At 35.1% G+C, this 527,042-nt stretch overlaps 2 protein-coding genes and 2 long non-coding RNA genes across 5 annotated transcripts; 3 read left to right on the top strand and 1 right to left on the bottom strand.

The window, feature by feature from the left end:
• Positions 1-13,046: 13,046 nt before the first annotated feature.
• LOC127717867 (uncharacterized) lies at positions 13,047-19,623 on the top strand. Its single transcript, XR_007989446.1, has 3 exons — positions 13,047-13,455; positions 16,185-16,278; positions 19,084-19,623. It is a non-coding gene; the product is annotated as an uncharacterized LOC127717867 (long non-coding RNA).
• A 28,636-nt stretch (positions 19,624-48,259) lies between these two features.
• On the top strand, positions 48,260-73,015 carry LOC127717864 (uncharacterized). The gene is made up of 9 exons (XM_052223726.1): positions 48,260-48,517; positions 51,418-51,723; positions 52,453-52,785; positions 53,615-53,716; positions 57,194-57,221; positions 59,610-59,641; positions 61,266-61,388; positions 65,637-65,683; positions 72,496-73,015. Exons 2-9 carry the CDS (start codon positions 51,477-51,479, stop codon positions 72,718-72,720), a joined length of 1,137 nt encoding a protein of 378 aa, XP_052079686.1. The 5' UTR covers positions 48,260-48,517; positions 51,418-51,476; the 3' UTR covers positions 72,721-73,015.
• A 118-nt stretch (positions 73,016-73,133) lies between these two features.
• Positions 73,134-342,843, bottom strand: LOC127717865 (uncharacterized). 2 transcript variants are annotated; one of them, XM_052223728.1, is made up of 7 exons: positions 342,805-342,843; positions 99,700-99,804; positions 98,930-99,250; positions 96,716-96,828; positions 95,778-95,970; positions 77,944-78,045; positions 73,134-76,005 (listed from the first exon to the last, which is right to left on the bottom strand). In XM_052223728.1, exons 2-7 carry the CDS (start codon positions 99,746-99,748, stop codon positions 75,956-75,958), a joined length of 828 nt encoding a protein of 275 aa, XP_052079688.1. In that variant the 5' UTR covers positions 99,749-99,804; positions 342,805-342,843; the 3' UTR covers positions 73,134-75,955. The 2 variants fall into 2 exon arrangements, with proteins under 2 accessions (XP_052079688.1, XP_052079687.1); XM_052223727.1 differs by lacking the exon at positions 342,805-342,843 and adding an exon at positions 134,077-134,176.
• LOC127717866 (uncharacterized) lies at positions 117,849-120,917 on the top strand. Its single transcript, XR_007989445.1, has 3 exons — positions 117,849-118,046; positions 120,355-120,423; positions 120,820-120,917. It is a non-coding gene; the product is annotated as an uncharacterized LOC127717866 (long non-coding RNA).
• Positions 342,844-527,042: the final 184,199 nt, after the last annotated feature.

Here is a 527,042-nt window from a genome sequence, read left to right as displayed (position 1 = left end):
ATATATATATATATACTTGATGCAATAAACAATTACTTGTAGATGATGTATGAAGGCTAAAATGATAACTAATACAACGATGTAAACATGAAGATGTCATATATACAAATGACCCCGGTCGGAATTGAAAGACAGAAAACAAACGTCCTGATTTTAGCAATTGCTTTTATACGAAATAATTTGAGACAGAAGTTTACGTTAACCACTGGACATTATTCTTCTGTCATGGAAGGCACATAAAAATATGTCGGGTTTAAACATTCTTGTAACTCATCAGATCGGAACTATACCCCAAAAAAACATGGCAAGACAACAACATTGTACCGATCCAAGAGTACCAGGACTGAATCAATTTCTAATTTTAGGGGTTCCAGTTTTTGTTAAGGACAACAAGAATTTGCAATATGGTAAAGAGGGACACCAACTCATCATTAAGCTAAATGTGTTCAGTTTGTCGAATCTAACTTGTCAACAAATTGCATCAAAAGTTTGTTTGAGACTGGTATCCACAGTGAAAATTAATCCGGTTATAGTGAGTGCTGAGTTCTACAGTCAAAATATTAAAGTCAGTGGATGGGAAATAATTTTCGCTTTATCTGATATGAATAAAAATGCCTTTACAGAATACAAAATTACTCTTTGCAATGAGATCGGAAATTTAAGTTTCGTCTTTAGTTTGCTGCCTGCAGGTAAGTAAATCAGAAACAGCAAAAATAACAAAGTTCTAGATTTTATTTTAAATATTTCTCCTGTTGTATATTAGGGCAGACGTTAGTGCCTGACTGTATTTGTTGAATGTAACCGTATTTCGTATTTCCTCATGTGGTCTTATATCAATTCGACCTTCCAAAATTCAAATCCGAAAGGTTCTAAATGAAATAGGCGTGATTGTCTAAGGTACAAGTTACTAAACACATACATTTTTAAAGTATCAGTTTTATTTTCTGGAGTGCAATAATACACACAGAAGCATTTGCAGCTTGGTAAGTAGTAAAGCTGATAGTCTTTCGGCATTTAAACACACAAAGAGAAAGTAAAAATAAATGCATAATTCTCATTTTGTGTGTCAAATTTGTGTAATCTGGATTAATACCATTTCAAGTTGAACTGGTCATTTTGACAAAAAGGGTTATGCAGAAAGTAAACGAATCAAAATAACCAACATCATCTATAAGATACTAGTTCACTAAAAAAGATGTCATTTGATTTGACTTTTATCATATGATAATTGTTAAAGCAAAAAAGAAAAGCAGAAGACAACAGTTCATAATACATGTAATTCGCCTTCCTGAAAACCGAATATGAATATAAAAGTTTTAAGGATGTTTAGGTGATTTTGGATATGCAACGTTAGCTGATTAAGTGACACATATATTACACTTGATACAATAGTAGATCTTTAAAGTAACTTATATTTATGAGTATATTTTATTTTCAAATTTCAAATTCGCCACTGCTCAGGTTAAAAAAATCCCAAAAAGATGTAGCACTTAATTAGATCTAATGTATGCTGAAGTATAAACTTACAAAAAACAATTTAGTTTTGGTACTGGTTGACGTCTACTTACTCAATTATGAAAAAACGTAAAGCTATGGTTGATAATTTACATATTATTTACAATCTGTTTCAGCAAATAACTCTTCAGAAGGTAAAGCAATATCGTAACAAAGCATCGTCATTATAGTATTACTGATAATTATCGCAGTCCTTGTGGCATAGATTGGAATATATTTTCGTATGTATACAGTGTCTTCTTTTTTATTATTGAAAAGACAAATTTTCAGAATACAAAACAAAAAATTAAAAAAATTTAGATGCATCATTGAAAAAAAACCCCGCCTAATTCAAATAATAACGATTCAGTTTGAATTATTTTCATGAATCCAGTAAAAACTGTATTCATTATCCAAGCCTAGAACATGGAATGATGTTCAGTATATCATTCACCAACGCATAGTTAATAAGAATTTCATTATAATGGGATTGCCATTTAACAGGGGAAAAGTAATTCACAAACTATCTCACAGAAAAAAATCGATTATGAATACAAACAAAACAGAGAATAAACTAAGGCTACTTGACAACCAAAAATTTCAGTAATCTTAGTACTGCCAAATGTCTTTAGATTAAAGTACTCAAATATTTAACACATTTATTACGAGGGATTCAATTTCGATAGTATTGATCATATTATTTGTTTAAAGTGCGCACTGGATGTATTAAAAACGAATTTGTTTATTATGGAAAAAGACAGTAAGGAAAATTCTAACAGTAACAGTTATACATTAAATGAATCAATCAATTTGAAATCAGGGTTATACAGAACAGATATGTATTAACATTATTGGCAGTTTTGTCCTGCAATTACAGCGTTGTTTCTCGTTGTTTCTTAAAACTAAGTCCTGTCTAGGCCAATGAACGAAGACTTTCTTCCGTATTCAATAATGATTTTAAGTTTAGAAATTGTTCTAGATTCTCCTTCGTTTCTTCTACATATGATACAATTTTGTCTCTGTTGATATTGCAGGATACCTTAAACAGAGATACAGAAAGAGGTGTGTGTAGTGTTCAATAACAAACACACAAAATGTATATTTAGATAAGCGCCACTAGACAACAGTTTCCAAATTTGAAAATTTTGAACATTTTATGCAAACTGATGTTAAAAAGTCTGGAATATCTAATGCTAGATCCTTTTGACTAAATATTTATAACTCTCCATGTATTTACTCATCTCTGACATGAAAGCGCATGGGCTCGCGTTTACCTGAATAAGCAATGCATATAACTTATCACAAATGGGAAATTCATTGCTGTAACGAAATCCATTGTTTTGACATGGGCTAGGTTTTAATGATTTCAATTTATGTACAATACAACATATACTTGTAAGGATTCTGAAATGTTTGTCTTGCCTACATTTTGTTGGCTAGTATTTACCAGAAGGAATCAGTTCATTAACTATGTTAACCAGATAAACCATGCCCCGAAAAAAATAAACCTACAAAAAAAAAGATAAACACGTTATTTCCATTTATCTGTCAATTCATTAAATACGCATATTCATACAAACACAGAATACTGTTAAACTCAGACCTTTAATAAAAACATACATATTCATATATAATTGTTATTAAACTGTCCGTAAATAAGACGCTCATGAATTTATTTTATGGAGAAGTGTGTTTCATTAGTTTTTTGAGAGTTATATTTAAGAGAAGGGTCGAAGAACAGCTTCCGTATATATGAAATGATTAAAGTCATATAATATGTAATTGTCTGTAGATTTGTTGTGCTCTTTTTCTTTATACAGGTCATATATACTGGATGTAAAGTTAAATGCTCTATAATCAAAATCACAAACACAACTTGTATTGTGTCATTTTATTTACAACTGCTCCTTTATAGGATGATAAATGTGATGAATATCGAAACGCCTGAAAGGAATGCTGATGATAGTGTTCACTATTTGGAGATTATTGAAGATAACAATGAATGGAATGCATCACAAGGTATATAACTTTTATTTTCCAATGTGAAGGTTAATATTAAAACCAAACAAAATTATAGTACCTATGTAATGGTTCTTTACAAGGAAATACTACTTTAAAAGAAGTAGATGAAATGTAGTTTTGTGTTATAAAACCCTATTTATTAGGAAAAAAATGTTTGACGGAAATTTCTGAGTAAATCATAACATTTATTATTTAATGTATGTGTCGTCTTAGATACATGATTATTTCACTGGTTGTTACGACCTAGAACTAGCTGTCAGTGACTGCTAGTACTCTCAGAATTTTACTTAGTGCTTTTTTGTTGTTGGGTGTTGTATAGATACTATGGATGTCAACTCGGTGAAGATTTACTAATCGAGTACTCATTGGACTTACCGAGCGATACTCGAGTACTCGCTCGGTAAAACATTTACAAATGGAAACACTGAATTATATCCATCTTATGTACTGTTGGTCGCTGCCTTATGCATGTTATGAACGTAAAACCTCAACATTATTACCTAGGACTAGATAATAGTCCAATGAATTATATATCATAACGAATAGCCCATTTTCTCAATGTACTAATTATGTAAGCTGACAATAATCTAATCAAGTAATTAATTAATATCTATAGAAAAATGATTACTCAAACAACAGTATTTTGGAACCGTAAAAAAACACATTTAATTATTACCAAATAGGCGAGTGACATTTTTCCAAAAGACACTTAGTTAACGACTTTAATGCACCCACCTAACATACGGCTATATTATATATCATTCGAAAGCTTATTATCTGTACTTTATGTTTTGGCCGGTCGTCAATAATTCGAACGGTGCAATTTTTTTGAAATAAAGGTCAAATGTCAAGAATGAAAATCCGTTAATTTCGCAATAATTAAACAAAATGGTCTTTGCCGGTTCTTGTATGATATTTTTTTTTCAAAACATCGTATGAACATAATAGAACAGAATAACAGAATTCTAAATCAGGTGCACATTAAAATGTTAATTGCACAATAATTACAGAAAATTGAAATTTAAAAAAATCCTTTAAAAATGACTAAATTGCGCAAAAAGCAAAATATTTCGTTATTTATCAATATTTATATATCAAAAATAAAATAAATATATTGAATATAGGTGAAGGAGATTTTTGTCGTCATTTTTAACTGCATTAATATAATATTGGTTAGGAATCAGCCTTCTAATGAAGCTTTTGCAGTTGCCCTTAAAACCACCAACTGCATATATGGATCAATTTGCTTTTCATTGTTTAGATAACAAATCAATTGTTGTCAACATCAGGAGGAAATGATTTACCATATTTAAAAAGGATGTATAAAAATGATAAAGGAATATACAAGGTATATATAATAGAAATCTGTTTTTTCGATGTCAAAAGTGGAAGACATATTAACAAGTTTATTCTCGTTCAATATATTCGAATAAATACTGTTTGCACCACACGCTTTACATCACAAATCCGGCTATTATTTATGTTAGCACATTGTTACATACAAGTTTAGTATATTATTTGTTTTATCAAATATGACTGAAAATTTATATTGCAGAAAATTGATTACCCTTCTTGACCAACTTCAATCACCACTGTAAGGTAGTGTTCGTACATTTCGGTGTAGTGTTTTGAGAACTGTTGTTTGTTTGTTCTACTTTTATCGCTTTGTTCGTGGTGTTATATGTGTGTTTATCGGAAATATAGGCATCATCTTGTCCCTACGGCCATTTCTGTTTTGTTCTTACCTTTCATATGTCCATCCATTAGTATAAAACACTTTGTTATGAGCAATACTCCTCTTACATTGCTTGGTAAATTTAAGTGGAGTTTTAAACTGCACATGTGCATATTGTACAGAAAGGGATTTTATTCATGATAAACACATTCAAATAGAGTTAAATAGCAAGCAATTCAAATTCACCATTACAGCTCTGGTTGTAAGTTATCTCATTTTTGAATATTCTTTATCTCGCATTTAAACATATAATTTTGTATGTTTTTTAAGGTCAAATAATAACAGACACTTATTGTTGTTATGAGATCTTCGCACCAATGAAAATCAAACGAACAGATTATAGCATGCAAAGCATTCGAATGTAAAAAACCGATTTTACCTATTCATGTTATTGTTTGGATAAAGTTTAAGGGGTTTTCTTCATAAGTTAGTTTTGGAAAAGACAATACTTCAAATCAACTAATTTTGGCAACCAATTTATTTACTTAACTTTTGTTATAAGAAAAATAACGCAAATGAATTAACCTCGTTCTTCCTTAGTATGAAAATAAAGTGTGAAAATCACAAAAAGATTTGCTGCCAGGTCAACAACAGTTGGACTTAACGCAGCAATATGAAAAGTATTATGTTTTGTCAGAAGTTGCCTACTTTTACAAAACATTCTTGGTGATGATTGGTTGAACTGTTGGTGTGACACATACCCAGTATTTTGTTTTCTTTATAGCTATTTATTCTACAAGTAATAATTTAACTTTTTACGAAGTCTAATTATAACTATAATTATTGCGAATTGCTAGAATTTTCAAATAAAAAAAAATAGATTGTTTACTTAGTCAATGTAAATAAAATCCTCTTAGATACCAGTTAAAATGTTGTACGCTAGACGCGGTTTCGTCTACAACAGACTCATCAGTGACACTCGAATCATAAAAGTTAAAAAGGCCAAAATAAAGTACGAAGTTGAAGAGCATTGAGTACCCAACATTTCGAAAGGTTTTGTCAAATACAACTAATGTTATCTACTCCGGGGTTCAAAAATCTGTAGTTACAATTTTGTAAAAATGCAATGTTTTGTAAACAGTTAATTTATGATCATGACCATATCAGTGATAATTCATGTCAACGCAGAAGTGCTGACTACTGGGCTGGTGATACCCTCGGGTTGGAAACCCCCAACAGCAGTGTCATCGATAAAGTGGTTGTAAACGAACTCATAGAAACCAGGTTTAAATTTTGTCCGCCAGATGCGCGTTTTATCTAATAAAGACACATTAGTTAAGCTCGAATCAAAAAAGTTAAAGAGCCAAATAAAGTACGAAGCTGAAAAGCATTGGGGACTCGAAATTCCGAAAGTTTTTCCAAATACAACATGCAAGATGTACCTTTAACATGTCAATTTTTTCCAAAAACATTGTGTAGTTTGATAGGGTTTCTTATTTCGAACAGACACAAAGAACATTTTCAATGTCTACAATATAATAGTTTTTACTTTTTTTCGTCAATGCACGATACAGTTGAAGCAATAAAGAAATTGTTTTTTTCTTCTAATTTGTATAAGAGAAATATTTGAAATTCAACTTTTCATTAATTTACTTTCTAACTATGTAATTATCTATTTGTGTATTTATTTTTTTTTTTTGGCTAGCTTACTATTTATATATAAAGTCCTTTATTTCTTTTCATGATAATCATGAAATAACAAACAAATTAACAAGAAATGACGAAAGAGTTTTTTTAACAGGCTGGCAACTCAACTACATATTGAAATATCAAAGTTTAGCTCCCTAAATTCCCCTTAAAAGCATGAATCCCGCGTGTAGTATTGCCTTCATACATTTTTGCATTTTTAACTGTGTTTCTTCAACCTAATATCGACTACATAATTTGTTGTCACGTAAAATAGCTAAAAAGCAATCTTTTTGCAGATGGTTGGATTTTGGGCAACTGTATAGATTGTTATGATTGGTTGTGTTATTAGCAAGAATTGTGATTGTAGTAATATGATGATGTCAAAAACTTCCTTAGCACTAAATGAAATATGTTATTTAGTTTAATGGTGATTATCAATTAAATCACAGACAAATATTTTGGTTTTCACTCATTTTTATCATTTTCGCTGTAATTTCTGGAAAAAGGCGCTTTAAATTAAAAATACGGCTTGATATTTTAAAGTGTGTTTGATAATTGACAAATAGTCTCTGTTCTTAAAGTTTTACACATTTCCATACAGAATTGTTTTAATTTCAAAGACAAAATATGCAACAAGGCTGACGCCTTGTAAAATAAAAAATTGTCCGTCCTTGACCTTTCATCGCGATTTGACAAAAATTGCACCGTACGAATATTTGACGACCGGGCAAAAAAGATAGTACAGATGCTATGCTTTCGAATGGTATATGATTTAGCCGTATGTTGTGTGGGTGCATTAAAAATGAAATTGTGTGGTTAATTTCACTCGACTAAAAGGGGTGATGATTAGAACTAACTGATGCCTTCAATCATTTTTTGAGGGCCAAAACAGAGTTCAACGATTTTTTTCTTATTGAAAAATATTATCTTGTCAACTTTGTCTGGGACACGACGATTTCTCAACTTTTTAAGGTAACTAACAGTCCTGCAGATAAAAATGTATGCTCTGACGGTACAGAAGTGGCGGAATGACTAAGCTTAGCTAAAAGTGTAAGCCTTGAAAGAGTGCTTTTGGTCATATATATCCTTCCTCTGTTTGGAAGAATTTTAAATGACAGTTAAACGCAAACATTCGAATCGTATTTTAATTTTTATTATATACTAGTCAACAAAAGAAACGATACAAGGCAGTGTATTTTCCATATATAATAAAATTGGATAAACTGTACCAAGGAAAAAAATAATTGCCTAATTGGTCTAATTTTTATACATGAAGGGTGTTATTTTCTTATCAAAACCAATGATTTACGGCAAAAACACGAATTTTTTATCTCAAATTTTTGTTCTTCCAAAAATCGTATGTTTTACCAAAAATTTCAAAATCGATATTAGAACTTACAATTTAAAACTTAAACATGGTTTGCTTAAAATTTTGAATGTCTTTGCAGATATTTGAAAAGTTAATTCTCATCTTCGAAATTAAGTGCCTACATTTGTCATCATTTTCCGCAAAATTAATTTGACCCCTGTGTTCAATAACTCGATATTTTCTAACTTTCAAATTTGGTCAGATTATTTTAATCATATGCCTTTGTTTTGTAAATGCATATTTTTCATTGGATATTTAACAGTTTTTTTTATTTATTATATTTTATGATAAATTGTAGTTCAAACTTGTGTATCGTTTCATTTGTTGACTAGTACATTTGATTAATATCTAATTTCCCGGGAGGCGCTTTCTATAAAAATATTTTTTGTTTAAGCTTAAGAAAGCAACAATATTCTAACAGGACACCGATTAGTTGAGTATTATTTTGGTAATCGATACTCGCCTCATTACAGCTTTCCACGGGTTTACGTACTAGGAAGAAATACATCTCAGTTCTATAATTATTCATAATTTGTTCTGGTTGATTGTCAGTCAGACTATTATTTTATGCCTCAAAAGTTACTGTTTTGGCTTTTGTTTCTCACTTTCAAATGTCTCTTTTTTATGGATTTACGAGATTTGAACATAGGTAAACTGCTGTCGACTTTTTTTTCTTTTGCATTGTGGTTCTTTTTATCTCTAGTTATATTTATTGAAGGATCACGTGTCGTGCGCACTTATGTTGTTTGGATGATCGGAATAAGTCGGATTTGAATCTTGTGATGGCGTCCGTAAAATTTACGAATGGATGATTTCAACTTCACCACTTGGAACTCATGGTTTAGTAGCTTCGTTGTGAGCAACAATCCTCTATCAAGGAAGTCATGATAGAAAATACAAGCCCTGGAATATCGTATCAAGTGGGAAATATATACTCCGTATGCAGGCGCTACCGGAATGTTGCTACATAGATATAGAAAGTTCACAATTGGGAAGCTGAAATCATCTCTTTTGTCGTATAGTTTTGATTTCATCCGACCCTCATTGTCAATTTCTAGATGTAAGTTCAGATATGAGGTAGACTTAACTGTATCTGTTGTATCCTCTATTTCAAGTTCGATGGGATAGATGCGTTCAACATAGTCACCAAATTTTGAATTATTCAGTGAGAAAACATCATCTATATAGCGTAAAGTGAAGTTAAAGGATACTGCTAAGTAAACTTCTTTTTTTTTTTCATCCTAAGAAGATCCTGTATGAAGTCAGCCTCATATGAATAAAGAAACAAGTCGGCAAGAAGAGGAGCATAGTTGGTTCCCATGGGAATGCCGAATGTTTGTTCAAAAACACGTTATCCAAACGTAACAAATATCAGTGGGAAATCTAGTGACAAAATATTACCTCCCCTGTAAATACTAAAAACTAGATCTTCTCAATGTTTGTCCCGTTTTAGCAAGGACGCTATCAATCATGGATTCACGGGAAAACGTTCTGGTAAATAGTAAAACTAGAAATAAGTTGAAATCTTCCATTTAATGTTATCATTTCCCTCCTTAAGAAGCAAACAACGAGTACAGAAGGCTATATAAGCTTGATGTAAAACTGGTTTAAAATGTTGCTATGCCAAATTCAATTCATTTTTCTACTGGCTGTAAATTTCTCTGGAATATGCTAATTATCTGTATATATATGCAGCTAGATTAGAGAAAGTCAGGGGAAAAAATTCTAAAGTAATCGATTAATATGCAGCAAAGATTATCATTTTTTAGATTTCAGTTTCACAAGCTTCTAATTCAAATTTCTCGATAAATACTGAACATAAAACATCGTGTATTTGCATGTATATTTCTAATAACATAGTTTAACAAATATTTTCTTTAAAATGTACTATTATTATTTAGAAATAACTTTTGATCTGTATCGTCACCGGCATTGTCTTATTATTGATTTTTCTCGACTCGACTCGACTCGACTCGAGTGAAGTTTTTTTTGTTTTCGTTCACTAGATTTACCACTGTATGTTTTCAATCAAGAAATCAAGAATCTTGATAATTTACAATATCTCTCTCTCATTTCTTAATCATTCAATTAACGCCAGTTGAGAATAAATATTAGGAAAATTAACTTTTATCAGACTGAAAAACCTATTTTTGTAAAGATATAAACAGATAGATTTTCCGTAACGGTTAAGCAACTAGTGTTGGCGTTCATGAACTTTTCGAAGGAATGACTTCAACTACATCACTTCAAACTCTTGGTTAAATAGCTTCCATGTAAGCAGCAATTCTCTATCAATGAAATCATGCAAGCTATAGAATATCGTATCAACTGGGATATATTACTCTATGTATGGGTGCAGCTATATAGAAATGGACTTTTCACAATTAGAAGGCTGAAATCTTCTCTTTTGTCGTTAAGTTTTCATTTCAACTGAATCTCACTGTCAATTTCTGGATATAATTCAACATATTAGTCACTCTTAAATCTATTTGCTGTGTCCTTTATTTCAAGTTCGATAGGTTTGATGTGTTCAACACAGTCACCAAACTTAATATTATTTAGTGAAAGAACATCATCTATATAGCTATGTTCTTTTCATTTTTTGAAAATGTCAGTTTCAGATCAAAAGTCTTCTTCTTTAATATTTATCAACGGATTATCAACATTTGCATTCGCACAGACAAAACTATATTGAAATTAATTTAGAAAACATATACCGGTATCCGATCGGTACTATAAAAAGAACATGACTTGCGATATAAGCGAAGACTTCTCAAAATAAAAGAGCATTCTATATGCTCTACGAAAAGAATACTAGCTTAAAATATCATATTTGTCTTTAAAAAAAACTTGTGCTATCTGTTTCGCTGTTGTTACGGCTTGAATGATAAATATATTACGTTCAATGAAATTGTTTCTTAGTAACTACAGTTGAGATATTTAATATAGTTAGTTGAAATATTTCGTAGAAAGTTGTCAAAATTGTCTAACAGAGAATATCTGACTCGTATCTCATTTTTGCGTCAGTGATTAAGATTATATCGTTTCAAATAGTTTGATATTTTAAAATTTTAAATCGACTTATTGCTGTCCAAATCTTGTGTGTTTAATGATTGTTTTTCAAGATTTGCGCGATTATTTAATAGTTTCAGTTACTTGAAGCAATATAGAAGCAATTTGTTTCGTATTTTAATTGTTTGCTCTTCAACTTCGTACTTTATTTGGTCTTTTTAACTTTTTTTTATTCGAGCGTCATTCATGAGTTCAAAAGTTAAATCCTGGTATTTATGATGAGTTTATTTGATATAAAATAAGCGAGACACAGGGGGTATTTTTCGATGAAAACAAACTCTTACACTATGTCATACCAGTCGTCTTGCTCATGAAAATTCAATATCCAGTGATGAGTATGAGTATGATAAAACATCCTATCACAAACGGAGAAAGTAGGGCTGGTTGTAGGAAAAATTAATATTTTCTTGGTAATTTTATGAAGCAGATTACTCATAGTTGAATGTTACAGAAGATAACTCAACGTGATAACAACTTCATGGTTCGTTTTTTTTTAGTGAGTTGTTCATTTTTTACTTTACTTAAATGTAATCGGAAAAAATTGAAGTTTCTTTGTTTCACATTATCTTACTATGTAGTTTAGACTAAGGTTGCTAACTAGTTAAATGGCAGTATACAAATACGTTTTTACTAAACTTACTTACCAGATTTTACAATATGGCGACGTCGCTTCGCTTGTTTTTTTTTCGTAATAATATTACGGAAATGTTGTATGATTACCAATGAGACAATTATAAATGAGGATCAAAGAACTGACTACAATTGACAATAGTGCCTTCAACAATGAGCAAAACCAGTACCATATAGTGCTCTGTAGAGGTCTTGGGAAGACAACATATTGAGCAATTCATGGCAGAAAAACGGCTTGATACATACTGCAACTATAAAAAACATAAACCAATTATACCATACTAAAACAAATAACATGGGAAACTTGGAAAAGTCGCATGAATAATTTGGCTGGTTAAGCATGTTTGTGACAAACCGGCCGTCATACTTACCTGCGAGACATGTTATTTGAATATAATCTTTTTGATTGTATTTCACAGCTCAGTGGTGAAAATCATTAGTGATTAAAGTTAATATTCTCGTCATAGTAAGCACGGTAAGGCACATGATTTGTAATTGATAGTCAAAATGCGTTTTCCATCATTTATCTATAAAAACATTTTTTAACATACTATTACAATCTGAGTTGAAAATTACAAGATGCAATCAATATCAGAAAGTTGATATTGCTCGATTAGTCATTATCATGTAATGCTGAGGATCTGTAGTAATCATTATTAAAAATAAGTAAATATCTTCTGATAATATCTTAAAACAAAGTCAAAATTACGTTATAAAACAGATATTATATAACGTTGACTCTAATATGACTTGCTGCCTTCTCTTTTCAAGTAATAGCATGACAAATTGTCGATACATTTATATTTAGCACAGACAAACATGATGAAGTTTTTGAGATATTTGTTGTTTCATAATCGATTCATTTATATTGATCGGACATTTATGGATTTCAGTAGGTCAATATGGCGGCTCCTTTACTAACTTAGAAATGTTGTAAACATTCAAAGTACCATTTTGTCGGCACCAGATGCGTATTTCGACAATAACTGTGGATTTAAAGATGCTACATGTTATTTAAGAAATAATTCATGCAAGTCATGTATCTTACTACAGGGGGTAAAATAGAAAAGTCACACAAATGGATCACTTTCGCAGCGATGTTAAGGCAATTTCGATAAGATTTTGTCAGGGGCAGATAACCCCGTAAGGACCTCATTATGTATTCATATATTCATTAATGGCGAAAAATCCGTAAGCAGCGTCTATCGATGAAACGGTATGAAATCAAATTACATACATGCCTGTCAACTAAAAACAGGTATTCATATGATGTAATTTGTGTATCGAAACACGAATATTGTATGTTTGTGCTATAATTATTATGGCAAACAGTTGCAATAGCTGTTTTTCTTGACGAGATTGTCGGCTTTTGGACCCCGCCTCGTTTTGCAGATTAACCAATCAGTGAACGATCGCCGTCAAAAAGATGTTTGTAGTTTGCAGAATGGAAAGAACCTTGCAGCGAAAATTATTTTCACTTCTACGTGAAAATCTAACCAGAAAAGTAAGTGTAAGCCACCAAATATGTATTATTTAGGAAACATACGTTGCTTGTTTTGTTAATCATTCGCTTCAGAAAGCGAAAAACTGCATACTATTAGATAAAAGCGAGTTCAGTGTTGGCAAGTATGATATACACGTGGTCAAAACGAAACTAGACTGCAACAAATATATGAAATTTGAATAATTTATCGATTCCCGTCAATAAATGAACAGAATATCGAATGAAACAAGTTTCCTGCATTATACCAAGAGCCAATTCTCAACATTTACCCTTAAATTCGTTTCAAACTTTCGTTTCGAAGCCGAAGGTATCCTGCCATTCCTGGTTGGGTACATTTGCTCCACCGTTCACTTCTCTCCGGAACCCACGTTGCTGGACTAGAGCCATGATCTCTACCTTCAAAGCATCGAGCTTTTAAAGGAGCCCTAAACACGTAATCTGGAGCTCGACCACATATGGTGTAACCCCCCCCCCCCCACCAACCTCTACTCTCACCATAAAATCAGAAAAAAGTCCCGCTTGTAATAAAGTTGCTTATTCTGTGACAACAGACCAGAGTGCAGAGGCACGAAAGTACGCAAATCGCATTATCAATTTATAAATGGAGAAGGCCACAGCTCTTAAGGAACCAATAGATTAAGGGGGGTCTCATTCTTATTGCTCTGAATGTTAGTCTACTACAAGCCGCTGAGACAAAAAAAATTACAACACATACAAGTCATGCAAGTGTTATGGACCAACAAGCGTAACAGTTAAAACAAACCAGACACCATGAACACAAATTAAACAAAAATAATCATAAATGAAATATCAGTTATCACACATACTTGAAAGAAGCATATTTTTATTTGGAGCTCCGCCTAAGAATCATTGCTGGTGAATCATTCAGACAATATCTCTAAACAGCTTTCACCAATCTTCATGAAACTTTGGTGAATTGTTTGAATTTATTGACAAAAGTTTTCTTTCCATTTCTATTAGGTATTTTTGATATCTGGTTTTTGAGTATTCATAATTATTTATTCATAATAAAGGGTCGAAATTATGGCGTTTTTCGGACAATGACTCAAAATCGCTTAAACAAATTTTCATGAAACTTTGCTTAAATGTAACGTAAGCTCCCTTAAGATTTTTTTATATATTTTAGATTTTACTTATTCCAGTTATGGGATTTTGTTCATAAAAATTTTCATGAATTGTGCCACTGTGCGCAAGTTTTTTTTTTTTTATCTTGTATACCCCCACTTTTAGTCTTTAAAAAAGTGGGGGTACACATGTACTGTTTTACTTCTGTCTGTACATCCTAAAGTCAGTCGGTCCGTCCGTCCCATGAATATTTTGTGTCGCATCTTTCTCAGGAACATTACAGGGATTTCTGAAATTTCAGGTTTTAGAGTTTATATGAGTCAGCTATACCGTGTCATGCTTTTTCAGATTCATCACTCAACAACTTTCTGTTTACCTTATACTTTAAGGGTATGGGGGTATAATAAGTGAGCAGTAAATCAAAGATTCACTTGTTTTTTATACGCCCGTTTACGGGACGTATTATGGTATACCTTTGTCCGTCAGTCTGTCCGTCCGTTTGTCCTTCGTCAACATGTCGGACATTAACTCAAAAACGCTTTAACCAATTTGCATAAAACTTTGATGAATTGTTTATACCTATTGACGTGAGCTCTCATTCGTTTTTTTTTAATTTTAGATTTAACGTTTCCGAGTTATTGGGTTTTATTCATTAAAAAAAGGGGGATTTTCCAGTTTTCGGACAATAACTCAAGAATGTTTTCACCAACTTGCAAGAAGTTGTGGTGAATTGTTTATATCTATTGACATGAGCTCCCTTTTGATTATTATAAATTTTAGATTTTATGTTTCTGAGTTACAGGGTTTTATTCATATAAAAATGGTGGATTTTCCAGTTTTCGGACAAAAACTCAAAAATGCTTTCAGCAGTTCTTATGAAACTTTGGTGAATTGTTTATATCTATTGATGTAAGCTCCCTTTAGAGTTTTATAAATTTTACATTTTACATTTCTGAGTAATGGTGTTTTATTCATTAAAAAAGGGGTGATTTCCCAGTTTTCGGAGAATAACTCAAAAATGCTGTCAGCAGTTCTCATGAAACTTTGGTGAATTGTTTATATCTATTGATGTAAGCTCCCTTTTAAGTTTCATAAATTTCTAATATGACATTGAGAATTAATTGGACTTTATTTGTTTATAGTCTCACAACAGAAAAGTATTGCACATCAGCACAGTGTATTGAACAACAGCAAGAAATCTTTAATTGAATATAAATTCCTCTGTGGGCGTATCCAGCTGCGCTCAGCGAAACAGTTTATTTAGATTTTTTTTGGGGGGGGGGGGGGGGGGGGGGGGCTGGCTATTTTGAGCAGTGAGTGCTCTCAGCATTTCTAGTTAATCATCATGATCATAAAAATTAATTTAAGACATAAAGACGAGCTAAAATGACAACACGCGTATCATGTGTTCATGGCACAGCTCTTTATTTGCATAGGATGAAGCAATTCCAGAAATCTGAGAAAAAATAGGCATTATATCTACATGTGTATGAATAAAATTCTGATATCAAATAAGGGTTGTGTGGCAGACGTAATTTCTTTATTCAAGAAATTATATGAATCATTATACACATGTTTATGCTCCTTATTTTAAAAAAAGTATCTATTTGTAATTAAATAACTACTTTCTCTTTATTTTTTAGCTCACCTGTCAATTACAAGATACAGTATGCCATTCCAGCTTTGATAAATATAAAGTAATGGTTTGAATTTGGAGAGCTTTATTATTATAGACAGGTAAATTGTTTTATCCTGCAATTAGCACACTATTGTACAATGAGGCAACTCTCCTCAAGAGTCCAAATGATGCAGAAATTAACAACTTTAGGTCACCTTATGGCCTTCAACAATGAGCAAAGCCCATAGTCCATTATATAAAAGGCCCTGAGGTGACATATGTAAAACATTTCAAAGGAGAAAACTAACGGCCTAATTAATGTAAAAAAAAATGAATGAAAAAACAAATATGTAACACAGCAACAAATGACAACCGCTGAATTACAGACACATACATACAGAATGTGGCGGGGTTAAACATGTTAGAGAGCCTGGCTTTCTTCCTGTTTTATAATTTGTGCAAATAAATTTCTGTTTTCTTGCATTGTAAGAATATTGTATGATGTAAATTCAGAAATTATTGCCATATTTTTATAAGGCAACTTTGAATATCGCAATTATAAGAATTCATATTCTGAAATCTATACATATAAGTAACTGTACAAGTATGTAGATTTTTCTGAAATCACAATTATTAATCTCACTTTTTTGTCCAATTTTCAAAATTTGCATTAATAAATGTACCCAATAATCATGATAATTTTTATTCGACTGCAAAAAAATTTTGCAGTCGTATATTGGTATGACATTGGCGTCGTCATCGTCCGAAGACACATTTGTTCTCGCACTCATACTTAAGTTGAAGTGAATGGATCTCTATGAAATTTTACCATAAGGTTCAATACCACAAAAGGAAGGTTGGGATTGATTTTGGGGGTTATGGTACCAACAGTTAAGGAATTAGGGGCCAAAAACAAGCATTTTTGTAACTTCCAGACATAACTTGTGTGTAAGTGTATGGATCTCTCTGACATTGTACCACAAGGTTCCATATCACAAAGGGAATGCTGGGATTGATTTTGGGGGTTATGGTACCAACAGTTAAGGAATTAGGGGCCAAAAATAAGCATTTTTCTAGTTTCCTGACAATAACTTGTGTTCAAGTGTATGGATCTCTCTGAAATTGTACTGCAAAGTACCATACCACAAAGGGAAGGCTTGGATTGATTTTGGGGGTAATTGCCTCAAAATTTTAGGAATTAGGGGCCAAAAAAGGGGCAAAAAACAAGCATTTTTCTAGTTTCATGACAATAACTTGTGTGTAAGTGTATGGATCTTTCTGAAATTGTACTACAAGGTTCCATATCAGAAAGGTACAGCTGGAATTGAGTTTGGGGGTAATTGCCCAAAACGTTTAGGAATAAGGGGTCAAAAATAAGCATTTTTCTAGTTTCCAGACAATAACTTGTGTTCAAGTGTATGGATCTCTCTGAAATTGTACTGCAAGGTACCATACCACAAAGGGAAGGCTTGGATTGATATTGGGGGTAATTGCCTCAAAATTTTAGGAATTAGGGGCCAAAAAAGGGGCAAAAAACAAGCATTTTTCTAGTTTCATGACAATAACTTGTGTGTAAGTGTATGGATCTTTCTGAAATTGTACTACAAGGTTCCATATCAGAAAGGTAAAGCTGGAATTGAGTTTAGGGGTAATTGCCCAAAACGTTTCGGAATAAGGGGACAAAAATAAGCATTTTTCTAGTTTCCAGACAATAACTTGTGTTCAAGTGTATGGATCTCTCTGAAATTGTACTGCAAGGTACCATACCACAAAGGGAAGGCTGGGATTGATTTTGGGGGTAATTGCCTTAAAATTTTAGGAATTAGGGGCCAAAAAGGGGCAAAAAACAAGCATTTTTCTAGTTTCAGGACATAACTTGTGTGTAAGTGTATGGATCTTTCTGAAATTGTACTACAAGGTTCCATATCACAAAGGAAAAGCTGGAATTGAGTTTAGGGGTAATTGCCCTAAATGTTTAGGAATTTGGGGCAAAAAAACAAGCATTTTTCTAGTTTCCAGACAATAACTTGTGTTCAAGTGTATGGATCTCTCTGAAATTGTACTGCATTGTAACATACCACAAAGGGAAGGCTGGGATTGAGTTTAGGGGTGATGAAACATAAGGGGGTTCAAAAAATTGGGGGGGGGGGGGTTTCCTTTTTTTCTTTAAAATTTTCCATTTTGAATTGGTTATTTCTGATTTATATATAAAAGCAAATAATAATGATATGGTTTGAATAGGTAAATTAAAAAAATTTAAGTTCTTAAACCACATTCATTCTGTGTCAGAAACCTATGCTGTGTCAAATATTTAATCACAATCCAAATTCAGTGCTGTATCAAGCTTGAATGTTGTGTCCATACTTGCCCCAACTGTTCAGGGTTTGACCTCTGCGGTCATATCAAGCTGCGCCCACATAGCATTTTATTTAATTTAATGAAGTATCTGTACCAACAATAAAATTTATTTACACAGACATGACAGATATTAATACAATAATATACTGAACTTTATAGCTAAAATTTCTTAGCTGTGGATTACTGATATTGATATTGAAGTATTCCTGTCATCATGGTCATAGTTTACATTTGGAAAAGGAGATACAAAACAATATCGTTAAACATAATACATAAGTTTAAATATTTATTACATAATACATCTTATAGGCACATCTGGGTTTTTCATTTAATTTTAAAGTTTTATAAAAGTAGTGCACCTTATTAAAATGTGTGTGGAAAATTAAATTCTTGTTCAAATGTTGAATGAAGACATTATAAAATAAGGACATGGGAATTATTAATTTATTTTGTTAGCATTTTAACAGTAAATTCTTGAAGAAGTATGTTTGCACTAACTTTTGATTACTTTTCACATGTTGAAAATTTCATTTAATATATATTATATTTGCATTTTCATATTTCAGGGATGATGACCTGCAGTGAGACAGCAGTAGAAAGTTACTTATAACTCATCATGGCCATTATGGAAGATCTGATTAAAATTTGTTTAGAAAGCCACCAAATATGTCCATGAAAAGTAGAAAAAAGACAGCAATTCTACATAATGTACTAAGCAGAAGCATTGACTGTTTCAAGACCAAATGAATTGGAATTTAGTGTTTTGATGCTGAGAGACAGAGGAATATTAACTGGACAATTTAGCTTCTTTTTCATCATCATTGAAGTTGATGTTTACCATCTTAAAGAGCTTTAACCTCAGTTAAAATGAATTCTAAATATAGGCAGTTTGGAGATTTGTGAATTTTCTTACAATTGGAGTTTCAAAAAAGGATTTCATTTAAAAAAAAATGTATTTCACTGATGTAATTTGTCGTCTCTTTCATGAAATATTTGAAAAATCTGCAATATCTAACCAAGTGAGAGATCTACAGATCATTTGCAGATAGACATATATATGATATTCAGTTGAACTGTAAAAAGGAAATATTCATTTATAAGACTTATATGAGTGTTTTGTTATTTTTATGGCAAGTACAGGGAAAAGATAAAGTAATTTGATTTAAACATTCATCCTACCTACAGATATACACGAGATATACATGTAGGCATACAATTCACTGATGCACGACAAATGGAGTTACATGTAATTTTAGAACTAAGAATATGACATACATGTATGATTGCCAATGAAACAACTCTCCATCAGAGAACAAATAGTCATATATTGTCCACCAGAGAACAAGAAAATCATATTTTATCATGATTTATATTTCAATTTCATTTCATAACACAGACTACAGGTTTACAAAAAGTTCAAAAGTATAATAAAAGTGTTTTAATTGCAGTTGTTGGTCATATTGATGTTGGCCTTCAATACTGAGCAAGACCTCTGTACACATGTAGCAGCCACAGAATGTTTGAACCAAAAAATTATGGGTATTTTTCTTTGCTTGCATTTATATCATGTAGCTGCTATTTAGTACATATGTACATTTTCATACATGTTCACGAATCACGTGTATCTAGTTTGTCTACCGGTATACTTGGAAATCTGGAAATTTTGCATGTTTTCATATTAGTCAAGTTAAAATTGGTTAAACCATTGTATTATTTTGGTTAAAAAATATAAATTGATTTAAATGAGACTGCAATAGTTAATCTCACATTTTTCGTCCTTTGTTCAATAATTATAATAATCTAGGGAATAAATTTTACTAAAAAATTTCTGTGTATTTTTAAAAGATATATAAACTTGGAAACTTGTGATGGAATATTTCCACAGTATAAGAGATTCTTATATCTAGCAGGTTTAGCAAAAGATGTTGGGTATACTATGTATACATGTATGGCAATGAGACAGCATTCCCAACACAGACAGATATTACTTTCTTCTTATTTTAAATTTAAAATTGAGAATGGAACAGCAGAAGGTCACCAATAGGTCTTCAATGCAGCGAGAAATTCTCGCACCCAGAGGCGTCCTTCAGCTGGACCCTAAACAAATATATATACTAGTTCAGTGATAATGAACTCCATACTAAACTCCAAATTATACACAAGAAATTAAAATTAAAAATGATACAAGACTTACAGAGGCCAGAGGCTCCTGACTTGGGAAAGGCGCAAAAATGCGGCGGGGTTAAACATGTTTATGAGATATCATATTTATGTAGTACAGCTAGAATTTGATATAAAAATAAGATGATGTGGTATAATTGTCAATGAAGTTTTGATTAACAATTAAGTTGTGTTACTTTTTGTGATTGGGTCAGGTAAAGATTAACCCATGATTTTTGGTAGGTAGCAGTTTTTTAAGCATTTACATGTACATATCATTTTTACTTTCCATGCTGACTATTTTGTCCTGTCCCCTATATCATGATTCATTCATCTGAAACTTTTGGATTGTGTTTACATGTATGTAAAAATAGTTAGTAAGTTATTTCTGTATTTTTATACATACTGGTACATAGAATTTCTTTTATTCTGACAGAAAAGAAATACCATTTCAGTTGGCTCCAATCTCAGCAGTTGATAGGAAATGAGTTTTCTGATTTTGACATCTTTAAGATGAACCTTAATTAAAATATTATGGCACTTCATAATGAAAACACAATTGATTGATCGTGCTGAATGTCACGTAAGCACTTACGGCTTTTTCTTTGTTGTCCATTTGTATTGGTGGACACTTTGTACAGTAGGCAGGAATTTAATATGAAATAAGCGGCAGAAAAAAATAGGTCAGTGGCCCACCGTCACTTAGTATTTCCAACTTCATGATAAAATTGTATACTTTTAAGGTTGAGAAATTAAGATGATATATATGCCAAGGCTGCAGATTGAATAATTTGTACATGTACACGTACCTAAATCTGAAACAAATCACAGATGAAATTAAAATTAGTCATACATGTATATGCATCTGATATAATTTTTCAAACTGGTTATCGCTTTATGATATATATATACATGTAGCATGATGTAGTGTAAGCATAAATTATAGAGCACAAAGTTTTTTAAGTTTGGGTTACTCACACATCTTCTAATCCTTATTCCAAAAAGGTAGTTTGTGCAAATATTAAAACTTACTCGTTCTATGAAAACAGAAATATATCCCCCATGTCAATGCTGGTGTATGCCTTTGAATCCCAAACAAAATAAAATGAGTAAAAGGAGGGCAGAATGATTTTACCAAGTAACTGTAAGGATGTTAGAATAAGTAAAATATTGCTCCAGATGAGTTGAAAAGGAATATTCTGTGCAATAACATGCAGGAAATAACTAAGGACATAATAAAAAAAACTGGCATGGCAGCTGGTGAAAATTCATAATCATTTAGATGCAAAACAATCACCCTGCCCCCACCAGAATGAATTCAAAAAGACCTCCCAATCATGATTTACAAATTGATACCAGTCACACTTGATAAGCAGGAGATATTCAACAAATAAAATCTGGATATATTTATGCAGGTAGGAGTTTATATTTATAATTTAAACATTACCAATGACACGCCGAACAAACAAAACATCATGAATTTTGGTATAAAATTCTTTGTGAAAATGCAACTTTTTTCATTAAAATTTTTATGGTTCACAATACACAAACACTAGAAGAGACCTAGTAGGCTAATCTATTAATTTATATAATGAACTTGCACTTGGAAAATGAGAACTATACAAGCACACCAAATGCGGATTCCGGATTTGAACAAAAAAAGGGGGAAGGCTGCATGCCCCAAGACTCTGTATAATAATGACCTGAATAATTCTGATTTTTTTCCTTCATTAAATTAAGCAAGCAATAAGATCATATTTGTTTATTCGCCCAATCATATCATTATGACATGAAACGCCGGTGAAAACAAAATATACATTTAGTTTTTCCGTCAGCCGATCCGACTATTACAGGGTCTTTCGAACGCTTTTTTCTTGCATTTCAGGGCGATTATGCTACTACATCTTAAATTTATTGAAAAGCCAGGTACAAGAGCTATACCAACCCACTCCATTCTGGTATTGGTAGAAAGGGCACATTTCAAATTTTTCAAAAAGTGCTGCTACTAGTTATATAACGTTCGTGTAAAAGAAATTTCACAACCTGAAGTGCCAAAAAGTCAATAAATCGATAGAATTCTCCATGTTTTATTGTTTTTTATTTACAAAACCTCTAATAAAAAACTAGTGGCAGCACTTTTCCAGTAAAATAAGTTATCCTGATTACAGGGAGACCAAAATCAGGGCGATCCGATTTCATCTTGCACCTGCACTTTTGACTTTTTTGGAAAATGTCTTTACTTTCAGTTTGAAGTCACGTGACACTAGTGTATTTATATTTTTCTATAAATAAAAGTTTGGAATGTAAATCTGAATAGACCCTTTTCTCTCCGTTTACTCCTATGACGTGTATTTTGGCTTTTAAACAGAGAAAACTAACTCTGAGTTCAATATGATTTTTCTTGTGTATAAAAATGGGAAATTTCTTAATACGACCTTAACATCCCTGCGTTGTTCCACTTAAGTTTGATTTTAATTACCGAGAGGATAAGTAAATAAATAGCAACTTAATGACAAAGATGACTAACAGACATTTAGAGGTCAGTATACGGCTGCAACAATTGCCAAGTGTCTATATACTAAGTTTAGCTATAAACCACACATAGGTCATAAACAAGTTGTGATTCAATAAAATCGAAACGATAGCAACTCTATCATCAACCCGAAGTTCTAGACAATTCAAAAATAATTTAGATACGTCAAAAAAAACCCACCGAGATGTGCCACTTTTTATGAACCAATTAAAAAATTTCAATGTCAAAGTGGCTTATCAAACTAATAATCTAAATGTGTAACCCCGCCACATTCTGTCCCAAGTCAGGAGACTGTTATTCAGTGGTTGTCGTTTGTTTCTGTGTAACACATTTGTTTTTCGTTCATTATTTTGTACATAAATTAGGCCGTTAGTTTTCTCGTTTGAATTGTTTTACATTTGTCATGTCGGGCCTTTTATAGCGGACTAAGCGGTATGGGTTTTGCTCATTGTTGAAGGCCTTACGGTGACCTTTAGTTGTTAATGTCTGTGTCACTTGGTCTCTTGTGGAGTGTTGTCTTATTGGCAATAATACCACATCTTCTTATTTTTATATTGTAAGTACGCGATAATTATTTGGTCAAGCTGTTTTAGAAGATATCTATCACAAATATACCCGAATGTGTCCCTCTCTTTACTGCAAGAATCCAATCCTCTATTGTGACTGGCATCATCGAATATCAACTCCAAGAGCGCAGCCTATGGGTAAAGTACTCTTAAACGTTCCGGAGTAAATACTTTCAATTCACGGTTTATATTCAGGTCTGAGTTAGCAATTTTCAGTTATACTCATAATGTTTTAACCACCCTTAATTCCTTGCTTTCTAGCAAGTTCATTTTAATGTATGTGTCATATACTAGTATATGCATATGTACGTATTCTGTATCTTATATAGATTCATTTTAAATGGTTACCATGGTGAAATAGTATTACCTTGATCAAGAGGGCTTAACAAACTGAAAGCCAGAAACGTCTTCATATTAGACTTAATGAATTAAAAGAACCCACAGATACAAGCCAAAATTATCTAAGGCCAGCTTTATCTGAAAGATTTGCAACCTCAGTTTTTATAAATAAGTTTCAAATCTAAGGTTGCAAAAATATTTATGAGCTGCATGTTATAAATCATGCGAAGCACTGACTAATGGGCAACTATTACCCTCGAGGTTTACATTCCGCTAGCAGTGGAATCGACTCAGTGCTAGACAATCTCAATACAACTTTATATAAACTGTGATCCACCTTCATCAGATCCACTACAAACGAAACGATTCAAAGCCGGAGATGCATAAATGCCTGGGAAGATATAAAGACAATTAAAAAAAATTATAGACAAAAAATCTGATGCCAACTTCACATGAGGGCGGTTAAACCTCAGTTTCGAAATAAACATCAAATGTATACACAGACTATTTAAGAAATATTTGTTGTAAGCTAAATTTGTGCGACATATATCTCCCGATGTATGCACTGAAGCCCGCCTCCGGGTGCGGGATTTTCTCGCTGTGTTGGTGGCCTTGAGCTGTGAAATCGATTAAGTTGGTATAAGTAAGAAAATGAAAACATTCACTTTGTTGAATGTATATATCTCAAAGAAAAAAATGTATTACTTTCAACTTTTCTTCTTTAACCAATCGATATTCACAAATAATAAAATTGAGAATGGAAATGGGGAATGTGTCAAAGAGACAACAACCCGACCATAGAACAGACAACAGCAGAAGGTCACCAACAGGTCTTCAATGCAGCGAGAAATTCCCGCACCCGGAGGCGTCCTTCAGCTGGCCCCTAAACAAATATATATACTAGTTCATTGATAATAAACGCCATACTAAACTCCAAATTGTACACAAGAAACTAAAATTAAAAATAATACAAGACTAACAAAGGCTAGACGCTCCTGACTTGGGACAGGCGCAAAAATGCGGCGGGGTTAAACATGTTTATGAGATCTCAACCCTCCCCCTATACCTCTTGCCAATGTAGAAAAGTAAACGCATAACAATACGCACATTAAAATTCAGTTCAGGAGAAGTCCGAGTCTGATGTCAGAAGATGTAACCAAAGAAAATAAACAAAATGACAATAACACATAAATAACAACAGACTACTAGCAGTTAACTGACATGCCAGCTCCAGACTTCAATTAAACGGATTGAAAGATTATGTCTTCATCATATGAATATCAGGCACAATCCTTCCCGTTAGGGGTTTAGTATCATACCATCATAACATATATGAGAAGAACATAACCCGTGTCATGCCAACAACTGGTTTTTAAATAAATGTGTTTAGTGTCGATGCAAAGACCCTATAAGTGAATAAATATTAACGCCAAAATATGCAATCTTTAATGACCTGACAACGGTATCGTAACTATATCCTTTCTTAATAAGTCTATTTATAGGTTTTGTTAGCTTCAGAGGTGAATACTGACATTTTTGTGCTTTATAAAGAATATTTCCATAAAAAATTGGATGTGAAATACCTGAACGTATAAGAAGTCTGCATGTTGAGCTATATTTACGAATGATGTCCTTATACCGACGATAAAATTTAGTAAATGTTTTGACTAGTTTGTGATATCGAAAACCCTGGTGTAATAATTTTTCAGTAATACATAAATTTCTCTCGTTAAAATCTAAAACATTGTTACATACACGAGCGAATCGTACAAGTTGAGATATATAAACACCGTAAGATGGTGACAATTAAGGGAACGTCACCATCTAAAAATGGATAATTAACGATAGGAAATGAAAAATCATCTCTTTTATCATATATTTTAGTATTAAGCTTTCCGTTAATGATATAGATATCAAGATCGAGGAAAGGGCAGTGGTCATTGTTAGTATTAGCTTTATTTAAAGTAAGTTCAACAGGATAAATTTCTTTCACAAAATTTGTTCATGTGTTAGCATGTTTTCACTTTTTAACGTTTTTCTCTTATTGAAGTGGTATACGCATTCAGTTGACACAATCATATAATTACTTTCAATACTGTATAGGGTTGACTATAGATCTAGAGTTGCATCATATTATTATATGATACGAAAGTAAGGCAATTGCAAAGTCAAAACAGAACTAGATTTACAGATAACATTTTCTAATTCTGTTTAAATTTTATAATTTTAGAATGATAAGCACATAAATGACGATACTACTGATATTGAAACTGCTCATTATATAGAGATTATTGAAGATATTAACTTTATGACTACATCACAAGGTACCGATTATCCTCAATTTAATTTTAATACTTAATTGATTTCAAGCATACGTAAGTAGTAACGTTCTTGTTAGTAAAGTAAAATAACAAAAATACCGAACTCCAAGGAAAATTCAAATCGGAAAAGTCCCATATCAATTGGCAAAATCAAAAGCTCAAACACATCAGTCGAATTGAAAACAACTGTCATATTCCTGACTTGGTACAGGTATTTCCTTATGTAGAAAATGGTGGATTAAACCTGGTTTTATAGCTCGCTAAAAAGTCGCATAAAATTACATTATATTGACAACAACATGCATGTGCTCATGCTAAAGCTAGAAATTGAAAACCTTGTTTTTTAAACGGTTTACAATAAATATGGTTTAGATCTCATCCCTTTTTGGCGCTACATGACATCGCATTGTGTTCTTTAAAATGCATTTGTCGTGTAGCTATTCCCGCCGTACATCAAAAGATTAAAGAAATAACTGTCATTAAAGAATTATTTGATGATAGAAAGGTAAAAAGTCCCCTTTTGCCTCGAATTGTATGCTCCCGCAGTAGAATTCGCGTACTTACATATACAACATGGTCGTTTTCTTATGCAAATACTTTCAAATGAGGTAACCAATTTTGCGTTAATTTGGCTGCACTAAGCTTTGCCTTTGTAATTTTTTTAATATCGTATGCCCTTTAACAAACATTTAGGACGATAATATGAGAATAAGAAAATAACCAGCAGTGCATTTTTCTACACCCGAACTTTTTGAGTAAAATTTCAAGTACTCTTGTTCGTGAAAGTATCAGTTTCTTATAGGACAAATTTATCAGATACGTAGCCAAACAGTTGTGTTCTTATATTTTAATACTGTCTTTGTGACCTCGTGGACTTGTGCTAGACACAAGTGCTCGCAATCGTGGGTTCAATCTAGGACCGGGTCAAACCAAAGATATGAAAATTTTACTTCTAATTTTTATTAGAACATATCAGGGTTGATATTCATATAATATTTTCATTTACTCGTCTCAATATGCATTTTATTTGCCACTGAACGTTTAAGAGCAATAAATCACTATTCATCATCATGCAGTCCAAGTGCGGGACCTATGAAGTCAGAGAAAGTATGATTTTGTTGCAAACTTGACATTTTGTTCCAGGTTTTACACATACACCTCCCCTGGGGGAAATAAGCGGTATCTGCAATTATTATGATTTACTTAAAAAAAAAATCTTTTTATTTGTTATGTAGTCTTATATTTACAAACAGAAACCAAACAAATAGAAAAAAAAATTGTCCCAATATGAAGGGTTTCGTTTTATGGGTACTGTCTTGTAACGGTATTCTTGTCAATTTCCAAGCATGCGCGTTGAATTGGATTTAACATTCCTTTCATAAAATTATCGATTCATAATCTAATATTTAATGAATGTAACACTGCATGAATTTCGTGCGTCCGAAGCTATTTCTGATTAACCTTCATATGTGTCATTGTCAGGCGCAGATCCATGAGTTTTGAAAGAGGCGGGGCGAAATTATTTTTTAATCAAGGGGATACGACTTTTATAGACTCTCCTGAATCCGCAACTGATTTCTAAATCATAAGCAAATTCATTGAATATAACTAATAAGCAGTTTTTAGAGACTTTTCCTTCTTACAATTCCTTCAAAGCAATAATAAATTATCTATAAAATTGTTTTATTTTTATCATGAAAAAAATTAAAGTTGTGTAAATAAAAAAATATATACAATGATGTCCGTATATTTTTATTTGTGGTTATTTTCTACAATTTAATTGTATTTATTATGTCGCCAATAAAACTCAAAAGTACTATTTTAAATATGAAACATTTTCCTGTTTGGAAAATCATCCAACACTATAGTGTTAGATAGTTTCATATAAGTTCATTTGACATAACACTTGACAATATTTTAATAAAATACTTAAAGAGCAATTTCCTCGTTGACAAATTTAGGGACATATTTGTAAAATATATTATTTCGAATAAGCATTAAAATATTTGTTACATCAATAAAAGAGACATGTGCACTGTAAACATTATATTTATTTTGCCATGCAAAAGAAAGGTCATTTACAGAAAAATGTTCGTTCTGCTTCAAGGGAGGCTAATAGAATATCTGATACGTGCAATAAAAAGTTGTTGTACTATATGCACTCTTTTTGGAAATTTACTGGATGTTTGGTACAATAATATATCACGTATCCCTGTTACATACCAATAGTCACACAGTTATTGCAATAACCTAGCTATGTTAAGTCAAATAGATAAATGGGGTTGGACATCAAATATCGCTAGAGAGTACTTTGCCTCAGGACTAGTTAAACAGTTAAATAGTTGTTGCAGAATGTTGTTTGACAGCATTATGCTATATAAATTTGATCAGTTTGCCGCACACCTTTCAATATACTAGAAAGAATGTTCAGTATGCACTATTTTATGTAAGCATTATCATAGCACCTTTCATTTGTATTTGTTACAATCATAGACTGAATAAAGACATGTCGCAAAAAAGTTGGTTTGTTCATCTGAGACACATCACTGTAAAGTTAATATGCAAAATATTTGTATTAACTGCATGGAGTTCCGTTTATTGATAAACTTGAAGTAATGAAGTGATGAAGGTAAAGTGAGATGCGATATATGTAGTAGTTTGGGTCGATTACAAAGGAGTTATGTGTTTGAATTAATAAGTCCTTCTTTATAGTATGAACAATTAATGTTAAACACAAAACTAACTACTGGATTGTTGAAGCAAAATTTAACATCAATTGCATATTTCTCTTCTAAAATTTTAGATTGGGTTTTATTACTAATAAGTTGTTATTTTCATTTGATTTCTTTCTGTGAATTGTTGGATATTATTGACGTCCAAACTGTCTCCAACTTAGAGTGAAAGTAAAGACTATGTCATGAAAACGTGAAGTCAAAACATTAGGCAGGTAACAATATAGTCTTAAGCCAAGGTTTCGATCCCTATTCATGATATTTTTCGAACATAAATATTGTATGTTACATCTGTTTTAATATTTACATCGGATGGGGGCAAACATCTTTGCTTTTTAGCACTTCAACTTTGAGGACATTACATGTAGGGTTTTCTTATATCTAGTATTGCATTTAAAATGTGGATATTCTAGTCATCATTTATCGACATCAAGTGTGAAAAATTGTACATTTCTCTTTATTACATTTATTTTATAAATGGGTATATAAACACATTTCATTCAACACCAGAATAGGATTATATAGTGAATAGTGTTCAAATAGCAATACCTATCCCATACATGATATGAAATAAAACGATCATCATATCAAAAAGAATAAATAATATAATATGAGGAATCCAAATACGATTTTTAAAAACAATATGAAAACAATGCTAGACATAACTAGCAATATGTTTTGATTTGTCTTTACAAAATAAGAATACAACAATAGATGCAATCAATGTTGAATATCATAACGAAAAACAAAAAGAAAAATTCACAACAAAAGTCCACAAAATATAAACTCAAAATTGAAATTCCGTATAGTTCATATGATGAGAAAATGAAAAAAGAAATGAAACAATGCACTGAGTAAAATAATGAATATCATTCAAAAGAAAACAAAACTTGATATGGTGACGAAGAGAGCAAATTCTGCTCGACATTTTGTTAGGTAGCTAATGAAAAGTCAAACATGTGATAAGTCACAATAGATAATGCATAAGGGATACGTTCAGAGGTCAGTGCTTTCGACAAAACGTACTAGTTGTCAATAGATACGCATTCCGTAACGGTCAAACAAGTACTGTTATCGATTTCATTCTTGTCACCAAAAATAAATGGGTTCATGGCAACATGATATTTAGTTCCTGTTTTTACAGGAAACATCAAAAAGGAAAAATAAGTATGAACAGTATATTTAATGTTATTTAGTGCTAATTGACAATTTAATTTCAATATGTTTGAAAAAACATCCGTTGTGACTATTTAAGAAAATATTGGTAAAATATATTGTTCAGTTCAAAAGCATGAATTAAACTACATGTATATATTCTCACCTATTTCTTTACAAGTATTCCAAACCTTTCTTAAAAGTCTCATTGTTTTGAAAATTAAAGAACATATTCAGCATATGTTCAGTAATTTCCAACTTTTATACAGACAAACAAGTTAATATTATTTGCGCAATTACAAACTAATCAAAAAACAATATGATTCTGTTAACATCTTCAGTTATGTCATGCTTTTTCGATACAAAATAAATATATTTCTAACTCTTATTATCCGACAGTATAACGCAATAAAAGGTAAAAATTCCTTCAATAAATTAAACTTGGTATGCTGATTATCAAATGAAACCTTTTGTTAGGTAAACTGTCTATATAATTCCTGCTGTATAAATTGTACCTAAAACACAGAAGAAAAAAAATGTGGATGATGACAGATTTTTGTACAAGGGCAACTATCATTGTCATATCACGACGAAAACGTTCCAATGAGATATGAACATGAATTCCGCTTTGCAGTAGTCTGTACGCTCTTATTCACTAGGTGACAGTAACTCCAAAGCGATCAGTCCGTTGAAGAAGCAAACAACGGTTTATTGTAAATTTCATCATAAGACTCATCAGTGGAGGTCAAGTAAAAACAGTTTTACTGTTGATTGAACTTTTATCCTTGATAGGAGACAGAATGAAGTTAATATATAAAAAGGGTTTTAGTTTTATTTCTCATAAACACTGACATATGGCATGCAGGAATTCTGTGTTTTTTCTTAACAAAGTGAGACAGGTTTCGGTTTGATTTTTCACATGCTTCACTGGTGACAGTACGAATTATCAAGTCAGTTGAGGTATGAACTCCTGCATATAATCGTTCGTAATGATAACTTTTATACACAAAGGTTACCAGAGTTTAGATACAAATTCTGGAAAAATCTGCAGACCACACCAATTGTAAACTCCCTACTTCCGCGAGAAAAAACTGAAGTTCATACAAAGTAAACAAAAAACAAAAAAAAAACAAAATTGTCCGTTTAGCCTGGTTTTAAAATATGATGAACAAGGTTGAAACAGATATGCATCAGTGAAATCCCCGCCCTTTTACTTTGTTTGACTACCTTTCGTAAAAGCAATAAAAAAATATCTATGAGAATAAAATATTACATATCCATCTCGTACACTATAATTGGTCAGCAATTTATGTTGTATTTGTCACGTGAACAAACTTCGCATTGACGTCATTTCGAGTTTTAAAGAGTGTTTTTGTTTTCGTTTTCTTCAATACAAATTTTGGATATATGTATTTCAAAGGCTAGCTTCATTTTCTGAGGATCTTCATCCACCAAAACAGAAACTATTTGTTCTAAGCGAGAACCATATAACATGTCGGATATTGTCCATGTGATTTATGCATGTCCATATACATATTTCCAGTTCTGTTTTTTAACAAAGGCTTACAACTGATTTGAGGAATTCACAATAAAGAACGTAGATATAAATTAAGAATAAAAGAAACAATCCGACCAAAGAGCAGAAAACCGCCCAATACCACCAATGGGTCTTCAAAGCATCGCACCGAGAGACGGGCTCTAGCTGGCTCGTAAACAATAATGTATATTAATTCAGTGAAATGGAGGCCACACTAAACGCCGAAACAAACGATCCAAAATTAAGAAAATCACACAAGACAAACAAAGGCGGGTTAAACATGTTTTTTTAGATCTCAACTATCACCTTATACCCCTAACCAATTTACTGTGGAATAAACTAACAAAACGCACAGTAAAACTCAGTTTAAAAGTCTGAGGCCGATTATAATAAAGGTAACAGAGGAAACTAAGCAAAATGACAATTATCAGAAAAGGTAACAGAAGAAACTAAGCAAACGGTAATGATCAACATAAATTAACATAGGACTACAGACCTCAATTAAACTGCTCGAAAGATAACGTCTTTATGATATAAAAAACAACCACAATCCTTCCGTTAGTGGTTAAGTATCATGTATATACGAGAAGAACATAACCCGTATCATGACAACAACTGGTTTTAGAAAAAATGTGCTTATTGCCGATGCAAAGATCCTACGAGTGAATCAAAATTTATTCCAAAAATGCCATCTTTAATGATTTGACGACAGCATCGTAGCTATGTCCATTGTGATTAAGTCTGTTTGATAGTTTGGTTAGCTTTTGAAGTGAATGACGACATATTTGTGCTTTGTCCAGAATATTACCATAACATATTGGATGTAAAATACCTGAACGTATAAGATGTCTGCACGTTGATTTATATTTACGAATAATGTACTTGTACCGATAATAAAATTTAGTAAACGTTTTGACATGGTTGTAATATCGAAAACCTGGTGTAATATTTTTTTAGTAATGCAGAAATTAAATAACAATACTATGTATACTCCACTGACAACGATGACAAATGGCACAGTTATCGTCCTTTGATTCTCGTTTTCTACATTTAGAGGTCTTGGTGTGGATAGTGTTTATTCGGAATATTTTTACATACACCTTCTCAATTTTTTTTAATGTGTTAAGCCTCAAATAGCAAGTTGGGGACGAATTACACTGTAAACAAATTTGAATCATAAATGTATAATAAAGTAGTGCTTTTGACCAGTTGGAAAGGCAATAAATTAATATGCCTGAGCTTTTGACCAGTTGAAAAGGCAAAAAATTAGTATGACTGAAGCTGTCAATCTGATTTCAAGATCCTTTAACATAACATTGTCTGTAGGATTAAGTTTTCTATAATTTTGATATAATTTGTCCCAAAGGTAGTACACCACACTTTCAAAATGTTATTTAAAAGAGCGGAAGTGCGAATTTGTTTTAATTCGCATTTATTGTCTACAAGAAATGAAGTTCTTGGGACAAATACTAGAACCAATGAGCAAGTCTTTTTTTAACACAGAGATAAGGTTCGCCTGTATCTTTTTTTTTTATAGCAAGATGCAAATAGTAATACTAAGCATGTAAATTATGCAAAATATTTTCCGTGGAAATAGTACATTCCAATACTAATACAACTCTATACTAAATATCATTGACTTATCATAAGTGGTTCCCCTTAACTGACCTTATCACAAACTTTAACATTTGAACTACGAAATTGTTTTAAACTCAATAGACCATAACTGAGGTAGAAGGTCCAAATAATATCCATGGAAATGAGATGTGCAAATACTGTTACAACTACACACCAAATATCATTGATTAACCGTTAATGGTTCCCCTAGAACTGGCCAAATCACAAACCTTAACAAATTGTTGACACCGGCGACGCCGCTGTAAGGAACAGCATATCTAATTTTAGTTTTTAGTTTTAGTTTACTCCGTCAAGGCAAGACAAGAAAGAATTATTGAAATAAACTGTTTAAACTGGTATCTAATCTACACGTAAATTCCGAATTGTGTCCATAATTATGCCCACCTTTTCACCATATGTCAACGACATTGTGTCCACGACCGTTTTGTCCACAGCTATCCACGGTATAGGGAAGGCAACTGGAGTTGATAGTTGTGACGAAAGGACAGCTGTACACACCGTGGGCGAGTGGAAGTGACAAACTCCACCTGCGCTGTAGTTTCGTTAATCATCGGCAGATATATTATAGCGTGTAATAAGATTTTGTGAGGGAGTTTGATATTTGCTATACCATGGTTCACTTAAACACATTTTATGACAATACCGCTGAATTAATCGAAATGAATATTATTGCAGAATTTTAAGAGATGATTTTGCAACGTACTCTTGTAGTATGTGTTAGTAAATTAACGCTTAAGAAAGGGGCGAATAATTGTGTTGCCTTTTGAAGCCCAAACTTTTTATTGCTTTTTAGAAATATGCTAATGAGAGATAAAAAAAACTGTGCAATTACAGATATATATATTTTTTTTCAAATTTTAACAAAACAATTAGTGATAAGTGTTTTATAGTATTTACAACAAATTATTTTACACATCTGCCATTTTCTCCCAACTTAATGTACCTCTAACACTTATTTTGATATGGACTGGTCATTATTATTGAAATTCGATTGGGTGCAGTAATCAAGCTTCACCTGAATCTGTTTACCTCCTGTACAAATATGTCCTGCGTGTTTTATGTCAGAACGTGAATTTTGTTAAGTAACGATAATTGTTTATGATGTTAGGGATGGAAAATCTATTTTTAAGTTAAAAAACTTTTAAGAAATAATTAAGAATACTCTTGTTTTTAGTTTTGAGATGTTTTTAGTTGTCTGTCCTCATTCTTAGCTAAAAGTTCCAGTCAATCAATTGCTCATTGTTTTTTCTTTACAAATAAAATTTAAAAATCAAAGTTCTGAACTTCAAGGGTAGATAAGGTAATAGACTAAAGTGTCTTGATAAAAACAAAAAAAAAAAGATGATAAAAATAGCTAAAAAAAATAAAGAAAACTGAAATGAAGACCCCCATCAAGATCATGGAATTATCCTACTTTGTTGAACGTTCCTCATCTGAATTCTTTTAAAATAAAATTATATTGTGTACATCTGAAAACAAATGTATGTGCCTTCCTTTATGCACACACGTGTTTGGTTATTTAATTGACCATTAACAAAATGTGCGTAATACAGAGAATTTTTTACAATATTAAATAGCGCATGTTTCAGAAATATGAGAAACTTTACAGATCATGCGTTTTCATGTTTTGAAAAATGTTATCATATTGAGGAATGAATTGACATATTTTTTACGCACCTCTTTGCATTTTGCAGTCTTATTAAGCTGTCATCATTTCAATTTAATCCGAATGAAAGCCGTGAATTAATGAAGTCACAATATGACGATCTGACTATACCAGTTTCATGTTGTGATGCCTTACAATATACAAAAAATAGCCCAAAGGCTGGAACACCCCATGAAAAAATGTCGCAACTCAATAGGCATCCCAGAAAAACATGCAATTGGTTAACGTAGAAGCTTTGAAGGTATAGATGTGATAAGCACTTTGAAGACAAAATCTAAAATCCGTGATCAAAATTTGTTGTTTTATTTTTAATTCCCGAAAATGAATATTTGATTAATACTTTAATGATTCGCACAAATTTTAAATACTTCTACTACTACTACTTCTACTACTACTACTACTTCATAAACAAATACTGCCGTTCAAATTTGACCTACGAGTAAGACTTATCACAGGGGACGTACGTTTTTAATCCCCGAAAATGAATACTTGATTAATACTTTAATGATTCGTACAAGTTTAAATACTTCTACTACTACTACTACTACTACTACTTCATCAACAAATACTGCCGTTCAAATTTGACCTACGAGTTAGACCTATCACAGGGTACGTACTTACATGAGCCATATGACGGTTGACACATGTAAAGCCAGATCTGCGTACCAGTTCGGAGCACCTGAGATCATCCATTATTTTGGTGTGGTTCGTTTTTTCTCAGTCTTTAGATTATAAGTTTATTGTTTATACTGTTGCTTGTCTTTTTCATCGTTGTTCGCGTTTTGTCATGGGATTACCAGTTTTTGTTTTGACTAGTTTGAATATCCTTTTTGTATCTTTCATCTCACATTTTTAATTGGACGTGAGTATTATGTTGCATCAAACTTAGAATAAATAGTTTATATCGTATTAATTTATTCTTAAACTTTCAAAAAGACGAAGAGGAAAATTGTCAAGTTAAGGAAAATGAGAAACCATTTTCTAATTGTTTTTGCAAGAACACAATTAATTACTCGCCATTTTATAAAATCACTTATGCAATATTTGATTTTGTGAATTGTAAATAAATTATTTATTTTCAAACCATCTCAAGGGAAGGGAATGTAAAAGTTTCGATATCTACTTGCAAACAAAAAATTAACGTTTTCGAAATTTAAATGTAGGCAATACCAATATCACCAAAAAACAGTACAGGTATGGGGTGATGCTAACGTAAGCATGTCCGTAGTTGTTCCAACTTGAAACAAGGCGCCAGGGAACTAACGTTAAAGACATACGGAAAAATGTCTTTCCCCCCCCCCCCCCACCTGTTTTTAATCCGTCAAGGATCTTAGTAATTATATGGCACCAAAAAGTAGCAACATATAGACTTTCAAAAGAAGCGACAAGGTAAAATATGGCCATGGTTTATAAGTTAATGAAATATGTCCAATTATGTTGCCGTTGAAAGTAGACTCTTAAGAAAGATAAATATATTCCTGTTATGGAAAAGTATTTTTAAACATGTGTATGACTAGTTATTTTATGTTTATCCCACCTAGTTTATAATCAGGAAACAATAGTAAAACGGCCGTGTAAATGGCAATACATGCCAGGAAATATGTCAAAACTATGTGTTTCTATTGAATCGTAATGTCACATTCTAGATATTTATTTCTAGTTATACAAATGGACATGAAATTTTAAAACAAAAAAGTAATGTACTACAAATGTTCATCATTATCGCTTGTAAATTAAGGATCTGCGTTATAATAATCAATTTAATTCTTCATACAGAAATGTGGTGATGAATGTTGTTCAAATAAACAAAGGAAGGATCAAATTCCGAACAAGAATGTAAAGATACAAGGAAATATTTATACGGTCTTTTGTGACACATTCAATTGATATATATTTGTCATAATAAGCGACATATTTGATGTGAAAAAGATGAGATAGGTTTATTCTTAATATAACTTGTATGACAATTAATGTGCTTAATGAAGAGAGTCATCGTACTGGAAGACGCACTTAATGCAAACCTATTTTGATTCGCATATACCCCGCGCTGTTGATGTAGGTATGTTACTGTTGCTACTCAGAAAGGAAAAAGTAATATTTCTAGATAATTTGAAAGCTAATGTAAAGTGATTGAAGCTCACATGACTTTTCTTCTTATATTATGATTTTGGTTCCTATTTGACATATAAGTGCCTATTTATCCATTTTTATATTTAAAATTCTTCACGCACAAGGTTCCTTTGAATAATTACCGATGTAACTATTACTAACACACCATCTACAGAGAACAGTTTGGTGGTAGTCATTTATGTGCGCACTGTTGCATTGCTAGGTCTGCTCCATAAAACCTCTTTCCAAACATTTAAAATCAATGTTATCAACATACAAAGCCGGATTTCGGAGTTACTGTAAAACTCCATAATCTAGGCGCAGTGGATGTGAATACTAATAAAAAACTCAAAGATATGTTAGACGACATACAAACTAATAGATATAAGAAGATGTGGTATGAGTGCCAATGAGACAACTCTACATCCAAGTCACAATTTGTAAAAGTTAACCATTATAGGTCAAAATACGGTCTTCAACACGGAGCCTTGGCTCACACCGAACAGCAAGCTATAAAGGGCCCCAAAAATGACTAGTGTAAAACCATTCAAACAGGAAAACCAACGGTCTAATCTATATAAAAAACGAGAAACGAGAAACACTTATGAACCACATCAACAAACGACAACCACTGAACATCAGGTTCCTGACTGTTTCTCCTTGCAATAAATAACATTAGCCATCTCTGCCCTTTATACACATATTCCACATTCCAAACGTAAAAACAAATTTAAACAATTGGTCCAATTTTGTTTCATGAAAAAAGAAAGCCCAACGTAGATACACACATCTTGCTTTAGAGAGGGATACATTATATTTGACGATAAGCACATTGATTCAAATAAAATTCGTTTAGACATTGTCATGCTGCTTTATTCTTTGAATGACAAAATATTTGTTACAGCTGGACAATGTTTGATGAGGTGTTTTTGATATGCAATATTTATTCCTATGGAAACCAACTATACTCATCGTCTTGTCAACTTATAGCAACATTCGAAAGAAGCACACATCATTTCAGAGAATCTTACGAAAAATGAAAAATAGCTAGCAGTATCTATTCACTAAACGTTCCAATATATAGATATTGTTCGCTAACTTTATAATTCAAACGTTTGTGACTAAGTTGAACGCATTTATTACATCAAACTTTGTTAATTTTCCATTTCTAAGTAGCAACAATCCAGCAACACCTTCACATGGGGTGTATATCTCCCAGTCGCGTTCCTATCATGATCTTCTTGAGAGAAGATTGCTGTATACATGAAAGCCATTAAAATGAGGGTGTTATGTGAAAGATTTGAAGTTACCTCTTCGAAAATTTTACGGACACTATCACGAGTTGGTTGGACAAATGTGACAGTCATGAACCAAAAACAGCCACTTAATTACAGTCTCCTGACATGGATATGCACATACAGAATGTGCTCGGATTAAACAAATTTGTAAGCGTAACAATCCGTACACATCCAACGTATTCATATTAAAGGCGTTATTAACAATCTGGGAAATGTATGACAATGTGTAATGTCAACATATAAGTAAACACTATAGGATTAAGAATCATAATTACCCATAAATGTACATGTATAGCAATAGTTCGTTCTTATGTTGTACTGTTACACCACTGTCCCAGGTTAGGGGAGGGTTGGGATCCCGCTAACATGTTTAACCCCGCCGCATTCTGTATGTATGTGCCTGTCCTAAGTCAGGAGACTGTAATTCAGTGGTTGTCGTTTGTTGCTGTGTTACATATTTGTTTTTCGTTCATTGTTTTTGTACATAAATTAGGCCGTTAGTTTTCTCGTTTGAATTGTTTTACATTTGTCATTTAGGGGCCTTTTATAGCTGACTATGCGGTATGGGTTTTTCTCATGTGTGAAGGCCGTACGGTGACCTATAGTTGTTAATTTTTGTGCCATTTGGTCTCTTGTGAAGAGTTGTCTAACTGGCAATCACACCACATCTTCTTTTTTATATATATGTAGTTATGGTTTTTTTTCTAAAACAAAATCGATGTTAGTACCGATAAAAACAAAAAATGTTAATGGTTTATTAAGATGTTCGATTAATTACCTTTAAAAATATGTCAATTCAATGAATTAAGATGGATCGTATCGAAGTTTACGGGTTCTATAAACAACATTACCGTAACATAGGATAGTATACACAACATTAAATAAGAAGTTTACAGATACAGCTTCACGTTAAATCTTATCTTTGTATGTATAAACAAAATTAGTAAAAGTTTTAATTTATATGTAGTAACGAAATCCCTGACTAATTTACCATTAATACATAGATTTCGTTCATTTAAATCTAAAACGTCACTGCATACACTGATATAACGAACAGGTTGTAAAATATCCACAAAGGATCAAAGGAATATCACCAGCCATAAAAAGAAAAGCAACAATAAGAAAACAAACAATTTTCTTTTTCGTATGAAAATGAAATATCCAAATCTCGAAAAAGGTTACTTATTTCTGTTTTTATTAGACTGATTTATAGTAAGTTTCCTTTTTATAAATTTCCGCAGTATAATAATAAAATTCTTGATTATTTAAAGCCGATGTAACTGTAAGTGTTTTTAAATTTATACAGTTCTCCCTAGGGCATTTTAGCATCATGGTAATGTGATGCAATATTTCTTGAAGGTAATGATATCTGAATTGGTTTTCTTTTAAATTATGTTATGGATGTGATGCTATAATTTCAGAAACAAGGTGGTATTTCAAATGTCCCTGTTTACCAGAATGCCAAATGAAATATCTGGGGAAAACACTTTATATATTAAATGTAATTTAGACGGATATTTACTAAGTTTGGCTATAACATAACAGAAAAAAATCTGTTATTAAGGGGTGCAATTGGTGTTCATAGGAATACATAGAATTTGTCGTTAAACTTTGTTGTTGAAACGTACACAGATGTTGTCAAGGAGAAAATTTAAAGCTATAATGATCTCAATTCAGTTCCTATAAGGATATCTGTCTAGTTTTTATTTTACAGAAGATGCAGCAAATAAATCTGCAATCAAATTGTTTAAAGGACCATTTAATCAAATAAGATAATTTCTGTTTGATAAGATTTTGTGAAAGAGAAGTTCAAAAGTCGCAATGTCATAACTGTTAAATGATTTGAACGGACCATTACAAGCAAATAATTTATCCAAATAATACACTCAAAAAATAGAAAATTTCAGTATTTTCACATGCTTTTTTACAAAAATGAATAGCAACTTCTTTGATAGAATTAAGGGAGCTAGTTAACAGCATATTAGTCGTAGAAAACTTAGTATTAGCCGAGATATAACGATATCTGAAGGTTTTGTTGGTTTAGTTTAGGCAGACAATACATCAGAAGTAGGAACACATATTGATAGTAAGCTTTAAAATGAGTGGAAATAGCATGAGTATCTACTATTTTACTCTCTGAGTAGCGCACGTCCGTCAATGCTGAAGAAATCATAACTTCATTCTGAAGAGCTTCTGTGTAATTGTTAAGTCATACCAGTACCATAGTGTTGGCTGCTTTGTCGGACAGTACGAACACAAAACGCTTTGAGAGAGTACTTGCTTTTTTTATCATACTATTTTATTTATTTCTTAATTATCTTCGAAATGCTAATATCCACAATATTCAGAAATATATTCAATTAGAAATCAAGTGATTTTTGTCAGATTTTTCCCGTTTACACACCTTTTTTCCAATAGGATGAAAGGCATCTTTACATGCTTTAATGACCTGACGGCACTGCTTCAATTAAGTTTGTTTTAGATTGACGACGATATTTTGGCCCATTATGCAATTTGATTTCGAGTTTGAGCTTGAATATGCCATTGGTATCATTCGCCTCCCTTTTTCGATTGAATTATTCTCAGAACCAAATTCCAAGTCACTAAAAAAATAACTGTACTAAACGGTAAAAACTGTCAAAAGTATATTTAAAGGTACACACACTCGACTCTCACTTAGTATAAAAATATAAAATGCTTGACATTTCTACCCTATCCACAATGAAATTTGTCTCACAAAAAAAGACGGCTAATGCAGATCATCATTTAGGAATATAATTGAAGTTAATACGTTGAAAAATCTGATCTGATCAAAACAGCAAACTTGTCAAGAATTCATATCATCAAATGTGAAGTGTGATCTGCTATGTAATTATGATATTTACAGTGGACATGAAGAAGTTTCGTTGAGAGTAAAATAACAAAATCTATTTCCTGAATTATTGTATTTATTATCTTTTATATTTAAGCAGCAAAATTCAAGAAGCCCCTCTTTGTTGAATATACAACTTAGATTCTGAAACAAAATTCAATTATATTTCATTAATGCATTAATATTGTAGTTGATACTTGCCCACTATGTTTGAATATCTCAATTAAATGACCTGAGCAATTTCGTTATTCTCACATATATCATAAAAAACATTAATGGTGCCAATTTTTCTGCACAGATGCACATTGCGACAATTAATGACTATTCAGTGATTCTCGAGGTCGACATATTTGAAAATCCAAACCTGATTATAACGTAAGAAGGGCTGATCAAAATAAAAGAAACTTACAAAATAGACATATCTGGACAAGAAATCAAAGCTTTACATGTGGTAGCTATATTCCGTAATTTAATACGATTTCAAAAATTTTAAAACAGCATATGTCAATCCAACTATATCCGTAACGACATGCCAGTAGCAAGAACTGGCTACTGGGCTGGTGAGACAGTCCACCAGCAGAGGTATCGACTCAGTGGTAGTAAAAACATTAATTGTACCAACTTTTATGCACTAAATCAACTAAATCTTTATCATTTCAGAATGAAAATAATCTGCCGGATTTTGTGGTTTTCTTGCGTCCATTTAGCAACTAGTGAGTAACGTTACTTTTCAAAATGGGCGAAATTAATAAAATTTTCAGTCATAACGTAAGGTTAACTTTACCTATAAGATATTACGATTTAAGGTTATTATGAGATTCTGTTTGGATATACATGTATCAATTGTTGCATTAAGAAAAAAAAAATAAACATATGTCCTGTCTCTTCACTATCTTTTCATATGATTCAGTGTTATTCTAAGATGTCTGTTTGATTTTGTTTGTGTGAGTTATTGGAAATGTTTTAGATGTATGCTACTGTATATGATATATGCTTTCTAATATGCTATAGAACATAGTTTTACATATAAAAAGAAACGTTTGTTAAAAGTTGATAATTCACCCCATATAAGTTACTTGACATTTGCACATATACCGATTACTTAAAAGTTTTCCCATTAGCCGAACTAATTATGTGTTAATATCACCGAAGAGATTTTACAGTATTTATTGTTATATTTTGCTTGTATAACTTTTCTATTCAGTATGCATTTATATTTTAACAGATTGGTTTGTAGAATAGAATTTGACTATGACATTTTTTGCTTTATATGTGTTTGTTATTTGACATTTAGAAAATGAATTATACATTGTACAGTCCTTTAATTTTCTTTCTATTTATTGAAAGTTACGCATATTTTTATCACAGCTTTTGCTAAAGTTGAATATGTGTACCACTCCGAAGGGGAAACAGCAGTACTTAAGTGTCCACCGGAATCATTTAATGTAGACTGGGACGGCCCATCCCATGATAATCTAGCCACATCGCAAGCAGAAGAACGTGATATATATGGAAAAAAACGCAATTGGCCAATATCTCCATATTTCAGCAAAAAAGGTTTCGATCCTAAACTGCCAAACCGAAATAGGTTAAAGATTGTTGGGGATCGCGATGCTGGACATTATGACCTTGAAATTAGAAATGTATCATTATTCGATGAAGGTTTTTACAAATGTGATGTCCTGGGTATGAATGGTACAATTGAAAATCGTCGTTACATATTACAAATTGAAGGTATGTTTGTTTCGATTATAATTTGAAGACGAATTTCAAACCTGTTCAATTTTTATAATACCATGAAGACTCTTACCAATCGTTATAACTCATATCGTGAGTGAACTCCAAGCTATCAATTGCATCTCATAATATTCATAATGTTATTGTATTTGGAGACTTGTATATTGAAAATATTGATTAGATAGGTAAAATACAAGACATGAAACAAGATACAATATTATTTTTGAAATAGTCGGAAGGTCTCGATAGTCATGTCTCAATCATGGAAATCGGTACTACATTTATAATAATCTAAAACTTTAACATGCAAGTCTAATTAAATAATAAAATACAAAGTTCGAAAAAAAATTGACTCACTTATTACAAGCACATTTTTAATAATGCTAGAAAGAAAATCTTTCTGAACACAAAACACACTGAAGACGATAAAATAAAGATGCTGCACTTTTTGAACTTCAAAATATTTGTTGATTTAGGAAGAGTGAACTGAAAATGAACAAACATGTATAAGAATTCAGAACGCAATCCTTTAACAAAGTATATTTTTGCTACCATTTAAAAACAACAATGGGTAACATTTCAGGGGTAAAAAATAAGTCTTTTGTGGACGAAACGAGAGTCTGGCGAACAAAATTTCAATCCTGGTATCTATAATGAGTTTATTGATTCATATACTATATAAGCCAACCTTTATAATTTTACGATACTTTCGCGGAAGAATAAAAATTGGCAGCAATTTTGGAATTTTTCATGTTTTCTAATTCCTTTTTTTAAATTGTGTCAAAATTATTAAGGTAAAATATGTTGATAGAGTGTGACCTAACATTCAGTAAGGTAACGGATCACTAAAAAACAGCTAAAAGGTCGAACTTTTTATCACTTTTTTTTTTATTTGTATGCAGTTGTAGAATATTAATGCACATAACTATATTTTCGATTGTGATATGTAATATTTTGTACATCAATTTTCTAAGTTATTGATGAGAAGCTACTTCCTGTTTACCCAAAAGTTACTATTGGCGTCCAATGATAGGTTTCTGCATACTGATTAAAAAAAATATGTGTTTTCTTTATACTTTTGTCTGAAATAATGTAGATAATTTGATACTTCCGGTTTAGAAAATGTCACTTCCGGTCGTATATGATAGCTTAATTCACACAGATTCTTAAAATATATGGTTTTTATATACTTTTGCCTGAAAAAGGAGATAAATTGCAACTTCCGGTTTAGAAAATGTCACTTCCGGTCCCATAGGAAAGCTGTAGATACACTGATTCCAAAATTATATGGTTTCTATATACTTTTGCCTATAATAAGGGAGATAATTTGCTACTTCCGGTTAATTAAAGATCACATCCGGTCTCAAATGATTATATATATATGGTTTCTATGTACTTTTCCATGAAAATAAAGTGAAAAAATGGCGTTTTCCAGTTTACTCAAGGTCACTTTCGGTTGACATTTTACATCGTCATAGGTCACCCAACATTTTGTAAAAGACCCTATGGTTTTATAACGAACCATGTTGAAGTAATTATCAATTAACCTTATAATATTAGGCAGGTGTTACCTGTGAAAAGGGATGAACTCAGAAAACCTTTTTACAATTCATCTGAAAGCACATAACATTTCAGCTTTGCAATAATGTTCATCATTGTAGTATGCACATCCGTACAACAGTCGTACCAAATTATAAGCCTAGTATCTGATTAGATTTTAGTTCTGTGATTAGATTCCGTTATTTATCAATTGCAGCTTTAAAAAGAATTATTACAGTGGTTATTGAACGTTCAACGAAGCGACACAACGCGACAAAAACGGCAACTGTATTAGTTTCAATAGGATTGTATATACTTAGAGATATCAATTGCGTTACAATCTTTATTCATATTGCACCGGTAAATCATTTATTTGCACACAATGCATGGTTATAATTACTTTGTTTCTTATTAAGCAGGAATTAAAGTGCTTATAGATTAAAAGAAATAATGAGGTTGCCCTCTTACAAAAGTTGTTGTGCAATGAGCTTGAATGTGCATGTCGGACTTCGGATTTCAAATTACAAAGAACTAGATTACACAATTTTCTATGATGAAATCGTTTCCTGCTCTATATGTGTACATGGTGAAATTCAAAAACGATGTTTACATTTACAAATATGTGTCTTTTCAATTTTGACGAGACCTGTTTATTCTGTAGCGTTAGCACACATACAAGTATTGAGGTTGTAATATGTGGAGTTACATTCTCCAATTACATGCAGATAACAAATAAGTTAACATATATCTTAGCTTTTTTTTTTTTTTTGGTTGTCCGTCATCGTACTCGAAATCAGATAATTACTATTATAACAAAAACTTTTGCATGTGTAGTTTGGGCACATTGTTGTTTTTGGGAAAAACATTTTCAAAACATAAGGAGATATGGTTCGATTGCCACCAGTAAAACTTCTACCAGAGTTCAAATTTTGGTAATCAAAATTAGGGATTTCTCTACAGGTGCCATTTTTGTTAATCCTTGAGTTCCTTAGATCTAGTGGAGAATTAGATATAATTTATAGATAGAAAATCCAAAAAAAAATTAATTGCAAAGCACACTTTTAGACAGTCAAAATGATACAAATACAATGTATTCAGTATTAAAGCCTGTTTCGAATTGGCTCAGTGCAGCAAAATTTCATAGCTGTGTCAGTTCTATTCACAAGCAAAGGAATTATTTTATAAAAACATTAAAGTAACAGCAGAATGTCGTGAAATAAATATTATGAAACTTATAATATATTATAATACATTACCTGATGTTTAGGTTATACACTGTTTTATATATTAAAAAATAATCAATCGTTTGGATTAAAAAAAAAATTGAAATTATCATGAGTTATTATCATTTTTAAATAAGATGAAATGGTGTCTTGATAATTATAGTTCAGTTTGAAGTATCAAAAAACGGCCGTACCTCATATGTTACTTATCGAAACCAATTCTTCGTAGCCTGACACAACGAAGTGGCAAATTTGCGTTACAACATATTAAGTGTCACAAATTGGACTCACACCATTTCATATAAAGTTTTGTCATATAATTTAGATTCTACATTGATTTCTATGTTTCATATCCGATACTATTCACATCATTATTTTCATTATTATACTAATTGCCAATTTTTAACCTAACTTGTATTAAAATAAACGGAAAAAAAGTAATCATTATTTGAACTATAGAATAGAAACGAAGAAAAAGAATAAATTCATTAAGGCTTCATAACATTTTTTCTTAGCAGACGGCAATTTTAAATGTTTACTTGTTTTACTAAAGTCATTTCATTAAATTTCATTATTATCAATTATAACGGACTCTTTTGATAGCAATATTTCCCATTGGCTAAAATTTACCATCAAATCCACTACTGATCTTGCGTCATGGATGGATACCCCATACCCTTTCATTTCTATTATTGAACAGGGATTAATTGATTTCTATTTTTGTTCCTCCTAAGCACCTCCATCAGAAATGGAGTTTGTAAATTCAACAAATGACGAGAAAATTACTGGTATAGAGCAAAGGCCCCTCAGTGTTGTTTGTCGTGTAAAAAGGGGTAAGCCACCAGAGAAACTAACACTGAAAAGAGATGGAACAGTAATCAACACCACAATGCAAGGGACAATTGAATATGAATTTACTGCAGACAGAATGGATAACCATCAACAATTCGTGTGTGAAGCAAACAGTATGTTGACCTCAGCTCCCTTGTCAAAGACAGTAAAAATTGAAATTAAGTGTAGGTTTGAATACACTGTTTATTATGTTTTATGTCTCTTTAAGCTGAACTCCATAGTATTGTAATATATTGATACCTTTTGGGATATTTACAATATTTGACTACTACGATAACATGCAGCTCAATATTTTATGCATTTAGCTAAAGAATGTACGAAACGTATTTTCTTTTTGCCATTTGCTATAAAAAATATTCCACTAAAATTGACGCTATCGTTACTGTTATTCTATTTCAATAGCATCTGTTAAATTGTGGTATTCATGTGAAACAAAGTGTTTTCTAGTCTAAATTGTTTAAACGTGTTCAATCTCTTACTAGTCTTATCTTTTATGTATCTGCAAGCCTTAGAAATTACCCTGAAATTTACCACTGATGCTTGACAAGTTCTGAAATAAAATAAAAACAAAAGCAACTATTCAATGACATTAATTGAAAAATGTGAAAAAAAAAAAGCAATATCTTAGAGCGTTAAGTCACAGTCCATTTTTGTTGTTTGAAACGTTAAAAGACTAGGACATGTGATAAAGCTCTGGAAATCTAAAGACAGTTTTTTTTTTATTTAAGCCATTCCCAATTTTCTTGTAGTTTTCCAATGACTGTTCAAGGGATAAGGAAGCCTGTCTGACAAGTTAACATGTCAAATTGTGCAATTAGATAGGTTTTGTAAAATGTTTCTATTCCACGACTGACATGGAATTCTTTGAAACAGACATGTCAGTTGGTCTGAAGGTTTTTTTTATTTAATTTTTTTTTTAAGGTCAGAACGTTTTTACTTATAATCTGGCTGAATGTCTTGAATGTTGTCTATCACCATCGGTGTATGTTGTAATGTGTATGATTTTTTTTTTATTAATATTCCCTGGAAAACAGTGGTTAGTTCAAAATGAATGCATGATTACTTTGAATCTATTGAAACAAAATTCAAATTGTTTCATAACTGTATGTAACCGATATTTCATTTTGTTATATATATATATATATATATATATATACATGTATATTAGTAAAACGTCATTATTCTATACGGCCGAATTTCAACGACATATGTCATGGTTAAGGTCACTACATACGTAAAAGATGTTGGCCAAATAGAGTACGAGAATACAATAATGCAATAGCAGTACATTTGTGAAGACTTGACCTCATGGGATAGAAACATTTTACAAAACCTATCTAATTGCAAAATTTGAAGCATCATATGACTTTAATATTTTTATCCTTTCTATGCAATGTATATTTTGTTTCGTGTGAAATGAATTGGCAGAATAATAACATAATTTATTGATTTTCAACAGATAAACCGAATGTTACAATAAAAAATAATGTAAACGAAGTGAACGAAGGAAGAACTATATCCTTATGCAGTTATGTTGATAGCAATCCAGCACCAGATGCAATTTGGTGGTCAAGAGGTTATAACAGACTAATTAGTAGCTTTAATATAACTTCATCTTGCTTAGTAATTTCAAATATAACCAGAAATAACAACGGAACTTATACGTGTACAGCAAAAAATCAAATTGGCGAAGGATCGACAACTTCAACAGTTATAGTAAAATGTAAGAATCAAAATAAAACCATTGATCACTTTTATCTTTTTACAAGTTTTCATATTGAGTGGATGGCATCAATTCATTTTAGTGCAACTCATGAAAATACACACTGTAATTGTGGGAACAAGTAGTGCAACGTATAATGCAACGGAATGCAAAATTATCTCGTTTTATAAAACCTTTTCCTGTATAAGACACTAAATCAATGTGTTTTAAACTAATGCGAAATCACCTTATACCAGGTCCGGGAACACAGTTATCGTCCTTTGATTTTCGTTGTCCACAAATATAGTCCCTAGTGTAGACAGTGCGTTACTTGCAGATATTTTTTATACCCCTTCCAAATTTATTTTTTCATGTTTTATGCCTCAAATAGCAAGTAGGGGGACGAAATTACACTATAAAAAAATTTGGGTCATGAATTTTAAAGTAAAGTCTGAATTTGGTCCAGCTGAAAAAGGTCAAAAATTAGCATTTCGGAAGCTGTCAAAAGATTTCCTGACCCCCTTAACATAAAAATGTCAATATTTTGAAAATGAGCTGATGCAGGTGGGATTTTTCAAATTTTCATTTATTGTCTAAAAGAAATGCTCTACGAAATAACTGTGTTCTCGAACCTAAGAGATGAAAGCAGTAAATATAGAATCTGTAATTTGGCAACTTCCCTGAATGATTTAATGGTGTCAATTTGTTAAGTAGCATGAAACTAAAGGATTTAAACTTTTATTTGATAGAAATTCTGTAAAAATGACACATTTTGGCATTATATGGTCAAAATAAGCATTACAAAGCTTTTTCAAATTTGATGCATAAGTGCCATTTTGACTTTCTATCTGACATATTTTCATGTGTCAATATTTGTGTTTCTAGGCTTTAATCAAGTTTTATAATTCATTTGTGAACTCTGAATCTACAGAAAAGTAGATTATCTCAGACAAAATGTGCAAAATGTGTTGTATGAATGGTCCTAGTCTAACGAGCTGTTTGGAGCAAGTTAAATATGAGGAGCTTGGTACATAAAAGTTGAAGTCCATAATAAAGATTTCACTAAGTCTGTATAGAAAGCACTTTACAATGTCTTTTGTACCTGTTTCATTTCACATACTATCTTTTTTTCTTCTGTAGGATAGCAAGTGGTTCAAATATATGCCTGTTGTGATTAAAATCGCATGCAAGTTTTTCACTACAAAGTGAAAAATCTTTGTATCAGACCATACTGTCTGCAAAAAAAGTTGAATGCAAGAGTCCTTTTGTACTCAGATTTCTTTTATTATGTAACCTGAGTGTAGAAATGAAAGAAAAGAAACAATTTTTTTATTTCTCATAGCTTCAGTATGCATTTTTGAATGTAAATATGTGCTACGGCTTAAATTGATCCTAAATTATTTTCAGTCTTACTTGGCCTAAGACCATTTTATACTCATATGATATGCTATTTGTAATTTTTCTTTCCATTTTATTTTAAGTACATTAAATACATATGTAAGGATTATTTATAACCAAAAAACTTCACAAATTTAAAATTGCTGGAAAATATTACATCTTCATGTAAGGTTCCCCTTCATTGATAAACCTCCATTTTCAGGCACAGGCTCATTTAAATTTGACTTTTGAGTAATTGTGATAAATCTGATACATCAAATGACTATTCTATTGCTTAAAATACATGATATGTTAACTATTAAGGCATTTACAGGAATTTTTTTGCCAAATTTTGATTTTTAAAGCCCCAAATGGTGATAGTTGAAATTTTTCTATTTTTGGCGTAAAAATTTAACACGCAAAGTTGAATATAGAATTTATCATATTGTCTATAATATATATATTATTGCCATGAAACTTTGTCAGCAGTCTTACAATTCATTAGGCTTTGGTCATACTAAGTTTTATTAAGATTGGTTAAGTATTTCTATCCTATTAGGTCCAGGAACACAGTTATCGTGCCAGGAACACAGTTATCGTCCTTTGATTTTCGTTGTCCACAAATATAGTCCTTAGTGTAACCAGTGCGTTACTTGCAGATATTTTTATACCCCTTTCAAATTTATTTCTTCATGTTTTATGCCTCAAATAGCAAGTAGGGGGACGAAATTACACTTTAAAAAAATTTGAGTCATGAATTTTAAAGTAAAGTAGTGATTTGGTCCAGCTGAAAAAGGTCAAACATTAGTTTTTCGGAAGCTGTCAAAAGATTTCCTGACCCCCTTAACATAAAAATGTCAATATTTTGAAAATGAGCTGATGAAGTTTTCTATAATTTGTCCCAAAAGGGGTACAACACACTGTAAAAATATTATTGAGAAAGCGCAGGTGGGATTTTTTTAATTTTCATTTATTGTCTAAAAGAAATGCACTACGAAATAACTGTGTTCTCGGGCCACCATTTGCAATGTGCTAAGAGCGTACTAATTTTGAAAGATTTGTTAACACCCAATGTGACCTTTTCATTGTTGTTTGTTACGGACAATCTATGATTCTTATTTTCCGATGGAACATTTTACATAAAAATGTAAAGATACGCTTTAAACTTTCTTCAGCATTGCAATGAGAATTAAAAAGACTAAAAAAAAATAAACGAGTTGAAAAATGTTAACCGTGAAATTGAAATGTATGCATCTTCCTAGTTCTACAAACATTGCGATCTTATGTATCCTGCAAATCAAAACTGTACAGATATTGATTCATCATGGTCACTATAGTTATAGGAGAGAACAGTAATAAACTCCTGTTATAGATAAGAAACTGCTATATTTCGAAGTAAAGAATTATGAAAAATATTTAACTTCTGATCAAATAAATAAACGTAGTGTATACTCATATAAAAAGTAGCAACGATAAAAAATACATACGTAAAATGTATACTTTCTTATCATTGCTTGGAATATTTTTTTTTTGTTTGCTTACAGATCCACCAAATGTTAAGTTAGAATATAAGAACGTAACTATCGATACACGGAAAAGGAACATGCAGTGTATAGCAGACGGAATACCGACAAAGTACACGTATAGTCCGTGGGAACATCGATCTGAATATAATGAACACATACGATATTTAGATTCCTCAAGCACAGGAATACTCATTCTTCCAAGTAGCGAATCGAAGTTAAATAGGTATCAAGACAGTGGAATTTATATATGTAGAGTTACAAATGGTATTCCAGATGTAAACAGTAATTATGAACATGCAGGGAAAGGGTATTTTGTTTCGGAAGGTAACCCTAATTTGTAACGCTTCATAGAACATACACATTTACATTTACGGTTCTCATCACGAAATTTGCTGACCGATACGAAATGTTTCCACAATTTTAGATCTTAAGACACCGGAATACATGTAATCCTTTAATCAGTAATTTTACCGAGTATGTCCTATTTCCGATAGTGACAGTTTGACTAAGTGTGAAATTGCATGGCGGCCGGTGCATGCATAACAGGGAACGCTTATCCTGTCGAAGTCCTGGTCTCGTAGCTTTTAGAGTCAGTGCAATTTTCTCAAAGTTTTTGTACATTGATTTGTCTTGTGAGTCTATTTATGAGATCTGATAATCGGTAAACGTCTATTGCCTATGCTTTCAAAACTTAGAATAACAAGTTGACCGAACTGGCGATATATTGTCTACAAAAGGATCATGTGCAGGTGTCTTTATTATTAGAATTGTAAACACACCCATTTAAAAACCACCATTGATCTTCTACAGGCATTTTTGTTTACATCAAACTGATCATTGATTAGGCTGATATCGTTTTAACGCATAAGACGTATGTATGACAAAATAATATCCAAATTTGCATTGAATGACGCAATTTAGTCAATATAACACTAGCAGGCACTCGCTATTGTAAAATCCTCACTGTTCAGATAGTTGAGATAGACTTCCTTAACTTCAGCTGTTGATTAAATTTGTAGTAATAATTATACTCTAAATACTGCTTTATTCTAGGTCCTCCAGTAATCGTGCAGGAGAACAGTCCGACGCAGTACGGCTTAACAGGACAGCAAACTATTATCAAACTGAATGTTTTGAGTTATTCTGATTTAATTTGCAATGAGATAAGTAAGGTACATGGTATATTGGAACCTAAAGATCCTTCAAGGATAACAATTGACTCCGTGAAAGTAAAGGATGTTTTTCATGGAGTAAACGTGTCAGTGAATGGACTTGAAGTTGCATTTCATTTTACCAAGTTGACACCAAGCCATTTTCATATGTATAATATTACTGTATGTAATAAATTTGGAAGTCAAAGCTTTATCGTAGATCTAATTTCATCCAGTAAGTACTTACAAGATTTATAAAGGACACATCGTTTACATTCCATTAACTTATTAAATGTCTTCATACAAAAAAGAACACGATTTTTAAAACATGTATAATATTAACAAACGAATGTAGGTTAGAACATTTTTAGTGTTAAAGCGTCTAAATAATATAAGTATAAGATTTTGTATCGAATTATTATACTCATCTTACATACCAGGAATACTAAATTATGTTGTTTCAGTCTCAAGTTACACCAATGAAGCTGTTATAATGTCAATAGTTTTAATGGTGGAATGTTTTGTTTTCATAAATGGCCCCTAATTAGTGAAATTGGTCCCATCTGTATTAATTAGTTTTATAAAAGCAAGAATAATACCAGTTGCATCTGATCATTTGAAAGTAATAAGTTTAACGTCCAACAGTTAACAGACAAGTAGGTTAAAATTAATTAAGGAAAATTATTTGCATGAAATTATCATGTAAAGAATTTAGAATCAGTACAGAACAGTACAGTACTGTCCTAAAAAAAACAAGGATAGTTCCTTGCATTATTTTTCCAGGGATGAGACTCAGATATTCATTTTTTTAAATGTAGTCTATAAAGATAATTCGGATTTTATATTAGGTTATTTTTATTTTTTTGTCTCTTATATTTTTGTTTACTTTTCGGTTTGTCAAACTCTTGGTAAATGATGTTTGAAATCAAATCTTCTCCAGAAAAAGTGTCCTGCAGAATGAAATCGGTATCTGATTTCACAAAACATTGTCAAATGATTTTGAAATAAAGAATTGCATTTACGAAATTTGTAATCGTGTTTCAAATTTGTTCTTTACTGTACAGACAACAAAGAGACAGATAGGAAATGGAACAATGGAAAGCCAACAGTTACAATAGTCTTAGTTTCTATTGTCGTATGTTTTGCTATCATTCTGATCATAATAGGTAAGTTTTACAAAAAAATTTGTTAATGCAATGTTAGGTAAGTCATTATATTGAATTTTACTTGACTTTGTGGAAGGCATAATGGTTGCAGAAGTTGTCATTAGATACATTTGTTTTTCTGATTTTAACTATTAAAAACTGGATTGAAAAATATATATCTATTTTTTATGTTGATAATACTTGGATCCTTTTTCTAAGGAGTATATTCCTTATTTGGTTAGGTCTGTGTTTACAATGACTTCTATGATACTCGTAATATTTTCATTTATTGAAAACATTCACAACAGCGACTAATATATTAAAACAATTCAAAACCTTTTATTACATTTGTTGTAAACACACACGTATATAGATTTATATATGTAGCATGATTATGTCGGCATGATAAAAAGTTGTATTTCACCACCCTTTCCTAAGTGTAATCATATTAATAAAAAGAACTACTTTCGTCCTCATATCTATCAATGTGGTTAAGCAGATATATTGACAAAGGTTATAACATAATCTTTGTTCATACATTGTGCCAGATACTATGGATTCATTTATTTTCGCGGGTACTAATTTTCGTGGATTGAAATGAAAAATGGATATTTGATTTCGTAGTTTTACCAAAGTCTTCATACAAGCCTATAGAAAATTTGTATACCGTTGAACAAATGTTTTTGTGGTTAACCTTTTTCCAAGCGAATTCACGACACTTAATACCCCACAAATGAATAATGAATCTAAAGTATATGTGTTGACTATTGTACACTTTTTTGTCCAATCATCCACCTTGAAGTCAATCAAACGAAAGGGATTTCACCTATTTATAGATTGAAACAAGATTAAGCACTGTCCCAGGTTAGATGAGGGTTGAGCACTCACAAACATGTTTAACCCGCCACATTCGTTATGTGCCTGTCTGTCCAAAGTAAGGAGCTGGTAGTTCAGTGGTTGTCGTTGGTTCAGGTCTGTCATATTTGTTTTTTCGTAAATTGTTTTGTTATAAATTAAGCCGTCAGTTTTCTCAATTTAATTGTTTCATATTTTTCATGTCGGGGCCTTTTATAGCCGATCGCGACTATACGGTATGGGTTTTTCTCGTTGTTGAAGGCCGTACTGTTGCCTATAATTTTTAACATCCACTTTATTTGAACTTTAGTGGAGAGTTGTCTCATTGGTAGTCATACCAAATCTCCTTATTTATATAAACATTACACCTGTAATTCTGTATAAATATAACCAGTGCATTACAAAAATGTGAAATACCAGTACTTTTTATGACGCTACTTTATCAAAGCTAGTCCGAAATACAATTGCTGATATAACGATGTAAGAATGCATGATTTCATATCGTCGGTGTACGTTTTGACTGGTCTCTATAATATTTATCAAAAGCTTAAGTTGTCTATTATGTTTTGTTTATAGAGGTAAGTGCTTTCCCTGTTTACATTTTTATGTACATATTCTTATTAAGTTGAGCCATATTACAAGTTAGATAATAATGATATGAAGAACACAATTTAATCCCACAATATCTTGATAAGTTATATTCAATTCTTTTTGTAATTTAAGGAATCCGAATATCTATGGCAGTCTATGTAAACCTATTCGGTTTTTTTCTACACTCGAGCGATTAAGAGCTTGTCATGTGAAAAACCGTATGTTGTGCCATATAATCATATGCAAATGTACAAAACTGTTTAATCCTTTTCAGAATTGATTACAAATAAGGAAAGTATTTTACTAATAATGATGCAGTAGTGAACATAGTTCATTGGTAACTTGTATCATATAACAACTAGTTGAAAAAATGAAAATGAAAAAGAGATATTAACTCCATAAAAGGGCATGCTTGCAACATTTTAGTGTTAACGGTTTTGTCTAAAAACTGTGCTTTTATTTCGAGTACGAGAATTCATAGAAAAGTTGTAAGTTAGGTGAACCTTTTTTGTATTAGACTTCTTGAACACTTCTCTAATCAGCTACTCATTGCTGACATATTAATGTATGTGGACTGTTGAAAACGGCTGTTTACTATGCGGTTGGTATCACTGGTGTACACTGTTCCTCTTTTTTTTTATTTTCCTGTTACTTATATTTCCTTCTTAGATTGATAATGTTGATGTCGCCTTTATCCAGAAAAACGCTTTGGACCCTCAATATATATAAATCGTGAGGTTTGTTTATAATAGTTTAAGTGTCCGGTTGGTATCTGTGTGTATTTTCGTGAATCGGTCTTTTTTTTTCGAGTTTAAACTATGTTTTCTAATGAAATTACTCATCTAAGTTTCTGAGCAAGATTATCATGTTTATTCATGAACCTCCCATTTATGTTCAATACATCAAGTACAAGTTAGAACATGATTTGGTTGTAGTTTATCTTCAATTGTGTACATCGTCATGGTTATTTTGAGTGTTGCATTTAAAAATGCTGGACTTTCCTGGAAATTGTCTTGAGTTTGCACAGAAAATATGAACAAGAAAGGTTGATAATAGTATTTGTTTGCCGACCACGAATGTGAAAGGGGAATATACCCTTTCCAGCGATCCGTGGAATGTCGGCCCTATTCAGTCTGTGTGTCTGTTTGTTTATCTGACCTTGCGAAAATCTATTTTCAATTTTGTACACAATTATTTTTCTGCATATCGTGTTGTAAAATATTCATATTTATCCTGCCTTGTGCCAAATCATATATTATATATATATAAGTTATAACGAGCATAAAATTGTTCATAAAATCGTCCACTTACAAAAGCTACATGCAGATGTGAATCAGCTTCAAAATAGTAACACTTGTACAATGTCATTATATTTAATTCCTGGGACGATGTAAACAGATATTTTTCACCTATCAAAATTGTTCTGGCTTAGCAATTTCAAGGGAAATTACAAGATTGTTTTAAAAATAAATGAATTAACAACGGGACGGACGACAGACGACGGAAGACGGACGACGACGACAGACGACATACGCCAAGTGGTAAGAAAATCTAACTTGACCTTCCGGGTCAGGTGAGCTTACAACATTATCAAACTCAAAAACTCCCGAGTTTAAAATGTTTAAACAGCTGCACAATTGTATTATTATTTTATTGAAGAAATATTCGGATATTATTTTCAAATGATTTATGGCTAAAACAAATATATCTGTTCTTTATCAATCCTAAATAATCAAAACAAAAATTGTGTGGCATTTATAATTAATCCTGGAAGAAATGGCATCACATGAATTATGTTGAAAATACAGGAACTAATGATTTAGATGCTACTGAAAATGTCGTACATTTGTTTAAAACATTTTTGACATTATTTTTTCTCAAAAGTATAAAAGTACTTGTAGCATATTTAAGTTTTTTATCATGTTTATATAAGGATGGAATATGATATCTTTTTGATAACACAATATCCTATACATGCACATAATCGCAAATGATATTATATTTCGTTTCTATTTTCCGCGTAAACTGTAACCGTCAAATTTTTTGTTATAGTGAAAATGAAGAAAAGGACCGGCAACAGGTACAGTGATGATTTTCTAGTAATTTAAATGGCATTTTTTGCATGGCAAGACTAACATACATATTAATCATTTGTCTTCTCAAATGAATTTGAATGTGTTAGTGACGATTGACGGAAATACTGAACGGAAGGAGATCATAAAGGAAGAGCTAATTCAATAGTCAACACGGCAACTGTCAAACTTTTGATTTAAAATAGTTTACCAGGAAGTGGTGATCACATTAACTTTAAAACTATTATTTGTTGGTGAGGCATTGTTTCAATAAGACACATTATCATTGTTCTGTATTTGTGTTTTTATCATACTAATTTAGTAAAAAGAACTGCAATACTTAGTATAGATAGATCTCGAACTGAATGTCAAGTGGAATGTATCCTCAGTTAATTGTACCCAGCCTAAAAGTATTATGTTACGTAAAACAATTCGCCGTAACGACATTGATGGCAACCATCTCTATCATCATGACAATGGCTTTATCATTTTATTGAGCAGTTGAACTTTATCATTGTAATTGTTCAAACTGTTTTAAGTATAAAAGGTGCTTCCGTCAATAAAATATGGTATGTTCATATAGAGTATTCCATATTTTACTGACAAACGTGTGCCCAAACGAATCGTACTGTCTTAGCACGTTTACCAGATTGATGATTTTTTATCACGGTATTTAAAAAGTTTGATAACTACATTAAAACATTAGTTTTCTTCTAGAATTTCTTCAATTGAAGTAATTATCTCCTCGTGATTGGTTTAAAGAAAAACAACTTAACCCATCCAAATTCAGGACCGACATCTAAAATATAAAAGACAACTTCTTGTTGAGCTCCAATTACCATATAACATTTTTAGTCTTTACCTATGCTGTCTTCCGTTTGTGTTCATATATCGTTTGACAGAACAATGTAATGTCTGTATAAAAAGTCACTATTTCGCTTATTCAGGTACATTCTTGTTAAACAAAGATAATGCGTGTATTATATAACTTCGTTTTCGAGTGTCAGACTCGAAATTAACTGAATTTTTGTTCAAGTTAGAAGTGACCTGACTTCCAATTCATTCAACAGTGAGGTTTTGCTGCAAAAATGTCTGTCGTAGTGGTTAAAAGTTTTGTATACGGTCAGCTTAATTTTGAAAAAAAACAGCCGTCTCTGTATGTCAGATGTGCCTTTTCTTCGATCGGTCATGAGTTCTCGTCCTTTGAAATATGTATGCTCGAGTTTAAATCTTTCAAAAAGATGATACCTTGAAAAGAGTTTTTCAATTAGCTAATTGTGCTAATTTTTCAATATCTTCTCACAGTTTTTGCCAAAAGCCTTTCGAGTTAACCTATCCATATCAATGTCAGAAAACACTGGACTTCGTAGGCATTGTATATGACGTCATTGAATGACAGGAACAATGGCAGTGAATAACAGGAAAGGCAACGAACTTGTTGACTTGATAACTAAGTGATATTTTGCAAGAAAAAACAGCTTCTTACTTTCCTAGCTTTGATTCAAGCATCATAGACACATCTTGTCGAGCCTTCAGTTCAATTTATAAGGAGATCATTGGCACGGTGTGGAACGAGTTAACATTAGTCAGATTACTAATGAAATAGCCGCATTGGCAACCAGCTGACGATGAGATGTACAAAAGAACAACAGCGCGGAAAAGTAAAAAGGATTTTTTTCTAGTGAATATATGGGTTTTTATATTTTATGACTAAGGCCAACCTGAAAAACTATTGAATATCAAAAAATTTACTATAGTTGAAACGTTATCTCTATTCAAATAGAGAAATCGATTCAAGTTGTGCAGGAGTGTTATTGACTGTATTGACCTATAAAGTACACATGCATCGGCGTATGAGTTTTTGGGTTATTAAACTAAATAATTTAACGATTTCCTCATTTTTATCAGCGCATTTCAAAATTTTACGTATATGCATATAGATCTGTTCATGCTATAAACATAAATAATAAACATAATAGTACTGAATTTTCAAGTATAAAGATGTTTTCATATTTGTAGACTGGTCTTTGCTTTCAATTTAATGAGCTTTTAGTAACTGATTTCAAACTTGAAAAAAGCAAAAACTCTTTCTCTCTTCTCTGAATCAACTTTTGTTATCTTCGTAATAGAAGAAACAATGGTGAAGTAATGTTTAAGTGAACCCATCCCTTCTGGAACAACATATAAACAAAAAGAAGCATGCAATTAGTATGTAATATGAAATAGGGATACATGTATGTGGTATGATTGTTAATGAGACAAGTATCCAAAAGGGTCCAAAGGATTTAAGCAACCTTATTCCAATGACTAATTATTTACAGTTAAGTTAGCGCTTTATCCAGAAAACACAATACATACAGAATAATTTCGAAACGTTGTTTTTTCTATAATTTCAGAAATATTGACGAAAATGAAGAAAATGTTGAAGGTGGGTTACATGTAAATTTAGAAGAAAAGTGTGTCTATATTATCGTCGAGCCTACACAATTTATGTTGCGGAAAAACGAAATAACACACATAGATTTCGTCATTGTCAGTGTTGACGTCAGCGACATCAATATTCATGTTCAGTCTGCGGTTAAAGTTTTCTTTAGATATCTCTTATTTTGTCAAAGCTTTATGGGATTTCTCTATATTTTTTGTACTTTTTGGTTGACAAGCTTTTCATGTTTTAAAATAAGTTTTGGGCTTTCGAACATTTTGGCCTAGAGCAGCACCGAAAAGACATTGAATATCAAAATGCGAATCTGTAGCTGAAAAATTGGTACCATTAATGTTATTTTTCTTCATTTTTCTGTATTTCACTGAAAAATGGACTCAATGTTTTGCAATTCATAACTATATTCAGTCTGGGGTAAAAGTTTGTTTCATATCAATTATTTTTGCATACTAGTTCCTTATGGCATTTTACGAAAATGTTTGTATCTTCAAAATCAAGTTCAAAATAGCATCGACAGAAAAACAGTTTGATTTTCTTTTTAAATTATCTATTTTACTGATAAATGGACTTACCTTTTACAGTCGACATTACACTTTTACAGAAACCCCATGAGAGACATCCTTTACAATTTTATGTTATAATTTCTTACCAACATATAGATAAAAATATCTAAAAGACAGAAAGAGATAAATTATTCTATAAAGAAATTAAATTTAAACCAACAAAGTATCCGAAATCGGAAAACAAATACTTCACTTTAATAAAAATAAAAATAATAGTAGATATTTGTTAGATTTGTTGTAAATATTTTCCCATTCATCCCTATGGACGCCACCGTTTTCTCCTCCTTTCCCCGAGTAAGACTAGCCTCGAATATGACTGATAGCATCATTGTTACTTGTAATCATCAATAATCCTGCAATCGACCTTTCTACTATACAAATACAGGTGTACGGATAACAAAAGCGTAATACGTATTATAGTACTTTTAAGTCGTGTTCATTTCATTAAAAACAAAATAATTTAACCGTTGGTAGTAAAATAATTATACGTTTTAGCTCAATGTTATGTTGAAGAATAAACACGATATTTGTACAGTCTAGGAATACAAACAATCTATTTGCACTTGCTATAAATGCTATAAAAGAAGAGAAAATATCTGCGAGCCTTACTTTTCTCACTGTTTCTAAAGCTCGTATAAATAACTTATATATTTTCCAACACTGTACTGATATTGGGAGTTTCTTAGTACATGTAGTAACAGGATGATGAACAGGATTAAAAGTTCCTGTTCCTACAACTATCTTCGAAATGCTAACTTGTACGTGCTTACCACATACTTATTCCACAACAAACTAATGTAATAAAATATAGTCACCATTCTGCAAGCTGCTATGACTCAAAGAGCCATAAAAGGTTATAGTACACAATCAAACGAAGATTGTCTTATTAAATCAAATTGATGATAAGAAACATATACAAAATTCTGTCTTTCTAAAGAAAATTGCATTTAAATCCAAAATTGAGAGTTGTGCAACAGATGTTTTATACAAATGACATATTATTTGAGATGAACATGTATATTTATTTATGTTATTTCAATATATTTAAGGACTCGCCGAACCCGTAGAAAATGTCATGTATCATTCAGTCCAGCAAGACCAGAACAGTATGATGCCATCACCTGTCAGTACGTTGCTACCAGATAACACAAGTAGCAATGGCACGGTTTCAGGTATCATTTATTAAGGTCGCACCATAATAGTTAGATATTTCGAGTATAGTAATTTTCAAACCGTGCGTTCGTTTTCATTTATGGATTTTACATAAGGACCTCTGAAAGAAACTAAAGATATTTAAAGACATGATCTATAGTCTCGACGTTTTCTTACAGTGTGATTTGATAATCGATTACCAGTTAATAATACCAATGTCAAAATAAGAAAACAAAGTGAAAAGTTTCTTTATAAATTGGCCCCCTTTTGACAGTAGACTAGTTCTTGTAATTGTAATTTTATGAATCACAGTATAGATTAAAACTCAGTAAAGACCCTTTTAGATTCTGTTTAATAGATAAATTCAACAACAATTGACGTTACCTTGACGACATTTATTCGAGAGTTCCCTAAATTATCTGACGACATTTACCTAAGGGGACATACTTAAAAAAATCAAATATAATCATCAACAACTGTTCTTCCCTTGTATTTATTTCAATTTCACAAGGGAACTCTGCTCTGCACTAAAATTTACGTCTAACGGGATGATCTGTCGTTTCCTATTGTTGTTTTTGTTTTGTGGAAAATGATGCTCTTTTGGTACCATTTTACAGTGTTTATATATTAAAATTCGTTCGCTATGCCCGTGTTTGTAGTGAAGAATTCAATAAACCTTACTGGTAAATGATTATAAAGTCAGTGGTTTTGCTAACAAAAATTACGTAAAACCTCTACTTAATTTGTTCATATATGCAAAGATTTGGTTTGAAAGTTTGGCTGTAGCTGGAAATATAATTTCGCTTGGTCTAACACATACCCATTTTTTACGCTGATGTTGTTGATAGAGCCCGTAAATTCTGCCACGATGAATGTAACCGATCCATAGAATTGACTTATTCTAAAAGATTATCAATTTACACGATTAAGCACTGTAATTTAAGTTTTGAATATTATTTCAATAAGTACCCATATTGATTTATTTTTTAATAAATTAGAATATGACTACATATGTATTCAAACAGTTATTAACACTTACGGTCCTACATCCTGCCGATACTTATGTTTATGTCGTCTTGTGAAACAAAATCCATTGAATCTGTACTGACTGATTTGGTTTGGAAACGTTATAAATAATTACCTGTACATCAACCTTCTATGAAATCAAAGCACAAAATTATGTTTCACGCTTTATCCACATTTTTTCCCGCTCTTCATATAGGGCACAGGACTGCAATAATGTGTTCTAGTTCTTTTCATTGTTCGGAAATTTTGTGTTAAAAAGGTCTCTTTCATAATGTTTGTTTTTTCCACTAAAACAATTTTTTTAAACAAAATTAATTTTCCAGATTTCAGCATTAATATCTGCAGACAATTTTTGACATCGTCATAAATTTGATTTAATACGGCATAGCATAAATACCAATATATCAATTTCCGTTCCTGCTCCACCATTGACAATCATCGTGTTACTCTTGTCAAAATACATTGATGAATCATATCTAGTGATTGATAAAGAGTCTATCGTCTAACCTAATTTCATTATCAAATACAAAAACATGGTATATCAGTTTTCTCCTACCTGAAGACTTGAACAAATGTGAAAATAAGTTTTTTTTCAGGACATATGGTAGATAAACTGATCATGGGTAAACTGGTCTTTTACCAGTTTTCCTTTTCCAAGTTAATATGAAAACAGTATCTGATATCATATCACAAATCAGTAGTCAAATATGTTACTTATACGATCATAAACATTGCTTTTTACTATATGCAAAAGCTGACCGGCTAATAAACAAGATTGCTTTAGGTGTTAACTTGATATTCATATGTTTTACTCTTTCGACACTTATAATCAAGTTATTTCATAATTCTTAACACGAACATCATAATATATGTTTACCTTTGATCCCGCGTTCCTATGTATTCACTATCAATTCTTAATTGAAGGGGAATGTTTGGCAAAAAGAATTAAACACAAGCACGGGTACCACATGTGGAGCAGGACCTGCCCACCCTTCCGGAGCACCTGAGATCATCCCCGGTATTTTGGTCAAGTACGTGTTGTTCCGTCTTTATTTTTCTATGTTGGTTTTGGCATACTGTTGTTTGTCTTTCGATCGTTAATCTTTTTTTGCCATGGCATTGTCAATTCATTTTCGACTTATTAGTTGATGATCTCTTTTGTATCTTTTGCTTCTTTTAAAAAGTCATATTTTTGACATAGATTGTGAGCTTTTCTCATCACTTTGCGTCCGTTGTCCAATATTGTCATCACTAAACTTTTACAAAAATCTTCTCCTCTGAAACTACTCGGTCAAATTAAACCAAACTTGACCGAGCTCATCGTTTAGATATTTTGTTTTAATCAACTTGTCCGATACACGTATGGTTTAAGATAGAACAAAGGGGGTAAAATGCAAATTGTGTCTATTGTTTTGAAAAACGCTTTAGAGAGTGAAAATCTGACAGTTACAAAATTGTTCAGAATGTTTAGATCTACCTACTGTCTATTTACATCAAAAATGTCAGACGACTTCTCATTGGATTTTAGGTTTGAAATGATGAATTTTAGTAATTATGTTATCGTTTTGGCTTATTATCTTGAAAATACAAAAGCAAACAGAAACTTCCAGTAGAAAACAATGATCGGAAAGACAAACTCTACAAATAACTCAACAGAGCTGAAATCATCTGTCGATTCACTATTTAAGTTCTTGTTCCTTAATGACGATTTTTCATTTGTTATCCAATTTTCTTAACTATTCTAACACATAGATAAAAACTTTTAAACGCAAACATGTTCAGCGAAACAATATCTTCAAACATTTCAACACAGCAAAAATTTTCAGTCGAGAAATATTGGAGTGATTGTGACAATTTCTATGGTGTTGCCTATTATTTTGAAACTATCATAGATGGAGAGAAACTTTAAATAGCAAATACAATAATCAAGACAAGCTCTACAAATTAGGAAACATAGTCGAAATCATCTGTTGACTCCTTATTTGATCAATATACCTTTATTCACGATTTTTACTAATTTTTGCGTGTTTGTCTATTATCGTAAAACTATAATAGGTGGATATTTTTTTGTATAGAAAAAAAATCAACAAGACAAAAAGACAAGATCCGCAAAAAGTCAAATGCCCGAAATCGTCAGTCGACTTCTTCTTGCCTTTAAATGACATTTTTTGGCGTTTTTGCTTGTTATCTAGTAGAAACTTTAATAGCAAAAATGACAAACAAGACACGACCTAAAAATAGGTCAACATGAATAAAATTGTCAGTTATAGGAGTTATACTCCTTAAATGACGAATTTGTTTTACCAGAAAAACAATGAGCAATACAAGATCACCAAAAAGATATTTTAGTCATGATTTATATATTAGTCAACAAGGTTGGAGAGTGGCCATTGTTGAAGATGCACGTAGACTTAGTTGAGCTACTCATGCCCCTTAGAGCCTCTTGTGTAACATCAGTTTTACTTGGCACTGAATAATTTAGTGCGTCCACTTTTAACATGTTTTAATTGCCAAACTAAACTTTAACAGTAAAGCTGTAAACAGAAATTTTTAAAGCAAAGGATGTATAAATAGGCAGAAACATTAAGAGCTATGTTACTAAAAAGAACCTGATAGAATAACCAATTTCATCTAAGGTCAACTTTGCCTGAGGGAGTTTCCAACAAGTTGCCTTGGTCAGCCTTTTATTACATGTAACAGGAAAGTAATTGTTTGAAGCCGAAATTGATAATATGTCTTTAGTTTTGAAATAAATGGACTTCGAGTATATTTTTTAAATTTAGTTTAAGTTTTTTTTCAAAACAATATTCAATTTGAAGTTGGACATAAATTATTTTGTTTCTCAAAACAATTGATAAATAATTATGATCTAAATTTACTACTTATTAATAAAGTCTTATTTGCATTTGTTGGCAATGAGTAGACCCCGAGGCAGGTTAGTAGTCAGTGCTTTGTTACAGATATAATTTATATCATATTTTTTTTCATGTAAATGCTACGTTAATAACTTTAGAGACAATTAAGAAACTAAGGTTCCAACTCCTATAGTCTTTGAAATGTTTGTACATTTCCAATGAAGTAAATCAAGACAGGCGATTCGGGCGAAATTAATTTCTAAAGTGTTCATTTACTTTGAATTTATGTTTTAGTCATACAAAGTTTGCATTGAAAGAAGAAAATGCAATTCAGCAATAACCTTTTTAAATTTATAATTGCTATATATGTAATTATGTTTCTTTAAGACACTGGAACTATAGCATACTCGAATGGCATAATTGAACAATCTATGGTACGTATTAATTTATTTCAAAAAAAGTTATTAAGGCAGGTGTAATGCAATATTGAGGAAATTCATATTGGAATAATAGTAACACTCACATTACTATTAATATAACGACATCTGTTTGTACGTAGATGTTTTTCAAATATCCAAACATTTATTAGGTCTGTCCACTTTTCTGTGGAAAGACCTTTTGATTTTGTTCTGATTATCATTATTATTAGGTCTTTCCACTTTTCTGTGGAAAGACCTATTTCATTTCTTCTGATTATTATTTTTTTTTCTTCTTCCGTCAAACCCTTTTCTTGCGGTATAAAGTTGTTTCCCTAAACACTGTTTTTCTCGTTAGTGTATCTCCTCTGTAACCAAAAAATATAACGACAAAATTCTTTTTCATATTTGTTCGTTACATCCTTTTTGGCTGATTTGGATCCAAGTGATTCGGTTAAAATTTATAGGAGTTATCTGCCGTTATCAAATAGATGTGTCGTTTTGTTTTTGTAACTCGTAAACCGTAAGTCGTATAAACCTATAGTGTTCTTATTTTAGGTCCTTGGGTCCTAACTTAGAAAATGAGGTCAAGGTCAAAGGTCAAGGTCATGTTCTGAATTGTGTCTTGTGCTTGATTTTGCAATTTCTCTGATACTTTTAAAGTTATATATAAAAGAACTAGTGGAAAATGTTTACTTTATTGTGATGAAGATATGATTCAAAAATGCTTTGAACAATTTCATGAAATTTTGGTGAATTGTTTTTATATATTGACATCAGTTCCCTTTCTATTTTTAAACATTTCTGATTTCTTATAGGAGTTATTGCCCCTGAAATGTTTTATTTTAAGTTAAATTGATTATTACTTCAGATTGGTACATGATAAACCCATAAGATCTTTTACAAAATGTTTAGTGACATGTGACCTTGGAAAAATATCAACCGGTAGTGACCTTAAGTGAATCGGAAGTAGTCATAAAATTGAGAATGGAAATGGGGAATATGTCAAAGAGATAACAACCCGACCAAAGAGCAGATAACAGCCGAAGGCCACCAATGGGTCTTCAACGCAGCAAGAAAATCCCGCACCCGGAGGTGGTCCTCAGCTGGCCCCTAAATAAAATTGTGTACGGGTTCGTGAAAATGGACGTCAAACTAAACTCCAAAACATATAAAGGAACTAAAATTTATAATACATACAAGACTTACAAAGGCCAGAGGCTCCTGACTTGGAACAGGCGCAAAAATGCGGCGGGGTTAAACATGTTTTGTGAGATCTCAACCCTCCCCTATACCTCTAACCAATGTAGAATAAAGAAACGTATAGCAATACACACAGTAAAATGTTTGCACTTATTTTATGGAATAGTACCTAGAAACCATATATTTTTCAAATAAGCAAGCATAAACCTATCATTTGAGACCGGAAGTGACTTTCTATAAACCGGAAGTAGCAAATTATTTCCTTTTTACAGGAATAAGTATATACAAACTATATATTTTTGGAATCAGTGTGAATAAAGCTATCATTTCAGACTGGAAGTGACATTTTCTAAGCTGGAAGTAGCCAATTATCTCCCTTTATAGAAGCATTAGTATATAAAAAACATATATTTGTGGAATCATTGTAAGTACAGCTATTATTTGAGACCGGAAGTGATATTTTCTTAACCGGTACTCGGCAATTATCTCCCTTATTGCAGGCAAAAGTATATAGAAACCATATATTTATTGAATCATTATGAAGAAACCTATAATTGTACGCCAAAATTTACTTTAAGTAACCCAGAATTGAAGTAGTTTCGTATCAATTATTTTGAAAATTTAAGGGGAAAGACCTTCACTTGTTCTCTGAACAATTGGTTTTTAATTAGGTCTTTCCAATTTTCTGTGGAAAGACCTATTGTATTTGTTCTGATTATTATTAGGTCTTTCCACTTTTCTGTGGAAAGACCTATTGGTTTTCTTCTGATTATATTTTTTTTTTCTTCCGCCAAATTTTGTTCTTGCAATAAATTTTTGTTTCGCAAGATGTCGCTTAGATGTTTCGTATATGATATCGAACAGTTTATGCGCCTTTGAAATTGACCCTGCTTAACCGAATACTTTTCTTTGTAGGAGTTATCTCCCCGAACACTGTTTTCCTTGTATGTGCATTTCCTCCGTAACCGTAAAAGAAAGCGACAAATTTATTTTACCAAATTGCTCGTTATATCCTCAGGATGTTTTGTCCAATTTTGACCGAAGCGATACGTAAACTCCATATGAGAGTTATTTCCCCTTCTGTATTTGACATACGGGATATATAAATGTATAGCATGAATGGTAAGTGATAGAGACCTAAGGTATATTGATTTGAGTTTCTTGGTTCATTTAAATGAAATTGAGGCCAAGGTCAAAGGTCAAGGTAATATTCTAAATTTTGACTTTTCCTTGTTATTTGATCTCCTCTGTCACTTTTCAAATTACAAATTAAAGAACTAGTGCAAAATGTCTGCTTAATTGTGATTAAGATATGATACATTTGGTCTGAAACAATCCAATGATATCTTATAGGAGTAATTGTCCCTGAAATGATTCAATTTAAGGTTAATTGATTATTACTCCAACTTGGTACATGATAAAGCCACTGTTGGTTGACATATGACCTTGAAAAAGTAAACCGGAAGTGACCTGTAGTGAACCGGAAGTAGTATTTTTTGCACTTATTTCATGGAAAAGTACCTAGAAACCATATATTTTTTGAATGATCATATGTTAATCTGTCATTTGAGACCGCAAGTGACATTTTATAAACCGGAAGTAGCATATTATCTTCCTTATTACAGGCATAAGTATATACAAACTATGTATTTTTGGAATCAGTGTGAATAAAGCTATCATATGAGACCGGAAGTGACATTTTCTAAACCGGAAGTTAGCAATTATCTTCCTTATTTCAGGCAAAAGTATATAGAAACCATTTTTTTATTGAATCAGTATGAAAAAATTATACTTTGACGCTATTAATAACTTTGATGAAACCAGAAGTAGCTTCCTATCAATTATTTAGAAAATTGATGTGGAAAGACCTTCAATTGTTCTTTGAACAATTGGTTTTTAATTATTATTATTATTATTATTATTTTTTTTTTCTTCTTCCGCCAAAAACTTTTCTGGCGGTATATATAAAGTTGTTTTGCAAGATGTCGCTTAGATATTTTGAATATTATTTCGAACAGTTATTGCGATTTTTAAACTTATCTCCTTAAGGCGAAGACTTTTTTATTGTAAGAGTTATCTCCTCAAACACTGTTTTTCTTGTGAGTGTATCTCCTCCATAACCAAAAAAGATAACGACAAAATTCTTTTTCATATTTGTTCGTTACATCATCAGGAATGTTTTGTTGTTTTAGATCGAAGCGATCCAGTGAAATTTTATAGGAGTTTTCTACCTTTATCAAAAAAATTTGTCGTTTTATGTTTCTGTTACTCATAAACCGTAAGCCGTATGAACCTATAGTCTTTATATTTGAGGTCCTTGGGGCCTAACTTAGAAAATGAGGTCAAGGTCATGTTCTGAATTTTGTCTTTTGCTTGTTTTTTCATTTTCTCTGATATTTTTAACGTTATATATAAAAGAACTAGTGCAAAATGTTTCTTGTATTGTAATAAAGATATGATACATTTGGTCTGAAACAATCCAGTGACATCTTATAGGAGTTATTGCCCTTAAAATGTTTTATTTTAAGGTAAATTGATTATTACTTCAGATTGGTATATGATTAAGCAATAAGGTCTTTTAGAAAATGTTAAGTGACATGTGACCTTGAAAAATATCAACCGGAAGTGACCTTGAGTGAACCGGAAGTAGTCGTGTTTGCACTTATATTATGGAAAAATACCTAGAAACCATATATTTTTCAAATGGGCATACATAAACCTATCATTCCAGACCGGAAGTGACATTTTATAAACCGGAAGTAGCATATTATCTCCCTTATTACAGGCATAAGTATATAGAAACTATATATTTTTGGAATCAGTGTGAATAAAGCTATCATATGAGACCGGAAATGATATTTTCTAAACCGGAAGTAGCAAATGATTTCCCTTTTTACAGGCAAAAGTATATATAAACCATATATTTTTGGAATCAGTGTAAATAAAGCTATCACATGAGACTGGAAGTGACATTTTCTAAACCGGAAGTTGGCACTTATCTCCCTCATTTCAGGCAAAAGTATATAGAACCATATATTTATTGAATCAGTATGAATAAACCTATAATTGGACGCCAATAGTAACTTTTAGTAAACAAGAAGTAGCTTCTTATCAATTATTTAGAAAATTGATGTTGAAAGACCTTCAATTGTTCTTTGAACAATTGGTTTTTAATTATTTTTTGTTTTTCTTCCGCCAAAGTTTGGTCTAGCGTCAAATATTTGTTTCGCAATATATCGCTTAGATATTTTATATACAGTATCGTACAGTTTGTGCGCTTTTAAATTTGACCCTTTTTAGCCGAACAATTTTCTGTGTAAGAGTTATCTCACTATTCACTGTTTATCTTGTGTTAGCATCTCCTTTGTATTAGAAAAGATATCGACAAAATTCTTTTTCTAAATTGTTCGTTACATCCTCAGAAATTTTTGGCCGATTTGGATCGAAGCCATCCGGTGAAATCTTATAGGAGTTATCTACCTTCACCAAACATTTGTCGTTATGTTTTTGTAACTCATAAACCGTTAGCCGTATAAACCTAGAGTCTTTTTATTTGAGTCTCTTGGGTCCTAACTAAGAAAATGAGGTCAAAGTCAAAGATCAAGGCCATGTTCTCAATTTTGTCTTTTGCTTGCATCGGCATTTCCTCTGACACTTTTAAAGATATATATAAAAGAACTAGTGCAAAATATTTGCTTTATTGTGATAAAGATATGATACATTTGGTCTGAAACAATCTAATGGCATCTTAAAGGAGGTCTTGCCCCTGCAATGCTTTAATATAAGGTTAATTGAATATTACTTCAACTTGGTTCATTATAAGGCCATTGGGTCTTTTGCAAAATGTTGGGTGACATATGACCTTAAAAATATCAACAGGAAGTGACCTGGAGTAAACCGAAAGTAGCCATTTTTTCACTTTTTTCATGGAAAAGTACATAGACACCATATATTTATTAAAAAGGCATTTATAAACCTTTCATTTGAGACCGGATGTGACCTTCAATAAACCGGAAGTAGCTAATTATCTCCCTTATTATAGGCAGTTTACCGTGCCGTGAAATTTAGAAACGATCCTGGTAAACTTCTCAATCCTTTAAATAAACTTATTCTAAAAGGTTACCAATTCAACACTGCAATTAGATCTTTGAATATGGTTTTTATTGGTATTAATATTGATTTTGTTATCAGTGAATTAAAAGCAAACTAAATATTATTGTTATATACATATACACTTTCATGGATCTACAATATGTCTATACCTGTATCTTGGCATTGAACAAGGTCATGTTTTTCTTTGACTGTTTATGTCGTCTTTACACTAAATCCATTGGATGTTGGATGTGTACTGACTGATAATTTAGTCTTAGATGCATGATTTTTTTTATGAGTTGTTATTGGCGTTAAACTAGATGTCAGTAACTGCGAGTACTCTCAGATCTGTACTTAGTGTCTTTTTGTTGTTGGGATGTACAAGTACCCTCCCACGTCCACTCTGTGTTTTTGTTAGATGAATTTCTATTTGTATCCATCTGAGTTCAGCCTTTTTCAACTGATTTTTATAGTTCGTTCTTATGTTGTACTGTTACACCACTGTCCCAGGTTAGGGGGAGGGTTGAAATCCCACTAACATGTTTAACCCAGCCACATTCTGTGTGTATGTGCCTGTCCGAAGTCAGGACCCTGTAATTCAGTGGTTATCGTTTGTTGCTGTGTTACATATTTGTTTTTCGTTCATTTTTTTTAACATAAATTAGGCCGTTAGTTTTCTCGTTTGAATTGTTTTACATTTGTCAATTCGGGACCTTTCATAGCTGACTATGATGTACGGGATTTGCCGTACAGTGACCTATAGTTGTTAGTTTCGGTGTCATTTGGTCTCTTGTAAAGAGTTGTCTCATTGGCAATCATACCACATCTTCTTTTTTAAAGTATATAGAAACCATATATTTTTGGAATCAGTGTATATACAGCTATCATATGAGACCGGAAGTGACATTTTCTAAACCGGAAGTTGCAAATTATCTTCTTTTTTTAAGGCAAAAATATATAAAAACCATATATTTTTGGAATCTGTGTGAATAAAGCTATTAAAGAAGACCGGAAGTGACATTTTCTAAACCGGAATTAGCAAATTATTTACCTTATTTTAGACAAAAGTATATAGAAAACATTTTTTTTTAATCAGCATGCACAAACCTATCATTGGACGCCAATAGTTACTTTGAGTAAACCGGAAGTAGCTTCTTATTAATAACTTAGAAAATTGATGTGGAAAGACCTAAAATTGTTCTCTGAACAATTGGGTTTTAAATAATTTTAATTTGTGTTCAGTATAACTTGAATTCATATTTGAATTTTTCTTTATTTCAACATAAAGTTATGATGTTATGCCTTAAATCCAGATAATGATATTCATTTCAGAGAGTTTTCTTTTCCATTTGGTGAATAATTAGAAAGTCAGTACTATTTTCACATCATTTACGGAAGTTCAAAGCATGAACTAACCTTGAGAGATTCAACATTGTAGTTTTTATCGATTTAACTACAGAAAAAATACTTTATGTGTGCAATCACCACTATGGCTGATACTTTCGTATTTAACGTCAATTTGTTTTGTTTTTAAGGAAAGCCGACTGAATTATGCTGACGTCATGTTTGAACCATCAGCTTCACAAGACCCAGTAAGAATAATTGGTTTGGATGACAGGACAGTGTATGCGGATGTCGATATATCTCTAGTGGCTCAATGTCCTTCGGGAAGACAGAGTGATACAAGCAGCAGTGAGGATGATTTTGTTTACATAGATGGCATTGAAAATTACATAGAAAAAAGGGAGGCAAACGATTAAATTATGAAAATTTGATTTAACTGTCTTTTGAGACTTATTTGAATAATAATGTGTTTCTTCTGTAAAGTTGTTATATTAAATTGGATTATATTTGTTTTAATTCCATTGATTAAACACTATCTTGTATAAAATTGTATTATTGATATAATTGCTATTAACAAAAATTTATTTTACAGCATTAAAAAAGGGTAATGTTGCACTATAAAAATATTTAAAATTTACAAAGAAGTCTAAATTCCATAAAATAAAAGGCAATGTCAGGTATAAAAGAATACGATAGAATACAAAACAACGCAACACAAACGAACATTTGCAAATAATATCTATTTGATTTTATTAAATTCTCATAGAAGTATCTTTTTTCATTATGGGTGGACACTGTAAATACATAAATAATATAAAATACCAAAACAATCGATCTTATTCTTTATTGAGACATAAACACATAAAACTATAAAACCATCAATCCAGCTGTATTCATACATATACATATATATTTTTTTTATAATAATATATATATTAGTTTTGATGATCACAACCAAAAAGCAAACTTATGTGGTAAAGGATTCCCTTGATATGACAATGCAAAACTATAAGATAAAAATACAATGATAGTAAATAAAAATATATTTACAAAACAGATGATAGTATATGTAATTTAAATACATTTGAGTGTCATACATACATATATAACATTTGTTTATAATCAAGAGTGTATATGAGTGTTGATGTGTTTGTCAAACTCTAAAATATGTCATTTATCCAATACTAAAACAATACGCATACACGTGTCCGAATCGGCTGGACTTAGGCAAAAGTCAATGTTCAACCAAAGAGTGTTTAACTGATGTACCTCAAAGGTTTCCTTCCTAATTTCATTGCCGAACGCGACTCTTTTTGCGGTCAATGCTAAATGTTGGATTCACTTTTATCCGGAACGCTCAGAGCCAAATGCCGATACTGATTAAAAATCCCCAAATTTAATACATAATTTAAAGTCACCGAAACAAGGTTTATCTAATAGACATTTGTATCCAATATTCTCATATTGAAAATGTATTACAATAATACGTACAATGATGTACTTTATCATAAGAATGACTGATGAATATTAACGAAAAATAACACAAAAGCATTTGCAAATGGACCCAAAGAGATGCTATTCACATTTTAAATTATAAGCAAGCTACCACAAAATACTTAAAACCTTTACCAAATTCTTCCACAGATATACAGATTTGGTTTTGAAGTTTGGTTGTACCTGTAAAAAACTTATTTCAAGCGGGATAGCACATCCTAAGTTTTAGGGAGATGTTGTTTACCGAGCCAAGGAATTTAATTACGATCAGGGTAAACTTATCGATCCTTTAAATAAACTTATTAAACAGTTTACCAATTCAACACTGTAATTAGATCTTTGAATATTGTTTTGATTGGTATTAATATTGACTTTGTTACCAGTAATATAAAATTAAATTAAATATTTTTATATACATATGCACATTCATGGCTCTACAATCTGTCGATACCTGGATCTTGGCATTGCAAAAGGTCATGTTTTTCTCTGTTTATGACGTCTTTACACTAAATCCATTGGATGTTAGATGTGTACTGATTGATATTTTAGTGTTGGATGCATCATTTTTTTTATTAGTTGTTATTGGCTTTGAACTAGCTGTCAGTAACTGCGAGTACTCTCAGTTCTGTACTTCCTGTGGATTCATTATTATTCGTTGGATACCAATTTTCGTGGGTTTCGTGGAAACAGGTGAACCACGACTTCAAAGGTTAAACGAATTACAAATTTTCTATAGGCTTTGAATGCAGAGATTGGGAAAACCAAGAAATCAAATATCCACGAAAATGCAAGTTTTCCTCAATCCACGAATATTGATACCCACGAAAATAAATGAATCCACAGTACTGTCTTTCTTGTTGTGGGGATGTATAAGTACCCTGCCACGTCCACTCTGCGTTTTGTTAGATGTATTTCTATTTGTATCCATCTGATGAGTTAAGCCTTTTTCACTGATTTTTATAGTTTGTTCTTATGTTGTATTGTTACACTAGTGGTCCAGGTTAGGGGGAGGGTTGGGCGCACGCTAACATGTTTAACCCAGCCACATTCTGTATGTACCTGTCCCAAGTCACGAGCCTGTTATTCAGTGGTTGTCGTTTGTTTCTGTGTATCATATTAGTTTTTCGTTCATTATTTTGAACTTAAATTAGGCCGTTAGTTTTCTTGTTTGAATTGTTTTTCATTTATCATTTCGGGGCCTTTTATAGCTGACTATGTGGTATTGGTTTTGTTCATTGTTGAAGGCCGTACGGTGACCTGTAGTTGTTAATTTCTGTGTCATTTGGTCTCTTGTGGAGATTTGTCTCAGTGGCAATCATACCACATCTTCTTATTTTTATAGGTATTTATTTAGCTAAGAATAGTTATTATTAACGTATCGTTGAACGTGGTGCTGTCATTATGGATATGTTACAAGTTAATTACTCCGTCAAACGGTAAAAAATAAGAATTGCTCAATATTTTCTAGTAGTGATACAATTAGTAAAGCATCTTATTTCTAAAGATATATATAATTCAACCATTATAATTATACAATGATAAACAAAAAATCTCTGATATCAATGTAAGATTTGTAAAGTTCATGATTTGGTTTTTATTGAATTAACTTTTCACAAATTAACAATGTTCTAAAATACTTTTTGTGTTTATAATTAATCCAACAAAAAACGGTAAACATTTTAATGGGAGCAAACGGATCAGAATTGTATAAATAGATCGTCAATTTTGGAAAGAACTAGTTGCAACTTATGGTTTGTTAAATTTATCAAAATAATTTAAAATGCTTATGAAAATAATCAGAGTTTTAACTTTGGGGAGAAGTTTTTATCAAATTGAAATCACTTAAAATTTTCGGTTTCCGAAACTGTTTTGAGAGTCCAGAGTCAAACACATCTTTAATGCCATACAATAGAAGCGTCAATGTTGCATTGTCAAAAACATCACCTGTATTTTTCTTAAATACTCTCACATGAATAGACTTCCCCAATATGTTGCAATCAACGTGCATTATCTTTTTTTTCTAACAAAAAAAGACCAAAGACATACAGAGGACAAGATGCTTTCCTCAAAAACAGAATCAGTCGTAAAATAAAAACCGATAACACTATTTTTGTGAATGACAAAAATTCTATTTGACTATATTTTTCAAGGTTCTATTTATACATCAAACTGTTCCAAGCTCTCTTCTTCAGCAATTGTTTTCAAAACTACAATGAAAATATCAACAGATAAATAAAATAAGTTAAATAATGATATATCATAAGATACAAATGTAGTTTATTGAATCTGTCTCTCTAATGATGTTTATACGATAAAGAGGCACAATGTACATGGGGTATCTATCTTTTTCAAGGCTTTGAATAGATCGTATCATATTGCATTCATGATATAAGGCATTGTCTGCTCTTTAAGTGATATCAAAATAGCAATACTAGAGGAAACTATGAAACGTTGACTTTATAACTACATGAACTAATTTGAGACCAATAAAGAACATAAATAAAACACTCGTTGGTTATATAAAGAAAGTCAACTGGTTCGGAACATGTATTAATCTGCTTAGAATTAGTGAAACACAGACAAATGCTCATCAATTTAATGAAGATAAGTTATGGTCAAAATATCAAACATCTATATATACATGTACATGGAATTGACAGTTGTAACAGTTCAGAAGGAGTAGAAATTTGGGTAAATCATTGTATTGTGGTGTGTTACAGGAAGAAAATTCATGATCACTATTGTGTTAAATTCCGGATATACGAAAAAGAAAGTATAATCAGACGCTTCTTTGTTTGCGTATTGTTCAATTTTTCCAATGAAATTGTATAAAACAAATTATTTACCACAGTCCAAATAAATCGTAATTGGTAATGAAAAATAAAATCTCGTATGACTATGCACTCTGCATTGAACTTAAAATGCAGTTGATATGGTACCACCTCTTCTATTATGTTTGTAAATAATTAGGAAACCCATGACAATTAAAAAGTTTCAAATTCGTATTGAAGGTTTTGATGAAGAAATAAATTTCAAATCCTGAAAGAAATAAAATATCGTATATTAAGTTGCCTATTCTTTATAAACATGATTAGGCCATTAACTCTTGCAATTCGTTTTTAGTAAAATGATTTGTCTAGGCACTGTTTAAAATAACACTCAGTGAAGATTTATCGTCGTGTTACGCTATATCAATTAATTTCCGAGAACTGAAAAAAATCAAGTTTTGACACATGTTGGTTGCAGCTATCTATTGGACATTGCATAAGTGAAACAAACAATACTAATATAAAAAAGAAGATGTGGTATGATTGATAATGAGACAACTCTTTACAAGAGACCAAATGACACAAAAAATTAACAACTATAGGTCACCGTGCGGCCTCCAACAATGAGCAAAGCCCATACCGCATAGTCAGCTATAAAAGGCCCCGAAATGACAAATGTAAAAAAAATTCAAACGAGAAAACTAACGGCCTAATAAATGTATAAACAAATAATTCTACTTCACATTCGGGACAGTGTGTGTAGACAGTGAACACATCTCCTACTATGCAGGCATAACCAACCTTGTAAATCCAACTCAGCACAGCATGTCATCGACATGGAAAATACCATCAGTAAGTCTTCAACTCAACTGTGACTATTCCTGTGTTTTAATATATAAGGTCAGACCTCGAAAACAAGCAATTCCTATCTTTGTTGAAGATCGCATGTCGACCTTAAAATGATAGTTGTATTTTCGCGTTTTCCCTGTATCTTCTTCGCCCATATCGTATCTACAGGCGGAATCAACAAAAAACATGACGCCTTCATTTCAATGCAAAATACCATGAAGCTCAAAAATCATGATAGTCGAGGAAAACAGACAGCTGTATGCAAGATATATATATATATTTAGAAAATAATTAATCTCAGGAAAGAGACTGACTAACATATTATGATTTATTATTGAATACATTCCGAAGCTTATTTCATACAATTTACTGTCATAAAATGTTTGTTAATTAGACTGATTAATTTGCTTTCTTGTTTTCTACTTTTTTTCCGGCTTGTTCAACAGCTATAAAACTATCATTTGAAATGGTCGCTTTCAGTAGAGATACATACAGTGCCCGATAAAATATATCTTAAATATCACATACTTTTTCTTTTTCTTCTTCTCACAAAACAAGTGACCAAAACAGCAATACAAATGAATATACAAAGTACCAAAGATACAGGCAACACAATTTGCACCACTCCTTCTGAAAAAGAATTACATTACTTTTAAGGAGATGTAAAATATGCAACTTTCTTAAAAGGTTCCTTCCAGAATTAAATAAAGAGGCTCGTATGGGTTCGAATCCATTACTGAACGTGTCAGGGGCGTTACTTAAACAAGTTATTTTTTTTAGTTACTTTTATAGGCAATTTTTGTTTTTAAAAATTATTAAATAACTCAATAGAAGCATGGGCTAAATGTAGTATTTATGAATTTTTAAATCATTTTATTACATGAAATTAAGAATTTATTAAATTTAAGAGGAGTATAGAGATAATGGGTGACTTTGAAAATAATGACAAAAATATTACTTGTATAAGTTATTTTATACATCTTTGAAAGAATAAGGGTTTACAATTATTTAAGGAACATATATTATTGTTCTGGGTTACAAATTATAAATAACTTCAAGTCTTAATTAAATCACTAGTTTCCATCTATTTATATCTGTCTACCTTCAAGATTTTCAACGAAAATGATATTCTGATAAACCCAAGAGACCAATCTTTGACCCAGAAGCGTCGATATGAAATGTAAGTGCGTCAGAAAGGTAATTAGTGTTTCAAGAGGATTAGTTTCTATATTTTATGGGAAAAATAACCAGATGTCTGTGAAAATTTGTTAAAGCTAGTAAAATCTGTATGAATGGACACCTATACAAATAATTTTTACAAAAGTTACTTATATAGGTAATTTTTAAAATAGCCTCGTTTTCAACATTACTTGAATAGGTAATTTTGAAAGTTACTTGTTTAAGTAATGCCCCTGAAAAAAGGGTATAATCAGACCAGGTATCAGTTATTTCTGTTTACAGTTTACGTTTACATACACATTTTAGTTTTAAAGATATATGCAAAAAATGTACCAATAATGAAACCTAAACTTTTAAAGGATTTTATTGAACTTTCTCTAGCAAGTAAAATCCAAACTGTCCATTTAGGAATTTGTTATCGTTCAAAATACAATTGGCGTTGCAAGTTAAGTGCATTGTTGAAATAAAAAATGGCTATGTTTACAAAGCGAAAAGTTTGGTAACACTAGAACACTAGTAGTCATTTAAGTGTAATTACTCCTATAACGAGTCAATTAACGTTTGAGTCATGTTGACCTTTATGTTGAATTTGTCTTGCTGATCATCAGTGCTTGTCAAAGATTGTCCTTACTAAATAAGTCAAGGTTTGATGACAATGTTGAACACATTTATTTAATCGAACTTGAAACAAAAGATACCACCAACAGGTAACCCTGTTACATGTATTAACACAGCTAGACATTGACCAGGAGGCTCGACGGAAATCAGAAGTTGACGACATAAAAATGGTTTTCAACTTTCAAATTGGGAACCTTCCATTTCTATGTAGCCTGAATATGGAGAAATATCTCCCACTTGATACGTACGATATTCTAAAAAATAAAGTTGGTGGTTACGAGGAAGCTTTTAAATCAAGTGCTCATGATGGAATAGTTATAGTCATTACTTCGAAAGTAAATACGAATGCCATCATGATTTGTTTGACCAATATTGAATATCTGTGTACGAAATGACCACAGATATGTTTTAATTGACGTAGCCACATTCCTGTCCCCTTTTATAATTATAAATGATTACTTCATTGTGACATCGTTGAATCTGACTTAACACCGAATGTTTACATGTCATGAGCAATAAGGCCGATGCAACTAGTGGATCAGGATCTTCGTGCATTCTGAAGGACCTGAAATCACCACCAGTTTAGGTGGAGGGGTTTGTTGTCTGGTCTTAAGTATTTTAGTATTGTTTTGTAGACTGTTTGTTTTTCGTGATTTTTAGGGCTATGGTATGGTCTCTTTTTATCTTCGACTAATGCTTTTTATAGTCTCCTGTGTATTTTTTTTTCACTAATGACTTGATTGTATATCTTGTAATGCTGATCATTATGGCTGTTTACAGATATATTATGTCTAGCTATTTTAATGAACAAAATAGTTAAGAGAAAAAATATCCGCAACATTTGAACAAAATCCCTTTTTAAATCGTATGATCATTTAAGCTAGTTGGGGGAGGGGGTGATAAAAATGAAATTAAACTGTTGCAGGAGAAGATAGCTCTTATAATGTGCTTTCAGAAAATAAAAAAATACAAAAATAGGGTCACGGCACTCGTTTTCTTGCTACAAAACAAAATAGTTAAATGCATAACACATTCCTTTATAAAAGTAATTTTATCTGAGTTATCTTCCCTTAAATGGCAAAATTGAAAAAAAAAACTGAATCAAAGAAAACAACATGTATTTGTAAAAAAATTGTAAAACACATTTTTTCTTCATTTAGTTGAAAAGTTTTGCAAATGAATTACATTCTTTTCTCGAAATTTGTCAATATCATTAAAGATCTAGACCGATTGTTTCCTGCCATTTTACTATCCAAGTCTAATCATAGTTTTCAAATGACAGGCAAGAAAAAAATGCTTACAATCTTGTTCTTAGGGCAATACCAAAGAAGTGATAGTTAGGATAATAAATTGGTATGTAGATCATTACATTATGATCATATGTGGCTACCAGATTTGTTTTCTAGCTATAACGGTTTACAAGATATTCGACGACCATTTGCACAGTGACCTATGCTCATTTTCTAGTAATAACTGTCATGTTTGTTTGTTATCGGGTTACTCTATTGTAGATGGTGGCTAAGTATTGTTTCAATTGGACAAGTCGTTTCAGAGGAGACGTTTTTGGAGAAATTAAGGTATGATGAACGAAGGTAGATGGACCCCAGGTGATAACAATTGGGCTAAATGAGCTAAACAGTGAATGATTTTTTATCAAGATATCTAATAGTGACTTTTGTATTCCTGTTTTGTTTTGCTTTTTGTAATCGTTGACGTCTGTCCGGTAATATATAATAAAATTTAGATAACGCATGGATCTGAAATTGGTTTCCTGAAAGATGTTTTTGTTTAAATGTTTTTCTCAATATTATGACTTAAAATAAATTATAATTCATCATTGCAAGAACAGAATCGTACAATTAGACCTAAATGAGTCGGTATCCCTGTCATTCAAAACATTCATAAACACGAAAATGGATACAATGGATACAATTTTCACTCTAAGATTGTGTACTTCCTTTTGTTATTTATCCTAAAAAAAATTTAAACATTGCATGTAAACTCAATGCAGCACTAAGGTGGCTCAATTGCAGACCATATGAAATATCTCAAAGGAGAAAAAACTTCGAAACAATGTCATATGAAACCTGTCTGCTTTACATGGTCCATCATCACAAATATTTTTGGTTTTGCATGAATATAAAAGCTAAAATGAAAATGTGTCAAAAATATATGGTTGCCCTCCTTCGACAATTTGGAACATGTGAGTTTCTTGTGATATCAACAAATATTGGAATCCAAACAATTGTTGCGTGTCAAAATTATTAGTATTCTGTTTATGGATGGATCAATACCTTGATTTAATTTTTCAAACAAGATTCAACAAAGATCATTCATGTAAAGTTTGGTCACATTAGGCTGATTAGTGTCTTGAAAAAAATTATGACGACGGACGACGACGCAAAGTGATAACAATAGCTCTCGTGGCCTTAACAGAAGATACATGTAGTCTCTGATGCATGCATTTTATTATTAATTGTTTTTGGCTTTTAACTAGCTTTCAGTAACTGCGAGTACTCTCAAATCGTACTTTCGTTTTAATTTGACCGGTTACACAATTTGTAATGCATTTTTGTTATTCAATGTTTACTTATTTTATGTAATATCTCGTCTCAATATTTTTAATATGTACCACCTTTAATAAGTATTTAGTATGACAATAAATTTTCACTACTGTTCTCGTACTATGAACAACAAATTTATTTATTTTGTAAAAAAATATCTCCGTACTCCTAACAACAAAATTATTATATTTAAATTTACCTGTGTACGTTATTTTATTGAACGCCATTTTGTCCAAGGTTATAGTTGTCTTTTTGACATTGTGTCATAGGTCAAATATATTCGTTCAATGTATGTTTACTTGTTTTTGTTAATATGTCTTTTGATTGAGTTAAGCCATTTCAATTGATATTTTATAGTGTGTCTTTCTATGTTGTAATGTTACACTACTATTTCAAGTAAGGGTGAAGGATGGCGCCTGTTAAAACGTTTAAACCCGCTGCATTTGTTTGCACCTGTCCTAAGTCAGGAACCTGTTTCAGTGGTTGTCGTTTGTTGATGTGGTTTTTAAGTGTTTCTCGTTTCTCGTTTTTATATAGATTAGACCGTTGGTTTTCCTGTTTAAAATGTTTTACACTAGTCATTTTGGGACCCTTTATAGCTTGCTGTTCGGTGTGAGCCAAGGCTCCGTGTTGAAGGCCGTACTTTGACCTATAATTGTTTACTTTTTACACATTGTGACTTGGATAGAGAGTTGTCTTATTGGCACTCATACCACATCTTCTTGTTTCTATGTATGCATTTATTTGAATGTTTTGACCTCCCTCTCCCCCTCAAACCATCTTATGTTCATCCATCATTTATAAGAAATCTGATTTTAGTTGCGGAATACACAAATTGCTTACGCGCGGAATAATGACGTTTAAATTCAACTGGTAGAATAAAAAGAAAACGAAAAAAAATCTGTGTCATTTGGTCTCTTGTGAAGAGTTGTCTCATTGGCGATCATACCACATCTTCTTATTTTTATCTTGATAACATAAAGAAATTGTTTGAAAGAGAAACGAAATCCTGGATTCTAATTTAGCATCAAACGTATTTCTTCAAGGTTTTTTTTTTTTTTTATATGTTTAGACTTTTTAAAATTGTACTAAATGTTTCCATACGTTGAACTTCCAACCGTAAACAAGTTGATTTTAAAGATGATTTATTGTTGTATTAGATGAATTACTCGTTTTTTATGACCAAAATGCATAGACATTGGGTATTTTGCATGCTTTTTTGTTATCATGCACCTGTCAATTGTATGCATATTTTCGTATAGCAAATTTGAAAATGTACAAAATAGACTTAACCTTAAAATCGGAAATAATGCAGCCACCAAAATTTGTCCTGTGTTTTTTATCATTTGCACATATTTTCTCCGTTAAAGATCTTGAATTTTTATTTCTGTTTACTCAACATAAACAGTGCGGAACCAGGACATAGATTCACAGAACCAGGAAATGTTGTGTAATCACCAGCATTTGTCAGGACAATTCTGTTTTGCGGATTTGCATGACTTTTGTTGTAAAAAGTCGTCGCGAGATACGTATTATATTTTTTACTGAAACATTAAGCGTTATGATTGTTGTTTTATTGACATTCTTATACAATATAAACAAACTCATCAGCACAGAATCAGAATCCACAAGTTCAGTCTAGGACTAAATCAGCAGCATAGAACATTCTGCCGCAAGACAACCTTGTCAACTATGCAGAAGGTCCATATATACAATGTCCTTTTACTCAAATTGGCTCAGTTTATTCATAAAAGGAAAGAGTAATGCAACAAGTTCACGATCATTTTCTCAGTTCAGGTGTATTTGTGTCCAAATCAATGCTGTTAAATCATACCCGTGGTGGCATTTGTGTTTGCGGATAATTATCAATCGTATGTAAAACAGGTTCATTCCATAGCTTTTTCACACTTTGCTTCACAATACTGTGATCTATTCCATTGTGTTGTCTTGCGTTTTGTATAACGGTCTCAGATAAACATTGCTTTAAAATCAAAATTCTCTTTCAGTTTTTGTTTTACACTAAAAAATATCGCAATAATTTCCGAATTTACAGTAGTTGGTCTGAAGAATACTTCTTAATAGATACAGCGCTCACCTTGTTTTGGAAGGAATCGTAATGATGGTATGTTATCATTGATTCATATTTTACATTTTGTCTAAATGTTGCACTGTCTTTGTACTTCTTTGAAGATAGTGTTTTAATTCTTCTTCGAAAATCGGTAGCATATCCATACTTGGTCTTAAGGCTTATAAAACCAAAAAGATATGGTTTGATTGCCAATGAGACAACTATTCACCATACCAAAAAAAAAACGCGGATGTAAGCAACTATATGTCCCCGTGTCGCCTTCGACAATGACTAAAACTCATACCGTATAGTCAGCTTAAGACATGACATAAAGTGAACAATTCAAACAAGGACACGGTTTATGACAAACAATATACGAAAAACAAATGTCACAGACAGTAACAACCACTGAATTACATGTTTCTGGATTGTGATAGGCACATAAATAATTAGGCCAGGATAAACAGGTTTGAAAGCTCTCAACTCGCTTACTACGTTCCTTAAATTTTCATATTTTGCATATTTCGTCATCTAACACATTTCCTCAAACAGTTTTCAATCTGCCTATGGTTGGTATAAAGAAAGGCAATAGTAGTATACCGCTGTTCAATAGTCATAAATCGATTAAACTGAAACAAATCCGGGTCACAAACCAAACCAAAACTGATGGAAACACATCAACTATAAGAGGAAACAAAACGGAACAACAGAAACACTTAACTGCTACAAAAAAAAAACGCCAACATACATAAAAACGGACTATGTGATAACAACTGCCTAGAAAATGACTTGGTACAGGACATTTTAAGAAATTGGTGGGTTGAACCTGGTATCTTATTCTATCACTCCTCTTTTTGTTTTCCACGTTTTGATTTTCTGTGCTGTATTTTACTCTCTTATTCGTCTGTTCCTTTTCGCTGTGTACTTTTCTTGCTTCTCATTTTAAAAAAAATTTCCCTGTACTGTTTGTTTGTGTTGTATTTTTTAAACATAATCTCTGTCTTAAGCACTTTTCTTTCATTTCCGTTTCTTTTCTGTTTCTTCATATGATCAAAAATATATGCTTCCAATGATGAGGAAGCAGTTGCATTAAACTTTTTCTGTCCGTCAGACAGCATGTGACTTGCAGTAAATATTTCCAGCTCTGTTGTCCTATTTCCATTTTCTTTCCTTCTACTATAGACTAAATAGTTATAACCATTTACTTTATACCCTGGATATTAAAAACCTTTCAGGTAAGTTTGATTAGTAGTATGTACAAAATGATCAAAATGTGTATGTCTCATCACAATGTATGAAAATACTGGAAAAAAAAACGGTTTCCGTCCTCGGTTATGTTTTGACATTCAGTAGTTTTTTTTCAAATTTAAAGATGATAAAGCATCTTTTCTGTTGTATCAAATTTATTCGATGACCTTGTTGATGGAAACTATGAATGATTGTAAATGTATAATTCATGCTTTACTCACTGCACAGTATACATTTGATGATTTGTTAACAATATTCTGTTTTTTTTTAATAATCACTTTTTTCGCATCCACCATGGTAGTCTTTTACAAACAAATACAGATTTGGATTTTGCTTGCTTTCAATTTTTTTGTAAATTGCTTAAGATAATTCATAAAAACTGTATTCAACACTTTTTTTTTAAAATTCAGTTGATATTCAATTTGTTTCTCTTCAATCGGCATTCAACTGCTTTTTACATTTCACATACATTCCGTCTAGACTGCTATTCCCGTATTCTCTTAATCTGCTTTTTTGCTGTTTTGTATGGACATATCATATTGTAATATTCTTGTACATATACACAATATAGTTTCCTTGAATGCCTAATGCTATACAAGGAGACGAACATGGATTTGTAGTCATGTGAATCGGATTAAAATGTTAATATTCACAATTAACATTGTTAATTGATAAAGTACATGTTGCTATTACTTATATTAAAGTTCATATGTGAATAATATTAATGTCGTAACATTCAAATGATTTACAATAATTGTACGTTTGTTGTGGGTTACATTTTGTTAGTCTAAAACCAATTATATTATAATTCTAAAGTTTGTTTTTTCAAATTCTGTTTGGTTTCGGTAAATCTTGTTTCATGAAGTCACATTGTAATCCATTTCTGTTTCAAATACTTGTTTTTTTTTTGTATACGTTTGTTTTATTTCGGTAGGTTTTTGTGTGTTGTTAATGTATGTTATTGGGTTTTATTCATAACTTTGGTTGAGTGACCATGTGCACACATTGGAAACGGAAGAATTGACACAATTTCATAATTTGCATTTCATTAAACATGTTTCAAGTAGTTGATGTGTGTTGTTGTTTCAAATTCCGGGCACTCCGGCTACCTCAACTTATACAAACTGACCACAATAGTGCTAAAAGTGGCGTTAAACACGAATCAAACGAAGTTATATAAAATAAACCATGACTGAAGGGCAAGGCTAAATAAATTCCATGAAAATGAGATGTGCCAAATGCTGCTACAACTGTTTAATAAAAGTATCTTGCATACTAACTTTGGGACACCTATTCATATGTTTAATCTTATCGCTTAGATGAGATATATGTTCTCGTCAAAATGTTTTAAGACTGCTTATAATCAATTTGTAAAGTAGAAAAACTATACAAAAACTGTGAAATTTCATGATGGTAAGTTAGGCCAATAAAACACACCTTTATTTCAGCTTTTTCTGCAAACGGAAATATATTTGTCCTTATGTACGAAAGCCGAGAAGGATCATTCATAATTTGGAATTCAAAATTCAAAATTCAAAACTCGCAAATCAAGAAAGATAATTCTGTTTTATTGCAGTTGTATGGAAAGCCACAGTGAACCCCTCGATTATTATTATTTTTCCTTTAGAAATACATGGATACAAATAAATCTTCGGCTTTTAGAAATTCACGACCCCGCCGATTATTAACAATTATAAAATCTTCGGCTTTTAAAAATATAGACCTCGCCGATTATTTTCAATAATAAAATCTTCGGCTTTTGAAATTCACGACCCCCGCCGATTATTCTCAATTATAAGAACTTCGGCTTTTAATCAAGAGCCCGCCGATTATTTCCAATAAAAAAATCTTCGGCTTTTAAAAATCACGACCCGCCGATTTTTTTTATAAAATCTAAACCAAAAAATAATCAGCGGGACAATCTTCGGGACAATCTGCGGAACCCGCCGATTATTATAATTACATTCAAAACAAAAATAATCTGCTGGACCCGCCGATTTTTATTATCATTCTAATAAAATCTGAACCAAAAATTAATCGTCGGGGAATAGCCTAGTCAATTAAGCTCCATGACAATCACTGAATTATAGGCTCCAGATATAGAGTAGGCACATATAGAATATGGTGGGGTTACACATGATTGTGAGTGGGCATGCTCAAATTCATTTACCTTAATTGATAGTTGTTACCTTCAGCTGTATACACTTATACTGTATATTACAAATGTATTATACCTTTTAACATTTATAAGAATTAAAACACTGGAATTATGATAGCATATATTGAGACTGTAAAAACATGATTGTTAACATTTATCTAAATTTACAGTCATAAGCCTCATGCCATCCATACAATATGAAGCAGGTGCACTCTATGAAATGTGCCATTTTGTTTTGGTGTACTGTGACTTCCTTTTTAACAGACAATTCAAGGAAATGTTGAAGGGCACAAATTCAGATTCTTCCAAAAAGAAATAAAAGTCAGAAAAATGAAACAGAAAGCAACCTCATATAACATGTACATTGTGTGTAGGTCTTACAGGCTTACATTTACCTGCCAAAAGATTTATATTGATTTTTGTCTCGCCTTGACGGAGTCAAAAAGCGAGGCACAGGTATGCTGTTTCCGTCGTAGTCGTCGGCGACGGCGGCGTCAACAATGTATTAGTTTGTGATTAGGTCTAGTTTAAGGTGAACCACAAGTACTAGGTCAATGATACTTGGTATGCAGTTATCTCTTTCCATGAATATTATCTGGCCCTGACCCCTCAGTCATGGTCTATTGACTTTGAAACTTGTTTAGTTTACATGTTTTAGTTTGTGATTAGGTCAGTTTATGGGGAACCACTAGTGGAAGGTCAATGATATTTGGTATGCAGTTGTATAAACATTGGCATATCTCATTTCCATGGAGATTATTTGGCTCCGCCCCCTTAGTCATGGTCTATTAAATTTGAAAATTTTGTTTAGCTTTCATGTATTAGTTTGTGATTAGGTCAGTTCAAGGGGAACCATTTGTGGTTGGCCAATGTTAATTGGTATTCAGTTGTATAAGCAATAGCACATCTCATTTCCATGGAGAATATTTGGCCCCGCTCCTTCAGTCTATAGACTTTGAAACTTTTGCTTAGTTTGCATGTATTAGTTTGTGATTAGATCCGTTTAAGATGAACTGCTAATGTTAAGTCAATGATATTTGGTATGCAAATTTATTGGCATTTGCAAGTATCGTTTCCATGGAGATTATATAACCCCACCCTTCATCATGGTTCATTGACTTTGAAACTTTTACATGGCTAAACAATCTCCATGGAAATGAGATGTGCCAATGCTAATAAAACTGCATACTAAATACCATTGACTTATCATAAGTCATTCTCCTTAAACAAACTTAAACACAAACATTAACTTGTAAACTATGTACAAACGCTTCAGAGCTTACATGAAAGCTAAACAAAATTTTCAAATCTTTCCATTAATACGTACGGACGCACAGACGGACAAGGGTTAAAAATTAATGCCCCCACCGCCGCAGCTGAGATTATTTCGGCGGCACGTCTGTGTATACCTTCGTATAGAAATAGTCCATTTATATGATTGGAGTAGACTGAAAAATTGAGTGTGTGTGGAAAAAAAAGGGGGGTCAATCTTCTGAAAGTGACAATAAAAAAAAAATTTCTATGTAGTGTAATATTCTGAAAGTTAGTCATTGTCCTCTTTCATTTTCAGTTTTTAGTTTCAATTTCTGGCTTAAAATGGGAGGGGGCATAGTTTTGCCCGCCTCCCCTTTTGCCCCTGGCTCCTACGCACACGCTAGTAGGAAAACTTTACATAGACAATAGGATACAAAGACTTTTAGCGACCAAAGGTTATCATATTGGAGTCACATTTGCTTATTTTTCAATTTAATTAAAATTTCTTAATTTCTTCAGTACTTTTACTTATTTCTCCACTTTTTAACGTATTCTTGCTAACATAGTTTGATTTAACAATAAGAGTATTGTATGACCGATGCCGCTATATTCCAATTTGAAATAAATTCCAAATGATTAAAAATGATTGAAAATGAGAAAGCACCTCAAAGAAGGGCATTAAAATGGAATTATTTTTACAATTTCGAAACATTATTTTTTCATGAAAACATTCTCAAATACATTTGTCTCACTAATATATCAGAATCTGTTCTGGTAATTTTTAACATTTTACATAGTTTTCATTTTATCAGCTTTACGCGTACAGATTATAACGACATTCACCTTTAACACGTTAACGACAAGATTTGCCTCATCAGTAATGGGTGACTGTTTAAAAGCAGGAGAACGATTTTCAACTTTCGTGTGTTCAACATTACCTTTATATCTTATATAGGTAAAATATTGTAAATAAAATACATAATCAAGTATTTTGAAACGCACTTGATTATTGTAATATAGGTGTTTTCATGTTTATTTGAAATTTAATTGTGTGGTAGCCCTTTTCTTCGCCCCTTATGTGTTTGTGGATGCGAGTGTCCAGAAGGGAGAAATACAAATACAATCTATTATCATATTGCTGCTTTTTGTGCATTTTTTCTTATATATATCATATATTTAGGATAACAATTCTAGTATATCATATCGATGCACCTCACTTGCCATCTTATTGGCGACTAAATTAGCTTATAAATAATTAGTATTTATTTATAAGCTACTGATCTGCATTCTCAAATAAATTTAGATCAATAACCGAGTGTCTTGGCATTTACAATGTTTATTGTTTGCATATATTTTTAGAAAAGTTTGTACTTGTGACAGTTTTATGAAACTGTTTAAATGAATTTTGTGCTTTGTTTGGTCTTTTCTATAATAATTATCGATCCTGGGCGATCCAAGGACTTCATTCGATTTTATATAATTATATATTTATATGCTATTTCAAATATTTTATTGGATAAAGCACATATGATAACAAGAAATGATTGTAACAGGATGCTGTTACGAAGTCTCCCAAACGAAGCTCCCATAATTCTTAATTCCCAGGGTCGCCTGACATTGGGCAACGTCCAGTGAAAATTGGTTTGGTCAAGTAAAGTTATATGCATTAGTGATACCTGGGGACTAACCTTGTTTATCATTCAAATCATCTTGGCATGACAAACCAGAATATATATGGTTTAGGGGTGGGGATCTCGACCATTTACAAGATACTAGAACATTGGGGGTGGGGAGGAACCCCTGGGGACTGGCCCTATACGTCATTCAAATGTTCATTACATGACGAACAGGAATATATATGGTTTAGGGGTGGGGATCTCAACCATTTACAAGATACTAGAACATTGGGGGTGGGGGGAACCCCTGGGGACTGACCGTATATGTCATTCAAATGTTCGAGACATGACAAATAGGAATATATATGGTTTAGGGGTGGGGATCTCAACCATTTACAAGATATTAGAACTTTCTCAAATGGCAGGGGGTCGGGATGACCCCTGGGGACTAGACTAACCCTGTATATCATTCAAACCATCTTAGCATGACAAATCAGAATATATATGGTTTAGGGGTGGGGATCTTGACCACTTACAAGATATTAGAACTTTCTTACATGGCAGGGGGTGGGGGTGACCCCTGGGGACTAACCCTGTATTTCATGTGATGTGCTTTATCATGGCAAACCAGAATATATATGGTTTAGGGGTGGGGATCTCGACCATTTACAAGATATTAGAACTTTCTCAAATGGCAGGGGGTCGGGATGATCCCTGGGGACTAACCCTGTATATTATTCAAACCATCTTAGCATGACAAACCAGAATATATATGGTTTAGGGGTGGGGATCTTGACCACTTAGAAGATATTAGAACTTTCTTAAATGGCAGGGGGTGGGGGAGACCCCTGGGGACTAACCCTGTATTTCATTCGATGTGCTTTATCATGACAAACTAGAATATATATATGGTTTAGGGGTGGGGATTTTGACCATTTACAAGATATTAGAACTTTCTCAAATGGCAGGGGGTCGGGATGACCCCTGGGGACTAACCCTGTATATTATTCAAACCATCTAAGCATGACAAACCAGAATATATATGGTTTAGGAGTGGGGATCTTGACCACTTACAAAGTATTAAAACTTTCTTAAATGGCAGGGGGTGGGGGTGACCCCTGGGGACCAACCCTGTATTTCATTTGATGTGCTTTATCATGACAAACCAGAATATTTATGGTTTAGGGGTGGGGATCTCGACCATTTACAAGATATTAGAACTTTCTCAAATGGCAGGGGGTCGGGATGACCCCTGGGGACTAACCCTGTATATCATTCAAACCATCTTAGCATGACAAACCAGAATATATATGGTTTAGGGGTGGGGATCTCGACCACTTACAAGATATTAGAACTTTCTTAAATGGCAGGGGGTGGGGGTGACCCCTGGGGACTAACCTTGTATTTCATTTGATGTGCTTTATCATGACAAACCAGAATATATATGGTTTAGGGGTGGGGATCTCAACCATTTACAAGATATTAGAACTTTCTCAAATGGCAGGGGGTCGGGATGACCCCTGGGGACTAACCCTGTATATCATTCAAACCATCTTAGCATGACAAACCAGAATATATATGGTTTAGGGGTGGGGATCTTGACCACTTACAAGGTATTAGAACTTTCTTAAATGGCAGGGGGTGGGGGTGACCCCTGGGGACTAACCCTGTATTTCATTTAATGGGCTTTATCATTTAGAACATTTTCAATTAAAAAGATTGTGTCTATCACAAACGGTTTTCAATTTATAATCATTTGAAAATTTAAAAAAATAAAATCCCATAGGGTTCTATAGTAAAACCCTCTTTTCTTTTTGCCCCTCAAAGTACCCCTTTATAAACCCCATTGCACAAACAAAACCCTGATTGCACCACTAGACATGTTAGTCTAACATATTGTGAAACCCTAAGTTAATCTGACAAGCGGTTTTGGAGAACGGGTGCGGACAAGTTCAAATTTAAAAGTGGCGGAAGAAGAAGAAGAAGAAGAAGAATAATAATAATAATAATAAGAACTGAGCAAAAACAATAAGTCTTCCCAAACTTCGTTTGGGAGACTTAAATATGACATTGCGTAATCCAAGTGTACAACATACATGACAAATAATGTATATATCATAGACCGTGACTCCTAAACAACATAAATGAAAATCTTCAAAAACTTGACTCGAATTTTGTTGGTATAACAATAACAAAATTATCAAAATTTGATAAAAGATACACAAAATATGTCTGTTGTATATACATACCTATTTCAATAACTAGATTCTTCCTTTGGAAAACCGGGTTATAATAAGAAATTGGTTGTTATTTGCTTAACCTCCAGTGGCAAATATTTCATGTATGTTTATGACGAGAGAACAATTATTACTACAAAAGGTAGGTCCTGAAATAGGCGGTCGACCGGGATGAAGGGCGAACAATTTTGGAATGCCGCTGGAAATAAGGATATATTGGGTAGGACAGAAATTTGGCCTTGCAGCAAGACCCCTCAAAAAGTTGTTGCAATGTTCTTAGCGTGCAGAGATCGTAGTATTCTCTCTACACGAATCATTGGATTAAACGTTCCGAATATGACCGGGCGTGACTGTGAATTTCTGCGTCCATCACGGCAAACAGGACTTGATTTGACAAGCGTTTTACTGCTGATCGGAAGAAGACCAAGGGATGACCATATTTCTATACACCAGTCAAAAAAAGTAATAAGAGACGTACCTATATTATTATAAGACAGACTCTAAACAATGGCTTCTAAATTAAAATGAAATAACTGGGATTTTTCTAAACTTTACTTCTGATTCGCTACATAGATGAATAACTCAGCGTTCGTCTATATAAATCTATATCAATGAATCTGAAATAACGATACCACAGGTACAGTAAAGTCAGAACATTCAGAAATTGACAACGAGGGTCGGTTGACATCTAAAACTTTACGAAAAGGCGATGATTTCAATTTTTCCACTGAGACCGTTCCATTTCAGTGAAGCGACATGCCAGATGTGCCTGTACATTGAAATATATATATACGATACGATACGATACGATAGTATAGGGCTTGGGTTTCATTTCCGATTTTCTTGGTAGAGGGTTTCTACTTCCAAGGACGCTGTGTTACATGTACCAAGGATTTCAAATGGTAATGTTGGATGCATCATTAAGAATGTTTTACGGACCCTTTGCCTTGTTTTAATAGGTTCGTGCTCTTAACAAACTTTATAACATAGCTTTCGATATTATATTACAAAGCGATCTTTGTTGGCTTTCGTAAGCGCGGGGAAAAAATATATAATAAAAAATAATGTAGGGTTTTTGAGTTTTGAATTTTGAATTTTGAATTTTGAATGACCCTTCTCGGCTTTCGTACATAAGGACAAATATATTTCCGTTTACACAAAAAGCTGAAATAAAGGTGTGTTTTATTGGCCTAGCTTACCATCATGAAATTTCACAGTTTTTGTATAGTTTTGCTACTTTACAAATTATGTATAATACAGAGTAACGAAACATAAAATTTGGAAATACGTTTAAAAAAAAAACAAAAACGGATAATAGATAAACTGCATTGATAATCCTTTAGAAAGGTTTTTTGATGTGCAAGAAGCTTAGCAATATAACGGAACATTAAAAAACAGAACTTTAATCATTGTTATCCGACACCACCACAAAGAATACATTCAAGTAAAGCATTTATTAGAAGCACTGACTCACATAATATGTTACACGAAGACTTAACATACTATAGAATAGTTTGCTATACTTAAGCAACATTTCTCAAGAAAAAATATCAAAGATTTCAAATAGCTTTTTTATCAAGCTAGATGTTAAAAAGACGAAGAAGAAGAGAAAGAAGAAGAAATTGTCAGGAACAAGTGAAACTAGCCAGAACTTTATAACTACATTTGTAAAGTAAATGAAAGCAATTTCTAACAGATTATCATCATATACAAAGAAGTCATGTACTTGTTAGTTACAGATAATTCCTTGCGACCGAGATACATATGGCAGTTTATTAAACAATATTTATCATTGTTTGTGACATTTGGAGTTGATCAAAATATTTCATTAAATTTTTGATAAAAATCCGCTAAACCGAAAAAAAAATATTTCAAAAACTTTCTGTGCTATATCATCGACTGGTTGAATTGCAATAGATAAATAGTCAGCACTATAACCTTACATAAAAAGGTTTATTGTCAGACAGATTAATTGTTAATAGCCTAATTTCTATGTTAGCTGCATAAAAGTTATTATGATTGTGAAAAAAAGACTCACCTAACTATATCTGTACTTGCTTATACATGTAAACATTCAAAATATTTAAATTTAAAACTAAAGCAAACCAGCAAATAAGTAGAATCTTACCTCATTATTACATTTAGATAAGGTTGTATTATAGCACAATGCTTTCTTATTTAGTCCTATTTTTTACACTACATGTATAATTTAGCTAAGCACTTTCTCGCATGTTTGCTATATATATGTAATGTGTGTTTTTTGTGGGTGTATTATTTTATTCCAACATCGAGTTTATCACCAAGGGTAGTCGTTTTTTCCTAGACTAAAAGGATAAATGAGTATTTATATTCCCTGAACATTCATTGTCTATAATATACTTGTGTTGTATACATATAAACTTCCTTTGTCATTTTCATGTCTAAAAGAACTGATCTAAACGGACACAACACATGTAGAATTGAGCATCTTTTAAAGCAGTATGACAAATATATCGAATTCCAAGGTAAATTCCAAAAGTCCATGAAAACTGACAAAATCAAATAGTGTCAACCAAAGGAACGAGTGGAAAACAAATGTGATATTACAGGCATTTTTCGAACAAAATGGTGGGTTGAACCTGGTTTTATAGTTAGCTAAACCTCCCGGCCTCTTGTATGGCAGTTGTTTACAGTTCAGTTATATTGGCAAAATCGGGTCAGCAAAACTCAAACATATCATAATTCACGATTTGGTATTGATCGGTTGTCATATATGGTGGCAATATAACCACTTAGTTCTGACAGTCCTTTAGAAATAATGTTTTCATCTTTCTATTCACATAGGATGCAACCTTAACAGGAATATAAATAAAATGGAAATTTAGGTTTCATCTATAGACTGATATCCATCTTTACCATTCAAAAATATTTTTTTCCAAGAATAGAACACTCTTTCTTCATATTTGTTGATCGAGAGGCTATTAATATTGGTAGGTTGTTTTAGATGTATCAATCATTAAGATGTTTAAATCAAAAATATTTTTTCCTCTTGTCAGGAGGAAAACACATGTTTAATACCTATGGACCTCTCAAAGAGTTGTTGCAAGAATTGTTCATAATGCAGACAGCGTAACACTCTCTACAGTCCCCCCCCCCCCTTTTTTTTTTATCGTATACCAAAATATGAAGTGACCATAGATAGACTCAAAAGACTCGTAATTCTACCGTTGTGCCTTCTGTCTGAAGTGATCTGTGATAATAGCGGTTACAATTACTAGTAACTCCTTATTTAGACCACTGCCAACCGAAACACATTTTACTCTTATGTTTGTCTGTTTAAATGTGGTCGTCTTGGTCCAATACCTTTTGTACATGTTCATTACCATATATATCAATACAACTATGATTGTATGATTGTTTAGCAATATCTTCTAATTTTACCTTGCTTTCCGCAACATGTACAGGGATTGTTGCTCTTGGCGACTTCAAAGTTATTTTTTCCAATTATGCAAGTAATCAGGAGTAAACCTCTACAGTCTTCCGTAGAGCTTGTGTAATTCATTGTGATTTCTGACCGGTAAAATAATCCATTTTTTGTAGTTGTGACATGAACGTATGGTGTTAGATTTGTCATCTAAAATAATGTAAAAACAATAGCAAAAGTAAATGGTTCATAACAGCGAAAAAAAAATCAAATAAGAAATGAATGATTGAATTTGTATATAAAATAGATGGACATACGATCAACTATATAAGAACATATCTTCAATGATGCAATAGATACGCTAAACATAAATACTTCATTTAAAGAAAAACTACTTTTGTCTCTTACTTATGCAATAGTTTTTGTTACACTGTCAACTGTTTACACTCGAAATAACAATTTATTTTTCGTATCACACAATTTGTTTTTGTGGTTTGTTATTAAGATTTTTTTCACAGGTTTTTGTAGGTTTTTTTCTTGTGGTCAAGTTGTTTGTTTTTTCATCGGCCTACGTCTGTTTCTACCTCTTTGGTATTTGTATATGCTTTCCCTTTCCGTTTGCTTTCTGTAAACATTCTGTTGTTTTGTACAATTTACATTCTTAAGATCTGCATATTGAAATTTTCAACTATATTTTTTACTTATTCAATTCTCTTTGGATACATCATTAAAAGATTGCTATTTCAAGTAAAATGCACAGACGCAAAGACGCATGGACGCACTGACGCCCAGTAAAACAATGACTAGATATGAGTTAAAATGCATTTCTTACAACACTAAAAAAATAGTATTTTTATCAAAGTCATTTTGTTTTATAGATGAAGCTTTTAAACATGCATGAATATTATAATAATAATCATATTGATAAAAAAGCAAACAAAATAAACAAACTTACACCAATATGTCCAAAGCATACAGGAATTGGGTAAACCTTAGAGAGTGTGACATTGACTTTTATTTTGAACATCTCAACCTTTGGCTTTACGGGTAATATTTCAGTTGGATGGTCTGAAATTAAACAACTCTCTTATAAAAGTTAATAATTATTATAATTCATAACCGATTTTCAACTTCTGAAATAAAAACAGGTGTCAATGATAGGAAAGAACCAATTTACCTGATTGGAGTACGATTTTTAACGTATTCGTTTTTTACTGTGTTTGCCGATTTGCCGTCTTTAATAAAAAGTGGGTTATATTAAAACAAGAATGGATCCGCTAAATGTCTTATCTGCTCTACTTTTAATGACTTGCAGTGACTAGAACAAAATGCTGAAAATCTAATGATCAAAGTCTTACTACGTGCATCACGACATTATCGCAATGAAACCCTGTAAATAAAAAATGTACGTCTTTAAGCTATACAGAATTTATATTTAGTCGTTAACTCAAAGTCATCGAATATATCAAATTCGAGCTTCGCTCTCACCCCATATGGAATCTACTGACCCCATATATGTCGTATTCGGTCACTAGCACACTATGTAACTAATGTTATTACTGTAATTTACTGTTCAGCAATGAAATATGAAAAAAAAAACGTCAAGCTCAAAATTCACATTTTAGACGAACATGTAGATACAATTGTTAAGTTGACCAAATATAATATATGACCTATTCTTTTATTATCTAATTCCAATTCCGAAATTTTAACCATTGAAAATGTGTCTACAAAAAATCAGGAAAAAGCTAGGTAAACCATGATTCCAGACTTACATGAACTTTACACAAAAGTTCTATAATGTGATCAAACTCGACCACATCTTATTCCTAATAATAGAAATTCACCTTTACCCTTCAAACATAATGTCGATCAAATTACTATGAAAATGAAGTAAAGTTCATGTGTCTTCATTTAAGGCGAACATGTGGACCTTCATAGAAAACAAATATAGCTGACGAATTAGATGTACTAAAAAGTAATTGAAATACTTACGTAACCATGACAAATTAACGTAAATAATTGACCAATAACATTTGGCCAGGCATACGGCAATCTTGTAAGACGTACTTGTAGGTCTTACAATTATTCTATAGACCAAACTGGACGACGCTTATGCCAAAAGTAGATGAACAACCGTGGGATTCCTAAAATCTTTACTCATATTTTCATTCTGTTATTGAAACTTGACAATTAGGATAACAACACCGGATATACGCCAAAAGTAAACTCAGGGCTATAAGCATCTGCACACAAGGTATGGATTATTCATCTGTTTTCTAATATTGTCTACAGGTATTAAAATGATGATTAAGTGCTGCTTCGTAACACATTGAACTGTATGTACTTCTATGTACTTTTTGTTGTTCTTCCCGACACGAATAAACTAATATTTGAATGCTACAAATCTACATGTAGTTTAGAATCACAATACAGTCGTGTTACAGTTTTTGGTCATATTCTATTTCGTTAAGGATTTCGATTTTAAATTAAAAAAAATAATAGCGTGTGTTAAATCATTAACGACTGCTCTACACTCGGGACATGCTGGACATATTAAATATATCTATATAGTAGGTTGCTGTCTCATTTTTATACCAAAAATCTCTTTTCATCAGGGGAAAATATGTGGCTATGAATAAGTTTGAAAGAAAATATTACGTTTTAATTTTGCAACTGAAGGAAAAATTAATGTTCCGTTAGTTGATAAAAGTTAGTTGAGATTTTATGAAACACAGTAGATCGTTGTCATCATTCTAATTGTATATTCAGGACGAGAACATGCTAATGTGATATGAATATGAATCATGCTTTCTACTCTGAGCCGGATTTTTAACGAGCTAGTACACAATGTAACATCACGCAGGAAGGCACGTCACCCTACCTACATATTATTCGAACTCCGGACCAACCATTCTTGGTCTACTCCTAAATGCCGCGTTCACAGCTGAAAAGCATCTAACACCAATCTTTGGTTTGACCCAGTCGGGGATCGAACCCCAGACCTACCGCACTCGAAACGAGCACGCTACCACGAGATCACCAAGGCGGTTGCTCAATTGATAGTACATATTAAATCTTTTTACATAACAAAAGAAAATGGACATGGCTGTGTCCGTTCAAAATATAAAAATCTTGCGATAAGAAATGCGTCGATCTACAAACTTACATTCGTATTCAATTTCACTTAGTTGAAGTCTCGCTGTGTACTTTAAAAAGGCATACGCACATTCGTATGGTATATCAATGTCTTTTTCAGAAAGTGATTTAATGGTCAGTATTGAAATGCGATCTCGTTCATTTAGTTCTTCTTCATATTTTGTTTTATTTTGTGAAATACCATTCATAACTATAAGTTTGTTCGCAACACCAGCAGTCCACTTTCTGTTGTATTCAGAGCAACAACTTGTGTCATTGGGCAATTTACATATCAAATGAATGTCATTTCCAAATACAACTGTCTGTTCCGATAGAGTCCATTCTACATTGCCTGTAAAAATATAAAAGTTAAAAAATCTGCAAATAAATAACATAACCCTGAAATAATTTCCGCTTGAAAAAACAATGTCAACCGATGCTTTACAATTTCAACGGAAAGAAAGACAACGGTTTGAAATTATGAATCTGAAAATTTAACCATGAATACTTAATTGCACGGTAAAGAAATAAGAGTACATATGTGGAATAAACAGACACACAGTAATATGCACAGTAAAACTCAGTTTATAAAAAGGTCCGAGTCCGATGTTAGAATAGAATATGAAATGTATCAAAATACAAATTTTTGAAATTATTAATAAAAATGATTATAATATTATTTACAACGGGTGAGGTACAAAATCAGAAGGTTGCAGAAATACGCAACTTAGCTCAACCTCAAATTTGGTCATATGCTTTTCAACCTCTTGGAATATTAAAATAATATATATAACATATTACCTATTGCAACTGAAAGGTTAAACAATAACCAATGTAGTAATAACTTCATGATCAGTATTAAATATCTTCTCGTGAGTATCCATTCCGAATCCTTATTGCGTCAATCTGAAACGACAAAATTATTTTCTAAATTCTTGTTTTATAAATCGAAGAGTGCACACGCTGAAATGTCTCACCTACTTTACTGGTCATAACTGAACTAATGTCGATATCTTAGAGAAAAAGGTTGTACAAGTACTTATTCACATTAAATTGACATTACCAATGATCCATGTAAATGAGGTAATAAAAGGTCAGATGAATCGTGTCAGACAAACATGTACGCCTTACAATCATACAGTTAAACTACTGCTTATTGTTTCTGAGAAACAGACCTTATCAAGAAACTTAAGTTTGATCAATGAACCATAAAATGAGGTCAAAGTCAGATAAACTCTGCAAGACAAACATGTATACTTTGAAATCATTGAATTTCCATAGACAAATTTGCTTATAGCTATAGTATCGGAGAAATAGACTAAACCATGAAACGATGAAATTGACCAATTAACCATGAAATAAAATCTGTCAATTGAACTCTTACGATAGACTTATACATCTTATAAAAATTACATGCACTAAATGTAGTTGGCCTTTCGCTCATAGTATATGAGAAACGAAACGGCCTTAAACACGTCTCATGGACACGACTATTTATAAACTGAACATTGACCAATGAACCATGAAAATGAGGTAAAGGTCTGCTCAGATGAAAGCTTCCAGACAGTCATGTTCACCTGACAATCACCACGAACACTTAAAGGGGCATTAGCTGTCAAATTCATGCTCACCGATTTTACTCAAATTCTCATATTTGATTTATAACATACTAAAACGTATATCCAAATTATAAAGTCTAAAATAAACAATTTTCAATGCACCGGCTCGATAATATGTATCACCATTCCGTGTGTATTTAAGTCTAAACGCCATCTAATTAACCATCGAGGTGACCTCCGAAGACTGCCGACGGTCATATAACCCGATATAAACATAAATATAGATATAAATAGATAGCAAACTCGTGCAATTAGGTTTTTCTAGGTCTGTTTGATTTCATATTATAGGTTAAAATATATGTTAATCATCGTTTTTACCTGTATAAGAATGAGTTTTTGTAGATCAAATCAGTCAATCAAATGGTTTACCCTTGTTTCACTTTCAATGTTAACATTCTTTTCCTTTAATAACTGAACACGCCTTATTCATGCGTAACCCAACTCTAGCTAAAGGGTTAAATTGAAGGTCACATGAATATGGATTCATTGAGGTCGAATTATTCACTTGCAAGTGAATAATTCATCAGCGATGTTTCTTAGCTTATTTTGACAAAGTTGAACCAAACTGGCTGCTAAAAGCGAATTATTATTTCACTATTTCACTTTCATTAATGATTGAACAAAAAAAATCATAATCTAATTTTTTGTATATCTCGTAGTTAATGCCCCTTTATAGTAGGGTGCCCAGTCAAAGAATTTGGTCGATTTGGGTTAACGGAATAACACACGGCTGTATTTAATATCAACGGAAAGAAGAGAACAAGCCTCATCGAAATATTGATGTGGTCGTTGTTTACAGTGGTCATAATTTTCTTAAATGTGGGTCAAAGGTCAAAGCTAAAATTTCAAGGAAAACGCAGAGTCACGTTTAGTCAGCTGGCCACCCCTATATAATGCGTTTATAGCAAAATAAATTCGATTAATTCGAAGGATTCTAACTATAGTTTCTATATTTAGGACTAATTTGATATTTATGTTGCCAAATATGGTTCGAGATTGACATTTGTACTTATAGTGTGCACATTTACAATTTTCATTCAGCTGTTAAACAACAGTGACCTTGACCTATTAAAATTTCCAAATTCGGAATTTTTACACAAAATTCGATACAAGTGATCTCTTGAGATGTTTTATAGATATTAACATTGATAAGTTGCCCTCCCAAAATGTTATTTTTCCGTCTTTTGATAGAAGGTGTTCGTAATGATTTTCTGGGTAAATATCCAATTTTCTTTCGGTGAGTGTGGAAGCACATAAAATTGTACTTAGTTACAAAACTGGTGTTCTATTAACGCAGAATGGATTAAATTATCAGGTCTGAGTATATCTTTGCTTTATAGAAATAAGAAAGACTGCAAACGGTGAAAAAGGAGGAGGGTTTTCTGTTAAAGTATATATGAAAATAAAATGACAATTAGAAACACGTTAATCACTCCATCTAACACACTTGTATGCCTTATTGAGCATAAATTGGCCTACAATTGACATGAAGTTAAAAACTATTTATAAAAAAAAGGATGTAAACAACATCAATCTAATTAAAATATAGATCTCTGATTTCGTTATCCTCATATGAGCTTATATACCGTACGGTCTTCAACAATGAGAAAAACTCATACCGTATTGCCGGCTTAAAAAGGCCCGGATATAAAGAAAGGAAACAATTCATTCGAGAAAACTAACGGCCTTATTTATAACAAAACAATTTACCAAAAACAAATTGACTGACATGAACCAACGACAACCATTCAAATGCCGGCTCGATCCTGACTTGGGACAGGCATATAAAGAATGTATAATCCTTTTCTTTAAAAAATTCGACATAATTCAGTCAGTTAGTAAAACATGATGTACAAGTAAAATTCTAGTTTTTACGATAATGATGTTTATGATCATACTTTTCTCAGACTATAAATTGATCAGCTTTCAGTAAGGGGACGACCATTTGATTTCGAAAGGAGGCAGGGGAGAAGGATTTTGAAAATCAATAAATTAACCTGGTATGAACTGAAAATAAAAGACTTTGCACAAGACCGGATGAAAATGATTTCTCTGCAATATGAAATGCAGGATAGTTGAGAATATAAATGTTTACAAAGAAAATAAGCATACGTAGCAACAGATGAAACAAAAGGTCAATCCGGAAAAAAATTCCTGCTGTCAGCTTGGCACATATATAGGTCATTGGCTTCAGTGGTTTGCTCGAACAACACTATTGCCAATTTAGCTTTGAAATTATTGCAGTTGTGTCTGCTGGTGTATAATTTATAGCACGAACAATGATACATTTCTTGTTGTCGTTCACACATAGGGGATTTAGCTTGACAAAATCATGTAAGACCATAACATAGACTTGATGTGCAATATTCCGGATGTGAAACAACACCGACCGATTTGATTCTTATACTACAATTATAACAAAAATATCTATTCAATAAAAAGTTTAAAGTATTGAAAAACAGACACAAAACATATTCCTCCTTAGAATATAATAGTTTACAAAGTTCGCTGGCTATTCAAAACAAATAAATCAACCACACAACAAGCAAAAATGAGAAATGTATTGAGTGACCAATGTCCTTGTTAATGACCCAATAGTGTATTAATGTCACGGGATAATCCGTGTTTAATCAATAACAAAATTTTGACTTAATTTGTGTTTTTAATTGCAAATTTCTTCAAAACTACCTTTATTTCACACATGAAATTTGGCACACACATCTACCGTGTCTTATTGCTTTAATCAGTGATGATACACGTAATAATTTAATATTAATTATTAATTTTAATAATTTAATATTAAAAAAACTGAAACGTATCAATATTTACCAATCACTAGTGCACATCCGAAACACACATTCACAAGTATTACAGTGTGTGAATCTATACGTCATATTAGAAATAATAGTGATATCATTGAATTAGATAGACATTTAACTAACTTACAAGATAAGTAAGTTGAAAGAGGATACTGTAAAAATAAAACAGAGAATGTTATTAGAAACGTTAAAAATACCACAAACAGAAAAACAACTTTATTGAAGGCCAATAGGACAAAGAATGTCCCACTCACTCTCATTACTGAATATAATCCAATGGTAAAAACCTTAGTAAAGTTATAAGAAAACATTGGAGCTATCTGCAAAAAGACAAACAATGCAGTGAAATCTTCACCCAGGTGCCTATCATAGCGTATAAACGTAACAAAAATATCAAAGAATACCTTGCTAAATCAAGGAAATAGTTGGGAGACTTTTGAAGAGGGACCCATGCTTTAATAGTATAAGCAAAAAATCCAGAAACACTGTTAGTTATTATCTTAATTATAGGCAACAAACTTTCATATAAATGAAATTAAATAAAACGGTGTAAAGTCTTGAGATTTATTAGGTATGTTGGTTGAAGGAACCGCATTTAATTATAATTTCTTAGAACATCCAACAAAGGAGGCTGTGAAGGACGAGATACATTGTACGTTCAATAAACTTGGAATTACGAAAGCTGGCATTATCCAAACTCTCGGGGATGATTGCAAAACACATTTTAGAAGTGTCAAAAGAGCTGGACTCAAAGATGCAAGAATTAGATGAGGAATTAGTGAAGGCAGGACGTTACACAGAGCGCCGAAATTTTTTTAAGATTGTCGAGGAGCTGATTGAGGAGTATAAAGAGAAGCTCAGACGCTACAAAGAAACAATTATAAGAAAACCAGCACAAAGTGGATACAAACCCAAGGACAAGTTCAAAAGGAAATTTTAAGTTTATTATTATTCCGATAGTGGGATTAATTTACCAGCTTTTAGCTCAAGTTCTTATCCGTCTTCTTGTTATGTACTTGGGATTAGTCTATAGAATTCTACGTGAGTGAGACACATACATTTATACTTAGTTTTAGTGAATATTAAATGCAAGCTTTACTGTTTTTAAACTAGACTTTAATATCTTTTTGTGTATATATTTTTTATCGTTATGGGAAATTTTCTTATACTATCTTGGATTTATTAAATCATTTAGCTACTAGGTGTGTTCTCCTTTTTCTATTGGTAAGCTGTAATCTTTTGCGCATGTACATTACAGGTAACTCCTCCCTAAATCTGTCTGGTCCACATGTTCTCATTTTCTTGGTGAGAACATGGCGAACAGATCGTTAAAAAAGTCTGATCATAGATACATCTATGGTCTGATAAAAAGAAAAAATGCAGAAAACGGAACAAATTAAGATCCCGAATAAAAAAAAAGCGACTCGAGCTGAGTCTAGTAGAAAATTCGTTCTGAACTTGTCAACAAAGTCATTGACGAATAATGAAATCCTCCTATTAGGAAAGGGAATGGAATTTATCCCTAATCCAAAACGTAATAATATACGAAAACAAATATTAATGGATTTTGACGAGCTAACTAGAAAAATGAGATGTAAATTCCATTACTCAGGAAAAAAACAACAACAAACATATTCATCCATTATATTTGCAATCGGGGCATATACCACCCAGGGGGAAGGTTGCCCTAGAAAATTACTTAATTGACACAAAACTAGATATATCAAAACTGGAGGTTAAACAGTTTAGAGACAATTTGTCAAAATTAGAACGCAAAGCTCTAATAGAACTAAAACATAATGATAGCATTTATATATCTAAAGCCGATAAAAATAACACAACAGTGATTGTAAATAAGATCGATTACATCAAAGCAGGAACAAGTCACCTTAACAGTAATCATTACTTGAAAATAAATGAACCAACTACTAACGTTGTTGTCAAATCTATAAAAGCTGTTGTTGAAAATCTATATAGGAAAAAAGAAATAGATTCACAAACTTATAATTTCTTGAAGAATAATACCGAATCAAAACATGGACACATGTACCTTCTTCCAAAAATACATAAAATCAATCTAGAAATAATTAATGAGGCATTTCGAGATGGTCAAATAGTTGGAAACATAAACATTCCTTACCGACCAATCATCAATAAGTGTAGCTCTCCCACGAGACGCATTGAAAGATTACTGAATCTAATTTTAAAACCATTATTGAAGAGGCACAACTTTTACATTCAAGATACAAAAGACTTCATTAATAAAATAGAGTCACATGAGGTCAAGAAAGAGTGCATTCTTATTGCCTATGATGTAACGTCAATGTACACAAATATGAACATTGATAACTTAGAAGAAACAGTTATCAATGCATAAGAATCAATTGACACACAAGAATATACTTTAAAAATTCCCAACAAAAAATATTTAACGGCATTTGTTAAATTAATACTAAGAAACAATGAATTTGAATTCAATGGACAATTATACAAACAAATTATAGGAGCGCCTATGGGTGGTATATTTTCTCCGACATGCACAGATTTACATCTGTCTGTACTATTAATAAATATCTTAGATAAGTTCCAATGGAGAGAAAACATCAAATTACACTGTCAATACAGAGATGACGGTTTTATGGTCTTCACAGGCGCATTAAAACAGGTTGAAGATTTCTTTAACATAGCGAACAAAATTGACCCTCTGCTTAAATTCACATGAAGGCCAATAAGACAAAGAATGTTCCACTCACTCTCATTACTAAATATAATCCAATGGTAAAAACGTTAGTAAAGTTATAAGAAAACATTGGAGCTATCTGCAAAAAGACAAACAATGCAGTGAAATCTTCACCCAGGTGCCTATCATAGCGTATAAACGTAACAAAAATATCAAAGAATACCTTGCTAAATCAAGGAAATAGTTGGGAGACTTTTGAAGAGGGACCCATGCTTTAATAGTATAAGCAAAAAATCCAGAAACACTGTTAGTTATTATCTTAATTATAGGCAACAAACTTTCATATAAATGAAATTAAATAAAACGGTGTAAAGTCTTGAGATTTATTAGGTATGTTGGTTGAAGGAACCGCATTTAATTATAATTTCTTAGAACATCCAACAAAGGAGGCTGTGAAGGACGAGATACATTGTACGTTCAATAAACTTGGAATTACGAAAGCTGGCATTATCCAAACTCTCGGGGATGATTGCAAAACACATTTTAGAAGTGTCAAAAGAGCTGGACTCAAAGATGCAAGAATTAGATGAGGAATTAGTGAAGGCAGGACGTTACACAGAGCGCCGAAATTTTTTTAAGATTGTCGAGGAGCTGATTGAGGAGTATAAAGAGAAGCTCAGACGCTACAAAGAAACAATTATAAGAAAACCAGCACAAAGTGGATACAAACCCAAGGACAAGTTCAAAAGGAAATTTTAAGTTTATTATTATTCCGATAGTGGGATTAATTTACCAGCTTTTAGCTCAAGTTCTTATCCGTCTTCTTGTTATGTACTTGGGATTAATCTATAGAATTCTACGTGAGTGAGACACATACATTTATACTTAGTTTTAGTGAATATTAAATGCAAGCTTTACTGTTTTTAAACTAGACTTTAATATCTTTTTGTGTATATATTTTTTATCGTTATGGGAAATTTTCTTATACTATCTTGGATTTATTAAATCATTTAGCTACTAGGTGTGTTCTCCTTTTTCTATTGGTAAGCTGTAATCTTTTGCGCATGTACATTACAGGTAACTCCTCCCTAAATCTGTCTGGTCCACATGTTCTCATTTTCTTGGTGAGAACATGGCGAACAGATCGTTAAAAAAGTCTGATCATAGATACATCTATGGTCTGATAAAAAGAAAAAATGCAGAAAACGGAACAAATTAAGATCCCGAATAAAAAAAAAGCGACTCGAGCTGAGTCTAGTAGAAAATTCGTTCTGAACTTGTCAACAAAGTCATTGACGAATAATGAAATCCTCCTATTAGGAAAGGGAATGGAATTTATCCCTAATCCAAAACGTAATAATATACGAAAACAAATATTAATGGATTTTGACGAGCTAACTAGAAAAATGAGATGTAAATTCCATTACTCAGGAAAAAACAACAACAAACATATTCATCCATTATATTTGCAATCGGGGCATATACCACCCAGGGGGAAGGTTGCCCTAGAAAATTACTTAATTGACACAAAACTAGATATATCAAAACTGGAGGTTAAACAGTTTAGAGACAATTTGTCAAAATTAGAACGCAAAGCTCTAATAGAACTAAAACATAATGATAGCATTTATATATCTAAAGCCGATAAAAATAACACAACAGTGATTGTAAATAAGATCGATTACATCAAAGCAGGAACAAGTCACCTTAACAGTAATCATTACTTGAAAATAAATGAACCAACTACTAACGTTGTTGTCAAATCTATAAAAGCTGTTGTTGAAAATCTATATAGGAAAAAAGAAATAGATTCACAAACTTATAATTTCTTGAAGAATAATAACGAATCAAAACATGGACACATGTACCTTCTTCCAAAAATACATAAAATCAATCTAGAAATAATTAATGAGGCATTTCGAGATGGTCAAATAGTTGGAAACATAAACATTCCTTACCGACCAATCATCAATAAGTGTAGCTCTCCCACGAGACGCATTGAAAGATTACTGAATCTAATTTTAAAACCATTATTGAAGAGGCACAACTTTTACATTCAAGATACAAAAGACTTCATTAATAAAATAGAGTCACATGAGGTCAAGAAAGAGTGCATTCTTATTGCCTATGATGTAACGTCAATGTACACAAATATGAACATTGATAACTTAGAAGAAACAGTTATCAATGCATAAGAATCAATTGACACACAAGAATATACTTTAAAAATTCCCAACAATAAAGATTTAACGGCATTTGTTAAATTAATACTAAGAAACAATGAATTTGAATTCAATGGACAATTATACAAACAAATTATAGGAGCGCCTATGGGTGGTATATTTTCTCCGACATGCACAGATTTACATCTGTCTGTACTATTAATAAATATCTTAGATAAGTTCCAATGGAGAGAAAACATCAAATTACACTGTCAATACAGAGATGACGGTTTTATGGTCTTCACAGGCGCATTAAAACAGGTTGAAGATTTCTTTAACATAGCGAACAAAATTGACCCTCTGCTTAAATTCACATGAAGGCCAATAAGACAAAGAATGTTCCACTCACTCTCATTACTAAATATAATCCAATGGTAAAAACGTTAGTAAAGTTATAAGAAAACATTGGAGCTATCTGCAAAAAGACAAACAATGCAGTGAAATCTTCACCCAGGTGCCTATCATAGCGTATAAACGTAACAAAAATATCAAAGAATACCTTGCTAAATCAAGGAAATAGTTGGGAGACTTTTGAAAAGGGACCCATTCTTTAATAGTATAAGCAAAAAATCCCGAAACACTGTTAGTTATTATCTTAATTATAGGCAACAAACTTTCATATAAATGAAATTAAATAAAACGGTGTAAAGTCTTGAAATTTATTACGTATGTTGGTTGAAGGAACCGCATTTAATTATAAAAACAAATTGACGGACATGAACGACAACCATTCAAATGCCGGCTCGATCCTGACTTGGGACAGGCATTTAAAGAATGTATAATCCTTTTCTTTAAGAATTTCGACATAATTCAGTCAGTTAGTAAAACATGATGTACAAGTAAAATTCTAGTTTTTACGATAATGATGTTTATGATCATACTTTTCTCAGACTATAAATTGATGACGTCCTTTCATCAGCTTTCAGTAAGGGGACGACCATTTGATTTCGAAAGGAGGCAGGGGAGAAGGATTTTGAAAATCAACAAATTGGCCTGGAATGAACTGAAAATAAAAGACTTTGCACAAGACCGGATGAAAATGATTTCTCTGCAATATGAAATGCAGGATAGTTGAGGATATAAATGTGTACAAAGAAAATAAGCATACGTAGCGACAGATGAAACAAAAGGTCAATCCGGAAAAAAATTCCTGCTGCCAGCTTGGCAACTATATAGGTCATTGACTTCAGTGGTTTGCTCGGACAACCCTATTGCCAATTTAGCTTTGAAATTATTGCAGTTGTGTCTGCTGGTGTATAATTTATAGCACGAACAATGATACATTTCTTGTTGTCGTTCACACATAGGGGATTTCGGTTGACAAAATCATGTAAGACCATAGGAAGCGTACTAGGGTTATCATTGAACTTTTTTTCCAAAATTCAAAATGTTCTCATCTAAAATTTTACGATTTTGACTTTCAATTAGACATTTACTAGAATTTAAGGGAAATACACAAGATAAGTATACACAAATCTTTAAATCTGTGGGCCAGGTGAGTTAATAAAATTATCCGCTCAAAAAAATAAGCGAGCGTAAAAAGAAAAGAAATAAAAATCTCTCCCCCCCCCCCTTTCAAGAGTATCAAATGGTTGTTCCCAAAAGACTGTCAATACATCAAAAAAAAAATTATTTGTATAATATTTCGTACATAAACGACAGTGCATCATAAGCCTCTAAAGGCTGGTTGATATAAATATGCACGTTTATTGACTACATATGTTTAAAATTGTAATATATTGTATTTCATGTACATGTACCAAGCTGTACTTTAAAATAAAAAAATATCTATCTATCTATCTTCATCACACTTGTGCCACGGAAGTACTAAATTCTTCAATGTTTGCAGGTTTAATAATCCCACGCTAACGTTACGAAATATTGATTGATCTTATTGTTTGTCAAGGAACACCTGTTTCACTTGCACCCAGCGATTCACATAGGAATTCTGTGAATTATATTATATCAAGGCAGAACAGTTCAGAGGCGGATTTAGGGGGTGACAGGGGGCGCCGGTCCCCTCCTTATGTGGCTACATATATGGTGAATGCATAAAATTTTAAGATGTCAAACTCCTAACGTTGCCTAGTTTTGTCCCCCCCCCCCTTTTTCCCTTTTCAAAATCCTGGCTCCGTATCTGCAGTGTATACCGTAAACTGTATATATAGTAAATGAATGGAAGTAAAATGAAATAATATAATACTCCCATAGTATATTTAACTACATGGTATTCCGTTACTGCTTGGCTGATTATAGTTCGGTTATCGTTTGCACATTGCTTTTTATAATCACACTATATACTTTTATGAATAAAATTTCTAAATGTACAAAAAAAAACTTTGGGCATGATTACGCTGTCATTTAAAAAAAAGTTATCTGTAGAGGCAAATTTGTGAATCGAAAAAAAAATAAAACTATAAACTTCATTTCGGATTAAATGGTAATTGGTTTCAAGACGTCCAGTGGCAAATAGTCCCTTTTTTCAGTTCGGAGAATTAATAAATAGTAATAGTATAATTAGAGGCATATATATACATATTTGTATATGTCTCTCTTATAATCCATAGTTCAGAAATGTCAATATATTATACTTTGTCGTATCAGAAATCATTCTGGACATAAACAAAATATATATCATAGAAATGTTCTTACTTTATGAATCATAATTGCTATGAAGATAAAGTTCCACAAGACTGTGTTGCGCAAAACGGATCGGTATGGTAGTTATTCAAAAGCTACGGGAGTAATATGATTTTTTAATCCGCATTTCAGAAATGTCAATAAATACTTTGTTTTATCAAAAAATATTCTGAAAAAAGCAATGTATCTACCGAAATTTGCTTACTTTACGAATCTTAAGTTGCTATGAGGAACAAAAAGTACACAAGGCATAATAAAAAAAGACTATATAAATATCCATTTTAATGCGATATTATCCGAACTTAGGGCGTATACGTAACGGAAAACCTTCAGCTTGAAAGTTTTCATTCGTATGACGTCATGTTATGACATGACGTTATTGCGCCAAGATCATTCATGAAATTTCGCGGAATTCTATTTTATTTTGATTTTATACATTGTTTAAGCTCTTGTGCATTAATTCTTTTTGTTATGCATTAGAATAGGAATAACAGTTCTGTAGTTTCTTTTTCAATTCTAATTTGAACACAACAAAATCGACATAATGTTTGCACATAAGTAATGATACATGTGGATCTACGTGGGAGGTAAATAGTAACAGCCATCAATATGTACATCTATGAGTCTACGCTAAGTATAGATATATCGAGAATTTTATCACGCTGTTGTTTACAAAGCGAATGAAGGACGTCATATTAGAATTATTTGTATTTCATTAGCCTGATACAGTCGGAAAGCTGACCCCGGTTTGACCCCATTTCTTAAAGCAACAATGGAAGTCATGTGATTACCATATATGGGCATTTTTTTACCAAAAAAAGTGAAGCTCGTTTTTTAGAATTTGTAGTTTTTTGCATGAATTAAAACTAATTTGCTTTTAAGTGAACATTCTTGAGTATATAAGAAATATATTGATTCACTCAATTATGGATTAAACTAATTTTTTCTCTCAAAATGTATCTTCAAAGTCTAGGTGTTGACCAAAAAAATCGGTCACTGGAAATTAAAATCGTAATTTTCTTTCTTAACTTCTGGGGAAGCTATGCTGAATTTAAATTATGTTATGTAACATAACTTTGACTATGATATGTCAAATTTGTGCCACTTAATACGCTGTAATACGCAAATGTGCCACTTCGATGTGTCAATATTTCTGACGAAGCGGGGCCGATAGTAGTTTACGAGTTACGTCCCTTTGTTTGACACTCTCATGATCAAACTATTATTATATTAAAAGAACCATATGCTGTTATTTACATGAGGATATTAAATAATTTTATTGAATATATTTTGATACTAAAGACATGTGCCAAAAAATTAGCGAAACACATTTTATCACTTTTCAGAACTCAGTCTCAGTGAAATACTCAAATAGGCCCTATGTCAGTATGTGCCATAATATTATTATTCCAAGAGTTAACTAATATTTATATTTTGGTAAGTATTTATACTGCTGTAACCAAATTATTTCAACACAGAAATAAATTTCTACTTTAATCATACAAGGGGTAGCCAAAATATTCATGAATAATGGATAATGACAGGATTAAAATGATCAAATACAGGAACTCCTTTTCATTACTGATACTAGCTGCGGAACCGTAGCTCTTAGGTCCTTATGCTATTTTTTGACTATTTGCGGACCATAGACTATGGTCCGCAAATAGTCAAAAAATAACATGAGGACCTAAGAGCTACGGTTCCGCAGCTATACTGATACCTGATCCTACCTTTTTCATTTAAACTTAAACAAGGCCATAATGAAAGTATTCTGAATGTAAATTCTTCATTATTTGAAATAAAAGGAAATTAGTTTGCAATTCTTGTATGAACAAACTAAATATAACAATAACATGTAAATTGTGTCTCACTGATTCCATGCAGATTCTAATGAATGGACTCAAATTATATAAAAAAAAACACTAAACCAATAAATAAATGGTTCTAATCATGAACTTGAAAATAGATAAGAACAAAAAAGACTGGGTCTAATATTTTTCTTCTTCTATTTAATCTTTTTTAACAATTATGCATTTTTATATTTATATAAAAGTATTTCAGAGCAGATTCTGAGTGCTTAGTCAACAATATTCATTATGTTTTAGATCACAAGTCATAAGTAAGTCACACTTCATGTCAGTATGAACATGCTTTGAATAAGAGTGATTAAAATGCTAGTCTGAAAGCGATTGTTTTAAGTTCATATAAATTATTTAGGACAAGACTTTTTCATTTACCTTTGGCAGTTTTGCAGGATTTCTTCATCACAAATTTTTTTATAATATTATAAACGATGAATGAGTTTTGGTTAAGGTTGTGTAAAGACAGTATACGATTTCCTTACCTTGTTTTAGTTAAGTCAAACATAAACATAGACTTAAAGAGAATAATTAATCCAGTCCAATATTCACAGATATCTCGCCATTGCTTTTTCAAACAAAAACACTAAATGTGTGTACATTGTGTAAAGATGCAAGTTGGCATCGATGTGTAAGATAAAAAAACTACAATGTCAAAAAATGTCTTTCGTTTGGAATTTAGTTCGAACGGGGTTTCCTAAGGGGTGATAGAACGTTAGACTTGATTTTTGTTTTAACTTTGAGATACTTATTATTAATTTTTTATATAATTTGTATATTCTTTGTTTATCTGGAAAAAAAAGAAGAAAAAAATAACAGACAATTTCGCATAATTCTTAAACGACGATCAAAGGCACTACGTTATTTTTAAAAGACGGACAATTTATAACATGTTTAAGTATTATTTACTTTGATAATAAGAACCATGCTTGAAAAATCGAAAGAAATCTATTTCTGACCCTAATGGCAAGTAAGAAACAGAAAAAAGAAAAAATTCCAAATTGGCGCCAAATTATTTTTTCCGCGAAATTAACGCAATTTCAGAATGGCGGGTTTTAATATCAGTCCCATTGTTGTCTTAAGAAAGTAGCAACAACGGTCGTTTCTAAGGGCTTGCTTTCCGACTGATACCTGAATACTCACATGAAAATTGGGTATCAAAATGATTTAATCATTTTAACTCTTTCAGTGCCAGGGAATATTTCGCAATTTTCCTTTTACTGCCAAGCTTGTTTTTTTCTAAAGTACACAAGAATATTTGCCGTCAGTGACGATAACAATAACGTCGCGTCATAAGATTTTGCGTAAAAGGGTACGACGTCTTTCAGTGATTGCATTTGAACGGCAATTTTGAGAAGTTTTGCTTCCGTATACGTAGAAGTAAATTGTACTTTTTCGGTAATAATTTTATTAAAAATCTCAGGGGCATAAGCAGAATTAACTTTCTTATTTCTTTTTAAATTCGAAGAGATGGTTCCAGCGCTCAAACAAACAGTTGATAGTTGAGCTTCCTCACGGGGTTTTTGATTATGTAATTACTTGGTCGTTTTTTAGTGATTATTTGATTACCAGACCAAATATTTCATGATTATTTGATTATTTGATAATCTAGGAGTGTTTTTTTTATACGCCCGTTTACGAGAAGTATTATGGTATACCGTTGTCCGTCCGTCCGTCCGTCGTCAACATATCGGATAAAAACGCTTTAACCAATTTGCATAAAACTTTGGTGAATTGTTAATATCTATTGACGTGAGCTCCCTTTCTTTTTTTTTATAAATTTTAGATTTTACGTTTCCGAGTTATGGGGTTGTATTATAAAGAAATTTACCAAATCAAAAACTATTATCTTCGAATCGTGCTGCAAAAAAGTTTCAATAAAATTTTAATTGTGAAAAATAAAAGCGGCAAAATCAAGAGAACTAAACACCGTATTTGTTCACTCTGCGGTCTTTATTATTTTTTTTTTTACAGCAGATATATTTTTTTTCTTTTTTTTTTGAAAGAGAGAATGTATAGATGGATGCAATTTAGAAATTCGATTTAAAATGCACATGTATGATCCTTTCGTTCGTATGTTATATATAATTGGCAGTGATTGGGGTTAAATTCTGGTAAACTTTACATTAATTATACAGAGAAAATTCGACATTTTCCTGCGATTAAAAAACCAATAAATATAATTTTTTATGACTGCATAAAAAAACTTTATATCATATTTACTTTGATAATCTAAAAGAAAACTTGCATTCACTGTCCCTCTTTTCTCGCTATTGGAGAAAAACAGATTTTTCCTATATACACTGAACAACACAAATGAATCACCATTTCTTTCCATACATAGAAATTTTTTATAAAACATAATCTTAAAATGAATCCCCGGGTTTAAGAGAAATTTTCGTTTTTGTGGCGACAATGTGAATTTCAACCAAACAATAGTCAAAAATCAAAAGTAAGCTATTTTCAAATTGGTCATTACAGAAAAATAAGATAAAAATTTTAACATCGTACTAATTTTTCATTGTTTTTAGGTGAAAAGATTCACGCGACTTTCGTTTTTGCAACATGTTTATGCCCCACCTATATGGGCATTGTGTTTTCCGGTCTGTGCGTCCGTTCGTTCGTCCGTCTGTCCCGCTTCAGGTTAAAGTTTTTGGTCAATGTAGTTTTTGATGAAGCTGAAGTGCAATCAACGTGGAACTTAATACACATATTCCCAATGATATGATCTTTTAAATTCTAATGTCAAATTAGAGTTTTGACCCCAATTTCACGGTCCACTGAACATAGAAAACGATTGTGCGAGTGGAGCATCCGTGTAGTGTGGACACATTCTTTTTCATTTTTGTGTTGACAAATTGATTTTTTTGAGAAGTTTTTGTTGATGTTGATGACCCCAGTAACATTGTGTAAAATTTGGACTCATTTCAAGCACTTATAAAGCAGTCATAGATTTGGCTGATATGATCATAGGTACATGTACTTGGGGACAGGACGATTTTTTTTTACCTTCCCCTATTTTCCAAAAAATATATACATCAGTAACATCTGTGGATAGTAAACATTGAATTGATAGTAAATATCAAATACAAGTTATTTATAGTATATTCATCATTTTATGTTCTTATAATACAGAAAAAAACGCAAAAATAATTGAAATTAATAGAAAATGATAAAATAATGGATTTTGGAAAAAGGGAGAGGGCCAAAAAAAAAATTGTCCTGTCCCCAAGTACCTATGGATATGATGACAGAGAGTTATAATGATGGACGAAAAACTTTAAAAGTATGGAAAAAGGTAGTTTTTTTAATCTTATGCACCGTATGGTTATCAATGCATACACATTATACCAATAAAATACATCGGATAACCTTAAACTGTCAAGATTATAGCTTTCAAGCAACAGCTTATTGAGGATCTCGCCAAAGACCACATGATGCAAAGAAACGAAAATCAAGACAATTTAGACAAAATAAGAATAAAAATGGAATAAGGAAGTTGCCCGGTCATCGAGAGAAAGACTGTGATGTTTGTTCAGACAGGAATGGTTACGGGGGTCGAAGGAGGAGAAGGACAGTGTATCGAGTATGCAGTAAGGGGGTGCGCCGGGATTGTAAAGATAATCATAAGTGTGTTGAATCTTGATTAAAAAGATATTATTTGTTTCTGATTAAAAAAAACGTTTTTATTGTAATACCAGGTATCGTTTAAAAATGGAGAAGTGAAAACATAAGACAACCCACCACACCTACATGAATAAATGATTGATAATGCATCAAATCCCCATCCCCTCCCATAAAGATGGCTCTGTAGGATCACGACAAGCACTTTAATTACTCAACTTTACTTTTCCCTTGATGGCATTTTTAATTGATTTTTCGGTCATTCTGGTATTTGAAATCGCTCTTCGAACGTTTTTAGGCTTCTTTTTTGTTTCGATAATTCCATAATTCGGATCTGGACCACTACTGAAGATTCATTATTTGCAACAAAATTGGTTTCAGTAATTAAACATTTCGACTGCTATCATTAATGAGTGAAACTTCTCCATTTCTTTAATATGATTTTTTTTATATAAAACATAACAGAAAAATCAGCAGAAAGTCCACAAAATGAAAACAAATTGAAATAATTTATATATATATATATATATATACTCTATAAAAGTATGGCCGACGCAACTAAAATGAAAATTTGAAAGCACTTTGCATGCATAACGTTACGTTGTGTTACGGCACAGTTCTTCGTCTGTGTAGCCACTCCCATAGTACACACAAGAGGCAACGTCACTAAAGCCTATTGTTCGACGTAAGGAAAAAAACATCGGCCGAAAATCGGCCCGTGGCAGTCAACGTAGTATTTACAAATCGGCCTAAAATCGGCCCGTGGCACAGAAAACGTTAACAAGAAGTTTATGAAATTCACTTTCTGCTATTTGTGTCTTAACATTTTTCACACACAATTGAATAACCAAGTAAATATGGAATACAAATATAAAAAAATTCTATAAAATAACTTTCTCATTTTATACTTTCTAAAATCTGAGAATTTGTTTTCTATTTCTCCCTTTTTTACTTCAATAAACGATGCCTTTGATAACTGCTTGTGTGATCTATATTTAGAAAACTTGTATACTTTGTATACGTCGGAAGTTTTTTTTTTTTTTTTTTTTTTTTTTTTTAACATTAGTGAATATACATGTATTTATTACATTGGTAGCAATGAATTACATTGATTTCCCAGTCAAATAAAAACCGATAATTTCACATGTGAAATAAACGTGGTTATTTCACTCCCTGACGTCATACAACAATAGGCGTTGTCAAGACGTCGATAACGTCGGATCAAAACAAATTGTGAATGCGTAGAAAAAAGATATAGTTCCTTACATTTTCTACATTAATTTCATTAAATAAAGCCATTTGCCACTGTAATAAAAAGAATAACTAATCAAAGAATTCAAATATCGAAAAATATTCAACTCGTGATCGAACAACACTGATAATTAACTCATACGCTACGCGCATTCGTGAATTAATGTGTTGTTCGGTCACTCGTTGAATATTTTTCTCTATTTGAATTCTTCGATTAGTTATTCTATAAATAATAGGAATCATTCACGACTTTTCACGCGTGGCGTCGCTGCGGTTCCATAAGTGGTTACTTGAACGCTTCAATCACGTAAAACGCTTGCATCTGTATTTACAACGTAAACAATGGCATCCGATGATTACAATACCTGGTCTGTTCCAGAACTAACGTTACGTGGAGCTGTCACAAGAGACAGAAATATAGATCTTATAGAAAGGTAAACGATGTATTTACAAAATATTGAGATTTCTTCTATTATAAGCGGAAACGCCGCTACAGTACATTGCCAAAAAGCTTTCGTCACCTACATTTTTGGGCTATATATTTCATATAAAAAGACGTTTATTCGAGGTATTTATGGTTGTATTTTTACAAATAATGTGTTGAAAAACGCTGAATTGTATATAAAGAGTATTTGTTTGTTTTGTCATAGCTCTTTCATCAGTTGTTTTTATCTGTTTATTTTCTCCTGATGTGAACACATATAGGTCTACTATTTTTTACAATTTAATTTGGTTGAAATATAAATATATAGCAAGATTGTTTATAATAGACAATAATATTTATGTTGTTATCTCAGAAGAAAATGAAAATAAACAAATAATTATTCTGCTGTTGGTACCAAGTTGCATAAAATCAAATCAGAAATGTCCCCTAAATAATCTTTTGAAGTGCAATTTTATATGAAATATTTAGTGTGAAATACCAAGTGACAAATACATGTACCCCAAGTTAGAAAAAAAAAACAAAATAAAAACCCCACTGAACATATAAATAGTCATGAATATATAATTAAACTTTCTATGATACATTTAAATGATTTTGTATAATAATAATTAAAAATAGGGGTTCTTATACAGATATTATCTGTTGGCCATGAAATGTGATACAGACCATGCAGACTGGGCAAGGGAAAATTAAATTTAACTTGTTATATATATAATTGGACTATTATACTAATAGTCTATTAGTCCCAGTTATATATAAACAATTTATTACTTTTGAAAATGGGACAATTACACAAGGAAAGTATTAAATCCTCCCAATACCACTTTTAAACAAGACATGATTCTACATTTTTAAACTTTAAATCTTTTAATATGTCTCAGCTTCATCAACTTAAAAAAAAAGACACTGTAAAAAAATATAAAGGCCCTTCTCTGCAAACTTTTTACATATAACATGATGGGGCCATTTTTTGGAAATTTTAAAAGATATGTACATCTATAATGAAGTTTTATTTGCAATTCAAGTTCAAACAAGGAATTATTTAAATATGGAATAATTTCAAATTCTGCAAAATTGATTAGAACATAATTATGAAAACTAACCCAACTAAATATTTTTTAAACTTAGAAATGTGGTCCCTATACATGTAGTTCTACGTCCTTTTTGAATCCTATCTGTTCTTGGCAGATAATCTTATAAGATTCTAAATAGTTTTCTAAACTATTATACTCTAGAAAAAAATGTTCCTAAACTAGTAAAAAGGGTTATACCTCTGTTGTTTGAAGGGCTAAGCCTATTAAAACATCTTCCTTTGAATATGGGTTAAATAAATTTTCTCTCCAATATAAAGAACTTCTTGCTAGAGAGAAAATTTTATTAATTTTTAAGAAAAAAGTAGTGTTTTATAATTATATAAACATATCATGCCCAACAATCAGCATACAAAATTTTTTCAAAATTTCATTAGTTATACCATTAAATCCACATGATATCGTGTTTTTCAAATATTTCATGGCAAGCAGAATTTAATCTATGTAACAGTACTTTAAAAAATCTTTACCTACATGTTTTTAAAAAATTCAAACCATTCCTTAGCTTGTTTAATTAAACTTTGGCTGGAACATGCATTAAATATTTGTCACTGGACATTAAGATTCCAACAATCAATCAATATATTTGAACTTGAATCATTGATTTCTTTCCTTTTTGTCTTACCTTGACAGAGTCCAAAAGCAAGACATAGCATATATAAGGTATGCTGTTTTCAGTGTCACCAACAATGTATTAGTTAGTAAAGTAATATAAAATAGTGAAATATTGCAGACATTTTCTACTGGTAGATATTTGTACATGTAACCATGAAAGACAATATATTCATTATACAGTTTTCATGATTAATCGCACAGGCACTTGTCTCAGAAAAAAATTTCCTATATACCTTAATATAACACGTGTTATAGGAATTTTTTTTCTGAGACAAGTGCCTGTGATTAATCGCTAGCCCTTCAAGGCCAGGCCAGATACTTTTTTGTAAGTTAGTATAGATAATTGTTAATGTGTCAATCCTAGTCAGGAGCCTTTAATTTAGTAGTTATAGTTGGTTAATTTCTGATATATATACATATATATTTGTTTTTTTATTGTCTTATTTTATAATTTAAAATCAAGCCATTAGTTTTCTAGTTTGAATTTTCTTTCATTTTTGAATGTTGTGACCTTTGTAGCTGACTAGTACAATGTGATTTTTTCTTGACTGTATTTTATTTAATATTTTGACTTTTTTTTATCTTTTGTAGAATCAATTAGAAGAGCCAAAATTTATAAGCTTAGATTCAAAACATTCTGGAGGAGCAGATTGTGTGAAGGTATTTATCCTTTTATAGCCTCAATCTATATCACAAAAATGTATTTGTGTTAAAATATACAATTACCATTAAGAGAGTTGATTTTTTGTAAGACCAAGTAAAGGTTACAGGTCCTAATCTCTGTTGGGAAAATGGTATTGTACAGTTTTATTTTAGTACTGGTGAACTCTACCGTTACAGACTCGTATGATAATAATACACCTGAAACTCCACAGATGTACGTGTATATCTTCCGAATCCAGCCACACTGATTAGATGTCGCTTTTCAATATAAATTTTTATGAAACCAGACTGGATTAAAATAAAATTTTCTCGTGTAATTTGATGAAATTTAAATTATCTCCACTAGTTTACTCACTAAACAACAGGACTAATTTGTTAACATTTTCTTTACAGAAGCCAGCAGAAGTCAAGAGAAATAAAAAGAATGGAACAAAAGAAAAATTGAAAAAGAACAGTGAAATGACAAAATTAAATATTTTTTTTGCATTTCTTATTGTTGTTATCTTGTGTATTGTTGACCAAGACAGCAAAGAAAACCATCGAAAAGCTGTTCAGACAGAAAATGGCAGATGCTACACATGATCAAACAAAAGATAAAAAAACACTTCTAAGAAAAAATTTGTTCAATGCTGGACCAAATGAAATGCATGAGGATATTTATAATCTGAAAAAAAATGCTTTGCTGAGCGCAGCCTGATACGACCGCAGAGGTCGAACCCTGAACAGTTGGGACAAATTTGGACACAATATTCAAGCTTGATACTGTCTGAATTTGGATTGTAATCAAATTTTTGACATAATATAGGTTTCTGACACAAAATAAATGTGGTCAAAGATCTTATAAATCCATTGCGCAATACTGTGCAATTGAAGATTTCTTCTTGAAATTTTTCAAAAATTCGAAATTTTAAAAATGTTAAAAATTTATTGTGAACAAAAATTTTGAAAAAAATTCCCCCCCCCCCCAGTTTTTGAAACCCCCCTTGGAGCAATAACCCCAAAACTCAATCCCAGCCTTTCCTTTGTAGTATGGAACCTTGTAGTACAATTTCAGAGAGATCCATACACTTACACACAAGTTATTGTCTGGAAACTAGAAAAATGCGTTTTTGGCCCCTAATTCCTACATGTTTGGGGCAATTAACCCCAAACTCAATCCCAGCCTTCCCTTTCTTATATGGAACCTTGTGGTACAATGTCAGAGAGATCCATACTTACACACAAGTTATTGTCTGGAAACTAGAAAAATGCTTGTTTTTGGCCCCTTTTTGGCCCTTAATTCCTAAACTGTTGGCGCTATAACCCCTAAAATGAATCCCAACCTTCTACTTGTGGTATTAAACATTGTGGTACAATTTCAGAGCAATCGAAATACTTATACACAAGTTATTATCCTGAAACTAGAAAAATCCTTGTTTTGGGCCCCTAATTCCTAAACGGTTGGGACCATCATCCCCAAAATCAATCCTAACCTTCCTTTTGTGGTATTGAACCTTCTTAAAAAATTTCATAAAGATCCATTTACTTAAAACTAAAGTTATTTTCCGGAAACCAATGTGTCTTCGGACGACGACGCAGACGACGACGACATCATACCATTATACGATCCCAAAAAACATTTTGCGGTCGTATAAAAATTAATACCTCTATGTAAGTGAAACAAATTATGCAGTATGGGCTTTGTTCATTGTTGAAGGCTGTACGGTGACCTATAGTTGTAATTATTTCTGTGTCATTTGGTCTCTTGTGGAGAGTTGTCTCATTAGCAATCATACCACATCTTCTTTTTCATATGTGTTCAGTGCAAAATACAAAAAAATGGACTATTCAATAAAATTGATATCTAAGACAGGAAATATTGGGGTTTGTCAATGAGACATCAACCCGACAAAAATAGACAAAATATATGTAGATTAAGCTGGCATCAACAGCATGCAGACAAAGTAAAAGGAGATGTGGGGTAAAGATCAGTATGACGGCAGTTGTTTTCTCAAATGTGGATCCAGGATTTTGAATCTAGATAAAGTGATCCCCTCCACTCCACTCTGAAGTAACTGTATTAAAACAAAGTCAATGTAGGACTTTCTTTGAAATATAATTGTGTCTAGGAGACACAATTGATGCCCCCGTAGATGCAAAGTGTTATTTTAAAATAACTATAACATTTAACCGCTTATACTCCAAAAATGACAAAGTTCAACTATCTCCCAAAAGGGCAAATATTAATAAAAATCAAAACCCTAACCACATGCACATCTTCAATATATGTACAAACAGACAGCAAAGTGAAAACTTTCTAGGATTCTAACTGTAGGAGGAGTTGTGCTGAATAACTATATACCCATAATGGGACGGACGGACAGACAGAAGGACAGACAGGGGTAAAATAATATGCCCCCCAACTTTCAGTTGCGGGGGCATAAAAGGGGTCATCAGGCCCCAAACTAGACAAAGTTTTGAGAGTAATAAAAAAATCTGGATTAACCATAAATGTAGCTCCATAAGGGCCATAAAGGGGGGACCCAGGCACCCCACTCCTAAATCTGTCTCTGATATTAAACATTGTTTATATGTTTCTGAATATTTAATAAAAAGACTTGAAAGATTATGTTAGAAAACATTTTTATAATGATATTTCGTATAACATTTAAATGATTTTTTGAGAATATGAAGATTATAAAAACATTTTGTTAAAAAATATTTTTTGAACTTTTTCAAAACATTTTATCCTGAAGAAATGAATTTTTATATGTTTTAAAAATGTTTCAGGGATATTTGATTAACAAACACATTCAAATCATTTATAAGACATTGTCGTCAAAATTCAGTAACATTTTAATGATGTTTTAAAAGTATCATGAAAATGTTTTGAAAATATTTTTAACGCCATACATTTTTGCAAGATTTTGATATTTTGCTACAATATTTTTTCAACATTTTTCTATTTTTTTTTGTGCTAACTGGGAAAACAGTGGTGAAACAGCACCCCATTAGAACAAATAATAAAATCAATTGCATGTAAATCCATTTCATCTTTTATGCATATTTATTTACAATGTATTTTTATGAAATTAGAAAGAACACAGCAAACACAGATAATTCTTGAACCAAGTTGAGTTAGAAGTTTCCACGTGGAATTACATGTTTCAGATTTGTTATTCCCCTGCCACATCGGAGGAGGGGCATTACATTTTACCCTTGTGTAACTTTTAGACAATACAAGGACTCTTTTAATGTAAATTCGGTTGGACAACACTTTAATTTTCTATCACAAACTACTTTCTTCTGATCTAGTTGGAATTTCCCTTTCAGAAAAGTTTGTGTGTTAATATAAGGAACTGTCTTGGCTAGTAAATAAATCCTGTTCCATAATTCCACTATTTGCCATTTGTTGTCACCTTTGTCAAATTTTTTTTTACATCTGGTTCTGACAGAAGTATTGATCCTCGCACTTGCAGCCACTTGGATTTTAACCATGAATTCATTTCAAACATAAAGATGTATCCCATCCATCGCTTCATGGTTGGGTAAAAAGTCTGTTATTCATGATGGCTTCTGAAATATTAAAACAGGAAAACACAAAGCATCATGTTATTTAATAAACTGCAGGTTCAGAAATTTTTCTCATCATTCATAAAGGACAAGCGTTTAATGGCTTATGCAGGGATGTGTGTGATGTTTTTCTCTCACAAAAATACTCTTGATTTCCAACTTTGATGAATTAAAAAAAATTGTTCTGACAGCTTTTGCCATAAGTTTAATGTAAAGTCCTTATAAAAACTCAGACTTTATTGCGACAAACAAATAGAAAAAATATGCTCATATATACCATGTTTTTTTTTTAGAATGCAATATAGGGATTGTCATATTTCCCAATACATGTAGTTCTCTTCCTTTCAAGCATTTTTTTGTCAGGGAAATATATTTCACTTGCTATAATTAAGTGCACAACATAATTATTATTTCTTATTTACAATGCAAACAAAGGTAAAAGGGTGAAAAAATGTGAAGACTAGAAAAAAACTTACAAAGTGTTAGGGTATATTTGAAGAATAAAATACATCCCTGTGTCATCCCCCTATTATAATAAATAATAACCTGTCAAATTATTGGGCTGTTTAATCGAGAAAAAATAAAACAAAGAGGTTAAATACTGTACTAAATATAAGAAAAATATAAATACATAATAACCTAATCCTGTTGTTAGATAATCTCCTGGCATGACATGGTTACCAGCTGGTTATGGCAAACTTGGTCGAATAGTTTCCGCCGGGTTTCCCTAGATATTTTTGGCGGGTGGATCAACTCTCTTGATGCCTTCTCTCCATTTTAAAAGAATTTCATGGTCTTTTGGGATTCTGTGGTCCCCCTTCAGAATAATTGCAGCCGGGGACACAACAATTTTGAAGCTTAGTTTGGTGAAATTAGCGAGTGTCGATTGTGGTTACTAATGTAAACATGTGCAACGTAATGCGATTCAAGCGTCAAAGTGATTAAAACGTTTCCGACAACCACTTATGGAACACCAGCGACGTCTACAGGAAGAAATATTACGAATGATCCCTATTGTATTCAAAACAGTTTTCTTGTTTTTAAAGACTGCTTTTTAACACTAATAATTAATTGCAAAGAATTTCTCTTGGTACATGCCAAGTGCCGGTGCATTACAATTGCGCGCATTACCATTACATTTGCGCGCAAAAAATCATTACGTTTGCGCGCAGCTTTTGATTACATTTGCGCGCATTCTTTTACAGGTAAACTCAGGTAGATTATACTTATTTATTTATTTAACTATTATTTTCGGGCAGGATAAGTCCTTTTCATTGTGCAAAAGCACTTAGTCCTGGAAATATATACAGATAAAAATGCAAAAACATAGTAAATCTAAAGATTAAAAGTACTGATTTACATGTAACGTGCACAAAAATACATGGATGTGCTGAATAGTTTGTAGTACGCATGGATTCTGCTGACGGTAGTGATGCCCAAAGACCTTAATGAAATAGGGAATCTGGTGAAGTCATTATCTTTCCCTCAAAGTGTTTGGTTTTAGGTGACGTTATTTGACGTCTTTGTGAGATTGTTGGGCATAAAATCTACGTCAGTACGTTGAGCTAAGGGATGCATATTCTATTGGGGATAAATTCCTTATGACTGCTTCGATAACTGTTTTTAAATGATAAAACTAATATATTTCTTTAGGCAGGGTTGGATTATGTACATACATTTTGTAAGAATAAAGACGGGTGTTTGAAAAATGTCAAGCAGTCACAATTACTTTATCAGTTTAATGATGCAGGGCTCCAGTTAGCCCATCAAACGTTTAATTGACGTGAGAAACCAGAGTATAGTAAAAGATTTTTTCTGGTAATGGAAATGATATGGATCAAACGTATTATTTATTGTGCATCGCCATGAAATACCCCCCGACTTAAGTGATTTGTCGATACGGAAAGTAAATCCATCATACACAAAGTTATTACTTGTAGAAATGAAATTTTGACAAACACTGTTTGCTTTATTTTTTTCTTTTAAAGGTTCAGCCTTTACATTTTCCCCCATTATATAATCAATTGTATGTCCTTTGTCCTCGTATTAAACTCCTATGTGGTCCTTTGTGCTATATCGTGCTATTTTGTGCACAAAAGAGGCCCATTGCGGTATTTTAGAGACCGCAAAATACAAACAATATTGTTAAGGAATGAGCTACATTTGTAATAAACTCCGTTACGTAGGAATTGCCTGTGTGCATTCATAGTTTTGAAGTGGCCATTTGATAAGCAAACAAGAAATATTTTGATATAAACAGTGATTAAAATGTTATCTTTTTATTTTTTCATAGTTTGATAAAGAAAGATGCCCATAAAAATGAAAGCATACAGGAATGAAGGAATCCCATCCAGACCCTCATGTATGCCAATTATTGGAACAACAAGGCTTTATGGCTTCATAATTGTTAACTTTGTTTAAGTTTCTCAATTTTGTATATCTGCTATAGCTATATGTGATGTTTTCACTGGGACTAATATATCAAAAATGTGTGTAATAGTGACAGGTGACTAATCAACTGATCATAAATAATTAAAATTAAATTTTGCTTAACGCATTTTGTGCATCAAATATATATATTACAGTGGTTTGTAATTTTGTATCAAACAAAGAACTATTAAAATCGGAAATAATTGTGCTTGTCCGTCAATTACAGTATAACTCTACTTGATATTTCGGAGAAAATCATCGACACTTCATCGAAACATAATTTTTTTTATGGTGGAAAAAGGGGGGGGGGGGGGGGTGCATTGATGTTCCGGACTCAACTATATCAACTAGAGATAACGACAAAATTTCATATCGTACCGTCCTTTTAAACACTTTTAGCGAAAAAACAACTGTTAATGTATAAAAAAATACAAACAATTTTTTCACATCAATTCAAAAAAATTCCCTGCGCCCTTTATCCAGTCCTTCCTGATTTGTTAGTGAATGACAGTGAATGTTTATAAATCAAATCTATGAGATTTCAAAATAAATGTCCTGAAATGCTAATAGCTCTTTTGTGTTATTATAGAAACTATGTCCCTCTCGTTACTACAACAATGTCATGCTCGGTGAAACGTGAACTCTGAGCCAAAACTATAATTTAACATACTTGTATATGTATTAAACCATTCGCTTCCTTATGTACATAAGTACAAAGTTTCCATTTAATGTTATTACAAACTATCATTAACCAAGTATTTGTATAGTTTATCGTTGCCTAAAACAATATTTTTGTACAAACCTTACACGAGTTGATCGAGCTTTCGTAGGCGGTGCGTCAGCATTAAAGAGTACACGTTTCTTCGAAATATGAAGCAAAGAGAGACCTGTCAAAAAGTACTTACAGCACATGGACTTTAGTGTGTAGGTAAAGGAAGTATGTTTGGCTAGCTTTCTTGCTACCTGAACCACGAAATCGTTATTAGCTAAGGTTCTACCTTCCTTTGGGCGGAGTCAATAGTTAATCAGGGTATCGATCAAAAGTAGGAACAGTACGATATAAATACTGCTAAACCAGTTTTGCAAGTTATTTCAAAAATATGTTTTCAGGTTGTAGGTGTGTTTGATTTGTCAATTTCATTTCAATCAATTACCTAATTATAACTAGATTGTTTGCAAGTGTAATTCTATATTAAATTATGATTTAATCGAAAAAAAACTTTTCATATCCTTATTATATATGATCTTTATATATTTAATAAGGATATCATTATCTTTGATTTTGATGGGTATTTTTTGGGGGTAGTGCTACAAAAGGTGTAAAAATAAACTTAGTCGGGTCACATCTTTGAGATGTTCCTCTAATCATGCTATTGTAAAAAAGGTATTGTATTGTTTTGATTAAAATGAAACTGACAAATCAAACACACCTACAACATACTTGTGAATTAGCTTACAATTGGCTCTATATCTTAAATTTAGATTGAAATCATATTTCGAAACTGGTTTCATAATGTTTATGCACTGTCCTTACTTTTGATTGGTTCTCTACTTATTAATAACTATAATAATTGACTCCGCCCAAAGGAATGTAGTACCTTATCTAATAATGACTTCATGGTTCAGCTAGCAAGCAAAAAGTAAAATCACAAAAATACTGAACTCCGAGGAAAATTCAATCGGAAAGTCCCTTATCACATGGCAAAATCAAATGACAAAACACATCAAACGAATGGACAACAACTGTCATATTCCTGACTTGGTACAGGCATTTTCAAATGTAGAAAATGGTGGATTGAACATGGTTTTATAGCGCTAAACCTCTAACTTGTACGACAGTCTTATCAAATTCCGTTATATTTACAACGATGCGTGAACAAAACAGACATTATAAATAAAATAGTCAAAATATGGGTACAGCAGTCATCACTGTGTTACAATATCAAAACAAACAATTATTTACAAAAAAGAACAAAAGCATCTATCAAATTAAAAACCACATTCATTGCTTCGCGTGTCTGACGTCAGAAAATGTAAACGTCACATAAGAAGAAATTTTGTCATTCAATGTTTATTCAAAACAATTTTATAATTTCACATGTCTGACAACCGATGTTTTAGACAACTTATTGACTTATTGGTCCATTGAGCGGGGTGTATTTTGTATGGCGGATTATCTTTTGTACAAACGGGGCAAATAAAGGTCGATTGCGTAATATTAACTTACAAAAACTATTGTCTCGAGCAAATTCAAATAAATTTGATATTAGCCTGATAATTTCGTTAAAAAAAATCGTTTCATTTCCACTGTCTTTTTACTCAAAACGGCGTCGTAGAGGGTGCATGTATTTGTGCATCAAAATAAAGCTGGAAAATACGGAAACGATCTGCTTATTAGGAGACACGGGAATAATTTCAGACTTTAACAGGTCTAGTACACGGTAGGTATAGTGTCCGGTTGAGATCGTGTTTTTTCGAGTGAATCGGTCCACTTTTTTCGAGTGTAAATCAGGGTTTTTTCGAGTGATATTACATGCGATCAGATCGATTAACTGCTATTTCGCGAGAATAAAAGTTTTATACGTGACTATTCATCTTATTCTGAATGCTACACATGTTTTGAGCATAAACGACGCACAATTTCCTTTGTATTTCACCTACAATTCAGTGTTTTATATTGTCCGTGTTTTTTCGAGAGCAACGTTTAACACGTCTGGATTTTTCAACAAATGGTCCGTTTTTTTTTATAAAGAAAATGTAATAAGAAAGGTGACATTCTTGTGCTCAAAAAGTGACTTTTTCTTGTTTGTAACTGTAATTAAGCGAAGGACAATACTATATATTCTTAATAAGTCACAAAAACATATCACTATGTTGATAAAATTTAACCCTTTTCAATTTAATGAGAACTTTCTGTTCTGAAAACACTTTACCATAACCTTGCAGTATTACGATATATAAGAAATCATTGTGTGTCCTTTTTAAAACGGGCTTTAGAACCGAGTACAGGCACTCACAATCTTTTCAATTTCATTTCATGCTATCTTTATTTTTACAGTCAATAATATTTTATGATTTTTGTATATATATTACAGTGACGAAAAATGAAAGGAGCAAGAAAACAAAGGAACTGCATTTAAAAATAAAAAAAATCAATGTAAACCCTTATATTCTACTAAAAGACCCCCCCCCCCCCCCCCCACCCAATAGGTCCTTTAACAGAGGAAGTTCGGGATGAATGTCGGGAAATTTAGAATGCCACTGAAAAGGAGGGTCTGTTGGACATGGACAGAAATTGTGCCTTGCAACAGTATACACCTACGGCCCCTCAAAGAGCTGATGCAAGGATTCTTAACGTGCAGTGCGCGTGGCAGTCTCTCTACACGCCCCATTCTGGCCGGACGTGGCTGCGTACTTGAACATCCAGCACAGCCAAACGGATGCCCCACTTTGGCAAGGGTTTTACTGCCGGTTGAAAGAGGACCTAAGTGACCATATAGTCCCCCCTCGGAGGATTTGTTATTACCGAAGTACTGACTATTGAGCTGATGATAAACTCGAGGACTTATCCAATGTATTTAATAAACAACAAAATAAATAATCTGTAAGCTTTAATACGATCCTTTTGAAATACATGTGAGAAAAAAAAAACAAAAAAAAACGGAATTTGTATACGATATGCGTACACCTCACAAATATTAATTGTCAATTTTTATTTTTTTAGTTTCTGATGGAAATGAAACTATGATGGTGCTTTATTTCTGTGTGACCAAGCAAAGCATACGCTTGATCAGACTTCTCTTTACAGTGGTAGCATTTGAACATTGTTCTGATTTCTTCTATAACGATAAAACATTTTACCATCAATGCAAATAGTAAATGAAACTTTTGAATTATATAGTCATTTCGTACCCTAACCATTTCGTACTCCCCATTTCGTACCCTGGCAAAAACCATTTCGTACCATAACCATTTCGTACGATGACCATTTCGTACCTCATGGAATATTTGCATGTATACCATTTCGTACCTCATGGAAATTTTATATGTATACTTTTTCGTACATCATTGGAGTTTATATGTATGCCATTTCGTACCTCATGGAAGATTTATATGTATTTAAATGTGCTTCGGTCTACGTTTCTACACCCCAAAAAAAATAATAAAAAGAAGCATTAAGTTTTTAAATGAATATTTAAAAAGTTGTAATAAATTCCATTGAAATATGTAGTAACTTCAATGTCGGTGGCGGATTCAGAAGGGGGTGAAGACGGCCCCCACCCTTTGATCATGTTTTAACTTAAAATCATCAAAATTGTTTTTGAGCGTCGTTACACTCGGCGGTATTTCTTCTACATTTTATAGAATTAAGCCCCCTTTGAAAAATCCTTAAAAATCACCCCTAAATGTAAGAGTGCGTTTGAACTGTGCAGTATATCTGAGGTATAGTTAATGCACACCTCAGCTGTGCTTTATCCAAATTATAGCACAGTAAGAACAAAGAGATTTTACCTATGTCATGAGTTAAATAAAAAAATAAAGTACTACTACTGCAGTTCAACAAGGATTGAAATAGCCAACTAAGATAGGTAAAGGAAGAGGTATAATAAGGACACGTGTGTGCCCTTGAAATCGAAAAGCATAAAGTATAATAAATCTATCTAATACCACCTTTAAGATGTTCATAAAACATTTTAGAATTCTTGCATATTCGCAAACGGGCTTCAATATGCTTAAATTAAGTGCAAAACTGCAAATACTGCCAAAAATAGCTTCACTTTAGTACTTAGATATGAGCAAAGGTTTTACTCAAAAAGATGTATCGCTACAATTATTGTATTTTATAAGATGTGAATGCGTGTAAACTATTATTTTGGGTACGACCTTTTCCGATATTTTCTGCCTAAAAATAAAGTTTAACATTGCAATTGTTGGTAAAACATACGACTATTTCAAAAAGTTTATTACTTTATTGTCAGACCACAAATAACATGTCTGCACTAAGGTACCCTGGTTATATGGAGGGCAGGTTGATTAGTAAAAACAAAAAAAAAATCAACATAATTTGGAAAGTTCTGAATAAAATTACTAGTTCTTGCAATTTCAGGGTCCTTGTCTCAAATATCGAACAACATAGACGTTCATCTCAGTTCATTTCAGTAAAGACATTTGGCCTTAGGATGCCTGTGATTCTGTATGTCATAATTGCCAATTTGCATTTCGTTCAATGTTTGAACATAATTGAGGTCGTTGGTCTTCTTACGTTTCACGTTTTGTCTTTCGGGTACCTTAACAGTTTACTTTACGGTATAGGACTCGCACTTTGATGACGCCCTCGATTTGTACTTTCATGAGAAATACGACGGGTCCCACATGCAGATCAGAATCTGCTTTCCCTTCCAGAACACCTGACACCAACCCCAGTTTCTGGTGGGGTTCATGTTGCTCATTCTTTAGTTTCCATGACGTTGTGTTTTGTAGACTATATATATATATATATATATATATATATATATTGTTTGTCGTTTCATCGATTTCCGTTTTTAGTCATGGCGTTCAGCTTAAATCTAACACAATTGAATTAAACAATGTATTAGGTAACCGATGCTTCAATGACAATCGGTAAGTTTGCCTTCGCATTTATTAACAGGTGCTACATGGCTTATGTGCCAAACATTGTAAATGTAATTTAATATTGGTATAAATGTCTTCAACACTGACTGCACTGAAATAATTTCCATCAAAGCGAAAGACATTTGACATACACATCATAAGTTGTACAAACGAAATTACTAGTAAATAATTCATTTCCTTGCGATTTGATACAAGAATGTCGAAATAATTTGGGAAAAGTAAGACTAATTTTAATGCTCTAACAGTAACTTTGACTTCGAATCTAAAATACTTACACAAAAGTTAGAGTGTACAAATTCAATTTTAGATCCGGTGAAAATGTACTTATTTCATATTAATAATAAACAACAACTACGAGTATATGAACTCTAAAAATAGGTATCGAGCAGAAATAAGAAACAATATTTCCTTTATTTTTCACAATTTATACTGCATATGAACCTTGTAAACATTGAAACGTGAGTTTGTTTTTCTGTATTTCACGATTCGGTATAACTTAAATTTGTAAAGGTGTTTACAGAATGTATTATTTGTTAGATAAGTGCAACTATTTCGTATACAAAATAGCGAATTCTCTCCCTATTTCTTTAATCGTGCATAGATAAATCTGCACATTTCCGATATATAATTGAATATTTAATTGGTAATCTTAAAAAAAAACGTACATAAAACATACAAGAGGCTCCAAAGATACTGACTGAATCGATCATCTGACCATTATGATAGTTTATTTTTATCTTTACTGCAATCAGTTATGTTTGACTATTTGTAAATCTTATTAAGTAATATTTTGTAGATCTTGTATTGATGATTATTTTTACTGTTAACAGTTTAAATCTATCTTAAAGTTTTCGAAATAATTGGCAAAATTAAAAAACAATAGTAAAAAAAAGTCGTCATTTACAGCCAATAAATCCTATTAGGAATCTGACATTTTTGACGTGACTTATTTGTAGATCTTATTTTACGTTTTTAACTTTGTCTTTATCTAGTGTTTTTTTTAAAAAGTGCCAAAAATTCTACACAAAAACATAGAAATGGTTATTCAGGAGAATCCTCCTACACGGAATCAGTTTACAATTTCGTCCATATTGATTTATTTGTAAATCATATTGCGCTGAACATATATGATGTGATCAATTCCTATCTTTTAATTATGGATTCTGCAAAAAAAGATGAAATGGATAAAAACCATCTTTCAAGGGCAATAACTTCTATAAGTGGTCAATGAACAATTTCGGCCATATTGACTTATTTGTAGATCATATTTTATAGAATGTTTTTTTTTATTAACAGTCAATCTCTATCTAATTTGGTTTCTTTTAAAATGCAAGCAAAAAACTGATATTTTCTAAAACCAGAAAACCAGGTTTAATCCATCATTTTCTAAATAAGGAAATGTCCCTACCAAGTCAGGAATATGACAGTTGTTTTCCATTCGTTTGGTGTGTTTGAACTTTTGAATTTGCCATTTGATAAGGGACTTCCCATTTTTAATTTTCCTTGAAGTTCGGTATTTTTGTTATTTTACTTTTTTCATTGACATTTCAGGGGCAATAAAAAATAAGTTGTCCGATTTTTCGGATATTTTAATATGAGATAGACCTGCTTATCATTTGAATTATGTCAGCTCTAACTGATTGTTTTTGAAATATAAGTAAAAAAATGCATGTACACCTATTTTCAATCTGAAGCAACAACGGTTCTGGGAAGATTTTTTTACTAGATACCATAAGAAGCATTCAGGTGAAAAATGGTTATATTTGACCCAGCAGTTTTAGAGGATAAGATTTTTAAAAACAAAAGACCAGGAGAAGTACCAACCACAATAATGAAATTTCAAAGGGCCATGTCATTATTTTTTTTTCTGAGATCAGTTATAACAAATTAACACTCTCTGAGTAAACATTTATCATTTCTATCACCAACTTTTCTCCCCAAATTTATTCAAGCTATATGACACCAACGTCCAAACGATGATGTGTATGCTATAATTTCATCATTATTACAAATAAAAAGAGTAAAGAAACTTACCTTTAAAATTTGCGTTTGTTTTTATTTAGTTTTTTTAAAATCCGATAGTGTATAAAAGTTTCAAAGCATAAACAAAAGTGAATAATATATGCACAAAGCGAAAAGTAATACAATCAAAATTTTATTATATTAAAACAACACTGTATTGTCGAAAAGTATGAAGCGTTGTCAAATTTTATGTACCTATATGGAGTTATGTTCTTTCAGAACACTAGGTCTTTCTTTTGATGAATTAAATTCAATTCAATATTTCATTTACGTCTCACCTTATGCATACAATTACACAATACAATTATAAAGGATACATTTGTTATACATAAGCCAATCTGTACATATTTATGAGAGACGATAACAACTAAAACAACATGTATATACATTAATGGTAAAAATATACAGCATAATTATTTATTAATTATTTACAATACAAAACTTCTCGGCGTCTTTTCAGAATAAAATTACAGGTTTGGCACATAATCTAATGATATCTTGATTCGAAAAATTAAAAAAACCATTTTCTGACAGTCTGTAAAACTATTAAAATGTTCATCAATTTTAAGAGATTCAGTAAAAAGTATTTGTCTAAGATCATTATAAACCGGACAATGTAAAATAGCATGATATTCATCTTCAACAGTATTAGAACAATTAAAACAACATCTCTCTTCCAGTGGCAAATTTTCATACCTCCCAGTTTCCAGCCTAATAGGAGCCACCCCACATCTAAATTTTGCAAATTTTGCAAAGGCACTTCTTTCACTAAAAGGCATCAATAGTTTCCGGTAGTTTTCAACAACATACTCTTGCTTAAAAATAGTATATATACGTTCTCAACTTGTTTTGCCCATTACCCCGTCTGGAAGAGAATGTATTGAATTAACCATGCTTTTCCATTCATCAATATATTTATCAAACATTCTTGACATGACTGTATCAACAAACATAGTTTTATTAATATTAGTGTTGGTATTGCAAAAGTCAATCAATTCAAGTTCAGTGAACTGTTTTTTAACCATGAAATTACAATTTTTTACAATTTTATGTTTCAGACTGACCTCATCCGCCCATATAAATATTTTCCTGTTAATACGATCTGGCATCATATTTACTAATCTGTGCCAGTGTCTTGCAATTACCTTCCATTGTGTATTGTGTATGGTAAATTGGAACCCACACGATGTCTCCCATGACAGCTGGGTTGGGTGTGTATTTACCTACACCAAGGAAGAATCTACAAACTCTCATCTGAATCGCATTAATAAATGAAAAATTCTTGCAGCCCCAAATCGCGGCACCATATTCAACAATAGGACTTACAAGTGAATCAAATAGTTTTTATAGACGTCATATGAAATGCCACCAATAGCTTTACACTTAGCTATTACCAGACCTAAAACTCTGTTTTGCAGTAATACTAAAGTCTAGAAATTCATTTAAAACAAGGCCCAGATAACATGGATAAGTATATCCACTGCTAGTAGCAATATTCATATCCCCACACTTAAATTCATGACTTGATCGTTCGAATGAGTTCGGTCTGAAACTGGACAACATTACTCTTACATGCATTAACCCGGACGATACCAAGTTTCAATGAAATTTGATTCAAGGCATAGAATAATGATCTATGTAGGGTAATTGTTTTCCCTGATTAAAATGCAAACTATAATTATTAACTTTTTATACATTGTGACATGGATGAAGAGTTGTCTCATTGGCACTCATACCACATATTCTTATTTATATAATAATCTACTTAATCATGCATTTAATTTGTTTGATAGTTATCGTATGTTTTTGCAAATTTTCAGTTTAAAAAAAATGTACTGCCATTCAAAAGAGAGAAAAACAATTATTCTGAATAGATCGTCAATAATTGTTGAAAAAATAATCTGCTTTTCCGCGATAAAAATGTCATGAAAAAAAAAGAAGAGAAAAACTAAGTTGATACAATTAATTGCTTACATAGTGACTTGTATTTTTTTCATACACCGTAACAATTCATTTGTGTCATTTCTAAAGTTTATATCTAGATTAATCAGTGAGTTTTATTTCACTTTATAAATTAGCCATAGGGCGTATTAAACCTGAACGCATCAGAAAAGAACATCCCACTTTAGAGTGGTCGGTAAAAAAAATAGGATGCAAAATCTGCAATTATTTGCAGAAAATAATACTTTTTAACGGATTATATAAATCAGAATATGCATATTTTAAGGTTTTTCTTGTCGTATAACACACACCTCGCCTTTTTATACGACAAGAAAACCCTTTATATATGCATTATCTATAACATAAGGTATACTTTTAAATACAATAACCTATTGAAAAAGCCTTAACAAAAGTGAACAATTGATGCACATAGCGAACAGTGAATTAATCGTACACATTATACATTATACATGTATAACCTTTGTAAGAGGTCGATACGAGACTATACTTCTTTAGGTGAATACAAAGGCTACCGTTGTTATATTATGGTTGTCAACGCGCCATTCATTTGATCAGTTGTTACGATTGTGTCAGTCATTCTAAAAATAACTGTGCAATATCATTTTTCTATCTACAAGGTACACAGTAGCGCATGAATTGCTTACCTGGCACAGTATGCTACATGTATTTTAATATTTATCCTCACCTTTTTCCCGATCATTTTTTCTCAAGAAACAAATTGATTACCTTTATTTTAAAATAATGTTTTGCGATTGCGTTCAACTGAAATTAAGGAAAGTTAACATTAGAAACTAGATTACAATATTCATTCCAGTAAAATTATGAATAAAAAAAAAACATTTTAAAATCTTCAAAAGTCTTCCCTAGATCTTATATCCTTTTTGCTGTTATCGTTTCTGTCTTTCTGTTATATCTATAAATTTCGTAATTTTAGGGAAACATTTCATAATTTGTCAAAAGTCATTCATCTTTTAAAAATATGCAATATTTCACTATGAGTTAGTTTCAGTAATATTGGCATTTATGTGTGAATCTTGTATGGGCTTAACATTTTTGCTGTTTACAGTTTCTGCTGATATTTTTTTAGCCTTGTTGCAAAGACAATAGACAAAAGCTATACTTTTTCCAAAATGCTCTGTTTTATCGGAGTTATGATGGGAATCTTTAACAACTTATATGGACCGTCAAAGGCTCCCATATTTTGCTATGTTTGATACCTGGTACAAGGTTTAGCAAAGGGATTTTTAACGAACTTAAATTATCAAAAAAGGAATATTTTAATCATATAACAGCATATTCCAGAATAGATTATCATATACATTGAAACGTTAATATTAAAACGTTTAATAAGTATTTTGGTACAGAATCTTGTATTAAGCTTAAGTCCAAAATACTAAAAAGGCAAAACCTCGGTGATAACCGCTCATTACACAAGCAAGACATCCCTATTTAACTAACGTAGATGTTGTTTTTTTTTTGCCCCTTGTTTTAGGTTTCTGGCTATAACAAACTGTCTACCACTGAATGCTGTCTTATTCCGCATGAAATTGAAAGATAGTGATAAATGTACATGTCAACCATGTTGTACTGAAGAATCCGTTTTTCATGTATAGTTGGAATGCCAGACGTATATATAATATTATCAGCGAACGTTTCGTTTCTGATTTGCACTGACCATTTCCTTCTTGCAGGAACCGGTACCACCACCGGGCTGAAGTACGTTTACTATTCACTTTTCATTATTTACTATTCAAAATTCATGAATAGTGAACTAGTGAATAGTGAACAGTGGTTTTTTTCTCACTATTCACTATTCAGGTTTATTCAAATCGAATAACTTTGATAATCTACTTGTTCTGTTTTGTGTAATAATTGTTTTTATTCGATTCAAATTATATCAGCTAAACAAATTGAGGCCTAGTATTATAGTATTAAGGTATTAAGAGACAGGATATTTTTTTCCCTCCCCCTTTTATCTAAAATTATTTATTTTTTTGACTTAAGATTGCACTTGATTATTATCAATTGCATCTAATATCCACTTCGGTCAATGACACATAATACATTTTATGTATAGCTAGAAGCTTACGGTACAATTGTCGCACTTAATTTGTTACATATTTTCAATTTGGGGGAGAGGAGGGGGGTCCAACTTTTATTCATAAAGCATGAAAGTGAGCATTCGTTTCCGCTATCATTCCTCTATCGGGATGTCCACCCTTAATGAAATCCGACGGGTAAACGGTACACCTTGTGTCAGGAGAGGGCAAAAGAATTATTATGTCTCAACTTGCCAATAATTCTTTTCTAAATCTCAATTTCAAATTAAATATAGTAACATATTTAAACATAAAAAAACATAGAAATATAAACTAGAGGCTTTAAAGAGCCTGTGTCGCTCACCTTGGTATATGTGCATATTCAACAAAGGACACTCTCCAACATTGTAGACGAGAATAGAATTCATGACAAAAATCTCTGTTTTGTTGATCTTGTATTGCTGATCATTTAGTCTGTTTAATTTCTCGCTATCTTCTTTAGTTTTTGCTCAAAAGACAAAAGAGGGTAACAAAAATCCTGATTTAAGGGCAATCACTCCTATAAAGAGTGACAGTCTTCTAACTATATCGGCAAAATTTGACTTGTTGGTAGATCTTGACTTGCTGATAATTTTTGTGAATTATTTAAAGTGTCTATTTATCTATTATAATTTTTATCATGTAAGGCAAAACACAAGCAAAATGGTGAAAATCGTCATTAAAGTCCAATAACTCCAATAAGGAGTCGTCGGACGATTTCCTCCATATTGTCTTAATTGCATGTAGATCTTGTATTGCTGATCATTTTTGCTTATTTAAGTTTCTATCTATCTAATATAATTTTTAAGATATAAGGCAAAAACGCAAAACAATCGGTAAAAAATCGTCATCAAAGGGCAATAACTCTAATAAGTATTCGACTGACGATTTCGACCATGAAGTTAGACTTATTTGTAGATCTCGTCTTGCTGATCATGTTTGCATTTTAAAAATTTCTCTTTATCTATTATAGTTTTCAAGATAATATGCAAAAATAAAAAAATGGTAAAAATTGTCATTTAAGGGCAATAACTCCTACTTGAAGTTGTCTGACATTTTTAACGTACATGCACAATTGGTAGGGCTCAACATTCTGAACATTTTTCCACCTGTCAGATTTTCTCTTTTTATAACGGTTTTCCAAATAATAGACAAAACTTGCATTTTATCCTTATGTTCTATTTTTAGCCACGTCGGTCATCTTGGTTATGAGGCGGGGTCATCGGACACATTTTTGAAACTAAATACCCCAATGATGATTGTGACCAAGTTTGATTAAATTTGGCCAAGTAGTTTCAAAGGAGAAGATTTTTGAAAAAAAGTTAACAGACGACAACGGACGACGACGAACGACGGACGCCAAGTGATGAGAAAAGCTCACTTGGCCCTTTGGGCCAGGTAAGCTAAAAGGGCTAAGAAGCAATAAACAGAAGTAATGAAAGTTTCGTATAAAACATTCGGGGGTGTTTTCCTAAAGAAAAATCTAATAATAGCAATAACAAATAGATCTATGGAGCACCAAAATTCCGAAAACGGTCGAACCTAAGAAAAATACACCACCGCGCATGTTTCGATCGAGTTTTGAACCCTTGAATCCCCTAATTACAGGTATATCCTATATATCCTAAGAAGCTTATAGACTGGGCAACACATTTAAAGCTATGTAGCGAATATAGTGCACAGATCCTGTTTAAGGGGTCGTTTTCAGTATTCGTGTGCTCCATAACCGCTTTAATCGGATCTGTGCACTTTATTCAATATATACATTGTATAGCCCAGTTTTTATCATTTCTTGTGATATATAGGATATACATGTAATTAGGAGATTCAAGGGTCCGACGTTCGATCGAAACATTTTGGTGAAGTATGTTTTCTTGATTTCGGTCGTTTTCGGTATTCGTGTGCTCCATAACCCCATAAACCGGATCTGTGCACTATAAACGTTTTCTTACCAAGCCTATAGGCTTTCTAATAATATATAGGATATACCTGTAATTAGGGGATTCAAAGGTCCGACGGTCGATCAAAGCATGCTTGGTGAAGTATTTTTTCACAGTATCGGTCGTTTTCGGTATTTGTGTGCTCCATAACCACATAAACCGGATCTGTGCACTATATTCACTATAAACGTGTTGTTGTCAAGTCTAAAGGCGTTCATGTGATATATAGGATATACCTGTAATTAGAGGATTCTACGGTCCGACGGTCGATTGAAGCATGCTTGTGGAAATATTTTTTCTTAGTTTCGGTAGTTTTCGGTATTCGTGTGCTCCATAACCCCTAGAACTGGATCTGTGCACTATATTCACTATACACATTTTGTTGCTTAGTCTTTAGGCTATCTTATGATACATAGGATATACTTGTTATGAAGGGTTTCAAGGGTTCGACAGTTGCTCGAAACGTGCGTGTATTGTTTTTTTCTTTGTTTCGGTCGTTTTCGCAATTCGATTACCTTAAGCTTCAAGAAATCAATAGGTATCAGTGTCCGAAGTGGATATTAAACTCTCACTTTATATATTCAAATGCAATTTAAAGTATATTCATGTAATTAAAAAAAAATATTATCATGTCCCAAAGTACCTTAAATTTACACTATTAGGCTATACCATTTGTATACAATGTACGTTAATTTGAAAGTGGCAATTTTAGCTTACAGAATTTGAAAATCTTGCTATCGAATTCAACACATTAGTATATACAACGACATAAAAAGATATTAAAGTTATTCAAAACAATATTAGTTCACTATTCATGAATTTTGAATAGTGAAAAGTGAAAAGTGAATTGTGAACGTACTTCAGCCCGATGCAACCACCGTGTTTTTCACAGAGTTGTCTCGCTTTGAGAAGCTTAAATTTATTATTGGCGATATAGCATTTTTGTTCAGTGATTTATATCGAGGTAAAGGTTTATGAAATGGGCAAAAAATATTTGACCTCAATCCTAAAGCTCGCAATGGGTTGTTGAATGTTTTAATTTCTAAATTATTTTTTTTATATGAAAATTTGAAAGTTTACCATTTTTGTGAATGTCTATTTTAAGAAAATGTCAAAATATATATGTGAACTTTTGAAATTTTATCTAGATATCGCGCTGCACTTATTACGGTTTTCTTTTATTTATTTTTGTAGAATTCTTTACTCTCAAAGGATGGATTTTAAAAGAAATTCTTTTACTAAGATATTGATACTTTTAATTTTATAATGATGTGATCATTTTACGTACACTGTATATATTGTATAGTTTGTAAGACGCAAACACTAATACCCCGCTGATGTTTTCCCCCGATGTAAAGGGGTAGTTTCACAATAAATATATACACATCAATTAAACAAAAACGCAAAATTTCGTTTGTCTCATTTTGACTAAAATTGATCTAATGATTGCAGAGAAAATTTTGAAAAAAAGATTCCGAACTGATGTTATAGGAATCTGTTGCTCAGATGGCCGAATTGAATGGGAATGCAAAAAAGTACGTATTTTTTTATATCGGCAAAAAGAAAAAAGAAAAATATGGGAACAAAGAAATTATACTTTATAAAACCTTTCAAAATATGATGGTGGTTACTGATACATTGTAACAAGCTCAAAGTTCTTAATGATTTGCTGACAAGAAATCATCCCATTTTACACACATTATCAGCTTCTATATTTGCATATAGTATAGGAAGACATGTGTAGTGCCTAAAGTCAATTTAGACAGAGATAATTCAGATATAAATAGAAATCAAATTTCCTTTAGGATTATTTGAAAATTTAAATGGACGATTGAATAATTAAAAATCCTAAAAACATAAGACCCAATGATTTAACATGCATTATCTTTTACAATACAAGTACGTTTACTCCCCCCCCCCCCCCAAAAAAAAAAAAAAATTCGTACAAGGTATCTCACCTGCGTTTGCTGCTGTCAGTGTAAAGTGTAATTATGAAGTCAAATATTAAGTCAATAAGTTTTGCTTTAACGTTTTTCTTCAGATGCTATTTAAGGAATAACAGTACTGTAGTTGAAGAGTTGCCGTCGTCATTTGGCGATTTGATGGTCGCAAATTCAGTTAAACTCAATAATGACCGATAACGAAGGGCCGACGTGAGAGAAACAGAAAGTCTAGAAGATGATTTAGGAAAATATGTTCTTTTAAAAGAACTGTACGAAGCAAAACCTGCACTATGGGAAGAAGTTTATTGACTCCATATTTTTTTTTAAATTTTCTAAAATCCTTTTATTAGAGGATGAGCTATCTTCTCATATTTCATTTGAAATTTTCTAATAATTTTTTTCTTTTTACATAATTATGATTACCAGCGTAATCCTGAAAAGGTGTCATTTTTTTAAAATCCGGTAGCTTGAAAACAAGTGATTTTAACTTTATAATATGTTTTGAAAATAGCACGATATAATCATCTATTATCATATAAATTAAAACTACATTTTGGTAAAGTGTGGAAGTATGGTATCATATTTTATTTGAAACCTCATACTACCTTAACAACTGAAATAAATCTTCATAAAGGGTCGTTTTGGACGATTTACCTTTGTTGATATTAGTGCAAAGACAAATAATTTATCATTTGTCTTTTAACTGTGGTTTGGGGAAGGGGAGGGACATACAGTTTTTTCGACTTTAAATTATAAGTAATTTTCAATTACATACAGAAACAAGCAAGATGTTTCCCTAACTCAATGTTGGATTTACTTTTTCCCGTTATTGAAATGGCTAACAAGCTATTTTTTCACTTTTTAATTTCCTTATGTATCTATTAACGTTTTTAGTCTCATAATATCTAGTATTACGGCCAGAAATCATCTTTAAATTGTAGCCAACAAAAGACAGAAATCAATAATAAAATTTAACAAGATTTATTATACACAAGTTTACAAGAAGTATTACACAAAAAGAAATGTCAAGTTAACTGTCAAAATATATGTCCGATCTTTTGACTTTTCTTTATCCGGAAATATTCTCGGGAATCCAAACAGAATATTACGTCCAATCGGTCACAATCTAGTATATATGATGTTGTTCGTAAATAAAAGTGTCAATTCAACAACTGCAGAGAACTTCTGAGAATCCAATGTCTATGTCTGAATGTTTAACTTTAGTGTCTGTATATATATAGTTGTCACGATAACTTCTAGAACACTGTAGAAAGGAAACTCCTAGAAAACTGTAGAACGGAAACTTCTAGAACAATATTGAAGTTTAAATTACGTATCTTTTATTATGATCATTCTGGAATCATTATGTAAGTCAAATAGAAAGTTCTAATCATTCCATAAATATTTATGATTGTTCCAGTGATTTCTAAACTGCACATTTGTAAACAACTATGATGTAAACATATTATAAGGCCACACAAAACAAATTAGGCCAACTAAATAAATATGATAGTTACAATATCATAACACTAGAATCAAACAATTTTTTAACCCCCAACACCCGCAAAAGATAAATGGTCGGTGCCTTAACAGTTATACAGTTAATAGCAACAGCTTTACAACAGGATTAATCTGAAGCCTAACAAAACGATCATTCGGGTCCGTATTAATCTGGAAATTTTTCTTTAGAATATAATGCATGCAACTTGATATATTGTGCAGACACGTTTCTATTGTTGAATCGTGTATGTTGGCCTTTATATGTTAACATATATTTGTTCCTCCTAAAAGAGTTTTTTTCTCAGGAAATTTTGTTATTATCTGCTCCTGTTGAATTAAATATCATATACCATTTATTTCGACAGGAACAAATACTGTAATAGTTCTGCCAGTGAAAATAATTTCTAACCCAGGATATATATATATGAACGCTTTTGGTAATTTTGTTCGTTGGATTGCAGTCTTATTGACGTATACGGTCATATCTCCTTTTATTCATTATCATAAGTTTTAAGCATATTTGCTAAGCTATAAGCGACATCATATCACTTAATACTCAGTGTTAAATTTACATTCAGCGCTATTTTTCAAATCAAAAGTAACCTGATCAGAAAAGATTGCGCCACGTTATTATGGTCAAACCTGGATAGCTAACACGTACAAGATTGTAATTTCGATTAAAATATGCCAAAACCTGCAGTAAAAATAGATGTATGCCCCAAATAAACATTCCCCGATTGGTTGAACTACTATGGCGTCGATGTAAAGCAACGCAAGCCTCGATGTAAAGCACACGCTTCCCAAGAGTAAGAAGAGTTGTACAAATAATGTGAATTCACAGACCCCCGATTCAATTTATCTTTTGCTAAAAGTGTTCATCATTTTCTGTTTTGTATCTACCAACAACATTCCATTTTTCTATAATCCCGTTTTAAACATGTCGAAACCTGCAGTAAAAATAGATGTATGCCCCAAGTAAACATTCCCCGATTGGTTGCAAAGCTGTGGCCTCGATCTAAAGCAACGCAAGCACCCGCAAAAATTTCCGTTGATATGTTGAACTTCGACCCCGGGATTCAGCCGATTCACATAGAAATTTTCTTGCGCTCAAATGAAATTCTAAGTGAAGTATACTGGTAAAGTAAAATTATATTCTTTTACAGAAATATTTACACATTTTATCATTAATGTATTGTCATTCTTCTGCATATTTACGCTGAGCTTTAGTTAAATATAATTCAATACAAATTTTGTTACGTCAAGCATGAAGAGTAAGAATGTATTTCGCGCCAAAACAAGAAAATAATCTGTGTCACCAAATAAGTTTATCAGCATCTTTCTGAAATTTTCCAACAGAAAATAGCGTTAATTATAGAGAAATTTTGATGAGTATTACTTATTAATGTTAAGGTTCTCCAGAGGTGGTTCTCTACACCTTCTTGGCGGTCAATTTAATCCCATTTATCAATTATCCCCGATAGCGATGACACCCAGTCGATTTGTGTCATGAGTGAAAATCTTATCTATTTGATGAAATAACTTCTTCATTAACTGTACATGCAATATTTTTGTAGTTTTTGATAACCGTGCAAATTCCCATTGCATGTCCGCAAGATAAATGGGTTATGCATTTGTGAATTGTGTAAGTACAGTAATATTGTGTAATAAGAATAATGGCGGAGGATAAAAATTTGTGACGGTCAGTGCGTGATCACGTGACATTATTATTTGTAAACAAACGGGCTCCCCATGTAACACGTGTCGGAACTATCCATACAAGGTGCAATCAATCTTATATTTCACTATTTGATAATATTTCTGTGTCTGTTTGTAGGTTTTGCAGATCAGATGTCATAGTGTAGTTTCATAGACAAAAAAATACCATGATTGTTCCTGTTCAGTAGTTGTGAATTTTTTTTATAGAATTAAAAGGTAAGTCTACATTAGTCATTATTTAAATTAAGTCTGAAAAAATGACTCAACTCTCTGTGTAATTTTCCCCCAATTTTTGAAACATGCATAATTTAAAGAGCATTTGCTTCCCTTGAACCCTCCCCCCCCCCCCCCCCCCCCCTTACAAATTGCCCAAAACTCATACTCATAGTCCGAGATTACTCTGATGTCCAACATCTGTTTTTGCGATTCCGGCATTTTAACTCTTTATTTTCAAATTGAACACACTCGGCCATTCAGCTTATTTGCATCATAAATGAACGAGGTGTTGGATTATGTTTTCCTATTGAATAAGGGTCATTTTCATAAATCAGCTCTCATAATGCATTGTAAATTACTTTTTCTGTTGGTCATGTCACAATCTTTTAAAGTTAATGTAAAAATGCCAGTATTGATGTGTCAGTGTGAAAGCTGTCCAAATATGAGAAAATAGCGGGTGGCAGGTCGATTAAACTTACTTAAATGAAGAGAAAAATGAACTAATTGAGGCTCGATTTATATAGATTATGTTTTCCTGTTGAATAAGGGTCATTTGCATAAATCAGTTCCCATAATGTTGGTCATGTGACATTCTTATAAAGTGAAAGTTAAAATGAGGGTGGAAATGGGGGTACCTTCATGACGAATAACGGTAAACAATCTTGCCAAATGACGTTAACGGAAATTTTGGTGCATGACGATAAAATGAAGACTTTCTTCAAGACGAGAAAAAAAAAACAGATTTTGACGAATCACGTTAATTTTTCCCTTAAAAATAACGGTAACGATAATTATTTGAGACCTCTGACGAATCACGGTAAAATGTTAACCAATTTGACGCTAACGGTAGCCGAAAATGACCGTTTGACGATGAAATTTGAAAAAAAGGCAGGATGAGACAATATGAAAAAAAGGCAGGATGACAATTTATGTAAAAACCAAGTCGGGATAAACTAATAGAAAAAAAGGCAGGACAAAAAAGAGTGAAAAATAAAAAGGCAGGACAGATTACATCTCGAACTAAAAAAAAAAATGCAGGACAAAATTTTTCATCCTACAAATGTAGCCCCCCCCCCTTTTTCCCCCATAAAAAAGGCGGGTCTAGGATGAAATTTGAAAAAAAGGCAGGATGAGACAATATGAAAAAAAGGCAGGATGACAATTTATGTAAAAACAAGTCGGGATAAACTAATAGAAAAAAAGGCAGGACAAAAAAGAGTGAAAAATAAAAAGGCAGGACAGATTACATCTCGAACTAAAAAAAAAATGCAGGACAAAATTTTTCATCCTAGCCCCCCCCCCCCCCCCCCCCCCCCCCTTTTCCCCCATAAAAATGGAAAGGAAGCTCCCTTATAGTGTTTCCTTCAGAGGGTGTTGGCCTGGAATGGTACCCTGCAGTTTTCATACGCCTGTTCATGAGAAATATTATGGTATGCCTTTGTCCGTCTGTCTGCCCTGATCTGTCTGTTTCTAGCATGTTGTTCACTAACTCAGTAATATTTTCACCAATTTGCATGAAACTCTGGTGAATTGATTATATCTACTGACGTGAGCTCCCTTTTAGATTTTTAGGAATTTTATAATATACATTTTCAAAATGTGAGGTTTTATTCATTAAAAAAGGGGGATTTTCATGTTGACGCCCATTAACTCTAAAAATGCTTTGTTCACTTAACTCTTCAACGCTTTCACCAATTTGCATGAAACTGTTGTGAATTGATTATTTTATAAATTTTAGGTTTCCCGTTTCGAAGTTTTATGGGATTGTATTCATGTATTGATGTGAGCTCCCTTTAGATTGTTTTGGAATTTTAGAATTTACATTATCCAGTTACAATGTAAGGGGTTTTATTCATTCAAAAAGGGGGATTTCCATGTTTTCGGACATTAACTCGAAAATGCTTTAAGCAGTTGTCATTTGTCATGAAACTTTGGTTAATTGTTTATATATATCTATTGATGCAAGCTCCCTTTCAATTTAATAAATTGTGGGATTTTATTCATAAAAAAGGATGGCTTTCCCAGTTTGCAGATCAAATTCAAAAGTTTGTACATGCACTTCTCAGGCATGTTTCAGTAAATGTGTAAATTATAACTGACATAACTAACTTTGACAATGACCACATATTTTTAAGTTCAATGTACATGAAATATACAAGGTAATGCATGAAGACTCGATACTGCTGCAAGGTTATACAGGGTTGTCAATGAAACAAAAAAAAAATTTGTTTGCCAACTGAGTGTTTCCTTCAGAAGGTTTTGGTGTGGTATGACACCCTGTCATTTTTATACGCCCGTTTACGGGACGTACTATGGTATACCGTTGTCCGTCTGTCTGTCCGCCGTCAACATGTCTGACATTAACTCAAAACCGCTTTAACCAACTTGCATAAAATTTGGTGAATTGTTTATATCTATTGACATAAGCTCCCTTTTGTTTTTTATAAATTTTAGATTTTACGTTTCTGAGTTATGGGGTTTTATTCATTATAAAAAGGGGGATTTTCCAGTTTTCGGACAATAAAAGCTTTCACCAACTTGCAAGAAATTGTGGTGAATTGTTTATATCTATTTACATGAGTTCCCTTTCGATTTTTATATATTTTACATTTTACATTTCTGAGTTACAGGGTTTTATTCATGAAAAAGGGGGAATTTTCCAGTTTCGGACAAAAATCAAAAATGCTTTCAGCAGTTTGTATGAAACTTTGGTGAATTGTTTATATTTATATTGATGTAAGCTCCGTTTAGAATTTTATAAATTTTACATTTTACATTTCTGAGTGATGGGGTTTTATTCATTAAAAAAGGGGTGATTTTCCAGTTTTCGGACAATAGCTCAAAAATGTTCTCAGAAATTCTCATGAAACTTAAGTGAATTGTTTATATCTATTGATGCAAGCTCCCTTTACATTTTCATTAATTTCTAATATGACTGGGAATTAATTGAACTTTATTTGTTTATAGTCTGACGACAGATTTACTAAGTTGCGCAACAGCACAGTGTATTGCACAACAGCAAGAAATCTTTAATTTCATCACGTTCTAATGAAGTAACAAGCTTATTTTGACGAAAGTTAGAATGATTTGATCTACGCTTGAGTAACAAGTACCAGAAATGATAAAAAAAATTGTCTTTATGAAAATAACATGCAACCAACTTTAAAATCAATGCTTTAAACTCCTAAAGAAAATAAATAGTTTATGTCTTTGGATTTCTTTACTTTCAAATGAAAAATTGCTGTTTCATCGACTTGGTAAATGTTGAATATTGCCGATGACGAAAGCGAAATCGAGTATCGTAAACAACAGGGCGACTAGATTTCGCTTTTGAAGGTCGGTCAAAGCGAAGTGGCGACCGGGAAAGCGACTTTGTCGCCCCAGTAGCATGGTAACGTGAGCCCTGCACAATGCTTATTACTTTAAAACACAGTCCTGTAATATTTTTTATTCTACTTTGAATATTGCCTGCTTATTTCAGCAACTATTCTTACAAAACAATCCTCTATTTATCCTAGGTGTTGCACTCAGTATTGTTGATTATATTTATATGTATATGTAGTAAATTGAATGCAACCCCCTTTTTGAAGGTAAGTAACAGTTAACAAACTTTATCACTTATCAGTAGTTCAGAATGGTTTAAAAAAAGATCTAATAGATGTTACATTATGCCTTCCTCTCAAAAAGTTTGCATGTGTTTTAAAGTGGTTATTTAGCAATGTAATTTTTTCCCTCAGTATTAACATTAATTTGGAAGTAAGTTAAAAAATTTCAGTTAACCAAAATTATTTCACGCCTAATTTATATAAACAAAACCCACGTCGATATATAACATGTACAACAATCAAACATCAACCCACACCAAACTGGATGTAATTGAAAGACATCTAGAGGTCAATATACAGTCTCGAACAAAAGACAAAATAAGAAAAAATATAGCGAATTTTTTAGAAGAATTATTATTGCATGTATATTTGCAATATTTAAAATGCATAGTTTAAAATCTTTTGAGTTTTAGGTTCCACCTACCATTTTAGAAAACTGGGATTTCATTGCAGCTAGTCTATTAGATAACATTTTATAGTTTTGAATGTTTCTTCATCAGTTAAGTTATAGATATTTCATATCTTTTGGATAGTTTTGTGGTGTTTCGTAAATTATACCATAGTTTTTTGTTGAAAGCCCCGGCCTTAACCTTACGAGACCGAAGGTCGAGTGAGGTTGCCGGGGGTTTCAACAAAAACTATGGTATAATTTACGAAACACCACAAAACTATCCAAAAGATATGAAATATCTGTTTTAACCTATAGCATCTTTTCATGTTTAAAATTTTATACTTCATTTTTTTTGTATGTTTAATTTAAAATAATTTTAATAAGAATCAGCTAAATAACCCTTTTCGGGCCTTACACTCAAAGCTCCGCCTACTTTCTTAAATAAGCACGGGATTCTGAAACCGCGGGAATATCAGTTAGACCTGAATTTTCGACACCGAAGGATGCACAATTACATTGGTGGCGGATAACGTTACAGATCTAGACGAAAACATGGCGAAGGAATTAGATTTTCTGGATATGGACGCAAGATAAGTCACAGATTTTCTGAAATTTGGAAGCTCTCTTGAATCCCAGATTTAGAGTTAGTTTTTATTTATTTCATCTCAACGATCGAAATGTTGAATTGTTTTTATTATTAAGGATTCTGTACCCTTGTGTTGATTCAATGCTAAACATATGGAAATTTTATAGAAAATCCACAGTCTTTCCACTTGTACTCTCATATTTGGCAATTCGGTGCTTGATAGAAAGAGGATTATTGCATGGAGTGCTAGCAATGATTTCCTTAAAAAAAGTTGATAAATTTAGATATTGGTTGAAACAAATATAAATATGGACCAATTCAAGTACACCTTCTAGGGTGCGCCCGACTTTATTGACTCGGCACGAGTTTTTTTAAAATTTAAAGATTGTTTAGGACTTTTTGTAAACAATTAACGCTAGCACATCATAGAAAAACAAGTGAGTAATTTATGTTTAAAATTTTATATAAGTAATCTCTGTATTAAAGTCTGTGGATTTTTTACAAATATCTTGGTTTTATTTTCCACAAAATCCTCTTTTTATATTAAATGCAATGAATCAATAAATAATAATACTTTGCACGAAGTTCTTAATTTTTAATAACGAGGAAATTAATTTCAACAGAGCTTTTAAAGTCATACATTAATTAAAAGGGAACCCGGATTTCAAAATTATCACGATTATAATCATGCACATGTTGATTATAGGTAAAAAGTTGTGCATTTTGAGTAACCAGTTGCTATCTAATTTTAACGGTCCAACATTATTGTTATAAATAGTCTAATGTATATATCATATATATGAAGCTCCTTAAAAGGGGTGTGCCACCTTTTCCATCCCTCTTAAAAAAAAAGCCTCGGCAAATTTAAATCTAGACGCGTAGCTGTACAGTGGAGCCTATGAGGATACAATCTAAGTATATATTTCAATAACTGAAAATCAGCTGATATTTTCAAGTAATATAGTTTATATATATTTTTTAAACTATTCGTTTGGTTGTTTTGATAGGATATGTTTGTTAATTTTAAAATATAGGACAATGGAGTTGGTGTACGTGGGTTCGATTCCCACCCTAGGCATTCATTTAAATCGGCTGGTGCAAAGTGGGCAGTTTAGCTTAGTGGCCCCGCACTGACTCTGTTGTTCTTGTGTTAAAAAATTCAAGAAACCAAAGTTAGGTCTCCCTATCTTTCTTTTTCTTTTCGAAGACCATATCCAACAAAACCATGGTATAATTGTGAAAATTATACCATAGATAGCTATGGTATAATTTTCGGTTATTGGAATTTATACTCTTGTTGCATTCCCATAGGTTACATTGTACAGCTATAGGTTAACTAAAATTAGGTGGAGGTATGTTCTTATTTCTGACAGAGGGGTACTCAACCTATATCAATGTGTGCATGAAGCGATTGATAGTTGCTAGATACTGAATAATTTTACCACAAATTTGTGAAAGTTTTAACCGGTGTATATACTTAAAATATGTTAATAAAGTTCATGTCTTTTTCAGGACTTCTGATCCAACCATGTAGTATATGGCATGTTTGTGAGATATGGTTTTGGCCAGTAGGATGTTCATGAAGGACCTGTAGTACAAAGTATATCACTGGATTGAGCTCATTGTCTAAGTGTATTATTAAAGTGCTTTGCTTTGAGCTCAGTTCATTGTTATGCAATTCATTCTTTGTGAAATAAAGATTTGACAGACAACTCTCGTGTACAAGAATTGTCAAAGTAGTATCCATTCTATGTACAATGTAAGTAATAGGGAGATAAAAGCATTTTATTAAGATTTGAACCAAACATTTTTTGTCCATTAGCCAAACTAAAAAAAAAAGCACAAATTCACCAAACAATGCTACTGGCGCTACTAGCAATATGATGCTAGGTTTTTTTGTTACACTTTATTTTTTTACATCTGTACTGCCTACTGGCGACTCAGTCCTGAGTGTAAATGGTCATTCAGTATGTTAAGAAAAAGACCAAAATTTATAAGGCCTATCTGGCCTAATTGATTTCTAAAATATATTTCATTGTACATGTTCAACATTTATCATTCATTTGTTTATTCTTTAATTTGTGTGAATTAACAGTAAATGTTAATTACTACACTTTCATACCATAACAAAACTGCCTTACTGCATTGGTATCACATATATTTGTATCCATATAACAAAAAAAACTGAAAAGAGAATACTTTTGCAATAGCTTTTTCATATTGCATACTAAAACTTTTTAGATATTTAGACATATTAAGTAGATGTTCATAATATACACTTGACATTTTATCATATGACTTCTTTAGTTAGTTATGAGTCTTTGAAGCATGCTCACAAAAGTTCTTTTGTTGATATCATTTTCATACTGGTCAAAACTTTTTTTTTGCTTTGACCAGCTTTGGAGGAGATATTTTCAAAGAATTAATAAAAAAATAACACAAAAATTCACTTTCTAGCTCATCTAGCCCCTATCATCATGTCAGGCATTGTCATTACTAAAAAACATTAAATGTCTTCTAAACTGAGAAACAATTTCCACATTTAACCGAAATCTTTTACTTATGATACTGACAATCCCCCACAAAGTAATATAAATAGAACCATACAAATAGTAAGCAAATACATGTTCTTAGATACCATCTCCCATATAAAAAAATCACATTAAGAAAAAAATGAACCTATTATGTGTTCCTCTCCTAGCTACAAAATGTATCCAAAATCAAAGATGTGGAACATATATATTCTATCATAATCATTTGGTAAATTACTGCAATTAGTATCTCTTCCATGCCCGTGTTGAACATGAAAAACTAAATATTACATAAACAACACCCCTAATGCTCATGTTGGTTGTCATTGTTAATACATAGAAAACATAAAACATAGAACTCTTTTTGTCATATAAAACACTGTCAAACATCCAATCATACTATCCACACTGATCTGTGTCCACACTCGTTTAAAAGTAAAATATGGATTTTGGGTTGCGTAGAAATTTCGTGGTACACTAAAGAGGTCTACGACTTTTAGTCCAAAAATACAGAACTGTTCTCTTTTAGTATAATTTCAAGCTTCTTTGTAAAATAAAATTTGTTGAGATTTATTCCGAAAATGGCCCAAAATACACGTGACGTCCTTCCAGGAAACGTAACGTCACAATGTTGAAAGACAATCATTTTGTTGACATCTAATTATATGAAATGAATAAACGTAGAGTAAAAATCTATTTTATTTGTATGAGACACGACATGATAGTTGTTCAATTATCAAACAAAAGCACGGGTTCGATTCTATTTTATTTGAATGACACACGATATGATATTTGTTCAATTATCAAATAGAAACACCAGTTCAAAGCTGTTCAAAATCGAATGGAAAATCGTATCGTGTAAACAGAACGCTGTACGAATTACCTAGGCAACGAGATCAAATCGGATGAAAATTCGACCGTGTAATTGCACATTAAGATCGCAATGTTGTCTCCCTTCCACAGCATCGACAAAACGTATTTGTTAACCCGACTTGAATTGGCCATAACATGATTTTCTGACTATAAAGGTTTTTCCTTTATTGTACAAATCAAAATGTCATTCACTGCTAAATATTGTTGCTGATATTTAGTTTGATCCAGTATTGGAAATCATTCATCAACATTGATTATAATCAGTTACTGTTATAAGTAAAGACTGAAGAACTCTTTACAATCGGCTTAAATGTGAAATTAATTCGAAAAGTATTTCCTCTTCCCCTTTCATAAGGGTTTTAGTCATCTATAACCCAAGTTTTAAAAAATATTGTCTTAACATGACAACGAATACTTTACATCAAAAGATTACATCTGTACATTGTATATGTATACTAAAACTATATACAATAAAAAAAAAAAAAAAATAATATTTAAATAGAGGTAAACAAGACTTGTACTATTTTGACATATAAACATGAAGGTAAATGTATCAACGTAGCTTTACGCCCCTTCAAATATTCATTTCTATTATAAACAAGTCCGAAAATGGAAACATTACATCAATAACATCATAACGTGTACATGTATCAGGATAAAAATACTGACTTTGACTAAATATGTTAAGTTAAAAAATTTGATGCTATACATGTAACAAATCTAAAAATTGTACACAAAACAAATATCTGCCCTAATTTTACTCACCCATAGCGAAAAGCTGTACGTTAACTTCTGCTTTATCTCAAAATTCGTTTTTATCAGTTGATATACATATATGAATATGAATTGAAGATAAAATGTCAAAATTAGGTACAAGATAAATTTTTCTAAGTGAATTAGATTTTTCTACCTTTAATCCATTCGTAAATTTTACGGACGCCATCACGATTTGGTTGACCGTTATGAAATATCTGTTTCACAGATGATAACGGATATGTTCCAATTGTCGTAACTACAATACCGTCCCATTTTCCCCGAATGTGACCTATCGAATTAGGCTTATCACCGGGTTTGAGATAATTTTGATAACAATTATTTAATATCAAAAATACATGACAAATAGTGGAGATACAACACTATAAAAATATTTTTCTCTTAACTAACTAGACGAATAAGCCATTACAATCAAATGGGAGTGTAGAGATAGAACTGTGTAGTTCTGACAAAAACTCGTAGAGTGTAGAAATCTCGTATTATAGTTGTATAGGGAAATAGACCATTGCACTTGGATCTCAAACATATAGCTATTTCCATTTTTATCAAAAGTGGACATGTAACACTATAAGATTCACACGACGAGTCCTTGGTTTCTTAATATTTTCTTAAATGACATTTCCAAACCATGATATACCAAATAAAAGTAGAAATGGTGATTATTTTCTTTTCGTATTCCCTCTGAGTTGGCCTTCTTCATAGTTCTGAATCAGTGACATTACTGTGGGTTAAGAAGCTAACATAAATGTTAGATTAACAAAAATATTCTTGTCACGTATGCGTAAAATCCAGTGCAAGATCACGCAATCGACCTCAATCAGTTAATTTAGCTTTCACATTAAATTTTCTGTTGATAAATGTTTCAATCATGTTTGATAATATAACATTATATCGTAATTCATCTTTTACGTGAAATTTGATTGCAACAACTCTTTGAGACTGAATTAAAAATTTGAATAGCACCCAATTTCCCAAACACAAAAAATGAAATAAAATAAATAACTAATGTAAACAAAATCAGTCAAAATCCTTTTAAACGCAATTATAATTGACCTTTTGTAAATGAAAAATTTGTAGTTAATTTTGTGAAATGTTGCTTTTAGCTCAATATCCATTGAAACATGGGAATCACCTTAACTAAAAATTAAAAATAATGTGACAAGAAAGTTTAGGGAATTTGTAAGCTAAAATAATATTTAAATTTACGTAAAGTTGCATGTCCTCATAGACGTCTTATGTACTTATATCCATACTGTAAAAATATTATTAAAATTCATTTATCAATATCTTCATCATAAATCAAATAACTGTTCTGCATCATTAATTTTGTATACATAGTAAAGAACTTCATCTTCCTTATTCAATATCTGAACCTGTAATAACAATAGATAATAACTTAGATATTCTAGCATTTATTATGAAAAAGCCAATTTACATCCGTCAATGTGACTGAGTTTTAAGGATGTAGTCAGGTGAAATTAAAAAAATCTAGAATTTAAAATTGATACTATAAGTCAGAAGAGCATTAGTTAAGGATGTTCGCTCCTCTTGTTTTTGATTTTTTGCCAGATATTCGGAATCCTCTAGTTTTATCCATGTAGAACCATTAAAAATTTTGCCCGCTAACCCCTACTTTTCTTTTCATTATTGTATTACATATAGTTTAAAAAGCCATATTTGAAAATCTTATGAAATCCTTGTTATTTTTTCATTGTTTTTGAAAGAAAAAAGGTGCCAATGTTAAATGTATGAAAAATCTAGAGAGAATCATTTCCCGCCAAATTTTCAATGGCTTATATCTCGAAAACAAGCACACGGACCTTTAATTTTTTTCTGCTTTTTATAGTTCCTTTATTCATATACTATCAATTTATATCAGTCTTTTAAAAAGCTTGTTATTTTGAAACAGAGTAGCGAACATCCTTAAGGAACAAATTAAACTTAAAATATTGATATATAGGTTGTGGAAATCCTTTTCGAAATTATTGAATTTTTAAAAAAAATGGCGAGAAAAGGCTGACTCGGACTTTTACCTTATATTTAGCATTGGCATTTTTTTGGTCTCAAATCGTGAGAAAAGAAATCTAGAATAGATTACCTCATTTAGTTTTGCCAAAATTCCAAATTTCTGTGATTTTTATTTATTCATTTATTTTCTATTCTTTTTCAAATATACGGATCATTATATATTAATATATGGATTTATGTATTATTTGGATATAATATAATAATTTATAAATGTATATATTTCAGATAAAGTAAACTTATAAGAACTAGCCAAATTGTTATATACTACTATTGGTTAACGAGGCCGGGATTAGGTACCGGTATGTTTTGTATCCAACTGCCAAATGTCAAAATTATCAGTAAAGCATGGTACACAAATAATAAAATTATCACATGAAATGATGAGTATATTATTACTATTCAGATTTCAGATATTTTAATAATACTGTTACTTTTATTCTGTTACTTACACGCAGTTTCATTACCGGGTCACGTGAGAGACCCGGTCTAAAAAGTCATACACTGTACGTCACAATGGGGTAAATCTGTTATAAGATTCTCTCCTCCCACCCCGCTGAATCCCGATTCCCTCCCACTGGATCCCCGTTCCCTCACTTCGGAATCATACGGTCACTCCGGAATATCCCGGACCATCCAGGAATATACCGGAGTCACTTACCATGTCCATTATTTAAAATGTCCGTCCACTATGGAATATTCCGGAGTACCTGTTTATGACCTTTTAATGTTAAATAAGGACGTTTCAATCAAAATAAAGGACGAATTTCGTTAAAATCACTGAATGAAGTCACTTCAAATTGCTACAAATTAAATATGAATCCAATATTCAGGATTAATAAGAGAGAAGGTTATTTCGTGCGTGACAAATACATGAAGTAGCTACACAAGATGAAATGAACTAAAAGGAACAATTCAAGTCAAAAATTATTAAAAAAACAAAACAAACAAAACAAAGAAGAGATAGATAACTATTCGATATGCCGTGCGATAAATATACTGTTTAGTTTGAAATGCAAATTCGAGTACTCTTTCTGGTATGTGTATACTTCAAATGCCAAGAACTTGTCTATGCTTTAAATTATGAAGCTAATATATTCTTTCGCTTTATATTTCACTTTCAATACAAATATTTTCTGTTTTCCTTGAAATATAGGGTACTTCAGAAATTAAACTTGAAACATCTGCTTGATCTTAAACAACGATTGAGAAAAAAATTACATTTTGTGGGTGTTGTTTGCTTTATTTTCGATGATATCTTAAAAAAAGAATATATGAACTCAGTGTGACGCATCACCGCCAGATAAAGGTAACCCCATAGCGGTGAAAAGCAACAAGAGTGCACACACTGAAATGTCTCGCCTTCTTTACTAATCACTGATATTATGTTGATAGTCCTAAATATTAAGTTTTATTACAACTGTCACATAAACTTAACATTAACCAAGAAAACTAAACATTGACCAATGAACCATGAAAATGAGGTCAAGGTCAGATGAACCATGCCAGGCAGGCATGTACAGCTAACAATTCTTCCATACAACAAATATAGTTGACCTATTGCTTATAGTTTAAGAAAAACAGACCAAAACACAAAATTTAACACTGAGCAATGAACTGTGAAAATGAGGTCAAGGTCAAATAAAACCTGCGCGACTGACATATAGATCATAAAATATTTCAATACACCAAATATAGTTGACCTATTGCATATAGTATTAGAAAAAAAGACCAAAACTCAAAATCTTAACTTTGACCACTAAACCATGAAAATGAGGTCAAGGTCAAATGACACCTGCCAGCTAGACATGTACACCTTACAATCATTCCATACACCAAATATAGTAGACCTATTGCATACAGTATAAGAAAAACAGACCAAAACACAAAAACTTAACTATAACCACTGAACCATGAAAATGAGGTCAAGGTCAGATGACACCTGCCAGTTGGACATGTACACCTTACAGTCCTTCCATACACCGAATATACTACACCTATTGCTTATAGTATCTGAGATATGGACTTGACCACCAAAACTTAACCTTGTTCACTGAACCATGAAATGAGGTCGAGGTCAAGTGAAAACTGTCTGACAGGCATGAGGACCTTGCAAGGTACGCACATACCAAATATAGTTATCCTACTACTTATAATAAGAGAGAATTTAACATTACAAAAAATGTTAACTTTTTTTTCAAGTAGTCACTGAACCATGAAAATGAGGTCAAGGACATTGGACATGTGACTGACGGAAACTTCGTAACATGAGGCATCCATATACAAAGTATGAAGCATACAGGTCTTCCACCTTCTAAAATATAAAGCTTTTAAGAAGTTAGCTAACGCCGCCGCCGCCGTAGCCGCCGCCGCCGCCGGATCGCTATCCCTATGTCGAGCTTTCTGCGACAAAAGTCGCAGGCTCGACAAAAAGTATCTACCCGTAAAATAAAAACAAGAGTGCACACGCTGAAATGTCTCGCCTTCTTTACTAATCATTGATATTATGTTAATAGTCCTAAATATAAAGCTTTATTACAACTGTCACATAAACTTAACATTAACCAAGTAAACTAAACATTGACCAATGCACCATGAAAATGAGGTCAAGGTCAGATGAACCATACTAGGCAGGCATGTACAGCTAACAATTCTTCCATACAACAAATATAGTTGATCTATTGCTTATAGTTTAAGAAAAACAGACCAAAACACAAAAATGTAACACTGAGCAATGAACCTTGAAAATGAGGTCAAGGTCAAATAAAACCTGCGTGACTGACATATAGATCATAAAATATTTCCATACACCAAATATAGTTGAACTATTGCATATAGTATTAGAAAAAAAAGACCAAAACTCAAAAACTTAACTTTGACTACTGAGGTCAAGGTCAGATGACACCTGCCAGCTACATTGTAGATATGTACACCTTACAATCATTCCATACACCAAATAAAGTAGACCTATTGCATACAGTATAAGAAAAACAGACCAAAAACACCAAAATTAACTATAACCACTGAACCATGAAAATGAGGTCACGGTCAGATGACACCTGCCAGTTGGACATGTACATCTTACAGTCCTTCCATTCACCGAATATACTAGACCTATTTCTTATAGTATCTGAGATATGGACTTGACCACCAAAACTTAACCTTGTTCACTGATCCATGAAATGAGGTCGAGGTCAAGTGAAAACTATCTGACGGGCATGAGGACCTCGCAAGCTACACACAAACCAAATATAGTTATCCTATTACTTATAATAAGAGAGAATTTAACATTACAAAAAATCTTAACTTTTTTTTCCAGATCTTCCACCTTCTAAAATATAAATCTTTTAAGAAGTTAGCTAACGCCGCCGCCGCCGCCGCCGGATCACTATCCCTATGTCGAGCTTTCTGCGACAAAAGTTGCAGGCTCGACAAAACCTATTCGACGTTCAATTTTTTCGCTTTTTTACACGAATTTCTCTGTGAAAACAATAGTTTATTTCGAAATATTTCGAAAAACAGTCTGGTTTAAGCTTAGATATGACACAACTATTTTTTACGAAAACGTCAAATGAATAGTCGAAGGATACATGTGTTTTTAAGAAGGTTGAACTACTCACATGCCTTTTTGAATAGGTACAACACTGTCCGATTCTAACGATTTGAAGAGAGAGTAAGCCAATTAAGGATCATAATACTCAAGCTAGCAGCCACTCGCTAGCAGCCACTCCGCTAGCAGCCAGTTTTCAGGTATGTCTATAAACCCAAAAGTTGCATAAGATTCAAACTAACTAAAACGTTTTTATTTTATATTACCACTACAATATCTGTTTTAACTTCAATTTAGCCGTCGAAAACACTATTCAATGAATTCGGAAATTTCATTATCTGTTCAATATTTTAAAAACAATAGTATGTATTTTTAACATCGTGCAGGTGCTGCACGCTTTAATACTTCACTTCAACTGTCAACACTGAAAAATGACATTATTTAAATGTTGCCTTAATTTTCTTGTTACATGGTATCGACTTTTCCATCAGAAAATGTTTGTGCGATATTGTGTGAAATAGCTTTCCATATTCTCGGCATCCTGTAAAATAGTTCCTAAAAAGTAAATATGTTTCTACGCTACAAGAATACAAAGTTGCGTTCGTACTTTTTATACTTTCATGTCAAACAAATCTGTTTAAGCGAATCATTCTTTTTCAGTAACAGTGGGTTTCGCTTTGTTTTGATGACACGCAGGGTTTATTTTTAGTAATCAAAGTATGGTGTGCAAGGACATAACTAATTAATTATATTACCATTTTTTTAAATACGTCTAAGAATTGCCTATACCCCACCTGGATTTTTCAGTCAAGCATGCCTAAGGGTCCCAACTTTCATTTGCACCTAGTGTGGAAAAAAGTATTGCCTCAGAATTTTTTTTAGAAACTTTGAAAGTTAGGGTAGGGTAGGGTGCCGGACCCCAACTTTGGATCAATTTTAAAAAAAATCCGTGCTATACCCCACCTGGATTTTTCAGTCAAGCATGCCTAAGGGTCCCAACTTTCATTTGCACCTAGTGTGGAAAAAAGTATTGCCTCAGAATTTTTTTTAGAAACTTTGAAAGTTAGGGTAGGGTAGGGTGCCGGACCCCAACTTTGGATCAATTTTAAAAAAAATCCGTGCTATACCCCACCTGGATTTTTCAGTCAAGCATGCCTAAGGGTCCCAACTTTCATTTGCACCTAGTGTGGAAAAAAGTATTGCCTCAGAATTTTTTTTAGAAACTTTGAAAGTTAGGGTAGGGTAGGGTGCCGGACCCCAACTTTGGATCAATTTTAAAAAAAATCCGTGCTATACCCCACCTGGATTTTTCAGTCAAGCATGCCTAAGGGTCCCAACTTTCATTTGCACCTAGTGTGGAAAAAAGTATTGCCTCAGAATTTTTTTTAGAAACTTTGAAAGTTAGGGTAGGGTAGGGTGCCGGACCCCAACTTTGGATCAATTTTAAAAAAAATCCGTGCTATACCCCACCTGGATTTTTCAGTCAAGCATGCCTAAGGGTCCCAACTTTCATTTGCACCTAGTGTGGAAAAAAGTATTGCCTCAGAATTTTTTTTAGAAACTTTGAAAGTTAGGGTAGGGTAGGGTGCCGGACCCCAACTTTGGATCAATTTTAAAAAAAATCCGTGCTATACCCCACCTGGATTTTTCAGTCAAGCATGCCTAAGGGTCCCAACTTTCATTTGCACCTAGTGTGGAAAAAAGTATTGCCTCAGAATTTTTTTTAGAAACTTTGAAAGTTAGGGTAGGGTAGGGTGCCGGACCCCAACTTTGGATCAATTTTAAAAAAAATCCGTGCTATACCCCACCTGGATTTTTCAGTCAAGCATGCCTAAGGGTCCCAACTTTCATTTGCACCTAGTGTGGAAAAAAGTATTGCCTCAGAATTTTTTTTAGAAACTTTGAAAGTTAGGGTAGGGTAGGGTGCCGGACCCCAACTTTGGATCAATTTTAAAAAAAATCCGTGCTATACCCCACCTGGATTTTTCAGTCAAGCATGCCTAAGGGTCCCAACTTTCATTTGCACCTAGTGTGGAAAAAAGTATTGCCTCAGAATTTTTTTTAGAAACTTTGAAAGTTAGGGTAGGGTAGGGTGCCGGACCCCAACTTTGGATCAATTTTAAAAAAAATCCGTGCTATACCCCACCTGGATTTTTCAGTCAAGCATGCCTAAGGGTCCCAACTTTCATTTGCACCTAGTGTGGAAAAAAGTATTGCCTCAGAATTTTTTTTAGAAACTTTGAAAGTTAGGGTAGGGTAGGGTGCCGGACCCCAACTTTGGATCAATTTTAAAAAAAATCCGTGCTATACCCCACCTGGATTTTTCAGTCAAGCATGCCTAAGGGTCCCAACTTTCATTTGCACCTAGTGTGGAAAAAAGTATTGCCTCAGAATTTTTTTTAGAAACTTTGAAAGTTAGGGTAGGGTAGGGTGCCGGACCCCAACTTTGGATCAATTTTAAAAAAAATCCGTGCTATACCCCACCTGGATTTTTCAGTCAAGCATGCCTAAGGGTCCCAACTTTCATTTGCACCTAGTGTGGAAAAAAGTATTGCCTCAGAATTTTTTTTAGAAACTTTGAAAGTTAGGGTAGGGTAGGGTGCCGGACCCCAACTTTGGATCAATTTTAAAAAAAATCCGTGCTATACCCCACCTGGATTTTTCAGTCAAGCATGCCTAAGGGTCCCAACTTTCATTTGCACCTAGTGTGGAAAAAAGTATTGCCTCAGAATTTTTTTTAGAAACTTTGAAAGTTAGGGTAGGGTAGGGTGCCGGACCCCAACTTTGGATCAATTTTAAAAAAAATCCGTGCTATACCCCACCTGGATTTTTCAGTCAAGCATGCCTAAGGGTCCCAACTTTCATTTGCACCTAGTGTGGAAAAAAGTATTGCCTCAGAATTTTTTTTAGAAACTTTGAAAGTTAGGGTAGGGTAGGGTGCCGGACCCCAACTTTGGATCAATTTTAAAAAAAATCCGTGCTATACCCCACCTGGATTTTTCAGTCAAGCATGCCTAAGGGTCCCAACTTTCATTTGCACCTAGTGTGGAAAAAAGTATTGCCTCAGAATTTTTTTTAGAAACTTTGAAAGTTAGGGTAGGGTAGGGTGCCGGACCCCAACTTTGGATCAATTTTAAAAAAAATCCGTGCTATACCCCACCTGGATTTTTCAGTCAAGCATGCCTAAGGGTCCCAACTTTCATTTGCACCTAGTGTGGAAAAAAGTATTGCCTCAGAATTTTTTTTAGAAACTTTGAAAGTTAGGGTAGGGTAGGGTGCCGGACCCCAACTTTGGATCAATTTTAAAAAAAATCCGTGCTATACCCCACCTGGATTTTTCAGTCAAGCATGCCTAAGGGTCCCAACTTTCATTTGCACCTAGTGTGGAAAAAAGTATTGCCTCAGAATTTTTTTTAGAAACTTTGAAAGTTAGGGTAGGGTAGGGTGCCGGACCCCAACTTTGGATCAATTTTAAAAAAAATCCGTGCTATACCCCACCTGGATTTTTCAGTCAAGCATGCCTAAGGGTCCCAACTTTCATTTGCACCTAGTGTGGAAAAAAGTATTGCCTCAGAATTTTTTTTAGAAACTTTGAAAGTTAGGGTAGGGTAGGGTGCCGGACCCCAACTTTGGATCAATTTTAAAAAAAATCCGTGCTATACCCCACCTGGATTTTTCAGTCAAGCATGCCTAAGGGTCCCAACTTTCATTTGCACCTAGTGTGGAAAAAAGTATTGCCTCAGAATTTTTTTTAGAAACTTTGAAAGTTAGGGTAGGGTAGGGTGCCGGACCCCAACTTTGGATCAATTTTAAAAAAAATCCGTGCTATACCCCACCTGGATTTTTCAGTCAAGCATGCCTAAGGGTCCCAACTTTCATTTGCACCTAGTGTGGAAAAAAGTATTGCCTCAGAATTTTTTTTAGAAACTTTGAAAGTTAGGGTAGGGTAGGGTGCCGGACCCCAACTTTGGATCAATTTTAAAAAAAATCCGTGCTATACCCCACCTGGATTTTTCAGTCAAGCATGCCTAAGGGTCCCAACTTTCATTTGCACCTAGTGTGGAAAAAAGTATTGCCTCAGAATTTTTTTTAGAAACTTTGAAAGTTAGGGTAGGGTAGGGTGCCGGACCCCAACTTTGGATCAATTTTAAAAAAAATCCGTGCTATACCCCACCTGGATTTTTCAGTCAAGCATGCCTAAGGGTCCCAACTTTCATTTGCACCTAGTGTGGAAAAAAGTATTGCCTCAGAATTTTTTTTAGAAACTTTGAAAGTTAGGGTAGGGTAGGGTGCCGGACCCCAACTTTGGATCAATTTTAAAAAAAATCCGTGCTATACCCCACCTGGATTTTTCAGTCAAGCATGCCTAAGGGTCCCAACTTTCATTTGCACCTAGTGTGGAAAAAAGTATTGCCTCAGAATTTTTTTTAGAAACTTTGAAAGTTAGGGTAGGGTAGGGTGCCGGACCCCAACTTTGGATCAATTTTAAAAAAAATCCGTGCTATACCCCACCTGGATTTTTCAGTCAAGCATGCCTAAGGGTCCCAACTTTCATTTGCACCTAGTGTGGAAAAAAGTATTGCCTCAGAATTTTTTTTAGAAACTTTGAAAGTTAGGGTAGGGTAGGGTGCCGGACCCCAACTTTGGATCAATTTTAAAAAAAATCCGTGCTATACCCCACCTGGATTTTTCAGTCAAGCATGCCTAAGGGTCCCAACTTTCATTTGCACCTAGTGTGGAAAAAAGTATTGCCTCAGAATTTTTTTTAGAAACTTTGAAAGTTAGGGTAGGGTAGGGTGCCGGACCCCAACTTTGGATCAATTTTAAAAAAAATCCGTGCTATACCCCACCTGGATTTTTCAGTCAAGCATGCCTAAGGGTCCCAACTTTCATTTGCACCTAGTGTGGAAAAAAGTATTGCCTCAGAATTTTTTTTAGAAACTTTGAAAGTTAGGGTAGGGTAGGGTGCCGGACCCCAACTTTGGATCAATTTTAAAAAAAATCCGTGCTATACCCCACCTGGATTTTTCAGTCAAGCATGCCTAAGGGTCCCAACTTTCATTTGCACCTAGTGTGGAAAAAAGTATTGCCTCAGAATTTTTTTTAGAAACTTTGAAAGTTAGGGTAGGGTAGGGTGCCGGACCCCAACTTTGGATCAATTTTAAAAAAAATCCGTGCTATACCCCACCTGGATTTTTCAGTCAAGCATGCCTAAGGGTCCCAACTTTCATTTGCACCTAGTGTGGAAAAAAGTATTGCCTCAGAATTTTTTTTAGAAACTTTGAAAGTTAGGGTAGGGTAGGGTGCCGGACCCCAACTTTGGATCAATTTTAAAAAAAATCCGTGCTATACCCCACCTGGATTTTTCAGTCAAGCATGCCTAAGGGTCCCAACTTTCATTTGCACCTAGTGTGGAAAAAAGTATTGCCTCAGAATTTTTTTTAGAAACTTTGAAAGTTAGGGTAGGGTAGGGTGCCGGACCCCAACTTTGGATCAATTTTAAAAAAAATCCGTGCTATACCCCACCTGGATTTTTCAGTCAAGCATGCCTAAGGGTCCCAACTTTCATTTGCACCTAGTGTGGAAAAAAGTATTGCCTCAGAATTTTTTTTAGAAACTTTGAAAGTTAGGGTAGGGTAGGGTGCCGGACCCCAACTTTGGATCAATTTTAAAAAAAATCCGTGCTATACCCCACCTGGATTTTTCAGTCAAGCATGCCTAAGGGTCCCAACTTTCATTTGCACCTAGTGTGGAAAAAAGTATTGCCTCAGAATTTTTTTTAGAAACTTTGAAAGTTAGGGTAGGGTAGGGTGCCGGACCCCAACTTTGGATCAATTTTAAAAAAAATCCGTGCTATACCCCACCTGGATTTTTCAGTCAAGCATGCCTAAGGGTCCCAACTTTCATTTGCACCTAGTGTGGAAAAAAGTATTGCCTCAGAATTTTTTTTAGAAACTTTGAAAGTTAGGGTAGGGTAGGGTGCCGGACCCCAACTTTGGATCAATTTTAAAAAAAATCCGTGCTATACCCCACCTGGATTTTTCAGTCAAGCATGCCTAAGGGTCCCAACTTTCATTTGCACCTAGTGTGGAAAAAAGTATTGCCTCAGAATTTTTTTTAGAAACTTTGAAAGTTAGGGTAGGGTAGGGTGCCGGACCCCAACTTTGGATCAATTTTAAAAAAAATCCGTGCTATACCCCACCTGGATTTTTCAGTCAAGCATGCCTAAGGGTCCCAACTTTCATTTGCACCTAGTGTGGAAAAAAGTATTGCCTCAGAATTTTTTTTAGAAACTTTGAAAGTTAGGGTAGGGTAGGGTGCCGGACCCCAACTTTGGATCAATTTTAAAAAAAATCCGTGCTATACCCCACCTGGATTTTTCAGTCAAGCATGCCTAAGGGTCCCAACTTTCATTTGCACCTAGTGTGGAAAAAAGTATTGCCTCAGAATTTTTTTTAGAAACTTTGAAAGTTAGGGTAGGGTAGGGTGCCGGACCCCAACTTTGGATCAATTTTAAAAAAAATCCGTGCTATACCCCACCTGGATTTTTCAGTCAAGCATGCCTAAGGGTCCCAACTTTCATTTGCACCTAGTGTGGAAAAAAGTATTGCCTCAGAATTTTTTTTAGAAACTTTGAAAGTTAGGGTAGGGTAGGGTGCCGGACCCCAACTTTGGATCAATTTTAAAAAAAATCCGTGCTATACCCCACCTGGATTTTTCAGTCAAGCATGCCTAAGGGTCCCAACTTTCATTTGCACCTAGTGTGGAAAAAAGTATTGCCTCAGAATTTTTTTTAGAAACTTTGAAAGTTAGGGTAGGGTAGGGTGCCGGACCCCAACTTTGGATCAATTTTAAAAAAAATCCGTGCTATACCCCACCTGGATTTTTCAGTCAAGCATGCCTAAGGGTCCCAACTTTCATTTGCACCTAGTGTGGAAAAAAGTATTGCCTCAGAATTTTTTTTAGAAACTTTGAAAGTTAGGGTAGGGTAGGGTGCCGGACCCCAACTTTGGATCAATTTTAAAAAAAATCCGTGCTATACCCCACCTGGATTTTTCAGTCAAGCATGCCTAAGTATTGCCTCAGAATTTATTTTTAGAAACTTTGAAAGTTAGGGTAGGGTAGGGTGCCGGACCCCAACTTTGGATCAATTTTAAAAAAAATCCGTGCTATACCCCACCTGGATTTTTCAGTCAAGCATGCCTAAGGGTCCCAACTTTCATTTGCACCTAGTGTGGAAAAAAGTATTGCCTCAGAATTTTTTTTAGAAACTTTGAAAGTTAGGGTAGGGTAGGGTGCCGGACCCCAACTTTGGATCAATTTTAAAAAAAATCCGTGCTATACCCCACCTGGATTTTTCAGTCAAGCATGCCTAAGGGTCCCAACTTTCATTTGCACCTAGTGTGGAAAAAAGTATTGCCTCAGAATTTTTTTTAGAAACTTTGAAAGTTAGGGTAGGGTAGGGTGCCGGACCCCAACTTTGGATCAATTTTAAAAAAAATCCGTGCTATACCCCACCTGGATTTTTCAGTCAAGCATGCCTAAGGGTCCCAACTTTCATTTGCACCTAGTGTGGAAAAAAGTATTGCCTCAGAATTTTTTTTAGAAACTTTGAAAGTTAGGGTAGGGTAGGGTGCCGGACCCCAACTTTGGATCAATTTTAAAAAAAATCCGTGCTATACCCCACCTGGATTTTTCAGTCAAGCATGCCTAAGGGTCCCAACTTTCATTTGCACCTAGTGTGGAAAAAAGTATTGCCTCAGAATTTTTTTTAGAAACTTTGAAAGTTAGGGTAGGGTAGGGTGCCGGACCCCAACTTTGGATCAATTTTAAAAAAAATCCGTGCTATACCCCACCTGGATTTTTCAGTCAAGCATGCCTAAGGGTCCCAACTTTCATTTGCACCTAGTGTGGAAAAAAGTATTGCCTCAGAATTTTTTTTAGAAACTTTGAAAGTTAGGGTAGGGTAGGGTGCCGGACCCCAACTTTGGATCAATTTTAAAAAAAATCCGTGCTATACCCCACCTGGATTTTTCAGTCAAGCATGCCTAAGGGTCCCAACTTTCATTTGCACCTAGTGTGGAAAAAAGTATTGCCTCAGAATTTTTTTTAGAAACTTTGAAAGTTAGGGTAGGGTAGGGTGCCGGACCCCAACTTTGGATCAATTTTAAAAAAAATCCGTGCTATACCCCACCTGGATTTTTCAGTCAAGCATGCCTAAGGGTCCCAACTTTCATTTGCACCTAGTGTGGAAAAAAGTATTGCCTCAGAATTTTTTTTAGAAACTTTGAAAGTTAGGGTAGGGTAGGGTGCCGGACCCCAACTTTGGATCAATTTTAAAAAAAATCCGTGCTATACCCCACCTGGATTTTTCAGTCAAGCATGCCTAAGGGTCCCAACTTTCATTTGCACCTAGTGTGGAAAAAAGTATTGCCTCAGAATTTTTTTTAGAAACTTTGAAAGTTAGGGTAGGGTAGGGTGCCGGACCCCAACTTTGGATCAATTTTAAAAAAAATCCGTGCTATACCCCACCTGGATTTTTCAGTCAAGCATGCCTAAGGGTCCCAACTTTCATTTGCACCTAGTGTGGAAAAAAGTATTGCCTCAGAATTTTTTTTAGAAACTTTGAAAGTTAGGGTAGGGTAGGGTGCCGGACCCCAACTTTGGATCAATTTTAAAAAAAATCCGTGCTATACCCCACCTGGATTTTTCAGTCAAGCATGCCTAAGGGTCCCAACTTTCATTTGCACCTAGTGTGGAAAAAAGTATTGCCTCAGAATTTTTTTTAGAAACTTTGAAAGTTAGGGTAGGGTAGGGTGCCGGACCCCAACTTTGGATCAATTTTAAAAAAAATCCGTGCTATACCCCACCTGGATTTTTCAGTCAAGCATGCCTAAGGGTCCCAACTTTCATTTGCACCTAGTGTGGAAAAAAGTATTGCCTCAGAATTTTTTTTAGAAACTTTGAAAGTTAGGGTAGGGTAGGGTGCCGGACCCCAACTTTGGATCAATTTTAAAAAAAATCCGTGCTATACCCCACCTGGATTTTTCAGTCAAGCATGCCTAAGGGTCCCAACTTTCATTTGCACCTAGTGTGGAAAAAAGTATTGCCTCAGAATTTTTTTTAGAAACTTTGAAAGTTAGGGTAGGGTAGGGTGCCGGACCCCAACTTTGGATCAATTTTAAAAAAAATCCGTGCTATACCCCACCTGGATTTTTCAGTCAAGCATGCCTAAGGGTCCCAACTTTCATTTGCACCTAGTGTGGAAAAAAGTATTGCCTCAGAATTTTTTTTAGAAACTTTGAAAGTTAGGGTAGGGTAGGGTGCCGGACCCCAACTTTGGATCAATTTTAAAAAAAATCCGTGCTATACCCCACCTGGATTTTTCAGTCAAGCATGCCTAAGGGTCCCAACTTTCATTTGCACCTAGTGTGGAAAAAAGTATTGCCTCAGAATTTTTTTTAGAAACTTTGAAAGTTAGGGTAGGGTAGGGTGCCGGACCCCAACTTTGGATCAATTTTAAAAAAAATCCGTGCTATACCCCACCTGGATTTTTCAGTCAAGCATGCCTAAGGGTCCCAACTTTCATTTGCACCTAGTGTGGAAAAAAGTATTGCCTCAGAATTTTTTTTAGAAACTTTGAAAGTTAGGGTAGGGTAGGGTGCCGGACCCCAACTTTGGATCAATTTTAAAAAAAATCCGTGCTATACCCCACCTGGATTTTTCAGTCAAGCATGCCTAAGGGTCCCAACTTTCATTTGCACCTAGTGTGGAAAAAAGTATTGCCTCAGAATTTTTTTTAGAAACTTTGAAAGTTAGGGTAGGGTAGGGTGCCGGACCCCAACTTTGGATCAATTTTAAAAAAAATCCGTGCTATACCCCACCTGGATTTTTCAGTCAAGCATGCCTAAGGGTCCCAACTTTCATTTGCACCTAGTGTGGAAAAAAGTATTGCCTCAGAATTTTTTTTAGAAACTTTGAAAGTTAGGGTAGGGTAGGGTGCCGGACCCCAACTTTGGATCAATTTTAAAAAAAATCCGTGCTATACCCCACCTGGATTTTTCAGTCAAGCATGCCTAAGGGTCCCAACTTTCATTTGCACCTAGTGTGGAAAAAAGTATTGCCTCAGAATTTTTTTTAGAAACTTTGAAAGTTAGGGTAGGGTAGGGTGCCGGACCCCAACTTTGGATCAATTTTAAAAAAAATCCGTGCTATACCCCACCTGGATTTTTCAGTCAAGCATGCCTAAGGGTCCCAACTTTCATTTGCACCTAGTGTGGAAAAAAGTATTGCCTCAGAATTTTTTTTAGAAACTTTGAAAGTTAGGGTAGGGTAGGGTGCCGGACCCCAACTTTGGATCAATTTTAAAAAAAATCCGTGCTATACCCCACCTGGATTTTTCAGTCAAGCATGCCTAAGGGTCCCAACTTTCATTTGCACCTAGTGTGGAAAAAAGTATTGCCTCAGAATTTTTTTTAGAAACTTTGAAAGTTAGGGTAGGGTAGGGTGCCGGACCCCAACTTTGGATCAATTTTAAAAAAAATCCGTGCTATACCCCACCTGGATTTTTCAGTCAAGCATGCCTAAGGGTCCCAACTTTCATTTGCACCTAGTGTGGAAAAAAGTATTGCCTCAGAATTTTTTTTAGAAACTTTGAAAGTTAGGGTAGGGTAGGGTGCCGGACCCCAACTTTGGATCAATTTTAAAAAAAATCCGTGCTATACCCCACCTGGATTTTTCAGTCAAGCATGCCTAAGGGTCCCAACTTTCATTTGCACCTAGTGTGGAAAAAAGTATTGCCTCAGAATTTTTTTTAGAAACTTTGAAAGTTAGGGTAGGGTAGGGTGCCGGACCCCAACTTTGGATCAATTTTAAAAAAAATCCGTGCTATACCCCACCTGGATTTTTCAGTCAAGCATGCCTAAGGGTCCCAACTTTCATTTGCACCTAGTGTGGAAAAAAGTATTGCCTCAGAATTTTTTTTAGAAACTTTGAAAGTTAGGGTAGGGTAGGGTGCCGGACCCCAACTTTGGATCAATTTTAAAAAAAATCCGTGCTATACCCCACCTGGATTTTTCAGTCAAGCATGCCTAAGGGTCCCAACTTTCATTTGCACCTAGTGTGGAAAAAAGTATTGCCTCAGAATTTTTTTTAGAAACTTTGAAAGTTAGGGTAGGGTAGGGTGCCGGACCCCAACTTTGGATCAATTTTAAAAAAAATCCGTGCTATACCCCACCTGGATTTTTCAGTCAAGCATGCCTAAGGGTCCCAACTTTCATTTGCACCTAGTGTGGAAAAAAGTATTGCCTCAGAATTTTTTTTAGAAACTTTGAAAGTTAGGGTAGGGTAGGGTGCCGGACCCCAACTTTGGATCAATTTTAAAAAAAATCCGTGCTATACCCCACCTGGATTTTTCAGTCAAGCATGCCTAAGGGTCCCAACTTTCATTTGCACCTAGTGTGGAAAAAAGTATTGCCTCAGAATTTTTTTTAGAAACTTTGAAAGTTAGGGTAGGGTAGGGTGCCGGACCCCAACTTTGGATCAATTTTAAAAAAAATCCGTGCTATACCCCACCTGGATTTTTCAGTCAAGCATGCCTAAGGGTCCCAACTTTCATTTGCACCTAGTGTGGAAAAAAGTATTGCCTCAGAATTTTTTTTAGAAACTTTGAAAGTTAGGGTAGGGTAGGGTGCCGGACCCCAACTTTGGATCAATTTTAAAAAAAATCCGTGCTATACCCCACCTGGATTTTTCAGTCAAGCATGCCTAAGGGTCCCAACTTTCATTTGCACCTAGTGTGGAAAAAAGTATTGCCTCAGAATTTTTTTTAGAAACTTTGAAAGTTAGGGTAGGGTAGGGTGCCGGACCCCAACTTTGGATCAATTTTAAAAAAAATCCGTGCTATACCCCACCTGGATTTTTCAGTCAAGCATGCCTAAGGGTCCCAACTTTCATTTGCACCTAGTGTGGAAAAAAGTATTGCCTCAGAATTTTTTTTAGAAACTTTGAAAGTTAGGGTAGGGTAGGGTGCCGGACCCCAACTTTGGATCAATTTTAAAAAAAATCCGTGCTATACCCCACCTGGATTTTTCAGTCAAGCATGCCTAAGGGTCCCAACTTTCATTTGCACCTAGTGTGGAAAAAAGTATTGCCTCAGAATTTTTTTTAGAAACTTTGAAAGTTAGGGTAGGGTAGGGTGCCGGACCCCAACTTTGGATCAATTTTAAAAAAAATCCGTGCTATACCCCACCTGGATTTTTCAGTCAAGCATGCCTAAGGGTCCCAACTTTCATTTGCACCTAGTGTGGAAAAAAGTATTGCCTCAGAATTTTTTTTAGAAACTTTGAAAGTTAGGGTAGGGTAGGGTGCCGGACCCCAACTTTGGATCAATTTTAAAAAAAATCCGTGCTATACCCCACCTGGATTTTTCAGTCAAGCATGCCTAAGGGTCCCAACTTTCATTTGCACCTAGTGTGGAAAAAAGTATTGCCTCAGAATTTTTTTTAGAAACTTTGAAAGTTAGGGTAGGGTAGGGTGCCGGACCCCAACTTTGGATCAATTTTAAAAAAAATCCGTGCTATACCCCACCTGGATTTTTCAGTCAAGCATGCCTAAGGGTCCCAACTTTCATTTGCACCTAGTGTGGAAAAAAGTTTTGCCTCAGAATTTTTTTTAGAAACTTTGAAAGTTAGGGTAGGGTAGGGTGCCGGACCCCAACTTTGGATCAATTTTAAAAAAAATCCGTGCTATACCCCACCTGGATTTTTCAGTCAAGCATGCCTAAGGGTCCCAACTTTCATTTGCACCTAGTGTGGAAAAAAGTATTGCCTCAGAATTTTTTTTAGAAACTTTGAAAGTTAGGGTAGGGTAGGGTGCCGGACCCCAACTTTGGATCAATTTTAAAAAAAATCCGTGCTATACCCCACCTGGATTTTTCAGTCAAGCATGCCTAAGGGTCCCAACTTTCATTTGCACCTAGTGTGGAAAAAAGTATTGCCTCAGAATTTTTTTTAGAAACTTTGAAAGTTAGGGTAGGGTAGGGTGCCGGACCCCAACTTTGGATCAATTTTAAAAAAAATCCGTGCTATACCCCACCTGGATTTTTCAGTCAAGCATGCCTAAGGGTCCCAACTTTCATTTGCACCTAGTGTGGAAAAAAGTATTGCCTCAGAATTTTTTTTAGAAACTTTGAAAGTTAGGGTAGGGTAGGGTGCCGGACCCCAACTTTGGATCAATTTTAAAAAAAATCCGTGCTATACCCCACCTGGATTTTTCAGTCAAGCATGCCTAAGGGTCCCAACTTTCATTTGCACCTAGTGTGGAAAAAAGTATTGCCTCAGAATTTTTTTTAGAAACTTTGAAAGTTAGGGTAGGGTAGGGTGCCGGACCCCAACTTTGGATCAATTTTAAAAAAAATCCGTGCTATACCCCACCTGGATTTTTCAGTCAAGCATGCCTAAGGGTCCCAACTTTCATTTGCACCTAGTGTGGAAAAAAGTATTGCCTCAGAATTTTTTTTAGAAACTTTGAAAGTTAGGGTAGGGTAGGGTGCCGGACCCCAACTTTGGATCAATTTTAAAAAAAATCCGTGCTATACCCCACCTGGATTTTTCAGTCAAGCATGCCTAAGGGTCCCAACTTTCATTTGCACCTAGTGTGGAAAAAAGTATTGCCTCAGAATTTTTTTTAGAAACTTTGAAAGTTAGGGTAGGGTAGGGTGCCGGACCCCAACTTTGGATCAATTTTAAAAAAAATCCGTGCTATACCCCACCTGGATTTTTCAGTCAAGCATGCCTAAGGGTCCCAACTTTCATTTGCACCTAGTGTGGAAAAAAGTATTGCCTCAGAATTTTTTTTAGAAACTTTGAAAGTTAGGGTAGGGTAGGGTGCCGGACCCCAACTTTGGATCAATTTTAAAAAAAATCCGTGCTATACCCCACCTGGATTTTTCAGTCAAGCATGCCTAAGGGTCCCAACTTTCATTTGCACCTAGTGTGGAAAAAAGTATTGCCTCAGAATTTTTTTTAGAAACTTTGAAAGTTAGGGTAGGGTAGGGTGCCGGACCCCAACTTTGGATCAATTTTAAAAAAAATCCGTGCTATACCCCACCTGGATTTTTCAGTCAAGCATGCCTAAGGGTCCCAACTTTCATTTGCACCTAGTGTGGAAAAAAGTATTGCCTCAGAATTTTTTTTAGAAACTTTGAAAGTTAGGGTAGGGTAGGGTGCCGGACCCCAACTTTGGATCAATTTTAAAAAAAATCCGTGCTATACCCCACCTGGATTTTTCAGTCAAGCATGCCTAAGGGTCCCAACTTTCATTTGCACCTAGTGTGGAAAAAAGTATTGCCTCAGAATTTTTTTTAGAAACTTTGAAAGTTAGGGTAGGGTAGGGTGCCGGACCCCAACTTTGGATCAATTTTAAAAAAAATCCGTGCTATACCCCACCTGGATTTTTCAGTCAAGCATGCCTAAGGGTCCCAACTTTCATTTGCACCTAGTGTGGAAAAAAGTATTGCCTCAGAATTTTTTTTAGAAACTTTGAAAGTTAGGGTAGGGTAGGGTGCCGGACCCCAACTTTGGATCAATTTTAAAAAAAATCCGTGCTATACCCCACCTGGATTTTTCAGTCAAGCATGCCTAAGGGTCCCAACTTTCATTTGCACCTAGTGTGGAAAAAAGTATTGCCTCAGAATTTTTTTTAGAAACTTTGAAAGTTAGGGTAGGGTAGGGTGCCGGACCCCAACTTTGGATCAATTTTAAAAAAAATCCGTGCTATACCCCACCTGGATTTTTCAGTCAAGCATGCCTAAGGGTCCCAACTTTCATTTGCACCTAGTGTGGAAAAAAGTATTGCCTCAGAATTTTTTTTAGAAACTTTGAAAGTTAGGGTAGGGTAGGGTGCCGGACCCCAACTTTGGATCAATTTTAAAAAAAATCCGTGCTATACCCCACCTGGATTTTTCAGTCAAGCATGCCTAAGGGTCCCAACTTTCATTTGCACCTAGTGTGGAAAAAAGTATTGCCTCAGAATTTTTTTTAGAAACTTTGAAAGTTAGGGTAGGGTAGGGTGCCGGACCCCAACTTTGGATCAATTTTAAAAAAAATCCGTGCTATACCCCACCTGGATTTTTCAGTCAAGCATGCCTAAGGGTCCCAACTTTCATTTGCACCTAGTGTGGAAAAAAGTATTGCCTCAGAATTTTTTTTAGAAACTTTGAAAGTTAGGGTAGGGTAGGGTGCCGGACCCCAACTTTGGATCAATTTTAAAAAAAATCCGTGCTATACCCCACCTGGATTTTTCAGTCAAGCATGCCTAAGGGTCCCAACTTTCATTTGCACCTAGTGTGGAAAAAAGTATTGCCTCAGAATTTTTTTTAGAAACTTTGAAAGTTAGGGTAGGGTAGGGTGCCGGACCCCAACTTTGGATCAATTTTAAAAAAAATCCGTGCTATACCCCACCTGGATTTTTCAGTCAAGCATGCCTAAGGGTCCCAACTTTCATTTGCACCTAGTGTGGAAAAAAGTATTGCCTCAGAATTTTTTTTAGAAACTTTGAAAGTTAGGGTAGGGTAGGGTGCCGGACCCCAACTTTGGATCAATTTTAAAAAAAATCCGTGCTATACCCCACCTGGATTTTTCAGTCAAGCATGCCTAAGGGTCCCAACTTTCATTTGCACCTAGTGTGGAAAAAAGTATTGCCTCAGAATTTTTTTTAGAAACTTTGAAAGTTAGGGTAGGGTAGGGTGCCGGACCCCAACTTTGGATCAATTTTAAAAAAAATCCGTGCTATACCCCACCTGGATTTTTCAGTCAAGCATGCCTAAGGGTCCCAACTTTCATTTGCACCTAGTGTGGAAAAAAGTATTGCCTCAGAATTTTTTTTAGAAACTTTGAAAGTTAGGGTAGGGTAGGGTGCCGGACCCCAACTTTGGATCAATTTTAAAAAAAATCCGTGCTATACCCCACCTGGATTTTTCAGTCAAGCATGCCTAAGGGTCCCAACTTTCATTTGCACCTAGTGTGGAAAAAAGTATTGCCTCAGAATTTTTTTTAGAAACTTTGAAAGTTAGGGTAGGGTAGGGTGCCGGACCCCAACTTTGGATCAATTTTAAAAAAAATCCGTGCTATACCCCACCTGGATTTTTCAGTCAAGCATGCCTAAGGGTCCCAACTTTCATTTGCACCTAGTGTGGAAAAAAGTATTGCCTCAGAATTTTTTTTAGAAACTTTGAAAGTTAGGGTAGGGTAGGGTGCCGGACCCCAACTTTGGATCAATTTTAAAAAAAATCCGTGCTATACCCCACCTGGATTTTTCAGTCAAGCATGCCTAAGGGTCCCAACTTTCATTTGCACCTAGTGTGGAAAAAAGTATTGCCTCAGAATTTTTTTTAGAAACTTTGAAAGTTAGGGTAGGGTAGGGTGCCGGACCCCAACTTTGGATCAATTTTAAAAAAAATCCGTGCTATACCCCACCTGGATTTTTCAGTCAAGCATGCCTAAGGGTCCCAACTTTCATTTGCACCTAGTGTGGAAAAAAGTATTGCCTCAGAATTTTTTTTAGAAACTTTGAAAGTTAGGGTAGGGTAGGGTGCCGGACCCCAACTTTGGATCAATTTTAAAAAAAATCCGTGCTATACCCCACCTGGATTTTTCAGTCAAGCATGCCTAAGGGTCCCAACTTTCATTTGCACCTAGTGTGGAAAAAAGTATTGCCTCAGAATTTTTTTTAGAAACTTTGAAAGTTAGGGTAGGGTAGGGTGCCGGACCCCAACTTTGGATCAATTTTAAAAAAAATCCGTGCTATACCCCACCTGGATTTTTCAGTCAAGCATGCCTAAGGGTCCCAACTTTCATTTGCACCTAGTGTGGAAAAAAGTATTGCCTCAGAATTTTTTTTAGAAACTTTGAAAGTTAGGGTAGGGTAGGGTGCCGGACCCCAACTTTGGATCAATTTTAAAAAAAATCCGTGCTATACCCCACCTGGATTTTTCAGTCAAGCATGCCTAAGGGTCCCAACTTTCATTTGCACCTAGTGTGGAAAAAAGTATTGCCTCAGAATTTTTTTTAGAAACTTTGAAAGTTAGGGTAGGGTAGGGTGCCGGACCCCAACTTTGGATCAATTTTAAAAAAAATCCGTGCTATACCCCACCTGGATTTTTCAGTCAAGCATGCCTAAGGGTCCCAACTTTCATTTGCACCTAGTGTGGAAAAAAGTATTGCCTCAGAATTTTTTTTAGAAACTTTGAAAGTTAGGGTAGGGTAGGGTGCCGGACCCCAACTTTGGATCAATTTTAAAAAAAATCCGTGCTATACCCCACCTGGATTTTTCAGTCAAGCATGCCTAAGGGTCCCAACTTTCATTTGCACCTAGTGTGGAAAAAAGTATTGCCTCAGAATTTTTTTTAGAAACTTTGAAAGTTAGGGTAGGGTAGGGTGCCGGACCCCAACTTTGGATCAATTTTAAAAAAAATCCGTGCTATACCCCACCTGGATTTTTCAGTCAAGCATGCCTAAGGGTCCCAACTTTCATTTGCACCTAGTGTGGAAAAAAGTATTGCCTCAGAATTTTTTTTAGAAACTTTGAAAGTTAGGGTAGGGTAGGGTGCCGGACCCCAACTTTGGATCAATTTTAAAAAAAATCCGTGCTATACCCCACCTGGATTTTTCAGTCAAGCATGCCTAAGGGTCCCAACTTTCATTTGCACCTAGTGTGGAAAAAAGTATTGCCTCAGAATTTTTTTTAGAAACTTTGAAAGTTAGGGTAGGGTAGGGTGCCGGACCCCAACTTTGGATCAATTTTAAAAAAAATCCGTGCTATACCCCACCTGGATTTTTCAGTCAAGCATGCCTAAGGGTCCCAACTTTCATTTGCACCTAGTGTGGAAAAAAGTATTGCCTCAGAATTTTTCTTAGAAACTTTGAAAGTTAGGGTAGGGTAGGGTGCCGGACCCCAACTTTGGATCAATTTTAAAAAAAATCCGTGCTATACCCCACCTGGATTTTTCAGTCAAGCATGCCTAAGGGTCCCAACTTTCATTTGCACCTAGTGTGGAAAAAAGTATTGCCTCAGAATTTTTTTTAGAAACTTTGAAAGTTAGGGTAGGGTAGGGTGCCGGACCCCAACTTTGGATCAATTTTAAAAAAAATCCGTGCTATACCCCACCTGGATTTTTCAGTCAAGCATGCCTAAGGGTCCCAACTTTCATTTGCACCTAGTGTGGAAAAAAGTATTGCCTCAGAATTTTTTTTAGAAACTTTGAAAGTTAGGGTAGGGTAGGGTGCCGGACCCCAACTTTGGATCAATTTTAAAAAAAATCCGTGCTATACCCCACCTGGATTTTTCAGTCAAGCATGCCTAAGGGTCCCAACTTTCATTTGCACCTAGTGTGGAAAAAAGTATTGCCTCAGAATTTTTTTTAGAAACTTTGAAAGTTAGGGTAGGGTAGGGTGCCGGACCCCAACTTTGGATCAATTTTAAAAAAAATCCGTGCTATACCCCACCTGGATTTTTCAGTCAAGCATGCCTAAGGGTCCCAACTTTCATTTGCACCTAGTGTGGAAAAAAGTATTGCCTCAGAATTTTTTTTAGAAACTTTGAAAGTTAGGGTAGGGTAGGGTGCCGGACCCCAACTTTGGATCAATTTTAAAAAAAATCCGTGCTATACCCCACCTGGATTTTTCAGTCAAGCATGCCTAAGGGTCCCAACTTTCATTTGCACCTAGTGTGGAAAAAAGTATTGCCTCAGAATTTTTTTTAGAAACTTTGAAAGTTAGGGTAGGGTAGGGTGCCGGACCCCAACTTTGGATCAATTTTAAAAAAAATCCGTGCTATACCCCACCTGGATTTTTCAGTCAAGCATGCCTAAGGGTCCCAACTTTCATTTGCACCTAGTGTGGAAAAAAGTATTGCCTCAGAATTTTTTTTAGAAACTTTGAAAGTTAGGGTAGGGTAGGGTGCCGGACCCCAACTTTGGATCAATTTTAAAAAAAATCCGTGCTATACCCCACCTGGATTTTTCAGTCAAGCATGCCTAAGGGTCCCAACTTTCATTTGCACCTAGTGTGGAAAAAAGTATTGCCTCAGAATTTTTTTTAGAAACTTTGAAAGTTAGGGTAGGGTAGGGTGCCGGACCCCAACTTTGGATCAATTTTAAAAAAAATCCGTGCTATACCCCACCTGGATTTTTCAGTCAAGCATGCCTAAGGGTCCCAACTTTCATTTGCACCTAGTGTGGAAAAAAGTATTGCCTCAGAATTTTTTTTAGAAACTTTGAAAGTTAGGGTAGGGTAGGGTGCCGGACCCCAACTTTGGATCAATTTTAAAAAAAATCCGTGCTATACCCCACCTGGATTTTTCAGTCAAGCATGCCTAAGGGTCCCAACTTTCATTTGCACCTAGTGTGGAAAAAAGTATTGCCTCAGAATTTTTTTTAGAAACTTTGAAAGTTAGGGTAGGGTAGGGTGCCGGACCCCAACTTTGGATCAATTTTAAAAAAAATCCGTGCTATACCCCACCTGGATTTTTCAGTCAAGCATGCCTAAGGGTCCCAACTTTCATTTGCACCTAGTGTGGAAAAAAGTATTGCCTCAGAATTTTTTTTAGAAACTTTGAAAGTTAGGGTAGGGTAGGGTGCCGGACCCCAACTTTGGATCAATTTTAAAAAAAATCCGTGCTATACCCCACCTGGATTTTTCAGTCAAGCATGCCTAAGGGTCCCAACTTTCATTTGCACCTAGTGTGGAAAAAAGTATTGCCTCAGAATTTTTTTTAGAAACTTTGAAAGTTAGGGTAGGGTAGGGTGCCGGACCCCAACTTTGGATCAATTTTAAAAAAAATCCGTGCTATACCCCACCTGGATTTTTCAGTCAAGCATGCCTAAGGGTCCCAACTTTCATTTGCACCTAGTGTGGAAAAAAGTATTGCCTCAGAATTTTTTTTAGAAACTTTGAAAGTTAGGGTAGGGTAGGGTGCCGGACCCCAACTTTGGATCAATTTTAAAAAAAATCCGTGCTATACCCCACCTGGATTTTTCAGTCAAGCATGCCTAAGGGTCCCAACTTTCATTTGCACCTAGTGTGGAAAAAAGTATTGCCTCAGAATTTTTTTTAGAAACTTTGAAAGTTAGGGTAGGGTAGGGTGCCGGACCCCAACTTTGGATCAATTTTAAAAAAAATCCGTGCTATACCCCACCTGGATGTTTCAGTCAAGCATGCCTAAGGGTCCCAACTTTCATTTGCACCTAGTGTGGAAAAAAGTATTGCCTCAGAATTTTTTTTAGAAACTTTGAAAGTTAGGGTAGGGTAGGGTGCCGGACCCCAACTTTGGATCAATTTTAAAAAAAATCCGTGCTATACCCCACCTGGATTTTTCAGTCAAGCATGCCTAAGGGTCCCAACTTTCATTTGCACCTAGTGTGGAAAAAAGTATTGCCTCAGAATTTTTTTTAGAAACTTTGAAAGTTAGGGTAGGGTAGGGTGCCGGACCCCAACTTTGGATCAATTTTAAAAAAAATCCGTGCTATACCCCACCTGGATTTTTCAGTCAAGCATGCCTAAGGGTCCCAACTTTCATTTGCACCTAGTGTGGAAAAAAGTATTGCCTCAGAATTTTTTTTAGAAACTTTGAAAGTTAGGGTAGGGTAGGGTGCCGGACCCCAACTTTGGATCAATTTTAAAAAAAATCCGTGCTATACCCCACCTGGATTTTTCAGTCAAGCATGCCTAAGGGTCCCAACTTTCATTTGCACCTAGTGTGGAAAAAAGTATTGCCTCAGAATTTTTTTTAGAAACTTTGAAAGTTAGGGTAGGGTAGGGTGCCGGACCCCAACTTTGGATCAATTTTAAAAAAAATCCGTGCTATACCCCACCTGGATTTTTCAGTCAAGCATGCCTAAGGGTCCCAACTTTCATTTGCACCTAGTGTGGAAAAAAGTATTGCCTCAGAATTTTTTTTAGAAACTTTGAAAGTTAGGGTAGGGTAGGGTGCCGGACCCCAACTTTGGATCAATTTTAAAAAAAATCCGTGCTATACCCCACCTGGATTTTTCAGTCAAGCATGCCTAAGGGTCCCAACTTTCATTTGCACCTAGTGTGGAAAAAAGTATTGCCTCAGAATTTTTTTTAGAAACTTTGAAAGTTAGGGTAGGGTAGGGTGCCGGACCCCAACTTTGGATCAATTTTAAAAAAAATCCGTGCTATACCCCACCTGGATTTTTCAGTCAAGCATGCCTAAGGGTCCCAACTTTCATTTGCACCTAGTGTGGAAAAAAGTATTGCCTCAGAATTTTTTTTAGAAACTTTGAAAGTTAGGGTAGGGTAGGGTGCCGGACCCCAACTTTGGATCAATTTTAAAAAAAATCCGTGCTATACCCCACCTGGATTTTTCAGTCAAGCATGCCTAAGGGTCCCAACTTTCATTTGCACCTAGTGTGGAAAAAAGTATTGCCTCAGAATTTTTTTTAGAAACTTTGAAAGTTAGGGTAGGGTAGGGTGCCGGACCCCAACTTTGGATCAATTTTAAAAAAAATCCGTGCTATACCCCACCTGGATTTTTCAGTCAAGCATGCCTAAGGGTCCCAACTTTCATTTGCACCTAGTGTGGAAAAAAGTATTGCCTCAGAATTTTTTTTAGAAACTTTGAAAGTTAGGGTAGGGTAGGGTGCCGGACCCCAACTTTGGATCAATTTTAAAAAAAATCCGTGCTATACCCCACCTGGATTTTTCAGTCAAGCATGCCTAAGGGTCCCAACTTTCATTTGCACCTAGTGTGGAAAAAAGTATTGCCTCAGAATTTTTTTTAGAAACTTTGAAAGTTAGGGTAGGGTAGGGTGCCGGACCCCAACTTTGGATCAATTTTAAAAAAAATCCGTGCTATACCCCACTTGGATTTTTCAGTCAAGCATGCCTAAGGGTCCCAACTTTCATTTGCACCTAGTGTGGAAAAAAGTATTGCCTCAGAATTTTTTTTAGAAACTTTGAAAGTTAGGGTAGGGTAGGGTGCCGGACCCCAACTTTGGATCAATTTTAAAAAAAATCCGTGCTATACCCCACCTGGATTTTTCAGTCAAGCATGCCTAAGGGTCCCAACTTTCATTTGCACCTAGTGTGGAAAAAAGTATTGCCTCAGAATTTTTTTTAGAAACTTTGAAAGTTAGGGTAGGGTAGGGTGCCGGACCCCAACTTTGGATCAATTTTAAAAAAAATCCGTGCTATACCCCACCTGGATTTTTCAGTCAAGCATGCCTAAGGGTCCCAACTTTCATTTGCACCTAGTGTGGAAAAAAGTATTGCCTCAGAATTTTTTTTAGAAACTTTGAAAGTTAGGGTAGGGTAGGGTGCCGGACCCCAACTTTGGATCAATTTTAAAAAAAATCCGTGCTATACCCCACCTGGATTTTTCAGTCAAGCATGCCTAAGGGTCCCAACTTTCATTTGCACCTAGTGTGGAAAAAAGTATTGCCTCAGAATTTTTTTTAGAAACTTTGAAAGTTAGGGTAGGGTAGGGTGCCGGACCCCAACTTTGGATCAATTTTAAAAAAAATCCGTGCTATACCCCACCTGGATTTTTCAGTCAAGCATGCCTAAGGGTCCCAACTTTCATTTGCACCTAGTGTGGAAAAAAGTATTGCCTCAGAATTTTTTTTAGAAACTTTGAAAGTTAGGGTAGGGTAGGGTGCCGGACCCCAACTTTGGATCAATTTTAAAAAAAATCCGTGCTATACCCCACCTGGATTTTTCAGTCAAGCATGCCTAAGGGTCCCAACTTTCATTTGCACCTAGTGTGGAAAAAAGTATTGCCTCAGAATTTTTTTTAGAAACTTTGAAAGTTAGGGTAGGGTAGGGTGCCGGACCCCAACTTTGGATCAATTTTAAAAAAAATCCGTGCTATACCCCACCTGGATTTTTCAGTCAAGCATGCCTAAGGGTCCCAACTTTCATTTGCACCTAGTGTGGAAAAAAGTATTGCCTCAGAATTTTTTTTAGAAACTTTGAAAGTTAGGGTAGGGTAGGGTGCCGGACCCCAACTTTGGATCAATTTTAAAAAAAATCCGTGCTATACCCCACCTGGATTTTTCAGTCAAGCATGCCTAAGGGTCCCAACTTTCATTTGCACCTAGTGTGGAAAAAAGTATTGCCTCAGAATTTTTTTTAGAAACTTTGAAAGTTAGGGTAGGGTAGGGTGCCGGACCCCAACTTTGGATCAATTTTAAAAAAAATCCGTGCTATACCCCACCTGGATTTTTCAGTCAAGCATGCCTAAGGGTCCCAACTTTCATTTGCACCTAGTGTGGAAAAAAGTATTGCCTCAGAATTTTTTTTAGAAACTTTGAAAGTTAGGGTAGGGTAGGGTGCCGGACCCCAACTTTGGATCAATTTTAAAAAAAATCCGTGCTATACCCCACCTGGATTTTTCAGTCAAGCATGCCTAAGGGTCCCAACTTTCATTTGCACCTAGTGTGGAAAAAAGTATTGCCTCAGAATTTTTTTTAGAAACTTTGAAAGTTAGGGTAGGGTAGGGTGCCGGACCCCAACTTTGGATCAATTTTAAAAAACATCCGTGCTATACCCCACCTGGATTTTTCAGTCAAGCATGCCTAAGGGTCCCAACTTTCATTTGCACCTAGTGTGGAAAAAAGTATTGCCTCAGAATTTTTTTTAGAAACTTTGAAAGTTAGGGTAGGGTAGGGTGCCGGACCCCAACTTTGGATCAATTTTAAAAAAAATCCGTGCTATACCCCACCTGGATTTTTCAGTCAAGCATGCCTAAGGGTCCCAACTTTCATTTGCACCTAGTGTGGAAAAAAGTATTGCCTCAGAATTTTTTTTAGAAACTTTGAAAGTTAGGGTAGGGTAGGGTGCCGGACCCCAACTTTGGATCAATTTTAAAAAAAATCCGTGCTATACCCCACCTGGATTTTTCAGTCAAGCATGCCTAAGGGTCCCAACTTTCATTTGCACCTAGTGTGGAAAAAAGTATTGCCTCAGAATTTTTTTTAGAAACTTTGAAAGTTAGGGTAGGGTAGGGTGCCGGACCCCAACTTTGGATCAATTTTAAAAAAAATCCGTGCTATACCCCACCTGGATTTTTCAGTCAAGCATGCCTAAGGGTCCCAACTTTCATTTGCACCTAGTGTGGAAAAAAGTATTGCCTCAGAATTTTTTTTAGAAACTTTGAAAGTTAGGGTAGGGTAGGGTGCCGGACCCCAACTTTGGATCAATTTTAAAAAAAATCCGTGCTATACCCCACCTGGATTTTTCAGTCAAGCATGCCTAAGGGTCCCAACTTTCATTTGCACCTAGTGTGGAAAAAAGTATTGCCTCAGAATTTTTTTTAGAAACTTTGAAAGTTAGGGTAGGGTAGGGTGCCGGACCCCAACTTTGGATCAATTTTAAAAAAAATCCGTGCTATACCCCACCTGGATTTTTCAGTCAAGCATGCCTAAGGGTCCCAACTTTCATTTGCACCTAGTGTGGAAAAAAGTATTGCCTCAGAATTTTTTTTAGAAACTTTGAAAGTTAGGGTAGGGTAGGGTGCCGGACCCCAACTTTGGATCAATTTTAAAAAAAATCCGTGCTATACCCCACCTGGATTTTTCAGTCAAGCATGCCTAAGGGTCCCAACTTTCATTTGCACCTAGTGTGGAAAAAAGTATTGCCTCAGAATTTTTTTTAGAAACTTTGAAAGTTAGGGTAGGGTAGGGTGCCGGACCCCAACTTTGGATCAATTTTAAAAAAAATCCGTGCTATACCCCACCTGGATTTTTCAGTCAAGCATGCCTAAGGGTCCCAACTTTCATTTGCACCTAGTGTGGAAAAAAGTATTGCCTCAGAATTTTTTTTAGAAACTTTGAAAGTTAGGGTAGGGTAGGGTGCCGGACCCCAACTTTGGATCAATTTTAAAAAAAATCCGTGCTATACCCCACCTGGATTTTTCAGTCAAGCATGCCTAAGGGTCCCAACTTTCATTTGCACCTAGTGTGGAAAAAAGTATTGCCTCAGAATTTTTTTTAGAAACTTTGAAAGTTAGGGTAGGGTAGGGTGCCGGACCCCAACTTTGGATCAATTTTAAAAAAAATCCGTGCTATACCCCACCTGGATTTTTCAGTCAAGCATGCCTAAGGGTCCCAACTTTCATTTGCACCTAGTGTGGAAAAAAGTATTGCCTCAGAATTTTTTTTAGAAACTTTGAAAGTTAGGGTAGGGTAGGGTGCCGGACCCCAACTTTGGATCAATTTTAAAAAAAATCCGTGCTATACCCCACCTGGATTTTTCAGTCAAGCATGCCTAAGGGTCCCAACTTTCATTTGCACCTAGTGTGGAAAAAAGTATTGCCTCAGAATTTTTTTTAGAAACTTTGAAAGTTAGGGTAGGGTAGGGTGCCGGACCCCAACTTTGGATCAATTTTAAAAAAAATCCGTGCTATACCCCACCTGGATTTTTCAGTCAAGCATACCTAAGGGTCCCAACTTTCATTTGCACCTAGTGTGGAAAAAAGTATTGCCTCAGAATTTTTTTTAGAAACTTTGAAAGTTAGGGTAGGGTAGGGTGCCGGACCCCAACTTTGGATCAATTTTAAAAAAAATCCGTGCTATACCCCACCTGGATTTTTCAGTCAAGCATGCCTAAGGGTCCCAACTTTCATTTGCACCTAGTGTGGAAAAAAGTATTGCCTCAGAATTTTTTTTAGAAACTTTGAAAGTTAGGGTAGGGTAGGGTGCCGGACCCCAACTTTGGATCAATTTTAAAAAAAATCCGTGCTATACCCCACCTGGATTTTTCAGTCAAGCATGCCTAAGGGTCCCAACTTTCATTTGCACCTAGTGTGGAAAAAAGTATTGCCTCAGAATTTTTTTTAGAAACTTTGAAAGTTAGGGTAGGGTAGGGTGCCGGACCCCAACTTTGGATCAATTTTAAAAAAAATCCGTGCTATACCCCACCTGGATTTTTCAGTCAAGCATACCTAAGGGTCCCAACTTTCATTTGCACCTAGTGTGGAAAAAAGTATTGCCTCAGAATTTTTTTTAGAAACTTTGAAAGTTAGGGTAGGGTAGGGTGCCGGACCCCAACTTTGGATCAATTTTAAAAAAAATCCGTGCTATACCCCACCTGGATTTTTCAGTCAAGCATGCCTAAGGGTCCCAACTTTCATTTGCACCTAGTGTGGAAAAAAGTATTGCCTCAGAATTTTTTTTAGAAACTTTGAAAGTTAGGGTAGGGTAGGGTGCCGGACCCCAACTTTGGATCAATTTTAAAAAAAATCCGTGCTATACCCCACCTGGATTTTTCAGTCAAGCATGCCTAAGGGTCCCAACTTTCATTTGCACCTAGTGTGGAAAAAAGTATTGCCTCAGAATTTTTTTTAGAAACTTTGAAAGTTAGGGTAGGGTAGGGTGCCGGACCCCAACTTTGGATCAATTTTAAAAAAAATCCGTGCTATACCCCACCTGGATTTTTCAGTCAAGCATGCCTAAGGGTCCCAACTTTCATTTGCACCTAGTGTGGAAAAAAGTATTGCCTCAGAATTTTTTTTAGAAACTTTGAAATTTAGGGTAGGGTAGGGTGCCGGACCCCAACTTTGGATCAATTTTAAAAAAAATCCGTGCTATACCCCACCTGGATTTTTCAGTCAAGCATGCCTAAGGGTCCCAACTTTCATTTGCACCTAGTGTGGAAAAAAGTATTGCCTCAGAATTTTTTTTAGAAACTTTGAAAGTTAGGGTAGGGTAGGGTGCCGGACCCCAACTTTGGATCAATTTTAAAAAAAATCCGTGCTATACCCCACCTGGATTTTTCAGTCAAGCATGCCTAAGGGTCCCAACTTTCATTTGCACCTAGTGTGGAAAAAAGTATTGCCTCAGAATTTTTTTTAGAAACTTTGAAAGTTAGGGTAGGGTAGGGTGCCGGACCCCAACTTTGGATCAATTTTAAAAAAATCCGTGCTATACCCCACCTGGATTTTTCAGTCAAGCATGCCTAAGGGTCCCAACTTTCATTTGCACCTAGTGTGGAAAAAAGTATTGCCTCAGAATTTTTTTTAGAAACTTTGAAAGTTAGGGTAGGGTAGGGTGCCGGACCCCAACTTTGGATCAATTTTAAAAAAAATCCGTGCTATACCCCACCTGGATTTTTCAGTCAAGCATGCCTAAGGGTCCCAACTTTCATTTGCACCTAGTGTGGAAAAAAGTATTGCCTCAGAATTTTTTTTAGAAACTTTGAAAGTTAGGGTAGGGTAGGGTGCCGGACCCCAACTTTGGATCAATTTTAAAAAAAATCCGTGCTATACCCCACCTGGATTTTTCAGTCAAGCATGCCTAAGGGTCCCAACTTTCATTTGCACCTAGTGTGGAAAAAAGTATTGCCTCAGAATTTTTTTTAGAAACTTTGAAAGTTAGGGTAGGGTAGGGTGCCGGACCCCAACTTTGGATCAATTTTAAAAAAAATCCGTGCTATACCCCACCTGGATTTTTCAGTCAAGCATGCCTAAGGGTCCCAACTTTCATTTGCACCTAGTGTGGAAAAAAGTATTGCCTCAGAATTTTTTTTAGAAACTTTGAAAGTTAGGGTAGGGTAGGGTGCCGGACCCCAACTTTGGATCAATTTTAAAAAAAATCCGTGCTATACCCCACCTGGATTTTTCAGTCAAGCATGCCTAAGGGTCCCAACTTTCATTTGCACCTAGTGTGGAAAAAAGTATTGCCTCAGAATTTTTTTTAGAAACTTTGAAAGTTAGGGTAGGGTAGGGTGCCGGACCCCAACTTTGGATCAATTTTAAAAAAAATCCGTGCTATACCCCACCTGGATTTTTCAGTCAAGCATGCCTAAGGGTCCCAACTTTCATTTGCACCTAGTGTGGAAAAAATTATTGCCTCAGAATTTTTTTTAGAAACTTTGAAAGTTAGGGTAGGGTAGGGTGCCGGACCCCAACTTTGGATCAATTTTAAAAAAAATCCGTGCTATACCCCACCTGGATTTTTCAGTCAAGCATGCCTAAGGGTCCCAACTTTCTTTTGCACCTAGTGTGGAAAAAAGTATTGCCTCAGAATTTTTTTTAGAAACTTTGAAAGTTAGGGTAGGGTAGGGTGCCGGACCCCAACTTTGGATCAATTTTAAAAAAATCCGTGCTATACCCCACCTGGATTTTTCAGTCAAGCATGCCTAAGGGTCCCAACTTTCATTTGCACCTAGTGTGGAAAAAAGTATTGCCTCAGAATTTTTTTTAGAAACTTTGAAAGTTAGGGTAGGGTAGGGTGCCGGACCCCAACTTTGGATCAATTTTAAAAAAAATCCGTGCTATACCCCACCTGGATTTTTCAGTCAAGCATGCCTAAGGGTCCCAACTTTCATTTGCACCTAGTGTGGAAAAAAGTATTGCCTCAGAATTTTTTTTAGAAACTTTGAAAGTTAGGGTAGGGTAGGGTGCCGGACCCCAACTTTGGATCAATTTTAAAAAAAATCCGTGCTATACCCCACCTGGATTTTTCAGTCAAGCATGCCTAAGGGTCCCAACTTTCATTTGCACCTAGTGTGGAAAAAAGTATTGCCTCAGAATTTTTTTTAGAAACTTTGAAAGTTAGGGTAGGGTAGGGTGCCGGACCCCAACTTTGGATCAATTTTAAAAAAAATCCGTGCTATACCCCACCTGGATTTTTCAGTCAAGCATGCCTAAGGGTCCCAACTTTCATTTGCACCTAGTGTGGAAAAAAGTATTGCCTCAGAATTTTTTTTAGAAACTTTGAAAGTTAGGGTAGGGTAGGGTGCCGGACCCCAACTTTGGATCAATTTTAAAAAAAATCCGTGCTATACCCCACCTGGATTTTTCAGTCAAGCATGCCTAAGGGTCCCAACTTTCATTTGCACCTAGTGTGGAAAAAAGTATTGCCTCAGAATTTTTTTTAGAAACTTTGAAAGTTAGGGTAGGGTAGGGTGCCGGACCCCAACTTTGGATCAATTTTAAAAAAAATCCGTGCTATACCCCACCTGGATTTTTCAGTCAAGCATGCCTAAGGGTCCCAACTTTCATTTGCACCTAGTGTGGAAAAAAGTATTGCCTCAGAATTTTTTTTAGAAACTTTGAAAGTTAGGGTAGGGTAGGGTGCCGGACCCCAACTTTGGATCAATTTTAAAAAAAATCCGTGCTATACCCCACCTGGATTTTTCAGTCAAGCATGCCTAAGGGTCCCAACTTTCATTTGCACCTAGTGTGGAAAAAAGTATTGCCTCAGAATTTTTTTTAGAAACTTTGAAAGTTAGGGTAGGGTAGGGTGCCGGACCCCAACTTTGGATCAATTTTAAAAAAATCCGTGCTATACCCCACCTGGATTTTTCAGTCAAGCATGCCTAAGGGTCCCAACTTTCATTTGCACCTAGTGTGGAAAAAAGTATTGCCTCAGAATTTTTTTTAGAAACTTTGAAAGTTAGGGTAGGGTAGGGTGCCGGACCCCAACTTTGGATCAATTTTAAAAAAAATCCGTGCTATACCCCACCTGGATTTTTCAGTCAAGCATGCCTAAGGGTCCCAACTTTCATTTGCACCTAGTGTGGAAAAAAGTATTGCCTCAGAATTTTTTTTAGAAACTTTGAAAGTTAGGGTAGGGTAGGGTGCCGGACCCCAACTTTGGATCAATTTTAAAAAAAATCCGTGCTATACCCCACCTGGATTTTTCAGTCAAGCATGCCTAAGGGTCCCAACTTTCATTTGCACCTAGTGTGGAAAAAAGTATTGCCTCAGAATTTTTTTTAGAAACTTTGAAAGTTAGGGTAGGGTAGGGTGCCGGACCCCAACTTTGGATCAATTTTAAAAAAAATCCGTGCTATACCCCACCTGGATTTTTCAGTCAAGCATGCCTAAGGGTCCCAACTTTCATTTGCACCTAGTGTGGAAAAAAGTATTGCCTCAGAATTTTTTTTAGAAACTTTGAAAGTTAGGGTAGGGTAGGGTGCCGGACCCCAACTTTGGATCAATTTTAAAAAAAATCCGTGCTATACCCCACCTGGATTTTTCAGTCAAGCATGCCTAAGGGTCCCAACTTTCATTTGCACCTAGTGTGGAAAAAAGTATTGCCTCAGAATTTTTTTTAGAAACTTTGAAAGTTAGGGTAGGGTAGGGTGCCGGACCCCAACTTTGGATCAATTTTAAAAAAAATCCGTGCTATACCCCACCTGGATTTTTCAGTCAAGCATGCCTAAGGGTCCCAACTTTCATTTGCACCTAGTGTGGAAAAAAGTATTGCCTCAGAATTTTTTTTAGAAACTTTGAAAGTTAGGGTAGGGTAGGGTGCCGGACCCCAACTTTGGATCAATTTTAAAAAAAATCCGTGCTATACCCCACCTGGATTTTTCAGTCAAGCATGCCTAAGGGTCCCAACTTTCATTTGCACCTAGTGTGGAAAAAAGTATTGCCTCAGAATTTTTTTTAGAAACTTTGAAAGTTAGGGTAGGGTAGGGTGCCGGACCCCAACTTTGGATCAATTTTAAAAAAAATCCGTGCTATACCCCACCTGGATTTTTCAGTCAAGCATGCCTAAGGGTCCCAACTTTCATTTGCACCTAGTGTGGAAAAAAGTATTGCCTCAGAATTTTTTTTAGAAACTTTGAAAGTTAGGGTAGGGTAGGGTGCCGGACCCCAACTTTGGATCAATTTTAAAAAAAATCCGTGCTATACCCCACCTGGATTTTTCAGTCAAGCATGCCTAAGGGTCCCAACTTTCATTTGCACCTAGTGTGGAAAAAAGTATTGCCTCAGAATTTTTTTTAGAAACTTTGAAAGTTAGGGTAGGGTAGGGTGCCGGACCCCAACTTTGGATCAATTTTAAAAAAAAATCCGTGCTATACCCCACCTGGATTTTTCAGTCAAGCATGCCTAAGGGTCCCAACTTTCATTTGCACCTAGTGTGGAAAAAAGTATTGCCTCAGAATTTTTTTTAGAAACTTTGAAAGTTAGGGTAGGGTAGGGTGCCGGACCCCAACTTTGGATCAATTTTAAAAAAAATCCGTGCTATACCCCACCTGGATTTTTCAGTCAAGCATGCCTAAGGGTCCCAACTTTCATTTGCACCTAGTGTGGAAAAAAGTATTGCCTCAGAATTTTTTTTAGAAACTTTGAAAGTTAGGGTAGGGTAGGGTGCCGGACCCCAACTTTGGATCAATTTTAAAAAAAATCCGTGCTATACCCCACCTGGATTTTTCAGTCAAGCATGCCTAAGGGTCCCAACTTTCATTTGCACCTAGTGTGGAAAAAAGTATTGCCTCAGAATTTTTTTTAGAAACTTTGAAAGTTAGGGTAGGGTAGGGTGCCGGACCCCAACTTTGGATCAATTTTAAAAAAAATCCGTGCTATACCCCACCTGGATTTTTCAGTCAAGCATGCCTAAGGGTCCCAACTTTCATTTGCACCTAGTGTGGAAAAAAGTATTGCCTCAGAATTTTTTTTAGAAACTTTGAAAGTTAGGGTAGGGTAGGGTGCCGGACCCCAACTTTGGATCAATTTTAAAAAAAATCCGTGCTATACCCCACCTGGATTTTTCAGTCAAGCATGCCTAAGGGTCCCAACTTTCATTTGCACCTAGTGTGGAAAAAAGTATTGCCTCAGAATTTTTTTTAGAAACTTTGAAAGTTAGGGTAGGGTAGGGTGCCGGACCCCAACTTTGGATCAATTTTAACAAAAATCCGTGCTATACCCCACCTGGATTTTTCAGTCAAGCATGCCTAAGGGTCCCAACTTTCATTTGCACCTAGTGTGGAAAAAAGTATTGCCTCAGAATTTTTTTTAGAAACTTTGAAAGTTAGGGTAGGGTAGGGTGCCGGACCCCAACTTTGGATCAATTTTAAAAAAAATCCGTGCTATACCCCACCTGGATTTTTCAGTCAAGCATGCCTAAGGGTCCCAACTTTCATTTGCACCTAGTGTGGAAAAAAGTATTGCCTCAGAATTTTTTTTAGAAACTTTGAAAGTTAGGGTAGGGTAGGGTGCCGGACCCCAACTTTGGATCAATTTTAAAAAAAATCCGTGCTATACCCCACCTGGATTTTTCAGTCAAGCATGCCTAAGGGTCCCAACTTTCATTTGCACCTAGTGTGGAAAAAAGTATTGCCTCAGAATTTTTTTTAGAAACTTTGAAAGTTAGGGTAGGGTAGGGTGCCGGACCCCAACTTTGGATCAATTTTAAAAAAAATCCGTGCTATACCCCACCTGGATTTTTCAGTCAAGCATGCCTAAGGGTCCCAACTTTCATTTGCACCTAGTGTGGAAAAAAGTATTGCCTCAGAATTTTTTTTAGAAACTTTGAAAGTTAGGGTAGGGTAGGGTGCCGGACCCCAACTTTGGATCAATTTTAAAAAAAATCCGTGCTATACCCCACCTGGTTTTTTCAGTCAAGCATGCCTAAGGGTCCCAACTTTCATTTGCACCTAGTGTGGAAAAAAGTATTGCCTCAGAATTTTTTTTAGAAACTTTGAAAGTTAGGGTAGGGTAGGGTGCCGGACCCCAACTTTGGATCAATTTTAAAAAAAATCCGTGCTATACCCCACCTGGATTTTTCAGTCAAGCATGCCTAAGGGTCCCAACTTTCATTTGCACCTAGTGTGGAAAAAAGTATTGCCTCAGAATTTTTTTTAGAAACTTTGAAAGTTAGGGTAGGGTAGGGTGCCGGACCCCAACTTTGGATCAATTTTAAAAAAAATCCGTGCTATACCCCACCTGGATTTTTCAGTCAAGCATGCCTAAGGGTCCCAACTTTCATTTGCACCTAGTGTGGAAAAAAGTATTGCCTCAGAATTTTTTTTAGAAACTTTGAAAGTTAGGGTAGGGTAGGGTGCCGGACCCCAACTTTGGATCAATTTTAAAAAAAATCCGTGCTATACCCCACCTGGATTTTTCAGTCAAGCATGCCTAAGGGTCCCAACTTTCATTTGCACCTAGTGTGGAAAAAAGTATTGCCTCAGAATTTTTTTTAGAAACTTTGAAAGTTAGGGTAGGGTAGGGTGCCGGACCCCAACTTTGGATCAATTTTAAAAAAAATCCGTGCTATACCCCACCTGGATTTTTCAGTCAAGCATGCCTAAGGGTCCCAACTTTCATTTGCACCTAGTGTGGAAAAAAGTATTGCCTCAGAATTTTTTTTAGAAACTTTGAAAGTTAGGGTAGGGTAGGGTGCCGGACCCCAACTTTGGATCAATTTTAAAAAAAATCCGTGCTATACCCCACCTGGATTTTTCAGTCAAGCATGCCTAAGGGTCCCAACTTTCATTTGCACCTAGTGTGGAAAAAAGTATTGCCTCAGAATTTTTTTTAGAAACTTTGAAAGTTAGGGTAGGGTAGGGTGCCGGACCCCAACTTTGGATCAATTTTAAAAAAAATCCGTGCTATACCCCACCTGGATTTTTCAGTCAAGCATGCCTAAGGGTCCCAACTTTCATTTGCACCTAGTGTGGAAAAAAGTATTGCCTCAGAATTTTTTTTAGAAACTTTGAAAGTTAGGGTAGGGTAGGGTGCCGGACCCCAACTTTGGATCAATTTTAAAAAAAATCCGTGCTATACCCCACCTGGATTTTTCAGTCAAGCATGCCTAAGGGTCCCAACTTTCATTTGCACCTAGTGTGGAAAAAAGTATTGCCTCAGAATTTTTTTTAGAAACTTTGAAAGTTAGGGTAGGGTAGGGTGCCGGACCCCAACTTTGGATCAATTTTAAAAAAAATCCGTGCTATACCCCACCTGGATTTTTCAGTCAAGCATGCCTAAGGGTCCCAACTTTCATTTGCACCTAGTGTGGAAAAAAGTATTGCCTCAGAATTTTTTTTAGAAACTTTGAAAGTTAGGGTAGGGTAGGGTGCCGGACCCCAACTTTGGATCAATTTTAAAAAAAATCCGTGCTATACCCCACCTGGATTTTTCAGTCAAGCATGCCTAAGGGTCCCAACTTTCATTTGCACCTAGTGTGGAAAAAAGTATTGCCTCAGAATTTTTTTTAGAAACTTTGAAAGTTAGGGTAGGGTAGGGTGCCGGACCCCAACTTTGGATCAATTTTAAAAAAAATCCGTGCTATACCCCACCTGGATTTTTCAGTCAAGCATGCCTAAGGGTCCCAACTTTCATTTGCACCTAGTGTGGAAAAAAGTATTGCCTCAGAATTTTTTTTAGAAACTTTGAAAGTTAGGGTAGGGTAGGGTGCCGGACCCCAACTTTGGATCAATTTAAAAAAAAATCCGTGCTATACCCCACCTGGATTTTTCAGTCAAGCATGCCTAAGGGTCCCAACTTTCATTTGCACCTAGTGTGGAAAAAAGTATTGCCTCAGAATTTTTTTTAGAAACTTTGAAAGTTAGGGTAGGGTAGGGTGCCGGACCCCAACTTTGGATCAATTTTAAAAAAAATCCGTGCTATACCCCACCTGGATTTTTCAGTCAAGCATGCCTAAGGGTCCCAACTTTCATTTGCACCTAGTGTGGAAAAAAGTATTGCCTCAGAATTTTTTTTAGAAACTTTGAAAGTTAGGGTAGGGTAGGGTGCCGGACCCCAACTTTGGATCAATTTTAAAAAAAATCCGTGCTATACCCCACCTGGATTTTTCAGTCAAGCATGCCTAAGGGTCCCAACTTTCATTTGCACCTAGTGTGGAAAAAAGTATTGCTTCAGAATTTTTTTTAGAAACTTTGAAAGTTAGGGTAGGGTAGGGTGCCGGACCCCAACTTTGGATCAATTTAAAAAAAAATCCGTGCTATACCCCACCTGGATTTTTCAGTCAAGCATGCCTAAGGGTCCCAACTTTCATTTGCACCTAGTGTGGAAAAAAGTATTGCCTCAGAATTTTTTTTAGAAACTTTGAAAGTTAGGGTAGGGTAGGGTGCCGGACCCCAACTTTGGATCAATTTTAAAAAAAATCCGTGCTATACCCCACCTGGATTTTTCAGTCAAGCATGCCTAAGGGTCCCAACTTTCATTTGCACCTAGTGTGGAAAAAAGTATTGCCTCAGAATTTTTTTTAGAAACTTTGAAAGTTAGGGTAGGGTAGGGTGCCGGACCCCAACTTTGGATCAATTTTAAAAAAAATCCGTGCTATACCCCACCTGGATTTTTCAGTCAAGCATGCCTAAGGGTCCCAACTTTCATTTGCACCTAGTGTGGAAAAAAGTATTGCCTCAGAATTTTTTTTAGAAACTTTGAAAGTTAGGGTAGGGTAGGGTGCCGGACCCCAACTTTGGATCAATTTTAAAAAAAATCCGTGCTATACCCCACCTGGATTTTTCAGTCAAGCATGCCTAAGGGTCCCAACTTTCATTTGCACCTAGTGTGGAAAAAAGTATTGCCTCAGAATTTTTTTTAGAAACTTTGAAAGTTAGGGTAGGGTAGGGTGCCGGACCCCAACTTTGGATCAATTTTAAAAAAAATCCGTGCTATACCCCACCTGGATTTTTCAGTCAAGCATGCCTAAGGGTCCCAACTTTCATTTGCACCTAGTGTGGAAAAAAGTATTGCCTCAGAATTTTTTTTAGAAACTTTGAAAGTTAGGGTAGGGTAGGGTGCCGGACCCCAACTTTGGATCAATTTTAAAAAAAATCCGTGCTATACCCCACCTGGATTTTTCAGTCAAGCATGCCTAAGGGTCCCAACTTTCATTTGCACCTAGTGTGGAAAAAAGTATTGCCTCATAATTTTTTTTAGAAACTTTGAAAGTTAGGGTAGGGTAGGGTGCCGGACCCCAACTTTGGATCAATTTTAAAAAAAATCCGTGCTATACCCCACCTGGATTTTTCAGTCAAGCATGCCTAAGGGTCCCAACTTTCATTTGCACCTAGTGTGGAAAAAAGTATTGCCTCAGAATTTTTTTTAGAAACTTTGAAAGTTAGGGTAGGGTAGGGTGCCGGACCCCAACTTTGGATCAATTTTAAAAAAAATCCGTGCTATACCCCACCTGGATTTTTCAGTCAAGCATGCCTAAGGGTCCCAACTTTCATTTGCACCTAGTGTGGAAAAAAGTATTGCCTCAGAATTTTTTTTAGAAACTTTGAAAGTTAGGGTAGGGTAGGGTGCCGGACCCCAACTTTGGATCAATTTTAAAAAAAATCCGTGCTATACCCCACCTGGATTTTTCAGTCAAGCATGCCTAAGGGTCCCAACTTTCATTTGCACCTAGTGTGGAAAAAAGTATTGCCTCAGAATTTTTTTTAGAAACTTTGAAAGTTAGGGTAGGGTAGGGTGCCGGACCCCAACTTTGGATCAATTTTAAAAAAAATCCGTGCTATACCCCACCTGGATTTTTCAGTCAAGCATGCCTAAGGGTCCCAACTTTCATTTGCACCTAGTGTGGAAAAAAGTATTGCCTCAGAATTTTTTTTAGAAACTTTGAAAGTTAGGGTAGGGTAGGGTGCCGGACCCCAACTTTGGATCAATTTTAAAAAAAATCCGTGCTATACCCCACCTGGATTTTTCAGTCAAGCATGCCTAAGGGTCCCAACTTTCATTTGCACCTAGTGTGGAAAAAAGTATTGCCTCAGAATTTTTTTTAGAAACTTTGAAAGTTAGGGTAGGGTAGGGTGCCGGACCCCAACTTTGGATCAATTTTAAAAAAAATCCGTGCTATACCCCACCTGGATTTTTCAGTCAAGCATGCCTAAGGGTCCCAACTTTCATTTGCACCTAGTGTGGAAAAAAGTATTGCCTCAGAATTTTTTTTAGAAACTTTGAAAGTTAGGGTAGGGTAGGGTGCCGGACCCCAACTTTGGATCAATTTTAAAAAAAATCCGTGCTATACCCCACCTGGATTTTTCAGTCAAGCATGCCTAAGGGTCCCAACTTTCATTTGCACCTAGTGTGGAAAAAAGTATTGCCTCAGAATTTTTTTTAGAAACTTTGAAAGTTAGGGTAGGGTAGGGTGCCGGACCCCAACTTTGGATCAATTTTAAAAAAAATCCGTGCTATACCCCACCTGGATTTTTCAGTCAAGCATGCCTAAGGGTCCCAACTTTCATTTGCACCTAGTGTGGAAAAAAGTATTGCCTCAGAATTTTTTTTAGAAACTTTGAAAGTTAGGGTAGGGTAGGGTGCCGGACCCCAACTTTGGATCAATTTTAAAAAAAATCCGTGCTATACCCCACCTGGATTTTTCAGTCAAGCATGCCTAAGGGTCCCAACTTTCATTTGCACCTAGTGTGGAAAAAAGTATTGCCTCAGAATTTTTTTTAGAAACTTTGAAAGTTAGGGTAGGGTAGGGTGCCGGACCCCAACTTTGGATCAATTTTAAAAAAAATCCGTGCTATACCCCACCTGGATTTTTCAGTCAAGCATGCCTAAGGGTCCCAACTTTCATTTGCACCTAGTGTGGAAAAAAGTATTGCCTCAGAATTTTTTTTAGAAACTTTGAAAGTTAGGGTAGGGTAGGGTGCCGGACCCCAACTTTGGATCAATTTTAAAAAAAATCCGTGCTATACCCCACCTGGATTTTTCAGTCAAGCATGCCTAAGGGTCCCAACTTTCATTTGCACCTAGTGTGGAAAAAAGTATTGCCTCAGAATTTTTTTTAGAAACTTTGAAAGTTAGGGTAGGGTAGGGTGCCGGACCCCAACTTTGGATCAATTTTAAAAAAAATCCGTGCTATACCCCACCTGGATTTTTCAGTCAAGCATGCCTAAGGGTCCCAACTTTCATTTGCACCTAGTGTGGAAAAAAGTATTGCCTCAGAATTTTTTTTAGAAACTTTGAAAGTTAGGGTAGGGTAGGGTGCCGGACCCCAACTTTGGATCAATTTTAAAAAAAATCCGTGCTATACCCCACCTGGATTTTTCAGTCAAGCATGCCTAAGGGTCCCAACTTTCATTTGCACCTAGTGTGGAAAAAAGTATTGCCTCAGAATTTTTTTTAGAAACTTTGAAAGTTAGGGTAGGGTAGGGTGCCGGACCCCAACTTTGGATCAATTTTAAAAAAAATCCGTGCTATACCCCACCTGGATTTTTCAGTCAAGCATGCCTAAGGGTCCCAACTTTCATTTGCACCTAGTGTGGAAAAAAGTATTGCCTCAGAATTTTTTTTAGAAACTTTGAAAGTTAGGGTAGGGTAGGGTGCCGGACCCCAACTTTGGATCAATTTTAAAAAAAATCCGTGCTATACCCCACCTGGATTTTTCAGTCAAGCATGCCTAAGGGTCCCAACTTTCATTTGCACCTAGTGTGGAAAAAAGTATTGCCTCAGAATTTTTTTTAGAAACTTTGAAAGTTAGGGTAGGGTAGGGTGCCGGACCCCAACTTTGGATCAATTTTAAAAAAAATCCGTGCTATACCCCACCTGGATTTTTCAGTCAAGCATGCCTAAGGGTCCCAACTTTCATTTGCACCTAGTGTGGAAAAAAGTATTGCCTCAGAATTTTTTTTAGAAACTTTGAAAGTTAGGGTAGGGTAGGGTGCCGGACCCCAACTTTGGATCAATTTTAAAAAAAATCCGTGCTATACCCCACCTGGATTTTTCAGTCAAGCATGCCTAAGGGTCCCAACTTTCATTTGCACCTAGTGTGGAAAAAAGTATTGCCTCAGAATTTTTTTTAGAAACTTTGAAAGTTAGGGTAGGGTAGGGTGCCGGACCCCAACTTTGGATCAATTTTAAAAAAAATTCGTGCTATACCCCACCTGGATTTTTCAGTCAAGCATGCCTAAGGGTCCCAACTTTCATTTGCACCTAGTGTGGAAAAAAGTATTGCCTCAGAATTTTTTTTAGAAACTTTGAAAGTTAGGGTAGGGTAGGGTGCCGGACCCCAACTTTGGATCAATTTTAAAAAAAATCCGTGCTATACCCCACCTGGATTTTTCAGTCAAGCATGCCTAAGGGTCCCAACTTTCATTTGCACCTAGTGTGGAAAAAAGTATTGCCTCAGAATTTTTTTTAGAAACTTTGAAAGTTAGGGTAGGGTAGGGTGCCGGACCCCAACTTTGGATCAATTTTAAAAAAAATCCGTGCTATACCCCACCTGGATTTTTCAGTCAAGCATGCCTAAGGGTCCCAACTTTCATTTGCACCTAGTGTGGAAAAAAGTATTGCCTCAGAATTTTTTTTAGAAACTTTGAAAGTTAGGGTAGGGTAGGGTGCCGGACCCCAACTTTGGATCAATTTTAAAAAAAATCCGTGCTATACCCCACCTGGATTTTTCAGTCAAGCATGCCTAAGGGTCCCAACTTTCATTTGCACCTAGTGTGGAAAAAAGTATTGCCTCAGAATTTTTTTTAGAAACTTTGAAAGTTAGGGTAGGGTAGGGTGCCGGACCCCAACTTTGGATCAATTTTAAAAAAAATCCGTGCTATACCCCACCTGGATTTTTCAGTCAAGCATGCCTAAGGGTCCCAACTTTCATTTGCACCTAGTGTGGAAAAAAGTATTGCCTCAGAATTTTTTTTAGAAACTTTGAAAGTTAGGGTAGGGTAGGGTGCCGGACCCCAACTTTGGATCAATTTTAAAAAAAATCCGTGCTATACCCCACCTGGATTTTTCAGTCAAGCATGCCTAAGGGTCCCAACTTTCATTTGCACCTAGTGTGGAAAAAAGTATTGCCTCAGAATTTTTTTTAGAAACTTTGAAAGTTAGGGTAGGGTAGGGTGCCGGACCCCAACTTTGGATCAATTTTAAAAAAAATCCGTGCTATACCCCACCTGGATTTTTCAGTCAAGCATGCCTAAGGGTCCCAACTTTCATTTGCACCTAGTGTGGAAAAAAGTATTGCCTCAGAATTTTTTTTAGAAACTTTGAAAGTTAGGGTAGGGTAGGGTGCCGGACCCCAACTTTGGATCAATTTTAAAAAAAATCCGTGCTATACCCCACCTGGATTTTTCAGTCAAGCATGCCTAAGGGTCCCAACTTTCATTTGCACCTAGTGTGGAAAAAAGTATTGCCTCAGAATTTTTTTTAGAAACTTTGAAAGTTAGGGTAGGGTAGGGTGCCGGACCCCAACTTTGGATCAATTTTAAAAAAAATCCGTGCTATACCCCACCTGGATTTTTCAGTCAAGCATGCCTAAGGGTCCCAACATTCATTTGCACCTAGTGTGGAAAAAAGTATTGCCTCAGAATTTTTTTTAGAAACTTTGAAAGTTAGGGTAGGGTAGGGTGCCGGACCCCAACTTTGGATCAATTTTAAAAAAAAATCCGTGCTATACCCCACCTGGATTTTTCAGTCAAGCATGCCTAAGGGTCCCAACTTTCATTTGCACCTAGTGTGGAAAAAAGTATTGCCTCAGAATTTTTTTTAGAAACTTTGAAAGTTAGGGTAGGGTAGGGTGCCGGACCCCAACTTTGGATCAATTTTAAAAAAAATCCGTGCTATACCCCACCTGGATTTTTCAGTCAAGCATGCCTAAGGGTCCCAACTTTCATTTGCACCTAGTGTGGAAAAAAGTATTGCCTCAGAATTTTTTTTAGAAACTTTGAAAGTTAGGGTAGGGTAGGGTGCCGGACCCCAACTTTGGATCAATTTTAAAAAAAATCCGTGCTATACCCCACCTGGATTTTTCAGTCAAGCATGCCTAAGGGTCCCAACTTTCATTTGCACCTAGTGTGGAAAAAAGTATTGCCTCAGAATTTTTTTTAGAAACTTTGAAAGTTAGGGTAGGGTAGGGTGCCGGACCCCAACTTTGGATCAATTTTAAAAAAAATCCGTGCTATACCCCACCTGGATTTTTCAGTCAAGCATGCCTAAGGGTCCCAACTTTCATTTGCACCTAGTGTGGAAAAAAGTATTGCCTCAGAATTTTTTTTAGAAACTTTGAAAGTTAGGGTAGGGTAGGGTGCCGGACCCCAACTTTGGATCAATTTTAAAAAAAATCCGTGCTATACCCCACCTGGATTTTTCAGTCAAGCATGCCTAAGGGTCCCAACTTTCATTTGCACCTAGTGTGGAAAAAAGTATTGCCTCAGAATTTTTTTTAGAAACTTTGAAAGTTAGGGTAGGGTAGGGTGCCGGACCCCAACTTTGGATCAATTTTAAAAAAAATCCGTGCTATACCCCACCTGGATTTTTCAGTCAAGCATGCCTAAGGGTCCCAACTTTCATTTGCACCTAGTGTGGAAAAAAGTATTGCCTCAGAATTTTTTTTAGAAACTTTGAAAGTTAGGGTAGGGTAGGGTGCCGGACCCCAACTTTGGATCAATTTTAAAAAAAATCCGTGCTATACCCCACCTGGATTTTTCAGTCAAGCATGCCTAAGGGTCCCAACTTTCATTTGCACCTAGTGTGGAAAAAAGTATTGCCTCAGAATTTTTTTTAGAAACTTTGAAAGTTAGGGTAGGGTAGGGTGCCGGACCCCAACTTTGGATCAATTTTAAAAAAAATCCGTGCTATACCCCACCTGGATTTTTCAGTCAAGCATGCCTAAGGGTCCCAACTTTCATTTGCACCTAGTGTGGAAAAAAGTATTGCCTCAGAATTTTTTTTAGAAACTTTGAAAGTTAGGGTAGGGTAGGGTGCCGGACCCCAACTTTGGATCAATTTTAAAAAAAATCCGTGCTATACCCCACCTGGATTTTTCAGTCAAGCATGCCTAAGGGTCCCAACTTTCATTTGCACCTAGTGTGGAAAAAAGTATTGCCTCCGAATTTTTTTTAGAAACTTTGAAAGTTAGGGTAGGGTAGGGTGCCGGACCCCAACTTTGGATCAATTTTAAAAAAAATCCGTGCTATACCCCACCTGGATTTTTCAGTCAAGCATGCCTAAGGGTCCCAACTTTCATTTGCACCTAGTGTGGAAAAAAGTATTGCCTCAGAATTTTTTTTAGAAACTTTGAAAGTTAGGGTAGGGTAGGGTGCCGGACCCCAACTTTGGATCAATTTAAAAAAAAATCCGTGCTATACCCCACCTGGATTTTTCAGTCAAGCATGCCTAAGGGTCCCAACTTTCATTTGCACCTAGTGTGGAAAAAAGTATTGCCTCAGAATTTTTTTTAGAAACTTTGAAAGTTAGGGTAGGGTAGGGTGCCGGACCCCAACTTTGGATCAATTTTAAAAAAAATCCGTGCTATACCCCACCTGGATTTTTCAGTCAAGCATGCCTAAGGGTCCCAACTTTCATTTGCACCTAGTGTGGAAAAAAGTATTGCCTCAGAATTTTTTTTAGAAACTTTGAAAGTTAGGGTAGGGTAGGGTGCCGGACCCCAACTTTGGATCAATTTTAAAAAAAATCCGTGCTATACCCCACCTGGATTTTTCAGTCAAGCATGCCTAAGGGTCCCAACTTTCATTTGCACCTAGTGTGGAAAAAAGTATTGCCTCAGAATTTTTTTTAGAAACTTTGAAAGTTAGGGTAGGGTAGGGTGCCGGACCCCAACTTTGGATCAATTTTAAAAAAAATCCGTGCTATACCCCACCTGGATTTTTCAGTCAAGCATGCCTAAGGGTCCCAACTTTCATTTGCACCTAGTGTGGAAAAAAGTATTGCCTCAGAATTTTTTTTAGAAACTTTGAAAGTTAGGGTAGGGTAGGGTGCCGGACCCCAACTTTGGATCAATTTAAAAAAAAATCCGTGCTATACCCCACCTGGATTTTTCAGTCAAGCATGCCTAAGGGTCCCAACTTTCATTTGCACCTAGTGTGGAAAAAAGTATTGCCTCAGAATTTTTTTTAGAAACTTTGAAAGTTAGGGTAGGGTAGGGTGCCGGACCCCAACTTTGGATCAATTTTTAAAAAAATCCGTGCTATACCCCACCTGGATTTTTCAGTCAAGCATGCCTAAGGGTCCCAACTTTCATTTGCACCTAGTGTGGAAAAAAGTATTGCCTCAGAATTTTTTTTAGAAACTTTGAAAGTTAGGGTAGGGTAGGGTGCCGGACCCCAACTTTGGATCAATTTTAAAAAAAATCCGTGCTATACCCCACCTGGATTTTTCAGTCAAGCATGCCTAAGGGTCCCAACTTTCATTTGCACCTAGTGTGGAAAAAAGTATTGCCTCAGAATTTTTTTTAGAAACTTTGAAAGTTAGGGTAGGGTAGGGTGCCGGACCCCAACTTTGGATCAATTTTAAAAAAAATCCGTGCTATACCCCACCTGGATTTTTCAGTCAAGCATGCCTAAGGGTCCCAACTTTCATTTGCACCTAGTGTGGAAAAAAGTATTGCCTCAGAATTTTTTTTAGAAACTTTGAAAGTTAGGGTAGGGTAGGGTGCCGGACCCCAACTTTGGATCAATTTTAAAAAAAATCCGTGCTATACCCCACCTGGATTTTTCAGTCAAGCATGCCTAAGGGTCCCAACTTTCATTTGCACCTAGTGTGGAAAAAATTATTGCCTCAGAATTTTTTTTAGAAACTTTGAAAGTTAGGGTAGGGTAGGGTGCCGGACCCCAACTTTGGATCAATTTTAAAAAAAATCCGTGCTATACCCCACCTGGATTTTTCAGTCAAGCATGCCTAAGGGTCCCAACTTTCATTTGCACCTAGTGTGGAAAAAAGTATTGCCTCAGAATTTTTTTTAGAAACTTTGAAAGTTAGGGTAGGGTAGGGTGCCGGACCCCAACTTTGGATCAATTTTAAAAAAAATCCGTGCTATACCCCACCTGGATTTTTCAGTCAAGCATGCTTAAGGGTCCCAACTTTCATTTGCACCTAGTGTGGAAAAAAGTATTGCCTCAGAATTTTTTTTAGAAACTTTGAAAGTTAGGGTAGGGTAGGGTGCCGGACCCCAACTTTGGATCAATTTTTAAAAAAATCCGTGCTATACCCCACCTGGATTTTTCAGTCAAGCATGCCTAAGGGTCCCAACTTTCATTTGCACCTAGTGTGGAAAAAAGTATTGCCTCAGAATTTTTTTTAGAAACTTTGAAAGTTAGGGTAGGGTAGGGTGCCGGACCCCAACTTTGGATCAATTTTAAAAAAAATCCGTGCTATACCCCACCTGGATTTTTCAGTCAAGCATGCCTAAGGGTCCCAACTTTCATTTGCACCTAGTGTGGAAAAAAGTATTGCCTCAGAATTTTTTTTAGAAACTTTGAAAGTTAGGGTAGGGTAGGGTGCCGGACCCCAACTTTGGATCAATTTTAAAAAAAATCCGTGCTATACCCCACCTGGATTTTTCAGTCAAGCATGCCTAAGGGTCCCAACTTTCATTTGCACCTAGTGTGGAAAAAAGTATTGCCTCAGAATTTTTTTTAGAAACTTTGAAAGTTAGGGTAGGGTAGGGTGCCGGACCCCAACTTTGGATCAATTTTAAAAAAAATCCGTGCTATACCCCACCTGGATTTTTCAGTCAAGCATGCCTAAGGGTCCCAACTTTCATTTGCACCTAGTGTGGAAAAAAGTATTGCCTCAGAATTTTTTTTAGAAACTTTGAAAGTTAGGGTAGGGTAGGGTGCCGGACCCCAACTTTGGATCAATTTAAAAAAAAATCCGTGCTATACCCCACCTGGATTTTTCAGTCAAGCATGCCTAAGGGTCCCAACTTTCATTTGCACCTAGTGTGGAAAAAAGTATTGCCTCAGAATTTTTTTTAGAAACTTTGAAAGTTAGGGTAGGGTAGGGTGCCGGACCCCAACTTTGGATCAATTTAAAAAAAAATCCGTGCTATACCCCACCTGGATTTTTCAGTCAAGCATGCCTAAGGGTCCCAACTTTCATTTGCACCTAGTGTGGAAAAAAGTATTGCCTCAGAATTTTTTTTAGAAACTTTGAAAGTTAGGGTAGGGTAGGGTGCCGGACCCCAACTTTGGATCAATTTTAAAAAAAATCCGTGCTATACCCCACCTGGATTTTTCAGTCAAGCATGCCTAAGGGTCCCAACTTTCATTTGCACCTAGTGTGGAAAAAAGTATTGCCTCAGAATTTTTTTTAGAAACTTTGAAAGTTAGGGTAGGGTAGGGTGCCGGACCCCAACTTTGGATCAATTTTAAAAAAAATCCGTGCTATACCCCACCTGGATTTTTCAGTCAAGCATGCCTAAGGGTCCCAACTTTCATTTGCACCTAGTGTGGAAAAAAGTATTGCCTCAGAATTTTTTTTAGAAACTTTGAAAGTTAGGGTAGGGTAGGGTGCCGGACCCCAACTTTGGATCAATTTTAAAAAAAATCCGTGCTATACCCCACCTGGATTTTTCAGTCAAGCATGCCTAAGGGTCCCAACTTTCATTTGCACCTAGTGTGGAAAAAAGTATTGCCTCAGAATTTTTTTTAGAAACTTTGAAAGTTAGGGTAGGGTAGGGTGCCGGACCCCAACTTTGGATCAATTTTAAAAAAAATCCGTGCTATACCCCACCTGGATTTTTCAGTCAAGCATGCCTAAGGGTCCCAACTTTCATTTGCACCTAGTGTGGAAAAAAGTATTGCCTCAGAATTTTTTTTAGAAACTTTGAAAGTTAGGGTAGGGTAGGGTGCCGGACCCCAACTTTGGATCAATTTTAAAAAAAATCCGTGCTATACCCCACCTGGATTTTTCAGTCAAGCATGCCTAAGGGTCCCAACTTTCATTTGCACCTAGTGTGGAAAAAAGTATTGCCTCAGAATTTTTTTTAGAAACTTTGAAAGTTAGGGTAGGGTAGGGTGCCGGACCCCAACTTTGGATCAATTTTAAAAAAAATCCGTGCTATACCCCACCTGGATTTTTCAGTCAAGCATGCCTAAGGGTCCCAACTTTCATTTGCACCTAGTGTGGAAAAAAGTATTGCCTCAGAATTTTTTTTAGAATCTTTGAAAGTTAGGGTAGGGTAGGGTGCCGGACCCCAACTTTGGATCAATTTTAAAAAAAATCCGTGCTATACCCCACCTGGATTTTTCAGTCAAGCATGCCTAAGGGTCCCAACTTTCATTTGCACCTAGTGTGGAAAAAAGTATTGCCTCAGAATTTTTTTTAGAAACTTTGAAAGTTAGGGTAGGGTAGGGTGCCGGACCCCAACTTTGGATCAATTTTAAAAAAAATCCGTGCTATACCCCACCTGGATTTTTCAGTCAAGCATGCCTAAGGGTCCCAACTTTCATTTGCACCTAGTGTGGAAAAAAGTATTGCCTCAGAATTTTTTTTAGAAACTTTGAAAGTTAGGGTAGGGTAGGGTGCCGGACCCCAACTTTGGATCAATTTTAAAAAAAATCCGTGCTATACCCCACCTGGATTTTTCAGTCAAGCATGCCTAAGGGTCCCAACTTTCATTTGCACCTAGTGTGGAAAAAAGTATTGCCTCAGAATTTTTTTTAGAAACTTTGAAAGTTAGGGTAGGGTAGGGTGCCGGACCCCAACTTTGGATCAATTTTAAAAAAAATCCGTGCTATACCCCACCTGGATTTTTCAGTCAAGCATGCCTAAGGGTCCCAACTTTCATTTGCACCTAGTGTGGAAAAAAGTATTGCCTCAGAATTTTTTTTAGAAACTTTGAAAGTTAGGGTAGGGTAGGGTGCCGGACCCCAACTTTGGATCAATTTTAAAAAAAATCCGTGCTATACCCCACCTGGATTTTTCAGTCAAGCATGCCTAAGGGTCCCAACTTTCATTTGCACCTAGTGTGGAAAAAAGTATTGCCTCAGAATTTTTTTTAGAAACTTTGAAAGTTAGGGTAGGGTAGGGTGCCGGACCCCAACTTTGGATCAATTTTAAAAAAAATCCGTGCTATACCCCACCTGGATTTTTCAGTCAAGCATGCCTAAGGGTCCCAACTTTCATTTGCACCTAGTGTGGAAAAAAGTATTGCCTCAGAATTTTTTTTAGAAACTTTGAAAGTTAGGGTAGGGTAGGGTGCCGGACCCCAACTTTGGATCAATTTTAAAAAAAATCCGTGCTATACCCCACCTGGATTTTTCAGTCAAGCATGCCTAAGGGTCCCAACTTTCATTTGCACCTAGTGTGGAAAAAAGTATTGCCTCAGAATTTTTTTTAGAAACTTTGAAAGTTAGGGTAGGGTAGGGTGCCGGACCCCAACTTTGGATCAATTTTAAAAAAAATCCGTGCTATACCCCACCTGGATTTTTCAGTCAAGCATGCCTAAGGGTCCCAACTTTCATTTGCACCTAGTGTGGAAAAAAGTATTGCCTCAGAATTTTTTTTAGAAACTTTGAAAGTTAGGGTAGGGTAGGGTGCCGGACCCCAACTTTGGATCAATTTTAAAAAAAATCCGTGCTATACCCCACCTGGATTTTTCAGTCAAGCATGCCTAAGGGTCCCAACTTTCATTTGCACCTAGTGTGGAAAAAAGTATTGCCTCAGAATTTTTTTTAGAAACTTTGAAAGTTAGGGTAGGGTAGGGTGCCGGACCCCAACTTTGGATCAATTTTAAAAAAAATCCGTGCTATACCCCACCTGGATTTTTCAGTCAAGCATGCCTAAGGGTCCCAACTTTCATTTGCACCTAGTGTGGAAAAAAGTATTGCCTCAGAATTTTTTTTAGAAACTTTGAAAGTTAGGGTAGGGTAGGGTGCCGGACCCCAACTTTGGATCAATTTTAAAAAAAATCCGTGCTATACCCCACCTGGATTTTTCAGTCAAGCATGCCTAAGGGTCCCAACTTTCATTTGCACCTAGTGTGGAAAAAAGTATTGCCTCAGAATTTTTTTTAGAAACTTTGAAAGTTAGGGTAGGGTAGGGTGCCGGACCCCAACTTTGGATCAATTTTAAAAAAAATCCGTGCTATACCCCACCTGGATTTTTCAGTCAAGCATGCCTAAGGGTCCCAACTTTCATTTGCACCTAGTGTGGAAAAAAGTATTGCCTCAGAATTTTTTTTAGAAACTTTGAAAGTTAGGGTAGGGTAGGGTGCCGGACCCCAACTTTGGATCAATTTTAAAAAAAATCCGTGCTATACCCCACCTGGATTTTTCAGTCAAGCATGCCTAAGGGTCCCAACTTTCATTTGCACCTAGTGTGGAAAAAAGTATTGCCTCAGAATTTTTTTTAGAAACTTTGAAAGTTAGGGTAGGGTAGGGTGCCGGACCCCAACTTTGGATCAATTTTAAAAAAAATCCGTGCTATACCCCACCTGGATTTTTCAGTCAAGCATGCCTAAGGGTCCCAACTTTCATTTGCACCTAGTGTGGAAAAAAGTATTGCCTCAGAATTTTTTTTAGAAACTTTGAAAGTTAGGGTAGGGTAGGGTGCCGGACCCCAACTTTGGATCAATTTTAAAAAAAATCCGTGCTATACCCCACCTGGATTTTTCAGTCAAGCATGCCTAAGGGTCCCAACTTTCATTTGCACCTAGTGTGGAAAAAAGTATTGCCTCAGAATTTTTTTTAGAAACTTTGAAAGTTAGGGTAGGGTAGGGTGCCGGACCCCAACTTTGGATCAATTTTAAAAAAAATCCGTGCTATACCCCACCTGGATTTTTCAGTCAAGCATGCCTAAGGGTCCCAACTTTCATTTGCACCTAGTGTGGAAAAAAGTATTGCCTCAGAATTTTTTTTAGAAACTTTGAAAGTTAGGGTAGGGTAGGGTGCCGGACCCCAACTTTGGATCAATTTTAAAAAAAATCCGTGCTATACCCCACCTGGATTTTTCAGTCAAGCATGCCTAAGGGTCCCAACTTTCATTTGCACCTAGTGTGGAAAAAAGTATTGCCTCAGAATTTTTTTTAGAAACTTTGAAAGTTAGGGTAGGGTAGGGTGCCGGACCCCAACTTTGGATCAATTTTAAAAAAAATCCGTGCTATACCCCACCTGGATTTTTCAGTCAAGCATGCCTAAGGGTCCCAACTTTCATTTGCACCTAGTGTGGAAAAAAGTATTGCCTCAGAATTTTTTTTAGAAACTTTGAAAGTTAGGGTAGGGTAGGGTGCCGGACCCCAACTTTGGATCAATTTTAAAAAAAATCCGTGCTATACCCCACCTGGATTGTTCAGTCAAGCATGCCTAAGGGTCCCAACTTTCATTTGCACCTAGTGTGGAAAAAAGTATTGCCTCAGAATTTTTTTTAGAAACTTTGAAAGTTAGGGTAGGGTAGGGTGCCGGACCCCAACTTTGGATCAATTTTAAAAAAAAACCGTGCTATACCCCACCTGGATTTTTCAGTCAAGCATGCCTAAGGGTCCCAACTTTCATTTGCACCTAGTGTGGAAAAAAGTATTGCCTCAGAATTTTTTTTAGAAACTTTGAAAGTTAGGGTAGGGTAGGGTGCCGGACCCCAACTTTGGATCAATTTTTAAAAAAAATCCGTGCTATACCCCACCTGGATTTTTCAGTCAAGCATGCCTAAGGGTCCCAACTTTCATTTGCACCTAGTGTGGAAAAAAGTATTGCCTCAGAATTTTTTTTAGAAACTTTGAAAGTTAGGGTAGGGTAGGGTGCCGGACCCCAACTTTGGATCAATTTTAAAAAAAATCCGTGCTATACCCCACCTGGATTTTTCAGTCAAGCATGCCTAAGGGTCCCAACTTTCATTTGCACCTAGTGTGGAAAAAAGTATTGCCTCAGAATTTTTTTTAGAAACTTTGAAAGTTAGGGTAGGGTAGGGTGCCGGACCCCAACTTTGGATCAATTTTAAAAAAAATCCGTGCTATACCCCACCTGGATTTTTCAGTCAAGCATGCCTAAGGGTCCCAACTTTCATTTGCACCTAGTGTGGAAAAAAGTATTGCCTCAGAATTTTTTTTAGAAACTTTGAAAGTTAGGGTAGGGTAGGGTGCCGGACCCCAACTTTGGATCAATTTTAAAAAAAATCCGTGCTATACCCCACCTGGATTTTTCAGTCAAGCATGCCTAAGGGTCCCAACTTTCATTTGCACCTAGTGTGGAAAAAAGTATTGCCTCAGAATTTTTTTTAGAAACTTTGAAAGTTAGGGTAGGGTAGGGTGCCGGACCCCAACTTTGGATCAATTTTTAAAAAAATCCGTGCTATACCCCACCTGGATTTTTCAGTCAAGCATGCCTAAGGGTCCCAACTTTCATTTGCACCTAGTGTGGAAAAAAGTATTGCCTCAGAATTTTTTTTAGAAACTTTGAAAGTTAGGGTAGGGTAGGGTGCCGGACCCCAACTTTGGATCAATTTTAAAAAAAATCCGTGCTATACCCCACCTGGATTTTTCAGTCAAGCATGCCTAAGGGTCCCAACTTTCATTTGCACCTAGTGTGGAAAAAAGTATTGCCTCAGAATTTTTTTTAGAAACTTTGAAAGTTAGGGTAGGGTAGGGTGCCGGACCCCAACTTTGGATCAATTTTAAAAAAAATCCGTGCTATACCCCACCTGGATTTTTCAGTCAAGCATGCCTAAGGGTCCCAACTTTCATTTGCACCTAGTGTGGAAAAAAGTATTGCCTCAGAATTTTTTTTAGAAACTTTGAAAGTTAGGGTAGGGTAGGGTGCCGGACCCCAACTTTGGATCAATTTTAAAAAAAATCCGTGCTATACCCCACCTGGATTTTTCAGTCAAGCATGCCTAAGGGTCCCAACTTTCATTTGCACCTAGTGTGGAAAAAAGTATTGCCTCAGAATTTTTTTTAGAAACTTTGAAAGTTAGGGTAGGGTAGGGTGCCGGACCCCAACTTTGGATCAATTTTAAAAAAAATCCGTGCTATACCCCACCTGGATTTTTCAGTCAAGCATGCCTAAGGGTCCCAACTTTCATTTGCACCTAGTGTGGAAAAAAGTATTGCCTCAGAATTTTTTTTAGAAACTTTGAAAGTTAGGGTAGGGTAGGGTGCCGGACCCCAACTTTGGATCAATTTTAAAAAAAATCCGTGCTATACCCCACCTGGATTTTTCAGTCAAGCATGCCTAAGGGTCCCAACTTTCATTTGCACCTAGTGTGGAAAAAAGTATTGCCTCAGAATTTTTTTTAGAAACTTTGAAAGTTAGGGTAGGGTAGGGTGCCGGACCCCAACTTTGGATCAATTTTAAAAAAAATCCGTGCTATACCCCACCTGGATTTTTCAGTCAAGCATGCCTAAGGGTCCCAACTTTCATTTGCACCTAGTGTGGAAAAAAGTATTGCCTCAGAATTTTTTTTAGAAACTTTGAAAGTTAGGGTAGGGTAGGGTGCCGGACCCCAACTTTGGATCAATTTTAAAAAAAATCCGTGCTATACCCCACCTGGATTTTTCAGTCAAGCATGCCTAAGGGTCCCAACTTTCATTTGCACCTAGTGTGGAAAAAAGTATTGCCTCAGAATTTTTTTTAGAAACTTTGAAAGTTAGGGTAGGGTAGGGTGCCGGACCCCAACTTTGGATCAATTTTAAAAAAAATCCGTGCTATACCCCACCTGGATTTTTCAGTCAAGCATGCCTAAGGGTCCCAACTTTCATTTGCACCTAGTGTGGAAAAAAGTATTGCCTCAGAATTTTTTTTAGAAACTTTGAAAGTTAGGGTAGGGTAGGGTGCCGGACCCCAACTTTGGATCAATTTAAAAAAAAATCCGTGCTATACCCCACCTGGATTTTTCAGTCAAGCATGCCTAAGGGTCCCAACTTTCATTTGCACCTAGTGTGGAAAAAAGTATTGCCTCAGAATTTTTTTTAGAAACTTTGAAAGTTAGGGTAGGGTAGGGTGCCGGACCCCAACTTTGGATCAATTTTAAAAAAAATCCGTGCTATACCCCACCTGGATTTTTCAGTCAAGCATGCCTAAGGGTCCCAACTTTCATTTGCACCTAGTGTGGAAAAAAGTATTGCCTCAGAATTTTTTTTAGAAACTTTGAAAGTTAGGGTAGGGTAGGGTGCCGGACCCCAACTTTGGATCAATTTTAAAAAAAATCCGTGCTATACCCCACCTGGATTTTTCAGTCAAGCATGCCTAAGGGTCCCAACTTTCATTTGCACCTAGTGTGGAAAAAAGTATTGCCTCAGAATTTTTTTTAGAAACTTTGAAAGTTAGGGTAGGGTAGGGTGCCGGACCCCAACTTTGGATCAATTTTAAAAAAAATCCGTGCTATACCCCACCTGGATTTTTCAGTCAAGCATGCCTAAGGGTCCCAACTTTCATTTGCACCTAGTGTGGAAAAAAGTATTGCCTCAGAATTTTTTTTAGAAACTTTGAAAGTTAGGGTAGGGTAGGGTGCCGGACCCCAACTTTGGATCAATTTTAAAAAAAAATCCGTGCTATACCCCACCTGGATTTTTCAGTCAAGCATGCCTAAGGGTCCCAACTTTCATTTGCACCTAGTGTGGAAAAAAGTATTGCCTCAGAATTTTTTTTAGAAACTTTGAAAGTTAGGGTAGGGTAGGGTGCCGGACCCCAACTTTGGATCAATTTTAAAAAAAATCCGTGCTATACCCCACCTGGATTTTTCAGTCAAGCATGCCTAAGGGTCCCAACTTTCATTTGCACCTAGTGTGGAAAAAAGTATTGCCTCAGAATTTTTTTTAGAAACTTTGAAAGTTAGGGTAGGGTAGGGTGCCGGACCCCAACTTTGGATCAATTTTAAAAAAAATCCGTGCTATACCCCACCTGGATTTTTCAGTCAAGCATGCCTAAGGGTCCCAACTTTCATTTGCACCTAGTGTGGAAAAAAGTATTGCCTCAGAATTTTTTTTAGAAACTTTGAAAGTTAGGGTAGGGTAGGGTGCCGGACCCCAACTTTGGATCAATTTAAAAAAAAATCCGTGCTATACCCCACCTGGATTTTTCAGTCAAGCATGCCTAAGGGTCCCAACTTTCATTTGCACCTAGTGTGGAAAAAAGTATTGCCTCAGAATTTTTTTTAGAAACTTTGAAAGTTAGGGTAGGGTAGGGTGCCGGACCCCAACTTTGGATCAATTTTAAAAAAAATCCGTGCTATACCCCACCTGGATTTTTCAGTCAAGCATGCCTAAGGGTCCCAACTTTCATTTGCACCTAGTGTGGAAAAAAGTATTGCCTCAGAATTTTTTTTAGAAACTTTGAAAGTTAGGGTAGGGTAGGGTGCCGGACCCCAACTTTGGATCAATTTTAAAAAAAATCCGTGCTATACCCCACCTGGATTTTTCAGTCAAGCATGCCTAAGGGTCCCAACTTTCATTTGCACCTAGTGTGGAAAAAAGTATTGCCTCAGAATTTTTTTTAGAAACTTTGAAAGTTAGGGTAGGGTAGGGTGCCGGACCCCAACTTTGGATCAATTTTAAAAAAAATCCGTGCTATACCCCACCTGGATTTTTCAGTCAAGCATGCCTAAGGGTCCCAACTTTCATTTGCACCTAGTGTGGAAAAAAGTATTGCCTCAGAATTTTTTTTAGAAACTTTGAAAGTTAGGGTAGGGTAGGGTGCCGGACCCCAACTTTGGATCAATTTTAAAAAAAATCCGTGCTATACCCCACCTGGATTTTTCAGTCAAGCATGCCTAAGGGTCCCAACTTTCATTTGCACCTAGTGTGGAAAAAAGTATTGCCTCAGAATTTTTTTTAGAAACTTTGAAAGTTAGGGTAGGGTAGGGTGCCGGACCCCAACTTTGGATCAATTTTAAAAAAAATCCGTGCTATACCCCACCTGGATTTTTCAGTCAAGCATGCCTAAGGGTCCCAACTTTCATTTGCACCTAGTGTGGAAAAAAGTATTGCCTCAGAATTTTTTTTAGAAACTTTGAAAGTTAGGGTAGGGTAGGGTGCCGGACCCCAACTTTGGATCAATTTTAAAAAAAATCCGTGCTATACCCCACCTGGATTTTTCAGTCAAGCATGCCTAAGGGTCCCAACTTTCATTTGCACCTAGTGTGGAAAAAAGTATTGCCTCAGAATTTTTTTTAGAAACTTTGAAAGTTAGGGTAGGGTAGGGTGCCGGACCCCAACTTTGGATCAATTTTAAAAAAAATCCGTGCTATACCCCACCTGGATTTTTCAGTCAAGCATGCCTAAGGGTCCCAACTTTCATTTGCACCTAGTGTGGAAAAAAGTATTGCCTCAGAATTTTTTTTAGAAACTTTGAAAGTTAGGGTAGGGTAGGGTGCCGGACCCCAACTTTGGATCAATTTTAAAAAAAATCCGTGCTATACCCCACCTGGATTTTTCAGTCAAGCATGCCTAAGGGTCCCAACTTTCATTTGCACCTAGTGTGGAAAAAAGTATTGCCTCAGAATTTTTTTTAGAAACTTTGAAAGTTAGGGTAGGGTAGGGTGCCGGACCCCAACTTTGGATCAATTTTAAAAAAAATCCGTGCTATACCCCACCTGGATTTTTCAGTCAAGCATGCCTAAGGGTCCCAACTTTCATTTGCACCTAGTGTGGAAAAAAGTATTGCCTCAGAATTTTTTTTAGAAACTTTGAAAGTTAGGGTAGGGTAGGGTGCCGGACCCCAACTTTGGATCAATTTTAAAAAAAATCCGTGCTATACCCCACCTGGATTTTTCAGTCAAGCATGCCTAAGGGTCCCAACTTTCATTTGCACCTAGTGTGGAAAAAAGTATTGCCTCAGAATTTTTTTTAGAAACTTTGAAAGTTAGGGTAGGGTAGGGTGCCGGACCCCAACTTTGGATCAATTTTAAAAAAAATCCGTGCTATACCCCACCTGGATTTTTCAGTCAAGCATGCCTAAGGGTCCCAACTTTCATTTGCACCTAGTGTGGAAAAAAGTATTGCCTCAGAATTTTTTTTAGAAACTTTGAAAGTTAGGGTAGGGTAGGGTGCCGGACCCCAACTTTGGATCAATTTAAAAAAAAATCCGTGCTATACCCCACCTGGATTTTTCAGTCAAGCATGCCTAAGGGTCCCAACTTTCATTTGCACCTAGTGTGGAAAAAAGTATTGCCTCAGAATTTTTTTTAGAAACTTTGAAAGTTAGGGTAGGGTAGGGTGCCGGACCCCAACTTTGGATCAATTTTAAAAAAAATCCGTGCTATACCCCACCTGGATTTTTCAGTCAAGCATGCCTAAGGGTCCCAACTTTCATTTGCACCTAGTGTGGAAAAAAGTATTGCCTCAGAATTTTTTTTAGAAACTTTGAAAGTTAGGGTAGGGTAGGGTGCCGGACCCCAACTTTGGATCAATTTTTAAAAAAATCCGTGCTATACCCCACCTGGATTTTTCAGTCAAGCATGCCTAAGGGTCCCAACTTTCATTTGCACCTAGTGTGGAAAAAAGTATTGCCTCAGAATTTTTTTTAGAAACTTTGAAAGTTAGGGTAGGGTAGGGTGCCGGACCCCAACTTTGGATCAATTTTAAAAAAAATCCGTGCTATACCCCACCTGGATTTTTCAGTCAAGCATGCCTAAGGGTCCCAACTTTCATTTGCACCTAGTGTGGAAAAAAGTATTGCCTCAGAATTTTTTTTAGAAACTTTGAAAGTTAGGGTAGGGTAGGGTGCCGGACCCCAACTTTGGATCAATTTTAAAAAAAATCCGTGCTATACCCCACCTGGATTTTTCAGTCAAGCATGCCTAAGGGTCCCAACTTTCATTTGCACCTAGTGTGGAAAAAAGTATTGCCTCAGAATTTTTTTTAGAAACTTTGAAAGTTAGGGTAGGGTAGGGTGCCGGACCCCAACTTTGGATCAATTTAAAAAAAAATCCGTGCTATACCCCACCTGGATTTTTCAGTCAAGCATGCCTAAGGGTCCCAACTTTCATTTGCACCTAGTGTGGAAAAAAGTATTGCCTCAGAATTTTTTTTAGAAACTTTGAAAGTTAGGGTAGGGTAGGGTGCCGGACCCCAACTTTGGATCAATTTTAAAAAAAATCCGTGCTATACCCCACCTGGATTTTTCAGTCAAGCATGCCTAAGGGTCCCAACTTTCATTTGCACCTAGTGTGGAAAAAAGTATTGCCTCAGAATTTTTTTTAGAAACTTTGAAAGTTAGGGTAGGGTAGGGTGCCGGACCCCAACTTTGGATCAATTTTAAAAAAAATCCGTGCTATACCCCACCTGGATTTTTCAGTCAAGCATGCCTAAGGGTCCCAACTTTCATTTGCACCTAGTGTGGAAAAAAGTATTGCCTCAGAATTTTTTTTAGAAACTTTGAAAGTTAGGGTAGGGTAGGGTGCCGGACCCCAACTTTGGATCAATTTTAAAAAAAATCCGTGCTATACCCCACCTGGATTTTTCAGTCAAGCATGCCTAAGGGTCCCAACTTTCATTTGCACCTAGTGTGGAAAAAAGTATTGCCTCAGAATTTTTTTTAGAAACTTTGAAAGTTAGGGTAGGGTAGGGTGCCGGACCCCAACTTTGGATCAATTTTAAAAAAAATCCGTGCTATACCCCACCTGGATTTTTCAGTCAAGCATGCCTAAGGGTCCCAACTTTCATTTGCACCTAGTGTGGAAAAAAGTATTGCCTCAGAATTTTTTTTAGAAACTTTGAAAGTTAGGGTAGGGTAGGGTGCCGGACCCCAACTTTGGATCAATTTTAAAAAAAATCCGTGCTATACCCCACCTGGATTTTTCAGTCAAGCATGCCTAAGGGTCCCAACTTTCATTTGCACCTAGTGTGGAAAAAAGTATTGCCTCAGAATTTTTTTTAGAAACTTTGAAAGTTAGGGTAGGGTAGGGTGCCGGACCCCAACTTTGGATCAATTTTAAAAAAAATCCGTGCTATACCCCACCTGGATTTTTCAGTCAAGCATGCCTAAGGGTCCCAACTTTCATTTGCACCTAGTGTGGAAAAAAGTATTGCCTCAGAATTTTTTTTAGAAACTTTGAAAGTTAGGGTAGGGTAGGGTGCCGGACCCCAACTTTGGATCAATTTTAAAAAAAATCCGTGCTATACCCCACCTGGATTTTTCAGTCAAGCATGCCTAAGGGTCCCAACTTTCATTTGCACCTAGTGTGGAAAAAAGTATTGCCTCAGAATTTTTTTTAGAAACTTTGAAAGTTAGGGTAGGGTAGGGTGCCGGACCCCAACTTTGGATCAATTTTAAAAAAAATCCGTGCTATACCCCACCTGGATTTTTCAGTCAAGCATGCCTAAGGGTCCCAACTTTCATTTGCACCTAGTGTGGAAAAAAGTATTGCCTCAGAATTTTTTTTAGAAACTTTGAAAGTTAGGGTAGGGTAGGGTGCCGGACCCCAACTTTGGATCAATTTTAAAAAAAATCCGTGCTATACCCCACCTGGATTTTTCAGTCAAGCATGCCTAAGGGTCCCAACTTTCATTTGCACCTAGTGTGGAAAAAAGTATTGCCTCAGAATTTTTTTTAGAAACTTTGAAAGTTAGGGTAGGGTAGGGTGCCGGACCCCAACTTTGGATCAATTTTAAAAAAAATCCGTGCTATACCCCACCTGGATTTTTCAGTCAAGCATGCCTAAGGGTCCCAACTTTCATTTGCACCTAGTGTGGAAAAAAGTATTGCCTCAGAATTTTTTTTAGAAACTTTGAAAGTTAGGGTAGGGTAGGGTGCCGGACCCCAACTTTGGATCAATTTTAAAAAAAATCCGTGCTATACCCCACCTGGATTTTTCAGTCAAGCATGCCTAAGGGTCCCAACTTTCATTTGCACCTAGTGTGGAAAAAAGTATTGCCTCAGAATTTTTTTTAGAAACTTTGAAAGTTAGGGTAGGGTAGGGTGCCGGACCCCAACTTTGGATCAATTTAAAAAAAAATCCGTGCTATACCCCACCTGGATTTTTCAGTCAAGCATGCCTAAGGGTCCCAACTTTCATTTGCACCTAGTGTGGAAAAAAGTATTGCCTCAGAATTTTTTTTAGAAACTTTGAAAGTTAGGGTAGGGTAGGGTGCCGGACCCCAACTTTGGATCAATTTTAAAAAAAATCCGTGCTATACCCCACCTGGATTTTTCAGTCAAGCATGCCTAAGGGTCCCAACTTTCATTTGCACCTAGTGTGGAAAAAAGTATTGCCTCAGAATTTTTTTTAGAAACTTTGAAAGTTAGGGTAGGGTAGGGTGCCGGACCCCAACTTTGGATCAATTTTAAAAAAAATCCGTGCTATACCCCACCTGGATTTTTCAGTCAAGCATGCCTAAGGGTCCCAACTTTCATTTGCACCTAGTGTGGAAAAAAGTATTGCCTCAGAATTTTTTTTAGAAACTTTGAAAGTTAGGGTAGGGTAGGGTGCCGGACCCCAACTTTGGATCAATTTTAAAAAAAATCCGTGCTATACCCCACCTGGATTTTTCAGTCAAGCATGCCTAAGGGTCCCAACTTTCATTTGCACCTAGTGTGGAAAAAAGTATTGCCTCAGAATTTTTTTTAGAAACTTTGAAAGTTAGGGTAGGGTAGGGTGCCGGACCCCAACTTTGGATCAATTTTTAAAAAAATCCGTGCTATACCCCACCTGGATTTTTCAGTCAAGCATGCCTAAGGGTCCCAACTTTCATTTGCACCTAGTGTGGAAAAAAGTATTGCCTCAGAATTTTTTTTAGAAACTTTGAAAGTTAGGGTAGGGTAGGGTGCCGGACCCCAACTTTGGATCAATTTTAAAAAAAATCCGTGCTATACCCCACCTGGATTTTTCAGTCAAGCATGCCTAAGGGTCCCAACTTTCATTTGCACCTAGTGTGGAAAAAAGTATTGCCTCAGAATTTTTTTTAGAAACTTTGAAAGTTAGGGTAGGGTAGGGTGCCGGACCCCAACTTTGGATCAATTTTAAAAAAAATCCGTGCTATACCCCACCTGGATTTTTCAGTCAAGCATGCCTAAGGGTCCCAACTTTCATTTGCACCTAGTGTGGAAAAAAGTATTGCCTCAGAATTTTTTTTAGAAACTTTGAAAGTTAGGGTAGGGTAGGGTGCCGGACCCCAACTTTGGATCAATTTTAAAAAAAATCCGTGCTATACCCCACCTGGATTTTTCAGTCAAGCATGCCTAAGGGTCCCAACTTTCATTTGCACCTAGTGTGGAAAAAAGTATTGCCTCAGAATTTTTTTTAGAAACTTTGAAAGTTAGGGTAGGGTAGGGTGCCGGACCCCAACTTTGGATCAATTTAAAAAAAAATCCGTGCTATACCCCACCTGGATTTTTCAGTCAAGCATGCCTAAGGGTCCCAACTTTCATTTGCACCTAGTGTGGAAAAAATTATTGCCTCAGAATTTTTTTTAGAAACTTTGAAAGTTAGGGTAGGGTAGGGTGCCGGACCCCAACTTTGGATCAATTTAAAAAAAAATCCGTGCTATACCCCACCTGGATTTTTCAGTCAAGCATGCCTAAGGGTCCCAACTTTCATTTGCACCTAGTGTGGAAAAAAGTATTGCCTCAGAATTTTTTTTAGAAACTTTGAAAGTTAGGGTAGGGTAGGGTGCCGGACCCCAACTTTGGATCAATTTTAAAAAAAATCCGTGCTATACCCCACCTGGATTTTTCAGTCAAGCATGCCTAAGGGTCCCAACTTTCATTTGCACCTAGTGTGGAAAAAAGTATTGCCTCAGAATTTTTTTTAGAAACTTTGAAAGTTAGGGTAGGGTAGGGTGCCGGACCCCAACTTTGGATCAATTTTAAAAAAAATCCGTGCTATACCCCACCTGGATTTTTCAGTCAAGCATGCCTAAGGGTCCCAACTTTCATTTGCACCTAGTGTGGAAAAAAGTATTGCCTCAGAATTTTTTTTAGAAACTTTGAAAGTTAGGGTAGGGTAGGGTGCCGGACCCCAACTTTGGATCAATTTTAAAAAAAATCCGTGCTATACCCCACCTGGATTTTTCAGTCAAGCATGCCTAAGGGTCCCAACTTTCATTTGCACCTAGTGTGGAAAAAAGTATTGCCTCAGAATTTTTTTTAGAAACTTTGAAAGTTAGGGTAGGGTAGGGTGCCGGACCCCAACTTTGGATCAATTTTAAAAAAAATCCGTGCTATACCCCACCTGGATTTTTCAGTCAAGCATGCCTAAGGGTCCCAACTTTCATTTGCACCTAGTGTGGAAAAAAGTATTGCCTCAGAATTTTTTTTAGAAACTTTGAAAGTTAGGGTAGGGTAGGGTGCCGGACCCCAACTTTGGATCAATTTTAAAAAAAATCCGTGCTATACCCCACCTGGATTTTTCAGTCAAGCATGCCTAAGGGTCCCAACTTTCATTTGCACCTAGTGTGGAAAAAAGTATTGCCTCAGAATTTTTTTTAGAAACTTTGAAAGTTAGGGTAGGGTAGGGTGCCGGACCCCAACTTTGGATCAATTTTAAAAAAAATCCGTGCTATACCCCACCTGGATTTTTCAGTCAAGCATGCCTAAGGGTCCCAACTTTCATTTGCACCTAGTGTGGAAAAAAGTATTGCCTCAGAATTTTTTTTAGAAACTTTGAAAGTTAGGGTAGGGTAGGGTGCCGGACCCCAACTTTGGATCAATTTTAAAAAAAATCCGTGCTATACCCCACCTGGATTTTTCAGTCAAGCATGCCTAAGGGTCCCAACTTTCATTTGCACCTAGTGTGGAAAAAAGTATTGCCTCAGAATTTTTTTTAGAAACTTTGAAAGTTAGGGTAGGGTAGGGTGCCGGACCCCAACTTTGGATCAATTTTAAAAAAAATCCGTGCTATACCCCACCTGGATTTTTCAGTCAAGCATGCCTAAGGGTCCCAACTTTCATTTGCACCTAGTGTGGAAAAAAGTATTGCCTCAGAATTTTTTTTAGAAACTTTGAAAGTTAGGGTAGGGTAGGGTGCCGGACCCCAACTTTGGATCAATTTTAAAAAAAATCCGTGCTATACCCCACCTGGATTTTTCAGTCAAGCATGCCTAAGGGTCCCAACTTTCATTTGCACCTAGTGTGGAAAAAAGTATTGCCTCAGAATTTTTTTTAGAAACTTTGAAAGTTAGGGTAGGGTAGGGTGCCGGACCCCAACTTTGGATCAATTTTAAAAAAAATCCGTGCTATACCCCACCTGGATTTTTCAGTCAAGCATGCCTAAGGGTCCCAACTTTCATTTGCACCTAGTGTGGAAAAAAGTATTGCCTCAGAATTTTTTTTAGAAACTTTGAAAGTTAGGGTAGGGTAGGGTGCCGGACCCCAACTTTGGATCAATTTTAAAAAAAATCCGTGCTATACCCCACCTGGATTTTTCAGTCAAGCATGCCTAAGGGTCCCAACTTTCATTTGCACCTAGTGTGGAAAAAAGTATTGCCTCAGAATTTTTTTTAGAAACTTTGAAAGTTAGGGTAGGGTAGGGTGCCGGACCCCAACTTTGGATCAATTTTAAAAAAAATCCGTGCTATACCCCACCTGGATTTTTCAGTCAAGCATGCCTAAGGGTCCCAACTTTCATTTGCACCTAGTGTGGAAAAAAGTATTGCCTCAGAATTTTTTTTAGAAACTTTGAAAGTTAGGGTAGGGTAGGGTGCCGGACCCCAACTTTGGATCAATTTTAAAAAAAATCCGTGCTATACCCCACCTGGATTTTTCAGTCAAGCATGCCTAAGGGTCCCAACTTTCATTTGCACCTAGTGTGGAAAAAAGTATTGCCTCAGAATTTTTTTTAGAAACTTTGAAAGTTAGGGTAGGGTAGGGTACCGGACCCCAACTTTGGATCAATTTTAAAAAAAATCCGTGCTATACCCCACCTGGATTTTTCAGTCAAGCATGCCTAAGGGTCCCAACTTTCATTTGCACCTAGTGTGGAAAAAAGTATTGCCTCAGAATTTTTTTTAGAAACTTTGAAAGTTAGGGTAGGGTAGGGTGCCGGACCCCAACTTTGGATCAATTTAAAAAAAAAATCCGTGCTATACCCCACCTGGATTTTTCAGTCAAGCATGCCTAAGGGTCCCAACTTTCATTTGCACCTAGTGTGGAAAAAAGTATTGCCTCAGAATTTTGTTTAGAAACTTTGAAAGTTAGGGTAGGGTAGGGTGCCGGACCCCAACTTTGGATCAATTTTAAAAAAAATCCGTGCTATACCCCACCTGGATTTTTCAGTCAAGCATGCCTAAGGGTCCCAACTTTCATTTGCACCTAGTGTGGAAAAAAGTATTGCCTCAGAATTTTTTTTAGAAACTTTGAAAGTTAGGGTAGGGTAGGGTGCCGGACCCCAACTTTGGATCAATTTTAAAAAAAATCCGTGCTATACCCCACCTGGATTTTTCAGTCAAGCATGCCTAAGGGTCCCAACTTTCATTTGCACCTAGTGTGGAAAAAAGTATTGCCTCAGAATTTTTTTTAGAAACTTTGAAAGTTAGGGTAGGGTAGGGTGCCGGACCCCAACTTTGGATCAATTTTAAAAAAAATCCGTGCTATACCCCACCTGGATTTTTCAGTCAAGCATGCCTAAGGGTCCCAACTTTCATTTGCACCTAGTGTGGAAAAAAGTATTGCCTCAGAATTTTTTTTAGAAACTTTGAAAGTTAGGGTAGGGTAGGGTGCCGGACCCCAACTTTGGATCAATTTTAAAAAAAATCCGTGCTATACCCCACCTGGATTTTTCAGTCAAGCATGCCTAAGGGTCCCAACTTTCATTTGCACCTAGTGTGGAAAAAAGTATTGCCTCAGAATTTTGTTTAGAAACTTTGAAAGTTAGGGTAGGGTAGGGTGCCGGACCCCAACTTTGGATCAATTTTAAAAAAAATCCGTGCTATACCCCACCTGGATTTTTCAGTCAAGCATGCCTAAGGGTCCCAACTTTCATTTGCACCTAGTGTGGAAAAAAGTATTGCCTCAGAATTTTTTTTAGAAACTTTGAAAGTTAGGGTAGGGTAGGGTGCCGGACCCCAACTTTGGATCAATTTTAAAAAAAATCCGTGCTATACCCCACCTGGATTTTTCAGTCAAGCATGCCTAAGGGTCCCAACTTTCATTTGCACCTAGTGTGGAAAAAAGTATTGCCTCAGAATTTTTTTTAGAAACTTTGAAAGTTAGGGTAGGGTAGGGTACCGGACCCCAACTTTGGATCAATTTTAAAAAAAATCCGTGCTATACCCCACCTGGATTTTTCAGTCAAGCATGCCTAAGGGTCCCAACTTTCATTTGCACCTAGTGTGGAAAAAAGTATTGCCTCAGAATTTTTTTTAGAAACTTTGAAAGTTAGGGTAGGGTAGGGTGCCGGACCCCAACTTTGGATCAATTTAAAAAAAAAATCCGTGCTATACCCCACCTGGATTTTTCAGTCAAGCATGCCTAAGGGTCCCAACTTTCATTTGCACCTAGTGTGGAAAAAAGTATTGCCTCAGAATTTTGTTTAGAAACTTTGAAAGTTAGGGTAGGGTAGGGTGCCGGACCCCAACTTTGGATCAATTTTTAAAAAAATCCGTGCTATACCCCACCTGGATTTTTCAGTCAAGCATGCCTAAGGGTCCCAACTTTCATTTGCACCTAGTGTGGAAAAAAGTATTGCCTCAGAATTTTTTTTAGAAACTTTGAAAGTTAGGGTAGGGTAGGGTGCCGGACCCCAACTTTGGATCAATTTTAAAAAAAATCCGTGCTATACCCCACCTGGATTTTTCAGTCAAGCATGCCTAAGGGTCCCAACTTTCATTTGCACCTAGTGTGGAAAAAAGTATTGCCTCAGAATTTTTTTTAGAAACTTTGAAAGTTAGGGTAGGGTAGGGTGCCGGACCCCAACTTTGGATCAATTTTAAAAAAATTCCGTGCTATACCCCACCTGGATTTTTCAGTCAAGCATGCCTAAGGGTCCCAACTTTCATTTGCACCTAGTGTGGAAAAAAGTATTGCCTCAGAATTTTTTTTAGAAACTTTGAAAGTTAGGGTAGGGTAGGGTGCCGGACCCCAACTTTGGATCAATTTTAAAAAAAATCCGTGCTATACCCCACCTGGATTTTTCAGTCAAGCATGCCTAAGGGTCCCAACTTTCATTTGCACCTAGTGTGGAAAAAAGTATTGCCTCAGAATTTTTTTTAGAAACTTTGAAAGTTAGGGTAGGGTAGGGTGCCGGACCCCAACTTTGGATCAATTTAAAAAAAAAATCCGTGCTATACCCCACCTGGATTTTTCAGTCAAGCATGCCTAAGGGTCCCAACTTTCATTTGCACCTAGTGTGGAAAAAAGTATTGCCTCAGAATTTTGTTTAGAAACTTTGAAAGTTAGGGTAGGGTAGGGTGCCGGACCCCAACTTTGGATCAATTTTTAAAAAAATCCGTGCTATACCCCACCTGGATTTTTCAGTCAAGCATGCCTAAGGGTCCCAACTTTCATTTGCACCTAGTGTGGAAAAAAGTATTGCCTCAGAATTTTTTTTAGAAACTTTGAAAGTTAGGGTAGGGTAGGGTGCCGGACCCCAACTTTGGATCAATTTTAAAAAAAATCCGTGCTATACCCCACCTGGATTTTTCAGTCAAGCATGCCTAAGGGTCCCAACTTTCATTTGCACCTAGTGTGGAAAAAAGTATTGCCTCAGAATTTTTTTTAGAAACTTTGAAAGTTAGGGTAGGGTAGGGTGCCGGACCCCAACTTTGGATCAATTTTAAAAAAAATCCGTGCTATACCCCACCTGGATTTTTCAGTCAAGCATGCCTAAGGGTCCCAACTTTCATTTGCACCTAGTGTGGAAAAAAGTATTGCCTCAGAATTTTTTTTAGAAACTTTGAAAGTTAGGGTAGGGTAGGGTGCCGGACCCCAACTTTGGATCAATTTTAAAAAAAATCCGTGCTATACCCCACCTGGATTTTTCAGTCAAGCATGCCTAAGGGTCCCAACTTTCATTTGCACCTAGTGTGGAAAAAAGTATTGCCTCATAATTTTTTTTAGAAACTTTGAAAGTTAGGGTAGGGTAGGGTGCCGGACCCCAACTTTGGATCAATTTTAAAAAAAATCCGTGCTATACCCCACCTGGATTTTTCAGTCAAGCATGCCTAAGGGTCCCAACTTTCATTTGCACCTAGTGTGGAAAAAAGTATTGCCTCAGAATTTTTTTTAGAAACTTTGAAAGTTAGGGTAGGGTAGGGTGCCGGACCCCAACTTTGGATCAATTTTAAAAAAAATCCGTGCTATACCCCACCTGGATTTTTCAGTCAAGCATGCCTAAGGGTCCCAACTTTCATTTGCACCTAGTGTGGAAAAAAGTATTGCCTCAGAATTTTTTTTAGAAACTTTGAAAGTTAGGGTAGGGTAGGGTGCCGGACCCCAACTTTGGATCAATTTTAAAAAAAATCCGTGCTATACCCCACCTGGATTTTTCAGTCAAGCATGCCTAAGGGTCCCAAATTTCATTTGCACCTAGTGTGGAAAAAAGTATTGCCTCAGAATTTTTTTTAGAAACTTTGAAAGTTAGGGTAGGGTAGGGTGCCGGACCCCAACTTTGGATCAATTTTAAAAAAAATCCGTGCTATACCCCACCTGGATTTTTCAGTCAAGCATGCCTAAGGGTCCCAACTTTCATTTGCACCTAGTGTGGAAAAAAGTATTGCCTCAGAATTTTTTTTAGAAACTTTGAAAGTTAGGGTAGGGTAGGGTGCCGGACCCCAACTTTGGATCAATTTTAAAAAAAATCCGTGCTATACCCCACCTGGATTTTTCAGTCAAGCATGCCTAAGGGTCCCAACTTTCATTTGCACCTAGTGTGGAAAAAAGTATTGCCTCAGAATTTTTTTTAGAAACTTTGAAAGTTAGGGTAGGGTAGGGTGCCGGACCCCAACTTTGGATCAATTTTAAAAAAAATCCGTGCTATACCCCACCTGGATTTTTCAGTCAAGCATGCCTAAGGGTCCCAACTTTCATTTGCACCTAGTGTGGAAAAAAGTATTGCCTCAGAATTTTTTTTAGAAACTTTGAAAGTTAGGGTAGGGTAGGGTGCCGGACCCCAACTTTGGATCAATTTTAAAAAAAATCCGTGCTATACCCCACCTGGATTTTTCAGTCAAGCATGCCTAAGGGTCCCAACTTTCATTTGCACCTAGTGTGGAAAAAAGTATTGCCTCAGATTTTTTTTTAGAAACTTTGAAAGTTAGGGTAGGGTAGGGTGCCGGACCCCAACTTTGGATCAATTTTAAAAAAAATCCGTGCTATACCCCACCTGGATTTTTCAGTCAAGCATGCCTAAGGGTCCCAACTTTCATTTGCACCTAGTGTGGAAAAAAGTATTGCCTCAGAATTTTTTTTAGAAACTTTGAAAGTTAGGGTAGGGTAGGGTGCCGGACCCCAACTTTGGATCAATTTAAAAAAAAATCCGTGCTATACCCCACCTGGATTTTTCAGTCAAGCATGCCTAAGGGTCCCAACTTTCATTTGCACCTAGTGTGGAAAAAAGTATTGCCTCAGAATTTTTTTTAGAAACTTTGAAAGTTAGGGTAGGGTAGGGTGCCGGACCCCAACTTTGGATCAATTTTAAAAAAAATCCGTGCTATACCCCACCTGGATTTTTCAGTCAAGCATGCCTAAGGGTCCCAACTTTCATTTGCACCTAGTGTGGAAAAAAGTATTGCCTCAGAATTTTTTTTAGAAACTTTGAAAGTTAGGGTAGGGTAGGGTGCCGGACCCCAACTTTGGATCAATTTAAAAAAAAATCCGTGCTATACCCCACCTGGATTTTTCAGTCAAGCATGCCTAAGGGTCCCAACTTTCATTTGCACCTAGTGTGGAAAAAAGTATTGCCTCAGAATTTTTTTTAGAAACTTTGAAAGTTAGGGTAGGGTAGGGTGCCGGACCCCAACTTTGGATCAATTTTAAAAAAAATCCGTGCTATACCCCACCTGGATTTTTCAGTCAAGCATGCCTAAGGGTCCCAACTTTCATTTGCACCTAGTGTGGAAAAAAGTATTGCCTCAGAATTTTTTTTAGAAACTTTGAAAGTTAGGGTAGGGTAGGGTGCCGGACCCCAACTTTGGATCAATTTTAAAAAAAATCCGTGCTATACCCCACCTGGATTTTTCAGTCAAGCATGCCTAAGGGTCCCAACTTTCATTTGCACCTAGTGTGGAAAAAAGTATTGCCTCAGAATTTTTTTTAGAAACTTTGAAAGTTAGGGTAGGGTAGGGTGCCGGACCCCAACTTTGGATCAATTTTAAAAAAAATCCGTGCTATACCCCACCTGGATTTTTCAGTCAAGCATGCCTAAGGGTCCCAACTTTCATTTGCACCTAGTGTGGAAAAAAGTATTGCCTCAGAATTTTTTTTAGAAACTTTGAAAGTTAGGGTAGGGTAGGGTGCCGGACCCCAACTTTGGATCAATTTTAAAAAAAATCCGTGCTATACCCCACCTGGATTTTTCAGTCAAGCATGCCTAAGGGTCCCAACTTTCATTTGCACCTAGTGTGGAAAAAAGTATTGCCTCAGAATTTTTTTTAGAAACTTTGAAAGTTAGGGTAGGGTAGGGTGCCGGACCCCAACTTTGGATCAATTTTAAAAAAAATCCGTGCTATACCCCACCTGGATTTTTCAGTCAAGCATGCCTAAGGGTCCCAACTTTCATTTGCACCTAGTGTGGAAAAAAGTATTGCCTCAGAATTTTTTTTAGAAACTTTGAAAGTTAGGGTAGGGTAGGGTGCCGGACCCCAACTTTGGATCAATTTTAAAAAAAATCCGTGCTATACCCCACCTGGATTTTTCAGTCAAGCATGCCTAAGGGTCCCAACTTTCATTTGCACCTAGTGTGGAAAAAAGTATTGCCTCAGAATTTTTTTTAGAAACTTTGAAAGTTAGGGTAGGGTAGGGTGCCGGACCCCAACTTTGGATCAATTTTAAAAAAAATCCGTGCTATACCCCACCTGGATTTTTCAGTCAAGCATGCCTAAGGGTCCCAACTTTCATTTGCACCTAGTGTGGAAAAAAGTATTGCCTCAGAATTTTTTTTAGAAACTTTGAAAGTTAGGGTAGGGTAGGGTGCCGGACCCCAACTTTGGATCAATTTTAAAAAAAATCCGTGCTATACCCCACCTGGATTTTTCAGTCAAGCATGCCTAAGGGTCCCAACTTTCATTTGCACCTAGTGTGGAAAAAAGTATTGCCTCAGAATTTTTTTTAGAAACTTTGAAAGTTAGGGTAGGGTAGGGTGCCGGACCCCAACTTTGGATCAATTTTAAAAAAAATCCGTGCTATACCCCACCTGGATTTTTCAGTCAAGCATGCCTAAGGGTCCCAACTTTCATTTGCACCTAGTGTGGAAAAAAGTATTGCCTCAGAATTTTTTTTAGAAACTTTGAAAGTTAGGGTAGGGTAGGGTGCCGGACCCCAACTTTGGATCAATTTTAAAAAAAATCCGTGCTATACCCCACCTGGATTTTTCAGTCAAGCATGCCTAAGGGTCCCAACTTTCATTTGCACCTAGTGTGGAAAAAAGTATTGCCTCAGAATTTTTTTTAGAAACTTTGAAAGTTAGGGTAGGGTAGGGTGCCGGACCCCAACTTTGGATCAATTTTAAAAAAAATCCGTGCTATACCCCACCTGGATTTTTCAGTCAAGCATGCCTAAGGGTCCCAACTTTCATTTGCACCTAGTGTGGAAAAAAGTATTGCCTCAGAATTTTTTTTAGAAACTTTGAAAGTTAGGGTAGGGTAGGGTGCCGGACCCCAACTTTGGATCAATTTTAAAAAAAATCCGTGCTATACCCCACCTGGATTTTTCAGTCAAGCATGCCTAAGGGTCCCAACTTTCATTTGCACCTAGTGTGGAAAAAAGTATTGCCTCAGAATTTTTTTTAGAAACTTTGAAAGTTAGGGTAGGGTAGGGTGCCGGACCCCAACTTTGGATCAATTTTAAAAAAAATCCGTGCTATACCCCACCTGGATTTTTCAGTCAAGCATGCCTAAGGGTCCCAACTTTCATTTGCACCTAGTGTGGAAAAAAGTATTGCCTCAGAATTTTTTTTAGAAACTTTGAAAGTTAGGGTAGGGTAGGGTGCCGGACCCCAACTTTGGATCAATTTTAAAAAAAATCCGTGCTATACCCCACCTGGATTTTTCAGTCAAGCATGCCTAAGGGTCCCAACTTTCATTTGCACCTAGTGTGGAAAAAAGTATTGCCTCAGAATTTTTTTTAAGAAACTTTGAAAGTTAGGGTAGGGTAGGGTGCCGGACCCCAACTTTGGATCAATTTTAAAAAAAATCCGTGCTATACCCCACCTGGATTTTTCAGTCAAGCATGCCTAAGGGTCCCAACTTTCATTTGCACCTAGTGTGGAAAAAAGTATTGCCTCAGAATTTTTTTTAGAAACTTTGAAAGTTAGGGTAGGGTAGGGTGCCGGACCCCAACTTTGGATCAATTTTAAAAAAAATCCGTGCTATACCCCACCTGGATTTTTCAGTCAAGCATGCCTAAGGGTCCCAACTTTCATTTGCACCTAGTGTGGAAAAAAGTATTGCCTCAGAATTTTTTTTAGAAACTTTGAAAGTTAGGGTAGGGTAGGGTGCCGGACACCAACTTTGGATCAATTTTAAAAAAAATCCGTGCTATACCCCACCTGGATTTTTCAGTCAAGCATGCCTAAGGGTCCCAACTTTCATTTGCACCTAGTGTGGAAAAAAGTATTGCCTCAGAATTTTTTTTAGAAACTTTGAAAGTTAGGGTAGGGTAGGGTGCCGGACCCCAACTTTGGATCAATTTTAAAAAAAATCCGTGCTATACCCCACCTGGATTTTTCAGTCAAGCATGCCTAAGGGTCCCAACTTTCATTTGCACCTAGTGTGGAAAAAAGTATTGCCTCAGAATTTTTTTTAGAAACTTTGAAAGTTAGGGTAGGGTAGGGTGCCGGACCCCAACTTTGGATCAATTTTAAAAAAAATCCGTGCTATACCCCACCTGGATTTTTCAGTCAAGCATGCCTAAGGGTCCCAACTTTCATTTGCACCTAGTGTGGAAAAAAGTATTGCCTCAGAATTTTTTTTAGAAACTTTGAAAGTTAGGGTAGGGTAGGGTGCCGGACCCCAACTTTGGATCAATTTTAAAAAAAATCCGTGCTATACCCCACCTGGATTTTTCAGTCAAGCATGCCTAAGGGTCCCAACTTTCATTTGCACCTAGTGTGGAAAAAAGTATTGCCTCAGAATTTTTTTTAGAAACTTTGAAAGTTAGGGTAGGGTAGGGTGCCGGACCCCAACTTTGGATCAATTTTAAAAAAAATCCGTGCTATACCCCACCTGGATTTTTCAGTCAAGCATGCCTAAGGGTCCCAACTTTCATTTGCACCTAGTGTGGAAAAAAGTATTGCCTCAGAATTTTTTTTAGAAACTTTGAAAGTTAGGGTAGGGTAGGGTGCCGGACCCCAACTTTGGATCAATTTTAAAAAAAATCCGTGCTATACCCCACCTGGATTTTTCAGTCAAGCATGCCTAAGGGTCCCAACTTTCATTTGCACCTAGTGTGGAAAAAAGTATTGCCTCAGAATTTTTTTTAGAAACTTTGAAAGTTAGGGTAGGGTAGGGTGCCGGACCCCAACTTTGGATCAATTTTAAAAAAAATCCGTGCTATACCCCACCTGGATTTTTCAGTCAAGCATGCCTAAGGGTCCCAACTTTCATTTGCACCTAGTGTGGAAAAAAGTATTGCCTCAGAATTTTTTTTAGAAACTTTGAAAGTTAGGGTAGGGTAGGGTGCCGGACCCCAACTTTGGATCAATTTTAAAAAAAATCCGTGCTATACCCCACCTGGATTTTTCAGTCAAGCATGCCTAAGGGTCCCAACTTTCATTTGCACCTAGTGTGGAAAAAAGTATTGCCTCAGAATTTTTTTTAGAAACTTTGAAAGTTAGGGTAGGGTAGGGTGCCGGACCCCAACTTTGGATCAATTTTAAAAAAAATCCGTGCTATACCCCACCTGGATTTTTCAGTCAAGCATGCCTAAGGGTCCCAACTTTCATTTGCACCTAGTGTGGAAAAAAGTATTGCCTCAGAATTTTTTTTAGAAACTTTGAAAGTTAGGGTAGGGTAGGGTGCCGGACCCCAACTTTGGATCAATTTTAAAAAAAATCCGTGCTATACCCCACCTGGATTTTTCAGTCAAGCATGCCTAAGGGTCCCAACTTTCATTTGCACCTAGTGTGGAAAAAAGTATTGCCTCAGAATTTTTTTTAGAAACTTTGAAAGTTAGGGTAGGGTAGGGTGCCGGACCCCAACTTTGGATCAATTTTAAAAAAAATCCGTGCTATACCCCACCTGGATTTTTCAGTCAAGCATGCCTAAGGGTCCCAACTTTCATTTGCACCTAGTGTGGAAAAAAGTATTGCCTCAGAATTTTTTTTAGAAACTTTGAAAGTTAGGGTAGGGTAGGGTGCCGGACCCCAACTTTGGATCAATTTTAAAAAAAATCCGTGCTATACCCCACCTGGATTTTTCAGTCAAGCATGCCTAAGGGTCCCAACTTTCATTTGCACCTAGTGTGGAAAAAAGTATTGCCTCAGAATTTTTTTTAGAAACTTTGAAAGTTAGGGTAGGGTAGGGTGCCGGACCCCAACTTTGGATCAATTTAAAAAAAAATCCGTGCTATACCCCACCTGGATTTTTCAGTCAAGCATGCCTAAGGGTCCCAACTTTCATTTGCACCTAGTGTGGAAAAAAGTATTGCCTCAGAATTTTTTTTAGAAACTTTGAAAGTTAGGGTAGGGTAGGGTGCCGGACCCCAACTTTGGATCAATTTTAAAAAAAATCCGTGCTATACCCCACCTGGATTTTTCAGTCAAGCATGCCTAAGGGTCCCAACTTTCATTTGCACCTAGTGTGGAAAAAAGTATTGCCTCAGAATTTTTTTTAGAAACTTTGAAAGTTAGGGTAGGGTAGGGTGCCGGACCCCAACTTTGGATCAATTTTAAAAAAAATCCGTGCTATACCCCACCTGGATTTTTCAGTCAAGCATGCCTAAGGGTCCCAACTTTCATTTGCACCTAGTGTGGAAAAAAGTATTGCCTCAGAATTTTTTTTAGAAACTTTGAAAGTTAGGGTAGGGTAGGGTGCCGGACCCCAACTTTGGATCAATTTTAAAAAAAATCCGTGCTATACCCCACCTGGATTTTTCAGTCAAGCATGCCTAAGGGTCCCAACTTTCATTTGCACCTAGTGTGGAAAAAAGTATTGCCTCAGAATTTTTTTTAGAAACTTTGAAAGTTAGGGTAGGGTAGGGTGCCGGACCCCAACTTTGGATCAATTTTAAAAAAAATCCGTGCTATACCCCACCTGGATTTTTCAGTCAAGCATGCCTAAGGGTCCCAACTTTCATTTGCACCTAGTGTGGAAAAAAGTATTGCCTCAGAATTTTTTTTAGAAACTTTGAAAGTTAGGGTAGGGTAGGGTGCCGGACCCCAACTTTGGATCAATTTTAAAAAAAATCCGTGCTATACCCCACCTGGATTTTTCAGTCAAGCATGCCTAAGGGTCCCAACTTTCATTTGCACCTAGTGTGGAAAAAAGTATTGCCTCAGAATTTTTTTTAGAAACTTTGAAAGTTAGGGTAGGGTAGGGTGCCGGACCCCAACTTTGGATCAATTTAAAAAAAAATCCGTGCTATACCCCACCTGGATTTTTCAGTCAAGCATGCCTAAGGGTCCCAACTTTCATTTGCACCTAGTGTGGAAAAAAGTATTGCCTCAGAATTTTTTTTAGAAACTTTGAAAGTTAGGGTAGGGTAGGGTGCCGGACCCCAACTTTGGATCAATTTTAAAAAAAATCCGTGCTATACCCCACCTGGATTTTTCAGTCAAGCATGCCTAAGGGTCCCAACTTTCATTTGCACCTAGTGTGGAAAAAAGTATTGCCTCAGAATTTTTTTTAGAAACTTTGAAAGTTAGGGTAGGGTAGGGTGCCGGACCCCAACTTTGGATCAATTTTAAAAAAAATCCGTGCTATACCCCACCTGGATTTTTCAGTCAAGCATGCCTAAGGGTCCCAACTTTCATTTGCACCTAGTGTGGAAAAAAGTATTGCCTCAGAATTTTTTTTAGAAACTTTGAAAGTTAGGGTAGGGTAGGGTGCCGGACCCCAACTTTGGATCAATTTTAAAAAAAATCCGTGCTATACCCCACCTGGATTTTTCAGTCAAGCATGCCTAAGGGTCCCAACTTTCATTTGCACCTAGTGTGGAAAAAAGTATTGCCTCAGAATTTTTTTTAGAAACTTTGAAAGTTAGGGTAGGGTAGGGTGCCGGACCCCAACTTTGGATCAATTTTAAAAAAAATCCGTGCTATACCCCACCTGGATTTTTCAGTCAAGCATGCCTAAGGGTCCCAACTTTCATTTGCACCTAGTGTGGAAAAAAGTATTGCCTCAGAATTTTTTTTAGAAACTTTGAAAGTTAGGGTAGGGTAGGGTGCCGGACCCCAACTTTGGATCAATTTTAAAAAAAATCCGTGCTATACCCCACCTGGATTTTTCAGTCAAGCATGCCTAAGGGTCCCAACTTTCATTTGCACCTAGTGTGGAAAAAAGTATTGCCTCAGAATTTTTTTTAGAAACTTTGAAAGTTAGGGTAGGGTAGGGTGCCGGACCCCAACTTTGGATCAATTTTAAAAAAAATCCGTGCTATACCCCACCTGGATTTTTCAGTCAAGCATGCCTAAGGGTCCCAACTTTCATTTGCACCTAGTGTGGAAAAAAGTATTGCCTCAGAATTTTTTTTAGAAACTTTGAAAGTTAGGGTAGGGTAGGGTGCCGGACCCCAACTTTGGATCAATTTTAAAAAAAATCCGTGCTATACCCCACCTGGATTTTTCAGTCAAGCATGCCTAAGGGTCCCAACTTTCATTTGCACCTAGTGTGGAAAAAAGTATTGCCTCAGAATTTTTTTTAGAAACTTTGAAAGTTAGGGTAGGGTAGGGTGCCGGACCCCAACTTTGGATCAATTTTAAAAAAAATCCGTGCTATACCCCACCTGGATTTTTCAGTCAAGCATGCCTAAGGGTCCCAACTTTCATTTGCACCTAGTGTGGAAAAAAGTATTGCCTCAGAATTTTTTTTAGAAACTTTGAAAGTTAGGGTAGGGTAGGGTGCCGGACCCCAACTTTGGATCAATTTTAAAAAAAATCCGTGCTATACCCCACCTGGATTTTTCAGTCAAGCATGCCTAAGGGTCCCAACTTTCATTTGCACCTAGTGTGGAAAAAAGTATTGCCTCAGAATTTTTTTTAGAAACTTTGAAAGTTAGGGTAGGGTAGGGTGCCGGACCCCAACTTTGGATCAATTTTAAAAAAAATCCGTGCTATACCCCACCTGGATTTTTCAGTCAAGCATGCCTAAGGGTCCCAACTTTCATTTGCACCTAGTGTGGAAAAAAGTTTTGCCTCAGAATTTTTTTTAGAAACTTTGAAAGTTAGGGTAGGGTAGGGTGCCGGACCCCAACTTTGGATCAATTTTAAAAAAAATCCGTGCTATACCCCACCTGGATTTTTCAGTCAAGCATGCCTAAGGGTCCCAACTTTCATTTGCACCTAGTGTGGAAAAAAGTATTGCCTCAGAATTTTTTTTAGAAACTTTGAAAGTTAGGGTAGGGTAGGGTGCCGGACCCCAACTTTGGATCAATTTTAAAAAAAATCCGTGCTATACCCCACCTGGATTTTTCAGTCAAGCATGCCTAAGGGTCCCAACTTTCATTTGCACCTAGTGTGGAAAAAAGTATTGCCTCAGAATTTTTTTTAGAAACTTTGAAAGTTAGGGTAGGGTAGGGTGCCGGACCCCAACTTTGGATCAATTTTAAAAAAAATCCGTGCTATACCCCACCTGGATTTTTCAGTCAAGCATGCCTAAGGGTCCCAACTTTCATTTGCACCTAGTGTGGAAAAAAGTTTTGCCTCAGAATTTTTTTTAGAAACTTTGAAAGTTAGGGTAGGGTAGGGTGCCGGACCCCAACTTTGGATCAATTTTAAAAAAAATCCGTGCTATACCCCACCTGGATTTTTCAGTCAAGCATGCCTAAGGGTCCCAACTTTCATTTGCACCTAGTGTGGAAAAAAGTATTGCCTCAGAATTTTTTTTAGAAACTTTGAAAGTTAGGGTAGGGTAGGGTGCCGGACCCCAACTTTGGATCAATTTTAAAAAAAATCCGTGCTATACCCCACCTGGATTTTTCAGTCAAGCATGCCTAAGGGTCCCAACTTTCATTTGCACCTAGTGTGGAAAAAAGTATTGCCTCAGAATTTTTTTTAGAAACTTTGAAAGTTAGGGTAGGGTAGGGTGCCGGACCCCAACTTTGGATCAATTTTTAAAAAAATCCGTGCTATACCCCACCTGGATTTTTCAGTCAAGCATGCCTAAGGGTCCCAACTTTCATTTGCACCTAGTGTGGAAAAAAGTATTGCCTCAGAATTTTTTTTAGAAACTTTGAAAGTTAGGGTAGGGTAGGGTGCCGGACCCCAACTTTGGATCAATTTTAAAAAAAATCCGTGCTATACCCCACCTGGATTTTTCAGTCAAGCATGCCTAAGGGTCCCAACTTTCATTTGCACCTAGTGTGGAAAAAAGTATTGCCTCAGAATTTTTTTTAGAAACTTTGAAAGTTAGGGTAGGGTAGGGTGCCGGACCCCAACTTTGGATCAATTTTAAAAAAAATCCGTGCTATACCCCACCTGGATTTTTCAGTCAAGCATGCCTAAGGGTCCCAACTTTCATTTGCACCTAGTGTGGAAAAAAGTATTGCCTCAGAATTTTTTTTAGAAACTTTGAAAGTTAGGGTAGGGTAGGGTGCCGGACCCCAACTTTGGATCAATTTTAAAAAAAATCCGTGCTATACCCCACCTGGATTTTTCAGTCAAGCATGCCTAAGGGTCCCAACTTTCATTTGCACCTAGTGTGGAAAAAAGTATTGCCTCAGAATTTTTTTTAGAAACTTTGAAAGTTAGGGTAGGGTAGGGTGCCGGACCCCAACTTTGGATCAATTTTTAAAAAAATCCGTGCTATACCCCACCTGGATTTTTCAGTCAAGCATGCCTAAGGGTCCCAACTTTCATTTGCACCTAGTGTGGAAAAAAGTATTGCCTCAGAATTTTTTTTAGAAACTTTGAAAGTTAGGGTAGGGTAGGGTGCCGGACCCCAACTTTGGATCAATTTTAAAAAAAATCCGTGCTATACCCCACCTGGATTTTTCAGTCAAGCATGCCTAAGGGTCCCAACTTTCATTTGCACCTAGTGTGGAAAAAAGTATTGCCTCAGAATTTTTTTTAGAAACTTTGAAAGTTAGGGTAGGGTAGGGTGCCGGACCCCAACTTTGGATCAATTTTAAAAAAAATCCGTGCTATACCCCACCTGGATTTTTCAGTCAAGCATGCCTAAGGGTCCCAACTTTCATTTGCACCTAGTGTGGAAAAAAGTATTGCCTCAGAATTTTTTTTAGAAACTTTGAAAGTTAGGGTAGGGTAGGGTGCCGGACCCCAACTTTGGATCAATTTTAAAAAAAATCCGTGCTATACCCCACCTGGATTTTTCAGTCAAGCATGCCTAAGGGTCCCAACTTTCATTTGCACCTAGTGTGGAAAAAAGTATTGCCTCAGAATTTTTTTTAGAAACTTTGAAAGTTAGGGTAGGGTAGGGTGCCGGACCCCAACTTTGGATCAATTTTAAAAAAAATCCGTGCTATACCCCACCTGGATTTTTCAGTCAAGCATGCCTAAGGGTCCCAACTTTCATTTGCACCTAGTGTGGAAAAAAGTATTGCCTCAGAATTTTTTTTAGAAACTTTGAAAGTTAGGGTAGGGTAGGGTGCCGGACCCCAACTTTGGATCAATTTTAAAAAAAATCCGTGCTATACCCCACCTGGATTTTTCAGTCAAGCATGCCTAAGGGTCCCAACTTTCATTTGCACCTAGTGTGGAAAAAAGTATTGCCTCAGAATTTTTTTTAGAAACTTTGAAAGTTAGGGTAGGGTAGGGTGCCGGACCCCAACTTTGGATCAATTTTTAAAAAAATCCGTGCTATACCCCACCTGGATTTTTCAGTCAAGCATGCCTAAGGGTCCCAACTTTCATTTGCACCTAGTGTGGAAAAAAGTATTGCCTCAGAATTTTTTTTAGAAACTTTGAAAGTTAGGGTAGGGTAGGGTGCCGGACCCCAACTTTGGATCAATTTTAAAAAAAATCCGTGCTATACCCCACCTGGATTTTTCAGTCAAGCATGCCTAAGGGTCCCAACTTTCATTTGCACCTAGTGTGGAAAAAAGTATTGCCTCAGAATTTTGTTTAGAAACTTTGAAAGTTAGGGTAGGGTAGGGTGCCGGACCCCAACTTTGGATCAATTTTAAAAAAAATCCGTGCTATACCCCACCTGGATTTTTCAGTCAAGCATGCCTAAGGGTCCCAACTTTCATTTGCACCTAGTGTGGAAAAAAGTATTGCCTCAGAATTTTTTTTAGAAACTTTGAAAGTTAGGGTAGGGTAGGGTGCCGGACCCCAACTTTGGATCAATTTTAAAAAAAATCCGTGCTATACCCCACCTGGATTTTTCAGTCAAGCATGCCTAAGGGTCCCAACTTTCATTTGCACCTAGTGTGGAAAAAAGTATTGCCTCAGAATTTTTTTTAGAAACTTTGAAAGTTAGGGTAGGGTAGGGTGCCGGACCCCAACTTTGGATCAATTTTAAAAAAAATCCGTGCTATACCCCACCTGGATTTTTCAGTCAAGCATGCCTAAGGGTCCCAACTTTCATTTGCACCTAGTGTGGAAAAAAGTATTGCCTCAGAATTTTTTTTAGAAACTTTGAAAGTTAGGGTAGGGTAGGGTGCCGGACCCCAACTTTGGATCAATTTTAAAAAAAATCCGTGCTATACCCCACCTGGATTTTTCAGTCAAGCATGCCTAAGGGTCCCAACTTTCATTTGCACCTAGTGTGGAAAAAAGTATTGCCTCAGAATTTTTTTTAGAAACTTTGAAAGTTAGGGTAGGGTAGGGTGCCGGACCCCAACTTTGGATCAATTTTAAAAAAAATCCGTGCTATACCCCACCTGGATTTTTCAGTCAAGCATGCCTAAGGGTCCCAACTTTCATTTGCACCTAGTGTGGAAAAAAGTATTGCCTCAGAATTTTTTTTAGAAACTTTGAAAGTTAGGGTAGGGTAGGGTGCCGGACCCCAACTTTGGATCAATTTTAAAAAAAATCCGTGCTATACCCCACCTGGATTTTTCAGTCAAGCATGCCTAAGGGTCCCAACTTTCATTTGCACCTAGTGTGGAAAAAAGTATTGCCTCAGAATTTTTTTTAGAAACTTTGAAAGTTAGGGTAGGGTAGGGTGCCGGACCCCAACTTTGGATCAATTTTAAAAAAAATCCGTGCTATACCCCACCTGGATTTTTCAGTCAAGCATGCCTAAGGGTCCCAACTTTCATTTGCACCTAGTGTGGAAAAAAGTATTGCCTCAGAATTTTTTTTAGAAACTTTGAAAGTTAGGGTAGGGTAGGGTGCCGGACCCCAACTTTGGATCAATTTTAAAAAAAATCCGTGCTATACCCCACCTGGATTTTTCAGTCAAGCATGCCTAAGGGTCCCAACTTTCATTTGCACCTAGTGTGGAAAAAAGTATTGCCTCAGAATTTTTTTTAGAAACTTTGAAAGTTAGGGTAGGGTAGGGTGCCGGACCCCAACTTTGGATCAATTTTAAAAAAAATCCGTGCTATACCCCACCTGGATTTTTCAGTCAAGCATGCCTAAGGGTCCCAACTTTCATTTGCACCTAGTGTGGAAAAAAGTATTGCCTCAGAATTTTTTTTAGAAACTTTGAAAGTTAGGGTAGGGTAGGGTGCCGGACCCCAACTTTGGATCAATTTTAAAAAAAATCCGTGCTATACCCCACCTGGATTTTTCAGTCAAGCATGCCTAAGGGTCCCAACTTTCATTTGCACCTAGTGTGGAAAAAAGTATTGCCTCAGAATTTTTTTTAGAAACTTTGAAAGTTAGGGTAGGGTAGGGTGCCGGACCCCAACTTTGGATCAATTTTAAAAAAAATCCGTGCTATACCCCACCTGGATTTTTCAGTCAAGCATGCCTAAGGGTCCCAACTTTCATTTGCACCTAGTGTGGAAAAAAGTATTGCCTCAGAATTTTTTTTAGAAACTTTGAAAGTTAGGGTAGGGTAGGGTGCCGGACCCCAACTTTGGATCAATTTTAAAAAAAATCCGTGCTATACCCCACCTGGATTTTTCAGTCAAGCATGCCTAAGGGTCCCAACTTTCATTTGCACCTAGTGTGGAAAAAAGTATTGCCTCAGAATTTTTTTTAGAAACTTTGAAAGTTAGGGTAGGGTAGGGTGCCGGACCCCAACTTTGGATCAATTTTAAAAAAAATCCGTGCTATACCCCACCTGGATTTTTCAGTCAAGCATGCCTAAGGGTCCCAACTTTCATTTGCACCTAGTGTGGAAAAAAGTATTGCCTCAGAATTTTTTTTAGAAACTTTGAAAGTTAGGGTAGGGTAGGGTGCCGGACCCCAACTTTGGATCAATTTAAAAAAAAATCCGTGCTATACCCCACCTGGATTTTTCAGTCAAGCATGCCTAAGGGTCCCAACTTTCATTTGCACCTAGTGTGGAAAAAAGTATTGCCTCAGAATTTTTTTTAGAAACTTTGAAAGTTAGGGTAGGGTAGGGTGCCGGACCCCAACTTTGGATCAATTTTAAAAAAAATCCGTGCTATACCCCACCTGGATTTTTCAGTCAAGCATGCCTAAGGGTCCCAACTTTCATTTGCACCTAGTGTGGAAAAAAGTATTGCCTCAGAATTTTTTTTAGAAACTTTGAAAGTTAGGGTAGGGTAGGGTGCCGGACCCCAACTTTGGATCAATTTTAAAAAAAATCCGTGCTATACCCCACCTGGATTTTTCAGTCAAGCATGCCTAAGGGTCCCAACTTTCATTTGCACCTAGTGTGGAAAAAAGTATTGCCTCAGAATTTTTTTTAGAAACTTTGAAAGTTAGGGTAGGGTAGGGTGCCGGACCCCAACTTTGGATCAATTTTAAAAAAAATCCGTGCTATACCCCACCTGGATTTTTCAGTCAAGCATGCCTAAGGGTCCCAACTTTCATTTGCACCTAGTGTGGAAAAAAGTATTGCCTCAGAATTTTTTTTAGAAACTTTGAAAGTTAGGGTAGGGTAGGGTGCCGGACCCCAACTTTGGATCAATTTTAAAAAAAATCCGTGCTATACCCCACCTGGATTTTTCAGTCAAGCATGCCTAAGGGTCCCAACTTTCATTTGCACCTAGTGTGGAAAAAAGTATTGCCTCAGAATTTTTTTTAGAAACTTTGAAAGTTAGGGTAGGGTAGGGTGCCGGACCCCAACTTTGGATCAATTTTAAAAAAAATCCGTGCTATACCCCACCTGGATTTTTCAGTCAAGCATGCCTAAGGGTCCCAACTTTCATTTGCACCTAGTGTGGAAAAAAGTATTGCCTCAGAATTTTTTTTAGAAACTTTGAAAGTTAGGGTAGGGTAGGGTGCCGGACCCCAACTTTGGATCAATTTAAAAAAAAATCCGTGCTATACCCCACCTGGATTTTTCAGTCAAGCATGCCTAAGGGTCCCAACTTTCATTTGCACCTAGTGTGGAAAAAAGTATTGCCTCAGAATTTTTTTTAGAAACTTTGAAAGTTAGGGTAGGGTAGGGTGCCGGACCCCAACTTTGGATCAATTTAAAAAAAAATCCGTGCTATACCCCACCTGGATTTTTCAGTCAAGCATGCCTAAGGGTCCCAACTTTCATTTGCACCTAGTGTGGAAAAAAGTATTGCCTCAGAATTTTTTTTAGAAACTTTGAAAGTTAGGGTAGGGTAGGGTGCCGGACCCCAACTTTGGATCAATTTAAAAAAAAATCCGTGCTATACCCCACCTGGATTTTTCAGTCAAGCATGCCTAAGGGTCCCAACTTTCATTTGCACCTAGTGTGGAAAAAAGTATTGCCTCAGAATTTTTTTTAGAAACTTTGAAAGTTAGGGTAGGGTAGGGTGCCGGACCCCAACTTTGGATCAATTTTAAAAAAAATCCGTGCTATACCCCACCTGGATTTTTCAGTCAAGCATGCCTAAGGGTCCCAACTTTCATTTGCACCTAGTGTGGAACAAAGTATTGCCTCAGAATTTTTTTTAGAAACTTTGAAAGTTAGGGTAGGGTAGGGTGCCGGACCCCAACTTTGGATCAATTTTAAAAAAAATCCGTGCTATACCCCACCTGGATTTTTCAGTCAAGCATGCCTAAGGGTCCCAACTTTCATTTGCACCTAGTGTGGAAAAAAGTATTGCCTCAGAATTTTTTTTAGAAACTTTGAAAGTTAGGGTAGGGTAGGGTGCCGGACCCCAACTTTGGATCAATTTAAAAAAAAATCCGTGCTATACCCCACCTGGATTTTTCAGTCAAGCATGCCTAAGGGTCCCAACTTTCATTTGCACCTAGTGTGGAAAAAAGTATTGCCTCAGAATTTTTTTTAGAAACTTTGAAAGTTAGGGTAGGGTAGGGTGCCGGACCCCAACTTTGGATCAATTTTAAAAAAAATCCGTGCTATACCCCACCTGGATTTTTCAGTCAAGCATGCCTAAGGGTCCCAACTTTCATTTGCACCTAGTGTGGAAAAAAGTATTGCCTCAGAATTTTTTTTAGAAACTTTGAAAGTTAGGGTAGGGTAGGGTGCCGGACCCCAACTTTGGATCAATTTTAAAAAAAATCCGTGCTATACCCCACCTGGATTTTTCAGTCAAGCATGCCTAAGGGTCCCAACTTTCATTTGCACCTAGTGTGGAAAAAAGTATTGCCTCAGAATTTTTTTTAGAAACTTTGAAAGTTAGGGTAGGGTAGGGTGCCGGACCCCAACTTTGGATCAATTTTAAAAAAAATCCGTGCTATACCCCACCTGGATTTTTCAGTCAAGCATGCCTAAGGGTCCCAACTTTCATTTGCACCTAGTGTGGAAAAAAGTATTGCCTCAGAATTTTTTTTAGAAACTTTGAAAGTTAGGGTAGGGTAGGGTGCCGGACCCCAACTTTGGATCAATTTTAAAAAAAATCCGTGCTATACCCCACCTGGATTTTTCAGTCAAGCATGCCTAAGGGTCCCAACTTTCATTTGCACCTAGTGTGGAAAAAAGTATTGCCTCAGAATTTTTTTTAGAAACTTTGAAAGTTAGGGTAGGGTAGGGTGCCGGACCCCAACTTTGGATCAATTTTAAAAAAAATCCGTGCTATACCCCACCTGGATTTTTCAGTCAAGCATGCCTAAGGGTCCCAACTTTCATTTGCACCTAGTGTGGAAAAAAGTATTGCCTCAGAATTTTTTTTAGAAACTTTGAAAGTTAGGGTAGGGTAGGGTGCCGGACCCCAACTTTGGATCAATTTTAAAAAAAATCCGTGCTATACCCCACCTGGATTTTTCAGTCAAGCATGCCTAAGGGTCCCAACTTTCATTTGCACCTAGTGTGGAAAAAAGTATTGCCTCAGAATTTTTTTTAGAAACTTTGAAAGTTAGGGTAGGGTAGGGTGCCGGACCCCAACTTTGGATCAATTTTAAAAAAAATCCGTGCTATACCCCACCTGGATTTTTCAGTCAAGCATGCCTAAGGGTCCCAACTTTCATTTGCACCTAGTGTGGAAAAAAGTATTGCCTCAGAATTTTTTTTAGAAACTTTGAAAGTTAGGGTAGGGTAGGGTGCCGGACCCCAACTTTGGATCAATTTTAAAAAAAATCCGTGCTATACCCCACCTGGATTTTTCAGTCAAGCATGCCTAAGGGTCCCAACTTTCATTTGCACCTAGTGTGGAAAAAAGTATTGCCTCAGAATTTTTTTTAGAAACTTTGAAAGTTAGGGTAGGGTAGGGTGCCGGACCCCAACTTTGGATCAATTTTAAAAAAAATCCGTGCTATACCCCACCTGGATTTTTCAGTCAAGCATGCCTAAGGGTCCCAACTTTCATTTGCACCTAGTGTGGAAAAAAGTATTGCCTCAGAATTTTTTTTAGAAACTTTGAAAGTTAGGGTAGGGTAGGGTGCCGGACCCCAACTTTGGATCAATTTTAAAAAAAATCCGTGCTATACCCCACCTGGATTTTTCAGTCAAGCATGCCTAAGGGTCCCAACTTTCATTTGCACCTAGTGTGGAAAAAAGTATTGCCTCAGAATTTTTTTTAGAAACTTTGAAAGTTAGGGTAGGGTAGGGTACCGGACCCCAACTTTGGATCAATTTTAAAAAAAATCCGTGCTATACCCCACCTGGATTTTTCAGTCAAGCATGCCTAAGGGTCCCAACTTTCATTTGCACCTAGTGTGGAAAAAAGTATTGCCTCAGAATTTTTTTTAGAAACTTTGAAAGTTAGGGTAGGGTAGGGTGCCGGACCCCAACTTTGGATCAATTTAAAAAAAAAATCCGTGCTATACCCCACCTGGATTTTTCAGTCAAGCATGCCTAAGGGTCCCAACTTTCATTTGCACCTAGTGTGGAAAAAAGTATTGCCTCAGAATTTTGTTTAGAAACTTTGAAAGTTAGGGTAGGGTAGGGTGCCGGACCCCAACTTTGGATCAATTTTTAAAAAAATCCGTGCTATACCCCACCTGGATTTTTCAGTCAAGCATGCCTAAGGGTCCCAACTTTCATTTGCACCTAGTGTGGAAAAAAGTATTGCCTCAGAATTTTTTTTAGAAACTTTGAAAGTTAGGGTAGGGTAGGGTGCCGGACCCCAACTTTGGATCAATTTTAAAAAAAATCCGTGCTATACCCCACCTGGATTTTTCAGTCAAGCATGCCTAAGGGTCCCAACTTTCATTTGCACCTAGTGTGGAAAAAAGTATTGCCTCAGAATTTTTTTTAGAAACTTTGAAAGTTAGGGTAGGGTAGGGTGCCGGACCCCAACTTTGGATCAATTTTAAAAAAAATCCGTGCTATACCCCACCTGGATTTTTCAGTCAAGCATGCCTAAGGGTCCCAACTTTCATTTGCACCTAGTGTGGAAAAAAGTATTGCCTCAGAATTTTTTTTAGAAACTTTGAAAGTTAGGGTAGGGTAGGGTGCCGGACCCCAACTTTGGATCAATTTTAAAAAAAATCCGTGCTATACCCCACCTGGATTTTTCAGTCAAGCATGCCTAAGGGTCCCAACTTTCATTTGCACCTAGTGTGGAAAAAAGTATTGCCTCAGAATTTTTTTTAGAAACTTTGAAAGTTAGGGTAGGGTAGGGTGCCGGACCCCAACTTTGGATCAATTTTAAAAAAAATCCGTGCTATACCCCACCTGGATTTTTCAGTCAAGCATGCCTAAGGGTCCCAACTTTCATTTGCACCTAGTGTGGAAAAAAGTATTGCCTCAGAATTTTTTTTAGAAACTTTGAAAGTTAGGGTAGGGTAGGGTGCCGGACCCCAACTTTGGATCAATTTAAAAAAAAAATCCGTGCTATACCCCACCTGGATTTTTCAGTCAAGCATGCCTAAGGGTCCCAACTTTCATTTGCACCTAGTGTGGAAAAAAGTATTGCCTCAGAATTTTTTTTAGAAACTTTGAAAGTTAGGGTAGGGTAGGGTGCCGGACCCCAACTTTGGATCAATTTTAAAAAAAATCCGTGCTATACCCCACCTGGATTTTTCAGTCAAGCATGCCTAAGGGTCCCAACTTTCATTTGCACCTAGTGTGGAAAAAAGTATTGCCTCAGAATTTTTTTTAGAAACTTTGAAAGTTAGGGTAGGGTAGGGTGCCGGACCCCAACTTTGGATCAATTTTAAAAAAAATCCGTGCTATACCCCACCTGGATTTTTCAGTCAAGCATGCCTAAGGGTCCCAACTTTCATTTGCACCTAGTGTGGAAAAAAGTATTGCCTCAGAATTTTTTTTAGAAACTTTGAAAGTTAGGGTAGGGTAGGGTGCCGGACCCCAACTTTGGATCAATTTTAAAAAAAATCCGTGCTATACCCCACCTGGATTTTTCAGTCAAGCATGCCTAAGGGTCCCAACTTTCATTTGCACCTAGTGTGGAAAAAAGTATTGCCTCAGAATTTTTTTTAGAAACTTTGAAAGTTAGGGTAGGGTAGGGTGCCGGACCCCAACTTTGGATCAATTTTAAAAAAAATCCGTGCTATACCCCACCTGGATTTTTCAGTCAAGCATGCCTAAGGGTCCCAACTTTCATTTGCACCTAGTGTGGAAAAAAGTATTGCCTCAGAATTTTTTTTAGAAACTTTGAAAGTTAGGGTAGGGTAGGGTGCCGGACCCCAACTTTGGATCAATTTAAAAAAAAATCCGTGCTATACCCCACCTGGATTTTTCAGTCAAGCATGCCTAAGGGTCCCAACTTTCATTTGCACCTAGTGTGGAAAAAAGTATTGCCTCAGAATTTTTTTTAGAAACTTTGAAAGTTAGGGTAGGGTAGGGTGCCGGACCCCAACTTTGGATCAATTTAAAAAAAAATCCGTGCTATACCCCACCTGGATTTTTCAGTCAAGCATGCCTAAGGGTCCCAACTTTCATTTGCACCTAGTGTGGAAAAAAGTATTGCCTCAGAATTTTTTTTAGAAACTTTGAAAGTTAGGGTAGGGTAGGGTGCCGGACCCCAACTTTGGATCAATTTAAAAAAAAATCCGTGCTATACCCCACCTGGATTTTTCAGTCAAGCATGCCTAAGGGTCCCAACTTTCATTTGCACCTAGTGTGGAAAAAAGTATTGCCTCAGAATTTTTTTTAGAAACTTTGAAAGTTAGGGTAGGGTAGGGTGCCGGACCCCAACTTTGGATCAATTTTAAAAAAAATCCGTGCTATACCCCACCTGGATTTTTCAGTCAAGCATGCCTAAGGGTCCCAACTTTCATTTGCACCTAGTGTGGAACAAAGTATTGCCTCAGAATTTTTTTTAGAAACTTTGAAAGTTAGGGTAGGGTAGGGTGCCGGACCCCAACTTTGGATCAATTTTAAAAAAAATCCGTGCTATACCCCACCTGGATTTTTCAGTCAAGCATGCCTAAGGGTCCCAACTTTCATTTGCACCTAGTGTGGAAAAAAGTATTGCCTCAGAATTTTTTTTAGAAACTTTGAAAGTTAGGGTAGGGTAGGGTGCCGGACCCCAACTTTGGATCAATTTAAAAAAAAATCCGTGCTATACCCCACCTGGATTTTTCAGTCAAGCATGCCTAAGGGTCCCAACTTTCATTTGCACCTAGTGTGGAAAAAAGTATTGCCTCAGAATTTTTTTTAGAAACTTTGAAAGTTAGGGTAGGGTAGGGTGCCGGACCCCAACTTTGGATCAATTTTAAAAAAAATCCGTGCTATACCCCACCTGGATTTTTCAGTCAAGCATGCCTAAGGGTCCCAACTTTCATTTGCACCTAGTGTGGAAAAAAGTATTGCCTCAGAATTTTTTTTAGAAACTTTGAAAGTTAGGGTAGGGTAGGGTGCCGGACCCCAACTTTGGATCAATTTTAAAAAAAATCCGTGCTATACCCCACCTGGATTTTTCAGTCAAGCATGCCTAAGGGTCCCAACTTTCATTTGCACCTAGTGTGGAAAAAAGTATTGCCTCAGAATTTTTTTTAGAAACTTTGAAAGTTAGGGTAGGGTAGGGTGCCGGACCCCAACTTTGGATCAATTTTAAAAAAAATCCGTGCTATACCCCACCTGGATTTTTCAGTCAAGCATGCCTAAGGGTCCCAACTTTCATTTGCACCTAGTGTGGAAAAAAGTATTGCCTCAGAATTTTTTTTAGAAACTTTGAAAGTTAGGGTAGGGTAGGGTGCCGGACCCCAACTTTGGATCAATTTTAAAAAAAATCCGTGCTATACCCCACCTGGATTTTTCAGTCAAGCATGCCTAAGGGTCCCAACTTTCATTTGCACCTAGTGTGGAAAAAAGTATTGCCTCAGAATTTTTTTTAGAAACTTTGAAAGTTAGGGTAGGGTAGGGTGCCGGACCCCAACTTTGGATCAATTTTAAAAAAAATCCGTGCTATACCCCACCTGGATTTTTCAGTCAAGCATGCCTAAGGGTCCCAACTTTCATTTGCACCTAGTGTGGAAAAAAGTATTGCCTCAGAATTTTTTTTAGAAACTTTGAAAGTTAGGGTAGGGTAGGGTGCCGGACCCCAACTTTGGATCAATTTTAAAAAAAATCCGTGCTATACCCCACCTGGATTTTTCAGTCAAGCATGCCTAAGGGTCCCAACTTTCATTTGCACCTAGTGTGGAAAAAAGTATTGCCTCAGAATTTTTTTTAGAAACTTTGAAAGTTAGGGTAGGGTAGGGTGCCGGACCCCAACTTTGGATCAATTTTAAAAAAAATCCGTGCTATACCCCACCTGGATTTTTCAGTCAAGCATGCCTAAGGGTCCCAACTTTCATTTGCACCTAGTGTGGAAAAAAGTATTGCCTCAGAATTTTTTTTAGAAACTTTGAAAGTTAGGGTAGGGTAGGGTGCCGGACCCCAACTTTGGATCAATTTTAAAAAAAATCCGTGCTATACCCCACCTGGATTTTTCAGTCAAGCATGCCTAAGGGTCCCAACTTTCATTTGCACCTAGTGTGGAAAAAAGTATTGCCTCAGAATTTTTTTTAGAAACTTTGAAAGTTAGGGTAGGGTAGGGTGCCGGACCCCAACTTTGGATCAATTTTAAAAAAAATCCGTGCTATACCCCACCTGGATTTTTCAGTCAAGCATGCCTAAGGGTCCCAACTTTCATTTGCACCTAGTGTGGAAAAAAGTATTGCCTCAGAATTTTTTTTAGAAACTTTGAAAGTTAGGGTAGGGTAGGGTGCCGGACCCCAACTTTGGATCAATTTTAAAAAAAATCCGTGCTATACCCCACCTGGATTTTTCAGTCAAGCATGCCTAAGGGTCCCAACTTTCATTTGCACCTAGTGTGGAAAAAAGTATTGCCTCAGAATTTTTTTTAGAAACTTTGAAAGTTAGGGTAGGGTAGGGTACCGGACCCCAACTTTGGATCAATTTTAAAAAAAATCCGTGCTATACCCCACCTGGATTTTTCAGTCAAGCATGCCTAAGGGTCCCAACTTTCATTTGCACCTAGTGTGGAAAAAAGTATTGCCTCAGAATTTTTTTTAGAAACTTTGAAAGTTAGGGTAGGGTAGGGTGCCGGACCCCAACTTTGGATCAATTTAAAAAAAAAATCCGTGCTATACCCCACCTGGATTTTTCAGTCAAGCATGCCTAAGGGTCCCAACTTTCATTTGCACCTAGTGTGGAAAAAAGTATTGCCTCAGAATTTTGTTTAGAAACTTTGAAAGTTAGGGTAGGGTAGGGTGCCGGACCCCAACTTTGGATCAATTTTTTAAAAAATCCGTGCTATACCCCACCTGGATTTTTCAGTCAAGCATGCCTAAGGGTCCCAACTTTCATTTGCACCTAGTGTGGAAAAAAGTATTGCCTCAGAATTTTTTTTAGAAACTTTGAAAGTTAGGGTAGGGTAGGGTGCCGGACCCCAACTTTGGATCAATTTTAAAAAAAATCCGTGCTATACCCCACCTGGATTTTTCAGTCAAGCATGCCTAAGGGTCCCAACTTTCATTTGCACCTAGTGTGGAAAAAAGTATTGCCTCAGAATTTTTTTTAGAAACTTTGAAAGTTAGGGTAGGGTAGGGTGCCGGACCCCAACTTTGGATCAATTTTAAAAAAAATCCGTGCTATACCCCACCTGGATTTTTCAGTCAAGCATGCCTAAGGGTCCCAACTTTCATTTGCACCTAGTGTGGAAAAAAGTATTGCCTCAGAATTTTTTTTAGAAACTTTGAAAGTTAGGGTAGGGTAGGGTGCCGGACCCCAACTTTGGATCAATTTTAAAAAAAATCCGTGCTATACCCCACCTGGATTTTTCAGTCAAGCATGCCTAAGGGTCCCAACTTTCATTTGCACCTAGTGTGGAAAAAAGTATTGCCTCAGAATTTTTTTTAGAAACTTTGAAAGTTAGGGTAGGGTAGGGTGCCGGACCCCAACTTTGGATCAATTTTAAAAAAAATCCGTGCTATACCCCACCTGGATTTTTCAGTCAAGCATGCCTAAGGGTCCCAACTTTCATTTGCACCTAGTGTGGAAAAAAGTATTGCCTCAGAATTTTTTTTAGAAACTTTGAAAGTTAGGGTAGGGTAGGGTGCCGGACCCCAACTTTGGATCAATTTAAAAAAAAAATCCGTGCTATACCCCACCTGGATTTTTCAGTCAAGCATGCCTAAGGGTCCCAACTTTCATTTGCACCTAGTGTGGAAAAAAGTATTGCCTCAGAATTTTTTTTAGAAACTTTGAAAGTTAGGGTAGGGTAGGGTGCCGGACCCCAACTTTGGATCAATTTTAAAAAAAATCCGTGCTATACCCCACCTGGATTTTTCAGTCAAGCATGCCTAAGGGTCCCAACTTTCATTTGCACCTAGTGTGGAAAAAAGTATTGCCTCAGAATTTTTTTTAGAAACTTTGAAAGTTAGGGTAGGGTAGGGTGCCGGACCCCAACTTTGGATCAATTTTAAAAAAAATCCGTGCTATACCCCACCTGGATTTTTCAGTCAAGCATGCCTAAGGGTCCCAACTTTCATTTGCACCTAGTGTGGAAAAAAGTATTGCCTCAGAATTTTTTTTAGAAACTTTGAAAGTTAGGGTAGGGTAGGGTGCCGGACCCCAACTTTGGATCAATTTTAAAAAAAATCCGTGCTATACCCCACCTGGATTTTTCAGTCAAGCATGCCTAAGGGTCCCAACTTTCATTTGCACCTAGTGTGGAAAAAAGTATTGCCTCAGAATTTTTTTTAGAAACTTTGAAAGTTAGGGTAGGGTAGGGTGCCGGACCCCAACTTTGGATCAATTTAAAAAAAAATCCGTGCTATACCCCACCTGGATTTTTCAGTCAAGCATGCCTAAGGGTCCCAACTTTCATTTGCACCTAGTGTGGAAAAAAGTATTGCCTCAGAATTTTTTTTAGAAACTTTGAAAGTTAGGGTAGGGTAGGGTGCCGGACCCCAACTTTGGATCAATTTTAAAAAAAATCCGTGCTATACCCCACCTGGATTTTTCAGTCAAGCATGCCTAAGGGTCCCAACTTTCATTTGCACCTAGTGTGGAAAAAAGTATTGCCTCAGAATTTATTTTAGAAACTTTGAAAGTTAGGGTAGGGTAGGGTGCCGGACCCCAACTTTGGATCAATTTTAAAAAAAATCCGTGCTATACCCCACCTGGATTTTTCAGTCAAGCATGCCTAAGGGTCCCAACTTTCATTTGCACCTAGTGTGGAAAAAAGTATTGCCTCAGAATTTTTTTTAGAAACTTTGAAAGTTAGGGTAGGGTAGGGTGCCGGACCCCAACTTTGGATCAATTTTAAAAAAAATCCGTGCTATACCCCACCTGGATTTTTCAGTCAAGCATGCCTAAGGGTCCCAACTTTCATTTGCACCTAGTGTGGAAAAAAGTATTGCCTCAGAATTTTTTTTAGAAACTTTGAAAGTTAGGGTAGGGTAGGGTGCCGGACCCCAACTTTGGATCAATTTTAAAAAAAATCCGTGCTATACCCCACCTGGATTTTTCAGTCAAGCATGCCTAAGGGTCCCAACTTTCATTTGCACCTAGTGTGGAAAAAAGTATTGCCTCAGAATTTTTTTTAGAAACTTTGAAAGTTAGGGTAGGGTAGGGTGCCGGACCCCAACTTTGGATCAATTTTAAAAAAAATCCGTGCTATACCCCACCTGGATTTTTCAGTCAAGCATGCCTAAGGGTCCCAACTTTCATTTGCACCTAGTGTGGAAAAAAGTATTGCCTCAGAATTTTTTTTAGAAACTTTGAAAGTTAGGGTAGGGTAGGGTGCCGGACCCCAACTTTGGATCAATTTTAAAAAAAATCCGTGCTATACCCCACCTGGATTTTTCAGTCAAGCATGCCTAAGGGTCCCAACTTTCATTTGCACCTAGTGTGGAAAAAAGTATTGCCTCAGAATTTTTTTTAGAAACTTTGAAAGTTAGGGTAGGGTAGGGTGCCGGACCCCAACTTTGGATCAATTTTAAAAAAAATCCGTGCTATACCCCACCTGGATTTTTCAGTCAAGCATGCCTAAGGGTCCCAACTTTCATTTGCACCTAGTGTGGAAAAAAGTATTGCCTCAGAATTTTTTTTAGAAACTTTGAAAGTTAGGGTAGGGTAGGGTGCCGGACCCCAACTTTGGATCAATTTTAAAAAAAATCCGTGCTATACCCCACCTGGATTTTTCAGTCAAGCATGCCTAAGGGTCCCAACTTTCATTTGCACCTAGTGTGGAAAAAAGTATTGCCTCAGAATTTTTTTTAGAAACTTTGAAAGTTAGGGTAGGGTAGGGTGCCGGACCCCAACTTTGGATCAATTTTAAAAAAAATCCGTGCTATACCCCACCTGGATTTTTCAGTCAAGCATGCCTAAGGGTCCCAACTTTCATTTGCACCTAGTGTGGAAAAAAGTATTGCCTCAGAATTTTTTTTAGAAACTTTGAAAGTTAGGGTAGGGTAGGGTGCCGGACCCCAACTTTGGATCAATTTAAAAAAAAATCCGTGCTATACCCCACCTGGATTTTTCAGTCAAGCATGCCTAAGGGTCCCAACTTTCATTTGCACCTAGTGTGGAAAAAAGTATTGCCTCAGAATTTTTTTTAGAAACTTTGAAAGTTAGGGTAGGGTAGGGTGCCGGACCCCAACTTTGGATCAATTTTAAAAAAAATCCGTGCTATACCCCACCTGGATTTTTCAGTCAAGCATGCCTAAGGGTCCCAACTTTCATTTGCACCTAGTGTGGAAAAAAGTATTGCCTCAGAATTTTTTTTAGAAACTTTGAAAGTTAGGGTAGGGTAGGGTGCCGGACCCCAACTTTGGATCAATTTTAAAAAAAATCCGTGCTATACCCCACCTGGATTTTTCAGTCAAGCATGCCTAAGGGTCCCAACTTTCATTTGCACCTAGTGTGGAAAAAAGTATTGCCTCAGAATTTTTTTTAGAAACTTTGAAAGTTAGGGTAGGGTAGGGTGCCGGACCCCAACTTTGGATCAATTTTAAAAAAAATCCGTGCTATACCCCACCTGGATTTTTCAGTCAAGCATGCCTAAGGGTCCCAACTTTCATTTGCACCTAGTGTGGAAAAAAGTATTGCCTCAGAATTTTTTTTAGAAACTTTGAAAGTTAGGGTAGGGTAGGGTGCCGGACCCCAACTTTGGATCAATTTTAAAAAAAATCCGTGCTATACCCCACCTGGATTTTTCAGTCAAGCATGCCTAAGGGTCCCAACTTTCATTTGCACCTAGTGTGGAAAAAAGTATTGCCTCAGAATTTTTTTTAGAAACTTTGAAAGTTAGGGTAGGGTAGGGTGCCGGACCCCAACTTTGGATCAATTTTAAAAAAAATCCGTGCTATACCCCACCTGGATTTTTCAGTCAAGCATGCCTAAGGGTCCCAACTTTCATTTGCACCTAGTGTGGAAAAAAGTATTGCCTCAGAATTTTTTTTAGAAACTTTGAAAGTTAGGGTAGGGTAGGGTGCCGGACCCCAACTTTGGATCAATTTTTAAAAAAATCCGTGCTATACCCCACCTGGATTTTTCAGTCAAGCATGCCTAAGGGTCCCAACTTTCATTTGCACCTAGTGTGGAAAAAAGTATTGCCTCAGAATTTTTTTTAGAAACTTTGAAAGTTAGGGTAGGGTAGGGTGCCGGACCCCAACTTTGGATCAATTTAAAAAAAAATCCGTGCTATACCCCACCTGGATTTTTCAGTCAAGCATGCCTAAGGGTCCCAACTTTCATTTGCACCTAGTGTGGAAAAAAGTATTGCCTCAGAATTTTTTTTAGAAACTTTGAAAGTTAGGGTAGGGTAGGGTGCCGGACCCCAACTTTGGATCAATTTTAAAAAAAATCCGTGCTATACCCCACCTGGATTTTTCAGTCAAGCATGCCTAAGGGTCCCAACTTTCATTTGCACCTAGTGTGGAAAAAAGTATTGCCTCAGAATTTTTTTTAGAAACTTTGAAAGTTAGGGTAGGGTAGGGTGCCGGACCCCAACTTTGGATCAATTTTAAAAAAAATCCGTGCTATACCCCACCTGGATTTTTCAGTCAAGCATGCCTAAGGGTCCCAACTTTCATTTGCACCTAGTGTGGAAAAAAGTATTGCCTCAGAATTTTTTTTAGAAACTTTGAAAGTTAGGGTAGGGTAGGGTGCCGGACCCCAACTTTGGATCAATTTTAAAAAAAATCCGTGCTATACCCCACCTGGATTTTTCAGTCAAGCATGCCTAAGGGTCCCAACTTTCATTTGCACCTAGTGTGGAAAAAAGTATTGCCTCAGAATTTTTTTTAGAAACTTTGAAAGTTAGGGTAGGGTAGGGTGCCGGACCCCAACTTTGGATCAATTTTAAAAAAAATCCGTGCTATACCCCACCTGGATTTTTCAGTCAAGCATGCCTAAGGGTCCCAACTTTCATTTGCACCTAGTGTGGAAAAAAGTATTGCCTCAGAATTTTTTTTAGAAACTTTGAAAGTTAGGGTAGGGTAGGGTGCCGGACCCCAACTTTGGATCAATTTAAAAAAAAATCCGTGCTATACCCCACCTGGATTTTTCAGTCAAGCATGCCTAAGGGTCCCAACTTTCATTTGCACCTAGTGTGGAAAAAAGTATTGCCTCAGAATTTTTTTTAGAAACTTTGAAAGTTAGGGTAGGGTAGGGTGCCGGACCCCAACTTTGGATCAATTTTAAAAAAAATCCGTGCTATACCCCACCTGGATTTTTCAGTCAAGCATGCCTAAGGGTCCCAACTTTCATTTGCACCTAGTGTGGAAAAAAGTATTGCCTCAGAATTTTTTTTAGAAACTTTGAAAGTTAGGGTAGGGTAGGGTGCCGGACCCCAACTTTGGATCAATTTTTAAAAAAATCCGTGCTATACCCCACCTGGATTTTTCAGTCAAGCATGCCTAAGGGTCCCAACTTTCATTTGCACCTAGTGTGGAAAAAAGTATTGCCTCAGAATTTTTTTTAGAAACTTTGAAAGTTAGGGTAGGGTAGGGTGCCGGACCCCAACTTTGGATCAATTTTAAAAAAAATCCGTGCTATACCCCACCTGGATTTTTCAGTCAAGCATGCCTAAGGGTCCCAACTTTCATTTGCACCTAGTGTGGAAAAAAGTATTGCCTCAGAATTTTTTTTAGAAACTTTGAAAGTTAGGGTAGGGTAGGGTGCCGGACCCCAACTTTGGATCAATTTAAAAAAAAATCCGTGCTATACCCCACCTGGATTTTTCAGTCAAGCATGCCTAAGGGTCCCAACTTTCATTTGCACCTAGTGTGGAAAAAAGTATTGCCTCAGAATTTTTTTTAGAAACTTTGAAAGTTAGGGTAGGGTAGGGTGCCGGACCCCAACTTTGGATCAATTTTAAAAAAAATCCGTGCTATACCCCACCTGGATTTTTCAGTCAAGCATGCCTAAGGGTCCCAACTTTCATTTGCACCTAGTGTGGAAAAAAGTATTGCCTCAGAATTTTTTTTAGAAACTTTGAAAGTTAGGGTAGGGTAGGGTGCCGGACCCCAACTTTGGATCAATTTTAAAAAAAATCCGTGCTATACCCCACCTGGATTTTTCAGTCAAGCATGCCTAAGGGTCCCAACTTTCATTTGCACCTAGTGTGGAAAAAAGTATTGCCTCAGAATTTTTTTTAGAAACTTTGAAAGTTAGGGTAGGGTAGGGTGCCGGACCCCAACTTTGGATCAATTTTAAAAAAAATCCGTGCTATACCCCACCTGGATTTTTCAGTCAAGCATGCCTAAGGGTCCCAACTTTCATTTGCACCTAGTGTGGAAAAAAGTATTGCCTCAGAATTTTTTTTAGAAACTTTGAAAGTTAGGGTAGGGTAGGGTGCCGGACCCCAACTTTGGATCAATTTTAAAAAAAATCCGTGCTATACCCCACCTGGATTTTTCAGTCAAGCATGCCTAAGGGTCCCAACTTTCATTTGCACCTAGTGTGGAAAAAAGTATTGCCTCAGAATTTTTTTTAGAAACTTTGAAAGTTAGGGTAGGGTAGGGTGCCGGACCCCAACTTTGGATCAATTTAAAAAAAAATCCGTGCTATACCCCACCTGGATTTTTCAGTCAAGCATGCCTAAGGGTCCCAACTTTCATTTGCACCTAGTGTGGAAAAAAGTATTGCCTCAGAATTTTTTTTAGAAACTTTGAAAGTTAGGGTAGGGTAGGGTGCCGGACCCCAACTTTGGATCAATTTTAAAAAAAATCCGTGCTATACCCCACCTGGATTTTTCAGTCAAGCATGCCTAAGGGTCCCAACTTTCATTTGCACCTAGTGTGGAAAAAAGTATTGCCTCAGAATTTTTTTTAGAAACTTTGAAAGTTAGGGTAGGGTAGGGTGCCGGACCCCAACTTTGGATCAATTTTAAAAAAAATCCGTGCTATACCCCACCTGGATTTTTCAGTCAAGCATGCCTAAGGGTCCCAACTTTCATTTGCACCTAGTGTGGAAAAAAGTATTGCCTCAGAATTTTTTTTAGAAACTTTGAAAGTTAGGGTAGGGTAGGGTGCCGGACCCCAACTTTGGATCAATTTTAAAAAAAATCCGTGCTATACCCCACCTGGATTTTTCAGTCAAGCATGCCTAAGGGTCCCAACTTTCATTTGCACCTAGTGTGGAAAAAAGTATTGCCTCATAATTTTTTTTAGAAACTTTGAAAGTTAGGGTAGGGTAGGGTGCCGGACCCCAACTTTGGATCAATTTTAAAAAAAATCCGTGCTATACCCCACCTGGATTTTTCAGTCAAGCATGCCTAAGGGTCCCAACTTTCATTTGCACCTAGTGTGGAAAAAAGTATTGCCTCAGAATTTTTTTTAGAAACTTTGAAAGTTAGGGTAGGGTAGGGTGCCGGACCCCAACTTTGGATCAATTTTAAAAAAAATCCGTGCTATACCCCACCTGGATTTTTCAGTCAAGCATGCCTAAGGGTCCCAACTTTCATTTGCACCTAGTGTGGAAAAAAGTATTGCCTCAGAATTTTTTTTAGAAACTTTGAAAGTTAGGGTAGGGTAGGGTGCCGGACCCCAACTTTGGATCAATTTTAAAAAAAATCCGTGCTATACCCCACCTGGATTTTTCAGTCAAGCATGCCTAAGGGTCCCAACTTTCATTTGCACCTAGTGTGGAAAAAAGTATTGCCTCAGAATTTATTTTTAGAAACTTTGAAAGTTAGGGTAGGGTAGGGTGCCGGACCCCAACTTTGGATCAATTTTAAAAAAAATCCGTGCTATACCCCACCTGGATTTTTCAGTCAAGCATGCCTAAGGGTCCCAACTTTCATTTGCACCTAGTGTGGAAAAAAGTATTGCCTCAGAATTTTTTTTAGAAACTTTGAAAGTTAGGGTAGGGTAGGGTGCCGGACCCCAACTTTGGATCAATTTTAAAAAAAATCCGTGCTATACCCCACCTGGATTTTTCAGTCAAGCATGCCTAAGGGTCCCAACTTTCATTTGCACCTAGTGTGGAAAAAAGTATTGCCTCAGAATTTTTTTTAGAAACTTTGAAAGTTAGGGTAGGGTAGGGTGCCGGACCCCAACTTTGGATCAATTTTAAAAAAAATCCGTGCTATACCCCACCTGGATTTTTCAGTCAAGCATGCCTAAGGGTCCCAACTTTCATTTGCACCTAGTGTGGAAAAAAGTATTGCCTCAGAATTTTTTTTAGAAACTTTGAAAGTTAGGGTAGGGTAGGGTGCCGGACCCCAACTTTGGATCAATTTTAAAAAAAATCCGTGCTATACCCCACCTGGATTTTTCAGTCAAGCATGCCTAAGGGTCCCAACTTTCATTTGCACCTAGTGTGGAAAAAAGTATTGCCTCAGAATTTTTTTTAGAAACTTTGAAAGTTAGGGTAGGGTAGGGTGCCGGACCCCAACTTTGGATCAATTTTAAAAAAAATCCGTGCTATACCCCACCTGGATTTTTCAGTCAAGCATGCCTAAGGGTCCCAACTTTCATTTGCACCTAGTGTGGAAAAAAGTATTGCCTCAGAATTTTTTTTAGAAACTTTGAAAGTTAGGGTAGGGTAGGGTGCCGGACCCCAACTTTGGATCAATTTTAAAAAAAATCCGTGCTATACCCACCTGGATTTTTCAGTCAAGCATGCCTAAGGGTCCCAACTTTCATTTGCACCTAGTGTGGAAAAAAGTATTGCCTCAGAATTTTTTTTAGAAACTTTGAAAGTTAGGGTAGGGTAGGGTGCCGGACCCCAACTTTGGATCAATTTTAAAAAAAATCCGTGCTATACCCCACCTGGATTTTTCAGTCAAGCATGCCTAAGGGTCCCAACTTTCATTTGCACCTAGTGTGGAAAAAAGTATTGCCTCAGAATTTTTTTTAAAAACTTTGAAAGTTAGGGTAGGGTAGGGTGCCGGACCCCAACATTGGATCAATTTTAAAAAAAATCCGTGCTATACCCCACCTGGATTTTTCAGTCAAGCATGCCTAAGGGTCCCAACTTTCATTTGCACCTAGTGTGGAAAAAAGTATTGCCTCAGAATTTTTTTTAGAAACTTTGAAAGTTAGGGTAGGGTAGGGTGCCGGACCCCAACTTTGGATCAATTTTAAAAAAAATCCGTGCTATACCCCACCTGGATTTTTCAGTCAAGCATGCCTAAGGGTCCCAACTTTCATTTGCACCTAGTGTGGAAAAAAGTATTGCCTCAGAATTTTTTTTAGAAACTTTGAAAGTTAGGGTAGGGTAGGGTGCCGGACCCCAACTTTGGATCAATTTTAAAAAAAATCCGTGCTATACCCCACCTGGATTTTTCAGTCAAGCATGCCTAAGGGTCCCAACTTTCATTTGCACCTAGTGTGGAAAAAAGTATTGCCTCAGAATTTTTTTTAGAAACTTTGAAAGTTAGGGTAGGGTAGGGTGCCGGACCCCAACTTTGGATCAATTTTAAAAAAAATCCGTGCTATACCCCACCTGGATTTTTCAGTCAAGCATGCCTAAGGGTCCCAACTTTCATTTGCACCTAGTGTGGAAAAAAGTATTGCCTCAGAATTTTTTTTAGAAACTTTGAAAGTTAGGGTAGGGTAGGGTGCCGGACCCCAACTTTGGATCAATTTTAAAAAAAATCCGTGCTATACCCCACCTGGATTTTTCAGTCAAGCATGCCTAAGGGTCCCAACTTTCATTTGCACCTAGTGTGGAAAAAAGTATTGCCTCAGAATTTTTTTTAGAAACTTTGAAAGTTAGGGTAGGGTAGGGTGCCGGACCCCAACTTTGGATCAATTTTAAAAAAAATCCGTGCTATACCCCACCTGGATTTTTCAGTCAAGCATGCCTAAGGGTCCCAACTTTCATTTGCACCTAGTGTGGAAAAAAGTATTGCCTCAGAATTTTTTTTAGAAACTTTGAAAGTTAGGGTAGGGTAGGGTGCCGGACCCCAACTTTGGATCAATTTTAAAAAAAATCCGTGCTATACCCCACCTGGATTTTTCAGTCAAGCATGCCTAAGGGTCCCAACTTTCATTTGCACCTAGTGTGGAAAAAAGTATTGCCTCAGAATTTTTTTTAGAAACTTTGAAAGTTAGGGTAGGGTAGGGTGCCGGACCCCAACTTTGGATCAATTTTAAAAAAAATCCGTGCTATACCCCACCTGGATTTTTCAGTCAAGCATGCCTAAGGGTCCCAACTTTCATTTGCACCTAGTGTGGAAAAAAGTATTGCCTCAGAATTTTTTTTAGAAACTTTGAAAGTTAGGGTAGGGTAGGGTGCCGGACCCCAACTTTGGATCAATTTTAAAAAAAATCCGTGCTATACCCCACCTGGATTTTTCAGTCAAGCATGCCTAAGGGTCCCAACTTTCATTTGCACCTAGTGTGGAAAAAAGTATTGCCTCAGAATTTTTTTTAGAAACTTTGAAAGTTAGGGTAGGGTAGGGTGCCGGACCCCAACTTTGGATCAATTTTTAAAAAAATCCGTGCTATACCCCACCTGGATTTTTCAGTCAAGCATGCCTAAGGGTCCCAACTTTCATTTGCACCTAGTGTGGAAAAAAGTATTGCCTCAGAATTTTTTTTAGAAACTTTGAAAGTTAGGGTAGGGTAGGGTGCCGGACCCCAACTTTGGATCAATTTAAAAAAAAATCCGTGCTATACCCCACCTGGATTTTTCAGTCAAGCATGCCTAAGGGTCCCAACTTTCATTTGCACCTAGTGTGGAAAAAAGTATTGCCTCAGAATTTTTTTTAGAAACTTTGAAAGTTAGGGTAGGGTAGGGTGCCGGACCCCAACTTTGGATCAATTTTAAAAAAAATCCGTGCTATACCCCACCTGGATTTTTCAGTCAAGCATGCCTAAGGGTCCCAACTTTCATTTGCACCTAGTGTGGAAAAAAGTATTGCCTCAGAATTTTTTTTAGAAACTTTGAAAGTTAGGGTAGGGTAGGGTGCCGGACCCCAACTTTGGATCAATTTTAAAAAAAATCCGTGCTATACCCCACCTGGATTTTTCAGTCAAGCATGCCTAAGGGTCCCAACTTTCATTTGCACCTAGTGTGGAAAAAAGTATTGCCTCAGAATTTTTTTTAGAAACTTTGAAAGTTAGGGTAGGGTAGGGTGCCGGACCCCAACTTTGGATCAATTTTAAAAAAAATCCGTGCTATACCCCACCTGGATTTTTCAGTCAAGCATGCCTAAGGGTCCCAACTTTCATTTGCACCTAGTGTGGAAAAAAGTATTGCCTCAGAATTTTTTTTAGAAACTTTGAAAGTTAGGGTAGGGTAGGGTGCCGGACCCCAACTTTGGATCAATTTTAAAAAAAATCCGTGCTATACCCCACCTGGATTTTTCAGTCAAGCATGCCTAAGGGTCCCAACTTTCATTTGCACCTAGTGTGGAAAAAAGTATTGCCTCAGAATTTTTTTTAGAAACTTTGAAAGTTAGGGTAGGGTAGGGTGCCGGACCCCAACTTTGGATCAATTTTAAAAAAAATCCGTGCTATACCCCACCTGGATTTTTCAGTCAAGCATGCCTAAGGGTCCCAACTTTCATTTGCACCTAGTGTGGAAAAAAGTATTGCCTCAGAATTTTTTTTAGAAACTTTGAAAGTTAGGGTAGGGTAGGGTGCCGGACCCCAACTTTGGATCAATTTTAAAAAAAATCCGTGCTATACCCCACCTGGATTTTTCAGTCAAGCATGCCTAAGGGTCCCAACTTTCATTTGCACCTAGTGTGGAAAAAAGTATTGCCTCAGAATTTTTTTTAGAAACTTTGAAAGTTAGGGTAGGGTAGGGTGCCGGACCCCAACTTTGGATCAATTTTAAAAAAAATCCGTGCTATACCCCACCTGGATTTTTCAGTCAAGCATGCCTAAGGGTCCCAACTTTCATTTGCACCTAGTGTGGAAAAAAGTATTGCCTCAGAATTTTTTTTAGAAACTTTGAAAGTTAGGGTAGGGTAGGGTGCCGGACCCCAACTTTGGATCAATTTTAAAAAAAATCCGTGCTATACCCCACCTGGATTTTTCAGTCAAGCATGCCTAAGGGTCCCAACTTTCATTTGCACCTAGTGTGGAAAAAAGTATTGCCTCAGAATTTTTTTTAGAAACTTTGAAAGTTAGGGTAGGGTAGGGTGCCGGACCCCAACTTTGGATCAATTTTAAAAAAAATCCGTGCTATACCCCACCTGGATTTTTCAGTCAAGCATGCCTAAGGGTCCCAACTTTCATTTGCACCTAGTGTGGAAAAAAGTATTGCCTCAGAATTTTTTTTAGAAACTTTGAAAGTTAGGGTAGGGTAGGGTGCCGGACCCCAACTTTGGATCAATTTTAAAAAAAATCCGTGCTATACCCCACCTGGATTTTTCAGTCAAGCATGCCTAAGGGTCCCAACTTTCATTTGCACCTAGTGTGGAAAAAAGTATTGCCTCAGAATTTTTTTTAGAAACTTTGAAAGTTAGGGTAGGGTAGGGTGCCGGACCCCAACTTTGGATCAATTTTTAAAAAAATCCGTGCTATACCCCACCTGGATTTTTCAGTCAAGCATGCCTAAGGGTCCCAACTTTCATTTGCACCTAGTGTGGAAAAAAGTATTGCCTCAGAATTTTTTTTAGAAACTTTGAAAGTTAGGGTAGGGTAGGGTGCCGGACCCCAACTTTGGATCAATTTTAAAAAAAATCCGTGCTATACCCCACCTGGATTTTTCAGTCAAGCATGCCTTAGGGTCCCAACTTTCATTTGCACCTAGTGTGGAAAAAAGTATTGCCTCAGAATTTTATTTAGAAACTTTGAAAGTTAGGGTAGGGTAGGGTGCCGGACCCCAACTTTGGATCAATTTTAAAAAAAATCCGTGCTATACCCCACCTGGATTTTTCAGTCAAGCATGCCTAAGGGTCCCAACTTTCATTTGCACCTAGTGTGGAAAAAAGTATTGCCTCAGAATTTTTTTTAGAAACTTTGAAAGTTAGGGTAGGGTAGGGTGCCGGACCCCAACTTTGGATCAATTTTAAAAAAAATCCGTGCTATACCCCACCTGGATTTTTCAGTCAAGCATGCCTAAGGGTCCCAACTTTCATTTGCACCTAGTGTGGAAAAAAGTATTGCCTCAGAATTTTTTTTAGAAACTTTGAAAGTTAGGGTAGGGTAAGGTGCCGGACCCCAACTTTGGATCAATTTTAAAAAAAATCCGTGCTATACCCCACCTGGATTTTTCAGTCAAGCATGCCTAAGGGTCCCAACTTTCATTTGCACCTAGTGTGGAAAAAAGTATTGCCTCAGAATTTTTTTTAGAAACTTTGAAAGTTAGGGTAGGGTAGGGTGCCGGACCCCAACTTTGGATCAATTTTAAAAAAAATCCGTGCTATACCCCACCTGGATTTTTCAGTCAAGCATGCCTAAGGGTCCCAACTTTCATTTGCACCTAGTGTGGAAAAAAGTATTGCCTCAGAATTTTTTTTAGAAACTTTGAAAGTTAGGGTAGGGTAGGGTGCCGGACCCCAACTTTGGATCAATTTTAAAAAAAATCCGTGCTATACCCCACCTGGATTTTTCAGTCAAGCATGCCTAAGGGTCCCAACTTTCATTTGCACCTAGTGTGGAAAAAAGTATTGCCTCAGAATTTTTTTTAGAAACTTTGAAAGTTAGGGTAGGGTAGGGTGCCGGACCCCAACTTTGGATCAATTTTTAAAAAAATCCGTGCTATACCCCACCTGGATTTTTCAGTCAAGCATGCCTAAGGGTCCCAACTTTCATTTGCACCTAGTGTGGAAAAAAGTATTGCCTCAGAATTTTTTTTAGAAACTTTGAAAGTTAGGGTAGGGTAGGGTGCCGGACCCCAACTTTGGATCAATTTTAAAAAAAATCCGTGCTATACCCCACCTGGATTTTTCAGTCAAGCATGCCTAAGGGTCCCAACTTTCATTTGCACCTAGTGTGGAAAAAAGTATTGCCTCAGAATTTTTTTTAGAAACTTTGAAAGTTAGGGTAGGGTAGGGTGCCGGACCCCAACTTTGGATCAATTTTTAAAAAAATCCGTGCTATACCCCACCTGGATTTTTCAGTCAAGCATGCCTAAGGGTCCCAACTTTCATTTGCACCTAGTGTGGAAAAAAGTATTGCCTCAGAATTTTTTTTAGAAACTTTGAAAGTTAGGGTAGGGTAGGGTGCCGGACCCCAACTTTGGATCAATTTTAAAAAAAATCCGTGCTATACCCCACCTGGATTTTTCAGTCAAGCATGCCTTAGGGTCCCAACTTTCATTTGCACCTAGTGTGGAAAAAAGTATTGCCTCAGAATTTTTTTTAGAAACTTTGAAAGTTAGGGTAGGGTAGGGTGCCGGACCCCAACTTTGGATCAATTTTAAAAAAAATCCGTGCTATACCCCACCTGGATTTTTCAGTCAAGCATGCCTAAGGGTCCCAACTTTCATTTGCACCTAGTGTGGAAAAAAGTATTGCCTCAGAATTTTTTTTAGAAACTTTGAAAGTTAGGGTAGGGTAGGGTGCCGGACCCCAACTTTGGATCAATTTTAAAAAAAATCCGTGCTATACCCCACCTGGATTTTTCAGTCAAGCATGCCTAAGGGTCCCAACTTTCATTTGCACCTAGTGTGGAAAAAAGTATTGCCTCAGAATTTTTTTTAGAAACTTTGAAAGTTAGGGTAGGGTAAGGTGCCGGACCCCAACTTTGGATCAATTTTAAAAAAAATCCGTGCTATACCCCACCTGGATTTTTCAGTCAAGCATGCCTAAGGGTCCCAACTTTCATTTGCACCTAGTGTGGAAAAAAGTATTGCCTCAGAATTTTTTTTAGAAACTTTGAAAGTTAGGGTAGGGTAGGGTGCCGGACCCCAACTTTGGATCAATTTTAAAAAAAATCCGTGCTATACCCCACCTGGATTTTTCAGTCAAGCATGCCTAAGGGTCCCAACTTTCATTTGCACCTAGTGTGGAAAAAAGTATTGCCTCAGAATTTTTTTTAGAAACTTTGAAAGTTAGGGTAGGGTAGGGTGCCGGACCCCAACTTTGGATCAATTTTAAAAAAAATCCGTGCTATACCCCACCTGGATTTTTCAGTCAAGCATGCCTAAGGGTCCCAACTTTCATTTGCACCTAGTGTGGAAAAAAGTATTGCCTCAGAATTTTTTTTAGAAACTTTGAAAGTTAGGGTAGGGTAGGGTGCCGGACCCCAACTTTGGATCAATTTTTAAAAAAATCCGTGCTATACCCCACCTGGATTTTTCAGTCAAGCATGCCTAAGGGTCCCAACTTTCATTTGCACCTAGTGTGGAAAAAAGTATTGCCTCAGAATTTTTTTTAGAAACTTTGAAAGTTAGGGTAGGGTAGGGTGCCGGACCCCAACTTTGGATCAATTTTAAAAAAAATCCGTGCTATACCCCACCTGGATTTTTCAGTCAAGCATGCCTAAGGGTCCCAACTTTCATTTGCACCTAGTGTGGAAAAAAGTATTGCCTCAGAATTTTTTTTAGAAACTTTGAAAGTTAGGGTAGGGTAGGGTGCCGGACCCCAACTTTGGATCAATTTTTAAAAAAATCCGTGCTATACCCCACCTGGATTTTTCAGTCAAGCATGCCTAAGGGTCCCAACTTTCATTTGCACCTAGTGTGGAAAAAAGTATTGCCTCAGAATTTTTTTTAGAAACTTTGAAAGTTAGGGTAGGGTAGGGTGCCGGACCCCAACTTTGGATCAATTTTAAAAAAAATCCGTGCTATACCCCACCTGGATTTTTCAGTCAAGCATGCCTTAGGGTCCCAACTTTCATTTGCACCTAGTGTGGAAAAAAGTATTGCCTCAGAATTTTATTTAGAAACTTTGAAAGTTAGGGTAGGGTAGGGTGCCGGACCCCAACTTTGGATCAATTTTAAAAAAAATCCGTGCTATACCCCACCTGGATTTTTCAGTCAAGCATGCCTAAGGGTCCCAACTTTCATTTGCACCTAGTGTGGAAAAAAGTATTGCCTCAGAATTTTTTTTAGAAACTTTGAAAGTTAGGGTAGGGTAGGGTGCCGGACCCCAACTTTGGATCAATTTTAAAAAAAATCCGTGCTATACCCCACCTGGATTTTTCAGTCAAGCATGCCTAAGGGTCCCAACTTTCATTTGCACCTAGTGTGGAAAAAAGTATTGCCTCAGAATTTTTTTTAGAAACTTTGAAAGTTAGGGTAGGGTAAGGTGCCGGACCCCAACTTTGGATCAATTTTAAAAAAAATCCGTGCTATACCCCACCTGGATTTTTCAGTCAAGCATGCCTAAGGGTCCCAACTTTCATTTGCACCTAGTGTGGAAAAAAGTATTGCCTCAGAATTTTTTTTAGAAACTTTGAAAGTTAGGGTAGGGTAGGGTGCCGGACCCCAACTTTGGATCAATTTTAAAAAAAATCCGTGCTATACCCCACCTGGATTTTTCAGTCAAGCATGCCTAAGGGTCCCAACTTTCATTTGCACCTAGTGTGGAAAAAAGTATTGCCTCAGAATTTTTTTTAGAAACTTTGAAAGTTAGGGTAGGGTAGGGTGCCGGACCCCAACTTTGGATCAATTTTAAAAAAAATCCGTGCTATACCCCACCTGGATTTTTCAGTCAAGCATGCCTAAGGGTCCCAACTTTCATTTGCACCTAGTGTGGAAAAAAGTATTGCCTCAGAATTTTTTTTAGAAACTTTGAAAGTTAGGGTAGGGTAGGGTGCCGGACCCCAACTTTGGATCAATTTTAAAAAAAATCCGTGCTATACCCCACCTGGATTTTTCAGTCAAGCATGCCTAAGGGTCCCAACTTTCATTTGCACCTAGTGTGGAAAAAAGTATTGCCTCAGAATTTTTTTTAGAAACTTTGAAAGTTAGGGTAGGGTAGGGTGCCGGACCCCAACTTTGGATCAATTTTAAAAAAAATCCGTGCTATACCCCACCTGGATTTTTCAGTCAAGCATGCCTAAGGGTCCCAACTTTCATTTGCACCTAGTGTGGAAAAAAGTATTGCCTCAGAATTTTTTTTAGAAACTTTGAAAGTTAGGGTAGGGTAGGGTGCCGGACCCCAACTTTGGATCAATTTTAAAAAAAATCCGTGCTATACCCCACCTGGATTTTTCAGTCAAGCATGCCTAAGGGTCCCAACTTTCATTTGCACCTAGTGTGGAAATAAGTATTGCCTCAGAATTTTTTTTAGAAACTTTGAAAGTTAGGGTAGGGTAGGGTGCCGGACCCCAACTTTGGATCAATTTTAAAAAAAATCCGTGCTATACCCCACCTGGATTTTTCAGTCAAGCATGCCTAAGGGTCCCAACTTTCATTTGCACCTAGTGTGGAAAAAAGTATTGCCTCAGAATTTTTTTTAGAAACTTTGAAAGTTAGGGTAGGGTAGGGTGCCGGACCCCAACTTTGGATCAATTTTAAAAAAAATCCGTGCTATACCCCACCTGGATTTTTCAGTCAAGCATGCCTAAGGGTCCCAACTTTCATTTGCACCTAGTGTGGAAAAAAGTATTGCCTCAGAATTTTTTTTAGAAACTTTGAAAGTTAGGGTAGGGTAGGGTGCCGGACCCCAACTTTGGATCAATTTAAAAAAAAATCCGTGCTATACCCCACCTGGATTTTTCAGTCAAGCATGCCTAAGGGTCCCAACTTTCATTTGCACCTAGTGTGGAAAAAAGTATTGCCTCAGAATTTTTTTTAGAAACTTTGAAAGTTAGGGTAGGGTAGGGTGCCGGACCCCAACTTTGGATCAATTTTAAAAAAAATCCGTGCTATACCCCACCTGGATTTTTCAGTCAAGCATGCCTAAGGGTCCCAACTTTCATTTGCACCTAGTGTGGAAAAAAGTATTGCCTCAGAATTTTTTTTAGAAACTTTGAAAGTTAGGGTAGGGTAGGGTGCCGGACCCCAACTTTGGATCAATTTTAAAAAAAATCCGTGCTATACCCCACCTGGATTTTTCAGTCAAGCATGCCTAAGGGTCCCAACTTTCATTTGCACCTAGTGTGGAAAAAAGTATTGCCTCAGAATTTTTTTTAGAAACTTTGAAAGTTAGGGTAGGGTAGGGTGCCGGACCCCAACTTTGGATCAATTTAAAAAAAAATCCGTGCTATACCCCACCTGGATTTTTCAGTCAAGCATGCCTAAGGGTCCCAACTTTCATTTGCACCTAGTGTGGAAAAAAGTATTGCCTCAGAATTTTGTTTAGAAACTTTGAAAGTTAGGGTAGGGTAGGGTGCCGGACCCCAACTTTGGATCAATTTTTAAAAAAATCCGTGCTATACCCCACCTGGATTTTTCAGTCAAGCATGCCTAAGGGTCCCAACTTTCATTTGCACCTAGTGTGGAAAAAAGTATTGCCTCAGAATTTTTTTTAGAAACTTTGAAAGTTAGGGTAGGGTAAGGTGCCGGACCCCAACTTTGGATCAATTTTAAAAAAAATCCGTGCTATACCCCACCTGGATTTTTCAGTCAAGCATGCCTAAGGGTCCCAACTTTCATTTGCACCTAGTGTGGAAAAAAGTATTGCCTCAGAATTTTTTTTAGAAACTTTGAAAGTTAGGGTAGGGTAGGGTGCCGGACCCCAACTTTGGATCAATTTTAAAAAAAATCCGTGCTATACCCCACCTGGATTTTTCAGTCAAGCATGCCTAAGGGTCCCAACTTTCATTTGCACCTAGTGTGGAAAAAAGTATTGCCTCAGAATTTTTTTTAGAAACTTTGAAAGTTAGGGTAGGGTAGGGTGCCGGACCCCAACTTTGGATCAATTTTTAAAAAAATCCGTGCTATACCCCACCTGGATTTTTCAGTCAAGCATGCCTAAGGGTCCCAACTTTCATTTGCACCTAGTGTGGAAAAAAGTATTGCCTCAGAATTTTTTTTAGAAACTTTGAAAGTTAGGGTAGGGTAGGGTGCCGGACCCCAACTTTGGATCAATTTTAAAAAAAATCCGTGCTATACCCCACCTGGATTTTTCAGTCAAGCATGCCTAAGGGTCCCAACTTTCATTTGCACCTAGTGTGGAAAAAAGTATTGCCTCAGAATTTTTTTTAGAAACTTTGAAAGTTAGGGTAGGGTATGGTGCCGGACCCCAACTTTGGATCAATTTTAAAAAAAATCCGTGCTATACCCCACCTGGATTTTTCAGTCAAGCATGCCTAAGGGTCCCAACTTTCATTTGCACCTAGTGTGGAAAAAAGTATTGCCTCAGAATTTTTTTTAGAAACTTTGAAAGTTAGGGTAGGGTAGGGTGCCGGACCCCAACTTTGGATCAATTTTAAAAAAAATCCGTGCTATACCCCACCTGGATTTTTCAGTCAAGCATGCCTAAGGGTCCCAACTTTCATTTGCACCTAGTGTGGAAAAAAGTATTGCCTCAGAATTTTTTTTAGAAACTTTGAAAGTTAGGGTAGGGTAGGGTGCCGGACCCCAACTTTGGATCAATTTTAAAAAAAATCCGTGCTATACCCCACCTGGATTTTTCAGTCAAGCATGCCTAAGGGTCCCAACTTTCATTTGCACCTAGTGTGGAAAAAAGTATTGCCTCAGAATTTTTTTTAGAAACTTTGAAAGTTAGGGTAGGGTAGGGTGCCGGACCCCAACTTTGGATCAATTTTAAAAAAAATCCGTGCTATACCCCACCTGGATTTTTCAGTCAAGCATGCCTAAGGGTCCCAACTTTCATTTGCACCTAGTGTGGAAAAAAGTATTGCCTCAGAATTTTTTTTAGAAACTTTGAAAGTTAGGGTAGGGTAGGGTGCCGGACCCCAACTTTGGATCAATTTAAAAAAAAATCCGTGCTATACCCCACCTGGATTTTTCAGTCAAGCATGCCTAAGGGTCCCAACTTTCATTTGCACCTAGTGTGGAAAAAAGTATTGCCTCAGAATTTTTTTTAGAAACTTTGAAAGTTAGGGTAGGGTAGGGTGCCGGACCCCAACTTTGGATCAATTTTAAAAAAAATCCGTGCTATACCCCACCTGGATTTTTCAGTCAAGCATGCCTAAGGGTCCCAACTTTCATTTGCACCTAGTGTGGAAAAAAGTATTGCCTCAGAATTTTTTTTAGAAACTTTGAAAGTTAGGGTAGGGTAGGGTGCCGGACCCCAACTTTGGATCAATTTTAAAAAAAATCCGTGCTATACCCCACCTGGATTTTTCAGTCAAGCATGCCTAAGGGTCCCAACTTTCATTTGCACCTAGTGTGGAAAAAAGTATTGCCTCAGAATTTTTTTTAGAAACTTTGAAAGTTAGGGTAGGGTAGGGTGCCGGACCCCAACTTTGGATCAATTTTAAAAAAAATCCGTGCTATACCCCACCTGGATTTTTCAGTCAAGCATGCCTAAGGGTCCCAACTTTCATTTGCACCTAGTGTGGAAAAAAGTATTGCCTCAGAATTTTTTTTAGAAACTTTGAAAGTTAGGGTAGGGTAGGGTGCCGGACCCCAACTTTGGATCAATTTTAAAAAAAATCCGTGCTATACCCCACCTGGATTTTTCAGTCAAGCATGCCTAAGGGTCCCAACTTTCATTTGCACCTAGTGTGGAAAAAAGTATTGCCTCAGATTTTTTTTTAGAAACTTTGAAAGTTAGGGTAGGGTAGGGTGCCGGACCCCAACTTTGGATCAATTTAAAAAAAAATCCGTGCTATACCCCACCTGGATTTTTCAGTCAAGCATGCCTAAGGGTCCCAACTTTCATTTGCACCTAGTGTGGAAAAAAGTATTGCCTCAGAATTTTTTTTAGAAACTTTGAAAGTTAGGGTAGGGTAGGGTGCCGGACCCCAACTTTGGATCAATTTAAAAAAAAATCCGTGCTATACCCCACCTGGATTTTTCAGTCAAGCATGCCTAAGGGTCCCAACTTTCATTTGCACCTAGTGTGGAAAAAAGTATTGCCTCAGAATTTTTTTTAGAAACTTTGAAAGTTAGGGTAGGGTAGGGTGCCGGACCCCAACTTTGGATCAATTTTAAAAAAAATCCGTGCTATACCCCACCTGGATTTTTCAGTCAAGCATGCCTAAGGGTCCCAACTTTCATTTGCACCTAGTGTGGAAAAAAGTATTGCCTCAGAATTTTTTTTAGAAACTTTGAAAGTTAGGGTAGGGTAGGGTGCCGGACCCCAACTTTGGATCAATTTAAAAAAAAATCCGTGCTATACCCCACCTGGATTTTTCAGTCAAGCATGCCTAAGGGTCCCAACTTTCATTTGCACCTAGTGTGGAAAAAAGTATTGCCTCAGAATTTTTTTTAGAAACTTTGAAAGTTAGGGTAGGGTAGGGTGCCGGACCCCAACTTTGGATCAATTTTAAAAAAAATCCGTGCTATACCCCACCTGGATTTTTCAGTCAAGCATGCCTAAGGGTCCCAACTTTCATTTGCACCTAGTGTGGAAAAAAGTATTGCCTCAGAATTTTTTTTAGAAACTTTGAAAGTTAGGGTAGGGTAGGGTGCCGGACCCCAACTTTGGATCAATTTTAAAAAAAATCCGTGCTATACCTCACCTGGATTTTTCAGTCAAGCATGCCTAAGGGTCCCAACTTTCATTTGCACCTAGTGTGGAAAAAAGTATTGCCTCAGAATTTTTTTTAGAAACTTTGAAAGTTAGGGTAGGGTAGGGTGCCGGACCCCAACTTTGGATCAATTTTAAAAAAAATCCGTGCTATACCCCACCTGGATTTTTCAGTCAAGCATGCCTAAGGGTCCCAACTTTCATTTGCACCTAGTGTGGAAAAAAGTATTGCCTCAGAATTTTTTTTAGAAACTTTGAAAGTTAGGGTAGGGTAGGGTGCCGGACCCCAACTTTGGATCAATTTTAAAAAAAATCCGTGCTATACCCCACCTGGATTTTTCAGTCAAGCATGCCTAAGGGTCCCAACTTTCATTTGCACCTAGTGTGGAAAAAAGTATTGCCTCAGAATTTTTTTTAGAAACTTTGAAAGTTAGGGTAGGGTAGGGTGCCGGACCCCAACTTTGGATCAATTTTAAAAAAAATCCGTGCTATACCCCACCTGGATTTTTCAGTCAAGCATGCCTAAGGGTCCCAACTTTCATTTGCACCTAGTGTGGAAAAAAGTATTGCCTCAGAATTTTTTTTAGAAACTTTGAAAGTTAGGGTAGGGTAGGGTGCCGGACCCCAACTTTGGATCAATTTTAAAAAAAATCCGTGCTATACCCCACCTGGATTTTTCAGTCAAGCATGCCTAAGGGTCCCAACTTTCATTTGCACCTAGTGTGGAAAAAAGTATTGCCTCATAATTTTTTTTAAAAACTTTGAAAGTTAGGGTAGGGTAGGGTGCCGGACCCCAACTTTGGATCAATTTTAAAAAAAATCCGTGCTATACCCCACCTGGATTTTTCAGTCAAGCATGCCTAAGGGTCCCAACTTTCATTTGCACCTAGTGTGGAAAAAAGTATTGCCTCAGAATTTTTTTTAGAAACTTTGAAAGTTAGGGTAGGGTAGGGTGCCGGACCCCAACTTTGGATCAATTTTAAAAAAAATCCGTGCTATACCCCACCTGGATTTTTCAGTCAAGCATGCCTAAGGGTCCCAACTTTCATTTGCACCTAGTGTGGAAAAAAGTATTGCCTCAGAATTTTTTTTAGAAACTTTGAAAGTTAGGGTAGGGTAGGGTGCCGGACCCCAACTTTGGATCAATTTTAAAAAAAATCCGTGCTATACCCCACCTGGATTTTTCAGTCAAGCATGCCTAAGGGTCCCAACTTTCATTTGCACCTAGTGTGGAAAAAAGTATTGCCTCAGAATTTTTTTTAGAAACTTTGAAAGTTAGGGTAGGGTAGGGTGCCGGACCCCAACTTTGGATCAATTTTTAAAAAAATCCGTGCTATACCCCACCTGGATTTTTCAGTCAAGCATGCCTAAGGGTCCCAACTTTCATTTGCACCTAGTGTGGAAAAAAGTATTGCCTCAGAATTTTTTTTAGAAACTTTGAAAGTTAGGGTAGGGTAGGGTGCCGGACCCCAACTTTGGATCAATTTTAAAAAAAATCCGTGCTATACCCCACCTGGATTTTTCAGTCAAGCATGCCTAAGGGTCCCAACTTTCATTTGCACCTAGTGTGGAAAAAAGTATTGCCTCAGAATTTTTTTTAGAAACTTTGAAAGTTAGGGTAGGGTAGGGTGCCGGACCCCAACTTTGGATCAATTTTAAAAAAAATCCGTGCTATACCCCACCTGGATTTTTCAGTCAAGCATGCCTAAGGGTCCCAACTTTCATTTGCACCTAGTGTGGAAAAAAGTATTGCCTCAGAATTTTTTTTAGAAACTTTGAAAGTTAGGGTAGGGTAGGGTGCCGGACCCCAACTTTGGATCAATTTTAAAAAAAATCCGTGCTATACCCCACCTGGATTTTTCAGTCAAGCATGCCTAAGGGTCCCAACTTTCATTTGCACCTAGTGTGGAAAAAAGTATTGCCTCAGAATTTTTTTTAGAAACTTTGAAAGTTAGGGTAGGGTAGGGTGCCGGACCCCAACTTTGGATCAATTTAAAAAAAAATCCGTGCTATACCCCACCTGGATTTTTCAGTCAAGCATGCCTAAGGGTCCCAACTTTCATTTGCACCTAGTGTGGAAAAAAGTATTGCCTCAGAATTTTTTTTAGAAACTTTGAAAGTTAGGGTAGGGTAGGGTGCCGGACCCCAACTTTGGATCAATTTTAAAAAAAATCCGTGCTATACCCCACCTGGATTTTTCAGTCAAGCATGCCTAAGGGTCCCAACTTTCATTTGCACCTAGTGTGGAAAAAAGTATTGCCTCAGAATTTTTTTTAGAAACTTTGAAAGTTAGGGTAGGGTAGGGTGCCGGACCCCAACTTTGGATCAATTTTAAAAAAAATCCGTGCTATACCCCACCTGGATTTTTCAGTCAAGCATGCCTAAGGGTCCCAACTTTCATTTGCACCTAGTGTGGAAAAAAGTATTGCCTCAGAATTTTTTTTAGAAACTTTGAAAGTTAGGGTAGGGTAGGGTGCCGGACCCCAACTTTGGATCAATTTAAAAAAAAATCCGTGCTATACCCCACCTGGATTTTTCAGTCAAGCATGCCTAAGGGTCCCAACTTTCATTTGCACCTAGTGTGGAAAAAAGTATTGCCTCAGAATTTTTTTTAGAAACTTTGAAAGTTAGGGTAGGGTAGGGTGCCGGACCCCAACTTTGGATCAATTTTAAAAAAAATCCGTGCTATACCCCACCTGGATTTTTCAGTCAAGCATGCCTAAGGGTCCCAACTTTCATTTGCACCTAGTGTGGAAAAAAGTATTGCCTCAGAATTTTTTTTAGAAACTTTGAAAGTTAGGGTAGGGTAGGGTGCCGGACCCCAACTTTGGATCAATTTTAAAAAAAATCCGTGCTATACCCCACCTGGATTTTTCAGTCAAGCATGCCTAAGGGTCCCAACTTTCATTTGCACCTAGTGTGGAAAAAAGTATTGCCTCAGAATTTTTTTTAGAAACTTTGAAAGTTAGGGTAGGGTAGGGTGCCGGACCCCAACTTTGGATCAATTTTAAAAAAAATCCGTGCTATACCCCACCTGGATTTTTCAGTCAAGCATGCCTAAGGGTCCCAACTTTCATTTGCACCTAGTGTGGAAAAAAGAATTGCCTCAGAATTTTTTTTAGAAACTTTGAAAGTTAGGGTAGGGTAGGGTGCCGGACCCCAACTTTGGATCAATTTTAAAAAAAATCCGTGCTATACCCCACCTGGATTTTTCAGTAAAGCATGCCTAAGGGTCCCAACTTTCATTTGCACCTAGTGTGGAAAAAAGTATTGCCTCAGAATTTTTTTTAGAAACTTTTAAAGTTAGGGTAGGGTAGGGTGCCGGACCCCAACTTTGGATCAATTTTAAAAAAAATCCGTGCTATACCCCACCTGGATTTTTCAGTCAAGCATGCCTAAGGGTCCCAACTTTCATTTGCACCTAGTGTGGAAAAAAGTATTGCCTCAGAATTTTTTTTAGAAACTTTGAAAGTTAGGGTAGGGTAGGGTGCCGGACCCCAACTTTGGATCAATTTTAAAAAAAATCCGTGCTATACCCCACCTGGATTTTTCAGTCAAGCATGCCTAAGGGTCCCAACTTTCATTTGCACCTAGTGTGGAAAAAAGTATTGCCTCAGAATTTTTTTTAGAAACTTTGAAAGTTAGGGTAGGGTAGGGTGCCGGACCCCAACTTTGGATCAATTTTAAAAAAAATCCGTGCTATACCCCACCTGGATTTTTCAGTCAAGCATGCCTAAGGGTCCCAACTTTCATTTGCACCTAGTGTGGAAAAAAGTATTGCCTCAGAATTTTTTTTAGAAACTTTGAAAGTTAGGGTAGGGTAGGGTGCCGGACCCCAACTTTGGATCAATTTTAAAAAAAATCCGTGCTATACCCCACCTGGATTTTTCAGTCAAGCATGCCTAAGGGTCCCAACTTTCATTTGCACCTAGTGTGGAAAAAAGTATTGCCTCAGAATTTTTTTTAGAAACTTTGAAAGTTAGGGTAGGGTAGGGTGCCGGACCCCAACTTTGGATCAATTTTAAAAAAAATCCGTGCTATACCCCACCTGGATTTTTCAGTCAAGCATGCCTAAGGGTCCCAACTTTCATTTGCACCTAGTGTGGAAAAAAGTATTGCCTCAGAATTTTTTTTAGAAACTTTGAAAGTTAGGGTAGGGTAGGGTGCCGGACCCCAACTTTGGATCAATTTTAAAAAAAATCCGTGCTATACCCCACCTGGATTTTTCAGTCAAGCATGCCTAAGGGTCCCAACTTTCATTTGCACCTAGTGTGGAAAAAAGTATTGCCTCAGAATTTTTTTTAGAAACTTTGAAAGTTAGGGTAGGGTAGGGTGCCGGACCCCAACTTTGGATCAATTTTAAAAAAAATCCGTGCTATACCCCACCTGGATTTTTCAGTCAAGCATGCCTAAGGGTCCCAACTTTCATTTGCACCTAGTGTGGAAAAAAGTATTGCCTCAGAATTTTTTTTAGAAACTTTGAAAGTTAGGGTAGGGTAGGGTGCCGGACCCCAACTTTGGATCAATTTTAAAAAAAATCCGTGCTATACCCCACCTGGATTTTTCAGTCAAGCATGCCTAAGGGTCCCAACTTTCATTTGCACCTAGTGTGGAAAAAAGTATTGCCTCAGAATTTTTTTTAGAAACTTTGAAAGTTAGGGTAGGGTAGGGTGCCGGACCCCAACTTTGGATCAATTTTAAAAAAAATCTGTGCTATACCCCACCTGGATTTTTCAGTCAAGCATGCCTAAGGGTCCCAACTTTCATTTGCACCTAGTGTGGAAAAAAGTATTGCCTCAGAATTTTTTTTAGAAACTTTGAAAGTTAGGGTAGGGTAGGGTGCCGGACCCCAACTTTGGATCAATTTTAAAAAAAATCCGTGCTATACCCCACCTGGATTTTTCAGTCAAGCATGCCTAAGGGTCCCAACTTTCATTTGCACCTAGTGTGGAAAAAAGTATTGCCTCAGAATTTTTTTTAGAAACTTTGAAAGTTAGGGTAGGGTAGGGTGCCGGACCCCAACTTTGGATCAATTTTAAAAAAAATCCGTGCTATACCCCACCTGGATTTTTCAGTCAAGCATGCCTAAGGGTCCCAACTTTCATTTGCACCTAGTGTGGAAAAAAGTATTGCCTCAGAATTTTTTTTAGAAACTTTGAAAGTTAGGGTAGGGTAGGGTGCCGGACCCCAACTTTGGATCAATTTTTAAAAAAATCCGTGCTATACCCCACCTGGATTTTTCAGTCAAGCATGCCTAAGGGTCCCAACTTTCATTTGCACCTAGTGTGGAAAAAAGTATTGCCTCAGAATTTTTTTTAGAAACTTTGAAAGTTAGGGTAGGGTAGGGTGCCGGACCCCAACTTTGGATCAATTTTAAAAAAAATCCGTGCTATACCCCACCTGGATTTTTCAGTCAAGCATGCCTAAGGGTCCCAACTTTCATTTGCACCTAGTGTGGAAAAAAGTATTGCCTCAGAATTTTTTTTAGAAACTTTGAAAGTTAGGGTAGGGTAGGGTGCCGGACCCCAACTTTGGATCAATTTTAAAAAAAATCCGTGCTATACCCCACCTGGATTTTTCAGTCAAGCATGCCTAAGGGTCCCAACTTTCATTTGCACCTAGTGTGGAAAAAAGTATTGCCTCAGAATTTTTTTTAGAAACTTTGAAAGTTAGGGTAGGGTAGGGTGCCGGACCCCAACTTTGGATCAATTTTAAAAAAAATCCGTGCTATACCCCACCTGGATTTTTCAGTCAAGCATGCCTAAGGGTCCCAACTTTCATTTGCACCTAGTGTGGAAAAAAGTATTGCCTCAGAATTTTTTTTAGAAACTTTGAAAGTTAGGGTAGGGTAGGGTGCCGGACCCCAACTTTGGATCAATTTTAAAAAAAATCCGTGCTATACCCCACCTGGATTTTTCAGTCAAGCATGCCTAAGGGTCCCAACTTTCATTTGCACCTAGTGTGGAAAAAAGTATTGCCTCAGAATTTTTTTTAGAAACTTTGAAAGTTAGGGTAGGGTAGGGTGCCGGACCCCAACTTTGGATCAATTTTAAAAAAAATCCGTGCTATACCCCACCTGGATTTTTCAGTCAAGCATGCCTAAGGGTCCCAACTTTCATTTGCACCTAGTGTGGAAAAAAGTATTGCCTCAGAATTTTTTTTAGAAACTTTGAAAGTTAGGGTAGGGTAGGGTGCCGGACCCCAACTTTGGATCAATTTTAAAAAAAATCCGTGCTATACCCCACCTGGATTTTTCAGTCAAGCATGCCTAAGGGTCCCAACTTTCATTTGCACCTAGTGTGGAAAAAAGTATTGCCTCAGAATTTTTTTTAGAAACTTTGAAAGTTAGGGTAGGGTAGGGTGCCGGACCCCAACTTTGGATCAATTTTAAAAAAAATCCGTGCTATACCCCACCTGGATTTTTCAGTCAAGCATGCCTAAGGGTCCCAACTTTCATTTGCACCTAGTGTGGAAAAAAGTATTGCCTCAGAATTTTTTTTAGAAACTTTGAAAGTTAGGGTAGGGTAGGGTGCCGGACCCCAACTTTGGATCAATTTTAAAAAAAATCCGTGCTATACCCCACCTGGATTTTTCAGTCAAGCATGCCTAAGGGTCCCAACTTTCATTTGCACCTAGTGTGGAAAAAAGTATTGCCTCAGAATTTTTTTTAGAAACTTTGAAAGTTAGGGTAGGGTAGGGTGCCGGACCCCAACTTTGGATCAATTTTTAAAAAAATCCGTGCTATACCCCACCTGGATTTTTCAGTCAAGCATGCCTAAGGGTCCCAACTTTCATTTGCACCTAGTGTGGAAAAAAGTATTGCCTCAGAATTTTTTTTAGAAACTTTGAAAGTTAGGGTAGGGTAGGGTGCCGGACCCCAACTTTGGATCAATTTTAAAAAAAATCCGTGCTATACCCCACCTGGATTTTTCAGTCAAGCATGCCTAAGGGTCCCAACTTTCATTTGCACCTAGTGTGGAAAAAAGTATTGCCTCAGAATTTTTTTTAGAAACTTTGAAAGTTAGGGTAGGGTAGGGTGCCGGACCCCAACTTTGGATCAATTTTAAAAAAAATCCGTGCTATACCCCACCTGGATTTTTCAGTCAAGCATGCCTAAGGGTCCCAACTTTCATTTGCACCTAGTGTGGAAAAAAGTATTGCCTCAGAATTTTTTTTAGAAACTTTGAAAGTTAGGGTAGGGTAGGGTGCCGGACCCCAACTTTGGATCAATTTTAAAAAAAATCCGTGCTATACCCCACCTGGATTTTTCAGTCAAGCATGCCTAAGGGTCCCAACTTTCATTTGCACCTAGTGTGGAAAAAAGTATTGCCTCAGAATTTTTTTTAGAAACTTTGAAAGTTAGGGTAGGGTAGGGTGCCGGACCCCAACTTTGGATCAATTTTAAAAAAAATCCGTGCTATACCCCACCTGGATTTTTCAGTCAAGCATGCCTAAGGGTCCCAACTTTCATTTGCACCTAGTGTGGAAAAAAGTATTGCCTCAGAATTTTTTTTAGAAACTTTGAAAGTTAGGGTAGGGTAGGGTGCCGGACCCCAACTTTGGATCAATTTTAAAAAAAATCCGTGCTATACCCCACCTGGATTTTTCAGTCAAGCATGCCTAAGGGTCCCAACTTTCATTTGCACCTAGTGTGGAAAAAAGTATTGCCTCAGAATTTTTTTTAGAAACTTTGAAAGTTAGGGTAGGGTAGGGTGCCGGACCCCAACTTTGGATCAATTTTAAAAAAAATCCGTGCTATACCCCACCTGGATTTTTCAGTCAAGCATGCCTAAGGGTCCCAACTTTCATTTGCACCTAGTGTGGAAAAAAGTATTGCCTCAGAATTTTTTTTAGAAACTTTGAAAGTTAGGGTAGGGTAGGGTGCCGGACCCCAACTTTGGATCAATTTTAAAAAAAATCCGTGCTATACCCCACCTGGATTTTTCAGTCAAGCATGCCTAAGGGTCCCAACTTTCATTTGCACCTAGTGTGGAAAAAAGTATTGCCTCAGAATTTTGTTTAGAAACTTTGAAAGTTAGGGTAGGGTAGGGTGCCGGACCCCAACTTTGGATCAATTTTAAAAAAAATCCGTGCTATACCCCACCTGGATTTTTCAGTCAAGCATGCCTAAGGGTCCCAACTTTCATTTGCACCTAGTGTGGAAAAAAGTATTGCCTCAGAATTTTTTTTAGAAACTTTGAAAGTTAGGGTAGGGTAGGGTGCCAGGCCCCAACTTTGGATCAATTTTAAAAAAAATCCGTGCTATACCCCACCTGGATTTTTCAGTCAAGCATGCCTAAGGGTCCCAACTTTCATTTGCACCTAGTGTGGAAAAAAGTATTGCCTCAGAATTTTTTTTAGAAACTTTGAAAGTTAGGGTAGGGTAGGGTGCCGGACCCCAACTTTGGATCAATTTTTAAAAAAATCCGTGCTATACCCCACCTGGATTTTTCAGTCAAGCATGCCTAAGGGTCCCAACTTTCATTTGCACCTAGTGTGGAAAAAAGTATTGCCTCAGAATTTTTTTTAGAAACTTTGAAAGTTAGGGTAGGGTAGGGTGCCGGACCCCAACTTTGGATCAATTTTAAAAAAAATCCGTGCTATACCCCACCTGGATTTTTCAGTCAAGCATGCCTAAGGGTCCCAACTTTCATTTGCACCTAGTGTGGAAAAAAGTATTGCCTCAGAATTTTTTTTAGAAACTTTGAAAGTTAGGGTAGGGTAGGGTGCCGGACCCCAACTTTGGATCAATTTTAAAAAAAATCCGTGCTATACCCCACCTGGATTTTTCAGTCAAGCATGCCTAAGGGTCCCAACTTTCATTTGCACCTAGTGTGGAAAAAAGTATTGCCTCAGAATTTTTTTTAGAAACTTTGAAAGTTAGGGTAGGGTAGGGTGCCGGACCCCAACTTTGGATCAATTTTAAAAAAAATCCGTGCTATACCCCACCTGGATTTTTCAGTCAAGCATGCCTAAGGGTCCCAACTTTCATTTGCACCTAGTGTGGAAAAAAGTATTGCCTCAGAATTTTTTTTAGAAACTTTGAAAGTTAGGGTAGGGTAGGGTGCCGGACCCCAACTTTGGATCAATTTAAAAAAAAATCCGTGCTATACCCCACCTGGATTTTTCAGTCAAGCATGCCTAAGGGTCCCAACTTTCATTTGCACCTAATGTGGAAAAAAGTATTGCCTCAGAATTTTTTTTAGAAACTTTGAAAGTTAGGGTAGGGTAGGGTGCCGGACCCCAACTTTGGATCAATTTTAAAAAAAATCCGTGCTATACCCCACCTGGATTTTTCAGTCAAGCATGCCTAAGGGTCCCAACTTTCATTTGCACCTAGTGTGGAAAAAAGTATTGCCTCAGAATTTTTTTTAGAAACTTTGAAAGTTAGGGTAGGGTAGGGTGCCGGACCCCAACTTTGGATCAATTTTTAAAAAAATCCGTGCTATACCCCACCTGGATTTTTCAGTCAAGCATGCCTAAGGGTCCCAACTTTCATTTGCACCTAGTGTGGAAAAAAGTATTGCCTCAGAATTTTTTTTAGAAACTTTGAAAGTTAGGGTAGGGTAGGGTGCCGGACCCCAACTTTGGATCAATTTAAAAAAAAATCCGTGCTATACCCCACCTGGATTTTTCAGTCAAGCATGCCTAAGGGTCCCAACTTTCATTTGCACCTAGTGTGGAAAAAAGTATTGCCTCAGAATTTTTTTTAGAAACTTTGAAAGTTAGGGTAGGGTAGGGTGCCGGACCCCAACTTTGGATCAATTTTAAAAAAAATCCGTGCTATACCCCACCTGGATTTTTCAGTCAAGCATGCCTAAGGGTCCCAACTTTCATTTGCACCTAGTGTGGAAAAAAGTATTGCCTCAGAATTTTTTTTAGAAACTTTGAAAGTTAGGGTAGGGTAGGGTGCCGGACCCCAACTTTGGATCAATTTAAAAAAAAATCCGTGCTATACCCCACCTGGATTTTTCAGTCAAGCATGCCTAAGGGTCCCAACTTTCATTTGCACCTAGTGTGGAAAAAAGTATTGCCTCAGAATTTTTTTTAGAAACTTTGAAAGTTAGGGTAGGGTAGGGTGCCGGACCCCAACTTTGGATCAATTTAAAAAAAAATCCGTGCTATACCCCACCTGGATTTTTCAGTCAAGCATGCCTAAGGGTCCCAACTTTCATTTGCACCTAGTGTGGAAAAAAGTATTGCCTCATAATTTTTTTTAGAAACTTTGAAAGTTAGGGTAGGGTAGGGTGCCGGACCCCAACTTTGGATCAATTTTTAAAAAAATCCGTGCTATACCCCACCTGGATTTTTCAGTCAAGCATGCCTAAGGGTCCCAACTTTCATTTGCACCTAGTGTGGAAAAAAGTATTGCCTCAGAATTTTTTTTAGAAACTTTGAAAGTTAGGGAAGGGTAGGGTGCCGGACCCCAACTTTGGATCAATTTTAAAAAAAATCCGTGCTATACCCCACCTGGATTTTTCAGTCAAGCATGCCTAAGGGTCCCAACTTTCATTTGCACCTAGTGTGGAAAAAAGTATTGCCTCAGAATTTTTTTTAGAAACTTTGAAAGTTAGGGTAGGGTAGGGTGCCGGACCCCAACTTTGGATCAATTTTAAAAAAAATCCGTGCTATACCCCACCTGGATTTTTCAGTCAAGCATGCCTAAGGGTCCCAACTTTCATTTGCACCTAGTGTGGAAAAAAGTATTGCCTCAGAATTTTTTTTAGAAACTTTGAAAGTTAGGGTAGGGTAGGGTGCCGGACCCCAACTTTGGATCAATTTTTAAAAAAATCCGTGCTATACCCCACCTGGATTTTTCAGTCAAGCATGCCTAAGGGTCCCAACTTTCATTTGCACCTAGTGTGGAAAAAAGTATTGCCTCAGAATTTTTTTTAGAAACTTTGAAAGTTAGGGTAGGGTAGGGTGCCGGACCCCAACTTTGGATCAATTTTAAAAAAAATCCGTGCTATACCCCACCTGGATTTTTCAGTCAAGCATGCCTAAGGGTCCCAACTTTCATTTGCACCTAGTGTGGAAAAAAGTATTGCCTCAGAATTTTTTTTAGAAACTTTGAAAGTTAGGGTAGGGTAGGGTGCCGGACCCCAACTTTGGATCAATTTTAAAAAAAATCAGTGCTATACCCCACCTGGATTTTTCAGTCAAGCATGCCTAAGGGTCCCAACTTTCATTTGCACCTAGTGTGGAAAAAAGTATTGCCTCAGAATTTTTTTTAGAAACTTTGAAAGTTAGGGTAGGGTAGGGTGCCGGACCCCAACTTTGGATCAATTTTAAAAAAAATCCGTGCTATACCCCACCTGGATTTTTCAGTCAAGCATGCCTAAGGGTCCCAACTTTCATTTGCACCTAGTGTGGAAAAAAGTATTGCCTCAGAATTTTTTTTAGAAACTTTGAAAGTTAGGGTAGGGTAGGGTGCCGGACCCCAACTTTGGATCAATTTAAAAAAAATCCGTGCTATACCCCACCTGGATTTTTCAGTCAAGCATGCCTAAGGGTCCCAACTTTCATTTGCACCTAGTGTGGAAAAAAGTATTGCCTCAGAATTTTTTTTAGAAACTTTGAAAGTTAGGGTAGGGTAGGGTGCCGGACCCCAACTTTGGATCAATTTTAAAAAAAATCCGTGCTATACCCCACCTGGATTTTTCAGTCAAGCATGCCTAAGGGTCCCAACTTTCATTTGCACCTAGTGTGGAAAAAAGTATTGCCTCAGAATTTTTTTTAGAAACTTTGAAAGTTAGGGTAGGGTAGGGTGCCGGACCCCAACTTTGGATCAATTTTAAAAAAAATCCGTGCTATACCCCACCTGGATTTTTCAGTCAAGCATGCCTAAGGGTCCCAACTTTCATTTGCACCTAGTGTGGAAAAAAGTATTGCCTCAGAATTTTTTTTAGAAACTTTGAAAGTTAGGGTAGGGTAGGGTGCCGGACCCCAACTTTGGATCAATTTTAAAAAAAATCCGTGCTATACCCCACCTGGATTTTTCAGTCAAGCATGCCTAAGGGTCCCAACTTTCATTTGCACCTAGTGTGGAAAAAAGTATTGCCTCAGAATTTTTTTTAGAAACTTTGAAAGTTAGGGTAGGGTAGGGTGCCGGACCCCAACTTTGGATCAATTTTAAAAAAAATCCGTGCTATACCCCACCTGGATTTTTCAGTCAAGCATGCCTAAGGGTCCCAACTTTCATTTGCACCTAGTGTGGAAAAAAGTATTGCCTCAGAATTTTTTTTAGAAACTTTGAAAGTTAGGGTAGGGTAGGGTGCCGGACCCCAACTTTGGATCAATTTTTAAAAAAATCCGTGCTATACCCCACCTGGATTTTTCAGTCAAGCATGCCTAAGGGTCCCAACTTTCATTTGCACCTAGTGTGGAAAAAAGTATTGCCTCAGAATTTTTTTTAGAAACTTTGAAAGTTAGGGTAGGGTAGGGTGCCGGACCCCAACTTTGGATCAATTTTTAAAAAAATCCGTGCTATACCCCACCTGGATTTTTCAGTCAAGCATGCCTAAGGGTCCCAACTTTCATTTGCACCTAGTGTGGAAAAAAGTATTGCCTCAGAATTTTTTTTAGAAACTTTGAAAGTTAGGGTAGGGTAGGGTGCCGGACCCCAACTTTGGATCAATTTTAAAAAAAATCCGTGCTATACCCCACCTGGATTTTTCAGTCAAGCATGTCTAAGGGTCCCAACTTTCATTTGCACCTAGTGTGGAAAAAAGTATTGCCTCAGAATTTTTTTTAGAAACTTTGAAAGTTAGGGTAGGGTAGGGTGCCGGACCCCAACTTTGGATCAATTTTTAAAAAAATCCGTGCTATACCCCACCTGGATTTTTCAGTCAAGCATGCCTAAGGGTCCCAACTTTCATTTGCACCTAGTGTGGAAAAAAGTATTGCCTCAGAATTTTTTTTAGAAACTTTGAAAGTTAGGGTAGGGTAGGGTGCCGGACCCCAACTTTGGATCAATTTTAAAAAAAATCCGTGCTATACCCCACCTGGATTTTTCAGTCAAGCATGCCTAAGGGTCCCAACTTTCATTTGCACCTAGTGTGGAAAAAAGTATTGCCTCAGAATTTTTTTTAGAAACTTTGAAAGTTAGGGTAGGGTAGGGTGCCGGACCCCAACTTTGGATCAATTTTAAAAAAAATCCGTGCTATACCCCACCTGGATTTTTCAGTCAAGCATGCCTAAGGGTCCCAACTTTCATTTGCACCTAGTGTGGAAAAAAGTATTGCCTCAGAATTTTTTTTAGAAACTTTGAAAGTTAGGGTAGGGTAGGGTGCCGGACCCCAACTTTGGATCAATTTTAAAAAAAATCCGTGCTATACCCCACCTGGATTTTTCAGTCAAGCATGCCTAAGGGTCCCAACTTTCATTTGCACCTAGTGTGGAAAAAAGTATTGCCTCAGAATTTTTTTTAGAAACTTTGAAAGTTAGGGTAGGGTAGGGTGCCGGACCCCAACTTTGGATCAATTTTAAAAAAAATCCGTGCTATACCCCACCTGGATTTTTCAGTCAAGCATGCCTAAGGGTCCCAACTTTCATTTGCACCTAGTATGGAAAAAAGTATTGCCTCAGAATTTTTTTTAGAAACTTTGAAAGTTAGGGTAGGGTAGGGTGCCGGACCCCAACTTTGGATCAATTTTAAAAAAAATCCGTGCTATACCCCACCTGGATTTTTCAGTCAAGCATGCCTAAGGGTCCCAACTTTCATTTGCACCTAGTGTGGAAAAAAGTATTGCCTCAGAATTTTTTTTAGAAACTTTGAAAGTTAGGGTAGGGTAGGGTGCCGGACCCCAACTTTGGATCAATTTTAAAAAAAATCCGTGCTATACCCCACCTGGATTTTTCAGTCAAGCATGCCTAAGGGTCCCAACTTTCATTTGCACCTAGTGTGGAAAAAAGTATTGCCTCAGAATTTTTTTTAGAAACTTTGAAAGTTAGGGTAGGGTAGGGTGCCGGACCCCAACTTTGGATCAATTTTAAAAAAAATCCGTGCTATACCCCACCTGGATTTTTCAGTCAAGCATGCCTAAGGGTCCCAACTTTCATTTGCACCTAGTGTGGAAAAAAGTATTGCCTCAGAATTTTTTTTAGAAACTTTGAAAGTTAGGGTAGGGTAGGGTGCCGGACCCCAACTTTGGATCAATTTTTAAAAAAATCCGTGCTATACCCCACCTGGATTTTTCAGTCAAGCATGCCTAAGGGTCCCAACTTTCATTTGCACCTAGTGTGGAAAAAAGTATTGCCTCAGAATTTTTTTTAGAAACTTTGAAAGTTAGGGTAGGGTAGGGTGCCGGACCCCAACTTTGGATCAATTTTAAAAAAAATCCGTGCTATACCCCACCTGGATTTTTCAGTCAAGCATGCCTAAGGGTCCCAACTTTCATTTGCACCTAGTGTGGAAAAAAGTATTGCCTCAGAATTTTTTTTAGAAACTTTGAAAGTTAGGGTAGGGTAGGGTGCCGGACCCCAACTTTGGATCAATTTTAAAAAAAATCCGTGCTATACCCCACCTGGATTTTTCAGTCAAGCATGCCTAAGGGTCCCAACTTTCATTTGCACCTAGTGTGGAAAAAAGTATTGCCTCAGAATTTTTTTTAGAAACTTTGAAAGTTAGGGTAGGGTAGGGTGCCGGACCCCAACTTTGGATCAATTTTAAAAAAAATCCGTGCTATACCCCACCTGGATTTTTCAGTCAAGCATGCCTAAGGGTCCCAACTTTCATTTGCACCTAGTGTGGAAAAAAGTATTGCCTCAGAATTTTTTTTAGAAACTTTGAAAGTTAGGGTAGGGTAGGGTGCCGGACCCCAACTTTGGATCAATTTTAAAAAAAATCCGTGCTATACCCCACCTGGATTTTTCAGTCAAGCATGCCTAAGGGTCCCAACTTTCATTTGCACCTAGTGTGGAAAAAAGTATTGCCTCAGAATTTTTTTTAGAAACTTTGAAAGTTAGGGTAGGGTAGGGTGCCGGACCCCAACTTTGGATCAATTTTAAAAAAAATCCGTGCTATACCCCACCTGGATTTTTCAGTCAAGCATGCCTAAGGGTCCCAACTTTCATTTGCACCTAGTGTGGAAAAAAGTATTGCCTCAGAATTTTTTTTAGAAACTTTGAAAGTTAGGGTAGGGTAGGGTGCCGGACCCCAACTTTGGATCAATTTTAAAAAAAATCCGTGCTATACCCCACCTGGATTTTTCAGTCAAGCATGCCTAAGGGTCCCAACTTTCATTTGCACCTAGTGTGGAAAAAAGTATTGCCTCAGAATTTTTTTTAGAAACTTTGAAAGTTAGGGTAGGGTAGGGTGCCGGACCCCAACTTTGGATCAATTTTAAAAAAAATCCGTGCTATACCCCACCTGGATTTTTCAGTCAAGCATGCCTAAGGGTCCCAACTTTCATTTGCACCTAGTGTGGAAAAAAGTATTGCCTCAGAATTTTTTTTAGAAACTTTGAAAGTTAGGGTAGGGTAGGGTGCCGGACCCCAACTTTGGATCAATTTTAAAAAAAATCCGTGCTATACCCCACCTGGATTTTTCAGTCAAGCATGCCTAAGGGTCCCAACTTTCATTTGCACCTAGTGTGGAAAAAAGTATTGCCTCAGAATTTTTTTTAGAAACTTTGAAAGTTAGGGTAGGGTAGGGTGCCGGACCCCAACTTTGGATCAATTTTTAAAAAAATCCGTGCTATACCCCACCTGGATTTTTCAGTCAAGCATGCCTAAGGGTCCCAACTTTCATTTGCACCTAGTGTGGAAAAAAGTATTGCCTCAGAATTTTTTTTAGAAACTTTGAAAGTTAGGGTAGGGTAGGGTGCCGGACCCCAACTTTGGATCAATTTTAAAAAAAATCCGTGCTATACCCCACCTGGATTTTTCAGTCAAGCATGCCTAAGGGTCCCAACTTTCATTTGCACCTAGTGTGGAAAAAAGTATTGCCTCAGAATTTTTTTTAGAAACTTTGAAAGTTAGGGTAGGGTAGGGTGCCGGACCCCAACTTTGGATCAATTTTAAAAAAAATCCGTGCTATACCCCACCTGGATTTTTCAGTCAAGCATGCCTAAGGGTCCCAACTTTCATTTGCACCTAGTGTGGAAAAAAGTATTGCCTCAGAATTTTTTTTAGAAACTTTGAAAGTTAGGGTAGGGTAGGGTGCCGGACCCCAACTTTGGATCAATTTTTAAAAAAATCCGTGCTATACCCCACCTGGATTTTTCAGTCAAGCATGCCTAAGGGTCCCAACTTTCATTTGCACCTAGTGTGGAAAAAAGTATTGCCTCAGAATTTTTTTTAGAAACTTTGAAAGTTAGGGTAGGGTAGGGTGCCGGACCCCAACTTTGGATCAATTTTAAAAAAAATCCGTGCTATACCCCACCTGGATTTTTCAGTCAAGCATGCCTAAGGGTCCCAACTTTCATTTGCACCTAGTGTGGAAAAAAGTATTGCCTCAGAATTTTTTTTAGAAACTTTGAAAGTTAGGGTAGGGTAGGGTGCCGGACCCCAACTTTGGATCAATTTTAAAAAAAATCCGTGCTATACCCCACCTGGATTTTTCAGTCAAGCATGCCTAAGGGTCCCAACTTTCATTTGCACCTAGTGTGGAAAAAAGTATTGCCTCAGAATTTTTTTTAGAAACTTTGAAAGTTAGGGTAGGGTAGGGTGCCGGACCCCAACTTTGGATCAATTTTTAAAAAAATCCGTGCTATACCCCACCTGGATTTTTCAGTCAAGCATGCCTAAGGGTCCCAACTTTCATTTGCACCTAGTGTGGAAAAAAGTATTGCCTCAGAATTTTTTTTAGAAACTTTGAAAGTTAGGGTAGGGTAGGGTGCCGGACCCCAACTTTGGATCAATTTTTAAAAAAATCCGTGCTATACCCCACCTGGATTTTTCAGTCAAGCATGCCTAAGGGTTCCAACTTTCATTTGCACCTAGTGTGGAAAAAAGTATTGCCTCAGAATTTTTTTTAGAAACTTTGAAAGTTAGGGTAGGGTAGGGTGCCGGACCCCAACTTTGGATCAATTTTAAAAAAAATCCGTGCTATACCCCACCTGGATTTTTCAGTCAAGCATGCCTAAGGGTCCCAACTTTCATTTGCACCTAGTGTGGAAAAAAGTATTGCCTCAGAATTTTTTTTAGAAACTTTGAAAGTTAGGGTAGGGTAGGGTGCCGGACCCCAACTTTGGATCAATTTTAAAAAAAATCCGTGCTATACCCCACCTGGATTTTTCAGTCAAGCATGCCTAAGGGTCCCAACTTTCATTTGCACCTAGTGTGGAAAAAAGTATTGCCTCAGAATTTTTTTTAGAAACTTTGAAAGTTAGGGTAGGGTAGGGTGCCGGACCCCAACTTTGGATCAATTTTAAAAAAAATCCGTGCTATACCCCACCTGGATTTTTCAGTCAAGCATGCCTAAGGGTCCCAACTTTCATTTGCACCTAGTGTGGAAAAAAGTATTGCCTCAGAATTTTTTTTAGAAACTTTGAAAGTTAGGGTAGGGTAGGGTGCCGGACCCCAACTTTGGATCAATTTTAAAAAAAATCCGTGCTATACCCCACCTGGATTTTTCAGTCAAGCATGCCTAAGGGTCCCAACTTTCATTTGCACCTAGTGTGGAAAAAAGTATTGCCTCAGAATTTTTTTTAGAAACTTTGAAAGTTAGGGTAGGGTAGGGTGCCGGACCCCAACTTTGGATCAATTTTAAAAAAAATCCGTGCTATACCCCACCTGGATTTTTCAGTCAAGCATGCCTAAGGGTCCCAACTTTCATTTGCACCTAGTGTGGAAAAAAGTATTGCCTCAGAATTTTTTTTAGAAACTTTGAAAGTTAGGGTAGGGTAGGGTGCCGGACCCCAACTTTGGATCAATTTTAAAAAAAATCCGTGCTATACCCCACCTGGATTTTTCAGTCAAGCATGCCTAAGGGTCCCAACTTTCATTTGCACCTAGTGTGGAAAAAAGTATTGCCTCAGAATTTTTTTTAGAAACTTTGAAAGTTAGGGTAGGGTAGGGTGCCGGACCCCAACTTTGGATCAATTTTAAAAAAAATCCGTGCTATACCCCACCTGGATTTTTCAGTCAAGCATGCCTAAGGGTCCCAACTTTCATTTGCACCTAGTGTGGAAAAAAGTATTGCCTCAGAATTTTTTTTAGAAACTTTGAAAGTTAGGGTAGGGTAGGGTGCCGGACCCCAACTTTGGATCAATTTTAAAAAAAATCCGTGCTATACCCCACCTGGATTTTTCAGTCAAGCATGCCTAAGGGTCCCAACTTTCATTTGCACCTAGTGTGGAAAAAAGTATTGCCTCAGAATTTTTTTTAGAAACTTTTAAAGTTAGGGTAGGGTAGGGTGCCGGACCCCAACTTTGGATCAATTTTTAAAAAAATCCGTGCTATACCCCACCTGGATTTTTCAGTCAAGCATGCCTAAGGGTCCCAACTTTCATTTGCACCTAGTGTGGAAAAAAGTATTGCCTCAGAATTTTTTTTAGAAACTTTGAAAGTTAGGGTAGGGTAGGGTGCCGGACCCCAACTTTGGATCAATTTTAAAAAAAATCCGTGCTATACCCCACCTGGATTTTTCAGTCAAGCATGCCTAAGGGTCCCAACTTTCATTTGCACCTAGTGTGGAAAAAAGTATTGCCTCAGAATTTTTTTTAGAAACTTTGAAAGTTAGGGTAGGGTAGGGTGCCGGACCCCAACTTTGGATCAATTTTAAAAAAAATCCGTGCTATACCCCACCTGGATTTTTCAGTCAAGCATGCCTAAGGGTCCCAACTTTCATTTGCACCTAGTGTGGAAAAAAGTATTGCCTCAGAATTTTTTTTAGAAACTTTGAAAGTTAGGGTAGGGTAGGGTGCCGGACCCCAACTTTGGATCAATTTTTAAAAAAATCCGTGCTATACCCCACCTGGATTTTTCAGTCAAGCATGCCTAAGGGTCCCAACTTTCATTTGCACCTAGTGTGGAAAAAAGTATTGCCTCAGAATTTTTTTTAGAAACTTTGAAAGTTAGGGTAGGGTAGGGTGCCGGACCCCAACTTTGGATCAATTTTAAAAAAAATCCGTGCTATACCCCACCTGGATTTTTCAGTCAAGCATGCCTAAGGGTCCCAACTTTCATTTGCACCTAGTGTGGAAAAAAGTATTGCCTCAGAATTTTTTTTAGAAACTTTGAAAGTTAGGGTAGGGTAGGGTGCCGGACCCCAACTTTGGATCAATTTTAAAAAAAATCCGTGCTATACCCCACCTGGATTTTTCAGTCAAGCATGCCTAATGGTCCCAACTTTCATTTGCACCTAGTGTGGAAAAAAGTATTGCCTCAGAATTTTTTTTAGAAACTTTGAAAGTTAGGGTAGGGTAGGGTGCCGGACCCCAACTTTGGATCAATTTTAAAAAAAATCCGTGCTATACCCCACCTGGATTTTTCAGTCAAGCATGCCTAAGGGTCCCAACTTTCATTTGCACCTAGTGTGGAAAAAAGTATTGCCTCAGAATTTTTTTTAGAAACTTTGAAAGTTAGGGTAGGGTAGGGTGCCGGACCCCAACTTTGGATCAATTTTAAAAAAAATCCGTGCTATACCCCACCTGGATTTTTCAGTCAAGCATGCCTAAGGGTCCCAACTTTCATTTGCACCTAGTGTGGAAAAAAGTATTGCCTCAGAATTTTTTTTAGAAACTTTGAAAGTTAGGGTAGGGTAGGGTGCCGGACCCCAACTTTGGATCAATTTTAAAAAAAATCCGTGCTATACCCCACCTGGATTTTTCAGTCAAGCATGCCTAAGGGTCCCAACTTTCATTTGCACCTAGTGTGGAAAAAAGTATTGCCTCAGAATTTTTTTTAGAAACTTTGAAAGTTAGGGTAGGGTAGGGTGCCGGACCCCAACTTTGGATCAATTTTAAAAAAAATCCGTGCTATACCCCACCTGGATTTTTCAGTCAAGCATGCCTAAGGGTCCCAACTTTCATTTGCACCTAGTGTGGAAAAAAGTATTGCCTCAGAATTTTTTTTAGAAACTTTGAAAGTTAGGGTAGGGTAGGGTGCCGGACCCCAACTTTGGATCAATTTTAAAAAAAATCCGTGCTATACCCCACCTGGATTTTTCAGTCAAGCATGCCTAAGGGTCCCAACTTTCATTTGCACCTAGTGTGGAAAAAAGTATTGCCTCAGAATTTTTTTTAGAAACTTTGAAAGTTAGGGTAGGGTAGGGTGCCGGACCCCAACTTTGGATCAATTTTAAAAAAAATCCGTGCTATACCCCACCTGGATTTTTCAGTCAAGCATGCCTAAGGGTCCCAACTTTCATTTGCACCTAGTGTGGAAAAAAGTATTGCCTCAGAATTTTTTTTAGAAACTTTGAAAGTTAGGGTAGGGTAGGGTGCCGGACCCCAACTTTGGATCAATTTTAAAAAAAATCCGTGCTATACCCCACCTGGATTTTTCAGTCAAGCATGCCTAAGGGTCCCAACTTTCATTTGCACCTAGTGTGGAAAAAAGTATTGCCTCAGAATTTTTTTTAGAAACTTTGAAAGTTAGGGTAGGGTAGGGTGCCGGACCCCAACTTTGGATCAATTTTAAAAAAAATCCGTGCTATACCCCACCTGGATTTTTCAGTCAAGCATGCCTAAGGGTCCCAACTTTCATTTGCACCTAGTGTGGAAAAAAGTATTGCCTCAGAATTTTGTTTAGAAACTTTGAAAGTTAGGGTAGGGTAGGGTGCCGGACCCCAACTTTGGATCAATTTTAAAAAAAAATCCGTGCTATATCCCACCTGGATTTTTCAGTCAAGCATGCCTAAGGGTCCCAACTTTCATTTGCACCTAGTGTGGAAAAAAGTATTGCCTCAGAATTTTTTTTAGAAACTTTGAAAGTTAGGGTAGGGTAGGGTGCCGGACCCCAACTTTGGATCAATTTTAAAAAAAATCCGTGCTATACCCCACCTGGATTTTTCAGTCAAGCATGCCTAAGGGTCCCAACTTTCATTTGCACCTAGTGTGGAAAAAAGTATTGCCTCAGAATTTTTTTTAGAAACTTTGAAAGTTAGGGTAGGGTAGGGTGCCGGACCCCAACTTTGGATCAATTTAAAAAAAAATCCGTGCTATACCCCACCTGGATTTTTCAGTCAAGCATGCCTAAGGGTCCCAACTTTCATTTGCACCTAGTGTGGAAAAAAGTATTGCCTCAGAATTTTTTTTAGAAACTTTGAAAGTTAGGGTAGGGTAGGGTGCCGGACCCCAACTTTGGATCAATTTTTAAAAAAATCCGTGCTATACCCCACCTGGATTTTTCAGTCAAGCATGCCTAAGGGTCCCAAATTTCATTTGCACCTAGTGTGGAAAAAAGTATTGCCTCAGAATTTTTTTTAGAAACTTTGAAAGTTAGGGTAGGGTAGGGTGCCGGACCCCAACTTTGGATCAATTTTAAAAAAAATCCGTGCTATACCCCACCTGGATTTTTCAGTCAAGCATGCCTAAGGGTCCCAACTTTCATTTGCACCTAGTGTGGAAAAAAGTATTGCCTCAGAATTTTTTTTAGAAACTTTGAAAGTTAGGGTAGGGTAGGGTGCCGGACCCCAACTTTGGATCAATTTTAAAAAAAATCCGTGCTATACCCCACCTGGATTTTTCAGTCAAGCATGCCTAAGGGTCCCAACTTTCATTTGCACCTAGTGTGGAAAAAAGTATTGCCTCAGAATTTTTTTTAGAAACTTTGAAAGTTAGGGTAGGGTAGGGTGCCGGACCCCAACTTTGGATCAATTTTAAAAAAAATCCGTGCTATACCCCACCTGGATTTTTCAGTCAAGCATGCCTAAGGGTCCCAACTTTCATTTGCACCTAGTGTGGAAAAAAGTATTGCCTCAGAATTTTTTTTAGAAACTTTGAAAGTTAGGGTAGGGTAGGGTGCCGGACCCCAACTTTGGATCAATTTTAAAAAAAATCCGTGCTATACCCCACCTGGATTTTTCAGTCAAGCATGCCTAAGGGTCCCAACTTTCATTTGCACCTAGTGTGGAAAAAAGTATTGCCTCAGAATTTTTTTTAGAAACTTTGAAAGTTAGGGTAGGGTAGGGTGCCGGACCCCAACTTTGGATCAATTTTAAAAAAAATCCGTGCTATACCCCACCTGGATTTTTCAGTCAAGCATGCCTAAGGGTCCCAACTTTCATTTGCACCTAGTGTGGAAAAAAGTATTGCCTCAGAATTTTTTTTAGAAACTTTGAAAGTTAGGGTAGGGTAGGGTGCCGGACCCCAACTTTGGATCAATTTTAAAAAAAATCCGTGCTATACCCCACCTGGATTTTTCAGTCAAGCATGCCTAAGGGTCCCAACTTTCATTTGCACCTAGTGTGGAAAAAAGTATTGCCTCAGAATTTTTTTTAGAAACTTTGAAAGTTAGGGTAGGGTAGGGTGCCGGACCCCAACTTTGGATCAATTTTAAAAAAAATCCGTGCTATACCCCACCTGGATTTTTCAGTCAAGCATGCCTAAGGGTCCCAACTTTCATTTGCACCTAGTGTGGAAAAAAGTATTGCCTCAGAATTTTTTTTAGAAACTTTGAAAGTTAGGGTAGGGTAGGGTGCCGGACCCCAACTTTGGATCAATTTTAAAAAAAATCCGTGCTATACCCCACCTGGATTTTTCAGTCAAGCATGCCTAAGGGTCCCAACTTTCATTTGCACCTAGTGTGGAAAAAAGTATTGCCTCAGAATTTTTTTTAGAAACTTTGAAAGTTAGGGTAGGGTAGGGTGCCGGACCCCAACTTTGGATCAATTTTAAAAAAAATCCGTGCTATACCCCACCTGGATTTTTCAGTCAAGCATGCCTAAGGGTCCCAACTTTCATTTGCACCTAGTGTGGAAAAAAGTATTGCCTCAGAATTTTTTTTAGAAACTTTGAAAGTTAGGGTAGGGTAGGGTGCCGGACCCCAACTTTGGATCAATTTTAAAAAAAATCCGTGCTATACCCCACCTGGATTTTTCAGTCAAGCATGCCTAAGGGTCCCAACTTTCATTTGCACCTAGTGTGGAAAAAAGTATTGCCTCAGAATTTTTTTTAGAAACTTTGAAAGTTAGGGTAGGGTAGGGTGCCGGACCCCAACTTTGGATCAATTTTAAAAAAAATCCGTGCTATACCCCACCTGGATTTTTCAGTCAAGCATGCCTAAGGGTCCCAACTTTCATTTGCACCTAGTGTGGAAAAAAGTATTGCCTCAGAATTTTTTTTAGAAACTTTGAAAGTTAGGGTAGGGTAGGGTGCCGGACCCCAACTTTGGATCAATTTTAAAAAAAATCCGTGCTATACCCCACCTGGATTTTTCAGTCAAGCATGCCTAAGGGTCCCAACTTTCATTTGCACCTAGTGTGGAAAAAAGTATTGCCTCAGAATTTTTTTTAGAAACTTTGAAAGTTAGGGTAGGGTAGGGTGCCGGACCCCAACTTTGGATCAATTTTAAAAAAAATCCGTGCTATACCCCACCTGGATTTTTCAGTCAAGCATGCCTAAGGGTCCCAACTTTCATTTGCACCTAGTGTGGAAAAAAGTATTGCCTCAGAATTTTTTTTAGAAACTTTGAAAGTTAGGGTAGGGTAGGGTGCCGGACCCCAACTTTGGATCAATTTTAAAAAAAATCCGTGCTATACCCCACCTGGATTTTTCAGTCAAGCATGCCTAAGGGTCCCAACTTTCATTTGCACCTAGTGTGGAAAAAAGTATTGCCTCAGAATTTTTTTTAGAAACTTTGAAAGTTAGGGTAGGGTAGGGTGCCGGACCCCAACTTTGGATCAATTTTAAAAAAAATCCGTGCTATACCCCACCTGGATTTTTCAGTCAAGCATGCCTAAGGGTCCCAACTTTCATTTGCACCTAGTGTGGAAAAAAGTATTGCCTCAGAATTTTTTTTAGAAACTTTGAAAGTTAGGGTAGGGTAGGGTGCCGGACCCCAACTTTGGATCAATTTTAAAAAAAATCCGTGCTATACCCCACCTGGATTTTTCAGTCAAGCATGCCTAAGGGTCCCAACTTTCATTTGCACCTAGTGTGGAAAAAAGTATTGCCTCAGAATTTTTTTTAGAAACTTTGAAAGTTAGGGTAGGGTAGGGTGCCGGACCCCAACTTTGGATCAATTTTTTAAAAAATCCGTGCTATACCCCACCTGGATTTTTCAGTCAAGCATGCCTAAGGGTCCCAACTTTCATTTGCACCTAGTGTGGAAAAAAGTATTGCCTCAGAATTTTTTTTAGAAACTTTGAAAGTTAGGGTAGGGTAGGGTGCCGGACCCCAACTTTGGATCAATTTTTAAAAAAATCCGTGCTATACCCCACCTGGATTTTTCAGTCAAGCATGCCTAAGGGTCCCAACTTTCATTTGCACCTAGTGTGGAAAAAAGTATTGCCTCAGAATTTTTTTTAGAAACTTTGAAAGTTAGGGTAGGGTAGGGTGCCGGACCCCAACTTTGGATCAATTTTAAAAAAAATCCGTGCTATACCCCACCTGGATTTTTCAGTCAAGCATGCCTAAGGGTCCCAACTTTCATTTGCACCTAGTGTGGAAAAAAGTATTGCCTCAGAATTTTTTTTAGAAACTTTGAAAGTTAGGGTAGGGTAGGGTGCCGGACCCCAACTTTGGATCAATTTTAAAAAAAATCCGTGCTATACCCCACCTGGATTTTTCAGTCAAGCATGCCTAAGGGTCCCAACTTTCATTTGCACCTAGTGTGGAAAAAAGTATTGCCTCAGAATTTTTTTTAGAAACTTTGAAAGTTAGGGTAGGGTAGGGTGCCGGACCCCAACTTTGGATCAATTTTAAAAAAAATCCGTGCTATACCCCACCTGGATTTTTCAGTCAAGCATGCCTAAGGGTCCCAACTTTCATTTGCACCTAGTGTGGAAAAAAGTATTGCCTCAGAATTTTTTTTAGAAACTTTGAAAGTTAGGGTAGGGTAGGGTGCCGGACCCCAACTTTGGATCAATTTTAAAAAAAATCCGTGCTATACCCCACCTGGATTTTTCAGTCAAGCATGCCTAAGGGTCCCAACTTTCATTTGCACCTAGTGTGGAAAAAAGTATTGCCTCAGAATTTTTTTTAGAAACTTTGAAAGTTAGGGTAGGGTAGGGTGCCGGACCCCAACTTTGGATCAATTTTAAAAAAAATCCGTGCTATACCCCACCTGGATTTTTCAGTCAAGCATGCCTAAGGGTCCCAACTTTCATTTGCACCTAGTGTGGAAAAAAGTATTGCCTCAGAATTTTTTTTAGAAACTTTGAAAGTTAGGGTAGGGTAGGGTGCCGGACCCCAACTTTGGATCAATTTTAAAAAAAATCCGTGCTATACCCCACCTGGATTTTTCAGTCAAGCATGCCTAAGGGTCCCAACTTTCATTTGCACCTAGTGTGGAAAAAAGTATTGCCTCAGAATTTTTTTTAGAAACTTTGAAAGTTAGGGTAGGGTAGGGTGCCGGACCCCAACTTTGGATCAATTTTAAAAAAAATCCGTGCTATACCCCACCTGGATTTTTCAGTCAAGCATGCCTAAGGGTCCCAACTTTCATTTGCACCTAGTGTGGAAAAAAGTATTGCCTCAGAATTTTTTTTAGAAACTTTGAAAGTTAGGGTAGGGTAGGGTGCCGGACCCCAACTTTGGATCAATTTTAAAAAAAATCCGTGCTATACCCCACCTGGATTTTTCAGTCAAGCATGCCTAAGGGTCCCAACTTTCATTTGCACCTAGTGTGGAAAAAAGTATTGCCTCAGAATTTTTTTTAGAAACTTTGAAAGTTAGGGTAGGGTAGGGTGCCGGACCCCAACTTTGGATCAATTTTAAAAAAAATCCGTGCTATACCCCACCTGGATTTTTCAGTCAAGCATGCCTAAGGGTCCCAACTTTCATTTGCACCTAGTGTGGAAAAAAGTATTGCCTCAGAATTTTTTTAAAGAAACTTTGAAAGTTAGGGTAGGGTAGGGTGCCGGACCCCAACTTTGGATCAATTTTAAAAAAAAATCCGTGCTATACCCCACCTGGATTTTTCAGTCAAGCATGCCTAAGGGTCCCAACTTTCATTTGCACCTAGTGTGGAAAAAAGTATTGCCTCAGAATTTTTTTTAGAAACTTTGAAAGTTAGGGTAGGGTAGGGTGCCGGACCCCAACTTTGGATCAATTTTAAAAAAAATCCGTGCTATACCCCACCTGGATTTTTCAGTCAAGCATGCCTAAGGGTCCCAACTTTCATTTGCACCTAGTGTGGAAAAAAGTATTGCCTCAGAATTTTTTTTAGAAACTTTGAAAGTTAGGGTAGGGTAGGGTGCCGGACCCCAACTTTGGATCAATTTTAAAAAAAATCCGTGCTATACCCCACCTGGATTTTTCAGTCAAGCATGCCTAAGGGTCCCAACTTTCATTTGCACCTAGTGTGGAAAAAAGTATTGCCTCAGAATTTTTTTTAGAAACTTTGAAAGTTAGGGTAGGGTAGGGTGCCGGACCCCAACTTTGGATCAATTTTAAAAAAAATCCGTGCTATACCCCACCTGGATTTTTCAGTCAAGCATGCCTAAGGGTCCCAACTTTCATTTGCACCTAGTGTGGAAAAAAGTATTGCCTCAGAATTTTTTTTAGAAACTTTGAAAGTTAGGGTAGGGTAGGGTGCCGGACCCCAACTTTGGATCAATTTTAAAAAAAATCCGTGCTATACCCCACCTGGATTTTTCAGTCAAGCATGCCTAAGGGTCCCAACTTTCATTTGCACCTAGTGTGGAAAAAAGTATTGCCTCAGAATTTTTTTTAGAAACTTTGAAAGTTAGGGTAGGGTAGGGTGCCGGACCCCAACTTTGGATCAATTTTAAAAAAAATCCGTGCTATACCCCACCTGGATTTTTCAGTCAAGCATGCCTAAGGGTCCCAACTTTCATTTGCACCTAGTGTGGAAAAAAGTATTGCCTCAGAATTTTTTTTAGAAACTTTGAAAGTTAGGGTAGGGTAGGGTGCCGGACCCCAACTTTGGATCAATTTTAAAAAAAATCCGTGCTATACCCCACCTGGATTTTTCAGTCAAGCATGCCTAAGGGTCCCAACTTTCATTTGCACCTAGTGTGGAAAAAAGTATTGCCTCAGAATTTTTTTTAGAAACTTTGAAAGTTAGGGTAGGGTAGGGTGCCGGACCCCAACTTTGGATCAATTTTAAAAAAAATCCGTGCTATACCCCACCTGGATTTTTCAGTCAAGCATGCCTAAGGGTCCCAACTTTCATTTGCACCTAGTGTGGAAAAAAGTATTGCCTCAGAATTTTTTTTAGAAACTTTGAAAGTTAGGGTAGGGTAGGGTGCCGGACCCCAACTTTGGATCAATTTTAAAAAAAATCCGTGCTATACCCCACCTGGATTTTTCAGTCAAGCATGCCTAAGGGTCCCAACTTTCATTTGCACCTAGTGTGGAAAAAAGTATTGCCTCAGAATTTTTTTTAGAAACTTTGAAAGTTAGGGTAGGGTAGGGTGCCGGACCCCAACTTTGGATCAATTTTAAAAAAAATCCGTGCTATACCCCACCTGGATTTTTCAGTCAAGCATGCCTAAGGGTCCCAACTTTCATTTGCACCTAGTGTGGAAAAAAGTATTGCCTCAGAATTTTTTTTAGAAACTTTGAAAGTTAGGGTGGGGTAGGGTGCCGGACCCCAACTTTGGATCAATTTTAAAAAAAATCCGTGCTATACCCCACCTGGATTTTTCAGTCAAGCATGCCTAAGGGTCCCAACTTTCATTTGCACCTAGTGTGGAAAAAAGTATTGCCTCAGAATTTTTTTTAGAAACTTTGAAAGTTAGGGTAGGGTAGGGTGCCGGACCCCAACTTTGGATCAATTTTAAAAAAAATCCGTGCTATACCCCACCTGGATTTTTCAGTCAAGCATGCCTAAGGGTCCCAACTTTCATTTGCACCTAGTATGGAAAAAAGTATTGCCTCAGAATTTTTTTTAGAAACTTTGAAAGTTAGGGTAGGGTAGGGTGCCGGACCCCAACTTTGGATCAATTTTAAAAAAAATCCGTGCTATACCCCACCTGGATTTTTCAGTCAAGCATGCCTAAGGGTCCCAACTTTCATTTGCACCTAGTGTGGAAAAAAGTATTGCCTCAGAATTTTTTTTAGAAACTTTGAAAGTTAGGGTAGGGTAGGGTGCCGGACCCCAACTTTGGATCAATTTTAAAAAAAATCCGTGCTATACCCCACCTGGATTTTTCAGTCAAGCATGCCTAAGGGTCCCAACTTTCATTTGCACCTAGTGTGGAAAAAAGTATTGCCTCAGAATTTTTTTTAGAAACTTTGAAAGTTAGGGTAGGGTAGGGTGCCGGACCCCAACTTTGGATCAATTTTAAAAAAAATCCGTGCTATACCCCACCTGGATTTTTCAGTCAAGCATGCCTAAGGGTCCCAACTTTCATTTGCACCTAGTGTGGAAAAAAGTATTGCCTCAGAATTTTTTTTAGAAACTTTGAAAGTTAGGGTAGGGTAGGGTGCCGGACCCCAACTTTGGATCAATTTTAAAAAAAATCCGTGCTATACCCCACCTGGATTTTTCAGTCAAGCATGCCTAAGGGTCCCAACTTTCATTTGCACCTAGTGTGGAAAAAAGTATTGCCTCAGAATTTTTTTTAGAAACTTTGAAAGTTAGGGTAGGGTAGGGTGCCGGACCCCAACTTTGGATCAATTTTAAAAAAAATCCGTGCTATACCCCACCTGGATTTTTCAGTCAAGCATGCCTAAGGGTCCCAACTTTCATTTGCACCTAGTGTGGAAAAAAGTATTGCCTCAGAATTTTTTTTAGAAACTTTGAAAGTTAGGGTAGGGTAGGCTGCCGGACCCCAACTTTGGATCAATTTTAAAAAAAATCCGTGCTATACCCCACCTGGATTTTTCAGTCAAGCATGCCTAAGGGTCCCAACTTTCATTTGCACCTAGTGTGGAAAAAAGTATTGCCTCAGAATTTTTTTTAGAAACTTTGAAAGTTAGGGTAGGGTAGGGTGCCGGACCCCAACTTTGGATCAATTTTTAAAAAAATCCGTGCTATACCCCACCTGGATTTTTCAGTCAAGCATGCCTAAGGGTCCCAACTTTCATTTGCACCTAGTGTGGAAAAAAGTATTGCCTCAGAATTTTTTTTAGAAACTTTGAAAGTTAGGGTAGGGTAGGGTGCCGGACCCCAACTTTGGATCAATTTTTAAAAAAATCCGTGCTATACCCCACCTGGATTTTTCAGTCAAGCATGCCTAAGGGTCCCAACTTTCATTTGCACCTAGTGTGGAAAAAAGTATTGCCTCAGAATTTTTTTTAGAAACTTTGAAAGTTAGGGTAGGGTAGGGTGCCGGACCCCAACTTTGGATCAATTTTTAAAAACATCCGTGCTATACCCCACCTGGATTTTTCAGTCAAGCATGCCTAAGGGTCCCAACTTTCATTTGCACCTAGTGTGGAAAAAAGTATTGCCTCAGAATTTTTTTTAGAAACTTTGAAAGTTAGGGTAGGGTAGGGTGCCGGACCCCAACTTTGGATCAATTTTAAAAAAAAATCCGTGCTATACCCCACCTGGATTTTTCAGTCAAGCATGCCTAAGGGTCCCAACTTTCATTTGCACCTAGTGTGGAAAAAAGTATTGCCTCAGAATTTTTTTTAGAAACTTTGAAAGTTAGGGTAGGGTAGGGTGCCGGACCCCAACTTTGGATCAATTTTAAAAAAAATCCGTGCTATACCCCACCTGGATTTTTCAGTCAAGCATGCCTAAGGGTCCCAACTTTCATTTGCACCTAGTGTGGAAAAAAGTATTGCCTCAGAATTTTTTTTAGAAACTTTGAAAGTTAGGGTAGGGTAGGGTGCCGGACCCCAACTTTGGATCAATTTTAAAAAAAATCCGTGCTATACCCCACCTGGATTTTTCAGTCAAGCATGCCTAAGGGTCCCAACTTTCATTTGCACCTAGTGTGGAAAAAAGTATTGCCTCAGAATTTTTTTTAGAAACTTTGAAAGTTAGGGTAGGGTAGGGTGCCGGACCCCAACTTTGGATCAATTTTTAAAAAAATCCGTGCTATACCCCACCTGGATTTTTCAGTCAAGCATGCCTAAGGGTCCCAACTTTCATTTGCACCTAGTGTGGAAAAAAGTATTGCCTCAGAATTTTTTTTAGAAACTTTGAAAGTTAGGGTAGGGTAGGGTGCCGGACCCCAACTTTGGATCAATTTTAAAAAAAATCCGTGCTATACCCCACCTGGATTTTTCAGTCAAGCATGCCTAAGGGTCCCAACTTTCATTTGCACCTAGTGTGGAAAAAAGTATTGCCTCAGAATTTTTTTTAGAAACTTTGAAAGTTAGGGTAGGGTAGGGTGCCGGACCCCAACTTTGGATCAATTTTAAAAAAAATCCGTGCTATACCCCACCTGGATTTTTCAGTCAAGCATGCCTAAGGGTCCCAACTTTCATTTGCACCTAGTGTGGAAAAAAGTATTGCCTCAGAATTTTTTTTAGAAACTTTGAAAGTTAGGGTAGGGTAGGGTGCCGGACCCCAACTTTGGATCAATTTTAAAAAAAATCCGTGCTATACCCCACCTGGATTTTTCAGTCAAGCATGCCTAAGGGTCCCAACTTTCATTTGCACCTAGTGTGGAAAAAAGTATTGCCTCAGAATTTTTTTTAGAAACTTTGAAAGTTAGGGTAGGGTAGGGTGCCGGACCCCAACTTTGGATCAATTTTAAAAAAAATCCGTGCTATACCCCACCTGGATTTTTCAGTCAAGCATGCCTAAGGGTCCCAACTTTCATTTGCACCTAGTGTGGAAAAAAGTATTGCCTCAGAATTTTTTTTAGAAACTTTGAAAGTTAGGGTAGGGTAGGGTGCCGGACCCCAACTTTGGATCAATTTTAAAAAAAATCCGTGCTATACCCCACCTGGATTTTTCAGTCAAGCATGCCTAAGGGTCCCAACTTTCATTTGCACCTAGTATGGAAAAAAGTATTGCCTCAGAATTTTTTTTAGAAACTTTGAAAGTTAGGGTAGGGTAGGGTGCCGGACCCCAACTTTGGATCAATTTTAAAAAAATCCGTGCTATACCCCACCTGGATTTTTCAGTCAAGCATGCCTAAGGGTCCCAACTTTCATTTGCACCTAGTGTGGAAAAAAGTATTGCCTCAGAATTTTTTTTAGAAACTTTGAAAGTTAGGGTAGGGTAGGGTGCCGGACCCCAACTTTGGATCAATTTTAAAAAAAATCCGTGCTATACCCCACCTGGATTTTTCAGTCAAGCATGCCTAAGGGTCCCAACTTTCATTTGCACCTAGTGTGGAAAAAAGTATTGCCTCAGAATTTTTTTTAGAAACTTTGAAAGTTAGGGTAGGGTAGGGTGCCGGACCCCAACTTTGGATCAATTTTAAAAAAAATCCGTGCTATACCCCACCTGGATTTTTCAGTCAAGCATGCCTAAGGGTCCCAACTTTCATTTGCACCTAGTGTGGAAAAAAGTATTGCCTCAGAATTTTTTTTAGAAACTTTGAAAGTTAGGGTAGGGTAGGGTGCCGGACCCCAACTTTGGATCAATTTTAAAAAAAATCCGTGCTATACCCCACCTGGATTTTTCAGTCAAGCATGCCTAAGGGTCCCAACTTTCATTTGCACCTAGTGTGGAAAAAAGTATTGCCTCAGAATTTTTTTTAGAAACTTTGAAAGTTAGGGTAGGGTAGGGTGCCGGACCCCAACTTTGGATCTATTGAAAAAAATCTTAGAGATACTACACCCTGTATTTTTTTTTCTAAAGCAGACCTTAGTGCCCCAACTTTCGTTTGTACCAGGTATGGAAAAATGACTTTGATGAGGTTAACCACTTTTTGGTCCTCTTCTGTTGTAAGTGATCGGTCAGATTCAGCCGTATGTTTCGATTGAACAATTACCTTGTCGAGGTATTCCTTTGTTTTTTTTTACCATCGATAACATACTTTTAAGAAGCTCATAAATTATCTTGTCATGCTGATGTAGTTAATGAACATATTTTAGAGGAGTAACACGACGGGTGTCACATATGGAGCAGGATTTGCTTATCCTTCAGAAGCACCTTATATCGCCCCCAGGTTTTGATGGGTTCGTTTTGCTCAGTCTTTAGTTTTCTATGTTGTGTTTTTGGTTCTGGTGTTTTTGTCGATTTGTGAGCTGCAAAAATATCCTTTTGGCATCTTTCTTCTCTCTTTTATTCACTTCCAAAGTGGGCAGACCCTAACCTAGCAAAAAGAATACTGTAATAAAAAGATGACTGCGAATGTTACTGTGCCGGATCAAAAATTTAAAAACCATATGAGATCAATGAAAGTTCCAATCGTAGTGTACATAAAGTGTTTAGAGATATTTTCCCTTGATCCGGAGGAGTTCCAACTTAGGGCTCGCTATATCAAACGAATTACAGTAGACACGACTACCCAGTAAACATAAATACGCGACTACCTAGCCAGCCTCAATGCTAAATGTGTATTGCATTAATTGCAGTAGATAAAGGCAACAGTAGTATACCGCTGTTCGAAAACTCATAAATCGTCGCAGTAGAAGGGTATTTTAGGATACTGGACTGCGGTAAAACTCGGATTGCAAAATATAAGCCGGAAAAATTAGATACACACTTTAATTTGCGAAGACTACATGTATGAGATTGACACGAAAAAGGTAAATCTTATTGGCCTTTACTCTGACGAAAACTACATACCTCGGCTGAGGAAAAAATAAATGTACCATATTTGATGTTCGATGGATTATTTTTTCGCAAAGAATATATACCACGTTACAGACTACCTGGATTAATCAATGGTGTTAAAAAAAAAGTAAAAAGTAATTGATTGTAACATCACGTTTACTGTTAAGGAAATGGATGGAGATATGATATCCAAAGAAGGGTTACCACAATGATTTTTCACTGGCTCCGCAACCTTTGTAAATGAACGGAGTCAAATCAAGAACCGGTAGCTTATCTTCAGAACAATACAGCATATGTCATGTATGTGGTGCATCATGTGAACTTATATAGATATCTGGCCCAGGGGTTGAAACTTAGGAAATTACATAACGTTATCATATTCAACCAAAGCCCACGGTTGAAATTATACATTGACAAGAAAACGAAACTCCGAGCAGAACCAATGGCAGTATTTAAAAAAGAATTCAATAAGATGATCAAGTGTTTAGCAAAAAGCATGGAAAATATCCGGAATCTTGTTGGTATCCGTAACAACACCAAAACTAGCAATCATCCCCAAATTCAAGAAACGGACTATATTTAACGAATTATTGACTGTAATCCACAGGACACGAGTTAAGTTGGTATTTGACAAACCAGTCTACCTACGTTTTGAGATTTCTGACCTGCTAAAAACAATGATGAATGATTTTGAATAAGACTAACTAAAACCCCAATACGGAACGCAAGCCACGATCTGCTTCACACACAATACTAACAGTCTCGTTTGCAATAGTAAGACCACAGACATTTACAAATACATATATAAAAATGTGCAACAGTGGTACGAGAATTCCAATTACCCGACTACCTTAAATCCAAAGTTTAGACTAAGGTCAACAAGAAAGTTCTTGGAATCTTTAATGAGCCGGCTGGTCAATCTAAGATATTCTACACTTTGCCCATTGTACCGGAGATAAAGATATTGCCTCTAAAATGGCCAATAGCACTTATGCACTAGACCTGTACGAACTTGTCACATTAGTATGAGGGTGTACCTGGTGTGCCACATAGTCCAAAAAGCTATTGCCGATTGGCCAAATTTATTCAAAAAGATCTTGGCCACATCCATGACATCTTCCCTCTCTTTCTGCATTGTCCAATGTGTATAACAAAGTAGTTCTCTAGTTAACACCCTGTCGTCATAGGACTTAATAATATAGAAAATTCCGGGCGGTTTGTGCTTCTGGTAGGGTTTGGTGTCTGCTTTACAAAGTCTTTGAATTGTTTTCTCTACGAAATCTCACATTATTTTTCGACTTGACGTCCTCAGTGTAGTGGCGATAGGAGATATATAAAATATACAGCCGTTTAAGTCAACATTTAATAACATCTTTATTTTGGCTTCCGCCCAAGACGACGTCATTGACGTACCGACGTCGACAAACGAAATAACAATAACGTAGTTCTCGCTATTTTCATGACATTATCCGGGGGCGCAAAAAAAAATATATACAACTATATAAAATAAAAAATCAATTTTCCAGTTACCAATTAATGATTGTTAATCAAGTTATTCTCAAAAAATGTCCAAAAAGTGAAATTAACTTTAAACTGTCAATATTAGTTTGCACTGAATTTAACTTTAACTTTCACAAACTATTGTGCATGTATCCACTTGTGAATTCTGCTATTCGCTCGTACTGATGCTTCTGTCGATCTGATTTTCGGCAATGGCGGCGAGCCAGGTGCTCTTTATGGTTTCCCGATAATTTTTCGGGAAGTTATACATTGGTGTAGAACCTTCTTCACGTACTGGCGAATGCATGGAATCCAATATGTTTGTCTTATCTGATTTACTGTAGCTAATACTCCAGAATGTTTCAATGTTTCATGTACTTCCAGTACAACCAACCGAGTAAGTCGGGGATCTTTAGGTGATAAATAAGGGAATCTAGCAGTCTCTGTCAATGGCACGTTGTGAATCCTCCCACCGCAACGAACAGTTCCATTTGTATCAAGAAATAATCTTAACTGTTTCACGAGTGACAATCTTTTGCTGGTCTCTGACCTCAATTTTGTAATATCCTCTGAGAATTGTCTCTCCTGACAGTTCATTATATCAGATTTCCATGGCTTGTTGAAGTTCACTAGTATCAAGCTGGTCATTTTTTCTCTGTGATTTTGGAATTTTACAGTTGGCTACAAATCTAAGAATAAAGGCAGTTACTCGGATTGTTTTCTGTAGACTGTTCCTTTCTTCTGTTGGGGTGTCGTCGTTGTTTTTTGTGTTCTACGAAGGATGATTATACGGTACTATTTGTGAGCGTTGACTTCCATGTCGGTCATTTTTTCTCATCGGTTAGCAATTCGGGTCCGTTTAGCCCGAGTGCGTTCTATAAAAACTGTTCCGCAGTCAGTCCTCGAGTCAGTAAATCCGCTGGATTCTCTTTAGTTGGACAATATCTGTATTTATCCTGTGCAGTCAAATTTCTGATCTCATCACTTCTGTTCTGAACGAATCGTTTAAATTTGTCTCGACGTTTTCAACCAGTGTAGAACAATTTGGCTGTGTGACCAAAATACCACTTTGTTGCTAGGTAGGGTAGTCCTGATGTGGTTAGGCGAGGCGAGGCGAGCGCTGGTAAGTGCTTCCATTAGTTCTAGTTGTGGAAGAGTCAACTTCTTTAGTTGTGCTACACGATTTTTCGCCATTACTACTACTAAATGACTTCTATTACAAATATATGCTACAGCTTCATATGCGCCCATACTTCCATCGAAGAAAACATGTAATTCGTTGTGGTCCATGTTGACTGACGAGCTTGTGAAATAGTGTCTTTCCATTTCTGCAATTGTTGTCATCTTTAAATCTTTGGCAAGTTTTATCCATAGATGTTGTAGTTCCGACGGCAGAGGTTTGTCCCAGTCTATTTTCTGTCTTTATAAATCTTGCATTACTATTTTGGCTCTCACAGTAACAGGGCTTAAGAGTCCTAAAGGATCGTAAATCCTTGAAGACTGACTAAGAATCTCCCACTTTGATATTGCCAATTTCCTGATTCAATTTAACTTCCGGACTAGTTTGTCTGTTGTTGTATCCCAACGTAGTCCTGTATTTTCGTGTTGGTGGCTTTGTCCAGTACATTTTCAGCTTGTGCATGTTCCCGGGAGATAGTCACTATTTGATGTCCATGAGCGAAAATTATCCAGCTTCTGACATCATGGACATGAACGATCTTTCTTCACAGAAGTGCTTTCTTCTCATGTTCAAGGCTTGACAAAATGTTATCAACATACAAATCCTTCGTCATGGTGGACGCAGTTTCCGTTTTGTATTCATCTAAGTACTTCAATAATGCTTCATTTAAGATAAATGGAGACCATTTGGCGCCAAATGATACAGATTTAAACCTGTAAGTAATCAACTGGCTAGTTTGATTATTCATATCGCTTCATCAACCATATGAAGCGTGTTACATCTCTGTCACTGTTGTCTAGGCCAACATGTAGAAAGCTTTCTCAATATCTGTGCTCACCCCAACTTTGTTGAGTCAAAATCTCATCAGAATTTTTGTTAGACGGCACCAAAATGTAGTGGCTGCATGAGACATGTAAAATATACAGCCGTTCAAGTCAACCATTTACTAACATCTTAATTCGACTTCCGACCAAGCCGACGTCATTGACGTACCGACTTCTACAAACGAAAGTTTGCGCTATTTTCACGAAACTCAGGACAGCAGTCAAATTCTGCGTACACTACGAAATAATGGAACCTTCATTGATCTCATGTGGTTTTTAAAATCTTGTTAGGCCCTTGATCCGGCATCTTTTCATTCGCTGTTTACATTGTTATTATCTTACTCTTTTTGCTGGGATAGGGTCACTTTGGAAGTGATTTAAAGAGAGGCGAAATATACCAAAGAGATATTTAAACTCACAAGTAAAAAAATAAACAAACTTTGTGAATATCTTGTCAAGCAATGAATGTTTACTAAGCTTCTTCTTCTTCCTTCTTATCACCAACCATCTTTTCAATCGTACAACGTAAAATAACACATCCATCTAGACTGTGTGAGTTTAATTATCCTTTAGGCAAATAACTCATCCCAGGGTTTTTCCTAGAGTATACTACTTCTCTTTTGATTGTTCCTTGTTTCTACTAGTTTTCTCCACAACACTTTTAAACAAAGCAGCCTTTTTCTTTTCCTTTAACACCCTTCATTGTCTGTTTCCGGGTCCACCTTTAAAGTTCCCTGTATGTTTTTCCTTACCTTCAGCTTTATGTCCGTTTTGTTTGAATCAGGTCAATTATATGAGCATTTCTTATCTTTTAATTTTTTCAAGGAGTTGATCCTTGCAGTAACTATTTTACTGTTTCAAAAGCCAACATCCTTCTTTTTGTTAATGTCATGTAGTTATAATTACTTTTAACATTGGTTCCCACCAATTTATTTTCTCTTTTTTTTCTAGTCTAGTGAAAGCCCATAATTTATTAATTTTCGGTTCTTCTATTCCTAAGAATTAAAGATTTTACTCTGTCAGAATTTTACATCCAATTCTAAAATTTCAAAAATTCAAACCAGTGACATACGGTTTCCTGGGTCAAATTGCCGAGTTTGAGACAACTTCTGGAAGGTCTACACTACATTTCTAATATCGAGGTCTGACATTACTAACCTATGTGGGTTGACATGAATTATCATTGATAATCATGGTCATAAACATGAATTAACTGTTTACCAAACTTTTAACTTGTATAAATACTAAGGATTTTCTTCCACAGGAATATGCTACCTTATAAATAAGCTGTATTTGCAAAACCTTTCGGAATTTTTTGGTCCTCAATGCTCTTCAACTTTGTACTTTAATTTGCCTTTTAAAACTTTTTGATTTTGAGCGTCACTGACAAGTCTTTTGTTGACGAAACGCGGGTTCTGGCGTGGTATCAATTATAAGTTTCTTTTTACGGCCAGAATTTAATCTGTAAAAATATCCTTACATGTCCTACGTCGATAATTTTATTTGCACTAGGCGCATATGAAAGGCAGAGACCAACAAGTTATTGGACTAAAAGGCCCAAGCGGGACAACTCAAGGAAGGTCTACAGCATTGGTTCCAAATCGTGGAATGAAATACCTGACACCATACCTACCCTAATTTAACCCCCCTCCCACCAAATCGATACTAGAAGGCTTTTTATTCACAAAAGGTACAAATAAAAGCTAGTGGCCTATAGTTTTCTAGTATTGTGTAGTGGGATACCTTTTACCGCCCTAGCTAGATGCAAATAAAAGGCTGTGGTTTATGGTTTATTTAAAGAAGCTCAGACAGGATACTTCGCAGAATGTCTAAACCATATATAATATATAGAACATAGAATATCGGAATTACATAACTGACCCTATCAACCCTATTTCTATTTGTAAAAGAAGAATCAATACGGCAATGCTTTTATCTGCACTATATATGTACAAATACAATCCAATAGCCCTATATTTCCTAGACCAAAAGGCTCAAGGTTAACTTTTCCCTCGCCCTGCAATTAATTATCTACGGCAATTCTTTATCTTCACGAGGCCAAAGGCTTCCTTGACGAAAAATCCCTGGTTGTACAACCAACGGAAAATCTTCAACATATGTCAATGTCTGACATAAATAACCCCCTAACCACCCTAAATTTACCTCATAAAAATAGGTCACAGTGCTTAATGGTCGGGTTGCAATTGTTTTGACTAAATATTGCTGAAAAATGAATGAGCTTGAAACTGTAGGACGAGCTAATTACACAAAAATTGTACCCTCTTTTAATTTGCTGGAAAATGACTAAGTTCACAAGTCAGGAAAAATTAGCCGGCTGGCAAATCTTAGACATTCTTCACGTTGCCCATGGTACCAGAGATCGAGGTAGGCCTTTAAAATGGCCAATAGCACTTCTGCCCTAGACCCGTACGAATTTGTCACCATAGGGTGAGGAGTACCTGGTGTGTCACATAGTCCAAATAACCATTGTCGACTGTCCAAACTAAGACATTCTTCACGTTGGCCATGGTACCAGAGGTAGAGGGAGACATTGCCTCTAAACTGGTCTTAAGCACGTATGATCTAGACCCTTACGAGTTTGTCAGCATAGGGTTGTGGATATCTAGTATTAAAATTAACTATAGTCAGTTTGCCAAACTAAGAGATTCACCACGTTGGCCATGATACTAGAGGAAGTGGAAGAGGTATAGGTAAACATTGCCTCTGTAATGCCCCTAAGCACTTACTCCCTAGACCCATACGAGTTTGTGGGCATCAGGTAAAAGGGGGTACAAAGAATGTCACAAACTTAACTATTTCGAGCTGGCCAAGACACGTTGGCCATGGAACCAGAAGTAGAAGTAGACATAGCCTCTAAAATGGCTTTTAGGACTTATGCCCCTTACCTATACGAGCCTGTCAGCATAAGGTGAGGGTAGGGGTGAATTAGGGTACCTATGTCACATATTCCGAGTAAACTATTGCCGGGTGGCCAAACTGAGAGATTCACTACGTTGGCCATGATACCATAGGTAGAAAAAGACAGTGCCTCTGAAATGGCGCAAAGCACTGAAGCACTATACCCGTACACTTTGCAAGTATATTGTGAAAAAGGGGGAGGGTTTACCTGCTATATATCACATAGACCATCTTAACTATTTCCGGCTGGCCAAACGAACAAATTATCAACGTTGGCCATGGTACTAGAGGTATAGGTAGACATTGCCTCTAAGATGGCCATGAGCACTAATGCCCTAAACCTGTACGAATTTGTAAGCAACGGATGGGGCGAACTTGGTATATCTCATAGTCCGACTTAACTATTGGCGGATGGCCAAACTAAAGATACTCCACGTTGGCCATGGTACCATACAATACTTTATTCTCTAAAATCAATACTACCAGAGGTAGAGAGTGACATTGCCTTTAAGATGGTCTATAACACTTATGCCCTAGACCCATACAAGTTTGTCAGCATAGGGTTTGGGGTACCTGGTATGTCACATAGTCCGACTTGGCTATTGCCGGCTGGCCATACTAAGAGATTCACCATGTTGGCCGTGATACAAGAGGTAGAAGATATTGCCTCTAAAATGGTCCTTAGCACTAATGCCCTTGACCTAAACAACCTTGGCAGCATTGAGTGAACAGGGGGGGGGGGGGGGGGGGACAGTGTTTCTAGTATGTCTTAACTATTGCCTGCTAGCCAAACTAAGGAATTATCCACGTTGGGCATTGTACCAAAGGAAGAGGTAGATATTGCCTCTAAAATGGCTTGTTGCACTCATGTTTTACACTTGTTCGAGTTTGTCAGCATAGGGTGAAAAGGGGGGAGCCCTGGTATATCACATAGTATAATTTAACTATACAACTAAGAGATTGTTCACGTCAACCATGATATCAGAGGTGGAGGTATACATTGCCTTTAAAATGGCACTGATGCTCTAGACCCGTACGAGTTTTCAGCATGGGTTTTGGTGTACCTGGTATGTCTAATTGTCGAACTTAACTATTGTCTGTTGGCCAAACTAAGAGATTCTCAATGTTGACCCTGATACCAGAGGTAGATGAAGACATTGCGTCTAAGTCGCTTAGAGCACTTATACCCTAGATTCGTACGAGTTTGTCAGAATTTTGGGGCTAGGTGGAGTTTGGAGGGGGGTTGTATCCTGGTTTATTAAATAGTTCACTTAACAATTGCAGGCTTTCCAAACTAAAAAACAAATTCCCTCTTAAATGGCTCTGAGCACTCATGCCAAAGACCATTATTAGTTTGTAAGCATATTTGAGTGAGCCGGCTGCCCAGACTTAAATATTATCAACTTTGGGTCATGATACCATGGCCAGAAGTAGAGGCAGACATTACCTCTAAAATGGCACATAACACTTATGCCCCAGATCTGTACGAGATTGTCAACATAGGGTTGAATGGAGTATACCTGGTATGTCACGTAATACAAATTAATTATTGCCGTCTGGCTAAACTAAGAGATTCTCCACATTGGCCATGATACAAGAGGTAGAAGAAGACATTGTCTCTGAAATGATCCTTATGACCTATGGACCTCGTCGGCATTGTGCGAAGGATTGTGTGGGGGTACCTAGTATGTCACATACTCTCACTTTATTACTGCCGGCAAGCCAAACTAAGAGATTTTCTACGTTGGCATTGGAACCAGAGACAGGGGTATATATTGCCTCTAAAATGGCTCATAGCACTTATGCACTAGACCCGTACGATTGTGTCAGGATAGGACGAGGGAGTCGGGGGTAGCGGTTATGTCACATAGTCCGACTTAACTATTGCCGGCTGGCCACACTAAGAGATTCACAACGTTGACCATGATACAAGTGGAAGACGAAGACATTGCCGCTAACATGGCTCTGAGCACTTATGCCCTTGACCCACACGAGCTTGTCACTATTGGGTGAAGGGTGGGTTGTACTTGGATTGTCACATAGTCTAACTTTACTATTGCTGCTTGGCCAAACTAAGAGATTCTCCATGTTAGCTATGGTACCAGAGATAGAGGTACAGTGGAGATCACTTCTAACCTGTCATAAAATTTGTCAGAATATGTCAGGAGAATTTTTCTAGGACAGTGTGTAAAACTGTCATTCTGACACCTTTTAAACAGTTCTAGTCAGAACAGTTCTAACCTCAAACTGATTTGGTCAGTTCTACCTAGAACTGATCCTGACAGTTCTACCCTAGAACAGTTTTAGACAGTTCTACCTAGAACTGACCAAATATTTGGTCAGTTCTACGACTAGAATAGTTCTTCGATTAGAACTGATTTGGTCAGTTCTACGGCTAGAATTGATTTAGTCAGTTCTATCCATAGAACAGTTTTAAGAACTCTTTGTCTTAAATATAAACAAGTCAAAAGAATATAATATATATTTAAAAAATGCAGTGACGTCATTTAGAACTGTTCTACAATCTTGACAGGTTTGGTCAGTTTTACGGCTAGAACAGTTTTAGACAGTTCTGCTGACAGTTCTACGGTTAGAACTGATTTAGTCAGTTCTGCTGACAGTTGTACGGTTAGAACTGATTTGGTCAGTTCTGCTGACAGTTCTACGACTCGAACGGATTTGGACAGTTCTACCTAGAACATTTTTAGACAGTTCTACCCTAGAACTTTTCCTGATAGTTCTACCTAGAAGTGATTTGGTCAGTTCTACCTAGAACTGATTCTGACAGTTCTACTTAGAACAGTTATAGGGTAGAACTGTTCTAGGACAGTTTAGAACAGTTCTATGACAGATTATTCTGACAGTTCTAATGAGAGGTTAGACGTGATCTCCACTGTAGATGTTGCCTCTGGAATGGATCATAGCACTTATGCCCTAAGACTCGTAAAAGTTCGTCGGCATAGGATAACTAGAGGCTCCAAGGAGCCTGTGTCGCTCACCTGATATTTTTGTTTACAATAGATGTATGAAACAATGCCACAATAATACTTTTTTAAAAGGAATCTGTGTGGATCAAAATCTAATCTTTTGTTTTATTTTAACTGCTTTCAACCCATTTATTATTTTAAAAAATTGAATTTGTCTATGCAGTTTCAGAGGAGAAGATTTTAGTAAAAGAGTACAAAAATTTACGAAAAATTGTTAAAAATTGACTATAAAGGGCAATAATTCCTTACGGGGTCAATTGACAATATTGGTCATGTTGACTTATTTGTAGATTTTACTTTGCTGAACATTATTGCTGTTTACAGTTTATCTCTATCTATAATAATTTTTAAGATAATAACCAAAAACTGCAAAATTTCCTTAAAATTACAAATTGAGGGGCAGCAACCAACTACGGGTTGTCTGATTTGTCTGAAAATTTCAGGGCAGATAGATCTTGACCTGTTGAACAGTTTTACCCCCATGTCAGATTTGCTCTATATGCTTTTGTTTCAGAGATTTAAGCCAAAATCTACATTTTACCCCTATGTTCTATTTTAGGCCATGGCGGCCATCTTGTTGCGGGCCTGGTCATCGGACACATTTTTTAAACAAGATACCCCAATGAAGTTAAAGTATTCATTAGGTCAAGGTCTAACTGCCCTGAAATTATCAGCCAAATCGGGTATCTGATTTTTAGGTTATTGCTCCTGAATTGATGATTTTAAGGAAATATTGCAGTTTTTGGTTATTATCTTGAATATTATTATAGATAAAGTGTAAACAGCAAAAAAGTTCAACAAAGTAATATCTACAAATAAGTTTTATATGACCAAAATTGTCAATTGACCCCGTAAGGAGTTATTGTCCTTTCAAGACAATTTTCACAATTTGTTCATCATGTTTGCTTACTTTAAAAAATCGTCTCCTTTGAAACTGCTGAATCAATTTCAGCCAAACTTGGGTTGAATGAGTTTCAGAGTATCTAGTATAAATTTTGTATTTTATTTCCTTGTACGTCAAGAAACATAGCCACTATGGCTAAAATGGAACATAGGGGTAAAATGCATTTTTTTTTTTTACTTTTAAAGAAAGTATGGCAGATACAAAGAACATTTAAATGGTATTTTAAGCTACTCCTTAATATATATTGGAAAGCAAAAATAATCATTGATGAAAGATTTAAGCAAAAAAATACAGGTGAGCGATTCAGGCTCTTGAGAGCCTCTTGTTCACGTTGGCCATGGTGCCAGAAGTCGCCTCTAAAGTAGCTCATAGAACCTATGCCCTAAACCCGTACGAGTTTGTCAGTATAGGGTAGGGGTACCTGGTCTTATCTTTTATCTGAGCTGTAAATATGGTCGAAAACGATTGTATATAATAGGAGTACTGTATAATTATGAAAGTGATTTAAAACCAGTAAAAAATGTCTCGTCGGCATGTAAGAGAATTTAATAACAACCATTTTGTAATTCTATTTGGAACGTGTCTTTACCAAGAAGCATCTGTAGATTGTATTTATGGTTCAGCTTAATGTTTAAATATAAAAGGCTATTCATTAATGTTTCAATTGGCATTTTTTATAATTAACCCAAAAATATTTGTACTAACTTATCGGTTCTCCGTAAGCGTTCCCCTTTTATAATTGATTAAGTAAACGCAGACATCGAAGAAGACACCCATAGAGTTCAGATTTTATTGTTATTTATAGCAATATCAAATATAAACAGCAAACATGATTTTATCCTAATAATCGATATTTTTTTACAACACTTCATCGAACCCAGGTCATCTCATGAATATTATCGAATGCTCATGAATATTATTGCAGGTGAGATAGAAAGTGGCCGGCTGTTATCTCCGGCTAGCTTCTCAAAAGCCTTTCATGTTTTACCGGTTTCTATACCGAATTAAAAATGGAATAGTAGTCCCTTCCTTTCGTCTGATATTAATATATTGTCAATATAGCAATGAAAGCATAATGTGATACAGTTATGATTTTTTTTCTTCTCTTTTTTTTCTTTTTTATCTTTATCTGTACAAACCAGTTAATGCTCAGATTCCTATGCTGTGAACAACAAATGGAAGTTTTTAACTACCTTGACTGGCTATACAGCCCTTGCACGGTCGGGATGCTGTGAATAAGGTTATTTGAACTTCATCAATATTCACAATGAGTCTCATGAAATAGGCATAAAATGAAACTGAAATTAGCTTAATTATACATAATTTCTGTAACTGTTTGTTACATGATCATTTATATTTAATGAATAAATGCTTGACATCTTATGATACAAGTATTTGTTGTTTTACGCATCAAAGATGACTTAATATTTTAATTATTTTAAAGTTGTTAATTTTGAAGGGAGGTAAATCATAAATTTTAAAGATTTTTAACAAAAATTGTACTTCACATTTCCATGCTTTTGATGGTTAAATTGTTAAAGAAAATGCTTGCTTGACATTGTGTTTTAAAAAAGTATCTCCTTATCTCTCCACTCTTGTAGTGTTCTATTACAGTGGCGGATCCAGGGTGGGGGGAGTTCCGGGGGTTGGACCCCCTTTTTTTGACGATCAATGCATTTGAATGGGAACATATAGCTGGAACTCCCCCCCTTTTATCTTGGGTTAGGAACCCCCCCCCCCCCCTTTTATAAATGGCTGGATCCACCCCTGTATTATATTTTTTATCTATGTCTCACCCTTTCAACGTGCAGCGCTGTTTGATGATGAAATATACAAGAGGGTGGAAAAGGGTTATTTTCGTGCTACGTGTTTTGCCATTTTTATTTCACGTGCAGCCGTGAAAAAGGTTCGTTATTCACCGTGTTTCGTATAAATCGGTAAAAAGATCAACGTGCAAGAAATGTTTAATTGTTCGTTCATCGTGAAATAGCAATTTTATTAAGCGTTCTTCCGTGCCCCCACCCCCCTTTACGCCCCTCATACAAATATCATTTCTTTTAATTCTTAATCAAGAAATGAAAATGTAAAAGTCAGTGGCGGATTCAAATATGGCGTGGAGGGCGTGCGCCACCCTCTTCTTTTTTTTTTTGGCATAAAATTGTCCAAGAATTTTTTGTATCCCTCCGATCGGCCGTATATATATATATCGTTTTTGGCAATCCCCCCCCCCCCTTTTCCCTTAAAAATTCCTGGATATTCCCCTAAAACTCATGCATAGTGTCTTCGATTGTTAAATTAAAAAGCGTTAAATATAGTATAAAAAACATTTGAGTCTTATGCAACTTTTGGGTTTATAGACATATCTGAAAACTGGCTGCTAGCGGAGTGGCTGCTAGCGAGTGGCTGCTAGCTTGAGCCTAGCCTGATTGCGCCATAATCAGCCTAAAATAGTAGCTACATTCTCGGGAATCAGTATAACAAAACTTCAAGTGTCAGCAAAGGGTAGAATAAAATGAAAATAAGAAGAATTTGACCTTACCTGACTTAAAATTCGGGGGTACCTATATCCGGTGGTGATGCTACACAGTTGCACTTGTTAACTTTAAATCGCATAATACTTCAAATAGCGGTTTTGCATTAAAAAAAAATTGGGTATCTTTACAATGTAGGTGCCGTATACGTCCGCTTCGAAAGAGAAAAAAATCTGAATTTTACTCATTGTTGAAGGTCGTACGGCGAGAAAACGCAAACATTTGCGTTAAAAAATTAATTTTTGCGAGATAACGCAAACCTTAAAGACTCCGTTGATTATATAAATTGTTGATCACTTTCATTATAATGTTCAACAAAAGTTCCACAAAGTTCAAGTTATTCTCTGGATAAAGACAGAAATAAAAACGCAGGTAATAAACTTTTTTTATAGTTAATTCGCTCAAACGTAATACCATTTGTTCCCGCAAATGTAATACCTGTCAAAATTCAAATTCGCGCAAACTTAGTCGCCCGTTTATCCGTGCGTGTATATTCGACGGGCGACCTACATTTGCGCGAATTTGAATGTGACAAGCATTACGTTTGCGCGAAGAAATGGTATTACGTTTGCGCGAAAATTACCTGTGATCACCTGTAAATTTACCTTTGATTTAATCCTGTGAACAACCTTCTTTGTACGTTTTTGTACGACATAGGTAAACGTAAAAAAAGGTCACAGAAAAAAATCACAAATTTGTTTAACTTTATACAAATCATTTTATTAAACATTAACATGAATTGCAACAAAAGACCCACACGTTTGTGTTTAATGGGATATCATTCATTGAAAAAGTATTCTATAGACATAAATCAAGCTAATTATATTATATATAATCAGCCGGGTAACATTTATTCATGATTATAAGGTAAGTGTAAATGTAATTAAATTCAAACAAGAGACGTATTGAAACTAGGAAATATTTACGAGATCAAGCAACTAATTTAAAAGCTATGTACAGTGTTATCAAGAAGAGCAGATTAAACCACTTATCGATTGAATGCCAACTAAATATGTTTGATAAAGCTGTTGTACCCATTCTTCTATACGGGGCTGAAATTTGGGGATACGAAAATGTTGATATACTTGAGCGAGTGCATTTGAAATTTTGTAAGCACATTTTAAAACTTAAAAACTCGACTCCAAATTTTATGATTTATGGAGAACTTGGGAGATACCCTATTTCTTTATATGCTAAACTACGAATGATCAACTTTTGGTGTCGCCTTCTTGATAATACAAATGAAGATAAATTATCCTGTATACTTTATAAACTATTATACATTAATTGTAACAATTATGGTATTGGAAATAAATGGATGTTATTTATTAAGAAAATATTTGATGAATGTGGCATGTCAAATGTATGGCATTGCCAAGAATATTTTAACAAAAAATGGATAAAATTAAGTATTGAGCAAAAGCTAAAAGACCAATTTAGACAAGACTGGTTTGCAGATTTACATCAATCCTCGAAAAGTTTATGTTATAGAATTTACAAGACCGAATTTAAATTTGAAAAGTATTTATCGATTTTGACTTAAATTTTTTATATACTTTGTGTAAATTTAGATGCGGAAATCATTGTTTGCCAGTGGAGACGGGTAGGTGGCAAACTATTCCGAGATCGGAAAGGTCTTGTCACCTCTGCAGCTCTACAGATATTGGCGATGAATTTCACCACATAATGTCATGCAATTTTTTCAACAAAGAAAGAGAAAAATATTTACCACATTATAGTAACAAAAATGCTAACATTATTAAATTTAATCATATATTCTCATCTGAAAATGTTGTTGAACTAGAAAAATTGTGTAGATTTATACGATACATATCAGTGAAAGTCTGTCCTCCTGGTTAGAGGAACTGTAATTTTATTATAGTTATTTATTTTCACACATGCGAAACAAAATATGTATTATATATGAACTGTTATTTTCTCTGTAGCTATGTACTAGTCTATGAGAATAAAATCATTCATTCATTCAGAATCTATTTTTGTGAAAGTCTATTATCCTGTTTAAAAACAACACTAGACTCAAGCTGGCAGCCACTTTTAGCAGCCAATCAAGATAGCAGCCACTTTTTTCCAGCAGCCAATTTTGATGATATGTCTAAAAACCAAAAAACTGTATAAGAGTCAAACGTTCCAAATATCTCAAAATCTTAGTTAAATGTAATTTAACAGCGGAATTTGACAATTTCACTGCTTGAAGTCATTCTCAAAGGATTTCAGTCCGTTTTAAATACAAATAATGATGGCAGTCACTTTTTTGTTGACAGTTGTAAGGAATCGTGTTATATATATAATTCCAACCAATTTGGAATCAATAAACAAGATGCAATGCACCATAGAAAAGTTACATACATGCTTTCCATAAACTCGGCATCCTCAAATATCAAGTATTTTCGCTGAAATCATTTTTAATATTCATTTTTGTACATATGAAATGAAAACATTTTGATATACTTGTAATGGTTATCTATGTTTTAATGTGAACAAGTATTTTCACAAAACCCCTGCGTGGACTATTTTGTACGGCATGCATCATTACCAACTCATTGAATTAAAACTGAAATTTTCCTTGTCAAATGTGCCAGTACAAATAATTGACATATAACTAATCTTAATCTATAACAACAACTTTGAAAATCTACAAATACCGAATGGGTATGACTCCCAAAATAACCTTCCAGTGGGCCCTTCCCTAAGTTATTACCTTTCATTTGAGCCATGTCCGGTGGCAAACTTGGCCGTACGAAGCTGGCGAGGCTTACCGAAAGAGTGTAAGGTGGAGACGTATTTTTTTCTATAACAACAACTTTGAAAATCTACAAATACCGAATGGACCTAACTCCCAAAAAAACCTTCCAGTGGGTCCTTCCCTAAGTTATTACCTTTCATTTGAGCCATGTCCGGTAGCGAACTTTGCCGTACGAAGCTGTCGAAGCCTACCGAAAGAGTGTAAGGTGGAGACGTATTTTTTTTCTATAACAACAACTTTGAAAATCTACAAATACCGAATGGGCCTAACTACCAAAAAAACCTTCCAGTGGGTCCTTCCACAAGTTATTACCTTTCATTTGAGTCATGTCCGGGTGCGAACTTTGCCGTACGAAGCTGTCGAAGCCTACCGAAAGAGTGTAAGGTGGAGACGTATTTTTTTTCTATAACAACAACTTTGAAAATCTACAAATACCGAATGGGCCTAACTCCCAAAATAACCTTCCAGTGGGTCCTTCCCTAAGTTATTACCTTTCATTTGAGCCATGTCCGGTAGCGAACTTCGCCGTACGAAGATGGCGAGGCTTACAGAAAGAGTGTAAGGAGGAGACGTATTTTTTTCTATAACAACAACTTTGAAAATTTACAAATATCGAATGGGCCTAACTCCCAAAAAAACCTTCCAGTGGGCCCTTTCCCTAAGTTATTACCTTTCATTTGAGCTATGTCCAGTAGCGAACTTTGCCGTACGAAGCTGGCGAGGCTTATCGAAAGAGTGTAAGGTGGAGACGTACGGATATAGCGAGGCTCACCGAAAGAATGAAGGGTGTACACCTTCTTTTTTTTCTTAACAGCAACTTTGAACCCTAACAATTCCCGAATGGGTCTAACTCTCCAAGAAAATGTCAGTGAGGCCTTCCCAAGTTATTACCTTTCATTTGAGACATGTCCTGTGGTATGGTGTCTTTTACTTTTACGATCATTTGGTAGCGATGGAGGTTCTGGTCTGTTATACGGTTAACCAATGACTTTTGGCATTGTACACATTTACGTAAGACGCTGTTCACACATTGTCGAATTGCTGGTATCCAGTATGATTGTCTGTCCAACTGCTGCATGTAGATTTCTTAGATGTGCGTCCCTTATAACAACATCTGTAAGTTTGTAGTTCTTGGGTATTAAATAGGAAACGTTTTCTTCAAGAGATGAATTTTGTATTCTGCTTTTAAATCGTATGATTCCACTTTCATCCAGATATAAACGTTATTGTTGCACAAGCGGTAATGATTTAATTTTCGGAATCAATGAAATATGTTCTAGCTCTTTCACGAACCTGCCTTGTTGTGTATCTTTGATCCATAAGTTCATAGCTAATGAAATATCCTATTTTGTTAAAATATCGATCTGGTCGTTTTTCTGACGGTTATTTATGTATTTCAAGACGTATCCAGTCACAGTTAAAATTTTATGTAGATTAGAATACCTTGACATTATCTGCGTACAGTATTATCGTCAATTTTGTGTCTTTCTGTTCCTGTTAGATTGGATATATTAGTGCTTATATCCATATGTCCTGTCCACGTAGGCTATTAACGCTCGTCCGTTATCCACTGGTGTCCATAAATCCATAATGTCGAATCTTCAAATTGCGATGCAGTTATTCTACGTGTTTGTAAGTCAGCTGGGTTCATTTCTGTGGGTTCATATTTACATTCGTGAGTTTCAGTTATATCTTTAATTTCACTTACACGATTTTTACAAACGTTTTGACGAGGTAAGGCAATGTAGAACTATTTGACTATCGCTCCAAAATACTGCTTTTTAATTCCTAAGATTTCAATTACATCATATGAGAGTCGTGGTCCGATCACTGCAGCCATTAATTCTAATTCGGTAACGTTATCAATTTCAAAGGCGCAACACGGTTTTATGCGATAACAAGTGTCGACACTGTCCCTTTACTCAAGTAAACAGAAGCTCCATATGCTTTTTGATTTGCATAAAAAAATGTGTAGACTAGATTCGCTAGTTTCCTCGTCATGGTTTGCAAAATAGTATCTCTGTAATTTAGGTTTCGAAGTTATCTATAAGACGTCATTCTCTACATCGTCCATGGGTTTTTAATTTCTTTCGGTAGTGTCTCGTCCCATGCATATCCTTTTCCCCAAATTCTTGAATAAGTATTTTTGCTCTAATAGTGATCGGAACGAGTAGTCCTAACGAATCACAAATAGCGGAAGTACACGTTTTGTCAATTGTGTGTCCTTGTTTAATTGTTTCGTTTCGGCACAACTGAGTGTATCTGATACTGTATTCCTTACATTCTTTCGGTAAGCCTCGTCAGCTTCGTACGGCAAAATTCGCTACCGGACATAGCTCAAATGAAAGGTAATAACGTAGGGAAGGGCCAACTGGAAGGTTTTTTGGGGAGTTAGGCCCATTCAGTATTTGTAGATTTTCAAAGTTGTTATAGAAAAAATACGTCTCCACCTTACACTCTTTCGGCAAGCTTCGCCAGCTTCGTACGGCAAAGTTCGCTACCGGACATTGCTCAAATGAAAGGTAATAACTTAGGAAAGGGCCCACTGGAAGGTTTTTTGGGGAGTAAGGCCCATTCGGTTTTTCTAGACTTTCAAAGTTGTTGTTATAGAAAAAAAATACGTCTCCACCTTACACTCTTTCGGTAAGCCTCGCCAGCTTCGTACGGCAAAGTTCGCTACCGGACATGGCTCAAATGAAAGGTAATAACTTAGGAAAGGGCCCACTGGAAGGTTTTTTTGGGAGTTAGGTCCATTCGGTATTTGTAGATTTTCAAAGTTGTTGTTTTAGAAAAAATACGTCTCCACCTTACACTCTTTCGGTAAGCCTCACCAGCTTCGTACGGAAACGTTCGCTACCGGACATGGCTCAAATGAAAGGTAATAACTTAGGGAAGGGCCCACTGGAAAGTTTTTTTGGGAGTTAGACCGATTCGGTATTTGTAAATTTTCAAAGTTGTTGTCATAGAAAAAAATACGTCTCCACCTTACACTCTTTCGGTAAGCCTCGCCAGCTTCGTACGGCGAAGTTCGCTACCGGACATGGCTCAAATGAAAGGTAATAACTTATAAAAGGGCCCACTGGAAGATTTTTTTGGGAGTTAGGCCCATTCGGTATTTCAAGATTTTCAAAGTTGTTGTTATAGAAAAAAATACGTCTCCACGTTACACTCTTTCGGTAAGCCTCGCCAGCTTCGTACGGCAAAGTTCGCTACCGGACATGGCTCAAATGAAAGGTAATAACTTAGGGAAGGGCCCACTGGAAGGTTTTTTGGGAGTTAGGCCCATTCGATATTTGTAGATTTTCAAAGTTGTTGTTATAGAAAAAAATACGTCTCCACCTTACACTCTTTCGGTAAGCCTCGCCAGCTTCGTATGGCAAAGTTCGCTACCGGACATCGCTCAAATGAAAGGTAATAACTTAGAAAAGGGCCAACTGGAAGGTTTTTTTGGGAGTTAGGCCCATTCGGTATTTCTAGATTCTCAAAGTTGTTGTTATAGAAAAAAATACGTCTCCACGTTACACTCTTTCGGTAAGCCTCGCCAGCTTCGTACGGCAAAGTTCGCTACCGGAAATGGCTCAAATGAAAGGTAATAACTTAGGGAAAGGGCCCACTGGGAGTTTTTTTTTTACAGTTAGGCCCATTCGGTATTTGTAGATTTTCAAAGTTGTTGTTATAGAAAAAAATACGTCTCCACCTTACACTCTTTCGATAAGCCTCGCCAGCTTCTTACGGCAACGTTTGCTACCGGACATGGCTCAAATGAAAGGTAATAACTTAAGGAAGGACCCACTGGAAGGTTTTTTTTTGGAGTTAGACCTATTCGATATTTGTAGATTTTCAAAGTTGTTGTTATAGAAAAAAAGACGTCTCCACCTTACACTCTTTCGGTAAGCCTCGCCAGCTTCGTACGGCAAAGTTCGCTACTGGACATGGCTCAAATGAAAGGTAATAAATTATAAAAGGGCCCACTGGAAGATTTTTTTGGGAGTTAGGCCCATTCGGTATTTCTAGATTTTCAAAGTTGTTGTTATAGAAAAAAATACGTCTCCACCTTACACTCTTTCGGTAAGCCTCGCCAGCTTCGTATGGCAAAGTTCGCTACCGGACATGGCTCAAATGAAAGGTAATAACTTAGGGAAGGGCCCACTGGAAGCTTTTTTTGGGAGTAAGGCCCATTCGGTATTTCAAGATTTTCAAAGTTGTTGTTATAGAAAAAAATACGTCTCCACGTTACACTCTTTCGGTAAGCCTCGCCAGCTTCGTACGGCAAAGTTCGCTACCGGACATGGCTCAAATGAAAGGTAATAACTTAGGGAAGGGCCCACTGGAAGGTTTTTTGGGAGTTAGGCCCATTCGATATTTGTAGATTTTCAAAGTTGTTGTTATAGAAAAAAATACGTCTCCACCTTACACTCTTTCGGCAAGCTTCGCCAGCTTCGTACGGCAAAGTTCGCTACCGGACATTGCTCAAATGAAAGGTAATAACTTAGGGAAGGGCCCACTGGAAGCTTTTTTTGGGAGTAAGGCCCATTCGGTATTTCTAGATTTTCAAAGTTGTTGTTATAGAAAAAAATACGTCTCCACGTTACACTCTTTCGGTAAGCCTCGCCAGCTTCGTACGGCAAAGTTCGCTACCGGACATGGCTCAAATGAAAGGTAATAACTTAGGGAAGGGCCCACTGGAAGGTTTTTTGGGAGTTAGGCCCATTCGATATTTGTAGATTTTCAAAGTTGTTGTTATAGAAAAAAATACGTCTCCACCTTACACTCTTTCGGTAAGCCTCGCCAGCTTCGTATGGCAAAGTTCGCTACCGGACATGGCTCAAATGAAAGGTAATAACTTAGAAAAGGGCCAACTGGAAGGTTTTTTTGGGAGTTAGGCCCATTCGGTATTTCTAGATTCTCAAAGTTGTTGTTATAGAAAAAAATACGTCTCCACGTTACACTCTTTCGGTAAGCCTCGCCAGCTTCGTACGGGAAAGTTTGCTACCGGAAATGGCTCAAATGAAAGGTAATAACTTAGGGAAAGGGCCCACTGGAAAGTTTTTTTGGGAGTTAGACCGATTCGGTATTTGTAAATTTTCAAAGTTGTTGTCATAGAAAAAAATACGTCTCCACCTTACACTCTTTCGGTAAGCCTCGCCAGCTTCGTACGGCAAAGTTCGCTACCGGACATGGCTCAAATGAAAGGTAATAACTTATAAAAGGGCCCACTGGAAGATTTTTTTGGGAGTTAGGCCCATTCGGTATTTCAAGATTTTCAAAGTTGTTGTTATAGAAAAAAATACGTCTCCACGTTACACTCTTTCGGTAAGCCTCGCCAGCTTCGTACGGCAAAGTTCGCTACCGGACATGGCTAAAATGAAAGGTAATAACTTAGGGAAGGGCCCACTGGAAGGTTTTTTGGGAGTTAGGCCCATTCGATATTTGTAGATTTTCAAAGTTGTTGTTATAGAAAAAAATACGTCTCCACCTTACACTCTTTCGGTAAGCCTCGCCAGCTTCGTATGGCAAAGTTCGCTACCGGACATGGCTCAAATGAAAGGTAATAACTTAGAAAAGGGCCAACTGGAAGGTTTTTTTGGGAGTTAGGCCCATTCGGTATTTCTAGATTCTCAAAGTTGTTGTTATAGAAAAAAATACGTCTCCACGTTACACTCTTTCGGTAAGCCTCGCCAGCTTCGTACGGCAAAGTTCGCTACCGGAAATGGCTCAAATGAAAGGTAATAACTTAGGGAAAGGGCCCACTGGGAGTTTTTTTTTGACAGTTAGGCCCATTCGGTATTTGTAGATTTTCAAAGTTGTTGTTATAGAAAAAAATACGTCTCCACCTTACACTCTTTCGATAAGCCTCGCCAGCTTCTTACGGCAACGTTTGCTACCGGACATGGCTCAAATGAAAGGTAATAACTTAAGGAAGGACCCACTGGAAGGTTTTTTTTTGGAGTTAGACCTATTCGATATTTGTAGATTTTCAAAGTTGTTGTTATAGAAAAAAATACGTCTCCACCTTACACTCTTTCGGTAAGCCTCGCCAGCTTCGTACGGCAAAGTTCGCTACTGGACATGGCTCAAATGAAAGGTAATAAATTATAAAAGGGCCCACTGGAAGATTTTTTTGGGAGTTAGGCCCATTCGGTATTTCTAGATTTTCAAAGTTGTTGTTATAGAAAAAAATACGTCTCCACCTTACACTCTTTCGGTAAGCCTCGCCAGCTTCGTATGGCAAAGTTCGCTACCGGACATGGCTCAAATGAAAGGTAATAACTTAGGGAAGGGCCCACTGGAAGCTTTTTTTGGGAGTAAGGCCCATTCGGTATTTCAAGATTTTCAAAGTTGTTGTTATAGAAAAAAATACGTCTCCACGTTACACTCTTTCGGTAAGCCTCGCCAGCTTCGTACGGCAAAGTTCGCTACCGGACATGGCTCAAATGAAAGGTAATAACTTAGGGAAGGGCCCACTGGAAGGTTTTTTGGGAGTTAGGCCCATTCGATATTTGTAGATTTTCAAAGTTGTTGTTATAGAAAAAAATACGTCTCCACCTTACACTCTTTCGGCAAGCTTCGCCAGCTTCGTACGGCAAAGTTCGCTACCGGACATTGCTCAAATGAAAGGTAATAACTTAGGGAAGGGCCCACTGGAAGCTTTTTTTGGGAGTAAGGCCCATTCGGTATTTCTAGATTTTCAAAGTTGTTGTTATAGAAAAAAATACGTCTCCACGTTACACTCTTTCGGTAAGCCTCGCCAGCTTCGTACGGCAAAGTTCGCTACCGGACATGGCTCAAATGAAAGGTAATAACTTAGGGAAGGGCCCACTGGAAGGTTTTTTGGGAGTTAGGCCCATTCGATATTTGTAGATTTTCAAAGTTGTTGTTATAGAAAAAAATACGTCTCCACCTTACACTCTTTCGGTAAACCTCGCCAGCTTCGTATGGCAAAGTTCGCTACCGGACATGGCTCAAATGAAAGGTAATAACTTAGAAAAGGGCCAACTGGAAGGTTTTTTTGGGAGTTAGGCCCATTCGGTATTTCTAGATTCTCAAAGTTGTTGTTATAGAAAAAAATACGTCTCCACGTTACACTCTTTCGGTAAGCCTCGCCAGCTTCGTACGGCAAAGTTCGCTACCGGAAATGGCTCAAATGAAAGGTAATAACTTAGGGAAAGGGCCCACTGGGAGTTTTTTTTTTGACAGTTAGGCCCATTCGGTATTTGTAGATTTTCAAAGTTGTTGTTATAGAAAAAAATACGTCTCCACCTTACACTCTTTCGATAAGCCTCGCCAGCTTCTTACGGCAACGTTTGCTACCGGACATGGCTCAAATGAAAGGTAATAACTTAAGGAAGGACCCACTGGAAGGTTTTTTTTTGGAGTTAGACCTATTCGATATTTGTAGATTTTCAAAGTTGTTGTTATAGAAAAAAATACGTCTCCACCTTACACTCTTTCGGTAAGCCTCGCCAGCTTCGTACGGCAAAGTTCGCTACTGGACATGGCTCAAATGAAAGGTAATAAATTATAAAAGGGCCCACTGGAAGATTTTTTTGGGAGTTAGGCCCATTCGGTATTTCTAGATTTTCAAAGTTGTTGTTATAGAAAAAAATACGTCTCCACCTTACACTCTTTCGGTAAGCCTCGCCAGCTTCGTATGGCAAAGTTCGCTACCGGACATGGCTCAAATGAAAGGTAATAACTTAGGGAAGGGCCCACTGGAAGCTTTTTTTGGGAGTAAGGCCCATTCGGTATTTCAAGATTTTCAAAGTTGTTGTTATAGAAAAAAATACGTCTCCACGTTACACTCTTTCGGTAAGCCTCGCCAGCTTCGTACGGCAAAGTTCGCTACCGGACATGGCTCAAATGAAAGGTAATAACTTAGGGAAGGGCCCACTGGAAGGTTTTTTGGGAGTTAGGCCCATTCGATATTTGTAGATTTTCAAAGTTGTTGTTATAGAAAAAAATACGTCTCCACCTTACACTCTTTCGGCAAGCTTCGCCAGCTTCGTACGGCAAAGTTCGCTACCGGACATTGCTCAAATGAAAGGTAATAACTTAGGGAAGGGCCCACTGGAAGCTTTTTTTGGGAGTAAGGCCCATTCGGTATTTCTAGATTTTCAAAGTTGTTGTTATAGAAAAAAATACGTCTCCACGTTACACTCTTTCGGTAAGCCTCGCCAGCTTCGTACGGCAAAGTTCGCTACCGGACATGGCTCAAATGAAAGGTAATAACTTAGGGAAGGGCCCACTGGAAGGTTTTTTGGGAGTTAGGCCCATTCGATATTTGTAGATTTTCAAAGTTGTTGTTATAGAAAAAAATACGTCTCCACCTTACACTCTTTCGGTAAACCTCGCCAGCTTCGTATGGCAAAGTTCGCTACCGGACATGGCTCAAATGAAAGGTAATAACTTAGAAAAGGGCCAACTGGAAGGTTTTTTTGGGAGTTAGGCCCATTCGGTATTTCTAGATTCTCAAAGTTGTTGTTATAGAAAAAAATACGTCTCCACGTTACACTCTTTGGGTAAGCCTCGCCAGCTTCGTACGGCAAAGTTCGCTACCGGAAATGGCTCAAATGAAAGGTAATAACTTAGGGAAAGGGCCCACTGGGAGTTTTTTTTTGACAGTTAGGCCCATTCGGTATTTGTAGATTTTCAAAGTTGTTGTTATAAAAAAAAATACGTCTCCACCTTACACTCTTTCGATAAGCCTCGCCAGCTTCTTACGGCAACGTTTGCTACCGGACATGGCTCAAATGAAAGGTAATAACTTAAGGAAGGACCCACTGGAAGGTTTTTTTTTGGAGTTAGACCTATTCGATATTTGTAGATTTTCAAAGTTGTTGTTATAGAAAAAAATACGTCTCCACCTTACACTCTTTCGGTAAGCCTCGCCAGCTTCGTACGGCAAAGTTCGCTACTGGACATGGCTCAAATGAAAGGTAATAAATTATAAAAGGGCCCACTGGAAGATTTTTTTGGGAGTTAGGCCCATTCGGTATTTCTAGATTTTCAAAGTTGTTGTTATAGAAAAAAATACGTCTCCACGTTACACTCTTTCGGTAAGCCTCGCCAGCTTCGTACGGCAAAGTTCGCTACCGGACATGGCTCAAATGAAAGGTAATAACTTAGGGAAGGGCCCACTGGAAGGTTTTTTGGGAGTTAGGCCCATTCGGTATTTGTAGATTTTCAAAGTTGTTGTTATAGAAAAAAATACGTCTCCACCTTACACTCTTTCGGTAAGCCTCGCCAGCTTCGTATGGCAAAGTTCGCTACCGGACATGGCTCAAATGAAAGGTAATAACTTAGGAAAGGGCCAACTGTAAGGTTTTTTTGGGAGTTAGGCCCATTCGGTATTTGTAGATTTTCAAAGTCGTTGTTATAGAAAAAATACGTCTCCACCTTACACTCTTTCGGCAAGCTTCGCCAGCTTCGTACGGCAAAGTTCGCTACCGGACATTGCTCAAATGAAAGGTAATAACTTAGGGAAGGGCCCACTGGAAGCTTTTTTTGGGAGTAAGGCCCATTCGGTATTTCTAGATTTTCAAAGTTGTTGTTATAGAAAAAAAATACGTCTCCACCTTACACTCTTTCGGTAAGCCTCGCCAGCTTCGTACGGCAAAGTTCGCTACCGGACATGGCTCAAATGAAAGGTAATAACTTAGGGAAGGGCCCACTGGAAGGTTTTTTGGGAGTTAGGCCCATTCGGTATTTCTAGATTCTCAAAGTTGTTGTTATAGAAAAAAATACGTCTCCACGTTACACTCTTTCGGTAAGCCTCGCCAGCTTCGTACGGCAAAGTTCGCTACCGGAAATGGCTCAAATGAAAGGTAATAACTTGTGGAAAGGGCCCACTGGGAGTTTTTTTTTTGACAGTTAGGCCCATTCGGTATTTGTAGATTTTCAAAGTTGTTGTTATAGAAAAAAATACGTCTCCACCTTACACTCTTTCGATAAGCCTCGCCAGCTTCGTACAGCAACGTTTGCTACCGGACATGGCTCAAATGAAAGGTAATAACTTAGGGAAGGACCCACTGGAAGGTTTTTTTGGGAGTTAGACCTATTCGATATTTGTAGATTTTCAAAGTTGTTGTTATAGAAAAAAATACGTCTCCACCTTACACTCTTTCGGTAAGCCTCGCCAGCTTCGTACGGCAAAGTTCGCTACTGGACATGGCTCAAATGAAAGGTAATAAATTATAAAAGGCCCCACTGGAAGATTTTTTTGGGAGTTAGGCCCATTCGGTATTTCTAGATTTTCAAAGTTGTTGTTATAGAAAAAAATACGTCTCCACGTTACACTCTTTCGGTAAGCCTCGCCAGCTTCGTACGGCAAAGTTCGCTACCGGACATGGCTCAAATGAAAGGTAATAACTTAGGGAAGGGACCTCTGGAAGGTTTTTTGGGAGTTAGGCCCATTCGGTATTTCTAGATTTTCAAAGTTGTTGTTATAGAAAAAAATACGTCTCCACCTTACACTCTTTCGATAAGCTTCGCTAGCTTCGTACGGTAACGTTCGCTACCGGACATGGCTCAAATGAAAGGTAATAACTTAGGAAAGAGCCCACTGGAAGCTTTTTTTGGGAGTAAGGCCCATTCGGTATTTCTAGATTTTCAAAGTTGTTGTTATAGAAAAAATACGTCTCCACCTTACACTCTTTCGGTAAGCCTCGCCAGCTTCGTATGGCAAAGTTCGCTACCGGACATGGCTCAAATGAAAGGTAATAACTTAGGGAAGGGCCCACTGGAAGGTTTTTTGGGAGTTAGGCCCATTCGGTATTTGTAGATTTTCAAAGTTGTTGTTATAGAAAAAAATACGTCTCCACCTTACACTCTTTCGGTAAGCCTCGCCAGCTTCGTATGGCAAAGTTCGCTACCGGACATGGCTCAAATGAAAGGTAATAACTTAAGAAAGGGCCAACTGTAAGGTTTTTTTGGGAGTTAGGCCCATTCGGTATTTGTAGATTTTCAAAGTCGTTAATATAGAAAAAATACGTCTCCACCTTACACTCTTTCGGCAAGCTTCGCCAGCTTCGTACGGCAAAGTTCGCTACCGGACATTGCTCAAATGAAAGGTAATAACTTAGGGAAGGGCCCACTGGAAGCTTTTTTTGGGAGTAAGGCCCATTCGGTATTTCTAGATTTTCAAAGTTGTTGTTATAGAAAAAAATACGTCTCCACCTTACACTCTTTCGGTAAGCCTCGCCAGCTTCGTACGGCAAAGTTCGCTACCGGACATGGCTCAAATGAAAGGTAATAACTTAGGGAAGGGACCTCTGGAAGGTTTTTTGGGAGTTAGGCCCATTCGGTATTTCTAGATTTTCAAAGTTGTTGTTATAGAAAAAAATACGTCTCCACCTTACACTCTTTCGATAAGCTTCGCTAACTTCGTACGGTAACGTTCGCTACCGGACATGGCTCAAATGAAAGGTAATAACTTAGGAAAGAGCCCACTGGAAGCTTTTTTTGGGAGTAAGGCCCATTCGGTATTTCTAGATTTTCAAAGTTGTTGTTATAGAAAAAATACGTCTCCACCTTACACTCTTTCGGTAAGCCTCGCCAGCTTCGTATGGCAAAGTTCGCTACCGGACATGGCTCAAATGAAAGGTAATAACTTAGGGAAGGGCCCACTGGAAGGTTTTTTGGGAGTTAGGCCCATTTGGTATTTGTAGATTTTCAAAGTTGTTGTTATAGAAAAAAATACGTCTCCACGTTACACTCTTTCGGTAAGCCTCGCCAGCTTCGTACGGCAAAGTTCGCTACCGGAAATGGCTCAAATGAAAGGTAATAACTTGTGGAAAGGGCCCACTGGGAGTTTTTTTTTTGACAGTTAGGCCCATTCGGTATTTGTAGATTTTCAAAGTTGTTGTTATAGAAAAAAATACGTCTCCACCTTACACTCTTTCGATGAGCCTCGCCAGCTTCGTACGGCAACGTTTGCTACCGGACATGGCTCAAATGAAAGGTAATAACTTAGGGAAGGACCCACTGGAAGGTTTTTTTGGGAGTTAGACCTATTCGATATTTGTAGATTTTCAAAGTTGTTGTTATAGAAAAAAAAACGTCTCCACCTTACACTCTTTCGGTAAGCCTCGCCAGCTTCGTACGGCAAAGTTCGCTACTGGACATGGCTCAAATGAAAGGTAATAAATTATAAAAGGCCCCACTGGAAGATTTTTTTGGGAGTTAGGCCCATTCGGTATTTCTAGATTTTCAAAGTTGTTGTTATAGAAAAAAATACGTCTCCACGTTACACTCTTTCGGTAAGCCTCACCAGCTTCGTACGGCAAAGTTCGCTACCGGACATGGCTCAAATGAAAGGTAATAACTTAGGGAAGGGACCTCTGGAAGGTTTTTTTGGGAGTAAGGCCCATTCGGTATTTCTAGATTTTCAAAGTTGTTGTTATAGAAAAAATACGTCTCCACCTTACACTCTTTCGGTAAGCCTCGCCAGCTTCGTATGGCAAAGTTCGCTACCGGACATGGCTCAAATGAAAGGTAATAACTTAGGGAAGGGCCCACTGGAAGGTTTTTTTTGACAGTTAGGCCCATTCGGTATTTGTAGATTTTCAAAGTTGTTGTTATAGAAAAAAATACGTCTCCACCTTACACTCTTTCGATAAGCTTCGCTAGCTTCGTACGGTAACGTTCGCTACCGGACATGGCTCAAATGAAAGGTAATAACTTAGGAAAGGGACCTCTGGAAGGTTTTTTGGGAGTTAGGCCCATTCGGTATTTCTAGATTTTCAAAGTTGTTGTTATAGAAAAAAATACGTCTCCACCTTACACTCTTTCGATAAGCTTCGCTAGCTTCGTACGGTAACGTTCGCTACCGGACATGGCTCAAATGAAAGGTAATAACTTAGGAAAGAGCCCACTGGAAGCTTTTTTTGGGAGTAAGGCCCATTCGGTATTTCTAGATTTTCAATGTTGTTGTTATAGAAAAAATACGTCTCCACCTTACACTCTTTCGGTAAGCCTCGCCAGCTTCGTATGGCAAAGTTCGCTACCGGACATGGCTCAAATGAAAGGTAATAACTTAGGGAAGGGCCCACTGGAAGGTTTTTTGGGAGTTAGGCCCATTCGGTATTTGTAGATTTTCAAAGTTGTTGTTATAGAAAAAAATACGTCTCCACCTTACACTCTTTCGGTAAGCCTCGCTAGCTTCGTATGGCAAAGTTCGCTACCGGACATGGCTCAAATGAAAGGTAATAACTGAGGAAAGGGCCAACTGTAAGGTTTTTTTGGGAGTTAGGCCCATTCGGTATTTGTAGATTTTCAAAGTCGTTGTTATAGAAAAAATACGTCTCCACCTTACACTCTTTCGGCAAGCTTCGCCAGCTTCGTACGGCAAAGTTCGTTACCGGACATTGCTCAAATGAAAGGTAATAACTTAGGGAAGGGCCCACTGGAAGCTTTTTTTGGGAGTAAGGCCCATTCGGTATTTCTAGATTTTCAAAGTTGTTGTTATAGAAAAAAATACGTCTCCACCTTACACTCTTTCGGTAAGCCTCGCCAGCTTCGTACGGCAAAGTTCGCTACCGGACATGGCTCAAATGAAAGGTAATAACTTAGGGAAGGGCCCACTGGAAGGTTTTTTGGGAGTTAGGCACATTCGGTATTTCTAGATTCTCAAAGTTGTTGTTATAGAAAAAAATACGTCTCCACGTTACACTCTTTCGGTAAGCCTCGCCAGCTTCGTACGGCAAAGTTCGCTACCGGAAATGGCTCAAATGAAAGGTAATAACTTGTGGAAAGGGCCCACTGGGAGTTTTTTTTTGACAGTTAGGCCCATTCGGTATTTGTAGATTTTCAAAGTTGTTGTTATAGAAAAAAATACGTCTCCACCTTACACTCTTTCGATAAGCCTCGCCAGCTTCGTACGGCAACGTTTGCTACCGGACATGGCTCAAATGAAAGGTAATAACTTAGGGAAGGACCCACTGGAAGTTTTTTTTGGGAGTTAGACCTATTCGATATTTGTAGATTTTCAAAGTTGTTGTTATAGAAAAAAATACGTCTCCACCTTACACTCTTTCGGTAAGCCTCGCCAGCTTCGTACGGCAAAGTTCGCTACTGGACATGGCTCAAATGAAAGGTAATAAATTATAAAAGGGCCCACTGGAAGATTTTTTTGGGAGTTAGGCCCATTCGGTATTTCTAGATTTTCAAAGTTGTTGTTATAGAAAAAAATACGTCTCCACGTTACACTCTTTCGGTAAGCCTCGCCAGCTTCGTACGGCAAAGTTCGCTACCGGACATGGCTCAAATGAAAGGTAATAACTTTGGGAAGGGACCTCTGGAAGGTTTTTTGGGAGTTAGGCCCATTCGGTATTTCTAGATTTTCAAAGTTGTTGTTATAGAAAAAAATACGTCTCAACCTTACACTCTTTCGATAAGCTTCGCTAGCTTCGTACGGTAACGTTCGCTACCGGACATGGCTCAAATGAAAGGTAATAACTTAGGAAAGAGCCCACTGGAAGCTTTTTTGGGAGTAAGGCCCATTCGGTATTTCTAGATTTTCAAAGTTGTTGTTATAGAAAAAAATACGTCTCCACCTTACACTCTTTAGGTAAGCCTCGCCAGCTTCGTACGGCAAAGTTCGCTACCGGACATGGCTCAAATGAAAGGTAATAACTTAGGGAAGGGCCCACTGGAAGGTTTTTTTGGGAGTTAGGCCCATTCGGTATTTCTAGATTTTCAAAGTTGTTGTTATAGAAAAACAATACGTCTCCACGTTACAGTCTTTCGGTAAGCCTCGCCAGCTTCATACGGCAAAGTTCGCTACCGGAAATGGCTCAAATGAAAGGTAATAACTTAGGAAAGGGCCCACTGGAAGCTTTTTTTGGGAGTAAGGCCCACTCGATATTTCTAGATTTTCAAAGTTGTTGTTATAGAAAAAAATACGTCTCCACCTTACACTCTTTCGGTAAGCCTCGCCAGCTTCGTACGGCAAAGTTCGCTACCGGACATGGCTTATATGAAAGGTAATAACTTAGGGAAGGGCCCACTGGAAGGTTTTTTTGGGAGTTAGGCCCATTCGGTATTTCTAGATTTTCAAAGTTGTTGTTATAGAAAAAAATACGTCTCCACCTTACACTCTTTCGATAAGCCTCGCCAGCTTCGTACGGCAACGTTCGCTACCGGACATGGCTCAAATGAAAGGTAATAACTTAGGGAAGGACCCACTGGAAGGTTTTTTTGGGAGTTAGACCCATTCGATAGTTGTAGATTTTCAAAGTTGTTGCTATAGAAAAAAATACGTCTGGCCACCACAGGGGGTCAAAGTTGTCCTTATACGTACTTTTCGTATTACATGTAACTACACATGCTTTCGGTACTCCTCGGCAACTAAGTACGGCAAAGTTCCGAACCAGACCCAGCTCATTTTAAAGGTGTTGCCGTAGGTTATTCCCCGCTTAAATATTTTTCTGGGATCCGGGCCCGTCTAACCACAGTTTGAGTTATATGTCAATTATTTGTACTGGCACATTTGACAAGGAAAATTTCAGTTTTAATTCAATGAGTTGGTAATGATGCATGCCGTACAAAATAGTCCACGCAAGGGTTTTGTGAAAATACTTGTTCACATTAAAATATAGATAACCATTACAAGTATATCAAAATGTTTTCATTTCATATGTACAAAAATAAATATTAAAAATGATTTCAGCGAAAATACTTGATATTTGAGGATGCCGAGTTTATGGAAAGCATGTATGTAACTTTTCTATCGTGCATTGCATCTTGTTTATTCATTCCAAATTGGTTGAATTATATATATAACACGACTGCCAACAAAAAAAGTGACTGCTATCATTATTGGTATTTAGAACGGACTGAAATCCTTTGAGAATGACTACAAGCCGTGAAATTGTCAAATTCCGCTGTTAAATTACATCTAACTAAGATTTTGAGATATTTGGAACGTTTGAGTCTTTTACAGTTTTTTGGTTTTTAGACATATCATCAAAATTGGCTGCTGGAAAAGAGTGGCTGCTATCTTGATTGGCTGCTAAAAGTGGCTGCCAGCTTGAGTCTAGTAAAAACAACTATTCATATTTGTTTACGTGTTGTCCAAATATCTATACTACTAAAGGAAGAGACCGATTTCATTGAGCCGCAACTCCTCTGAAACCATACAAAGTCGGAAATATTTATGATATGACGTATAAATGTAGTGTTTTGTACTTCCTAAATTTGTCTTCGAAACCATCTTTTTTCCACGGAAAACGCCACTTTTTGAGAAAACATCCAAATTCGGAGACCGTTATCGATCCGTGTCTTATACGCTTTCGCGCATGCTCAGTCGGCGGGTCTCACTAATTAGCGACAATAAGCGACAAGTAGAAACAAATTAGCGACAAGAAGAATAATTTAGCGACAAGAAGTATATTTTTGTGATCCAACTGAGATGAATGGGGTCTTTTGCATTATGTTCCTCATTTTCATCTCTTTAAAGAAATAGAATTAAATGCATTAACCGTGTCCAAATCCTTACGGTGTCCACCTTATTACTGTGTCTACACTCTTTGTTTCAACACTTGCCCAATTGTACCGCGATTTCGCGGGCATCCTCTAGTAAATTACAATATTTATATAACAATTATTTGTATGTCAATATTTTTATTTCACACATGCTATATTTGTTATCATTGTGATAGTTATGAGATTCAAATCATTCACAATTACAGTAACAGCCATTGTTTTGCTCTCTCGTTTGAAGTCAAATGTTGTACCTTTATAGATTTTGAGAAGGCATTTGACACTGTATGACGAGATGATTCTTTTTTTCTTTTCTTGTTATTGTTATTCTTCCATCTATTATGTCCGAGGCAATCGTAAAAGACTATACTGGATCAATGTTGATGAAACTCAAGCATAATGAGAAGCACCATATGTAGATGCGCAGAACACCGTTTGGAATTTTTTTAATGGCTGCCATTACAATGGAAACCGAAAACATGTGAAACAAGAATGTATGAGGTTTATTCCCGATTGTCCCACTTTTTAAAGTTTTAGAATTCTGATTGTCCCACATGAAAAGTTCTGATTGTCCCACCTTATTTTACGAAGCAAAATGTTCTTAAACAAACAAGGGAAACTGTTGTTTATTTTGCTAAATACACAATAATTAATTATTACATGTTCAAACTACTATTTAATATCAATCTAATAAATGAATAAAATATGATTTTTTTTTTAAATCATTAGATTATTTAACTTTTGCTTTATTAATATACCATTTCTGATTTATGAAATATATCCATAATGTTACGTTTATTTATAAAACAAATATCCATACCGTAATTTTAATTACATTTTTTTCTAAAGTTTTAAAATAAATTTAGAAATAATGCATGCAATTTAGAAACAAAAAAGTATAAACTCGTTTACACTGTACAGTCTACACGCACTTGTTGATGGAAATATGTTTCCACTAGTCTTTGCACTTTTACCAGGGAAGTAAGAGGACATTTACACAAGATTCTTTACACTACTGAAGACTTATTGCACACAACGTCAGATTCACCTGAACCCAACAACTTTTCTTATTGATGTCCAGAATTCTTCAAAATCATCCATTCCAGTAATCACTATTATAGGCATTATACGGAGGGCATCAGTTCTTGTACCACATGCAGAAATAGAAGACGTCTGGTTCCATGCACTTGAAGACCTGGAAAAACCGGACTCAACAGCAAATACCCCTACGTTTACGGACTACGTCACAACATACTGGGTCGAAAGCAACAGAAAGCTATGGAACCATTACCAAACAGAAGGACCAAGGACGACAAACCACCTCAAAGGATGTCAAAGCACAATGAAGTAGGTGATCCAAGTACTACACCCAAACATATACACGCTACGTAACTACCTACATTATAAAAGAAGAGCAGGCAGTGACCTTCATCCAGTGCCAAGCCGGGGGAATACGATCAACAAAGAGAAGATATTACACACAACTTAATTAACGCCTACAAGACTCTAGAGATCGTCTTCAGAATGGTTAAGTTAGTGTGTTTCAGTATGCTAACATTGCCTCTTATTTGTTACACTTGGACTAAAGTGTTTGCAATCATATGATGTGTTGTGCTGTTTATGTTATGTATTATGTGTGCTTAATTGTTGTACCTTCTGCATTGTGTGTGCTTTATAGAACATTGTATCTGCTCTTCATGTCATATGTGTGCTTTGATGAATTAAGCTGTTTATTATGTGTTTCTATTGTATTAAGCTGTTTATTATGTGTGCTTAAGTGTACCTCTTAAGTACACTTTTATGTATAATTGAGTAGTGCATGATATGAGCTATTTCATGGCTTAATATTATATTTTATGTTTGATGATACTTCAACTGTACCTATTATGTGCAAAACAAAATATGTTAATATTATTTGTTCTTGTTTATTTCATATTTTATAAGTTACATTGATTAGTTACCTGTAAAACCTATAAAAACAAATTAATAACTTTCAAAACAATTCCCGATTGTCCCACATTCAAACTTCCCAATTGTTCCACAAACATATTCCCGATTGTCCCACAAAATTTCATTACATTTTTACCTGTAATTTCAAAAAGTGGGACAATCGGGAAGACACCAGTACACGGATGCCCCACTCGCTCTAGCATTTTCTATGTTCAGTGGACCGTGAAATTGGATCACAACTCTAATTTGGCATTAAAATTAGAAAGATCATATCATAGGAAACATGTGTACTAAGTTTCAAGTTGATTGGACTTCAACTTCATCAAAAACTATCTTGACCAAAAACATTAACCAAAAACTTTAACCTGAAGCGGGACAGACGGCCGGACGAACGAACCGACGGACGGACGGACGGACGAACAAACGGACGCACTGACCGAAAAACATAATTCCCCTAGGTGGGGCATAAAAATTAAAATTTTCGGGTTTGGTGAATAATTTGAGTATGCTTGAACTTTAAATCATTGAATTGCAATACAATATGGATGTCGACTATATACAGGTTTTGGATGATGTTGACAATCATCGGAACTACTATGTTGCCATGGAAACTACAGTAAAAATGTCAAAATTCTACAAAAACTTTAAAGAAGCATTCCTCTCTTAAAATGGTAAGCCAAAACCCATTGAAACTTTGATGATATGGTCCCTCTCATGTACCAACGTGACATCTCATTTAAATTTTGAAAATAATCACCGTTACCATAGAAACAGCAAAAATGTAAAAAAAAAATCAAAATGTTCCAAACTTGACGAAACTTTAAATAAATGTTAACTTGCAGCTATAAATGAGACTTTGGAATTTCCAAAATGGGCGGCTTTGCCATGGAAACGGCAAACATGTGTAAAATTTCATAATGTTCCAAATGTTCTTAAAATTTACAGCAAGATGTACAGCTATGCATATATGCATGATATGTGCATTCAATGTTTAAAATGTCCAAAATGACTGCCACTTAGTGGCAACAGGGAGGGGGGTGACATCCGCTATTGCTTGCAATAGCAATTCTAGTTGTAATTCCGATTACTTGGCTTGCGACAGTTGTGTCCAACAAGAATAAAACTGAACACCTTTGTTGTTTTCTTTATTTTGAATAACTGAGAAAGTCAGTAAAACATTGCAGTACTTAAAACTATGGCAGAAGATCTGGAAAGAGGATTCCAACTATACCTTAAGTTTTTTCAGTTATATCATACGCATATGACACGGTCTTGTTGGCCGAATCAGCACAGAACCTACAGACGCAACTCAATACCTTCCATGATTATTGTAACGCTTTGAAATTAAAATTAAACGTTGACAAAACCAAAGCCTTAATGTTTGGTTTGGAACGTCTGCCAAAAATCTACGATTTTCTTACAATGACATTAACATTGAGATAGTAAAGCAGTATTTTTTAACTATTTGGTGATTATTTTTTACTGAAACAGGTAATTTAATTGTGACAAAAAAAACCAACATTTATCCGAGAGGGCCTTAAAAGCCATTTACGAAATCCTGAAAATAGGAAGGATGTATCTGATTCAGCTTTTTGTAAAATGCCAGCGTGATCTTTCTTTTTTATATTCTTTTTTATATTATATTATATACGAAAAAAATGTTTAGATATCATTCAAACTCAGGCATTACCAGGCGGAAACCCAGTTGAAATTAAACAAAAGAAATGGAACTCTTTGTGAGAGAAGGTAAAAAAGCCAAATTGGTATATTTGAATTGTTTACTTCTGTTTCTATGGGCTTTAAAAGTTTAATAAAGTTGCATAATTTAGGATTTTTCGCATCTTATATACGTGTTTTGTTTGAATTGTAGTAAAGAGCTTCCAGATATTTGTAAACTTTTAAATTAAAGACAAATTTTCATAAAATAGTAGATTGTTGCAGGTTCAAACCCTGTTGGATCTTTTTTGTGCATAAGCATCAATTCCGCCGAAAAAAATTCCATAGATAGAAAATAGATTGATCTTACTGAAGCATTGATTTGCACCTCTGCCCCCGGCGATATTTTTTGGGGAAAAAATTCCCAAAAAGGGCAATAATTACACCGAAAAGAGAAAGTCGAGTGCACCTTTTCATGTTCGGGCGTGTTTGAGTTGACTATTCTGTCTTGAAACGTATAAGGCAAAAATGTTTGATACATCATCTCGCGTCAGATTCTCTTATTTTTATATATTAAGGCTACATGTTGAAAGGATAATATTAAAAATTCACAGTACTAAAGAATGAAATATATGGGTCAAGTGAAATATCTTTCTAATGAGTCATAACAACAGAGTAGGTGTGTTCGAATAACAATTTTTAACGAAATGTACTTGACGACAGACTTTACAGTTGGATATTAAAAATGCATATCTTCAAAAAAACTTCATTTTTTGTGTATGTTATCTATGGTGATTAGTCTTAAACCTCTGAAAAATTTTAGTCTGCCCTTCCACGAAATATTCAATTAGAATTTTTTTTTAAGTTTTTGAACATTCGAAAATTCCACCTGACAACCGATCAGACAACAGGTTTAAGTTGACTGTATGCAGGAAAGTACATTAAATGATGCTCAATAGCTAGTAGATACATTTGTCTTTTAAAATACATCTGGCATATCAGGATAGAAATGGTGCTGTGTGAATAAATTTATCGGTTTTCAAAAGCTAAATTGGTAGCGCGTCATCCCTACAATGGCTTCCATTTTTACAACTGTAAAAATTGACTGGCGTAATGGGGAGATAATTTTGACGAAGGAGAATTCTGACTGTTACGTAAATGTACCGACTAAATGAGATCTGCTTCACTGAAATCATTACCAAGTTGAAATGGGTGATCTGTAGTCCGGTTAAAGACGCGGTTAACGATACTTTTATTTTTTATTATTACTCAAAATTTTTTAAACAAAAAACCTTTTTCAAGCTGTCATTTATGTTTTTATTTTAGATTATAATCAGTAGTGGAACAGTATTAGAAGAGTGTTTATACTAAATCCCCTGAATTTATTGTCTCGCCTGCGACGAAAGTCGCGGAAAGCGGGACATTATAAGTGTTGCTTTTCTGGCGGCGTTGGCGTCATCAAGTGTTAAGTTTTCTGCTTCTTAAGTCAGTTTGATATGAACTACTTGTGACAGATCATTGATATTTTGTATCAAATTGTATTACTGTCGCTACTATCAGTTTGACCAGCAATGTTCCTGTCCATCAGTCGAGACATATCTTCGTGTCAACAGTGTATTTATTATTTACATTTATTATTAAAAAGGTAAAATATGAAAATTTTATTATATTCCACTATATATATAAAAGCTACATGGATTTTGAGTTTCATAAAGATAAATATTTTTGGGGGATTTTGATGGACTTCTTTTTTCATCACTGCAGATGATGGTATTAAATAGACACCTGAATTATAATTGATACTGTCAATAAGTTATAATCTTTAAACAGGTCCGAAACACTGATGTCTTCTCAAATATATAATTTTATGTTTATTTACGTATGACGCATTATTTCTTACCTTAGTTTTTTACCAATCCAATAAATGGGTAACAATGCATGATGGACTACTACGTGTTTACAATCACCCGACAACATATGTGTTATTTACTGTTATACAACACATTTTTTCATGCATTACGGGATAAACAATTTCTCTGAGTTTTTCAACTTTTTTATCTATATGTATAGTTCGTGATATAAAGTATTCGTTTCATATTCAGATTAACGAATAGTTGTTTCTAAGCGAAGAAACGAGCGCTTAAATAACCGAAATATATAGCCTGGCCCATTTATTTTATTGATGATTCAACGAAGATTTCAGATATTCGTCCACAAGACAGCAACGAAACAACAGCGAAAAACACAATTACCCATAAGATGAACTTAGAGTTCATTCAGTTAATTAGAAAATAAGGGATCCTGAAATTTTGAGTAGGTTTGCAAAAAAGTAGAAGACTTTTGAAATGTGTGTCAAATATCGGTTGGGGTCAATAAAATGTCCCAGTTTTTCACATAATTGATGTAATGATATTGGATCTACTTTTATGATATAAAAAGTCATTTAAATCGAGGAAGGATATGTATTTATTACTTTGTCTCTAACAAACAAACACAAAGACCTTTCAGAAAGATTGGTTTTCCATTATCTTGAAACGAGATATTTACTATAGAATTCCATGAAGCATTTTAACCCTAAACCAAATATGAGTTGCACAATGGCCTAATATGATAACATATCTAAGAAAGATTGATTAAATCATAAGTGGGTTAGAAGGAGTTGCGGATACAATACGAAGCAATGGCAAATCTCATGTTTAGGAAATAGAAACCCCAATAATAACTTTGACCAACAACTAAATATGAAGTGCAAAATGGCATTGTTTAATAAAGAATATGAGGTTAAATTTCATTATGATAAGTGGTTAAAGAGGTTGGAGTTGTTGATACAAAAGGGAACCTATCGTACCGGAAGAACGAACAGACGAACGGACTATAAGGCGGGCGGACGGACCGACGGCCGACCGGCCGTACAGACTCTCGTCACGATATACCTCCGTTTTACCATAAATGCGGGGGTATAAATATGTATAGGTGATCTAGTGATTAACCCCGCTCGCAAAAATATATTTTATGGAACAGTTGAAAGAATTTTGGCTTGTAATCCATGTTTCATCTTTTCATCTTTATTTATTCTAAAAAGATTTTATCGAAAGATATTAATTTTTCATATGGCTCAAATAAAATATTTTTTATTTGGAACTCTTAATTTCATAATACTATATTTTCCCTTAATATGTATTTAAATTGATAACAAATTCAAATCCTTAAAGGCCCAGCTCGTTCAGAATGGCGTGGCTCATTCATAATGGCCTGGTGTAAGTCTGTAATGGATCGGTTTCGCTTTTCATTGTTTTTTTTGGGATACAATTGGCAACAGAAGGACTTCATCTACGGAAAAAAGTGAACAAAATATGTTAAGCTATTTACCGTCCCCCCTTTTTATAACACATTTTTTTTATGTTTCTCGAAGCAGTAGTGTTTTAATGGCATTATACAGGATACCCCAAAAAATCCAAGAGCAAATATATAGAGAGGCATGTAACCCATTCCTTCAAACCGCCAAGGCTCCGTGTTGACGGCCGTACTTTGACCTATAATTGCTTACTTTTTACACATTGTGACTTGGATGGAAAGTTGTCTCATTAGCACTCATACCACATCTTCTTATTTGCATTGACCGGTTTCAAAGAGCTCAAATGATTTTTATACTGAACATTGGTCACTTCATTGGAAATTTCACTATTTCATGTGAAATTAATGCACAGGAACAATGCAGAACAATGGACACAACCTGTTCAACTACTTTTACCAGGCGAAAAAGAAAGATGAATCGTGTAACCAATAAACAATTATTATATTTTTTTTAATCTGAGCATACAAATTGATTAGTATGTTAAATATTTTACATTTATTACATTGGCTGAACAAAAATATGTATCATGAGAGTCCCAGACACCATATAGGTTGACATTTTCCCCACTAGTTTCACGTGTTTTATGTGGTAGTAAACTCGTAGTAGCCCACAATGCATTGTAGTTCATTGAGTAAGTTTTTCAAAGACATGTTTACCTTCATTAAATATATCTATTTATTACAACTTGCATCACTTTATCAAACTCGCACAACTAAAAAAAAAGAAATATAACAAACTCGATTGATTTTGATTTTTGGTGTTTTAACGCCATTTTTAAGCACTGCTTTTGGGCTATTTCGTGGCGGCCAGTTTTTATTGGTGGAGGAAGCCGGAGTGCCCGGAGAAAACCACCGACCTTCGATAGGAAAACTGACAATCCTAGTCAATAAAGATTGGAGTCGAGTGCACCCTCACGAGCAACCTCAGTGTTGACTGGCTAGTGATTACAGTAGTAACTACTTAGACCACTCGGCCACCGAGGCCCCTTAACAAACTCGAAGAAATGTGTTTAATCTTTAGATTGTTTTTCTCTTAGTAAATTCCTCCTTTCTCGGAGCACCCGTTTTACACAGAGACAGAACTCGAACCACTCGAAAAAAAAATACTACAAACTCGCACCACTAAAGAAATGTTTTATTTCTTCTTCTTCTCTGAGTTATTTCCTCCGTTCTAGGAGCACCTGTGTAACACCGAGACAGAAACTACTAATTGGACATGCAAACTCCTATGGAAGAAGAACTGACCAACTAATCAAACCTATCAACATAATGCATCAGTGCATAAAAAACAGTTTGAGAAACACGAACCCAAGCTGTGTATCACCATAAACATTTCAAGTAGTCTTTAGTTTTTTCTAGTTCTAGTAATTATTATACTGACGTCAGAAAATCTAGAGTTCCCGACCTGTTAAATCATCTATTGTTGTGTAGATAACTATTATCCTCCTTGTGTCCAAATCAATCACTACAATACAATACAATTGTTACCTGAGAGGGGTCGCATCTCTAAGTTTCACCGAACTTATTTTATTTTGCACCTTTCGCAAGAATGAAAAAAATGCTCAACAACAATAAAAAAAAAATGTTTCTGAAACACAAAATGCATTCAGCTTTTGTATATCTAGTGGAGGCTTGGCTTAAACCCGTCAAACTGCACACTGTTAATTATAAGTATCAGAGTTATAAAAGATGTAGACACAGCCATGTTTATTCGTTTGTTATGAAGAACCGTAATCAAAATAAGTGTATAATAAATTCACAATAATTGCAGTTCGTTCAGATACATTGCACAACTATCAATCAACAATCATTTGTAAACTAAAATGCACTGTAACATATATATATATTACTCACCGTTCTAACGGCCATCCCGATCGTTTACCTGTACAACAACATTCATTCATAGATGACGCAGTTCAAGGTCGAGGGCCCTTCGTATTACGAAATTTACAAAGTGCAATAATTTCAAGCAGCAAAAAAAAAACTAAATAAAAGAGACATGCTATTTTGTATATGTACCAAAGGGATATTGTTTCATTGCATTTAATAGAAAATAGGGATTTTATGGCAAATCAAGCCAAGATTTTACAGAAAATCCATAGACTTTAAAACAGAGATTTTTGTTATAAATTTTAAACATTAATGCCTCATTTCCTTGTCCATGCTGTATTTGCGTTTATTGTTTACTAAAAGTCATAAAAAAAAACTTTACAATTCAAATAACCTCGTGCTGAGTCACTAAAGTCGAGCGCACCCTGAATGGTGTACTTCAATATGCCCATAGTTGTACTTGATTTAATAAATATCTTTAGGAAATCACTGCAGTTATTTTCTATATCTATTAGGTACACACTTGTCATATATAAGAGTACAGGGGGAAAGGCTGTCGATTTTCTATTAAATTTTCATGTTAAGCATTGAAGTAATAAAAGGATACATAATCCTAAACAGGTTCGGACAATCACCAATGGGTTATTATATCCCTTTTGTTCCGTTCCGCACCACAAAGTACCGTGCAGTGGGTAAAAAAAAACCTATTGACATCAAAATTTGAGGTTGGCCATTTCCTATTTTGGGGTAATACTTAAATGCTCAAATATTGAGAGGGGATTCTTTTCTGACTCACCAGCGTATTAACATTTTTCTTTTTTTCGGAAGAATTGTAAGGGTTCTGGTGTTTCTCTAGATGTTTTTTTTTCCAGCAGACATTCTATTTATTTTCTTTACATTATAAAAATAAGGAGATGTGGTATGATTGCCAAATGAGACAACTATCCACCAAAGTTCAAATGCAGTGGATGTAAGCAATTATAGGCAACCTTTCGGCCTTCAACAATGAGTAAAATCCATACCGTTGTTTGTTTGTATGATTGTGTTAAAAACAACACCGTCATTTTAGTTTGTATCTATTTCATTTATAAAGTTTAATCGGATTATTGGTCAAAATTGTACATTAGAGTATTCAAATAATATATATCAATTTTAACAAATGTCCTTCAATACAATGTTCGTCATGAATGCAAGTGTTACTCTTTCAAGTATATTTGTTTGGTGTGTGTAGTTTCCTTCTTGTACATTTTTGAGAAAAAATACTCTGCGAAAGGAGTTCTAGGTAAACGCATTTTTATTGGCAGATATTTGATGTGCTTTTAATTATTCAACTGCTTAAACTAAGAAAGATCTTACAAAAGAAAGAAAAAAGTCCAATCACCGCATAATGATGTTAATATCTGAAACTTAAACTTTTCTGTAATTATCCTTTTTATATCTTAATTTTGACTGATATGACGTTGATGGTAGATCTTTGACATTCCGGTAAAATCAAACTAGAAACTTTTAAGACTTGGGGAATATTTAACTCAACCTATTATATCGACTCCTTTTTTGGGGTGAAAACCCGTATGTTCACATTTAGATATCGTTGGATTGCTGTCTTATTTTAAATTTACCCAACATCTCTTTAAAACATATTTGCAATCAAGTTAACTCTTCCAAACTAGACAAAATGAAGGATGATGCCAGTGCTTCAAAAGTTGGACTGAGTCAAAAGTGATGTTGAAGTACAATTATTTGAAATAGGTTGATGTAAAAGAAACGTTGGATGCTATGCCTTAAAGGTTAAACAATATGTTATAAGTGGAAAACTTAAAGAAAATAAAACAAATGATTAAATTACCCAGTATGATATAAAAGTTTAAGTTTGAAATCTGTAGGAAGAGTTAGTCCGACAAACTTGTACTCTGTATGCAGAATTTCACAGAAAAATACAAAGTTCAACATTCTGTCATTTGTGAAAAAAAAACAAAATCCTGAGATGATACCCCCCTTTTAATTGTACAATTACTCAGCATAAAATAAAAGTTAAAGCTGGAAATCTATAGTAGTAAGCCGTAAAATACATGAACCCCGCAAGCAAAATCTAACAAAAGAAATGAAAGACTTCAACAACCTGCCATTTGTGGAAAAGTATGAGAAAAATCAAAATCGTAACACTATGAACCCCTTTAGTATAGTTGAGAACAACCTGCAGATTATGGAAGGTCTAGCTTGAAAAATGTAATACTGTAATACTGAAGAATAAGACGTACAAACTATACACCCTTATGTATTACTGACGGACGGACCGGTGGGTATGTTACAACAATGATATGATATGATATGCCACCGACATTATATTGCGGCGATAAAGAAGATTTCATGGTCAAAAGCTGATTTAGCTTATTGTACTTGCATACAATTATCTATTTATAGCATTTCAACGATGTGTATGTTGGCAGTTTACCTCTAAATGTAGTTAAACAAGGTAAATGTTAGGTCAACACAACATTGTGTATAAATTATTTGGCACTTTTACAATAATATGTATTAGTTTTGACTTGTTTGGTCCATTTTGATTACCTTCTGTAAAGAAATTATTTATGTGAGCCATGCTTTAAATAGTTTGAGATTTGTGACTATACTATGTTCTGAAACACCTCAGCTGGCATGCTTTTCGAGTAATTGAGAACTTCATAGACATATACAATCATTTTTATTATCATGTATGTCATTTCTTCATTTCCAAATCAACTAATATTAGAAATCCCCTTATGAATGCAAGAAAAACGCTTTTTTCCTAATTTTAACCAGCTTGACTCAAACTCTAAACTTGATCCCAATAAAGATATTTTGTCTAGAGTTGTAGGCTATACAAAGCAATCCATGGAATTGCGAAAATAGGGTCCACATTGGTCAATTTTCTAATGTATATACTTATATACACACGTAGATATATTATTACTATTAACTTGACATGTTTAGTCTTTAAACTAAATTTAGCTACATATTTATGTTAAAAACTACTTACATTTCATGCATTTGACAGTGGCAAATTTGAACGTTGTATAATGTTTTGGGGTCAAACTGCAAAAGTAAATTTTTAGTTGTTTATTTAAAGTGACAACAAATAAGAATTTGGCAATGACCATAACCACCAGTTAAAACATTAAAGCTAATACAGATAGTATCTTAGTTCTTTATATTTTAGTATCTTATTCCTATTGCCCTTCAAAGGATCAATTGGAGAATAGGGAAGAAATAGTTCTCATCAGCAGATTATTAATGAGTGAATTGGCATTACATTTAATGGCTAATCTGGACACATCGACTCATCTACATATTGACACATTAACACATTAACACATTGACACATCGACACATCGACATATTTATTGACACATCGACATATTGACACATCAACATATCGATACACTGACACTGATTTATGATCAATCTGTCGCCATAGCTAGGCTTTTACAAAGACCAATATAACGCCTAGTGCTGTTTGACTTTGGAATCTATACGGTCCTCTGGCACCATGGTAAGTGTAACAGGGAAATTTACCGTCGTAAGGCTGCCAAAAATAAGAATCTACTGGAATAGGCTTTGTCAAATAGAAATATAACGCCGTATATGCTGTGTCCAATGGTAATCTGGCGTCCTAGGCTATGGTTAGGTATTAGGGTCAAATGTAGGGTTAATGTTAGGGTTTAGGGTTAGAATTAAGGTTAGAGATAAGGGTTAGGGCTGGGGTAGGTTTATGATTAGGTTAAGGATCAAAAGGCAATATAACGCCCTAGGCTGTGTGAAGTGACCTTCTAGCGACATAGGCTGTGTCAAAGAGCAATATAGCGCCGTAGGCTGTTTCAAATGGCAATATTACGCCGTAGTATGTGTCAAAGAGCAATTTAGTAACTTAGGATGTGTTAAACGGCAATGTAGCGCCGTAGGCTATATATATATATATATATAAACGCCTAAAAAGTGTACAAAACAACACCAATATTAAAAAATGAAAACATTAAATGTAATTATCTATAAATATTTCGGATAACAGATATCTTTCATCAGTATGGTTATGATGTAAACTGAATCATATCAATCTATTCTGATTTAACGATAACAATCTTGAAATTTATACATTTAAAACAATTAAAACCGAACACAAAAACACTTGTAAAATGACGTAGGTTATATAGCTATTAACAACAGAGACTGCATAGATATGCTTCAAATAAAAATAGTAATGTGCGATATGAACTGGTACAATTCTAAAATTTCAAAGCTGAAGACAGTTAAGATGTTACAACAACGACTGCGTGGAAATACATTCCCAATGAACAGCACTGACCGATCTAAGCTGGTATAATATTTCAAATTTGACAACGGTAAAGTAAATGATTACAACAGAGGCTGCGTATTTAAACATCCCAAATAAATAGCAGTTTGATAATGATTCAAAAAAGATAATAATAAATTTTGACAAAGGTTGAATAATTGAACGTGACTGCGTACTTGTACATCCCAAATGAATAGAACCCTGCGATTTAAACTTGATGTTACCTCTCTCTATACTAACATCCCCCATGACGATGGTATTGAAGCCAGTAGGGAAGTCTGGAGCTCCCGCAACACCTTGCATCCACCTACTGAATGTCTAGTCCAGCTTCTAACTTTGGTATTGAAATGCAATAACTTCACATTCAATGGTGAACACTTTCTCCAAGTTAATGGAACAGCAATGGGAACATAGATGGCCCCGTCTTATGCCAATATTTTTATGGGGAAATTAGAACAGCGAATTCTCAGTTCTTCTCTTTATCAACCTCTCTCTTGGTTCCGATTCATCGACGATATTGACATGAAGTGGGATAATACTGAACAACAACTTAATTTGTTCATTCAACATGCCAACGATACTCATCCCTCAATAAAATTATTCACTTATGACATCTCTGACTCTAAGAGCACATTTCTTGACACTGCCACGCAAGTGAAGGATGGAATCATATTTACAGATCGGTATTGCAAGCCCACAGACAAACATCAATATCTTTCTCCTTTGAGTTGCCATCCTAAACATTGCACCAAGAGCATTCCCTACAGCCAGGCCATACGAATAAAACGGATTTGCTCCACCAACGATACTGCAAAAAGGCGACTACAAGAACTTCGCGGTCACCTAAAAAATCGGGGCTACAAAAGAAAAGACATTGATAAAGGTTTCTCTCGTGCTACCAACATCAGCCGAGATGAACTTTTACAATATAAAGACACAAAGGTCAACAAGAGAGTGCCGTTTGTGCTGACTTACCATCCCAAATTTGACAAGTTATCACACCTAATCCGCGAAAATTGGAAAGAAATCGAAAAACATCCTAAACTATCCAAAATCTTTCCCGAGCCACCTGTACTGGCTTTTCGTAGGCTCAATAGCCTTAAAGACTTGCTGGTGAGAGCTGATTTATCATCTAAAACAGGATCTTCGTCTGTGGGCTCTTGCAAGGGATGCGGAAACAAACGATGTCTAACTTGCAAACAAATACTGAATACCAAGACTTTTAACAGTTACTCCACTGGTACGGAATACAACATATTTTGCAATGTTAATTGCAAGACTACAAATGATGTGTATCTTCTACAGTGTAAATGTGGTAAACAGTATGTTGGCGAGTCAGAACAGCCATTTCACAAACGAATGAACGGCCATCGTAGCGACTATGAATGCAAGCCAGACCTTCCACTCAGTCGACATTTGAGATTTCTGGCCACACTAAGGCAGATCTCAATCGACTGACCATTACAATCATAGACAACAACACTGCTTGGTCTAGGGAGGATAGACTCACTCGGGAAAGATTTTGGATAAGAAAATTAAAAACTTTGGCACCAAATGGGATAAATGAAAAGGTGTAGTTCTAATTCGCGCAGTGCTTTTCATTTGGGTTATATTACATATTACTACACAGTCTCTGTTGCTATTTTTTTACCTTTGTCAACTCTAAAATTCTTGTATTATACCAGTTTAAATCGCAGGGTTCTATTCATTTGGGATGTACAAGTACGCAGTCACGTTCAATTACTCAACCTTTGTCAAAATTTATTATTATCTTTTTTGAATCATTATCAAACTGCTATTTATTTGGGATGTTTAAATACGCAGCCTCTGTTGTAATTACTTTACCGTTGTCAAATTTGAAATATTATACCAGCTTAGATCGGTCAGTGCTGTTCATTGGGAATGTATTTCCACGCAGTCGTTGTTGTAACATCTTAACTGTCGTCACCTTTGAAATTTTAGAATTGTACCAGTTCATATCGCACATTACTATTTTTATTTGAAGCATATCTATGCAGTATCTGTTATAAATAGCTATATAACCTACGTCATTTTACAAGTGTTTTTGTGTTCGGTTTTAATTGTTTTAATTGTATAAATTTCAAGATAGTTATAGTTAAATCAGAATAGATTGATATGATTCAGTTTACATCATAATCATACTGATGAAAGATATCTGTTATCCGAAATATTTATAGATAATTACATTTAATGTTTTCATTTTTTAATATTGGTGTTGTTTTGTACACTTTTTAGGCGTTTATATAATTTATTTATTGTGTACATGTATCGTTACTCGTAACGATCCAGCGCCCTCGTAAGAAAGATCGTTGACTAATATCTAGACGTATATATATACATATGGGAAATTGCAACAAATAAAAGACAGAAGAAAATATTTTATTACACGTGTAACATATAGTATGGAGACTTCGTTAACAGGCATACATAATATTTGATAGAGGTCTCATGCATATTCTTGCTGCTGTATGAAAATGTAATTCGGTAATGAACTACTTCTACCGTATATTACAGTTGAGCGTAAACATACCTATAAAGTCTTCTCCACAATACAATATATATAACGATACAAACAAAATGTGAACTGCATTATATAATATTATAAACAACATAAATATTACTAAACTATACAGAGATTATGATGATGATGATAATGATGGTGATGTTCGTTTTACCTATGTTGATATTATACTACGAGGAATCTTTTTGATCTCTTTATAAGACTGTTTAACACTTTGTACATTTTGATCATAAGAAAGAGTTTCTTTTCCCAAAACCAATGCAAATTGGTAATCAAAATGAAATGGGAACAAACGAACACTGTCATTTGTAAGCTTCAACTTCCGTATTGTTTTGAAATAATTTAAATGTTCAAATATGCAATAATGCTTTGATAAGAAGCTGACGAAATTGTTTATAAATAAATTCGTTTTAAAATCTATACGTCGCCATGATATTCCATTTTTAATAGCCGAAATGCAAATGACGATTTTAAAGACCCGTACATACGACCTGTAGCTTTAAAAAATCAGTAAAATAAACTGGGAGTTTTCTTGTAGTAGATCTCTTGATAAATGTTATAAAACCATTAAATATTACGCAGAACGTGTTTAAATGTCACCAATAAGGACTTTATACATTTATTTTATTTACATACTTTATACAAAATAATACATAACTACGGACAAAGGGGAATAAATCAATGATTATTCCAATCATCTGATCTCGCTCTAATAGTCAACTACACGCATTTAAAGTCTCATTATGCCATGCTTTAGAGTAAAATAAATTAGCACAAGTCATGTACTAAAAGCTATTAATTAGTAAAGCCTATCTCAATGATATCGTTCTGAAATATTTATGGAAATGTAATACTACGCGGTTTCTAGCAAAATTACATAATTACAAACACTATTGAATATATGTAGTTACAATTTCAAATAGGCAAGACAACAATAAAATCTATGAACATACAACACATTCATTACCATAGATATACGTGGTAAAAAAATTCCTGCATGGAACCATCAGTAGTAACTGAATGAAAGGTACCAGTTTACTATCTACATCATAACCTGAATAAAATAAATATTACATGCATAAGTCTACTGATTTAGACATTACTTTTACATAAATCTAAACACAAAGTATTCAATGAAATGTCTACTAGTTTCAAAGCTCTTATTAATCTTATATACTATTTCATATGAGTCGATGTTGTCACCTGGAAACAAATAATTTTTTTTTAATTTAATGCTGCGTTCACACGTAATTCGAATTCGATTTTCGAATTTTTTTAATTCGCATTTGAAACGTTTTACGTCCAAACGTAAATGTTAATACGAATATTGCAATGCGCGTCAAATTCGCTTTTAATAATACTGTCCGAACGACGTTAACTTTTCATTCGCATTATCAATTAATTAATTCGAATTCGAATTCGAATTACATTTTAGAAAGTGTCAAGATTTCAAGATTTCAAGATTTATTAGGAAAACACTCAGACACATTTACAATGTGTTACAAGAGATCATTATTGATAACATATATACATTAAATATGACAGAAATGAACATGTGATTAACAAAATAATACAAACAAAATTTAAAGAAGAGAAGACAGTTTTCTGATAAACACTGACAATTTCTTTAGTTATATAATTCAATATTGCGAAGTGACAAAACACCTTCCATTTTTACAGTGTTTGGGTTATTTCTATAATATTGTGGTAAATATCTGTAACAGCTTGTTTCTCAATTCTACTGCATCTCTGCATTTTTACAAATAAATAATACATGATATTCATCACCAATATCCTCTTTGCACACCACAGTTATCTCGAATTAAAGCGAATTAACTTATTCGCATTAACAAAACGCATTTCTAATGCGAATTGGATAATGGGAATTAGCCAATTCGAATTCGATTCGAATTAAATAAAAAAGAAGAGTGTGTGAATGCGATTAGCGAATTCAATTCTCATTAGATTCGAATTCAATTCGAATTAAATGTACGTGTGAACGAGGCATTAGATACTTGAGGAGAATAACTCTTTAACTGTAAAGTCAAAGCCATCAAAATCAAACGTCGTAAGAGATAGAAAAAGTGTTGGGTGCTCGCAATCATTTTCAACCTCGTCACATTGTTTTAAGTCCGGAGCTTGTAGTTCTCTTAGTTGTCGTTGGTTGCTGTCTCTCCTACTGTATATTTGTTACTTTTATTATTTTGAAGATAAATCAGACCGTTGTTTTTGTTTTTTTGTTTTTTTTTAATTGTGCACGTTTTAAAAGTCAAGTTGGGGCCTTTTATAGTTTAAAGTACTACATTGTATGTTTTATTTGTTTTGCTCATTGTTGAAGGTTCTACGGGGGCCTTTTATAGCTTACTATTCGGCATATGATTACATGTTAAAGGCCATACGATGGATGTCAAATACGCGCTTTCATCTACGTTATTCAGATTTTGTTTGATAGTTGGCAGTCATACCACATCTTCTTATCTTTATATTCACCTGTTGTTTAGATTGATGACATTCTATTCAAACATAAAAAGATTTGGTTAACTGGATCTTACATTATCATCTGGTAACCAACGAATGTAACTGTTCAAAGTAAAAAAAGAGCGTAATACTTGAACAGTAAAAGAGAGGCGGAAGATAGAATAAAGTGATCCTCATACGCATATGTCGATGACAAACTGACAACGTCATGATAAAAAAAAACGAAAGAAAAACGACGGAAGTATATATAAAACAAAACACAACATAGAAAACTAAAAAGACTGAGCAACACAAACCCCACAAAAACCAGTGGTGATCTCGGGTGCTCCGGAAGGGTTAGCAGATCCTGCTCCGCATATGTCAGTAAATATCGAACATGATCTGCATTTTACTGTTCATGACATTGTTTTCAAGTTAAAAAGATTTGGCTAAGTGGGATTGTAATTTTCATCAGGAAACCAAAGAAAACTCAACTTCATGTATACAAGTAAGTAAGGGGTATACCTCTTGAACATACATGTCAAAGCCATTATATTCTAATTTTATCTGTTTTGTTCAAGTTTCAAAAGATGTGATCAAGCGGGTCTTTAAGTATCATCCGGTAACTAGACTTAAAGTCATACGTTCAGTTGTCTGTCCAAATTAAAGAAGCTTGTCATTGCTTGCTTTATACCATAAATTTATATGCTTTTGTTGTTTGAAGAGTTGTGTGTTACCAACAGATCTTTGATTGTTTTCGTTTAATGTATGCTCTACCAGCGCGTGGATTGTTTAGCGTGACATATTACAGAGATACCTGGATATTCTTGGAATGCATGTTGGCATCCAGATATTTTCTGGTAATTTGTGTCGTTGGTTTGCTGTATCAATGACGTATGCCCTACATCATTGGTCCTTTTATTCATATGAATAAAGCAATATGCATGTAATAAACGAAAAATAAATTAATTTAATGACATGCAGTTGAGATACGTTCTAACCTCTCTTTAGAACTTCAGAATAATCTGTCATAGAACAGTTCCCGATCAATCTAAAAAGGTTTTACCTAGGAACTGTTTTAGGTTAGAACTGTCAGAATTAGTTTTAGGTCAGAACTGTCAGAATTTGTTTAAGGTTAGAACTATCAGAATCCGTGCAAGGTTAGAACTGTCAAAATTCGTTCTAAGTAAGAACTGTCAAAATTCGTTCTAAGTAAGAACTGTCAGAATTTGTTTTAAGTAAGAGATGTCAGAATTTGATATAGGTTAGAACTGTCAGCATTTGTTCTAGACTAGAACTGTCAAAATTTGTTCTATGTTAGAACTGTCCAAATTTGTTTTAGGTTAGAACTGTCAGAATTTATTTAATGTAAGAACTGTTAGAATTTGTTTTTGGTTAGAACTGTCAGCATTTGTTTTTGGTTAGAACTGTCAGAATTTGTTTCAGGTTAGAACTGTCAGCATTTGTTTTTGATAGAACTGTCAGCATTTGTTTCAGGTTAGAACTGTCGGAATTGTTTTTGGTTAGAATTGTCAGATTATGTTCTAGGTTAGAACTGTTCAAATTTATTTTAAGTTAGATCTGTCAGCATTTGTTTTTGGTTAGAGCTGTCAGAATTTGTTTCAGGTTAGAACTGTCAGCATTTGTTTTTGGTTAGAACTGTCAGAATTTGTTTTAGGTTAGAACTGTCAGCATATTTTTTTTCGTTAGAACTGTCAGAATTTGTTTTTGGTTTGGTTAGAACTGTCAGCATTTGTTTCAGGTTAGAACTGTCAGAATTTGTTTTAGGTTAGAACTGTCAGAATTTGTTTCAGGTTAGAACTGTCAGCATTTGTTTATGGTTAGAACTGTCAGAATTTGTTTCAGGTTAGAACTGTCAGCATTTGTTTTTGGTTAGAACTGTCAGAATTTGTTTCAGGTTAGAACTGTCAGCATTTGTTTTTAGTTAAAACTGTCAGAATTTGTTTCAGGTTAGAACTGTCAGAATTTGTTTCATGTTAGAACTGTCAGCATTTGTTTTTGGTTAGAACTGTCAGAATTTGTTTCAGGTTAGAACTGTCAGCATTTGTTCTAGGTTAGGACTGCCAGCATTTGTTTTTGGTTAAAACTGTCAGAACCCGTGCTAAGTTAGAACTGCCAGAATTCGTATTAAGTAAGAACTGTCAGAACCAGTCTTAATGCAGATATTTATTACAGTCTTGAATGGATTATTTTTTGGGGGGGAGAGTTTTCATACCTGAGTTTACCTGACACTATACAATCTTATGCCACAGTAATGATACATACGTGGTTTAGTATACTAGTCAACAAAAGAAACGATACAAGGCAATGTATTTCCCATATAAAATGAAATTGGATACACTGTACCAAGGTAAATAAGTGCTCAATTGGTCTTATATTTACAGAGTGTTATTTTCTTATCAAAACCATTGATTTAAGGCAAATACGCGAAATTTTTTTTTTTTATTTTTTGTTATTTCAAAAATCGTATTATCACCCAAAAATTCAAAAATCGAAATTACAACTTAAAACTTTAAACTTAAACATGATCATTCTGCTTAAAATCTTAAATGCCTTTGCAGATATTTGAATACTTAATTCTCATCTTCGAAATTAAGTGCCTTTTTGTCATCATTTTCCGCAAAATAAAATTGACCCCTGTGATCAAATCACACGGTATTTTCTCACTTTCCAATTTGGTCAGATTGTTTCAAGCATATGCATTTGCTTTGCAAATGAATGTTTTTCATTGGATAATTTAACATATTTTCCTATTTATTATATTTTATGATAAATTGGAGTTCAAACTTGTGTAGGGGCCTCGGTGGCCGAGTGGTCTAAGTAGTTACTACTGTAATTACTAGCCAGTCAACACTGAGGTTGTGAGTTCGAACCCCGCTCGTGAGGGTGCACTCGACTCCAATCTTAATTGACTAGGATTGTCAGTTTTCCTATCGAAGGTCGGTGGTTTTCTCCGGGCACTCCGGCTTCCTCCACCAATAAAAACTGGCCGCCACGACATAGCCCAAAAGCGGTGCTTAAAAGTGGCGCTAAAACACCAAAAATCAATCAATCAATCAAACTTGTGTATCGTTTCTTTAGTTGGCTAGTATATTATAATTATATGTGCAAGTATTATGTAAATGTTACCACATTCTTATACTTCACAAACCTAGACATAATAGGAAAATAATTTAACCATTTAACAACTGAACAACACTGAATAATTAATCATGAGATGTAACACCAAAAATCAAATCAAATCAATCGAAACCTATGTGAAAACACTATGTCGATTTCGTTGTGTTGAAATTGAAATTGAAATAAAAACCAACAGAACCGTTACTCCTATTCTAATGCATAACAAAAAGAATTAATGCATAAGAGCTTAAAAGATGTATAAAATCAAAATGAAATAAAATTCCGCGAAATTTCATGAATGATCTCGGCGCATTAACGTTATGTCATAGGGGGAAATCGCCTAATTGCGGACAGCGCCGATATGCGGACGGAAAACGAATATCTCACTTTTCAATAAAATTATGGAAAATTGAAATAAAATAGATATAAGAAATAAGGTGTTTTGTTTACTATTGAATCTCTATTTTGTTGCAGTAAGGTTATCATGTCTATTGCCTACGATTTACTTTTGTGTCATGTGATTGAAATTGCATGCTATAAATAGCTTATGTCAACAAGTTTGAAAACCGGGAAATTTTGAAAAAGGTCCAAAGTCAGCGTGTCACATTCAATACACAGTTGTTCATGTAAAAATGGCAATTTATGTGTTGAAAAGCAATAGGCATTGCGTATTTTATGCAAGGAAACATTTCTTTCAATTATATTTACTGATTTGTCTAAATTTTGATTACAAAATTGGAATAAGCAAGTGTCCGCATTTTCACCACCGAAAATAGTATGATAGCCGAAATGCGGACACAAAATATTTCGAACAACTAACACGTGCAGTGGTGCATATGTCAATACCATGATGACGGAAATAAACAAAACTCTCTTATAATCTAGCATTATTAGTTTCAATCCGATACATTTATATCAATAAAGTGTTGATTTGGGTTTATTTGTTTTGCTTTTATTTTGCATATTACGAACATAATGCAATTACAAGTCTGATTTCCACTCCAATTTGCAACTTGCACACATCTTCAATAGGTCAAAAACTGAAAACGTCATCCCCTGGATGGCAAGCCAATTCATTTCTCTTTCTTCGCAGAATGTCTACATGTTTAGGACTTTTTGCAAAAGCAAGAATGGAATAAAATAAAATGTACAGAATCAATCGCCCGAATGAAATTGCAACAATGTCTCGTAGACGAGTGGCTATTTGACAATGATGTTATTGGCTGTTTATTTGGCTATTTGACAATGATGTTATTGGCTATTTATTTGGCTATTTGACAATGATGTTATTGGCTATTTATTTGGCCATTTGACAATGATCTTATTGGCTATTTATTTATTAAATTTTACGTTTATCAAAACATGAATATGTATCAAACACTACTGAGGGGGAAAAGGGGGGGGGGGGGGGGCACTACTATGCGAAATTATTGAAAGTGATAAGGAAAATGAATTCAGCAACATTGTGTTTATTGCTAGAAAATCAAGTATAGGAGGTAAAGAGTTGGACATTCTTACTGCGGAAGAGGAAGATGAACTTATTGATATCACGAATATTCCTTTGAAAGAAATGTTTTTATAAAACATTTTAAAACATGATAGAAATAATGTAACCAATACATTGGTTTTAAAGACCTCTTTAGACTTTTTTGAGCCTACAGTAACGACATTGTGCATCCAGTCCTCTGTCTGTCTGGTTGTCCATCCGTCTGTGACAAATCGAAAAACAAACGACGCCCCTCATGGAGAGGTACCAGTAATCGCATAATCACCAAATTTTTGCCAACATAATCACATAACCATTAAATATTTGCTTTGGTAATCAAAAACTTCTTTTCTTTAGTTATCAAATAATCATAAACTAAAAGCTTTGTAATCATATAACAAATTCAAATGTAAACTATTTAATAACTAAAAAGATTTTAATAAGCTCTTCCTCGTCCTCATCCTTCTCCCCGGGTGAAACTGTATCACCTGCATCTTCCATATTTGGTTCGGTAATTTTCTCATGTGAACGACGTATGTCTCACTTTTTTTTTTACCTGCATGGACGAATGAATGTTATTGTAATTAATCATCTTTTGCACCTATTGTTAACCTGTTGTGTTTTAGACATTTCATCTTAGACACAGAACTCGGTATGCATGTTCTGAACACGCTGGTATCTATTCGCCAGTCGGATAAAATCCCATGCCATTATTGGTCGGAGAACGGGCATTATATAGAAAAAAATATATATGTGGCGAAATGCAACGAATAGCATATCATCATGCGTGACCTGATAATCTCCAGGACTACGTCTTTATTATGTCCTGTCGACTTTTGGCGGATGCCCTATTATAGTAATCACTCTGCCCGTCTATTCATCCGTCCGTTTACACTTTCTATGTCGTAGGATAACTCAAATCAACTCCACAGATTTTAAAAGAAATTTTAGCACAACATTTAGTAACATTAGGGGAAGCTCCCTTTCATTTTTTTTTAACTTTTCATTTTCAAGATATTGGACTTAGGCCAGCAAGACCCTTCATTGAGGAGTGACATGGGTCAGTATTCATAAGAGAAAATAAAAGGATATGGAGTAAATGTACATGGGACAAAATCGCACACAATACATATAGAAAAAAATATGAAAATTATCAATGAACAAGGCTTTAATTCCTGTTCTTCATCTTGACAGTTGATGTAGGGTCTTCAACAATGAACGAATCATTCATATCCTACAAGGTCAAGACGGCCCCTAGCGTCGACTTAAGCTGTACTATTGATAAAAATAAACCAAAGTTCACCTTCTTGCTCCCTACCCGCCTCGGACTGCCAACTTGTGCGATGCTTGTGTACGACGGTTCTCCAGTCGAAAGCACCAGGGATACAAGAAAAGTGCAGTAATTTTGAAAGACATCGATCGCCGCTAAAATATGCTTTGAAGTTACACATGTCGGGGAGCGGTCAATGAATTACATAATTTATAATTACGGGCTAGGTTTTTCAACATATATTTGGAGGGGCCTCGGTGGCCGAGTGGTCTAAGTAGTTACTACTGTAATCACTAGCCAGTCAAAACTGAGGTTGTGAGTTCGAACCCCGCTCGTGGGGGTGCACCCGACTCCAATCTTAATTTACTAGGATTGTCAGTTTTCCTTTCTCCGGACACTCCGGCTTCCTCCACCAATTAAAACTGGCCGCCACGAAATAGCCCAAAAGCGTTGCTTAAAAATGGCGTTAAAACACCAAAAATCAATCAATCAATCAACATATATCTGTCATACATTGCCCAACAAAAGACCAATACATTAGAAACAACAGATGATAGACAATACATATAAAACTAAACATAATAACAGATGATAGACAATACATATAAAACTAAACATAATACTGACTTTTCCATAATTCCCTAAAATTTTTGGTGTCCATTTTTCCATAGTCCTAATTTATTTTTTGAACATTTCAATTTACAAAATTTGCATGTTCCCTCACACCTTGCGTTTTCCCATTTTTGATTTCACAATTCTTAAAAATGAAGTCTTTTTACCCATTCCATAAACTGTTTTCAGATGTTCATGGTGTTGGATGGGAAAAAAATCTCGCCTCAAGGCATCTTATGCTCTAGAGTGAGGGCTACGGATTTTTAAGTGATAAGGACATTAAAACACATTACAATGAATGCCATACGATTTGAAATTGAAAGTTATCACAACTATATCTCGTATATATGCATGCATGCATCTTGGAAGACAATATCCCGATGGAAGTTGTCAGTACAAAAAAGTTTCTGCATCTTATATCATTTAATAATTGGTGTGGTATAAGATATTTAATGAACTTCTTTAATCTTATTTTACTCACCTTTCCACATGTATTACCAGTTCATGCGAGAAAACCATTCTCAAACATGCTTTAAGATGTACTGAGAGGGTATTCTTGAGGGTTTATTCATGAGAGTTAATGTTATATATGCATAATACCTGCGTTTTGAATAGCAAGAACTGTTTAAAAATAAGTGTCCGCAATTTGACGACAAGGTGTCCGTATTTTAACTCCCCCTGTCCGCATTTTAACTCCCCCTGTCCGCATTTTAACTCCCCCTGTCCGCATTTACGCGACTCGGCATTTCCGCGGGTTTTAAGAGTTTGCAATCTACCAATCTAGAGAGGAGACCTGAAAACGCGGGAAATGGTCCATTTGATACCCCTCTATCCTCTCCTGTCAAATGCAACCACCTGTATGTCCGCAATTGGCCTCGACGGTATCCAAACTTCCGGATTTGAAAAAGTGTCCGCAATTAGGCGAATTTCCCCTAACATGACGTCATACGAATGAAAACTTTCAGATGAAGGTTTTCCGTTACGTATACAGTTGGAAAGCAGGTCACGGTTTGACCCCAAGTCTATCAGCAACAAAAAAAACTTATTGATTAAAATAATCTTGAATATACATAGTTTCAATTCGTCAAAACTTACACATCATCTCAAAGTCCTTCAATCTTCATTTTATCTTCAAACTTGAAGTTTGTATGACAATTGTCAAGTCTCCTGATCGAAAAATCTAAATATTTTCGAGGAAACTAAAAATGATGGGCTGAATTTAAATTTTATGAAGCATCTCATTAAAGCAAACACTCGATATGAATATCTAGGCAGTAGAGTTTTGGATACGCAAACGTCAAGTTATTTTCAACACGAAGCGGTGGGTTTTTTTTTTGCCGATTTGTGCAAGCGGTTATCTCCCCTTGATATAACCAGTCAAAAATAAAAACCTAGCAAAATGAATAAAAAGGAGTTTACTTTATGAAAATTAAGAAGAAAATAAATGAAATTCGATTTACAAGTATGCTATTATAATATCAAGAAGAGATACTTCCCTATTTTTCAGAGAAGGATTAGAGGAAAAAAATTAAAGACAAAAAAATGGTAAAAATTCAGAAACCTAGCTGAATTGATATAAATAAGCTCTGGCTGATGAAATTTACTTTGTAATTTTTATAATGGGATATGGGACCACTCTAAGTAGATTTTTTTTTAAATACTAATAACAATGTTTAATGCAATAAAACATACTTTACACAATTTTGATAATCTTTCTGAAATAAAAATAATAAATAATACTGATCATTTAAATTTTATATTCTATAAAACAGTGGTACCAAGAGTCAAAATTGTTTTTCAAAGTAAAAAAGCCTTTTAGCTCAACCTTATGTTTCTTTGTTGAACAGTACTGTACTGCCTAGAAAATATCCTACAGAAAAAGGATAAGTTTAACCAAAAATATTGACAGAAATTCTGTAAAAAATAATACTTAAGTGAGATAATTTTGAATTTTAAAATCATTATTATTGTAAAATTCAATTATTAGATTAGCTAGCTAAGCTAGAAGCCCTTGCCAAATTTCTCAGTGTATTTTATAGATAATGAAAGTAAACTTTTAAAGAAAAAAAAAACAAAATGGGGCTTTTTTTTTTCTATATTCACTCTTCAGGTTGGTAAACATATTTATAAACAAAGTATTGTATATTTTACCTTAATAATTGGATATTTGTATCACAAATGAAAGTTGGTGGGACAAATCTTGTGCCTTTTACTTAACATGCTTAATGATTGTAAAATTTGACAAGAATTTGCCATTTGAATAAATTCAATTTTGTAAGAAAACATATCTATGAAATTTGTTGTTTGATATGGCATGATATTGGTTGCAAAAATTTTATATTTTTCATTTAAATGCAATATTTCTTATTTAATTGGTATATTTCTTCATTTAAATGCAATATTTTTTTATTTGAATGGTATATTTTTTTCATTTAAATGCAAGATTTTTTATTCAGATGGTAGAATTTTTCATTCAGATGGTAGAATTTTTCATTCAAATGGTGTAATTTTTCATTCAAATGGTATAATTTTTCATTCAAATGGTATAATTTTCGTTCAAATGCAATATTTTTTATTCAATTGGTATTAAAAGTCATTTGAATGCAATATTTTTTATTCAATTGGTATATTAGCTTTTTTATTTATATGCAATAATTGCATTATGGGAAATTCTTTGACGTCATAAGGTCAAATTTGCAACAACGTTTGTGATTGGTCGGTTATTTTTTGGATTTCTCCCCTTCTTTCTAAACTTGAGTGACCAAGAATTAAAAAAAGCGTCACAATATCGCCCCTCGAACTAAATTTGGCGTTCGTGCGAGTTCGTGCACTGGCTGTTTATGCCAATAATGGCCAGGACGAGCAAAAAATGCGAGTGACAAGTAATAATAATTAATTTGACACACAACTTGTTCATGGATAGAAACAGATGCCTGCGTCCTTGGCAAAAACACCTCCAATGAAAACCTTTTCTGAAGAAACTCTCCTACATAGATATAAGAAGATGTGGTATGAGTGCCAATGAGACAACTCTCCATCCAAGTCAAAATTTATAAAAGTAAACCATTATCGGTCACAGTACGGTCTTCAACACAGAGCCTTGGCTCACACCGAACAGTAAGCTATAAAGGGCCCCAAAAAATTACTAGTGTAAAACCATTCAAACGGGAAAACCAACGGTCTAATCTATATAAAAAACGAGAAACGTTTTTTTACAGTCTACACATTGAAATAAAAAAAAATGCATAGCTAGCCCCCCTTCCCCTTCTAATTAGATATAAGAAGATGTGGTATGAGTGCCAATGAGACAACTCTCCATCCAAGTCAAAATTTATAAAAGTAAACCATTATAGGTCACAGTACGGTCTAGTCCAGATACATGTAATCATGACGTTCTTTAGTGCTATATCATTTTTTTACTTTTCTTGATCATCAGAGACGTTGCAGGAAGGTACACATGAAAAAAGAATAAAAAGCATCTAGGACGTTACAATTATTTGGACTAAGCCCCCTCTTTTTTACTACATGTAGAAAAAAAATCACCTAATTACGACAGCAGAACCAGAAACCCACAAGTAGAGACATAAACTCCGGAACTAATTCTTTAATAAAGACAATTCAGGATAAATTGGAACCAGTTCCTAACCCATGTTACAACAATTGTCCTATGACATAGGACTTCACTATATGAAGCGTGAACTTCATTTTTAATACTATCTATAATATGTGCTCTCATGTCTTATGCTGCAAATCATTTTACATTTAGGATTCGTTGCAGAGCTTTTTTTAACTGTTCTCGTCTCCGAATCCCTTAAATAGATTGTTTTCAAGCCCCACAGTAGTTCAATAATTACTATATGTCTTTGCATAAATAAGTATGCAGGGCATATTTCAAAACATATTTTATCTTCAGGACTTTTAAATGATTTACTTTTCAATACTGCATTGGGAAGGGGGTATACAAGTTTATTTTGTGACACATTATATAATATAATTAGGTATCCAACAAATTATATGATTGTACGTTTAGCTATTATCTAGACCCGTACAAAATGTATATAATTAGACACATTTAACAGGGGCGGATCCAAAACCTCGGTGTCTAGAGGGGGAGGGGAGTAGGTTCAAATTTAGATATTTGTATAGAGATGTATATATGGTATATATGCGAGTATTGGCAGTAATGGTTATGGTGTGTGTGTGAGAGAAGGGGTTTCAGATCAAAGATCGTTTCTATAATTCTATATCTTTTAGTTTTTACCATTTCACTCTATTCTTTATCCTTTGATCTCTATTATATTTGTCCTAAACATGCGTGACATATTTGCCACTGGACATAAGGCAACCAAAAGTCAATCAACGTATTTTGTATATTTCATCATTTCTTTATTATGTTATCTATAGGTTTGGTCCCGCCCCTTATCTATTTTTTTGCACATTAGGGACGACATCAAAAGTTCAGTGTAGGATAAAAAAAACTTAATTCATATAGTTTTTTTCACTGACCCCTACCCCTCCCCCCTCTTAACTTAATTTGGGAAAAATCGATTGACAATAAGGATATATTTAAAATCGATGTTAATTAAACAAAACTTGCAGCAATTTTGACCCCCCCCCCAAAAAAAAAAAAAAAAAAAACTATTTGAATTAAGTCTTTTATCTTTCATTGATTTTCTTATGTCGTCCCTTATCCTCTCTATGTAAACCCAATTCATGTCCTGATAAATGGTGACTCATGCATAGCATCATAGGTGGTTATTAAAACAAGAAACATATTCATATTATAATAATTAATGTATGCTAGGACTTATAGATAGATGTCATTAGTCCCAGGTCATGTAATAAAGTAGGTCTTATAAAAATACATTAGCATTTTAATTTTGATTATTATATATATGTTTATATATTTAATAGTGCCAATTTTTTGGAAAAAAGGGTAGGGGCAAGGCGTTTTTAAAACATATCAATGGGGCGCGTTTTTTTTTTTTGTTCTTCGGAAGTGAGCCAGAAGAAGTCCATTTCTGTTTTTTTTTTTGGCATTGGGAAGATCTTCTGGCTCTCTTCCACCTCTTCTTTTTTGATAGGTTGACGGTAGAGGCACATAACAAACATGGCGTCGTTTAGTCTAAATGAAATTAATAAATATATGAATGCAGATATATTAGAATGTGAGCTGTTTTATAAACGTGTTTATGGTATGACAGCCTTAGAAGGACATCCCTGTAGGACGATAAGCTGGATAAATATATAAGAACTACACGGACAATAACAGTTAAGGGACGATTATTTTATATTCTAGGGAAGGGATTTTGATTGATTGGTGTTTAACGCTACTTTCAACACTATTGGGCTATTCCGTGGTGGTCAGTTTAAATTTATAGATGAAGGATGGTGAAGGGAAGAGAGGGCATTATTATTCATTTCAATCTGTCGCTAATCATGCCTATTTTTCAGCTCTTACCAGGCAACCATATTCATATATGAAATCCTTCTGTCCCCCACCCCAACAAATAAATAAATATCAAATGGTTTTCCTCTTATTTAACATAAGTTTAAATTGATTGAATGTTTGTTGCTAATTTTAACGCCCAGTGAAAATTATTTCATGCTTGTTCAGGAAAACACGAGTGTAGAAGTCACGTATATAATATAAAAATGAAGAGATGGAATATGATTGCTAATAAGGCAACTATCCACCGGAGTTCAAATATGAAGTGGATGTAAGCAATTATAGATAAGATAAGATAAGATAAGATAAGAAAAAAATATTATTTATTATTAACAGCCTAATTATACATAACAAAACAATTCACAAAATATCAAATATGAGTCGAGACAGGTACCAACGACAACCACTAAACTACAGGCTCCATCCCTGGGACAGGCAAATAAAGAATATGGCAGGGTGGATATAAAAACGAAGATGTGGTATGATTGCAAATGAAACAACTCTCCACAAGAGATCAAATGACACAGAAATCCACAGCTATAAGTCACCGTACGGCCTTCGACAATAAGCAAAGCCTACACCGCATAGTCAGCTATAAAAGGCCCCGAAATCAAAAATGTAAAACAATTCAATCGAAAAAACTAACGGCCGAATTAATGTACAAAAAAATGAACGAAACACAAATATGTATAACAAAGCAACAAACGGCAACCACTGAATTACAGGCTCCTGACTTGGGGCAAGCACATACATACAGAATGTGGCGGGGTTAAACATGTTAGCGGGATCCCAATCCTCCCCCTAATCTGGGACAGCGGTGTAACAGTACAACAACATGTTTGTGAGCAACCCATCCCGAAGCTGGGACATTGGTGTAACAGTACAATAAAATTACAACCTACACAAATCAGCAAATTAACTCAAAAGATCGGTACGAGACACACACAAAAAATAACATTAAGACAATAGACACAAAGCACCGACATAAGAGTATTTGCAATTACTGGAAGTTTGCTCAAACCTAGTTAGGGGACAACCATTTGATATTCTGGGGGGGGGGGGGGGGGGGGGCAGGAGGATTTGTTTTGGATCGGTTATTTATTTTTGTAAACTAAGAGGACAGATTATTTATTTTCTGCACTGTTGAAGCAAGATTTTTCATTTTCATTAAAACAAGGGACTGATTATTCATTTTCATAACTATATTGATAATATTTGAAAACATACAATTTTTATTATAAATAATACATGTACAGTCAACTGGAGTCAAGTCATTAATGTACCATTTAATCAGAATTAATCATCATCCTCTGCGGAAATGAATCTTCTGAATTCCAAACTGCATGTACATGTATTGCGTACATACACGGTATTAGAGTTGTGCTGTGACTAGCCTCTTTTAAAAGTATTGCCAAATATATTTACGCCGAGCGGAGCGAGGCAAAAAAATTTTGTAGGGTTTTGAAGCCGCTGAAGGCCCAAAGAAACTATAGAACAAATGATGCAAAATCGTGCTTTCTGGGCATTCCCAGACCCTTTCTTATTCTGAAAACGCAAGTTCTGTTTTAATAATTTTTTGACAATATTTTGGTCTCAAAGCAAAATGTATAGATTCAGCGTAAGACTTAAGTTTTTATGGACAACATCAAAAGACCAATATGAAGAATAAAGTAAAAATGTAATTCACATAGTTAAGTATGTGGCTGCTGTTTTTTTTTGTTTTTTTTTTGTTTTTTGTTGCTGTTTTCGGCATGCAGAATTTAAATCTTTTATACCTGTAAATTATATGGGTTTTTTTTCAAATTAAGTTAAGAGGGGGCTGATTATCAGTGATATAACTTTGTCAAGTAATTTTTAATAACACATTTCAATTACAACTTGATGTAGCTCTTAACTGGGATACAATTTAAAGTAGTTAAGTTGTAAAATTAGCTAAAAAGTCTTAAATAAAATAAAACTCATGATCAAGTTGAAAACAAAATTACTAAATCACAAAACAAAAGAAATGTAACACTAAGAGATTACAGAAGGGCAATCAATGAACAAAAGACAAATTTAAAGAAACATTGATCCTGAAAAAAACAGGTGCTACGTCCAAGGGAGAACAGAACTTGCTTCTTGCAAACACTCACTGTGAAAACAATTTGATATGAAGACAAGCTTTTGGTTTTAAAATTTCCTACATAAAGGCATTTGCCTCAATGTAGTTACAGCCCTGTAATAAAAGTGAGGTAAGTGTTCCTGAGCCAATATACCTCAAGTTAAATGAAACCCATTTTCAGACATTTCAAGTATATTTGAATAATATTTATACCTTTATTATTAAGAGATTTGGGAAGTGTTTCCCAAATTTTTTTTTTAAAAAAGATGAATTTTATGAAGAATCTGGTGCCACCTCATACTTTCGAATAGCATTTATAAAATGGCTTAAAGACCTGCCGAGTTATTCATTTTCAATACATTGTAAGTCAGGTTATTTATTTTCGAACTACCACAGGACAAACTATTTATTTTTGTGATTATCAAGGCTGAGTTATTTATTTTCAAAATCCTCCTGCCCGAACCTTAGATTTAGTTAGAGGGGCAATATTCTGACGCGTTTTTTAATTCTTGGTCACCCATGTTTAGAAAGAAAGGGGAGAAATCCAAACAATTTCCGACCAATCACAAACGTTGTTGCAAATTTGACCTTATGGCGTCAAAGAATTTCCCATAATGCAATTATTGCATATAAATAAAAAACTACTATACCAATTGAATAAAAAATATTGCATTCAAATGACATTTTATACCAATTGAATAAAAACTATTGCATTTGAATGAAAATTATACCATTTGAATGAAAAATTATACCATTTGAATGAAAAATTATACCATCTGAATAAAAAATCTTGCATTTAAATGAAAAAATATAGCATTCAAATAAAAAAATATTGCATTTAAATGAAGAAATATACCAATTAAATAAGTTTGACTTGATTAACTAGTTTTTGCACTAATCACTGTAGCTTATTTAGTAAAGAGATAATCAAATAAGAGCAAATAAGCAAGGTTTTTAACTTATAAGTATAATTAACTGACCTTCAATTCCTTTTCATATGTTTTTCCTCCAGAAATTTTCTATGCATTTTTTTTGTGTTTTTGTCCATCCATACTGTAGGCTATTTGTATATACAAATCCTTGGCTATCATTAATTTTTCAGATTTGTTTCCTGTATGAATGAAATATTCTAAGACGAACAGTTTCAAATGCAACAAGAAATGATTGTAACAGGATGCTGTTACGAAGTCTCCCAAACAAAGCTCCCATAATTCGTAATTCCCAGGGTCGCCTGACATTGGACAAAGTCCAGTGAAAATAGGTTTGGTCCAGTAAAGTTATATGCATTAGTGATGCCTGGGGACTAACCCTTTATATCATTCAAATCATCTTGGCATGACAAACCAGAATATATATGGTTTAGGGGTGGGGATCTCGACCATTTACAAGATACTAGAACATTGGGGGTGGGGGGAACCCCTGGGGACTGACCCTATACGTCATTCAAATGTTTGAGACATGACAAACAGGAATATATATGGTTTAGGGGTGGGGATCTCGACCATTTACAAGATATTAGAACATTGGGGGTGGGGGGAACCCCTGGGGACTGACCGTATACGTCATTCAAATGTTGGAGACATGACGAACAGGAATATATGTGGTTTGGGGTCGGGATCTCGACCATTTACAAGATATTAGAACTTTCTCAAATGGCAGGGGGTCGGGATGACCCCTGGGGACTAACCCTGTATATCATTCAAACCATCTTTGCATGAAAAACCAGAATATATATGGTTTAGGGGTGGGGATCTTGACCACTTACAAGATATTAGAACTTTCTTAAAATGGCAGGGGGTGGGGGTGACTCCTGGGGACTAACCCTGTATTTTATTTGATGTGCTTTATTATGACAAACCAGAATATATATGGTTTAGGGGTGGGGATCTCGACCATTTACAAGATATTAGAAATTTCTCAAATGGCAGGGGGTCGGGATGACCCCTGGGGACTAACCCTGTATATCATTCAAACCATCTTAGCATGACAAACCAGAATATATATGGTTTAGGGGTGGGGATCTTGACCACTTACAAGATATTAGAACTTTCTTAAAAGGCATGGGGTGGGGGTGACCCCTGGGGGCTAACCTTGTATTTCATTTCAAGTGTTTTATCATGACAAACCAGAATAAATATGGTTTAGGGGTGGGGATATCGACCATTTACAAGATATTAGAACTTTCTCAAATGGCAGGGGGTCGGGATGACCCCTGTGGACTAACCCTGTATATCATTCAAACCATCTTAGCATGACAAACCAGAATATATATGGTTTAGGGGGTGGGGATCTTGACCACTTACAAGGTATTAGAACTTTCTCAAATGGCAGGGGGTGGGGTGACCCCTGGGGACTAACCCTGTATAACATTCAAACCATCTTAGCATGACAAACCAGAATATATATGGTTTAGGGGTGGGGATCTTGACCACTTACAAGATATTAAAACTTTCTTAAATGGCATGGGGTGGGGGTGACCCCTGGGGACTAACCCTGTATTTCATTTGATTTGTTTTATCATGACAAACCAGAATATATGTGGTTTAGGGGTGGGGATCTCGACCATTTACAAGATATTAGAACTTTCTCAAATGGCAGGGAGTAGGAATGACCCCTGGGGACTAACCCTGTATATCATTCAAACCATCTTAGCATGACAAACCAGAATATATATGGTTTAGGGGTGGGGATCTTGACCACTCACAAGGTATTAGAACTTTCTTAAATGGCAGGGGGTGGGGGTGACCCCTTGGGACTAACCCTGTATATCATTCAAACCATCTTAGCATGACAAACCAGAATATATATGGTTTAGGGGTGGGGATCTTGACCACTTACAAGATATTAGAACTTTCTTAGATGGCAGGGGGTAGGAATGACCCCTGGGGACTAACCCTGTATATCATTCAAACCATCTTAGCATGACAAACCAGAACATATATGGTTTAGGGGTGGGGATCTTGACCACTTACAAGATATTAGAACTTTCTTAGAAGGCAGGGGATGGGGGTGACCCCTGGGGACTAACCCTGTATTTCATTTAATGGGCTTTATCATTTAGAACATTTTCAATTAAAAAGATTGTGTCTATCACAAACGGTTTTCAATTTATAATCATTTGAAAATTTAAAAAAATAAAATCCCATAGGGTAATTAATTTCTATAGTTAAACCCTCTTTTCTTTTTGCCCCTCAAAGTACCCCTTTATAAACCCCATTGCACAAACAAAACCCTGATTGCACCACTAGACATGTTAGTCTAACATATTGTGAAACCCTAAGTTAATCTGACAAGCAGTTTTGGAGAACAGGTGCGGACAAGTTCAAATTTAAAAGCGGCAGAAGAGGAAGAGGAAGAGGAAGAGGAAGAAGAATAATAATAATAATAAGAACTGAGCAAAAACAATAAGTCTTCCCAAACTTCGTTTGGGAGACTTAATAAAGATGATCTTTGTTTTACTTTTCCATTGTGTACATTTTCACTATGCACATGACCCTGACACATATTTTGTTAACGTTATATGACGTATGTTGAAAAAAGAAAACAATGTCACCGTCAATTTGACTGTGTAGGGGATCAAGAAAGGTTTTCAATGAGTTACTTTGAAATGGAGGTATCGTATGGAATTGTGAAAATAACAACTTTTAAGGTGGCTGGGGCGTCTTTATTAAAATTGATAGAATTTTTTTGATAATTTGTCAAAATTGTCAGATTTTGTATATATTATACATGGAAAATCAAATTTTGTGTGAAAAAAAGAAAACTACTTGATAGAACTTTAAGATAAAATGTGAGAAGATAGCTCTTATACATGTAACATGCTTACAGATAAGAAAAAGAAAAAATGGGGTCACCGAACTTGTTTTCTTGCTACATATCAAAATAGGTAAATTCACAACACTTTCTATTATAAAAATTACTTTATCTGAGTTATCTCCCCTTATTTGGTGAAGATGAAAAAAATCTTATCAAACACACATAAGGTGTTTTTGAAAAAGTACAGCCGTAATTATGATAAAACACACGATTTTCTATATTTACATTAAAGGTCTTTGACATAAATTACATACTATTCTCAAAATTTGCACATTTCATCAAATATCTAGACCAACGTTATCTGCTACTTCAAAATCCAAGATGGAGGCAGACACCCGAGCCACCTTGAATACAATTTCATTCATATCGCTAATTAAATCAGTATTTTAGAGTACTTTGAAAACAGGTACAATGAAAAGAAGTTGAACGGTCGGTGTAACACTTATCAATTCAAAATTTCAAAAAGTTTTGAAATTTTAGATTTTTGGAATTTTGATCAAAGTTTTAAAATATCAAAATTCCAAATTTTTTTTAAAGTTTTGAAATTTTGAAATTTTCACCAAATAAGAAAAAATTTAAAATTCTAAATATCGTTTTTAAATTTGATAGTTTAGATATTTGATCAAACTTTAAATGTACTAAACTTAACGTGCAGTTTTGATTATATCGCTTTTTGAAAGTTTGATTTTTTAAATTTTTGATTAACATATCAAAAAAAGAAAAGGGGCGAAAAGAGGGATACCTGTAAACACGGCTCTGATTATGATCATTCTTAGTTGGGTATAAAAAGCACGAAGTATATCAAATAAGTTTTAATTACAAACTAAATAATTAAAAGAAGAATTCGGATTTTTATAAATCATATTAGACATCACAGTATCATGAAATTTTTAATGTTGTGCATCTATTAAAAAAAATTTTTAAATCTATTTAAACCGGCATCAAACAAGTTGATTTACTTTTTTTTTAAATCTCTAATATTTGGTGTCCCCAGCGCCCAACATTTGGGAGTAACAGTGAAAACTGACCAACTCGCAGTAAGCCATATAGTATTATTCGACTTTTGAGCGTTCCTGATGAAGGTAGATCCAGAAAAAGCGCTTCGGTCGCATGCAATTTTTAAAGTTTTGTTCTCATTTTTTATCGATTGCATGACGATAATATATTGCCTTTTATGATTGATTTCAGTTCCAATAAATATAAGAAGATGTGGTATGAGTGCCAATGAGACAACTCTCTATCCAAGTCACAATTTATAAAAGTAAACCATTATAGGTCAAAGTATGGTCTTCAACATGGAGTCTTGGCTCACACCGAACAGCAAGCTATAAAGGCCCCATAAAATTAATAGTGTTAAACCATTCAAACGGGAAAAGCAACTGTCTAATCTATATAAAAAAAGAAAAACGAGAAAAACTTATCTGAAACAATAGTGTAACATCACAACATAGAAATACACAAGTATTGATACAGAAGGAATACTGAATTTATGGTGTCGCAATGAACGTTGTGATAGGCGTGCTTCAGCTAGCCCCTAGCCAAAAATGTGTACTAGTTCAGTGATAATGGACGTCATACTAAACTCCGAAATATAACAATGAACTTAAATTAAAATCGTACAAGACTAAAAAGGCCAGAGGCCCATGAATTGGGACAGGCGCACAAATGGGCGGGGTTAAACATGTTTTGTGAGATCTCAACCCTCCCTCTATAACTCTAGCCAATACGGCAGTTCCAGGATACGATTTTTAGTTGAATCTGTCATGTGACTTCCATCACCACGTGACAAATGTAGGCATCGTCACTTCCAACACATGTTGAGCAAACGGGTGAACAGTTTGATTTTATTCTGCACAAAATATTTGGGAAATTAAAATCTAATAAGATGATCACCCTCCCTCAGTCGTACGGGAATCAAGATTACGTACTTACGGAACATAAATTATTTCCATACTACCCTACAGAATGACGATTATGAAAGTGCTGGAAACTTTTAATAGAGCAGGGATACAGGCGCGCCTTCTATCTGGTAAATGACGTCATAAAGGCGTGTGAAATTGACGATCTTTTCCTGTGAAAGACATGATTCCAGAAATGACGTATGTAGAAAAAACAAACACACAGCAATACGCACAGTAAAACGCACTTTACAAGAAGTCCAAGTCCTACGTCAGAATAGGAAACAAAAGAAACTAATCAAAATGACAATGATATATAAATTAACAAAAAGTCAAATCACAAAAATACTGAACTCCGAGGAAAATTCAAAAAGGAGAGTCCCTAATCAAATGGCAAAATCAAAAGCTCAAACACATCAAACGAATGGATAACAACTGTCATATTCCTGACTTGGTACAGGTATTTTCTTATGTAGAAAATGGTGGATTGAACCTGGTTTTATAGCTAGTTAAACCTCTCACTTGTATGACAGTCGCATCAAATTCCATTATATTGACAACGATGCGTGAACAAAACAAACAGACACAATTGGTAAAAATGTCAAAAATAGGGGTACAGCAATCAACATTGTGTTATCATCTTAATCACTATAAAAACAAACAAATGTAACGAAGAAGCACAAAAAGGCATACATCAAATTTAACATCCTCATTTTGCTTTTTTATTATACGATTTTATTCATCTATGTAAAATCCACCCATAAAGGATGGAAGGTTTTAAGTACTGGCGTAAAATCGCGCGTTTGAAATTCGCACAGGTAGACATAAAATAATTTTGTCGTTCAAAGTATGATGGGATACATAAGTACAGAGTCACGTAAAATGGATATCACAAAAACAGACTTAACAGTAAAAGTAATATTAATAAGTAAAATAATTTTGTGGTTCAAAGTATAACGGGATACATAAGTACAGAGTCACGTCAAAGGACTACTAGCAGTTACTTACATGCCAGCTTTAGACCTCAATTAAACTAATTGAAAGATTATGTCTTCATCATATGAATATCAAGCACAATCCCTTCCTGTTGTATTTATTGCTAATTTATTATCGTCCTGAACATACATGAAATATATGCCACTGGCAACCAACAATCGATCATTTAAAATAGTTCGTTTACATACAAATTACAAAGAAACTAAGGTTTCAACTGCCACGGGCAAAGTAGCCCTTAGATGGATTTTGATATGGCCAAACACCTTTTCAATTGTTTCGGTTCTTATATTTACTTGACTTTCAAATATTCAGTTGTACAGAATGTTTTTCCCTATCAAATTGAGGATCAAATATTTTTTTAGGAAAAAGACATACCCCCCTTTGAAGTTAGATTATCGTTCCCTGACTAGGCCCCCACCTTTTCAAATTCATTGATCCTCACCTGAAAAATGTACCATTATTGTGGGAGGTCAAATATAGTGTCACCTTAGTGACAATATTTATATTTCGGATTCCCAAATATATTACCATTTATCGCTGATACATTGTATAAACTTTTAAAGATTAATTTCAATTTTCACAATGCCGACACCTACAAATGAATAGATGAGCGCTTCGTGTACAGCGGCAACTATTACATAAGTATGCAGGCTGAAAATAATGTTAATGGTATACGTTTAATATATGATATGAATGTGTTCAGCTTTTACAAAACCAGAACGATGAGTTTGATGTTAACGTTTACTTTATTTGGCCTTTTTAATTTTCTTTGACTGTATTGGCCTTTTTAGCTTAATTTGATTCGAGTATCACTGATACGTCTTTTGTAGACGAAATGCGCGTCTGGCGCAAATACAAAGTTTACATCCTGGTATCTATCTATGGTGAGTTTATGTAGATACTTTATAACAGTATCCTGGATCCAAGCTACTGATATTTGGTCTTACTTTTAAATTCAGCGTAAAAAAGATATCAACAACCACTCACATTCGAGGCTAGCACAACGATCATTGAATTCATTTTTCCTACTGTAACAATACTTAGAACTAAAATCAATGATACAAGGCAATATATGATCGTCATGCAATCGATAAAAAATGAAAACAAAACGTCAAAAATGGCATACGTTCGAAGCGCTTTTCTGGATCTACCTTCAAAAAACTGAAATAGTTGATTAAAAGGTTAAAGATGATCGTTCAAAATGTACAAGCAATGATTTCATCTGCCGACATGATTGCAGAAAGTAAGAAGTCGTAGGGCAAAACAGAAAAAATTTGAAATCAAATTTGAGATAACACAACGTGTATTGAGCCATTTTATTGCTTAAAGTTCAATAGAAAATATATATACATACTCAACCTAACCATACTATTTGACCTACTGCGAGTTGGTCAGTTTTCTCTGTTACTCCTAAATGATGGGCGCTTGGTAAACCACATAGTTCTGAATTATTTATCTGAAACGCTATAAAGCTTATGTCAGAGATTTTGAAAACGTAAATCAACTTGTTTGATGATGGCTTAAATAGGTTAACATTTTTTTTTCAATAGATGTAAAACCTTGAAATTTTCAGGATACTGTTATCTCATGTGATGTCCAATTTGTTTAAAAAAAGAACTTCTTCTTTAGATTATTTATTTTGCACTTAAAAATGATTTGCTATATTTCGTGCTTTCTTTTCTAAGGTAAGAATCATCATAATCAGAGCCGTGCGTCTTGTTTTAAAATGAATTTTCTTCTTTTGAGAAATATTTATTTTGCTATCCAATATTTAACCGCTTTCTACTGTCTGCCTCTGGTTTCATTTTATACATTAACTTTTAAGTAACAGTAACTTTTCACTTCATTTTGTTTCGCTTCGTTCCGCTTTTATTTCGTTTCGCAGTTTACAGGTATACTTCGTGCTTTTTATTCCTAACTAAGAATGATCATAATCAGAGCCGTGTTTACAGGTACCCCTCTTTTCGCCCCTTTTCTATTTTTGATAACTTAATCAAACTTTCAAAAAGCGAAATAATCAAAACTGCACGTTAAGTTTAGTACTTTTAAAGTTTGATCAAATATCTAAACTATCAAATTTAAAAACGATATTTAGAATTTTTAATTTTTAATTATTTGGTGAAAATTTCAAAATTTCAAAACTTTTAAATAATTTGGAATTTTCATATTTTAAAACTTTGATCAAAATTCAAAAAATCTAAAATTTGAAAACTTTTTAAAACTTTGAATTGATAAGTGTTATACGGACTTGAACATTCACTGTTCTAAACTAGAAACGCAGCCAAAAAACAGCTACAAATTGACATGACTGGTGGTCACTAAAATTGTTGTACTAGAGTAAAAAATGATGGCTTCATAATTGTGTAGAAATATGAAATAGGTTACCCGGTTTCATTTAAGACTTTTACCGTTATTTTCCGTATTTGGATACGCAAACGTCAAGTTATTTAAATTCGATATTTTTGGCGAACAAAAAAAATGGCTGATATTTTTTAGAACGGACAGGAAAAGGAAATAGCAAATAAAAGTTATTTTGGACAATGTTTCTATGTCGTATTGAAACTATATTGCTCACAAAATCTACAAGCTTTAAAAATCAATTATAATAAAAGCATGACATGTTGAAAAAAGTACTTTAAAAGTAAATTTTTTAACCGATTGATTTCGCGGACTTTTTAACGTCACCGACGACTGTAGCGCCATCTAATTAATCCCCCGGCTATTGTTGCTGATAGAGCTTGACGACAACGGACGTTATCAAGAACTTGCTTTCCAACGGTATACGCTCTAAGTTCGGATAATACTGCATTAAAATGGAGTTTTGAGGTAGGTGTTGTTTCATTTTCTGTTCTATTGCATTATTCGCATTTCAGTAACTCAACATGGCGACTCGATCCTTAGTTACGACATTTCAACTCTGGATTTGACAGTAAATAGTAGCCAAAGAAAAAAAAATGTTGGGTTAAGAATTATGAGAATTGAACACATTTTTTCTAGTTGTTATTTAAGAAATAAATCATGTAAGACATATATTTATTTGAAATTTGTAGCTTTTATATTACAGGGGGTAAAATACACACGACAATCTTACCTTCGCTTCAGTTTTTAAATTACCGAATTTGTCCTATTAGAATCGAAATAATTCATGGAAGCCATAGATTTGTTGGACATTTACACATGGCATGGGCCTTGTGTAAATGTCCAACAAATATATGGCTTCCATGAATTATTTCTTAAGTATATTTAGTTAGAAAGAATATCGATAAAATGAAAAAGAATTAAAATTAATACATAAAAAACAAAGAAACAAATAAAGAAACAAAGAAACAAATAAAGAAACATAGAAACAACAAAATGAAATGTTAAAATATCTTAATAGATAAATACATGAATATATAAATAAATAAAAAAAACTTAAGAAAAAAAATAACGAAATAAAGAACTTTATCAATAAATAGGCTGTCCGAAACTGTTGTAGTGTAGTATTGTCCTAAACGGTGCTAGGGAAACATTGTTATGATAGAAACTCATTTAATGTGTCTAGAGAACTGCTTTAATACTATTCTAGAACAGTCCTCCTTGTGGTTCCTGGTAGATTTTAAGAGAGGTTAGAAATCATGCCAAATGTATAGGGGGCAATACACTATTTAGCTAGGCAAATTTTTACAGTGGTCGAAAGTAGTGCTAAAATAATTCATAGGTGCTAATACATTATTTGAGATATATGTCTCTCAATAAGCAAAGAAGGAGAAAAAAAAGTAGCGATCATTGCTTAAAGAACATAAAAATTGTGTTTCGACGTGGGACTTATCAAATTTTGAAGATTTGCTTGAAGATAAGTAATGTGGTCACGTTTTGGCGGCAATGTTTGAAACTGAATTATTTTTCTTATTTGGTAATAATGAATCGATACATAAAAGTTTTTTGTATTGTAAAGTACTAAATGTTATATACGATGATCATCATGGCAATACTGGGGAAAAATGATTTTTTTTTTTGTTAATTCTTATATTTAACATTTAACCATTAAGTTATGTGCTTTTTGTATGTTAATGTTTAATTTAGAGTTTTAATGATATCACATGACAAGAATGTTCTTGAATGATCAGCTCATTTTAGTATAACACTTTAATGAATTTACACGAACGGACTGAATAAATTACTGTAAACTTGTATCACATAGGTTTTATTTCTCACAAAGGAATTATTATTAAATAGGACACACTGATTAACAATGCAACTGAATGAAATTTAGTCTTTTTAGCATATATTGCAATCAACCGTTATAATCATTCTGTAAGTTGTGAATAAAGTTATTCAAAATGAATAAATTTATTAATCTATTCAGTATATTGTACACTGTTGCAGTTTTATGATGACTACTTTATAAATATTGTTTTTCATTTTAAGCATGTGACAATTATGTCGATATGATCATTTTATCTGTCGTTTGAAAAATCTTGTAGATTTCTGAATCCCAATACCCAATGTAAATAATGTGCGAATCCTGAAATACCATTTTTACTGTATCCGTTATGGATTTCTAATGTAGAATGATAAATAAAGAGACGACAAATTCATGAATTTTGAATAAAATAAGAAATAATATATAATATGCACTGTTTTTATAGATTCATGATATAGTGCGGATGGGTTTTCATTGCGCCTACAGCCATCCAGGTGTAAAATTGATACACAAATAGATAAATATTAAGAATAGTTCACGAACTGAGCGTGCGCGAGATTTTAAAGCAGCAGTTAAGTTTCATTTGCAGAAAAATGTACCTTTCAACATAATTATTAATGTTATATAACTTAAAACAGGTTTTGTCATTCAGGTTGTTGATATTAAATTAAATTCCACTATGCTGTTTTCGTTATGCGATTCATGTTTACTGTCGAAACATGATACTAGACTTTCATTTTCACTGTAGGGGCGATTTATTTCTATTGTATATGCGATGCATTTTAACAGAAGGAAATTAATTAATTTTCATCATATAAAGTCTTAATTCAAAATTTATGAAATCAGAAGGAGTGATTATATATGCATACTTTGTGAGTGAAAGTTTGAGGTAATACATTGTATATCAATAAATTCCGTATAAATAACATTTATTGCTAATATAGTCTATTTTCTCTAATAATTTGTCAGGATTTATATGTAGGATAAAGTTTATCCTTTCCTATGACACGCCATCATTGAATACATATATCTTGGACAGTTAAGCCAATCCAAGTCACCGAAAAAGCAATGTTTACTTAAAAAACTGACCTCAGAATTTCGGCACTGTACGATTCATTCTCTTTGTAGTTTGTTTGCTTTCTTTAGTACCGTTCGTTGTAAATTCTTGTACTATTCGTTGTGCGAAAGCCTATCAATATGGTAGAAATATGTATGAAACGGCGTGACAAATTTTCGAAGCTTTTTTAAGCGAGTACTAAAACTTTTCAAGGAAAATTTGCCATAAAAATACGTTGTATTCATGGATGTTCTACTCCAGTATATTTTCGGATATATGACACCCTTATAGAAAACTCACAAAAAATATTTGAATATGCATAATATGATCGTGTATCACCTTAAGACGATGTGACGCATATCACCTTGACCTTCGTGTGAGCTTGACCTTTGACCTCAATATAAAAAAACTGGATTTCTAAGAAACTGGATTGCCATCAAGCGCTCCCGATGAGTGGGCTTCTCTTGCTCCAGTAAGTTCTGATTCACGTCAAACAAATACAAAATTCAAGTTGTTTTAATCTTCAATATGAAATGTTAGAAATGTCAAATAGTTTTAGTATTTGCAAATGCTTGCAAACAAAAAATAAAAGATAGGTATTTCAATAGAAACAGCAACTTATGTTCTCGATGTTTTACTAACGAACGGTACAGAAAAAAACTATGACGAAAACACCCAACGAACGTACAGAAAAAAAAAGTCGACGAACGGTACACAACACACAACGTCCGGAATCAACCATACGTTGATTATATCCGTGTATATTCAAGTAAGCATCTACGACTAGCTTGCATTTCAAATTGTAAATATAATCAATATTAAAGTCATTAAAAGACTATTTTCAGTTGTTGCGTGTCGAATTATCATTTAAAACAACAATGAAAATTCATCGCACCTCCAAAAATTCCACATCAGAAATGATTGCATTTATAGTTAAAATGAATCGCATTCAGTAATTAATATTATGGATTCAGCTGCTTTAATAACACTTTTTTGGACTTTAATCCTGTTATAATACATTAAAATTTTTTTTAAGTTATATTCTAATGAAATTGTGTTAAAACATACATTCAAATCAATTATTTAGTATTTCAAAAAGTAAACAAACGCAGTTTTTTCCATCTTCCTTTATTCTACAATAGTAATACTCGCGTACGACAGTGAAAATAAACTAACTGGATTCGCACTTTATATACACTGATACCCTTAACATGTTGTGACATTTTACATTTGTAGTTAATCATGTTTTGATCGTACATGTATAAGAAATGTATGAGTCAAGCTAAGTGTATGTCATCATACAAGCTATACAGTTAATTAAGCTGGATTGCCTGTAAGAACTATAAAAAATATAAGTATACACTAGGGACGAGCAAATATCAGATGTTAACATTATATTCTAAGTGAAATGAATTTATGACGTTAAAGTGACAGGCTTTGGCTAGAACACCATGAGTGTATAAGAACATATACATACATAGTTTTTTTTGTATATTTGTAAACCCTTTTATTCTTTTACAATAACTGTCTTTTCACATTTCATGTAATATAACGGTTACAACAATTTCCTTCATGTTTCTCTACATTCCATCTTGGCATTCAAATTAAGTAGATGCAATTTTAAATAGATTTGGAGCTACGGAATTTATGTAGCAGAAAATTAAATAGCCCCCCCCCCCCCCCCCCCCCCCCAAAAAAAAAATAAAATAATAAAAAATAACACAAATATTGTTTCGGTATCGTTTATGAAGACAGAAAATCCGGTTGTTGAAACGTCTGCATTAAAGAGCTTTAATTTAATTTATTTTCCACATATCGTACTTGATTGGTATATCCTACTTTTGTGATTTGAAACACGTCACTTAAATTCAGTCTATATAATGTAAAATATCATACATTACCATTTACATATTGATTTTTGAAATATAGTTCATTTTATACTATTTCAAGGTAAACAAAAATACTATGATGACAACTGCTACATTAAATCCATTTTCGGTTTGTAAAATTATACTATGACGACCAAGACAGGAGACAAATACAATGTATACATACATAATGAAAAAATATATCAACGTGATTGTACATTGTACTTACGTCTGATATCTCTCAATAACACTTCCTTGCAACATGTCTGACAGCTATAAATAAATAAATATATAATCAATATCATATACTACTTCGTCACGCAAGGAATTGTATTTCCATCAATTCACCCACTAAAATTTAGAACATATGTAAAGTAGCCCTTTCCTGACAAAAAATAGTGCTTTTGATATCATTATTTACTTAAACTAACCAACAAATTTGCAGAAATGAAACTTTTGGCGAAAGAAAAATATGTGTAGACCGTTTGAGCCAAAATTTACTTGTCCATGATTTTGCATAAAAAATTGAGGACTAATATGCTCCATAGTACACTTGTTTAAGATATCCAAAAAACTAAGGGTTATTTGAGAAGAAGTTGACTTCTGAACGGTGGAGTTTCACTGCAAGATTTTAAACATTGCTGAAAATTGGCATATACTGAGAACGGTGACACATGTACTATTCAGGATTTATGAAAAAAGTATTTATTTCTTTCATTTAATCTGTACAATGCCACTACTATGCAATGCTAAGTAAGTCTTTTCTTGGACTAAAACTGTCGCCGAGGTACGCGGAGTCCGGCTGAATCACAGGGCTCAAAAGACACGACATCCGTAATCAGTGTGTTTTTTTATTAAGAAAATTCGGCCGACTGGCTCCCGATGGAAAACCATAGATTACTAGGTAAAATATTAAAAACGAGATTCCGATTGATGTTTTCTTAAGAACAATCAATTTGATTATCATTGGTCTCTTTAAGCATGTGAACTTTCGGAATTCAAGGGTTAGGGGAACCCCATTTTATAATCGAAGAAAAAGGGGGGATTTTTAACTTATTACGGATTGATAATTTTATGCACGGCTTCGAAATTTATTTTCACTTTTGTACACATTTGTTTCCTGCATTTTGCGTTGCAGAATATTTATTTTCACCTTGTCTTGTGCAAAGTTATATAATTAATCTTTTAAAGCCAATGAACCATGACTGAAGGCATAGTGCCAAAATATTTCAGTGGGTATAAGACTGTGTTAATACATCTGCATACTAAATATCACTGAATTATCATAAGTGGTTCCCCTTAACACTGTCCTAATCACAAACTTTAACATGTAAACTATGCAAAAATTAATAGATTATAACTGAGTGCGCATGACCAAGTAATCTTATCTCCATTGCAATAAGATGTGCATATGCTTATACAACTGCATACCAAATATTATTAGATTATCATAAGTAGTACCCCCTAAACACTGACGTGGCGGTGCTTTGTAATCTCTATGGATATATGATATGATGTGCCAAATACTTATACAACTACATACCAAATGTCTTTGACTTATCATAAATGGTCCACTTAACCTCGCCTAATCACAAACTTTATCATGTAAACTTTGCAACAGTTTTAAAGTCAATAGAACATGACTGAGGAGGAACACTGAAAACATAATTTGTCATTTTGACCAATTTAATTGGTCATTTTGACTGTCCTCTAGATGACAATGCACTTTAATCATTTTCACTATGCTCTTTGTCGTTTGACTAGATGGGTAGTCACATCTGACTGAGTAGGGTGGTAATTATGACTATGTTTGGAAGTCAAAATGACCATATGTTATACTCGTTATGACGAATTGGATTGTTCAATTGACTATGCACATTTGTCAGTTTGACAATTGAATGCAGTCCATATGACTTATTGAAATAGTCGAAAGTGACCATGTTGTTTAGTCAACATGATTACTGTGAATAGTCACGACTGTTAGACTGTTATTTTAATTTGTGTTGTGTTTTTTGTTCCACCAATTTACTTTGTGTGTGTTTCTATCCGTTTTGTACTTTTATGTTTCATTATTCTGTTATTCTACTTTTTGTTGTTTCTCTTCCATAAGATTGACAAATACATCTGGAATATAATATCATGAAAAATACCACAACAGCAAAACTAACATCGAAATCGTATAGGACAACAAAGTGCTCAATGTTCAAAACCTTCCTATATCTTCATGATTTTCATGTGTTACCATTACTCAGTGACATATATTAAAGTCTAAAAATCAAATAAAGAAAATATATTTATTATAAACTCATTGTTAATTTGAAGTGTTTATTTCAGATATTTTTTCGGTATCAACTGTGTCAGTGTAATAATCTCTCTGGTCAAAAATCTCTCAGCTGTGTTCATACAAATAGCAATGTCTTCATTTGCTGAAAAATATAATGATATCATTAAAGCTAAAATATAACAATAAACAAGTATATCAGTCATGTTAAGAGTTAAAAGAAAAAACAAATTTCAAATCTTTGATCTAGTGATTTTGTCACTCATTTTATACCATTATTTTGTAATGTAAGTTCCGGGATTTTGACAGCCACCCATCTTATACCACAAAATTGTAATGTAAGCACCAGGATCTTGACAGCCACCCATCTTATACCACAACATTGTAATGTAAGCACCGGGATCTTGACAGCCACCCATCTTATACCACAACATTGTGATATAAGCACCAGGATCTTGACAGCCACACATCTTATAACACAACATTGTAATGTAAGCACCAGGATCTTGACAGCCACCCATCTTATAACACAACATTGTAATGTAAGCACCAGGAGCTTGACAGCCACCCATCTTAATCCACACCATTGCAATGTAAGCACCAGGATCTTGACAGCCACCCATTTTATATCACAGCATTGTAATGTAAGCACCAGGATCTTGACAGCTACCCTGAGGGTTTTTTTTTTAATTCATTGTTGTGAATATCGATTGCAGTGTTTATTTTTAACAGTTTTTGATCAGGTGAAAAATAGATATCGCTAAATACTCTTTTCAATCAAAAATACGTTGTATGTGTATCAAAATTGATATCCCGTATACATATCTCCCTCTGTTTTGTATTGTCATTAATTTACGTCAACATGTGCCGATATATTACATTCATTACACTTCTTTTTCTCAAATTTAATTTTTGTAAGTTAGAATTAAAACAAATGTACATGATACTTACTTTAAACAATTGGTTTAATTGACAAAATAGCAGTTTCGTGCCTCCTGGTTTGTTTACATCTACACGATCTAGGGAACAAAGGGAACGCGAAAGAGTGCGCGTGAAAACCGATACTCTACACCACGTGGTGCTGTGACCACCTAACATAGTCAATTGACTATGCAGGTAGTCATAATGACTTGATGGGTAGTCATATATGCTGTTGACTACCTATCGGCTAATATTTGACTAACTGAATAGTCATAGTGACTAATTTAAATTTTCAGTGAAGGTCAAATAATCCCCATGAAAATGGGATGTGCCGATGCTGCTACAACTACATACCAAATATGTTTGATTCACCATTAGTGGTTCCCCTTCAACTGACCTAATCCCTAACCTGAAAAAATTGTTGAAGCTGCTGCCGCCACTGGAATCAGTCTCTCTTTTTGTCTATGTCAAAGCGAGACAAAAACTGTATTTAAAAAACTGTATATGTTTCTTGTCATGTTAATTTCTCGCTTATTATGAGTAATAAGATAACTCTTTTTGACATATCATGCATATGGCATCCTGGCAATGTCTACATGTCCGTCAGACAGGGTTTCCCTAACCTCGACCTCATTGCATGGATCAGTGATCAAGGTTCGGTTTTCGTGGTCAGGTCCGTATCCCAAATACTATAAAAAGCAGGTCGAATATTTGTGGTGTCGGGAGTTTTAGATCTGACAGGTTTCATGTGACATTGACCTGATTTTCGTGGTTCATTTGTCAATGTTAAGTTTTTGGGTGGTTACTCTATTTCACAGATACTATAAGTTATAAATCAACTATAGTTGGTGTATGAAATGATTGTAAGATGTTCAAGTCTGCCTGCAGGTTTCATATCAGCTTGACCTCATTTGTATGGTTTGTTTGTCATTTTTATGTTTTCATGGTTAAGTTCGTTTATCCGATACTATAAGCAATTAATAGGTTAACCAAGTTTGGTTTATGGTATGATTGCAAAGAATACATGTCTGCCACGGTCTGGCAGTTTTGTCTGTTTTTATGGTTAAGTCCGTTTCCAAGATAACAAAAGTAATAGATTAACTATAATAGGTGGTTTATGGAATGATGCAAGTTGAAAATGGCCGAGTTCGTTTGATTGTAACCTTAATTTCATAGTTCATTGGTTAAAGTTGATTTTTTCTGGTTCGGTCTGTTTCTCAGATACATGTACTATAAGTAAAATGCTAACTATGTGTGGTATATGGAATGATAGTAATGCCCGTTTGTCCGTCTGACAGGGGTCATCGGATGTTTACCTAATTTAAATTAATCATTTATTTCATCAGGTTAATACATGTACTATGTAATTCTTGTTGTGTAACCTTTTCTCAAAGACTTTAGCATAAATGTAGTCATAATCAGTTAAGCAAGCGAGACAATTCGTCGTGCACTCTTGTTTAAAAACATATAAAACATATCATTTTTCAGGTTTACATTTCATTAATGCCACTTTCTCATTGCTTTCAACTGAGTTGATCATTTTAAAATAATTTTTCTCGGGAATATTATAAACATTCTATATAATAAACAATCATCAATGAAAGTCTTGCATTACAAGTAACGTTGGTTGGTAAATCGTTAATAAATAATACAAATAATGTGGGGCCTAAAACTGATTCCTGAGGGACACTAGAATCAACAGCTAGTTTATAAGATAATTGTTCACCATTTAAAAGTACCTGTTGAATGTCAGCTAAAAAGTCTATTAATCAATTTAAGTTTTGATTTCTACTTCTGTTCACATTTATGTTTGATTGTTGTCTTTATCAAGGGCTTTTGAAAGTATTTGGCTGCCATTTGTCCACCGATGTTGCAAGATCTTGGATACTTATAATGGGCTGTGATGCACAAGACCTTTTACTAATAAAACCATGTGGACTGTCATTTAATATATTATTTACTGGTATTACTTGTTAAATGTGTCCAGTCTTACGGAATTTCTCCAGAATCAATCAATTTTTGGAAAAAAGGACTTTAAAAATGAAGCCATTTCCTCTAAATTCAAAATACCATTAGCATTAGATAATAATGTTGGGAATAATTGGATGGGGATTTGAACCTTTATTTGGCATAAAAGATGTACCTTCGAAAGTGAAAGCGTTTTCAAATTGTTAAAATCACTGTATAATAAACAATTATTTTCACTGAGTGGTGAAACTCCAGATGTTTCTGTTATCTTACTTTTAATAAATTACCAGAAGGATATACATTTTTCGTCCAACTTGGGGCTTATAACGTCTAGCATTTACCATAAGCTTTTCTGATTGCATGGCTTAATTTGTGTACCTAGTAATTGATTCATAAATAAAAAGAAATGAATCATCTTACTTTCGTGCTTTAGCTTTTAATAAAAATATATATAATTTAGTGTTATCCAGCTTCAAATACATAATTAAGTATGAATCGTTTAGATGATGTTTTGATACTGTGGTCTAATGCTAAAGTACTATAGCGCTCAGGTACAGCTAGATGTTTGTTTTATGTCTGTGAACACACGCACGCTTTACTTAATTGGGCTGATCTCTGCTTTTGAAAGACTTATGAATAAAATTCACAGGTAAAACACCTGCGTATGGTAAGCTTTTGATGCGGCTAATGTCTAGGCAGGTAATACTTATACAATGTATATGTGTCTACTGTGCCAAAACAAAACTAAAACACTAAATAAGAGTAAGTTAATATCTTTTAGAAACGCCCAATTCGAGATTTCGGGGAGAGCTCCCTCGTTATGATTGAGGTCTATTATGTTATCTTTCAAATTTTACTTTCTCTTGTTTTTCTTTTGAGAATCAGCACAGTCATGCAGGTAGTTCATTTCCGGCTGTACACTGCTGCATTGGACCACTTACGGTCAAATGATCAAATATTTAAAAATGAAAACCGTCACATACGGAAACTAAATAGCTCAGGAATGGTATTTGAACAGTACGAAAGATCTCCGCGATAAATGTATTGTCACTATATTACATATACTGCATTCCCTGGGTACAAAAATTAAAAAAAACCACAGTACGGTACTGCTAGTCTGAATTAATATGCACACACTAAGATTCAGTCTTTTACAACTCGTCCCTCTTAAAAACGGACTTTGCAATGTTCTTCATTATTGCATCATTACAACAAGATATATGGGCAGTATCCTGGTTCCCGGTACTTCTGTACGTTCCAGGTATTAGCTAATAGCCATACGCTGTCACGAGGTCCCGGTACGGGGTTTTTTTAAAATTTCAAAATGGACAGGAAGTCGGCATCTGGGAGTCCGCCTCAGGTAAACAAAAGCTCTAAATTTTGGACTTAAGAGACAAAAAATAAGAAAATGACTTTGCACATTTCTGCAAAAAAGTATTTTCTTTAATTTAAGGTATTAATGATTCAAATTTGGATACAGACGAAAAATGTGCAAACGATTTAATCCAAGCACATCCAACTTGTCTTACAAGAAGGGCTTGTTATGTGGGTCAGACTAGGTTTAACTGTCAACGCTAACCACTATTCTACAAATTATGTCTGTAGACTTCATAAATAAGTATTGGACAAGATATAATGCAGAACAAATTCAAATTTTTTTTGCTGAATCATCTAGTCTAAATAATACCTGGCTACAATGTAAGTGTTGAAGTTTTGAAGCAAAATTATATGTGGAAATGTCCATATTATACTTATACAAATGAAAAACATGAGGACAAGCTGTTCATCAGAGGGCATTTACACATATGGTCACCTTTGCACTTGAAAATTAACTAAAAGTTACTAACAAACTGGTGCATACCTGAAACTGAAAGTTTTAAGGCATGACATGCCCTAGTCCAAATAATTATGACGTCTTGAAAGGCTATTATATTTTTTTCTTTGACGCCTTACATCGATGTAAGGCGTCAAAGAAAAAAATATAATAGCCTTTCAAGACGTCATAATTATTTGGACTAGACATGCCCCATATACTATAGGAAAAAGTTGTATATCAGTTAGGTTAAATAATGTAAAAAAATCTTGACATTTGATGTGCATTTTTTCCCCCAATATGCTGAAGAATACCAAATAAACAAACACATGGGTTTCATTTGATACGGTCCACTCTATATCTAGTCCAAATAATTATGACGTCTTGCAAGGCTATTTTAATTTTTTTCTGTGACGCCCTTCCTACGGCATGGTAGGAAGGCGTCACAGAAAAAAATTAAAATAGCCTTGCAAGACGTCATAATTATTTGGACTACTCTATATCATGTTATATGTTCCCAGTTAAGTGTGTTTGCAGTCTTCATAAATGAGTTAAATGCACATGTAGTGAACAGTTTATATCTTATTATTTTTATCTGATACCCAATTATTTTGAATTATGAAAACAAATTTATCTGGTCATCTGATGCCATTGAGATCCTTCAGTAGCTGCTTACAGAACTATTTAAAACAAAACAAGAACTGACTAATAATATTCAATAATACAATAATAATAATAATAATAATATAATCCAGAACACAGGGATTCATGACTTAGTCTAATTTGGATTAGGTTGAAGTGTGTTACTTGCAAAATTTTGACAATTTTATCATTACATTATTATCCATGTATTATATTTTACTACATTCAATTTGTATTAAACCTTATTTTATAACAATCATACTAATCATTAATAACCGATTATTTTGTTATTTTATTTAGTTCAAATATTATGTTGTATTGTACATGTATGTAGACTTTGTTTTGTAATTACAATGATTATTCTGCTCAGTAATCATGGTAATTGGCCCTGTGATTTGCACAATAAAATATCTTGTATCTGGATCTAGACACAATTCCAGATTAAAAGTTGAACTGCAAAGGCTTATTTCTTTTTTTCTTTTTTTAAAATGTTTTAATTTCTAAAATTAATTTAAAATTCTGAAGAAATTAATTTCACAAGAATCTTTCTGGGAGTTTGAAGGAAATCATTCCACATTTTAATTTGTACCAGAAGCTTTAATCGTACATTTAATAATTAAAATGAATTTCAAAATGTTAACGATTAAAATCACATGTTGACTATGATAATTTAAACAAAGAATTAAGCTTCATGTAGAGTAACCAGAAGCTTTCTAATTTTACAATCCAATTATTACTTAAGCAACCTCGTTAAAGTCTAGATGTCAGCAGTGTATTTCAAATCCGGTGTGGATCAAGGATAGTAAAAGCCGGATCTAGCAAACCAACATTTATAGTAATACAATGAAAGACTATGCATTTACCATATATGGAGCTTCTTAAAAGGGTTGTGACTCCTCCCCACAAAAAAAATCTGCTTCGGCAAATTTAAATCTATTTATGTAGCTGTACAGTTGAGCTTATGTAATACAATCCAAGTTATATACATCTCAATGACTGAAAATCAACTTATATTTTCCACATAAAATACGGCATATTTATAAGAATATAATTCATAATGAACACATTTATATATTTTTTTATACTTTATTTGTTTGGTTGTTTGTTCTAGGAGCAAATTTTTGTTCATTTAAAAAAAACAGAGTTGGTGTACGTGGGTTCGATTCCCACCCTAGGCATTCATTTATATCAGCTGGTGCAAAGCGGGCAGTTTAGCTTAGTGGCTCCACACTGACTCTGTTGTTCCAATGTAAAAAAAAAGCAGGCAACCAGGTCTTGCTATTTTTCTTATCGAAGACAACAAAACCATGGTATAACTGTGAAAATTATATCAAAGATAGCTATGGTATAATTTTAGGTTAGTGAGGTTTATACTCGGGTTGCATTCCCATAGGTTCCATTATACAGCTATAGGAAGTTATGATCATGATGATAACCCATGAAAATACAATTGACTTTTGATAGGTATATACATGATATACAAGGCATGTTACTTGGAAGTATGTGGCTAAATCCAGTGAAATTCAAGCTGCTGCCACATTATTTGGATGCAATATAAATATTTGGCTCCCACCGCCCCTGTATATTTTATGCATCAGTTTAAACCTTATCAAAACCTTTTCAATGATATACTTTTATCAGATGCACATTTCAACCCTTTAAATAAATCAACACCTATGGCTATACCAACTTTACCACTGCAAATTAATTTACAATCAGTACGATGTTCTTGCTGGTCAAATACATATATGAGATGCAGGATACAATATGAATACCTAACTAATTCAGAGAGATTAACTAATTTAACCAACAGAAAGCATTGTCATGATTGTTTCACTTTGCAATACAAAATTAAAATAACAGCTACAACTTTTAAATATTAATCATGTGTTAATGAAAAAGACATCCCAAATCCTCCACCTCTTCATGAAAATCAACAATTTAATAAAGTTATGGATTGAAATCATAGTTTTTAAACTAAACAAATGTCTTGAAGTTATTGTTTTAAATTATGTAACATTTGCAAAGAAAGAAAAATTGATATGAAAATGGCACAAGATAATGAATGTAAGCATCATTTAGATAAATCACCAATAAAATTATTTTCAGCAGAAAACAATATGGACCCTTAAGCAGTCAAGGGTGTAACTTGAATAAGTTATTAGAGATAAATAACATACACGTGTTATTACTGATACTTTCTCTTAATCTGTAGTAAAATATGTTTGTTATCAGTTAAATGTACCATAAAAATTTTTATTTTCAGTGGGCACTTGGGAATTCTTGAAACTTGCGCAGTAACTTAATACATGTAATACATAACCTTGAAAAAACTAATTTTCCAATTCAATTAATACATTTTTGATCAACCATGGTAAATCAGTGAGACAAGGCTTTTAAGTGATAACTTAGCTGTAATAACAAGGCTTAGTTATTACAGGCATTTAACTTATTACATGAGACACTTGGGAATGACTAGGAAGCTTGCGCAGAACCTCATTACATGCTCTTGTCATTATTTATTACAATAAATTAAAATACATTGTGATATATGTAGGATAAAAGGCTTTGAAGAGATGTAGAGAAGCTGTAATAACAACTTTTAGTTATTACAGGCATATTTTTTAACATGGGTGTGTTATGCATGATTGGCAAACTATGGGCTGTTATATCTTTCTAAAGTTTAATATACATAAAGACAATTATAATATCTATAGAACTAGTACTCAATTTAACAAAATAAAGGATGTATAATGCCCCTTTGAAACATGTAACATACATATGTTATCACAGATTTTTGATTTTTTTGCCCTCAATAACAAGTGTATGTTATTTTTCTCTAATAACTTATTTAAGTTAGACCCTTGACTGTTAAGTACAGCTATAAATTTATAAGAACCAGGCAGAGTGTGATATATGAGGGTTCCAGATTTTTTTCTAAAAATTGCCTGGTAGAAGCAGTAAATGAATAATGCTCAAAAATTAAATTTGAGTGGGAAGATATGAGTGGTTGCCATGGTAACAGACACTCAATTTTTTGGTAGTTAAGCGTGGTAAAATCTTTCAAAAATCAGCTAAATCACTACAATTTAGAGCCTGAATACGAATAGAATCAAACTTTTTCCATAAATTTTCATATATAACATTGATATAACTTGATATAAGATTCATTTCAGTTAAGATCGCATGTCAACCAAATTTGTGATTTTTTTGGTAAAAATTTACCAAAAAATGCATATTTTCAACTTTTCTGAATTGTGGATTTTTGTGAAATTATCAAATTTTGTCGTGTGTTTTTAAGAAAAGTGCAAATGTGTACAGCATAGTTAGCATTGTAGTTATAAAGTTTGAATACTTCTTTACCAATTTAAAAAGAAAAATGCATGGGACTCTCGTTAATTTATCACCATAGCAACCCATTTTTTCCCTTGGAAACAGAGTTATTATTTGCAGAATATTGCAGTTTAAGAACTTAAATGTCCTTAATTGCTTCATAGCTGATAAGAAAATACACATATTGTCTCTGAATTGTAGTGATTTAGATGATTTTTGAAAGATTTTACCACACTTAAATACCAAAAAAATAGAGTGTCTGTTACCATGGCAACCACTCATATTTATTTTTTGAGCAGTATTCAATTACTGCTTCTACCAGGCCATTTATAGAAAAAAAAATCCTTATATATCATATGTATATGGCACTCTGCCTGGTCCTTATAAATAGCTGTACTTCATGTACTTAAATATTCCATCTGAACTTTTTATTTTATTTTAGACAAACACTATATATATGTAGGGACATAGTCAATTGGCCTGGTTAGCTGGCATTTAAGGTAGCACCTTCCTCATATTAAACCTTGGGGTTACACTAAAGACCTGAACGTGGACCTGAAAAACCTGAATAGACCTGAACGCATACGACTCAAATTATTCAAATTACATTTACTTCTTTATTTTATGCCCCAATTTCACGGTCCACTGAACATATAAAATGATAGTGCTAGTGGGGCAGCCAGGTACTATGGACACATTCTTGTTCAATGATTTTTTTGTCAAGTTAGAATTTTACTAAATGTAAAGAACCACACTTTATCAAAAATATTTTATTTCAAATAAAAAACAAATATTTGATGCCAAAACCTGGGACCTGAACAGAGAAATGAATATTTAGACCTGAACGGATATGAAAATCTATAAGGTCCGGGTACACAGTTATCGAATATAGTCCCTAGTGTGGACAGTGTGTTACTTGTCGATTTTTTTTATACCCCTTCCAAATTTATTTCTCCATGTTTCATGACTCCAATAGTAAGTAGGGGGGTGAAATGACACTGTACAAAAATTTGGGTCATGAATTTTAAAGTAAAGTAGTGATTTGGTCCAGCTGAAAAGTGTTAAAAATTAGCACTTCGAAAGCTGTCAAAAGATTTGAAGACCCCCTTAGCATGCTTAGCATGAAATTGTCAATATTTTGAGTTAGAGCCGATGAAGTTTTCTATAATTTTGATATAATTTGTCCCAAAAGTAGTACAACACACTGTAAAAATATTATTGAGAAAGCGCAGGTGGGATTTTTTTAATTTTCATTTATTGTCTAAAAGAAATGCACTACGAAATAACTGTGTACTCGGACCTAAGAGAAGAAATCAAGAAATATAGAATCTGTACTATGGCAACTTCCCTGAATGATTTGATGGTGTCAATTTATCAAATAGCATAAAACTAAAGGATTTAAACTTTCATTTGATAGAATTTCTGCAAAAATGACCAATTTTGGCATTTTATGGACAAAATAAGCATTTCATAGCTTTTTCAATTTTGATGCATAAGTGGCATTCTGACTTTCTATCTGACAGGTTTTTATGTGTCAATATTTGGGTTTCTATGCTTCAATCCAGTTGTATTACTCATTTGTGAACTCGGAATCTACAGAAAAGAAGATTATCTCGGACAATATGTGCAAAATGTGTTGTATATATGATCCTCGTCTAACGCCCTGTTTGGATCAAGTTAAATGTGAGGAGCTTGGAACATAAAAGTTGAAGTCCATTATAAAGACCTCACTAAATTTGTATAAAAAGCACTTGACAATGTCTTTTGTACCTGTTTTATGTCAAATAATATCTTTCTTTTCTTCTGTAGAATAGCAAGTGGTTCAAATATAAGACTGTTGAGACTAAAATCGCATGCATGTTTTTCACTAAAAAGTGAAAAATCTTTGTATCAGACCATACTGTTTGCAAAAAAAGTTGAATGCAAGAGTCTTTTTGTGCTCAGATTTATTGTATCATGTCACCTGAGTACAGAAATGATAGAAAAGACACAAAATTTTATTTCCTATAGCTTCAATATGCATTATATTGGTATATGTGTAACATACTGATTATTGCGATCGGGAACCAGTCTATATGGGCAGGTACCAGCGTCGCAGCCTTCCGACTACATATTATCCGCGGTTAATGCTAGATGCAGAACTGCGACTCTTTTCACAAAAAATCTTACGGTTATTTAGTGTGCACCACATTTTTTATGTTATTTCGAATAGACAGAAAAATATAACAGTCATTTCTTATAATTTAATTCTAAATTCCATTTTAAACCGTAGTAAACATGAAAAAACGTTGATGACGTCACGGTCACATGACAAAGTTATGTCTTTGAGCTGATAAACAAAACAACGTCAGCCAATCAGATGACGCGTTACATCCAAAATTAAATTATTTTGTGTTGTTTTCGCGACGTTGTTAATCAGAACGTTGTAATTTCGCGATGTTTCTAATAAGAACGATCACATTTCGCGACGTCGCTTTAGATGTAGTCACATGTGCGGAAAATCTGCTGACGTCATAAATCCGGTTGCGCGAATTTGAAAAAAAGTACTTGCTAAGGAAAGCGGCCATACCACGAGAATTGTTATATTTAAGTAATTAGTATATGACTTTTTGTATGTGACGTTAACAGCCGGTTCGTTATTCGTTATTCGATATTCAATATCCAACAGGCTGCTAGCAGTCGGTTTGATATTCAAATTTCTTAGTTGAAAATAATAGAAATCTAAATATTCAATAACATTTAAAACATGATAGTCATAGATAAAAGGAGTAAAAAGATATGTAGGAAATCGTTTTATGACCCCTTCAAGCTGTCGCAAATTCCCGTTGTCCTCAAATATAAACCCTTATGTAAATCGCACATTTGTCTTTATGAAATATAAATTTTTACCAATCAATTGCAATCAAAGTAGTCCTTTTGTACATGATATTTCTAAAAACAAAAACAAACGATTTAAAAATATAAATAGAAATAATTATGGAAAAAAAAAATGTCACTTGTCACTTTTCAGCTAAAAATCGTCGAAAATTCAGGTAAAAGGGCACAGGGCGATTGCTAGACCCCCTGATCTCTAAATTTTCATAAAATTATGCAGATAGCTAGTAAATATAAAGATACTAATGGCACCAACAGGAATTTGGGTAAACTTCTTGTCTTCTATGTTTACGGAGGGATCAAAGTGCCAGTTTGATATTCAAAATATATAGTGAAAACCTACTGGAGACCGCTTAAATGACCGCGAGACCCTCTCGGTCTTTCAATTCCATAAAATTGAATGATCGTTTAGACTATGTATATATACAGATAGTATCAAAAGGATCTTCCAGAATTATGTCATCTCCGATATCTACGGAGGGCTTAAATTGTCACTTTTCAACTAAAAATCGTCGAAAATTCATGTAAAAGGGCACAGGGCGATGGCTAGACCCCCCTGATCTCTCAATTTTAATAAAATTATGCAGATAGTCAGTAAATATAAAGACACAAATGGTACCAAAAGGAATTTGGGTAAACTTCTTGTCTTCTATGTTTACGGAGGGTTCAAAGTGCCAGTTTGAAATTCAAAATATATAGTGAAAACCTACCGGAGACCGCTTAAATGACCGTGAGACCCTCCTGGTCTTTCAATGTCCATAAAATGGAATGATCTCTTAGACTATGTATATTTAAGGACTGACTGTAATATTTTTTCTGTCTATGAAAAAATAACATCAAAAATGTGGTGCACACTGAATAACCCGCGTAGGAGTAAATCATGATAAAAACGTTGATGACGTCACGGTCACATGACGAAATTATGTCTATGAGCTGATAGACAAAACACTTTCAGCCAATCAGAAGACGTATTACATCCAAAATTAAATTATATACAGATAGTATCAAACGGATTTCCCAGAATAAAGTCATCTACGATGTCTACGGAGGTCTTAAATTGTCACTTTTCAACTAAAAATCGCCGAAAATTCAGGTAAAAGGGCACAGGGCACCGGATTGCTAGACCCCCTGATCTCTCAATTTTCATAAAATTATGCAGATAGCTAGTAAATATAAAGATACATATGGCATCAAAAGGAATTTGGGTAAACTTCTTGTCTTCTATTTTTACATGTTTTCGGAGGGATCAAAGTGCCAGTTTGATATTCAAAATATGGAGACCGCTTAAATGACCGTGAGACCCTCCTGGTCTTTCAATGTCCATAAAATTGAATGATCGTTTAGACTATGTATATATACAGATAGTATCAAAAAGCCCAATAAGTAAATTAGATATCAACGTACTGTTTTGATCAATATATAGTATGTACACCATTTGGCAAGCTCTAAATTGTATGGAGAATTGTCATTGTACGGATAAATTTAACAGAGGTTATTAACAAAATAACAAAATAATACTGTTCCTGACTTTGAATAGGTACATTAAAAAGTTGCGGAGTTTAACGGTGTTTTTAGAATTTAACCCCGTGGAATATATATGTGTATGAAGACGAACTGTCAGTTAAAAAGATAAAGTTATAATAAACCCAATTTAATAGACCAAAACAAATACACACCCGTTGACGTGCTAAGCACATCCCCTCTTGTACATATTGAGAAAAAAACAAAAATCGAAGTATCGGCACACTGGAATTAGGTATCTGACATACCCACAAAGTGTTCACACGTTACAACTCATTGATGTCAAGAAGTTGACCAAATATGAAGTCATTCTGTAAGGTAGTAACGAAATATTTGTTGGACCACCGGACAGACGGACTAACAAGGTGGTTGCAATTGGTTGCAATATTGCCCCACTCTTAGAGTGGAGGTATAACACAGGCAAGTAAGTCAATAATCATATGTACCGTAATAAAGAATACCACGAGAACAAGCTTATGTAACTTATCTATTGATATAATCATGCAATCTCATGCTCTAATATCGACTGCTGTACTTCCTATGAAATGTTATACTACACCGTAATGGACTATTGAGACAATTATGACATGAATTTGCACGAAACAACTCTAAATATTCATTTTTTAAACATCTTCAAAGTAGTTTCTAAGCTAACACAAGTTAATGTGGGTATGATTGCGCATACATATAATGCCTATAGAGAAGGCTGTTAGTTTTCTCGTTTGAATTGTTTCACATTTTTCATGTCGGAGCCTTTTATAGCTGACAATATACGGTGTGGTTTTTTTTTATTGTTGAAAGCCGTACGGTGACTTTGTATTGCTTTTATCTTCGTCATTTGCACTATGGTGGATAGTTGTCTCATTGGCAACCATACCAAATGTCCTTATTTTTATATTATCCCACTTTATAATTGTTTCACATTTTGTCATGTCGGGGCCTTTTGAATAATTAAAACTATGTTCAAGCTGTGTTGTCTACATACATTATAGGACTAATGTCGGACAGAGATGCAAATTAATTCTTTTATCAGACTAATCTTTTTTGTTTCCGAACATTTCTCAAAGTAATACTAGAATACTTTTTAAGATGCTATTTCTTGATTATGAAGAAGATTCTGTCCAAGTTTCGTAACATTTCATAAAGGCAAATATGTTATGCTATTTTACGAGTTACCAGCTTTATAAATTTTGATGATTAATATCGTTGCTTTGGAAAAACCCCTTGGGTATACCACTGAACTTGACTGCGTAGTCGTGTACGGCGGGAATAGTTTCACGACGTTATTGCGATTAAAACTTATTTCAGTGTAATTTAGCGCCATATCGGCAAATGGGACGCTTGCCATTAAAAATCAAGGTTTATAGCTTTTATTGAAAAAACAAGCACATGGACCCCTAGATTTTTCTTTTACAATCAATCAAGTACTGTTCCAAGAACGCTCCACCAAAATTTTAAGAAAAAATCAACGATAGAATTTTTTCTGCACTTCTGTGTAGACTCAAAAATATTGTCAACTTCTTCATTTCACTAATAGTAATATAAATTCAGGAAATAATTATTGGGGAAAACCTTAAACTTGTTACAGCATGTTGTTGCCATGGATCAAGGGAACATTTTACAAAAATTATGACTGTTCGTTCAAAAGTATTGCTACTTTCCTTAAAAGTCCTTAATTATGAAATTTCAGGATTTTCCTTCAAATATGCAAATTCGGAACCAAAATATCTCAAAAAGTAAGTCATGAAGGTATATTTTTCTTTGCATATTTCAAAAGTACACATTCAAATTGACCTTCTATCAAAATTTCAAGACAAAATCAACGAGGGATCTCTACTGTATCGTATGCCCTTAAACGTCTTGAATTGGTTGAAAATCATATAATAATTGTAGGTCAATCAGTGGTGCGTTTGGCATTATATGGTAACAAGAACGAGCATGAGAAATCCAGTGTCAAGTTCAAGAGAACAATAACACACGCGCAATTATCCTCAAAAACAGCTTTAGATACGTGTAGCTTGGTATCAAATAAATATCAACGAGACAACAACCAACCAACAAAGAAATCATCATTAACACCAATGCGAGTTCAATATGGCGTTATATAGTAAACACTGTATAGCATTTTTCTTTTTTCAACTGATTTTTATAGTTCGTTCATATGTTGTACTGGTACACCACTGCCCTAGGTTAAGGGAAGGGTTGGGCGCCCGCTAAAATGTTTAACCCCGCCACATTCTATATGTGCCTGTCCCAAGTCAGGAGCCTGTAATTGAGTTGTTGTTTGTTGCTGTTGATCATATGTGTTGTTTGTTTATTGTTTTGTACAGTTTTTGAGTTGCTCTGTTGCACCACTGTCCCAGAATAAGGGGAATGGCTGGGCGCCCGCTACAATGTTTAACTACGCCACATTCTGCATGTGCCTGTTCCAAGTCAGGAGCCAGTAATTCAGTGGTTGTCTTTTGTTATTGTTTATCATATTTGTATTTCTTTCATCGTTTTTTTACATAAATTAGGCCGTTAGTTTTCTCGTTTGAATTGGTTTACATATGTCATTTTGGGGCCTTTTATAGCTGACTATGCGGTATGGGTTTTGCTCATTGTTGAAGGCCGTACGATTAACTTCAATGTCATTTGGTCTCTGGTAGAGAGTTGTTTCATTGGAAGCTATAACACATCGTCTTATTTTTTTATTTGAATTGTCAAAACAAAACAGACAAACAAGCAACAAGTTATGCTGAACCAAACGGTTTTGCGGAAGAGTAATCCGTTTCTGTCTTTGGTTTAAATATGCATATAATAGCCCAAGGTGGAGATCCAGAATAGATCGAGGCTAAAACTGTATCTATCAAGTAGATACAAATCGGGTAGGCCTCCCTTCTAAATTCGTCCTTGAGCTATAATTATAAATCAACTTATTAAAAATCTTTTTTGTTCATTTACATACACATTTTTAACATCTGAATGTATATCAAGAAAGGACATGTACAATCTTGAACTATATATATTATGATACTGACGAATAAACAGAAAACATTTTTGGATGAAAAGCAATTACACGCTGAAAAAAACCGATTCCACGGGTAGACTACTAGGCTTAAAAACCTGGATCCAATTCGGTTGTATGAAATCACCACAAAGCGACAAGGGTATTACCAAGGAGAGGCGGAAAAACTCTACAAAAGTTTTTAATCGAGTCCCATAATGTATTTTGATAATTTCGAAAATATTTTTTTTTTTTTTGGGGGGGGGGTTCCATTATTAATATAAATATTACTACTAATATTGTGAGTGGGGATCAAAGAGGTGTTTACAGTCATCCACTTTTGACTGTAATAAGTAGCTTACGAAAAATACTTTAATGGCGAGTTCATGAGTGTTTGAACGATGCATTTCTGTAGGAGCGTAACGTGCTTGTTTTAAACTCGAATATTAAATAATAGTCCTTAAAGCACGAGAAGAAAAGCAGACCAATTAATACTATATTCCAGAGCTTATATTTTCTATCATGATTTCCTAGATAGAGGGTTGTTGCTTACAAGGAAGCAATTAAACCAAGTGTTCCAAGTGGTGAAGTTGAAATCATTCCTTCGAACATTTTACGGACGCCATCACATCTTGGTTGACCGTTATGGAATATTTGTTTAACAGATGACGACAGATATGTTCCAATTGTGGTAACCACAACCCACCCCTTGTTTCCTCTAATGTGACCTACCGAATGAGACTTATTACCGGGATTTGATTACATGAGCAACACAGCGAGCATTTGGAGCAAGATATGATTACCCTTCCGGAGCACCTTAGATCACCCAATGTTTTTTGGTGGGGTTCATGTTGCTATGTCTTTAGTTTTCTATGTTGTGTTTTGTATAATGTGTTTTGTCTTTTGTTTTTTTACATGCACATTGTCATTTTCAGTTCGTTTTTTACTTATAAATTGGATGAACCCTTTGGTATCTTTCACCGTTCTTTTATATAAAAAAAAGTAGTCCGAAGTATTTAATAAAAATATATTCCGGTAAAGATAATGCAATTTTAACACCATTATACAACAGTGAAATGTGTAAATTTGTTGAATAACATACCAAGTGCAATCAAATTCTGATATAAACAAACCAACGCATTTGCTTGTGACTGCCCAAGTGAGGAATAATGTTATCTTATAAGTGTTTGCATGTTATATCTTAATGTTATTCGCTATCTTATATGTTGGGTGTTGATGGCAGATCTTTACTTGTGTCTGTTAAATCTATTCCCAGCTTTTATAGACAAGGAAGGATTTAGAGCTTGACATATTGTATAGACACATGCCTATTGCTGAAGACTTAATGTTGGTGTTTTTATAATTTTGCACATCTTTGTCATCGTATTGCACCCAGTGAATTTCCAATTAAATTCTAATAATTGCATTAATCAATTTAATATCATTAACCGTTACCTTTTTTTGTGTCTAAAACAAGCAAGGATTCTCTAATTGTTCTGCGAAAATTTACCAAGGGATCTTACTTAAAATAATTGAAAAATAACATTAGTAAATGTCCCTTTCTAGTTTCTTAGAAATTTAAATTTTCTATCGGAATACCCATAAAATAAAGACGAAATATACCAAAGGGACATTCAAACTCAAACACTAGTCATTTTTTGGGGCCCTTTATAGCTTGCTGTTCGGTGTGGGCCAAGGCTCCGTGTTGAAGACCGCACTTTGACCAATAATGGTTTACTTTTACATATTGTGACTTGGATGGAGAGTTGTCTCATTGGCACTCATACCACATCTTCTTTTATCTAATCAATAGCCGAAAAAAAAAACTGACAATGCCAATGCAAAAAAAGAAAAAGGACGAAAAGAAAAACAACAGTATACAAAACACAACATCGAAAACTAATCACTGAGCAACACGAACCCATTAAAACGGGGTTGATAGCAGGTATTCCGGAATGGTAAAAAGATCTTGTTCCACATATTGCACCCGTAACGCTGCTTATGTAAGTATACAAAACTGGTGATAAGGCTAATTTGGTAAGTGGCAAAACTATAAAAAATGTTTATGACAAAAGAGTCAATTCCCCCTTTCAGACGGTGATGACCATTGTCCCTTCTTACAATGTGTACATTTCCGAACTCGATCGCTATGACCGTATCTGTAGTAACTTGTCAGGTTTCAACTCACGTAATATTAATACATGTACATGTACTTTTACCAAACGAAAATATAAAGCCTTGACAAGTATCGGTAAAATGTTCTTGGAATTTTATGATTGCAATGACTTTGGTTACGCGAATAGTAGGTCAGTAGGAACAAAACTTGTTCTTACTATATAACTTACTATTGTACACTTATTCATATTATTAGTATGCATAAATTATAGGGTCTTTGCATCGGAATTAAACACATTTGTTCTAAAACCAGTTGTTGGCATGGCACGGGTTATGTTCTTCTCATATATTTTATGACGGTATAATACTAAACCCCTAACAGGAGGGATTGTGCCTGATATTCATATGATGAAGACATAATGGTCTGGAGCTGGCATGTCAGTAACTGCTAGTAGTCTGTTGTTATTTATGTATTATTGTCATTTTGTTTATTTTCTTTTGTTTTCTATTCTGACATCGGACTCGGACTTCTCTTATACTGAGTTTTACTGTGCGTACTGTTGTGCGTTTGTTTTTACTACATTAGCTAGAGGTATACTAGGGGGAGGGTTGAGATCTCAAAAAACATGTTTAACCCCGCCGCATTTTTGCGCCTGTCCCAATCAGGAGCCTCTAACCTTTGTTAGTCTTGTATCATTTTTAATTTTAGATTCCTGTGTATAATTTGGAGTTTAGTATGACGTCCATTATCACTGAACTAGTATACATATTTGTTTAGGGGCCAGCTGAAGGATGCCTCCGGGTGCGGGAGTTTCTCGCTGCATTGAAGACCCATTGGTGGCCTTCGGCTGTTGTCTGCTCTATGGTCGGGTCGTTGTCTCTTTGACACATTCTCCATTTCCATTCTCAATTTTATAAACTTGAGATCTAGATTTATTGTCTTTTTTTGTACTTTTGGTTGTTGTCTAAGAACTTTATACTCCACATTTAAATCGGATAAAATTTTCGTCGGTCATCCATGATAAGTTGATGTCTCAGTCGAATACCTATATTTAGATATGTTCACGGGTGTCATTCGATTTATCGAGAGAAATGATCGTGAAAAAATAACTAACGGTGGTCAAGCATTGCGATCGGATCGTGAAAGATCGGGTATCGGATCGTGAATGTAATTAATTGAAATTCTACTTCAAAATTTTGGAAAAATCTGTTGTATTTTCAAAACGCGGAACAAATCCGAAAAAAAAAATTATGTCTGTCAAAATGATTCAACTTTCTCAATAATACTGTGCAATAAGTTTAATAAAATATGCAGTGCTTTATGAGAAAACATAAAAGGCACAACACAAGTCTATGGGATTCATTAAAAAAAGAACAAGTTTTGTATCTATAATGACTAAATTCATATATATAACGATATATTGGAAACTGAATCTTTTGTGTGACAGATGATACCATGGATACAGTTAAATGAAAGATTTTTTTCACTCGAAACCGTTCATTTTGTTTTTAAAAACACTGAATTTTGTTGATTTTTCAATAAAACTGATCGTGAAAGATCAGGCAACGTATTATCTCGATCGAGAAAGACAATGCGTGACCAGACAGACGCAGGACATTTGTGCTTTTTTTTTTTACCAGTAACACGAAAGGACATTTGCGCTTTTCACCTGAACAAAATTGACAAGACATTTGCGCTTTTTACCTATAATAGTTGTATACCTGTAATCTTTAGAAAATTAACCAAAGTCATGGAAAGATGTTGGCATATTCTTTGAAAGTTCATCCGAACAAACGAGAAATTCAGAAAAAAAATATTCGGGTAAACCAGACATACATGTACTATAAAGAATATTGTATACGTTTCTTGAGGCGCATTAGGTTTGCACGCATTTGGGAATTAATTTCTGTTTACGTCTGCGCCCAGCCTTTGCTTACATTTGTGAATATTGGCAGAGTAAATAGTATTCTGTTTCATTATTTCACCGAATGGCAATTTGATGAATAATTTAATTCAGTTTGTATAATTGCACCAGGAAACACACATGGATTTTCGTTTGTCAGAAACAAATCGGGAGGAGATGGGATTAGTGTACAATGGATTTACTGTCCGTATAGACGGAACACCTAAGTCAGGGAATATTTCATAGAGATGCATCGTAAATAATTGCACCGGATTCCCATTTCCCTTCAAGTCTTTGGGCATCCAGCAGAATCCAAGTTATCTTTATATTGTTCCAGGACTAATTGCGTGTACGTAATAAAACGGACGTATCCTGCTCGAAAATAATAGTTGAATAAATATATAGACAATAAATGTTTAGTGTCTTTAGATATCAGCTGTATTTGTACGAGGCTAAGAAACAGGTGTAATGCAAGCTCCAGCGAGATATTACTCCTGTTTCGAGCCGAAAACAAATACAGCTGATATTTAAAGACACAAAACAGTTTATGTCTTTATCCTGTAATTAAATACGTACATTTTCCCCCATCCAAATCGTTGAATTTGTTTTTGGAAGAAATCGACATGACTTAAACGCGGACCGCAATGAGGGCCCCAAATTGAACTGTGACATAAACAGCTAGTAATTTGACGTTTGCTCGAAACAGAAGCAGGATACCAGGAGACTGCATACTTCTAGTATACATTGTACGTACATCGCTGCGTGTTATCTATATACCTGTATTAGTATAGTAGAAAGGTAGATTGCAGGATAAATAAGTATATTCTACCTTATTTACCTGAATTTACCTCTAAAAGAATGCGCACAAATGTAATCAAAAGCTGTGCGCAAACGTAATGATTTTTGCGCGCAAAGGTAATGGTAATGCGCGCAAGTATAATGCACAGGTGTCTCGTAATCGATAGAGAAATCGAAACTTTTATGGATGGAACAATTACATTTTTTTTCCGAAATTCTTCAATTAGCTTCCTTATTAGTGGATTGAATTTGGAAACTATATTCCTCTTGTGGATATTCTGTTGCATGTATAGCCCGAAGAACTGTACCATCATAGTTTATCTAAGATTGTTTCAATTTGTGAAGACCGAAATTGTATTTTTAAATCACTTTCTGTACCTCTTGAATTTTAAAAAAGAGTCATTGTTGTTATAAGGAATTTACTCCCATCAACTCTCTTGGAATGTTGTCGTTTTCATCTGACACAAATATGATTGGGAAAGGTTGATGCTTTTAGATGTATATAAATGTATCATGAATGTTTTGTGTTTTTTTTTTTTTTATATTATAAATGCTTTTTCATGTTATGTTGAGAAAGCGCAAATGTCTTTTTTTAAAAGTGCAAATGTCCGAAACATTTAAGCGCAAATGTCCATTAAAAAATTGCAAATGTCCGATCAAAAAGCGCAAACGTCCCGCGCCGGACCAGACTTAATAATCAGAAAACAATGTTTCGTTTACCTATTGATATACCTGTTACTAGTTGAAGCGTGTAATTATTTTAATAAGAATGGACATTAATGCTTTCATTATTTCATGTGACAAGCTAGACGATAAAGACGTTTTCACTCTTTGTAGATTTAGAACCGTATATCACAAGCTTCCAATTGAATCTGGTATAGATGGACAAACCCAGAGAAAATCGAACATGTAACTTGTGTAATAGAAATGAAGTTGGAAATCAATTTCGCTATATTTTGAAATGTACATATTTTTTTACCTTAGGAAAGAATGTAGAGATAAAAAAATACTGTACCAACATTAACACTTTAAAGTTTAAAGCAGTTAGGAATTTTTCAAAACAATTAAAACTTCAAAAGTTGTGTTAGTTCATTAGAATCATAAATAAAAAAAAATGAATTCTCTCTGATAAAATGTATTCTTCAAACCTATGCATTCTTTTCTTCTCTATAAGAAGTTTCTATTTGTTGTTACCTCATCATATGTCTTATAATATTATTATGTATGTCTATGTGTTTCTGCATACCACTGTATCAACAAAGGTTTTTTCCGAATAAACATATATATATTTTTTCACTTTTTTTTTTATTCAACACTTTTCCTTCTAAGTTATTAAAATAACTACAAACGTGTCTAGATGAGTAGATCTCCAAGATAAAAGGACCTTCAGGAGCGTAAATTTTTGAAAAAAGGAAAAGTATATATGTATCTTTAATGCTTAATGCATCCCTCTGAACATATATGCATGTGAACGTTTTTTTGTTTGTTTTTTTTTGTGTGTAAGGGATGTTACCTTCAGTTAAAAGGAGTATCGTTCATGCGTGCCGTACATCGTATGACAATATTTGCTAATTTATTGTTTATTTCGTGGCTGCGTTGACATAAACTAAAAAGGAACCAAGATACCGTTATTTATACTCGATTGTTTGATCAGTCTGTTCACAATAGCTATACGTCATTGTACCAACTTAGTGGGGAAATTACCAATCAACGTACCTCGCGATCGATTGTGCATGATGCCCAGCTTAAACTGTAACGTAGCCGATTAGGTTCTATTCTCAATCTTAAATTTGTATAAGAAATCAAAACTTATGAAGGACGGAAAATAGAACTGATTTTGCTATAAGGCACCTAGTCGGTTTGGTATTACATGTATAAGATACCGAATTCAGATCCAATGGCATTGAACGATTATAGCCCTATTCGCCAACAAATGAGAAACTGAATGAGTCATGCAAATCCAATATTTGCTATACAAATTAAAAATAGAAATTACCATATAATTGAATAATGAGTTGAACGTTTTCGTAGCATCAGATCTTTCACGATCCTTTTCACGATCTTCAAAAAGCGGTACACGATCTTTCACGATAAAAAAAATCAACGTTTTGTAAATATTTCCATTTTTACAAAATTTCTGATTATGCTAACACAAAATAACTGTAAGAACCATTTGAATCATTAAAATGGTAGGACATTTTTAATCAAAAAGTTGTTTAGTCATTCGAATTATGAAAAAAATCTTGTTTGTTTACATTTTTAATGTCATTGAAATGTCGAGGAGCAATCTGCCTTTTGTAGTTTTGTAAGAACGGTTTACTTTTAAGCCTTGATTTTTCTCAGATACTTATCATTATGTTGAACCATTTTGACAGACAGTTTTATTTTTTTGTAAATTTGTCCGTATAAATCATCATACAAGATTAGTAATTGACCTTGCATATGTCTTCTCGATAAGATTGAATTCACGATCCTATACCAGACCTTTCACGATCCAATCGTAATACTTGACCACCGTTAGGTATTCTTTCACGATCATTTCTCTCGATAAACCGAATGACACCCGTGATGTTAAAGGGATATAGGTGTCCACACACTTTACTCGTCTACAAAGTGAGATCGAAAGAAAACACGAACTGTTACCGAACAGATTTGAACATACACGACAACACTCTTTTTCTAAACTAATTTGATAGATCCATGTTTTACATAACGTATGTTAAATATGTTTACAATTTTTCAGTTGAAAATGTCTTTATTGATTCTGCCTATATCAATATTTAAGTTCTCCTTCTTACGACAAGAGATACATTGTTTACTTTTAGTGTAAAACCAATACAAAATTCATTTGCATTCATAGATTTTAAAATACAAATGTAAATATGTATTGTACTATGTCTACAAACTTGGCCTCTTTTTGAAACAATACGTTGATGGGAAACTTACAATTTATTACACCAACGTTTTCATCTTAGACACCCCTTTCAACAACATAATACAGTAGTCGGACAAGTTTAGGATTAAGAAAATGGAAAATATGACTGTTAACCAACTTATTTTCGCGGATACTTTAATTGTTGCTTTATTTTTGATGTTTGCCAGTTTCTTAGTTCTAGTTTGATAATATTTGGCTAAGGCCTTTTATGATGTTAAGGTATTTGGTAATTTTCTTGTTGCAAGTCATAAATAGTATTTATTGAGTAATTTCTCAATATTGTTAACTTCTTCAAAGTTCAGAGTTAACGAATGCCTAATATGATTATGTATCTGAATAATATGTATGTGCCGCTCCTGGGTCATTTTTGCACTAAGCCAAATTACAACATGATTACGCCACTTTTGTATCATGAAGCTCTATCTGATCTCATTTTTTGCTTGCCCGAGAAAAATTTACGCAATGAACGACATTCTAACCTATAGTCCCGCTTTCCTTAAAGTCATGGCTAATAAAGAGCCACACCTTGGCAAGCTGTTAATTGTCTCTTAATAAATTCCAAATTCATAAAAGGCGAGGCAATTGCCCGGCTCAACTCCCCTCCCCATTTTTGTTCTCGTTGCTACGGTTGGCCAATGCCTGTCACGTGATATATAATTTTAGTATATAAGGAGCGCCGCATTAGTGATATGGCGAATAGCTGCCGAGGCGGGTAACTTTAAATTACCAAACATAAATAATATTTGCAAAAATAGATCAAAACAGTTAAGGTAAGATACAGTGGAGATCACTTCTAACCTCTCATTAAATCTGTCAGAATCTGTCAGGAGAACTGTTCTAGGACAGTATGTAGAACTGTCAGCCTGACACCTTTTAGTCAGTTCTAGCTAGAACAGTTCTAACCTAGAACTGATTTGGTCAGTTCTACCTAGAACTGATTTGGACAGTTCTACCTAGAACTGATCCTGACAGTTCTACCCTAGAACAGTTTTAGACAGTTCTACCTAGAACTGACCAAATCTTTGGTCAGTTCTACTTCTAGAACATATATATATATATTTTTAATACCATTTTATACTCAGCATATGAACGTACATAATTTATATTGGACATAAGGATAAGAAAGGGTACCAGTTCCTACCTTTAACACCATTTGGCCCAGAGTACTATTTGTGTTAATTATGCAGTTATTCCCCATCACATCGACCGTTGAACCAAGGATAATAACAAGGGACCATTAATTAAGATTTTTATCAAAAATAAACCACAATTTCGGCGTGACATGAAATAATAGCTATTTGGATGTGCCAATTGTTTGGTATTTGGATGTGCCAGCCATGTTTTGGATGTGCCATCACAATTATACATAAGGACCTAGGTGCCCCAAACTACATATACTTAACACAAGGCTTACCCATAGAGAAGAATTCATTTGATTGCTGTATTAGTAACTGATTATATGTATTAATAAATATTTGCCCTGTGGATTATGCTTCATTTATGAATTTATGTAAGTAAAATCGGGATACAAAAGTAAATGGTTATTCAACTTACAAGTTCCATATCAGTAAAAACTGTCATCCTGACTAGTACTGATCTTCTGTTTGATGATCACCTGAGTGCTGGTGCACAAAAAATCCGCAAGATTAAAATTATACGTTAGGGCAGTTGTTCTGTGGCTGGGCAGATATTTCTCTGTTACAGACAGAAACAATTGATCCATATGGGCGTTATTATATTCATTTGAAGCCAACCCCAGATCCATTACAATATATATGTTTTGGTTGACCGTTATGGAATGTCTGTCTCGCAGATGTTCATGGATTCTTCCATGTGTCGTCACACTTTCTGTCATACGTTCCCTTTTATTTTATTTCCAAATGAGATTCATTGCCGGATTTATGCATGATACACCATGGGTGTCGCTAATGAGCCAGAATCGTTTAATCTTCTGATGCGCCATATGAGCTCACATATGGTTTTTGTGCAGTCGATACTGCTCCCTTGCTCCCAAAGCTAAAATGTAGAATGATTGATATACCAAGAATAACGTGTATCTCGTTTGGAACAGTCAACACATTCTCTTTGAAACCCTCTATATGTATTGCTGGGAAAATTTAATACAAGACCTGTTAATTTTCTTTTCTGAGTCATCAAACTGTGCCTTTTGGTGTAGGGCAAATAGTGTATGCACAGCGAGGCCCTGATATGTTATATGCCACAAAATTAGCAGCTACTGTTCATTTTGAACCCTCGTATACCGTATAATTTTTTTTATTATGAACATCCATACTTAAACCAATATAACCGCCTCGTTGGTCTCGTAGTAGCGTGTTCTTCTTGATGCTGGAGGTCGTGGGTTCGAACCACATACGGGTCAAACCAAATACTGTACAATTGGAATTCTGCTTCTCCGATAAGCACGTGACATTAAGGAGTAAAAGCAAAGACTGTTTGGCTTCGAGTCAGATTTATGTGTTCTGGTAGGGCGACACTTCTTCATGTGGACCGTTACGTTATGAACTAGCACGTTGAAAAATGAGGCTCAGCGTGTCGGTCTAGGAAAAAGTAGGGTTCATATGCATATCGTCCGGACATTTTCCCTGTCCTAAATATGTTTTTTTGTCATCTTCAACAAATATGTCTCTTTTTAAAACAGAATAAAATGTAGCAAATCAGAGCATAGTCCTTATGTAACAGACATATTATAATCATAATTATGATATAAAGTTTTTATAATTTACTGGATGATTTCATCTGCAGGAAACTTGTAAAAAGTGACATTTGACACTAAACATTGTACGGTATATTATATCGTATCTATGAAGCAATTAGTTAAGTTATTGTCATACAACTCATCCTGTTTGGATTCAAATCATCAGATCTTAATTTAGAGTGAAACAATCATGGTTTGGATTCCAGCATAGATATTCAAAAGAATCATGTCTGCGATTGTTAAGATGCAACTGCTGCATTTTTTTTTATAAAGGCTTTTACAAGAAGTTAATAAATAATAGATTGATCCCGCTGAAAAACCTCATTTAATTTTCTTAGAGAAAATACTAGTAAACATAATATCGAGATTTATCCAAGTTGCCATTTATCTAATCAAATTGACAGTTAAATTTTAAAAAGGTAATAATTTATACCGAAATCTAGAAGACAGTTGAATAATCTCCCTGCAAATGCACATCTTAAAAAAATTGATATTAAAAATACCAACTCCATGCAGGCTTATGATAAATTTGTAAAGGGGAAATCAATACAAACTGACAAAACCCGATAAAGCCTAACTTTTACTACTCAAAATTGGTAACCTCTGAAGGTAGGTTTTTAGACACGCCCATTATAATTATGCATGCCTACATATGGAGCTCTTCATTGAGATGACATGAAAACCATACGAAATTGAGAGATGAGAGATGATGTTTTGGAATATTATCAATTTGTAGTCGCACTTATGAATTCCCAAAAACATGTGAAAAACTCCGATGTTAAATCAAGAGTTCGATTTCGTAGCATGAAATTAGAAAACTGCATGCCTTATCACCGAGGAAATAGGAACCTTGCAATTCATGGTTAGTCACAAAGCTGTTTCAAGATTTTGTAAAGTTGTGAACTGGTTGTAAACAAAGACAGACCTGAAATTACTGTAACATGTGTAAGTAATGTTGCGTATTAAAGTACCCCATTTATAAATATTTACGTTTATATCAACACTTCGTATATTTATCACTACACTATTAATATCTATCACCACACTTTGTATATATATCAACACACTCTGTTCATCTATCACCACACTCTGTCTATCAGAAGTCTCGTGATATCTATCAATACAATTTGCACACCTATCACCGCATTCTGTTTATCTATCATCACACATAGTTTATCTATCACCACATCCTGTTTATCTATCGCCACACCCTGTATATCTATCACAACACTATATGTGTCTATCAACAAACACCGTATATCTATCAACAGACTATGTGTACATGTTTCTATCACCAACTTTGCACATCTTCTCTATATACTTTAGGCAATTGCCTATCATTTGTACATAGTGTAACACAAGCTTTGCCGTAATAGATTTTGTGCAAATTAAAGTTAGGTAAGTAGGGTCTCCATACCCAAACTTTGGACTTCAGTTACGGGCGTTCCGTCGATTTATTCATCGGCCAGACCCCCAACTATGGGCTCTTATTAACCCCTTGAGTGCCAGGAATGTTTGTGGTTACCCCCTTTGAGTGCCAAGAATCGGCCCAACAAAAAGTTGTTTTTTCGTGAGAACGTCAAAGACGTTACTATTATACAACGTCATAAACGTCAATTGCATCAATTTGTTCTGTGGACGGGCATTTCTCAGACAAGTAAACAGACAGACAGAGTTCACTTGTTGACGTTTTAAACATGCAAACAGCAGATATCTGACAGTTCCAAAACTGTGCATATTTTTGTTTTTATAATTTCTTCGGTTTAGATTGTATACTTCAAAAAGGGGGGGAGGCTTTTTTTTTTCTGGTCGCGCAAAATTATTAATGTTTGAGAAACGACGCGACAAATTATACTTTATGGCAAATATCCTCCCTCAGAATATTTTTTCTTCCCTTGTTTTTCTACGAAAAATCAATGCCCCCCTTTTTGCAAGTTAAATTGTCCGCCCTAAAGGGATCGACCATTTAACTAAAACAAAATATCTGGTCAATTGTTTTTTTGTTTTTTTTTGACGTGGTGCAACATTTCCCTCATTGTTTGGCATTAAATTTTATGTTAAATATTCCCTTTCAGATTGTGTTCTTCGATTGATATCCAGATTATTTTTTTCCTCAAGTTCAGAATCAAATTATTTATTTCCGAAAAAAACATGCCCTCCTTCCTCCGAGTTTTAAATGGCCGTTCCATAAGTAAAGGAAAGACAAAACACCGTGTCGTTTTAAAATAAAAGACAACTTTTAATTCATTCATGTGTTTACAAGAATATTTTTTATCATAATTTACAAAACAATTATAAGAAAGTCATAATTCAATAGTTAACATTCGTGTCTACGAACACAAAACTTGTGCAGTCCCTTCGCGCAACGTGAACACTCGGTCCTTGCTCTTCTTCGTCTGCCGTTTTTCCTGTCAGAACACACAGTACAGTCCTTTTCTTTCCTTTTAATTACCTTTCGTATTTTTTGTCGTGGTCCAGGATTCTGCTGTCTGTTTAATAGATGTTCCTCAGTGAGCCCTTCGATTACTTGTTTCACGAATTCAAATCTTGATAATATTGGGTTGTGGGATGTGTGCTGATAATACAGGATATAAGAGTTAAGCAGTATCCTGTGAAACATGTGTAATATAATCTTTTTCCAGACTTTGCTTTGTTTTCTGTGGTCGTTATAAAATGCCATCATTTGATCCGAAAGGTCTACACCGCCCATGCAGGCGTTGTACGCGTTAACGATAAGTGGTTTTGCATTCATTGCCCGGACAGCGCTATAAAACGTAGACACTAGCTTTACCTGCTTACGCCGATTCTGGTCGCGGAAGGAGCACAACAGTATGTTTCCCTGTATAGCACAAGTTGTCTGTCCGGGATCGGGATCAGCGTTCTTAATCATGTTAGGCATGGGTCGGTTTATTCGTAAAGTACCTGTAAGGTGGGTTCTCTGAACAAGGAGTGATCTTGCAAGATTTAAGGATGAGAAGAAATTGTCCGTAAAAACATGATACCATTTACTGAGCAGATCAGCTCCTTGTAACAATTTAATTACCACGTTTGTTCCTTGTAACGTACCTGCTGGGAGTGCGAGTTCAAAAGTTTTGCCGAGATAAATGTGCATTTGTAAAATGTACCCCGTAACAGCTTCCGCGAAAACCCAGAATTTTATTCCGAAGCGAGATCTCTTGCTCGGAATGTATTGCAACATTGCCGTTTTTCCCTTTGTTCCGACCAACGTCTCGTTGACTGACAACTCCCGTCTTGGTCTATAGTAATGAAGAAACTTTCAATTTACGAAGTCAATTAATGGTTTTATTCTTGAAGCCGGATTGTAGTTTTGGTTATTTCTTGCCGGGATTTTTTTTACAGTCTACAATATGTAAGAATCTCAAAACTTTTTGAAAGCGATTGCGGGAAAAAGTCATTCTAAACCATGAAGTAGATTGAGACACGTTTTTTCGATTCCAATATTCTTTTATGGAGCTTTTCCTATTTAATCCCATATTGAAAAGGACGCATAAAAACGCCTCGGAAATTGTTAGCTTTCCTTCTTTTCTCCACTGCCATTTCCTTGAACATCTACCAGTCTGGAGTCTAGTTCTGTCATACAGGTCTGAAGCATATCTGAAAATTGTAATGATTGTATTTGAGAGTTTATGTTCAATTGAGTAAAACCAAAAAAAAAAAAACAAAAAATTGAAAAAAAAAACGTTTGTCAAGCCTATGCCCGGAGGAAAGAATCCTAATATAAGCCGTCTTTCCCGTTTGTCAAGTTTTATGCCTGTCAGAAAGAATCCTAATTTTAGCGGACACAAATTCTTCTATGTTGTCATATAAGTGAAAACCAATCCAAAAAAACATATTTTATTTTAATCGGAATATCACTCGTTCTTCCCGTGAAAAACTTTTTTTTTATTGACTCGGTCCTTTCGTAGTTTTTTTTTCGTTTAGCTTTTCAATAAAAAAAAGATCGATCGGCTTTCCCGCAAAAAAACTTTCCCGTTGGTTCCAAAAGCCCTGAAGACAGAGTATGATTTTTCTTTTCATCCACACAGTATAGAAAAAAAACCCTTTGAATAAAAATCTTCCAAAATACAGAACAGGACGTGAATCTCTAGCTGGCATCCTGATTGGTCCAAATGCATCTCCGTGAAATGGCGTGTCCCGCTCTGCCTCTGGTGGAAACACACGGAACCAAATTGGCTGATCTGCCGTCGCGGCCATTATTGACAGCGTCGCTTGGCGTAGTTTTGGCTGTGACGTCACATTCTTTGTGACGTCAAACCAAATTCACAAATTGAGCTGGGCCGATCTTTGGCACTCAAAGGAAGCATAACAAGATCGTCCAAATCGGCCCTATAGGAGGTTAACTTCCCTTTGAAATGTAAAGTAATAGATTTTATTGTTTTGATTTCACCCTTTTCTTGTTGATTCAAATCAGTATAAATATAGAATAATGGCATTTTTGTTTTTGATACAAGACTATCAAGCGAGCCCGCTAGGTCGAGCTGATGAAGTCAGTATCAAAAAATGAAATGCCATTATTCTTTTTATCGGCAATTTGTCTTAACTGTATGTTTTTTGGTTGAGAATATGAAAATGAAATAGTAAGTAAAACTACTTTTATGCGTTCAAAACGTTATGGCAGTTGTTCGGTTGTATGAATAAAATTGCGTGCATTTCATTAATAAATTGATGCGGATGGACTTGAGCATGTGACGTTGCTGCACTGATACATGACGTCATTGCCTAATATTTTTCGAGTATCACGTCCTGTCCATGATCTTGAAAAATATTAGGCAGTAAGATCAACGGGAAAAAATAGTAAGTCATATCAACAAGAAAACTGACTTAATAAATCTGACTTCAATAATCTGTACTTGGGACTGGTTTTTTTTCAAAAGCATACATTTAGCGTATGGATTTAATTATACTTTTACAACAGTTAAGTATGAACTTTTACTAATTTCACCATTACAAAACAGTTTCCCCAAAGATTATGAAAAAGAGAGAGCAGTTTTTTTTATGAGGGATGCCCGGCTGTCAAAACATATTACGTTGTCTTGAATACATTAATAACTTATAAATTCTGTCTTAGTGAAAAAAAGTATTGCATTTCCTCTTCTAACTGAAAACAATTGTCATTAGAGTTCAAAAAGACGTTTCTTGTAATTGCAAGTACTTTATATTTTAGACATGGTCAGTCTGGTGTATTTATCTTGTTGTTCGCTGGCTTATTGATCGCGAGTTAGAAGCTGGTATTAAAACTTGTACATACGCGAAACATTGCCTTGACACCTTTCATTATTGATAACCTCTTATGCCTGCAAAAAGTCAGCAATATGATAGTTGCTTTCCATTCGTTGGATGTGTTGGAGCTTTTGATTTTGCCATTTTATTTAGGACTTTCCGTTTTGAATTTCCCTTGCAGTTCGGTATTTTTGTTATTTTTACTTTTTATGGACGGATCATAGATTTCCGGTTAAAATATCACACAGATGATGTTTAATGTCCTAAATATATTCAATAATTTCTAAATATACTTTATCATAAGTACAGTAAGGATTTATATACATTATAAAGGTACATTTCTGAAATCATGACATAAACAAATTTCAAATATGTTCTTACATAATATATGAGCCACTCCATGCGGAAAGGTATAAAAACGAAACATTTGAAAAATTCTAAAAAGTGTGCATAATTATGGCTAGCAGTCTTGTGATCTTTAAAACCGTTGCTTATCATCATACGATTAAGCTATAAGCTATACACACCTTTCCATGCTTACACCCCACCCACCTACCCCACCCTTGGTTTTTTTTTAGATTTTGCTGAATTATTTACTTTCTTTATTCATTCTTCCACGTAAAGTTTAAGTATCTTAAGTTGTCACTTGATTATGTTCAGTCGGGTAGCAGTGGGTGATAAGACTCTCGCTTCCAAAGCAAAAATCAATGTAATTTGATAGGGGCAACGGGTCGAATCCCGTCTAAGGACGGTTGATCTATATAATATCAAATTATTTAACATAACTAAAATTTCAATTTCAAAAACACAAGATGACATCATTTTTGCATTTACCCGTACGCTTAACTGTTGGGTTCTTTTCTTTAGCCATATGAAGAGATGATGAAAACAATGGCCTGTTTCCCTCTATAGTTTTGTAAGGGGTTTTATTGCGGCTCAGCATACAATTATTCGGTTAACAAAATGATTTTTACACTAGTCTTGACTAAGTTCAAAAAATCAGATCTTTCTACGTCTTTTTCCGCTTTAATTATTGATAAATTATTTTATTTTCATTTTATTATGAATGTTTACTTTAATACCGTTTTTTAGGGATACAATCGTTTTTGAAAAATAGTTTAACAAACTTTAACAACGTGTTCTGTATAGTTTATCAAAAACACTGTATATACCTTTTTGCGTGGAGTGGCTCATATCAATTTAATAAAATTGAGAATGGAAATGGGGAATGTGTCAAAGAGACAACAACCCGACCATAGAACAGACAACAGCAGAAGGTCACCAACAGGTCTTCAATGCAGCGAGAAATTCCCGCACCCGGAGGCGTCCTTCAGCTGGCCCCTAAACAAATATATATACTAGTTCAGTGATAATGAACGCCATACTAAACTCCAAATTATACACAAGAAACTAAAATTAAAAATAATACAAGACTAACAAAGGCTAGAGGCTCCTGACTTGGGACAGGTGCAAAAATGCGGCGGGGTTAAACATGTTTATGAGATCTCAACCCTTAAGTTGGTTCATGTAATGTCATTTGGCATATGACACTGGTTTTCCCATAACCATTTGTTTAGATCTATGGTTTAGACCTTTGTTTTCTTACATTTAAATGATAACATAAATCACACATTCCCAAGTTTAATTTCAAATTCTTATCTGCACTCGCCAAATATTTGTATTTTTCTTTCAAATATGAAATATAGCGTGTTTTATCGCTGCCAATAATCTCAAAAAATGCCGCCAGTTTTTGTAGTGACTGAAAATCAGACGTTGAAATATATGTCTTTTGTGGCAAATAGTCTTTTGCATTAGGTGCACCTCGAACGATTGGAATTAAATCCATACTATTACTGTACATTCTAACGATTTTTGTCACTCAAATAGTCCTTGCATAATGAATTTTCAAAAGAAAAATAAAATCTGTAAGTTTTACTTGAATGCATTTTACAATGTTCTCCTTCGAATAAGCAAGGTTTCCCACATTTTCCATAAATATCAACATCAATATATTTCGATAATTCTTTCACATAAGCCTGTCGCTTTGATTGAGTTTGACAGTGGCTCACGACCCAAGCAGTGTTTTTTGTCTTATTCATGTATATAGAGGTGTAATTTTTTACTGGAATGTGAAGTTGTTTCCTTAGAAGTGCATACTGTGAAAACCCTTCTGAATCTTTTCGGTACGTCATTGTCCAATTAAATTTCATCTTCAATTTTTCAGTGTTATAGCGTGTATGAGTCGAATATGGACTCTCTAAAGTAGCAAATATCCATATTTGACCACTAGGCTTATCAGGCAATGATGAGAATGTATTATGATGAAAGATGACAGCTTCACTTGTTGAAAGTAGCTTCTTGTCTGTTATTGATTTGCAGTTTTTGTAGCCACATTCATCAAAAATGAAAGTTTTAGGACTAATCCAGACAGGTATAGCATAGAATAATGTAGTAAAATAGTTTTCAGAAGCATTTATTATTGACACAAATTCCTTAATGGATTTGGATCAGGTAAAAATTTATAATTATTATTTTCTAATATAAAGAATATTGTGGATATTTTAAATTCTCTGTTTCTTAGACCTTTTTCTTACTTGTATCCTTGAGAAAGTAGCATTTCAGTATAATTTTAAAGAATATTTTCACATTGTTGGAATGTGTTTATACTCTCTTGAATTCAGGCCACGCATATAGTTGGTATAGGGGTTCATTCGCTTCGAAAACACAGTCGCACCCCACACGTTTGCCCTTGGGTCCATTCGCTCCCTGGGCCTATTTTTATTTAAATACCGGTTGAATTTGAATATGTTTTTTAGGTGTATATTATATCGAAATATTTTTATTTTCTTGAACAAAATTCATGATTTTTTTAATTTAAATAGTGTTTTGTGATTAGATGATTTATTAATAATTGTGATTGTTTCTGATTACTGTTAATTGGTATTTACAAAGCTAATTTAGTATTATTGTTATGTATTTGTTGTAAATTAAATACAAATAAGTTAGCTTGGTAGGTGTAAAACAGTGAAGATTTTTAATGGAAAAAATGACAAGTTTAATAGCCATTTTGAATCCTTTGCCTTTTTTTTACAAGTCTTACAGAGGAATGACTTAGTCTTTGATCATCATGACAATATTTATTATCCAGTTCGTCGAAATAATCCATAAAAGAAAACCTGTTTACATAAGTTCACTTTATTTTATTTCAAAACAATAAAAAACCACTTATTTTCCTTATTCTATGACAACACACTAACTTAACCACATTAAAAGTTATTCTACACAAAACCTTTAAAAAGGGTGTTAACGTGTGGGTGCAAATGTGAAAGGGGGCGAATGAGAATGGGAACTACTCGATTTAGAGCGAACAGACCTGGATTCCATACAGATACACTAGCTGTAGACAGATCCTCTTGATTTACCCATAGATATAATAGCTATAATATCTATGATTAATCCTAGTATAAAAAAAAATATGTCTTGAAATGTAACGGTTAATTTTACATCTATATGTTGAACGGTCTATCCTGACCAACATTCCATGCTTCCTGTTGGCATCTTTTAATTTTTTTCTGCATTTAATAATTTACATTCTATGTCCATTATGTCATGTTGGTTTTGTTGAAGCTGGCCTGATATAAAAAATCACAGAGACATAACTTCTTTTTATTTATTTTTGCACAAGTGTATGTTTAATTCATATATATGAATACAGAAACCAGTATGGTGTGTTATTAATAGTTTTCAGTTTAAGTTCTAAAGAAAAAAAAAAAAGAAAACAATTAGGAAATTATTGTTGGCATATTCCCTATTACATAAACAGACGCGTGTTTTACTGTTAATTTATATCTGTAGAATTTTAATAGATCATTGTTATGTTAAAAAAACTAAGGCTGCATATACCATTTACTGTGTGTAATCATGGTATTAATGTTTGACTCTGTGGTGCTGTGAATGCAGAAAAATCGTGTGATTTACATTTAATATATAAAACAATTGATATATATGCATGTATATAATATAAGCATGCAACATAAAAAGCACTATAACTGTGGTCCAAGTCCATGCTAATTTGAATGGAAGATACACGTATATCAATATAACACACAGAGAAAATAATTCAATTGATATACATTGTTCTGTTTCATATACCGTATATATACATATATAAAACTGTTTTAGAAAGAAATTGACAAAACATCAACAGAATGGCTACTATGTAATACATGTACATTGTAACTTTGATGTCTACAACACATAATAATTTGCATTTATTTAATTGTAGCCAATGTATAACCAAGAAAAGAAGTTGGCAGGAATGTAAAAAAAAAAAATTGGAACAACTCCAAACAGAGAGGTAGATAATTTTTGAATACTAATGTTTTAGACATACATGATACAGTTTTGAAACCACATACAAAATAAAGGGAAATAGTTAAACAATTTATTTATCAATAATTTGAACATTAACATAATTCTTAAATAATGACCTTTGTCTAAAATTGACTGTAAGAAACTATACAGTCTTCTAACAGTGAGTACAATCCAAAACACCTCCTCTGCTGAAAGGGATTATAACGGATTAGACCTGTCTGCAAAAAATCGCGGACGAAGTGCCCGACGTCTCCTTTGTCGCCTCCTTATTTCTCAATGACCTGCAGCCGGCATTTTCTTTCTTAAGCACAAGATTCGAGACAGGAGCTTGCCATTCTCAATTTTTTGGAGTATACTCACCAGTCTTGAGCACGATTCTCGTACTCCAAAGTTTTATGACCGCATGAAATTTGGAGTACAAAATTTTCGAGCACGAATTTAATTTTGGAGAACATATTTTGTACTCCGAGTACTGAGTAAAGTTATATGACCGCATGGCCTGATGGTGAGAAGATATCATAACTGCAATAAGTTTCAAATGTAAGTTGACACGAAAAAAGCCATACCGAAAGGTATGTATAATTGTGATAAACAAGCGTTAAAAATGAGATAAACGAAAATGAGTTCAGGTTTAGTGAATTTGAATTGCTATCTATTTTATTTTATCGCACCGCGGATAAACTATGACGTAAATTATAACGCCGTCACTTGGAGTAAATTTCATTTGGGGTTCATGACGTCACATTTACTATTAGTGGTGACGTCATCGATTGATGTTGTTGTATTTTATTATGTTGCATAATGATGATCTCGAAGACGTTTGATGAACTTTAATAGTGCAGGGATACAGGCGATCCCCTCTATCTGGTAAACGACGTTTTAAAGGCGCGCATAATTGACTAACACTCCGGTGAAGGACATAACTCGAAAGTGGTCTTTTAATAACCCTTTGAGAGCCTAGCTTTTTATCTGGTGAGTGCCAGATGATATTCGAAGATTTGTTTATCAGAGTGGTATAGTGACGTCGTACATAACAACCATTGTCTGACGTAACAGTATTGCAGGACACTTGATGTTCAGTGCCTGCAACGTCGAAATTTATGGTTGACATTGGACTCTGTCACAATTCGTTCGAATATTTTTCAAATTTAAAACATGCATTATTATAATGTTTTTTTTTATAATAATTTGATGTTTTTCACGTGTCCTCGTTTATTTATTTAAGAAAAACAAGAGAAAGGATTGCATAAAAGAAATGCATCGTTAGTTTCAAGAAACGTGTCTTCGCACAATAAAGAAATATTGCAGGTAGTTGTATAATTTTATGTGTTTTATTCGATAAATCGAAGTTCTATATCTAATATTATCGGTAAGCCTTTGCCAGATCCAAGTCAAGTTCAAAGCACCGCCTTGAGAAAAAAAAACATCTGCTTTTTAAAGTTTACATGTCATAAAAACATTATTTTTTTGGGGGTGAGGTTGATTTTCCAATGTGCTATCAGCTGGCACTTTAAAGAATCAATAACTTTGTATAATATAGTGATCAGTCTCTCGATGCAAGGTCTGCCGTAGCCGGCATTCATTTACCAATACTTTTGACGCAAAACAACCATCTATGTGTCAGCCGGATTTGATTTTGATAAAACATTTTACTTAAAAATTTACGGACAGATGACAGACAGGCTACGAACCAGGTGTATATCTGCATTTTTATATGAAATTTAAAGATCGAAATGTATTCGTAACAAAATGTGTTAGTCAGTTAAACAGTTCAATAAATTCCGTACGATAATGTTAAAATAAAAACAAAGTAGGCCTATCATAATTATATATATTTATATTTTTTGCCATTACGTTGTCTTTTATTTCTTCTCTCCCTTTATTGTTTCTGGCTGTTAATGTTTCGAATAATTTATATTATAAAACAAAGCTCTGTAAATTCAGAAATAAATGCGTGCATTAAACTGACTCCTTCAATTCACGTTACTGTAAAAAGAGAGGCGAAAGATACCAAGGGACATTCAAAGGGGCAAAGGTCAAAATTGAAAAATGTGGAATTGAAATTGTAGAAATTATACTAATTCTAATCAAATTTTTTTTCAGATTTATCAAAAGGAAGTGTCCATAGCAGTAGTATAGCATTTTTATAGTCAGGATTTAAAGGACATCGCTTTTTAAGTGCATTTTATACAAGTCATTTAAGCTATCTATTTCACAAATTCTAGTTGACTGTACATCTTTGAGGTAAAATACTGCACATATTTTTCTTCAATGTTCAGTGATAGTTTAACGAATTGTAAATGCATACAAACTTTTATATAAAAAAAACCAGAACACTACCTTATAAAGTATACTTCGACTTTTTTCATTTAAAACTGTTTGTATGTAGTGAATTTCAAATTGACTTCGGTGTCTGTACACATAGTCCGTGGACTCCTTTCAGCACTCGGTAAACGACTCCATTTCTGAACTTCATTCAACCAGTTTATGACCCTTTTACGGTGGTGGAACACTTTTTTCCTGGGCGTTAGCTGGGAAAAGTCCAAAAAGTAATTTGACACCTTGCGTTTTGTCTATAAACTTACTCGATCGAGGTGAAGCCTATTTTTATTTGCAAGATACTTTAAAACTTTATAATAAATGAGACCCCCCCCCCCCCCTCAAAAAGAAAAACAAATTCTCGTCAAAATCAAATGATGTATGTCATTTGGATGTAAATCATATAAGATTCGAAAAGAATACACAAGTCGTGCTCGAGATTTCGAAATTAATAATTCATTCTATACATAAGTTTCTTTATTTAACAATTAGACTTAATACTTATCATAGAATTAAATGTAATGCATCATACTTGTTTTTTCCTTGTGCAGTAGGAAATGAACGTCCACAATAAAATCTCTATATTTCTGATAAAAGTTTGTTAAAGTTTCGGCCAGTTTATGATAGTTGAATTCGACCGTAAGTCGGACACCCTTTATTTTAAACGCTTCTTTTGTCTTCATTGGAGTGTACATGTACATGTACCTTGTCAAGTTCTAAGTTCAACAAACTATTATCAGTATTGATCCAGATACTATCGTAACTGGTCTTAATTAATCCTAAAACTTGTTTTAGCTGCTGCTCTTTATGACGGACACTGTTATCCTTCAATCGAGCACCACAAATCACACATGTGTTTGAAGGACAGACATCTTGAACATGCATGTAGGAGGAATATTGCTCATTACAAAGTTCTTGAGACTAACGGATAGGGATATGAATGGAAAGAAAAAATACAAAAGGACGTAGGGACAAGATAATTCCTATGTTCAGGCTAAACAAACACACACGCATACACACATACGTACACATATATATCTGAGTTTTAAGGTCTGTTGTGATTTCATTAATTCACTTAATTTTGAACAAGACGGTTATCGTTTCCTAGATTGCCAGGAGGAAGAAGATAAAAACAAGGTAGTACCATACCATAGCCGAAGAAACACAGATAACACTATGACCAAAGCAGTCCTCAAAACACTACATCGAAATGTACCAACACTTATTTGTTTACCTTAAACCGTTGGTGATCGCAGTTGCTCAGGAAGGGTATTCAAACTTCCCCAATATTAAGTTTTCTCATATTTAAAAAAACCAAATAGTATAGTACACAATGTAGTATATAATAATGTGCTAACATAAAAATAGACGGATTTGTGATTGATGATGCAAACAGATCCATCTGAATATACAACGAGAATAAACTTCTGTACATGTCTTCCACCTTCAATATCGAAAACCGTATTTGACTGCTATATTAAGCTTGTATACTTTTTTTTTTTAAATCATTTGTATAACCCCTTTTCAAAAATGGTAAATTATTTATTTCCTGATATTGACAAAAATCGATTTGTTATCTAAACAAAGAAAATCAAAATGATTCCTATTTGGAGATCGTGTAATTAGCGCAAATGCAAAAGCCTCATTAGAAGAATGATTCTGAACCAATATTGTACTATTTGCAGTGTAAAATGACGAAAAAAAATCCCTTTACCTATATACAATAATTTATTTAACTTAGACATATTAATATTGATACCTCTGGAATATTTGTTTCTTTGAATATAACAATAAAAGTAAATACATACCTCTATCTAAAAAAATAATGGTCCACTCGTGTAACTATGGTTTCAATGCAAGAACTTAACTGAATAAGTTTAACAACATCATCACGACTCACAACATTAAAATCCTTTTTGCTGGATAATTTCTATCTAGTCATTAACAAAATCCAGTTTACTTTACACGTATTCGCAAATGTTACACTCAAGCTGTGTAATTTTTAATATTTCTGTTAAATTAGGTGATGAACATGATGAAAAGTGAAGAACAAAAATCAATTGAACGTCTTACATGTGTTTCATTTGATTTTCGTTAAAAGAATTCGAGAGGAAATGTTTTTTTTTTCTGAAAAATTCTCTCATTTTCAAAGCTTAGAAATATATATTCACTTCTTATCATAATCATAGCCATAATAAGTCATTCTATTTGGTTTGGATAATGTAAAGAACTCAACCTAGATCAGATCAAACGAGAAAAAAATATATAAAAGAATAATATACTTTTTCCAATTGAACCATACAATTTACGATTTTCTACAGTCCTATCCAAATAATGTATGTAGTTTGTGAGTTGTTCATTTTTTTTTTATAATATTAATATTTTGTTATGCTAAATACATTTGTTACTAGTAGTTAACCATTCGTTAAAATGCTTATATATCACTTTAAACTTATCATGCTTTGCATAGACAGCAGCCCGTTTTGTCTGGTTTAGAGTCAGTCTACAATTAGCATATGGAAATAACTCCTGGGGCGTGTTTTTGTTCTTCGGTAGTGAGCCCGAAGATGTCCATTTCTGTTTTGGTTTTTTTGCATTAGGAAGATCTTATGTCTCTCTTCTACCTCTTTCTTTTAAATAGGTAGATAAGACGGCAGAGGCACATAACAAACATGGCGTTGTTTAGTCTAAATGACATTAATAAATTGATGAATGCAGATATCATAGAATGTGAGCTGTGTGATAAACGTTTTTATGGTATGGCAGCAATAGAATGACATCTATGTAGGTTGCATTTCTGTAAATATCGACAATGCAATTTCCCATAGGAACTCCTTTTACGGCTAAAACTGTACCACTTTTACTATGAAGTTTTGAAAAAAAGTATATCCTAGAACGGAAAGTTCATATGCACTACTATTTTTTTCAAAGGTCAAAATATAGGGCTGTGCGGCATATTTTCAACGTTTATATGCCCCGAACTTCTAAGAGTTTAAACTTACACTAAAATTCTTTACTACTCCTACCTTGACTTTATGGTTTCCACAGATTTCAATTTGACCGATATACATATGTATATTTACTGGTAACATTCCCAAGTTATGTCTCTACGAGATGAAACATAGAGATTATATCTGGGAACCAGTACGTAAACAGAATTAATTATCTATGAACATCATATATCTCCTCAAAAGAGGCATTATTTCAGAAACAGCTGTATTTACAAAGTGCAACCTATACTAACATTTATTCAAATAGAAAACTCTTCAAAAAGACTTTTCTCACAACAATACTTATTTATCAGAATTATAGCCTTAAAGAAATCACTGCATATACTCTAAGGTTTCTTTTACAGTACATTTTATACCCCCACCCCAGTTTCAATTTTTTAACGAATTTGAAACCAAGACTTTAATTATTGCCAGCTTACCCTATTTGCATGTTTTCTGACATGAAATGTCTAGAACCTATTTGAAACTATTTGATAACAAATTGAAAGCATTTCAGAATACTATAAATGTAATGTTTAGCAGTTAATCATTCCAACATTCAAGATTATATAAAGTATCCAATCCTGTTACTTGTTCCAGTCCACATCTTACTGTATGCCTATTTGTCAATGACAGTTCACAATTTCTACCTCAAATGGTCAGTTAGGAATCTTGTCACAACATTATCATCTCTAACCATATATCTATCATAATTTAGCTAATATATGAACTAGAAGTGTTTAAACAAAGTCATATTTGCAAAAGTTGTATATATGAAGATACCAGTCAGATATATGAATTAACTAAAAGTTTTATAGAAATGACTGCTAACATCTGATTTTTGCATAACTTCCAAGCACAGTTATTGTATTCTATACAAAAATCCTTTAAATAGTAAAATCATAGCATTTACAAGTTAAATTATTTGTTTTATGACCCAGGGGGTAGACATTTTTCTCTGTTTTTTGCCCCTGGGGCCTCAAATTTCCTAAATTCTTCTGCTGTTTCTAACAATATGGAATATTTAGAACATATTTATGATAGAACACTCTATTGTAAGTTTTATTGAGGTATTTGTGTATTTCTAGCTTGTATTTTTTTATGCTGCGGTCACAAAAAAACACATTTAGGTGTTACGGCTTACTTTTGGGTTACCGACAGGACAAAAACACCCTACCAATAATATTCAGGAAGGATCTATGAGTTTCAATGACTGTGAAGAGTAAATATAAGCACTTCTAAACAATCTAAGAAGCTCTTGGATCTTGAATCATTTCGGTACTGCATGGGTTCAAAGTTGCAACTCGACATATTTTTCATGCCAATCAAACACACTGTAGGAACCCCTCGGCATTTCAGTACGATTAAATCCTAAACCAGACCTGGCCCAAATGAAAGGTTTTAACAGAGCAGATTGTACACATTTTAGATGAATGCAATCAATTAAACCCAATTATAATCCAAATTATGTTGTACCAATGGTTCTGATTGAAAGACGACCAGTGTAAAATGTTCAATCTACCTATCTGTAACTAATAGAAGCAGACATTTGTAATCCCGAAATGTATTAACATGTGAGTTCTTCAATAACAAACAAAACACTCACATTTGTCACCGAAACATCTGCTTTTTGTCAAATTTTATTATATTTTGAAACATTAAAAAAGCCCCCAAAACGTTTAGTGTTTACGTTTGAAGCTATAACGTAGCTATGTCGTCACCTTGTTAAGTTGTCAACAAGGACAGCATCATTTGTCTGAAATTTAGTTTTTTGAAATTTTTTACACCAATATAATGACTAAAATGAAAAAAATTGTTAATTTCGAATAGAGATAACCGTATTGTATTTGAAGCTTGACATACGCAAAACCCACGTTTTACGTAAGCCAAGCTTTAAATACAATAAGATATTCTTTTTTTTATTATACTTAATAGTCGTTAATGCATTTAGGAAATTTTCTAAGACTATATATGATTGACGATCGTGAATGCATTAACGTCGGATCTTAAGTAGCAGTTCCCATGTATCCAATGTAAATCTGTTATCTTACACATGGTACTTGATAATTATATTGTTCAAGATAATCCATAGGAACAAACAAAACAATTTTTTCCTGCAATTTACAAACTAAAAACAATGACTCAAGTAAATTGAAAACTGAATTGTAATGGTTTTGGTCTTACTGGTTTAGATAGACAGAAAGTAGCTACTTTAAACTTACTAGTCTGAATATTGGGGAAATATATATATATATATATATATATATATGATATGTGAACTAACTTTTGCACCTTTTGTTTGCGGTATAACATCTTTTCCGCAAGTTTATTGTTTTCTGTTTGGTATTAAATTAATAGTTAAGATCGATTTTGTTACATCTGGTGATCCGTTTATTTGGCAATCGCCAATGGCAGTCAGCAGGGTTTAAGAACATCCGTTGTTCGATATGCTAGTCAAATGCGTTTTGTTAAAATATACTTTTTCACTTTTTTGTTTTTTTTGGAAAATGTTGTTTGTGCTGTATTTAGACCCCTCTACCAAGAAATTTGTTTTGCATGCACACGTATAAAAATTGCAGTTTTTATCCAACGCAATCATAGTTTTGAACGTTGTTTTCCATTTAGACTTGTTTATTTTTTACTTTGGACTTGTATTATATTTGACTTCGCGTTTATATGATCCGTTCATCCTATTTCGACTCTTCAAAATTCAAGAGTCTATCCTAAATTGAGGTAAATTATATGGACTTCCAAATACCGTTTCGATTCCTAACATCACTGAAGAGACATTAATTGTCGAAATGTGGATATGGTGTACTAATTTTTGCACCTTTTGTTTGCGGTATACCATCTTTTCCGCAAGTTTATTGTTTTCTGTTTGGTATTAAATTAATAGTTAAGATCCATTTTGTTACATCTGGTGATCCGTTTATTTGGCAGTCGCCAATGGCAGTCAGCAGGGTTTAAGAACATCCGTTGTTCGACCTGCTAGTCAAATGCGTTTTGTTAAAATACATTTTTCACTTTTTTGTTTTTTTTTGGAAAATGTTGTTTGTGTTGTATTTAGACCCCTCTAACAAGAAATTTGTTTTGCATGCACACGTATAAAAATTGTGGTTTTTATCCAACGCAATCATAGGTTTGAACGTTGTTTTCAATTTAGACTTGTATATATATATATATATATATACATCCTTTGTCAATTGTATAATCTCTTAAACATTTTGGAAAGTTTACAGGCAGTGAATAAACAATAGTACGAATGTAATATGACCAAAGCGAATGATGGAGGTGTGAAAGAGAGTCATCAAAGCTCCCCACGCGTGATCTAGATTTAGAAGACTTTTTTACGTTTGAACAATGGTCAAGTTTTTGGCCGTGACTATACTTGGGTCTTAAGCTTGTGTTGAATAAACTCATTACATTTACATCAATGATGGCTGGATTTGACAAATTTACTACACTTCTGATTTTATAGTTGTAACCATTCTAAAGTGGTAATTAACATATTGCATGTTTTACATGTGCTCTTTTTTCCTTTTTTGTGTTTGCAAGTCAAAATAGTTGGAACCGATTCACTTGTAGCTGTGCTCTTTAAACAGTAAACAATATTAACGTAAATATTATTTGGTTTTTAAAGTATGCGAATTCTTGAAGTAATAATTACTTTCTAACTTTACATAAGTCAAATCAGGTGTTTCCCTTATGATATCGATGGAACACTCAAAGCCAGTGCTACAGTGTTTCAAAAAGAAACATAGAACATGGGTAATTCGTTCGCCGTTCTAGCCAGTAAGTTTACTGTGTTGTTGTAAATCATGCATAAAGCTACCAGGTTTATGGTACCCTCGGGGAAAAATCCTTAAGTGGGAAACTTTCTTCTTGAAAGATACTTGACACGGACATAGTTGCTGTAAAAAACAAAATATTAACAAAAATATCGAACATCAAGGCAAATTCAAAAAGGAGAATTCCGTAAACACTGACAAAATAAAACGTTAGACTTTATCAACTAACGGAACAAATAGAAAACAACTGACATATTCCTGACTTGATATGGGTATTTCCCGAAGAAGATGGTGGTTTTAACCTTTTATTTATAGCTAACTTAAACTCCTACTTGTATGGCAGTTGTTTATAGTTTCGTTATCTAGACAAATTGGGCGAGCAACCAAATCAGACATAATTGGTTAAAGTGACAATAACTGGGATTCAGCAGCCAAACCTGTGCAAAATTACATACAATACAACTGACTACAAAATTCAAACAAACATACAAATAAATCTGACAAAGACCCAAACAAGAAATATCTTGTAGTTGATAGAAATCTGCAATTGAATGATAACACCAATGTATCGTCATCATCATAACAATGTATTTCTCTGTTAATATCTATATGTGAAAATTGTGCTTTTCAGTAATTAGGTTTTACCATTAACATGCTATAAGAAGTAATTTTATAAAATTTGCTAGTGGTTCATATTTTCACATAATAAAGAAGCGCTCAATATTCTATTGCTATTGTAGATACAAGTTTGAGGCAATCTTTCAGTCGTGGTATTGCTTGTTTTTTCCAGCTATGAAAACACAAATCACATCCTCATCCTTTTTTCTCACCCGTGAAATCCAAATATTGTATATAAATTGTAATACACTGAGTCATTATATACAACAATAACACCTTATGTTGATAAAGCATCACCATTCATACATGCAGTGATCGTTAAAGCTTTGGTATCTTCAGACTCAACAATTTAGTTTTGAACAGTCTCAAAATATAACTTGTACCCAAGTCAAATAATAGTCTCATCGATGATTAATGGTTTGGCATACTGGTTCTTTGTTTGAAGAATTGTTTGCTTCACTACCCATCATACACTATTGACAATACTAGAAATGATATTCTCACATTCAAAATCATGTTAACGTTTCGGAATATAATGTAAATCATCCTACATATATTTGCTACTTAGTCTTCTATTTTTGTAATATTATTAGTAAGTGATTGAGTCAGATTTTTTCATAAGCTATCTGTAAATGTTTTGTCAATTTACGAACGCAATCCGCTAATGTATTCAAATGTATACTGACCTATGGGACTATATTTGTAATGATCTCAACCTACTCATTCATGGTTTGAACTACAGCATCTGATCTTTATGCACTAGAAATTTTACAAAGAGGGGTAGCGACAAGACTATTTGCGTAATATGTTTCTGCAGATCTAACGTAATTACACGTGTTTTTATTAGAAGAAAGTCAATGAGTTTCATAAATAAATATTGAAGTCACTTCTATGTCAGGCATGGTTTTATTTGTATCCAACCGCAGGACACCATATGTTACGGGAGAGATTGGTGTCTCAAAGTATATGCATTGTTGCTCAACACTATGTGTTCTGTCATTGGTTAAATTTTGATATCTGTAAACCCTGTCGATGAATTGAAAACTAATTATACTGGAAACGTAGCTGGCTAAATCGTAAATTAATGGTAGCGTAGCAGACAAAGCAACACATGCACTGTTTTCAATGTTGTAGGTGGGAAACTCATTAGTATCGACTTACTTAGTATATGTACAATATATGACAAGATTGCTTCAAGCTTTACATTGTTTTACAAACCATTCAATAGTATACAAAGTATGTTAGGTTTAATACCACCAAAACATGGTAGTGTCGCCACATTCGGTTTCATACGAAAAGGGGTAGAAAATAATATTTCCGTGAGATTGACACAGTTGTAGGAAGTTAATATAAAAATAAGAAGATGTGGTATGATTGCCAATTAGACAACTCTCCACAAGAGACCAGATGACACAGAAATTAACAACTATAGGTCATCGTAGGGCCTTCAACAATGAGTAAAATCCATACCGCATAGTCAACTATAAAAGGCCCCGAAATGACAAATATAAAACAATTCAAATGAGAAAATTAACGGCCTGATATATGTAAAAAATAATGAAGGAAAAACAAATATGATATACAGCAACAAGCGACAACCACTACAGGTTCCTGACTTGGGACAAGCACATACAGAATATTCTGCATTTCATTGCAGAAAAAACTTCTGAGTCGTAAACATATATCATGGGTGTTTCAAAGCACCATTCTTTTTTCGTTTGGTGTTTGTATAATATATTTTGGAAACTTGACCGAGGTGACATGGTTACTAAAGTTTTTAAACAGGAAAAAAAAAGGGTGAAAAGTAAAACAACAAAAATACTGAACTCTAAGGAAAATTCAAAACGGAAAGTCCCTTATGATTTTGAAAATTTGATTGGTTTACTTCCAGTGATGATTATTATCTTATATGCAATGAAATGTTAGGTGAGTTTTCACCATAGTACTGGACAGTATAAAACTTTACTCATGCCAAGTAGTTCTTTATTTAAAATAAAGATAAATTCTGCACAGTAGTCGGAAAAATGTTCATTTAACAAAGACTACTAGGGGAAAAACAATGGAAGAATTATCCCTTAATAAAAGAAAACCTGCCACAGCACTTTAACTATACAATATGCAGAGACCCCCTTTTTGGTGAGTTAAGCGTTTGGCAACATCGGAGTAAACGTATTATTATAACAATTTATTAAATTGGGATGAAAACAATATCAAAGCTATTTGTATTTTACAAGTTGCATTGACCATGTTGACTGCATCACATTTTGTATGCTTTGGACTTTCATTTGTATTAGGAGAGAACGCCGTGGTCGCGGACTGCAGTTCCCTTGAAATATGATATGAACTCGAATTTATGCAACTCTCCCCAAAATGATCATGCCCAATAGTAAATGCGGGGGACGTAATACTGCTCATTTGATGCTGATCTCGGGTAATGAAGTCACGTAATTGCGTCAATAGACCTTGCAGATGCAAATGACGACTAGTATGAATGCTGACATTCTGTCAAGTTGGAAAATGGGCAAACGGGACTCTATTAGTCTTACTCTTATCATGCATGGGCCCTGATTATAATATTGAAGTTTTACACAAATATAATAGAAAAGTAAAAGCTGTGACACAAGTCTAAACAGAAGTTGGGAACTGTCGTTTAGTCAGGAAATTCTGTTTGGTCAAATAATGAAGTCAAAGACCTTACTATTAATATTTACAAAATCCGTGTCATTATCAACAAGGAAAAACAATTGTATCAATATATAATGTTTATATCTGCTAAGAAAAAATAAATGAGTTATATATTTCACCTTTTTTGAAAACACTAGAATATGTTGATAATATCTTATAATGGCAGTCCAAATATTTTTCGTAATATTTCGTAATTTGTATTGACAAAATGCAGTGACAAGGCATTCCAAAATTGTTTTTATTTCCGAATAAAAGGCCACATCAATGATTACACGTGCTCTCAACGACAACATTACAACAATGTACTAGGCACAAAGGTGCAGAAAGATGACAAATGGACATTCGAAAAGAAACGTATGACACCATAGAAAAGAACAATAGATCGAAAACTAAAGAATGAGCAACACAAACCCCACAGAAAAAAGAAAAAAAACCAAAAACAGGGATGCATTTCAGATACTCCGGTATGGTTAAGATATTCTGATCAAAATGTGACACTCGTCATGAAACTCGAACGGAAAATTGAAACGCTTGATACATAGTTCAGGGTTCTACATGTAGCATACTCATCTAATTTTAAATTTTTTTATATCTTCGCTCATCATATAAAAAGTGCTTCGGTCAACACATTAAGACCTCTGTTAAATTAAAAAATCGAATGATTAATTTTTTAAAGGAAATTAAGTATAACAAAAATACCGAACTCCAAGGCAAATTCAAAAAGGGGAAGTCCATAAAAACTGACAAAATCAAACGATATCAATCAACTGAACAAGTGAAAAACAACTGCCATATTCCTGACTTGGTACATAAATCTTCCGAAGGAAATTGTTGGTAAAACCTGGTTTTATAGACTGAGGATATCTAGATTGACTACAATAAAGTGATTTAACACTAGAACTACATTTGCCAAATTGACTGACGCATTCAAAATGTCTTAATAATTCAATGACAGATGAATTGGTGTTGGTCCAGTGCCGTTCAATCTAGTAGCATACATCAAATGTAAAAAGGACCTTTCTGCTGAAAATCCGTAATTATCTATAACCAATTGTCAAATATCATGCTGATTTGTTCCATGAATAACATGTATCATAGATACTCTTAATAATATTTTGGAAAATTTAAAGTTGGTCAACTCGTAGTTTTTAGAGAATCAATGTTGTAAGACAAAACAAGACCTAAATCTACAATTAAAGACCGAATTCGAATATGCATTGGAATGCAGACACCACAACTAAGGGCATAAGCTATAGTTTCTGATTACATACATATAACGTATACTTAACGAATCATTAAATGCTGATTGAGTTAATTCACTCAACATCTATAATATTGAACTTGTTTAATGGTGTCTATCGTTTGAATATAGGATCACGAACATATAAAATTGAGAATGGAAATGGGGGATATGTCAGAGAGACAACAACCCGACCAAAGAGCAGATAACAGCCGAAGGAAATAAAAAAAATTGGAATGCCTTGTCACTGCATTTTGTCGTCAATACAAATTACGAAATATTACGAAAAATATTTGGACTGCCATTATAAGATATTATCAACATATTCTAGTGTTTTCAAAAAAGGTGAAATATATAACTCAAATGGTGTAAATTGGTATATAAAACTAAGAAGATGTGGTATGATTGCCAATGAGACAACTCTCCACCAGAGAGTAAATGACATTGAAGTTAACAACTGTAGGTCACCGTACGGCCTTTGTGTTTGATTATGTAACAAAAATACCGAACTCAAGCGTAAATTAAAAAAGGGGGAAGTCCATATAATAAAACGTGACACAATCAAACGCTCAACTATATAAACCAACGAAACGAGTGAAAAACACTGTATGACAGTTGTTTGTGTATATGCGCTAGGGTGACGCATGTTAAATAATAATAATAATAAAAAAAAATTATGAACCAGGATACTATAGTATCATCGAAATACTGTATACGATATAAATATTATGAATATTTCCTGTTTTTTTAAAAGAGGAAACGATTTAAAAGTTAACAGTGGATATGACTAATACAATGTAGGTTGATATGACATATTTTAGGATTTGAATATACTAGTTGAAGACCAATTTCCTTTTTGAAGTTTTGTATTTAAAAATTACAAGTCAAATCGGATATGATATGTATCATGCACGTGAAATCATTAGGACATGGGGACCAGTATTATTGTTAGTCTCAATGTTATAGGAGTGATTGAAAGAGATAAACTGTTGTATTTAAAACTAACGAAAATGAAATAAGTAATTTCTCGCGTCCGAAGCGCTATTTTCGTCAGGAACCGTGAGTTCGAAACCTCTAAGGTCAACTTTGCCTTGTGGAGTTTACAGAATTAATTATTCCATTGTTTAAAAAGATTCCATAATTATCGGACTTATTTTTCAAATACAAAAGAATAAAATCATAAGTGTGGAATATTGAATTCCCACACTTGACTTTATAAGTGGGTATAACAGCACCAATTACCTCCGAAAAAAAACCCCAAAAAAACACTAGTACTTAAGATTTATAATGAAATCCGGGTAACCTTTTATCTCTATTTTCTTAATATGAATGGTATAGCCGTACAACTGATAATAAAATTGATAATATTTTTTAAGAAACACTGTAATAACGTGAACAATGATGCACTGCTAAAATACACTTACACGGTCAAGTAAAGAGACCAGTATGACTTTCATTTTGTCATGAAATTTAAACCATTTCGAATCCCAGTTAAAAAGTTGTATTCATTATATGTATATATATATATCTAAATGAAACAAACATTTTTGGCCTGTTCATTGACTGCGCTAAGCAGTGTTGAAAAAAAAAAAACACCCAGTATAAATATTACTTTGAACCAGATTTTGAGTTTTTAAGCATTTTAAAAACCTATGTCCTTCTGGCAAAAATATCCACTAACCGTAGTTCCAAAAATATTTTTTGCATTTTACAGAAGTTATGATATTTTGTGCACGCTTTCAGAAAACAAATGGAGTGAATTGAGTAAAAACTATGTTTAAGACTACCAAAGTGTTTTATAATAATATCTACGATCATGATGATGATGTCATAACCGACAAGATGTGCTTAATAGATAGACAGAGTTATGCAATATGTGACTCATGTGTTGAAAGCCTACTCATGACATTTGTTATGGATAAAAAAACGACCAGGTAAGATATGAATTCTATGTAGAATACATTATATTATATTATGCTGAAATATTGTTTTTTTCCAATAATACTGTTGAGAATATTATTAATCACACAGTGTGCAAGTGACCTAATACGATATATATGGGGTCAGTAAATTCACTAGCACACTGTGTAACAAATATATCTCACCGACTATCTTAACATACATTTAGACTAGTGGCCTTTCAATGTGATCAAGTCTTCAATATAAAGAACCTACTTCCATTGGTCTATACAAAATCAAATGGCATTATTAGCAACTTGTTAGCTTTAATGTGTTTTCTGAATTTATTTTCAGTCGTTCATCATAAATTTTTCATCTGTTATTTTGGGCGAAACGTGTCAGACTTTTCTTTAACGTCATGTTTTTTTTTATAAAGGGACGTAACAGTGTAACTAACAGTATATTAAAATAAAACACGCCCACTTACCCCATATTAAATATACAGGGTATCAACGTGTTTACTTTTAACAAATGATATTCCTAGAAATATATAGGAGGTAAGAGTAATTGTAAAACAAGTACAACATTAGGCACTAAGTGAACAACATTATACAATCATTTACATCTGATGTATATGGCATTTGACTAACAAAAATAAACATGTTTAGCCTCAAATTTGGGTGCATCACATAAAATAGATTTTGCCTGATTCTTATATGGACTCTACTTAATATCTCATTAATTAATGTACATTGTGTTTATATACATGATACACATGAAAGTCATAACAATCGAGAAAGCAACTCAAAACAGAGATAAACCAAAGAGTGGCGAAAGTTATCAAATGGACGTTCAAACACATTAGTCGAAAACAATCTGACACTGGCATGACCAGGTATCCCGACAGAAATGTGCACTAATATACATTCGTATTTCTTATTACTAGTTTATACAATGTTTATCAATATAATCACGTTAATTTCAATTAATTTTAGTCCAATATTAATTTAATCTTCCCCGTGTATATCTGATAAAAACATATCATGTCTTTTTCTGTGATGGAGGAAACATACTAGTTTATCTTCACTTTGAACTGTGTTGAAACAAAATTGAAATTCTATAACGTTACCAAACCTATTGTGACAAAAATATTCAACTACAAACATGTGCAGAAGAATCTAAATATCGACGACGTCAAGTCTAAACATGATAGCATCTGTACTTATATCCTTTCATATATATTCTCTATTCTATATAATATATAATCTGGGTGGTCACGTTATAACCTTACAATCATCAGCAAAAGAGAGGCGGGAGATAACAAAGGAATATTCAAATTAATAAGTCAAAAATCTCATTACGACAACACTTCTTTAAAAAATATAATATTCATAACAAAAAGCCGAAATACTGCGAGTGAAAATCCAAAAATTATTTTATTGTATGTATTACGCAGCAATAGTAAACAATTCATTAACTAAGAAACGATATTCAACGGATACTTTCATACAATGTTGTTTTGGCAGATTTTGAACTCTACATTTTTATAGTTCCGAGTCAATGAATATATTTTATCTAGTTTAAAAAAAGGATAGATATTTCCTGTCAAATATTCGAATTTGTTAATCTCAAAACAGGAAATTTTATAATACATGTATTGATTTCATATCCTATAGTATTTGAAAGAAACATTTGATCGTCCATTCAGCAATCGAAAGGTATGATTTTTGTTCATTTTCCTCCGTTCACGTCAATACATTTTTACCAAGATTCTTACTGGGATTGAATTTATGAAGTCCTTAAACACTATATCAAGTTGGAATTGAGAAATGTCAAGATGGAACTGAAAAATGTAAGCTTGTCTTTGGTCGGGTTGTTGTCTCTTTGACAATTTCATTTAAACTGAGAAAAGAGATCGTTAAAGTGAAAAAGGTCAAATAGTTCTTTGTGCATTTTAATTTTTCATATCTGTTTTGTCTATATCGATAACAGTCTAGTTTATCCTTTGTCATGACAAACGTGTTTCTAATTCAAAGGAGTAGGCCCGGTGAGACCCCTTTTTGGCCCCAAAATATAGCATTTTTACCAATTTGTTAAAATTTAAAGTTTTAGCTATTTATTGGAAAGAATAATACCTCTGTTCCATAAATATGGGCTGTTTTTGACAATACAATGCACATGCATCAGGTAATAGCATCATAAATTCATGCAATATTACTGAAATCTTCATAATTTTAGCATTTGTGGTAATTTAAACACGGGTTTTTGTCACAAATGGAAGTGGCTGGATTTGTGTTCAGTCTTAATATTTAAATATATGTTGTATTTGATGGTAATACATATATAAAGGTTAAGACTGAACACGAATGACGCCACTTATATTTTAGACACAAACCATCTGAAAAGTGACGTTTTATAGCATATTTGATAGATTTTCATAATTAAGCGTGAATTTGAGCGTCTTTAATAACCAAATCAGTCCAAATCTTTTACATAAACTAATTGAATGGACTGAGGTAGACACCTAAGTGTTTAAAAGCTGTCAAAAATATTTCATTAGATGTACTTCGAATAATAGTCCAAAACTAGCCCTTATCGCACCTTTTCCTTTTCATATTGAATCAAGTGTCAGGGTAAGAACGTTTATTTGACCGATGGTTTCTAAATTTGATAATGTCTTAGGATTAGATAAGAGTCAATTAACAATTCGCTGTTGTATGTTCCTTTACCTCTGGATGTAACTTTTCAATGTATGTTATAGGAGTAACATGACGGGTGTCGTATGTGGATCAGGACCTATCTATCCTTCCAGAGCACTCTAGATCATCCCAAGTTTGTGATGGGGTTTGTGTTGCTTCGTCTTTAGTTTTCTATATTGTGTCTTGTATACTGTTGTTTGTCTTTTGATCGTTTTTCGTTTTTTTTTTGTTTTGTTTTTTTTTGCATTGGCATAGTCAGTTTTTTTACTTAAGCATTTGAATATCCAATTGATATCAATAGCCTCTAATTATGAAGTATCAAATGACAAGTTTTCAAAATAAATTGTGCTTACAGGTCACTCGTAAAATTGACACTAAGTATGGTACATCAATAGTTTATCTATTTTCTCATAATTCCTTCGGAATATACTAACCCAAAAGAACAAATCCTAGCAAATAGCATGCATTCCCAACAGGACCGGTTTTGTGCACAAGGAAAGCGTCTGCAGCTAGACTTGCATTCCTTGCTATTCGAATCAAAGATCATTTAAAATGTCACTATTGGAAAAACGACAATATTGGTATTTCGGATCACTGGACGATTAACACGGTAATTTACAACTAACAAGATAAGTGTCGGAAAAGTAGTTGTACATCCGACGACACAAATGGCTGTTTGTATGGCGATGATTTTCTGCATTTTGCAGCAACCTCTTTGTTTAAAATTTACATATTTTGTTTTATTGCTGCCCGAATTATATAATTACTTTATATTTTGTCATTCAAACACATTTACTGAAACAGTGTCGAATCAAAATGTAAAAAAACAACAAACTTATAAAGCTCAGAGACCGAAATAAATGTAGTTCAAAATATTGATCAGTAAAATAAAGAGTTTGATGTTTTATTTCTATGTCGTATTATTCTGGTTTCAGAACATTATATATATTTAGAGAGAAACTAATCGACCTACATAGGTATTCATACGTGTTATATTTGAAATAGTCTTGAAATGCCAAACAATCACTATTTAAGTTGTCTTGTTCATACCTGCATGATCAATTTTTGTTAACCTATATTAACACATCTTTCGTTTTTTTAGTATCATGACGAAATTGTACCTGTTGACAATCTTCTGGCTTTGTTTAGACTGTGTCTTTCGAGTAGAAGGTAATGTCACCAATATACATTATTGCAACATTGTCAATTTTCAGTTTATATTTCGGCGACATTATTTAGGCGATGTACACGTCTGGTAAATGGAGAGAAAAATTCGTAAGGGTTCCGCGGAACCCAGTGTCTCGCCTACTTTTGCTGTTAATCACAGGCTGAACAAAAATGAGGAAAAAAATTAATAAAAATATTCCTCTCTATACTATCTTTTGATTGTAAGTAGCTTCTGTCCAAGTTTGGTAAAAATCCAGGATAGTTTATGAATCTAATAAACGTTTTAAAAACTTAAACTGCAGTCTGTTATGTAATGTTAATTGGAAGAAAAACTAAGTCCATTTATAAGTAAAATATGGAAAATATGGAACAAAATTTCCTTTTAGATACTAGCTTTTAATCATAAACAAGCTTCTGTCCAAGTTTGGTACAAATCCAGGGTAGTTTAAGAAAGTTGTTAAAATTTTAAAAACTTTAACCACAGAGTGAATGTAATGTTAACTGGCTGAAAAACTAAGTCCATTTATAAGTAAAATACGGAAAAAACTGAATTTTTTTTTTTATAAAATTTACTTCTGGATACTATCTTATGATCATAAACAAGCTTCTTTCCAAGTTTGGTACAAATCCAGGATAGTTGAAGAAAGTTATTAAAATTTCAAAAACTTTAACCACAGAGTGAATGTAATGTTTCCTGGCAGAAAAACTAAGTCCATTTATAAGTAAAATACGGAAAAAATGGAATTTTTTTTTTACAAAATTTACTTTTGAATATTATCTTATGATCATAAACAAGCTTCTGTCCAAGTTTGGTAGAAATCCAGGATAGTTTAAGAAAGTTATTAAAATTTCAAAAACTTTAACCACAGAGTGAATATTTGTGGACGCCGCCGACGACGACGCCGACGGAATGTAGGATCGCTATGTCTCGCTTTTTCGACAAAAGTCGAAGGCTCGACAAAAATCAAGGTAACAAACACAAACTGATCGCCAAAAAAAAGGAGCCAGACCGGATGAGCCGTCAGGGTATCCGTCTACTGCAATGATTGTTTCAACCGCTATGCTAATTATAATTAATCAAAATGTAACAATTTGTAAAATAAGATGACGATGATGGATGGTTGCTTAACGTCCAGTGGCAAATTAATATGCATTATTATCAATTTATTACCAAATAGAATATGCATATTCAGGACGAGAACAAGTTACTGTAATATGCAGAAAAGCAGTAAATACCAATTTTAAAGTCGTTGGTTTGACCCGGTCACGACCTCCCGCACTCGAGGCGAACAGGCTTCCACGAGACCATCGAGGCGGTCTGTAAAAATAGAGATCAAACGACTACACTTGTCTCTAAAGATCAAAGACCGCGATAACATGTCGTACGTGCGTTGAGACATCGACACGTTGTTCCGGTAACTATTTAATGATTTTTATAAGTTTGTTACCAGTGACGGACAAATTCCGGATTGTCTTGCTTTCTCGGCAGTTTTTGGTTTATCAAAGTCTCTGAGAACGGAAATACAGATGTGACAAGGACTAATTAAATATAAAAAAAGTTATATTTAATGTCAATGAAAATGTATTAATGGAATTAAGAATGGAAACGGGAATATGTCAAAGAGACAACAACCCGACCAAAGAACAGAAAACAGCCCAAATGCCACCAATTGCTCTTCAACGCACCGAGAAAATTACGCATTCGGAGGCTGGTTTCAGATGTCACCTAGACAATAATGTATACTAGTTATCACCGAGTTAACCTTTGCCTTTAAAATCATCTTTCAAGTTGACATGTGTTTACCAGGGACATTAAAAAAATAAATCTTTGCTCAAGCATAGCTTAGGGTTTATGGCAAGTGTTGTGAAAACATGGAAAATTTCTTAAATTATCATTTTGTGCGTTCCAGTGCGACACTGTTATTCTTTAAAACCAATATTTTTCTTGTGTCTATCATGTGATGAATATTAAGCTTTGCCTCCTGTACATCATGGATATGATTATTTCACGACTCAAAATTAATTGAAATTAAATTTCAGTAGTCTCCCATTAAGAAAAATTTGTGTGATTGTCCACAATTTTTTTATTCTACATTTTCATCAGATATCAGTCAAACAACCAAAAAAAAACCAAGTAAGTTCATCCAATTACAGAATGACAAAACAGCGTATGCCAATACATTGACAGAAATATAAAAACTTTAAAAAAATAGACGATAAGGCTCTATATAACTGAAAACAAATTTGAAACCTTCAATCACGTTTGTTGGAGATTTCAACTTTACGTCGTCCATCTGGGTCAATAATGTGTTCTGAATACTGTTTGTCTTTTTGTCGTTTTTCGTTCTTTGCCGACGTCGTCAATTTGTTGTTGACATTGAATTTGAACATCTCTTTGGTTTTCGTTTAACTTTCTTTTAAAGGCGTATGTCTTAATTTACCAAAAATTTCCCTCTCGTTTATTTTTTTTTATATTTACATCATTTGAAGAATAGGTGTGCACGCATTATCTGCATAAGTCTGGTTGAAATTCACAGTTGCATTTTATTTTGTTGGGTATATTGAATATGACAAGTTTTACGATATCCTAAAAAAGGGCCGAAACCTCCAGTAGACATCTATTATATGATAATAGTCTATTACTTATTTTGGAGAGTATTTATCATTTCTAAGGTTTACAAAACGAAATATAAAATTGCTTGACACGCGTCCTTTTTTGTCATTTTGTTAGTTATCAAATATCAAATTCATCACGCTACTGACCTAACGATAGACAAGACAGATAATAACCTATTGCTAAAATAACTTTTTTGTAACACTTAAACGTTAACCACAGTAAAGAATACTCTTTAAAATAAACATAAGCACGTCGCTATTAAGTTGAGACATTGATACAGCTGATCGTTCAACCAATTGTGACCCTGAAACTTATGTAGTATCGCTTATGGTCGTTGTTCCATCATTACTCATTTAACAGAGCCTTTATGATTTTCGGGTTTACCGAACGTTATATAAAATTGCTTGAAACAGCTTCATGGTGTTCTTTTGAATGGGAACTTTGTGTTATGTGTTTTTTGTTTTGTTTTTGTTTTTGTTTTTGTTAGTGTCCTTCGTGTCGATCTAATGAATCAAGCATGTTTTACAGTTTTTGTGTTGACACGTCACTGTCCTAGGTAATGAGAAAGTTAAGTACTCGAAGAGACATTTAACCCACAACATTCTTTATGTGTCTGGCTCATGTCAAGAACGTGTAATGTGGTTGGATCTTTTCGGCTGCTGTCAGTTATATTTGATTTTTGTTAATTGTTGTTGTCATAATAAAGGCTATTAGTTTCCTCGTTTGAATTGTTGAAACATTTTGTCATGTGAGGCACTTTAAAAGCTTGCTCAATAAGGGTTTTTAAAGGCCGTACAGTGACATGTAATTGCTTGGATTCACGTCTTGTAGTCTTTGGAGGATAGTATTTCCCTTAATTGTATAGTTGAAGAAGTTTGAGGTCACCAATTAAACAAAGCGAACCGGAATATATATATAATTGGAAAACTGGCATTGATTCATTCAATTGGTTTTTACTTAAATTAAACAAAATTTGCACCCGGGTAGGGAACCCTCATATCTGTTATTCATAAAGGTCATGCACATATTATATGGCTTTATGAACTGTTCTTACTTTTAAATGGCATTTTTTTTCCTAATTCTAGGCCAGGGCGTAAACATTATAAATGGGATCCCTGGTACAACAATTGTGCTGAAGTACAACTACATAGCTACAACGGTAGACTGGAGTGGCCCAAATCGTCAGATTAAAGGATTCATGTCAGAGGAGAGAGATATGTATGGTATAACAAGAAAATGGAATGTAACAAGATATGCCAGTAATGGATATTTAAATCCAAATTTACTACATAAAAATCGACTAGAAATAGTTGGTGATAACACGAACGGACAGTTTTATCTTCAGATAGAAAATGTTTCTACTTATGATGCAGGTCTTTACATATGTGATATATTAATCGAAAACCGTATTGCTATAAGGAAAAGTTTCATTATTCTAGTAAGTCGTAAGTATTCTATTCAAATCAAATCATATAGTTAAACGTTATATATCAGCAAAACATAAGATGTATGTGCCGTATAATTCGTAAACAAAGGTCACGATATTTATGAGTCATCGCGAATCATAATTCGAAATGAAAAATGAGGTAACAGTTCACACCCCAAACATAAAAAACTCACAATCCGATTATAAAGACAAATCATGGTTACAAACACTAAAGAGAATTGCATTAGCCTCGAGAGGAGCGAGATCGCATTAGTCGAAATCAAATCCATATTCAGTCGGAATGTCATTATCGGGAACAAGCAGTAACGGCTCCACTAGTTAAACTCGTCATGTTGCGCATGACAAACCAAATTTGGTAGTAAGTCGCATTTGATCTGTGCTAACCGCGGAAAATAGGACGAAATTGTGGTTTTGACTTATACAAACTATCCGTGACATTACAGTCAACCAACTGCACTTCCTACTGTTTTTATTATAGCTCCATTAATGGGAAAAAATGCAAACTAATTGAAGTCCTAGCGTACTGATTTATAATCCTGGGATTTTTGATAAGACGTTAACAATCTTACGGCATTAATAAATTGGTAATAGGATCTGAAACACGACTCAATGCTGTTGGATTATCAAAGTACACACTTGAAACTGCGATTATATGAATTTAAGAGTAGAAAAATGAAAGTGTTTTTTGGAAACGACTCTTGTGAAAAATATTTAAAAGGAAACACAAAAAGTTAATCCTTATCTTTACATGACAGATTTATCCGAACTAATGATAACCTATGATCCATTCGAGCCTATAAAAGAGGGACAGTCATTAAATTTGTGCTGTAATTCAAAGACTTCAATTTTAAATCAGACATTACGGTGGTTTAATCAACAGCATTGGATGCAAGAGGGGAACATATCATCAACAGTGTGCTTGTATTTTAAACAAATAGTTAGCAACGATAGTGGTATTTACACTTGCATAGCAGAATATGAAGGCGAGATAGCAACTAAAAATACAACACTTCTTGTTTTATGTAAGTAAATTGTTGTTTTTCTTGATAGAAAAAACTTGCAATTGAAGAGTCATTCATGTGTTTGCGATAAAATTATAGATTTCGTTCCCTGGTCGAATGAAGTAAGAAATGCAACAGTAAAATTAGTAATTACACATTTACTCTACTTGAGGCAACCAACCTACCTGAACTGCATGAATTTGCCATGTGAGCGATATATTGTCCGTGGATCATCTGGTTCTTTGATCCAAACACGAAACGTTTCATGAATAATACAGACAAGCTTGGATCTTGCTCCGCTATGAAACACATTGATCTGATGTATAAAACTAGATTTTTCAGATAAAATTACTATAATTTTATAACTTAAACGAAAGTATCCCATAAAGACCCAATGTGTATAAATATATACGAGTATTTAGCAATCCAACTGTATTCATGACACATTTTTTAATTTAGGGGAAAAAATTAAAACAAATAATGTGAATTTATAAAATTCGAGGGAATCAAAAGAAATGTGTAGGCCAAAACCAACAAAAATGATTGGGTAAGATTTCTATGAAGTAAACTCATCAATCATCAATACAAGAGAGTGGGAAAACTTGATTCCATTCATATTGGTAGTTTAGATACTTTGAGCTTAGTTTCATTTACTTAAGCATTCAATTTAGTGGTAAATTTTACTTTATTCTTGTTTGATTTGTACTTGTCTTTTTATATCATTTTAAGGTGAGTTTAAGTTCTATTTTTTGCAGTACTGATGTTTATTTATATACCTTTTGTTAGTTTCGGATTATCAACAGATGTGACTACCATTATTATATGACAGGTTCAAAGTTCGGTTCATGAGAACATATTTTTTGGATGATATCTGTTTCTAAATTATACCATATCAATCATATCACATGTGAAAATACAATAATTATGGTAAAATAAGTCTTTTTAAGGAATTATGGTTTTAGAAATTGTTTGTTTTCCTCATTGTTTAGGAGAAGTAAAAAACGCATTTACAAGTATATGCATAATAGTTACAAGCATTTCTTTTAAAAATTAAGAAACATTCCAGTTACCTTCTCAAGTAGGTTTCAATAAATAAAACAAAAAAAATACTAGTATGTGTTTCGTGTTCGTACCAGCACAAAAAGCAACCAACATTACGGTAGTGTAATGACGTAAATACTTCACATAAGTTGTTACCAATGAAGTTAAACTATCAGGACTTTTCACTCTTAAGACAGTCAAATAATTATTTTATTATCTATTCTTAGCTGAAGATCTTGTAAGATACAGACTGGTCTTGAGTTATAGATAATAGATGCTGAAGTTGTGTATCTTTTACTTACTTCATAGTTTTACCTTTATTTGTCTTATTTCTGCTACATTCCTTTTAGTCGTATGACTCTTGACGTGACACGGTATGTGTGCATCCAGATATTAGGTATACTAGTACGGCATTATGTTTTTATGTACTATCAACTATAAAAACGTATTTGCTTGGCGTCTTTGCAGATTTACTATCAACTACAAAATATTTTTTGTTCGCGTTTTTTGTCACATTTATTTGTATGATTGTATAAATATTTAGCCAGTTGTGTTTGTGATAGATGGGTACACAGTTTTTGGCTGCTGGGTCCCAATTATTGTCATTTAACCTACGAAGTCTGTTTGGGTTGCTTACCAAATCATGTTAATATAATGAAACTATAAACAACTGTCATACACGTGAGATGTTTAGCTAGCTATAAAGCCATGTTTAACCCACCATTGTCTTCGGAAAATGCCTGTATCAAGTCTGGGAATATGACAGTTGTTTCTGTTCGCTCCATTGGTTGATATAATCCCACGTTTGATTTTGTCAGTGTTTATGGAATTCACTCTTTTCTAATATACATTGAAGTTGTGTATTCTTTTTGACCTTTGGCTGTTGTCTGCTCTTTGGTCGGGTTGTTGTCTCTTTGACATATTCCCCATTTCCATTCTCAATTTTATTTTTGATACTTTCATGGGCTGTCTTTTATACATAAAGTCTTGACTAATTGGTTTTTCACAATTTGAAAGAAACAAATACGGATGAACGTTTGAATCCAGTATAAACCTGTACGTTTCTTTTTTAAGGTTTATTCAAACCGAACTTGTCAACAAATAATAAATCGATGTTTCAACGACTTGAAATTGTATGTTTTACCAATTTATTGTTTGTTGTTCTTTGTGTTATCAAAAAGGAAACTTTAGTATTCTGGTAAAGGTAAAGCCAGAAAAGCACTCTTGATGCGTCACGTTTCTGAAAGTTATTATTATTTCCTTTCACTGTGTCTATACTGGTATTAGTAGACTGTTAGTCGCCGAGGTATTATCGACCCAGTAACCAGTTCGTCAGTACTTACATGATGTGTAGCATTATTTTCTTAAATTCTCCGTTAGCATGGTTACTATTAATGAAATTATATAAAATTGTTTGTGTTAAGCCGCTCAGGCTAAAATGATTGTGAATGAAATTTGAAATGTTTAGGTCCCTTTTGGTCATATTGCAATTTCCTAAGACAAAAGAAGGCGGAAGATACCGAGGTGACATTTAAAACTCATAAATCAAGAGAAACTGGCAATGTCATTTCACAAAAAATACAAACAAATAGATATATATATATATATATATATATAAGAAGATGTGGTATGAGTGCCAATGCGACAACTCTCCATCAGAGTAAAATAAAATAGGCAACACGAATCCAATTAAAAAATGAAGATGATAGCATGTGCCCTGGGGACTTGTTCGGTGGCGCACAATGTAGAGAAAGAGAATGGAATTGCATTTACGACAAGTTGAACGTTAACGTAGTCATCTGCAACACAAATATATAATTATGGTCAACTACATTGTTACTCATGATGACGTCTGTTACACTGTCAAAACTGCAACTTTAAAAAATTAGAACACTTGGTTCAATAGCTTCCTTGTAATTCTTTATCAAGACAATAATGATAGGAAACGCAAGCTATTGAATATCGTATCAACTGGAAGATATATACTCCATGTGCAGCATTAATTAAATGAGGCTTAATAGAAATGGATAGTTGGAAAGCTTGAATCATCCTTGTTGTTGCGAAGATTTGGACTTACCTGATCTTCGTGTCAATTCATAGTGTACGTCAATATATATGGCGGAATTACCTCCGTATGTGCGTAATCTTTATTCTAAATTCGATGGGAAGGCCGTGTTCAACATGATAACCAAACTTTGAATGTGAGTAGTGATATGCTATCATCTTAATAGTTGAACATCAAGTTAAAGATAATGATAAATTAATTCTGTTCTTTCTGAAAAGCTGTTTGAATTCTGCCTAACATGAATTTAGGAACAAGTCGGCAAGAAGAGTAGTACTGTTAGTTTGCATAGGAATGTTTACTTTTTGTTGAAAACACGTCTTCAAAACGTAAAATAAATGATGTCAATAAAATGATCAAGTATCTTGATAATGTTAGTGTCAATGTTTTTTTTTAAAATCAGAATGGTTTTCTTACCAAGTAAGATTTATCCTCTCCAAAAACAAAATATTTGTATAAAAATGTGGGCATACGGTTTTGGCTTTTCAGGCTTTTTTTTGTGCTTCCTAACGTTTTGTTTTTTAATTCTCTGATTTTATTTTCAAATCCAATCCTCTGTTTACTGAGCATATCTTATAAGAATGATCTTGGTATTTCAACAAACCATTGATTGCTTAACGCATTACCGTACAATCGTTTCGACTTCAATAATTATCCTCCATTGAAAATGAACAGCTTTATTTCTCAAACAGAGGTTTTTATTTGTCATTGTGCGTTTATCAAAGGAAAGTTAAGGCCACTTTTTTGCCCTTTTGAATTCGAAGATCAACAAGTATAAAACACCAATAAGATAACATTCTTCAGATTATGCATGAAACAATAGTTTTTTTTCATAGATACTGGCAGTAGGGCCTAATATTTCCTTCATATTTTTGCAAAACAAGACAAAGTGCTTATATAGAAAAAGTAAAATAACAATGATACCGAACTCCTCGGAAAATTCAAAGCAGAAAGTCACTTATCAAATGACAAAATCAAAAGCTCAAACACATCAAACGAATGGAAATCAACTGTCATATTCCTGACTTGGTACAGACATTTCCTTATGTAGAAAGTGGTGGATTACACTTGGTTTTAAAGCTAGCTAAACCTTTCACTTGTATGACAGTCGCATAAAATTTCATCATATTGACAACAATTTGTGAACAAAACAAACAGACATAATAGATAAAAATGTCAAAAATAGGGGTACAGCAGTCAACATTGTGTTATAATCTTAATCACTATAAAAACCAATAAATATGTCAACAAAGAAAAACAAAATGGCCTATAGACAAAACACATAGGCAAAAATAAAAGACAAGAATACAAAAAATGACCAGAGCACAACAACACAATGGCGGGATGCATAAGTACCAAGCCACGCCAGAAGAATATTACCAAAAATGGACTAAACAGTAAAGGCTAATAATATACGAAGACTAATAAAAGAACACCATAACACGTAATTAAGATGATAAACAAGGTCTTTGTATCTTCCGAGGATCTTCTTTAGAAAAAGGACGATACATTCTTTGACATAACCCTGGTTCATCAACCTTCTACTCAGACACTGGTCACGTTTTATAAAGTCTGAGTAGCAGCTGCAAGCGCTTGAATACCGAATGAGTTGGGAAATGTATATCCCATATGCAGATGAAGTTGGTATATTGCTACTAAAGTGGGGGAAATTGATAATTTCAAAATCAAAATCGTCTCGTTTGTCATAGATTCTTGTACTGAGATGACCGCTTATGTCAAATTCGAGGTATAAGTCTAAAAATGAGGCGGAGGAAGCCGTGACTGTTACATGTGTTATTTCTTTAATTTCTAGTTCTTGAGGATATATTAATGGAACACATCAGAAAAGTTTGGATTGTTAATGGAAAGAACATCATCAATATATCTGAATGTGAAATGAAATGATCTGGCTTCTTTGATTTTCTTGTTTTTGACAGGTGTCTGAAGGATCTCCGATTCATATGAAAATAAAAAGAAGTCAGCAAGGAGAGGCGCACAGTTCGTTCCCATAGGAATGCCGACAATTTGTTGTCTATCTCCAAATTCAACAAATGTGTTGTTAATAAGAAACTCCAGCATACTGATCACTTGTTCCTCTGTGTAGCATGTTTTACCTTTTTGTTCACTACTAACAAAATATTCCGTAAGGTATCCCAAAGTAATAAATTTATAGCGTATGCTACCATTTTTATATTGAAAAGCATTGTGGATTATTTCTTTTAGACGATTTTTCAATTTCACATGGGGAATGGTGGTATACAGGTTTTAAAAAACCATAAGTTTTGATAGAAGTAATTTCAGAGAAAGATCAAGATTTAAAATGATCCAGAAGTTCTTTAGAGTTTTTTAGAATCCACATATGGTTAATACCACTACGAGAGTAAACAGTTTCACACTATTTCTGAAGACCCTCTCTCACTGCGGTTAGAATTTTTGTCAATTTAATGATGGACAATTCCTTTGTAGAACATGCAGATTAGCCGGCAATGTACCGTTGTTTGTATGGACTCAATTTCTTAAGTTTTGATAATATCATTTGGTCTTGATTGACAACATATTTGTTACGTTTGGAGGACGTGTTTTTCAGCAAACAATCGTCATTCCAATAGGAACCAACTCTGCTCCTCTTCTTGCCGACTTGTTCTTTTATTCATTTGAGGCTGACCTCAAACAGGAACTTCTTACGAAGAAAGAAAAGATGTTAGCAGTATCCTTTAACCTCACTTTCCGCTAAATAGATGATGTTCTCTCACTAAATAACAACACATTTGGTGACTATGTTGAATGAATCTATCCCAGCGAACTTGAGATAAATGATACAACATATACAGTTAAGTTGGCCTCATATCTTAACTTACATCAAGAAATTGACAATGACGGTCGGTTGAAAACAAACCTTTACGACAAAAGAGATGAAATCACCTTCCCAATTGTGAATTCTCCATTTCTATGTAGCAACATTCCAGCAGCACCTGCATACGGAGTATATATCTCCCAATTGATACGATATTCCCGGGCTTTTATTTCCTATCATGATTACCTTGAAAGAGGGGTGCTGCTCACAAGGAAGCTATTAAATCAAGAGTTCCAAGTGGTAAAGTTGAAATCGTTCCTTCGTAAAATTTACGGACTCCATAACGAGTTTGTTGACCGTTATTGAATATCCGTTTCACAGAAGACAACGGATATGTTCCAATTTTCGTAACTACAAGCCAGCCTTCTTTACCCCGAATGTGACCTACCGAGTAAGACTTATCACCGGGTTTGTACTAACATGAGCAACACGAAAGGTGTCACATAAAGAGCAGGATCTGCTAACCCTTCTGGAGCACCTGCGATCACTCCCAGTTTTTTGTGGGGTTCGTGTTGCTCAGTCTTTAGTTTTCTATGTTGTGTTTTGTGTACTGTTGTTTGTTGTCTCTGTTTTTTTTGGCGATGACATTGTCAGTTTATTTTCGACTTTTGAGTTTGAATATCCCTTTGGTATCATTCGCCTCTCTTTTGGTACTTATCAGTATTTCTTATTTAGAATATGTAAACCTGAGTAGAGTAAGTAAGTACATTATCCCGACTTTATATATTTGTAGAACATATTTATGAAGCGAATCATATTTTTGTAGACAGTCCAAGAGTCAATCTTGTATACGAAAACTTCACGCAAATGATTACAGAGAGATTCATACAGTGCAATGCTACTGGTCAACCAAACAATTTTACATATAGACAATGGGAGCACAAATCCTTGTTTGAAGAACACATCAGATATTTAACTGGAAATGGAACTGGCTTTTTGAGTCTACCTGTCCAAAAACGAAAATATCGATACCAGGATACTGGAATATATATTTGTAGTGTCTCCAATGGAGTGGCAGACAGTAGTGGACAACTTTTTCAAACTGAACGAGCATATGTCCTTTCAAAAGGTATGGCAATGGGTATGATCAGGTCACTTTTTAGTCCATTGAATTAAAAACACAGTGAAAATTAAATAAAAAATCTATCATTTGATATTCTTCAGATTCACAAGAAGTAAATTTATTAGATATCATCATATTTAATATGCATAACGTGTCGTATGAATTTGATTTAGTACTTAATGTGGCAAAAATAAATCGTTCCTACAAGAAGTCTTATTTATAGATAGATGTGGTTTTTGTATAGTGCTTTGAATCATACATTCATTTGAACTAGCTAATCAAGTAGTGAAAAATTGCCATTTTAGGTCAAATATGTAAACATTGACCATTTACCTCAATGTTTGGCAAATAATTGATTTCATAGTAACTCTTATAAAATCATTTATCATATATATCAACATACCTTTGAAAAGGCTTATGAATGTTTTGCAATTAAAAAATGGCTATAATCAAAGCTCCTTTTTAGAAAATAATGAATACACAAACTTATGTTCAATTGATTGATGATATCATATGTCAAAACATATATAGTAAATCCAGTTAACATATATATATATATATATATATATATATATATATACCGATAAATTGGATAAGAGGAGATTAGGCACTTTTTTGTTCGAACAATTTCTTGTTTTTCTTCAATAGAGAGATGCTTCTGATAAGGAAGCTATTGAACCAAGTCTTCCTAGTTGTATAGTTGAAATCCTCCTTTAATTGTTTAATGGACGTTATCTTGATTGGTTGACCGTAATGGAAAAAGTTGTGTTACAAATGAACACGGAAACGTTCCGTATGTCTAAGCAAAATTCCGGTCCTATATTTTTGTGTTTTTACATCTGAAAATGAGACCCATCACCAAATTTTTACTCATCTTGCTCAATGATGAGCAAAACAATCAATGAAACATGTGAAGCGGGAACTACAGACCTATCGGCGCAGATGATATTATCATCGGTTTATATGGTATTCATGCATCATGTGTATCTCAGTGTTTGGATTTGTAATATAATGTTTGTAGACTTGTATTTGTTTTTTGTGTTCGCTTTTTCGTTTTCGACATGGTATATTAGCATTCGTTAACTAATGAATTTTTATTATCCCTCATCTTCTGCTTCTATTACAAATCTACTAAATACAAAATGTCATCAACCAACGAAAACTGTTACCCACGAAAAAAAATGAATCTACAGTATTTTGCAGTTTATGCTGTTATGTAACTGAGTGTAAGACGTTTGAAGCCCTTATATCTGTAATATTGAGACGAAATAAAAAATATATAATAAGTATTGATGTCCAACAGAATGTCTTATAATGATCTGAAGGATATTACTTGGTTTTGTGGATTGAGTAAAAATTGTATTATCGTGTAGACTTGATTTCGTGGTTTTTCCTATGTCTGCTTACAGGCTTATAGAAAATGTGTATTTCATTGAACATTTGAATTCATGGTTCACTTTTACCCTCGAAATCAACGAAAATTGGTATCCAACTAATAGTAATGAATCCACAGTATATCGGGAAGTTGTTACAAAATGTTTGTGCTTACGTTTCCTGTCATGATTTCCCTGATAACTGTTTGTTTGCAAGGAAGCAAGGAAGCAAGCTCTTGCATTCAATGCTTTTTATTGTAAACTTTAAGTCACCACTTCGAAAGTTTTCCTGTGTTAACATTATGATTTGGTCTGTCTTAATGCAGTATCTCTGTTACAAATGACATTAGATACTATTCGGTTATCATAACCACAACCACGTCAAACCCTGTATTATTTGAGATTTATTAAGAACTAAGAATCTCCCCCAGGCAAATGTGCCCTTAGATGGATTTTGCTAGTCTTTTGTAGGATTATTTGGGTCATAAGCTCTTAATATGTGCAATTAGGTAAGCATCATTTGCGTTTAAATTTTGCCTGTGAACGTTCCTTGAACATGTAAATTAAGATAAGCGGTTCGGATGTACATCATTTAAAAACGTTATTTTCATTTTCACGAAATTCAGCTAGACCGGACGGTACATCGGCTGAGTAGTCAGTTCCTCGATACTGATATCATCTATTAGATACCGTTTTTAAATATGCTGTTGATAGATTTGGATATTTATAGGAAACTGAGGTTTCAACGGTTATTATCATTTTGAGATAAACGAATATGACTTATCGTTTATTGTTTTGTACATAAATGAGGGCGTTGGTTTTCACCTTTGGAATGTTTTACGTCTTTACATGTGGAGGCTTTTTTTAGCTTGAAATGCGGCATGGATTTTCCTCGGTGTTGAAAGCCACACGATGATCTAAAGATGCTAAAATCTGCGTCATTTGGTTTCTTGTTGATAGTGGTCTCATTATCAATCATAGCTATATGTGTTTATAAAGAAATATGATCTGCTTATTTTTCCGGAGAATCTAGAATTACTATGGTCATTTGCGTGCTTCGTGTTTGTCAATTTTTAGTTTTCTTTTTGTGTTTGTATTTTCTGTTTTTCATCGAACTAATGTTTGTTATTGTACCTTTTGTAGCATCATCCTAAAATATTAATCATTTGAATAATGCACGTTAATATCTCATTTTAGGAACGCCCCATTTTGTTAAGGACAACAAAAATGAACAGTATGGAACAGAGGGACAGCAAATCAATGTGAAAGTTAAAGTGTTAAGTTCATCGAATATCACCTGTCATTATATCTCATCAACAGCCGATGTGCGAATTAAACCGTTAGTGAAAATAAAAACTGTAACTATGAATGTCGATTTTTACGATCAAACTATTAAAATTAATGGATGGGAAATAGTGTTTAAGTTTCCAGATTTAAGTAAAACCGATTTTAAAGAATACATAATTACTGTTTGCAATGAGTTCGGCAATGCTAGCTTTACCCTTGAATTACTACAAGAAGGTGAGAAGAGTACAATAAACTGAAGCATCATCTTACAATAACCTGTTCACATCTTTGTTATTGACACACAGTTATTCTATATTAATGATTCTATTTTCGGCTGTTTCCATGAATCTGAACTAAGCACGTGTTGTATTTGCCTTCTCTTTATCAGAATGCTATTTTAAACTGTTGTTAAAACTAACTGTTTAACTGGTTTAAAAATCTGAAACACTGATAATAAATGAATGGCCTTATCGATTCATGCCTAATAAAAAGTAAAATAACAAAAATACCGAACTCCAAGGAAAATTCAAAACGGAAAGTCCCTTATCAATAAAAGACTTGTGTACAAAATAGACGTAAGGTCAATTATATTACCCTACACACTTGTTTGAAGAACATATGGATCGATTACATAAACTAATATTCTTTCAGCATTGTCATCCTTTAAGTGGCAATAATATCGACACGCATTTTGTTTAAATATAGTAATCATTAATATGTGTTAAAGGATATCTTTGGGTATACATTGATAATATAGGTGAGTTACCAAAGGACAAACAAAAACCAAAGCATTGAAAGGAAAGAGGTGTATCATTTCAACCTTAAAGGAAATAAATAAGGAATAGGTGTTTAATAACTTTCTTTTTATGTAGATCGTGTTGCTCAGTCTTTAGTACTTTATGTAATGCTTCGTGATTTTTTCGTTTTCTTCGTGATCAGTGTTTTCCGTTTCCATTCTCTTTTTTTATTTAATTTTTGACAACGGTGTTACTCTTGTTGCATAATCATCAGTTTGCAATGTAGTGTTTTGTCGTTTTGTCGTGTTTCGTTTTTGCCATGGTTTAGTTGGTCGTTCTTCAACTTATGGGTTTTGATTGTCCCTTGGGAATTCTTCATCACATTTTTTAAAAATCATTTACAAATAAATATAACTTGTTTCAGCCAAGTACTCATCGGAAGAAAAAGCATTATCCTCCCAAGAAATCGTCATAATAGTATTAGTAATTATGATTGTGGTCCTCTTGGTTATGATGGGCATATGTTATGGTAAGTACTCAGTGTCTGTTTAACTTGGAGAAATATGACATAACAATTGTCAAAAAAAAAGACACATAAAAATGAACAGTAAGGTTAAGATATAAAAGAAAACATATAGCAAATCAGAATAATGATAACTATGAAATGTAACAAAACCAGGAATGTCTAGAAAATACGAAAAAACTTACAACTGAAACTAAGGAATATATTCAATTCAAATACGCCTGGTGGAATATAAATTGATTCATTCCAGGAGTTTCATGTTTAAGTTGAACTTCTTACCTGAAGATTATTAAGCGTTGCACATGTCCAATTTGGGAAATTAGCTGTTGTTTTAAAGTATGTTTTCGAATATTGTTGAAATCAGTTATGTTTCTTTTATGTTATACAAGTAATTTGTTAGCCCAGAATTACCAATGGAAGACAAACAAGCAAGCAACACTAAATCAATCAATCGCAGTAGCCTGTATATTTAATATACATGTTGTCCTATAATTTAATTGCAGGGTACCTTAAACACAGACACAGAAAGAGGTGCGTACACTATTGTGTCGACTTATGCATTTCGGTTGTCTCTTTGGTATCTTTAACAACATTTTGAAACAAATCTCACAACAAATCTACTTTGATTAATAACAATTGGTCAGAGTTTGGGAACGTTTCATCAACTTATAAGTTTTCAACTCTGTATGCAAACTAATAATAAATACCCGCCATTTATTTTAAAACAACTAACGGGTCATCATAGGACTTTCCAGTGGCAGTCAAATCAAATTGTTTGGGAAACAAAATCAATTTCGAACTTGACGAAAACATTGAACGTTAACAGTACATTACATTGTGCCAAATCTTACAAAGGCCGTTAATGCCTCGAAAAGACAAGCTTAAGTGGTTCGAATATTTTTACACTATATAAACAATACATTAATAGACAATCATTTCATTCATATGAGTGCTAACTACATACTACTAAGCATGTGATGACCTCGGATATCAGTTGCACGGACCAAATTTTGGAAAACTTATTCAAGATACATGGTTTGAAATTCGATATGTCAGACGTTCGTATTGTCGAAAGATTTTCAATGTGTGGCATTCGAATAAAAACGATTGGAAAGCAAAATCCATTAAAACGTTAAAGAGCGTTAAAAACTAAAAATGAAATATGTGCCAAATCTCTATACGACCATTCATTTCTATGATTATATAAACCTAAGTGTTCAAATAATGTTAACTTTGGTAAATAATAAATTCGCATAAAATGGCCTCATGCAAAACGAATTTAAAAAAATGTTGACTTTCCATTGTTAAATATATGGTCATATAGCTTCCATGAGATATCGATTGCTTTTAAAGTGCTTGTCTATACGTGATACTTGTGAAGCTTGGTACAGAACATCGCGCTGAATGCGACAGCTGAGCATGTTTTATTGTTGAAATTCTGTCATACATGCAACTCATCGCACCATTCTTTTAAACAAATGAAACAACGAATAAGTTGAATAAAAAAAGAGGCAAAAGATACCAACGGGATATTCAAACTCATAATTGAGATACATGCAGTAACACCATTGTCCCAGGTTAGAGGAATGTGGAGCGTTTTCAATCATGTTTTATCGCCTTATGTCTTTACGTGTCCCAAAAATTTTAAAACTGCACTTTTGTGTTAAATTTCATGTCGTTCAAAGCGCTTTCCTGGATTTACTTTCAACAGAAACACCCAAAGCCGAATTTTTGGAGGCCAAGGGAGTTTAAAAACCTAAACCGTTTAAAAGCTGTATGAACATAAAGTACGTCAAAATAATAGCCAAATTCATCTAAGGTCAACTTTGCTTGAGGAGTTAATTATATAAACCTTAGCTTCTTAAAAACTTCTAAATCTATAAACGACCAAGTTAAGGGCTTGTGGTTATCGTTGGTTGCTCTGTGTAATATATGTTTTCGTTTATTGTAATTACTGTAAATCAGGTTCTTCTATTTGAATTGTTTCACATTTATTCATATCGGGGCCTTCTATATCTTACTATACGGTATTGGTTTTGCTTAAGGTACGGTGACATATGATTGCTTAAATCCTCCTAATGTTTTAATCTCTTGAACAGTGGTCTCATTAGCGATGACACCACATCTGCTTAGGTTATGTAAACTGAGTTTATCCGGACTGTCGACAAAATAAATGGATATCGATATGAAATATGTAAGGTTCAAAGGAACTTGCCCATACAGATGACAACCGATAGTCTTTTTTCCCTCTACGATTTAAAAGTCTAGTTTCACGACCAAACACGCAAACCGAACATTACTGATGTTAGGTAATTGTGTTCACTCTTGCCATAATTTTAGGATGATTACTACAATAGATATTCAAACTGCTGAACAGAACAGTGAGGAAAGTGCACATTATACAGAGATTATTGACGATAATAACGTGCTCACCACATTGCAAGGTATGGCATGTGTAATATCGTATTATAATATGAGGAAGGCGCTACCTTGAATGCCAGCTTACCAAGACTATGTCTTACATATTGATTGATTGTTGGTTTGCTTAACGTCCAGTGGCAAATATTTCATGTATGTTCAGGACGAATGTCCTACATATAGTTTTTGTCTAAAATAAAATAATAAGTTCAGATGGAAAATGTTGAAGGGAACGATCATTGAACTTCCAAAGGCAGGATGGAGTATGTTTTTTTTTCTTCAAAAATATTCTGATTCCCAAATTGATGAAAAAAAATATTCTAATCAAGCAGAGGACAAAAAAAAATTCTGAATCCAGATTATTCCCAAACCTTCTAGTGTTAATTTTTGACCAAATAATTTTGATTGATAGCGTTGTAGCCCTTTGCGTGAAACTCGAAACAAAAATTTATACCCCCACGCGCCCTTTTGAAGCTAAATAGTTGCACCCTTATTGTCCATATTGTTTTCTGCTGAAAATAAATTTATTGTTGATGTATCTAAATGACAATGCTTAAATTCATTATCTTGTTCCATTTTCAAATCCATTTTTCTTTCTTTGCAAATTTTACAAAATTTAAAACTATAAGACATTTGTTTAATTTCAAAACTATGAGTATGAATACTGTCATACAATCCATAACTTTATTAAATTAATTTTTTGTTGATTTTCATGAAAAGATGGAGGATTTGGAATGTCTTTTTCATTAATGTCTAAAAGTTGTAGCTGTTTTTTTATACGACCGCAAAAAATTTTTTGGGATCGTATAATGGTTTGATGTTGTCGTCGTCTGCATCGTCGTCCGAAGACACATTGGTTTCCGGACAATAACTTTAGTTTAAGTGAATGGATCTCTATGATTTTTTTTTAAGAAGGTTCAATACTACATAAAGAAGGTTATGATTGATTTTGGAGATGATGGTTCCAACCGTTTAGGAATTAGGGGCCCAAAAAAGGGGCCCACAACAAGCATTTTTCTAGTTTCAGGATAATAACTTGTGTATAAGTATTTCTATTGCTCTGAAATTGTACCACAATGTTTAATACCACAAGTAGAAGGTTTGGATTCATTTTAGGGGTTATGGGGCCAACAGTTTAGGAATTAAGGGCCAAAAAGGGGCCAAAAACAAGCATTTTTCCAGTTTCCAGACAATTACTAGTGTGTAAGTGTATGGATCTCTCTGAGATTGTACCACAAGGTTCCATATAACAAAGGGAAGGCTGGGATTGAGTTTGGGGTTAATTGCCCCAATTATGTAGGAATAAGGGGCCAAAAAAGGGCCAAAACAAGCATTTTTCTAGTTTCCAGACAATAACTTGTGTGTAAGTGTATGGATCTCTCTGAAATTGTACTACAAGGTTCCATACTACAAAGGAAAAGCTGGGATTGAGTTTTGGGGTTATTGCTCCAAGGGGCGTTTCAAAAAGTATGGGGGCGGGGGAATTTTTTTCCCAATTTTTTTAAGGGATTCATATTTTTTTTTCAAAATTTTAATTTTTGAAAAGTTTCAAGAAGAAATCTTCAATTGCACAGTATTGGGCAATGGATTTATAAGACCTTTGACCACATTTATTTTGTGTCAGAAACCTATATTATGTCAAAAACTTGATCACAATCCAAATTCAGACAGTATCAAGCTTGAATATTGTGTCCAAATTTGCCCCAACGGTTCAGGGTTCGACCTCTGCGGTCGTATCAGGCTGCGCTCAGCGAAGCATTTTATTTTATTTAGTATTGCAAACAACGCTTCCTGTTTGTTGAACTATTTTTTCTTTCTAAATTAGCTGGATGTTCATATTGTATTCCCAGTTTCCTGCATCTTATATATATGTGATCAGAAAGAGGATCATTCTGATTGTTAAAAGAAGAGTTTGAATTTACAGTCAGCCTGTTTAGAATAATGTTTTGATCAGGTTTTTCATTTTGATCTAAGCATAAGGAACCATAAATAGGATTGTTAAGTTGATAATCTAAAGATTTTGCTGTTTTCTAGGATGCTATTTAAAATTTGAGGGGAGATCACTGCTCAGCAGTATAAATGTATTTCTGATCATCTTCTATTTGTGGGTTTCTACATCAATTTCATGTACTAATTCAGAGTCAGTTTTATGTCATTTTTGCATTTTGTTTTATTAGCTTACTTTTCAAGTTTTTATACGACGGCAAAATAAAATTCAGAATGAAAATGGGGAATATGTCAAAAATTTGCTTTCGAGTAATGCAATCATGTCGCTGTTGTCCGAAGACACATTTGGTTCCGGACAAAATCGGTAATTTGGGCATTTTTTTTTATGTGTACTTCTTGATAATGTCGACGTCAGTATCAGTGAACTGGTCATGATAAAGAAAATATATTGGGTCAGTTCGCAATGTTAAATACCACAAGTAGAAGGTTTGGATTCATTTTAGGGGTTATGGGGCCAACAGTTTAGGAATTAAGGGCCAAAAAGGGGCCAAAAACAAGCATTTTTCCAGTTTCCAGACAATTACTAGTGTGTAAGTGTATGGATCTCTCTGACATTGTACCACAAGGTTCCATATAACAAAGGGAAGGCTGGGATTGAGTTTGGGGTCAATTGCCCCAATTATGTAGGAATTAGGGGCCAAAAAGGGGCAAAAAACAAGCATTTTTCTAGTTTCATGACAATAACTTGTGTGTAAGCAAGTGTATGGATCTTTATGAAATTGTACTACAAGGTTCCATATCACAAATGGAAAGCTGGAATTGAGTTTGGGGGTAATTGCCCAAAAAGTTTAGGAATAAGGGGCCAAAAAGGGGCCAAAAATAAGCATTTTTCTAGTTTCCAGACAATAACTTGTGTTCAAATGTATGGATCTCTCTGAAATTGTACTGCAAGGTACATGTACCATACCACAAAGGGAAGGCTGGGATTGATTTTGGGGGTAATTCCCTCAAACTTTTAGTAATTAGGGGCCATAAAAGGGCAAAAAAACAAGCATTTTTCTAGTTGCAGGACAATAACTTGTGTGTAAGTGTATGGATCTTTATGAAATTGTACAGCAAGGTTCCATATCACAAAGGGAAAGCTGGGTTTGAGTTTGGGGGTAATTGCCCTAAACATTTAGGAATTTCGGGCCAAAAAGGGGCCAAAAAACAAGCATTTTTCTAGTTTCCAGACAATAACTTGTGTTCAAGTGTATGGATCTCTCTGAAATTGTACTGCAAGTTACCATACCACAAAGGGAAAGCTGGGATTGAGTTTGGGGGTGATGAATCATAAGGGGGTTCAAAAATTTGGGGGGGGGGATTTTTTTTTCCTTTTTTGTCTTTAAAATTTTCCATTTTAAATTGGTTATTTCTGATTTATATATAAAAGCAAATAATAATGATATGGTTTGAATAGGTAAATTAAAATTTTTTAAGTTCTTAGACCACTTTCATTCTGTGTGAGAAACCTATGCTGTGTCAAATATTTAATTACAATCCAAATTCAGTGCCGTATCAAGCTTGAATGTTGTGTCCATACTTGCCCCAACTGTTCAGGGTTCGACCTCTGCGGTCGTATCAAGCTGCGCCCCAGCGGAGCATTTTATTTATATGCTAAATCTACATCTGCGGTTGTATCAGGCTGTGCTTGGCGAAGCATTTTATTGCTTTTTTGTTTGTACTTTATTCTATTTTGGTCATGAAAATTAACTTGTAGTTGTGAGGTTGCTTATATTTTTAAAAGATGATAATTAGATAACTTCACATGGTGACAACATTGACGTTTTCGTAGATTTACTTTTTCCCGGGAATGCTTCATCTGTTGATATATTCTCATTGTGAACGATTTGTGTATATTTAAATATATTAATCAATGTTGAAAGACATGTATAATGTCAAATCATAACAATACAAATTGTTTAGTCTCAAAGAAAACTTGTAAGATTTCCGCAGTTATTTTTGTTGAATAGGTGCAAATTGGGTACTCGGTGCAATTTGAGAACTGTGACGTTATAGCCATAAGTGATTATTGCTTTAATAGGTTGAAATGTGCACCTGATAAAAGTATTCAGTAGAGGGAAAATGTTTTGATCAGGTTTAAACTGAAGCATAAAATATACAGCCGACTGCTCAAGGCAATTATTTATATTGCATCCAAATAATGTGTCGGCAGCTTGAATTTCAAAGGATGTAGCCCACATACTTCCCTATACCTATCAAAAGTCATGGTATTATCATGGGTTATCATAACTCCATCTTTCCCATAAAATCCTATTTTGGACAATATGGGTGCATACAATATATATGTACCTATATTATAAATGTATCACTCAGACTCTAGTCTTCTTTTACAGCTGTTTTATGATTAAACTAAGAGAGTAAAAAAAAAAACAGTCTCCATCTCCTGGGACTGTTTAAGGTAGATATGTGTCATAATTAATGACAAGATTTGTTGAGAGTTTGTCAAAGGAAGTACAGGATATTTTTGTTGTTGAAAACTTTTGTTAAGTTTTGAATTTCACCTGCATTTGTCTGTGGGCTACAGAGTGACGAAACTTTTTAGATTGGTCATGTAGAGAGAGTTATCGTTCTTTATTCCAATTCGATGCTTCTACCATAAGTGCCAGCTAAAGCTGGCATAATACATATCAAAAGAACTTAATGCACTAGAGCTTGAAAAAATGTATTTAATTGAAATTAAAAAATCATCGCGAAATTTGATGAATGTTTTTGCGCATTAACATCATGGCACAACATGACATCATACAAATGCAAACTGTTAAGCTGAAGGTAATTTCATAGCTTGTATGCTTCAAATTCGGATACTGTCTGATTAACATAGAAAAATTGAGGTAGTTGTTGTTTCATTTTCGATTCTTTCGCATTAATCAACTATTGGTGGATTTCAACAAGTCGCTATAACGGCCCAATTCTTAGTTATCAGTAAATATAAACCAATGAAAATATATTAAATGATATTTTTATGTGTCAAGTCTACATCTTTTGAGGTATTCGATTTTAATTAAAGGCACAGTGAATTTTAAGAACAGCAATAGTTGATCATTTGATACAATCTTTAAATGCAGTTTGAATTTATCCATCAATATACCAAGAGGACTCAAAAACAACCATGTCAACTTTCTGCATCGGTATGGTTTAAATTGAAGGACTGAATTGTAGCATCGTTGGCGTAACATGATATATGATACAATATAACAGGATTACAAACATCTTTTTTTAGATGTAGATGTTATTGATGTATTAACTGATAAACATTACCCTTTTTCAGTTTTGGAGATTATCGCCCAAATTTACACATTAATAACCGCAAGAAAAAAATGTGCGCAATCCTATAAACGATACTTATAGATTATTACATGGCATTTTCCATATTGGCCCTGGTATCAGCCCTAGACTCCCATATCAAGCCAGAGGGCTTTAGCCCGAGGGCTTGTTATAGGTCATGGGCTGATACCACGGACCATATGGAAAATGACATGTAATAATCTATTTATCACATATTTTCAAGCAAGAGAAAAAAGATAGCATATACCAAATTATGTTTGATATTTTCAACAAAAATTCAAAAAAACATTTAGCGAAAAAAATTAAAAAAATGTATCACAGTGAGTTAACAAAGTTCGTATCCCAGTGAGTAAACAAAGTTTTGTGAAAAATTTAACAAATAATTAACAATAAATATATTAATTCTCAGAATTGTAAATATTAAACGACTTAAAGTGTTACATTTCCAATTAATGCTGACGAAGAATACACCATATCGCTACTATGATTTGGAAATATGTTCCGCTTGAACTTTCGATGTCATACAACAATCACTTTTTCATTGTGGCGTCATATATTTTCTAAATTCTTTATGACGTCCAAATTTTACGGGAACTTTTGTGATTTCCACTGTTGATTTTTTACATTTTTTCTACTACAGCAGATTCGTAAATTAAATTTCTAAATTTCTTTTCATTGTGTTCTCATTTTTCATTTCTTGTATGAATTTACATACATCGTCATTTGATCTGTGAGAAACCTCTCGGAGTCTCCTGATCGTCCAACTACTTCGGATGACAACTTGTTTACAAATAGTTTTTGATTGACAGGTTACCGGAAGTTAAACTCGGGGGCTCGATATGGATTTCAAGGGCTGATATCGATATTGGCCCCGAGGGCTGATAACCAACCTTGACTTCCGGCTATTATTGGCCATGCAAAAACGTACATATCAGTACAAAATATGTGATAAAATGATATAATAAATATTCTACTTTACATAAAGTATATATTTTGAAATTTTCTAAAATTCAACTCCTTTTGTTATTCCAGGAACCCTTGTAGTTTGTTCTAATATCAGATATATATCGCAAGAACGTTTCATACGTTTTGGAAAGAACTTTCGCAACAACAAAAAAAAACAAAAACAAAACAATGTTATTGACAATAGACCATGAATTTGTTATTTCAGAATTTATCGTAGAGTACGTTTCATTCATTTTTTGTGAGGAACTCAATTTACTTCATTTAATGATTGAAACATGTGGCTTGTATTATTGAATGTTGTATGTTACGCCGGAAACGTAAACACCAATACAATGCAATATGCAACTTTGAAATAACTATCGAAAATATTTAACATTGTTCAACTTATGTTGAAAAGACAAAAGCAAATTACTAATCTCATTTTAATAAATTCTAGAAAACAACATCCAAATTATTCAAACAAACGCCAGAATAGATGTTGAAAATAGGAACATATCTCTAGTATCTGAAGGACAGAGTTCGGCAATAATGAACAATGACAGCGACACTTCAGAACACACAACAGCATCACAGGATAATGACAGCTATGCATCAGAACATTTGAACGATGGATATGAACAACCATACACCATGTTGATGGCCAATATTGGAGCTGAAGAGGAACATGTATATCTCCCAATAACAAAGAATGATATCAATGAACATGCAACCCCTTTTGAGAATGCTGCTTGCAGACATTCCTCAGCAATCAAGGAAGAAAGTTCTACACATGATATAACGAACAATATGTGTGCCAATAAGGTTCAGAAAAATGCAAAATCGAATCAACTTGAAGAAACCCGTGGTCAGCCAAACGTTTTGTTACATAAACATACGGCAGAATATATAAACTTGTCACTTAAACAGTAAAACAGGTTTAAAATGTCTTGATACAATCATGTGAATTTTATTCTTTTTAAAAATATCAGTCTGATTTTATGCGCTCTCATTCAACTGACACTTGTGTTAGTCATCTATTTGACCCAGATAAACTATAAACATCACACGGTTTGTTTACAGGAATTGTAATGAGAGACTTACAAAATGCATTTGACAAACTTGACAATAAAATATTATTTCGACAATTAAAATCTATGGGTGCGAAAGATGTTAAAAGGCTTTATTCCTATTTAACTGGACATAAATAGTTTGTTAATATGAAGTGACGTCCTAAATAGTACCGGTGTAGTATCTCCTTGATGTATTTAGGACCTTTTCTAATCCCATGTTACTTAAACGCCTCGCTCATCAGCATTCAATCTGACAGCAAACTTCTACTATATGCCGGTGATAACATTATAACAATTTCTCATGAAGACCAAGAAACTATTTCAAAGAAGTAAGGAAAGGAATTAGAGTCGTGCACCACCTGGTTCATTGAAAATAAACCATATGTACACCTATCCAACAAAATGTTATATATTAGGTCTGATGAGTAAACTAAAGATAATAACACATTTTCAAATACAATGTAATTATCATATAATTCAAAAACATACAACAGACACTAAATTGCTAGGTTTAGACATCGACCAAAACTTTTCAAGAGGAGATATTAAAATAAGAAGATGTAGTATGATTGCCAATGAGACAACTCTCCACCAGTTGACATATGATTTAACAACTATAGGTCACCGTCCGGCCTTCGACAATGAGCAAAACACATACCGCATATTAGTTAGTTATAAAAGGCCCCGAAATGACAAAAGTTAAGCAATTCAAACGAGAAAACTAGCGGTCTGATTTATGCACAATACGGTGAACTTAACAAATATGATATACAGCAACAAACGACAACCACTGGCTTGGGACAGGCACATACAGAATGTGACAGGGCTAAACTAGTTTGCTTAGGCAAAACTCTCCCCCTAACTTTGGACAGTGGTGTAACAGTACAACACAAGAACAATACGAGAAAGTAAAGTTTACTCAGTAATTAAATTTGTTGTTCCTTAAGTTAGATGGGTAAAATCTATATTTTGTTTTCTGAAATGCTATTAAATGCTATTAAAATTTGGCATGAGCTTCCATAAAAAAAAACAGAATAAGTACATGACCACGACACATTCAAAACTGCTACAAAAATCAACTTTTAAATAAATATGTATCTGTATATTACTAGTAAGTAATTAGTATTAATTCAATGTATGCCATGTTTCCTCTTACTTATTTAATCTTTCTGGTTTTCACTGAAAGGACTCCAAGGATGTAAACGTTTATGATTTCCTCCTATAACCCAAAACAAACCACCAGAGATTAAAGATTCACTGATATGAACGCGCGAGAAGCTAATGAGTTTTATATTTAATTAGACGATGCATTTATAAAAAGAAAAACAAGAAGGTAAACTGCAAAATGTTTACTAATTCAGAGTAAAATTTGTGCTCGTACAAAAATAAATCATATATATATATACATGAAAACAACAAGATAATATTGAATGAAAAACATAAAACGATAATACAATACTATAAAATAAAAAGATATTAAAATGTTAAGTGGAGCATATGCCACATAAGCATTCCAAAATACTTAATCTGACATAATTGCAAAAATACATTTGGATTGGACCAAAAGGAATATAAATAAACATCTAACAAACATTAAAATAAAAAGGTGTTAAACAAAATAAAATCACAAAAAATACTGAACTCCGAGGAAAATTCAAAACGGAAAGTCCCTAATTAAAAGGGGACGGATAGAAGGAAGTTTAAAAAATTTCAAATTGTTGATCTATAGATAAGCTAAAACGTATTATGTATAAACTGACCAATGGTCACGTAGCCAAGAGATCGTAAATGCAGAGGTGCCCCCAAAGGGGTTGGAAACTGTTTATTTAGAAACGAATATGTTATTTCCGTCGTCTGCATCATATTAGTTATCAAAATATCGTTGTGTATGCTTCCATTCTTCAACCCAAACAAACCGTCAGAGGTTTAACATTAACTGAAATCTTCGTCGATTTTTTCTATGTGACCTAATTTTATGCCAATTTATAAGGCAACTAATAAAAACATATTTCTTTAATAGAAACATATTTTTTCGGACTGATGGACAAATGGTCATGTAACTTATATGTTAGTACAATTATATGCGAGTAATTTTATATAAAAGGTATTGTAAACAAAAACAAAAATATACTTCTTTACAATTATTTAGCTTTTTCAGTTGCCAGTATAATTTTAAATGCGGGGCGTTGACTTAAGTATACTGGTGATTTTTCGAATCACTATCATCCCACAATAAACTGAGAATTATCGGTTTCAAGGGCAGAATCATATCATGCTGTCAATACGACTGGTATTGCTAGAAGTATTTCCAAAATACAAAGAATTTCGAGTAGCAATGAATATGGTGAAAATTACCTCGTCTATGATAAGTGTGATAAGTGACATTTTAAAAAAAGGAGACCAATGATATTGTTTTCAACCATAGCTTGTGTGTTTTTGTTGCTTGATAATTACTTGGTATTGGAATTACAATAGATGAGCTGGTTTCTTTGTATTACTAATCAATGCTATTAAATGCTATTAAAATTTGGCATGAGCTTCCAAAAAAAACCAGAATAAGTACATGACCACGACACATTCAAAACTGCTACAAAAATCAACTTTTAAATAAATATGTATCTGTATATTACTAGTAAGTAATTAGTATTAATTCAATGTATGCCATGTTTCCTCTTACTTATTTAATCTTTCTGGTTTTCACTGAAAGGACTCCAAGGATGTAAACGTTTATGATTTCCTCCTATAACCCAAAACAAACCACCAGAGATTAAAGATTCACTGATATGAACGCGCGAGAAGCTAATGAGTTTTATATTTAATTAGACGATGCATTTATAAAAAGAAAAACAAGAAGGTAAACTGCAAAATGTTTACTAATTCAGAGTAAAAATTGTGCTCGTACAAAAATAAATCATATATATATATACATGAAAACAACAAGATAATATTGAATGAAAAACATAAAACGATAATACAATACTATAAAATAAAAAGATATTAAAATGTTAAGTGGAGCATATGCCACATAAGCATTCCAAAATACTTAATCTGACATAATTGCAAAAATACATTTGGAATGGACCAAAAGGAATATAAATAAACATCTAACAAACATTAAAATAAAAAGGTGTTAAACAAAGTAAAATCACAAAAAATACTGAACTCCGAGGAAAATTCAAAACGGAAAGTCCCTAATTAAAAGGGGACGGATAGAAGGAAGTTTAAAAAATTTCAAATTGTTGATCTATAGATAAGCTAAAACGTATTGTGTATAAACTGACCAATGGTCACGTAGCCAAGAGATCGTAAATGCAGAGGTGCCCCCAAAGGGGCTGGAAACTGTTTATTTAGAAACGAATATGTTATTTCCGTCGTCTGCATCATATTAGTTATCAAAATATCGTTGTGTATGCTTCCATCCTTCAACCCAAACAAACCGTCAGAGGTTTAACATTAACTGAAATCTTCGTAGATTTTTTCTGTGACCTAATTTTATGCCAATTTATAAGGCAACTAATAAAAACATATTTTTGTAATAGAAACATATTTTTTCGGACTGATGGACAAATGGTCATGTAACTATATGTTAGTACAATTATATGCGAGTAATTTTATATAAAAGGTATTGTAAACAAAAACAAAAATATACTTCTTTACAATTATTTAGCTTTTTCAGTTGCCAGTATAATTTTAAATGCGGGGCGTTGACTTAAGTATACTGGTGATTTTTCGAATCACTATCATCCCACAATAAACTGAGAATTATCGGTTTCAAGGGCAGAATCATATCATGCTGTCAATACGACTGGTATTGCTAGAAGTATTTCCAAAATACAAAGAATTTCGAGTAGCAATGAATATGGTGAAAATTACCTCGTCTATGATAAGTGTGATAAGTGACATTTTAAAAAAAGGAGACCAATGATATTGTTTTCAACCATAGCTTGTGTGTTTTTGTTGCTTGATAATTACTTGGTATTTGAATTACAATAGATGAGCTGGTTTCTTTGTATTACTAATCAATATAACCATCAAATAAAAAATAACATACCAAAGGGCTAATCACAAATCATTATGATGAAAATAAATTGTTTTTGTTTTTGTTTGTTAGTTTCTCAACATATCGTTTTATAAAAAAAAGTATATTGCTTAAACAACTACAGAAACTGTTCCAGCAAATTCCTGTCCTGGTTTTCTGTAAAATTGAAACTTACCGATAAAACATAAGTAATGTGTTAACATTTTTAATGCTATATAAACAAGTATTTTTGAGGATTTAAGCATCATACTCTGTCATTAATTTTTTTAACGAACACTACATCGCTTACATGTACAATTTATTTCAATTTTCAATTGGAAGGCTTATATATGTTGTTGACCAACGGTTTTACTATGATAATAACTCCAAACAGAACGTACCTTTTTATATTAAGGCAGAACAGGATCAAAATTAACAACCCTGAGAAACAAGTGAGGGAAAACATATAAAATGTCAAAGAAGGACGATTGAAAATATATACAAAAAGACAGTTGAATAAGCAGCAAAACGGCTATCCGTATTTCAAAAATAGCCTAAAGCAGAATGAAACCCTTATGATTGCTCATAAATGAAATATTGCAGCAGTGATCTTGAATTAATATTCTATAACAAAATCGTCGTTACTTCGCTATATGTAAACCTTTTGGTGTCGATCAATCATCAGACGGTTTCATTTTGGACTTGTGTACTGTTATTTATGCCTAGTAATTCTTTGATATCAATTTATCAATATCAAAAGTTTCAAGGAAGAATACTAAACTGCTAACTGTAAACTAGAGGATATAAGGAGCATGTGTCGCTCTTCTAGGCATATGTGTATCTTCAACAATGAACACTCTTCAACATTGTACACTAGAATAGAATTCACTACACAATCTCATTTTTGTTAATCTTGTATGTAATTATTTTTTCTGTTTACAAATTTTCTATTTTCTTCAGCTTTTGGCCAATAACACAAAAATGGACAAAACAAATCGTCAGTCACTCCTATAGAGAGTCTTCCCACGACAGCACCTAAATTTGACACATTTGTGGATCTTGTCTTGCTGATCATTTTGTGTCTAGATGATCATATTCGTATTTTACTAACGGTTTACACTGTTTTACTTATTTGTAGATATTTTCTTGCTGACTGTTTCTGCTTTTAAAAGTGTCTCTCGGATTAAACGTATCTAGGTTAAAAATACTAAAAATTCTTATCCAACGTCATTAAAAGCCGATTAGAATTTTCAGCATTGTGACTTACTTGAAGATCTAACTGACTATTTCTGTTGTAAAAAGTATTTATTTTTCCATACCACCGTTTCATAATTATAGCCAAAAAAAAGAAAATTGCTGAAATCGGTATTGCAAGGCAATAACTTACAAGTAGTCGACTTACAATTTCGGCCATTTTGACTTTTCTGGCGGATATTGTCTTTCTGATCATCTGTTTTGCTTACAGTTTCGTTTCTGTATGTCTACTACAGTTCTGGCATAAATCATATAAAATATGACGAGTAAAATTGTTGTTTAGGGTCAGTAACTATCATAAGAATCCCACTGCTGATATCGATCATTCAACTTGTTTGTAGATCTTATTTTTCTGTCGATATGTTTCTCTCTTTATGAACAGAATATCTTCTATAGTTTTGCCCGAAATATATCGACAATGACAGTCAAAAGAGTCAGTTTTTCATCTTCTTTTCCACCAAAGCTTACGATTCCTTGATGATATCCTTGGGGATCGAAATTATTTTCACATCTACCTATCATATCTGTTTGGGTTGCTCACCTTATTTTGTCAATATAACGGATCCGTAAACATTTGTTATTCAAGTGGAAGGTTTATTTAGCTAAAAAACCAGGTTTATCCAACGATTTACTTCGGAAAATGCCTGTACGAAGTCAGGGATATGAGGTGAATGATTACGTTTTGATTTTGTCAGTTTTTGTGGACTTTGTTTTTGAACTTACCTTGGAGTTTGGTATTTTTGTTTTGTCTGTTTTATAAAAGGATGTTTTATACACTACACGAGGTAAATAATGGGACAGTAGTTTACCGATGTTCAAATCTGGAAAACTGATTAAGAGATCAAAACAACAAATAAAAACTGAGATAATCGCATGAAATTGAAGTCATCCAATGTTACTGTATTACGAGTTCGCAATATAAATAAGAACATGTGGTATGAGTGCCAATGAGACCACTCTCCATCCAAGTCACCATGTATAAAAAGTTAACAATTATAGGTCAAAGTACGGATTTCAACAGCGAGCCTTGTCTCCCATCAAACGGCAAGCTATAAAGGGCCCCAAAATTACTAGTGTAAAACAATTCAAACAGGAAAATCAACGGTCAAATCTATATAAAAAACGAGAAACGAAAAACACCTATGAACCACACCATCAAACGACAACCACTGAACAACAGGCTCCTGACTTAGGACACGTGCATAAAAATGCAGCGTGCTTAAATGTTTTAAAAGGCGCCAACCTTCACCCTAATCTGAGACAGTAGTGTTTCATTACAACATAAAAAGACACAATATAAAATATCATTTGAAATGGATGAACTCGATCAAAAAGACATTTAAACAAAAACAAGTAAACATACACCGAACGAATAAATTTGATATATGACACAATATAAATACAATATTAAAACATAGGTTACAGGTAGCAATACAAAAGATGTAGTAAGATATGAAATATGGCAGACGATATGAAATATCTGCTTCACAGATTACGACTGATAAGTTCCAATTGTAGTAACCAAAATCTTATCACAGGGTTTATTTACCCTTTCGGAGTACCTGAGATCAACCTTGGTTTTTGGTGGATTCGTCATGCTTAATCTTTTTATTTTTCTGTTGTATTTTGTACACCTTTTTTGGTCATTTATTTTTTTCCAAGCCGTTGTCAGTTTGTCTTCGACCTATACTTTTTAATATCTCTTTGGTATCTTTCGCCTCTCTTTTCTATAACATACATACCGTTTATTAAGTGTTTTGATTGCCAATCAACATAAATAAACATAATCAACAATATACACATTGTTGACAGTATAATAATCACCATGATAGACCATACGGGAAGGTCACAGGAATGTTGACCTAAAATAAAAAGTAAATAAGTCTGGAAATGTAAACACAAAAATAATTTAGCTAAAATAGTTAACTTGTTAATGTAAAAAAAAACTGATTGATATTGTCTATCTGAAAACCGTAAAATATATGATAAACAGAATTCGAAATGTTAAACATGTTACTTAATTTTGCCACAAATATAGAAGTGTATTCCTAAAATATGGTAACAACTACAGTATTTAGCATCAACTGTTTTTTTTAGATAATAGTATTTAGAACTGTAAAATATTAAACAAGATCAATCTAATCGTTCTTCTAGGAATAAAAATATATTGATCAAGGGGGTTTTAATGATATATGTTGAATATCATTGTGACTGATGTAAGACATATTCTGTAGTACATCCGTCAATTCAAAAGTGTTGGACGACAATGCTTTCCGTTAGCAGTTAAAACACTCTTAAATGTCTTTCAGAAACTGCGAGCAACACAATTATACTGAAAACTATGTTGTGTTGGTACAAATGTTTCCTGTTTATGATACATAATATAACAGTTTTATAGCAAGAATTACACTAGTAATTGAATATTAGTCTGAAACTGTCAATCTGATCTCAACATCAACTGAAGAAAATCTGAAATATGATTTATTCAGTAATTTTCAGTATTTCTGTCAGTTCCATACTTATCAACTGCGGTAAATTCAGTTCTGTTCAGGCAATTCGCGTGCAGTCAAGTCAGTACTGTTTTGTACATTTCAAATCTGATAAGAAACCCTTTTTTTATTTGAATAAAATTATGACAATTGAAGCGATTCGAATATCATATTTTGAGAATAATATAGTAATTAAAATTAAGGTTTCTAATATGCCTATTTCGAAGGTAGAAAAACACTTTATGTATTCGTGAAGCTGTATGGGATCGAACCGGACGACAAGACAGTCAATAGTTTTGAGATAGTTCTGACGTAAAAACTACAAAAAGATTTTCAAGAATGAAAGAATAAACCCTTCTACAGTCAGGTCCATGTGCTCCACAGAAAGTCAAATAGTAAACCATCATATCATTATCACGTCTCAGCTTAAGGCTTCCACTGAATATTTGCATGTCCGAACTATAAATTGGCTATATACTTCACACACAAAAAAAACGGGAAATGTTGTTTGATTTCAGACTCTAATACGTAACTTATCTGTCAGTGCCTTTAAACGAGTTTCCATAGTACTATCAAAGCAATTATTATCAACTTTCGTAATTAATCATATGACATATGTAAACGTTTTTTTAATATTCCTTTTGTTCCATTTTAATGTGTTATATATCCAAACTTGTTTTATATGCCCGTGTCTGTAGTGACGTTATAGATTTTAGGTTTTAATGGACTTAATGTAGCACTGGTAAATCATGAATTCGATGACTTGCTTTTTAACTAAAAACCTTTACTAAATTATTAAATAGTATAATAGCTTGTCCCATGCCATGAGCCTGCATTTCAGTCGTTGCCGTTGGTTGTTTCCTATACTATTTGTTTCCGATTATTGATTGGTACATAGATGAGGCCGAGTTTATACTCTCGCTTGAATTGTTTAGCTCATTGCTGACGGCTGTACTCTTGTTGATAATTATATCATTGTCAATCATACAACAGCTTCTTATTTTTACTTTGAGTATGTTACAAACATGATGGTTGAATCGGGTAAATATTTGTGCAATCATAGAAATATTGGCCACGAGAATACTCAAAATGTGTTTGTTACTACAAATGAATAAAATAAAAAAATATCCTGTCGATTTGTTTAAATTTTGTTTATATAAAATTTTCAACGCAGTACAAGTAAACTTATGCATGTGTTATTAAAGAAGAAAAAAGTGTTTATATGATTGATCCGTGTGCTTTGAGCTCAAAACAGAAAAAAACCTTATGATTTATAAAGCGGCACTCAAGATTCCTTTTAAATGGTCAATTGAGAAATTTTTATTTTTTAGTGCAACAGTGTGTATATACGTTATAGTTATCACATTCATGCATTGGAACGTATTAATGATAAACTAAAAATAAAAATACAAGTCTTTATTTTCCTCGGGACATTTCGAGTTCATGAATAAAAACCCACGTTGTTTTTTCTTTGCAATTACTGTAAATTGATGCAAACGATTAATGACGTTATATTAATTTCCGTTAATTTTGGATAGCTTTCTCATCATGCTTTAGATTTGACTGCGCTAATATCTACCCCGGTACTGTTCGTATCCTATTTATAAAAAAAGTGTATTGTTGTTTAGTTTGATTGTTTGTTTCTGTTACTAGTAAATCAATTTTGAACTGAACAATTTTCAGATTTTCAGTCAATTTTAAGATCTATTGCGGTTAATTTGATATTGTTAAGATTTTTCGCTTGCAGTCCATTCAGTATTGTTTACTTTTCAGACTAAGTTCCTGTTAATATTTGAAATAAAAGGCCAACAGACGAAAAGATGCAAAAGATACCAAGACGACATTCAAAACTCATAAGTCGAAGATGAACTTATAACCCTATGAAAATTAAAGTTGAAACGATGATAAGAAGACGAAGAAATCCACAAAACTCTACAAAAAGAACAAAACTGCGACTCGAATTCCAAATTTTGGGATGTTTTAGGGCTTTAAATCATAAAACTGATTATCTCAGACTCATAAATCAACCAATATGAATAGTAGATTTGACGTTTCAAGCACAAACTCGGTACGTCGAGTGCTGACGTTGAGTTTCAGTTCAAAATAAGCTTTCAAAAGAAGTTTACTAGTGGACGCTTGCACATTTGAAGATAAAGCAACAACCGCTGCCAACCCGGGTGAACGTACTGTTCTATGCAATATTCCTTTTAAAGTAGTAATAACCATTGTTATATATCATTGTTAAATTGCATTTGATAATGTCGCGATGAAGGAAGACAACGACGTCATACAAATCAGATATTTCAGATCGTGTCTTTGTTAGAGCGATGTTTATTGTTCATATCATACATTTTAATCCAAAACGAACATATTGTTTTGAAGTACATGAGAAAGGTGTGTCTTGATAAGGTATTAAGTAATTCACTATATATTTGTTCTGATCGGAAACTTGGTAATGTTTAAACATTCAACCTAATCCTGGTAAGTCAGAGTTCAAACATACTTTAAAGAAACGATATATATCATATTAATTAAGTTTGAGACAAACCAGAATTTGTATACTTAGAGGTAACTTAAATTTACCTTGTGAATAATCACACGTTTTTTGTGTATTGACAACTGTCAGCTCTGTTTGTCCTACACGGCAAGTGACCTTAAGAATCTCTTTGCATCTCTCTTCAGATTTAGCATAGGTTAGTGCTATTATAGACTGGTAAAGCAACTGATTACGTGTATTTGTAATATTCAAGAATGAAGAAATGTTTGTATTCTGAAAAAAAAAAGTGATAGCAAAAAATTATTCAATCCACACATTTACGAAAAAACAGAACATTATATACTTACTCTGCTTTCTACCAATATCTTGTTCTACTAACAAAAGGCCAGGGTTTAAGCATTTCAATCCGATTCAAAATAATATGTAAAAATAGCTGTCAAATTAAAATAATTTGTTAACATAGTTTGCCTGTTTTACCAGTAAAAAACTGTATCATATTGCAAACCTGAACAACAAACTGAAAAGAAAAAATGTCCAAATCGCTTATATCGTATTCGGTTAGTTTTATTTGGCTAAATCCTATGATGAGCCATTAGAACCAAAATAGTATACATACTTAGTAATATATTGATATTTTTTTCGTTTTCAAATTATCACGAATTTAAGGCAACAGTGATTAACGATGTTCAAATCTAATTAAAGCATGAAACTAAATTACAATGCAATTTAGTAGTAAACCCAGAGGAGCAAATAACTATTATGAGAAAACAGATATATTTGAATTTCAATAATTTCATTTGAAACATTTTGAATTAAGGTATTATCTCCCTCATGCATGGCTCTGATCCCTTGTCGAGGTCTGTTGTTACTTTTAACAGCTATTCATTTTGTGTATTAGGTTTCGGATTTGATTTTTTTTCATTCAATCATCAATAATCAGACATTAATTGTCGAAATGCAAGGCAGGTAGCGTATAAAGAATAGAAGTCTCTGCTTTGCATGCAGCAACGGCATGCAAATCTAATTACAGCAAAACATGTCATTATTTCGTTTCGAATGGAACATATCACATAAGTTACGACAGATCAGAAAACTATTTTTGTGTCGAAACATAAATTACCACGTCAAATGTTTCTCGTGAATTGAGACAATGACGAATTGTATCCGTCTCCTCAATAATAAGTGTGACCTTAAAACTCATGCAGTGTCGCTTTTAGTCCTTCTTCCTTCTTATCCTGCTTTTTATCACTTTGAAGCACACTTTGGATGCATATGGTATAAATTAAATATACAAGCAAATAAAGTATCATTTCATATATATTAATGCATTACGATATGCATAGGGTATATTCTACTGAAATTTGGAAATATACAACAACGATCTGAAATCGTCTATTTTGATATATATTTTAAGGTGTAAATCATACGTTTACCTAGAAAATTACATACGTACCAGTGGATTATCGGATTTATCCGATCGAGATATTTAAAATTCGATTATTTAACTATGGAGATTGGATAAATCCGATAACCCACGAGTAAATATGTAATAATCCGTTTGTCTAATGGTTATCAAATACATTTAAATTGTTGATCAACAAAAATTACCTTCGAGTACCTTCTTCATTCCAGATTTCTTCGTCATACACATAATTTATAAAGTTGTCCATTTCTCTAACACGTGTTAGCACATTTCGATTTATCCAGCATGTCCAGAGAGCTCATAAAGGTAATGACATTTAAACTTAGTCAATAATCTAATGAGATCATCGGCAGCCACGCGTTTGTTGATTTAAAAAAAAATGGGTCCAGAAAGGGTTAAATTGCTAACGAATTATCGAAACATGTATGTCAGAGAGCAAAATGGTGTATATATAAATTTTGGCAAACATAGATTACCCATGTTAAAAGCTCATTAATCTATTCAAAAGTTACTTATCAATGAAACAAACAACAACTGACAGAATCGCATAAATTCTAAAAGGAGCAAGTGCATCTACAGGATAAGCGTATTTTTGATTCACCAGACACCCACCATGCAAATCAACAATCAAATATTTAATGTCACAATCGTTAAAACTACAGATCAGTCGACATTTTTGGCATCCTACGATCTGAGAACGTAAAAGCATGTCTCTATTGAGTTGGGACACAGACACATAGTATTGGTCAACGAACTCTCGGGGATAAAATATTCGTTTTAGTTTTGGTAGTTTCTTTATTGTCAAATTAACTGGGACATTAAGTAACAGGAAATGAACAATACACAAATATTGAAATGTGAAACTAAAGATAATGCCAAGATGTGTTTCTTTTTCTATTGAAATAGGCTGTAAATGATTCTTTTAATTAGTTGTTATTGGCTTTGCACTAGCTGTCAGTAACTGCGAGTACTCTCAGATCTGTACTTAGTGTCTTCTTGAGTGGTTAATTTAATTGAGTGGTGGTTGTTATTTCTTGCTGTTTATCATATTTATCTTTCGTTTGTTGTTTTGTATAGTGTGTTCTTGCGTTGTGCTGTTGCACCACTGTCCCAGGTTAGGGGGAGGGTTTGGCGCCATCTCACTAGTTTAACCCCGCCACATTCTGTATGTACCTGTCCCAAGTCAGGAACCTGTGATTCAGTGGTTGTCGTTTGTTGTTGTGTAGCATATTTGTTTTTCGTTCATTATTTTGTACATAAATTAGGCCGTTAGTTTTCTCTTTTGAATTGTTTTACATTTGTCATTTCGGGGTCTTTTATAGCTGACTATGCGATATGGGCTTTGTTCATTGTTGAAGGCCGCACGGTGACCTATAGTTGTTAATTTCTGTTTCATTTGGTCTCTTGTGGAGAGTTGTCTCATTGGCAATCATACCACATCTTCTTTTTATATATATTGGCTGTATAAAAGTCGAAAACAAGTCGGGTTGCACAATTAATTGATATTCGAATATCGATGGGTTCTTGAATTATCATGAAAAATGGCGTAAGTAATGTTAGAATCATGATATTGTGAGCCTTATCAAAGTAAGTCTATGTGAACTAAAGCAAGAAATGTGTAACCGCGTTTAAATTAAGATTGATACGTTACACAACGAAGAAGCTATAGACTTACTCCAAGAACCGCTTTACAGACTGGCACAGGATAAACTTTACTAAAAACTGCATTTACTGATACATTATTCCCATCCATAACGGGTTCTATAGGTAACTTTTCCTTTGGATGATCTATAAAGAAACCAAAAAAATAAAGAATAATACAAAATTTTGTAAAACTTATTTTATATGTTTATTTGCTTCGTACCGATCTGATGAGTAAAGCCATTTTTAACTGATTTTTAAAGCTTGTTCTTATGTTGTGCTGTTCCACCATTGACCAGGGTAAGGCGAATGATTGAGCGATTACAAACATGTTTAACACCAGCAACGTGTGTATGTGCCTAAACCTAGTCTGGCGCCTTTAATTCAGTAGTTGTCGTTTTTGCTGTCTGACATATTTGCTTTTTAGTTCTTGTTTTGTCATAATAAAGGCTGTTGGTATTCGGATGGAATTTTTTCACACTTTTTTCGTTAATAACTTATAAAAGACGAATATTACAAACGACATGATCAAAGGGTATTAGCAGTTGCTGAAAACTGGATCACAGCCAATTACTAGTAATAAATACCCATAAAAACAAGGAGACAGCAAACCAATAAGAAGGTAAAGAGTAAAGGGAATATCAGCGTTAAGATATACATTTTACCTACACAATGTATCAGCTGATTTTATTTCGATGTCGGAACTATAGTGTACAGATCAACTTAATTAACAAGATGACACATGCTGTATCCTGTAAACAATTGAAAACAACACGTTTAATAATTTCATGCGTCCGAAGCGCTTTTCTGGATATACCTTCATCAGGAACGCTCAAAGCCAAACATTTGAAATCCGAGGGATGTATAAGTACCGAAACAGTTGAAGAGCTATATGACAAAAATACAGAAAACAAAGAGCCAAATTCATCTACGGTCAACTTTGCCTGAGGGAGTTGAAACCTTAGTTTCTTTATAATTTCAAAATTTATAAACGGACAATTTTAGAAAGGCTTGTTATAAATCATGTCAGTACCGAAGTATGACTACTGAGCTGATGATACCCTCGGGGACTGATAGTCCACCAGCAGAGGTATCGACCCAGTGATGTAAACAATTGAAAACAACACGTTTAATAATTGCATGCGTCCGAAGCGCTTTTCTGGATTTACCTTCATCAGGAACGCTCAAAGCCAAACATTTGAGATCCGAGGGATGTATAAGTACCGAAACAGTTGAAGAGCTATATGACAAAAATACAGAAAACAAAGAGCCAAATTCATCTACGGTCAACTTTGCCCGAGGGAGTTGAAACCTTAGTTTCTTTATAATTTCAAAATTTATAAACGGACAATTTTAGAAAGGTTTGTTATAAATCATGTCAGTACCGAAGTATGACTACTGAGCTGATGATACCCTCGGGGACTGATAGTCCACCAGCAGAGGTATCGACCCAGTGATGTAAACAATTGAAAACAACACGTTTAATAATTTCATGCGTCCGAAGCGCTTTTCTGGATTTATCTTCATCAGGAACGCTCAAAGCAAAACATTTGAAATCCGAGATGTATCGCCTTCGTCAAAGATTATGACCCAGTTTCATGTTTAAAAGTATTAAAGAGCAAGATTTGAGAAAGAAATAACAGATATTTGACCATATCAATGATCAATTTAAAACGTTAAGGTCGGATAAACCCTGTCTGACTGACATGTGCCCCTTTCAGTTCCTTAATTTACAAATTGTCATTGTTCGAAACAACTATTATTTTACTCTACATGTTAAGATTGCCGAAGCCGTTTTAGGAAAACTTTTTATTATTATTTTGTTCTTTGCTATTTTACTTCATTCTTGATTTTGCCTACTTACTATTTTGATTCGAGCTTCAATGTTTGGTCTTGTTTAGAGAAAACATGCATTTGGCGTACATGTACTTAGTCATAATCCTTGTGTCTAGATTGATTCCACTGTTGATGGAAGTTTTTTCCACAAGGGAATCACAAGTCAAGAGATTAGCATTTTTGTGTTGACAAATGCATGACATATTGTTGATACTATCTTTTATTTTTATAAATTACCTATTTATAAATTGTTGAACAATTTGAAACACTAAAGAAGTTTTATTTTTAGCCATATTTAGCAAACTTTTTGATTTTTTTTTTCTCATTGCAGTGTTTTTAAACTTTATAATTGATTTGCCCTTCAAACTATTTTAATTCGATCGTTACTTATGAGTATTATTTAGACACATCATGCGTACCAGCTTTTAAGAGAGGGACTCCCAAGCCAAGTAGTCAGAATTTTTTGTTGACATACGATAATTTTATGAATTTCTATTATAAGAATTGTCGAAATATGTGAAGCACTATGGATGTTATACCCCAAGGCATGGATTACCTTGGCAGTATTTGGCAAAACCTCTTGGAAGTTTATGATCTAATAGCTATTAAACTTTGAACGAACCAAACTGTTAGATACGACTCGTTTGTTTGGTATTGCTGCAAATCTAGATTCCATAAGCCAGATTTCAGTAAAAAAAGAAAAATATATAAAGATTCAACCGGGTCTCGTTTCTATCAATACGTAAATCTTCAATGCAAAACTTAAGCCAAGCAAGAAGCAGGATTATATTGATGAAGCCCGTGGAAGCAAACACTTGAGCTAAGGCAACGTTTCTTTAAAGAACACTGAAAATCTCAACATTCTGTTTAACTCTTTCAAGGTCTTTTTTTATATTTTTGTAACATATATGATTCATAGTTTGCTTTAATTGTTTACCATATCATGTTAAATTGTTACCTCAAAACTGTACAGTTGTTATATATTCTATTGTTATATCTTTTTGTATACTTTGTATCAGCATTGGCTTTTCTCAGAATAAAGCATATATATACATGATATAAAATGTTTGACAACAAAGGATTCCCCTAACCTGTTGGAAAAAAATCATATTTAAAAACATGAAATAGGGACAATAATTTGAAGAAAAAAAACAAACGTGAAAATCGATTGTTGATATGTATTCCGGTCATATTAAGGTGTTAATTCACTTTTACACTTGTGTTATACTAACGGTTTTTTTTAATATTTAAAATCATCTATGTTAAATGATGTTTTTATTTACATATTCTTAACTATTTTGATATTATTATATATATTTCTATATATATATATATACTGACACTACTTCGTCTACGTATTACAAAAGACACACACGCAAAGGGCATGCAGTATTCTATAAGGTATAATGGCAAACTTACATTCAAATATTTTGTTATCTAATTGAAGTATTGATCTAAAATCTAAAAATCCATACACACATTCGTACGGTTTGTTCACATCTTCTTCTTCAATAGATTTAATCGTTAAAATTGACAGGCGGTCAATTTCGTTAAGTTCCTCACTGAATTTTGTTTTATCTAACGATAATTCATTAATAACAATCAATGTATTATCTGTGGTCCATTTTCTATTATATTTACGACAACATGTTGTGTCATTTGGAAGTTTGCAAACTAGATGAATGTCATTTCCAAAAACCGCTGGTCTTTCTTGTAGATACCATTCTGTTGTGCCTGTTTTATAAAATAACAATCCACTATAGCCAGAAAACGCTAATACATTTATCTTTATATCGTTTTAAATTTTTATATTGATATACTATTTAATATCATTTATAACTTTGTCGTTATATTATCAATAGCTTCATCTTTCAGAAAAAAAATAAAATATTTTGAACGAACTAATCAGGTAGATAATATTATTCAACCCTATACAGTTACAAATGAATGAACATTTTCAAAGACAGTTAACCTTAATTAATTAAGGATGTTTGCACTACGTTTAAGGGTAACAGACACTACCAAACATAATTGTCTTTCGTTGAACATGTTAAAGTAGGGAAGTCAGTTTGATCATAGATTGCCCATACCAATGCTAATTTATTATATTTTCTCTAAAAGTGTACGTTGATTTTCTGAATTTTTCAGTTTGGCAAGAAGTTGAAATAAACTTTTTCGGAAAAATACTACCTTTACTTAGTAGTTTTTATTGTTGTCGGTTATATTATCAGTTGAAACTGTTAATCTGAAGTAAATGCATGTGAGTATGCAGAGATTTGCACTATAGTCAGTATAACTTCGTTGATTATGCTTTTGACCCTTCATTCAAAAGTACGCTCAAGTCAGTAGGCAGAGCCTTCAACAATAGTTGTGCATTCTCAAATCACGTACCAAAATGAAATCATTGCAAGATTATCTAAAGTACATACATTACCGCTGTCGTCTGCATGTAATACCAATATCATGAGAAGCCTTTTAAAAATGTTCACGTTGCATGCAATATAAATAATGGAAAGCTTAATAATATTGTTGTACTGGGTTATTTCAGAATTGACAGAGAGTATAATGACGGGCCAACATGTTTGTTTTGCATTGACTCTGCAAATATTAGCCTCTATTTAAACAACAACTATATGTTATATACCAGATATAGTTATCCTTTTACCCATAAGTGAGTATTTCACTCATGCCTGAAAAAAAGGACAATAGACATAAAAGACGGAAACTTTTCGTAACATAAGGCATCTACATACAAGGTCTTATACCTCCTTAAATATAAAGCTTAACATTATACAAATAGCAATGCCTAAGTTTAGCAATCTGCAGACGAGAGAAAATTGGCAAGGAAGACAAAATTTGTCATTTATCAATGTATCCGACAATGGATCTATTGCAATTTCAAGAGACGAACTTTTTATGTTATATCATGTCTGAGGAATCTTGGACTACTTTTCTATGGTCACAATAATCATAATAACATGTTGGTCGACTGATTTGATGTGTGTGTACCGACTCATGAGAGACTTTTCTTGGTCTAAGAGATCTCAAGATATCATAATAATGAATAGAACATACATATATATATATATATATATACAGCACAAACAACATTTTCCAAAAGACCAAAATAGTGAAAAAGTATATTTTAACAAAACGCATTTGACTAACAGGTCGAACAACGTATGTTCTTAAATCCTGCTGACTGCCATTGCCGATTGCCGAATAAATTGATCACCAGTACAAAATGGATCTTAATATTAATTTAATACCAAACAGAAAACAATAAACTTGTGGAAAAGATGGTTTACCACAAACATGAGTTGCAAAAATTTGTATACACCATATCCGGATTTCGACAATTAATGTCTCTTCAGTGATGTTAGGGATCGAAACGGTATTTGGAAGGCCATATAATTTACCTCAATTTAGGATAGACTCTTGAATTTTAAAGAGTCAAAATAGGATGAACGGATCATATAAACCCGAAGGAAAATATAATACAAGCCCAAACGGAAAAATATAAACAAGTCTAAATTGAAAACAACGTTCAAACCTATGATTGCGTAGGATAAAAACCGCAATCTTTATACGTGTGCATGTAAAACAAATTTCCAGGTAGAGGGGTCTAAATACAGCACAAACAACATTTTCCAAAAGACCAAAATAGTGAAAAAGTATATTTTAACAAAACGCATTTGACTAACAGGTCGAACAACGTATGTTCTTAAATCCTGCTGACTGCCATTGCCATAGCAGGATTTAAGAACATACGTTGTTAATATAAAATATAAAAATTGCGGTTTTTATCCAACGCAATCATAGGTTTGAACGTTGTTTTCAATTTAGACTTGTTTATATTTTTCCGTTTGGGCTTGTATTATATTTTCCTTCGGGTTTATATGATCCGTTCATCCTATTTTGACTCTTTAAAATTCAAGAGTCTATCCTAAATTGAGGTAAATTATATGGCCTTCCAAATACCGTTTCGATCCCTAACATCACTGAAGAGACATTAATTGTCGAAATCCGGATATGGTGTATACAAATTTTTACACCTCATGTTTGTGGTAAACCATCTTTTCCACAAGTTTATTGTTTTCTGTTTGGTATTAAATTAATATTAAGATCCATTTTGTACTGGTGATCAATTTATTCGGCAATCGGCAATGGCAGTCAGCAGGATTTAAGAACATACGTTGTTCGACCTGTTAGTCAAATGCGTTTTGTTAAAATATACTTTTTCACTATTTTGGACTTTTGGAAAATGTTGTTTGTGCTGTATTTAGACCCCTCTACCTGGAAATTTGTTTTACATGCACACGTATAAAAATTGCGGTTTTTATCCAACGCAATCATAGGTTTGAACTTTGTTTTCAATTTAGACTTGTTTATATATTTATATATATATATATGTGAAGTGATGGAAACTGTTTCATTCGTTGATAAATGTGTATACTTATGATCATAATGTAGAACTAAACTTTTAAACATCTCCTAAACCCTCTAAATTATTTTGCTACAGTATATATTTGAAAAGTCTTTTTATATCATTTCCTGGCATATTTGATATCAAAATGAATATTTTAAAATCCAATTACAAAACGGGAACTGTGGTGCAAATCTACAAAATCATAGTTGTTGCGCAGTTTAAACAAATTAAAATATAATTGTTTTTTATACTGTTATTTTTTGCATTCATATGATTTGATAATTTTACAGGTAGACTGGTAGGATCTAGCACTTAAAACTTGCAAAACACATTTTTTCAAGAGTTCATTAGTCCATATATACATTTTCTGCTGGGTGTTAGTGTTGCTGCCAGTTGGTTGATAAAGATGATATAGCGGAGCATGTACTTGGCCATTTCATTCCTTTTTTCAAAACTTTCTGTTTCAGGTTCCTTTACACTGATATGTTTCTGTAGAAAAGAAAAGAATGATAACAGGATCAGCCCCTAAAATGTCAATTCAAATATTAAAACAATGTTAAAAAGACAAGTATTTAGAAACATGAAGTACAAAGCCTGTCCAAAATCAGTTTACTTATTTAGTGCTATTCAGTAGCTATCCCAACCCATTCTATAGATATAGTAATCTTGTTTATGGCAGAATGTTTTATCTACACAGGAAAATCTCACTCACATCAATTCCACGTGAATTTAAATTCATGTGAATTTCACCTCAAACGAGCTTATACGTGAAACTTACGTAAAATCAGTTCATATGAGTTTCAGGTGAATTTCGAGTGAAAATCACTTGAATTTAGTTCACATTAAATTCACGTTAATTTTTGAAATATAGTAATACAAATAATCTAAATTTTCAAATTTAATCAAAATCATGAAAAATACCATTTTTTCTTTTTATGTAAACTTTACGTGAAATTCATGTGAAAAATTTCATTTGAGATTCACGTGAATTTCACATAAAAATTTTCACGCGAGTTTCATGTATAAGCTCGTTTGATGTGAATCTCACATGAATTTCATGTAAGATTCATGTGAAATTCACGTGAGCAAATTTTGCCTGTGTAACTTATTCAAGAGAATCTTGGGAGGGTATGCCCCCAACCGTTTGATTGGAAATTATATCATATTGTAGCAAAATTGTTCAAAAAATGTATTTGCATCGCTTTGCTCAGCTGTATATATATAGTTTCACGAATAAGGCCCCCTTTTTAAAAAAACGTGATCTAACCCTGTTATAGATATAAGAGGAAATGTATCAATGTATAAAACACCCTTTTTATCATTTCCTGTGTTAGATCAAGGATAACTATACAAATCCTTGGTTAGATAGTCCCTTTTTCAGCTTATTTTCTTTTATGTAATTGTGTTGACTTCTTACTATTAGTTAAATAATCTTAGATTTTGAACAGTCACTGTGTATATGTTCCAAAATCTTATTACTGCGTTTGATAAAACATAAAACATGTACCAATAACACAGCGATAAAATAAAGGGGGGGGGGGGGGGGTTCCATGACCCCAGCGCATGCATCATAATTAGAGCATTTATTCATCTACCCTTGCACTATTTGTGTTGTTTGTACCTCTGTATACAGGCTTGATTTCAATTCCAGGCTGTAGTTTGATACTTGGTCTTCAAACAACTATACTGCTGGACAGCAGAATTTGATTTTATCACCGATGTCCATGTCTAATATGGGATTAATATCAAAAGGTATTAGTCCCAAGACTATGCAGTTCATTAGCAAGGACGATTCTGATTGGTCGATATACATTCTTTTAAGGTCAGTTTTTACGTCACGAAAGGTCACAAAAGTGAAACAATCATACCGTGCATGTAAGATCTTCGACGGGTACGTAAGCTCCGATAGATCTGAATTTAATCCGATTGAAGGACCTACTGATTACAATTGAAATAAACGAAAACGAGATATATGTTATCATTTTCATAGTATATTTCATTTTAGCCCGTACTTTCAACTTTTCGTCAAATCAAATTGCTTGAATTTGCCTTCTTATTTTCATAGTACATACTTTTTTTCCGTGTACTAAGTAAATATGCATGAATGACCACAAGGATAAGATTTCACGCATAATATATAGTTACTTAGTTACTTAGACTAAGTTCAGGCCCCTTACTCAAATTTCATAGTAAAAACCTTTTCATAGACTAACCGATGCGTATAATGTAAATTTGTAATCCATTTAACATCTAAAGGTTACAATTTTATTCGTATTATAGATGGAAATTAAGAAAAGAAAGAAAAGTTGAAAGTCTTTGTAAGGAGTCCTCGTTACAAATAAGGAGCTTTCGAATAGGTAGTTATCCCATTCACAAAGTGCACTTCTTCTTTAGAGGTAAGATTTACTTTGATTTGATACATCACTAAAATAAATTTAGACATTATTATTATTATTATCTTATTCACGTACATTTTACTACTAAAGGAAGCAAGTTTGGCACACCTTCCAATTAACCCGGGGCTTTGCATTTTTCAAAACACCCTTCACGAAAGACGCGTAATTTTGAATTTTGAAAATAGATCTGTTTTGGGAAATCTAAAAAAATGTGTCTAATGAATTTTCTTAAAATTATCCTAGACAACCAATCAGACAGTAACTTGTTAGTAGCGTAAAAATAAAGAAAATAAAATATACCAAATGAAAATAAGAAGATGAAGCATTTGTCCTTCAATATATAACTTTTAATTAGGAAAATTACACAACTTTTTTTCAAAAACTTAAAGGCTGCACCTGAAGATGACCACAATGTGCATTTCCCGACATTAATAACATGCAACATGAGCAGCTAAATGAATATACATGTAAATTCGCCTATTTCACAAGATGAAACTCTTCAGTACATTAAGAAACTAACATAAATTACAAATCTTGTGGAGAAGACGAACTTATAAATGAATACATAAAATCCACATCAAACTAGTTTATATAGAAATAAGAAGATGTGGTATGAGTGCCAATGAGACACCTCTCCATCCAAGTCACAATGTGTAAAAAGTTAACAGTTATTGGTCAAAGTACAACCTTCAACACGGAGCCTTGGCTCACACCGAACAGCAAGATATAAAGGGCCCCAAAATGACTAGTGTAAAACAATTCGAACAGGGAAACCAACGGTCTAATCTATATAAAAAACGAGAACCGAGAAACACTTATAAACCACACCAACAAACAAAACCACTGAACAACATGCTCCTGACTAAGGACAGGTGCAAACAAATGCAGCGGGTATAAACGTTTTAACAGGCGCCAACATTCACCCTAACCTGAAACAGTAGTGTAACATTACAACATAGAAAGACACTATAAAATATCAATTGAAATCGCTTAACTCGATCAAAAAGACATATTAACAAACACAAGTAAACATACACTGAACGAATAAATTTGATCTATGACACAATATAAATACAATATTAATAAAAAGAACGGGATGTAAAACAATGTCAAAAAGACAACTCTAACCTGGGACAAAATGGCGTTAAATAAAATAACGTACACAGGTAAATATAAATATAATAATTTTGTTGTTAGGAGTACGGAAATATTTTTTACAAAATAAATAAATTTGTTGTTCATAGTACAATGTTTGATAGAAAATAGGGATTTTGTGGCAAATCAAGCCAGGATTTTTACAGAAAAATCCATAGACTTTATTTCACAGATTTCTGTTATAACATTTTAAACATTGATGACTCATTCCTTTCCATGCTGTACTAGCGTTTACTGTTTACAAATAGTCATAAACAATTGTCAAATAACCTCGTGTTGAGACACTAAAGTCTAGCGAACCCTGAATGGTGTACTGGAATAGGTCCATAGTTGTACTTGTTTTAACTAATATCTTTATTTAACAACTTGTTTTAGGAAATCACTGCTAGCACTGCATGCAGTAATTTCCTATATCTATTAGGTAAACAATTGTCATATATAAGAGTACAAGGGGAAAGTACTTTGTGGTACGGAACGGACCCGGAACAACGGGATATAATAACCCATTGTTGACTGTCCCAACCTGTTTAGGATTATGTATCCTTTTGTTACTTCAATGCTAAACATGGAAATTTTAGAAAATCCAATGACCTATTCAAGTACACCATTCAGGGTGCGCTAGACTTTAATGACTCAGCACGAGATTATTTGAATTGTAAAGGTTTTCTATGATCTTTTGTAAACAATAAGCGCTAGTACAGCATGGACAAGGAAAGAGTCATCAATGTTTAAAATGTTATAACAGAAATCTGTGTAATAAAGTCTATGGAATTTCTGTAAAAATCCTGGCTGGATTTGCCACAAAATCCTTATTTTCTATAAAACATTGTGTTAATTGCAATAAAAAAAAACATCTATTTAGTACATGTACAAAATGGCATGTCTCTTTTTGTTCAGTTTTTGTGCTGCTTGATATTATTGCCCTTTAAAAAGTTCGTAATACAGTGGCCTATAGAAGGGGTCATCGACCTTGAACTGCGTAATGTGTTTCAGCGCCTGTATGAATGAAGTTATTAATGTACAGGTAAACGATGGCCGTTAGTACGGTGTGTAATATATTTAACAGTGCATTTTTGTTTACATCAATTGTTGAATGATAGTTGTGCAATGTATCTGAACGAAGTGCAGACACTTATTGTGAGAATGTATTGTGCAATTATTTTAATAACGGTTCTTCATAACAAACGGACAAACATGAATGTATCTGCACCTCTTACAAGTTAGAAGTAAGCCGGAAAAACCATGTACTCCGCAAGCAAAATATTACAAAAGAAATGAAAGACTTCAACAACCTGCTATTTATGGAAAAGTATGAGAAAATCAAAATTCTAACAATATGAACCCCTTTAGTATAATTAAGAACAACCTACAGAATATGAAAGTTCTAGCTTGAAACATATAAAGGATAAATCAGCCGGACGAACCATGTTCCTTGCATGCCTTACATTACCATAAAAAAATATCCAAGTCCATCTATACCTGTCATTTGTTGACAGAAAAACCAAAATCCCGATAATATGCACATCTTTAGTATATGTATGTACACCCTATAAAAAAAACAACTTCTAGCTTGAAAACTGTAATACTAAAGAATTAGACAAACATGTACAAACCATATACCCTATGTGGAACTGACGGACGGACCGGAGTTAAAACAATGATATGCCCCCCGACGTTACATTGCGGCGATAAAGAAGATTTCATGGTCAAAAATAAATTTAATTTTGAACGTTATTAATGATAGATTAAGGTGGATAGGGGGTCTTAATTAAAATCAATAGATTTTTTTTTTTAAATTTGTCAAAATGTAGTTTTTATCATGCTTTTTTTCCAAAATATAATAAAAAGTATGGGTCACTGGACTTTTTTTTATGCTACAGGTTGTGCAAAATTTTCAGATTTTGTATAGGTTATGCATGGAATATCCAATTTTGTGTGATAAAAAGAAAACTACACCATAGAATTTTAAGATAAAATGTGAGAAGATAGCTCTTATAACATGCTTTCAGATAACACCAGTTAACTGAAAAAGTTTACGACGACGACGACAACGGACACCAAGTGATGGCAATAGCTCACATATATATGTGAAACAAGTGAAGAGCTATATATGATCAAATCAAAAGCTTCCTTAAATAATAGCCAAATTTATCTAAGGTCAACTTTGCCTATATCAATAGCTTTTTGTTCAGACATAAAGAAAATTTAGAGACAGTTATAGTTTTTCAGAATAACGGAATGACAGACGTCATGGTTAACACTATATTCCCGACCATAAGGGACGGTGTTAAATGTGTCATGAAAAGTAAGTACACTACAAATCATGAAAAAGTCCTAAAAGACCTACCAACTCCTGCACGTATCCCTAAATAATAAGCGTGTTTATCCCTTGTTTACTTCTCATTAAGTCACCAAAAACTGGGGACATATAAGCTGCTCTATGTGCAGGGTAGGGTGGGCATATGATAAGTCTCATTCAGTGATGTCACAATCGAGGAAAAGTGGATGGGATTATATACATGATGAAATGAATATATGATTGTTAAAAAAGGACATATTATTGGTGTGACGCTTACTATTAGAATCTGTATTCTCTCGAAATGGTTACCCCTCTTTTAGAAATCCCAGTCAGTTAATATAGTGCTGTAATTAAATGCAGACAAATGTAATCAAAAGCTGCGCGCAAACGTAATGATTTATACGCGCAAATGTAATGGTAATGCGCGCAAATGTAATGCACCGATTACATTGATTTATAACATCCCTATGTTTCCGTTGATACTTAAAACGAATTAATCATTGTTTTAAAAGAAATGTACTGTTTAAAATTTGTGCTTGTTTTATTTTACTTTCTTCCTTTTAATTTTTTGTTTTCTATACCACAGTATTATTATTGCTATTCAAAGCAGTGATCGATTCAAAAACGTGAAATGTATGACTGACGTCTCTGGTCAGGGGAGGGGTTGATTCGTGCCAACTCCACCTAAGTTATTCCGGCCCCGGACTTTACATAAATAAACTGTCGCTAACATGCAAACTATGCACAACATACGAAGTCAATGGACCATTACTGAGGGTACAAGGCCAAAAAACCTCCATGAAAAGCCAAATGCCAAATTAAATCATAATACAACTGCTAACCGAATATTTTTAAAGTTTAACTTCGCATAAGTTACTCCCCCTAGACTGACCTAAAACACAACCTTTAACACGTAAACTTTGCAAAAGGTTTAAAGCTAATAAACCATGATGAGTAGGCTGGGCCAAATAATCTCAACGGAATTGAGACGTGCAAATGCTAATACAACAGCATACCTAATACAGTTAACTTACCATTACTAGTACATTGTGTACTCAAATTAAATAAAAATCTAATTTCTTTATTCCTAATTAAAAGGCCAATATAGAGCATACAAATCAATACAAATTACAAAGTTTATACAATATCCACACAACAACACATGCAATCTAACATACATACTGATTATTAATAATTAAAAAATGATTAAGAACAAATATAGAACGTACTATATACTTGAGGGGTGAGCCAGTACAAATAAGGATAACTCTATTTGTTCATCTTAACTCTTGTCTCATCTGGAATGGGGACCCAATTATTTCCCCCATTACTTCAATGCAGTTTTATCCAAATTGAGGTGCAGATTTTTTATTCCCTATATTAGACTGCAAAATTTCAGTTACTTTCTCATACTAGTAACCCCTTTCATGGTTTCTTGAAGAATTCTTGGAGGGTCATGACCGGCATTTAAGAGAGCAATACTGTTTTGAGTATTACTAGGGTCATTTTATTAATTTCCTGGTTAAAATCGAAAATACAATTTGAACCATTTCCTCAGACAATCATCCACCCTATACATTTCAGAATCACTTAAAATTTAACAGAATTTGAAAGTTTAATGAATACCCTTTTGATATACTACAAATTTAAGCATCTTTACATAATTTTCATCTCGGTACAATATCCCATTTAAAAGATGGTAGATTTATTAAGGAACTACATTCGTAGGTACGGGACTGGTATCCTGTAACTATATTCCATATATCTGGAAAATATTATCTAGATACAAGACCAAAAACTGCATTAAAATCAAAATCATCATTTGTCATGATCCAGATAAAAAAAATTTTTTTAAATTAATGTTCCTCAGATTTGAAAACTTTTGCAATAAATTTTGCAAGAATTCTAATCTGAACTATAAAACTGGCATTCTAAATTATAATAGTAATAACAAAATACAGTTCATTGTCTATTAAGTTAACATTCACATCTGGGCAAAAACTAAAGTTTTCCTGAGATTGTATTTAGTGTTCGTTCATGTCTCCCTGTTTCTTTTCTCAAGCTGTGGTTACTCAGCCTAAATATTGTTAAAGTTTTTCCGCTGTTAAAATTCTTCATTTTCAAGAAACCTTTAATTTGTAATATGTGATGAGTTTTCTGGTATCATATGGATGGCTACTTCTTATATCTAGCCATGTCTCAAGAAATTTGTTCTGGAGACATTTCTTCAAATACAATTTAAATTTATCTTTACTAAGTTTTTTGTAGATATATGGATGATATCCAGGTGTCCACTGTAAAACAATATATTAAAATACCATGAGTTATTTGACTGGTTATTGCTAGATTTATATTCATTATAGGCTCTCCTCAACAGATCAGATGGGGAGTACTCAAGTCTATACCAGTACAAAAATATTTGTTTTAACAAGTCTAAATATAATATAATCTCACAAGTTCTGAAAGGACTGTTATGTTTGTACAGAGTTTAATAACACCTAGAATGTGTTTACAGAATTTTAAGTAAAGCTTTTCCATTTCCCAATCTTTGAAGCTCAGCTAAGTATGATAATCATATAGACTTTTTTTAGTAATGTAAATGACTTCCTAGTTCTCATAACCATAGAATACAATGCTCAAAAATATGTGAAAAGGTTTCAATAGGTGCGGGATCTGAAGATTGCATATCTCTATATAATTTGAAACTTGCTTTCATTCTCTTTTGAAACACAAGTACATGTACGTGTTCATCTATAAGATATAGAATAACAAAAATATCAAACTTGAAAACAAATTTTATAAAAACTGGCAAAACCAAACGCTCGACTATATCAACGAACTTAAACTGACCTAATCACAAACTGTAACATGCAAACATGGCAAATATTTCACAGTAAATAGACCTTGACTGAGAAGGCAAGGCCAAATAATCTCTATTGCGATGAGATGTGCCAACGCCTTAACACAACTGCATAGTATATATTATTGACCTACCACTAGTGGTTCCCCTTCAGCTGACCTAATCACACACTTCATAATCTAAACTAAAAGTTTCAAAGTGAATAGACCATGACTGAGAGGGCAGAGCCAAATAATCTCCATGTATATGAGATGATCCATTCCTAATACAACTGCATTATAAAAATAATTGACCTATAAATGTACCACAAGAGGTTCCACTTAATCTTACCTTAAACTGACCTAATCCATATAATCACACCTTTAGCATCTTAATCAAGCAAAAGTTTGATAGTCATTAGAATATGATCTATGGGGCGGGGACAAATAATCTACATGGAAATACGCTGTGCCAATGCTTATACAACTACATATCAAATATCATTGACCTACTACTAGTGATTCCCCTGAAACTGACCTAATCACAAACTAATTCAATATTGACGCTGCCGCCACCGCGACCGGAAACAGCACGATTTAGTCTCGATTTTTCGACTTGATCGAGGCGAAAGAAAATCACACGACTGCTCATCTTCGGCGTAAGACGTTATAACTTTTATATTACTGAAATGCATGACTCATATTAATAAACAGCTGCGCCATGAGCGCATGATACGCCCGTCGTCTTGTGTGTGAATTTTTATGCAATAAGCATAAATAGTTTCTGACATACGGCGTGACATGCGTAAACCCCCTTTTTTTTTTACAAAAAACTCAATATCTCAAAAATAAAATTTTGAATCAAAACCAAAAAGTATACAGATCTTTAGATTAATATAACTAAGAAGTGTGTAAAATTTTAAGCAATAATCATAAATCGTTTTTGAGATACGGCGCGACATTTGAAAACCCCCCTTTAAAAAAAAAAAAAATCAATATCTCAAAAATAAAATTTTGAATCAAAACCAAAAAGTATTCAGATCTTTAGATTAATATAACTAAGAAGTGTGTAAAATTTTAAGCAATAATCATAAATCGTTTTTGAGATACGGCGCGACATGTGAAAAACCCCTCCCCCATTTTTTACAAAATACTCAATAACTCAAAAATAAAATTTTGAATCATAACCAAAAAGTATACAGATCTTAAGGTTAATATAACTAAGAAGTGTGTAAAGTTTTAAGCAATAATCATAAACTGTTTTTGAGATACGGCGCGACATGTGAAAAACCCCTCCCCCTTTTTTAACAAAATACTCAATATCTCTAAAATAAAATTTTGAATCATCACCAAAAAGTATACAGATCTTAAGGTTAATATAACTAAGAAGTGTGTAAAGTTTTAAGCGATAATCATAAATTGTTTTTGAGATACGGCGCAACATGTGAAAAAAAACACACACCTGTTTTAGTTACTAAGTCCCGTAACTCAAAAAGTTTTAATCTTATTTTCACCAAAAAGTATACAGATCGTTTGACCATCATAAGAAACAACTATGTTAAGTTTCATGAAATTTGGATAAGTCATTCTCAAGTAACGGTGCGACATGTTTACGCCGGACAGACAGACAGACGGACAGACAGACGGACAGACAGACAGACGGACGGACGCCGGACATTTGTATACCATAATACGTCCCTTAAAAATTTGACGGGCGTATAAAAACGAAACCATTTTTCTTCAAAACGCGCGAAAGATGTAGTCTACGTACGCTTAACTGACAGATGTCTACAATGTAAAACACGAAGGGAAAAATTACCTGAAATTATCTGTACAGTTATCTTTATTTCAAGTCCAAATTGTTGATAACATTTACAAAATGGAAGTAAAGTTACATCGATCGACAGTTATTAGGATCAAAAATACCTAAAACTATTTTAAATTTACGTTATTCATTTTTTGTTTTTTGATTTATATGTATTATCAGGGTAGTTATCATGGCATTTTATCAAACATAATACCCGAACACAATGAACCCGAGTACCTCTTAGCTATATAATCAATTATTGAAAGACATTAATTATTATGCTGACTAGTTGAAATACGATTACATAATATTTTCATAGTGAAACAGAATGACGAAATAACAAACTCTCAGCCTGGTTCAATAACGATGACTTCCTAGTTCTCATAACCTTTAGATGAGATGGATTATTAAAAAAGACAGTAAAATCTAAGAATGAAAATCAGAGTGAAAATGATATTATGAAGAAGAAAATTTTTTTCTTGAATAAAGATATCATTAAAGTGTTTTATTTGTTTGATAGTATCAAACAAACCTGCTTAATTGATTTATGCAGCTATTCATGGTTATGCACATATTTTTTATGAAAAATAGAAAAATAAACTTCCAGAAACGCTCACAATTTTCATGACAAAGAAATCATCTGGGAGGACATAATAAGATTAAAAATATTGTCATGGACAGAATTTTACAGTGAAATATTGTCATGGACAGTATTTTACAGTGAAATATTGTCATGGACAGAATTTTCATAGTGAAATATTGTCAAGAAGGAGGTGACAAAATTTCATGGACATGGACAATATTTCATCATGAAATAGTGTCTGGGACAGTATTTCATTATGAAATAGTGTCCGCGGACAATATTTTATATGAAATTTTGTCCGACGGACAATATTTTATGGGGAACATTATTTTATGCTACAATATCATTAAACCCCCTGAACTCGAAAACATTTTGGAATTTAAATTTGTATTTATGATTTATGGACTTGGAACTAGCTAACAGTATCTGCGAGTACTCTTACATCGGCACTTTGTGTCTATTGTTTTTATGTTAGTTGGTTTATTTGTGCTTCGTATCGATTTATTGAGTTAAGTCATTTGCAACAGTTTGTTCTTATGTTGTGCTGTAACACCACTGTCCCAGGTTAGTCGGAGGGATGAGCACTCACAAACATGTTTAACCCCACCACATTATTTATGTGCCTGTCTCAAGTTGGAAGCCTGTAATTCAGTGGCTGTCGTTGGTTCATGTCTGTCTACTTAAATTCAAATTTTGTTTATAATCATATCAAATATTTCTTCCTTGGTAAAATGATATAATATGTAAGATGTGTATTGCAGATAGCATATGCTTATAAATAGATATTAATCGTGTACAATTATTAGGGTATAGCTGTCTCCGTGGTTTTATCTATATAAAATTGAGAATGGAAATGGGGAATGTGTCAAAGAGACAACAACCCGACCATAGAGCAGACAACAGCCGAAGGCCACCAATGGGTCTTTAATGCAGCGAGAAACTCCCGCACCCGGAGGCGTCCTTCAACTGGTCCCTAAACAAATATGTATACTAGTTCAGTGATAATGAACGTCATACTAAACTCCAAATTATACACAAGAAACTAAAATTAAAAATGATACAAGACTAACAAAGGCCAGAGGCTCCTGACTTGGGACAGGCGCAAAAATGTGGCGGGGTTAAACATGTTTTTTTAGATCTCAACCCTCCCCCTATACCTCTAGCCAATGTAGAAAAAACAAACGTACAACAGTATGCACAGTAAAACTCAGTTTTAGAGAAGTCCGAGTTCGATGTCAGAATAGGAAATAAAAGAAAATAAACAAAATGGCAATAATACATAAATAACAACAGACTACTAGCAGTTACTGACATGCCAGCTCCAGACCTCAATTAAACTGATTGAAAGATTATGTCTTCATCATATAGCAGGCACAATCCCTCCTGTTAGGGGTTTAGTATTATACCGTCATAAAATATATGAAAAGAACATAACCCGTGTCATGCCAACAACTGGTTTTAGAATAAATATGTTTAATTCCGTTGCAAAGACCCTATAAGTGAATCAATATTAAAGCCAAAATATGCAATCTTTAATGTAAGCTTCTTTTTAAAGTAGTGTTAAACATATTTGCCGAGCGGAGCGAGGCAAAAATATTTGGCGAAGGTTTTGGGAGCCGCTGAAGGCCACAAGAAGACAATATGTTGGTCTTAAAGCAAAATATATAGATTCAGTGTAAGACTTTTAGTTTTTAGGGACAACATCAAAAGACCAATATGTAGGATAAAGCAACAAGTGTAATTCAGAAACTTAAGTGTGTGGCTGCATTTTTTTTTTTTTTTTTAGTGTTTTAGCTTGCAGAAAATCTTTTTTATATACCTGTCAATTATGTGTTTTTGTTCTCAAATTAAGTTAAGAGGGGTTGATTATCATTGATATAACTATGTCAGGTAAGTTTTTATAATACATTTCAATTACAACTTGATGCAGTTCCTAACTGAGATACAATTTGAATTTCATGTAGTTAGTAAAATTAGATAAAAAGTCCTTAAATAAAATTAAACTCAAGTTTAAAAAAACATGAAATGATTGTAACAGGATGCTGTTACGAAGTCTCCCAAACGAAGCTCCCATAATTCGTAATTCCCATGGTCGCCTGACATTGAGCAAAGTCCAGTGAAAATTGGTTTGGTCCAGTAAAGTTATATGCATTAGTGATGCCTGGGGACTAACGCTGTATATCATTCAAATCATCTGACTTTCTCAAATGGCAGGGGGTCGGGATGACCCCTGGGGACTAACCCTGTATATCATTCAAACCATCTTAGCATAACAAACCAGAATATATATAGTTTAGGTATGGGGATCTTGGCCACTTACAAGGTATTAGAACTTTCTTAAATGGCAGGGGGTGGGGGTGACCCCTGGGGACTAACCCTGTATTTCATTTAATGGGTTTTATCATTGAGAACATTTTCAATTAAAAAGATAACAAACGGTTTTCAATTTATAATCATTTGAAAATTTAAAAAAATAAAATCCCATAGGGTTCTCCAGTAAAACCCTCTTTTGTTTTTGCCCCTCAAAGTACCCCTTTATAAACTCCATTGCACAAACAAAACCCTGATTGCACCACTAGACATGTTAGTCTAACATATTGTGAAACCCTAAGTTAATCTGACAAGCGGTTTTGGAGAACGGGTGCGGACAAGTTCAAATTTAAAAGCGGCGGAAGAGGAAGAGGAAGAGGAAGAGGAAGAATAATAATAATAATAATAATAATAATAACTGAGCAAAAACAATAAGTCTTCCCAAACTTCGTTTGGGAGACTTAATTACTAAATTACAAATGGAATGCAACACTAAGAGAATAAAGAGGGGCAATCAATGAACAAAAGACAAACCCTGGAACAGATAAAACACAAAACGGCAAACATTATAGACAAATAACACTGAAAACTAAAATTAAATGTGAAACATGGATCACGAAAAACAGGGGCTGTATGCCAGAGGGTGAACAGAACTTGCTTCTTGCAAGGCATTCGAAGTAAAAACAATTTGATATGAAGACAAGCTTTTGTTTTTGAAATTTCCTACCTGAGGCATTTGCCTCAATTTAGTTACAGCCCTATGACTTATGAAAGTGAGGTAAATGTTCCTGAGTTAATATACCTCTAGTTAAATGAAACCAATTTTCAGACATTTCAAGTACATTAATATTTATACATTGCATTTTAAAAGATTTGGAAAGTTTTTCCCGAAAAAAATATGAAAAAAGACGAATTTTGTAGGAATCTGGTGCCATTTCATACTTTTGAATAGCATTTATAAAATGGCTTAAAAGACCTGCCGAGTTATTTATTTTCAATACATTGTAGGTCAGGCTATTTATTTTCAAACTACCACAAAACAAACCATTTATTTTTGTTATTATCAAGGCTGAGTTATTTATTTTCAAAATCCTCCTGTATATAATAAAAAAAAACATACTGCCCTTGGATGAAGGTGTTAGGGTGATTAACACACTCGGTGAAAAAAATTTCACAGTCGCGGGTGATAATTTTTTTCACCGAGTGTGTTAATCACCTTAACACCTTCATCCAAGGCCTGTATGTTTATAATGGCTATTTTACAGCAGTTTATAATCTGTAATTTAACCTTTATCAGAAGTACAATCATTTGGTAGTAATCCTGACTTCATAGTAAATAAGACATCGTGAAACCCAGCGATAAGTCTGTGCAAGCGAAAAGTTTTTTTCGGTAACGTGTTTTACAAACCAAAAGTAGTCCGTAAATTCTTCGCCATATCATAACTTAGGATTCCCTTAAGACCATCCTTGTAAAAAGGGATATTCACCCTTGCTTTCAAATTACAGACCGAATTCTCTAATTAGTTGTGTTGGCAAAGCAATGGAAAGAGCTGTGCTTGTACACTTGTACAATCATCTACATGCTAGTAAATTAATTTATAACTATCAATCATGATTTCTTATTAAAAATTCAACTGTCCATCAACTCTTAGAAATATACAACTGCATCTTAAACTCTGTGAAATAAAAGAACAGAGTTCCAATGTCCCCCGCATTGGACATATTTTCTAGACTGCTGAAATAGATCTTTGATTATCTTGTTAAAGAAAATAAATTACATTTCAAAGAGACCTTCAAGGGCATTACTTATAGTATACTATAAGTTTTATAAAAATCTGGCAAGAATTGTACCCATGAGAGCGCTAACGAGGTCATTTCCCATAAATTTAATATTTCCAAGGGGCATAACTCTTTAAAAAAAAAGTCGCTCGGCCACCATTATAGGACTTGTCCGAGATATTGCCGATATTAACCTATAGTAAAAGTTTTATAAAAATCTGGCAAGAATTGTACCCGTGAGAGCGCTAACGAGGCCAGTTTCAATAAATTTAATATTTCCAAGGGGCATAACTCTTTCAAAAAAAGTCGATCGGCCACCATTATAGAACTTGTCCGAGATATTGCTGATACTAGCCTATAGTATAAGTTTTATAAAAATCTGGCAAGAATTGTACCCGTAAGAGCGCTAACGAGGCCATTTTCCATAAATTTAATATTTCCAAGGGCCATAACTCTTTTAAAAAAAGTCGATCGACCACCATTATAGAACTTGTCCGAGATATTGCTGATATTAACCTAAAGTATAGGTTTTATAAAAATCTGGCAAGAATTGTACCCATGAGAGCGCTAACGAGGCCATTTTCCATAAATTTAATATTTCCAAGGGGCATAACTCTTTTTAAAAAAGTAGATCGGCCACCATTATAGAACTTGTCCGAGATATTACTGATATTAACCTATAGTATAAGTTTTATAAAAATCTGGCAAGAATTGTACCTGTGAGAGCGCTAACAAGAACGGACGGACGGACGGACGGACGGACGGACGGATGGACGGACGCCCGGTATTTATATGCCCTCCGCAACGCGTTGCGCGGGGGACAATTACATGTATTACGTTAATTGTTTTATACTGTTTTCGTATGGATTTATAAGTCTCTGCTTATATTTTGTATAGCAATATATTCATATAGTGGAAAATAAGAGATTGATTTGATAAATAAAATTGTTTTTGTTTTTGTTTTTAATAGTTCAACCTTATAGCATATAAATCTTTGCACTATGGTACGATTTTGAAAATTGTATTCATTGTGTTGACCAGCTATCCTACACGTCTAGGTTTATTTACATTATATATCACCCTGTTCACACGCACACTATCGGTTTGCGTTCACACAAATTCCGGATTAAATGGCAATGAATCCGGAGTCAAAACACTTGAGGTAGGTAGTTTGACATCCGAATTCAACATTAGGTTCGAACCTAGATTAATATATGTGATGTCGCAAATGCGTATTCTTATCCAAAGTATCAGTGCGTATGCTTTCTATTTACTATTTCTTGCGCAAAAAAACCACGTGCGTGCATAAATATTAATTTCACTCGCAAACGTGAATTTTCGCTTTTCTTATCTAAATTCAGGACACGGCAGTAAGAGCTTGACATGTGACTTTCAAGCATGGTCATCATTACTTACAGTATTCTGACCTCTAGCTGTTTCTCTTTTTTTTTTTGAGTGACTGTCCTGTTATAAACTTTGACATTTTCGAAATGCTAAGAATTTTCTACCCAATGAATAGATTACTTTAGATGCATTCGGCAAAACCTTTGATTCGAAATTTTGGGTCCTCAATTCCTTTCAACTTCGTACTTTATTTGGCCGTTTTAACTTTTTTATTGGAGCGTCACTAATTACATTGTAGTCTTTGTAGACTGAACTCGCGTCTGGCGTACAAAATTTTAATCCTGGTATCTTTTATTATAAATTGGTTCTTTTGAGAGTATGTTCAGGTATTCATAAAACTTCTGAAAATAAGATATTCTCCAAAACCAAGTTTTCCTGTAGAATATTTTGATTGATTTAAGTAACTTCAGGAAATCCTTAAAATTTGAGATGTTTTTTTAGACCAAAATAATTGTCTGTATAAAAGAGGAAGGAAATATACGAATTTCAAATAGTTTTATAAGTTGCATGCCACAGGGTTTCACTTCACGTGGAAATTGGACTTTAAATTTATCTATACAACATCTAACATGAGTACAGACAGCTTCAATAACGAGTATTAGAATAATTGAAGGCATCCAGGAAACACAATATGAAGATATGATATATAAAATAAATGCATCCAGATTATAAAGCAAACTGAGTGCTTAAATTTATATTGCGATTGGTTTGTGCAATTTGCATTAGACATCCGGTTAACAGAAACTGGGATTTGCAATAGGATTATAAAAAAATGAACCCCCAAGTAATGAATAAAATATTCAAGCCTTAAAGTGTAAATTCAAATAGTAGCTGTATACACTTTCCTATTCACAACTATCCAACATTGCTTTCAACTGACTTGTGCAAGAATTCACACACAATTAGATATTTTTAATAAAGGTGTTTTAACATCATCATTATCTAATTCTATTCACAGTCAATTATTTCAATTCAAAAGCAAACAAAAATCCTGCAACAATTTGTTAGTGACCAGTCAGCGGTGTCGGGTTCACGTGTTGCTTTTCTTTTTTTTAAGAAAGGAACTTGTTTTCCCATTCTACTAATGTGACGACCAGTTTACTAAAGGAATGCGAATAAATAAAGGAAACATGTTAACAAAGCTTAAATAAATAAGGCATAAGCATCTTATATCAGGGCTCCGTCCCTGTTTATGTATTGTTAAGGACTATCATAACGTTACGTTTACATTATCATCCATGATTATCACAAAGTTGTGAAACCGGTTGGAGAAAAATGCGATTTGGCTTGAGGACAACGTGTTTGGTAAACTGAAATACTGTTACGCATTGAACAGACGAAGTTCTCATCAACGTTTCTATATCTTAATGTATAATTCACAATAACTTTATGCAGTCAGTCATCTATTTAGCATGTGAAATGTTAATTAAATCACTTACCTCACCGTGAACAAATACCTGAGCGACTGTTTACAACAGGATCATGAGGATGATATCCCGATACAAATGAGTCCGGATGTTGACGTGTTCAATGCGATAATCAGAACAACATTTTGGGATGACAACAATTCCAAATGCCTTTCTAGTACCTATCTGAGTATATCTCAATGTGTTCAAACTCATAGGCGCTGAGTGAATGGATAAAACACATTCATTTTCATGTATGCTGACCGATTTGCAGATTTTGTCTTGCTGATCACATTCAGTCATAAAAGTTTCAATTTAAGTGCTCTAACTCATATAAAGAGTTGACCAACGATTTCGTCAATATCAGCTTACTTGTACATCTTGCATCTGGATCATGTTTGTTCTCTAAAATTCTCACTATTTATTATAGTTTCAAAATGATACGCAAAAAAAGGAAAAAAATGGTAAAAAAAATCATCATTTAAGGCGATAACTTCTATCAGAGACATATAATACAATGTATTATATGTCTCTGCTTCTATCTATTACGAGTCATATGACGATTTCCGCAATATGTGACTTATTTGTAGGTGTTACTGATTATTTTTGCTTTGTAAAGTTTTTATTTATCTATTATATGTTTCGAGATAAGACTGATTTGTATTTTACCTCTATGTTCTATTTTCAGCCTTGTCGACCATGTTGGTTGACAGGTGGGGTCAATGGATAGAATTTTTAAACAAGATGCCCCAATGATGAATGTGCCCAAGTTAATTAAATTTGGTCAAGTATTTTCAGAGGAGATGATCTTTGTAAAAGTTACCGGACGTCAACGGACGAAGACGACGAAAGATGGCATACGACAAATTATGGGAAAAGCCCAGACTGACCATTTGGGCCATGTGAGCTAAAAGAAAAAAAAAGAAGAGGGGAGCTTTCGGCCACATGCCTACTTATAAACATTGTATGACGCGAATAGAATATGTGTAAAAGTAAATTAAATCAGTTTGTCGTGCACGTGTGCGCAACAAAAAATGAAGTAGAAAAAGAGATGTAAGAGATACTGTAGATTGCAATCCGCTTTAATACAAAATATAAAACATCGATATATTTGTATATTCTGGTCTCCCTCTGAGGAACTGGTACCACAAAGTTATTTTTTATTCAACAAAGCATTTCTAGTATTGTACATTTTTTGTACATATCACTTTACGAATTTTACAATAGTTCGGATGATACCGTTAATTCGCACCACAAGTATATGTGTACATTGATTTTATTCTAGCTTCATTAGCCATATTTAGGAAAGAATTGTCTCTTCATAATGAGTTTTCGTATGTTCACCTTGTTCAGTTTTAAGGCCATTATTGCTAATACGAATGTAAGCAAAATTTCTCATTTAATACTGTTTTTGTTTATTTTAACATTAAGTACTAGGTGATCAATTTGTAATATTTTTAGGAGATTTTGAGTTCACCCCCTCACATGTTTTGTTATGGAAAACCGTAACAATCGTTTTGATTAAAAAAAGTGATAATCATTTATTTATATGGTGCAGTACCACAAACATTGAAGCTTCATTCGAACAATACAAAATACTATGCCTCCCCTGGAAGGGTTTAAACACTACAAATCGGATATTTAAACCACTATTTGCAGGAAAGATACTTCTATAATAATTTCTTTTCAGATGTATCGTACGTGTCTTCACAGACAACTCGAATTCCTCGTATATGGAGAAGACTTTAACTGGCTGAACTTTTATATTTAATGAGCCGCTAAGATAGAAATATAAAAACACCTAAATTAGACGTAATTTGTATCAGCCCGCAATGTCTGATAGTGACAGACTGTCCCATTCATAGGACAGACTTAACCAGTCCGCTGAATCCGATAGTGACAGATTGTTCCACTCAGAGGAAAAAAACTGTACGTACCGGCCCGCAATATCTTTTAGTGACAGACTGTCGTACTCGGAAGACAAACTGTACCAGCCCGAACCGTCTGATAGTGAAAGACCGTCCCACTCGGAAGACAAACTGTACAAGCCGGCACTGTCTGATAGTAACAGACTGTCCAATCGGGAGGTCAGAGTGTACCAGACCGCACTGTCTGATAGTGATAGACTGTCCCACTCGAAAGCCAACTGTACCAGCCCGCATTGTCTGATAGTAACAGACCGTCCCACTCGGAAGACAAACTGTACCAGCCGGCACTGTCTGATAGTGACAGATCGTCCCACTCGAAAGACAAACTGTACAAGTCGGCACTGTCTGATAGTGACAGACTGTCCAATCGGGAGGAAAGACTGTACCAGACCGCACTGTCTAATAGTGATAGACTGTCCCACTCGAAAGACAACTGAATTAGCCCGCATTGTCTGATAGTAACAGACCGTCCCACTCGGAAGACAAACTGTACCAGCCGGCACTATCTGAGAGTGATAGACAGTCCCAATTTGAAGAAAAACTGTACCAGCCCTCACTGTCTGATAGTGACAGACCGTCTCACTCGGAGGACAGACTGTACCAGCCCGCACTGTCATGTAGCAACAGACCATTCCACTGGAAAGACAAACTGTACCAGCCCGCATTGTATGATAGTGAAAGACCGTCCAATCGGGAGGACAGACTGTACCAGACCGCAATGTCTGATAATGACAGACTGTCCCACTCGGAGGACAGACTGAACCAGCCTGCACTGTCTAATAGTGACAAACTGTCCACTCGTAGAACAGATTGAAAAGCCCTTACTTTTTCAGATGTATCGTATGTGTATTCTCAGACAACTCGAATTCCTCGTATATGGAGAAGACTTTAACTGGCTGAACTTTTATATTTAATGAGCCGCTAAGATAAAAATATGCAAACACCTAAATTAGACGTAATTTGTATCAGCCCGCAATGTCTGATAGTGACAGATTGTCCCACTCATAGGACAGACTTAACCAGTCCGCTGAATCTGATAGTGACAGACTTTTAAACTCAGAGGAAAAAACTGTACGTACCGGCCCGCAATATCTTATAGTGACAGACTGTCGTACTCGGAAGACAAACTGTACCAGCCCGAACTGTCTGATAGTGACAGACCGTTCCACTCGGAAGACAAACTGTACAAGCGGGCACTGTCTGATAGTAACAGACTGTCCAATCGGGAGGACAGAGTGTACCAGACCGCACTGTCTGATAGTGATAGACTGTCCCACTCGAAAGCCAACTGTACCAGCCCGCATTGTCTGATAGTGACAGACTGTCCAACTCAAAAGACAAACTGTACCAGCCGGCACTGTCTGAGAGTGATAGACAGTCCCACTTTGAAGACAAACTGTACAAGTCGGCACTGTCTGATAGTGACAGACCGTCTCACTCGGAGGACAGACTGTACCATCTCGCACTATCATATAGCAACAGACTATTCCACTGGGGAGACAAACTGTACCAGCCCGCATTGTATGATAGTGAAAGACCGATAAATCGGGAGGACACTCCGTCAGACTGTACCAGACCGCACTGTTTGATAATGATAGACTGTCCCACTCGGAGGACAGACTGTTACAGCCCGCACAGTCTGATAGTGACAGACTGTCCATTCGGGAGGACAGACTGTACCAGCCTGCACTGTCTAATAGTGACAGACTGTCCCACTCGTAGAACAGATTGTAAAGCCCTCACTATCTGATAGTGACAGACTGTCCCACTCGCAGGACAGACTGTACCAGCCGGCACTGTCTGATAGTGAAAGACTGTTCCATTCGGTTGACAGACTGTACCAGCTCCCAATGTCTGATAGTGACAGACCGTCTCAATCGGACGACATACTGTACCAGCCTACACTGTCTATTAGTGACAGAAATTCCCATTCGGAGGACAGATTGTACCAGCCCATAGTGACAGGTCGTCCCATCCGGAGGACAGACCGTCAAATCCGCATGACAGACCGTACCAGCCCACACTGTCTGATATTGACAGACCGTCCCATCCGAAGGAAAGACTGTACCCACCCACATTGTCTCATAGTGACAGACTGTCCCACTCGGAAGACAGACTGTACCAGCCCACACTGTCTGATAGTGACATACCGTCCCATCCTGAGGACAAACTGTACCAGCTCGCACTGTCTGATAGTGACAGACTGTCTCACTCGGAATACAACATGTACGACCCGCACTGTCTAATATTGACCGACTGTCCAACTTGGAAGACAAACTGTACTAGCCCGCACTTTCTGATAGTGACAGACTGTCCCACTCGAAAGACAAACTGTACATGCCCGCACTGTCTAATAGTGACAGACTGTCCAACTAGGTGGACAGACTGTACCAGCCCACACTGTCTGATAGTGACAGACTATCCTACAAGAAAGACAAACTGTACCGCCCGGCACTGTCTGATTTAGACAGACTGTCTCAATCAGAAGACAGGCTGTACCAGTGCACACTGTCTTATACCGACAGACCGTTCAATCCTGAGGACAGACTGTACTAGCCCGCACTGTCTGATAGTGACAAATTGTCCCACTCGGAGGGGAGGACAGACTTTACCAGCCCTCACTGTCTGATAGTGACAGAACGTCTAACTCTGAGGACAGATTGAACCAGCCCGATCTGTCTGATATTGACAGACCGTCCCATCCGTCCCACCCATTGTGTTATGTTGTGATGTTACACTATTGTTTCATAAAAAGGGTGAAGGTTTGGTACCATTAAAACGTTTAAACCCGCTGCAATTGTTTGCACCTGTCCTTAGTCAGGAATCTGATGTTCAGTATTTGTCGTTTGTTGATGTGGTTCATAAGTGTTTCTCGTTTCTCGTTTTTTATATAGATTAGACCGTTGGTTTTCCCGTTTGAATGGTTTTACAATAGTGATTTTGGGGCCCTCTATAGCTTGCTGTTCGGTGTGAGCCAAGGATCCGTGTTGAAGACCGTACTTTGACCTATAATGGTTTACTTTTATAAATTTTGACTTGGATGGAGAGTTGTCTCATTGGCACTCATACCACATCTTCTTATATCTATACTAGTATATAATTGTTCACTGTTGCTTTATATCTACAAAAAGCCAGTGTATATATGTTACTTCGCCGTAGAAATTCTTTTTAACACTGTATTATTAATAGACAGCTTGGATTCAAGTATTTACTAGAACGAATCAGTACAGTGGGAAAAGACAATTTAAAGGAAGAAACTACTCGAGCGATTAAGATGACACAATTTATATAAAAATAAAAAGATGTGGTATGATTTGCAATGAGACAACTCTCCGCAAGGGACCAAATCACACAGAAATTAACAACTATAGGTCACCGTATATGGCCTTTAACAATGAGTAAAACCCATACCGCATATTCATCTGTAAAAGGCCCCGAAATGACAAATGTAAAACAATTCAAACGAGAAAACTAACGACCTGATTTAGTTTGCTTGCATTAGTACGTCGGTTACCGGCATACATTTGTACTTTAAATATGCATTAAAACAATAGCTATTATACTATATTATTTGAAGTATACATGCAAATGCATAATTATATTTTACAATGGCGTAGCTTGACTCTTATTTTTAGTGATGCAAATGATTTGAAGTTTGGGATTTTTATAAGCCTCAACGGGGTTTATAAAGACCGTGATGCGAATATGGAAGTGACGGTTTATGACCAACCGGCGTCGCAAAATAGTCAGCATTTACAAAAGAAAAAAGTAGAATTTTAAAAAGGTACGGTTTGATTGATTGATTGTTTTTGGCCCAATATGAAGTGACACATATATTTCATGCATATTCACATTTAGCACAAGAATACAGTTCACACTACTTCAATAGATAGATTCGGCAGAGTGAATTAACCAAAATGAGAGCATAAACTTTGACTGCAACTGGAAGAGAAGAGCATGTAAAACACTGATATAAATTGTGCCTTGCGATAAGTTATTTTGTCCGTATGTTACATTGAGATTATCGGACAGCTTTAGACAGTATTTGTTACATTTCTTTGCTAGATTAAATTTTTATGTTTTGATAGATCATCACAGAAGTGTTTTTTTTAATGTGCAGCGTGATAAAAATCGACCAATGATACTTTGACATATAGTTCTAATTCCAGCGGCGTTACTTAAATACACGTTTCACGCAGGAGAAAGCGTTGCGTAGATTAAGACGTTTTGCGGGAAAGTTAGTGGTCGAGTTAAAGGTTATCGGGATTTTCATAATGGCCACTCTATGTTCAGTAAAGTGAACATTTAGGGAACACCGACATCAAGGAAATAAAAAATTCGACCAGGGTATACATAGAACACCAATAAATATGTTAAACTTTTACTCAAATTTTGTGTAGTTCAAGCTACAAAAATATTTTTTGTCATGCATCCGATTTCACCTGGAGAGATGCACACGCCTGATGAAGCTAATTTGTTTAGCAAAATATTGCGTATTTCTATTTAAAATCTAATAGAACTTTTTAATGTATTAATTAGCGTTTTTAAGTTATATTCTTAGACATTTATATATATATATATATATATATATATATAAACAAGTCTAAAATGAAAACAAATATATATATATAAGTACGTCTGAACCAATGACAACTCTACAACAGATTTATCCATCGGATCACGAGCAGTGATGGTGATACATGGCTGTGTACATTCTGTATATACAACTCGTCTAAACATCAGCCCAACAATGTTAGATCTGTAAATTTGCTTTCGCGCAAAAATTTGCGAAAGCAAATTTACAGATCTAACAATGTTTGGCTGATGTTTAGACGAGTTGTATATATATATATATATATAAACAAGTCTAAATTGAAAACAACGTTCAAACCTATGATTGCGTTGGATAAAAACCGCAATTTTTATACGTGTGCATGCAGAACAAATTTCTTGATAGAGGGGTCTAAATACAGCACAAACAACATTTTCCAAAAGACCAAATGAGTGAAAAGGTATATTTTAACAAAACGCATTTGATATATATATATATATATATATATATATATTCTTACATTGGTACTAGTGGATTATCAGATTTATCCAATCGAGATAGTTAAATTATCGAATTTAACGTCGGAGCCATGTGAAGATGTCAATTTTTCTAACACCTGTTAGCACATTTTGATTCATCCAGAGAGCTGATAAAGGCTGTGGGTGATCTTTTAACTTAGCCAATCAAGTACTGAGATCATCGGCAATCACACGTTGATTAATTTTTTTTTATAAACAATTGGTCCGAAAAAGGGTTAAATAGCAAAAGAATTAGAAAAACGTGATTACCACGGTAGGTATAGTGTCCGGCTAGGATCGTGGTTTTTCGAGTGATTTGATCGGGTTTTTTCGAGTGTGACCACTTTTTTTCGAGTGAATATGATCAAAAATGTAAACAAACAGACTTTCTTTCTGAAAAGACATGATATAAAAGCTTGAGTTTGATATACAAGGATATACAAGGTGTGTTAGTACTTGAGATAAAAAGATATTATCAATCCGACATTATTTTTCGTTCAAAAAGTTGAATTAAGCCTTACAATGCTTTTATTCCAAAACACAGAATAAAGCAATTTTTATACACATACCAATGCAAACGTCGATGGAAATGCATACATGACATCCGTATATCCTTAAATATACAGACACTTTACAAAAATTCTTGTTGTTGCATTGAAAAACGATATTTTGAGACTAAATTCATTTCTATGTGTTCGGGTTTTTTCGAGAGCAGTCCGGGCTTTTTCGAGTGCGTCCGTGTTTTATCGAGTGTTTTTACAAATTTCCTATAGCTTAGAATGTTATGTGTTAGTGTATTTACGTTTAAAAACAATAAAAAAGGGTTCAAATTGTGTACTTTCTAAGGCACGAAACCAATGCATTCATCAGTTTGATAAAGGTGTAATACCACCAAATCATAGTACGTCACATCCGGTTGCATACGAAAATAGGTCGAAAAAAAATATTCCCTTGAATTTGACAGTTGTAGGTAATTGATCCTACATTTCATTGCAGTAAAACATTTCTGAGTCATAAACATATATCTTGGGTATTTCAAAGCACCATTATTTCTTTATTTGGGGTTTCTATAGAATATTTTGGAAACTTGAGGTTACATGGTTACTAAAGCTTGTACACAGGTTAAAAAAGGGGGAAAATTTGATTGGTTAACTTCCAGTGATGGTTATTTTCTTATATGCAATGAAATGTTATGTGAAATTTTTTCTATAGTACTGGACAGGATAAAACTTTACTCATGCCAAGTATTTCTTTATTTGAAACAAAGATAAATTCTGCACAATTTTTTGAAAAGTGCAAATTTAACAAAGACTAATAGGGGAAAATCAATGGTGGTATTACACCTAATATGGGAAGCTGTACATGCACCTTTGACCTTGTGAGTACTCTCATGTGTTAAAATTTCTTGCTATTTAAGTGAAATATTACAAATAATGAAATATTCTGAGTGGATTGAGTCTCCAAAATACATTTTATGAGAAAATTTCCTTGAAATAGGACTTTACCATGAATATTAGATGACAGAACAAGCCATACTTAGAGTCTTGGGGAGCTTTTTCTCCTTATTTCTTATATTCTGCTATACTAGAAAATTTTTCCTAAGAAATACTTTAATAAATATATAGTTTTAAGTAAATGAAATTATTTTTAAAGCAGTAACAACAAATTATTCACCAAAAGAGAAGTTTTTTATGTCCCTCTCTGGAACGCGGCGTGAATTTAAGTTTTACGCAAGGACTTATTGAAACCTCCTTGGAGACAGTAAACTTTTATACGGATAGTTCAAGCAGCTTGAATACTTCAATTAATCATTTATAATAACATTTCTATCATAAATGAGTGAAAGTTACCCCAAAATTTTTATTTATTGGCCTAAAAAGTAGAAATTTTGAGGAAATGAGAGGTATAAATGGACCAAAAGAGACAATATAAGGAAGAATAAGAGGTCCATTAGTAGTATTTATCATCCTAAAGTCATCTTTTGTATCATATTCAACTGTTTGTAGGCAGATGAGATAAATATTTGATCATTTATTGGTCCACACTATATTCTATCATGATGCGGCTTGGTTTGAATTTTTCGAAGAAATTTTGCTCGAATCGCTGTAGATGTCGTCTTACATTATACTAGATTTTTCTCAAACTATTGAACTGATTATGACAAAACTTGACAGGAATGCTTGAAATAACCAGTATTACAAAGGAAAAAAGTCACATTCAGTTTATTCAACAAAAAAGTCTTCTTTAGGTGTAATACCACCAAATCATAGTACGTCACATCCGGTTGCATACGAAAATAGGTCGAAAAAAAATATTCCCTTGAATTTGACAGTTGTAGGTAATTGATCCTACATTTCATTGCAGTAAAACATTTCTGAGTCATAAACATATATCTTGGGTATTTCAAAGCACCATTATTTCTTTATTTGGGGTTTCTATAGAATATTTTGGAAACTTGAGGTTACATGGTTACTAAAGCTTGTACACAGGTTAAAAAAGGGGGAAAATTTGATTGGTTAACTTCCAGTGATGGTTATTTTCTTATATGCAATGAAATGTTATGTGAAATTTTTTCTATAGTACTGGACAGGATAAAACTTTACTCATGCCAAGTATTTCTTTATTTGAAACAAAGATAAATTCTGCACAATTTTTTGAAAAGTGCAAATTTAACAAAGACTAATAGGGGAAAATCAATGGTGGTATTACACCTAATATGGGAAGCTGTACATGCACCTTTGACCTTGTGAGTACTCTCATGTGTTAAAATTTCTTGCTATTTAAGTGAAATATTACAAATAATGAAATATTCTGAGTGGATTGAGTCTCCAAAATACATTTTATGAGAAAATTTCCTTGAAATAGGACTTTACCATGAATATTAGATGACAGAACAAGCCATACTTAGAGTCTTGGGGAGCTTTTTCTCCTTATTTCTTATATTCTGCTATACTAGAAAATTTTTCCTAAGAAATACTTTAATAAATATATAGTTTTAAGTAAATGAAATTATTTTTAAAGCAGTAACAACAAATTATTCACCAAAAGAGAAGTTTTTTATGTCCCTCTCTGGAACGCGGCGTGAATTTAAGTTTTACGCAAGGACTTATTGAAACCTCCTTGGAGACAGTAAACTTTTATACGGATAGTTCAAGCAGCTTGAATACTTCAATTAATCATTTATAATAACATTTCTATCATAAATGAGTGAAAGTTACCCCAAAATTTTTATTTATTGGCCTAAAAAGTAGAAATTTTGAGGAAATGAGAGGTATAAATGGACCAAAAGAGACAATATAAGGAAGAATAAGAGGTCCATTAGTAGTATTTATCATCCTAAAGTCATCTTTTGTATCATATTCAACTGTTTGTAGGCAGATGAGATAAATATTTGATCATTTATTGGTCCACACTATATTCTATCATGATGCGGCTTGGTTTGAATTTTTCGAAGAAATTTTGCTCGAATCGCTGTAGATGTCGTCTTACATTATACTAGATTTTTCTCAAACTATTGAACTGATTATGACAAAACTTGACAGGAATGCTTGAAATAACCAGTATTACAAAGGAAAAAAGTCACATTCAGTTTATTCAACAAAAAAGTCTTCTTTAGGTGTAATACCACCAAATCATAGTACGTCACATCCGGTTGCATACGAAAATAGGTCGAAAAAAAATATTCCCTTGAATTTGACAGTTGTAGGTAATTGATCCTACATTTCATTGCAGTAAAACATTTCTGAGTCATAAACATATATCTTGGGTATTTCAAAGCACCATTATTTCTTTATTTGGGGTTTCTATAGAATATTTTGGAAACTTGAGGTTACATGGTTACTAAAGCTTGTACACAGGTTAAAAAAGGGGGAAAATTTGATTGGTTAACTTCCAGTGATGGTTATTTTCTTATATGCAATGAAATGTTATGTGAAATTTTTTCTATAGTACTGGACAGGATAAAACTTTACTCATGCCAAGTATTTCTTTATTTGAAACAAAGATAAATTCTGCACAATTTTTTGAAAAGTGCAAATTTAACAAAGACTAATAGGGGAAAATCAATGGTGGTATTACACCTAATATGGGAAGCTGTACATGCACCTTTGACCTTGTGAGTACTCTCATGTGTTAAAATTTCTTGCTATTTAAGTGAAATATTACAAATAATGAAATATTCTGAGTGGATTGAGTCTCCAAAATACATTTTATGAGAAAATTTCCTTGAAATAGGACTTTACCATGAATATTAGATGACAGAACAAGCCATACTTAGAGTCTTGGGGAGCTTTTTCTCCTTATTTCTTATATTCTGCTATACTAGAAAATTTTTCCTAAGAAATACTTTAATAAATATATAGTTTTAAGTAAATGAAATTATTTTTAAAGCAGTAACAACAAATTATTCACCAAAAGAGAAGTTTTTTATGTCCCTCTCTGGAACGCGGCGTGAATTTAAGTTTTACGCAAGGACTTATTGAAACCTCCTTGGAGACAGTAAACTTTTATACGGATAGTTCAAGCAGCTTGAATACTTCAATTAATCATTTATAATAACATTTCTATCATAAATGAGTGAAAGTTACCCCAAAATTTTTATTTATTGGCCTAAAAAGTAGAAATTTTGAGGAAATGAGAGGTATAAATGGACCAAAAGAGACAATATAAGGAAGAATAAGAGGTCCATTAGTAGTATTTATCATCCTAAAGTCATCTTTTGTATCATATTCAACTGTTTGTAGGCAGATGAGATAAATATTTGATCATTTATTGGTCCACACTATATTCTATCATGATGCGGCTTGGTTTGAATTTTTCGAAGAAATTTTGCTCGAATCGCTGTAGATGTCGTCTTACATTATACTAGATTTTTCTCAAACTATTGAACTGATTATGACAAAACTTGACAGGAATGCTTGAAATAACCAGTATTACAAAGGAAAAAAGTCACATTCAGTTTATTCAACAAAAAAGTCTTCTTTATGGGAAGCTGTACATGCACCTTTGACCTTGTGAGTACTCTCATGTGTTAAAATTTCTTGCTATTTAAGTGAAATATTACAAATAATGAAATATTCTGAGTGGATTGAGTCTCCAAAATACATTTTATGAGAAAATTTCCTTGAAATAGGACTTTACCATGAATATTAGATGACAGAACAAGCCATACTTAGAGTCTTGGGGAGCTTTTTCTCCTTATTTCTTATATTCTGCTATACTAGAAAATTTTTCCTAAGAAATACTTTAATAAATATATAGTTTTAAGTAAATGAAATTATTTTTAAAGCAGTAACAACAAATTATTCACCAAAAGAGAAGTTTTTTATGTCCCTCTCTGGAACGCGGCGTGAATTTAAGTTTTACGCAAGGACTTATTGAAACCTCCTTGGAGACAGTAAACTTTTATACGGATAGTTCAAGCAGCTTGAATACTTCAATTAATCATTTATAATAACATTTCTATCATAAATGAGTGAAAGTTACCCCAAAATTTTTATTTATTGGCCTAAAAAGTAGAAATTTTGAGGAAATGAGAGGTATAAATGGACCAAAAGAGACAATATAAGGAAGAATAAGAGGTCCATTAGTAGTATTTATCATCCTAAAGTCATCTTTTGTATCATATTCAACTGTTTGTAGGCAGATGAGATAAATATTTGATCATTTATTGGTCCACACTATATTCTATCATGATGCGGCTTGGTTTGAATTTTTCGAAGAAATTTTGCTCGAATCGCTGTAGATGTCGTCTTACATTATACTAGATTTTTCTCAAACTATTGAACTGATTATGACAAAACTTGACAGGAATGCTTGAAATAACCAGTATTACAAAGGAAAAAAGTCACATTCAGTTTATTCAACAAAAAAGTCTTCTTTATGGGAAGCTGTACATGCACCTTTGACCTTGTGAGTACTCTCATGTGTTAAAATTTCTTGCTATTTAAGTGAAATATTACAAATAATGAAATATTCTGAGTGGATTGAGTCTCCAAAATACATTTTATGAGAAAATTTCCTTGAAATAGGACTTTACCATGAATATTAGATGACAGAACAAGCCATACTTAGAGTCTTGGGGAGCTTTTTCTCCTTATTTCTTATATTCTGCTATACTAGAAAATTTTTCCTAAGAAATACTTTAATAAATATATAGTTTTAAGTAAATGAAATTATTTTTAAAGCAGTAACAACAAATTATTCACCAAAAGAGAAGTTTTTTATGTCCCTCTCTGGAACGCGGCGTGAATTTAAGTTTTACGCAAGGACTTATTGAAACCTCCTTGGAGACAGTAAACTTTTATACGGATAGTTCAAGCAGCTTGAATACTTCAATTAATCATTTATAATAACATTTCTATCATAAATGAGTGAAAGTTACCCCAAAATTTTTATTTATTGGCCTAAAAAGTAGAAATTTTGAGGAAATGAGAGGTATAAATGGACCAAAAGAGACAATATAAGGAAGAATAAGAGGTCCATTAGTAGTATTTATCATCCTAAAGTCATCTTTTGTATCATATTCAACTGTTTGTAGGCAGATGAGATAAATATTTGATCATTTATTGGTCCACACTATATTCTATCATGATGCGGCTTGGTTTGAATTTTTCGAAGAAATTTTGCTCGAATCGCTGTAGATGTCGTCTTACATTATACTAGATTTTTCTCAAACTATTGAACTGATTATGACAAAACTTGACAGGAATGCTTGAAATAACCAGTATTACAAAGGAAAAAAGTCACATTCAGTTTATTCAACAAAAAAGTCTTCTTTATGGGAAGCTGTACATGCACCTTTGACCTTGTGAGTACTCTCATGTGTTAAAATTTCTTGCTATTTAAGTGAAATATTACAAATAATGAAATATTCTGAGTGGATTGAGTCTCCAAAATACATTTTATGAGAAAATTTCCTTGAAATAGGACTTTACCATGAATATTAGATGACAGAACAAGCCATACTTAGAGTCTTGGGGAGCTTTTTCTCCTTATTTCTTATATTCTGCTATACTAGAAAATTTTTCCTAAGAAATACTTTAATAAATATATAGTTTTAAGTAAATGAAATTATTTTTAAAGCAGTAACAACAAATTATTCACCAAAAGAGAAGTTTTTTATGTCCCTCTCTGGAACGCGGCGTGAATTTAAGTTTTACGCAAGGACTTATTGAAACCTCCTTGGAGACAGTAAACTTTTATACGGATAGTTCAAGCAGCTTGAATACTTCAATTAATCATTTATAATAACATTTCTATCATAAATGAGTGAAAGTTACCCCAAAATTTTTATTTATTGGCCTAAAAAGTAGAAATTTTGAGGAAATGAGAGGTATAAATGGACCAAAAGAGACAATATAAGGAAGAATAAGAGGTCCATTAGTAGTATTTATCATCCTAAAGTCATCTTTTGTATCATATTCAACTGTTTGTAGGCAGATGAGATAAATATTTGATCATTTATTGGTCCACACTATATTCTATCATGATGCGGCTTGGTTTGAATTTTTCGAAGAAATTTTGCTCGAATCGCTGTAGATGTCGTCTTACATTATACTAGATTTTTCTCAAACTATTGAACTGATTATGACAAAACTTGACAGGAATGCTTGAAATAACCAGTATTACAAAGGAAAAAAGTCACATTCAGTTTATTCAACAAAAAAGTCTTCTTTATGGGAAGCTGTACATGCACCTTTGACCTTGTGAGTACTCTCATGTGTTAAAATTTCTTGCTATTTAAGTGAAATATTACAAATAATGAAATATTCTGAGTGGATTGAGTCTCCAAAATACATTTTATGAGAAAATTTCCTTGAAATAGGACTTTACCATGAATATTAGATGACAGAACAAGCCATACTTAGAGTCTTGGGGAGCTTTTTCTCCTTATTTCTTATATTCTGCTATACTAGAAAATTTTTCCTAAGAAATACTTTAATAAATATATAGTTTTAAGTAAATGAAATTATTTTTAAAGCAGTAACAACAAATTATTCACCAAAAGAGAAGTTTTTTATGTCCCTCTCTGGAACGCGGCGTGAATTTAAGTTTTACGCAAGGACTTATTGAAACCTCCTTGGAGACAGTAAACTTTTATACGGATAGTTCAAGCAGCTTGAATACTTCAATTAATCATTTATAATAACATTTCTATCATAAATGAGTGAAAGTTACCCCAAAATTTTTATTTATTGGCCTAAAAAGTAGAAATTTTGAGGAAATGAGAGGTATAAATGGACCAAAAGAGACAATATAAGGAAGAATAAGAGGTCCATTAGTAGTATTTATCATCCTAAAGTCATCTTTTGTATCATATTCAACTGTTTGTAGGCAGATGAGATAAATATTTGATCATTTATTGGTCCACACTATATTCTATCATGATGCGGCTTGGTTTGAATTTTTCGAAGAAATTTTGCTCGAATCGCTGTAGATGTCGTCTTACATTATACTAGATTTTTCTCAAACTATTGAACTGATTATGACAAAACTTGACAGGAATGCTTGAAATAACCAGTATTACAAAGGAAAAAAGTCACATTCAGTTTATTCAACAAAAAAGTCTTCTTTATGGGAAGCTGTACATGCACCTTTGACCTTGTGAGTACTCTCATGTGTTAAAATTTCTTGCTATTTAAGTGAAATATTACAAATAATGAAATATTCTGAGTGGATTGAGTCTCCAAAATACATTTTATGAGAAAATTTCCTTGAAATAGGACTTTACCATGAATATTAGATGACAGAACAAGCCATACTTAGAGTCTTGGGGAGCTTTTTCTCCTTATTTCTTATATTCTGCTATACTAGAAAATTTTTCCTAAGAAATACTTTAATAAATATATAGTTTTAAGTAAATGAAATTATTTTTAAAGCAGTAACAACAAATTATTCACCAAAAGAGAAGTTTTTTATGTCCCTCTCTGGAACGCGGCGTGAATTTAAGTTTTACGCAAGGACTTATTGAAACCTCCTTGGAGACAGTAAACTTTTATACGGATAGTTCAAGCAGCTTGAATACTTCAATTAATCATTTATAATAACATTTCTATCATAAATGAGTGAAAGTTACCCCAAAATTTTTATTTATTGGCCTAAAAAGTAGAAATTTTGAGGAAATGAGAGGTATAAATGGACCAAAAGAGACAATATAAGGAAGAATAAGAGGTCCATTAGTAGTATTTATCATCCTAAAGTCATCTTTTGTATCATATTCAACTGTTTGTAGGCAGATGAGATAAATATTTGATCATTTATTGGTCCACACTATATTCTATCATGATGCGGCTTGGTTTGAATTTTTCGAAGAAATTTTGCTCGAATCGCTGTAGATGTCGTCTTACATTATACTAGATTTTTCTCAAACTATTGAACTGATTATGACAAAACTTGACAGGAATGCTTGAAATAACCAGTATTACAAAGGAAAAAAGTCACATTCAGTTTATTCAACAAAAAAGTCTTCTTTATGGGAAGCTGTACATGCACCTTTGACCTTGTGAGTACTCTCATGTGTTAAAATTTCTTGCTATTTAAGTGAAATATTACAAATAATGAAATATTCTGAGTGGATTGAGTCTCCAAAATACATTTTATGAGAAAATTTCCTTGAAATAGGACTTTACCATGAATATTAGATGACAGAACAAGCCATACTTAGAGTCTTGGGGAGCTTTTTCTCCTTATTTCTTATATTCTGCTATACTAGAAAATTTTTCCTAAGAAATACTTTAATAAATATATAGTTTTAAGTAAATGAAATTATTTTTAAAGCAGTAACAACAAATTATTCACCAAAAGAGAAGTTTTTTATGTCCCTCTCTGGAACGCGGCGTGAATTTAAGTTTTACGCAAGGACTTATTGAAACCTCCTTGGAGACAGTAAACTTTTATACGGATAGTTCAAGCAGCTTGAATACTTCAATTAATCATTTATAATAACATTTCTATCATAAATGAGTGAAAGTTACCCCAAAATTTTATTTATTGGCCTAAAAAGTAGAAATTTTGAGGAAATGAGAGGTATAAATGGACCAAAAGAGACAATATAAGGAAGAATAAGAGGTCCATTAGTAGTATTTATCATCCTAAAGTCATCTTTTGTATCATATTCAACTGTTTGTAGGCAGATGAGATAAATATTTGATCATTTATTGGTCCACACTATATTCTATCATGATGCGGCTTGGTTTGAATTTTTCGAAGAAATTTTGCTCGAATCGCTGTAGATGTCGTCTTACATTATACTAGATTTTTCTCAAACTATTGAACTGATTATGACAAAACTTGACAGGAATGCTTGAAATAACCAGTATTACAAAGGAAAAAAGTCACATTCAGTTTATTCAACAAAAAAGTCTTCTTTATGGGAAGCTGTACATGCACCTTTGACCTTGTGAGTACTCTCATGTGTTAAAATTTCTTGCTATTTAAGTGAAATATTACAAATAATGAAATATTCTGAGTGGATTGAGTCTCCAAAATACATTTTATGAGAAAATTTCCTTGAAATAGGACTTTACCATGAATATTAGATGACAGAACAAGCCATACTTAGAGTCTTGGGGAGCTTTTTCTCCTTATTTCTTATATTCTGCTATACTAGAAAATTTTTCCTAAGAAATACTTTAATAAATATATAGTTTTAAGTAAATGAAATTATTTTTAAAGCAGTAACAACAAATTATTCACCAAAAGAGAAGTTTTTTATGTCCCTCTCTGGAACGCGGCGTGAATTTAAGTTTTACGCAAGGACTTATTGAAACCTCCTTGGAGACAGTAAACTTTTATACGGATAGTTCAAGCAGCTTGAATACTTCAATTAATCATTTATAATAACATTTCTATCATAAATGAGTGAAAGTTACCCCAAAATTTTTATTTATTGGCCTAAAAAGTAGAAATTTTGAGGAAATGAGAGGTATAAATGGACCAAAAGAGACAATATAAGGAAGAATAAGAGGTCCATTAGTAGTATTTATCATCCTAAAGTCATCTTTTGTATCATATTCAACTGTTTGTAGGCAGATGAGATAAATATTTGATCATTTATTGGTCCACACTATATTCTATCATGATGCGGCTTGGTTTGAATTTTTCGAAGAAATTTTGCTCGAATCGCTGTAGATGTCGTCTTACATTATACTAGATTTTTCTCAAACTATTGAACTGATTATGACAAAACTTGACAGGAATGCTTGAAATAACCAGTATTACAAAGGAAAAAAGTCACATTCAGTTTATTCAACAAAAAAGTCTTCTTTAGGTGTAATACCACCAAATCATAGTACGTCACATCCGGTTGCATACGAAAATAGGTCGAAAAAAAAATATTCCCTTGAATTTGACAGTTGTAGGTAATTGATCCTACATTTCATTGCAGTAAAACATTTCTGAGTCATAAACATATATCTTGGGTATTTCAAAGCACCATTATTTCTTTATTTGGGGTTTCTATAGAATATTTTGGAAACTTGAGGTTACATGGTTACTAAAGCTTGTACACAGGTTAAAAAAGGGGGAAAATTTGATTGGTTAACTTCCAGTGATGGTTATTTTCTTATATGCAATGAAATGTTATGTGAAATTTTTTCTATAGTACTGGACAGGATAAAACTTTACTCATGCCAAGTATTTCTTTATTTGAAACAAAGATAAATTCTGCACAATTTTTTGAAAAGTGCAAATTTAACAAAGACTAATAGGGGAAAATCAATGGTGGTATTACACCTAATATGGGAAGCTGTACATGCACCTTTGACCTTGTGAGTACTCTCATGTGTTAAAATTTCTTGCTATTTAAGTGAAATATTACAAATAATGAAATATTCTGAGTGGATTGAGTCTCCAAAATACATTTTATGAGAAAATTTCCTTGAAATAGGACTTTACCATGAATATTAGATGACAGAACAAGCCATACTTAGAGTCTTGGGGAGCTTTTTCTCCTTATTTCTTATATTCTGCTATACTAGAAAATTTTTCCTAAGAAATACTTTAATAAATATATAGTTTTAAGTAAATGAAATTATTTTTAAAGCAGTAACAACAAATTATTCACCAAAAGAGAAGTTTTTTATGTCCCTCTCTGGAACGCGGCGTGAATTTAAGTTTTACGCAAGGACTTATTGAAACCTCCTTGGAGACAGTAAACTTTTATACGGATAGTTCAAGCAGCTTGAATACTTCAATTAATCATTTATAATAACATTTCTATCATAAATGAGTGAAAGTTACCCCAAAATTTTTATTTATTGGCCTAAAAAGTAGAAATTTTGAGGAAATGAGAGGTATAAATGGACCAAAAGAGACAATATAAGGAAGAATAAGAGGTCCATTAGTAGTATTTATCATCCTAAAGTCATCTTTTGTATCATATTCAACTGTTTGTAGGCAGATGAGATAAATATTTGATCATTTATTGGTCCACACTATATTCTATCATGATGCGGCTTGGTTTGAATTTTTCGAAGAAATTTTGCTCGAATCGCTGTAGATGTCGTCTTACATTATACTAGATTTTTCTCAAACTATTGAACTGATTATGACAAAACTTGACAGGAATGCTTGAAATAACCAGTATTACAAAGGAAAAAAGTCACATTCAGTTTATTCAACAAAAAAGTCTTCTTTATGGGAAGCTGTACATGCACCTTTGACCTTGTGAGTACTCTCATGTGTTAAAATTTCTTGCTATTTAAGTGAAATATTACAAATAATGAAATATTCTGAGTGGATTGAGTCTCCAAAATACATTTTATGAGAAAATTTCCTTGAAATAGGACTTTACCATGAATATTAGATGACAGAACAAGCCATACTTAGAGTCTTGGGGAGCTTTTTCTCCTTATTTCTTATATTCTGCTATACTAGAAATTTTTTCCTAAGAAATACTTTAATAAATATATAGTTTTAAGTAAATGAAATTATTTTTAAAGCAGTAACAACAAATTATTCACCAAAAGAGAAGTTTTTTATGTCCCTCTCTGGAACGCGGCGTGAATTTAAGTTTTACGCAAGGACTTATTGAAACCTCCTTGGAGACAGTAAACTTTTATACGGATAGTTCAAGCAGCTTGAATACTTCAATTAATCATTTATAATAACATTTCTATCATAAATGAGTGAAAGTTACCCCAAAATTTTTATTTATTGGCCTAAAAAGTAGAAATTTTGAGGAAATGAGAGGTATAAATGGACCAAAAGAGACAATATAAGGAAGAATAAGAGGTCCATTAGTAGTATTTATCATCCTAAAGTCATCTTTTGTATCATATTCAACTGTTTGTAGGCAGATGAGATAAATATTTGATCATTTATTGGTCCACACTATATTCTATCATGATGCGGCTTGGTTTGAATTTTTCGAAGAAATTTTGCTCGAATCGCTGTAGATGTCGTCTTACATTATACTAGATTTTTCTCAAACTATTGAACTGATTATGACAAAACTTGACAGGAATGCTTGAAATAACCAGTATTACAAAGGAAAAAAGTCACATTCAGTTTATTCAACAAAAAAGTCTTCTTTATGGGAAGCTGTACATGCACCTTTGACCTTGTGAGTACTCTCATGTGTTAAAATTTCTTGCTATTTAAGTGAAATATTACAAATAATGAAATATTCTGAGTGGATTGAGTCTCCAAAATACATTTTATGAGAAAATTTCCTTGAAATAGGACTTTACCATGAATATTAGATGACAGAACAAGCCATACTTAGAGTCTTGGGGAGCTTTTTCTCCTTATTTCTTATATTCTGCTATACTAGAAAATTTTTCCTAAGAAATACTTTAATAAATATATAGTTTTAAGTAAATGAAATTATTTTTAAAGCAGTAACAACAAATTATTCACCAAAAGAGAAGTTTTTTATGTCCCTCTCTGGAACGCGGCGTGAATTTAAGTTTTACGCAAGGACTTATTGAAACCTCCTTGGAGACAGTAAACTTTTATACGGATAGTTCAAGCAGCTTGAATACTTCAATTAATCATTTATAATAACATTTCTATCATAAATGAGTGAAAGTTACCCCAAAATTTTTATTTATTGGCCTAAAAAGTAGAAATTTTGAGGAAATGAGAGGTATAAATGGACCAAAAGAGACAATATAAGGAAGAATAAGAGGTCCATTAGTAGTATTTATCATCCTAAAGTCATCTTTTGTATCATATTCAACTGTTTGTAGGCAGATGAGATAAATATTTGATCATTTATTGGTCCACACTATATTCTATCATGATGCGGCTTGGTTTGAATTTTTCGAAGAAATTTTGCTCGAATCGCTGTAGATGTCGTCTTACATTATACTAGATTTTTCTCAAACTATTGAACTGATTATGACAAAACTTGACAGGAATGCTTGAAATAACCAGTATTACAAAGGAAAAAAGTCACATTCAGTTTATTCAACAAAAAAGTCTTCTTTATGGGAAGCTGTACATGCACCTTTGACCTTGTGAGTACTCTCATGTGTTAAAATTTCTTGCTATTTAAGTGAAATATTACAAATAATGAAATATTCTGAGTGGATTGAGTCTCCAAAATACATTTTATGAGAAAATTTCCTTGAAATAGGACTTTACCATGAATATTAGATGACAGAACAAGCCATACTTAGAGTCTTGGGGAGCTTTTTCTCCTTATTTCTTATATTCTGCTATACTAGAAAATTTTTCCTAAGAAATACTTTAATAAATATATAGTTTTAAGTAAATGAAATTATTTTTAAAGCAGTAACAACAAATTATTCACCAAAAGAGAAGTTTTTTATGTCCCTCTCTGGAACGCGGCGTGAATTTAAGTTTTACGCAAGGACTTATTGAAACCTCCTTGGAGACAGTAAACTTTTATACGGATAGTTCAAGCAGCTTGAATACTTCAATTAATCATTTATAATAACATTTCTATCATAAATGAGTGAAAGTTACCCCAAAATTTTTATTTATTGGCCTAAAAAGTAGAAATTTTGAGGAAATGAGAGGTATAAATGGACCAAAAGAGACAATATAAGGAAGAATAAGAGGTCCATTAGTAGTATTTATCATCCTAAAGTCATCTTTTGTATCATATTCAACTGTTTGTAGGCAGATGAGATAAATATTTGATCATTTATTGGTCCACACTATATTCTATCATGATGCGGCTTGGTTTGAATTTTTCGAAGAAATTTTGCTCGAATCGCTGTAGATGTCGTCTTACATTATACTAGATTTTTCTCAAACTATTGAACTGATTATGACAAAACTTGACAGGAATGCTTGAAATAACCAGTATTACAAAGGAAAAAAGTCACATTCAGTTTATTCAACAAAAAAGTCTTCTTTATGGGAAGCTGTACATGCACCTTTGACCTTGTGAGTACTCTCATGTGTTAAAATTTCTTGCTATTTAAGTGAAATATTACAAATAATGAAATATTCTGAGTGGATTGAGTCTCCAAAATACATTTTATGAGAAAATTTCCTTGAAATAGGACTTTACCATGAATATTAGATGACAGAACAAGCCATACTTAGAGTCTTGGGGAGCTTTTTCTCCTTATTTCTTATATTCTGCTATACTAGAAAATTTTTCCTAAGAAATACTTTAATAAATATATAGTTTTAAGTAAATGAAATTATTTTTAAAGCAGTAACAACAAATTATTCACCAAAAGAGAAGTTTTTTATGTCCCTCTCTGGAACGCGGCGTGAATTTAAGTTTTACGCAAGGACTTATTGAAACCTCCTTGGAGACAGTAAACTTTTATACGGATAGTTCAAGCAGCTTGAATACTTCAATTAATCATTTATAATAACATTTCTATCATAAATGAGTGAAAGTTACCCCAAAATTTTTATTTATTGGCCTAAAAAGTAGAAATTTTGAGGAAATGAGAGGTATAAATGGACCAAAAGAGACAATATAAGGAAGAATAAGAGGTCCATTAGTAGTATTTATCATCCTAAAGTCATCTTTTGTATCATATTCAACTGTTTGTAGGCAGATGAGATAAATATTTGATCATTTATTGGTCCACACTATATTCTATCATGATGCGGCTTGGTTTGAATTTTTCGAAGAAATTTTGCTCGAATCGCTGTAGATGTCGTCTTACATTATACTAGATTTTTCTCAAACTATTGAACTGATTATGACAAAACTTGACAGGAATGCTTGAAATAACCAGTATTACAAAGGAAAAAAGTCACATTCAGTTTATTCAACAAAAAAGTCTTCTTTAGGTGTAATACCACCAAATCATAGTACGTCACATCCGGTTGCATACGAAAATAGGTCGAAAAAAAATATTCCCTTGAATTTGACAGTTGTAGGTAATTGATCCTACATTTCATTGCAGTAAAACATTTCTGAGTCATAAACATATATCTTGGGTATTTCAAAGCACCATTATTTCTTTATTTGGGGTTTCTATAGAATATTTTGGAAACTTGAGGTTACATGGTTACTAAAGCTTGTACACAGGTTAAAAAAGGGGGAAAATTTGATTGGTAAACTTCCAGTGATGGTTATTTTCTTATATGCAATGAAATGTTATGTGAAATTTTTTCTATAGTACTGGACAGGATAAAACTTTACTCATGCCAAGTATTTCTTTATTTGAAACAAAGATAAATTCTGCACAATTTTTTGAAAAGTGCAAATTTAACAAAGACTAATAGGGGAAAATCAATGGTGGTATTACACCTAATATGGGAAGCTGTACATGCACCTTTGACCTTGTGAGTACTCTCATGTGTTAAAATTTCTTGCTATTTAAGTGAAATATTACAAATAATGAAATATTCTGAGTGGATTGAGTCTCCAAAATACATTTTATGAGAAAATTTCCTTGAAATAGGACTTTACCATGAATATTAGATGACAGAACAAGCCATACTTAGAGTCTTGGGGAGCTTTTTCTCCTTATTTCTTATATTCTGCTATACTAGAAAATTTTTCCTAAGAAATACTTTAATAAATATATAGTTTTAAGTAAATGAAATTATTTTTAAAGCAGTAACAACAAATTATTCACCAAAAGAGAAGTTTTTTATGTCCCTCTCTGGAACGCGGCGTGAATTTAAGTTTTACGCAAGGACTTATTGAAACCTCCTTGGAGACAGTAAACTTTTATACGGATAGTTCAAGCAGCTTGAATACTTCAATTAATCATTTATAATAACATTTCTATCATAAATGAGTGAAAGTTACCCCAAAATTTTTATTTATTGGCCTAAAAAGTAGAAATTTTGAGGAAATGAGAGGTATAAATGGACCAAAAGAGACAATATAAGGAAGAATAAGAGGTCCATTAGTAGTATTTATCATCCTAAAGTCATCTTTTGTATCATATTCAACTGTTTGTAGGCAGATGAGATAAATATTTGATCATTTATTGGTCCACACTATATTCTATCATGATGCGGCTTGGTTTGAATTTTTCGAAGAAATTTTGCTCGAATCGCTGTAGATGTCGTCTTACATTATACTAGATTTTTCTCAAACTATTGAACTGATTATGACAAAACTTGACAGGAATGCTTGAAATAACCAGTATTACAAAGGAAAAAAGTCACATTCAGTTTATTCAACAAAAAAGTCTTCTTTAGGTGTAATACCACCAAATCATAGTACGTCACATCCGGTTGCATACGAAAATAGGTCGAAAAAAAATATTCCCTTGAATTTGACAGTTGTAGGTAATTGATCCTACATTTCATTGCAGTAAAACATTTCTGAGTCATAAACATATATCTTGGGTATTTCAAAGCACCATTATTTCTTTATTTGGGGTTTCTATAGAATATTTTGGAAACTTGAGGTTACATGGTTACTAAAGCTTGTACACAGGTTAAAAAAGGGGGAAAATTTGATTGGTTAACTTCCAGTGATGGTTATTTTCTTATATGCAATGAAATGTTATGTGAAATTTTTTCTATAGTACTGGACAGGATAAAACTTTACTCATGCCAAGTATTTCTTTATTTGAAACAAAGATAAATTCTGCACAATTTTTTGAAAAGTGCAAATTTAACAAAGACTAATAGGGGAAAATCAATGGTGGTATTACACCTAATATGGGAAGCTGTACATGCACCTTTGACCTTGTGAGTACTCTCATGTGTTAAAATTTCTTGCTATTTAAGTGAAATATTACAAATAATGAAATATTCTGAGTGGATTGAGTCTCCAAAATACATTTTATGAGAAAATTTCCTTGAAATAGGACTTTACCATGAATATTAGATGACAGAACAAGCCATACTTAGAGTCTTGGGGAGCTTTTTCTCCTTATTTCTTATATTCTGCTATACTAGAAAATTTTTCCTAAGAAATACTTTAATAAATATATAGTTTTAAGTAAATGAAATTATTTTTAAAGCAGTAACAACAAATTATTCACCAAAAGAGAAGTTTTTTATGTCCCTCTCTGGAACGCGGCGTGAATTTAAGTTTTACGCAAGGACTTATTGAAACCTCCTTGGAGACAGTAAACTTTTATACGGATAGTTCAAGCAGCTTGAATACTTCAATTAATCATTTATAATAACATTTCTATCATAAATGAGTGAAAGTTACCCCAAAATTTTTATTTATTGGCCTAAAAAGTAGAAATTTTGAGGAAATGAGAGGTATAAATGGACCAAAAGAGACAATATAAGGAAGAATAAGAGGTCCATTAGTAGTATTTATCATCCTAAAGTCATCTTTTGTATCATATTCAACTGTTTGTAGGCAGATGAGATAAATATTTGATCATTTATTGGTCCACACTATATTCTATCATGATGCGGCTTGGTTTGAATTTTTCGAAGAAATTTTGCTCGAATCGCTGTAGATGTCGTCTTACATTATACTAGATTTTTCTCAAACTATTGAACTGATTATGACAAAACTTGACAGGAATGCTTGAAATAACCAGTATTACAAAGGAAAAAAGTCACA

The sequence above is a fragment of the Mytilus californianus genome, unplaced genomic scaffold, assembly GCF_021869535.1.
Source record: "Mytilus californianus isolate M0D057914Y unplaced genomic scaffold, xbMytCali1.0.p SCAF_10, whole genome shotgun sequence".
Classification (NCBI taxonomy): Eukaryota; Metazoa; Mollusca; class Bivalvia; order Mytilida; family Mytilidae; genus Mytilus; species Mytilus californianus.
The sequence above is the reverse complement of the archived record's forward strand: the minus strand, read 5'-3'. Positions and strand labels throughout refer to the sequence as shown.

What these genes read in the sequence shown, in the direction of transcription:
- LOC127717864 (XM_052223726.1), top strand. Translation starts at nt 51,477, where the DNA reads ATGCAGTGTATAGCAGACGGAATACCGACAAAGTACACGTATAGTCCG. An exon ending in AAGAAAAGGACCGGCAACAG is followed by an intron (nt 57,222 to 59,609) that starts GTACAGTGATGA and finishes CTATAATTTCAG; the next exon opens with AAATATTGACGAAAATGAAG. An exon ending in GCATAATTGAACAATCTATG is followed by an intron (nt 65,684 to 72,495) that starts GTACGTATTAAT and finishes TTTGTTTTTAAG; the next exon opens with GAAAGCCGACTGAATTATGC.
- LOC127717865 (XM_052223728.1), bottom strand. Translation starts at nt 99,748, where the DNA reads ATGAAGTTATTACTACATTGGTTATTGTTTAACCTTTCAGTTGCAATA. An exon ending in TAACCTTTCAGTTGCAATAG is followed by an intron (nt 99,251 to 99,699) that starts GTAATATGTTAT and finishes ATATTTTTACAG; the next exon opens with GCAATGTAGAATGGACTCTA. An exon ending in TATGCTTTGGACATATTGGT is followed by an intron (nt 95,971 to 96,715) that starts GTAAGTTTGTTT and finishes ACATTATTTTAG; the next exon opens with ATGACAAATCTAACACCATA.